General features: G+C 34.5%; 7 protein-coding genes and 1 long non-coding RNA gene across 22 annotated transcripts in view; 3 read left to right on the top strand and 5 right to left on the bottom strand.

The window, feature by feature from the left end:
* fsd (transmembrane protein fates-shifted) overlaps positions 1-4,942 on the bottom strand; it is an 8,053-nt gene extending 3,111 nt beyond the window's left edge. Inside the window, exons 1-3 of one of the 2 annotated variants that reach the window (XM_089637045.1) lie at positions 4,755-4,942; positions 2,666-3,411; positions 584-917 (exon numbers count right to left, since the gene is read on the bottom strand). In XM_089637045.1, coding sequence (XP_089493171.1) covers positions 615-917; positions 2,666-3,411; positions 4,755-4,794 — 1,089 coding nt within the window. In that variant the 5' untranslated portion in view covers positions 4,795-4,942 and the 3' untranslated portion in view covers positions 584-614. Of the gene's footprint in view, positions 918-2,665; positions 3,412-4,754 lie in introns of both variants that reach the window. The other variant, XM_089637044.1, reaches the window with a different exon arrangement.
* A 4,180-nt stretch (positions 4,943-9,122) lies between these two features.
* Positions 9,123-475,389, top strand: Liprin-alpha (PTPRF interacting protein alpha). Of its 7 annotated transcripts, XM_089637320.1 has the most exons (23): positions 9,123-9,646; positions 386,010-386,111; positions 414,883-415,047; positions 434,479-434,553; positions 436,830-436,991; positions 440,877-440,969; positions 441,585-441,872; positions 442,375-442,500; positions 443,612-443,781; positions 445,978-446,284; positions 448,398-448,514; positions 449,162-449,350; positions 452,711-452,911; positions 456,365-456,475; positions 460,463-460,587; positions 461,271-461,315; positions 462,810-462,945; positions 466,123-466,304; positions 467,634-467,839; positions 468,337-468,492; positions 468,751-468,865; positions 469,679-469,835; positions 470,656-475,389. In XM_089637320.1, exons 1-23 carry the CDS (start codon positions 9,398-9,400, stop codon positions 470,899-470,901), a joined length of 3,723 nt encoding a protein of 1,240 aa, XP_089493446.1. In that variant the 5' UTR covers positions 9,123-9,397; the 3' UTR covers positions 470,902-475,389. The 7 variants fall into 7 exon arrangements, with proteins under 7 accessions (XP_089493446.1, XP_089493439.1, XP_089493440.1 ...); XM_089637313.1 differs by lacking the exon at positions 456,365-456,475 and having other exon boundaries at positions 442,375-442,515; positions 452,699-452,911; XM_089637314.1 differs by lacking the exon at positions 456,365-456,475 and having other exon boundaries at positions 442,375-442,515.
* Positions 42,748-68,512, bottom strand: LOC149419824 (uncharacterized). Its single transcript, XM_089637501.1, has 5 exons — positions 67,628-68,512; positions 67,141-67,409; positions 66,512-66,580; positions 65,217-65,670; positions 42,748-42,925 (listed from the first exon to the last, which is right to left on the bottom strand). The coding sequence occupies exons 1-5, from the start codon at positions 67,855-67,857 to the stop codon at positions 42,748-42,750; spliced, it is 1,200 nt and encodes a 399-aa protein (XP_089493627.1). The 5' UTR covers positions 67,858-68,512.
* Positions 409,666-411,081, bottom strand: LOC149419825 (uncharacterized). Of its 2 annotated transcripts, XR_016302766.1 has the most exons (4): positions 410,884-411,081; positions 410,463-410,553; positions 410,001-410,358; positions 409,666-409,880 (listed from the first exon to the last, which is right to left on the bottom strand). It is a non-coding gene; the product is annotated as an uncharacterized LOC149419825 (long non-coding RNA). The 2 variants fall into 2 exon arrangements; XR_016302765.1 differs by having other exon boundaries at positions 409,666-410,358.
* A 69-nt stretch (positions 475,390-475,458) lies between the features above and the next one.
* On the bottom strand, positions 475,459-479,313 carry LOC149419826 (ribosome biogenesis protein BMS1 homolog). Its single transcript, XM_089637321.1, has 2 exons — positions 478,287-479,313; positions 475,459-478,124 (listed from the first exon to the last, which is right to left on the bottom strand). The coding sequence occupies exons 1-2, from the start codon at positions 479,188-479,190 to the stop codon at positions 475,567-475,569; spliced, it is 3,462 nt and encodes a 1,153-aa protein (XP_089493447.1). The 5' UTR covers positions 479,191-479,313; the 3' UTR covers positions 475,459-475,566.
* Positions 479,314-484,597: 5,284 nt separating this feature from the next.
* Positions 484,598-485,952, bottom strand: Polr1E (RNA polymerase I subunit E). Its single transcript, XM_089637046.1, has one exon. The coding sequence runs from the start codon at positions 485,858-485,860 to the stop codon at positions 484,679-484,681; it is 1,182 nt and encodes a 393-aa protein (XP_089493172.1). The 5' UTR covers positions 485,861-485,952; the 3' UTR covers positions 484,598-484,678.
* Positions 485,953-490,066: 4,114 nt separating this feature from the next.
* Positions 490,067-496,524, top strand: LOC149419828 (zinc finger and BTB domain-containing protein 41-like). Of its 3 annotated transcripts, none has more exons than XM_089637048.1 (6): positions 490,067-490,157; positions 490,362-490,641; positions 492,434-492,611; positions 492,818-493,070; positions 495,129-495,282; positions 496,040-496,524. In XM_089637048.1, the coding sequence occupies exons 1-6, from the start codon at positions 490,134-490,136 to the stop codon at positions 496,342-496,344; spliced, it is 1,194 nt and encodes a 397-aa protein (XP_089493174.1). In that variant the 5' UTR covers positions 490,067-490,133; the 3' UTR covers positions 496,345-496,524. The 3 variants fall into 3 exon arrangements, with proteins under 3 accessions (XP_089493174.1, XP_089493173.1, XP_089493175.1); XM_089637047.1 differs by having other exon boundaries at positions 490,107-490,273; XM_089637049.1 differs by lacking the exon at positions 490,362-490,641 and having other exon boundaries at positions 490,107-490,322.
* A 2,564-nt stretch (positions 496,525-499,088) lies between these two features.
* On the top strand, positions 499,089-546,816 carry LOC149419829 (protein Aster-B-like). 5 transcript variants are annotated; one of them, XM_089637322.1, is made up of 16 exons: positions 499,089-499,265; positions 499,488-499,559; positions 504,637-504,762; positions 508,683-508,779; positions 517,767-518,100; positions 527,225-527,535; positions 529,140-529,259; positions 530,378-530,513; positions 533,216-533,291; positions 537,006-537,174; positions 538,436-538,546; positions 540,357-540,549; positions 541,048-541,170; positions 541,714-542,008; positions 542,305-542,437; positions 542,690-546,816. In XM_089637322.1, the coding sequence occupies exons 1-16, from the start codon at positions 499,222-499,224 to the stop codon at positions 542,780-542,782; spliced, it is 2,433 nt and encodes an 810-aa protein (XP_089493448.1). In that variant the 5' UTR covers positions 499,089-499,221; the 3' UTR covers positions 542,783-546,816. The 5 variants fall into 5 exon arrangements, with proteins under 5 accessions (XP_089493448.1, XP_089493450.1, XP_089493451.1 ...); XM_089637324.1 differs by having other exon boundaries at positions 541,735-542,008; XM_089637325.1 differs by having other exon boundaries at positions 530,378-530,459.
* The last annotated feature ends 5,600 nt before the right edge of the window (positions 546,817-552,416 follow it).

The raw sequence follows: 552,416 nt of genomic DNA on the forward strand, positions 1-552,416 counted from the left end.
GCTAGTAAAACATTATAATAATAGAACAGTGAGATAGCATTGATACATTATTGTTTCAATGATTCAATCCAAAATTGTATTTGCCTACGTTATTTGAAAGAGTTTAGTTTTTATACCGACAAAACTATTTATTCATATTCATATTGCATGTGTACGGGTGCGAACAAATAATCCGTGTAATAATTTTAAAGCATAACTTGCAAAAAGTGTTTTTAATAAAATAATTAAATTAACGCCATCTATGAATGCGTAGATTACAACTTGCAATGTTGTTGTGCTCTAAAGTAGAAGCCAACCTTTGTTGAAATTAGGGAATACTTTTTTTAGTTATGATTGTTTCAGAAATGTAGTTAATGAAATGGAGCATCCTTATTGGCAATTTGAAATAAAAAATTATGCTATGCTGTTGTAGGAAAAAGTCTTGCATTCCTAGGGTTAAATGCATATGTAGGCTAAAAATCAAAATATCTCTGAGCTGCCAAAAGGATACTTTTGTGAATAGTTCTTGAATGGTGTCACCCGTAAAATCATGAAATAAAAGTGAAGAAGTTTTATACATCTAATAGAATATATAGTTCATTACCAATCCATAATAATGTTTGTAGTTAATTTCATCAATAATAACAATCTTTAAGCAACAATTTCAGATCAAACATGGTGTTTAGACTGGTGTTTTGTGACATGGTGGCAGCCGGCATGTACTCGCCGGAGTGTGGGTACAGAGGATGCCACCAGTCCAGGACCTGAACCTTCACAACAGTGTCTAGGATTATGAGGCATTCGGGTTTCTCCTGGTAACCAGCACTGAAACCCAATGTTAGTCTCTGGCTTCTCATGTTTGGGGCGAGGGATGTTTGAAGAAGCCTCAGCGTCATCCCCATGGTAAGAGGAGCTTCAGAAAAACTTCCGCATATTACCTACAAATAAATAAATATTTTTTTTTAATAATTTCCAGAGATGATGTCCGGTGGGTTGCCCAGGGAAAGTCGGGAGATGCAACTATTGAGGCTGTGTGAAGAGAGGCTGGGTCTACTATGAACAGTGGCTGCTGAAGTAGGCTGCAGTTCAGGGATGCTGGAGGATGAATAGAACAAGAGGAAAAAAATTAAATGAGTTTTTAATAAAACTTTTGATATAAAAAATCAAGCATTTAAACATCTACCCCAATGCAAGCCTGTTGAATAGGGTGGTTAGATTCAGTTTTCAAAAATGATTATCAGACTTGTAGCTTTATACAAGAGGCCCATCCTAGGGTATCAAAACCAAAAGGTCACATATCAATATAATTTGTTGTAAATTAAATTGATACTTAATTTGAATTTAATACATAATTTTACTTTTAAATTTTCAAATACATAAATGAGGAAAATGTTCAACATATAATTATCTTTACATAATAATATTTAAGGGAAAGGTTAAATGTTAAATAAAGGTTATAATCTACATGTTGATAGATGGCGTTAGTTTGATTATTTTATTAAAATATACTTTTGCAAGTTATATTTACAATATTAAGAAAAATTATTTGTTTGTTCCCATACATATGTAATATGGATGTGAATAAATAGTTTTGTCCGTATAAACACTCAATTCTCAAAAAAGGCATACAAATACAATATTGTATCAGTGATTTAATTCAATATTGTATTTGTATGCCTTTCTTGAAAGAATTGAGTTTTTATACGGACAAAGGTATTTATTCATGCATATTCATATTGAGTATATACGGGCGCAAACAAATAATTTGTCTAAATATTTTAAAGCATAACTTGCAAAAGGTGTATTTTCATAAAATAATCAAATTAACGCCATCTATTAACGCATAGATTATAATGTACATTACGTTTACCATAGTGGTAATTATAGTTTGCACAATAAAAACCATTGATAAGTGACTTTGAAAACTTTATCTAAGTTTGTGTTAAAAAACTATTTTTAATTTCATATGTCGATCTGCAATACTAAAATCTGAAAGAATTGTTCATCTGCTTTCAAAAAGAGTATTTTATTTTGAAAAACATTCAAAAACAGCAAATATGTCTGAAATCGAAATTGGAAAATCTTTTTGACGCAATCTGCACTCTGACAAGTCAACTAAGAGAAGTACATTACCAAATGTCAGAGGCTTTAGGGGTTAAGTATATAAATTAATATTTATGCTCTACACAAGGTGTCAGGGGGTAAAGTGCACAGGGGAGGTGATTCTACATGATAATATGTACAAGTAAAAAAGATAAATAACTTTTTTTTAATTCAAACGATTCAAGGTAGTTTTCAGGTTAAAAAGTTAATTTTTTTGTAGGGAAAAGTAAATATTCTTCTGTGGAAAAATATATTTTATTTTATAAAAAAATGGAATTTAGAAAAAAGTTATTTATATTCTTACTTTTAGTGTCATGTAGAATCACCTCCTGAAATTTGTGTACCTTACCCCTGGACAACCTGTATGTATTTGTTATGAATTACTGTCTATCTACACGAGCTGGGCACTTGAGGTGAACTATCAAAAAACTGTGGTATTATCATTTGAATGTTATTATTATTAAGTCATGATATCATTTTGAAAAATGCCAGCAATTGGTGGAAATGCAGAGCGCCGGATCAAGTATCCTGTCTGTCATCCAACCAAATCCCCACTGGAGAAGAAGATTATATAAAAAGTCACCTTTAAAACTTTACAGTCCTCTTCTGGATTGGCCTGAATATCGTCTAGTATAGTGAGCCAGTCTTTTTTAGGGGTAGACTTACGGTTGGATCTGTAGAGGGGATTATCAGTCAATTTCATTTTGAAAAAGAACACCCATTGGTCTTTGTACCTTTGATACCACATGCAAGAACACTTTCTCTTCATCAAATCTTGCGGTGTGCTGAACTGCTGCAATGGTTGCAAATTCATACTTATATACAGAGGATATGTATAATACAGACTACGAATTACCAATGCTCGTAAACCGTATCGCCTTTTAAGACTTTCTGACTGGAGGCGTTTCGGCAGCATCGGTGTAGGTTTACAATAATTCTTGTGTAAATCATGCCAGAACTTGGCATATGTAGTGACGTACAGTGATCCCTTACAGATTCCGGCAAACCTTCCAACGTCTTCAGGTTTGACATATTCAGAAATCAAAAACCAGACTGCGACGGGATATTCCATTCCTTCAGATTGTTTAGTATCGACATCTTCTTCGTCTTGTTTCTTAGATTTTTTTGAGCTTCTGGCGACAACAATGCTTTTGGTGCCATCTTCGTTTTCCTGCTCCACGAGATCTAAATCATCCTCATCACCATCGTCCCAGGACCAGTCCGCTTCAGTTTGCATTTTGGCCGTAGTATTTCCAAAAGACTTTTTAGGTCTGAAAGAATGCCCGGCAGACTTGAATTTCGAATCAGCAAAATCACTCAAACTAAAATCTGAAAACACAAAATACACCATGTCAAAAATTATTTTAAAGTAAGGGAAACCTTTGTGTAAAATGCATTAAAATTTCTAATTAACTTCTTCACTATGATGGCCAAGCAATTTAATAAAATAAAATTTAATAGGAATACCTATTTATGTTTCTGATATTTTCATTATAGATTGAGAGCGGTGAAATCAGGATTTAGAGATAATTTGGCATAATCATATTGAAAATGTCTATAAGCCTCATTGTTATTTACATTTGTTGATTTCATTGTGTGCGATCTGTCAGTCGTGAACCCAAAACAATTTGTAATAAGAAAGGGGAATTTGATTTAATCGGGCTATCAACACTCAAAATAGTTGTAAATCTCCAGAATTACTGGACACTATTTAACTATTTACATCGGGGGGAGATGAAACAACATTCACAAAATAAGTTATTAGGTTCTTAGTTTGGTTATTTTAATAATTTATGCGTGACAAAGAAAACAGATGGTGGTCGCAACTGAAATTTTCATGCATCTTTGGTAATTATTTACCTAACTGCCGCACTTTTAGGCACAGATTGTGGAAATGACACTTCATTACATGCACAAAAAAGTGATTAGGTTATTAGTTTGGGTTAATTAAGGAATTTTTGTGTGTTTAGATTGTCACTACATAAGAAAAATGTATATTTATAAGAATAAGAAATACTAGAAAAGTCCAAATTGGTGGCAAAGGGATTTTTTTATTTTATTTTTTTATTGAATGAATAGTTAATACATATCAACAATTGGTTTGTCAGTAGGTGCTTAAAGTTTAGTTTATAAGTTTTATTATCGTTTTATAAGGTAATTTTTGTACTTTGAATGAATAAAAATGGAATCATAATGCATCTTTTACCATCTCTCCCGACGTAAATAGTTGTTTCTTGAAATAATTAGTATGAAAAAAAAGTGTAATTTCCATAATCTGTACCTATTAAAATCGGTTATGTAAATATTTACTGCATCTTTTACATTCTCGCCTGACGTAAATAGTCAGTTCTTGTAGTAATTAAGTTGAAACCAAATGTATTTATTTTTCCATTTTTTGCATATTAAGCGTACAGCGGAATTCAGCAACTTTATCTTTCTTCTTTTAACGTGTGCCCATCAATCACATTGTGACAGAAATCAGCAGCGAACTTATTGCGCCTGATGAAAGATTATGAGTACTAGTGTTTATACAATAATTTGTGCGTATAAACCGTGTCCAGTAATTCCAGATATTTACCCAAGTAATTACTACTTGATTGCTCACAAAATAGAAAGACAATCTTAGTGAACTTAATATGTTTTGATTTGATAAAAAGACTCCAAATTCTTACCGCCAGAAAATGATTTATTTTTTGTTTTTTTGCCAGACATTGTAATGATACTGGATTAATTAATACACAGGTTTCGATGAAATGATCCATAATGCAAACGGATGACATTTAGACAATCATAATTATCAATTAAATAAATAAAAAATACTTTAACGTTGACGGCCCACCGCCAGCTGTCATCTGTCAGCTCTCGGTGTTGCCCATAAACATAAATAAACCAATCAGTGTTGCCAATCCGATTTTTAAACTAATGCCAGACGTTATCCGAAAAGGAGCCATTACGGTTTAAAATTCGAAAATTCATTCTAAGAAACAAGGATTTCAATACAAAAATAATCGATTCCTTAAGGAATAACTCACTAAAGGAGCTAGATTATCTGAAAAAACGAGCTTATAAGCTAAACCACTTTTTTGAAGCTGACGGCCTCAATTTAGAGCTAAAAGAGCTGAGTTGGAAACACGGTCAGCTTTGCTCTGCTTGGCTTTGCTGTCATCATTTACCTAAGAAGCCTTTTTAGGGCTTTTCATGTGTAATGGCTGTCGTCATGGACCTAAACGGCCCTGAACGGAGCAATTTGAAGCCGCGGAGTGAGGGAAAGACGTATGTAAAATGCTAAAACATTCTTATATTTTTTAATTACATATCCCCTACCTTGTTTCATTAAATACCCAAAAAAATCATAAGCCGTTGTAAATACATTAAAACAAAAATGAAATAATAATAGTTCATTATGCACCACATTGCATACAAATCAGTTCAAAAGTTAGTCATACTAGATGGCTGCCAGGCAATTACCCCTCACCCTATCCAGGGCTTTTTAGGTCCAAAACGTTCACGATCCTATTTTTTAAATGGAACTGTCATCGCATCACATCGCGTCGCGTCGCATCGCATCTCGCATCGCATCTCACATCGCATCTCGCATCGCATCGCAACTCGCATCGCATCTCGCATCGCATCGCAACTCGCATCGCATCGCATCGCATCGTATCGCATCTCGCACCGCATCGCATCGCATCGCATCGCATCGCATCTCTTATCGTATCGCATCGCATATCGCATCGGATTGCATTGCATCGCATCCCAAATTTCGGTTGTAATATAATCTTTTATCTAGAATAAAAAAAAAAGAGTTCAATCAACATGAGTTGGAGAAGTTCATTCGATCCCCAAGAATAGAAAGTCCTGATCTTATAATCAAAACAGCAGTCTCCCAATCCCGTGGAATTCCCACACATATAAATTGACAAAGAAACCAACAAAGAGAATTATTATTTTTTTTTTTATTTCAAATACATAAACGGCTATACTGCCTTTTATAAATAAACATATAATAGAGTACAAAGTAAGAAAAATAATATTATTACATTATAGTAGTTTTAAACTTAAAAATAACATACAATTATTTTGTGTATCAGAACAAAAATAACAAAAAAAGAACAATGAGAAATATCATCATTTCATTTCAACATGTCCATATTGCGTATATAAAATTACATTATGGAAAAATAATTTTTGAGTGCATGTTTATATTGCGCTAATTTTAAGAAATAAATGTCGCCGATGTTGGCATGTTCATTTCCCAAAATGTGTAATCGACTGATTGGTGAGTAATAATGTGATAATGTATGTGTGTTATTATAGTACAACGGTAGAGTCAGTCTATTGTTAGCGCGACCAGGGCAATGAAATCGTATTAGTTCTATTAAATCAGGGGTATCCAGGTCCGAGTGAATTATTTTATATAATATTAATAGATCACAGATTTTTCTGCGATCTGATAAATTTACGAGATTAGTCCAGTTCAATAACAAATTATAGTCCAAGGATTCTCTTGGAATACCTAATTTAAAATTAATATACCTAAGGACCTAGGAGGTTTGTTCCAAATGGTTCCATGATATTTCATCAAAATGAAAATTCAACACACCTCCAAAAAGTGATATAGAGTCATGAAAAGTGATGAAACAAAAACTAGGTTAGTTATCTATGTAACCTATTACATAGTTACTCATTTGACTACTTCATTTAATTTGTCCTATTTAGAGGTAATGATGGGTAGTGAAATTTGTATTGTGTTGTGTTTGGTGCCTGTGATGTTCCAGCAGCAGTTTCTTCATTTTGATTCTATTTTGATATTTGTCCATTATTTTGGAAACATTTCATACAAATGTTGTAAAAACGATAGTAGGCCGAACCAATTACATATGAAAAAAATGTATTTCTTATCTACAATGCTCAAAAGTCTGAAAAAAGTATTTAAATTTTCACTATAATGGATTTTCCTTTCTGTCCTTCCCTTTTCCTTAGTAACCTGCTCACCAGGTCAAGTCAAATGATACTTTGAATGATTTCAATTCTATTTTATTTTTCAATTTTAATTCATTGTCTCAGAATTTTTAAGAATCTTGGAACAATTTTGTTACCATCCATCGACATTTCATTACCATACTAGCCAACTTCATTGCCATCCAAAAAGAAACATCTTTCTCTATTAAAAAGACTCTCGACTAGCAAGCTTAAGGTCGCGGTTGCAAATTCTGGCATGAGCAGGAAAATTTTATTTGATTAATTTGTGTTATTTCACAAATTACTCATTTAAAATAATATATAGCATATTTGCGGCACATTCTAGAGTGGAAGATACTCCCAGTATCGCCCTGGTGTAAGACCACTATTCAGAATTGAAACGTTGCTTGAAATGGCTTTGGCCGTGTTTGGTGACCAGATCTGAACAGCCATGTACTTCCACACCTTCCTCTTCCCCATATCCTTCCCCTCTTCACTACCTTCAGCCTCACAATATACCCCATTTGGGGATGCCATAGAATCACTGGCTCCAGATGGTTGGGAGCAGTTAGGACTCTGGTACGGTTTCACATTACAAAAAAATAAATAAAAATCCTCTCGAAAATGACTAAGCACGTAGATATTTTTTGGAAATCTTTCAACTTTCAGATATTGTTCGTTTTGAATTAATTGTAAAGCTGTATTTTTTGCGCTGCGATTTTTGCACATTTTTGTCTCCATTTAAATCTTCTAGTGTTTTTATCAATCCTAATTGCTGGTTTCACTTCTTCAAAATATGAAAGCAGGATACTATTACACACACATACTGTCTGATCATAAGAGGGCCTCCACCATGTTCGGGTGCTTCAGATCTCTTTGTCAGGATTCATTGATTGAATGGTTTGTAAAATGAATAATTACCCCTTCAAGTCTTATTCTCTGCAACCTGCAGCATTGTTCTGTTGGATCTCTGGTGATTTTAGCTGTGCAGATACAAAAGCCACACACCTCTCACCCAAACCTCAAGACTGTAACCCTTTGTAAACACCTCATTGTAATGGAAACCCGCCGTCCAGTAGAAAGATAGAAACCGCTTTCCTTTTTCCAGCAACCCCGGAGAAGATCTTGAGATAAGACAGACGAAGAGAGTATAAATAAATAATACAAGGGATTTAAAAAAAAATCTTATTGTGCGTGCTGCCATGCAAATCTTGCCATTTTAAGAAACAAATTATTAAATGATGATTGCGCAACGGCACTTTTTAAGGGCACTTTTTTTTCAAAATACAAAATAGATCTTTGAGTACCCACATGATATAGGTAAGAAGTTTATTTTTTTTATTTTTGTACTTATAAACTACATGAGAGAGCTCTGTGAGTTGCAGATAGAAAAAATCTCAAGACAATTCAAAACGAAACCTAGATTTCAAATATTATGAGGACTTTTATGATTACTTCCAAAAATCTTGTCTCTCACAATAATTATGTCGGCAGTAAGCTTTGCGAATACTCATCGTATTATATTACTTACGAAAAAAATAAATTTAAAAGCATGATTTTATATATTATTATAATATAAATACTTACATAATATTGGTATCTACTAAGTATGTAGTTGCAAGTTACAAATTGTTATAGTTTCGTCAATACTTAGATAAAAGTAAACTAATTCTCACACATTAAGAAAAGGAAAGGCAATGTAAAATATATTACATTATATATAATGTAATGTAATATTTCTAATAGTAATTATAACCAGTAGACATATTTTTTATTGATCCAGCATTTTCCCAGCAGCGTCAAGCAATATCAAAAAATATATAATTTTTTAGAAAGCTTTTAAAATACCCAATAAATTAAATGCAGTATTATATTTTTATTATTTTAAGGTATCATGTTTTTATAAAAAATAGTAATAATATTATTTTCTCAACAAAATAATAAGTTAGATTTTAGCGACATCTCTGGCTGAGTTATCCAAGTTCCGCAATCTTCAGACGGTCAGCGCCGCCAACATGCGGAATATCGAACTATAGTTGTAGATGGCCTCGCCTGACGTCAAGATCCAAGATGGCTGACAGGCCGTTGGGTCGGGAAGTGTAGTGATGGGACTGGTGTGATAGGAATTTGTAGGTGTGTCAACCTAGATTTTCTTCTATAATGTCGTCAAATCGTTTAAATATATGTTTTATCGTGTCTGTGGAGCGTTTAAAATATTTTTGGTTGTTACCGTGTGTTAGATTTAGATAATGTTTGTACTGGAACCTAAAACATCATTGCCGATTGTGAATCTTTGGTGCCGCCAATAATTGTGAAAAGAACGACTTTTTTAATATTTGAGTGAAAATCTAAAATGTGGAATATGATGTGCGACGTGATGCCTACGATCTCCGAGGACAGCATAAGCCAGAGGAGCTCACAATTCTCTGGCGAAAATGCGGACTTGGAGCAGCTGATGGTGTCCATGTTAGATGAAAGGGATAAGTTAGTGGACAGCTTGCGGGAGACTCAGGAGAGGTTGGGAGACACCGAAGTGAAGCTCAAGGGTGTGGAGAAGCAGAGGGATTCTCTCCAGCGGCAGATCACCGACAGTTTATCTCAGGTATGTGTCATTATCACCAACTCTCTGTGTTCCGCACGCCAGACTGAAGGAGAAAAACTATATCCAGCCATCCCTTCACCCTTGCGCTAGCTAAAACTGTGTAGGAGGGCCGCATAGTAGGAATAACGCGATATTTCCTCCCTCTTTGCCAATTTTTCAGTAAATCTCGCGAAATGTATAAATTTTGTCAATAACTAACCGGGAGCATAATTATACATCGTCCCTATGATGTAAAAATTGTGTGTGTACACTAATACACTCTCAATCCAATATCATACGGCTCGCGATTGCTCGGCGTACAATATTCCTGAAATATCATTCATGGAATGAAAATTATTCTCATTCCATGTGTATTTTACACTAAGGAATATTGCCAATATTTGCCGCTATATCTTATATTTTTTTACATATGGTATGAATAAAATAGATAGGCATGTCGGGCGTTTCTTTTAATATGTACGTACATCTTTTCATTTGTACAATATCGGCAAACCGTGGTTTACGCTTTATTTGCTCATGTATGTTTGAATTATATTCACACGTTTATATTTTCTATAAACAAATCCTTATTTTTATCTTATCTCGCATAACTTAAGCACACATACTAAAATAAAATCTACCGAAAACTATTTACGTGTGTAGTAAATCGTGCTAATGTAAAATTTGCACAATAATTTATATCATGAATAATGTTGCCACATTCTTTCGACCTGTCAGATATTTACAACTGTCATTTTAATTAATTGCAATACATTATTTCAGTTATTATTTTACTCCATAGAAGCACATATGCAACAGAACGAATAAAAAAAACTGTCAAAAAATTATAAAGCGACCGATTTAGTAATATTATTGATTGTTTTTCTAAAGTAGGTATCTACCTAGATATTTTCTTATTCGTGATTCTGTCAACTACTGTTGTAAGTAAGTAGGTACTTTATTTTTTTTTAAATAATAGCGTTTTTTAATGAGTTCTGAATGTTGGTGATTATGGTATGGTTTTAAGTTCATATTTTGCATAATAGGGTAGGTAAACTCCATTCACAGCTTCCCAGAACTCACCGCATCAAAGATTCATCTCGCCGTTTACCGGACTGACAAACCGCGGCGTTGTGGCCAGTTATAATAATATTTTAGAGACCGAAATGATGTAAGCTAAAGTGTTTTATTTTTCGCGGTTTCGAAATATGTGTTTGTTTTCGTCTGTTCTTTAGGTTCATTTTATTTCCTTCTAAACCGAGGGGGGTTAGGTTAGGGTTTAGGGGAAGCCACTTAACCACCAACTTATATCAGTATTTTATTTTTATCAAATGATTATAATTAACATCAATTTATCATGCTAGGTATAAAGATTATTTTAAAAGTAAACTTTTTACAACGTCGTAAGATTATTCTAAACAGTGGCTTAACGATAAAATCGCCCCTCATCCATCAATATTGTAAACCGAAATCTAATGTTACGTATAAACAGGACAAACTTTTCGCGAGCCGAACTGCGAATTATGGGACGCCGTTTGCGGGTGCTTTGTTCCTTTCCCGTTATTCGTGGCTCGGCTTGCGGAAATCTTGTCCTGTTTATACGCACCCTAACACCGAGCCACGAAGATACACAGATTAATCATTTGTCTCTTCAAAATCTAAATCTCCGAAGTTCTTTACCGATCACTTCGAAATTTTGACACAAATTTTGAACTCGCGCATGTTTTTTATATACCTATATTCACAGACATAGGAATTAATAGACGAGAAGATAATGGCGAGGGGTAAAATCAACTGTTGAAGAACGAAGGGGGTTAAGCTGACTGTGATTCGTCAATAAATCAATCTGACAGTAAATAGGCATCTCGCATTATAATATCACCATTTACTTCTTAAAAGTAAAATCTGCTTTTGAATGGATAGACATTTTTACATGGGAGCGCAAATTACTCGCCACGTTATGAACTAATTTGCGAAGTCCAAATTCGGCAAAGTAAATTTCTTCTGTTTGCAGAGTCGTAGTTAGTTTCAGAGTATTTAGTTAAGACACTTTTACAAATGTTTCATAATTTACTTACCCCAGTAAACAACGATGAGCACACTTGAGAATCGCTACATTGTGATGTGATAGTATTTGTTTCTAAAACTGATCCATATAATACGGTGTGAATAAGCTTAAAATAGAGTAAAATAATGCTTACTTATGGAATGTAATACGACAATTGGGTTTATTCTCTTTTTCACATCTATTTTTACAAGTTTTCATATCACAAGTCAACATTTTGCCGTGTTATTTCGTAAAATGAACCGATGATGCCTCGACCATAGTTCGCACAAGAATGATGACGTCACGTTTTCAAATTTCACTTGAGGCCATACGCGAGCCCAGCCGGCTCCAATGGAACCGGTATGGGGAGTGGGGATAATACGCTTGCAGGTCTACTAATATTCATATGTCTATGCCTATATTATATAAATGTCACCTATATTATAAAAAGAAACGCGCGCTATTGTTTCTCTATCTGCACACACAGACTGAGCCACAGCAACGTTTGTCGGGGTACAGTTAGTACATAATATAATTAATACCTATAATTTTTTCCTATTTTTTAAAACATGCCATGTTTACGGGTTCTCAATGCCAATTAATATTCCACCAAGTGCTCAATCACTTTTAGGGTCTTGTTCACCAAAATGATATTACGTAACTTTGTACGATACTGATAATATTATTCTCTGTTGTCTGAATTCTGCTTACTGTATTTTCATCTACGTGTTGTGAGTGTGTGTTTTTTGCAGCAAGAATATAAATTACAATTAAGGCGATGCCATACGTAGTAATGCAAAATCATGTGTTTTTGGTTTGAAAAATTTGTCGCCTAGAAATGTTTCAGATGCTTTAATTAAATACTGCGATTAGAATACATCTTGGGCTTTGAAATAATCGAGTATTTTTTTAGATAAGTCTTTTTATAAGCCCAGAAAAAAATAATGTATAAGGCCTATGAAAACTGCTCTAAAGTTCAAAATCACCTACTTACGAACCCATTTTCGGTTATGATTTTATTGTATAATGTGGCAAATTAAGTTATTTATAAAATGATCGAAAAAAAATTAACATATGCCTGAACATCCACAAAATAAAATAAAAGGCACTTTTTGGCCATGTTTTTTTCTTGCATAAATCAAAACAGACGGATGGTGTTAAGCGGGAATTTAAACCTTATCGCCATCTATGTAAGGGTTTTTATTGATAGCGGCTCAATTTAAAATATTACACGATGTAGTGCATCGCCTTAATTAGATAATGGTTGGCTGTCCTTTCATTTTCTTGGACATTGCATGTGCGTTATTCACTCCGCATGCGTGCCCGCAACGGTGGGTGTTACAATCACCAATAATACTTATCAGTGTACCCAGGCATCGTGAGTTTAATCCCTCGGCTGGCAAAGTCATGGTAGTAGGAGATTTTCAAATATTGTCAGGTTATTCATAACTCGGTAATGTTTGTCTTTCTTCTTCAAAAAAAAACAAATATATATTATATCAGAGGCGTAGCGACAATCTCCCCGGCCCAAGCAAGCTTTTAAACACATTTTGAGAATATGTATTCAAGACGAGGGTGATGGTACCTGATATAATGTTAACATGTTTTCCCAAGAGCACGGGACCAACGAAACAAAATGTCAAGGCCGCACGCTTTTAAATTGAAAAAACAGATGAATATTCAATAATCTCCAAAATCTGTCTAAATATTTAATAAAAATTCTCGTTTACATGCGTCAACCATTCGCATTGTACGTTTTGTGTACTTACGTAGGTAGGTGGCCGATATTTAATTTTCTAACATCTTTTCAGACCCATGTTTTGTATTTACTAATAATATTATAAAACGATATCGGATAAAACTCCAAATATCACCATCTCACGTTACTGAGAGACATATTCGGAAAAGAAACACAATTTGAAGGTATTTTTTGCTAGGATAAATGAAAATTTAAATCAATGTAAACGAATTGATATTTAACTTTTCTCCCTTGCCGTACCCGCACCCCGAAGTGTTAGGGTTTTAAATCCATCCCGATGTTATAATGTTTCTACGATGAATTAATCTTTATACATATTTGTACCTATGTACGAGTACATTCCATTATCAAACTTTATTTTATAATGTTTTATCTTACACATTGCGGTTTGCAGTTGTGCATTGTGAACATAAGATTATGCTTGCCTGATTAATGGCAAGTTCTCTTTTGGGAATAAAGCCAATGAAATCAAAACCTCCTAGATCACAAGGCCGGGACATTCATTCAAAACAACCTCCTAACTTGTATGGGATTTTACATAAAATTACGTTTTATTTTTTTTATTTATTCTTCTTTATCAAAAACATCTTTAAGTGTTTTAGTTCATTTAAAAAAACAAAACATTTTTTTAAGGTTCCTATACAAGTTAGGAGGCTGATTTGATTCAGTGTACCGGCCTTGTGATCTAGGAGGTTTTGATGAAATTCGGTGATAGTGTTGTTTGCTTATAATCTCAATAAGGAAAGTGGGTGGTTGGTGCGATCCCACACACCTCATAAAGTATATACTTATCTGGAGGTGAGAAATTACAAATAAAACAAAATTTTGTACCTAACTTAAAATGGACAATTTACACAGACCAATGAGACCCACATTATCAAAAAATGTGAAAAGGTTAATGTATCAAATAAAATTAAAATATCTTCATTTACATAGCCCGGAAAAACGTTGCATCGTCAAGGCACCTTTAGGGGTTTCAATTTTACAAAACTTAAAAAAAATGGGATTGTGTGTGGAGGGTCTTTTCTATTAATTTAAACGCCCTGATGGGCTTTTACATGATACATATTTTACATGATTTACCGTATAATACAAAGCCAACAGAAGGTTTTTACTTTTTGAATAAGAACAAAATAAATATCCAAAAAACTTAATTTTCCATTTTATGGAAAAAGAATGTAATTTGTATACAAACACAGTACATCACATTACAAGTGATAAGGTATATTAAATTATACATTTTTATAGTACCTATTACGTAAGCCCATACAATATCGGTAATTTCGCCTGGGATAAGAACGGTACAATAACAATAAAAAGCGAAGAAAGTGTGTGGGTAGAGATAAAGATAATGAAAACGAAGCGGCCCATGTTGCTGGAGGTAGGAAACACTGATGATACAGTCGTAGAAACGACCCGTTCTCAGCTAACTTCTCGGCTTCGGTTCTCGGCTAACCTTACGTACAAATTATTGTTGAGCGCGCGTTTTGCGTATTTCCCGATTGTTTGCCGGTGCTGAAGGGATCAATCTTCCGTAGAAATACCGGTAGAACATTAATGACACCATTCACCTCTGACATCTGTGCTCCAAACTGTGCTGCACTTCTATGGCCCCAGTCCATTGCTGTCCCTGTCTCCCCTCATCGACTTTCTGCATTTGTGTGCGACCAACTTATATTGACTGACGTCATCTGGTCTGGAGCACATGTGCAAGCCAACTCATCTGGGATTTCCCTATCAAAAGTTTATCAATTATATCATTCAAAATTTTATATTCGGTCATGAACTGATTCATAAAGATGTGTGGTTAGGTCTGGAGGTGTTGTAAAATAACGTGAAATCGTTTTTTCGTAACCGTTTAATTCATTTTGCGGATTTTGGGATGAAGGTTTAAAAAAAACGCCCGCAATAAACCCACGCGAAATAATTCCAAAAGAGTTCAATTCGTTTCAGGATTCCGGGCGAAAAGTTTAAATCAGCTCCCACAACACTTCTTTACTAAACTTCTATGCGTCGCGTCGTAAAGTGTTCTTACAACACGCTTTCGCCGCAACCGTTTTTTTTTCAATTTATTACGTTATTTTTTAAATAGTTTCTTGTGACCGTTTTTTAAATATAAACTGTACCGCCCACCTCTAGTGAGATCACATGCCAGCTTGACAGAGATGGTAGTGTGGGATAATAATGGACCAATGTTATTCTAGCCTGTATGTCAAATGGTCAATAATGTAATAAAACGATCGGTTTTTTTTATCTTGAACGGGAGTACTTTATCTGCGTATTTTGTTTATTAGTTTTTTGACAAATAATAACGTAATTATTACGTCAAAATCATTTTGATAGGCTTAATTAATTTTAACTTACAAATGACCGATTTACATAGTAACAGAAATTAATCGAACGTAAGTTTAAAATTTTGACCCGAAAAATGCCACTTGTGTGATGTTTTATTTTGTATTTAATTATATTAACATAGAAGGTAAGGTACTTTCTTAAAAAAATACTTATTAAATCACAAAAAATTGCGTCTAAAGTCATGAAAATTTTAATTCTTCTATGGCCTATTTTTAATAATTTAAAATAAAATAAAAAAATAGCACATATCCGTACTAGATATTTGCTATACAATTGATTATAAAAATATGTTTTAGTTTGGTTAAGTATTTTGGCGTAAAATCCATATTTAAGTTTTGTATGAATAAGGGTGGGCAGCCTTTTCTCTTCTTCTTTCGTATGGTGGGGGGATGTGTCAGAGGGGTACATCTAAGTCTGCGAGCCATTCCAGGGCCCCAGGCGTCGCCATGTGAACCTCATCAATCCCGCCGGGGAATGAATAAAGCGGGGAATGAATAAAGCATTCGTAGAAACTAGGGATCAGTATGTCCAAGAGTGACAGACATATGAATATATCCCTCCCACTACGGCGCAAGGCGATGGGTCTAGAGACCAGTTGAAGAGGTCAAAGGCTCTCCCCAAACCAGCCTCTCCTGATCTGGCACGCCACGCAGTTGGACGGCAGGCGCATCCTGAACACACCTCACCCGATGAACCCGGGCACCCCTACTAAATCACCAAACGTAGCGAACCACTTAGGGTGACCTACGGCAGAGGTGTTGGTCATCCAATAAATGTTTCCCGGGGCGGCGGTACACAAACCCGCCTCCCAAATTGAACAGAATTTGATCGTTTCATCAAATTTTAAAATTAATTTTCATGTTCTGTAAAAATTATTCCATAATATCAATTCTGTGAAGCTACTGGCCCATAATTATATAATAACGGAACTGGAATAGGTCTCTCAAAGAATTTAAAAATGAACGTTGAAATTTAATGAATTGTTCAAATTCCGTGAAACAACCCGCCCTAAGAAGTTGTTACATTATTTAATGTTTTTTATAATTATTCGAGATATATATAATATATTATCTTTGACAATAACGATTTACGTTGTTCTGTAAACATTCGCTCTGCAACAATGATGTTATAATTAATATACATGTTTATATTTTACACAGTCAAAAGCATAATATTGTTTATTTCAATTCTTTTATATATCGAGACACAAATAGACATCTATAATTTCCGCAATATATATATTTTTTTATTTTTATTTTGAACATCTATTTATGTGAGACTTCTTATCCTTTTTACTAATGTATATTATTTTATTATATCCTTTTGTTGTAACATTTAATATTTTTTCTTTTTTCGTTGTATTATGTTTCCTTTATTGTTTTAATTTTGTAGAATTTATAATAACTGTGATACTCTACTATTAAACTTTGTAGTGTGTAAAAGCCCATTAGGGCGTGTAATAATAAATAAATAATTCTGCAGTCAATTAATCCTTTACAATGAGTGTGTACCTACTTACATTAGTGTGATGTTGTGGAATTTCTAACGTTTACTTGTTTGTATTGTCTATTCAACTTCTTCACGGTCTTTGCAATCGATAATAACTACATATATCAATTACTTAATACACATTTAGTAAATTCTCTGTACATGGGTTTCCTGAATTACTCTTGGGCTGTAGATATATATAATGGTTTATTTTCAAACAAATATATATTTTTAAAGTAGTTATCATTTGTGGGACATCTTTTTGTCGGTTTAACATTACACTTAACAATTACACAAGTTTTGAGATACGTTTTTTAAAATTACAATTAGATAATAATAAAAAAAAAATAGTATGAACTAATAAAATAAAACTGAGGTGAAGTAAAATAAAATAATAATAATAAAGGCGGTTATGAAAAAAATATTTTAAAAATCGTCAAATATTATGAGGTACGGTTGTATATATAATGATGTGTTTACGTATATTGGTAGTGTGTATTAATTATATTTCTATCATGCTAAGCATATTTCAAATTTATAAATTTTGATTACTTTTGTATTGGGTGATTAAGTAACAAATGCCTATTTTTAATTGAAATTAAAAAAATTTGAAATTGTTTTTCTATCTGCACAAACAGATTGAGCCACAGCAATGCGTAGGGGGGGGGGGTACAGCTAGTGAAAAATAATTATATGCCACTTATACATTATTGCCTGCCAAAAATTCATTCTCGACCCCCCTGTACCTCCATTGGATACTAATCATCGTTCTATGGAATGCTTTTCCAAGAATTTTATTTATATCTTCATTCTTAGTATCCGATGAACCAATTGCACGCCCTTTATGAATAACACGATGATTTCCGCAACTTAGTGAGTTAAATATTAGACCGGCCCAATTGTACCACGTGTTACGCGCAGTCCCTTTCCCGCACTGTTGAGGTGTGTGCGAGGCGGGAGGTTAGTTCTCTGGTCTTAAGTCCTAGCCAATGATACAATTTTTATTTTATTGAAATTGGCATGTGAAACCGAAATTAAATGCACGTTTTTTACATCATATATGAGCTCGGGAATGCATGTTTTTTTTATATCCATAGGCACTGCCAAGTGTGTGCAAATTATAGGCATCCAAATTTATATATCAGCCCATCAGAGAATGGGGAACAAACCAAGTTGCGAGGAGCGGGAAGGTTTCGTGACCGTATCCCTTTCTGATTTATCAATAAATTAATCTGATAGTATGAAGGCAACTCGTATTGTAAAATCATTGACTATTTAGTGCTAAAAAATAACATCTGGTTACGAATTACTAGAAGTCGTTTTTTTATATTGGCGCGCACGGTGCTGGCTACGTAAAAAACTTCGGGCTTGTTTTAAAAATCGATTTTTTCTCACTGTTTAGTTAGAAACATTTACAAATGTGTTACTTGTTTGTTAATAATTTACTCACCACACTAATGTTTGTGTCGCTACGCAATCCGATTTGTAGAAGGTTCGGTTAAAAATGAACATTCAGACCCTGCGCAGAAAATACACCTACACCGCTAACCTTTGCCTTACTTAGCGAACTTTTCTTTTCTGCGCAGGGTCCGGTTATTTCAATGCGTCCTCTTCGGCGGTCGACGTTACAACTAATATCGTAGTTTATTCAAAGCATTCTTGAACCCTCTTGGTGCCAAAAATATGATCACGTGGTTTGCCTCCACCTCTTCAAAATGATACCCAGATCTTATGTTAGGGCGAGTCTATCAAATGGGATGTCTATGGTGCATATTATACTTAACGACTGTGGTAAGGAGCATTGATGGATAAACATTTATTTATTTATTTTGGTACAATATTTTACATTTTTTAGTACAATTTAGTAATGTTGGTTTCACTGGGTGACTTCCCCGTGCTGAGACCTCCATTTAAAGAAAATAAATATATATATAATGTTGGTGAAGAAAAAAAATATATAATTAAGATAAATTTAAAATAAAAATATAGATTTAAAATTAAAGTAAAATAAAATTAAATAAAAAGAAATAAAGTTAATATCGGTATATTTATATTATATGTTGTGTGTTTGTGAGTGATGTTTGTTTTATATTGGTTTTGTGTGTTACGTGTAGGTTTTATTATTTTATGTTATGAAATAATAAAATTAGTTTATAATTATTAAAGATTACCTAAACAATTCAAGTAACTATTAGTTATCTAGCAATAATGCAAGCATTCTTCTTCTTCAATGGCGCTACAGCCCATTTCGAGCCTTTGGCCTCCTTTAACATGAGCCTCCACCGCCCTCTGTCCTCGGCCGTCGTCTTCCAATCTGCAACATGGAGTAGTCCTCTGGCATCTTTCCTGACATCGTCCTCCCATCTCAGCCTAGGTCTGCCCGCCTTTCGTTTGCCTCCCGGGTGTCCTGTTAAAACCTTCTTTGGTACACGTGTGGTTGGCATTCGGTGCACATGTCCGGCCCATCTTAGTCTATGGAGCCGTAAATGAGTAGAGAGTCTGGGAGCTTGGTAGATGTCATATAGCTCCTTATTGTGGCGGATTCTCCATGCCTCTCCCTCTCGCACCGCTCCTAAGATTCTTCGAAGTATCTTTCTTTCGAAGGTGTCCATCCGTTCCGCAGACTTTGCTGTCAGTGTTCCCGCCTCACATCCATAGGCCAAGACCGTTCTAATAATTGTTTTATACAGGGTTATTTTGGTTTTCCTATGGACGTTTCGGGATTTGAACACTGGCAGCAACGCGAAATAAGTGTTGTTAGCGGCTGTGATGCGCTTTCTTACTTCTACTGGGTCTTCGTTGTCCTGCGTTATGATGGAGCCCAGGTAGGCAAACTCTTCGACCACTTCAAAGTTATAGGAGTTTTTAAAATTCACTTTATCTTTTATTCTGCGGTGTGGGGTTCTGGTTTGCATCATGATTTTAGTTTTGTTCTCATTGATTTGCAAGCCCACCTCTCTTACTGCAGTCTCCAAAGGGTCAAACACCTCTCTTACAGCCTGTAAGGATCTTCCGACAATGTTAAGGTCGTCTGCATATCCAACTATTTGATTGCTTTTGTAGCAAATGTTTGAGTCGGTAGCAATCATTGTCTTCCTCACGACGTGCTCCAGAACAATATTGAAAAGAGTGGGAGCTAAGCCATCACCTTGTTTCAGCCCCTGGGAGACGTTAAAATCCTCCGTTGTTTCACCTTCTATCCTTACTCGACATCGTGAACCAACCATCGTTGCTTTTACAAGCTTGACTATTTTGGGCGGTATATCAAAATTTAGGAGTATTTCATATATTTTCTCCCTATCTATACTGTCATATGCCTGTTTGAAGTCAACAAATAGTTGATATATGTCTATATCGAATTCCCAGCATTTTGTCAGGATTTGTCGAGTAGTAAAGATTTGATCAGTGGTGGATCTCCCCCTCCTAAAACCTGCCTGATACTCTCCCAGCAAGTTCTCTGAATGACGTTCTAGTCTTTCTTTCAAAATTGTTGTGAAGATTTTATACGCTGTACAAAGTAGCGATATTCCTCTGTGATTTTCACATTTCAATTTGTCTCCCTTTTTATGTATGGGGCATATTATACTAGTTTGCCACTCTTCTGGTACTCTTTCGGCGGTCCATATTTTTACAATAAGATTGTGTAGCAAGTTTTTCAGATGTTCGTTTCCATATTTATAGAGCTCTGCCGGGATATTGTCTCCTCCCGGTGTTTTATTGTTTTTCAATTTATTTAGGGCAGCCCTTACTTTTGCCACCGATGGCGCTCTAGTCGTTTCATCATTATTTAGCTCATCCGGAATGTGAGTTGGTTCGACTGTCAGGTTGTTATTGGGATTCAAGAGCTGTTGGAAGTATTCTTTCCACCTAGTCTTAATCTTTTCCTTATCTCCTATTATGTCTCCATTACTATCTCTGCACAGGGATGTGTTGGGTTTGAAGCCCTTTTTAAATACGTTGACGCCTTTATATGCCTCACGTGGATTGTTATTAACAAAATCATTTTCCATTTTCAACAACAATGCAATAAATGCAAGTATTAGTATCTAGTATCCTTGAATGAATAATACTTCTGCAAACCGGTCTCGAACACCGCGTCATAAGTCATTGGGTCAATGCAAATTATAATAGATTAATCTCTAGTGTTTAAATTGCTCATAGGTAAGTAGGTTCTGAGCACGATTACTCGTGTATCCGATTATGTGACGGATAAAAGACTTCGCAATGTGTTAAAATCAAAGTGACTATATGTCCCTTTAATTTAATTTTGACTAGTGATGTAATGATTCCGATTCCTGATAGTAGTTGATTATCGGATCTGTAGGTACTATTTAAGTCTGTACAGTATATTTTTGTTTTCTGTTTATGATTTATTCATAGACATCCAAATTGAGAGACTAGCCCGTCAGATAAAAGCGAAAAAAACATGTTGGCGCTGAGGAGGCTTGTCCGTCTGCCTTTCTGTAATTGTCAACAAATGAATCCGACAGTGTGCAGGCAACTCACATTGTAATATGACCATTTAGCCCACGAAAATAAAATCCAGATCCACCCTTTCCGAACGGCTATGTGAGAAAACTGATTGTTTAACCTTCCTATCCGCACAGGTCAGGTCTATATTTTATTTTGTGGAAAGAAGCTATATTTATTTTTAAAACTAATCTAGACCCTCCAATATCCCTGCATGCTTTTTAGTGCGAAATAATGTATGCATATTATACTTACATTCACAGTAGCTCAAAATAAGGACACATCAGAGATGTGTTCAATGAGAAGAAAAGAGAAAAATCAACCGGTAATAATATATTTTTTTACTATAATATATATATTTTCAATTTTCTGGCCAACTCTTGGGCCGGTTAGTAGCCAATTTCAGAGAAATGCGTGTTTTTGCTACCAAAAATTGATAGAATGCATATGCGCTTCCAATATTTGCATTAATTCATTCACGAAAACAATATCGAAATTCAAATAGCTAATAACTAATTTTGATCGATTAAAAACAACAATAAGTTTTATGTACAATCTGCATAACTAATTCTAATCTTAGGTTTTGATATGTATTTTGAGAGAGAAATGTATATCTGTGCGACGAATACATTATTTTTATCTCACCATTTGCACAAGTACCTAAGTACTAAGTTTTCCCAACGATATCTTTCGACTCCGGTGTCCGATGTCACGTGAAACAAGATCAACATCAACAGTATCTGTTTTGCGCCTTGACTCCCCACTGTGCGCTTGACCAACGCATTCCAAACTGACTTACCTATGCAAATTCTAAAACCGTTGTCCGAGTTTCTCAGTAGTACCAACTTAGAGCAGGTTCACACTAGGTAGGACCGACACTTTTGTCGTTGGTCGGATGTCTGCACGCTGTTGTTCACGCAATACTTATAAAGTTAGTTGCTATGCCAATAATCTTCAATCATCAAAATCGTGACAAAATGTGTCGTCGCCGACAGTTTATCGGACCCGATAAAAAATGTGTCGGTCCGACCTAATGTGAACCTGCCCTTACTTGTTACTAATATGAACGATTTTCGAACTTTAAAACCACTATCATGAATATAATAATAAGTTATAGGAATGGATTAAATGCATAAATTAAGTTTTTAATCGCCCTTGAGGAGATTTTTCCACGAAAACGACGCTATACAAATAATCCAATGATAATAATTATCTTTGGTTCCGCATTAGAAAATGGACCCATCATACAGGATTAAAATAAAAGTGTTTGGTACCATTTTAAGATTATGTAGATCCCAAAGACTGTGATGGGCTAGACATATAGTAAGACTGCATTGTAGGATGATTAGACGCCAAAATGAAGATAGGTGCTCCATTGGAAGCGTCCCAGTGGCAGACCACCAAAGGAATAGGTGGATGGACTGTGGAAGAAGTTGGAGGACGGAAGACTGTGGGCAAATGAAGAGAAACCGCAGCCAGAGGATCTAAGGTCGTTTTGCAAATTATATCAGAAAATTGCCATTATTTAAGACATACTATTGTAGTGCCCTGTAATAGGTTTCTGAATTATGGACACAATAAACAGCGGCGCAATGATACAAGTTGAGGGTTTTGCAACTTTTGGACAATTTCCGAGGCTCTGCAGAGCCAGAGCCTCTGCAACGTTTGCCGAAGGAATGGTGTACTAATTAACAAAATCCCATTTTCTATCAAAATCACTCTTTATTTTATTGTAACTTTTATCTATTGTAAAATGGCAGATTTTGAAAGATTATGTAAAGATTGTAGTATGAACCATTGCGTAAAATTTGCATTGATTAATTTCTCTAGAATTGTGTGCATGCAATAAAGATTTCTTAATCCTGCTATAAAAACATGTTGCTGGTGGAATGCGACGCAAACAGACGCATAGGTCGAAGGTCGACTTCAGTTGGCGCCAGAGGCTCTGCAGTGGTTGTTTTAGCAACACAAATTGCATGGACTTGTATGTTTTATTGTATAAAATGTATGACTTTTCGTGCCTTGCAGTGTTCATCATCTTTATGGTATGGGTATTAGGTACATTCTATTATTAAACCGTGAGTCAACCCCATTCCTTTAAAAAACAAATTACGAAATGGATCCTTACACACGGAATACATTACAACTACAATACCCATTCATTCATTCTACACTCTATCAATTTAATCACCTTTCAGACAAAACATAATATATCCTCATTCCCTAACTTAGCGGTATAGTATGTATATAATTAATTAGTGTGATCTATTTACTAATAATTCCTCAAATCTTCTTATAATTCTCTAACTTCTCCATCCTCTTCTTGCAACCCAAACTAGCTATACATAATTTTTCTTATTTCTCATTTTTATATTACAGTAATGTATAGATTCTATGTCCTCAAAATGTAAAATTCACCCGCCATAACAAAGGGTCATCCCTAGCATGGAGGGTGAAATATCACAAAAAACCACATGTACCTACTCCCTAAATCATGTATCAATAAAATAAAATGTATGATTGATTAAAATCTTTGGAGAAGACCATTTTCTGTTGCTCCACCGACGTAAAATAACAACAAAATTGTCTTTGTGGCTGGCTGGCGAGAGTTCCGTTGCATGGAGAAAACTTGCTGGTAAGAAATATTGTTAATTTATTAAAAATCTGGTCAAATTATTAGTTTTCCTGCTAAAACATGGGGCTGGATGCCGCCTATAACAAATGAATTGACAAATTTCATAACAAACAATCAGTAAAACACGAATATGTTATGAAAAAGTCGGAACACGTGTTCTTAAAAATAATAATATTTTCAATAATAATATTTTCGCATCTCTTCCACTAACAGGATGTATCGGCACGTACCCGAAAAACTTTAACCAGCTATTCCTTAGCACATTTTGAGTAAAAAATGTTATGGGTACTTTGCTGTCCGGTAGCATTTTTTTTCAATTAAAAACAAAAAAATTAAAAATTTCCACACTACATCACTGTCATTGGCATTGCTTTTCGTGTTCAACAGCTGTTATAAGCAAGTATGTCGAAAAGCGTCTTCGCTCTTTCGCACACACTAAATAATAATAGTTAAAAATGAGACGAATGGTGCCGTGCCATTTCGTTGTGATTGTAAAAGTGCGCCAATATAGGTACACACGTGCATTATTCAACGGAATTCAAATAAAATATTGCCAGATGGGTTTTCAAACTATGTGGTGAAAATATGAATAATAAATTTATTATTAAAAAAAAACGTTACCGGACAGCAAAGTGCACATAAGATTTTTTACTCCAAATATGCTAAGGAATAGCTGGTTAAAGTTTGTCGGGTACGTGCCGATACACCCTGTATAAGGTAAAATGTATGAGGGTTGGGTGGGAATCTATTGATCATTGTGTCCAGGAGTGGCGGATATATGCATCACTGCGGCGCAATGCGATGAGTGATAACAGTTGGAGAGGTCAAAGGGTCTCCCCAAACCAGCCTCTCCTGATCTGACAAGCCACGCAGCTGATGGGCAATCGCATCCTCAACACACCTTACCCGATGAACCCAGGCACCCCTGATACTAATTATTTTTGTCCGGGTTAAATCTTCCCCATAGGAAAAACTAAACCCTTCCACTCACTTTTCCACAAATGATCATCTAGTCAATCAAAATTATGCAAGTGCATTATATAAGCAAAATAAATACAAAACAATACAATAACAACACGTCAACTCACCAGAGATCAAATGGGAAAATAATTCACCGACTCCAGATATTTTCATATCAGAGGGTTCGGCTCGGTAGAACTTCTAACAGGGCCTATAAATCCTACTGATCCCTCAACATAAATATTTAAAAAATCTTTCGTTATCCTACATGTATTCAAAATGACCGACTTTTGCATCTTTATACATATATACATTTTTTGATAGATCTAATACGTCTAAATTTTTAATGAGAGAGCTAGGTATAATGCCAGTAGCCGAAATACCGAATGGTGATATTTTTATAGTCGAATGCCAAATTCTTTTTATTTCATTTCCTAAATCTGTGTATTTTCTTATTTTTGAATATTACAGGAATTTGGAATAGCGACATCAATGATATAAGTTATTTTTTTAATTTTGTCATATAAAACTATATCGGGTCTATTTTGACTAATCGTTCGGTCTGTTAGTATAGTTTTATAAAATTCGTTTTCTAAAAATGAATTTGGTTCGTATTCATAATATGGTACTATATTACGGCAGTCAATCAAATTATTTTTAATTACCAAACTTTGGTGAATTATTTTTAAAACTTGATTGTGCCTAAATGTATACTCGGACGGTCCTAATATAGAACATAATTAATATAAATAATATATATAATAATCCAATAATTATTATTATTATTGGATTATTTGTATAGCGCCGCTTTCATGAGAAAATCACCTCAAGGGCGCTTAACAATTTAATTTATTCCTATCACTTAGAATTATTAATAATTTCTTTTGGCTTATAACTAAGTTTCATAGCTAGATACTTATAACTAGTGGCTTATAACTAGGATTATTGTTGAGTGATTTACAACTAAGACTTTTAACTAATGGCTTAAAAGTATACATATGTTTATGACAGAGTGGATATTTACACAATTCCCTTTTTAATACGACTTACGACTACGGCTTAAACTAGAGATTTACGACTATCATACATATTTACGTTTAAAATTATAGATTGTTATGATTTCTGCCCGTGGTGTAGTGGTAAGATATAAAATATTCCAAAAATAGTTTACGCGTAATAAATGGTTATTACATTAAAGTGGGTAGTCAAGGAGAAAAATCCCCATGGACTGAGCAATGAAATACTACTGAGAAATAAAAAAGGTAATTATTCTAGATACGACTTGAAGTTTAAGTTGAAAAGGTGAGGCTTTAGTTTTGCTCTGAACTCAGATGAGCTGTCGATCTTTCGCAAATGTGAAGCGAGTTTGTTCCGAGCTGTTAAGCCTGCTACTGCAAAAGCTCGGTCTTCAAAATTGGTATTGGGATTGCGCTTGGGTACTGAGAGTCTGCCTATGTGTACGAACACAAAGAACGCGTGTTTCGGCTTTCAGATTAGCCGGCGAGTAAGCGGCCGACTGGCGCAGGCGCGCCGACAAGAATGTTTGTATGAAACGTGTGAGAACGCGCATACTGAAGGCAGGTTCAGATTTGTGTCCGCGCGCTGGCGCGCCGAGAAGCTTTCCCGGAATGAATTCTTAATTCCTACTCGCCGGTGCGGCCGGTTAGTGAAGCTTGTTTTGGAAGCCAGTGTCAAAACATAAATAAATAAGTCCTGTCAAAATGAGCGATTTACTAATTGCTGCTGTTTTTAACAAATCGCCGATCTGGGATAAAATAAACAGTTTACATAGCAACAGAAATGTTGTCGACAAGTGCTGAAAAGAAATCAGTAAGGATATTAATGAAAACGGTACGAACAAAAGTACGAACTTAGAAAATTTTATAATAACCTCAAACGTCACGAGTGAAATAATGTATATTTAAAAAATCTTTCTTCGTCCGCCTTAAGCTCACTAAACTAGTGATGATATTCACCATGACTTTTTCTACTACCATTAATTGGATGAATACCAATTGTTTTATTTCTTAATTTCAAGAAAGAATTCTCCAAAAGTAAAAAATCTTCTTCCGACGAGCTTGATATTTTGTTAAAACTGACAGCTGCTATTAAGCTACCGCGCAAATGTCGCGGATTTTACCGGCGTTCTATGTGTCCACAACTCGGCGCCAATCTTCTCCGGCGAACTCAGGCACTGAGTGCTGGTAATCTGAAAGCCGAAACACACGTTCTTTATGTTCGCACACTATGGCTGTTGAAGATGCTGATCGAAGGGTTGCTTGCCTAACATTAACTTCGTCGTTTGTAATGCACAGTTCCGACAAGTACGGTGGCAACATGTCATGTACGGCTTTGAAAACCATCCAGCAGAGTTTGAATTGTATTCTCTCAGGGCACTTAAGCCAATGAAGGTTCCGCAAATGTTGTGAGATGTGGGAATATTTGGAAACACCAGTTATCAGCCTTGCTGCAGCATTGAAAGCTGACTGAAGTCTGTCAGTGTATATTTTAGGAAGACTTGCATATATGCCATTGCAATAGTCTAGACGTGATACAACGTTAGCCGGAATATTTCTTCTTATACAGGATTTTCCAATAAGAGGTGTTATTTTAAATAGCCCGCTATTTCGGTAGATGTTACTTTTGAAGCTGTCATTTTTTGACATTTGACAAGTAGAAACTACGCCATTAATAAAAATGTAACGATACACGCTTCGACAACGCATTGAAATTATTAAAATTCACTTGAGTGAATCAAATGCAAATCATCTTGAGTGATGAGGCCCATTTCCACCTCGGTGGCTTCATCAAAAAGCAAAACTGTCGCATCTGGGGCTCGAAAAACAAAAGAGTTATTGTTGAAAAGCCTCTCTATCCTCAACGTGTGACTGTTTGGTGCGGTTTATGGTCCGGCGGAGTCATTGGATCTTACTTTTTAGAAAATGAGGCTGGAGTAACAGTTACGGTGAATGGATTGCGCTATCGGGAGATGATTAATGATTTTTTATGGCCGGAATTGGATGGTATTGATCTGGACAACGTTTACTTTCAACACTGTGGCGCTACGTGCCACACAAGCAACGAAACCATTGATCTTTTACGATTGAATATCAAAATAACACCTCTTATTGGAAAACCCTGTAGATTTAATTCGACGTAGGTGAAAGAAACCTGCGCTTGCTGTTTTGTTAATTTAGGATTTGGTTAATAATGATAAATGATAATAAATTGATGATAAATCACCAAACATAGCGAAGCACTTGGTGTGACCTATGGCAGAGGTGTAGGTAATACAATAAATGGTTTCCTCCCAAAAATATTTATTCGGACAAGGCCACCTGCTTGAACACGTGTAGATATATTCTAAATTACTAATATTTTATTAGGAAATGGTCATGCAGTCACATTTTTAACAGTATCTTGATTTTAAAAAGCCTTACTCATTTTTATCCGTGTGGAAGCCCATTTTCTGACTTCCATCGTTGATGAGAAAGATAGAAAGTTTACAACGAAGCTATCGCAGATATAATTTACTTGGCATAGCGAAGTTGTGTTTAAGTCAACCATTTCGAATTTCGTCCGTTTGTAAATTTCTTTTTATGTTTTAATTTTAAGATGGTGGCCGTTTTAGTAAAGTTTTTTTTTTTAAATGTGAAATCGTCATGTTTATTTGGCTTTTCTCACTCACAATATTATGGTACCTACCTGAATAAAGTTCGAAAAAAGGATTGTCATCGAAATCGTATAATTCCTTATTTGAATTAAAAAATACGTAAAATAAGTTGTGATAGCAAGATTTAAGTAGTACTTAAAATCTTACGATTTCGCAGGAAATTTCGTATTTGATTAATTAAATAAGACACAATCAGAAAGATACCTTTTTGGAAGCGAGGTTGACAGTTCACAGAATTATTGAATGCTTTATACAGCGCCGTTCCGAGTTATGTTTTCTTGTTAAGGCGATGCCATTCGTAGTAATGCAAAATCATGTATTTTTGGTTTGAAAATTTGGTCGCCTAGAAATGTTTCAGATGCTTTAATTGAATACTGCGAGTAGAATACATCTTGGCCTTTGAAATAATCGAGTATTTTTTAGATAAGTCTTTTATAAGCCCAGAAAAAAATAATGTATATGGCCTATGAAAACTGGTTTAAAGTTCAAAATCTCCTACTTACGAACCCATTTTCAGTGATGATTTTATTGAATAATGTGGAAAATTAAGTTATTTATAAAATGATCGAAAAAAAAAAAAAATATTTATGCCTGAACATCCACAAAATAAAATAAAAGGCACTTTTTGGCCATGTTTTTTTCTTGCATAAATCAAAACCGGCGCATGGTGTTGAGCGGGAATTTAAACCTTATCGCCATCTACGTAAGGGTTGTTATTGATAGCGGCTAAATTTAAAATACTGCACTACTTAGTGCATCGCCTTAACTTGAACAATGTCAAAAAATTGAAAAGCACAGCTTATTTAGCAATAAGAGATTATTATGGTAAAACAACCAAATATGCTGAAGAGGTTAAAGACCACCTTATTTGTTATTAAACTTTTACATGACTATCCCAATATTCCAGTTCCTACCCAAATTGCCCTTTCCCTTGTTTTGTTCCTTTACTAAAGGTCTTTGGAACAAAGCAAGACGAAGATTTAAATAAAGGAGAACAACGCAAGTGTTATTTTGTTTGATGGTTGAATACTCGTCGCATATAGGTGTATGTTTTTCGTTCCTCGTAATAATTAATCTCATGAAATGTTTGTAAAATAGTAGAAATTATCACCCCCAAGTGAAAATACATTATATATTGTCTTGTGGTGATCACAACGGCGCTAGATGTACATCTATTAACTATTAATAGTGCCCACGGAACCTTACAGAAAACACCAGAACTTTCAAAAGAAAAAGCCGTCTGTCACAAGGTAAAGCGTTCCTTTACCCCGCTCCTAACGATCGCTTGATTCTTATTTTCTCGTTAAAATTACAGTCCATTCAAGTACCAATAGTTGATACGCAACACGATTTGTCCTCCATTTATAGTCCAACTACAATAAAACAATACAATGATCAGAACGCTCAGCTTTTTATCCCTTGTTGTTATGAAATGGCAAGCAGTAAATCATATGTGCGCTAATTGCGCGAATTGCTCGAGCGTATTGCAAACTTAATTGACTTTTACTTTCATTTCCATCAACGCTTTATCAATATTAGATAAAGGAGTTTATCATGCTCTTTACCAGGTAATACACGATTCGAGGGGTGTTTGTGCAGAGTGGCTCTCACAGGCGAAAGAATATGCAAAGTTAGATAAAGCAGATCGTCAACATAATATATTGTTTCAGTGGCAACAAACACACCCTGTTTCATTCATGTTGACATTAAAGCTATCATCCCCTACCTGACTTTGATCGTCATTACTACAGGTGTTATGTGTCGGGTGATTATGCACGGATTTCCTAATCGCCGTAATACAAGAGTATGAATATCACAGCAATTCATCACGTGTTTACTTACTCTGCGTTCATTAGTATCCCTATTCGCTGGTCATCCCTTTTCCTAAAACATTCTTTTACACAGTTATACATTTAGTGAATGTTTGTCTGAACAGAGTTGTTTGGCATTCCATCCAAATGATTAGTAAAATGGTCAGTTGTTCAGCCGTCCGATGATTTTGTATTTAATTCGTTTTTTGTAGTGGTAACACTTCAGTCCTATACAATGTAACAGCATCTTTTTAAATTTCAAAAAAACCTTTCCTACCAAAACTAGGTTTGATTAAAAAACAATTTTAGCAAGTCGTCGTACGCCTCTTCTATATAAGTCAGTAAAGTTGTTATATTGAAATGGCTCCCTGAATGTTGTAACATAAAAGCTTCGTTTCTACACGGGAGCCTTTTAGTGCGATGCTTTTATTGTCATCCTGATTTTGTATAAAATCTGACGGAGTGTTCTCACGGTATGTATAGTTGCTGCATCAATAAATGTTGTCTCTACCAAGACTGTCATTGGTTAGAAATTGACGTTGTGAGCTTTTTGACTTCTAGTAAAAACTCATCAAATGCTGTATTTTTTAGTAAACAGCAATTTTAGGATTTAGAACATTCTTTTAGATGATTTGAATATCATGCTTAAATTGTCGTACAGAAGGATTTTCACTAACTTCGTATTTTTATAGAAAATTCGAAATTATGCTTGTGATAAAAAATTCTGAAACTATACTGACTGAGGGTAATAATTATACAGAGACAGTGGACATCTCCAATTTATCACTAAATAAATACAAAATATTGTTGCTGGGGCCTTAAACTGTATATTTTTTTACTATTCCTATGTAAAAGCCCCTAAAAAGGGCGTTAATAAAAGAGAAATAAAATAAGTAGGGTGTATGTGTAGGTACATTCAAATTCAAAATCAAAATTCAAAAAAACATTTATTGCACAAAAAGAGTACAAAGGGTATAGCTTATAGGTTACATCCTATTTCTTCCAGCTAACCCAACAAATACACATTATATTACATAACCCAACAATTACATGTTAACAAATGCATGTAAAATAAAAAAAATTATATTGTTCACGTCGAATGATACAGATATTATAACATGGCACGGGCTGTACGGGGGTCTCTTACCCACAATGGGACAGATGCAATGTGAATTGATTTTCATGGGCCGACCGATGTTTTGAAGCCATGCGTGATCCATGACCTATTCTCTAATGCTGCGTTAGACACGAGAAAAACGCACGAGCTGAGGCACGAATTAGCGCATGCGGCGTTTCGCGCAATTTGCGGTTGCTTCGTTCCTTTCCCATCAGTCGTGGTTCAGCTTAGCAGTTTGGCTTGCGTGTTTATACGCACCCTAACGTACATAATGTACTGTGCAAAGATACATTATTGATCATCTCCATAACCTTATCACTGGACTTATAATCTGTCTTATGTATATCAATATGCTTAACTTGTTACCATGCATACAATTTCGGATCGATTCGTCTAATTTACATGTATTTGTTCTATTATTCATTTTACGCCCGTAGGGCATTTACATGAGTATATGTGATATAATATTAAAATGATGAATAAAAACATGAGAAACAAATAATAAAAATAAAATTACAAAAGGCTAAAAATCTTACATGAAATAAAAATACAAGAAACTTTTTTTTTAAATAAAATAAATAATTATCATATTGGTTTACAAAGAGACGAAAAAGGTTCAAGAATAGGGTTGGAATAGATTTTTAATATGACGAAATTCAAAAAAGTTAACATTAGACATATCAATATCACCAGTATTGTCAAATATTGATTTCCTATAGTGTGAAACCTCTGTATCGGAGAATTAGCAATGTGGTACCGCTTATGCATACTGCGGTAGAATAGAGTATTGTGTCGTGTTGTTCTTGTGAGTATGTGTAAGTTTATAAATTGCAGGAGTTCGGAACAGTCTTATTTTATAGTTCATGATTTTAAATAATAATGTTAATTTACGTCTGTCTTGAGTATTTATGTGTTCTATTTTTTTTTTAATATTTGTCTGGTGCCATTTTATTATATTTTACCCCAAGTGCGCTTAGCTCCAATAACGAATGTTATTAATATACATTTAGTTGAATAATCTATTATGTTCTTTCACATGATAAAATTAATCACACAGTGGTGTTCAAGAAGGTACACCCATTTATTATTTGTTAACTATTTATTGGCAATCACACTGTGCCACATTTTATAATAATATGTGAAAATTATATGAAAGATTTTTTATCGGTTATTGTAAACTCTCTTTAGGTACTAACAAACCTGTTTCAAATTTTACACAACTGATAAACTACCATTTAGCCTTAATGGTTATTTATCCGTTGAGTTAAACTGAAATATAGAGTTTTCCAATAAGAGGTGTTATTTTGATATTCAATCGTAAAAGATCAATGGTTTCGTTGCTTGTGTGGCACGTAGCGCCGTCTTGTTGAAAGTAAACGTTGTCCAGATCAATACCATTCAATTCCGGCCATAAAAAATCATTAATAATCTCTCGATAGCGATCCATTCACCGTAACTGTTGCTCCAGCCTCATTTTCGAAAAAGTAAGGTCCAATGACTCCGCCGGACCATAAACCGCACCAAACAGTGACACGTTGAGGATAGAGAGGCTTTTCAACAATAACTCTTGGGTTTTCCGAGCCACAGATGCGACAATTTTGCTTGTTGACGAAACCACCGAAGTGGAAATGGGTCTCATCACTCAAGATGATTTGCATTTGATTCACTCAAGTGAATTTTAATAATTTCAATGCATTTTCGAAGCTTGTATCGTTCCATTTTTATTAATGGCGTAGTTTCTACTTGTCAAATGAGTCGTGTAATTTCTATACCCGCTATATCAACTTTCATTGATTTGGAGAAAACCGCAAAAAACTGTCACATCTCTAGCGTACATAAAAGTAAATGCATTACAATTTTTTATATAATGAATTGGAGTAATAAAATTTCGAAAAGCATTTATTTTTCTATATATGTCTAGCAATAATTAAGTAATTTCGATAAATAAAATGGATATAGCGGATTTTGATACCCACTTCGTGATTTTGAAAGTCAACTGAGCCGACATGGCGGGTTTAGAAACTCACGCGTAGATCATTTTGACACACGAGCGTGGCGTCAGAGCGGCGGCCATATTGTATTTTGGCAAAATAACTGCTTGTGATTCGTTGAATCCGATATAGCGGGTTTTGATAGTAACTTTCTGTATGATATAGCGGATTTGGTTTCTCACTCGCAGTTTAAACATGGTTTTTGGTCGCAATAAGGAGGGTTTTGAAACTCAATTTTAGGCTCCTCTAGTTGCTCGCAAAAATGTGAACAAGATGTCATACTCAGATCATTTTGTCAAAAAATCGGATATAGCGGGTATAGAAATTATAGGATTCAAATGTCAAAAAATGACAGCTTCAAAAGTAACATCTACCGAAATAGCGGGCTATTCAAAATAACACATCTTATTGGAAAACTCTGTACGTTTATAAGTAAGGTCCTAAGAGGTCAGATAAATTATCTGCATGAGGTAAACAATACAATTTGTTGTTTACTTACAGATATATTTTATTTATGTATGTTAAAAATGCTCTATATTTAAAATATTTCGTGTTTTTTGTATTATAGGTAATCAGTATATATTTTTTCATCATACGCTTATCAATCTCATGAATTTGCTCTCTATGATTTAATCACCAGTTTTGATACTGTAGTGCTGTTATTAATGAAAAAAGGCGAGTTTATTCATTACGCATACACCTACTACAAACCAAATGATTTACATTAACATTTATTGTAGTGTAGTCCCCACCTGGCTACGACCAATATGGTATATTTTACAGCACTATTGGAAAATCGATTTCATATCGAGTTTATGAAATTAAGACATCAAAATTAATCGAGTAACCCCGATGTATTATCGATTTTATAATATGGATAGGCCACTGATTTGATTATCCCAAGAAGTGTAATCAATTTTTACCAATTTTGAGATGCCACTGTCTCCAGACGGTTGAGAGTTGAGAGCACACATAAAAATCTTTTGTTAGGAGAAAGGACAATGAAATTAGCTTTCTTTTCAATTAAATAATTTAGATATTTGAAAAGTTTTGGTGGATATCACCAAAAGTAAGGGAAAATTCATCTTACTCTGCACATGGACACGCCCACAACCCACTTCTATCAGTTTATTTCTTCAGTGGGATCGGTGGTAGGTACTTCGTATGTTGCTTATCCATACGCCATTAAATCATCAATCTGAAATATGGGTTACCGTTGCCCGTATAGCCCATGTGTCCCCAAAATCTTAGGGGCGTGATTTGACACAACATGTGCGTTGTGTGTACAACTGCAAATGGACAGATGTTTCAGAACAACCCCAAGTTTCGTTAGATATTTTTATTAACTGCAAACGTTGCTAAACGCGCTTTCTGGTCGAATTACCAAAAATAAGTTATGCAACCTGCAACAGGTGTAGTTTGAAATAATATGTCGTTATTGTCGAGAATATAATTTCGTGGTAGTGATTGGCGTAATCAAACATTTTCCTTCCATAATTCGATTACGAAACATTTTTCATTCATATTTCAATGTTAAAAAAATTACAATAGATAAATCCTACATATTTTGTTCAATGGCACACATTTTTTACAACAACAAAAAACACTGTCTCTCTCCAATCTACTTATTTTTAAATGTACTTTTGGTAGTTTGAACATGAAAACAGAGAGATGAAGTGAAGAGAAACTATAAAAACTTTTTTGTTAGAAAATTGGCTTGACACCTCAAAAAACCTCGAAAAACCAACTGACAGTATTGAATTTTTGGGTGGAGTACTTTTATAATGGTAAAGTATGTAAATTTTTTAAATATATTTTGAAATTGTAATATCATTGAACACAATATCAGCGACACTGAAAAGAAAATTAGAAAATGAAAAAATAAAAAGATTAGGTTAACCCAGGAATAAAATAATCTTCCTAGATGTGTTATTTTTATGTTTAAAATTTTAATTTGAAAACCTCCTGATAATTTTTTTTTGCTAATTTATTAAGGACGGGTAGATTCACAGAATTTTAACAATTCACCAAATTTAAAAGTTGATTTTTAAGTTCTGTGAAGGTTTTATTCCAGTTCTGTTATTATTTCAGTATTATGAAGCAACTGGCCAGTAATGATATAATAATATAACTTGAATAGTACCTCCACAGAACTTGTAAATCAACTTAGAAATTTGATGAATTGTTCAAAATCTGTGAAACAGCTCGTCCTAAGAATCTCTTCAAATTATTAGTATTCCTGATAAAAAGGGGATTGTAGGGACATTGACGAATGGATTGATAGGTATCCTAATAAACTTCAAGTAAACTACCAATGTTTCGTCACGACGTCCGACCACGTGGTCGTATGTAGCATAACATTTTTGCCTTTTGCCATGATCTTATATTATTAAGACATTATTATCAATCCAAGCCTTGGCTTGATGCGTATCAATGATTATTTTTATATAATTTATTAAGATTATTAATATGGTTGTCTTGGTTCAACACCACTAATAATTTTGCACCTGACTCCAACTTGCAGTAGGTCTTTGAAATCCGGTCTAACAATTTTTTTACAAAATAGCTGTAATAATTAACATCTCAATGTTGTGTTTTTTTATTCAATATATTATTTTGTGTTATCTTTTTATAGTATCAGAACTGGATCGCCCACGTGAATATCCGCGCAATAATAATATTATTGATAATTTAATTTCAGTTCGGCATTCTTACAACCTCCTGAATTGGTAAACACAGGACATTATGATGTTATTTGACCGGTATTCTATAATCTTGTGGGTGTAATAGTTTAATTGGTTTAATTATAGCTTAATGATATAATTAGCTGCTGAAATCCGTTAGTGTTAATATTTAATTCTAAATACATCTACGAAATTCACTTTTGTTTTCGGTAACGAATTAACGCAAATCTTGAAAGCGGAAATTAGCCCACTTCCCGATATCCGATTTAGCTGAAACTCTCCAGATAGACTCGTTGTCGATGACGATGCATTCTACGTGGTACATTTGTCGTGGGTGTACAATCACGTACACCCACGACAACATAAATGCATTTCTCTGAAATCGGATGACATTACGGCAGTTAATATATAAAATAAATGTCGGTCTTATCCAATTAGGATTTGGTTCGGTTGGTAGAGATGTGGTCTCCAGTTCCTGGGTAGGAAAGTTCAATTCTCAGTCAAACAAAAAACATATTTTGTATTTAAATAGAGATATTATAGTAAAAAACTTTGTTCATTTAAATTCTTTTATTCTTATTTTTTTTAATTTATTTAGTACAGGATATACGTATTGTACATTTGTAAAATGTTTTCACTGTCCAACTATTCTATTCTTACTTTTCATTGTTAGACAACTTTCAGTCTTATGCGGCCTTCTTCAGATTAAATTATTATTGCTGTTTACTCGTCTATTTCCTCCCTACTTGGTAAGCAAAAATAATTTATAAAAACAAACTCGCAATAGATTTATTAATTAATTCCAGTAGAATAATCCACGTAAAACTTTATTTTGGTCTTCCGATCCAAATTTAATTTTTAGATTTGAGACAAAAATACCCAAACAAACTGAATGATAATTTTTCAAATCAAATTTTGTGGCAAATATCTATTTCCTAGTGCTCTGAAGTATTTTAGGTATTTAATTTTTAAATTATTTCATGGGCAACTTTGGCAATAATTATTTTCGACCAAATGATAATTATTTTGTCCCATTTGCTATGTATGATGAAATATAAAAACCTAAGCGGGCTTTTTCATATAAAACTAAAAAAATATATTTGAAGCAAAATTACCAACCATTTTGAATAATATTTGTTGATCAAAAGGTGTAGCAAATATGTAGTATGGATATGTGCAACTTTATTTGTGTGTCATATTATAAAATGTAGGCCATTAAAGAATTAAATTTTTAATGATTTATCAATATTTACTATAAAAATTATTGTTCGTGAAAATGCCTTTGATCCGTTTGCTATATAAATATAATGAAGTATAAAATAAATAAAAAAAATGATTAAAAGCAGCATTTGATGGGTTTAAATTACAAACGACCGATATTTATCGCATATAAATTAAATTTTGTACATAAAAAAGGCTTTTTTTCGTAATTTATTTATTTTAATTTTAAATTTTACTATTTTAACTCAGTAAATACGGCAAAATTGTTTATTTAATAATTACAAAATTAACTCGCAAAAAATGCCAAAGTTGCCTCTAAAATCATGAAAATATATTTATTGCATCTCCCTATACATAAATCATGTTTTTTCTAATAAAAATCAATCTCACTAGAACTAAGCGTGTATCGAGGCTAACAATTTATATTTGAGTGAAGCAAACATAGAGTGATCACAAACATAAAGTAATACTACACACAAATACAAAATATTTCAAAAGAAAGAAAAATATGTATTAGATGAGTTACCAGATGGGTAAGTTGACGCCATACTCGATGTTTTTTGCCAGGTCCGATCATCTTGAAAGATTAATAAAGATATGACAAAATGTCATGATATAAATTTATCACTTTCAGCTGGCCGTAAAAGCGTATTTATGAGTTTCTAAGAGGCCAGTATCGCATGGCAACTAAAATAAAGGATTATTGACCAGTTCCTACTGCTAGGGGTTTATACGCCTCACAAGTCGCGACATCCCCTGTGGGGTGGCTGGTGGCTAGGACCTCCCACCGGGCTTCTTGTGTGATCTAAGATTAAGTACATTATTAGAACGGCGTTATTGTAAGTTTACTTTGTACTCAATTTTCGTGGAAAGTAATGAAAAATTTTTGAGCATGCATTTATGGGATGTATCAATATTGTAAGGCTTTATCTCTAATTCATCTATTACTATCTTTATCTTTTCACTCTGACAAAAAATTGTCCAATATCTTAAATTTTTTTTCTTCTTCATTTTTGACAGTTAACGCAACAAATCTACCTCTTAATTGTCCGTGACGCCTGTAAATATAATGATAATCGTTCTCGTATGTATAATAATCGGGTAATTATCTTCATAGGTGTTAAGATTGTCAAATTGAGAATTGTACAGTAATTGGATAATCTATCTGTTGTGCAATAAATAAAAAAAAATAAAATAAAAAAATATATATAATCTGTACTTATACGAATATCGGTTTTTAAGATGTGATTTGTTTACAGTTTTACGTCATTTTATAGCTTTGTAATGCTACGTATACATCCGCGAGCCGAACTGCCGAACTGAACCTCAACTTATGTGAAAGAAACGAAGCAACCACAAATGGCGCGAAACGCCGCTTGCAGTTGATTCGTTCCTTTCCCGTATTCGTGGTATGGTTCGCGTTTCGGTTCGCAAATGTATACGTACCCTTATGCGCCCTTGGGGTATTGATATATTTCATAAAAAATAGCGCTGTGAAAATCTGCCAAGTATTATAATCATTATTACTTGGTCTGATTGAATTGCGTAGGTCAGTGAATTGCGAAATTACTCGCTTTTCAAATAGTCCCCAGGTAACGATTTCACAGTCTGACCGGTGAAATCGTTCACCGTTCATCCATTAGTTTATAAACAATCCGGAGAGATTACCCTCTTTGAAAGACATTCTTCATCCCTTTTAATTCCCAATCTTATTTGTTTTATTCACTTTGGCTCACAGAAATAAACAATGGTTTCCTTCGAAGAACCTATTACACTATTTTTATTTATACATTTACGGTCTTACTAAAAAACGGTGGTGAAAATTTTATTCCATTGATAAAAGACCGTATTTGCGAAAACCGTACCTACTAATTGAAAAGTATAATAGAAACTGACATCAAATAGTTAATGAAAAGATACATAAGATGTATACATTGCTTATCCAGTCGAAGGGGGTTGTTTATGTCTTGGATAAACTTCAAATAATAATAATTTCTCATTGAATTTTAATTTTTCCGAGGTATTTTAAATGTTCTATATTTTCCTTCATTTTGAAGATGTCGTAAAAATATATACCAATTTGTAAACTAGATAAACTTACCTATTAGATTTTTGTATTCGATATATATTTTAACGTTTAAAAATTGCAATATTTTAACGTTTAAAAATTGCAATATTTTACTTTCAAACATGAAAAAAGATGGCAAAAAACACAAAAAATGTTAACGTCTAAAAATTATAAAAGTATAGGAATAAAAAATCAAAAACACAGACCTTATTTTTTTTTAAATTGCAGAATAACTGTCACTTGACAATTGTAATGTTGTTATTGGTAATAATTCCAACTAAACAGTGTACAATATTTTTACAATGTGTAATAAAAACACGTTTTACGAATGTGAAGTGGTTTTTATTTAGTAAGGCTGTTCAAGTGAAGCCCGTTAGTCTCCAATTAAATTAGTTCTCATGTCGTTTGAGGTGCGTTTGTGTTTTTTGTTCTCATGGCGTTTGAGATGCGATTGTGTATTTTGTTCGGCAATCCGCCTAAAATAGAACATTCCTTGTTTTATTATTTGGTGTTCGGCTAAAAATACTTCTTACGTGAAGGGACATATTTAGGCGTAGGCATCCATGGGCGCATCGCGCTTACGTCTTCGGGGAACTTGAACCTTTTTAGTTACCTGCCAGAGTATTAATCGACTTTTTAGGAATCTCTTACACTATTTGGTACGTATCTACTTGGTAAACGTTTATAAATACTTGAAACTCCTGCCTGTACTTTCTTCCTGCTTCTCTCTATCGCGTTCCGCCTCTCTCACTTGTATTCCTCCTCTTCGAATGTTTTTCCAGTACGAGTGCAATTGTCCGTAAAAGGAAATTTTGTGGCATCTACACCTAACACCAATGCGCCTTGAATGAGACCGTATAAACACATATTTTTTCGTAAAGTTCATTAAAAATTCACTTTTATAATTCTTCAAACTATTGGTAGATATTTACTGGAGTTTTAAAGCTCTTTCTAATTTAGGAAGTATTTCATAGCTTATAATAATAATAATAATGTATGGATGACTTGTATAGCGCCGTTTTTGTGCAAAATCACCTCAAGGGCGCCGTACAAATTTATAATACATTTAAACAGCGATCTATGTTATTACTAACTATTTATGAAGATGATATACAGTACAATACTTACCTGGTAGGTCACTTGAGATTAACACTTAATTAACATTAACTGATTGTTTATTAGCGAAATTTAGATACAGGATTTAGGACATAATTGGAAAATTTGATATAACTGGACTTTCTCTCAGGAATGGTATATTTAATTTAAGGGTATGACAGCTTAAAAAGGTAAGTTTTTAGTTTAGACCTGAATTAATATGGACTTGTTATGGAAAGTAGTTCCAGAGGGAGTTTATTCCAAGCCTTCGGCCCAGTAACTCCGAAAGCGCGATCACCAAACTTAGTTTTTGGCTTGCGCTTAGGTTCCATCAGTCTGCCTACAGCTGCTGATGTTGCTGATCTAAGAGTTGACTGCCTCAGACCAGTGTATTAACACCATCCAGCACAATTTGTTCTGGATTCTTTCAGGGCACTTGAGCCAGTGAAGATTACGAAAATGTTCTGAAATGTGCGAATATTTTGAAACCCCGGTTATGAGCCGTGCCGTGATTGAAGTTTGTCAATTTGATATTTTGGAAGGCTGGCATAAATGCCGTTGCAGTAATGGAGATCCATGGGATAACGTTATTTTAGATTTATGGTTTATATATTTGTATTCGGTACTCGAACCTGTAAATAGGGGCTATACGAGTATATCAGATAAGTTAGCTAAGTATTGCGCGTATTTATTTGTTTAACATCACCATCCTCGTGATAGCTTACCCTATGTATAAGCTATCACGACGATGGTGAACAACCAATATGGCGTCTTGTCTTTTTACTTTTTCTTTGTTGAATTGATATTTTTAAGTTCTTTGTGAATGATGAAACCATTTGCGTGGTCGTGGAAATAACGGACAGAAATAGCTATTCATTTTTTACGAAACTAAAACCCACCATATCATCCAGGTATTGAAATACCACCACAATTTGAAATTTGCAGTTTTGTTTTGCCACTTTACCATTTTGACAAAATTCGCTTAGAAGTTACCGTAATCATTCAGCTCGCGATCAAAGGGTTGGCCGCCACCGCCTCTCTGGAAGAATCGGGCACGCCCGACTCCGCACGCGCTTGGAAAACAGATCAGCCCGGACCACTGAATAGATAATACTCACTAGACATGCGTTACATGTAGATTTGAAAGGAAACCGATGTCACCACTGACTTTTCACCAGTGCTTTTTGTTTCTTGCTCATTTAGTACGCGTCCTGTCTATCTTACGTCGCCATTACAATACAAAATGCTACCTTTTTCTGTGACAGTTTTAAAACAAATAATCAGGCTCGACGTAAATCGACTGCATAGGTTTGGGAATGTTGTAGATGTTGTAGAAACGAAATCTTCAGAAATACTTTTTTGAAATGTACGAGTTTAGTTTTGAACATTAATTTTTTTCTTTATTTCGCTTCTACTATTTATGCAATATTTCGTTTTATAAATTATATTGTATTTTACACTGGCAGCTATTTAATTTAATTTGCTTATCTTAAGCCTTATTTTAAAAGAGAAGTTAAATTTGTATATTATTTCGCACGTGGTTAATTCGTGCGTTACGGTTTGTAACCTTATTTATTTTATAAATCAATACTATATACTTGGCTTTACCATTGTTACTAAGTTACAAATGGTTAACACAAAACTGTATTACTTACAATAAATTATATTTGATCGGTAAGAAAATTTCAAAATTATAATGAAACGATATTTTTTAAAATTTTTAAATTTGAAATTTATGCAAAAAATAGTCAGACTTTTTGATCACAAAACACGTCCACATCCCATTTCTTGTGATCTACTTTATTCTGTGCCCCGGACACTTTCCTTCTCGCCTTGTTCCTCTCCCCTTCTCCCTTCTCCCTTTCCAACCCCCAGCGCCCAGGCTTAGTTTCCTCTTCCTCCTTCACACTTCTACGTGTCCTGCATCTGTAATTAATATTTTACGCACGGAACATCTGCGCTGAGGACTATGTTTGTATCAGCTGCCTATTTATTCCAATTCGTCGAATTCATCGCCATTTTAAATGTGTTTTTTTTTTGTGAAAAGGGCGGTATGATCAAGGTTCAAATAATAGCCACTCGATTCAGCTATATAGAGCCTTATATGGTATATGGGCATTTTCGCCAAAGTTACATTACGTTTTTAGCATATCCCACGATTTTGATTGTTTTTTTTTCAAAGTTAGCAGTTTTATATTTTTAATATGCAAATTTATTAATTTACTTTATGTAGTCAATTAAATAATACAACTGTCGAACCTGGGAGGATTTGTGTCACCGGGATGCCTAAAATGGTATTTTTAACCCTTATGAATGAGCTATTTACTGACTGCACCTACCTACTGGCTCACTCCATTTTCATCACGAACTAGAGCATCATCCCACAAGTCGATAAAGTATCCACAAAAACCGAGTGCGGTATACCGAAAGCCCACCGATTTAAATATTTGTATTGGGGCTTCCAAACAGTGCAAACGGGTCGGGCGGCGAGAGGGAGCGATGCGATGTTTCCCGTATACAGCTAGTGGTTCCAGGTATAAGTGAGCGCACGATATTTATCGCGACACCGCCGACACCACATAATGTAGGTACTGAAAATTACCACTTTTACCAATAACATTGATTTTAATGAAAAAAATATTTTTTAAATATTCTAAAGAATTTATTATGTACGCACATCAATAATATCACAAAAACTTACAATCTCGTCGTCTAAACGTGGTCACTGACTTGATTCACAAACGTTTGTTATTGTTTACATGTTTACGCGCCGTTCGGTACTCCTCAAATTCTTATCAAATTACAATTTATATTAATATATATATATTATATTACCAATAGTACCTACCCGCGATTCAATTTGACGATGATAATATACTGACATTCAGCGTAAATGCAAAAACAAATCTGCAATACCGACAGTTTTCTAAGGTACAAGCTACATAGCTTATCTGCGTGTGCAGAGATCATGCAACCTTTCTCGCTGTTTTTACAGCACTCGATTTTAGTCGATTCTTTACCGATCCGTGGAACGATTGCTTTACTTCAATCATTCTGTAGGTGCGTAAAAGGAATAATGTTTTCGAATTATTTGTATTTACCTACTACCTATCCTGCTTCACATCGGGACTCACAAAGCTCCAGACGTCCTTTTCCATCTAATGACAGCGTCCAAAATGTGCCGTCGATGATCGCAATTGGTTGTCAGCTGTGTATTCTTATGGGGTATTCTTCGCTCCCAGTACAGGGGCTCTATTCCTGAATCGAGGGCACTCGTAATCGCCGTCGAAAGTACGTACGTTGGTCGTCGTTGCTATTCCCGAAATTGGTCGAAGGTACATACTTCGACGCCAAACGTCAAAAGTCATTCCACACAACATCTATTGGGTATAACCGGTAGAAACAGGGCAGCGAGTGGTAGGTTGTTATCGTTTCTATGGAATTGGCTGTCAAAATCTAGTCTAGCTGTCAATTTTTGTTTTACCGCGCGGATTCCGCAAATGTAAAAGTGGGTGAAAATTTCCCACTTACTAAGTCTTTATCGGAGCTTACAAGCTTAATTAAGAGTTGCTTTTGGCAATTTGTAATATGTCCCGCAGCCATTTCTCTTTTGAATAACGAATAACTGTTGTCTGTTTGACAGTCACACCATAGAAATCCCAAAAACATCAGGAACATAGACAACATTCACAGGGGTGCCAATATAATCATCTCTTCTACCAACTTCGACCGTTCGACGCTCAAGAATACGTAAAATTGAAACATTCGAAAAAGTTAGTCGCGGCGACTAGTAGTTTTTCACTCGAAGACGGCGCATACGAAAACGATTGATCGTTTAACTCCAGAATCGCAGGCCAGGGCGTAACTCGTATTCAGATTGTTTTTTAATTTAAACCATATATCGATATGATTTGAGATTATTATAGTGATGCCGTGTTGCGCTTCCTCCTTCTTTACTTTGGCTATATCACATATATCGATATTATTATCTCCATCAGTCAGTCTCACATTTTCACCGGATGTAGGGGGGAACATGTTTCCAGATGGCGTTCTATTCTGGCCCGCGCGCTCTCCTGCTAGATTATTATTTTTTCTTTATCATTATTTATTACCAAATACTTTCGACAAACGATTCTGATGCTGCCGTAGGTAAGTTTAAATTTTTAAGGATCGACATCTCCATGGTTCCTTCAGGGAGATAATATAATCATTGCTAATTACCACCTGAACAACACACCTGTTAGGATAGGTTAGTACTATGGCATCCCTAATTGGGGTATGTTGTGAGGCTGAAGGTAGTGATTAGGAGAAGCAGATGGGGAAGTTCATCGAATTTTTTCAGATTTGGCTGCTTTGGTGATCACGGCTAATTTAATAATCAAAACATGAGTTGCCTAAATTAGTTAGATAAATTGTCAGGGAAAATGTTCTCGTAAATGATAACTGCCATGGCAACATCAATTTCTAAAGCCAAAATTAGGGGGATAAGTACACTAAGGACTTGTCCCTAGTCGAAAATAAAGAACGAATGGAAAAGGACTTCCAGTGTGAAAACTGCATTATAGTAATTATTCCGACATCTAATCGTTACTTTATTATAAGTGTTAATTTATTAAATATGTGTTTTTTTGTTTATTTAATAAGTTTTTTCATTAATTATGAAACGCTTTTTTGCAGTGTAGGCATTATACTTACGTAATACGAGTCGATCTTTGACATCGTCCCATAAGTTGGACTCCGAAGGTTATGTTTGAATTATTGCTTATAGGCGATAAGAGTTGGTTGAAGATTCTCACAGTTATTTATTGCATAGTAGTCCCAACCGTCTCTGGCCAGTGATACTATGGTATGGCATCCCCAATTGGGTTATATTGCGAGACTGAAGGTATTGGAGAGGGGAAAGATACGGGGAAGTATATATACACATATAGGAAGTAGTGAGTGAAACAAAAATAACACTGTACATACTGTTTGATCACCGATCACATGGGCGGGTTGGGGAATCTATACGACTGCAGAATATCCTACGATATGATTCGGAGGTTTTAGGTTATCTGGTATCAAGATAATTCTATATAAATATGTATGCACTCATTTTTGTAATTTATCACTGAGCCGTGGAACAAAGCTCTGTTTAGCTTAAAAGCTTACATATTCATTAGGCAGTCATAATTCTACGTAATATTATCTTATTCCGGGAATGCATGTATATTGATATTTTGGACGTTGCTACCATTCATTATATAGAGCCGATATGTGTACTAAGTGGGCCACTTAAATTAGATCTGCGTACGGCAGACGTTAGCGTAATAAATATATATATATATAAAAAACCTTTAGGTTTGCTACTCATCAAACCTGAAATTTGTACATCATTGAAATGCATCGGCACCCAATCTACGTCCATATGAACGTAGTGCAAACCCTTGACCGTTCTTGGGCCTACCCGGCTTTGGAGAGTCTTTACAACAATGTACCGGAGTAATCCATAATAAGTAATAACTATAATGCTCATCAAATATAACCCGACGATGGAAACATCAAGGCTTAGCGAAACGTTGATTCAAGAGCGATAGGGTTAATTATCCCTATACCCTCCACAAACTTCACGTATAAGACTATTATATTACGTGAAGTCGTATTTATATCATTTGTTGCATGACGTTGTTATTTTACTAGAAAAAATGTATTTTTTTATCATTTGTTACATTAATCGGCGCGCCGCCTCGAACACATTTATAAGGAGTATATATTTTTTAAATATTGATGTAGCTGATTGTTAATGAGAGAGCACCCTACCGAAAATATCGCTAACTGCCTCAAAATTAAAAAGTGATCTTCACAATTGTCATAGGACGGACGAACTTGCTGGAAGATGGATTTGCTCCGTGCAGACCAACAAAAGATATAAATCAATGGTTCTTCCGATGTTTCGACTGCGAGATAACGCACTTTATTTTTTCTTGAATCAATTTTTTGATTTCAGTGTTAATTTTAAGGTTCACACACCATGTCTAGATAAAAATTGGTCGATTGCTGTACCCATATTGGTTCATGAATGAACGCGGCACATGTTCTGTAAGCGGAAAATGTGAGAAACAGAGCGAAGTAGAGCCTAGAACGACATGTAACTTGAAACAGCCACAAATCACCTTTAGGGACTGTAGATGCGGTGTAAGGTTTCCTAGCTAGACCTTCCACGGTCTATTGTGTTACCTGGTACTAGTACCTCAGCCTTCCACTACCTCCAGCCGGAGTTCTCACGGACTCTACAAATAAAAATCCATCATTATTTGTGTCAATTATTGTCCCACTTTCGAAGCTCGTTAAGAGTTCAAGCGTAAATCTCATTTTCCTTGCCGCGTTGTTCACTAATCACCGGCAAGTTTGATCCGTATCACAAAACGAGGTATTTCAACGCATTGTTAAATGTACACCACATTATTTTTTTATTATAATGTTTCTCTCTAATTCCTTTTAGCTTTAAAAGTAAAAAGCTTATCCTGGCAGAATTGCAAGGCCTGATAAGTTTTCACCAAATCAGAAATAATTATTATTCCCACGCAGGTTGCTATTATTGTTTGTGGAAATGTAAATGAATCGATTAGGATTTTTGTGGCTCGCGGTTTATTTTTTTGTTTGTTTAATTTTTTCAACCCATTTTTATTGTAAGTAAATTTATTTATTTAACTAAACAAATGACATTGTATAACACAACTATTTTATCGAAATTATCGACATTTTTCAAAACCAACGGTTTCTTCGTGAGGGAGAAAAACGTTATTTTTAAATAATCATACTTCAAATTTAATAAATAAAACATCCCAAATATGTCCAACCAGCTTTTTCTTAAATATATACTCGTATATATATCTATCTTCAAAATCTTAAATCTCTGAAGTTTTTCACGAAGTTTTGAGAAATTTTCTCACAACGTTTCATTCGAATACACGTGTGTTTTTGAGAGGTAAAACCGTGCTTTTTTAAAAACAGCGCCATTTGTTGGACAAACATGCTTCTTTTTAAAACAGCGCCTGTTTCTTGGACGTAAAAGCAACACGCGCTACAGTCAGACAGACCGATCCACAGTAACGCGTGGCGGTGCACAGCTCATATTCAATAAGAATGACGAGTAACATATTTTAAACAGATTGTGGTCTATAAGTTAATTTGTAACGATTGTAGCTTTTTAATACATATATGACTTTATAAATTAATACTACAGTTAAGGCGCAACTAATAATTATTAATTCTGATTTTGTCCACCACATTTAGTAAACAAATCATTATTTTGATAATGAGTAAATTTTTTTACATATAAATACAAAAATGAGTTTACTATTGATTTAATTTTTAAATTAGAAAAAGTGTTCACCAAACCAAATATTTTTTTATTTTATAAATTTATGTTCACATTAAACCTTATTATTTTTTTTTGCTCAGACATTTCAGTTAATCTTTGATTCTATTGTTTTCATTTATAATAGTTACATAATTTCGCTAATAAACAATTAGATAATGTTAATCTCAAGTGACCTACCAGAAAAGTATTGTACTGTATATTATCTCCATAAATAGTTAGTAATAACATAGATCACTGTAGAAATGTATTATAAATTTGTACAGCGCCCTTGAGGTGATTTTGCACAAAAACGGCCCTATACAAGTCATCCAATCATTATTAATATAAATTCAAAAATGATCTATTTTATAACAATTTTATGTAATAGTTTTTTGAAAATTATAATTACTAATTAATCACCGCTCAGTGTAACATTTTTGTCTGTAGGTACTTATTTAATAAATAATATTTATCTAAATATTGAAGACAATATTAGTGATTTCTAAACGAAAATCTGAAACAGAAAAATCAGAAAAGGAAACGGTCACAGCTGGGACTCCTTGTCTTTCCGGGACAGTGCTCTACCAAGGGTCCTGGGTTCGAGTCCCAGATGTGACCGTTTCCTTTTCTGATTTTTCTGTTTCAGATTTTCGTTTAGAAATCACTAATATTGTGTTCAATATTTAAATATTACAATTTGAGGTTTTACTCAATAAAGTTATTCCGAAAAATAAATACTTATACATATATCTCTTCTTATATTTGTAAATTTTCATTATACGTTTATCCTGACGAAGAAACTATTGGTTTCGACACATGTCGATTATTTCGATTAAATAGTGGTGTATACAAAGTTATTTATTTATTTTCATTAAATGTAAACTGTATCTCTAAATAGTATAAAACGAAGTCACTATCCTCGTCTGTCTGCTTGTGCGCTTCTTCAATTCTTCTAAATTAAGCAACAAATTTTGATAGGGTTTTCACTGTCATTTAGAGAATTTCTTCCGAAAGGTTTATATATGTATAATAATATTTGGATTACTTGTATAGCGCCATATATGTGCAAAATCACCCCAATGGTGTATACATGCATATTATATTTATAGAAAGTAGAGATAAGTCGACGTTTTGTAATCAAGTCGTAAAAAAAAATTTCGGGCGCTTAATAATAATAATAATAATAATTATAATAAATATAAATACTTGGATGACTTGTATAGCGAAGTTTTTGTGCAAAAAAACCTCAAGGGCGCTTACATTGCTAACGCTGGCTAAATCCTATGAGATACATCAAAATAATGTGCTACGGAGTTTTATGTCTTAAAAAGGTCTCATAACCTTGAAACCTAAACCCCAAACCATTTATAAGTCCCCGAGCAACACCGGGTAGACGTCAGCTAGTTAATATTAATAGGTCTTTGCAATTTCCTACCATGAATATGGATGTCAGTATGCTAGTTTCACGCCGATATGATTATACTATCTGTAAATAAAATGTGGGCGTAATTGCATCGAGTGGGGCTAGGAGCTATGAAGTTACTTTGTTGTAGTATAAACATAAATCCAAGTCGTCACAAGTTAGTAGTTAACATTTGTATCGTTCTAGTTTTCCAACGAACTATTAGCTTTGTTTACATTAACCCTACACAGGAGGATATGAGCAAAATAATTTCCCTCAAGGCCTATGTCATCTTTCGGGATACTGCTGTGTGGAGGGTCTTTTTTAAGGAAAGGAAGGATAGGTAGTTTTGGTATAAGGATTGGGTAGGAATCTAAGGATCAGTGTGTCCATATATATCTCTCCAATTGCGGCACAAGACTATGGGCCGAGAGACCAGTTGGAGAGATCAAAGGGTCTCCCAAACCAGCCTCTCCCGGTCTGGCACACCGCGCAGCTGGTGGGTAGGCGCAACTTGAACTCCCTGCTAAATTTCCAAACGTAGCGTACCAAGTTTTTCTAATAATTTTTCAATCAAGAACTACTAAAAGTTCCCGGATTGTACATTGTACATACTTTCTGTGGTATAGAAGTGGGAACTTTAGATAACATATTTTTTTGGTTGTGATCTCTAAACAAATATCCTCCCTTCCAATTTCCAACAATCTATTCAACGTCTCATCTCTTCTAAGACTGATCTCGACTCCAATCATCCATATAATTTTGAAATTTTCCCATTTAAACAAAATTAATTTAAAAATCGCCTTTCCTCTTCCCCGTAATTAGAAATGGTGACCACAACAATCTAGAAGGGTGAAAGCCAGAAACATTTTGAAAAACTATTGAAATCTCAAAATATAGTTTTTTTTACTGGTTTTTAAATATTTATTTATTAATATTATGTTTTCGTATAATTTTCTGTCAAATAAATCACTTTTATATCCTTCAAAACTCATATAATATTTTAGGTCAGAAAATGAATGAAATGCTTCTGTGAATCGTGTCTCGAATCGATATGAACACTAAACCGATTGAATGGCAGTAGAGCTATGAGCTATATATTTAGCTTCTTCTTGGCATTTTAGTTATGAAACCCCTGCTTCACATCCTGTGTGTAGTCTTATCAGAACAATAATAATCTCCTTACTACATCCTGTACATCTCTGAACATTCTGTCGAGATTTATCAAGTAGCTACATACCTTTACTCCATTGAGAATTGTTTAGTCAACAAGAACTGCTTGCTAGTAGTTCTAGCTGAAAACTTCTGTTTCTATGTCTATTTACTCTGTTGCTCACTGTTTTTAGAAAATTCTTAGCCAAGAATGCGTGGAATTTGGTCTTTGTTTGGAGCAGATGTCAACTTGTGTATACATAGTTCTTCTAATTACTCGCGAATAACGTTTTATTGATTCAATTATCAGAACTGTCGACTTATCTATGTTGTATAGTGTGGTTTTATAATTCTAGTACCTAGCCATATGAATATTCACGTTTTATATTGGTTCTCACCTATTTTTTTACTATTTTTAGTTTAACCCAACAATTATTCATAATAGGTCATAATAACGGTATTTTTTTTAAATAATGATTTATGCTACTCCGATTTAAAAACTTTTGTAATGTTAAGTCTTCCGCATTGAGAATAGTTGTTAGAATCTGATAATGACTGTACAAAATTCCAACTTTTGTTAATTTCTTTGTTAAATTTTCTCATCGGGGATGCTTTTTGAAAACTTCAACGGTTCTTTTTGAAAATAACAGAGGGCGCCACTTCCGATTACAACAGTCCTAAACTGCACAGGCCTTAAGAAAATAATACTTTGGGGATTTGATAAAGAGACAATGAAAATAGGTATGCTGTGATGTCACAGCGTTTATTTGAGTCAGTAGTGCAGTTGTGTGAGATAACTCCGGACCGATGCTCATGCAGTTGGAGGATGTAGATCGACGGTGAATTCCCCAAGCCGAAGATCGACATCACGTCGGTGGATATTGTCAGAGGCGAAACCTCCATGTCAAAGAGCAACACCAGGGGTAAGCGGTGATGACGTTGGTGGAGTGGTCGAGGAGATGAAGTCGGTGGCTCGACACCGCGCTGGTGGCGACCGGTCTTGTGGATGTGTTCAGCACTGGCGAAGACGCTGACTCTTCCTGGTACTCCAGTCTGAAGCAGGATAGCCGAAGGTACAATTGACCTGGGGCTCTATTCCTGAATCGAGGGCGCTCGTAATCGCCGTCGAAAGTACGTACGTTGGTCGTCGTTGCAATTCCCGAAATTGGTCGAAGGTACATACTTCGACGCCAAACGTCAAAAGTCATTCCACACGACAACTACTGGGTGTACCCAGTAGAAACAGGGCAGCGAGTGGTAGGTTGTTGGCGTTTCTATGGAATTGGCTGTCAAAATTTAGTCTAGCTGTCAATTTTTGTTTTACCGCGCGGATTCCGCAAATGTAAAAGTGGGTGAAAAATTCCCACTTACTAAGTCTTTATCGGAGCTTACAAGCTCAATTAAGAGTTGCTTTTGGCAATTTGTAATATGTCCCGCAGCCATTTCTGTTTTGAATAACGAATAACTGTCGTCTGTTTGACAGTCACATCATAGAAATCCCAAAAACATCAGAAACATAGACAATATTCACAGGGGTGCCAATATAATCATCTCTTCTACCAACTTCGACCGTTCGACGCTCAAGAATGCGTAAAATTGAAACATTCGAAAAAGTTAGTCGCGACGACTAGTAGTTTTTCACTCGAAGACGGCGCATACGAAAACGATTGATCGTTTAACTCCAGAATCGCAGGCCTGGTCGGCAGATGCGCGTGAGATGCAGGCCGGCAAAGATGTGGCAGGGCCAAGGCGCAGACCGGCGAAAATGTCGCAGGGTCTAGGCGCGTGGGGAGCGCAGGCCAGGGATGATATCCAAGGCCAGGGCGCTGGTGTAATACCGGGGGGTTGATGATTATCCGTAGCCAAGGTCCGAGCAAAGCCGGGCGTAGTAAGTAGGTCCGTAGCTCATGGCGGCGCGGTGAGGTAGGAGCCGGGGCGCAACGGTGGCGGGCCGTCCATACGTCCATAGCGGCCGGCCGATGAGTCGGCGACGGGCTCTCGCAGCGGACACTCTCTTGTAACTGCTGATTATTGTCTGACTAACTAAGTGCCGTTATATAGGCGCGCATCATAGACTAAATTAGACTAGACACGGCATATTCATTTAAAAATAACCCCAACACAATTTTGGTTTGGTTCACGTGCACATTTATGAAAAGGCCCACGCACTGTGTCGCAATGCGAAATGGGCACTGTGCATTGCGTTTTACCTTTTGTTGGTCTAGAGTAAGCTATTTTGCTTCTCAGCTATGCTGGGCAGGTTCATTTTTTCAATCACAAAAATAACCCAGTTCCAAATATTTTAATTTGAATTATGTCCATATTACAACACCTTTGACAACAAATTCTCCATGGTTTTGCTTACGAGTTTGAACGCTTGTACAAGGAGTTTAAACAGAGTTGGGTTGTTAAGTTCATCTCCATATTTGTGACGTACGCTACGTGGCGTTATTTTTTAAATGAATTTAACTAGACAGGGCTAATCTAGTATAATACATCAATGGGGCGCATGCATCGAGAATAATCCAGCGAGTAGGTAGATGCGCCGTACCCACAATGCGTTTTGCATGAGCGAATATTCAAGTAGTTCATCGCTACAATACTATCAGATGAAGTACTCAAGTATTGAAATGAGGTTGTAAGGTGTTCAGGGTTAAGGTATTTTAATTTAAACAAGAGTTGTGTGTCGGTTTATCCTCTCTGCCTGCCCCTGCATAAAAACAGTATGATGGTTAGCTAGTTGACGCTCTTTTATCGACGGGAAATCAATGTGAAGTTTTGTGATGTGTATAATATTTTATTTTATTGATACATGATTTAGAGAGTACATGTTGTTTTTTGTGATATTTCACCCTCCATGCCCTGTGTTATGGCGGGTGAAATTTACAGTTTGCGGACATAGAATCTATACATTACCATAATATAAAAAAGAAAAATGATGTTCACCTAGTTTGGGTTGCAAGAAGAGGATGGAGAAGTTTGAGAATTATAAGAAGATGAAAAATTTAAGAAAGTATTAGTAAATAGATCGCACTAATTAATTATATACATACTATACCGCTAAGTTAGGGAATAAGGATTTATTATGTTTTTTTTTCTGAATGATGATTAAATTGATAGAGTGTAGAATGAATGGGTATTGTAGTTGTAATGTATTCCGTGTGTAAGAATCGATTTTGTAATTTGTTTTTTAAAGGAATAGGGTTGACTCACGGTTTTTAGGTTTTCAGGGATAAGGTTAAAGATTTTAGGAGCTAGGAAGAAAAATTGTTTTTGAGCTGACGTGATGTAGTGAAGGTACTTTATAGTGACCGTTGGTTATTGTTCTGGTGGTGTAGTTGTGTTGTAAGAGAGTTTTATTTTTATATTTGAACAGGAAATGAATTAGCGAAAATTTTAGGTGTATTTGTCGTATGTTTAAGACTATATATATACTTTTATACTCTATAAGGAGTCGAGTTGAGGGTTATCTTGTCGGTCGCTTGATAATGACACGTATTAGCATTTTTTGGGCTTTTAGAAGAGGTTCGATGGTAGATTGTGCACAGCTACCCCAGATTATAATGCCGTAAGCTAGTAGGGATTGGCAGAGAGCGTAGTATACTGTTTTAAGAATTGAGGTTCAATGTATGAATATGGATTCAATGAAATGTTGTCTTAATTGTGTGTATAATTAAAAAAATATTATTCAGTGCCCGCCTACTAAATAAGATTAGCAACAATAACAACGACCAACGTCATTGTAAATAATTTCGTTGAGTTCATAGTATTATGAAGCACGTAACCTACACGAAATAACGCAATATAGTCCTTCGTTAAATTCAGCAATACATCAAATGATTGTATGGACATTCGATAATATTCGAATACTTTATCTGGATAATTTCTTAGTTGCATATACAAGGTATGAAATTGCCCAATTTCTAGTCGAAGAGTATTTATGGGATGAACCCAATATTTACGCTTTCTTTTTCTTTCTTCTTCTAATGCCTCATAAATAGCTATCACTTCTATCGGATCCATTACGACCACGCTGTATAAGCGTTGGCAGTCGACTGATAATCCGCCACTGAATATTCAGTGTGGCTGCAACGTATGGTAACGGATTGACTCCAGCGGAAGATCCGCGACGGAATTTCCGTCAAGTGTGGCGCTGGCCTAATAGTATTTTAACAGGAACCAACCGTTCCTCAATGTTCACTCTTAATTATAACGAAGTACAGTCTACACGCTGCTCTTTCGTTCATTATGACATTGTCTTTACTATCTTTAATTGAATATTATATTCTTACTTTGAAATAAAATTAAACTTTAAAATGTCGTGCGATTGATGTGTGTGTCGTGCCCTTGACCAATACACCACCACCTCACTTCTTCAATTCTGGGGGCGGATTTAAGTACCGCCGGCCCGGGAACCATTTATTGGGTAACCAACACCTCTGCCATAAGTCACCCCAAGTTGTTCGCTACGTTTGGTTATTTAGCAGGGGTGTCCGGGTTCATCGGGTGAGGTGTGTTAAGGATGCGCCTGCCCACCAAATGCGTGGCGTGCCAGATCGGGAGAGGCTGGTTTGGGGAGAAACTTTGACCACTCCAACGGGTCTCTCGACCCATCGCCTTGCGCCGTAGTGGGAGGGATATATTCATATGTCCGTACCTCCTAGACACATTAATCCCAGGATTCCTAACCACCCATAATACCTTACAAGATGACATAGGCCCTGAGGGAAATTATTTTCAGGGCCTCCTGTGTGGGGTTTCTGTGAAAAAAACTCATGGCTGCTGTACGGTTGTAACACAAAAATATCGCGCACACGAAATGTAGCGACAATACACATCACCGTATGAGTCATGAGGCGATGTGTACTTGTCGTTACATTCTCATGACTCATTTGATTGCAGAGCATCGAGCACGACAAAACATTTGCAGTAAGACAACAGATTAGTATTAATACCCAACCTTTGTAGTAATACAAATTAGAAGGGTTGGGATAAAATGTTGGTTTAGTGCCTACGCACTCGCTTCGTTTAACTCTTTGTACTCCGTTGTCGCCGCCACGGCGACATAGGAAACACCCTAACAACTCCGATGGCGCCGCAGCGGCGACATAAACAATGGCTCTGCATTTTATTGACTTTTATTTATTAACTGTATCATTTTATTTGCTACCTTACAAAAAAAATTTTTTTCTGATTTTCTAAAAATATCGTAAATTATCCTCATATTTTTACATTAGTGGCAGCTTAAACCATTTAAAAATAATTTGGAGTACAAATGGTTAAAATCTTATTTTCACTCCCAAGACAGAAAGAAGACCCAGGTTTTAATTTAATACTAACACTATATAATTTATTAAAACCAACCGATATTTCGTATCAATCATGAAAATTCACTTAAATAAAATATATTTCATTGGTCTCAAAAAGTAAAAAAAACATGTAAATATTCAGCACGCGTTTTTCAATAATTTACGAACCTTGTTTGAAAGATATTAAAACATTGTTAATTTTAATGTGAGCTATAACATACTTTATCAGCCCTTTACACAGGCACTTGAAATCATTGAAGCGACAATTGAATGAAAACCATAAAAATAATACTTACTTTTTATTGACATAATAACTTAGGCTCTGCTACACGTACACTTCGGGGCGGCGCACAGTGGGCTGAAAATCAGATGATCAAAAATGATCAGCCGAATCCATTTCTAGCCAAAAAAATACCCTTGAAAATTCAAGTCTCTATGTCTATGAAAGGCGATTTTCAGCCCACTGTGCCGCCTGGAGTGTACGTGTGGCAGAGCCTTTTATCTTATCTTCTGGTATCGACATCTCAATATTTGGCCATTCGCGTTACGCTGTTCCAAATTGTGAATGAAATGATTATTGTTATTGATATTATTCTTATTAAAACATCGCAAATTATAAAAGAAATAATTATCTTCCGGTTAAATAATTTTACTGTGGTTAGTCAGCTGACCAAAAACATTTTTTGCTAATAGCCAATTAGACGGGCATGTAAACAGAATCTCTGTGAAATTAAATAATGTACTTATCTTTTTTTCCGATATTATCAAATAATTTTTTTTTACAATATTGAAGATTAGAGTATTTTTAAATAAAGTTAAAAGGCTTTACGAAAATTTAAAAGAGTCTGCATTATTTTGTAAAATATCTATGGAAGTATGTAGTTATCCGTTGGAATTATTAGATTTCATAATAATATTAATTAAAAATACTAATTTCCATCTCTCCGTAACTCCGGTTCATTGAACTCTAGAAAGCGGATTTGCTTTAAATTTGATTGTCATTTTCAAAATTGGAACTGTTTCTCTGAACAAATCCTATATTTTTTTAAATGTCTTAATCAAATGTCTTTTTCAAAATTAGAATTATAATATCCCGTGATATTTCACGGGTCTGCGCTTGTACTTTATTAATTTTATTAGTGCCATTTTTTGTGAAATATTACCTTTAGCACACTATACAATGTTTTGACGCGTTTTACTAGAGGTTAATGATGAAAATATTAATGCAATATGATATTACAGAATATAGACCTACATCCAAGCTTGTGACAGACCACGCTATATTTTCGTGGCTTGGCCTATTTCAGCGTATCGCTCGTTATACATTCCCATTGGTAGTGTATGGCGAGCGATGTGCTAAAATAGACTAAGCCATGAAGTCCTACCTTATGCTCCCTAATAATTTACTAATTTTCTAGACACCATAAGCTATGTATCCACGCTGGTTAGTGCTCAATGGTTTTACGCTCATTCGAAGATGTCCCAAGTGTGTACCTTCTCGCTTGAGCGAATGGCTTGATGCGAAAAGATTCAAGGGCCGTATTTCTTACTCGAAATTAGACTGAAATTTACGATTCGAGTAAACGTTTTGGTGGTATATTCTATCTATAGCGTCTTGTGTCGAGCTGCTCGAGCGTGTGGACGCACGACGAGCATGTTTTCAAGTCAACATGATCGATCGAGCCAAACCGTCGAGCATGAATACTCAACTTTACATTGGATTCTTGCATAAGTTGTATACATTCGTTTTTGTATCCTTTTTAGACAGACTAAAAAGCTTTGCATTGTAACAAACAGACTGCACAATGTCAACAGTAAAACGTACGGGTTTATCAGTTTCCAATGTATCCACCTACAGTTTCACCCTCTATGGAAAATCTACTTTACGTTTAATAGTAGCTTGTAGGTATTGAGTATTGCCAGTTTGGCTTTGGCTATAATAAGCGAAGTTCATTATTATGCATGTTCCTCACAAATATGGTTGTTAGTAGCGGATTCCAGCACTGCTTGAATTACCATAAACAGGCGGCTGGATCGATGAACTCTAGGAATGTCCTGCCGGTGAATATGAGAAAATATATTATTATGTTCTTCCTTTTTAAGTGTGTACCCAAGTATAAATTAATATAATGGTATTACAAACACATTTTTCCATCGTATCAATTAATCATTGTAATCTTCTCTAAAATGTGTTCTTCTGTGTTTTACGTCCAACAGTGTTAACAGTTGTCACGAGATTCAGGAATTTGCAACGCGGTAACTAAATCTGATAGTTATCCTAAGTCTAGGCATGATTGGAAATACAGTAAATGACATTCAGCGTTATCGTATATTTTGAACGAGCTAACGAAACTAATAATATAGATCGATCATTGCGTTATACGCAATGAAAATTCGTTTATAATGTTGGTGCTCCTTTCACTTGAAGCCGTTGACCTGACACCACTTCATAATGTTTCCTTAGACCTAGGATTTGAATCAGAACGATTATTTCATTACTTCAAAGATCAAAAAACCTGTACATTGTACAACTCACGAAAAGTCAAATTAAGCCTGATTTTTTTGGTGTTTATTTGTTGGCCAACAATTATTTTATATTAAGAAAAAGTAGATAACATGTATATTGCATTTATTTTCTCCATGAACAAAGAAGAAACTTTAATATTGCTGTCCACAATTTCCAGAATTCATTATCTTCTAATACGTACTCAATTGCACCTTGCACTTGGGGCGTGTAAATGTATTCTCTTTTTGCTGTAGAGTTGTAGAGTACCTGAATACCTTTGAAAAGTCTAACCTGCCGTTCCACCAAACACCTCGTGGACACGTGCTCCCAGCATTGTTGTCGATATAAGAATGTTCATTCACCTGAAGCAATAATAGTAGTATTAATGAATAACGTAACCCATTCTTGGCACCTCCACGTCTGAGCGTTAGCGGAACAGCCATGAAAACATTTCTTCCATTGATGCCGAGTATGGTGCTGCGGCGTGTGCGAACGTGGGTACTGCAGGAAGTCACATACTACATTATGGTACATAAAGAGGGATTGATTCGATTCAACAGTTTTTTTATGCAATTTGATCAAAATCTATTGCCGTTTTTTTCAAATCAGGAGGTATAACCAGGAATTAGCAAACAATTTTGAGGCGCTAAAATGTAAGTTTTGTCCACTTATCGTAACCTAAAACAATATTTAACTACATTTGAATTTAAAAAAAAAATTCAAGTAATTTTCATTGTTAAGATTACTGGCTTCTTTGTATCGATTAGTGTTGTACAGACTTTTTTTCAGTGACAAAATTTTCCGCAACTAAACGTTTTTTTTACGGAACATATTTGTTTATAATTAAACTTTTTGTTCTGAAGAAAAAACTGTGGCAAATCGACTGAAATATTACTTCTATTAACATTATTTAAAAAAACTTGTACACATTTTTATTTCAGATAAATATGACTTTAGGTGTGTAAAAGTTTTCTTTCAGTTAAATTTCTACTCTATTATTTTTTAACTTTTTAGTTGAATTGCAAAACATTTTAAAATTCTGTCTCCGAGTGGTATAGATGATGACTGTTAAAACTAAACTAAATGTTAAAAGTGTGTCTTTTTTCAGTGAATTTTAGGTTCGATTTCACCTAGTTGACCTACTGTCTACCTTAAGAATATACTTTAGCCATGAAAATTTTGGCAATTTGGCCATCGCTCTGTTTTTCTAGACTGGCATATTAGAGGTCCTCTTATCATAAACACACAAAGCACTTGAATTAATCGGGTACATCTCTCATCTACGTTATCTTATAGGCACAAGTACGTACCGATAACCACCGGAGTGCTTTCGACGGTATATTCTATATTGTAGTACCAGCGTACATGATATCAGCAAATGATTCATGATTCAAGTTGAAGGTTTATGGAGTCATTATTAATTCAAACAATATTTTTGGTCCTTGCAGACGACCTTCATTTGTTCATCGCAATTATTGTTTAGGGCGGCTGAAAACCCTTTATGGGGCTGACAGATTACAATAAATATAATTATATTACAATAGATTAAAATAAATCATGTGATTTTGGAAATATTTTTTTGCGTACCAAAATCAAAACAGGCGGCCGGGAATTTTAATACTGCTGTCATCTGCGTAAAGAGTGTGATGTCGTTCTAATTTTACAAATTGGATATCCTTATGTGGTGTTATTGTAATTTAACGCACAGCCTCCCAATAAGTCAATTTCGTAGACACTACACGGAGAAAAACGAATACAGATTTTTTTTTATCAAGATACCTACTGTTAAAAATGTAACCGTATGACCATTTCCTTATAAAATATTAGTCATTCAGAATATATCGGAACACGTGTTCACGTTGGTGGCCTTGTCCGAATAAATATAATTGACGAATTTCGAAAATATTATTATTTTCAGAACACGTGTTCCGAGTTCCTCATTTCATATTCGTGCTTTATTGATAGTTTGTTATGAATTTGATAATTCGTTCGTTATAGGCCTCCAGTCCCATTTTTAACAGGAAAACAAATAATTTGACCAGATTAAAAAAAAAAAAACAATATTTTATATCGGTAAGTTTTCTCCGTTCATCATTAATGACCTTGAACAGCTTCATATCGTCGGCAAATAAACTGTGACATTAGAAAATTCAGGTAAAGGTGAATAGGATAAATAATAAAGGTCCCAAGTGCGAACCTTGGGGGACCACCGCTGGTAGCAATAAATTCATTCGGTAGACAATCATTGATTGATCTTAACTAATAGATTAGATAAGTAACTAATGTCAGCAATGCCAATAATTTCCACTTATCTCTAATTTTCCGAGCTTATTATTTAGTATATTTACACTGAATTTTGTAACACTTTTTTTGTAAAAAATATTTTATTTATTTAAAGGTACTTCATAATTAGTTAAGGCAGGTAATAACAATAAAATACACATTTAATTTTGGGATGTTATTTGAATTTCAACATTATCGCCATCTGTTTAAATAGTGTGATTTCGTTCTAATTTTACAAATTTGGTACCCTTATATGATGTTAATGGAATTGAACCCACAGCCTCTCACTAAGTAGACACTATGCTATGAAGGTCGGACGTGCGATTTTCTCTTTGAGCCGAGGTCTCAGGCTTTTCTTTATTCTTGTATAGATTTTTTCTACTAATGTTTGAGCGTTGTCTGTCTGAACGTCGTGAAGCGATTGTTATGTTTGTCTGTCCCAATTACACGTAAATTACTCAACTGTCGTAAAGTATGTTGATAAATAATAATTTATTTGGCCACCCAGAAGTTTTGTGCAGGTGTTTAACAGTTTCGTCTAAAGGCATTTTTCGTGCTACACATCCAAGACAGAAAAAACTTTATTGAATAACAACGAGCTCTAGGCGTGAAGGGCTTGAAATGTTCTATACGAGCGTGCTGTCAATATTGACAATAATTGCACGTTGATATAATTATCCACGACAGTAATGAGATTGACGATGATCAAATTCCATGTTTGTTTCTTTTCAAGCCTTAATAATTCAAATATGTGACCATTGAAGAAATTTGGAAATGATAGAATCTTAATAACTGATGTTGAAGCGATAGCTAGCTTTAGCCTCTAAAATGTTTTGTGAAGTCCCAGAGAGAGGTCATACAATATATAGGACCTCTCTCTGTGACTATTTTAGCCACCAATTCCAAAACAGTTCAGCAAATATTCACTGTGTACAGATTCATATTCCATTTAAAATCAGAATGGCGGAAATGGCATCGCATTGAAACTTTTTTCTGCGTGAAGCTATTTGCAGGACAGATGAAAGACCATATTGTCATTATTAAGGATGCCGTTTTTCCCGTCTGTCTGAGTGAAACACTTTTAGATCGGCCAGTGATTAAACAAGATGCATGAAGCCGTCATTTCACGGTCTACTGCAAGTGGAAGGGAGATGGCGGTGGTGCTTGGAGCGATTGAGACGATAATAATGTTGATAGGCAGACAGTACCTATTATTATATTTTATTGCTTAAAACTGGCAATGTTTTATGTTTGCGAGAATCAACTTTCTACCCCTCGGGGCCATCAAATGTTCAGCCTTTCCTTCGTCATTACAAACGTGAATATGTAATCATCCCGTCTGCGCTTAATCTGAAATCATAGCCGGAGCAATTTGCGTTATTTCCCCGACGAGCAAAAATATGAAGAGTCCAATTACACGCAGTGATTCTACAAATACTACACTGCAAGTCAGAAAGTCAGCTTCTTCTTTTCAGTCACAGTCGGTGTGCATAATTGCATTTATTACAATCAGGCGATATTGACGAGAACTGGCCAGGGAGTCGAGATATCATCTAGAAAAGCGGCTTTCAAACTGAGTTAATTTTATGTATGCTTAAAATAGTAAGAAACGAGAGCAAAAACATGCTTTTTGCGTTAGAATTCATTATCTACTGTCTTGTTTATCTTACAAATTTAGAAACAAATTGAAAACTGTTTTCCGAGATCTAGATGCAGCTATTTGTAGCATATAAAAAGTATTAGCAAGAAAGTTAAGTGCAACTCCAGCCTTAACCGTGGTTTAAAAATCGTAATTAAGGTTTGACTAATAAATATCTTGTATATATTTTATATTTTTTGGAGTCGGTGAATTTTTTTTCCCATTTGATCTCTGGTGAGTTGACGTGTTGTTGTTCTTGTATTGTTTTGTATTTATTTTACTTATATAATGCAATTGCATAGTGTTGATTGACTAGCTGATCATTTGTGGAAAAGTGAGTGGAAGGGTTTAGTTTTTCCTATGGGGAAGATTTAACCCGGACAACAAAATCGGAAGCATAAAAAAAAATATTTAAAAATCCTGAATGAACGTGTTTGCGCTCGCAACACTCGAGAATGGTTTGAATCGTAGAAGATCCGGGGACGCCCGAAGAATACTTGAGGCGAAGCTTAGTGCTAAATCACTATTTTGATTAATTTTTATAACGAATTAGTGTACATTATGAATACCAAAAAATATGCTTTAGATAAATTGAAGGATTTCCTATCTGTAACGGACATGGTTGGCCACATTATTAAATTTCATAACAATATGTTTTACATTTATAAAATGTGCCTACCCCACACCACTGGCAAAATCACCACTCCCGCCCAGGCGGCCTGAAAACTTTGACCCCGAACGGCGTCGATACCGCATCGCGCGTCTATCATTGCCGAGCGGATCGACGTTCAACTTTTTCTATGTAAAATTTACTAGGAAAAATCAATTTTTAAATGTTGCAAATGTCTGTATTTTACTTGTACATCCCCTCGGCGGTAGTTAAATAAACACTATTTGCTATGTATTACCGCTGAGGAGATACTAAAGAAGCTGTTTTTCACATATATCTATAACCATTTTTGAACAATATTTTTTACCTTTTTTGCGTGTACAAAAATCCAGGAACCTCGTAGCATAGTGAATCTTATCTTTTTCTGAGCTCTATGTTACGGGGGACCTGGGAAAAATATTAACTTAACGATATTTTACAAATTTGATCGCTTTAAGATCATTTTTACACATTTATTTACAAACTTTTCTTATTTTTTGTCGTATCTTGACAAACAAAAAAATCTAGTTGTCAAGATACACATTCTTATAACTACTATGCATTTAAACTATGTAATTGTTATTCATGTAAGCCTTCAAAATCTTTTTTAGCCACTCGAACGATCGCGCGTCAAAAAACTTTTTTCTCCGATTGCTCGCGGTTTTTTGGCGACGAATTTGAATATTTTCCGCCAACATTAAAAAAATCAAACCTCCGAATTTTAATACGGAGACATAAAACTGATTGTAGTGCTATACAGCCAATGAATTCACCTATATTTTTATAATTATTCTATATTTTTAGAATTGATAGATAAATTATTAAAAAATCTTAAACTTTATGAATGCGCGAAATTAGCGTTTTTGTGATTTGAAATTGCCGCCAGTGGCAGTTTTAAATATCTTTATAGAATATTTTCTACGTTTTTATGTTCTCTATGGCCTGTTTGATAACCACAGATGCAAGAATATAATGGGAAAATAATTTTTTGTACGTTATGCTCTCTTCAAAAGTTTGGTTAGAAAATAATTTTTTAAAATTTGAGTGCGTGACGTGTCAAAATTGAAATCACTGTATTATACTATATAATAAATTTACCACAAAAACTGGTATTACGTTAGGAAGATACATTAACTGTCTACAATTATTAATAAGCATAGTCGCCGTGTTGGCTTTATTTTATTCATTTGATGAATTATACAGAGAGCCTATTTCACGATGTCAAAATCATGGTGCTACTTTTTAAATAATTGTAAATTAGAACTGGAGATTTGTAACCATGTTTTTATATAACGTGCAAAACGAGGAAATAAGGCTTAAAATGAGATATACATCATAGATATAAACATTGCCAATATTTCAGGGGGATACTTTGAAAGTTGATGAAATTCACCAATATTTGACGAAAAATCACTACTGACAGCTACCTTAAGGTCAATCTACATAGGGTATATCGGAATATGTAAAATGATGATAAATTTGTATATATATATCAAACCTTTGTATGACCGTAGAATGGCAAATAAAATCATAGTGATAATTTTATATCTAAACGCAAAGGTATCGAAAAAAAATGGATGAGGGGAAAATAATTGATGGAACCAATAATTGATTTATTTATTAAGCCCTAATATCCTTTTAAATCAATATTACAGTTGTATGGTTACAATGAAAGAGCAGTATTTTGATTTAAACATTGTTTACACACTTTGTCATAATAAAAATGTATTCAGTTTATTGGTTTATTCATAATTTAAGAAAATCAATACATAATAATATCATTGTGCCTCGCTATAGAGTGAGATTCTGAGTATCGCTCTGGTGAGGGACCACCATTCAGAATTGAACATTGCTTGAATTGGCTTAGTTATGTTTAGTGACTAGATCTGGAAAAGACTAATACCTTGATACATTAAAATTGCCAAGAATACATACATTTCCTCTTTATTCGTGGGAGCCCATTTATTGGTACGCGCATGACGCTTAAATTGTTTTTTCGCAATCCATTGATCTGCATACCTGTTGGTCTCTCTCGCGATCAGTTCAACGAAATCTGCATCAAAGATTTTAAGAAAGGCATCCACAGGTTTGCCCATTTCGTCGGTATTGAAAGTTGGTCCCGGCGTGCCTGTGAAAGTCTCCCTTATCCCAGTAAAACGTAAGATATCATTAGACCAATCGAAAGAGTAACCTTCAGGCGGCAGAATCAAACGCATTGCCTCACTATCTACCTGGTCTTGTCTACTAAAGTCTATGGCCATAGCGGAGTTAGGTGAAACGTTGATAATTTTATGATAAGGTATTGGCGGCATGCAGAAGGTATCCTCATCGCTCTCTTCGTGGTCGACGTCACTCGCTTCGTCATCCTCGTCGCTCGATCTGTCCATTTCTGAAACAACAGAAAACCCAAATTAATTTAATGTGTCTATATTACGATAACCCACTGCCTCTGGTACGGCTTATGACTCGCAATACGATGGTCGCGGGATCAAATCAAATAAATTATATTTGAATAATTAGTGTTATTTTCACACAAAATTCATTTAAAATAATATATATTATATTTGCGGCACGTTCCAGAGTGGAAGATACCCATAGTATCGCCCTGGTGTAAGACCCCATTCAGAATTGAAACGTTGCTTGAAATGGCTTTTGACGGCCGGCATAGTCCAGTGGTAACGCATTGGACTGCCATTCCGAAGGTCGCCGGTTCGAACCCGGCGTGCGCAAATAAATTTTATTTGATTGATTTGTGTTATTGCACAATTAATTAATTAAAATAATAATTAAAATAATATATAGTATATTTGCGGCACGTTCCAGAGTGGAAGATACTACCAGTATCGCCCTGGTGTAAGACCACCATTCAGAATTGAAACGTTGCTCCAAATGGCTTTAGCCGTGTTTAGTGACTAGATCTGAATAGCCAGGTACTTCCCCATCTTCCTCTTTCCCTTCCCCACTTACCTTCAGCCTCACAACATCCCCCAATTGGGGATGCCATAGTCTCACTGGCTCCAGCTGAGGCTCTTGTGAGGTATTCATATAAAAAAAAATATAAAAAGTTAATCAAATACTTGAGGCGGGCAATGTCAGGAGTCAGAATAGCACAGTCAGGTAGGTATGGAATGAAGAAAAGAGTGTGTGTGCCAAGATCGAGTTGCATGGTGGTTCATCCTCTCTGCCTACCGAAATGGCGTGAAGGTAAGTTAGTTAGTTTTATAACTCACGGTTTCCAAGTACAGACTCTTCTAGTACAGCTGCCTCGTCCACGTTACTTTTTCTGCCCATGTCTGACTCTGAAATAAAAGAAAACACAAATTTACAGTAGAATTTGGATATAATGACTTTGCATTTAACGGTCTACTGTTTTAAGTGACGATAATGTAAACTCTAGTAAGGTTTCATAGCTTTTAGTAGGAAAACGTATCCGTTTAAAGTGACCAACTACGTAAAGCGACCTATTTTAATGATAATTTGTCCGGTTACAAAACCCACCTACCAATACAGCCTCGCAACACAATGAGTCCCGTGAAGCGAAAGTGTTTTTTCAATTTAAGAAAAAAATGCTGTATTACACCGTTTAGAAGCCGGTGAATCAAATGTAATCCTCGCAAAGAAGTTCGGCATGTCTTATTTCTCACTCTGCAATACCCGTTACAGAAAAAATATGTGTAATGATGCATCCACGACATAACAACAATACATTTTGTATGTTTGTTATGTGGAATTTTTAAGTACTATGCTTATTTCCTGCCAATATACCAACAGTGAAACTGTGCTAGGGATATCAATATAAAATATAGATAATTGATTTTATATTGAGCCCCTGGTATGACATTTCAAAAAATAAACTCACCGTTCCCAAACGCCGACAATTCTTCGTAGAATGGTACGTCCACCCACAGCTCGCTGTGATAGCCGGCTTCCGGAGAGAAGAGTTCCCCACTCCGCGATGTCCCAGGTAACGGCTCGGGAGATGCTGCACGGATAGGCATAATTGGTGCATTGGGAGCCGTTGATTGGGTCTGTGCGGGAGTGGACATCCACGGTGGTGGTACGGGTCGTGGCAACGGTGAAGGCGTCCCTTGTGAAAAGGGACACGTTGTTCTCTCCGGAGATGGAATTCTGAAAACATTTACATAAATCATAGAAAATTGTTCTCATTCACGTGTGAAACAGTAAGTACAGTATGTAAATAAACAATAAAATAAGAACTCTGTAAAATATGCACTGAATGTGCCAAATGCACAGAGCGCTGAACTTACCAACTCTCACTGTAAGAGTGGAACGCTGTCAGGAAAAAACAATAATATTGTACCAAGCATCTAAATACGATTACTTACTTTTGTTTAGTTTTTCTTGGAGGTGCGGTAGGGAGCAAAATGCGCGCCGCCTGCTTCTTGAATTTTCGGCTTTCCAGCTCTAGCCGGATGGAAGCAGGCAGGGCCCTAACAGCCTTTAGGGCCTTGACGCGATCTTCTCGCACCAGTAGCAAAGCAGGGTCGCTGTTTAAATAAATACAAATATATGATGAGTTCAACGGCCACAGCAAAGTACTTTCATAAAAAAACATTAAAAAATACTAACACTCCAGACGAGGCTGCAATTGCAGCTCTGCGTTGATGTCCACGTGCAGGTAGTCCGGCACCAGCTCGTACCCCACGTCTCCCTTTTCCTCTGCCTCCTCTTGCAGTCAGCACCGCTCTATAAATTTTAAATTGAAAACACTTAATGTAAGTACTTAAATGTTTAAATTTTGTTAAATATTGCACTAATATAAAATTTGAAAATAATTATTGGGTTGTGGAGTGATCCCTTTCCCTGGACGACAGCTGTTTCTGCACAAATTTGGTAAAAGTAAACAAATTAATTAATTATACAACTAAATTACTAAATTTTTATTGTGTGACGAAGGCTTTACACCATTTTACATGTGAAAAAGAGTCAACTTTTTCACATATGACTTAAAATAATTGGTTAGCAAATATCTGTATTAATAATGAACCAATTCAAATAAAACTTATATATATCTCTTTGTTTTGAATCACTGTGATGGAATATCTATATTTCAAACGCGCGAGTGCAGTATTTAAGACATTATTGTAAATCAAAAACAGATGACGTCTTCAGTTGACGTAATCTTACACAAAAACTTCAACCAAAACAATATAATACAAACAAACGAATTAAAAACGCATTTCAAAGATAGATAAGTCAATCATGATTACACAGATATATAATTATGCGTTAAAAACCCAATAAATTAATTACTTACGGCATTTTAGGAAGAGTCCAAAATTTCGTGAATGTTGAAAATTTATAATTTTGTTTTTGACAGGACGCCATAAAAAAACCGCGAAAACTCGTTAAATAACACTTCAAAGACAACGGATAAGTTCATAGACAAAGAGAATATATTATCAGCTATTCGATAAAACAAGTAGCTGGCCATGGAAACGTTTTAAATAATTACAATAAATATTTTACGAATGGTAGAAAAATCGGTCCATTTTTGGACCGATATCAATCGCAGAAAAATAAAAGTGGTCGATTTTTCGACCGAAATCGTTCCAGTGGTTAGCTCGCAAATTTAAGCGACTACCTTCGACTATGCTACCGGCAAAATGAATATGCAACATTTTGCCGGGGCATATAAATACATTACTGGCGCGGATAGAATCCCCCACCACTTTTCTACTCACAGCCCAATGTCGGGTGCGAGTCATGCTTATTGCATATAAGCAGTAGGGTGGATCGCCATTGTATGGAATTTTTTATTTTTTATTTATCAGTTTTCGCGGGGTGCGGAATAGATGCTCTAGGTACATACAATTAAGCATACAAAATATCAATTTAAAATTTTGATAACAAGTACTGCCCCAAAGCAGTTGAATTATTTAAAATCTGGTAAAAAATTGTCCCTTTATAAAACAGTTTTGTGTCAATATTAATTTTTACTTTTACATTTCATAATGAATAAAAATTGCCGCGCATTAAATAATAATATTAAAAAAAAGTGATGATAATTATTTTCCCGCGAAAATTTGAATAATTTCCGAGTCCACTTTCGCGCCTCGCTCGCGCACCGCGCATCTTTAGATCAACCGTCCATATCTCGCAGTACAGTTTCAAGTTTTACTAACGTTGATCTTCCAACTGACCAACAATACTTTGCTTCATCTACTTCTTCTTCTTATGTTATAAATCCAACAGACAGTGGACTATCTTTTGTATCCAGAACATTGGATCGATACAGTATTTCTGTGCTGTCTGCGCTACATTGCAAGATATTGGATTAGTGACAAAAGACAATCTAACAAACTTGATCGATCGTAATAAGATTCGACGTGCTCGTGCCAAAACTAGGACCACACTGACTGCCATCAATCAGCCCCATTTTGATTTGTGCATTTGCATATCGTTTGACGGTCAAAGGATAAAACATTAATCATGGAGGATGGACGCAGAAAAGTTGTTGAAGAACATATCAGTCTTTTGAAAGAACCTAGCTCACAATACATTGGCCACATGGGCGTTAAGTTCGGCGATGCTAAAACAATAGCTCACAAATTGTTTGCATATTTTGTGGCAAAATCCATTGATTTAGCGTGCTTCGTGGCTATCGGATGTGAAGGAACAGCAGTCAATACTGGAACTAAGTCTGGCATTATTCGACTTCTTGAAGGAAAGCTCCATCATCCACTTCAGTGGTTGGTTTGTCAGTTACATGCTAAACAGTTAAGTTTGAGACACCCTTTCGAATACCTTGATGTATTGACAACAGGTCCTAGAAGCTTTAGCGGCCAACTAGGAAAGTTACTCAAGTACTGTGAACATCTTCCTGTGATAGAATTTCAAGCAATAGAATGCAACTTACCTATGAACCTGACTTATGAAATTACAAAATCCCGTGACGACCTTAGCACAGACCAGCTATATTTATTGGAAATGTGCCGAACAATCGCCGAAGGACAATGTAATGAAAACTTAGCGAAAAGAAACCCGGGTAAAATCTGTCATTCGCGTTGGTTAACAACAGCCAATACTATTCTCCGACTTTACACATCAACCAAGAATCCGACAGAAATCAGGTGATATTGACTGAATTTGTGCTAAGAGTGTATGCTCCGATGTGGTTTAAAATAAAAACACAACCTTCGAGACAACCAAGAGCAGACTTCAACCGGCGAGACATCTCCACGAAACTATAAAATTGTCTCGTTACCTTTCAGAGCATTTGAAAAAGGTGGTAGATCCCGTAATTCAACGCAACGGGTATTTTGGCCAAGCGAAAATATACTTATTACTATTTTAAACGACGAACGAAGACAGATTAGAGAGTTGGCTCTCAAACGGATTCTAAGTATCCGAGAACTTACATTGGGGTTCTCTCCAATAAGAGTATTTAAGGTACCTACTTTTAATTTCAACGCAGAAGACTACATTGACTTGATCTACTGGGAAAAACCATCAGAAGCACCCCTTACAAAACTGATATCTAGCGAGACAATAATTTATGCCATTGCAGACCACGAAATTATCAAATCCAACATTTTGTGTAAGTTCCGATTGATGCCCTGTCACGTCACGGAAAGATGCATCAAAGTGGTAACGGCATCATGCTCTGCTGTTTGCGGCCCTGAGAGACGTGAAGGGTGGATACAAAACAAGCTAGAATCTTGTCGTATAATGCCAGTATCGAATTCGAAGAAGGACTATAAAATACAATAACTTTTATGATTTTTGACTATATTTTTTAACAGTGTTTAGGATTTTTTGTGTAGCAATGGTACTTCTATTGTTTCTTGATTAGTAGATAATATTATTAGTAAATGAAAAGTTATTTTTTTTATATCTTAACTATTTTTATTGAGCAAAGATTAAACCCTTCTTTTTCTAGTTTCACGCTGTTTTTTTTAAAATTTTAATTGACTTGGGGCAGTACTTGCACTCAAAATATCTTAATGCTGTCATAATGACTTTTAAAAGTATCCCCATAGAGCATCCATTCCACACCCCGCTGCTAAGAAAAACATAAAAACAAAAAATCGACCCACCCTAATAAGCAGCCAAAAAAAAAAAAAAAAATTAGTTCATCTTTACCACCGAAACCAAGCGTTTTATTATCTACAAGTGACTCCTGCCCACCATCTGCCTCACCTCGCCAAGTCTTCTGCTCCAAACCTTCTGGTGTTACCTCCTCAAGACAAGCCGGCCCTCCTCTGGAAAACCGCCAACGCCAGAAGCGAGCAGAGACGACAGCACACCCAGTGCCCAACATTCACCAAGCCTGGGTGCGGGAGGCAGATTTCATCATCAATTTACACAACTATCATCATCGGCCGTAAAGGAGCATTCTCATCGGTTGAAGACACGGTTTGGAACCGGCGCCTAAATCTACAGTCATGTGCGGACTCCCGTCCAGTACACTATCGTTTCGCTTGAGTAGAATACAAAAAAAATTACTCAATAAAAAATATAAATGTAAACCATTAAAGAATTTTTTTTTAATATAAATGTATGAACGCGTAAAGGAAAAAAGTTTTAAAAATACAGTATTATAGCTAAGATGATCTGTGACAGTTTCACTTGCTTAACTTTTTTGCTGTCTTATAAAATTATTTACAAAATAAATAAAAACCAGTTTTGTGCTTGAAATCGAACGTTTCTAGACTCAATTTGTCAAACGATTTTAATGCCTATGACCTACGATATAAGGTATACCAAGAATATACACATTTTTGGCTTGTAGCTTCCTCTTAACGTGCGATTACATTGTGCTTGGCTCTTGCTAAATCTTGACAACCGCAGATATTTAAAGATTGGCGGTAAAGAATAGGTTAAGAACCGCCGTTCTACAGTTCGTTCATTTTACAACTATAATTACATGTTTCTGTGTAGAAATGATTTGCTTTGGTGCATTCGTCTTCAAGTGAGTTTTAATTTGCCAGGGCGTGTGTGAGATGCCATCTGCTGACATTAATGTGGTTCTATTTTACAAACGGATGTAATAATTTAGCCAACCGTTCAAATCACTGTCGCTCTCCTAAATCAACTTTATACTCAAAACATGTTTGGACTGAACATAAGTTCTTTTAAATGAATAACCTTTTGAAGCTGAATTATGCGAGAAATTTAATTTCTTTCTTGTGAATTTGTTGCGTGTTTCTTATCTTACAGGCTAATTTAGATAAAATCTTAACAGCTATTAAAATAATTTTGATCCGATAGAGTCCTTGTGTAAAGGTGACCGGAACTATTGAATTAATCTTGTAGTAATGAGATCCAGGACGATGTTTTATTATTAAATTAAATATTTTACTTTCTAATTTTCGAAAGAGAACTGAACCCCCGACACTTTGGTCCGAACCTTTTTGTTTCTTCTTGTTTGTTCTACGTATCCCCCCTTTTTCTATTTGTTTACTGTTTTGTATGTGAAACTTATAATTATGATATTTTTGTACTTTTTCGTATATTTTTTTTTTATATAAATAAGTTTTTATTTTTAATAATATGTTTACATGGTACATAATTCATTTTACATCTTGGGTCTTTTTACTACTCTTCCATTGAAAGCATTTGCTTGTGTATGGAAGGGGAGTGTACATAAATGTTGTTGTTAGTTAGTACTTAAAATAATTCATTGTACATAAATGTATGTTTGCTGCAGTATTTTTTTTTGATAGTAGTGAAGGATAATATATTAATATAATAAATTTTAAAAAAGAAATGAAGTTATGGAAAACTAAGGATATTTGTGAGATTAATTAAGTGACAGTAGTTTTTTTTTCAGAATATTTTTAAAGTGTCTCTTGACAGAGAGCAGTATTCGGGTTTTATCATTAATGCTTCTGATTTCTTCTGGTAGACGATTGAAAAAAGTTCTTCCCTTGTAAGTATAATGATGTTGTGCAAAAGACTTATAATTTTGATATCAAAACTCCAATGTAAAATTATACCTATTAACTGCCATCTATGTATTTTTTCTCGACCTTACCGCTCATCAAAATTGCTCTAGCAAGAAATAAATAAAATTAAAAAATTTAAAAAAACTGACACTTTCGCAAACCGATCATATTAAGAATTAAGACCCCGTATTCTAAATATCTACCGACTTCTTCCCTTCCAAAGAACATACTTCCCTTCAGAACTTGAAGTGTTTTAGCTTTTAAATAAAAATATATATGTATATATATACTTTTTTTTAAATAATTTCCGTACATCGGCCGAGTTGAAAAAGTAATTATATGATATTCCCTCAATAGAAAAAAATAACAAAGTATACTGCAAATTATTAAAAGCACTTCTGTTGTTTGAAATGTTATATTTATTAAAAAGTCACGGTGTTTCTTTATGCCTGTCGAGAGATTTTCGGTCTATTTGAAATTAGCCTATCAATTTATAATATACATTTTTATAATATTGGCACATTCCCTTTAAAATTTGTATTTACATATATTATTATCTCCCTTTCAAACTTTCTTCAGCAATCTTCTTCTTTCTGAACGCTTACTACCTACGGAGACTTAAACTATATTATAGAACTGAATTATTGTGATGTAATAAAATTGACGTAAATAATAAATGTGTTTCTTGGATAACTCACGAATAGTATATTTCACACAATTAAATAACAATGTGTCATTTTACATTCGTTGTAAAATTTGGTAGTTTGCGTGGGAATAATAATGATTGCTCCAGATGAATGAATACATAAAGTGACTCGTAATGACTGCAAAAGGCCATAGAAATGTTCAAGACGCCGATTTCCAGCCTCTTATCACACGAAACAAAGTGGCAGTGTTTTATTGTTCTGAATTTTGTAATAGAATTTGATAATCTTATAAACACAGTGTTTGTGATAAGTGAACAAACAGTTGAAATTCCTACTTTGCCGCATTTGTAGAGGCTTTCAGTTTATGTGCGGCCTTAGTTTTTTTTGTCAATTTTATGAATTTGCTTTCGTAATTATTTAATTATACTGTTACGCATTAAAGCTCCAGCAAATTTTCGTAGCAAAAATTTGTTGTAAAACTTAGAAGGAACGCTATGTTTTTGTTTTGTAAGTATTCTTTTTTTTGTCATTTCGTCGTTTTTTTATTTGCTCTATAAGTACGTAATACATTTTTACTATGGGCGGGTTTATTGCTTCCTATATTCAACTTGATTCATTATTAGGGACTATGGCATCCCCAATTTGGGGAATGTTGAGATGTTTCGAGATATGGGGATGGGAAGAAGAAAAGAAAGCGATAAACTGTTTAGTACAAATTTTATCATAATTTTTGTTGTGTTAATTATCAACATCCCTATTATCGCACCCTCAATATTGCAGAACATTAAGAGATGTAAGCACTATAACGTGTTGACTCCATTCTGAAATTCAGAATCTTCCATATGTGCGGTGCAAATAACTATACCTTAGTTCTATTATATTGTATATAAATAAGTATTATGAAAAGACACTTAAATGACATAAAGTCACAAATAATTATTTTTAGTTTTTATTTTAAAGCATTGTAGCTGTTTCGGCCTTCGAATAGGCTACCCATCCATGGCCTGCCACCTACAAAACAGTCGACTTAGTAAATACTCACTTCGACAAGAGTTAAGACCTCAAGAATTTCCAAGTATTGTTTAGCCGGCGCGCCAAGCTAATAATAGCTGCACTTAAATTCAATTTCTTAATAGACTCGGTTATTGCACTCCGGCTCTTCCTACATACTTACTCGATATTTCGCATCCATGTACGAGTCAATGTAACCTCTCTTTCTGTCACGTGCGATGTTTATTGAAAAGAAGGAGAGGCTGCAACGGAACTATTAGCGGCATGCCTTTTCGTATAAGCCACGCAGTTCTCCGCGGGCGGCACACACACGCTCAATTTACTCCACTTCCGCTTGTCGCCGGATATAACTTTCATTCCGTCGTTTAGCTCGTTCCTCACATCCGTGTCATTTTTGGCTTATTTCGTGCAACGGAGAGCTTTGATGGAAAATGCTTGGATTATTGTGCATTTATATGTCGCTGTTGTAATTTCATTCGGTTGCAATTAGAGATGCGATGTACAGAGATGTAAGTTTCATAAAGATAGCTTTTATCTTATCTTTTAGTAGTTTTGTCGTAAATTATTTTTACCTGTTGTAATTTATAATTTAAGAGAGCGTTGAACTTTTTTATGTCTTTTTGGATATCTGTTTTTTCGCACTGGAATTCGCACGTAATAGCATAATTAAAAACAGTAAATAATCTAGTGCAGAAAAGTTATTTTGCGTTTTTTTTGGTTATGCCTAAATTCTGTAATAAAAGAAGAAAAAAGCTTCTTGTAAATACCAATTTTCCAAGAGAATTTCCGACCACTTTATAACTGACTAAAGACTACCTCAAATTTATCAAAAGTAACAGATCAAATTCGGTAAGTGGGGCGCATCAATATCAACGGATGTAAGAAACATTATGAATTATATTATACATTATTATTTGGTATTTACTCCTTACGCTGAGGCTTGGCTGAAATGCTCTCAATTGGAAAGCTAACCGAGTAAAGGATTTACCACATGAGTAAATATCACTGAAACTCCATAAATAATCATATATTGATGATTTGTATAGCGCCGTTGTAGTGAAAAATCATCTCAAGGGCGCTGTACATTTATAAATTTCTAATCCGTATAGACTGAGAGGTCACAGTCTTTTTCATAACGATCACAGGAATGGGTAGTTTTAGTACATATTCAAAGTATGGCGTCTCCGCATATGAAACAAGTTGGTCTGCCTGCTCTAAGTGGTTGCAACTATGAGTTATAGAGCTCACAAGAGGCTTCATTGTTTCGAAAAAAAAACGATCAGAGGAATGGGTAGTTTTAGTGCATATTCAAAGAATGGCGTCTCCGCATATGAAAAAAGTTGGTCTGCCTGCTCTAAGTGGTTGCAACTATGAGTTATAGAGCTTACAAGAGGCTTCATTGTTTCGAAAAAAAAACGATCAGAGGAATGGGTAGTTTTAGTACATATTCAAAGTATGGCGTCTCCGCATATGAAAAAAGTTGGTCTGCCTGCTCTAAGTGGTTGCAACTATGAGTTATAGAGCTTACAAGAGGCTTAATTGTTTCGAAAAAAACGATCAGAGGAATGGGTAGTTTTAGTACATATTCAAAGTATGGCGTCTCCGCATATGAAAAAAGTTGGTCTGTCTGCTCTAAGTGGTTGCAACTATGAGTTATAGAGCTTACAAGAGGCTTCATTGTTTCGAAAAAAAACGATCGCAGGAATGGGTAGTTTTAGTACATATTCAAAGTATGGCGTCTCCGCATATGAAACAAGTTGGTCTGCCTGCTCTAAGTGGTTGCAACTATGAGTTATAGAGCTTACAAGATTAGGCTACATTGTTGCGAAAAAAAAAACGATCACAGAAATGGGTAGTTTTAGTACATATTCAAAGTATGGCGTCTCCGCATATGAAAAAAGTTGGTCTGCCTGCTCTAAGTGGTTGCAACTTCGAGTTATAAAGCTTACAAAATTAGGCTACATTGTTGCAAAAAAAAAACGATCAGAGAAATAGTCAGTTTTAAGTAAATCTGAAAAATTCCGCGCAATTTGGGGAATTCCCGCAAATCGGGAACCCTGCTTGACACACACATTGCCCCCTCCTCCGCCCGCGTCCGGCCCGGCGGCCCGCGTCCCGCGTCAGTGTGCGCAGTACAATCGTTGTGAGAGGGTGTGCTTTCGCTTGTTTTGGTGCATTTTTTAATACTATTACCCGTTACTCCCACTTTTACAATAATGTCGAACATAAATACTACATGCCTGTTTTGTGAATGTAAGATGGACGAAAAAGTGCTGCCTTTTAATAAAAACAGTTTAGAAAAGTGTCGTGATATATTAACAGTTCGTATTAACCGTAATTTGAAACATGCTCATATCAAAATACCAAATGATTGTGACAGTACTGCCATATATCATCTATCGTGCTATAAAAAATTTACCGCAGTGAAAAAAACAATAATATCTACTCCTGAGACCAACAGTTTAACACTTCTGCCAGTCGAGACTTCAGATAATCAAGCGGAGACATTGTCATCACCTTCACCAAGTACGTCTAGTTGCAAAGCTATATGCTTATTCTGCGATCACCAGCGTAAACAATCACATAAAAAATTTGAAAAGATGCACTGTTTGCAATCAAATGAAACCCGCGAAAAGATACTGATGAAATCGTTAGCATCTAACGAAGTCAATTTACAACATAAAATTTCACAGACAAGTGTTCCATTATTTTATCACACTAATTGTTTGAAAGATTTTTTTAGAAGAACTGAAAAAATATCCGACTGTCAGTCCAATGAAAAAGATGGTGTGTGGCACGTTATACGCGAGAGCCATAAAAATGCCTTACAAAAATTGTATGAATTCATAAACGACATAATTCATGGCAATAATATTCATTTAATGTCCAATCTTCACGAATATTATGAATCTTCTCTGCAGTCAAATAGCACTGAAAATAATATTACATGTTCGAGATTAGAACAGAAAATTAGAGCCTCATTTGATCGAAGCGTTTTAACTATAGAAGAAATAAATGGACGTAAGTTAGTTTTCAGAACGGGTTTGCCAATTGATTTCGTGATGTCGAAACAGAAGGAATTAGTGAAAAGAGATATTCTCACGTCTGCTGCTAATATATTGAGAAAAGAGATTCTTTCCCTGCCTAAAACTCCCCTACCAACCACTTGTTCAGTGCAGGAATTACTCCAAGGCGAGTGTAATATACCTGATGCTCTTAAAAAATTCAACTTGGAGCTCCTTGGCATCGGTTCGCGCACAAAAAAAAAGTTGTCTGAGACTTGCTTAAAGAAAGCTGAATCGATAAGCCAGGATCAAATTTACGCTGTGACAAATGGACATGTTAAGCCTTCTAAACAATTAGCTCTGGGAATGGCTATTAAAAGTCTAACTAACAGCAGAAAAGTTGTGAACATTTTGAACAAATATGGTCAGATACCTAGCTACACTTTATTAGAAGAATTAGAAACTGAAATTACCTATGCCTCCATCGATGAATCTATAACAACATTCATTCCGTCTGGGATAATTCCATGTCCTCAGTTAAAAACTGGAGTAGCTTTCGATAATTTTGACCGTTACGTAGACACACCTTCTGGAAAAAATACATTGCATGACACAGTAGGAATTATTTTTCAAAATGAAGAACAGTACTCCATACGAAATCAACCTATTGACTTGTCAACACAGACATAGGAATTAATAGACGAGAAGATAAAGGCGAGGGGTAAAATCAACTGTTGAAGAACGAAGGGAGTGAAGATGACTGTGATTCGTCAGTAAATCAATCTGACAGTAAATAGGCATCTCGCATTATAATATCACCATTTACTTCTTAAAAGTAAAATCTGCTTTGAATGAATAGACATTTTTACATGGGAGCGCAAATTACTCGCCACGTTATGAACAAATTTGCGAAGTCCAAATTCGGCAAAGTAAATTTCTTCTGTTTGCAGAGTCGTAGTTAGTTTCAGAGTATTTAGTTAAGACCCTTTTACGAATGTTCATAATTTACTTACCCCAGTAAACAGCGACAAGCACACTTGACAACGGCTATATTATTACTCTAAGCAACGGCCACATTCGAACAATGATCTAGGGTTGTCACAACCGCTTTTTTTCCTATTAATAATAAAATAATGTAATTATCACTTTTAATTAAAATTAATTTACGCGAATTATTTCAAACATTATTTCATCACAATAATACGTAGCATTTACATTATTATTTGCTCCTTGTTTTTGTAGATACTCTCAGTATCGCCCCAACTACTTGAAATGGCTTTAGGCGTGTTCAGTGACCAGATTTACATAGCTAGGTACTTCTCACCACCACATAGCCAGGTGTGGGGTATTATTTGGGAGTATTTTGTCGATGAAGGTGCTTTTTATTTATTTTTTGGGTATAATATTTGCATAAACATTTTTTTAGGTACATTTAAGCATCATAATATGTCTGCAAGAAATTAGTAAAACAGTATTATATACACCGACATAATAACAGTATTCTAAGACTATGCATAATATTATTAAAAAATATACGAGTTATACATATAAATTATGTATATATAAATATATACGGACAATGGAAGAAATCAAAAGAAAAAGACAAAAGGGTTAATAATTAAAGTATATTTGTGAGAACAGCATCCAATAAACAACTTACAGGGGTTTAAATAATGTACAAAAATAAAAGCACAGTTTAAGAGAAAACAACATGTACAATAGTTATATTATCGATGCTAGATAAATAATAACAGCTGAATAAAAATATATTTTAAAGATGAACCAACATAGAAAGAAGGTATTAATCTGTTGACTGTGATGACGCCCGTGTCCGTGAGAAAAATTACAAATCATAGATATGAAGGTCTCCGTAGTCGAGGGGTAACGCTCTCAACTAGCAAGCGGGAAGTTTCGGGTTCGAAACCCAGCGTGCAAATAAATTTTTTATTTGATTAATTTGAATTATTTCACGATTTACTAATTTAAAATAATTTAAAGGATGTTTGCGGCACGTTCTAAAGTGGAAGATAATATATTCCAACGCCGTCAAAGAAGCTGCGTTTATCAAATAAAAAATATTTCCTAAAGAAATATTTAGCGCAAGCGATTCTGGCCGTATTATTCATACAGTTCCTTTGTAAACACTTCAATTAAAAACAAAAAACATGTTTTTCTATCACACATCGCCACTCGGTATAACCTAGCGCATTACGTGATATGCACTCCTTCTCGTTCCAGCAGTACCGTACATACGAAACAACGCGCGTACCTAACACGTGGTCCGTTGCGACGTGTGATAGTATGATCCAAAGATAATATATGATCGGTGGCGACGTACGATAGAAAAATATAATATTTTTAATTTTAATAGATAAAAATATCATCGGCCAGCAAAATGACACATACATTTTTCATTCCAAACATGCTCACTGTATCTACATTTTACTTCCAAACATACCAATTTTTCGTTTTATCCTATATTAAGTGTTGTTTATGAATTGTGTAAAATTATTATTATTAATAACTATTAGTAATAACGCCATTAAAGTGGAATAAATTTAAAAATGATTGGTTTATTATCCTTTATTAATACGACGGAGTTCCAACAAGAAATAACACATGAAAAAATAGACGTTCCAAATGATACTATTATACAGGGTGTATCGGCAAGTACCCGACAAACTTTAACCAGCTATTTATTGCTCAGCACATTTGGAGTAAAAAATATTATGGGCGCTTTGCTGTCCGGTAACATTTTTTTTCCATTAAAAACAAAAAATAAATAAAAAATCCACACTCCGTCACTGTCATTTGCCTTGTTTCTCGCGTTCAACAGCTGTTATTAGCAAGTGCGTCAAAAAGTGTCCTCGCTCTTTCGTACACACTAAATAATAAAAGTTAAAAATGAGACGAATGGTGCTGTGCCATTTCGTTGTGATTGTAAAAGCGCGCCAACGTAGGTACATAGTACATTATTCAACGAAACTCGAACAAAATATTGCCAGACGGGTTTTCAAACTTAGACAAAGGATAAAACATTGGTGACATGTGGTGAAAATATGAATAGTAAATTTTTTATTAAAAAAAAAATGTTACCGGACAGCAAAGTGCCCATAACATTTTTTACTCCATATGTGCTAAGGAATAGCTGGTTAAAGTTTGTCGGGTACGTGCCGATACAACCTGTATATATTTATATATATCTACTATACTATTATATATTTTATATTATTTAAAATATTTAGTTAGCAACTGCTTGTATCAACCAAGAAAACTTTTCAAATTATTTATAAAGAGCAATAATTAAGTAAAAGTCAATACACTAGACAAAACAAGAATCGCATTTAATAAATCTGCCTATTTCTGACTGTCCTAAAACAGGTTTATCTCCTAGTTGGACAGCCAAAGATCACTGTAATATGTAATGTTTTTTTTTTTAAATTAATAAAAAAAAATATATATATATATATATATACATATTTTATCAAAGCGCAAAAGGCGAAGGCACATCCCTGATTCTTGTGGACACGGCTTTGTTGTTCGCGTCCATCGCGTGATAGTATATGTTTCTAAAACTGATCTATATTATACGATGTGATAAGCTTAAAACAAATTAAAATAATGCTTACCTATGGAATGTAATACGACAATTGGGTTTATTCTCTTTTTCACTTGTATTTTTACAAGTTTTCATAGCGCAACCGACCATTTTGCCGCGTTATTTCGTAAAACGAACTCGACCGTAGCTCGACGCTAGTTCGAACAAGAATGATGACGTCACATTCTTTTGATTCATGGGAAGCCATACGCGAGCCCAGCCGGCTCAATGGAACCGGTATGGGGAGTGGGGATAATACGCTTTTAATCACTTAGGGCAGGTCTACTAATATTCATATGTCTATGCTTGTCAATGAAACCATCTAAAGGCAAAAGAAGAAGGGCATTCGACGTGATTGACATTAATATAGATCATCCCATTAAAAAACCAAGAATGAGTGACAGTATGATTTTACTTGATAGTGACTTACGTAAAACAACTGAATCTGTCAAAATAAATGCAAAGAATAGAGATTTATTATGGGTTTTGTGTCATGCTGCTGAAATCGAGAATACTCCTATGTGGGTAGGATTTAATAACCTCACTATGAATGATCAAACCAGTAAACAGAAAATAGCTTATTTGAACCCAATAAACATGTCTCCCACTAACACTTCCGTTGTTAAAACAACAATGCAACAAGCAAAAAGTATAGCCGAAGAGTGTGGTCAGGAATATATATGTGTTACATATGATCTTGCAATTGCAAAAGTGGCATTACAAATACAATCCACAGAACGGCCAAATTTTGACAATCTTTTTATTTTTCTTGGCACATTTCATATCATCCTGGCCTATTTCAAAGCTATAGGAAAATTTATAGATGATTGTGGTTTGACGCATATGCTAATCGAAGCTGATTTGCTAGCCAATGGGTCTCTTAATGGATTCATGTCTGGTACGCATTACAATCGATGCAAGAGACTTCACCCTATTATTTCACTGGCCTTACAATTAATCCATTTTAAATTCTTTTTAAAAGAGGAAAATCTACAATTGTCACCAGATTTGGTAGAAGAACTGCAAGAAATAAAAAATAGACGAATGGACAGTTCTGGAAACATCTTGGTCGATGTTGACAATTTCTTTTTATCAGAAATCATCTCTAAATACAGAATTTTTCGAGAAAAAACTCAAAACGGAGAACACGGCAAAACGGCACAATTTTACATGCAATATATAAATCTGATCGAGTATTACTTTCTTTTGAGCCGATCGATACGAGAAAACAATTTTGAGCTTTACAAATATGTACTTCCAAAAATTAACAATATATTTTTCATACTAAATCATCCAAATTATGCGCGATGGCTCACAAAGCACCATGACGACATATTAAAAGTCCAAGACACTCACCCAGGCCTCGAGCTTCATTTAAAACGTCATGGCTTGGGTATCAAGCGCACTGACAAAGCGTTTTCTAGACAACCCGTTGATTTAACACTAGAACAAACCATAAACGCCGATGCTGCTAAGCGATTGTCTGGTGTTAGCCATTTTACTAATTCCTTGTCAGGCCGACAGCGTTGGGCAAAAAGCCATGCACTGAGATCCACCATTATAACTCATGTTTTAGAAGAAACTAATATTACCAGGGTACAAGACGTTACCTCTGATCTACAGACAGCCAACATTTCCAAAAACAAAAAGGCAGTGAAGAAACTTGTCGATACTGTAGAATCTTATGGCAATCCATTTGATTATCAAGACGATAAAGACGAACTGTACAATATTGTCACTGGGAATTCAGTAACGAATGAAACCGCAGACTTTCTGCTCAATATAGAGGCTACAGGAGAAAATCAGAGAAAAGAATTTATATCTCAATGTAATGAAAATCCCGACCGTTTCGAGAAACCAATAAAACGCAATGAAATCAGGAATTTCTGTTCAGATAAATCAAAAAAGCCATGTAAAGCAGCACAAAAACTGCAAGTTATAAAAGCAGAACGAAACGTCTTCGGTCGTCTTTTAGGAATTTCCCTTAATCAGAAACTAGATTTGCCAAAAGTTTTGGAATATCCATTATCTTCATCGTCACCTTCAATGAGTCATTTAGATGGTTCCTTGATGAAGACTAACAAGGCTGCACTCATGAAAATATTGGAAAAAACAGCCAATGCCAATACGCCACAAAAAATTGATGTTGTGATTGTAGATGGATTCTATATTCTCCATTTAATACCAGTGCATGTGAAAACATTTGGTGAAATGTCGCTATACATTTTGAAAAAATGTATGAGCTACAAAGCAAACCGTATCGATGTAATATTTGATTCTTATTTATCACCCTCAATCAAAGATTTTGAACGTGAAATGAGAACTGGGCACAAAGCTACCCCCAAAACACAGTATAAAATAACATCGCCAAAACAAATCAGACCAAGAAATTTCGTCAAAGAATTAAGAATTACACAATTCAAAGAAGAACTCGTGCATTTTTTCATAAAACATTGGAGTTCCGAGGAGGCTAGTCTAGTCATTTCTGGAAGCACGGTTAATCTCAATTTTGAAAATAATTGTTATTCGTATGAATATCAAAGCGACGGCAAAAAGGTTGTGCAAAACGATAACCCTAATTTGATATGTGGGCACCACGAAGAAACCGATACAAAAATAATATACCACATATACAGTATTCAAGAACCATCTAATATTTTGATTAAAACTTCTGACACTGATGTAATCGTCATTTTACTGGGAAATTTGGACAAATTCGAAAAGCATGAAATATTTATTGAATCCGGCACTCTTGCCAAACGACGTATTGTAAATGTTAACAAAATTTATCTCAGTATTGGTGCTACATTGGCAAAGAGTTTGCCAGCGTTTCATGCTTTGACAGGGTGTGATTATACCCCTGCATTTTATAGAAAGGGCAAACAAAAACCTTACAATATCCTAAGTAAAAACACAGTTTATCAAGAGGCTCTAATAGAGCTAAGTTCTAATGCTCCATTGACAAATGAAATCAAATGCAAAATTGAACAATTCATATGTGAGTTATATGGTGTGAAGAGTAAATCTGTAAACGAGGCCCGCCATAAGATTTTCCTCAAAAAATTTAAGCCCAATAAAGAGAATGAAAAATTTAACAAAACTCTTATGAATTTTGATGCTGCTTTTTTGCCACCGTCTGAACTAGTCGAACTAGTTCAACAGATACTTAGAGCTAAATACGTATCAAATATCTGGATAAATTCAACCAAAAATTCTCCAAGCTATCTATTGCCAATTGAACATGGGTGGAAAGAAGAATACGGCAAATATGTCCCTATCTGGTATGCAGGGAACCGACTACCAGATAAAGTATCTGATGTTACTGTAACGGAGTCAGAAAATGACAATATTTCTGGTGATGTCAGTGGTAAGTTTTATACGATTGCGGATGTATAGGTAAAAATCGTTAGGAAACGAAAAGTTTGCATGTATTTGTTTCTTATTAATGGCATATTACGTATCTAAACCATAAATCTCATTAAGCTATACATACAAGAGTTCGTTTCCTTCTGTTTTTTATATATACATATGTATAATAATTTTCATATCATCAAAATCGTCATTTTTTCTATCAAACTTTACAGTTATTTTATCACATTACAGACTCCTCGTCTACGTGCCTAAGCAGCGAAGAAGAAGATTCCGAAGATGACGAAATCTAAGTTAAATCTATCCAAGTTAAAAAAGAAATCTTGAATATTGAAATTGAATATTTTAAGTTTTTTATGAATGTTTCTACCTTAATATCAAAATCTAATTCCATTATTCCATTCCAATTTTGTGCTCTGAGTTGTAATCTTAGTTCTTCTTCGTCATATTTTGCATAGTTCCGATAAGCTTTGGTGTTTATAAAATGTTTTTTCGTATTTCGATTTTGCTCTATAATTTGAATTATGGAGTGATCTGTGATTCTGGGTGCATCTAATAGATTTACCTGTAGTTCAAATACATTTGTTATCACCAGATCAATTAATGTACTTGATGTTAGAGTTACTCTAGTGGGATCTTTTACCAGTTGTTTCATCCCATTGAATCAATGATTAAGTTTTTAAGTTTTTTGTATAGATTTCTGCATTTTTATTCATGTTTATATTGAAATCTCCTACTATAATATTAGGTTGTCTTTTTTTTATGTTTTCTGAACACCATTTTTCGAAGTACGTTAAGAAATCCCTCAAACTCGAATTAGGTAAACGGTATACGATACCGTAGACCCCTTTTTTTAAGCTATTTTTTACTTTTATCGCCAAAATCCATGATGTTTTGATGTGACTAATGAAAAAGCTCATAAAAATATTAAAAGAATATTAGAAGTAAGTAAATATTTAACTCTTTAAGCCTTAGTAATATTCTACAAAATGATTAATCTGTGATTTTACCCAAAGATGTTTAGATTATGGAAGTTGAATTAATAAAAATTGGATTTGTTCGATTTAATTTTTTTATTTTATTGATTACTGTTATTTTTTTTTCTTTGAAATACAACCACTGAGAGCAGGCAGACCAACTCGTTTCACCTGTGGAGACACCATACTTCGAATAGGTACTAAAACTGACCATTTCTGTTATCGTTTTTTTCGCAACAATGCAATGACTTGCGCGCATCATAACTCTGAAATGCAACCACTGAGAGCCGCCAGACCAACTTGTTTCATCTGCGGAGAGGCCATACTTTGAATATATACTAAAACTGACAATTTCTCTGATCGTTTTTTTTTTTCGAAACAATGTAGCCTAATCTTGTAAGCTTTATAACTCGAAGTTGCAACCACTTAAAGCAGGCAGACCAACTTGTTTCATATGCGGAGACGCCATACTTTGAATATGTACTAAAATTACCCATTCCTCTGATCGTTTTTTTTTCGAAACAATGAAGCCTCTTGTAAGCTCTATAACTCATAGTTGCAACCACTTAGAGCAGGCAGACCAACTTTTTTCATATGCGGAGACACCGTACTTTGAATATGTACTAAAACTACCCATTTCTGTGATCTTTTTTTTTTAGCAACAATGTAGCCTAATCTTGTAAGCTCTATAACTCATAGTTGCAACCACTTAGAGCAGGCAGACCAACTTTTTTCATATGCGGAGACGCCATACTTTGAATATGTACTAAAACTACCTATTCCTCTGATCGTTTTTTTTTCGAAACAATGAAGCCTCTTGTAAGCTCTATAACTCATAGTTGCAACCACTTAGAGCAGGCAGACCAACTTTTTTCATATGCGGAGACGCCATACTTTGAATATGTACTAAAACTACCCATTTCTGTGATCGTTTTTTTTCTCGCAACAATGTAGCCTAATCTTGTAAGCTCTATAACTCATAGTTGCAACCACTTAGAGCAGGCAGACCAACTTTTTTCATATGCGGAGACGCCATACTTTGAATATGTACTAAAACTACCCATTCCTCTGATCGTTTTTTTTTCGAAACAATGAAGCCTCTTGTAAGCTCTATAACTCATAGTTGCAACCACTTAGAGCAGGCAGACCAACTTTTTTCATATGCGGAGACGCCATACTTTGAATATGTACTAAAACTACCCATTCCTCTGATCGTTTTTTTTTCGAAACAATGAAGCCTCTTGTAAGCTCTATAACTCATAGTTGCAACCACTTAGAGCAGGCAGACCAACTTTTTTCATATGCGGAGACGCCATACTTTGAATATGTACTAAAACTACCCATTTCTCTGATCGTTTTTTTTTCGAAACAATAAAGCCTCTTGTAAGCTCTATAACTCATAGTTGCAACCACTTAGAGCAGGCAGACCAACGTTTTTCATATGCGGAGATGCCATACTTTGAATATGTACTAAAACTACCCATTCCTCTGATCGTTTTTTTTTCGAAACAATAAAGCCTCTTGTAAGCTCTATAACTCATAGTTGCAACCACTTAGAGCAGGCAGACCAACGTTTTTCATATGCGGAGATGCCATACTTTGAATATGTACTAAAACTACCCATTCCTCTGATCGTTTTTTTTTCGAAACAATAAAGCCTCTTGTAAGCTCTATAACTCATAGTTGCAACCACTTAGAGCAGGCAGACCAACGTTTTTCATATGCGGAGATGCCATACTTTGAATATGTACTAAAACTACCCATTCCTCTGATCGTTATGAAAAAGACCGTGACCTCTTAGACTAGTAGACTAACTACAATGATCCATATTATTAATAATAGACTATATCGTGGGTATTCTGCGAAAAAGCACTGAGTCAAAATTTTGCTGATTTGACTTAATGATGCAGTTATATCATTCGTTGGCCAATCTTTAGTCTACGAAGACGCTATATGTTATACCTATCATACTTTATGAGATAATATCTGAACTAAGTCAGTTATGCACAAATCTTTTCAGCGAATGAGCACTAAGGGACTTAGTGCATATTTCTTGGCTACTTTGATAAATTGTACCGTGTGAAACAGCACTAAGTCAGACTTAATGCAATTTCGTTGAAAGATTTTTGGTTTATCTGTGGTTATCTGTGGTATTCAAAATCTGACAGTTGTGTTTGAAGTAAGTTTCTCGCTGACTAAATTGAATTTTTATTGACAAAAATGTTGTCAAGAGCGGCAAAAATATTAAAAATGGCTAGAAAACAAAATGAAAATGATTTCTTGGCAGTTGACGGTAAGTTTCTCTTATATTTTATCACTGATGTCTTTTCGGAAAATGAGCGTCTTGAGTTATGCAAGCTATACTGGGGCATTCCATCTTACGAAAGAAAGAAAGAATTTATTTTACGAAATGTTTCAAGTGAACCACCAAAATATCGTAGATTACGAAAAGAAAACGGAAAGATCCGATCAAATTCTAAATATTATTCCATTAATAGAAATGGAGAAACTATTAAAGTTTGTTGTAATTTTTTCTTGAAAACTCTAAATATATCAAACCGTTCTGTAATTATGGCTTTCAAAAATAAAGATATTCATGGAAATTTCGTGAATCCTAGAAAAAAACATACTCCACACAACAAAACAAGTAATGAAGACATCGAAAGGGTGAAAGCTCATATCGACAGCTTCCCTCGAGTTGAAAGCTATTATTGTAGGAAGTCTTCTAAACGTCTGTATCTCGATAGCAAGTGGTCGATTTCAAAAATGTATGATCTCTACAAAGAAGTTTGTGCTGAAAATCATAAAGTTCCTGTGAAACAACTAACTTATCAAAGATATTAGAAGAACGAGATGTGCTATGAGCAGTTCATACTGTGTGGAATTGTTTGGCCGAGTGTCGCCGGTTTTGTTCACCAATACTACTGCAAACCTTCGCTTACGCTAAGGTATCCGCACTAATACATAGAACGGATTTCTGTACGTACACTTCCCGATACCGTTCAAAGTACCCTAATTAGGTAGTACTACGGCTACGGTCCGGCGGCCAACATAGCATATCTCGTTCTTCTAATATCTTTGTAACTTATCGTAGAATTTTTGCCACCAATTATAATTTGTCTTTTTATGTGCCAAAAAAAGATCAATGCGTAATATGTAGTGTCTATGAAAAGGCTAACGAAGGTGAGAAATTGGCATTAAAAGAAAATTTTGAAGATCACATTCGAAGAACGACTGAATCTGAGGCAGCGAAAGCAGCGGACAAGGAAAGATCAAGCCAGGACTCGGCGTGTTTGACAATAACGATGGATCTACAAAGTGTTCTTCAGATACCCAGTTCAGAAGTTTCTATTTTGTACTACTTGAGAAAACTGAACATGTACAATTTTACAATTTATGAAAACAGACCACCTAATAATGGTTAGGGCCCGTTCCCACTTCCGTTTTCAAATCGGAGGCGGGTCCCGTTTTAAAAACGGACGGACAATGGCCCTGTTCACACTACCGTTTTAAAAACGGATCCGTTTTAAAAACGGACCATACTCTACGAAAAAAAATAATTGTCGATTCAACACAAACATGTTATAAATATGTATAAACATGTCAAAAATATATTATTCAGTAATGGTGCGCAATGGACGACGATGAAGCTCTTGTTGTCATGTGGTACTTATTAAATAGAAGGAAAAAAGTGAAAAGAAAATTTTGAGTACACCCAATCATAGCCGAATGATTTTCTGTAGGAATTTTCCAAGTGTTAATTGGTGAGTTAAGAAGTGATGAACTAAAGTTCTTTAATTATTTTAGAATAATAATGAATGGATTATTTATATAGCGCCGTTTTCATCATGAAAAATCACCTCAAGGGCGCTTAATGGCTTAAGAGAATGTCTATCACTTCCTTTAACCATCTACTGGAATGAGTTTCAGAGAGCTTAACATATCAAAATACAAAATTGAGAAAGTGCATTTGTCCTGAAGAAAGGCTATCGATATTTTAAAGTAAGAAAACAATAAACACTCAAATATTTTTTATTATGTGTTTATTTAACTAATACGCTCTTCCGTGCATCTCATTAAAGCTTTAAAATTTAAAAAAAAGTAAACTTAAATAAAATAAAATAAAAATTTTGATGTACAAAAGTTGTGTACACCAAGTGTTTTGTTTTTATTTAGTTAAAGATAAAATATTACCATACTCTTTCTTCGACCAGTGGTATTAAATTTTCGGGATTTATTTCCTTATCCATTATTGTAGTTTTGATTTATTTACTTAACAAAATAACCAAATACAAGCACGCAGCGTGCCTGCTTCCTTGCGACAGGGAGCGGGCGGGGAGGGGTCGGGGTTTGGCGGGGACTCTGCCGGAACGACTGGACGACAAGTGTGAACAGCTCCATACAACACTATGAGCGAGCGTGTGCCGACACGATTTGAAAACGGACGCGCTGCGTAGGCGAGCCATCCGACAAAAAATGTCGGATCCGTTTTCAAATCGTGTCGGACAAGTGTGAACAGCTCCATACATCCACTACAGCCACTAGGGCATCCGATTTTAAAACGGGACCCGCCCCCGATTTGAAAACGGAAGTGGGAACGGGCCCTAAGGGCCCGTTCCCACTTCCGTTTTCAAATCGGGGGCGGGTCCCGTTTTAAAAACGGATGGCCAATGGCCCTGTTCACACTACCGTTTTAAAAACGGACCATACTCTACGAAAAAAAATAATTGTCGATTCAACAAAAACATGTTATTTGCTCATTCTTCAGTAATGGTGCGCAATGGACGACGATGAAGCTCTTGTTGTCATGTTGTACTTATTAAAAAGAAGGAAAAAAAGTGAAAAGAAAATTTTGGGTACACCCAATCATAGCCGAATGATTTTCTGTAGGAATTTTCCAAGTGTTAATTGGTGAGTTGAGAAGTGATGAACTAAAGTTCTTTAATTATTTTAGAATAATAATGATTGGATTATTTATATAGCGCCGTTTTCACCATGAAAAATCACCTCAAGGGCGCTTAATGGCTTAAGAGAATGTCTATCACTTCCTTTAACCATCTACTGGAATGAGTTTCAGAGAGCTTAACATATCAAAATACAAAATTGAGAAAGTGCATTTGTCCTGAAGAAAGGCTATCGATATTTTAAAGTAAGAAAACAATAACAACTCAAATATTTTTTATTATGTGTTTATTAAACTAATACGCTCTTCCGTGCATCTCATTAAAGATTTAAAATTTTAAAAAAGTAAACTTAAAAAAATAAAAATAAAAATTTTGATGTACAAAAGTTGTGTACACCGAGTGTTTTGTTTTTATTTAGTTAAAGATAAAATATTACCATACTCTTTCTTCGACCAGTGGTATTAAATTTTCGGGATTTTTTTCCTTATCCATTATTGTAGTTTTGATTTATTTACTTAACAAAATAACCAAATACAAGCACGCAGCGTGCCTGCTTCCTTGCGACAGGGAGCGGGCGGGGAGGGGTCGGGGTTTGGCGGGGACTCTGCCGGAACGACTGGACGACAAGTGTGAACAGCTCCATACAACACTATGAGCGAGCGTGTTCCGACACGATTTGAAAACGGACGCGCTGCGTAGGCGAGCCATCCGACAAAAAATGTCGGATCCGTTTTCAAATCGTGTCGGACAAGTGTGAACAGCTCCATACATCCACTACAGCCACTAGGGCATCCGTTTTGAAAACGGGACCCGCCCCCGATTTGAAAACGGAAGTGGGAACGGGCCCTTACTGTTATGCATGGACGGAAGTGAATGGTAAAAGGGGAAGCTGTGAAATAGGTACGTGTCTATTTGAGTATATCAACAAGCAAGTGCCTTCCGATGTAGAATACCTCTCCATATTTTCCGACACGTGTGCTGGTCAGAACAGGAATGTTCAATTATCTGCAATATTACTTCGTCTGGTACAAACAACGAATCTTAAGGTAATTGAGCAAAAATTCCTAGAAAGTGGTCATAGTTACATGGAAGTCGATGCGATGCACAGCGCAATTGAATATAAAAAAAAAACACAGACGTGTTCAGTGTACGAGAGTGGATAAATATTTTCAAATTGGCTCGCTCAAAAAGAGGACGCAACAAAAACAAAGAACCTTACATGGTTAAAGAGCTACAATTTGATGACTTTTTGGATTTGAAGAAGCTTTCACTCGAAACAATAAAAAATAAGACAGTCGACGAAAGCGGTAATAAAGTCAATTGGCTAAAAATTAAAATACTAAAATATGAAAAAGAACTACCATTCAAAATTCAATATAAATATAATTATAGTGCAGACCACTATTCTGTTATTGATGTCCGTAATATACGTAGGGGTAGGCGACAAGAAATTATTGATCAGCATTGTGTGATATCAAAATTATACAAAAAAATTATACCAATATCACATTCCAAGAAAAAAGATTTGATGGTTTTATGTGATAAAAAAATTATACCACATGAGCCTCAAAGTTGGTATGCTTCCATTCCTTCTGTCGACGACAGCGAAATAAATGATGATTATAATATTAATGAAGCGGATGAAAATCTTATGTAAAAGCTTGTAAAAAAATATTATTAAATTAAAAATGTTACACCACGAGACTATTTTTACTTCTGTGCTTGCAATATTGTATCAGCGAAAAAGCATTAAGTCATGCAATAGCCTTCTATTTTTAAGAAAAAAATATAATTTTTTCTATTATTTTTAAATAATAAGGACAGGTATAAGCAGACAATAAAATAATCTATAAAACTCTATTCATCCATATAATGACTTCAATATATTTTTAAAAAGATAACGTTGATCAAACTTTCAAATTCAATTATCTCAAAACTAGTATTTTTGACTTAGTGCTTTTCCGCAGAAAGCCCACGATATGTACAATGGATTTGATCAACGGACGTGATGCTGCTAATGGATATATATCACAATTTATTTTCATTCTGTACAGGCAGATAATATAGATTCTGGACCATGCATATACCCCATCTGTTTACCCATTATCAATGTATACACCTACACTTCAGCGGTTGATATTGACATAACCATATAATAAAGAAGAACACTTGAAATTCCTTCCATATAGATTTGAATAGAAACCAATGTCGTCACTGACTTGGCCTGCAGCTAGTTTGTCATTGTGTGGCTGCAACCAAAATGCGAAATGTGCCACCACCGTCAAGGCTGTTGGGATTCAGGAATCTACGAAGGTCCCAAATTCCAAACTAATCCCCAATGTTGCGGCATTCCAACTTGTGACGGAGTATGCTCAAGTTGAATGCCAACCCTAATATGAGTAGGGCTTTCGTGATGATGTCAAATCTATTTAAGATTTTTGAAATTTAGGATCCTATATTTTCCTATGAAATTATAAATAATGTTGTGCATTATTTGGGTACAGTTTTTACGTACATGCAAGTAATAAATAATTATAATAATTAAAATAAAATAACTTTGTTTGAATACCACTTTATTGTATATATTTATAACCAACCGGTTTCTAAGTAACCGGCTTCTAACAATATGTTTTTATTAACCCTGATAACGGTTCGGGTTGAACTGAAACCGGTTGGTTATAAATATATACAATAAATTGGTATTCAAACAAAGTTATTTTATTTTAATTATTATATTTATGTATACCCACAAAGTGTTTGCTACAAGTGAAAAATTAATAAATAAGTATTTAAAATGGTAAAAATATAGTAATTGTATTTTTTAAACCTCTTTCGCTCATTCACAATTGGGGAGATATTATAAACCCGACCCACAACTAACAAGTCTGCGGTGATAAAACAGGTTTAAAAAATACAATTACAATATTTTTACCATTTAAAAAATATTGTAATTGTATTTTTTTGAACCTGTTTTGCTCATTCACAATTGGGGAGACATTATAAACCCGACCCACAACTCACAAGTCTGCGGTGATAAAACAGAGGTTTAAAAAAAAACAATTACAATATTTTTACCATTTAAAAAATATTGTAATTGTATTTTTTTAAACCTCTTTCGCTCATTTACAATTGGGGAGACATTATATACCCGACCCACAACTCACAAGTCTGCGGTGATAAAACAATTAAACACTGAATTCTCATTCGATTCAGACCTAATTAACCATTAAGATATCGGATGCGGAATCTCTCAAACCTATAGCTATAGAAGAAAAAATCCGCTTCTTTTCCAACGTGAAAAGTGATTATTTTTTTTCCGGCTTGTAAAGCTGGTCACACACTGCAGAGCCCATGAGACAAATGGCCCCGTGCTGAGCCAAAACTCATCTTGTGTGGGGAAATCCAAAAGGGTGATGTTCGAGTTGTTCACTCGATGGTGACACAGATCAGAATGGTATAGCTCGGCTCGGGCGTGTTTATCCCCTAAATTTGGAATTGTCCAAATAGACACAGGCTGCGGGCCAAATGACTCTATCGTGAGTGTGTGTAACTTGGGAACTAGGGGAACGGTTGCGCGGCCTTTTTCATGCAAAACTTAAATTTGGATTTAAGACCATAATACCCAACCAAACTGAAAAAAATATTTTTTTATTTGAATGTTATAGTAAATATCTAGTACAGATATGTGCTACTTTATTTATTAAAGTTCCTCCTAAGATATTAAGATTTTTGTTGGAAATTGCTCCGAGTTATTAAGTAATTAAAAAGAGTAACTGATTTAGAAATATAGATGTCGCTAGTTTGCACCTTCTTTAAAGGCAGCGAAATTATGTTATTAAAGTTCCAATTTTTGATTAGGGAACTCACTTCTCTTCGATAGTTTCTAGCGAAAGGAACCCAAAGTGACGATTATATTTCGCTCTCCGTTGGTGGAGTGATCTCCACAGAGTGTCGGTAGCAGTATAAACTTTGGAAAAAACAACAATAAAATCGGTGTAATTTCAACTTCTACAAAGTGTTTCATTTATAACAAAAGAGGAATCTAGCCTTTTGTTCTCAAATTCTCATTTAAACATTTGGTCCTTCGAGCCGGATGTTTAAATTAGGATTTGAGAACAAAAGGCTAGATTTTTTTTTTTCCTTTTTTACTTTAACTTAACACATCGCTCCCCCGCGCTTTATCATCCATTCCTTCTACTATTTTTTAACGAATTGTGAATCGATATTACATCGATCACGAACATAACATGCTGGAATGTATTGGGAATCTTCTACTGCCATTGCTGATTAATTTAGCAATAGTTAATCGCATCTAACCAAAGTTGGTTTAACTAAACTCGATTTAAATATAGAGCACTTTCCTTAATGCTTACGCCTGCACGTGCATCCTCCAAGCAAAAGCGGTCTAGATCCAATTTGATAAAGCTTCGTCAAGATCAATATCGCGAATATTTCAGATAAGACACAAAGTAAAACTTTTACTGAAGTTAGGCGTAATGAAATGTTTCTCTGTAAAATTCTAATATTTATTTATATTAAGGTTGTTGCACACGTATCACCCCGGCACCAGATCAGCATCTCCTCAGTTCGAGCCGTTCAGAATTCTTTGTATGAAACTCCATACTGCAGCGCACACTGATCAGCATCGTAACGGCATAGCCTCACCCCGGGACAAGCTAGTGAAATGAGGCGAGGCGGTGCCGATCTGATGTCGAGCTGATATCTGATATGTGTGCGATAACCTTTAGAGGGTTATCCACATAATATTTATTGAAATTTTAGGAAAGCAACTATCCGAATCGTCATAATAATTTAAGCACAGGATAATGGTTTGTTTTACACTTTTACCACAATTATTAAGGATTTCTTTTTTCTTGTTTTCTCTACAATGTCAAACACTCCAGAATGTAAAGCAAACGAAATGATGTATAAATCAAATGCAACTAAATTCCTCGCTGCATTTTGTCAGAATGTTTGCATCGACTTACTGCCAGTAAAAGCTCAGTAAACATAAAATGCGATTTATATCCGTTTCGATGCCTTAAATGGGGTAACGCTAACCTTGCTTCTTTTCTTATTATTGATCATAAAATATAATGAGTTGATGAATCTATAGCAGTCAGTTTAATGATCAAACGTTTGCTAAGTGTTGGATTAATGGTACGATTTGTTTTAATTGGTAATATTAATCTCCCGCCTTTGCTGAGGCATTTGCCTATAATTTCTGGAATATTGCAATGAATTTTCATTTACAAACGATATTTTGTGCATTTCTCATTCATTTAACGATTTCAATTTTCTATTCATTACCCAAATACATTGTTTTATCTGCCTTAATATTTTTAGAAAACCTAACCTCAAAATTGTGTTAATCATCACTCCGGTGTTAAGTTTGTTAACATTTACTCCTTGGCCGAAACCCTTCAAGTTGTACAGATTAAATAAACTGAGGTAAACGCGCTGCGCCTCAATGGCTGAAGAAAACATGTTTATTACCGAACCAATTTATTTGTTCTTTGTTGTTCTTTATCTCAGTATCTTCCGCAGTGGGAGCCCACCGATTGAAGCTATTTCTGTAAAATATAAATAAACCTGTCTTTGGTTTTGCTATCCATTGTTGTCCAATTGCCCCTCTGTGGTCAAGTGGTGAATATCATTTCCTTTCAATCCGAAGTGGAGGAAATATGTACATTTTCCAAGGTACCAATCTACAGTTCTTTTTATTTACCTACATTAAAAAAGTTTATTATCACGTGATACATATCGCACGTTATTTATTTTGTTCAAAATGCTATAATTATTTCTCTGTTAAAATGTTTTTGTTTGTTGAGTCAAGTTGATTTATGTTAAAATCTCCAAAAACACAGACCTTTTGTGTGCTTCTAGTTGAGGGCTAAGTTTATCCAAGAAGTCTGTGATAGGATTTTTATGCACTGCGCTTATGTTCAAGTTATCTTTATTTATATGTATCCACGGGAAGTTGTTGTCGGAGTAGTGCGTGTTGTTGATCAAATTATAGTCCATGGTATATTTTATGAATATGGAGATTCCACCACCATCTCCTTGTGGGTGGCAGAATGCTTATGCCCGTGACAGGCCATGCGACAGTTGCCAGAATAGGAGAGCAAGCTACACGGTATAGTAACTGAGTGTGTAAGAGTAAAATAGTCGAACCCGTCGCGTCTGTGTTCAAAGCTTGGCGCTCAAGTATAAGCACGCAGCGGACTCCTGAATTTGACATACGAATACCGGCGAATTGTAGAGCTTGATTTTGTGCTTTTATCTAGTAAAAATAACGGCGGATTACAATAGTAGTAATCGAGCGGCGGATTACGTACCCATTTTGTTGTGTTATTTTATTTATACGCCGATCATCCCTACGGATGTTATTACTATGCAGGCGCTCGTAATACCACACAGAGAAAACTTACTCATACGAAATATTGTTCATTTATTAAAAATCTGGTCTAATTTTTTTTCTGTTAAAATCGGGACTGGAGGTCTATAACGAATGATTTGACAAATTTTATAAGAAACCATCAGTAAAGCACGAATATGTTAAGATTAAGTCGAAACGCGTATTCTTACAAATAATAATGTTTTCGCATCTCGTCCATTATATTCTGAATGATTATTTTTTTTACTAAGAAATGGTCATGCAGTCACATTTTTAAAAGTATCTTGATAAAAAAACGTACTCATTTTTCCCCGTGCACTTTATATAATCCGTGTCATGAGTTTTTATACTACGGCGATATCGAACCCGCATTTTCCGTACTCAATTAGTAGTCATAAACCGCACAGGCCACTTATTGTCCTGCACCCTTGATTGAAGCCGGTAATTATGAATGGGGTACAAACCTATACGTTAACCCGGGGAGTAGGAAGTGATTTTATGCTGCTTCATTAAAATCAAACCAAACGGTTCATTACTCTAAACCCCGTGTTGTCCTCGATGGTTTTAAGCCATTTAGGGGGTATTTCACTATCTCTGATTATGTTCTGACCAAGCACTAATCCGCGGAATAGTCATTTTTACATTTTCACTATATCTGAATAACGCTAACGCTCGGGTTAAAGTTAGATTTGACTAATCAGTGCTCGAACTTCACCTTAGGCGCTATTCCTCGAATCAAAGATGGCGTCAAAACATTCCGAGTTTAACAGCTGAGAAGTGAGTCGAATTTTGTAGAATGAATTTGAATGCTTGTATGATCCATCCTGAATTATTTGATTGTGTTCAAAATAAGAAACCATGTATTAATTCGACACGAATCTATCTAAAATGACCTGATAATCAACATAACATAACCAAACAAATGCACACTTCGCGGTGTACGGACTGTGACGCATGACAGCCGTGGCAGTAGATGGAATAACTGCAAACATTTTGCGATGTTGCCAGACTATTTCGAGTGTTATCTATCCGGAAGCTAGAAACAATGGTGAAACGGTCGCCGTTGAATAACGAAGTTATTCTGATCTTTAAATCCAGCCAACGGATAGCTAGTCAGATATTTAGCCCGACATAGTGAAATACCCCCTTAGACTGCTATGGCATAATAATACATAATTAAATTTCAATGAAATATTATCAACGTTTATGCAGCCTGGTTTATTTCTAATAACGCACAAGAGTCCCAACTGCTCCCTGCTATTCGGAGCCAGACTAGTTATTTTCACACTATAAATAATTGTGGAATATGTAGAAGTTTATTTTTTTGATTCTGATCACTATGCGAAAAATGTGTAATTTTAATATTTTAATTCGCATTTAATGTTTTGAAAAAAAACCGCGCATTCCGAAACAGCTGATACGGCGCTATACAAATTATCCAATTATTATTATAAACCGACTCTAATTCGACTCCGTATCTCATTACGGTGCAGAGATATTGCGTTTAGTATTTATCTGGCATCCCCGACTTCTTTTACCATTCAACCCACTCTCTAAACACTCCTGGCACTAGTACGAACAAACTTTGAAAATTTCAGCGATATCGTTTGACTACTTTTCAAATTTTGCAAACATGCGTAGGCTGAATATTTATATATTAAGATTTGTTAAGCCCGTACATTTTTTTCAAAGAAAGACAAACGTTCCAAGGTTACGAATAACCTCACAATATTTGAAAATCTCCTACTACCACCACAGTAAGCGGAAAATGTTGCTTGTATTGTGATGGAGGTTTGTATTGAGTTGCCTGGGTGGGACCCAAACGCGATGCCGACTCTGCCACTGACCTGCTTTCCTCCCAAGATTTTAGTAGCGCTAGAGGTAGGTTGCGGTGTACCTGCCTTGTTTGTAACGTGAGTTTTCAGGATTCAGGTACGCGTAGCTCGTCAAAGAATGTACATTTCAAAAGTAGCTCCCATACTTGTTGAGTTTGGGGACCACTGATCCACGGGACTGCCTATTATGCCAGGCGATGTAAATTGTTTACTATTAGCGCACATCGGGTGCGCAAACTTTGGTACAAGTTAATCCCAGCTATTTAGGGGCGTTAAGTTCTTCCCACACAGCTTAAGAATACTTAAAATATCTCAAGAGGTGAAGGCTCTGATGATTTTTGGTCTCACTCACCCGCTCTTCTCCTGGGCCATCGTAAAGTTCTTTCAAAATTTAATGTTTTAGAAACGGCTTTTGTGGTAGGCTTGTGGAACCAAATTTTGTTTTTCCAACCAAAGTACCCACCCACATTGAGAAAAATGAGTATTGCTTATTTATTAATAATTTTCAAATTTTTGGCAATCCGGTTAGAAACGGAATTGCAGGCCGTTTCCTGATAAACTTTTAGAAAATTCGTAATAATATCGGAACATAAATAAGGGGTTCATGCCCCTGCGTTTGTCTTGATAATATATTAATGACGAAATGCAAAAAAAAATATTATGAACACGTGTTCCGACATCGTGATAAAACATTGGTATTTTACTAAAATTTTATCCGGAAACCTATCCATTCATTCGGCAGTGGCATGCTATCCCGTTTTTAATCGGATTTTTTTTTTTTTAATAATTTTTTTTTAATAATTTTTATTTTTTATGTATATTTTATTTAGTTATAAAATTTTACATCTTATACCTAATATATTATTTTCTAGGACTTTTGTAGGTTTTCAGGCAGCGCATTATAGTAGATATTTCATCCCTTTATATAGATTACTATTCTGAGCATTTGCCTTGTCCTTTTTTGGTAGCCTGATTTCATTGCACGTCCTTGTTTTATGTTTGTGTATGTCCTTGTTGTATACAATTTTATTTGAAAAATATTTGGGTAGCAGGTTGTTTACTATTTTGTGTACAAATATCATCGTGTTCAAGGTCAACATCTGTTTCATTATTTTGATTACCTATAATTATTTTTAATAGATTCTTAATAAATTAGCAATATTTTTTTATCAGTTATTTTTCTCCATGTAATTGATGCTTTCTACTATTTTTGTTTAATACGTTTAAAAAAAGGTGCATATCCTATCGATCATTGCATACCGTGTCTAAAGCTATATACCCAATGTACCCACGATCGTTCTTGCTCGATGGTTTTACGCTCATTCGAACATGTTTCTACGAGTGTACCTTCCCGCTCGATGCTTTTTTGTTCGATATCGAACGGCTAACAATATCGAACGAGCCAACGGCTCGATGAGAACAAGATTCAAGGACCGTAATTCTTGCTCGATGTTCGACAGAAATTTACGATTCGACTGAGCATCTTAGTGGTATATATACGGAGTCTTGTATCGAGGTGCTCGAACGTGTGGACGCAACGACGAGCATAGTTAATAATAATAATGATTGGATTATTTATATAGCGCCGTTTTCGTGAGAAAATCACCTCAAGTCAACATGTTCGATCGAGCCAAACCGTCGAATATATATATACAGAGTGTTAAGGGGCGTACTTGACTTATTTAACCAATTACATTTTTCATTCAACTCAACCGAGAAACCACCCACTCCTCACACCCCTGCCGTCTTATACCTATACACTCAACCGAGAAACCACCCACTCCTCACACCCCTGCCGTTTTATACCTACTCATTTTCTATGTTTAAGTTTTAATAAAATGTCACCCGAGACCAACATTTTTTAATTCAAATATTGTCAGGAATCACAGTGGGGAGGAGTGTATTTCTTCTGAACCAAATCTCTTCCATATCGATACATTTTGCGTCAGTGAGGAGAGATTCAAATGGTAAATTGTATTGATACTTTAAAGATTCTAGCGATTAATAGTTCGATCTTGATGCGATCTTCACCGCTGCTTTAATTAAATAATATACTATATATTTGTGTACCTCTCTTTTTTCAAATATCATATTATTTATTTTCTAATGTATGTGAATTTTAATTAAAAAATTATTAAATATTTAAATTAAATATTTGAGTATCGTATTATGCATTCATTAGGCATTCAAATTTGAAGATTATAATCGAATGCAAAAAGATGGAATTACAAGAAAGAAAAAAACAGAGCTTCGTTCTCACATCGTCTGTTTTAAAGTCTGCATTGCATTGTTAAATTGTGATGCATGATGTTCATTGAAAAACGATGTCAGATTACGAATATGTCTTGATGTATCTTTTCCATCGCTCTTAAAAACAAAAGCGTGTTAAGATTTAATCTTTTAATGGACTTTGCAAATTTATTCAGAGAACATTGCAAATAATGCGGAATTCTCATACTACTTTTTAAAATCTTATTGAAACAACGATAAACTTAACCTTGTTTCCTGTCGTCTGAAGCTCTCTCAGCTCAAATTCTCAGCGGATTAAGAATTTAGTTTGATAATAAATTGAGTTCGGATTATTTAGCTATTTGCCCCCCCCCCCCCCCTAAGAATAATTATAACACTAACTAACCATCATGCCGTTTTCACCAGGGGTGGGCAGAGAGGATGGACTGCCACACAATCATGTCTTGGCAGCCACTTCTTACTTTATTAAAAATCATACATTCTCCACTGTTATTCTGACCCTTGTAATGGTCCGCCTCATGTATTTTCACTTTGTCTTGCTATATATGTATCATACCAGGAGCGCTAATTAGTAAAGAGGTTGCAGGTAATTATTTATTCACGCTTATAGAATAGGCATTCCTTCAATTTAATTCTGAGTTCGGATTATCAAGCTTTACCCGGCCCACACGAGCACGATAGTATTTAGTAACACAGATGGAGTAGGAAATAATTTCAAATTAAAAAAATCGGACTATCGAGCTATCTGCCTGGTTCCTAAGTTTTTCACCAAGAGCACGGAATGGTTGAGAGGTCGCAAGTAATTATTTAGTCACAAATTTCCTTCGAATTCTTTTTTTAATATGTTGTTTTTTTTTCAGATTGATTTCAGTTTGATTTTCAGAAATCTCTCATTTTTCATATTTATGTGTTTACAATTAAATACTAAACTTAATATTCTAAAATATACTTAACATTAAAAAAATACTTACTGTAGTACGGTATTTAGGATGGGTTGTTTCATATAATTTGAACAATCCATCAAATTTCAACGTTGGTTTTCGAGTTGTGTGAATGTCCTATTCAAGTTCTGTTTTTATATCATTATATGCCAGTTACTTGACAGAACATAAATAATAACAAAACTTGAAAAGTTCTTTCACAGAACTTGAAAATTAACTCTAAAATTTGATGAATTGTTCAAATTTTCTGCAACCACCCGTCATAAAAGTTTTATTTTTAACAATTACTGCGGTTTTCAGGTATGGATAACAGATCAAGGTGTTTACAACATAATATTTAGGTACTTGTTTTCATGCTCTACAGTGTGACTTGACGTTTGTTTTGATTTTCGAAATAGGTGGCTCTTTTTAATGTCTATAGGTAATGCGTTAAACATTTCAGGAATGTTATTCCTCTTTGTTCTATCTCTGTATATTTAATTCTGAGTTTGGATTATCGAGCTCCCTAAGAAGTATTTTAACAGATCAAGGTGTTTACAACATAATATTTAGGTACTTGTTTTCATGCTCTACAGTGTGACTTGACGTTTGTTTTGATTTTCGAAATAGGTGGCTCTTTTTAATGTCTATAGGTAATGCGTTAAACATTTCAGGAATGTTATTCCTCTTTGTTCTATCTCTGTATATTTAATTCTGAGTTTGGATTATCGAGCTCCCTAAGAAGTATTTTGCCAGGAGCACAGAATAGTGTAGAGGTTGCAGGCACCGCAGGCGGAATGGGCATAGTTGTAGATGCCGGTCCTTTCGCCTCTCCGGGGGAATTTGAGCAGAGTGAGGCTCCTGGTTGCGGCGAGCGTTGGCCCTGATCTTGCCGTTCGATCGAGACTGCACGGCACGCTATGCGCCATCGTAATCCGCCCCGACTCGTAAACAATAAAACAGCTTGGCGGTATAGCCGATAGATTGTAAAATGCACGAGGCTAAAGAACGACCCCCGTGAATTTTGTAATAATTTATTCACCTGAAATAATACTCATCTCAGTGTTGGGTATTCCATTATATTACAGGTATTTAATATTTAAAAACTAGTTCACTGACCGTCAAGTTTTTTTCCCGCGAGACTGAGCAGATGATGGAGCTCCATACAACTCTTGTCTTGCCACAAACTTTTTTTTATTTAATTAAAATTTATACAAATGATCCTGTTCTTGAGACACTTGACATTACCCGATTTAGCCCGTCGTCCCACTGGCTTGGTAACGGTACGAAATCGATAAAAACTGGAGACCCTACGCAGAAAAATCCCACAATGACTGCTCTGCAAAGCGTAGTGAACTTTCCTTTTCTGCGCACGGTTTTCTCCGGTTTTTGTATATTTCGCACCGTTACCGAATACCGTTACGAATTTATTTTGCTGTGAACAGTTGATGAACGTGTAATGTCTTCTTGCATCTTTAACGTCTTTTTTAAGATCATTCTCCTGCGGTCTCCGTTAATTCATTCTACGTGTCTAAACCATCTAAACATTCTACACGCCCCCTTCTTAATGTTGTTCCCTATGCTTACGTATTGTTCGCACTCTTTTCGAGTCTCTTCATCCGTTATACGTCATACATGATTTTTGTTTAAATCTACAAATAATAATTGTGCCGTAGGGTCGATAATAGTGGTCGATTAACCCCTAGTGTGTCAAGTAATTTCCCTGTAGCTCACCGCACTTTCTTTGATTTTATGCTATTTTGATTCTTAAAAAACCCTCTTACATGGGTCTTACTTCTACTCTTAGCATGCTAAAATATATTTTACTCGGCTGGCAAGTAAATAATGTACCTTAATATTTATTCTAGCTTGTCGATTTATCGTAGTTGTGTTATCATTTTCGGGAAAGCCCCATGGACTTACTTTTATTGTGAGGGACGCTTATTTAGCTGGAAAATATAATAAATATTTTTGTATATCTTCATTATAATATATTTTTAATAACTTTACAGGGAAAACACGACATTTCTCTAAATATACGTAGCTATCCTGGTTAAACTACGTAGGATAGATGTATACATTTAGTTAGAACATTATATTTAAGACAAGCACAATTTACAAATGGATAATTTTGCAAAAAAAGTAAGTTATTATGAAAATAATGTCAATCCGCTTACGGATGGCGATTGGCATTTTACATTTCAGGGTTAAACAATGTTGTTGAAATTTACTTAAGGCGGTGCCATACATAGTAATGCAAAATCATATGTTTTTGTTTTGAAAATTTGGTCGCCTAGAAATGTTTCAGATGCTTTAGTTAAATACTGCGAGTAGAATACATCTTGCTCTTTGAAACAATCGAGTGTTTTTTAGATAAGTCTTTTTATAAGCCCAGAAAAAAATAATGTAAAGGCCTATGAAAACTGCTTTAAAGTTCAAAATCTCCTACTTACGAACCCATTTTCGGTTATGATTCTATTGTATAATGTGGCAAATTAAGTTATTTATAAAATTATCGAATTTTTTTTTATATTTATGCCTTAACATCCACAAAATAAAATAAAAGGAACTTTTGGCCATGTTTTTTTCTTGCATAAATCAAAACAGGCGGATGGTGTTAAGCGGGAATTTAAACCTTATCGCCATCTACGTAAGGGTTGTTATTGATAGCGGCTCAATTTCAAATATTACACGACGTAGTGCATCGCCTTAATAAATCTTTCACTGCTACATTTTCGCTAAACGTAACGTTTTACTAAACATAACTTTTTACTAAACATATCATTCGCTCAGTTTCGATTGGTGAACGCGGCCGTAAACCCTCGGCAGTTCTTTCGCCACTGGTATAACGTGTAACGTGGTGGGTCTTGGCTCTGTTTTCCCATATCTTCCAGCCTTTCTGTTCCTCGGGTCGCAGTGAATGCACTTTATTTTTCAGTCTGCATTTAATCTATTTTCGGTTTTCCAATAAAGTAGAAATATCTTACGGTTTTCATTATCGGCTAGGGTTAACGGTGTTTGTTGATATATTTAGATGGCGTCGAATGAGTTATACTGAGAAATCAATTTCCTTAGTATTATCGGCATTCACAATGAAGGGAATAGTTTATTTGCGTAGTGAAATTGAATTTCGTGGATAGCATCGTACCTTTGAATATATATTTTCTTTTTCGGTCTCTGTAGATATTCGGTCTTTGGTTCTTCGGCCTCTGTAAGAGTTATGAATTCGTTTAAATGCAGTCAAATATTGACAAGAAATTATGTGTATCCTCAAATCTGGCGCAAATTGTTTGTAAATTTATATAAGCATAAGTATTTGTTTATTTTGAAGCTCGCAATAATAGAGTGTAAGGTATAGTTCCCCGTACGTCAACAAGTTAAATGTTTACAATAATTAATGATAAAAAACTCAAATAAATCTATGACGGAATCTGAATAAATGCTCTTAAAATAGGTTTGCTCCTGAAATTCTTTAATTATTTCCGTACCCTCAATGCTACCTCGTCAAATTTCGTCATAAAAATTCAAATTTTTAAACAGATAACTTTCTTGTTTTTTTATCTATTCTTTGTTCATAGCGACAAATTTTTGTATTTATTTTATATTCAAACAATTTAAGAATCTCCTCATTCTGCAAATTGACGGATATTTTTACTAGTCTTCTCCGCAGTGGTTCTCGTTTCGTGGTTTCGGACAGTCAAATTAGGATGAGTATTAACATTTTGATAAGTTGTTTGATAAGTATGGTATTAAAATAATAATGAAATAATAGGTATATGTACTTTTAACTGGTGCTTAAGCCTACTAACATATTTTGTATAAATATAAATAACAAATAGAAGAAATAGAATTAAATAAAATATCCAATTAAACATAAGATTTACTGCTGCTTGGGTAAAATTCTAATTTAAAAGTACTAGGTAGGTACATATATACTAGGGTGTATCGATTTTTAACTTTTTTTTTGTTTTCAAATTCCAAGTTGAAATAAAGTTGCTACTAGGTACCACAACTTACCACAATTTTTTTTGGATTTTTAAAAAAATGTTTAGGTCTCCCGCACAAGGCCTAAAGTTTTAATTTTTTTCAAAAAATATCAATTTTTTTTTTAATTTAAAAAAATAAATTCATAACTTTTTTGTTTATTCCAAGTTAAAAAACAGTAATATTAGGGCATAAAAATAAGTACGAAACGGTTTTTTTTAATAAAATATGGTATTTTGGTCTCCCGCACAAGCCCTAAAGTTTGTTAATTTTGATGAAATTTTGTAATTTTGTGTACATATATGAACCATGTTTTTTTTAAGTTTAAGCCACCGGAATTAATTGTACTTTTCTTACAGAAGGCATAAAATGAGACAATATATGTATACATAATTCTTATATACATACAGTAAAAATATATACCACATATATACTATATATATATATAATATGTTTTATACCTGAAAAAAGATAGTTGGACGGTGTAAATTGTATGAGAAAGGTGTTGAAAGAAACTAATGTTATTTGCTATTACTGTTGTTTATTACAAAAGTATAAAAGGTTATAACATGTCATAAAATGTAGTATAAAAACTAAGTACAAAATGTTGCTGATTACTTTCCATACGACATGAGTGGCAGTTTTCTTGTTCTACTGCAAATTTACTGACTTGTTTAAGTATTCGTCCTTTCATCTTGGCTTCAAAACCTTAAATCAAAGTTATGTATAGTATTTACATAGGCCTAGTGAAAATTTTATAAATGTTATTACAGTTCCCAAATGAAATTTCAATTTAATATGGAAGACAATTCTATTGCTGAAGAGTTGGCCAAACGAAACCCCGGCAACATCTCGCACGCCAGGTGGCTTACTCTGGCAAATCGAGTCCTTCGTTTGTATGTAGCCACCGATGATCCGACCCCTCAGCTAAGAAAGCTTGCAGAGTTCATAATGAAGGTCTACATACCATCATGGTTCTCAATTAAGTGCAATCCCCAAATCCCGCAAGCTTCCATTCATTTTTTAAAAAGGATTCTTTTCCGCAATTACTTGGAAGATGAGCTAAGAAAAGTCGCCCATGCAACGTTACAGAGAAATGCTTTCATGGCTCACCCAGAGCATGTTTTGATAGCTATGCTGTTCGATGAACGAAAACATATCAGAGCCTTGGCTTATAAGGGAATCCAGAAAGCTCGCGCAACCGAAAGGAAAGGGGTAAGGGTATTTAAACCCCCTCAGATCAATTTTGATGCCGAAGACTATATAGATATGATTGACTGGCGATCCACTTCAGTAACCGAACCCCTTCTTGTTACTGATATGAGCCTAGAAGAGTTGGAGTCAATTGCGGAAACTGGCAAAAGTGGAAGGGTTGAATTTAGAATTCCTTCTCACACTCAAGCGGTGGAACGAATTGTCAAGAAAGTCACAGAAGCTTTAAAGCGAGTATGTGGGCTGATCGAAAGAGATGGTTTTATCCGTGCCAGACTGGAAGACCGTAAAGAGCTACCAACGTTCGAGACCAAGAGCCAGTACAAAACCTCTGCAAAGGATTAGAATTTAAGTAAGTTTTTTCGACTATTTTGTAGTTATAATGTTTCTAAATAACGTCTTTATCATACTGTCTTCTATATTAAATTGAAATTTCATTTGGGAACTGTAATAACATTTATAAAATTTTCACTAGGCCTATGTAAAAACTATACATAATTTTGATTTAAGGTTTTGAAGCCAAGATGAAAGGACGAATACTTAAACAAGTCAGTAAATTTGCAGTAGAACAAGAAAACTGCCACTCATGTCGTATGGAAAGTAATCAGCAACATTTTGTACTTAGTTTTTATACTACATTTTATGACATGTTATAACCTTTTATACTTTTGTAAAAAACAACAGTAATAGCAAATAACATTAGTTTCTTTCAACACCTTTCTCATACAATTTACACCGTCCAACTATCTTTTTTCAGGTATAAAACATATTATATATATATATAGTATATATGTGGTATATATTTTTACTGTATGTATATAAGAATTATGTATATATATATATATATTGTCTCATTTTATGCCTTCTGTAAGAAAAGTACAATTAATTCCGGTGGCTTAAACTTAAAAAAAACATGGTTCATATATGTACACAAAATTACAAAATTTCATAAAAATTAACAAACTTTAGGGCTTGTGCGGGAGACCAAAATACCATATTTTATTAAAAAAAACCGTTTCGTACTTATTTTTATGCCCTAATATTACTGTTTTTTAACTTGGAATAAACAAAAAAGTTATGAATTTATTTTTTTAAATTAAAAAAAAAATTGATATTTTTTGAAAAAAATTAAAACTTTAGGCCTTGTGCGGGAGACCTAAACATTTTTTTAAAATTCCAAAAAAAATTGTGGTAAGTTGTGGTACCTAGTAGCAACTTTATTTCAACTTGGAATTTGAAAACAAAAAAAAAGTTAAAAATCGATACACCCTAATATATACCCATAATGATAAAGATTAGAACAGGACATTTGGGACAGGACATTTCAACACTAAGCGTCTTGTGGAGTCATGCCATTTCTGCCATACACTTTTTTCTTAATCATTCTATTTTGCTTGAATCATTTTAAGGTACAGTTAAAATTATACGCTTTTTTATTATTCTGTTACTGCTTCACTCCTGTTTTTCCTGAAGTGCCTGGAAGTGGAGGTGTTTGTAAGCGGTGCGGTTTCCGCTATTATTATTGGTTTTATTGCTCAAACTATGTAATCCTGGCCATCCTAGCATCCTGGATGTCCCGGCCCCTTCCCGCTCCAGGCATGTTGCTGTTGCTCGGAACACACATTAAACGGGCTGCAGTATTGATTTATCTTGCCCCCTATCTATATGGGCCAGCCATCTTGAACAATCTGCAAATTTGAAATTGTCTGATTATTCCTGATGTTATTTCTGCACAAAAATGACGTTTTTATTCGTACTGTCATAAAAATATATTGTTGAATCAGCGTTACTTATTCTTGATAATTTAAGTTATTAAGAATCTCTTCAAATTATTGGTAATCCTGTGAAAAACGGGATTTCGATCGGTTTCCCGGTAAATATCACGCGTTTTATATACACGTGTTCCTACATCGTGATAAAATGTTCGTATTTTACTAAAAGTAGTTTATTAGGAGACCTATGAATTTTCTCATTTTTAACCGGATTACCAATAATTTGAAGAAATTCTTAATAAATTAGCAAAAAAAAAATTTCTCGGAATGACAACCTTCCTTAAAATGGCAATAGCCATTAATAGGGAATAAAAAAAATAATAGCTAGATATTCCCCAACTTCCTCTTTTTCACCTCTCCTTTCAACCTCACAACATGATACAGGGTTTTCCAATAAGAGGTGTTATTTTGAATATACCGCTATTTCGGTAGATGTTACTTTTTAAGCTGTCATTTTTTGACATTTGACAAGTAAAAACTACGCCATTAATAAAAATGGAACGATACCCGCTTCAACAACGCATTGACATTATTAAAATTCACTTGAGTGAATCAAATGCAAATCATCTTGAGTGATGAGGCCCATTTCCACCTCGGTGGTTTCGTCATCAAGCAAAAATGTCGCATCTGGGGCTCGGAAAACCCAAGAGTTATTGTTGAAAAGCCTCTCTATCCTCAATGTGTGACTGTTTGGTGCGGTTTATGGTCCGGCGGAGTCATTGGACCTTACTTTTTCGAAAATGAGGCTGGAGCAACAGTTACGGTGAATGGATTGCGCTATCGAGAGATTATTAATGATTTTTTATGGCCGGAATTGGATGGTATTGATCTGGACAACGTTTACTTTCAACAAGAGGGCGCTACGTGCCACACAAGCAACGAAACCATTGATCTTTTACGATTGAATATCAAAATAACACCTCTTATTGGAAAACCCTGTAGTAGACTTTTTGGAGATTGGATAGTCACACTCACTTCGTACAGTTGGAAGCAGTTACAACTCACTTGTTTGGTTATCAAGTAAAGACACTTTATTCCAACTTAGTAAACTGTAATTAGAGATTTTATAGTCCCACTCACACCGTACAGTTGGACGCAGTTACAACTCACTTTTTTGGTTATCACATAAAGACACTTTATTCCAACTTAGTAAACTATAATTAGAGATTTTATAGTCCCACTCACACCGTACAGTTGGACGCAGTTACAACTCACTTGTTTGGTTATCACATAAAGACACATTATTCCAACTTGGTAAACTGTAACTATTTCTCTCTCGCAAATGTATCAAATGCAGCAGGTCACAGTGGCTAATTTTATTACAGGTTAACCAAAGATTAAATAATAATTTGCTATATACATAAGGGTCATTATTTACGTACGCTATTATTCAATTACTGCAAAATTTGTGAATAAAAACTTAACGTACATAACCAACCTGCATTTATAATATTATGTTTAATCTGAGTGATAGATCTGATAAGCTGTATGACTTTCTTAATGCAACGTTTCTAATAAAGCTTTTCTTTTTGTTACAGGTAAATAAACACTCGATCATTTTCCAAACTGCAAGATATGCACCACGGGACATGGGAGTAAGTTAAGTGACTTAACACATTCATAGATAAAATCTATGAAGAAATGTCAAATATGCTTTTGATTTTTTCTGTTCATAATAAATTACTTTCTGAAGGTTTTAATATACAAAAAAAATTATGTAAATTTCATTTGGTTCATTGGACGTTTTTTGCCTCTGTTATTCAACTCGATTTCGAATATTCATTACTTATTACTTATTGCTTTTATAAATATATTCGAGTTCTTTGAATGGTTGTCGGACTTCATAATAAACAAATCCTTGTAAATTAGCTATTAAAATAATGACGAACATTTTTTACTATGCCCATCACTATTAAGTAGGTAGGTATTACCTACCTTTTCAATGTCAATTTTAAATCGCTTTTATTTCTCCCTAATGCACTAGTTTCTTCTCTGTATAGTTTGGGTACTAATCCGAACACGCGAACCTGTTAAGAAGAAAAAAAACACTTCCAAATCGGGCTATAGCGTGTTTTAGACAATTCATTTTCGAAATGTCTTTCGCAACATAAATACATTTATGGCTTTGAAATTGTTTGAGAGAGTTTTGGTCAGAATGAGAGCAAGAAATAACAAGAACAAAATAATAATGATTCTGTTATTAGACAGCCTGCTCGACGTCAATGTATTGCCTGCCGAAATCTAATAAATGTGATATAATATAATTTAATATAAGAAATAAGACAGACACCAGACACATTAGTGTATTGTGATCAATGATCATAATATTATTATATCGGGCTAGCTGAAATATCGGTATACAAATCTTGAATTATTCTCGTACTGTATGACAGATTCGCTTATTTATGGTGAATTTTCGTGGTTTCACTTTATTCTTATTGTATTTTCCAAGTTTTCAATTATATATAATATGTCATTAATTCGCTAATTCCATAAAACGTGCAATCCTTTTTCGCAGGTTCAGACCCATTAGTTGTAAGTAACTCATTAATTATGCATTGCATTGTTATGCGAATATTTATGCACGAATGTCTCACATCAATATTAATTTTTACGGGCTCCCTCACGGGTCGGTAAGGAATCAGCATAAGGTGCAGCAAGAAAGCGTAATACCATAGACATGAATATTAGTAGACCTGCCCTAAGTGATTAAAAGCGTATTATCCCCACTCCCCATACCGGTTCCATTGGAGCCGGCTGTGCTCGCATATGGCCTCAAGTGAAATTTGAAAACGTGACGTCATCATTCTTGTGCGAACTATGGTCGAGGCATCATCGGTTCATTTTACGAAATAACACGGCAAAATGTTGACTTTTGCTATGAAAACTTGTAAAAATAGATGTGAAAAAGAGAATAAACCCAATTGTCGTATTACATTCCATATATAAGCATTATTTTACTTTATTTTAAGCATATTCACATTATACAATATGGATCAGTTGTAGAAACATGTCTGGACGCGAAACACAAAGCTGGTTGGTTGCTGGGAAGTAAATTATGAACATTTATAAAAGTGTCTTAACTAAATACTTAAACGAAATATTCAACTCTGAAAATAGAACCGAATTTTTTTGCCGAATTTGGACTTCGCAAATTTGTTCATAACGTGGCGAGTAATTTGCGCTCCCATGTAAAAATGTCTATTCATTCAAAAGCAGATTTTACTTTTAAGAAGTAAATGGTGATATTATAATGCGAGATGCCTATTTACTGTCAGATTGATTTATTGACGAATCACAGTCAGCTTCACCCCCTTCGTTCTTCAACAGTTGATTTTACCCCTCGTTATCTTCTCGTCTATTAATTCCTATGTCTGTGCGTAATACTAAGAGCGCTCCGTTCCATATACCTTTTTCTATTGCTGCTCGGTGCGGCACCCGGGTTATGTCGATCCTTACCGACCCGATTTGCAATATTTGTTGAGGCGAGCCAGCTCTTGGTCTTTAATAACGTTGGAATAAAGCTGTATGCCTGCATGTGCCTTCGATAATAAGCTTAAGAAACTAGAAACCATTGAGCCGGATTAGCAATGGCCCGAGACATAGAGACACAAGACACGGAGGTGTGAAAATCGATTTCTTGCGAACCGATAACCTGCAACGTCGAATATTTTCTATATATTTTATGGAAGAAGAACTTTTCAACTGATTGAAAATTTTAAAAGCTACTAAAGTTAAGTTTGATGCAGTGTCCTAGCAACTACCCGGATTGAACTGAACCTCAGTAGTGCTGATGCCTTAATTAACCAGATTTTTTAGACCCTTAAACGGGACCTTGATAGATAAAGATATGAGATAGTTTAAATTGAAATGGACTTATTTTAGTGATAATTGACAATCTTTTATTCTCAATTTGTCATTTCGCGTTATTTGGTTTACTTAGGAGTTACTCTTGCTAGAATGTTCATATTCTATTTATTTAATGATAATATTTTCTAGGCACCTACGCAAAGCTTCCCAAAGTTTGTAATGTATTTTTTTTTATTACATGCCCTACCTACAATTTTCAGCCAAGAATGGGCGAGAGGATGCAAAGATATGCAACAAGAGTCAAAAGAAACTATAAGAATTAAGAATATACAAGATGAAAAACAAGAAGTAAGACAAAAACAACGGTCAATTCATTTATTTTATCATGCTCATCCTAAATTCCAATATTGGCTTTGGCAATATAGGTTGCCATGTATACCGGGTCGATTAAGCTCCAACCTCATTTCCATCCTAGAGTACATGTTCCAAGTCCTATCAAATCAGTGCCCTCTGGTGTACCGGTCGCACCACGACATAATTACTCCTGGCTGGGATGGTACAATGGCTGATGATGTAGATATTGTCATCATAGTACAGTTTATTGTTGAATTCATTTCGAATATGTTGTACAAAAATGACAAAATTAGTCCCAGAGAGACCTCGTACGCACGTCATCTACGATCGTCCTCTTCCATTTCACGCATCTTGTATGAGAACGAAAAAGACAGAAGATGATGACGCCACGCACGACATATCTCTGGGAATATTACAGTATCATTTGTTTATGTTAATTTTCTTTTAGATAATAATCCATGTTGACTTTCCTTCACCATGAGGCAACGTTTCGGACAGTATTTCAGTGTCTATCATCAGGGTAGAAGTGTAGATAAAAGAGAGCTTAATCCTATTGATATGACATGCAATTAGAAACTTAAATCATATCTCACTAATCCACGCCAAGCCAAGCCTCTCCACTGGCTCAAATGTCCTGAAAGAATGAAAGAATCCTGTTGAAGCTCTGCAAGATAGTATTTGAGTCACTTGACGGAATGGCTCCTGCTTATTTATCGAAACCGTTTATTCCTGAAAATGCGAATTCACGATAGTCAACCCTTTGTCGAGAGCGTCATCGGCTATCGGGAGGTTGAAGGAATCAAAGTGCACACCAGATACAAAGTGCATACAAATAAAATAATGGATTGAATCACCGATACAATATTGTATTTGTAAGCCTTTCTTGGAAGAATTCAGTTTTTATACGGAGAAAACTATTTATTCATATTGCATATGTACTGGAGCAAACCAATAATTCATCTTAATAATTTAAAGTACAACTTGCAAAAAGGGTTTTTTTCCTTATCTTATCCTTAATTAATGTTATGTAAGAACACATAGATTATAACGTACGTTACATTTAACCTTAAACCTATATAATTAGAGCCTAGGAAGTCACATTTGCGATGATATTGCACAAAAATTACCAAATTATTATATATCTCAATCCCTTTATGAAAACATGTGAAATTTATTTGTTTTCTTTATTTTGGACATTTAAGCAGTGTTGCCAACTCAACTACTTCAAAATATGCTAGAGTGATAGGAAAAATATGCCACAAATATGCTAAATTCCTTTAAAAAATGCCAAAAAAAAGCCAACATAAATTTAACTCAGTATTTATTGAGAAATAGAGTGATGGGAAAAATATGCCTGAAAAATGCTAAATTACTTTAAAAAATACCAAAAAAAAGCTTACATAAACTTAACTTGTATACCGCAGGGTCGGACAGATGTCATTGCCCAACATAGCACGACAAGAGGTATGACCTTGCTAAATGCCCTACCAGCGGATATAGATGTGTTTAATATCACTATACCATGTTTTAAAAAATATATGTACCTGTATTGTTAGTTTTAATAAAATTGTACCATAATTGGACTTACCTGTCTGTCGTACAATAAAAAAAAAAAAAACTTAAAAATAAAATCAGTGAAATAAAATATCAATATCTTCATCTTCTTCTTCATTAACAGCAGCTGATGTGGAAGGCTGAGAGACGGAGTCGTAACTTTCTTTGGTCCCAATGCAGCGTAGTACTTCGTCAGGAACAGTGTAAGAATAACAGCACTTTCCTGCTCTCTTTAGGCCAAATCTCACGTACAAAATGGCATTCAGGGTTCTCACCGCCAAACGATTTCGGAGTTTTGTTTTGATCAGACTCATTTGGCTAAATACACGTTCAATGTCCGCATTTGCAATGTTAAAATAGACATTGCAAACTGACATAAATCACCGAAGGGGTTATTATTAGCTGCATCTTTATATTGCATGACTTCATTCCAAAACTCTACAGTGGAAGTCTAGGATTCCCATTTAATGTGAACTATGTTTCTCCATTGAGACACCAGTTTTTCAATCGATATCATTTTTGTTAGTTAAAAATTGATTTTTATTATTTTCATGTTTCTGTAAAAATAAGCCAAATAAATATGCTATATGCTAAAAGCATAAAAGTTATGCTCAACATGGAGTAATTATGCCAAATTTAGCATATAATATGCTAACTTGGCAACACTGCATTTAAGTGTGGACACATTTAAGTCCCGGCTTTTGAAATTTTTTTTTTTTTCGTTGCTCCACTGACTCTGTGTTTGATGTCCGACCGTTCATTAACAAGCTGGAAAAGCGTGTTTGTCCACAGATTTCAATGGCTGTTGCGTGTATAATGTAAAGCGGTGTAGGTGATATAGGTATACTTAACTTCAAATAATGCTGGCGAGCACTTGGCCGACCTTGCCGACTGAAAATAAAGACAGGAATAACTCGATGCTTGATGTATTATCGTTCGTGTGCTGAAATACGTGCTCTAGCTCTTGAGAATACTATGATGAATCGCACTTGTAGTTTTAATGACTAATGTACATTAAAGTAGAATTATTTCGAAAACAATGCTTTAACTATACATCATAAGTAGGCAAATTTTAATTTAAATATTTTTATTTACCCTGTAAAGTAAATAATATATATATCCTATTTGATATTTTTTTTACAAGTTTATTAGTTGTGTGTAATGAATTGCAATCCGTTCCTCATTGTTGAGGATCGTGCACCTAGATAAATAAGTACGGCTTTTTTGAAATTCGAAATACTGTTAAAATGTGACTGCATGAACATTTCCGAATAAAATATTAGTCATTCAGAATATATCTGAACACGTGTTCACGCAGGTGGCCTTGTCAGAATAAATATAATTGACGAGATGCGAAAATATATACATTTTTTAAGAACACTTGCTTCGACTTTCTCAATATATATGCGTGCTTTACTGATAGTTATGAAATTTATCAATTCATTTGCTATAGTCCTCCAGTCCCGTTTTTAACAGTAAAACTTAATTTGACCAGTTTTTTTAGTAAATAAGTAAATTAAGTTCAATAAGTAAGTTTTCTCCATGTGTCCCCATTCAATTTCCACGGTGAACAAGGCTCCTCCACTCCTTGAGGTTCTGCGCTGCTTGGAGAGCCAAGGACACCGACGTACCGGACGCAAGTGATACTTGGTCTATCCACTCTGCCAGTTTCTGCAGGTTGGAGTCCTCGTTTCGGGGAGCAACGTGTCCAATCTTAAAATTATATTTTAGTGCTTCTGGCTGTCCATGCATCCTGAGCATTTTTCTCCAGCACCACATTTCGAGAGCATTTATCGGCTTCCTTTCGCTGCCTATAAGTGTCCATGTTTCAACGCCATATTCACGGAGAACAATGATCCTGTTAAAAAAGTGACAACGTGCTAACTTCCTGATAAGAAATTAGTCATTCAAAATATATCGAGAACACGAGTTGTTTTCCTAATGATATCATGACGGAATGCTACAATATAAGTATTTCAGTATTTTTATGAACACGTGTTCCGCCCTCCTCATAAAACATTTGCTTTTGACCTATACTCCGTTAGGAACTCTTTCAATTCATTCGTTATAGGCCCGCAGTCCCATTTTTAACAGGAAAACGAATAATTTGATCAGATTTTTTAAATCAGTAAGTTTTCTCCATGAAATATGAAGAAAATCATCATAAGATTTGTATGTATCACAAAAAAAAACTCACCGAAGGTGAGCTTGGTCATGAAATTTGCCCATTTTTTTTGTCAGTTTGACTGTCATGAAATTTTTTTCTGATGTGTTTGTTAGGTGAAACCTTGTTGAAAATCGGGCGAAACCGGGTAACTAGTAATGTTTTGTAATTATCTTTAATTTTATTTCATGGCCGAGCTGTTAAGATCCTCGACCACCTATCTAGGTGTCGCAGGTTTGAATCCCGGCGTCAGCAAATAAAATTTTTAATTTATTTTATGATATGTGTTATTTCACATAAAGATAAAAAGTTGTAAAAATACGTTTCTGAATATTTAAGATTCTCGGTGTGGTCATTAAACTTTTTTTCAGTCAAACAAACAGCTTCCGGCGAATGACCTTCATTATAATGTTATTAAACATTCTGAATTTCACTGATCAGCGACAGACTTTCGCTGGCAGCATCGAACAACGAGTTGATATATTATCGATGGCTGGCAGCGATGGGAACAACATTTCGCGATTGCTGATCGTGCGCTAGTTTCTAGTTTTGTGGCTATACGGTTCTTCCGAGTGACTGCAATATAGACAAACATACTGGATGTCTTTTACAAGAACGTTATGCTAGTTATAAAAATGACAAATTTGGAAAATGAACAAATTATTTTCTACATTAAAATAATGCTATTTCATTTTATCCTAGTTTAGTATGGTATATAATATATTCACGCTAATTATATTGTTATGATATCTTACGTTACATATTTGTGTCTTCTGATTGTATCAAATTGTGTTTAATTGAATAAATACCTCATTGAAAGTAATGGATTTGGAAAGTACAACGTGAAAGCGTTTAGCTGATTCTTTGTTAGGTAATCCGATGGCATGAAGATCATAAAAACGATTATTATTTTTCTACAGCTATACATTGTGCACGGAGAAAAATTACTAATATTGAATATTGGTAATTTATTAAGAATCTCTTAAAATTATTCGTAATCCGGTTAAAGACGGGATTGCAGGCCCTTAACGATGAATTGATAGGTTTCCTAATAAACTTTTAGTAAAATACGAATGTATGTCGGAACATTTATTAAAATTCAAAATTACTTATTAATATTAGTATTTCGTAAATATTAGTAATTTCATATTTTACTAAAAATTTATAACATCGTATCATAGTAACTTGTCTGGTTCTTAAAAATATTCGGGAAAATGGTTCCCATTGACTATTCAAAGACCAATCATTGATGACATTTTTAAAATTATACGGTCCCGCTGAACCTAACTTGTAGCAAGGATGGAGAAATGCCTAAATAATACCAAAGATCATAATTGTAAGTAATAATAAGTATGCATGACGACTGGATGAGCTTTGGGAAAGTGTTTAAATGACTGGACGCATCCTTGTAAATAGGAACTTAAAAATTAGTTTGTTCTCTAGAGTGTAGACTCCAAGAGTTGTTACACCGATGACGATGATGAGCACTTTGTTAAAGTTTTATTAATTGCATTTTTTCGCACAACTCCGATTGACCAAATAAACAAGCTAAAAAAAGAGTACACGTTATGGCGTATTTATATTAGTTAAATATCTCAACATATCAATTTTTCATTATCTTGGTTTATGGTTTTAACCAACCTTTAAATTTCCTTCGTTAAATTATCTACATTTAAACAATTTACATAATATTATGCCTTCGTTTATCCACATTAATGACTCCCTTCACAAAACGAGTAATAAAAACATTACAATGGCTTATTTGACTAGCGTGTTTGCAAATCATGACGCAGTTCTGGTTTCACTTTATGGTAAAAAATAAAGTGTGCGTTGGTACCTATTTATGATTTTTATGCGATGTATATGAAAGTAAAAATGCTGATTTAATTTCTAGATTGCATGAATTTATGTAACGATGTTTAATTCGTACTTCCGGAATGCAATTTATCTTCGTTTTGCCCAGTTTTTTTTATTAGTACTCGTATGTAATATTTTTTTACTAACGATCGCTCATTATAAGAGAAGTATCATACATACGAGTAGCTTTCCATTCATATTCTGGTTTTCAAAACTAATCTTTTTTTCTTAACAATTGAAAAAAAATTGGATATTTTAATTTTCCACAGCGCATGATGGAGCTGACGTTGCGAAATGAGCATGTAAACTGCACTGAGAAAAATGAGTAATGCTGATATATTGAAAATCTCTTCAAATTATTTGTCATCCTGTTAAAAACGGACTGTTAGCCGATTCCTAATAAAGTGTTGTAAATTCATAATAATATCCGTATACGTTTTCGTCCAGCTGCGTTAGTCTTAATGATATATCAAGACAAAATGCATAAATGTCAGGGCTTTTATGAACACGTGTTCTGACATCGTTATATTTTATTTTACATACAAAACATTTGTATTGTACTTAAAGTTTTTTAGGATATCTATCAATTCATTCGTTAATGGCTTACAATCCCGTTTTTAATAGGAATACGAATAATTTTAAGAGATTTATAAGAAATTAGCAATTTTTTTTTTAATCACGAAATTTTCTCCGTGTATGCATTTCCCTGCAGTCTGTCAATGTAAACAACATAACTAGCCCTGTAGCTTTTAAACGTTTAATTTTTTTTTTAGTTCGGAATAAATTAGATGTCTGATTATTTTTGCAAGTCAGTGTTTCTCTTTGATTATCCTGTTTACTTTTTCATTATCACCACGACGCTACATCCCAGGGTAATATTTTGTTTCTACCACAGACGGTTTCCGCTGGGTGCGGTCTCTTGCCAATCGCCTCCAGTTCTCAGTTTCGTCCTGCTCCAGTTTTCAGGACACTCATGTGTCCACACAGTCCATCAACATATTCCTTCATGTTTGTCTCTTCCACGACGGAACCCACTTGGTTATATTTTCAGCGCCATAGTTATAAAAATGTTGTATAAGATAACATAATGAGTTCATTATACCGAGAACTAAGGTCAGTGCCATTGGCCTTCATTATTCGGAAATTGCCCCAGCATTCCCAAAGGTACATATATGTATATCTCCCCGTATCTCGGTGCTATCAACCCCCCTACATGTACGTACAGATTTATGACAACCGAGCAAGAATGAAGATGCCTAGAAACCTGTGTTTACAAGCCTGATAACCGTGAACACCTGAATAGGCCAAGCGAGTACCGTTTGACCTTATCGGGAAAATACTAAACGCACCATCGTGACTTTCGTATTGAGATAATTTATCATAGCCATCTGTACTTAATATCGCGTGGCTTGTGTTCTACTGCATTTGGGTCGTTGCAGCTTTCTTTTTGTTCCACCTATGTTTGTCTTACAACTTTCCTGGAGACTTGTAAATAATGTGTACCACTATGATTCGTTCTATCTGTTATCTGTTACAATCATTCATTGCGCCAACAACAACAACCTCTCTGAATTTGTCATTTTGGATTTTTTTACCCACTTGTGTGCGTTTGTATTTTTTTTATCAATATTCTAATGTTTTGGATTAGGCCACGCAACGTTGGTGGTCTTATTATATCAACTTCATTATTTGATGTTGTTTGCACCTAGGGTTACTCCAAGTTGAAAATATAATAAGAGAATTGTTTACAAAATATATAGGATAGTAATATTTTTGGGAGACGATTTAACAACGTTAGATGCAAAACTCTCATTAAATTACATCTCTCATCTCTGCCTGTTTAAATTTAATTGGTTTATTTTATAGGAACTGATGTACCTAGGTACTATAAAAAAGAGAATGAAATATTTTACGCCTGCGGTGATCATTGTGTCAAAAACCGATAGAAATATTTCCTGGTCGCGGAAAGTTTTACTTGAAAGTGTTTACCACCCATAAGACATGGCTAGAATAATCTGTTATTGTTTACATATTGAAAATATATATACACGCTTCTCCCTATTTCCATTCACTGTATAGTGACTCGAAATGTAAAAAAACAGTGTATTGTCAAAATGGCCATCGCGTGTATGGTGCCCGTTTCCCTGTTTGAAGGTGAGCTAGAATTGAAATACTACCGGCCCTAAGCTAGTATGTTGAAGATAACAAAAGCATTCATCTGTCTGTCTCCTCCGATGTAATTAGTATCTCCATCGTTATTTTGGCACATTTGCGGCATGTTCCAGAGTTTTAGATACCATCAGTATCGCGTTGGTGAAAACCTACCATTCGGAATCGAAACTTTGCTTGAAATGGTTTAAGCCATGCTTGGTGGCCAGTGGCCATATAACTCAATAGCCAGGTACTTCTCCATCCTTTTCCTCACCTCATTCCGTTTAACCTTACAATATTTTTTTGTTCATATGAAGCCGATACTTTGTGATGTGACATTATAATTTAACCCCTCCAGCTTTGAGGGTTAAATATGACCGAGCGTCCATATTTTATAAAAGTATTTTTACCTTTTTTTTCTATCATGAGGAAATACATAATTTTTGTGACGTTAGAAAGAGAAATTATAATTCTTTCCAGTTTGCTTCAAATATGTTTACTGGAATTCATCAATAAAATCCTAAAAATAGCCAAAATGAATAATTCATATTTTATGCCGCTATCGTAACAATCGGTTTAACTTTAAAAATTATTTCTTATTTTTTTATTATATGAACAAGCTAAAAGAACGAAAGTGTTTTCAAAATATCGAGTTCTCTCAATTTTTCTATGATTGAAGTAAAAAAAATAAATTAAAATATGGTTAGCGTTTTTGACAACATTTTTCACTTTTGATATTAAAATTTTATTATTTAGAAATAGTATGTTTATATTAAAAATGCATACAACGGAAATATGATTTTATCTACAGGGTTTTCCAATAAGAGGTGTTATTTTGAATAGCCCGTTATTTCGGTAGATGTTGCTTTTGAAGCTGTAATTTTTTGACATTTGACAAGTAGAAACTACGCCATTAATAAAAATGGAACGATACACGCTTCAACAACGCATTGAAATTATTAAAATTCATTTGAGTGAATCAAATGCAAATCATCTTGAGTGATGAGGCCCATTTCCACCTCGGTGGCTTCGTCAACAAGCAAAATTGTCACATCTGGGGCTCGGAAAATCCAACAGTTATTGTTGAAAAGCCTCTCTATCCTCAACGTGTGATTGTTTGGTGCGGTTTATGGTCCGGCGGAGTCATTGGACCTTACTTTTTCTAAAATGAGGCTGGAGCAACAGTTACGGTAAATGGATTGCTATCGAGAGATGATCAATGATTTTTTATGGCCGGAATTGGATGGTATTGATCTGGACAACGTTTACTTTCAACAAAACGGCGCTACGTGCCACACAAGCAACGAAATCATCGATCTTTTACGATTGAATATCAAAATAACACCTCTTATTCTATAGTTACTCAAACAGCATTTATTTTTACGGAAAATTATGTATATAGCGCATATGAAATACACAGAAAAAAATGCAAACTGAACAAAAGTCATGAAAGTACTGAAGGGTAAAAATAGAACAATAACTTAAGTAAACACCACTTTTACTTTTTATACTTAATGCCGACCGGGTTTTGCAACAACCATAGCTTCTTCAGGGCGGTATAAAACTGTACTAACATCTAAAATCTACAAGTAACGTGTGTTATCAATATATTAAGTTTTGACATAGATTGCAAAAAAGTCTCAGCTCCAGCTCCGTTAAGGTTTGTTTTATTTGACTTTACGCCCAGCTGGGATTTTTACCAAAATTATAAGAACAGAGTACACCCAGTGAGCTATCAAAAATTTTACAAAAGTTTTTAAATCATTCAGCAATGTAAACTGATAAAAAAAATATGAATCAATGTTATTAAAACACGTAACAGTAAAATAAAATAAAATTGAAACTCAAACAAGGCTATACCATATCTAGTATAATTTGTAGGATACAGCAAAGTGTCGGTATAGATTACGCTAATATACCCAAATTAGGATTGCCATGGTCCCCATACTTTGGACAGTTTGAACCCACATAAAAATTGCAATAAATGCCATACAACAAAATCTTATATTAAAATAAACTAAAACATTTTCTGTTTATTTTTTGACAACCCTATCAGTAACGCATTTATTTTTTTTAATTCCCAGCCGTTTAGCAAACGAGAAATCCAGTTTTGACAGTGGACCGACAACGCGTTGGTATGCCCGACTAATCGTCCCCTCAATTATTGAGACGAGTGAAAAAAATCTCAGAGATTTCTCCATTCACTTTTAACAAGTCACGGAATATAAAACAAATAATATACCTGGTAGAAAATCTACCTATCTATCGAGACACAAATACTATACCGTTCAGAGGACGTCTGAGGTGGTGTGTAAAAAATCTCGGGCGATGTCCTCTCGCGGCTGTCCGAGGAGATGGGGGGGGTGGTTGATGGTTGGGGGGAACGAGGGGGGTTCCCTCTCTCTCTCCCCCTACTGACCCCTCAGGCCATACCCCGCGCCGTTGTGCGCACGCGTGCCGGCCTTGCGCAAGGCCGCTCGTACTACAATGCAATAGGATGACCACGCGTGGAGTGCTCGTTTTAATTATTTAATAAATTAACCGACAAAAGAGGTTCAACAATAGTTATGTTTCTGTTGTCAAATGAAAAATAATAACCGCGCATAACAAACTCTTTAAATGATTTTTTAATATTTTTTTCGCACAGTCTTTCATTTCCCCCTTAAAATTTCGTTGTATCTCCCAACATTTACCAACCATAATTTTTTCAAACTTCAGCTGACATAAATAAGCTGTGTTCATTTATTTTTGAAATAATGGGATTTTAATTTTAAATATGATTTTTATGCACAGATTTTTATACAGTTTATAATTTTTAGTATTTATACTTTTGACTGTCCTGTTGCAGATTTAGGGCAATTTGTCAACTCACATTATTTATTATAAATTCATGTTGCCATACGTCGTTTGTTATTTTTATTTATTTTATATTTATTAAAACTAGAGTAGGTAGTCTAAAATTGCACGCGGACAACAATTTTTGATTCATTTAAGCACAAAGTCAGTATAAAAACAACACATCGCGACAGTTGCCGGATTTTCACTGAGAATCGAAAGTTATATTGACGCACACGCCAATTGGCGGTGCGGAGTTTCTCGATATATTCGAAATCCTCCAAATGGCGGAGTTGGCAGTGAACCTGTTAATAAAACATACCTTTGTTATTTAAATAAATTCTTCTATGAGTTAATTACATTTCATGAGACAGCATTCCCGTAGCGTGTCTATCCTCGAGTATTTTTAAACTTATTTTTTTTAATCCCTGTAAACTGGCCGTGTCTATTTACAGTATTGGAAAGGCTATTCTGAACCGCGGTGTATATCTGTGAATTCTCCAAATGAAACGGAAAATACTGAAAGAAAATTTATACTCGCTAACGTTTAAGAGTAAGTTTTGGCGTCCAATTAATTGGATTGCGTAACGAACGACTCTGTAACGTTGTGCAATATATCACTAATTTGTACCTGGTTCAAAGTACAGCAAACTCACCAGCAAAGCAGTTTGAATCAATGATTTTCATTCACAATGCGCAGTTAAGACTCTGCCTTTTTCACTTTGTGTCGCGGATTTTTTCATCTGTTGCAAAAGCTCGAGGAAAAATGCGCATTCAACAAAAGAGGAATTTTATTTAATGGTGTCCGTTAAGCTTTCAATTGGAAGTTTCTTCCGTTTCTACGTTGTGTCGCAGGTTTCCTTGTCGTATTAATATGTTATTTACTAAGTGGCGATGTTTATAACCTTGATCTCATTTATTTTATTTCGCATTGCTGGCTGATTTAAAACTGTATTCCTGGCTTGCCCACGTTAAATGTGTACGATATATTGCGATGAAAGTGAAAGCGCGGAATGCATTCACCGTACGTGTGTAGTGTCTATCTACATTGGAGTATGAGATTGTGTTCGTTGAGATTATTTACTCATTCATTCGCGTTGGTCTGAAAGTATGATGTACTTTTAATCGGCGTTATCCTGTGATTGCCGTATTAGAACCAGAGATGTGCTTTATTTCAAATAAATCCATTTCAAATGGTAATGCAAAATGGGTATTTTCCATTTTGCATTTTAAATGCTTTTCTAAAAACCATTTTGCATTTTGCATTTTAAATGCTTTTCTCAATGCATTTTCCATTTTAAATGCTTTTTTGCAAAATTCTTCCTACTATCTCCACTCATTTTTTTTCATAAGCCCCAAATATCAGTCGGTCGTCAACCTCGCTATGAGAGATAATTTACATTTGTCAAGTTGCTCTCTGGTAGGAGCCCTGGCAATTGAGTGATACCATTACAAAAAATACTGATTCAAATACTGAACATGGGGCCATGACGCTGTAATATTAAATATTAGATAGCAGTTTCTATGTTTTTACGTTGGCAACATTAGACCCGCGCAAATTTTTTGTGGTTTCATAATCTGTAGTCGTGGTGTTTTTGGATGTACCATCATGTAATATGTTTGTTCTACATTGATATCCATTATTAAATGACAAAATTGTTTAAAAATTCTATAATTATTTTAATTGTTTGACCTGAGAAACCATTTTGCATTTTGAAAATAGGTATTTTGCATTTGAAATGCTTTTCGAAAAACCATTTTGCATTTTGCATTTTCAAATGGAAAAGTTTTGACCCATTTCCATTTTGCATTTCCATTTTGCAGAACGTATCGTTAATGGGGGAGGAGACACGAGGGTTATGAAAAATTTCGACTTTCATATTATATTATTATTTTCATATTCACAAATGAACGATCATCAAATTGTAGTTGTCATCAGCTATCGTCAGAAGGTTCAACGCAATAGTTTATTTGGATTAAACATTACTGTAAATTTGTTTACATGAATACCAAATATGTGCTTTGGATAAATTCAAGCTTTTCCTATCGTTTCGCTTGAGTAGATTTAAAATCAAATTGTTAATGATATAAGCTTATAATACTAAAAATGTACTTTCTCATTCGAAATGTATGAACGCATGTAAGAAACGACATTAATAAAATACAGTATTATGACTAAGATTATCTGTGACCCTTGAATAACTTTTTTCTTTCTTATAAATTTTTTCTCAAAATGAATAAAAATCACATTTGCGCTTGATATCGTGCGTTTCTAGACTCCGTTTGCCAAGCTATTTTTATATTTATTACATATATTCGCGGCGATATAAGACACAATAAGAATATAAATATTTTTGGTTAGTGGCTTCCTCTTGCCTATTATATACAGTTTTAACTTATCTGATTGCACTAGTGTTTTTAACAAAACAACGCTATTATCTCGTTCACGAAAAGCTTGTCAGAATTCAGATCAAATACTACACTTAAGCCCCCGCATGCCCAATTTCTACCGATTTATAACAAGTTTCTCCTTAACTCTTTGAGTTTTTAAGTTTCAAAAAGAAATATGTGTTATTTTTGAAGATTATATCACACATTTGTAATACCGAAACGTTAATTATATGAAATTCCATATAAAAAATAGCAAAGTAAGCTCCAAAAATTATTTAAAACTTATTTTGTTCTGTTATTTAATATGTTATATGAATGACCAAAATCACAGTGTATCTTTAAATGCAACTAAAGTATTTGTCGAAACATTTTTGCTCTATTTCAAACGAGTCGTGTTTTATTAAATATTTTTATTGTCGTTTTCTATAATATTAGCGCGCTCCCTCTAACATTCGTATTTACATATTTCCCTTTCAAAACATCTTTAAACGCTTACTACGGGGCCTTAATAAATATGTTGTACTTTGGAACTGAGGTATCGATTTATATTTTTCATAGTAAATACCAGTTTATTCTATAAATATTTAAATTATTTCACAAGCAATAATTATTCGCCTGAAACACTCATCCACGTTGAAAAATCTTCTGATAAAAGATACATGACGCCAACGGGACTCGAACCCGTGTCCCTTCGATTTCCGGTCGACAGCTCTGACCACTGAGCAGTGTTTCAGGCGAATAAATATTGCTTGTAAAATAATTGTTACCCTTTGTGCTATGCATAAAAAAATCTTGTCTTAAAACATTAGTTTACCAAAAAATAATAATTAAATTATTTCGTCTGTATTTTGTATAGCACCATTTTTGTGTGCAAAATACTTCGGCGCCTTAAAGTAGTCCCAGAGAGAGCTCGTATGCACGTCATCGACGGTCATCTTCTTCTCACACGTATTGTATGAAAATACCAAAGATAATGTAACGATGATGTCACGTACGACCTCTCTCTGGGACTAGTACACAATAAATTATATGACTTAGAACGAAAACCTCAAAACTACGAAATTATTTTAAAACTTTTTTTATAGTAATAATAATAACATAGAATTTGTATAGCGCAGTTTTAGTGCCATTTCACTTCAAGTTCGCTTTACTATATAACATACTTAAAAACGTTATTTATTTATGTTCTTAAAATTATTTCTACAGTGCCATACAGACCCAATATGTTTCTCTTACAACCTACATTTATAACTAACAATCTATTGTAACCCCCGAGTGTTATAAGTTTTTTGATTCACAACAGCTCCCTGCTAACCGCACCCAGTGATACTATGGCATCCCTGGGGTATATTGTGAGGCTGGAGGTAGTCGGGAGGGAAAGAAGATGGGTAGAGGAAGGTGGGAAAGTACCTGGCTATTCAGATCTTGTCGCCAAATAGTTATTTAAAATCATTTATAATTTCATTCAGGCATTTCTCGTCGCTAACGCTTGTGAATAGTCAGGGTGACTAAATTGTTAAGAAAGAATATAATAAAAACTTTATGCACACCTTCAGCATGATACCACCAGCCTTACCAAAGGAAAACCACTTCATATTCGTTAAACGGTGTTTTTGTTATACATTGTATAAATACTGTAAAAGTTTAGATGCGAGTTGGTACTACTAAAAAATATCTTTAACTGGGCTCTGAAAGAACTTGCAAGTTTGATTTTCCGCAGACTGACACATGAATTTCCGATCCTGAACAAGTTAGTTATTTTTGACACATTATTCTTTAATTGACTATTATTAGCGCCTGAATTTGATACGAATTATATGAAAGTGATGTTTTTTAATAACTTCCATGTTTTATGTGTGTGTAGGTAATTATAAATCAACTTTTATATTGGGCTAAAAATGAACTCAAAATCTCATTTTTGTTTTTGTTCTTTCGGAAATATAATAATTTTTTTTTTGACAATGAAAGGAATGTGTTTTCAAAATTTCGCAATTTTAGACATTTTTCCATGAACTATGTATATACTAGGTACCCAATTTGTAGAAACATTAATGGAACAATAGTGTTCTCTCAATATATAATCTTTTATTTTATTATTTTGTGAAATTATTAATCTCAACACAGGCTTGTCCTAGTGAGGTTAAAAACTTTATCGTAGAAAAAGATACAATGTAAAGTAACAATTGTATGTGAGTTTCTACTCGTATATTAGTAATGTTTTCACATACATATACCACTTGAATAAAATTTTCACCACGTTTTTTAGTAAGACCGTTAATGTTTTTACCTATCTGATTTACTTCGATTATTTTTAATAGATAAACGCCTTTGTTGGAAACACAGTGAAATATCGGCATGGCATATTGTGAGTCACGGGGACGAAATTCCTCAAGTTTACCTACATCGGCAGCTTGGAATATTGAGTGCGCTGACTGCCATTAATGCTCCGCGGGTTTGCCCGTGAACACTCAACACACCTACGATAATAACACCTGGATTTACCCGTGAACACTTAACGTAGCGAAAGTAATAAAAGCAAGTACCTACGCATGTCTCCGGCGCACAGTGAGCTGAAAATCGCCTTTCATAGACATAGAGACTTTTTTTTTTTAAATTCTCAAGTTGAAAAAAAACTTTTGTATGTTGACGAATCATTTTAATGCTAACGCAAGTTGCGCCACAATACGAAGTATGTTAAAAAATAAAAAAAATAGTAGTATATCTGTGTGTAAGGATAGAATGGCCAACCTTATGATTCCAGAGATAGCCTCATTTTTAATGTCTGTGCCATACAAATTTTTCTTAAAAAAATGATAACTCCTTCATTTGTTCACGCAATTGCTTTGTACGAAATTTTATAGCATAGTTATGATCAGCAGAATCCATTTCTAGTAAAAAAAAATACCCTTGAAAATTCAAGTCTCTATGTCTATGAAAGACGATTTTCAGCCCACTGTGCGGCGCGGGAGCTTGAAGCGTGCCGGTCCCTTTCGCAGTGGCGGAACTTCGAATTTTGTGCACCCTGGCGAAATGAAATCGGTACCCCTTTAAAAAACATATTTTTAGGATTTTCTTAAGAAAACCTAACAATAAATATCAAGAATGCAGGGTGTGCCAAAATGTATACACGCTTTGCGTGATTATAAAAATAGTATACATTTAGATGTATTACAGATTGGCGCAAGCCAAATACTAAGTTTGGTGATCGCGCTTTCGGAGTATCTGAGCCGAAGGCTTGGAATAAACTCCCTCCGGAACTAAGATCCATAACAAGTCCAACAGAATTCAGGTCTAAACTAAAAACTTATCTTTTTAAGCTGTCATACCCTTAAATTAAATATACCATTCCTAAGAGAAAGTCCAGTTATATTCAATTTTCCCACTATGTCCTAAATCCTGTATCTAAATATCGATAATAAACAATTAGATAATGTTAATTATGTGTTAATCTCAAGTGACCTACCAGGTAAGTATTGTACTATATATTATCTCCATAAATAGTTAGTAATAACATAGATCACTGTAGAAATGTATTATAAATTTGTACAGCGCCATTGAGGTGATTTTGTACAAAAACGGCGCTATACAAGTCATCCAATTATTATTATTATTTATTAAAAGTACAAATTAAAGAAGACAGATGTAAACTTTGCAAATGTTTAAATTAATGCCCATTTTTATCCAAACATTGCTGATAACGCGAAGTAGTGGAATTGCAAGCGTGGCGAATCATTTCATTGGGAATTTCGTTGCATTCTCTTTCAATTTCCGCCTGTCGATCGACAGTTGCCGGTTTGGCCAGATAAACGTTATCTATGATGAGTCCCCACAAAAAATATACATTGGCGTGAGGTCTGGAGAACGCGGGGGCTATTCGATTGCACCACTTCGACACTCTTCGCCCAATCCATATTTTCGGAATTAACGTTTTTCAATGGCTAGTCTAATTAATACCAGCCATTATTTTGATTGGGTTGTACGTAGAGAAAAAATTAGAAAGAATGAGTCATTAAATTTATGGGTATACATTTTTTGGGACACCCTATATATTCTAACGTCTGGTAAAATATGTATAATAATTGAACCAATAATGGGTTTTCATTGATATTTCTTAATTATTAGTTATTATACAATTTAAAAAAGTGTTCCAATAGCCTACGGGGGTGGTATGGTGGGAGGGAGGACAATTAAATGGATATGGTCCATGTAGACTTATATGTATTGTGTGAATGTTATTTATTGATTTTGGTTGAATAAAATGAATTAAGATAAGAATAGACATAAGTTTTTTTAATTTTTTTTAATCTCGTGTAAAGCATTTTATACAGTTCACTCTTCTGAATTAATAAACTTAAAAGAATCTGTAAATATATGTTATATGCGAGTTCTTTGAGAGCCCAGTTAAAGATATTTTTAGTAGTACCAACTCGCATCTAAACTTTTACAGTATTTATACAATGTATAATAAAAACACCGTTCAACGAATATGAATATGTGGTTTTCCTTTGGTAAGGCTGGTGGTATCACGCTGAATGTGTTCATAAAGTTTTTGTTATATTCTATTCAGGGCCTTATGATTGGTCATATTATGAGGAATACGATTACCCATTTAATAATATATAATCGCAATCTACATGACTGGTACGATGCAGTTACAGTTGTTCCTGGCTCCAACCTGCAGGATGAAGATCGCTCTGCTGATAACCTGCTAGAAGAGCTTGATAGAAAAGGGCACAAAATGAAGACGAATGTAATTTTAAGTAACTGTCGTCCCTCAACATTATGTTTTGAGATATTACAAAAAAAACGAATATTTTCAAAAATAATAATAGTTTTTCCAGAATATATGCAGGGCTAGTGCAACGCAATTTATTTATTTCTATATAATATTTACAGTGTTCACATAATTATTTATATTTGTACATGATATATTTCAAGCTTACAACTATAATATGTTGTGTGTAATGTAGATTTGAGAAGATGAAACTGTATGTGAGTAATATTGTATGTTTCGTGAACACCTCACTAGGAGAACCTGAGCTGAGGTGTTTACGTGGTTATGTATAAGTGTGACAAGTATGTATGTGTTGTAGAAGAAAGTTTTTATTTTTTATAAGTTTTTAATTATTGTTTTTTTTTTTTGGTTTTTGTAAATAGAATATTCAATACATTAATACATTCCATATTTCGAAATAATGATAACGGAAAAGTAGTCAAAATTTTATGCAATAGTCCTTTGTGAATGATTTTTGATAGGATATTATTACTTCATGACTTCGAAATCTGAATTAATTGACGTGATTAACGTAATACTGACTACAGATTCGTTAAGTTGTTCCGAATTGCAGCCTGCAAGGTTAAGATTGCTCTGATGATGGTCATACATCCGACGGAGGAAGTTAAGTACCAGAAAATTTATTTAAAAATGCGTTTGCCTCTCCGGGATTCAGAACTATGTTGCTCCGCCACTGAGCGTTCACTATAAAATTAGGGTTATTTTTACATCACGACGAATTGAATCAGCGTCGGCTTCTCTTTGCCATATTTTAGGCGACCGTCGCCGATGACGCCCCAGAGTGTGTTTATGTTTATCATCGTGGAGGCTCTCGGCTGCCTGCTCTCTTCTGCTCTTCATGTCGCGTACGCTTTACTATTCCGCCTTTTTTTTTCACTAACCCTAATAATTTCCCTCAGGGCCTAGTGGAAGGTCTTTTTTAAGGAAAGAAAGGAGAGGAGGTTCTGGGTAGGAATCTAGGGATCAGTGTATCCACTCTCACTGCGGGGAAGGCGATGGATCGATAGATCAGTTGGAGAGGTCAAAGGGTCTCCCCAAACCAGCCTCTTCCGATCTGGTACGCCGCGCAGCTGGTGGGCAGGCGAATCCCGAACACACCTCACCCGACGAACCCGGGCACCCTTGCTAAATCACCAAACGTAGCGAAACACGGGGTGACCAATCGCAGAGGTGTCGGTTATCCAATAAATAGTTCCCGGGGCGGCGGTATCCAACCCCACCTCCCAAATAACTGCGATTGTTGGCTTGTCTTGCGCGCTCAGTTGCTGTCGCAGTCGCCGAGTCGTAGTCGCTCCGTATCGCGACAACAGTGACAAAAGACCAGGCGCGTTTTAGAGTTTTTTTACCACTTTTTACGCGACACGGAACAAATTGCGATTTTTCCCGCCCTGTCCTATCGCGTTATGCTAATTAGCCGCTGGGTATGAATTATGAATGAACCGGAAGATTAACTTTAAGGCCCTTTGGAATATATTGACTATCTTGTTCAGCATATTGATAGGACTTAGGACACTAATATAAATCATTTTCTCAACTTGGATATCGAAAGGAAGTCGGAAGCCAACAAGTTGTTAAAGGTATTAAAGGTTTTACGAGAAAACAGAAGAATTAGGCGCCCCTTCTCGACTCATTTTTATTTTATTTCCTTCAGCGCTCTAAGTCACTATTAATGCAAATAAATCCCCAAAAAATAATACGGAAAGGTGTTATTATTTAAACATAAAAATAACAGTTTCGAAAAAAGGAGCCCTGTAATTTTTTCAATTTCTTAACGAAGATTAAGGACGGATTGTTTCAGAAAATTTCAAAGTTCTGTTATTACATCAACATGGACCAGTTGCTTCACAATCCTTGAAAATAAACTGTGAAATTTTATGAATTGTCATAATTCTCTGAAACAATCCGTTCTAACTAATTACAAAATGCCCTCAATCGTCCCTTTGGAATAATAGGTTGGTGATTTAATTTCTCAAAATTTATATGTTTATCCTTTCCTGATTGTAGACCCCTTCCTTAGTCCCCTTCATTAATTTAATGGGCATTCTTAGGCATTTAATAAAAATAAACTCTTTCTTTCTTACGTTCTTAAACAGGGAATCACGAAACAGTAAGATAATATGATACATTTATCATTATTATCATTTATTTTATCGTAAAATATGATACTTTAATCATAATTTTTTATTAAATATTTTACCTTTTGTAATAATAAAAGTTTTAATTTGTACCATAAATACTCAAATTTTAAGTAATGTGTCACTCTTTTCTGTCAATATATTTATTTCCCTTGTACCGTCCGTCAGTAAAATATTTAGAGTTTGCCTACAAACTATTTGTTTGATACTCGTAATCTAGCCCTTTTCCGTGGTTAACCGGAAATCTTGTAATTCTTTTCTCTCATTCGCCTCGGCATCATAAATCTGTTTTTGCCCCATCTCGCTTCACTATTTATGACCAAAGTATCCCTTGAACACGTGTCAAGGTAGCTGTGTGCTGTGTGCTCCATTAAAGCGGCTCCGAAAATTTAAAAGCGTTGATATTTCTGTAGATGTAGATATGTATTTGAAGTACAATAGTATTTGCAGTAAATAACAACTAGGCATATTTACGACGGGAAGCTGTCACGCATTCTTCAATATCGTATCAAATTGACTGCCTCAATTTTCAGGGTAAAAGTGTAAATTTATGTCAGAGTTTTGGCGATATTCATTTAATGACATGTAAAGTTACGGAAAATTTTCCTTATAGGGTTAACATAAGTTTGAGTTTATTTCACGTACGGTTTTTTGGCATCATTAAATTTGAGTAATGGTTACAGAATTAGAATGAAGGGTTTGAAGTTGACAAATATTTTTACTCAACAAAGGACAGTATTGCTTCCATATTTGTCTCCTTTGAACTTTCTTATGTGGAAAAAATTATTTACCGAAAAGTTTTGATGTTATTAGATACAAATAATATTATAATGACACTTTTTATACTCGTATAAAGGCACAGAGAAGTAGAGTTAACTAATATAACAGTAACGGGTATTGTATAATATAATATATTCAATAGTTATACCTATTATATTATAAAATATTTGCAATGTATTGTTATTTTCGGAACGGAAGGGATTAGAGATATCGTTTACTGGAAGGCGCATTTCATATTATTATACTTAACGGACACTATCCAAAAAAGTTTATTACAAGTCTCAGCAGAATTGGGTGTCGTTAAAATCTACTAAGCATTAAATTACGTTTTTTTTTTATTAAATTTACACTTCAATTTTACTTTGTTATTTCGCTCGATTCAAATAATTTTCTTGGCGTCTTTCTTGGTAATCAGATCTTCCTTCACAAGAAAATGTTCAGGTACAATAAATTATCCAAAAAAATTTAATTTGTCTTTCAGAGTGTATGTTAGTTCTTCTTAACCAATTGAATTTCTCTGGAATTTTCCAATCCACTTCTTTGTAGGCACGTTTTCCGAATTTATGTCAATTCTTCAGATAGTAGGTATTCCTAGCGGCCACCTACAATGGTAATTTCGCCAACAATTCTCCGAACTTTTTACTGAATTAATTTCATGACAATACCGTTCTGAAAATTTCTCAGAATATCCGACCGGCGATATCTTAACACGGAATAAAGAGAGTGTACCTTCACCCAGAGCTTAAACTCCTACTTCTTTGATGTCATTAAATAAATGGTTGGAATAAATGGCTTTTCTTGGTAATTTTCCTATTTCTTACAGGGAGATATGAACTAAGAATAGAACACTGATTGTCTATTTCCCGACAGCTAAATCAGATTTCATCCAAGTACATTTAACAATACTTCACTGTTTGGAAATTATTAATTATTATGTCCCGACTAGACGTTGGCGCCACTGCTCTTGGCGTGGGGGTATTTTCACAAACTATGAATGCCGTTAACAATTTGTGGAAGTTTGTTTTTCTCATTACGATTATCGTACTAAAAATATGTAATTTTAATATTTTGATTCATAATTATTGATTTAAAAAAGATCTAAAACCGCATCTTCCTAAACGGTTCCAACTGGCTACAACGTCATTATGGCTGGTAAGACGGTTTTCACCAACATCGCCCGTCTCGCGCAATAATCAACACTACTGTCTCCGCTGAACGCGTACTATGAACTAAAGACGGCCAATTCCGGCCAATGTGTGAACGCTGTTGACGGGTTGGCGCCAAGATCCTTTAAGGCGATGCCATACGTAGTAATGCAAAATCATGTGTTTTTGGTTTGAAAATTTGGTCGCCTAGAAATGATTCAGATGCTTTAAATAAATACCACGAGTATAATACATCTTGGCGTTTGAAATAATCGAGTATTTTTTACATAAGTCTTTTTATAAGCCCAGAAAAACATAATGTATAAGGCCTATGAAAACTGCTTTAAACTTCAAAATTTCCTACTTACGAACCCATTTTCGGTTATGGTTTTATTGTATAATGTGGCAAATTAAGTTATTTATAAAATGATCGGAAAACATTTGAATATTTATGCCTGAACATCCACAAAATAAAATAAAAAGCACTTTTTGGCCATGTTTTTTTCTTGCCTAAATCAAAACAGCTGGATGGTGTTAAGCGGGAATTTAAACCTTATCGCCGTCTACGTAAGGGTTATTATTGATAGCGGCTCAATCTAAAATATTACACGACGCAGTGCATCGCCTTAATGCGTGTACGAAAACCGACATGGCCGGCCATCGTGGCGCTTTTATATGCGTACTATACCGGTGTCACCATAGCAACTTATTTTTGCTTAGCGGTACACAAACTGTCGCTTTTACCCTTAGTATGAATAAATCTGTATTACTTTAGATCTTAAAAGAGTGACCGAGCCTATGTGGGGTTTTCCTCTTATCTTATAATATTATTCAATTCAATTTATTTCGCGTGTTTCGTGACAAAATTTAAACGTACTCCGTAAGATATTAAAACCCACCAAACTAGGAGCTTGATCAGTAGCGACGTCTATCGACACGTGTTTGCTACGTGAGTAGGTACACAATGCGAGTATCGAATACTAGCGTATGTAAAATATTATTATTTACTACAGGATGATATACATAAAATGTGTTGACTGTACAACTAGGAGTAATATTCGTTTTAAGAAGTTACGCGAAGTTACCTCAGTTCATAATAAATCATTATGTTTTGGAACTACTGTAAGGACGGGTTGTTTCGGAGAATCTGAACAATTCATCAAATTTCAACGTTCATTTTCAAGTTCTGTGAAAGACTTATTCAAGTTCTGTTTTTATATCATTGTTGGCTAGTTGCTTGACAAAACTGAAATGAAAACAGAACTTGAAAAAGTCTTTCACAGAACTTGAAAATGAACGTTGAAATTTGATGAATTGTTCAGATTCTCCGAAACAACCCGCCCTAAATGTCGATGTAAAATTAATAAAGAAATTACAGCAGATTTAATGTAGCTATACCGTTGTGGTTATCAATTGTAAATAAATGAAACAAAATGACATTTTACTCATTTATTTGTGCGGTATTTATTATGCTGTGTTGCGCTACCACCTTCTTTAGCCAACGTTTTGGACAGCATTACAGTGTCCATCATCAGGGCAGATGTTTTTGTCCGAAACGTTGGCTAAAGAATCAGATAGCGCAACACGGCATAATACCCAAAAAATAAAACTCTAAGATACTTTTTGCCGTGAAAATCTCAAAACGATATTTTTTTGTTTGAACCACTATATTTTTATTAAAGCTGACCGGTTTCGGTACAACCAATCCTTCCTTAGGGCAAACTATACTCTAACGTAACATTACAAAATAAAAGATGAATATTATATAATTATTTGTTTAAGTGATTGTAAGTGATGAGTAAAAAATATGGTGGTTCAAACAGAGTAATGGGTATTGTTTAATTTATTTAAGTTTTAAATCTTGCATATTACTGCCATATTACAGAAGATTAAAACAATTTTCACATGTAAAAGAGAAGAAGAAAATAATGGGAAAAAATAAAATGAAGAACCTAATTTTTAAGTAATGACAACAACACATAAAAAAACAAATATAAATTAAATTAAAGGATCATCCCTGAAGCCGCATCATCTGATATACAGGGTGTATCGGCACTAACCCGACAAACTTTAACCAGCTATTCCTTAGCACATTTGGAGTTAAAAATGTTATTGGCACTTTGCTGTCCGGTAGCATTTTTTTTCAATTAAAAACAAAAAAAAAAAAAATTTCCACTCTACATCACTGTCATTGGCATTGCGTTTCGTGTTCAACAGCTGTTATAAGCAAGTATGTCAAAAAGCGTCTTCGCTCTTTCGCACACACTAAATAATAATAGTTAAAAATGAGACGAATGGTCCGTGCCATTTCGTTGTGATTGTAGAAGTGCGCCAATATAGGTACACACGTGCATTATTCAACGGAATTCGAATAAAATATTTGCCAGATGGGTTTTCAAACTTTGACAAAGGATTAAACATTTCACCATTGTCACCATGGTGACGTGGTGAAAATATGAATAGTAAATTTTTTATTAAAAAAAACGTTACCGGACAGCAAAGTGCACGTAAGATTTTTTACTCCAAATATGCTAAGGAATAGCTGGTTAAAGTTTGTCGGGTAAGTGCCGATACAGTGATACACCCTGTATAATACTGGAAGATCTCGGCTATCCTCTGCAAGCTCTTTTCTATTGGGATTAATGATGTTTATGTAAATTAATAAAAATGTTTTAAGTCAAAATAAAAATAGAAAATCTGCCTAGTTGAATAATAATAATAATAAGTATTGAGTTGTTCTGGTTGCTTGTACGGCTGCATTGTTCCATTCACAGTCCGTGTAACCCGTTCTGTGGGAATCATTCGGTTATTTCGGCCTCAGCTCTTGTCGAGATTAGGGAGACGGCTGTGGGCGGGGGCGGGGGCGGGGGCGGCAGACGGCAGAAGGGCACAGCGAGCGGGCGGCCGGGGCCGTGGGTTGGGGAGTTTATCGACCGCGCGCCGCCGGGACTAGACCTAACAAATTTAATACATTATATTATACACACACTGATGATATACCTGCTTCTATCGCGACTTATATGGCCTTTTAATTATTTTTTTGATCAGTTGGTGACAAGGGTGGGTACAAGGTTACACTACTTAATAACTTACTTACCATTACGTCGTTCCCCGCAGGGGCAGGCAGATAGGATGGGCCGCCAAACAACTCGGTTTTGGCACACACTCATTGCTTCATTTACATTCATGCATCGTCTCATACATACTCTTCTATTATTCTGACGCGTGATTCGAGTATCTGGTTCTCTCGATCTTGCCATGTCTTTCTCGGGCGTCCCCGACTTCTATTATTCACATTTGCGTCATACATTCTCCTTACACTCCTTTTTCGCTCATTCGCTCTACATGTCCGTCACCGTCCCTTTCTTAATCTTACTCATTACGATTACACCAGCCTTGCATTCTTAGCGGATCTTCACATTTCTCACACGATCATACATGTTTTTGCCACACATATGACTTAGAGATTTCGTTTCTACAGCATCTGCCACTAAATAGTTTATTGAATCGATTTTGTGTTTAATACCACTCGTGTGAGATATCTTTTCCATTCATAAATCAATTAAAGGCAACTGTTTTTTTTTCAAGCACTAGTGTAAAAATTATATATCGTTAGATTAACATCATAAAGAAAAACACAATAAATATTATAATAAGGCATTGCCATGCTGGGAAATATTTCGCTAGCACAGTTTTATTTTTGCTTAAAATGGCTTTAGCCGTTTTAAGTTACCTGATCTGAATACCCATATTTATTTATCTATATAAAGTTTATTCCAAGTGGTTTTTCGATGCCTGTCTCACTAGGGTAAACCTGTGTCGAGACAGACATAGAGTACATCGATGTATATACATATAGTTAAGTGAATATCAATAAGGGTAAATACAAAATATAAAAATAATTCAAAATAATTTCAATACAATCAAAAGAACGGTTGGGTCAATCCTGTTAAGATTGTGTTCATTACAAATGTAGGAAAATATAAATAGATCATTTTAGTTATGTTTGAATTTGGTCGTGTGTAAATAGTACTTGTTGTCTATGTGCAATTTGGATTACATATGCTTGCAATAGTGGGACGCCCTGTGATTGCAATCCATTTCTTTATTTCGTGTTTAAATTTTGTCATTGTTTCTAATTGTCTAATCGTAGTTGGTAGTGTATTGTATAGTTTGCAAGCTATGTTTTTAAAATGTCTTTGTCCGAATGAGGTTTTAGCAAAAGGAGTTTGAAGAAGTCCTTTGTTTTTGGCTCGGGTATTGTGAATAGTTTGTGTTGGTTTGTATAGTGATTTATTGTTCTGGTGTAAGTTGACCAAGATGGATCTTGCATACAGCTGTTTTATGTCCATAACATTGATAGTATTGAAGATCGTATCAGTGCTGGTAGAAAGAGGAACCTTAAGGATTATTTTAATAATCATATATATCATAATCATATAATCATATATATCCCAAACTTCCCCTTCTACACCCTTCAACTTCAAACATGGTCCCACTGGCTTCGGGCGGTTGAGACTCTCATGCACGTATTCACATACATAATTTTAAAAAAAAGTCCATCCTATACTTCTCAATTGGTTGAAAATGTTCCCGGTTAGAAAAGATTCCAGGTTTTTGTCCCTCAATCGTACACATGATATTCTCGCGATGTTTGTTATTGAATATTATTAAATAACATTGATATTTCTTCTTTATCTTTTCTTCCTGATAAATTTATTTAACCCTTAAATGCATGATTTATTTATTTTTCTGGAAAAAAATATATTTTGTAGATATTTACATGCATATGCAAGGAAATATAAAGAATTTTATTTTTTTGTAATTTTTTAATGATATTTGATTAAATAAAAATTATTGCAGGTTTACAACACCATGTATTTAATAAAAATTAATATGAATAATTTACGTTTGAAAAAAAATAAAAAACCTTAAAAAATTTCTCAAAACTAATAAGTGTACCGGAAAAATACGAGTTATTACATATAAGTATTGTATTATTGTATCTACTTACCTAAGAAAATCAAAATAATAACAGCAAAACAAAACTGTAATTCTAACCTCCAACCAATTTTCGAGAATCTTCACTTTGTTAAAGAAAAAGTGACATTTGACATTCGCGAAAGAAAAAAAAGTTTTTTTTTTTTTTTTTTTTTTTTTTTTTTTTTTCATAGGAAGCAATTACTTTGTGGTTAGACATTATATTATAAAATAAAACACAAACACTTTGTATTTAACCACGAATTTATTATTTCATATATCGACCGGTTTCACTTCGACCAAGCTTCTTCAGGATATAATAATAACTAAATGCTAAGACAGACGAAAAAAAAGGTGATGCCACTCGATAAAATATATTACCGTGAACTTGATAATTCTAAAACGGCATGCATTAAGTATACACCAAAGAGTTAAAGGTGGTTTGAACGGTATGTTGCAGTTTTGCAACAGTATGCATTTAAGGGTTAAAAGAAATCAGAAGTTCATATTTCATATGATACCAACTGAACTACAACACTGACGGTGTTGTAGTTTAGTTTTAGGTATCCAGAAAATTTAATAAATAATTCTACCAGACATACTGATGTTTTCTCTATATTTCCATACTTACAATTCGTCTTTTCAATTATTTTTTTTCATTTCAAGCACTTTCCGATAAATGTTAGAGCCAACTTGCTAAATTAGTACAAAAAGCAATTCTTACCCACAAAAATCTGTTCGAACCCATTAAAATGTATGCCTCCCTAGCGAGATGTCGCCTTCGCAAACCGCCGTCCTAGTTTAACTGTGACTTTAATTCCCTGACTTCAACCTCGCCAAATGGTTTTACAGTAGCTGTTCTCAGGGTCTGCGTAAATAAATAAAACGAATTGAAGCACAGGGCACGCAAAAAGTTTCCTCACGAACCCTTTTGATACACCTCGCCTTATAAAATTATAATTGCGCGTGTTGGTCTCCAGTCCTAAGTATCTTTAAACTTTTTCGCGTTAGGTTTTTTGCGTGTGTGGGTCGATTGCTATTTTTTATCTTCACATACTGTCAGGCGATTAATGGTAAAAAAAATATTTTTAACTTATGGCAACACCGAGATGATTAAAATGTAAAATGGTGTAACTTTAATAATAATAATTGAATGACTTGTATAGTGCCGTTTTTGTGCAAAATCACCTCAAGGCGCTGTACAAACTTATAATACATTTCTACAGTGATCTATGTTATTACTTAACTATTTATGGAGATAGTATACAGTACAATACTTACCTGGTAGGTCACTTGAGATTAACACTTAATTAACATTATCTAATTGTTTATTAGCGAAATTTGAACACAGGATTTAGGATATAGTCCAAGTGCACATTTTTCACATTATGTACGAGTATTAAACGTTGTTCAGAATTTAGTGATGCTTTCTGAAACTATTTTTTTACACTTTTCCAGTGTTCCGCACAAAGCGCAGTTTTAAGTAACTTTTTTGGTTATATTTCAATTTTTCATGCTATTTATTTATGCATTCACTGGTGATGGCTTCTTACGACTGCAATCAAATCATAAAAGAGAATTTTAAAAAATAAAAGCTTTTTACCACACATTTCCTCTCCTAATATTTCATAAACTTCTCTAACTAAAACACTTTTGCGTTATTTAAGAATAATAATTCTTTTTTATCCACAAATAGTACTTTATAACATCACGATAAGTCGGTAAAATTTTGTATTTAAACTGCTTTCGTTCATAAAATACAGGACACGAAAAATCTTTTCTTGTGTTAGGCATTTTTTAGTAAATAAGTGTGGCGTCAAGAAATTGATGCGCGAGAGTGATTTTGAGTTTTATGCGCGCTTCGCGTCACTTAAATTTGCGACCGAAGTCACCAAAAAGAGTTGCAAGAGTAAGAAACAATTGTCCAACACGTGTCACCATAGATAATAAAATCAAAGTTAGTTTAATTGCGTTTTGTGCGGAGCTCTAGTAACATGTAAAAAAAAATTGTAAATTTAAGGTTAACCGTGGTAACCACCTGAAGATGTCATCGCAGGTCAATAAAAAATAGTTTTTTTCTTCATATTGTATACCGTCAATGATAAAACGTATAGGGATTTTTAAATTCTAAAAAAAATCACTGTGGTCTAATCTCTACTTCCTTTAGCTGATACGAGGAGGCCGTACATTAAATCTTCCGTCTAACCCTCTTCTCTGTGTTCCGTACTCTTATGCAGTTCATGTTACCCTGGCACCAGCCCTCCGCCTGGGTTTCATTCCCGCCCTTTATTCCCTCGCCGTGTGCGTGCACTTTATTCAACACTCAATTTAATATTTCGAGAATTCCCCATATCGCTGGTGGAAGCAGAATTTCTATTTTCCCGTATTATTTTATTTAGCAAGCGCGAGATTAGATCGATTCTTAGATCGGTTCGGAAAATAGACCGCCTGTATTTTCCACTTGTTGAGTGATTGTTCATGAGTCGTATTTTTTTTTGCAACTATTTTTTTTAACTTTTCGTACAGCACAATAAAAATGATTTGTTTTTAAGGCAATTAAATGCTTATCTGTAATCAATGGATTTTACAAACAATCAATCTCTCTTAAAAATGTATAGATATATTTAACCAGCCTTAAAATTAGAATTAAAATTTTAAAATGTGAAGATGGTTCATCTCCCAGCCTGCAGGACTAACTGGCCAATGCCGGTGGGCAGGGTAATTTTTCTGTTGCACGAAATCAATTCGGATATCGTTATATTTATCATTAACCCAAGTAAGCAATCCTTACTTCTGCTAGTACATTAGGTACCTTTAATTATGCGTTATGTATTTTATAATATGTTTTAAAAACGCATTAAAACGAAGATTTTGTAATGTTCTTAAAATGATAATTACAAATAGAATTGAGTGTGGACATTGTGAAATGAATTTGGAAAACGTTTTTTTTTCTAAAATCGGATTTTTTGTATTTTTAGGAAAACCGTGCAGTGTTGAAATTTGAAAGTGCCAAGCTGAAATTTCCTGAAAATCTATATATATAATATGTTATAAACGGATCACCAGCTTTTGAACACGACTAGCCACGAGCGAAAACCGTCTTGTGATGGCAGCACTGCACTTCTGGCAGGGACCTATTTACAAGCGATGGAGCCAAATCCTGATGTCATAGAGATAAATATATACATATATATATATATATTTTTTTTTTTGTTTTTTTTTTTTTTTTTTAAACTTTAATCTCATTATGTTTTTTGTATTATTATCTTTATCTCTTGTTTTCGTTTATTGTGTATGTATTATCTTACAATATTTTTTATATTTACTTATTCTATGTATAATATGGAGCTCGTGGGATTGCACCACCCTCCCCGAGATCAGGAATAAAAAAAAAATAAAAAAAATAAGGTAGTTACAAGTTTCTGTTTCTCAGGTTTAATTAGTTTTTATTTATTTGTATAAATTATTATATATTTCTATTAATTATTATTTATTTGTATTAATTTCTATTAATAATTATTTATTTGTATTTATTAATATTCATTATTATATATTTGTATTAATTATTATTTATTTAGATTGTTTTTTTATTCATTTGTACTCATTATTATTTATTTGTATTAATTATTAATTTATAAGTTACTTTTATTTAGTATAGGCACTATGATAATATTTAAGGGTATTTCTGGCTTTAAAATCTTAGTTTGTAAACTTTTTTCTCATTCGATTCATAATTATTAATGCAAGCGATTTTCAGATGATTTTTCACGAGACAGCACGCTGCATAAATATTTTGTTCATGAACATTATTTCTCCAGTTTTTAAATCACAATCCTCGGTTAGAATGAAGTTGTTTTTTAAATGTTGTAATTCTTAAAAAATTTCGTGTTCAGTTATTGTTTGAAAAAATTCAAACTGTTATCTTATAATCGATTTTACCTTCAACGTCCCCTTACGTATGTTCGAATTACTCACCTGAAACTAATTTACCAAACCCCATATTCAAGACACCCAACAATAACTGCGTTTCCTGTTTGTTTATTTTCCCACAGACCTGTAATTTAGTTTTTAATATCCTCATGTGAACATGTCACGGCTATGGTATTTAATACCAGGTCGAACGTACGAGAATAGAGGGTGACTCAATTATTCAGCATTTTTTAGTGTTTCACCTAATTGTCATCGAGGTCTGCAGTCGCAGATGCCAGCACTGATGGAGGAAGAGTATACCGATACGTCCCTGATGATCGTCCTAAAATCCACATCAATCTAAAGTACTGATTTCGGTTGTCGGTGGGTCCTGCATAACTCTGATTCAATGGACTCAAATTTGCTAATAATCAAAACAAGTTCTGATTGTACCTATAATATAATATTTTCAACAGAAAATTATTGAAATTACCATTTCAAAAATTGGTACTGATGTGTCAAGAATTCAAACTATCCCGTGATTTTTGACGGGCTCTATGCTATTATTCTATCTTCTACAAATGTATGAGTAACTGTGGCAGGCGACCTCTGGCTTTGTTTTTATGCAAATCTACAATCCAAACGAAGAAGTTGAGGTGTGCATGAGATTTCGAAAAAAACACCCCCACCCCTAAAAAGCAGAATTTTAATACTACTTGATTAATTTTTGCACGGTTGACTCTTAGAACATAAGGAAAATTTTAAATATATTATCTTTGATACTGATAAGTCGTGGTGGATTTTCATTACAATGATATATATTCAAACAATTTTAATCTTTTTCCACTTTTTTTCAAAAATTTTACCTGTATTCTTTTAAAGCCTAACATAACAAGAATATAATAATATTAGCAATTGACACCTGCCTGACAACTGTAATTGGGTGAAAACCATTATTATGAAAACCATAGTTTATATTTGTACTGTCCTGATGAAGGTTGAGTTCAACCGAAACCGGTCGACGTATATAAATGTAATAAAGAGGTTTAAAACAAAGATATTCTTTCATTTGTGTAATAATGTCAAGCCACAAAGTGTTTGCTTCCTTCGATAATTTGAAAACCATTTAATGAAGGTATTATACTCTAAATTATTATTATACAATTATGCCTCCTGGTAATAACAAAATTATTGGAAATTCAGCTGCGAAATACCACATAGCAACGAAGATGGAAAATCCATTCAAAATAAAATAATTGTACCAGTCTGAAGATGGCCATAATGAGCCAAAACCCGTCACAGTCAAAATATAAAATAAGTGGAAAAACTTTCTAATTGTTTTAACATATCAGAAAAATTATAGTGTAGCTTAATTTGATTTCGGAAATTTTGAAACTCTGCGGAAAGCCCAGGTAACGCAGAGAACTGGTGAATAATTACATTAATAATGAAAAATATGTTTAGGCGGTTTTTCAGTGCAAGTATGTAGAAGACATCGAGGAAATTCCTGGAATAGTAGCACCTTCATGTGAATCAAGCTCTCTTGCGGAGTCTTCTGGCTATTTCTGCTAAAAATGTGTTGATGGCTAGTTTGTTGCTGAGATTTTCGTTTTAACTATTTTGGTTTTCCATTTAATGTTTCTTGTCTTTTACATATTATTTGTTAGTTGTTCATCGAGCACTAAATAAATTGTGCTACAAAATCATACCTATATTATTTGCAAAGTGATGACAAAAAACTAACATAATTTGACTGAATATAAATATACTGTCATTCTCACTGTGCCTTTATTCGCAATTCGTTTTATGTAGAAAAACCTGGTGCCTGTCATTATACTCAAGAACTGGGGATTTTAATACCACACAACCTTTCCCCGCCAGGGGGTCTTTCATTCCTCAACATTTTAATTAAAGTAGACGATTTTACTTTCCGCAACTCGCACAGTACGATTTATACAACATTTAAATTTTTTGAACAATGGCTATAATCCGGTTTTCCATCTTGGAACTTCTTAGGGTTGCCACCGATAGTTTTATTCTATACTCGGCGTCACAAAAATAGCACCTATTGCAAAATCTTATGAGACAATAAAGCGATCGTCTCTTTCGGATGTGCAGCGTCATCGCCCTGATTCACGCCCCGAATGAAGCCACCAGAATCTTGAAACTGTTGGAAAACCCGTCGAACGGCATGAGTTTAGTTGCTGAGCAACATTATACTGTTGTATCCCTGATTGCAGTAGTGCCACCACTTGAGCGACTTTGTCAGCAGTAGTGTCCATTTTAAGGGGTTGTTTTCTAGCGCTAATTATTCACGTGGGTCGTCTTCGACGTTCAGATAGTGAATGACTTTAGACTTAGACTTGAAACTACTCTTTTTATAGCCCAGGAAGATGACACCAATCGTGGCACCTGTAAAGAGTATATTCGCAACATTTGTTTAACTTCCCGAACTCAGAAAATTTGTTTCGTTTATGAAATGAGACTATTGTCTGATAAGAGGTCGTTAAATGTACTTTCAGTTGATATTAATAATGTTTGGGTTAGATGTATTGGCTCGGGGAAACATATTTTCGAAGATTGGGTATGTACATATAGCTAATAATAATATTTTAGATTATGAAGATAAGATCACCCGAAGCGTGCTCTTACTTAAAGTCTAGTTTTAAAGCCAATCTCTGCCAATACGATCAGTGTAATATAACTCAAATAGTAACAGTTTCTCCCTGAAATGATCTGTTCGGACACCTCTTATGAAGTGAGCCAGGTAAGAAAGCGTAGAAAACGAGGAGGGTTGGAAATGGCGAGGAAGTGTCTTTGTAATAGAGGAAGGATATTCGAATTCCGTTTCACCGGATGCCTCGGGCGTGAAGTGCTCTTGAGCCCATACAAGCTTCTCTCAGGAATCTAAGATAGCGCAGACACCATGTAAAAAGCTTAAATAATTGCTCTTTTGATTAAATCTCTTTGTATGATGTGTGCCATGTTTTTTGCTCGGAGTTCAGTTATTTGGCACGCCGCGCTCCTACGATAGATGTATGGAAATAACGGGTGGGAAGCTGCGGGCCAATTTATTATGTTCCTTTGTATCCAATTCTAAGACAGGTTTAATGTTTTTCTTTGAGCGTAACGGTATTTATACCGAGTACCTCCCTTCCGAGAAGAAACGAGTGATGTTTAAAATATTCAGACAACAAGCCAAAAGCTATCATTAGCACTAAAACATCAGTCTATATAAAGAGAAGAAATTGGACATTGTTTTAGCAAATAAAAACTCCACCCCAAGGAAGAAGAAATTTGATTGTTTTATATTAAAGAATAAGTGATTTTAAAAAATTTATTAAACAAACTAAAAGCTATCTCGCCTTCCGAAGGCACTATGTAACTGTGGTGAAACCATTTTCATAGATTGCGCTTATAATGAAAATCTTTTGACAAAATGATTTTATTGAAATTAAAATGAATTTATTTTTTTGTTGTTTTATTTTTCAATGTACATTTGTTACTTAAATTTCGTCAATCTTAAAACTTAACTTAAAATCTTAAAACAGTCTTAAAAAGTTTTAAGATTGCTAGTTAATGACACGGTTATGTCGAAACCGGTACCAAAGTAAACGAAATTTACGTAACAAATGTACATTGAAAAATATAACTCAATAAAACAAAAATGTCTAGAAATTGGTACATAGTTAATGCCCAAGAAATACAAAAGATTTTATTTTTATTAGACAAAGTGATAATGCCCTTAACAAAGGAAGGCGAACCAGCTAATAATAATATCAGCGGAACTTAAATAAACCTTTTTTTATTGGTAATAATAATATTATTAAATATTTAAACTTTACAACTAAAATTGAGTTCTACAAATTATACTTGAAAACAATAAACGAAAGCTATCATTAAAAACAACAGTTATAAAAAGTAACGAGATTGGACATTGGACATATTTTCAACAGACCAACAAAGATGACACTTTGCATTGATTCAGGAAATACAAACCAAAAACCTATAGAAGAAGAAATGTGATTCACTAATTCTTTTATTTATTTTTTTTTTTGATAACTTACTGAGTAAAAACTTAAATTATAATATTTAATTATTGAAGACAATATTAACGATTACTAAACGAAAATCTGAAACAGAAAAATCAGAAAAGGATACAGTCACATCTAGGACTCGTAGAATTGTGCCCTGGCAAGGCAAGGGTCCTGGGTTCGAGTCCTATACAGGGTGTATCGGCACGTACCCGACAAACTTTAACCAGCTATTCCTTAGCACATTTAGAGTAAAAAATGTTATGGGCACTTTGCTGTCCGGTAGCATTTTTTTTTCAATTAAAAACAAAAAAAAATAAAATTTCCACACTACATCACTGTCATTGGCATTGCGTTTCATGTTCAACAGCTGTTATAAGCAAGTATGTCAAAAAGCGTCTTCGCTCTTTCGCACACACTAAATGTTAAAAATGAGACAAATGGTGCCGTGCCATTTCGTTGTGATTGTAAAAGTGCGCCAATATAGGTACACACGTGCATTATTCAACGGAATTCGAATAAAATATTTGCCAGATGGGTTTTCAAACTTTGACAAAGGATAAAACAGTGGTGACATGTGGTGAAAATATGAATAATAATTTTTTTATTAAAAAAAAACGTTACCGGACAGCAAAGTGCACATAAGATTTTATACTCCAAATATGCTAAGGAATAGCTGGTTAAAGTTTGTCGGGTACGTGCCGATACACCCTGTATAGATGTGACCGAATCTTTTTCTGATTTTTCTGTTTCAGATTTTCGTTTAGGAATCGCTAATATTGTCATTAATAATTAATTATTTTTTTATTATTACTGACGTGCACCCGTCGTTGCTGGGGGTTATCCGTAGGAAATAGACATATCCCATTGCAGAATTTTCTTTAGGCCTGTTCAAGATGTACAATTCCGTAGTACATTATTTTGATGTATCTTATAAGGTTTATCCAGCGTTAGCAATGTAAGCGCCCGACAATATCTTTTACGACTTGATTACACAAATCGACTTTTCTCTACTTTCTATAAATATAATTTACATGTATTAAATATATATAAACCTTCCAGAAGAAATTCTCTAAAAGATAGTGAAAACCCTATTAAAATTCGTTGTGTAGTTTAGAAGACAAACAGACCGACACTTGTAACGACTTTATTTTATATTATTTAGATATTTGATGGAGTATCTATTTGGTTTACACCTTGTTACCAAGTGTCCATTAGCTCCACTTTACTCTTGACAATATTCGAGATTGGCTCCGGCATCCCCCTTAAATATAATTAAACCTTCACTTTGGTATCGTAAATGAGAGCGAAAGATTTTCTTAACAACGTCGGAGCGTTACGTACATTTACCCTACCTGCCTACGGCTACATTGTTTTGCTTGAAAAAGCCCACTCAGAAGGCATGATTGAAGCTAAGGAACCTCCTCGATAACTGAAAGAAATTCGCCATAATTATCTTTTATGCGTAGGTTAGCGAATTAAATAATTAGGTTAATTCTTGCATCATTTAACTATATGATCGTGAGTAATTGGATTTACTTTCGTGTTAATACAATGAATCAAATGTTTTTCGTTCTTGAATCCGATGGAAGCCAAATATTTGTTAACACGTCAATCGGTTTAATTGTTGGCACATGAATCATATAAATGTGTTAAAGATCGACGATTAATTTTATTTATTCACTTTATTCATTTAAGATATATATCCAGCTAACAATAAAAACTAATTACTAAAAACACCCTAATAAACTTCCTTCTTCTTCTGGGCTACTGAAATTAGATTGTTAATGTTAATTTTAGTTGTAAGTTTCGTAGTAAGTTAAATAGTAGTTATATAGGCCTTAGTCGTAAGACAGTAGTTATAGGCCTTAATCGTAAGTCACTAGATATAAGTCTTAGAGATAAGTCACTAGTCTTAAGTCAGGGTATTAACTATTTAAGAAATGTATAGGTAGGTATGTGTACAGCGCCCTTGAGGTGATTTCTCACGAAAATGTCGCTATATAAATTAGCCAAATATTATTATTAAGGCGATGCACAATCATATTTAATACATATGTAGGTGGCGATAAGGTTTAAATTCCCGCTTAACATCTGCTGCCTGTTTTGATTTGAAAAGTGTTTTAATTTATTTTGCGAAGTTAATGCACAAATCTGTAAATATTTTATCATTTTCTAAAGAATTTAATTTGTCTCATTAAACAATAAAGCCATAACCGAAATGGACTCGTAAGTAGGAGATTTTGAAATGTGAAGCAGTTTTTATGGGCCTAATACTTAATTTTTTCTGGGCTAATAAAATAATGCTCGATTGTTTCAAATCCCAAGATGTGTTATACTCGCGGTATTTAATGAAAGCATCTAAAAGATTTGGCATTAATTCGTAGTGCTTCGTCTTGACATTAGGATGTTTATTTAGCCTGCTTTATATTCAGCTAGGCTCAGATCCGTCTTGCTTATTTGGGCCTAGTAAGCCTTTAGGTTAGGTATATCATATCTTTGAAAACTATGCTGGTTGATGGTTGATAACGATCAAGCTTCAGTGAACAGCTGGACGCATTAAACCCGACCATCCTACTAGCGTTTAATCAAAGAAAGGATCTTTAACACTATATCTCAGACATGTTCTCCAACACTTGGATACTTGGACACCTTGCAACAAGAAGAAAGGCAATATCTCCAAACCGTTGGATAGACCAGTTCAAAAATGCAACAGGCACTTCAGAAGTTACTTCCACGCATGCTGTACATTGTACCTAATTGTAGTCATTCATAAAAAAAAAATAGACGGGTTGCCTGGTTCACTTGGAAGGTCTGTATCTCTTACTAACGCCCATACATTTTACTATCTCTAAGATAATGTGTATATACATATTTTTATAATAGAAATAATATATAAAATTTAAGTTCGACGATTCTATAAATATCGGCTTTGAAAGGTCTTATATCTTCTAGCAATTTCGTTTGAATTTACCACAGGACATGTCGGGTTTCCCACATTTCCTTGAATATTGGCGCTTTGATTTTCTGTAACCCTTTACATGTGTGAGCGCCTTGTGAAAATACGACAAAATTACAGATTTTGTCGGATTTTCACAAGACAAAATTTCAATTTACATTCAATACGCTGTCTTGGAAATCTAATTTTATCTTTTGTGTGCCTAAAAAATCTTTTGTGTGCCTAAAAAAACATGTCTTAGAAATAAATATATATTAAAATAACTGCCAATGGTACGAAATCGTATAGTTATTATGCTAGGGGACAAACCTTATTAATTTTTTAAACTATTTTAAATTGCCGACTGAACATAGGTGAAGTCCTATTTTAACTCGATCGCTTTGCAATTCGTCTGTCTGTATTTTTTTGCGTGTTCAATCTATCCTGTCAAGATGGTAGCCGTGTTCGCGTGAGCGTTACGAATAGCGATGAGTCGTTCATGAGTGAGCCGCATAATTGAGCTAGCTCTTTTTGATGAGCCTTATTCGAACAAATAACGGTAAACCGTAACTCGGCTCAATTGAACAGTTACTCTTTTTAATAGGAGATATTTTAGAAAAAAAGCGCCATTAAAATTATCTAAGTATTAATTGTTATTACATACTCAGGGTCGTGAACGGCGTTTGACAGTCCGACATCTGGAATTGGACTTATGTACCTACACCTAATAACTAATCATATTGTGTACCGGTACCAAGAGTCGTGCCATTATTCAGCACAGAATTCTTATTGCTTATGCTCTCTGAGCTCATGTCTCCCGTTCAAAAGAGCCGTCGTTCAATTGAGTCGACTCTTTGAGCCGTATGAAGATATTGAGCTAGTACCGTGGCTCCCCCACGATCCCCTCAATAAAATAAGTCGTGACCCATCGCGTTACGAGCTGTTAAATCGGAATATTTGCTACTGTTCACAGAACTTTCCGTTTAACTGTCTCGTTCATCCAAACTCGTAACTAATAAGGTGTTAAAAGTTTTTTTGTGTTTCGTAACTATTAAGCCAATTACTCGAATTCTCTTAAGCCAATTCTATAAAACTTATGCATTCGAGAATTGGCACCAACCTCCATTTTCTACCAACGACCGTGACCCAGATGCGTCCAATAATATTATATTCCATTAACCGTACAGGAAATAAATACCTTTCGCTTCTTGTTTTCCTTCTGGTTGGGGTTTGCCACGTCAATGAAGCTTTTATCGATTTATTAAAGGTGTAACAATTTCTTAGTCTTAGTTGCTTTAACTAAACGATTTCTTATCAATGTGTTTATTATCTTCCGCGAAATGTAATTATCGTTTTTTATTTTTAATCTTCGTTGAAATTGTATTTCTTGTTTTAAAACGGGGTAAACGGTTATACCAAGAATCAATATTGGAAAGTTTGGTTGAAGGATATCACAGATATCTCATTTCATTTGGTTCTATTAAAAATAGCATGTTTTTACCTGCCACAAGTAACATCTACGAGTATATAACATAGGTGTATAAAAACAGACGGGTATTCGAATGCAACGGTGGGTCAAAATTTCAAGGCAATCGATAAAACATCAACATTTTTATTTATCTAGATTTATAAAAAACACAATTCATTTTTCTTCAGCTATTAATTTTACCTTTTTTTTAATTTTATTGAAACATATAAACAAGGTTACAATTTTATGACAGTATAAACACCAATATTTTAATAACTCTCCTAATAAAGCAGCTGCTTGTGTTTAGGAGAGGACAACAAAATATTTTTACATTTGTTTAAATTAAACTAAAAATATTTGTAATTTACAAAAAAGTTTGGTTAGTTAATAGATGATTCAAAGAATTGAAAAGGCAAAAACATATTTCTAAACAATAAGTAAAGTTATGAGGTGGTACAAGAATATTTTAATTTAATTTTTTTTTTATATTTTACGTAGTTTTCTTCCGATCGTATATCAAGGGGTAATTTATTAAATAATTTTGCACCCTTGAATATATAGTGATGCTGTGCTGTTGTGGTTCGTGCTAGTGGCACGGTTAGTCCTCCAACAGATATTATTCTTTTGCTAATATTCAATTGTAATTCTAATTATTAATGTATTCGTAATGTCTAATTTCCCTTTATTTCGTGGTTTGTATTGAAGCTGTGTTATGTGGCCACCCTGCTAGAATTACCCGGCAAAAAATTCTGGCTATAAAAATGTGTAGATACCACGTTGTTACTTTCAACATTTTCATTTCGAAGCCTCTCATGTTCGGATATTCAGTGTAAACTTTCAAAGAAACGCAAAAGACTGGAGAGTTTCACAGTCATATAAAGTGCATAGCATTTTTCATTGTTCCATCTTACGGTTGTTTCGTTTTCTTGTGTGCGCCATTTTCTTTGAGCCGAGCTATAAAAAGTAAGCCTCCAATTTACAATCATCTTCATTTTAAACCCCCTTTACGTATTCCAAATGCCCTTTGATGGCTCATGCGAGGAAAATTTACCATTTCTTATTTGCCCACTCAATTCTGCGAGAATTGGTACTGGCAAGTTTGTTGGAACCACCTTCACGAGTACACGGGGTCGGCGCTCCTTTCTCTAAATGTACGACTCTGGTTACGGAGGTGAAGTAGTACATTTGATCCCTACCCGTGCTAGTCTTCGTTATTTGGTTATTTATCATCAAAAACATAAAAGGAATATAAACATACATATTATTCAAGATAATATAAAATATACAGGATGTCCGGGCGTAAAGGGCGCTAACTTCAGGAGGTGATGGTAGAAGTAAAAAATGCGATTAATTTTTTTCGACATTCCAATGTTTATTTTCCCATACAAAAGTATTTTTCCAACGAAGAATATTTATTTTCCTTTACAAACATTTCAACTTTTATTCCTAAAGAATACCTTAAAACATTAAAATTAAAAAAAATTTTTTTTTACTTCCTGAAGTTAGCTCACTTTACCCCCGGACACCCTGTATAAAAACAGTTAAATACATGTATAAATAAACAATAATCGTAGGTATTTAAGTTGGACATAATCTGCCTCACTAGGCGAACCTGTATTTTTAGCAAAAATAATCAATGCACTGTCAATTGTTCACGAATACATATTGTATTCGTCAACAATGAGTTCATATAAAACATGTATTTACTAGTAAAAAAATTACACGTCGTCCAACGTAGAATAATTGCATCCGAAATTCGTTAGATTTGGGTGAGTTCGATGCGACGACCTTTATTGCATATCCATAGTTTAGATACAAACTTTTTTATTTTTCTCGTTTCGTCGGGTAGGTTATTGTATCTGAAGTTTCTTTATACAAATGTAGTTATATTTTTGGACTTCAATAGGTATTCTTTAACCACATCTCGTCACTGCATGTCTTGAGTAAAATACAACATTATTTCTAAGGAAGTGTAAGCGTAAAAGTGTATTGAATCTGTCTCTGATGCGTCCGAGTAGAAAAAATATCACCGTCAAACAACCCAAACGGCTGAGTTGTCACTTCTCCAGTAGTCCTCTATCGGTTAGTTCGGAATAAATAACAGTTTCGATTTATTTACCTACCGCGCGGTTCCCTCGGGATGGGAAGTTATTTATTGTGAAGCTTGTAACAAGCTTTCGTGAATAAAGGCCCGATAGACAATAGACACAAGAGTGAATGATATGAATGGCTTTCATCAAAAAGGTAGCACTTCTGTTATTTATGGATAAAAGCTCACATTTATTCAGGTGTACCTATACTCAATATTATTACATCGATCAATTTTATTGAAGCTTCAAATTTAATTATTAATACTCTTTACATTAGAATTTTCCACGCAATGCTTGTTTAGATTTTGCATTTAGCCATTATGTCATCAACTCTTTTGGGTTCACAACTTAATGTTTTTTTCGGGGGTAACATATTCATAATTCAACGTTAAAAAAACGTTTCAGGACGCCTTGCCCTTGTCCGCGTAACCTAAAAAAACGCCTGTGACCGTTTTGATCGATCGCTTCACCCGTGTACGTCATCTGTCTCATTAACGTTTCGGCGGGGAGGGTGGCAGTCGTCGTATATAAATATACCCTTACATTATAAACAGCCCTTACTGCAGTGGTGGTTGGTGGGAGTAGGTGGGGGTGGGGGTTTCTTCCCGCCCCCTGAACGCTGACAGGATTATTGACGGCCACATTAATGGCTCGATCGGAAAAATCGGGCACACTGTCTCTCTGTTGTCTAGTCTCGTGTTTTTTTCGCCGTGTAGACGGAGTCTAAACCGTGTTTATTATGCACAGCATAGAATTGACATCGTGCCATTCACGATTATTCTAAAAAGAATTTTATCTTTGTCGTTGCGTAGTCTCTTTTTTTAACCTTTTTCTTATATTAGATTAAAAGCACTGCAGTCGATGCACACGAACGTAATAAGAAACTGTTCAGGATGCGTATCTTTTGATCTGTTCATTGATCTGATTTAGTAAAAACTACAAATATGCATTATCTACATTTTGTCGCGGGCCCCTCCTAAATTCCTAATATGTACCTACCAAATAAAAATTATATTTAAATATGTAAATATTCTCTGCACTTTCTTTGGACAAAGGTATTTGAACAAATTCTTGGGTTCTTAAGGTTCCTGACTATTAGCGTAATGTATTTTTTGTGTTTCGAGTCTATTTTATAAATACAAATATTTTATATTCTGCTGATGATGTTGTCTCTAGGTGCCTATTATCAGCAGCATTTCTCGTTAAAAGCTCAACGCATCAAATAAGTAAGATAATGTGACTTTTACATTCTCTATATAAATTTATACAAGACGAAGAATAGCCTAAATATGAAATATTTCCTATAAATTCACTGATTCAGTCGAATTCTTCAGTTGGCAAGTCACAAGAAGACCAAATCGAACTATTCAGCTATACAATAACAAGACAAAGTCCGATCAATTCGCAGATTGCACGAGTAACCGCAGAACGATCTCCATCTGAAGTGAACACTCGTTGAATAAACTGCTCGAGGGCGTCTTACGGGTTACGGGCGCTTGAGTTTCCACGCGGTCCATTGCGTCCTGCCACGGGATTGGAGTTCTGGAGACTGCAGACTGTTGCTGCTTGGTGCTTACCGCTCTACACTCTCGGCTTACAGACGTAAGATAAAGACGAAAGATTGATTCTTCGAAAACAATTGTGAACATTTTTCAAATGTGTATGGCGTGTACTAATTTTTGTGATGTCGGCATTTTGGGAAGGTGCTTTGGCATTGAACTACATTCCAATATAATCATAGCTAGTTCATATGTTTTTTAATTAAAAATGATTTACCAATAGTTGGTCATTTAAACTCTAGTTAGTGGTCGAGTTCTCCAAATCGTCGATTTGCCACCCAGGCGTCTCAATTTAAATTCTGTGCTAACTAAGCCACTTTTTAACATTTATTTATGCCCCAATTTAGTTTTATATATTTAACGTGTTTATCAGTATAATACGCATATAATATAATAGGTAATCAGAAGCAAGAAAGAAGAGTTTAATTCTTAATATTTTAATGATAAATATTACTCAATATTCTTAGTTTTTCTCATAGGCCCACTGTAACAGGGCTTTTAGTAGGAGCTCGATTAATTCACTCTATTTCCTTTCCTCGTCTGCTGTATTTAGGTATGGTCTAATGAAGTCCAATAACCTACATCGCTGATAAACTGTCCTTATCTTGTGCTCTTTCCAACCTCGTGAGGGCCGAAAGCCCTCTTAACTTGAACCCGTTCTAAATTTACCGATCCTAGGGTCTGGGCTCTACAGGAAGCCCTGGGTCCGTGGCCCTCGATTCACGAGGGTCCTTGGCCATCGAGATGGCCTCGGTCCGAACCTACGGAATTATTAAAAAATATATTTCAACGGCCATTTCGAGTGATGGACTGAAAACGGTGACGAGGAAGACTGTGAAATATGATTTAAGATTTTCACGGCCAAAAGTATTTTTGTTATTTGTTTTTGGGGTATTATGCCGTGTTGCGCTAACTCCTTCTTTAGCCAACGTTTCGGACAGCATTGCAGTGTCCATCATCAGGGCAGATGTGTTATTTGAGGTTGTGTTAAAATGTGAGCTTATAAGCACGGCATAATACCCCAAAAACAAATAACAAAAAAAAAAGGAAGACTGTGTATTATTTCAATGTTCTGTGCTTAACCATTTAAGGTGTAACTTATTAATTTTCAATCGTTGTACGTTTTAAATGACTACTTTTGTGGCTGCGTAGATTCGGTACTTAGATAATAAAACATTTTTGTCCATTGATAAAACTAACTAACTTGATATTTTGCTTAATCCTTTCTAATTAATTTTTTCACAGGTTCTGAACGAAAAACAATATTTAGCGCGTAATAATTTGTAAAAGAAACACGTTCTATTTACTAGTGGCTAATTTACTAAGTATAAAGGCTTTTCCGTGCAATCGTTCCTTACATCAGAGGTTCCCAACCTTCTTTTCAAATAAGTTTGTCTTCATCGCCAGATATTGGATAACCAACTCCTCTACCATAGGTCACCCCAAGTGGTTCGCTACATTTGTCAGGGGTGCTCGTGTTCATCGGGTGAGGTGTGTTCAGGAAGCGCCTGCTCTCCTGCTGCGTGGCACATGAGATCGCGAGAGATTGGTTTGGGGAGACTTTCTGACCTATCCAACTGGTCTTGCGCCGCAGTGAGAAGTCACTCCTGTACACACTGATCCCTAGATTCCTACTCAACCCTCATACATTTTACCTTTCCAAAACTTCCTCTCCTCCCTTTCCTTACAAAATACCCTCCACACAGCATCCCATGACAGGCCCTGAAGGAAATAATGTTTAAAAAAAAGTGAGTATAGTAACAGCACGTCGTTATGGAAAAACACTACACTTGCCGATCATGCACTAGCTTCGCCGGCCACACGAAGCTATACGTGATGCCAGGACAGTAACTTCGGTGGTGGGGGGCGCTAGCTCAAATAATAGAACTCCATCCTATTAAACTATCCTGACTCGGGACGCTAGCACGTGAATAGAATCCGCTGTAATACTTTTGCATTTAGTTATGAACTCATAACTAAAGTTTCCTTTCGTTCAATTGCAAAAGTTTGTATGATTAAATGGCGAATGGCGACAATAAACTCATGACGGAGTCAAACAAAAAAATCAAAGCCATATTGCGCAATTCGCTCTTGTGTTGATGTTGGGAGTTTCGTAAATACGTGTGGCTTATCCAGTGGCGTAGTGACTAACTTCCGGGCTCCCGGGCAATTTTCCTAACCGGCTCTCACCCCATTCAATGGCGAATTAAAAAAAAAAAATTATTATGTGAATATCGCACACGACCCAACTACTCCCAACCGTCTGTAGCCATTAAGATTGTGGCATTCCCAATTGGGGTTTGTTGTGAGGCTGACGGTAGTTGGGGAGGGGAAGAGAAAGTGGGAAAGTACTTGGGTACTCAGATCTCGTCACCAAACACGACAAAAGCCATTTGAAGCAACGCTTCCATTGTGAATGGCGGTATTTCACTAGTTTGTAACCTGTCGCAAATATTCTATATATTATTTATTAATTAATAAATTGTGAAATAACGTGAATTCGTAAAATAAAATTTATTTGCGTTGTCGGGATTTTAACCCAAGGGCCACTTCAAGTTGTCTTTCCGCGGCCCCAAAACTCGGCCGGGCGATCGCTAGGCCACTGACTTTTATGTTACATAGCTTCATTTTCATTTCATGAAATTCCGTTGAAATTTGTTTCACCAATTGAAGAGGGAAATTTTTCTCTGTTTATTAATGACGTATATATTATTCATATAAAAAATTGTATTAATATGAAAAGTACACTTACGAAAAAAATGGTATTTGAATGTTTGGCTCACTGTCTTGGATTTGTTAAGTTTTTGTTTTGAAATTGGAATAATTATTATGAACGTATGTTGTTTAGGGCACACAGTGTCTGTGTAGTACAAAATACATACAAAGTTAAACATTATAAACTGTAAGGGTTATTCAAATCTGCCTAAAAGTGGATATGCTCGTACAATAAATGCGTGCTTTATTAAACCACCAGTTTAGCGTTTGAATTGAAATTCATTATTGATCTTCGTATTAAAGTGTTTTCATTTTTCAATTAAACTTCTACACTGTTTTATTAATGTTTTGGGCTTATTTTTCTCTTACACTTTTCGCTGTGAAGCCATATTTTTGGAACATCTATGAATGACAACAAACAATACCAAGGCCAAAAAATACAACAACAGCTTTCCTAAAATTTACCCCGCGTCCGCAAATTAAATTGTCTACTAATTAAATCTTTTTTTTTCTTTTAAAAACCCATGAAGGTTATTTCTTCGTGCATTATAGACTGAGTCCATTTACAATACACAGGTAACATGCATTCTTTATAAATGAAGAAAGGAAAAAAAAGATACTAAACGTACATTATAACGGGTAATGTGTGGCATTTGCATGCCACTGTTAAAATGTCAACATTCTTGTAAAACATTATTTAACAGCGGCATACCTCGTGTCATGCTATTCAGAGGCAGTACGTTCGTTCTGCTATGTGGGTTACACAACAGATCGTGGTGCCGTCCCTGGCTGTAGTTGTTCGGTACTTATATCATTAAAGGAGGTATGGGCTATCTATTAAATTATTAGTAATTTTATACTCCAAAGGCCCCTACTCTTCGACTGGAGACTTTGGTAGCGCATTTCATTGAGCAAATCATTTATAAAAAATCAATTATACCCATCAATGTAGAAGAAGATGATGCTAATAAATTTAAACAAATAATACCAATAACTATGGCCAAATGGATATAGGCGCTGTCCCGGTAAGACAGAGTTCGATTACCAGCTGCGACCGTTAGCTTTTATTTTATGTGTTCTGTTTCGTTTAAATTTATTACTATTATTTTCTTCTTCAATGTTGAAATAATATTTTCATTAACATCGGCTTATTGTGTTTATTTGATGATTCATTTTCAGAATCAAAATGTCCCCCTCCCCCTTTCCCCCAAGGCACTGCGAAAAATGACAATGGAACAATAAAATATTTTATTCACTTGTTAACATTAACGTACATAATTTGTTTTGGCCGAATAATGTTTAATTATTTTTCCACTTGACTGGGGACGACAATGGTTTACTGCCGTCGCTATTGAAAATTACACGATGCAATGACGAATTGACCTCGACAGTTTTGTTTGTGTTTACACTTATATTTTGTTATGTGAAATCGCACGAGAGTCCAACGGCTTGCATAAACTATCTAATCCATAATTTGCAAATTTGATTATTTGGTTAATCCTTCTTCACCAATAGTGATATTTTGGTTTGCTGAAGACACCCAACCCATAACCAATCGATTGTTTTTTTTTTGTTTTTGTTTCACGAATGAACAAAGAAAGGATGTAAGGGTAATATTATAGGCAAATGTGAATAGTAGAAGAGGTCGAGTGAACCCAATACTCGAGTTGGGCCTAAGAGAATATCAGAAGGGTATGTATGAGACAATGTATGAAGGTGAATGAAGCAAATAGTGTATGCCAAGACCGGGTTGTTTGCCTACCCTGCGGAGAAACGACGTGATGATTATTTGATGAGGTTGATGAAGATGGGGTGAGGAGGGAGGTTGACAAATAGGTACCTGGCTATTCCTGGGTGCTCTCCTCCTACCGTATTTTCATAGATTGTATGGTTTCCTGATCTCCTTGTAAATTGATACGCTTGCTCTTACGAGGGGCCGATCCGCAGTAAAAACTTCCAAGTTGTATTGTTATACCCTGTTGACCAAGTAGCTAAATATAGGTCATACAACCCGGCGTTTCACAGTTCAATCGTTTTATTTATAGTGTTGCTTCATTGGCTTCATGTAATTCCAAAACAAATGGAAAACCGTAAATTGGTTCTTTTTCTCTCATTTCCGTCGAGATTTATTCATCCAAGTTGTGAGACGGATCTATTATTACCCAACGTTTCTCGATTTACGTTTAAGGCCTTGAAGTGGAACGTGTTTTTTCATGAAAACAACGCGATTTAAATTATCCAATTAATATCATTATTAACAGTGAATTTTCAATTATTTATAATTTCATTACCATGGCTGGTGAATTCGGCATTGTTTTTATAACTTTATTTATTTATTTTTGTATTGTATCCTCCTACATTTGCCGTCTCTTTGCTTGCTAAGGATTGTTGTTAATAATTTATCGTATAAATATCTTTGTACAAAACACAGAAATACTCATTCGACAGTTCTAACATTGTATGTGTGAAAGTATTAAGTTGATTGATCAAACATATTATAATCTATTTCTAAGATTGGCAATTCAACACAAGTAACACGAATGATACTCTGTCTATCTCATTCAAATGAGTTTAATCGTTAAATCCCCAACATTACCATCATTTGCAATATGTCAAGTTTGAAAGTAAATCTATTTTTGTTCAACGTTATTTAACTTTTCACAAAATGCGTCTTATTTATGTCATCAGACTTCAGAGTCTTGTAGAGCGTCAAAGGCTCTCTTTTGCGGCTTCTTCAATAAAATTGCTAATTAATTATACTTTTGATCGACCTTTGTGTTACGTAAGTGTTCAACGTTTGTAATCCAATTTATTTTGATTCGATGTTAAGCTGTTCGACATATTATGATAATAATTTAATAATAATAAATGATTATGTTTGTTATTTATCTTTCGGTTTATTTCGGGTAATGCAATACCGTTGTATATTTGTCCTTTAAAATACACTGGTTTGCCGAAACACTACTTATGTAAAATGTGTATTTATTTTGGGTTACATTTAACTACTTGACGTAACGATTAATTGACTCTACTAATTGGTTAATTTTTGTGTATTTAATTACATTTGTATTATTAAAATTTTAAGATGTGTAATATTATTTCGATTTTGTCATCAATATTTCATGTTCATGGGATGAAGTTTGTCCGGGTCTTGCTGCGTGGCAGGCCGGTCAGTAGATACTGGTTGATACTTTTGTACTCCAGCAGGACTCTCTCTAAACATCGCCCTGCACCGCAGTGAGAGGGGTGGAATAAATAAATCCGCCACCCCTAGACACCCCAGATTCCTACCCACCCCACCTACCTTTTTCCTTCCTAGAACTTCCTCACCTTCATTTCTTAAAAACACCCCCACACTGCATCCCCAAAGATGACATACGCCCTGAAGGGAATTATTTTCTTCAAGGCCTCCTGTGTGGAGCTAATGTAAAAAAATATTTATATATTATGCAGTTATGATTCTACTTAGTAGGTTCTTTATTTAAAAAAAATTATCTTAAGCCTTGCTTTTTTGTAAGTAGGTACCTACGTACCTTTGTTTTAGACTGATTTGGTGGCGACTTGTTTGTTATTTTGAGTGCCAATTTAATTTTGGATATGATTAGTTGTCTACTAAGAGGTGAATTATTGCCCTACTCACATCATAGTTAATTAACAATAATAGGCAAAATATGTGACGAAAAACAATTTATCAAATCTTCCTTTTTAGGGAAGGAGCGCTTTTGTCAGAATAGGGACGATATAATATGAATTTTGTAAGCCTTAAAAAAATCAGAGTTCCTGAGCGCCCACTCGTGTTTCATTTGAAACACGGTAAGATGGAAATGACATCTGTTGATTCCAAAATAAATCTGGAATTTTTTTACTGACATGATTTTTTTTTGTTTGTTTCAGGTAAATCAGACGTCTTCTTTAACGAACTACAGCATCTTTAATGGAATCAGGTATGGCCAGAACTGTTTTAAACAATGTTTTAACTGGCAATTTCCCGGGAAATAGCAATCTGTGCCGATAACCCCTTTCGTATTTGCATAATTTCGCGTAGGACCTTTTTCAATGTAAAGTGAAAATGATAATATCGACTTAACTGCCCTTAAAATGTGCGAGATGGGCAACTTGGATACCAACTTTCTCGCGATACGACGATGAACAGCCGTAGGTCACAACGTTTTTGGATTTTCTCCCTTTCTAGGTATGGCTATGGCGAATACTTTCCGCGATTTACCAGATTCCACAAATTATTTGTTAACTTTAAAAAGGGTTCGCGATAGCCTTCTGAATTCGAGATATTTTAGTACAATAATGCCTCAGCTATCCAAGTAGATACGTCCCGCAAAGCATTTCAGAAATTTATCGAAAAACTTCGCTTTCCAAGCTCCTAAATCTTGGAAATGTTATTTAATACTTAATTTATTTATTTATTTATTATTACACGCCCTAATGGGCTTTTACACACTACAAAGTTTAATAGTAGAGTATCACAGTTATTATAAATTCCTCAAAATTAAAACAATAAAGGAAACATAATACAACGAAAAAATATTAAATGTTACAACAAAAGCATATAATAAAATAAGATACATTAGTAAAAATGATCAGAAGTCTCACATAAATAGATATTCAACATAAAAATAAAAATATATATATTGCGGAAATTATAGATGTCTATTTGTGTCTCGATATATAAAAGAATTGAAATAAACAATATTTATATTGATTATTTTTAAGATGAAATATATCTCCCAGATCAGAGTATTTATTTCCGAGTCTGTGAAGTCTTGGAATCGGCGAATTTTGATAAGACAGTGTCCTGGTGTTGTAAAAATAAAAGGGTAGTAAATTTCGGCCAGATCTTTTGGGTATGTGGATGCTGATTAATTGGAGTAACTCAGGACAGTTAATTTTGTAATGAAGTATTTTATATAATACTATTAAATCTGTGTTTATTCTTCTTTCTGAAAGTTTTAATAGGGACAATTTATCTAGTAAGTAGTTATAATCAATGTTTTCTACAGGAATATGCAATTTATAGTTTATATAGTTCGAACTTATGTTGAATCTTTTCAATGTTTTCGGAATGCATATTGTAAAAGGGAGACCATAACGTAGAGTTATACTCTAGTTGGCATCTAACAAGGGTTTTGTACAACATGATAAATGTGCCTAAATTATTGAAGTCTTTGGAAACTCTCAAAACAAATCCAAGAGTCTTAAGAGCCTTATTGATAATGTTATTAATATGATACACAAAAGTTAGTTTGCTATCGAACAATATACCTAGGTCAATTTCACTGACGCAATTTAAGTTTTTATCATTTAATGTATATTGAAAAAATATTGGATTATTTATTCTGTAAAAAATAATGAACTGACATTTCTTTATGTTCAATGCAAGTTTGTTGATAGAGCACCATTCAAAAAGATTTCTCAAATTAGTTTGTAATATAATGCAATCATTTATGTTATTAATCTCTTTATAAAGTTTCAAATCATCAGCAAAAAGTAATACTTTTATGTTAGTAAATATATCAACAATGTCATTTATGAATATAATAAACAATATAAACATTTGTAGAACTTCAATTCAATTTTATGTTTATTATTTATAAAAAACGGCTGCCACGCTTAATAATAAATACACAAGAAGTGTTGTTTATAAATAAAATGTTTTTTTTAATAAATTAAATAATAATATTATCAAACACACACGGAGAAAATTGAGCATTGGTGATTTATTTAAATCCTGTTGAAAACGGGATTTCACGTCGTTTCCTAAGAAACTTTTCGTACATTCATAATATATCGGGACACTTGTTCATGCTCCTGCGTTTATCCTGATGATACACAATGACGAAATGCGAAAAGATTTTTATGAACACGCGTTTCGACGTTGCAATAACACATTCATGTTTTAGTGAATGTTTTTTTAGGAAACCAATCAATTCATTCCGTTCTAAACCGTATTACGAATATTTTGAAGAGATTCTAAATAAATTAGCAATATTTTACATCAGTAAGTTTTATCCGAGTATAAAAAAATATTAAAACATGGAAGACATAATATGATTAGTTAACATAAAAAGAAGGTCATGTAGACATATTTTGTAAATATTTGAAAAACACATTATTAAAATTTTTAATTGTTTTTAGGCAATTTAAAATACGATAAAAAGGTTACAATTCCAGGGTTACGAATTACCTAACAACTAATTAATTCTCCTTACTCCCATCATTAAAAACGAAAAATGTTGATCGTGTAATGATGGTGGACTACAACGTCTGACGCTTTATACCCTCGGCCACCAACCGGTCATAAAAGGTGATAAAACAATAAACAAATTCGTGTTTCACATTAAAAATTAAATAACCCCATTTTATTTTTAGTTATCCATGCTTCACCGGCATGTTAAAGCTTTCCTTGGTGTTCTGTCCAAAGAAATTTCTATACAGGGTATCCGGGGGTAAAGTGCGCTAACTTCAGGGGGGTAATTCTACATGATTGGAGAAGTAAAAAAGTCAAATAACTTTTTCGAAATTCCAATGTTTTATGGGCAAATAAATACAGGGTGTATCGGCACGTACCCGACAAACTTTTACTAGCTATTCCTTAGCACATTTGGAGTAAAAAATGTTATGGGTACTTTGCTGTCCGGTAACATTTTTTTTTAATAAAAAATTTACTATTCATATTTTCACCACATGTCACCAATGTTTTATCCTTTGTCAAAGTTTGAAAACCCATCTGGCAATATTTTTGGATGTGGATTTTTTATTTATTTTTTGTTTTTAATGGAAAAAAATGTTACCGGACAGCAAAACGCCCATAACATTTTTTACTCCAAATGTGCTGAGGAATAGCTGGTTAAAGTTTGTCGGGTACTTGCCGATACACCCTGTATTCTTCTATGTTGAAAAAATATTGGTGTATGGGAAGATAAAGATTGGAATTTCCAAAAAATTAATTTGTGTTTTTTACTCCTACGATCAGGTTGAATCACCTCCCGAAGTTAGTGCACTTTACCCCAGAACACCCTGTATATAGAAATAAATCTAAGGAAAATAATCTTTCGTATTGTGAGATTGTAGTATTTTATTTTGTAGATATTTTTCTTTTTTTTACCATCGTCTGCAAATAATCGTGGAACTCTATTGCTGATGTCCACCCTAATCTTCATTTTATGTCAGAGGATCTGAAAATTGGGATTCTTACGATACTTCGTATAAATAGACGAGAATCTTGTGTGAGTATTTTTTCTTTGGAATATTTATAATATGTTTTTAGGGTATGTATTTCCTTTGGAATATAAAATATACGCTTACCAACAGAAATATGCAAACGTCTAAGAATAATATTTAACCTTTAAATAAGGATGGTGACCGTTAAAACCGTGAATGTTGGAAAATATCCCAAAAATATTATATATTTATTTATTTTTTATTAAAATAAGTACTTCAAACTACGCAAATGTCTGTATTATGGTGGTGGAATTATACAAATAAGAATAATATAATAACAAATACAAAATGATGAACATACGTAGAAAAACTAACCTTATCTTATAATATATAAAAATTCAGACTGCGTATGTTTGCGTTCGCAAAACTCGAAAAGTAGTCCACCAATATCGTAAAAAATTTCAAGTTTGTTATTATTCGTGTTGGGAGTGTTTAGAGCAAGGCTGCCCAACCTTTTTAACAGTTGGGCAAAATTTAAATTTTTGGACGATTTAAAAATCACTGGTGGGCCACTGACTACTGGTTCCTATTTTTGTTACCTATGCTTTTTAATGTCTTGTTTTATGCACAAACAAATTAAAAAACACATTGAAATTTTATTGTCGTTTATTGAAATAATAAAATAAATAACATCTACTGCCAAATTACGAAACAACATTTTACGTAACAAAAATCTAAATCCAAGTAATTGGTACAATCGATTTGATTTCTGACATTGTTATTGAGCTTCTCTTTCAAATCTTTGAGTATGGGAAAAAGGTCAATATTTTTGTTGGCTAAGCATAGTCGGAAGTGAACAATCTTTGCCTTGTAATTTGAGATTTAAAATATTGAGATAATTGGTGATGTCAACAAGAAATGCAAGATCACTCAACCAGTACTTATTCTTGAGTAAATCGCTTTCCAAATGTAACGCCCCTTTTTCTTCTAAAAATTACAACCCCTGCTCCCTCAAGATGAAGAAATGTTTTGTCATGTTGCCCCTTGAAAGCCATCGCAAAGCGCAATACAGTTGTAACTCTCCAAATTCGCTGATTTCTGCTTCAGATATATCATTCAACTTTATCTCCTTTGCACACAACGCCTCCTGGTGGATGATGCAACGATATGAAAATATTTTTCGATCCAAGTAATTTTCAAATTGGCGGGTATTTTGAAAATGGTTCACGCGGGCCACTTATAATTCGTTCGCGGGCCACAAAATGGCCCGCGGGCCTGGGGTTGGGCAGCCTTGGTTTAGAGGGTGGTTTGAATGGTAGAAGCAGTCGGAATCAGATACAGAGTCGAATTAAACTCAATGTAATCTAGTTTTTTTGACAGTAACATTGTGGTATAGAGTGGTGAATAGTGGAAGTAGTCGGAGATCTCAGAAAAAGAAATTAGCAATAGCGAAGCATTGCTGGGTCCATTAGTAATTATATAAAAAACATAAATAATAATTATTTTACAATGATAAAATTATGTTTATAACACGTGGTTTTTATGCATAGCACATAGGATAACAAATTATTATAAGCATTAATTACTCACCTGAAATATACATACATATCGAAAATATCATAAAAATCTTGTCTTATAAATATTAGTTTATCATTAAAAAATGATAATATTTGACAAGTCCAAATATTTCACCAACAAATGTAGATATAATATATCTCGACGCCATCTTGGGAAATTCAGCACTATCCAAGCCTTGCACTGGTTGTTTACAGGTGGAAAAAAATATACTAAGAAGTACTTGTACATATTGAATTTTTGGCGGGTTGGGAATAAGCCTACGTAGCTCAGTGGTCCAGATCACCTGACCGGACATCAGAAGGTGCGGGTTCAATTCCCGTCGGCGGCATTAATTTTTACCCAGGAGATATTTTTAATTTGTATGGATATTTCAGGCGAGTAATATAATTAATACTTAAAATAATTTGTTATAAATAACATTTATTCGACATCTCCATTTCATTATTTGGGCAAATGTCCATTTATTGGTGGCTGGCGGATTTGGCTGCATCGGCGTAGGTAGGATATTCTGGAGACGTCATGTTAGATAATAACCTCAGTCCTCAAGTCCAGTCCTGTCCAGTCCAGTTCTCACGTCCAGTCCTCTTCGTGTACCTACTTATATCTTTCACTTCTCCATAACAGGTCTCAACGTCGGGGTTGATCGATAATAGGGATAAATATGGTATGATGGGTCTTGATTGATTGATTTTGTCTTCGATTTCCACAGCGTCAAAGTGTATATTTTTCAGACAGACAATGATTTTATTCAGGATGCTTGCAGATTCTGTACTGCCACTTTCTATCAATATATTATGTATTCGCTTTTTAAGAGGGTCTGTTTAATGCTTACTGTATGGCTGCTTGAATTCATTATAGATATAAAAACGTTATCCAAACAATGTATCATTTTTGGGACTTTCGCCTTTTTTTCTGATCTTAGTCTTTATTTTATATTCGTCGTATAATTATATAATAAACAATAATTGCATGACACAGAATACAAGCATAAGCAAATATTAGAAATATAATTTTTTAAATAACAATTTACTGTGGCATTTGATCGTAAGATGATGACAGAAAGAATAAAATGAGTACAATTTATAGATAGATATAAAATTAGGTGCACAAGTAAATACAAAATATAAGTATAAGAAGACATCGTTTTACCGATTGAAAATATATGATAGTATAGCCTTCTTGTACCTACCTTCCGTGCAGTTAAATAATTCCGCCTATCTATTACTAACTTCATGTAATCTACGTACATTCGAGTGTTTGAAATGCTCATTCCTGGTATTGTTACATTTAAACAGAATTCGAAACGAGTAGTTCTCGCAGGTATATGAAATTTAATGAAGTTAATTCAATCAGGGCTGTCTATACTACCATTTACAATTTTGAACAAAATTATTATGTTGAAAGTCTTGTGGTGTAGCAAGTAATTTTGATTTTCAATTTAATGGATGCTAGGAATTTTGTCGATTTTGGTGCACTATGAGTTCGTTAATTCTCTGTACGTACTTTTTAATTGAATGTTGAAAGTTTGCCCATACGTTTTTAAAGCAGGGCGCAATTTCAAAGCACATTGGAACCCAATTTCTAAAGTGCCTAGAAATTGCAGTGGTCGAACGGTAGAATTTTCGAACACTGCATGTTCAGTTAGCAGCCAGACAAATCGAGTTATTCTCACTGCGGATGCTGACTTACTGCGTTTCTCGTGACCAACTGTAATTATTAAAAAAAAATTAAAGCAATTTTGAGAAAAGCTTCGAATTTCCCTCATATATCCAATATAAATTGTACCCAATGTTTTTGAGAGACCACGCAATCTTTCGATGCGTATTTTTTTTTAAATAATTAGTTTGTAGGTATGCCTGCTTCGCTTTATACCTTTTTACAAAACAATTTTATTTAATAGACTGTTGGGTAAATTAGTTTTATTATTTGACCTGAAATGTATAATGTGAAATAGTCAAATTAGGGTCGTTAAAGCGTTAAGTAAGCCATTTCTCAAGAACGATATTTATAGATGCTTTCTAACACTTAACAACCCGCTCAAATTAGTGTAGTGCTTTTATGAATCTAAAAATTTCGTAGCAATCGCTCACCAAAGATTAGCTACCTTATTCGATAAGAATATTGGTAATTTTTAGTTTGTGGTATCTATAGCATAATTTGTATTATTATTGTCTAAAATATATATAAACGCAATATTTTTTTTGCTGAAGGTCCAAACACTTTTTCTGTTTTTGCTTTTCTGTTTTATTGTTAAAATCTCGCCTTGTAACCTTGTTGGCAAAATTTTAGTACCTTTTTCCCTCTGATTGATTCACTTGTAAAATAACACACTGGCCATATTTACTGAGATAATACTATAATTCGTCGTAGTATGTAATTGAATGAAAATATTTAATATAATAGAAAACAATATTACCGACTGTTAAACGAAAATTTGAAACAGAAAAATCAGAAAAATTTTCGGTCGCATCCAGGAATTGATCCCAGGAGCTAAGCCTTGCCGGGGCTTTGCTCTACCCCTGAGCTAATTCGACCCTTTCCCCTTCGGTCATATTTAACTGTATCATACTACTAAGAACTACCAAGATTATCTTCATTTTCTAAACGCAATTATTTATTGGCAGCTATATTTATGGTTGATTTTAAGATTCAATGATTAAATATTACAAGATCATTGTAGAAATGTAATATATATTTTTACAGCGCTCTTGAGGTGATTTTGCACAAAAACGGCGCTATACAAATCATCCAAATATTATTATTAATATTACAATTTTAAGGTTATTACAAAAAAAGAATGATGCCTTGAAAAAAACTTACTTTTCACATAAAATTTAAACTTCAGAATTTATCTTTGATAACTATCAATTATTATTATAGGCCGGGTGATTTTTTTATCACGGTATCATGTAGTGCTGTAGTTACACTGTAGTGTCTTTCTAAAACGACTCTCAGTACATAGCAGATACCGTCACTGTTACAAAACGATTCCGCGTATAACTTAACCACGTATTTGTTTTAACGCTGCGTAGCGTTTTCTTTTTAAAAAAAAATTGTGTTCAATTATATAATTGGTGGTAGGTAGGTAACATCGACTAAAGTATACATGACATCTTCTATCTTTGAATTAGTGTCAAAATAAGTGAGCATTCAAAGCAGACTAATAATTATTATACAGAATAGACGTATCCAGGTGCCCAATCACCGTGTAATTGTCCCATACAGAGCGCGAGCTGGGGACATGACGCGCCCTTTCGTTTACCATTCGCCGTTCATTCGTGTAGGCAATAATCACAATCGCCGGCAGAGAACAACGTACAGGAAACCATTTGGCAGGATGGACAGACGAACTTCTAATATTGTAACGACCAATTGCTCGTAGTGCTGCCTAGAATATTCTACGAACGATTTTTGACTTAATGTTTTTTTGCTTTCAATCACGCGGACAAACTTTTTAGTCAATTTTCCTTTTTCCTAGAGATCAAGGAAGATACAGTAACATAGAATTCATTGAGAATTAGACATATCGATGTATTGAAATCCACTGAACGGACAGTGGCGTGCATTTTGTAGGCACCCTTAATATGTATGCTGATAGGCTGAAGGAAGTCGAAAGGGTACGAGTAAAACGAAGATTGAAAAGACCGATCTGGTCACTAAACATGAGTTTCCAGACCCCCTTTAAACTACGTTATGTAAAATTGGGGGAGCATGTTATAATGGCCGGGAAGTAACTGGCTATTCAGATCTGGCCACTAAACATGGTCAATGCCATTTTAAGCAACGTTTCGATTCTCAATGGTGATACACCAGGACGATGGTGCGGGTGCATACTAACGAGATTTTATGTGAAATAACACAAAGTAAATAATAGTTATTTCTCCCTTTGGATGTAGCTATAACTTTCTGTATAACTCGTATCCTCCCCCCCCACTCTTCACTAATCCCTAGTCACGCCCATAACTCCACGTCAAGTAATATATTATGTTCACCCATTTTTTTGTAATGTTAAGTTAGTATATATTTTGCCATGAGGAAGGAACGGTTGTTCCGAAACCTGTGGCGTTTAATAAAAATAAATATATAGTTAATAAAATAAAATACTTTTTTGTTTTAAAACCACGATATTTATTAATTTAAGAACCGACCGGTTTCGCTTTACTTAAGCATCATCAGGGTACAAATTAATACATATACAGGGTGTATCGGCACTAACCCGACAAACTTTAATCAATACATAAATATGTCAAACCACAAAGTGATTGCTTTCTACAATAATAATAAATATATAGTTGTTCAAGCAAAGTTACATTAAATAGTTATTTGCGAACTTTTGTATCCGGAATCGTCCTTTTTACTCCTTTTTGTTTTGTATCTGATTCATTCAATATTGTGAAATATCAACTAATTCGACTGATGTTCTGCGTAGTTTTATTCGGCGACGCACGAAATACACGGCATTTTTTACTGTAAGCGTTATTATATCTGCGCGAAAATCCGGACTAGAAGAATCGAGAAGCTTTGGTCTAGAAGAAACAAAATTAATGTAATGTATACAAATGATAGGCCCACCAGCGATTACAAAAAGATACTAAAGCAAACTCAGTTCCTTTTTACGTGATCTATTGGAAAATACAACATAATTCACCTAATTTTTGGAACGTATAAAAAAGGATGAACCCTTTACCGTAGTGAATTATAACTCGTGAAACTTTTTACTACGTGTCTTTACACTTTACGCTGGTTTAATTCAAAACCTAATGTTTACAATAAAACTGGTATATTTGTTTTATGACTCTTCTCATGTCCCTAGTAAAATGTCACCAATAATCATTATCTCTTCAAAAAGGGTTCAATCAATAAGGTTATAAAAATTTACCGAAACAAAAAACTTTTAGTTTGTTCAGCGACACACCTTGAGAATAATGGATACACAAGAACAATAATTTCTTTTGGAATTATTAGTAGTAAGCGGGATCATTCTTGAAGATTAATTTTGAATATGTACCTACCTACTTGCATTTATAAAAAAATATTATTTTTTGAGGGGATATAATATTTCAGTGTTTTGTGAAGATTTTTTCTTAATGCGAACATTAGCCGGTGTCCTCGTTCCGTATTATAATGTTGTTATTGGTAAAATCCTCAAGGGCGCTATGTTACGTGTTAAGTATTATCAGCGCATTGGCGCCTTGGATGTCGGCGCCCGGAGTAAACTGCTCCATTCGCGACCGCACAGGAACGGCACTAAATCTACTGCATCACATTTTAAAAAGCACTTAAAATACCTAGTCCCATCTTTAACTTTGGTCATTTCTAAAACTTCCTGTCGGCAAAACGTGATTTTTCCGCTGGCAAATCAAACTATGCGAACTGTCGATTAATACCACAATTTTTAAATACTTTTGTGAATACCGCACGAAAGTCCCTGGGGCCAATGAGAGTATGCCATTCCCATTTTTTTTACATTAGCTCCACACAAGAGGCCCTCAGAAAAAAAAACCTTAAGTCTTCTTTGGGGATGCTGTGTGAGGGGGTTCTTTTTAGGGAAAGGAAGCAATGAAAGTTCTGGGAAGGAAAACGGTATGAGGAGTGGTCACCCTTTTCCAGTTTCCAGGAGTGACGGACGCATGAATCCATCCCACCCACGTGGTGCAAGGCGATGCATCATTTTGGATATGGTTTGGACACAATTAAAGCCTATCGAAGGGCTTTTTTTGTAATGTTACTAACAGTTTCTAGTAACCGTTTATTTTGAAAACCGCTTCTCTGAAAAAGAAACCGAAACGCCCACCTCTATTGTAATAGTCTTCAAAAATCATTCAAAATTATTACGTCTGGACAATCGGCGAGACATCAAATTACCCAGACGAATTAAGTCCATTGCGATGCGCACTAAGTATAATTTGCGTCATTATTTAATTATCGTTACGCAGGAACGAACTCACAACCAGCTTAATAAATATTCTACGGGTAAATGAACATGCCCGGGACATGTTCGAAATGGGAGCGGATCCGGAAGATTTATCCGATACATACCAAATTTGCTAAAAATGCGAATTGGGTGGGAATGCGGAGTTCCATTGAAATATGTTATGACTTTGAAAAAAGAAAAAATATATATAACAGCAAAAAGTATATTTTGAATAAGCAGGGTCTAACAAGGCGTACCCGACAAACAACTATCAGGGATTTCTGAGCTCACTTGGAGTAAGAAATGAGAATGTAATTTTTGTCCCCGGTGACATTTTCGACACTGGTTAGAACACTAGGCCGGCCCGCTTGTACTTTGTGGGTTATTAGTGCCATATAATAAATTACGCGGGCTTAAACAAAACTGGCATTTTATTATTACGGTTACACTATTTTTATTTGACTGGTGCTAGTGCTGCTTCAGAATCGCTGGCCCATCATAATGAACAATTTGACGTTCTTCTTGAGAGCTTTCATAAGCTTTGTTGGTAGACAATGGCGAACAGTTGGGATAATCTCATGCAGCTTCTGATCCAACAACTTCCTTGGTCTCTGGCACGCATCGGGATGGTCCGATACTGTGTAGGGAACCCGCTTGCACGGCGCGGGTGTAAATTGTTCGCCCTAAAGTTTAAGTTTAGATTTAAGGAATTCAATACTTCGTTTATGTGAAAGTATAAAACAATACATTGACATGTATTGACTTGGGCGCTTCTAGTCCTACTGGCTCCGGACAGTTTGACTCTGCGCCCGTCGTCCTAGTGGGTCGGCATCGGTAAGCCGAACCCTGCGCAGGGTTTTCGGTTTATGTCAATTGCTTACTGACCCAGTGGGACGACGGTTTAGTAATACTGATAGTTTACAAATTATATCTCATAAAGTAGAACCAATATCGCAGTTCCAAAGAAAATAGTTGAACATTCCAAGCATGTCTCTTTTCGAAGTAGGTACCACTTCTAAATTCCACGCCTTTGTATTTCCCGAACACTTCAGCATTCCTTGGTTTTTTCCAGTTTTTCCCCCCTGTTCGCATTTGCCGCCTGTCAGCGATACTCTCCGATTTCCCACGCAGTTCTATTTCCATCCGCTTGTTATCAATCGATGCGGTGGCTGATACCGCAAATAAATTAATTGTCCGGCGGTGACGTCAATGGTATTATTATTGTGCAGCACCATTGTCGCGCAGTCTGGCGGTGATCAGCGGCTACACATCGCACCATACCACAGCACCCCAGCACCACAGCACCACGGCACCATAGTACCATAGCACCTCAGTATAATAATAGTAGCACAGTACACATGGCGGTTAATCTGCCGATGGCAGGCTTAATTAATCCCGGGGACCCGTAGGTACTGTCTTTGACCGACCAACCTGTAGCCGGGCCCATTATGTGCTCATACTCAACCCGATCTGGTGATCAGATGTCAATCATACGCACAAATTAAGAAATTAAGGGTTGCTTGGTTTCTTCGTTATGTGGCTTAGCCGAGGGCTGCGAACCTGTACAAATTACCACAAATGGGGTAGTGGTCAACCTAACGAAAATTTCATAAAAAATCATTTATAAGATTATATATTTTTTAACATATTTATCTACGTACATATACCCTTCATGTACCCTCCTACAACATGGGACTCTTCAAGACCCATGTTCACTCCTTCCTCTCCACAAAAATACCCTCCACACAGCATCCCCAAAGATGACATAGGCCCTGAGGGAAATTATTTTCTTCAGGGCCTCCTGTGTGGAGTTAATATATAAAATATATATATATATATATATATATATATATATATAACAGATTAAAAATGCATTTAATCATTAAAGCTGATTACAAGAAACTATATATATTTATATACACTGTCCAACGCAATAAAGAAAACATTTCTCGTGTTTGGGGAGTATGGCCATTATAGTAAATAAGGTGGGCATATAAATAATATTAATTTGGAAGTACAAAAAAAATCTTAAATGCCATGAAATTAGACCTACACAATGAACCAAAATAACTCGATAATTACTAAATTGTGCCTACAAAATATAAATTTTACCAAAGTTATATTTAAACTGAATATCTAATCATCAAAAATCTAATCAATCTAACATCAAAAACATAATAATTAATATTTGACAAGTTCTAATATTCTCACCAAAAAAATGTAGACAATTGTCTCGACGCCATCTAGTGAGAGAGTTAGCACTTTCAATGCCTTTCTCATATAAAATAAAGTTGGTTGTTTCAGGTGAAAAAATGTAACAAGCAGTAATTGTTGAATGAAACACTAGTATATATTGAATTATTTCGCTTTCGGATAAGAGATAAGCCGCCATAGCTCAGTGGTCAGAGCTGTCGACCGGAAATCGAAAGGACACGGGTTCAAGTCCTGTTGGCGTCATGTATCTTTTATCAGGAGATTTTTCAATGTGGATGAGTGTTTCAGGCTAATAATTATTGCTTATAAAAATAATTGAATATCTAATGTCACATCACTATTCATTGTCAAGTATGTCACATCACTACTGTAGGAAGCGAATATATTAACGTATGTGATCTGTCTAATGAATTAGAAATAAGTCTAATGTCGTCTTGATTAATAAAGTCATCTTATAATAGTTAACAGAGTTTCTCATAAATCATCCTAACACACACTAAACGAAAAAAAAACAAGTCAATAGGCTGGCTGCCTGCCCGCATGGCAGCAGAGCGTTCTGGTCGCTTGCGGGCTCAATAGGTCGCAATTTCTGCAAATCCACCATCCATCCATCAGTCCACCACCCCTTACCAGACCTGAAGGCTCACTAGAAAACACCGCCACCAGAAAGGCCAACTTATTAGGTAAAATGTTTTGCGGAAAACTCGACCCTCGAAGATCGGGTTGCTGTCCCGCCGTCGGTTCCTTTTTCACTGCGTTTTATATATGAAAAAGCTAAGGATCCGGCATCGAGATGTACTCCAGGTCTACGGGGACACGATGTTGGTAAAGCTAGCGGACCTGACGGATTACCTGCCCTGGTATTGTAGAGGTACGCTGCAGAAATAACTACAATTTTGACGAAGCTTTTCAGAATGTCCCTGAAATCTGGATTTGTACCCTATGGATGGAAAAAAAGCGGTCATCATCCTTTTCCAAAGAAGGGTGACCGCTCCAATCCTGCCAACTACTGCCCCATAGCGATCACATCTATTCTATCCAAGGTGATGGAACGTGTTATCAACGAGAAACTTAACACATACCTCGAGCAGAACTATTTATTTATTTCTCGTTATATTTATTGATTTCTTTTTAAAGCTTTCGATGCACTCAGCCATATACAAATAATTAAAGTACTTGAAATTATAGAAAACTCGTCTTATTCTTCAAAAATTATTTATCAAATAGAAAAATGAGTGTGAAGATTTTAAATATAATTAGTAAATCAAGATATATCAAATCAGGAGTACCGCAAGGTTCAATTCTAGGTCCAAAATTATATATGTTATTGCTTTGTGTAAGATTTTCAAAAAAGCTCGTAGATTTATTTGTGCTGATGATACTGCTCCTTTAGTGTCCAATGAAAATCCCTTTGGCTATACAAGAATTACAAAGAGACTAACGGGCTTCTAAAATAGACCCATGATGTAGGACTAATCGTTAATGTTAAAAAAAACTAAATGCATGTATATAAAAGATCACCGAGTTTGAAAATGTGGAATATACCCAAAATAACCGCTCATAGTTTTGACTGTATACGTAGATTCTAATTGAAGAAGGAGATTATACTAATAAATCTAAACGATACATGAAAATAAAAAGATAACTGTCACAACTAGGAAACGAACTCAGAATCTCTTGTCTTACTGGGACAGTTTCGTAATCACTCAACCATTGGGACCTAGTTATTAAGCGTCATATTTGTCGAACTCATATTTAAAATTAAAAATATTATATTGCAACTAATTTTTTCCCATATTTTTGGCAGCTAACTATTGAAATGATCACAGCGTTCTAATAAATTGTTTTGTAACATAGATAAAGTCTCGGATAAACATATCCGATTTTTATTATATAAGGTACCTGTTGACTTGACAAAAATTAACATTCATATTTTGAATATGAACACATCTGCCCTGATGATGGACACTGCAGTGCTGTCCGAAACGTTGGCTTAAGAAAGAGGTAGCGCAACACGGCATAATACCCCCAAAATATTATTCTTTTGGCCGTGAAAATCTCAAATCATACCATTCAAATTTTATTTTATATTACGTATAACCTTAAAAAAATATGAAGTTGTTGTTGCTGAAAAAAAAATATTTTAAAATGTAAGGTTTATTTTTGCCTAACATACCCCAAAAACGAGAAAACTTTTCGAGGTTTCCGTAAAATAAACACTCCACCATTGTCCATTTCAACAGCTTCCCAGGTCCGTCGAAAACATTAAATGAATAATCGACGAGAAATTAAATTTAATGAAATTCAGCGCCGAGGTATTTTATTCGCATTTTAATGATATACTACTCGAGAGTCGTTGTGGCGTAGAACACTCCCAGCACTGCCTCCTCATTAGATAGAAGTACCTCCCTAGATACGAGTATTATTGTGAAATGGATTTCAGTGGCCCGCTGACCCATTTTTCCTCTTTCCGGATCATCTCTGCGTAATTTTCCCCGGACTACTAAGGGATGTTTTGTAAAAATATCCTCAAGTCTACTGCGGTATCAGCATTTATTTTTTCTATTTAAATGCGGGCGTAATGGAAACCGTAGGAGTACTTTTATTTCAAGATTATTATTATAAATAAAATATGTCGTAAATATTTTTTATTGTTATCATGTTTCATTTTTGAATTAATTAATATTTCTCTAAATAGTATAAAATAAAGTCGCTATCCGTGTCTGTCTGTTTGTGCGCTTAGTTCTTCTAAAATACGCAACGGATTGTGATAAGGTTTTCACTATCATTTAGAAAATTTCTTCCGGAAGGATTATATGTATATTATACTTGTAGAAAGTAGAGAAAAGTCGATGTTTTGTAATCAAGTCGAAAAAAAAATTTTTCAGACGATTACATTTCTAACGCTGGCTAAACCTTATGAGATACATCAAAAGAATGTACTACGTAATCAGAGATGTGCTTTATTTCAAATAAATCCATTTCAAATGGAAATGTAAAATGCAAAATGGGTATTTTCCATTTTGCATTTTAAATGCTTTTCTAAAAACCATTTTGCATTTTAAATGCTTTTCTCAATGCATTTTCCATTTTAAATGCTTTTTTGCAACATTCTTCCTACTTTCTCCACTCATCTTTTTTTCATAAGCCCCAAATATCAGTCAGTCCTCAACCTCGCTATGAGAGATAATTTACATTTGTCAAGTTGTTCCCAGGAAGGAGCCCTGGCAATTGAGTGATACCCTTACAAAAAATACTGAATCAAATACTGAACATGGCCGACGCTGTGATACCCTTACAAAAAATACTGAATCAAATACTGAACATGGCCGACGCTGTAATATTAAATGTTAGATAGCAGTTTCTATGTTTTTACGTTGGCAACATTAGTCCCGCGCAAATTTTTTGTGGTTTCATAATCTGTAGCCATGGTGTTTTTGGATTTACCAGCATGTAATATGTTTGTTCTAGATTGATGTCCAATATGAAATGACAAAATTGTTTAAAAATTCTCTAATTATTTTAATTGTTTGACCTGAAAAACCATTTTGCATTTTCAATGCATTTTGAAATAGGTATTTTGCATTTTGCATTTGAAATGCTTTTCTAAAAACCATTTTACATTTTGCATTTCCAAATGGAAAAGTTTTGACCCATTTCCATTTTGCATTTCAAATGGTTTTGGGTACCCATTTTGCACATCTCTGTACGTAATTGTATATCTTGAACAGACCTACAGAATAATAGTGATGACGGTATATGTCTATCTCGGTTGGTAATAAAATAACCTAAAGAAATATCGATCTCCTATCCTCTTCCTATTTTCCTCTTCCTATCCTCTTCCTATTTTCGTCTTCCTCTCCCCTTCCTTTAACACCAAATTAATTTTAAGAAACTAAAACTTCATTTCTAATGCACTTTAACATAAGAAACTTCTGTGGCTTGACTTCAATTAACTTGTATATTTATATTTATCACTAATAATAAATAATAATAATAATAATAATAGCATATTATATAAAAGCTGTTTGTTTCTTACAAAATAAATAAATAAATAAATCTCCTAAGGATAACCCCCCAACAACGCCGGGTACACCTCAGCTAGTTTAATAATATTAGTATTTAATTTATATTAAAAAATAAACAGTTTATTTATAAACAAGTTCTGTCGTGTACCTAAATATTGTTGCGCGTTATAGCTGTTTCACCTTCCGAAGGCGAAACAGCTGTCATGTGTAATAATATTATTATTATTAGAAAACAGATATTTGACGTTATATTATGGTCTTTTTGATAAATTGAATAATCTTATTATTTATTTGGCGTTTCATTATGAAAAACTTTCTACTTTTAACTTAGGTTGGCGACACGCGTTTGATACGCATCATCGCTTCGCCTATTTATGGCGAGCGATATGCTGAAATAGGCCAAGCCACGAAAATATAGCGTGGTCGGTCACAGGCATTAAAGTCGTAAATAGATTACACTAAAAGGGGTTACATTTATTTTTGGAAAATTATTTGTCGATCCTCTTTATTCCATGTGGAAATACATATCATTTAAAAAAAATTATCGAGCACCAGTTAACTGTTGTTTATAAAAAGATTTTTTAGTGTGAATACCGTACAAGAGTCCCAACTGCTCTCAACCGTCTGGGGCTAGTGTAAACTATAGCATCCCCAATTGGGTGAAGCTGAATGTTGTGCGGAGGGGAAGGAGATATGGGAGAGGAAGGTGGGGGAGTACCTGGTTATTCAGATCTGGTCACCAAACACGGCTAAAGCCGTTTCAATTCTGGATGGTGGTCTTACACCAGGATGATAGTAGAAGTATTTTCAACTAGCGCTACAATTATACCATGTATTATATTTAAATTAATAAATTATGAAATAACACAAACTGGTGAAATAAAATTTACTCTCGTACGCCGGGATTTGACCCGTGACCCTCGGATTGCTAGTCGAGGGCGTCGTGAACCAAGTATGCTTACTCTTTTAAATGTTCACCTTCCTTGAAAAGATGATCAATTTGATTGATCTTTCTAAGGCCCAGGAGTGTCTTTTGGAAACTGGAGACATCCGTTTTCGTTTTAAATTGGTATACACCACACTTGTTGGGTTCATATTCAGTGCTTTTAATAAATGATAATAAAAATAAAAACACTTTGTGGCATCATTTCAATTGAATGAAAATAATAAACTTCATTGAATGATCTATTTTAATTTAAAAAAACCATCTTCATGTTTCAGAACCAAGGGTTCATTCATTATGATACAAAGTATACTTTGATATGATTATTGTATAGAGTATACACTCTATATCTGTATCCTGATGAAGAAACCTTTGCTTGTGATAATTTTTATTTAAAGTCTTTTTATTTGTTTGAACAAAGCAAATTATTTTTTAATTTAATTTTTTTTAAATTAAGTTTCTCATTATTATTTTTTTTTTGGTAAACTAATGTTTAAGACAAGATTTTTTATGCATAGCACAAAGGGTAACAATTATTTTATAAGCAATAATTATTTGCCTGAAACACCCATCCACATTGAAAAATCTCCTGATTAAAGATACATGACGCCAACGGGAATATAACGTCATATAAAATAAAGTTGGCTGTTTTCAGGTGAAAAAATGTAATAAGCACTAATTGTTGAATGAAACACTAGTATATATTGAATTATTTCGCGGATAAGAGATAAGCCGCCATAGCTCAGTGGTCAGAGCTGTCGACCGGCAATCGAAAGGACACGGGTTCAAGTCATGTATCTTTTATCAGGAGATTTTTCAATGTGGATGAGTGTTTCAGGCTAATAATTATTGCTTATAAAATAATTGTTAAGTTTCTCATGTACAGATGCCGGTATGTTTATTTATTTATTATGAATTGGCAACCACCGTAATCATATGCCTTCCTAGTTTTAGAAAGTTTCAAATAATAGTAAAATGATGATATGAATTATAACATAATGATATTTATATTGAGAGATGTTTTATACATACATGAAAGAGGTATATTATATTTCCCACGCATTTTGGACCTCTTCAGCGTTTGCCAAATTTGAAAAGGTCCGTAATGTGCGGCAGGCGCCATGGCTCCTCTCGTCGGCCTCATATTGTAAACTAAATTAGAGTAGGTACCATATAGGTGCAGCTGTGTGAGAATGTGTCAATGTGAATTAGTAGTACCACGCGCCGCTCCAGGCCGCCGCGCAGAAAAGTCTCTCAACGGATTGCGCTGTAAACCTTTACCTTACTTTCGGATTTTAATTTTCTGCGCGGCGGCCGAAGTGTACGAGTGGCAGTGCCTATTATATGAAGCGGAACGCAGTTTCTTCAAAATCTTCCATCTTGCAGATCGTATAATAGAATAATTTTTTGAAATTTGGTTACTGTAAGATTATTAAACTCGGATATATATAACTTTTGGGCAATTCCAGTTCGAAATCAACTATTAAAGCAGTTATCACTATTTGCAATATTTGCACTAGCTGAAATGAGCTCCCGAGACATAAGTGTATTTAAACCAAGTAGATATGACCACATCCGTACCGTAAATCCGAAAACAAATCAATGCCTATTTAAGCATGATGAACTAGATTCAGAAACTTTTAGATGATTTTGACATGCATATCGAACAGATTGCAGTGTGGAAGAGAAAATAAGAAGTCGGGAACGCCCCAAGAAAACGATTCGGAAAAGTATATTAATGACCAATGAATGTGAATTATTGTGTGCCAAAATCGTATTGTGTGGCGTTTCATTATTTGTGCTCGCTGCGGAAAAATGGCGTGATGGTAAGATACCTAGTTAGTTATCTGTTTCTTTTCAAGGACATCACCGAATTATGCTCTGCTTCCACGTGTTTTCAGTTAGTCGTGCCGCATGCACATTATTCGACTCTATACAGTTTTGTAATAATTCTGTAGACATCTGTATCGTGGCAACTTAACGAAGGAGTGCGTGGAACTGTCTAGCCATATTTTAGTACCTAATTACATCATTGATCGGGTTGTATGTAACTTATAGATATAAACATAATATCCATGGTTCCATGATAACTCAACACAGTGACAATTCAACACACTTTTAAAAAGTGATATAAAGTCATTAAAAACGATGAAATTTTTTTTTAACCTAACCTAACCTACTTAACCTAGTTATTAAAGTTTTTGTTCCATCACTTTCCATGACTCTATTTAACTTTTTAAAGACGTGATGAATTATCATTGTGATGATTTATCCGGTCACCAATATCCATACATACGTTATTTCAACATAATAATTGCTATTTTATTATTATTATTTGAAACGCAACGATGCTTCTTTTAAGAGGAAGCTACAAGCCAAAAATGTGTATATTCTTGGTATGCCTTATATCGTCACGAATGTAGGTAATAGGTATTAAAATCGCTTGATAAACGAAGTCTAGAAACGCTTGATTTCAAGTACAAAAGTGGTTTTTATTTATTTTGTAAATAAAAATATAATCAAGGGAAACTGTCACAAATAATATTTGCCATAATATTATTTTTTTATTTTTCTTACTTGCGTGCATACATTTCTAATGAAAACCCACATTTTAATAGTTTATTGAGAAAAAAAATTAGTTTACATTTATATTTTTTATTGAGTAATCAATTTTTTTTATTTGTATTCTATTCAAGGGAAATGGTAGGAAAACCTTCAATTTATCTAAAGCATATTTTTCGGTATTCATAATGTAAAGATTAATCCAAAATGTGATTTAGCATTAAGCTTCGCCTTGACACTGACCCGACTATCGACAAAAAATTCTACATTTTTTCAATCGATACTGCTCGTAATTGAATTTCTACAGCTCAATCTGCGTTGTATCTACATATATTGTTCGCAGGATTACATAGCTCGTCTACAGTTCTACATTATGTACTTTTGTCTGACGGATTGATTCCGCCGCTTTTTTGCGGTCAAGGCCAGAGGCGGACGGCGGCATTGCAAAACGAAACTAACACAAAAACTGGCCCCCAACTATTGGGCCATCATTATTATCAGTTACCGAAAGTTGTTGAGAATGAAGATGTTAGAATGCTTTTGTGTTTCTGGCCTTCGTGTTCGTTTCGGAAGCTAACGGGAGGCCAGAAAAAGCTGCTCAGAAAATTGGTCGGTCTCGCATTGTTTCAGTTTCCTCTAATTTCCTATTGCCCGCTACGGGTAATGCCGGACGTACCCTGTTATACACGCGGATGGGAAATTTCCAACGGTTCTACGTTTTTGCCCGGTCTGTAACAGTTGAATTATTTGGTCCATTCGAAACGGATGGTAATTATTTTTGTATGACTTTTTTCTGGTTCTTTTTTAATTCTGACAACAGATGTCTGCAAATGTTAAAATATATACTGATTAAATGGATATGAGTTTACTGGTTAAATGGATATGTATTTCGTTGGGTTATTTGGACATCATTAAAAATGTATATTGAAAGGAATTGTTTATTTGTAAAAGTATTTCTGTGGGTGAATCTATCCTTTCATACGATTCCCTCATACACGTGTGCGAAAAGATTACTTCGGTTCCCTTTTCCCGTGTGAATCAACACCCGAACATGTGACGCATTCACTTAAAAATAAAACTGCCTGTTTTTAATATCTAAACTATATTTTTTCCTACATGTGGCTAAATTACTGCTAAAATATTCCGTTAAAAAGTCGAAATGTAACATTAGGAATATTCTTAATCGTCGACAGTCAATCCTAGACACGCCCGCTCCGGGTGAGTACCCCGACGCGAATGATCGTTAAAATTTAATGTTCACTAGGATTCTCCGTAAAATGAAAGGAGTAAAGCTAGGCACTCGATAAAAGTACCTCACTTAGCCTTCAAAGCCTTTCTTGAATAAAATTTATTTTCCTTTCCTTTTTGCTAAATGGTTTTGTTTTGCTGAAAATTCGGCAGTTTTCAGTCAGGCATTCGGTGACGCCAGCGCCGCCGTGCGGCCGCTGTTAGCAACTATTACCGGCAGCGCTTTTCCGACTTTCCCTCGAAGTTTGCCGTTAAAGCAGTTTCCTGTGTTAAGGGTTTGCGTCTTTGAAAACTTCCAGAGCTTCCGATTTTCGCCCACAGATAGTTTTAGTGATGCCTAATAAGCTTGGGCTGAAAATTTTTTCAGTAGTATGTTACCCAAACAATTACAATATTATTTTAATCATTTCTTGTTAATGTTATTCATAAAATATATTTATGGGAAAGGAAATATTTTCTTTATGTTACTATAATTATAAGTTCCTTCTACGAACAAATTAAATGTGTTATTAGATTGTACCCAAACTTTTTTGAATTTACTAACATTCTTGTTTATTATTAATGTTAACAATATTGTTTATCCTGGGGTGAGGAGAGGGTAGTTAAATCCCACACTTTCCATAATATAGTACGTACAGAGTATAAGAAAAATATTTCTAATGCCTAGCATCGTTTTAGTAAATTCTTATAGAACATCCTAAATATAACCCTTTAAAACAATCGTTAAGCTCTAGATGCCACCGGCACATTAATAATTAGTCTCATAAAATCTTATTTTATTCTAACGGTCTTACTAAAAAACGTTTTGAAAATTGTATTCAATTGATAAACGACCGTAGATGTGAAAACATTAATAATGTAGAAACTGACATTAACTGTTCTTGGAAAGATAAATACATCGTTTACACAGCCTAATTGGGTTGCTTATTTGTTATATAAATTTGAAAATTTTCATAGAATTTTGGAATATATCTTAAGGTATTTTAAATGTGCTATATATTTCATATTTTTGAAGATGTCGTAAAAACAAATACCGTTTTAAGAAACTAGATAAAATTACCGTTTAGATTTTGTATTTGAAATTGACTTTGATATTTACAAATTTGAATATGTATTTTAATTTCATACATGAAAAAAGTTGAAACAAAACACAAAAATATTTACTCCAAACGACACAAAATTACAAAAAAATGATAATCTGCAAGAAAACTGTCACCTCACTTTTAATCTCGTTTATACAATAAAAAAATAATAATAATTCCCGGAGAACAAAAATATAAACGGTGATTTATATTTACGTACACGTAATAAAACATGTACGTTATTAAAAAAACATCACTTTCATATAATTCTTATTAAATTCACGCGGTAATAGTCAATTAACGAATAATGTATCCGAAATAACCTAACTTGTTCAAGACTGGAAATTCACGTGTCAGTTTGCGGAAAATCCAACGTTGCCAGTTCTTAAGGAGCCCATTTAAAGATATTTTTTAGTAGTACCAACCCGAATAAACTTTTTCAGTATTTATAAAATGTGTAACAAAAACATCGTTGATTGAATTTGAAGTGGTTTTTCTTTAGTAAGGCTGTAAGACAAACAAATCCCCACTTCCATAGAATCAAGGAAATTTAATTAAAACTATCAAGTCACCATCTTGTTACCTTTAGAGTCGAATTAATTCGATGAGTGTTTTCTGTCTCCCGTCTCTGCGACCTTGCCGCTTGTTTCCTGCGGATAAGACACGACATTCTTTGGTATTTCGTATTCTAAATAAACTCTGACTTTTTCCGCCTTAGATGAAGGTAAGAGGAATCACGGGGTAGAGAACCACTAATGGACATTTAGCATTGAATGAAAGCTTTCTTGCAAAAAAGGACCCATATTTGTTTCGTCTTTGATGTCATAATACGCGCGAAATACGTACTTAGTCGTCAGGCACGTGGCCAATATTAGAAACAATTTTCTTTACGCTTAATTTTCATCAAATGACAATATAAACGCCGTGTTCCACGCTCATACTCATACATAATCAGTGTTGCCAACTCAACTACTTCAAAATATGCTAGAGTGTTGGGAAAAATATGCCAAAAATATGCTAAATTCCTTTAAAAAATGCCAAAAAAAAAGCTAACATAGATTTAACTTAAAAATGAAATCAGTGAAATAAAATATCAATATCTTCATCTTCCTCTTCTTCTTCTTCATTAACAGCAGCTGATGTGGAAGGCTGAGAGACGAAGTCGTAACTTTCTTTGGTCCCAATGCAGCGTAGTACTTCGTCAGGAACAGTGTAAGAATAACAGCACTTTCTTGCTCTCTTTAGGCCAAATCTCACGTACAAAATGGCATTCAGGGTTCTCACCGCCAAACGATTTCGGAGTTTTGTTTTGACCAGACTCATTTGGCTAAATACACGTTCAATGTCCGCATTTGAATGCGGCAATGTTAAAATAGACATTGCAAACTGACATAAATCACCGAAGGGATTATTTTTAGCTGCATCTTTATATTGCATGACTTCATTCCAAAACTCTACAGTGGAAGTCAAGGATTCCCATTTAATGTGAACTATGTATCTCCATTGAGACACCAGTTTTTCAATCGTAGGTTCATTTAGTCGGAACTCTTGGGCTATTTTTACAATGGATGGTTTTACTACTGTTTCTCTAAAAATAAGCCAAATAAATATGCTATATGCTAAAAGCATAATAGTTATGCTAAACATGGAGTAATTATGCCAAATTTAGCATATAATATGCTAACTTGACAACACTGTACATAATGCTACGTATATATAAGTGAGCCGAACTGCCGAGCTGAACCTCAACTATTGGGAAAGGAACGAAGCAACCGCAAATGGCGCGAAAAGCAGCTTGCAGTTTCTTCGTTCGAATTACGTTATCCCGTAATTCGTGGCTTGGCTCGCGCTTCGCTTCGCAAATGTATTTGTACCATAATCTAATACTGGTTTTGCGAGTAATGCGCGTGTTCGTGTAACAAAATGGCCACCGTTACATTTCAAATGCTAAATCCATGATAACCAACACAATGACAATTCAAAGCCGCTTTACAAAGTTATATAAAGTCATTAAAAGCTATGACGTAAGTTACGTTAGGTTCTCACATTTCAAATGTTAAATAGGGTTCCATGATAACTCAACGCAATGACAATTCAAACCCCCTTTAAAAAGTTATATAAAGCCATTAAAAGCTATGACATAGGTTACGTTACGTCCTCACATTTCAAATGTTAAAAAAGTTTCTAAGATAACTCAACACAGTGACAATTCAAAGCCCCTTTACAAAGTTATATAAAGTCATCAAAAGCTATGACATAAGTTACGTTAGGTTCTCACATTTCAATTGTTAAATAAGTTTCCATGATAACTCAACACAGTGACAATTCAAAGCCCCTTTACAAAGTTATATAAAGTCATTAAAAGCTATGACATAGGTTACGTTAGGTTCTCACATTTCAAATGTTAAATAGGGTTCCATGATAACTCAACACAATGACAATTCAAAGCCCCTTTACAAAGTTATATAAAGCCATTAAAAGCTATGACATAGGTTACGTTACGTCCTCACATTTCAAATGTTAAAAAAGTTTCTAAGATAACTCAACACAGTGACAATTCAAAGCCCCTTTACAAAGTTATATAAAGTCATCAAAAGCTATGACATAAGTTACGTTAGGTTCTCACATTTCAATTGTTAAATAAGTTTCCATGATAACTCAACACAGTGACAATTCAAAGCCCCTTTACAAAGTTATATAAAGTCATTAAAAGCTATGACATAGGTTACGTTAGGTTCTCACATTTCAAATGTTAAATAGGGTTCCATGATAACTCAACACAATGACAATTCAAAGCCCCTTTACAAAGTTATATAAAGTCATTAAAAGCTATGACATAGGTTACGTTAGGTTCTCACATTTCAAATGAAACATGTCTTTTAAACAAATGTCACCACACCTTAAATGAATACCTTACATAAATGAAATACCTCTGTTCTTTATTTTTTTTATTTACATACATTTGTTAACATGTAATTGTTGGGTTATGTAATATAATGTGTATTTGTTGGGTTAGTTGGAAGAAATAGGATGTAACATATAAGCTATACCCTTTGTACTCTGTATTTTGGTGCAATAAATATTTTTTTGAATTTTGAATTTAAATACGGTTCCATGATAACTCAACACAATGATAATTCAAACCCCTTTTAAAAAGTTATACAAAGTCATTAAAAGCTGTGACATATGTTACGTTACGTTAGGTTAGGTTTCGTTAGGTTAGGTTTATAATATAATTGATTTTATATCACTTTTCAAATGTGTGTTGATTTGTCCCTGTGTTGAGTTGTCATATAACCGATTTTAAGTCATCTTCCTTCATCTTATTAGTAGAGCCTCTTTGAAAGCATACCTAATAATAATAATAATAATAAAATAATAATAATTGGATAACTTGTATAGTAAATCAACATTTCCAGTGTTTTGCGTTACGATCTTTTTAATTCTTCTGTAGATTTGTATTTTAAAGCACCTAGAGGCTTCATTGTCAAAAGACCACCAAGAACAACTGATTCGCTTAGCAGGCGATTTGGCCATTTGCAGCACCTCTAGCATTTTAATGGTGCTCTAGAAAAAGTTATTTAAACGTTAATCGCTTGAAACTATACCGCGTTTGTAATAAGCACGTTCCTACATTAAAATCTAATTGCTCACTTTATTTGATTCCTCACTACTGATGAATTCTTCATGACACCTTTCAGATAATAAGTACGAGAGAAACACTTAACCCTTCAGGCTAATTTGTTCGTTTTTGGGGACAGCTCGAAGGTCTCATAGAAATTGTTTTGCCTCCCTCACTATCATGGTGAAATATATGATATAAACGGTGTTTACGCCACGCTTTATATTGAAATTTAGAAGTTAACCACAGAAGAATCAAAATGCAACCAAAGTTTCCGACCACAATTTGAGAGAAATTTATGAAATTTCGTGATAATTTTATTAATTATTTTTATACTAGTGCACCCGCGATGCTTCGCTATTGGTAATATCTTTCACCTTAATCTTCACCTTAATCTAATCTTCTTTCACCATTCACTATCGTATACCTACCACAATGTTTCCGTTAAAAATCTACATTACATTGAATTCGACTCCCATATCTTATTCCGATGCAGAGATATTGCGTTATATAGTATTCCTCGGGCGTCCCCGACCTCTTCTACCATTCAAACCAATATCTTAACACTTCTGGCAATATAAGGAACAAACTTTTAAATTTTCAGCAATATCGGTTGACTACTTTTCGAGTTTAGTGAGCACAAACATACGCAGGCTGATTTTTTAAATATTTTTCTATTGATCTAAGTAGAGAAATGTGTAAATAATATTCATCCCTTGTCAATTATTAATCTCGTCATAATTCCTTTAAAATTTCGTTCTAAACTCATCATCCATTCACAAACCTTTATTAACTTATCGAAGAAAGCAAACACTCTGTGGCTTGACATTATACAAAATGAAAAAGATTTTTTGTTTTAAACCACTTTATTTTATTATATACGTCGACCGGTTTCGGTTGTTCCCAACCTTCTTCAGGACAATAAATATATAAACTTATTGACCTTTATTAACTGTTGTTTATCAATGCTACTCCCGATAACTGCAATAAAAAATCTCAAAGTTTTGAGGCATTGACGTTGTCAAATTTGCACTGTTTTTGTATCAAGAATTTCGAGGTCCCGGCTTGTAGCGCTATAAGCTGAGATGCTTGAAATGTCAATTTAATGATATAAGATCGAATGCTATACTGTTCGCTTTATCGTTTTCATCCTACGACGAAGCTAGGAAATAAAGCCAGTACTCGTATAAAACCTTGTTAAATCTCTTTTCCTTACTACTCCGCAGACTTTTGCAGCACCTGATAAATAAATTCAGCCTTTATTTACAGCCAATAACCGGGCAAACAACTCGCCACCTGTGTTTTACTTTATGAAGTTTTCCGTCGCATTGTGGTCACCGGCAACCCTTTCCCAAGGGGCGGTAAGAAGGGCGGTCGGGTTATGTTGCAGGGATGACACTTCTTGTCCCGGGTCAGCTGCGGGTCGCGACTTCTCGTCAACTCTGCTTCTTTGTAACGGTTTCGCCTCGCGGAACTGCTGGGAATTTCAATTCGTACAAATTAAAAGATAACAACGTTTAAATAATTGCTTTTCCGGAATGTTACCGTAGTAAAATTAAGTCTAAAGTCTTTTCAGCCGGAAAATAATAAAACATATAGTTTTTAATTAAACCGTTTATATGAGAAACAAAAACGATATATTTTTTTATTTAGTGAGCGTAGCGAAGTCCTGTTTTAACTCGACCGTTTTCCATTATTTCTGTCTGTAAATTTGTTTGCACGTTCCGTTTTCTTTTCAAGGTGGTGACCGTTTTAATGGTTGTTCGGTAAAGATTCTTGTTTCAAATGTGAAATCGTCTAGTTTATTTGGACTTTCTTACTTACATTTTTACAGTGATACAAGTCACTAGTTATAAGTTCTTAGTTCTTAGTCGTAAGTTATAATAATGTAAAGCTTCCTCGGGTGATTTTTTTCACGAAAATGGCACTGTAAAAATTATCCAATTATTATTATTATTATTACTATCAACTCTGAACGCATAGTTTACAAATTGAGACTTAAGGCTACTATGTATTGCGTATATGTTACAATAATAATAATAATGGGATGATTTGTATAGCGCGGTTTTTGTGCAAAATCATCTCAAGGGCGCTGTACAAATATACAATACGTCTCTACAATGATTTATGTTATAACTTAATATAAATGGAGATAATATACGGTACCATACTTACCAGGGAGGTCACTTGAGATTAAAACTTAATTAACATTATCTAATTGTTTATTGGCGAAATTTAGATACAGGATTTAGGATATAATTGAAAAATTTGGACGTTCCGGTATTTGTTTTAATAATATATATTTATGGTCTTTAATGAGCGTTTTTAGGAAAGGAAAGACAGTTTTCGAATAATGTAGATGTAATTAGCTAATTTTACTAGACTTCATTGCTGCTCATTAATGTATGAAAAATAACAATTAGAAATCATGCAAATTTACTTCATTTATATTCTTACAGTGAAGATAAATTAAAATCAAGGAGAGCTGTAATATAATATAGGTATTTTAAAAATATATCTCTAAATAGTATAAAATAAAGTCGCTATCCGCGTCTGTCTGTTTGTGCGCTTAGTTCTTCTAAACTACGCAACGGATTATAATAGGGTTTTCACTACTATTTAGAGAATATCTTTCGGAAGGTTATTATAAATAAAACATGCATATTATATTTATAGAAAATTCTATATTTATCGTAGAATTTACAACCTCAAAACCTTCTTCAAATCAATCATTCACAACCCCGAGCAACGCTGAGTACTCTTCAGCTAGTTATGTAATATAATTTAAAGTGTTATTTTTTCAGATTAGCGCCGTAGCATATAGTTTTAAGGTTTTTTAACTGAGGTCTGTAAAAATTACCTACGTTAGGGGTTGGTAATACAGTACGCAATAAATCCTGTTTTTTTTTTCAGGAGCCCTTCGATTTTTTAAATAAATTAGTTCGCCTAATGGTCCAGAAGGGCTCCCCCGTATACATTTTTCACCGCTTTAAAAAATGTGACACTCGCGCAAATTAATTATCCTGGAAGTACCATTTATTATACGGAAGGACTCCGATTAGGCGATGCTCAACTGGCCCGGCCTCCCGCGCACTTATTCAAGGACACGTAATTTTTTTAAACGTCTTTTTTAGTCTACTCATTTACGGTACGTACTTATAGTGTTTTGTTTGCTTAAATACTACCTTCATTTCCATTTTCTAACCACCTTTTTTCAATAACTATTTTCTTTATAACTTATATTTTTCCTTGCATGGACAGTAAAGTAACCGTTAGCCTATCGCTATCCCACGGGAAGGGAAGCAATCGATATTCAACCGTGTACTGCACCGAGAAAACTTACTGTTAATTTATGAAATCTTGTGCAACTATTCGTTTTCCTTTTAAAATCTTGTTTTTTAATATGGCGCTCCTTACTTTAGATACTAAAACAAGTTTATTTAAACGAGTTTTTAAAATTGGTGAGCTTCGGTTGAAAAAAATATCACCGACCTTATACCCAATGAATGGTATTATGCTTTATGAAACGATTGATTTAATTTTCGTTCATTTCTAAATGCTTTCAAACCACTCATCCCTCTTTTGTAACTGCCGAACGCTATGCAAATCGAATTGGCCCATTACGGCACCTACCTCTTGGAACCTTCAGTGGGTACAGTTCGATATTTCAGCGCTACCACTTCGCCCCGTCTCTCTGTAACTCTGTACATAAATCTTTCAGAGCGAGGCAATGTGGCGAGAACCGTAGAGTGAACTGTGAACACATGTATTTCCAATACCGTTTTGGCCCGGTATATTAATATTGCCAAACTGAAACGCTTCCAATGCCTATCGCTTATCGAGCTCGTATGATCGGTTCTTATGAACATAGCTCCCGTTCGGGTAGAATTATTACGTTTTTAATACTTTAGATCCAGACTTTTAACTTCGTTTTATTCATATTCTTCGTGTGTAAGAAAGGATAATCAAGGAGGTTCACCATGCTGAATCTATCCATTGATGATTACTATGTTGACTAACGTGGTTATTCCCATATTGATTGATAGGTTGCCACGTGCTTAAATTTCTACCTTCTTCCCATTCCGAGAGTATGTTTTCCCAACAAATCAGTTCCATTTGGTGTTTCGGTCACACCAAGACAAAAAAACTCTCGTCTGGTGATACCTCGTATCGTGTATTATATTATATTGTTCATCTTCTTCATGAGCCTTCTGGCGTCCAGCTTCAAATAGTCCTCAAATGTCTCGTGTTTTGCCATATTTTTGTGACTTGTCCATCCTTAGCCCGAGGTTCTCTTTACCTATTTGAGCGACCTCTTTTTTTTTCCCACCATATCTGAAAAATTGTGGGAACGTTAATCTAAAATCTAAAGCAGCAATGATATCCTTATTCTCAATTATAAAAATGAACGCTAAAAATCCTGACAGGATTTATAATCCAGCTAATTAAGAGGAACGGCTTCAAGGCTTTTTTCATGCAAAATTTAAATTTGGATTTGGGGCGAAAATACTTGACCAAACTGAACAATTATTACTTTTAATCGAAAAGTTTATTGTTTCTTTACATTGCATTTTTTTACGTTAGAATTTTTAACCTCACTATGACAAGCCTGTGTTGAGAAAATATACGATTTTAGAGGCAAATTTGATATTTTTTTGTGAATTGATGATAATTATTAAAAAAATGGTCTTGCCCAACCTATTTTCTGAAGATAATGAAATAAAAATAAAAACAATAATAAAACAACAATTGTTTTTTGGGTGGAATTTTTTGTTGTTACGATGTTTTATTATTGTTTTTATTTATATTTCATCATCTTTAGAAAATAGGTTGGGCAAGTATTTTTTTTTTTAAATTATCATCAATTCACAAAAAAATGTCAAATTTGCCTCCAAAATCAACAATAAATATATATATATATATATATATATATATATATATATATATATATATATATATATATATATATATATATATATATATATATATATATAAATATTGTGACAGTAATTTTCAATAATCATTTATATTTTATTATGTTTGCGTAGTAAGTAGGCAGTGCAAAATACTTTATTAAAATAATTTTCATTAACTCACAGATAATTTCCAAAGTTTCCTCTAAATTCGTGAAAAATAGATTTCTGTTCGCCTAAATTTTATAATTTGAAACGCAAAAATGTATTACATATTTGTACAGCGCCCTTGAGGTGATTTTGCACAAAAAGTGCGCTATACAGATCATCCAAATATTATAATTATTACTAAATAAATAGAAAATCTCATCTCCGTACTAGATATTTGGTTCACCTTTTGAAAAAAATAATTATCCTGTTTGGTTGGGTGGGTTGGCCTGAAAACCAAATTTAAGTTTTGTATGAAAAACGCCTCAATTCAACTGGAATATGCCTATTGGGATAAATATGATAAAAATTTGAATTTTGATAGTAATAATATTCCATTTCATTAATACTTCATGTTAATTTCTGAAAACAATCTAAATTGATTAAAATAAAGTAACTGTAAAAGCCCACATGAATTTAGAGCGTAATTTTCTGAAAACATAGCACCTAGCATAGATTTGACAGTAATTGTTACTCAACATCCCAAGCTTGACTTATCTTGCGGTCGGGCTCAGACGGTAATCACCGTGTGGCAGCCGCGGAGACCGTAAACAACTGGAACCACCGAATCTGGTACAAGTTCGCATTATAAATACATAACTGATTTTGGGTTTTGATTAATGGGCTTGAATTGGCATTTCTCAAAAAATAATTATTAATTAATCCACAAATGAAAGAATTATTATTATTTATAGAACTAACTAAAAGCCCTATTTTAAAGATGTTTCCTTTCTCCCTGGGTAATTCCCACCCCTCCCCGACCCCACTACCTACTCCGCTGCCCTGATGCTCTCTCCCTCACATTTATATACTTTCTCTTTCTTTATTGTTTACTTAATAATCTTCATCTGTATTATATTTTAGTTTATATTTGTACTGTCCTGATGAAGGTTGAGTTCAACCGAAACCGGTTGACGTATATAAATTTAATAAAGTGGTCTAAAACAAAGATATTCTTTCATTTGTGTAATAATGTCAAGCCACAAAGTGTTTGCTTCCTTCGATAATTTTTGTATTAATTAATCTTTGAAAATATACGGACATTATGTTTTCATTACATTACATATAATACAAAAAGATATGGATATGATGATCCAAAATCATTCTTATTATCTTTAATTTCATAGTTTGTTTTTCTGTGGAAAGGCAAAGGTTTTCAGTCTTTATTGACAACACGCCACTGTACACTGAGCAAAATGAGTACGGCTTTTTTTATCAAGATACTGTTAAAAATGTGACTGCATGACCATTTCCTAATAAAATATAAGTCATCAGAATATATCTGAATACGTGTTTACGTAGGTGGCCTTGTCCGAATACATATAATTGACGAGATGCGAAAATATTATTATTTTTAATTTAAAATTACATGTTCGTGCTTTACTGATAGTTTGTTATGATTTTTTTCAATTCATTCGTTATAGGCCTACAGTCCCGTATTTAACAGGAAAACGAATAATTATAACCAGATTTTTAATAAATTAACAACATATATCACTAAGTATCCTTCGTGTATGATAGTAGGTATTTGTTGAATTTCTTGAACTTTGCTTCAAAGAGTGCTAACTTAAGTATAAATCTCAATTATTATCTGAATAATTACATAGCATTTATGTAGCGCAGTTTACTGTCATTTCACTTCAAGTGCGCTTTACTATTACAAACTTAAAAACCGTAATTTAGTATTAGTGGTCACGTTCTTAAAATTATTCCTACAGTGTGCCTTACCCAATACAGATCTAATTTGATAACACTAAATATACTGTTTATGCAAAGTAATGAAAAAACTTAGAATAACCACAGCAGGACAGGACAAAACAAGAATATTAAAACTAAAACATAATATAAAACAGAAGGCAGTTTGTGCTCAGAAATGAGAATATTCTGAGCAAACATTTAAAAAAGGTACAATAAGGAGGCAACCGAAACCAAACAATTACCGGAAGTTTTAGAATATGGCTTATTATAAAATATTGAAAAGAAGTTAGGATTTATCAATGAAAAGATTTTTTAAATAATTTTGTTTTTGAAGCCCTTGAAGAGGGAAGTCTATTCCAGATGAGCGATCATGTTATATGAAAACAGCGATCATAGTAAACGGCTCGATTTGACCTAGAAAGTTCGTTAGACGATTACTTACATCTATATCTGCTGACCTTAGAGTAAGCTGTCTATAGCTTAAGTTTTGTCGGACACATAATTCTGATATATAGGATTAAAATTAACCCCTGGTTCAATAAATACAATGAACCATTATGATTACATTGTGATTCATCTCTTAAATTACAATAAACTGCAAATCATCATTAATTATTTTTCAAAGTTTTAAGCAAATCAGTGAAGTAAATCAAATCAATGTAAGCGTATTTGCGTGACATGACACCAAACTGCGCTATATAAATGCTAAGTTATTATTATTGTTCGCCTGCTACTATTTTTACTATTAGCATTCCTAAAGCAATGCAGGATTAACACTGGATAGGCATTCGCTTGCAAGAAACTAATGCACAGCTCAGAGACAGCGCCTAATACGACAGGAACATCGTAGACAAATAAAATACGACATGAGAAAACCCACGAATGCGTGACGGGGTTTTTATCATACCGTGCTGGGCTTGGCAGTTGCCAACTAAAAGCTTTATAGTGCAAAGTTGACTTGTGACTTTAAAAGACGGACAATATGCCACGCATCGAGCATCCTTCCACAAATGTATACAATATTGTTATAAATTCATAATATTATGTTGTGACGGAATGCGTATTTACTTACTGAGCATTGTTGCTAGATTTGCTCATACCCGAGTACCTTTTGGAAAAACGTTAATTAACACACAAATAGTATATTTTCCCGAAAAAATACATAATTCACTTCCCGTTTGCTTGCTAAACTTCGGGATGATTTAATGCCTTTCATTTCACATACACAAAGCCAATGGAAAGTTTTTTGGTTTTTTCAGCTGCCTCCTTGGCCGGCTGTCGGTGTCGGTGGTCCGCTTGCGAGAATTTAAATTTACAACCTGGAGCCAGCTTTATTTTTATTTCCATTTGATAAGCTTTTCCGTAGGTTTTATGAATATTGATCAACTATATTGATTCTTGTAGGTACAGCAATGTTTCAATGGTTTTAAAAATAACTTTATTATTTCATGTTGGGTATTTTTATGCCCTTAATTTTTTTTCAATTATCATATTTTGTATGAAAAACTGCCAATACTTGAAGTATAATTTCTGACTTTAAAAGTAATCTCCTTCCACGGGAAAAGTTCTGATTTTAACGATGGGCGAAATGGAAACACTTGTACAACCGCATTTTTATTTAGACTCACTTGGAAACACAAACGAAGATGTGTATTTATTTATTTATTTGAGGAACATAAACAGTCTTAGTAATACAAAATACATAAGAGGATAACAAAAAAACAGACCAATTATTAATGTTCACAGATAGATATTCAGAAACATAAAAATAACCTGTAAACTAGAATATTTAATAAAAATAGGAAAAAAACAAAATAAAGCAGCAAATAAGAAAAATAATAATACGAATGTAAATTCAACAAACGATAAACCTAGAATATGCCTACCATAAACAGCAATAAATAAAAGTGATTATAACTATACTTAAATATACTTAGGAACGGGAAAGGGGAGGAGAGGGATAAGGAAAAATTGCCACGCAAGTAATATTAAAATATTAGGTACAAGCAATTTAACAGTCGTGAATATGAGTTAGAATGTGATACAATGAAATTCTGTAGTGATAGTAACTAGCAGTGAATATGTCAGCATGAGTGTGTATGTTTGCAAATTTATTATTATAGTAGTTACGTGTCCTTTGCATAAATTCATTTTGATTGGAATTTGTATTGCATTTATCAATGTAGAAAAGGGTATTTTGTCTGCTGTATCGAATTGGCGCATGGAAATTTATTTTGTTCAGCAACTCCGGGCAGTCAACTTTAGAGTTAATAATTTTATACAAGAGCATCTGATCAGCGACAATCTTCCTGTTGAGTAGTTTCGTGATTCGAAAATGTTTCTCGATTTCGTCGTAAGAGTTGTATATGTTAAATGATTTAAAATTGAGGAAGAGTAATTTGAGTAATTTTTTTGTAATTTGAGAAATCGTTCCTGAACTCTTTCTAACCTGTTAACATAAACAATATAGCGCGGATTCCAAACCGGTGAACAGTACTCCAGGTGAGGACGAACATGTGAATTGTAGAGAGTCAGATATGTCGTAGTATTTTTGAAAAATTTGCATGTATTAATTTTTATTTCTTATAACTAGGCCAGTCAATTTTTGATTCCATTCAAAAATGACGACATCGAATGTCGTTGTCTACAGAAAAAATATTTTGTCCCTAAAAAAACAAAATGAAGGTGCCAGAATTTTGATATTCGAAATTGGGAAATACAAAAATTACACCTTTAAAATTAGAGTTTTCTTGGGAAAGGTAACCTCACGTAAACTGTGTACCCGGCAATGTACTGAATAAAAATGTAGGTCATTCAAACACATGGCTCTTTGCACTCACATTTCCCGGGCTGTTTGTCCAATTACGCTGCTTCTGTTCTGATGTAGAAAAATGCTCTCTGCATTCCCGTGATGTGACGGCTCGGCGCACTCCGCACTTATTCTTATCCCGCGTTGACATGAACTCTTCTTCCCCCTTGCTCTTCTGCCTTCTGCTACCCGGGCACCATTCTTATTTATGGCTAGAATCCTTACCTTGCACTTTAATCCAAACTTCACGTTTCGTGCCTTTTCTCGCTCTTCTTATTCTTCGCATCCATCCATTATTATTATGAACCTAGCGTTTCTTTAAGACGTCTCGAGAAATATTTTTCTGATGTTCTGCTTGGTCATCGTGATGCTGGTCTGCTTTGTTTTCGCCTAGTAAGTAACTGTACCGTGTTACCACCCTCCAACATGTCACTACTTAATTCTTAAATAAAAATAACATCCTTCGTTCATTCAGCAGTAATATATACAAGTAGATATTACGAATTCATAATACCGCCGCTCCAGAAACCATTTATTGGATAACCAACACCCCTGCCATTGTTCACCCCAAGTGGTTCGCTTGGATGACTTAGCAGGGGTGCCCGAGTTCATGGGGTGAGGTTTGTCTAAGTCTTGACGGCGGATGCGTTTGTCAACCTGCTGCGTGGCGGGTCGGATCTGGAGACCTTTTTAGAGTAAGTTTAAAAAAATACGAATCTATATGTTGTACTTGGATTATCTTTTTCAAGATCAGTTTCATTTTTCACCCCTTTTTCACGAATAATATTTTTTGACAATATTTGTTTTCGTTGAAATCCAAAACCATAAGATTTTAAAGTTGGGTATTCATTCTCTCCACATGTGTTGAGATAATGAAATTTAAAATGAATGTTTTTGTGTATTTTTTGTCAAGAATTTCTCACAGAGCCAAAGCAACTACTAATCTCCATATTTTCCATTACATTTCATTCTCTCCTCGAAGGCCCTATCAGTAAATCTGAATAAAGTAATCTGGAACGTAGACGGTAGAAAATTTTAGCCGAGATAAAAGGCATCTTCATTTTGGCTTTGCTAGATGGAGGACTAGTATTGTTGGATTCACCTAGTCGCTGTTTGGCTCTCCGTCTCGGGCTGTAACTAAAGCGAAACGAAAGAAAATCTACCGTCACTCTCGTGACAAGCCGAGACATGACTCCATTATTTATTTTTCTCCGGGACCTCTAACCGCCAATACCCCGACCGGAAAATGTACGTTTATTATACACTTTTGGCTCGATTTATTTAAAGATTATGTAAATGTTTCGATTTAAAAATACGTTATGTCTTAATTAAAGATAATTTGTCAACCATATCGCGGAATCGCTTCTATGAAATTATTGACATGAAAGAAATAGCCGATTAATTAAAATTATTATTAGTTTTACACTTTTTCAACGCTTCTGCGTGTAATCACTTAAGGTCAAACTCGACGCTTGTTATAATCTACGTGTTAAAAGATGGCGTTAATTAATTTATTTTATTAAAATACGCTTTTTTGTCCGAAAACTCAATTCTTTCGTGAAAGGTATACAATACATCGGTATTGAATTATAGGTACAATATTGTATTTGTATACCTTTTGAAAGACTTTATTTATTCATATTGCGTATGTACGGGCACAAACGATTAATTTGTCTTAATATTGTACAGCAATAACTTGCAAAAAGCGTACTTTAATAAAATAAATTAACGCCATCTATGAACACATAGATTATAATGAGTGTCGCACTTAACCTTAAGCTCTCACTTCCTAATCTTTTTTTTATTTTGCTTACAATCTTTTCAGATCTACTCATTTTCTTGGATAAGATTATGTCTTGAAATAAAATGGCTACGTCTCAAATTGGGGTGTCCGTTCAAATAACACGTTTAAGGCTTGTTTTCCTTTCTATAAAAGGTTTTAACATTTTCAAGAGTCGCAAAGATCCCTTTCGCACACCTAGATATAGTATTTTCAAGCTTTGGTTTCGAGTTATAAGAAATATTTCCTCAGAAGTTATTTTCTCTACCGAAAATCCTTATTATGTTTCTCGGGTCGCCATCATCAAAGCTTGTGAATAAATCGAATGACTACTGAGTAAATCTGTATCATTTTATACGATTTCCCTAGATAAATGCGACGAGGAAAAATCACATTATTATTTTTATTCAGAGCGTTTGAGAGATCTGTAAACAATGTTGCGTTAGATTCTACGATGAATTATTCTGAGCTGATTAGGAATTTCGATTTCCAAATTTAATATTTTTATTTTTATATTTTCTGTGTCTAGTAATCTCAGCAGTTGATCATAAAAAGGAGCAGTCTTCCCTGCTTGTATTTCTATCATTAATAATAACGTTAAATATATTTTCTGACACAGCTTTTTGGACATCACATTTGTGGTCGTATCTTGTACATTGCGCATTGGTTCGACTTTCTGAAATAACTTGGCGCCCCATCCAAACCGCAAGGGTGCCATAAATCATGTAGGAATTCCGGCAATAATAGGAATCGGGCGAATGTTGAGGGGCGATAGCCACGGAAGGGACAGGGGACACTACTTCTGTCACACTATCTCCTAAGTTTCATCCTCCCGAGTATCTTTTCAGCCATTCATCCCCAAACTGTCTTACCCCACACCCATAGGTTGCACACGCTACATTTTCGTGTCCTTTCTTTATTGGCGTGGACGCTGACCACTTTGCTTTCATCGCTTTTATTGAAAAACTAGCTTCGCCATCCACCATTGCCTGAGGTTTTAGTTCATGCCTTCTTGTCCTTTTTACAAAATGCTTCTTTACATGTCCCGCTGGCTAGAACTTCCAGTCAACCCACTTGGACCACGTGATTCATACTTTGCTGTTACACCGTGGATATCTCAAAGTTACGTAGCTCGTAAAGAAATGATGCCGAAAACTGTAAATAGTTTCACGCAAACAGCTTTTCTGGTTGCCGGTCAGCCGAAAACTGTAAATAGTTTCACGCAAACAGCTTTTCTGGTTGCCGGTCAGGAGCTCTAAACCACTAAGCTACGTCGGCTTATTCTTAACCCGCCAAATAATTTAATATGTACTAGTATCTCATTTAACAATTAATGCTTATTACATTTTTTTTCACATGTAAACAACCAACTTTATCTTTGTAGGAAAGGCTTTGTTAGTGCTGAATTTCTTACTAGATGGCGTCGAGATATATTATATCTACATTTGTTATCTACACTTGTTCTCCCCAAAGCAGCTGTTCTTGAGCCAAATGCGTATAATTTTCATAAAAAAATAATCCATTATGTTTTCTAAGTTGATTTAATCAAAAAATGTCCCCTAATGACTTATTAAGCTACACCGATGCTGCGTCGTTTCATCAAATGAATATGACCATTTTTAGGAGTTCTTTAATTGCCCAGATATTTTCCTTAATAATATTGTAATTTATTGATCAATTGATTGTTAGCATTTTCCATATAAATATCCACTCGAGCGATTTTTGGCATATTATGGCAAGTTTGCAAAAACGCTTTGAGCGATGGGCCAAATTTATAAAACATAAAAATATGGGATAAACGGCAAAATCGATGTGGATTAATTGGCTTTTAATCTAATCTCGTGTTTCCATATTAATATTTTGAGAAATGAATTTAATACAATAATTTGGTAAATGTATATGTATATAGGACCAATCGCTCCAGCATTTATTTTCGCCCTATTCGGTTTTACATTGGTTCAGGAATATTATTTTATCGTTCTTCTGTTTAAAATGTACCGTTCCGGAAATCCCCGTAGTAGGGAGAAATTGGTGCGGTCGAGAAAAATTTGTCTTACTAATAAACGTTAACATCGTAGGGTCTTACTAACAAACTTGTTTTAAATTGTACACAACTGTTAAAACAACCAATACTGTGTGATACATGTTTGTTTATCAGTTGTATAAAAAAATTTAAAAAAGCCTTATTGAGTACGAGGGTTTATCTATAATTACGTTGAAATCCACCACGTATCAATCTTTCGCCAGGGCTATCTTCCATTTAGCACGCGTGTGACGTGAACGGATGTACTTGATATTTAAAAAAAAAATAGACAGTTGACTTCTCCATTCCTTCATTTTTACTTAAATTTAAATAAAACATAATTTTCTAATAATTACTCCTCATTAAAAGTTGTTTTAATAATCTTTGTTTTTAAAAAATAAATAGCATGCGTGGATACCAATTTAGAATCTATTAAGAATAGGCCTCCGTATAAAAAAATGCACCATGAGAGCTAAACATAAACATCGATCAAAACGCAAATTTAAAGTTTAAGACTTCTAAAAATAGTTGCAGCAGTAACGCAATATTAGTAATGTATTTATAATAATAGTTTTATTTTAAAATAATATTAAAAGAATAGATTGAGAAAATTTCTACATTTATGACCATGGCACCGAAGAGTGTGGGTAAGTCAGCAAGGCTGTCGTGTCAATTTCGAAAATCGTCAATCGAGAATATTCGTCAATCGAGAATAAATCCATTTATGGATATACTTGAAAGAATTCATAATCTGCTCTTTCATCGATGGCGCTAATATTATTATTTTTTATGAATACTTTTTGCAAGTTATGCTTTCAAATATCAAGATAAATTATATGTTTGCGACCGTAGGTACATACGCAATATGTATATGACTGAATAGTTTTGTTCGTATACAAACTTGATTCTTTCAGGAAAGGAATAAAAACAATTTTGAATTGAATCACCGATTCAATTTTGTATGCCTTGACGGAATTGAGTTTTTATATGGACAAGTGAGTTTGTATAATTTATTCATATTCATATACCTTACAGGCGCAAACAAACAATTCGTATTCATATTTTGAAGCATAACTTGCAAAATAGTTTTAATTTCAAAAAATAATTAAATTTGCGCCATCTAAGAACGAGCAGTTTATGAACAATTTTACGTGTACCCTTAATTCTAAAACCGTGGGACTTTAACTACACGTGATATTGAATTTCCGAAACGGCCACGGGGTCCCCATCAATAGTTGAAACGTTATGCACCGCTTACCGGACACCCTGTACATCAAACTTTATTCGTTAGTGAGGAAATAAGTATAAAAGATTTAAATCATTATTACTCTTTCTAAACCCAGTTGTTGAAAATGCTATTGCATCAACGAGCATAAGTCTCACGAATAAGGGTTCTCAATACTAGCGACTTAATTTATTGTACTTAATATTAAATCTAAGTTTAAATTTACCTTGTAAATCAGAAGAAAATCGAGAGTTTGGCTCTGCTACCATGATGTAAATGCATTTTCTATCGATTTCTATGTTTTAATTTCTAATTTATACCTATGACAGACCACGCTATATTCTCGTGGCTTGGCCTGTTTCAGCATCGCCATACATTCCCATTAATAGTGTATGGCGAGCGATAGGCTGAAATAGGTAAAGCCATGATTTGTATAACGTAATGTGCCGCCTACCTTATAATCAACAATCTAACTAAATGCATTATAATAAAGCTTTTTACGTCATTCGGCTCTCCGGGGTAGCCGGGAAATGTACATAGTTTCTGTTTACCTATTTAAACTTCAAAGAATATTAGGTCGGATTGGAAAATACACAACAAGTTGATAATAATTTCGTTGACAAATACGTATAGTTAAAATTCCATTCGTTCATATTAATTTGAGAATAATAAATTGAGGACACCGGAGGAAGAACAACGTAACACCCAAAATCGAGTTATAATAAATTGAGGAAACTGGAGGAAGAACATCGTAACACCCAAAATCGAGTTATAATAAATTGAGGACACCGGAGGAAGAACAACGTAACACCCAAAATCGAGTTATAATAAATTGAGGAAACTGGAGGAAGAACAACGTAACACCCAAAATCGAGTTATAATAAATTGAGGACACTGGAGAAAGAACAAAGTAACACCCAAAATCGAGTTATAATAAATTGAGGACACCGAAAGAAGAACAACGTAACACCCAAAATCGAGTTTTAAGATAATCGCTGTTGAAGTTTTTTGAATTGTTCAAATTCTGTGAAATCACCTCGTTAGTATGTTGGATTTTTAAATTAAATATTTGTTTGTCTATAAACGTTTTATTTACCATTCAGCTAGTAAATGAGGTAAAGTGGAGTTTGAAGGGTGGGAGAGGGAAAGGAGATGAGTTTCGAAGTACCTGATTTCAAACATGACTACAGCAAGACTTTGATTCTTAATGGTAGTTTTTCACCAGGACCATACTGACAAACTTATATTGGTTCAAGGTTTTTTAGTTTCTTCCACAACTAATTTATTTTTTGATTTTTTTTTATTTATCAATATAAAGTTTTTTACATGTGTTTTACGACATCTGTCTCACTAGGGTACACCTGTGTCGAGACAGACGTACATACTCATTGAACTCCCTTCATAACTTTCCTCCTGAGGGATTGCTTACCTGTTTGTGTTATCATTTGTGCCACATAATTCGACTGAAAAAAAAGTTTGACATAACAAATTTTCCAAATCGAGGTCCATAGGCGTGAACCTTCTCCATTCTAGAGAACCGACAAATCACGTTTGAATCCCATTTGGCCAATTCGGAGTTTATATCTGCTCGTAAATTGTACCATTGTCTGGAAGATATCCGCAAGGGAGATTAATATACTGATCCAATTCTGGATTGCTCTTCTTAAGATCACCTGTTAATGTTAATTTTATTAATTCAACATCTGTAATCTCAATTCTGGTCATTTTAGACAGAACCCTTTGTCAAGATTTCTATTATTTTATACATAATTCATTTTTAGTATTGGATAGGGAGGGATTGCTTCAATGAAATCATTTAATTATACCATTAATATTTAAAGCAAAGCAGTCATGTATTTTCCGAAGATGCCAAAGCTGTCGAACGATGAATTCTGCCGTCGGGAAATGTGCACATTTTTTCTGTCTGGATTTTATAGGTCCACGCAACTATTTACGATCCCAACGTCATTTCATCGTGAGCTGTAGAGCTTTGAATTATCAATTTTACTTTTTTTAAATAGCACAAGGTGCTGCATTTTCACTATCCAGTAAATAAATAAATATAAACGATGAATTCGACCTATCGTCATTTAAATCGGTAGCTTCAAAAATCATAAAATAAAACAAGGCGCCATAAAAATGTTTTTAAAAGTGGTAAAAGTTACACATAATTGCGTAAATATATTAATTCCTTATCACAGTCTCATCCATGTGCAACAGGTGTTTTCCACAATTTGAAAAACTAACAAGTAAGCCATTTATTATTTCACGATTACATTTACTACGGGTTTAACGAATTATAATAATTGTGTTAAACTCTTAACTCTATGTTATCACGCCAACGCAACAGCTTCGGCTTAAAGGCCTCGGACAAAAATTAAAACAAACTTTCAGTTTTGCCAAAGCCCGGGCAAACTTGTTCTTGTTATGTTTCCTTCGTGCATAATCCTTCGGCCTCCTTTGGGTGAATTTTTCAGGCAATGATGTCGCCTTAAATCTTCGCAAGCATCCCTTTGGAGGCTTCGCCGGTCCAGTGGGATAATCTCTCCGGGCTTATTTCGTGATTTAAGTTGCAAGCAAAGCAGGTGGCCCAAATAACTAGTCCGCCTTTCTGGTTCCTAGTAATCCTTTCTTAGACCAATGTGAATTATTTCACTTGCCTCTCCTGTTGATGGTTGCCTGGTACCTGATCTGCCTGTCGGAAACATGCTCTTATCCTCGTATTGCGGAACACTTCATGCCTGCTCTACTATGTCTGTTAAACTCTCGAATAGGCAAGAGTGTTACACACGCTCGCCTCCGCTCGTCTTGCTTCGCCTTTATTCTCATTCTAAAGCCTGCTAACTAACTACTTTTAATTCGTCTTGCTTCGCCGTTATTCTCATTCTAAAGCCTGCTAACTAACTACTTTTAATTCGTCTTGCTTCGCCGTTATTCTCATTCTAAAGCCTGCTAACTAATTACTTTTAATTCGTCTTGCTTCGCCGTTATTCTCATTCTAAAGCCTGCTAACTAATTACTTTTAATTCGTCTTGCTTCGCCGTTATTCTCATTCTAAAGCCTTCTAACTAATTACTTTTAATTCGTCTTGCTTCGCTGTTATTCTCATACTAAAGCCTGCTAACTAACTACTTTTTAAGCCATTTTCCCGCGTTTTCCCTGATGTGAAATACTGTTACCGGCAGAAAACGTGTTCATACAAATATTTGTATTGATATAGACATACTTATATTGTAGCATTAGTTCTCGATATATTCTGAATAACTAATATTTTATCAGGAAGTTCGCAAGCTGTCACTTTTTTAACAGGGTTATTTTTCTCCGTGTAGGCACAGATGATCGACCGCTACGCAACTATTATTGTTATTCAGAATTTTGATCTCGTGCCTTGACCTGATTCAAATATTTGATTAGCTTGATTGTGTCAGGTCTTCCTCGGGCCTCCCCAACATCTAAGATTCAATTTCGCCTGCGCATCTCCACCCTTCTTATATTCTTTCAGCAGCGTCCTAGTGAGAGGCCATCAAGCAAATTTGAAATTTGGCTTGAAACGACATTTTCATTGTTTTACTTGATTTTAATGGCCAGGTACATTTTTCTTCCCCTCTCACTTCCCCGTTTCTTCTACCTCACAACACCTAACGGGATTTAATAAAAGCTCTGCCTGTAATACCAATTGGCCAATATAATTTTCTTTTCTTCAAATTAAACATAGCGCAATTGTAGACCTTTAGTTTTCGTTTAACTACAAATAGACCTTCTCCGTCGTAAAAGATTTTGTGAATAATATAATGTTAGCTCTTCGCATTTGCTTCGTGAATGTTGATTTTGCCCTCGCCGATAAAATATTTATTTTGTACATGGAATATTAAAAACCCTCCCGGTTTTGCATTCAAAGTATGTGTACCATTAACATTTGTAAAGCTGGAAATAATGAGAATTCATTATTTTGTAAATATTGTGTGCTCTAAACATTAAATAAAAATGGTATATTTTTCTTGTAATATGTATTCTCGGAAGTCTTACTAAATTATTTACGCAAATGACGTGGGGGTGCTCCATGGTACTAGTAACAAATTATAAAACATAATATGTAGAAAAGAATTCCTTTAAACAAGATTGGTTAATGTTTATAGTATTATTAATTTATCTCCTTTGATGTTGTTTTAAAATGTCAACTAATGGTTTCTTTACACCTAAATCTCGACGTATCTTTTTTTGATTTATTTTTTAAGTCTATTTTTCTTCCTTTTTTACGGTCAAAGGCGGCAGTAGTACTCAACGTCACACACATATCGGTTCAAACAATTCCAACTATTCACCGTCCTTATAACCTATATTGGGTTTAGGGCAGGGATGACAAACCTACCACAATCGTGAAACGCAGGAAATTTTCGGTTGTTTTTTTTAATAATTAAGTTAGTAAAATGGTTTGCTCGTAGGCCGGGAGTCACGGACTTTTAAATCACCATCTGATTTGCAGAACAGCTTGTTTATCATCAACCGAATTCCGACGTCTCAACATAGTTAATAATAATAATTCGGCTGGCGGTAGTGCCTACTCACTTTCCGATTTGTAAAACCAAACATGCTGTACAGCAAGTTGTCATGCAAATCAGATCGTGAGTAGAGGGTATATGAACTTCTATCTATCTCTATCGCACAGCCTCACTTGCTTGTGTGCGGACTTACTGACATTATGAATTTATAGCCGTATATAGAATACAAAAAATAAATTGTAACGTATCGAATTTTTGCTAAACCAGCGGGGAATCTTCTGTATCTATCCCTATCAGTGTCTAATTGTGACTGCATTTTCAGTGTCCTATGTGATGAAAGTGATGAAACAAAAACTTTATTAACTGGGTTAAGTAGGTTAGGTTAGGTGAGGTTAGATTTGTCGTAGAGGGCCTGGTAGCAGACAAATGTCTTGGCTGCGAAATATACGAGAGTGGACCGGCATTAGAAGTGTGGAGGAGCTATTCCGGGCAGCGCAAGACAAAGAGACATTTTCTAGAGTGATCGCCAACGTCGGGGGGACCTGATACGGCACATAAAGAAGAAGGTTAAAAAAATAAAAAATGTCATCGTTTCTAATGACTTTATATCACTTTTTAAGAGTGTGTTGAGTTATCATGGAACCCTTTGACACTATTCAAGAAATACGTTCGCCATCTCTGATATAGGATATGCCGGAAAGTGTTAATATTGACTTGTCCGTTCCGAAACCTTCCGATTTAAAACCGCCCGTTTTTAGGTCTCCATTATGGATCGTGGTACGTGGCCCTTTGTAACGCGCACACCGAACGTGGAACAAATTTAATTTGCCATATACCATTGCGCCCTTCTCGGTGGGATCGTTTTAGCTGGACTAGCCTCATCCCTATGCCCTCTTTTTTCCCGGTCTTCAAACAATTATTCGTTCAAAACCTCACTCATTTCAACCTACGCATCTCTGGTCTCTGCTGAAAATTGATTTTGTATTTCATTTCGAATTAGTCGTAATTGTTTATCTCAAAAAACCAAAAATGGTATAAAAAAAATAAAAAAATAATTTTAAAATAATATTTATTCAGTTAACTCCCTTCCCATCTGAGAAAAAAAATGTTAAAGGCCTTAATTAAATATTGTAATGTCAAGCAGAGTTTGACGATAAAGAGAACAACATAGTATTCTAATTAAAGTTTTTATTTGCGGGATTGTAATGTCAAGCAGAGTTTGCCGATAAAGAGAACAACATAGTATTCTAATTAAAGTTTTTATTTGCGGGATTGTAATGTCAAGCAGAGTTTGCCGATAAAGAGAACAGAATAGTATTCTAATTAAAGTTTTTATTTGCGTGATTGTAATGTCAAGCAGAGTTTTCCGATAAAGAGAACAACATAGTATTCTAGTTGAAGTTTTTTATTTGCGGGACCAACAGTTTAGTGTTATTATATTAAAAGCATTTAACAATCTTACACTCGACACAAAAAATATCAACATAGTACCTACACATATCGTACAGAACCGAACTAATAATTATTAGTTAATTTAAGTAGTAATTATAATTACGTATATATTAAATAATTATAAGCAATAATTAGTCGCCCGAAATACTAATACAAATTGAAAATATCTCCCGTTGGCGGCATTTATTTTTACTCGGGAGATATTTTCAATTTGTATTAGTATTTCGGTCGACTAATTATTGCTTATAATTATTTGTTATCCTTTATTCTATGCATAAAACCTTGTCTTATAAACACTAGTTTATCATTAAAAAATAATACATACATATTGCTTATTTTTTATAACTACTTTTATTATTTTTATTTCTTACTTTATTTTATTTTATTTAAATCTTAATGTTTCATTTAAATTATTTTCATTTAACATCATTTCCATACAGTCCATTTTATATAGATACAATTTGTCACATCAAGGATATAATTTTTGAATAAGTTATGCTCAAAATACAGTACGACCTGGATCAAATATCTATAACTAGGAGGGAGAAAATAATTATTATTTTCTAAAGTTATAACTCAAATAGGGGGTCAATGAAGGTGTGTAATACAATATAGTTTTCTGTAATTATAATAAAAACGCTTTTAAATCTAGTAAGAATCTTTTTTTAAGGTATAAATTTTCTTGATGTTGAATGAATTTTGAAAAATCTGTCGGTGACAATTCGCTTTCGGTGACAATTCGACAACGCTTGATGAATTCATTTTAGTGACATGTATCCGAAACTGACTCTATTTTGAGGGATTTACTTTAGTTGTTTTTTTTATATCGATTTCAATATCGACCATGTAAATAGTTGTTTACACAGTCCGCAGGTGAATGAACACGCAAGCGCCAAAGTTGACTAGCTTTCGACTTTTGCGGTGCGGCGACAGATCGTTGGTTGTGCGATTTGAATCGATGGTTTTAACAACAAAAAAATCGATGATTTAAAGCCCCCATTACAACCGACATGAATTTTAAATGAAAACATGCATTGGATTGTTTAAAATATTTTCTTTATGAATGTTCAGATTTTATTTATTTTTGAAAATATCGTTTATTTATAATCTACTTGACTAGTACGAGTTGTTTCGGTCTGCAACCTGCACAGTGTAGATTTCCATGATGGTAGCCAACCTCCGATAAGACAGGATACTCAATAAGTCAGTTGATCACTCCTATGATTGCAAGAATGAAATAAGTTCAAAATTATATCAAGCGACTAGGAATTAACGATGTGTGTTTGTTATGTTGGTTTTATTGTGGTGCACTTCGATTAGGTGCGGAACATTACCACCGACATCGTTGCAGATTTGCAGAACCGAACGCGGCAGTTAATGTAAGTAACGACCCGTTCGGCCGAAAGATTCAGTGCCTCGGTGGAAGCTGTGTGAATCACGTGGCTTTGTTAACACGTCCGGGGCCGAAGATGCATCGTCCGGATGCACGGGTGCATTTATACCTGCTGCATTATTCCAGTTGTGTGATTTCCATGTTAATCAACGACCTCCTACAATAATGAATAGCTTCAACTTTGCAGTCGAAGGCCTCCGTTGTTGAGGGGTAAGGCTCTCGACTAACAAGGTGGAGGTCGCGGGTTCAATTTCTGGCGTGCGCAAGTAAATTTATTTGATTAATTGGCGTTATTTCACAAATTACTAGTTTAAAAAATTATACAGTATATTTGCGGCACGTTCCAGAGTGGAAGATACTCTCAGTATCGCCCCGCTGTAAGACCATAATTCTGAATTGAAACGTTGCTTTGGGTGTGTTTGGTGACCAGATCTGAATAGCCAGGTACTTCCCCACCTTCTTCTTCCCTATCTCCTTCCCCTCCCCACTACCTTCAGCCTCACCACAAACCCCAGTTGGGGATGCCATAGTCTCACTGACTCCAGACGGTTGGGCGCAGTTGGGACTCTTGTGCGGTATTCATATTAAATAATATATTGTATCATTAGGGGTATTCACATTTAAAAAAAGTCGGTGGCTTCGATAGTGTAGATTTAAGGGAAAAAAAATCATGTTTCGTTTATTCGTTTTTTTTAAACGTCAAATTTTATCAAATGTCAACTCATGTTTTTGATTGCCTATTTTTTTCAATTTCAATCATTCACTGCGTACATATTTCAACAAATAAAACCTGCGCTCATTCCTTAATAACCAACCACGCGTCGGCAAAGTTGGAGGATCAATAATCTACAGTATTTCATATTTGTAAACAAGTTAACATAGTTTTTCTTAGGATTCATATGAAAGTTAAGTCGAACTAGAAAAAGCTTCTTATTGTTAGGTAAGAACTTAGTTTACGAATTTTTCTATTTTGTTAAGTTGGATCTCCCGAATTTGGAAATTTCTCGGTCAATACCAACCTGAAGGTGACTAATTTATTGAATTCGCTACTTTTGGTTTTCAAAGTACTTGTTATAAAAGCTGTGTTAGTTTTATTTTTTCTGTAAACCTTCGCTGTTCTCGTGTTATAAATAAAGTGCAACTTTTTCATCTCTAAAGCCAAATTCAGCTCGCAGGCTGGTGTTTTTTCGACCCCTTCCTAATATTGACACGTCATAACATCAGGAATGAATATGTTTAAAAAAGGGTTTAAATCTCTAAATAGTACCTATAATAATGTCTCTATCCGCGTCTGTTTGTTTGTGCGTTTAGTTAGGTTACCGGAAGGTTTACATATATGATACATGCATAGAATATTTATAGAAAGTAGAGAAAAGTCGATGTTTTATAATCAAATTGTAAAAATATATTTTCTATATGTCTATCTCCTAAGGATAACCCCCACATTAAGGGGACACGTCACCTAGTGTATAATAATCAAACACACATCGGTTGTGGGTCTGTAACTCTGTGAGTGACTGTAACTCTGGTTCAATGAATTGCTTAGAATTAAAGTATCATTTTCAAAATTGGAACTGATTGTGTAAACAATTTAGACAAACGTTGAAGTACCTACCTACCAATAATATAATATTTTAACAAAAAATATTTTAACTGTTATTTTCAAAATTGCAACTGATGTGTCAAGGAATTCAGACTATCCTGTGATTTTTCGCGGGTCTGGGCTAGTATCTTTATACCTATTTAATTTTTAGCTCAGTTCTTTTTTTTTTTTTTTATTCATAAAATATATTTGAATACCTACAGGTTACATGCTTTTCGACCGCCAAAAAATATATAAATAAATAAATATTAAGTTTCTTTTATTACTTTCAGCGGACCTGAGAATTATATTATTTTATTGATTTGGAAATGTAAATACCGCAACCGTCTGGAGCCAGTGAGACTAAAGGAAACCCAATTGGGGTATGATGTGGGACTAAAAATTGTTTGTAAGGAGATGTGAAACAGGAAGGTTCGGAAGTGCTTGGCTTTTCTGGTCACCAAACATGGCTGACGCCATTTCTAGCAGCGTTTCATTGGCGTCCTTCTACCAGGGCGATACTGAGGTTCTTATAACGATGACTCGAATGGTGAACAAAAAATTACCTTATTACCCTTTACCGAATGATAATTAATTCACCGATGCAGTTTTATTTCCTAAAAAGTGTTATATAGAAATCTTTGTTGTTTTGTATTCTAGCGATTAATTCGAACTAATTTAACTTGTTTCCCCTTTCACCTTCCACTCCTTTAACAAACTCAAATGAGGATGATGTATAATATGTCACATTGACCCAGGACAGTCGGTACTCTTGTGAAAATAACACTATCCTACAAAAAACACATGACTAACGGTAACTGCAGTGCATATGGAAAGTACAAGTTCGCCGTATAACCCCCCTGTATCACTTATAATTCCCAGTGGCCGGTCTCCCGAACAGGCGTGAAAATTCCGCCCGCTGCGCGGCGCTGGCGGACTAATCGGAGGGGCGGTGAATCAAAGCGCGCGCATAAGTCACCGACCGACCACCACGCAGCACAGAAGACCGCGTAGAACAAGCCTGCTTGACAAAATTCATAAACGATATTAACAAAATGTTAAGGGATAGTTGGATAGAAGTTTTGGTTAATTAGTCACAACACAGGAGCAGTGGCAGCTAGCTCTAAGGAGCGTCGGAGCAACGCCCCCCCCCCCAAATTTCAGTCAATCTAAAAACAATAATTATCAACCGATAATAATATCTTAAGGCGATGCACTATGTCGTATAATATTTTAAATTGAGCCGCTATCAATAACAACCCTTACGTAGATGGTGATAAGGTTTAAATTCCCGCTTAACACCATCCACCTGTTTTGATTTATGCAAGAAAAAAACATGGCTAAAAAGTGCATTTTATTTTATTTTGTGGATGTTCAGGCATAAATATTTAATTTTCTTTCGATCATTTTATAAATAACTTAATTTGCCACATTATACAATAAAATCATAACCGAAAATGGGTTCGTAAGTAGGAGATTTTGAACTTTAAAGCAGTTTTCATAGGCCTTATAGATTATTTTTTTCTGGGCTTATAAAAAGACTTATCTAAAAGTACTCGATTGTTTCAGAGACCAAGATGTATTCTACTCGCAGTATTTAATTAAAGCATCTGAAACATTTCTAAGCGACAAAATTTTCAAACCAAAAACACATGATTTTGCATTACTACATATGGCATCGCCTTAAATTCAACAGGTTCGAATTTTCGTTCTTTGTATCACATGTAATAAGTCATGTGGTGCGAGCGAATTCCATATCGCTCATCGATAAACTTCACTCGTGAACATCAATTATTTATGTATACGCGCAGAGTGTGGATGTCGACCAGAAGGTTGCGTGTTCAGATCACGTCGGGGTCACCAATTTGGCGCTATTATACTTACCTTTATAGCAGCCAATTAATGTGTATAGTGTAGGTTGTGATAAAGTAAAAAGATGTAGTTGATAATTTAAGTTTAATGAAAACACGTTACACTATAACACGAAATTAATATCAGAAGGATTTAGTAGGAATCAAGAAATGTCGACTGCCAAGGTAGACCGGAGAAACAGGAATGTTGGTTGGTAACGAATTAGTAGCGAGCTCTGCTATTCGGGTTGCTATCCCAAAATCAGTGTTTCCGTATGCAAAAATATCATTTAGGTTGGTTGACAGTTCTTGACTCCACAACAGTATTGAAATTTCTCCAAAACATCGGCGGCGCCCGCCAATGCCTCTTAAACTCTTAGGGGAGATGGCCCCACTTTAGTTTACAGTTTGCATACCGATCATTCCAGTAGGTAAGGATATATTGGCAATATTTTTTGCGTACTACCCATTTTTGTCAGTACAAGCTGCCACTGACAAGGAGGAACGGCGAGTCACCAAATTTGGTGTAATGAGATATTCCTTTTCCCGACTGCCTTTTAATTCGGATTTAGTGCTTCAATCGACAACATATTTATATTTGTTTGTACAGAGCTGTGAATTAAATTTTTTTTTATGGATATTAATTATAAATAAAAATTTAATATAACAACCCGCAAATCCTGAGAAATATCTTGGGCTGTGCATTGATAAACACCTAACTTTTAAACAGCATATTCAAGATATTAAAGATAAAATCACCCCCTTAATTAGCGTATTTAGCCGGATATCATATCTGTTACCAAATTAAATTCAAAAAGGTCTATATTATAGCCTCGTACACTCACATTTAAACTACTAGATTGAAATCTGGGGAAATACATGTGAAACATATATAAATGAACTACAGGTAACACAAAACAAAGTAATCAAAAAGCTATTTCTTTTCAAACCCAGAACGTCAACAAAAAATATATATATTTTTTTTTTTTTTTTTTTTTTTTAAAAAGAAAGACAAACATTCCCGGGTTACGAATAACCCAACAATGTTTGAAAATCTCCTACTACCACCACAGAAAGCCGAAAATGTTGCTTGTGTTGTGATGGAGGACTTAGCCAGCCGAGGAATCGAACACGCGACGCTCGGGTGAGACCCAAGCGCTATGCCCACTCAACCACTGACCGGTCAAAATATGGAAACAAAACTATTAAAATGAAGATAATTATATGAATATAATACATGTCTCCTTATTTACAAAATAAGTAATAAACTCATACATACAAATACAGAACTCATTAAAACGTCCCAAGTACACACACACTTTACACGGAAACATGATAAAATACATTTAAACACCATACATACTCATTATGGCAAGCAATCCATTGGTTACGAGGGGAACAACATATATAATTGCCTCCCAGACGAAATTAAAAATGAAAAAGTGTAGGTACACTTAAAAAAAAATGTTCAGTTTTATGCTCAATCAACAAAACAATGAAAGTGAATAATATCGTTGTGTAATAAATTATTATTAAAATTATTAAAAATAATTTTGAATTCAATAGACATTCACTATATTTATCCCAGTTGATCCACGCTAAATTTTGTGTTCAAATGAAAGTACATTATTGTTAACTATAATTACAACTTTTTCATTTTTCAGTATGTATTAAGTATTTGAAACGCTCTTATTCCCTCTGTTTTAAGTTTTAACTACTTCCAAATAATGTGCAAATGTTAATGGTGGATATATGAATTTCATAGTACAATTAATATGTGAATTTTATTTATAATAAATTATTATCGAATATTTCAATTGGATATCGTTAAAAATGAAGTGAAGTAGTGCGTATGCAAATTACTTCAAATATACCCTTATTTTATTTGATATTTTTTTAGCGAAAGATTTTAAAATTGTGATTTATTAAAATACAAAAACATGATTTCATCTAAGTTTGCCTACTCATAAAGTTACAATCATCTAGAATATAGATGAATGATGTACGTCTTGGAATAATTTAAATTACATAATTATGATAATTCCCTATTCAAATTGCACTCGGAAATTATATTCTACAGTAACTGAAATATCAGTGCCTTCAAAAAATATAAATAACGCTTTATGTCATTAAAAAACTAGCGTAAATGCTTTTTAATTGTGACAATTCATAAATGACCGTTTAATATGCTATAAAAGACAGTAAAATAATTGTGTCTAGCTGTTTTTTCATAGACGGTCCACTGTGCGCAGTCAGCCGCCCCGGCCGCATTACTTCCCCACTTCGCTTACATTAAACTCTCTCGTATCCGCCGGGCAAATGGAGAACTGTGCCTACCTACACAACAGTTTGCAGATGGCAAGGAGTTTGTAATGCTGGATATCGCTGGATGTATTCCACCTTTCCTTCCGCGGCATAATACCAAAACCTCCCAGATCACAAGCCCGGGGCACTCATTCAAAGCAGCCTCTTAATTTGTTGTTGTTAATGAGATTCTGCAAACATTTTCGTTTTCATTTTTTTATTCAGTTTATTATTATTTGTTAAAACATTTTTAAATGTTTTAGTTAATTTAAAAAAATAATAATAATAATAAGTTAAGAGGCTGATTTGATTCAGTGTCCCGGCCTTGTTATCTAGGAGGTTTTGATAATACCCACAACATCCCCAAAGTTGATAGTCCCGGGGGATAAGTCTGTTCGACTTAATTTTTTTGTTATTTAAGTCAAATCTGTAGAGTACATAGGTATGTCATATTCATTTTAGTGCATTGAAGAGCAAGTATATTATATTTTTTAATTCATCTTTTGAATTGCGATTTTGTTTTCTTGTCGATGACCATGCATTTTATCAACTTTTGGTGGCAACACTTACACACGTGGACATATACGCATTTTTCTGAAATTTTATGACATATACCAGTTAGTATATGAAATAAATATCGGTTCTACGAATTTGGGATTTGGAGCAGTTGACTCCAGTCCTTGGGAAATAAGGTTCAATCCTCAAACCCAAAAATTGTATGTTCCAAATATTTTGTGTGAATTTTCTTTTTTTATTAATAGATGTCTTCATACATCTATTAATAAATAAAAAAAATGGTTAAAAAAACTGTGTTTTTACGGGTTCATTTTTAAATAAGCAAGTATAAAATCGTCATATCAAAATTATGCACAAGTAATGAAATTCATTCACACACAATAAATACATTGTGTAAGGTTTCGCCCTCCGTAGCTTGCCAAACATCAAAAAAACTTATTAAGGTTGAACGTTTAATCTTATAATAAAGCTTTATATTTTCTGTCATCATATCGCTTAGAATTACTTTATTTAATTACTTACGTTCTGGAAACATATCTCGCGTCAAACACAGAGTCAACGAAGACTTTATAAACAACCCTTGGGAATGCATACGGCACTGCTTTATTTGCCGGAATATTTATTAGTCCCGAAAATTAGCTACTGCTTCTGAATAATAATTTCACTTTGTATGTTGCTTGAAGGAGAACGAACCCCTTCTCACAATCAAAAAGGGAAGAATCTCAGAAATGAAAATTTCCAACATCTTCAACTCATCGTGTAAGAAAACGTACTCGTCACCATCGCCTCCCTGGTTGAGGGTTAAGCCTCTTGACTACAAATTCAGAGGTCGCAAGTTCAAATCCCGTGAATTGACGGCGTATTTGCCGTGCTTCCAGAATGGACGATAGAGTATCGCCCTGGTGAAAGACCAGCACTTCGAATTGAAACGTTACTTAAAATAGCAGTAACCGTTTGGTGACCTGAATTCAACACTCCTCACACACCAACACTAAACCAGTCTTTAATTCTGACATACACCAGCACAAAACACGATCACAAAATCAAATACACTTATCGTCATCTACTTACACGACTAAATTTCGAATTGACTCCTGACAATACATTGCACATAAGCAATACAACGCATTACCTAGTAATCTAAAACTTCCGGAAACGAACAAAAAAACATTGGCAAAAGCTCTTAAAAGCTATTTCCTCAGCAGTTTTATTAATGACTAACACCATCTTTCTTTGGAACTCCATAACAACGTCTGCGTTTATTTATTTCATGTATTTATGTTGTCTTGTCAATCGTAATTGTAATTGCAATTGTAATCTAATGTTGTCTTTCCCGAAATGAGTTTTGTAAACTCACTGGGAATAATACATTATAACTCTGTTATTATTTTGTAATGTATTATCTTGTAATAAATAAAAAAATATAATAAAAAAGATTTGAATAGCCAGAGACTTCCACTCCCTTCCTCATCTCCTTCCCTTCCCTATGACCTTCAGCCTCACGATATACCACAATTGGGGATGTCTTAATCTCACTGGCTCAAGACGGTAGGGAGCAGTTTTGAATCTTCATGTAAAAAAATAATTTTAAAGGAAAAATGATGTAAGACCGCAATTTTCGTGCTTTCAAAGTGGTTGTCCCACCTCCTATAGCAGATGATCCGACAAGAAAACGAAACACTCTGAAATCAATAACCGGGACTTGAGCCATTTATCCCTTTTTTTCTCATTCGAAAGGTCTCCGTTGATCGTCAATTCTCGGTGCGTTTCAGCTTTCCATCAAATTGTAATAAGCTGACAAGCTTAACAACATGATATTTGTCGTCTTCTGTTGATCACAATTTGTTCAAAAGCTGAAACGGACTTAGAATCGGCATTTAACGGGAATCTATCAAATGTAAAAACAATAAACAAAACTGCACTGAATGGCCTTTGGTTACATTCGAATTTCTACAAAACAATTGGGTCTTGGAAAAAGATGTCCATCCGAGGTTCTATCTTACGTAGTTCTTAGCATTCGCAGACATTTATATCGGTGCTTGCAACACCCACCGCAGACGACATTTCCTCCTATTTTTATCAAAATCTCCTTGACATAATATTTATTCTTATTCGGGTTATTGCAAGTGGGGCTTTAAATATTCAGCGATCATTAGTGGTGTACAATACAAGTGTAGCTGCGAGCTGCGAGCCACACCTGAGGTCCCCAATTTAATAAATCAGACTGTCTCACTCAAAACATGAAAACTGCACGTAAAGGTAAACGGAGAGAAAATTTCAGGTCTGGGAGTTGTACCCGCATTAAAATCGCGTTTTGTATCGTCGGCTTAACTATCATACTGTATATCTTCATTAAATTTGAGAAAAACGAGACAAAAATAGTATACTGAAAAATTTATTCAGAGAAAAGCTGATTAGACTTTTTTTGGCTCGTGTCGGTTTTGATATTAAAAAAATAATGATTTAATAATATTATTTGACGTCAATATTTTGTTAGAGAGTCGATGAGGTCCTGCCGGTGAGAGCTCCCTTATAACTCCTGTTATGCGTGGCTTATGATAGCGACGAGAATTTTCAATGGAGCTATCAGCTTTATGCCAGTTACCTCCCTGTAAAATGTGTCGTTAATGCGTATATCTCTTATCTTGGATGTCACACCAGCAGCTACTAACTGGCTAGACTGGCAATGTACATTGTCCGAATCAGGCTGGCAAGGGTCCTTCCCATGGCACGTAAAAGCGCTTTACTCAAATCTTTTGACCGCAAATCCTTAGCCTGGGTTCGGTATTCAAGCAAATATTCGCCCTCCCTTTCTTAACGACTTAGTTTTAAATTCAACATTAATTAACTAATAAATTTTATATTCAACATCGATTAACTAATGAGTTTTGAATTTAACGTTAGTTAACTAGTAACTTTTAAATGCAACATTAATAAACTAATAAGTTTTAAATTCAGCATTAATTAACTAATAAGTTTTAAATTCAACACTGATTAAGTAATAAGTTTTGAATTTAACGTTAATTAACTATTAAGTTTAAAATTCAACATTTATTAACTAACAAATTTTAAATTCAACATTAATTAATACGTTTTTATTTATCCATGCTATTAATTGCGACGATGGCTTTTTAGAGAAAATGGACCATTTGTACTTTGAGTATAAAAATTCACGCTCTATATGTAAGTATCTGTATAGTAAGTAACTGCTTGACAAATCATAATTCCCTGAAACCTGAATGTATTTTTCTTTATACCTGAACTAAAAAAATATTCAAATCGTCGACTAGGATACAATACACAGTCGCGATATCAAAATCATCAGTACTCGGTAAATTTTATAGCGAGGTAATTTTTATTTTTATTGTGATGCTTGTTTCTGTGTCTTTCAGTGGTGATGGTTGATTGCACCGGTGAAGGACTCCTTTAATCCCCATTAGGGGCTCTTCCCGGCACTCGAACCAGCAAACCACCGCCCACCTTGCGTCCTTGCTCCCGGTGCCTGCACCCTCGCTTTATATTAAACTCGAGTTCCAACTTCACGACTAGTTTCCTTTTGCAAATTTCTCCTGGGAAATGGGAGGGGAAAGGGGGAATTGGCACAGGCTTCGTTTGGTTCGTTTGTTCCGAGAATTTGCGGCAATTCCTGACTTTGTATTGCGCCTATACTTCACAAACCTGATTCTTTAAATGGGTTATGCTCTAGCTATGGAACGAATTTAATTTTCTATTTTAGAAATACAAATTGAATAAAAAAATTTAAAGAAAATGCAGTCCATGCAAGTCCATGACCTCTTAACGTGCGAGCGACGAAATCAATTATAATTTTCCTTCACCCTTATAATGTTATCTAGAATTAACGACCTTTATGTAACTATGATTTTGTCTGACTTTGATGTGACAGTTCGATAATGCCTTTTTAGCTTTTATGCAAAAAGCGAGAAGCGGAGGCCCAAACGCTTGACAACTGTGTGTTTGCCTGAAGCAGGAGCAGAATCGGATTGCATAATATAATTTCGACAAATTATCTGCTTTAGAAGGGTTTTTTTTAAATTCAATCATAAAAAGTTTTAAATGTATTTGAAATTATATTACTGGCAACACGGTATTATTCCTCTGTATACTCGTTTTTAAACATTGATAAAACTAATAAGGCTGTAGCATTTTGAGCTGAGGTATTTCGATCTTGGAGTGATGACGATGGAGTGAATTAATTTTAAATTTATTAAAAATTAATAAAATACTTCGTTTTAACCACTTTTATTGTTTATTACCAACATGTTTCATGAGCAACGCTCTACTTCTTCTTCTTCTTAAATTTATTGTTTTTTCTAAGAAGCAAATAAGTTGAGCTGCCAACAAACTCCTAATCAAATAATTTTACTGATGGTCCCATATTTATTTTGTTCCGTTAACTTCTACTGAAACTGTTTCCTCCTCCCCTAACCTACCCCTCCCTCTGATAATAATTCGTCTTTTTTGTATTTGTATTTCTTTTGCCTGTCACCAATAAGGTTTTTTTTCTATCTTTATGTTTCCCTATGTAATTATGATTGGTTTATACACAAGCCCTGATGAAGCTTGAGATGGCGGTCATTTATGATTTCAATGGTGCAGCACAAGTGTGTTTTTTTCATTTAGTATGTAGTAGTTTATTATTGCTAGGTATAAAGCATATAAGTAAAAAAATAATATTAATTTAATTTAATTTTTAATCTCTAGGACAATATCTTCACGCGGTGTCAATCTCAAAATATATTTATACAAAAAATAAAAATAGGCATTCGTTACTTATTCACCCAATAATTAATATAAGTTTATAAATTTTATATCGCTCTCTTAAAAAATGTACTCTTTATTCTTAGCATAATATATATAGTGGTAACTTTTTATTGACCTTTATATAAAATACAGGTTATGAGTTAACTTCAATTTAGGAGGTGGAAACGGTTCCCGCTGCCCCGGGAACCATTTATTGGACAACCAACACCTCTGCCATAGATACACCCCATTTTTTTTATTTCTCTACGTTTGGTTATTTAACTGGGTTGACCGGGTCAGATCGGAAGAAGCCGGTTTATGGATTTCTAGCTGGTTTCTCTCGACTCACCGTCTTGCATCGCAGCCGGTGGGATGGATACAAACGTCCGTCACCCTTGGACACCCTAACACCTAGATTCCCAACCCTTTTCTTTTTAAAAAAAACCCTCCACATAACATCCAAAGATGACTACTATCCAAAGATGACTACTATACAAAGATGACTACTATACAAAGATGACTTATGCCCAGAGGGAAATTCTTTTCCTCAGGGCCTCCTTTGCGGACTTTTGGAGTTTATTGAATCTGATTTTTTTTTACTGTTCTGTATATGCCCTTATTATAGATTATTTTAAAGTAATATTCATTATTTGTGAAGTAGTTTCGAGGTGCTAACGCACATTTCTGCACTGCACTATTGTCTCCTTATCTATTTAGACAAAATCTATTCATGCAATTTAAAAAAAACTCTTTATTCCTGAAAATGTTATACGGTAAGAAGTAAGTACTCTGAACTTCTTATTAATATTATGTAGTCAATATTGCGCTACTTATTACGTCGAATCTTTTACTCGCTAGTTTTATTAAAATATCCGCCAAAAGTTCTGAGCTTATTAAAAAAACTTCTTTCTTCGCCTGCCTTTGTTCAGCCATTATTTGACGTGATGAATACATCTTCGCCCGTTGAAGCCTTTTCGTGAAGATTCTCTTTAACATTTCATTCATATTATTGTTATTATACCCGGCGATAACTCACCCTCGACTGAATATTGCAAAAGAACATTTATTTTGTCCTTAGCCCTGATATTTTAGAAAATATTGCTCATTTACATTTTTCCAATGAAAGTATATTTTCTTCCCTTATTGTGGAATATTCACAACTTTGATCTACTCAAAAAAATATTTTTCATTGAAGACAAGATCAACTGCTCTCAAACGAAAGAAGTGAAATAGAAAAAGATTCAATCGCATCTAGGAATCGAACCCGGGACCTCTTCCTTGCCGGGGAAGTGCTCTGACCATTGAGCTAATTCGACCGTAACGTCATTTTTAACTGTATCATACTTCTACTGAGCTACCAACATTATTTTCTTATTTTTTGACTGCTATAAGTATGCTTCATCGCGTTAAAGAACTTTGGTTTTGAATATTATATGTTCTATGTTACATATCAACTAGTTAAATCGAATTTCCACTGACTTTTACGTGACAAGCACTTGGGAGTTTGGAACTCGTTGTTTTAGAAGCGCGTCCTAAAATTATCCTAGTTTTGTGAAAATATTTTTCATCTCCAAATATTCAATTTTAATTTAATCTCTTATTTAAACGAAAGGTACATGGGTTCCTATTCCATCCACCGCAATTTTTTTTCCTTAAATCTAGAGATTCAAATGTGTTCAGTTTTTCATTCCACGACCCATTTGATAAGTTTTTGTTCAGGAAAGTTTCCTTTTTTTATATTTTTCATACACAAGTTTAAAAAAAACTCTTTTTTAGTCGGTTTATTTTTACAAATTTTTCTTCGTTAGGAAAATCGTGATGATGCCTTAGACCTGTTATTACATGTTCTTGTGTTAGCCATTTCGCCCTTACAAAAATGCCGTACGTTAGTGATGAGCAACCTTTTTTAACCGCAGTGCCAATGTATCTATTTTCAATTTATTCGCGGACCGCTTGACGTGGTTTAGTTTGCAGTCAGTAGTGCTTAATTTAGACCGTATTTTTTAAATAAAATAATAATGGAACGCAAAAGTAATGCGCCGCAGGCGAAGGTCAAACCCATAAATTCCATTGATTTTTCTCGCTCGGAAAGTTAAACAAAATTTAGTCAAGGTAAATTTTGGTATTTTATACAATGTGAATCTGTTTGAAATTTTTTCTAAAATTAATTTCGAACCACGATATTCTGTCTTTTAAGAATATGTAAAAAAAACTTATTATTTTGAGGGAATCATTCGAAACTTTGAAGAAAGACTAAACCCTTTTACAAAACTGAATAGAAACCGTTCAATATTTTTTTGATATTTTATTTAGTCAAGACAGTGGGTTGTGTGAAAAGGCTGGCTGGCCGTACGAAATAAGCTGGCGTGCGGCATGTAAATGAATAAGCTGGCGTGCGGCATGTAAATGAATAAGCTGGCGTGCGGCATGTAAATGAATAAGCTGGCGTGCGGCATGTAAATGAATAAGCTGGCGTGCGGCATGTAAATGAATAAGCTGGCGTGCGGCATGTAAATGAATAAGCTGGCGTGCGGCATGTAAATGAATAAGCTGGCGTGCGGCATGTAAATGAATTAATTGAATGCATGAATGAATGCACAAGCACCCCATTTAAGCGCCCTTGAGGTGATTTTCTCACGAAAACGGCGCTATAGAAATAATCCAATCATTATTATAAATTTCTGTAAACTAAACACAAAATTCATAAATAAAAACGCGATTGGGTTCGGGGTAATATTTTGTCATCTTGTGGAAAGTAGCATGGCTGAACGGATTTGAATCCGTTCCATGTTACATTATTCATCTACCAGTAACATGAAACCTTTTTAAGTTTCAATGAACCACGCATTTGGACCGACAAAGGGGACATAGTTTCGGCTACGCACAAACCTAACCTTATTATTTATGACTCTATCAAACATTTTCCCCAGAAGCCTATTTGGGGCCCCGACGTCTCTCTGAAATTTATGTTTATTTGCTCACGGGTCCGGTTGGTGAAAAGGCTGTATTTCTTCCGTCCTGTGGTGGGCGATTATTTTGATTCTCGTTTAGGTATATTCGTTAATTATTTTGTGGCTTTGATATTTAGTGGGGTATTAAAAGTATTTTTATCGTATTTTCTACTTCCTAAATGTTTTCAGTTTACGTATTCGCAATTTGCTCAATTTACACTGTAAAATACAATTTTGAAATTTCTGCGAAGGGTGGTTATTTTTCACGAATGGCTTGTCTATTACAATTGTTTTACATTTCCATGACAATATTTAGTTTAGTGTGCTCACGCTCGCTGTGTGATTTGTCCCAACACCTATTTAAGTATTTCCCAAAATGTGCGATGCATTCGCAATTCTATCAGTGTTAGAATCATATGGCTGTATAAGGCTTGAAACAGGAAAAAACATGTCAACTACGGTATAACGTAGGTATTTAAGATTCACGTTTGGTTCTTCTTGTAAATCTCAAAGCTATCTTCATAATACAAGTTTCGCAAGCTCCGATATTTGTTTCTTAAAACTATCATATTCATAAGGAGCAGATGTTACATCATATAATGTAAGTGAACTCTGCTATTTTAGTGGGCACAGGAGTGAATCCAGGCATAACCGAAAGGATAGGAGAGGCTCCAGCTTGTGATTTATTTCGGTGTTAGGTTTTCGCTCGTATGAAGTCTAATTTGCATGTAAATGTGACAACTAGCATTCCTCCGCGCACTGTCTGCTTGTCTACACAGCCCACTCAAATGTGGACATTCGTGTTTGTACCGTAACCCTTGTTACTTATGAATTTCAAAGGATACCTAGTCTCTTTTAGTTTTCGCAGTAAAGGTTGCAGTCGTGAGTCGTAACGCTTTGAGTGTATAAGTTTACTTACTGTTTGGTAGCCGTAGTTTGGTAGGTCTGAAGCCCCGGGTACAAGGACCTGAAAAACCCTTGAATTTAAAATAGATATCTCTGCTTTAGTGGACGGTTTGCAATCGTAGTTTGATGGAAATAGGAATGCTGTAAAATGCTCCGAAGAACTAGCGTCAATGATCCTTTATTATACATCACCATTATTTATACTCGTACATGAACATTAATATGCATCATGAGAGCGGGCCGTTTTTACGACAGTTAAATTATGTTTTAATTTGATTTCTTTGTTTTAGGTATCTTTGGGTCATTCGATTAATATTGTAAATTCAAAAAAAAACATCAAATTATCTCATTTACTCCAAGTGGGAACCTAAGTAGCGCTATCGCGTATCTCGATATCTACCGAACATTGATGTATCTGGTGCCGGTCTATTGCCGCTAGAGGCAATCCGCTTACTTCTTTAGTGTGCACAATTTTCAACCATCAACACAGTGTTCTCCGACAGCAATTTTAATTCGCGTAACCTAGATAAGAATCTATATCTGTATCTCAAGAAGGATTCTTCGAATTGCTTAGGATGGGTTGTTTCATAGAATTTGAACAATTCATCAAATTTCAAAGATCAATGTTGATTTATTATATAACTTGAATAGAACCTTCACAGAACTTGAAAATCAACTTTGAAATTTTATGAATTGTTCAAATTCTCTGAAACAACCCATCCTAAGCAATTCGAAGAATTCTTCTTGAGATTCTCTTATTATGAATGTTTTTGAAACTGTCATTTCGTTGTAGAATTCCTTTGTAATGATTTTATTAAATACATAAAAGTCTTCCCGTAACCAGACGGAAATAATCAAGTGAACAAACGTTACATTATGAAAATGTATAGAACGATTATACCGCGAATCTTATACATCTGTAGAAACCTCACAAAATTATGAATAATTCGATTGTACCGATGAATGTCTCCTGAAATAGTGGATTGAATTACCTTTCCTCGCTATAAAGAGACAATGCTCTTGTGTTTGGTGAGGGAATTCTAGTTCAATTATATATATGTTAGTATCAAGGTAAATAAATTATTAAGAAACAACATAAGATTTAAACAATATTACTTCTAGATGTAAGTAGTGAACGTATTTTGGACTTATAGTTATAAACTTAGTTTAAGGTAATTTTTTAATTTAAGGTGAAATTCCTGAATATTTTCGATATTTTTTAAATTCAATGGAAGGTTATTAAAATAAATTATGCCTAGATAAAGATAGGTATTTTGAATGAGCTTAGTGTTAAATTTTGGGATTTTAATAGTTTTTTGGTATCTTGCTGATGTATTGAATTGCAAGTTATGAGTATTTGACTGTATTTCTTTGTAAATTTGAAGTATTGAATATTTTTGGTACATTTTGTCTACTGTAGGTACTTTGAAAATTGAAAAAAGAATTTCGGTAGAAAATTTTGACGGTTTTTTCAAAATTACTTTGATTACAAATCTTTGAACTACTTTAAGTGGGTTCAAAATTTTATTATATGTTCCTCCCCAACCAATAATACCATATTGTAATATAGATTGAACACTCGCATAGTACACTCTTTTTAGGTTTTCTAGTCTAAGAATATTTCTAAGTCTTATTAATAATTGATAGAAGATTTACTTTTGCCCACGTTTTAAAAAGGAAATTTAAAAAAATATTGGTTTCTCTATACGCGTAGCTGACTGTTTTCGGTGAAATGACGACGCGGTTGGAAAGTTATTTTGCAGAAAGACACCATTCTGACTGGAATAAAAAACCACCCGGATACTTTTTCTGGGCAATGACAGTCTCTAAAAAGTGCCATCAATGGACGATGTTTTAGTGGTTGATATAAAAAGACAGCCGATGGTTTCTTTTTTACTCCCAATCTGAACACAGCAAAAGAGTCATTTCAGAAGAAAAGTTCTGATCGGATTCTTTGATTTCACGCGAAACCCCATATTCTTTAAATAAAACCATATTTTTCCATCTTGATTCCATTATTTGCAATTTACCCCTTGTCTAATATTTTTCTATGTGTTGTTTCAGGTAAGGAGATTGAATAATCACTAAAAATAGGGTCTGCACCACACCACGGTTAGTATGTTTTGGTAAATTGTTTCTCCGAATTTTTAAGATATTCTTTTATAAGATTAATTAAATTCTGTTATGTGCCCCGCGCCTACAACTTGGAATTCTTTGAAAGCCATTCATTCCATCCTCCGGAAATTCCTATTGTGCAAATTTCAGTAATTCTTGATTTGGTATGGGATATATTAATAAACGTTTGTTTCCATCTAAAATGACAGCGTTCAGGATTATTAAAATATAGGAATTTAGTACAACTATGTACAGGTAAATCATTTTAAAGAGCGAATGTGCGCACCGATAGTAAAGTGAGTACGCGTGAAATTGGTTCGAACTTGTTTTGAACACCCGCCCGCAGTAGTCCAGACCCCGTACAATAAAGAAAACATAAGAATTGCGATGTGGGCGTTTTTGTGATCCTATAGTCTGACCAATCGGGCCTTGAATTTCCAATACAAAACTGTGTCCCATCATTGATTTCCATTCAGATCTACTAGGAAAGCATTTCTAGTGTGTATTATCTATTCAGTGTACGTTACAGTATACCACTACACAAGCAAGTATCTCTTTATTCTGATCTATCTGAACTGACTTGCAGGTTGGCGGGCAAGTAGGCACTTAGATGAATTAGAATCTTATGCTAAATGAGAATTTTGCCTTTAATCTTTCCTCCGAAATCACTTTCCATTAATCCGAAGATAGAAATGATTCTTCCCTCTTTGTTTTTGTTCCCGGTCCGAATATTAATCTTCTTCAAAGGTTTTCTTCCAATTCTCAAACGTGCCTTTTAAACCTGAAATATCCAATCTCTAAAAATACTAATGACTTCGGTCGATTTTCGGGCAAATTTATATTCTTCGTTCATACAACTCTTCCTTTGGGTCCCAGGGACCTTTCCGTGAATCAATTTTACCGGATGGGAATTGGGACTAGTTACCCTTGTGCTATTTCATCTCTGACGTCTCACAACATTATTCTCCGGAGCAGATTTTACATCCTAAACGTAAACCGTAGGTAGCAGGCACCCTCGCTTTCAATTTAAAATTATTCGGTGAGTTAAACGTCTTCTTCACCGATAAAGAATTCTCTTCTCGTTCAAGACAAGAATGCACTCACGAAACAAATGTTGCTTTTTACCGACGGTACCTATTCATCAAGAATACTAGTTTGTATTCTCTAGTTTTAGCTGAGAATCGCACCACCCATTTTTCATATACGAAGGGAAATTTAGTGGGTGATTCAATATTCATAGGGGGCTTCGCTCCACACTTCCGATAAGCGCGTTTAAAGTTTAATGCCCTAAGTGCAGGGAAACTGGTAAGTGCCTGTGTATCGGTAAACCCGCAATCCAGGGGACCGTTAGGTCTTACCAACCTACCAGCCAACCAACCAATAACCATTGGGCCGACTTGCGCCGCCCTTAATCAGGGCCTAATAATGATACCCATCCCGATAGGGGATGCCAAAGAATTTTACTTTTAATCTAGTAATAATAATACTTGGCTAATTACTCCAACACCATTTATGTAACATATCACCCAGGGGCATCTTACAGAGCTCTAAAATAACATATGCGCATTCCCCACAGCAATATTTTCTGAAATAATTTCGAGTACCCACATTGTAAAACGTTATTTGCTTAAAAGTACCTATGTTAAATAGAAATAGGTAGGTGTTATTGATTGAGCGTAGCGAAGTCCTGTTTTTACTCGACCATTTGGCAAGCATGATTGTGGTTTCTACTACGAACTGTCAAATCGGAATAATCACCATGGTGTCTACCAGCCTGAAGAAAGTTTGAAAAAATATATGCCATTGAGATGGTGACATTTCTTTGGACGAAATGTATAATTCATTATATGAAATTTAAATATATATATTTTTGTTTATAATTAAGTAGGTAGGTATTTAAGTATCTACTTACAAATCTTATAATTTCAGAGCAAATTTTGTTTTTGATTTATTTAATAAGAATATTATAAATATACCTTTTGTAAATGAGGTCTACTGTTCTAGTAATCGTGATTCTGTATTTTTGCGTACCCGCCGCAAAATATTTGGTCGTTCTCTTATATTTTTAACGCTGTTTTTCATTTGTTTATTTTGTCTTTCAATAATAAAATGAAACTTTTTTCCGTTGATAATTTACTCAATCTTTTTTAATGATTTAATTCTCTTATATTATTCATGCCAGACCATTTTATTTTTTAGTCAAGTTTTAGAACTTGTTTTTCAGGCATTTCTTATGCAAGGCGAACTTCCGTCAAAAATAGTTAATTTTAACATTTTATTATTTATAAACTAAAATATCTTTTCTGCCAGTGTCAAACAACTTTTAAAATGTAAAAAAAATTATGTTAAATAAAAATTTCTAGAATGTATGTGAAATATTCACGCTTTAGTTGTGAGACGCTTCCAAAGTTACAAACACTCTGCTTCAAATTTTATTTTTCGAAGTCGGGCACAAAAATTCAAATGATTACGATAAAACTTTACAAAATAGCATTTTACATAAATCATTATTATTATCTATTGTAGAATAATTTTAAAAAGATTTTTATAATGGTTTACTGTATCGTGGGACTACACGGGCGGGAATTCAACTCTTTTGAACTACTATGACTAACGCACAAATAAATGTACACGGAGAAAACTTACTGATATAAAATATTGCTAATTTATTAAAAACCTGGTCAAATTTTCGTATTCCTGTTAAAAACGGGATTGCAGGCCTTTAACGAATGAATTGACAGATTTATTTTATTTCATATAGATATCAGTGAATACAGTGGTGTTATATAAATTACATATGGGTAAAAAATATATTTATAATCACAATCTCACCAAAGAAGAAACTGGTTATTGTGCTTGGTGAGCGAGTTACACTAATTATAAGGAAATTAGAATAACATTATGCAATAGGTAAGTAATATAATAGGAATAATTGAAACTTCTGGATCATCTATGTGTGTAGGTGTACATATATAGGATTCTGTTACATACTAAATATTTAGCAATTAAGAGACTAATTAGAAACATAAATAAAGTAGAGATTTCCCAACAAACTATCGGTAAAACACGAATGTGTTATAAGGATGTCGGAACACGCTTTCATTGAAATTATTAACCAATATTGTCGCATTTCCTCATATTTACCAGGAAAAGCGCACCAACATAAACACGTGTTCCGATATGTTCTGTATGTACTAATATTTTGTTAGATATTTGCTTGCCATCACGTTTTTAATAAGTGATTAAACAGGATTTTAATAAATCAGCCGTACTCATTTTTCTCAGTGTACATTAAAAAGTGCGCTCTTGAAAATTATTAGCTCATATATTATAATTATATTATGTTATTTTTTATTGAGAATACGCTAGCAAAAAGCACGTAATTTATAATGTTGAAAATCTTTCTTATTTAAGTAATAATAATAATAATAATAATTGGATAATTTGTAGAGCGCCGTTTTTGTGAAAAATCACCTCAAGGGCGCTGTACAATTTATTTCCTAGGATCTACATTTGTTATTTAGAAATGATACCAAAACATACTTACCTGGCAAGTCACTTCCAACAAACACACTTATATTAAAAAGTTTATGCTTATAAAAGATAGAACTGCACGCAGAGGAAAATATATCAAAAAAACACTGGTCGTCGCATGATCTTAAGTCTGCTATAGTTTTTATTTTAATTTAAATGTATTTTAACTGTCTTAAAAGCCTACAAATTGTTAGTTGTTATCATTTTTATTTATTTATTTTTAATTATTATTTTTATTTATTTTATTTTATTTTTAGTATTTTTTACATTTTGTTAATTTAAATTTAAATTACCGTCAACTGTGAAAGTGGAGGTTTCTGAAATTATGGATACGACTGTCTGAAAAGGTGCGTTTTAAGTTTAGACCTAAATTCTGTCGAGTCTGCGATCATTCTCAAATCATGTGGCAGTCCATTCCAGGCTTTAGGTCCTGACACGGCAAAAGCACGCTCACCGAACTTAGTATCTGGTGTGCGCTTTGGTTCCTTCAACCTTCCGATAGCTGATGACGTTGCTGACCTAAGGGTTGACTGTCGGGAGTTGGAATCTTCTGGAATACACAATTCTGATAAATAAGCCGGAGCCATTCCGTTAAGTGACTTAAATACCATCCAGCATACCTTGAACTGGATTCTTTCAGGACATTTGAGCCAGTGCAGATTTTTGAGATGCTCTGAAATGTGGGAGTTGAGCTGACTATTCATTTATTTGTATAAATAGGTATGTAATTATTTCTCACCTACCATAGTTACGTGCATTGAAAAGTTTTTTTGTGTCTCTTGCAAATTATGTGATCAAGAATTGCTTCTTAAACTTTTATGAATGATATCTTCATACGTTTTGGGACAAAACTTCGGCCTTTCTCGGGCTATAATATCTATTTCGATCTTATGAAAAATCCTACCCTATTTCCAGCCAACATAGAACATATTTTAATGGATAGAATATCCCCTTGAAATACTCTTTTATACCCCGAATTTTGTTTATATTTCGAATGGACCATTCCAATTTGCTTTCAGACTTATTCCTAACAAAGTTCTTTCAATCAGGGGCACGTATTGTGTGTGCTAAAGGTCTTGGATTTTTACATACATTTCCGCTCAACGTGATAGAAACTAGAACTTATCCGGGCGTAGAAATCCTTATTCAGTGTTCACAAGTTAGATTTGTTAGAGACTTCAATATTGCACGTCCTTCGTTAGAGAATCAGAGTATTGTGATTTGAACTACGTTTATTCAATATCGAAGTATCACTTGAATGTTTCAGAATGGAGTATTTTCATACTGGATTTTTACATACATTTCCGGAAAAAAATGTGCAAAAAATAGTTAAATTCATAATTATTTATTTCAAAACGATTAAAACCGTATATATCGAAACGGTTCCAACATCAGTGTGACATAGAAAACGCCAATCTCTGGTAAGATGGCTGTCACAAACCTCGTCCGGAGTGACGTCAACGCCGCTGAATTCACGAATAAAAACGAACAGGCCGTTTTGGCGGCAAATAGAAAATGGCTTATTTTAAACAGTTATAAAAAAAATATTAGTCAACATGAAAATAAAATTAAAATATCTTCACTATCATTTTTTTCGAAATTGTATATTGAATACATCACAGTTCTCCTCGCGAGGGTTTTCTGTTCTCAGGCGAAACTCCTTCCCGTCACCTGTGTCACGATACAGCCTCTCCGCTGGCATAGTGATCCACTAGGTGCTTGAAGTAATCCAATCACTTCTTGGGCTGTATCTTTCCCTCTAGGATCAATCTTGTATCTTCAAATTGGTCGCCCTTTGTAGGTGTCTAAAGATGCCAGCCTTGCGACAATATCGTCTCGTGTAGTGGTAGGATAGGTGACAGCATTCTGGATTCAGAGCGCTGTTATTGCCGCAGCACAGAAATAAAAATACAATTAACTACCTCAAGGATTGCATATTTATTAATGGTTACGATAAACTAGTCGCTTATTGCGAGAGTGCAGTTTTAACACACAGTAATAACGTTCTAAAAAATGACCCGATTTTAATTAGTTTTTTCGGAAGTAACATAACTGGTAGCAAATTCATTAGTACGTTTACGGCTTCGTCAGTTTATTATGATTTATCGAACATAACAATTATCAACATTCAATATATGTATGGGTTGCGGCTGGAATCCAACCTACAAATTCCAGTCTTTGTGAGGTTCTAGACTCTCCAGAATCTAGTCAAATACAGGGTGTCCATAAAAGAATGTCCCAGTTTTAATGGTATATTATAATAGTTTAATTTAGACACATAATTGTAGAGGCTATTGTTTCCATTACTCTAGATTTGTTAACCAAAGGGACGTGTTGTGGGACGAATTGGACTTTATGTTGGATGCGTGTCGTATAACTAAAGGTACACATATTAAACATTTAAAAGATTTATTTCAACAATACTCCTAAACACATCATGTAAACCTACAAATAGCTGTAGTTTTCTGTTTTTGTTTCTTGTGTTTGTATGACTTGTTGCATAGCTTTTATCAAATGTAATTTTATTCTTATTTTTTATGTTTCAAAGTATTTTTCAAATAAAAATTATACAACCAACCATGTAAAAGCCCTCTGGGCGTTAAATAAATAAATAAAAAAAATGTAAAGAAACTAGGTTTGTTTACATTCAATTTGATGTATGATTTATTGTAAATAGTAAGTAAACTGGGCCTAGTTTTCCGTAAATAAGTGTTAATGGTTGACATTGCAAAATATTTCTAAAGATTGCCTTAGCTTTCAAAAGTTGGCTTGAAGGTGAATTTTGGTTATTTTTGGCTTCCCAAAAAAGCATTACTTGTTTTAGAAAATATATATTCTTCTTTCAGACTGAGAAACTCAAGTTAATGATACTGCAAGCTTTCAAAATGAACCCTTTCCCTTTTAATTTATTTTTCCTTTTCATTGTTAAAATGAATAAATTATCCGTGTGAAGAATAATATTTGGGAAATTCGTTACGGGGCTACGGACACGTTACCGCATCGGTTAAAGCTTGGTGTTAGGAGTGAAGGGGTTAAGGGTATGATTTAATAATATAATTAAAGCGGACGTCCAGGTATTATCAGAATATAGAATGTAATGTAATCTGGCTCCGAGCTGGAACTAATTATATTCCGGAGGCCCACAGATCCACAGGGATATTAATAGAGTCTCCGTACAAGGAAGAAGTATATCATATAGCCGTTGTTAAAAACATTATGAAATATTATATTAGTTAATTTGAATATTTCCTTCCTACGAAACGCTGACTAATATCTAACTAAATACTAACGTTGTGCAAACAGCATTACTGTTCACATAATATGCTGTGAATTATGGATATTTTCATTTTGGTATGTTTACTTCGAACAGAATTATATTTACAATTATTTGACATTTTACTGCGTATACACAACTTTTGAATTATTTGCATTGACTATTAAAATAAAAGCGTAATAATTAATAACTGACGTATAATTAAATTTGGTAAATATTCGGAATCGCTGGACAAGGGTTATATGGAATATTTATATATAAAACCTTCTGATTTACCTTAATTTACTATAAAAGGAATCTGACTGCATTTGGGATATTTTTAATTTTTAATTACGTAAATCGAAAATTCACTTTCGTTGTATGGAATGACAGCTGGAATGGTTGTTAACACAATTTATCGAAATTATCTGAAATGTGACAAATATTTGATCTCCTTTTATTGTATAAAATTGTTAATTTAAGATGTGACTGCCCTGAGGCTACAAGTTTGCTGTCACTACATGTACCTCCCAAAGATACTAGATGGAGTATATTATTTCACAACAATAACTTCGTGTTCAATTCTGTTATTGAGAGAATACTTTATTATTATTTTTGGTATCCTTTCGACCGTTTTGCATGTGGGATCTGACCAAACTAGAACAAATGCACTTCAAAATTAATTATAATATTATTATTTCTTCAATAATCCAAAATTCGCTTTGTGGCGTCATTTAAATTTAATGAAAATAAATCACTTATAATACTAGCTGTCGTGTACCCAGCGTAGCTGGGGGTTATCATTAGGAGATACGTATACCATCGCGGATTTTTCTAAGGCCCTTTTTCTTCAGATGTACAATTCCGTTGCACATTATTTTCAAGTATCTCATAAGCCAGCCTTATCAATGTAAGCGCCCAAAAATATTTTTTTACAACTTGATTACAAAACGTTGACTTTTCTCAAATTTTTATAAATATATTTTTTTTTTTATAGTGAATACCTCACAAGAGTCCCAACTGCTCCCGTCTGGAGCCAGTGAGACTATCGCATCCCCAATTGGGGATGTTGTGAGGCTGAAGGTAAGTGGGGAAGGGAAAGAGGAAGGTGGGGAAGTACCTGGCTATTCAGATCTAGTCACTAAACACGGCTAAAGCCATTTGGAGCAACGTTTCAATTCTGAATGGTGGTCTTACACCAGGGCGATACTGGTAGTATCTTCCACTCTGGAACGTGCCGCAAATATACTATATATTATTTTAATTAATTAATTGTGAAATAACGCAAATTAATCAAATAAAATTTATTTGCGCACGCCGGGTTCGAACCCGCGACCTTCGGAATGGCAGTCCAATGCGTTACCACTGGACTATGCCGGCCGTCATAATATGCATGTACAATATATATTTAAACCTTTCGGAAAAAATCTCTATATGATAGTGAAAACCCCATCAATATCCGTTGTGTAGTTAAGAAGAACTTTATTTTATACTATATAGAGATTTTTATTTTTAAATGTTGTATCTTTTGCGTGGAATGCTGTATAGCTGAAAAGATAGGTAATTTTTGGATAGGGCCTGACACGCTTATTACGAATATTTTTTAGAAAAAAACTTTATATTCGCCTTAATTACTATAAAAGAAAACTTTTTGCATTTCGGGCGGCGGAAAATTATGAATTTAAATTTTCAATTGCGTTAACCAAAATTCACTTCAATTCAATTCAATCAGCTGTCATTAGGTACGTCACTGTTATGTTGGTATCCCTGATACATTGATTTATATCACAAACCATGTTACACAAACCTAGCGTAGCCGGTAAACTAGTTGAAAACTGGGATGTTTTTCTTGCCTTGACGCGAGCAGGCGTTATTAAGGGGCACTTTCCTTTGTATCACAAACCATATTACACAAACCTCGGCATCCCACGAAGATAGCAACGGTCGTATTTAGCTCTTGTTAATGCATCAGTGATACCAACATAACAGTGCGTTCCTAATGGCGTCGCGTTGTCGCCACATCGATTCGCGAAGTGAATTTTGGTTTTATGCAATTGAAAATCAAAATGCATAATTTTCCGCCGCCCGAAATGCAAAAAGTTTTCTTTTATAGTAATTAAGGCGAATATAAAGTTTTTTTCTAAAAATTATTCGTAATAAGCGTGTCAGGCCCTATCCAAAATTTACCAAAAGATATTATAAAAATATATTTTCAAAAATTTTACGAATCATGTTTATATTAATTATAATTCGGAATTCTGCAAACCAAACAATAAAACTTTTAAGCGGAATTTGAACACAAGCAGTAAGAAACAGAACTACCGTAAGTTCGCAATTAATTATAGTAATGCTTTCCAGCTACGGTCCTTTAGCAGTTATCTTGCATACGATGCACGAGAGCTTTTGGCGTAGCAAAAGCGTATGTATGCAATCCGATTGCATTACTAACTGCACCCAGATGCACAATATAAGTGATGAAAACCCGCTGCGAATGCATTATAAATTCAATTCCAAATTTTCTTTGATAGAGAAAACTTCCTGACGAAGCTGAAAACTTTTAGATTTGAATGTCTGTACATTCGTAGTTCCCAAGTTTGCGAAATAACTTGCTAATTTATTCATATCTTTATAAGTTGTTCTTTGAATCTGCTACTTATATGTGTTTGTCCCCTGTTGGGTGGAGGGTGCATTGTTTGCGAGACCATTTTAGTTTCATGCAACATAAAACATTGCGTGACAGATTCGGCAGATCATTGTTATTTTTCGCGTTTCCTCCGTATGACACTGACATCCCTTAGAATATTTAGAGGTCACGTTTCATTTTCACATCCCTCCCCCCGTGGGAGTCTGAACAAAACCGGGATCTCCCGCTCGGGTCATCGCGGGTCAAGCGGTTGAGTGGTATCTGTCATCGCTTCGTTGAAAACTCTCTTTTCGTGAATGTTTTATCATGTGTTTGTATTTTATACCAGCTGTTTGCGGGCCATGATTATTTTTTTCTCTGTAAAATGAGAATATAATAATATGCAAAACATCAAGCGAAAGTTAGTATTTGATGTTCGTGTTATGCCTTTCAGAAATGATGAATTTAAAAATCAGAGTCGTAACATAATTTACGTTCAACTTTTTCAATTTGAAAATTTCATTCTATGATAAATTTAAATCTAAAAGTTTTACTTCAACTGCTTTTAAGACTTCGTAATCACTTCGGGATAATGCTCACTAAATTATAATTTTAAAGTAAACTTGTAAACCCATTACGAATGTTCACTCTTGCAGAATTCCGTCAAAACTCACCCGGCTCGACAAGCCATCACAAAACTTTTGCATTAGCATGTAAAAAATCAAAAGGATTTTTGTGAGGCGTCCTTTAGGTCCTGTTCATTGTATTTCAAAACTCTGGTTACGTCATTTTATATTCCAGAATAAAATGAGAGGTTGATTAGATTTCCTTATTCCAACAATTTAATTTTTTTTCCTGAAGACTGCGGAGAACGTTCGGTTAATTGAGGACACGAATATTCTATCCGTCAAAAGCAGCATTATAATAATTATTTTAAGACGAATCAGTTCCTTCATTTTTTTACGCTTAATGTAATTTAGCAACGGGAATTATTCTTGTCCCGACCTTTGTCAAACGCAGATGTTACCTAACGAAGTTCTTCCAACCTTTCTTACATACATTAATTTGAAATATCTGAATACAATTTTGCTCTAATTGAGTAACGTCATCTTCTTATGCGAGTGATGGATAGCAACAATCAAATTTACGATATTTTTATCTAGCCCGACAAATTTGATTTTGTTGTGTCGTTCACTTTAAACACAAGTCGACTAGATTTTAGAAACATTCTGTATTCTAACCTGGTTTTATTTGTGTTACTCTTTTCGTTTTGTGAACATTATCTAGACCGTCAAAACTCTGGCCGGTGTTGGACAAACACCTCCTGTCATAACTAGAGCTAAAAAGCTAAACGAAAGCATTGACAGCGCCTAGTTTGAACGGCCAATTACTGCGACATGGCGGACATACCCTTACGGTTTTCATCAGCGTTCCAGCCCATCCCTTTATTTATTTTTATTACAGATGATTCCCCTGACTTCCTCCCTTATCTCCCCTGCCTTGTTCGTTGGTAACAAGTAACAAGACTCACCTAATCCGAGAGATTTTTTACGGTTCACCGTCGCGGAAAATGGCCAAAGAGGAAATAAACGTCGCGACGTTTTTCTCGGAGTTATTGCCGGAAACGTCTCTTTTATTGATGTCATACTATTCCCTTGTAGCGTAATTCCCCCCTCCTTGGGACGACGTTATTCTCTCGCTATTATGCTCTTGGCGTGTATTAAACGCAATTAGTTTCTATTAGTGTCCGTAAAGCGCGCTCGTCAGTAGATAACACTTGATCGTATTTTGATTACATGGATTTGGGACATAATGTTGATTGAATGCTATGCTCATGTGATTCACATTATCAACTCTTTTAAAACGATGCTTTCAACCGTCTGCATCACAATATCGTGATTGTCATGCTGACAATATTGATGGATGAACATCGATGTTTGCCCCTATCTATCATGTACGATCACGCTAAGAGAGATGAAAAAAGTTATCTCTGTTTTCCCGGATGAAAGGGTGGAGAAATAGTGTTGTTTATACCACCTGCGGGGAGAGTGAAAGTTCCCAATGTATTTATTGCCTTAATGATTTCGGATTCATCAATCATCTCGGCTGGAAACAGTTCTTACTTGTCCTAGCTGAAAAATTTGGGAAGCTAGAACTCGCTTCGTACTTACTGAAGTGCTGGGCTTATGATTTTCAGGGCGACACATTTAGTGATTTATTACTGTCGCTCTTTGCCCGGTGCCGCTCCGTTACTTCGTTCCAAGGGGATGACTGACGGGTAGACGCTTTACCCAACTGCATTAGGGAAGATAATATAAAGTCAATCGAACACTTAATCAAAAGTGCGTAACTTTTACCCTCAGAATTAATCTCTTCCTTTGTTGATGTCAGTCTAATTATGTGGTGGATTCATCGTCTTATTCAAGATTCTGCGTATAAATCTAAGACTTATTGTCATATTATAACGAGCCTCTAGTATCTAAATTCTATTTACAATAATTTATTTTAGCACTATTTTTCCAATTCGGATTTTCTGATTTTTATTTTATTTTGATTCATTCTTGACAGTTTATCCCACAAATCTAAACTCTTTCACAAGCCAAAACATCTGTAAGTATTTAATCCTATACCTTAATAATATTTTTTATTTTTGACTTAAGTTTTAAGTTATTTAGTAGCTTTGTACAGCGCCCCTAATTTCAGAAAACTAACAAAGTATTATCACCTTGGTGACACAAAGAAAAAAAAACAAAGAAAACTATCAAATTAATGTTTCCCATCTCTGTCCATGGCAAACTATTAGTCTCACCAATCCCGGAGAGCATATGAGTTTTTTCTGTCGTATCCATTCTGTTAGATGTCTAAAAAGTTCGGTACTTAAGACGAATCCCCGTCCAGCATCACAGAGTTCCATTAAATCTAATTCCGCGAACGTGTCTTCCAGGTACCCACTACCTCAGGATCTTAAGTTCCCGGGAAATTTATATTATTAATCATTAAAATCGGCTATACGCTGGTTCACGCTGATTTATCATAATTATGGATAAAGTTGCTTATTTAGAATAAAATGCGAAATGGGTTTTATGGAGCACTTAACTAATAATTGCTGAATTCATGTACCTACCTTAAATGGTTTAACACATTTTTGTTTTACACATAATAACATAGACGATATTGAATTATAATTGACGTTTGTTAAAATCTTTAATTGCCGTTGACGGATTACTATACTCCTTCGTTTCTGTTTTTTTTTGTGAGGAATGCATAGTGCAAATTGAAAACCTTCGCCACAAACACACACATAGACGAGAAAAATAAATCAAATAAGACTCCCCTTTTGAAAAAAAACCAACGTCAAAAGTCGTTGATGTACGGAGCAATGATATTTGGCGAATTATCAAAGGAATTAAATTAAAAGAAAATTTTAATAAATTTTAACTAAAATTACTAATATATGTGATTAATTTATACATTTTTTTTTAAAATATGTATATATTTGAATATATTTGAATTGTTTTGTGGCACAGGTAACTATGTATCTACATAAAAACCATTAATAAAATCCGTCGGTGGCTGAGTTGAAATCGCGTTTGGGTCCCACCCAGGCGTAGTATGTTCGATTCCTCGACTTGTCAAGTTCTCTATCACAACACAAGCAACATTTTCCGCTTACTGTGGTAGCATTAGGAGATTTTCAAATATTGTCAGGTTATTCGTAACCCGGGAATGTTTGTCTTTCTTTAAAAAAAATAATGTTACTCGTGTAATAACAATAATAATTGGATTAATTCTTTTATATTCTTTCAAGTGCGCAAAATGATATCAACTTCGTTCAGAGGGCACTACCTGCGTTTCATTCTAAGAATATTTAAACAAATATTTTATGTGTGTTGTCGATGACTCTTTTTCTTTATGTTAACAGCATTAAAAAACTACATTAAACTAACTTTTTGAATACTAATTATTAGCTTCCGACTCCGTGATATTATTCACTCTTTAATTTTCTCCACAACTTCCAGCCACCTAATATTGATTCTCCCGACACTCGCTGTGCACGCGTAGGTGCAAGCAATTTTTTTATTTATTATTTTTATTAAGTTTCTTTATTCATTGAATTGTTTGTTACATTCATTGAGGATTTTTCGCCCACCGTGCTATGCACATGCCCGTGTTATGGTATGGTAATCTTCCATCCTTGTACACATCTAGCCAAGCGGAGTTGGACCAGTTTTATGAATCTTGCTATTGACAGCTCCCCAAAACCCAGTTAATTGCCCTCAGTTATTTGATTCAATGTGAACGTAAATTGTTACATTTCTAAATAAGTACGTATCACTATTAACCCGTGTTAAAGAAAAAAATTATATAAAATAATTTGGCTTAATTTTGCATGTATTTTAATCATACTTTTAATTTTTTATTTCTAATTTCTCTAAAATATGTTTTCATCAATCAGTTTAAACTTTGTTCAAACTATTTAATAAAAATAAATCAAAGTTTTCTTCATACACATATTTAAAATTGAGACATATAGGCTAATAACAAACAGGCATTCAGGCAAAAATATAACAATGAGTCAATGAGAAATATAACAGGGAGAAGGTGATTAACTAGTTATTATTGTAATTTATTTATTTAACGCCCAGAGGGCTTTTACATGGTTGGTAGTATAATTTTAATTTGACAGATACTTTCAAACATAAAAAATAAGAATTAAATTACATTTGATAAAAGCTATGCAACAAGTCATACAAACATAAGAAGAAAAACAGAAAATTACAGCTATTTGTAGGTTTACATGATGTGTTTAGGAGTATTAATTATTATTAATAATTATTAGTAATGTTCATTTAATGTAGTGCCACAATGTGTAATTGGAATTTTTGAAGAAGTTTATTAATATATTTATTCGGCAGCGGACTGACATCAGGGGCTGGACCTCTACAACAGCTGTGTGGTCATATTATCATCAAACCGCTAATAATTAATCGTATGCATTCAAATTATTACATTTCCCTTAGGAACTGGCCCCTGGGGATATTGGCCATATGTCCGGGCGGGGAACAATATATCCATACGAATATCCAATTGGCCGCATTTATGCTAAATTCGTTTGAAGTTTGAAGGCTGTTTGCGGTCTTGAATAAATATTGTCATTTTGCCGGTATTTGATGGTTTTCACCCAAAATACCAATTAATGAATAATTCCTATGCCAGCCACATGTTCCGCGTCGTTGATCCTTTTGTTACATTACTTAAGTGCGTGATTTTTTTTATTTACCGCAATTAATTATGTTCGCATAATGGAACTGGCGCCGGCGCTCGTAACCCCCATCATACGGTAGGTAGGTACTTACACGTGGAAAACTGACTGAACCACTATCGGTGTGCACAAATGTACACGGAGAAAACTTACTGACATAAAATATTGCTAATTTATTAAAAATATGGTAAAATTAATCGTTTTTCTGTTAAAGACGGGACTGCAGGCATATAACGAATAAATTGACAGAGTTTCAGTTAAAACTAATGATTTATGGGTATATTTATATGTCTGTCATAATATTTATTAGGAAAATAACAAGTGCTCTCGATATATTCTGAATTACTAATATTGTATCAGAAAACTGGCATGCTATCACCTGTTTAACCGGAACATTTTTCTCCGTGTACTTATTGTGCTTACCGTGTGTTTAATATTTTTATCGAATTTTTTGCTGGGCAAATATTTATGGCGCAACTTTTTGTGAAATATTACCTCAAGGGCTCTATGGCACTATTCAGATTTAAACGATATTTCAAGATAATATGTATCTACTTCAGTTACGTTTAGTGTCAAGATTTGAGTGGCCATATTTTTCCCACCCTTCTTTTATCATTTTGTTCTCCCATCCCCTAAATAATTTAAATAATTGTTATTATTTTTTTTTAAAATAATTTTGCGGATGCTGTAGTTCTGTAGAATTCTCCTGTAAAAAGAGTCATTTCTTTACCATCTTATCTTTTAAACCAGATTTCTTTGGCCAATGCTCGGTTGTCTTCAAATTCGTATTTATTGCTTTTCAATATTTCTTCTGTATTTATAAGAAATGTCGAAAGTGTTTGTTTTCTGGGCAGATTATTACGATCTGGGTTCTGGTCCTCTCTGCCAACGGGCACGTCTTATTTTGATGAGGGTTTATACAGAGAAGCGAATACGATAAAGATCAGTAGGAGGCAGCTCGCATTTCGTAAAAATCTCAATCGTTTCCCAGCATTATCACTTTATAACCATTTGGGTAAACCGCGCCTCGGGCCCCTACCAGAATTCAGGAGGCGAAGGTTGACAGTTCCCTTCCACGTTTTTTTTGCCCCGCCGTTTATGTAAAGCCTTCACGCACCCGGAGCCTTAAATATTATGATGTGAATGTTGCCTTCTTCTACGTTCTAGCAGCGAGCTCGAAGCCTGAACATTCTGTAACCGTGAAAACTACTCTTTATCGTATGAAATTTATTCATGTCTTGTGGGCTTGGCTGATGAACGTTTTATTTGTCAATGAAATGTATGGAAATTTCGTTCACCACGTAACTTACCTATTCATTTACTTTATTGCTTCTCACAGAAGCCTAATTTTTCGCATAATAATAAATAATTAACCTCACTAGGCCTCCTTGGTCGATGGGTAAAGCTCTCGACTAGCAAACCGTGTTCAAATCCCGGTGTGTGCAACTAATTTTTTATTTTATTTATTTGTGTTATTTCACAATTAACGCATTTAAAATAATATATATATAGCATATTTGCGGTACTTTCCAGAGTGTTTGATACTCTCAGTATCGCTCTGGTGTAAGACCACCATTTAGAATTGAAACGTTGCTTGAAACGGTTTTGTCTGTGTTTGGTGACCAGATCCGAATAGCCAGGTACTTTCCCACCTTTCTCTTTCCAATCTTCTTTCCCTCCCCACTACTTTCAGCCTAACAACATATTCCAATTGGGGATACCATAGTCTCACTGTCTCAAATGTAAAAACGCAAAATATTATAAGGAGAAAAACATGTTACCTGTGTGGCCAGTTGGGTACTTTGAGAAGGCATTGTAACAATATTTAATCCATAAATAAAAACAAGTAGGGTGAAACTCTGTTTTTAGCTCATGTAATTTATACAAAATCTTGTTACTTAAGGATGAAAAATATTATAGCGAACCTCTGTCAAAAAAAAATTGAAACGTAATTTTAAAAAAACCTATTCATTTGGCAAATTCAGACGATCACTAATGGATTTGGACGATTTCATTCGAGTTATGTAAGTTATTGAAAATTTTCAGCTGGCCTCCATGTTCTAATTGAATTAACCCAAATGAAATAATGCAGCCTTTCACCGTCTTATTGTTTGCGTAATTTCTTTCCGGACTTCTAATAGAATTCTAATTCTTAGAAATGCACTTTTCTCTAACATTTTACCACTTCTTTAAGCGCGTTAACGTCTCTTCTTTCTTCCTTTATTATTCCTCTTCGTCTTATTCCTTTACATTCAGTTATCTGTCGCTTCCGTATCACGCCGCTCCTCGCACTGCTCTCACTCCGCGGGCGAGCACTCGACGGAACTTGGAATATGAAAACATAACCCAAATACGTGAACCACATACCATCCCCTACATTATTTACTTTCCTGAAACAAGGAACCTAAATGCCAGCCAGGACCCTTTTCAAATCTGACAAAACAATTTCAGTCGGTACTCAGTACAGCTGTAGAGAAATCTTTTTAAATAACTTTCGACAAGAAGTAATAAGTTTTTCAATTATTATTTTTCAAAGAGAAATAATTAGACGGTTTTCGGTGGAATGCTTTGTTTTATTTTCTTAAACCCAGTACAACTCTTTTACCTAAGTTTTTCAAAAGGCAAAAAGTTAACGCTTTTATGTTTTTAACTGAGGTTATCGTTGAAGCCTGTTCCCATTGAATTTTCTTCAGTCAAACATTCTTATGATCGACGTTCGTGTACAAACTTGTATAACTATTTACAATTTCTATAAAGTATTCGAAATATATTTAACCTACTTGGTATTAACTTAAATTACCGTAAGCTGAGGTCACTTTACTCCAGTGTAGGTGACATTACCTAATTATTATATGCCTTGATATGGATTTGTGCTTTATTTATGGTTTACCATAGATGCAATTTGGGAGGTGAGTTGGGGTACCGCCGCTCCGCGAACCATTTATTGGATAACCAACACTTCGGCCATAGGTCACCCCATTTGGTTGGCACCGTTTGGTGACTGAGCAGGGGTGCCCGGGTTCATCAGGTAAGATGTGTTGAGGATGCGCCTGCCCACCAGCTGCGTGGCGTGCCAGATCGGTAGAGGCTGGTTTGGGGAGACCCTTTGACCTCTCCAACTGGTATCTCGACCCAACGCCTTGCGCCGCAGTGGGAGTGATATGTGCATATGTCCGTCAATCCAAGACACACTGATTCCTAGATTCCTAACCAACCCTCATACCTTTTACCTTCAAAGAAATTCCTCTCTTTCCTTTCATTAAAAAAGACCCTTCACGCAGCATCCCAAAAGATGACATAGGTCATGAGTTAATGTTAAAAAATATGTAGAGAATTGTGCTCATTTTACCAAGTTTTAAGTTCTAAACCGGTATGTGGCAAAGTCGATTAAAATTTATTGGTGTAGGTACTACGTGATTATATTGGCAATCATAATCAGGTGATACTTTGCAACTAGAAAGATTAATAAATATTAAGTGCTGTTGTATGATTGCGTTGGCTGATCTCAATAAAATAAACTTTTCCATTAAACCTATTGCTTTAGACTCCTACAACTTTATCAATAAAATGTATCTTGGAAGTTTCTCAGGGAAAGAAACTCAGCGTAAGTTAAAGTTTTACCTTCAAACATCTTGTTTTGAATACATTTTCTTGATTTCTCCAATAAATAAATCTGTCAATACTGACTTGTGCATTCAATCAGTTTCGAAGAGTGCTTTGACTTAATTACCACCTAATAAAACTAACCTCTTTAAAATTAGACATTTTGTATCATGGCAGTCAAGGTTCATGTCTTGTATTAATTATTTATCTGAAGGCAATAAATAATAATAATGCGTATTGAAGTGGTGTATTACGTATACGGATCGGGGTGAGTCGGAATCAATTCCGCTGAATTCCTATTCGCTCGATTCAAGTGCAGTATGTTCAAATTACTACTGGAAGCCATCCAACATTTTTATTTGGGCCTATAGGTCTGAAAACGATTCAAGAAAATCTAAGCACTAAATTCCTTAAATTGGTTGGGCTAGCCGGTAGCCTGTTGATCAAATGGATGTTTGGTAGTAATACATAATTGATTGAATTTTTGTTCAGATGCTTTGGATGTGTATATTTCACAATCACAGATACTTCTCAATTGAGTTATTCTATTCACATGGCCATAAATCCAAAAGGAACCCTCGCACATCTTGCGAACCTTCACCTGACATTTGGTAAGGCGGACATGCGCGCAGGGTACTCCCGCCCGCGGTGAGGGCGGGCCGCCCCCAGCCATGGGGGACAGTCGGCCTGCCGTTCCCGCGCGATACGGTCCACCCTGCACAGAGCACAGTGCACAGCAAACGGCAAACAAGCCCCGCCGAGCAACCTAACCTAACTGCCGCCCTACTGCACCGGCCCGCCTATCGTGGGATTGTTTACAATCTGATAAGATGGCTAATGCATTACTTTTCTTCAATCATTCGAAAGTCGCTTAGTTGTTTATATTTTTATTTTTAGTAAGCTTACTAAGTAGCATTAATAAACCTATTAAAATGCATGCACACACTAACGGTGAAAATTCTTATCGACTGCTTTTTTGTCATCTGCTGATGATCGAATTCTGGAAAGATGCATTGAATTTTCTCTCTCAAGCTGAACAATGAATAAGAGTTTCCTATGAAAATCGGCCAATTATTTAATTTTATTCTTGCGGCAGGCGTTTTTTCTTCATTTCATTACTGACTTCCAACTTTGACTAAGTGACATTAATTTGAAGTCGGACATTCGTCAAATGGTTTTGTAATGCCGCTTTGCCGGTCCGTCTTGTCAATTTGTCGGAGTTCGGTTCTTGTCGCAAATTCGTCGGGTCGTGTCTTTGGTAACCTCACTCCGATTGCGGTTCGGAATATAGCCTGATTTCAATAAATCATGGACAAGTCTGTGTTGCAAAGTTTTTGATGGAGAAGTTAATTGGATAGAAAGTGTAAATATGTTGCTCTATAAAAGTTTTTACGTATGGCTCTAGATAAAGTGTTCAATTTTTGAAAAAAAATCGTATTGTTTAAATGTACTGCGATTATTGTGACGTGTCCCTTGTGGTTCCAGTATTCTGCCGATCGATGCGAATTACTGGTTTTACGGCATTATTGAGTTATTGGATAAGGTGAATAGTATATACTTAAATTGTGTTGTATTTATTTGTGAGAGTGACAGTTCGATCAAGTTAGTTTCCCAATGGAATACATTTGTACCGTCGATTGCTAGACAGATATTTCACATGTGTTGGGAAATTGCATTAGTCGGATACAATATTTTCCCCTTTGCTTGGGCGCCTGAACTCCTGAGGGGAGGTCCGTTAATTACTGCCAATCTTCATTCAGCACTAGCACTACCCGCGACGCAGACAAATATATCTTCATGGATTTGTTGCCGCAATCCAATTTACGATATTTGTTGCCCCAGTGCACCTGGGCGTGCTCCACATTATGTGTGAATGAATCCTTCCAGATAATAAAACCCATATCTCTCAGGGAAACAACGATGGAAAAGACCATGTATTCGTATTACCCTCGCTTCAAAATTACGTAAAAAGGATAAAATAATTAATTTTTAAAGAATATTTTTAAGAAATTTAAGATTTTCACAAGACTTAATGATGTTCTTCCAATTACCGCCACCGGGCGCAGGGGGTGACAATAATAATGGAAATAACAACTTACCAGTTGTTCCTAATCGACCTGGATCTGTAAACAACAGTCCAATCAGACCCTATCGTCCACCTAGCAATATGCCTATGGCTAATAATAACCCACCGACGATCGGGCATCCTGGAATCATGACCAACGGAAGGCTCAGTAACGGTCCACCGATGGTCAATTCTGGTCCCCATGGACTAACCAACAGCCCCAAGATCCTGAACAGGATGCACCAACCCATCAATAATGGACCTCCCAGTATTCATATAAATGCACCCGTTTTCAATAATGGACCCCTACAGCAAAGCAACGAAAAAGTTCTCAACAACAACACATTCTCACCGAAAAGTATGCACACTGGCATTGGTGCTAGCAATGGTCCGACCAAAATAAACAGTCCTAAATTAATGAAAAATGATATTCCACCAGTGCCACCTTCTCAAAACGGAAATGTGGTTCTGAGTAACACATCTTCTCTGGAACGCGACAGACCTCCTTCGGCAGGTTCCACAAGCGATCAGATGTCCGTCAACCTGTCCTCAACGCCCAACAACAATGACAATGACAGCATCCTGGCCTCCAACAACATGTTTAACACCATCAACGGGAACAACAACAATGGATACCGGCTGCTGTCTGCGCAGGGGATGGAAACCCTCCAAGTATTCCTGAGGGAGCACGGCAACGAATGCATCAAACAATTCGTTCAGGTATTTCTTCACTGTCGTCTTTATTGGTTTTATAAGCACAACTCCGAGCAAATCTCGTTCAAAGTTACAAATTAATTTTGTAAACATTAGCATTATTTTTCAGAATTATTCTACTTTAGTATTTTGGTGTTGTTCTATTTCTCACAGTTATGGGTAAAATAGTACCCCTAGTAGTTACTGCCTCGGTTTTTACGATTTTGCAGAACAAAAACATTTATTTAACTTAATATTCTGAAGGTATTACAGAAAATGATGAATCAAAATGTTTAATGGATTGTACTTCAAGAAGTATGGATTTAGTTTGAACCATTTCACGTTTTGCTTTAAGTACTTTATTTCAAAGTTTCACAGTTAACTCATCAATTATTCTATGTAGTATTTCCATCACAATTTATTATAAAATTTTCTTTTTAACGTCAAACTCCTCTTAAATGTAACGTTATTATGTTAGATCATTATGGAAAATTAGGATCAATAAAATATACATAAATATAAGACAGCCTCCATGGTCGAGGAAAAAAAGCTCTCCACTAGCAAACCGAAGGTCGCGGATTCAAATCCCGGCGTGCGTAAGTAAATTTTATTTGATTAATGTGTGTTACTTCACAATGTATTCATTTAAAATAATATCGTATACTTGCGACACGTTCTAGAGTGGAAGATACTCTCGGAATCGCCTTGATATAAGACCACAACTCTGAATTGAAACATTTTATTTTTATTTATTTTTATTTATTACTTGTAAATTATTTAACATTATAAATGATAACAATATGCATATATAATTTTTTCGTTTTTTTTATTCTACTACTCCATAAGTTGAGCTCCAGGAGCTCGTGTTTATGGGAGGAGTATTTACAATTAGTTCTAATGATTTTTTAAACAATAATCAAAAACTTATGGTATAAATACAAACGTAATATTAACATTGCTTTAAATGGCTTTATCCGTGTTTGATGACCAGATCTGAATAGCCAAGTACTTCCTTTCCCCCATCTCATTCGCCTCCCCGCAACCTTCAGCCTCACAACATACCCCAATTGGGGATACCATAGTCTCACTGGCTCCCGGCGGTTGGGAGCAGACACTTTTTATTTATTTGTTAAATTTCTTTGAAAGTGGTAATTTGCAAATGAGATTTTATTTATTCTTCATTATAAATAAATTTCACTAAACTGCCAAAGCTGTTTGCCAGTAGGTTCATTTAATTATTTTATCACTAAGGCATAAATAAAGATAAATTCTTAAAATAAAAACAATGCAATGCTTATATTAGATATTAATAATCAAATAAATCAATTACAATATTAATATGTATTAATATGCGGCAGACACATGCCTGAACGGATGACGAACCTCGTGCTGGCACAGTTGGTCTAAATAACAAATGTAGATCCTAGGAAATAAATTGTACAGCGCCCTTGAGGTGATTTTTCACAAAAACGGCGCTCTACAAATTATCCAATTATTATTATTATTATTATAACAAATAAATTTATAAAATAGCATTAACTTGGTGGCTCGTTATAATTTACAATAAAAACCGTTTTTGATCACTTTGTTTGTTTGTAAATTTGTTTTTGATCACTTTGATTTTATTTAAACTGTACCGGTTTCGGAAGAACGCTTTCTTCATCCGGAGAATATTAAAAACTCAATGTCGAGGCTTTAGTTTAAACCACTAGTTGTTGTACTTTGTACTTTTACATTTTATACTTTTCTTCTAGTTGTTGTACTATTACATTTTATACTTTTCTTTCAGTTGTTGTACTTTTACATTTTATGCTTGTTACTATATACTTTTCTTCTACTTGTTGTAGGTACCATTACATTTTATACTTTTCTTTCAGTTGTTGTACTTTTATATTTTATACTTGTTACTTCATACTTTTCTTTAAGTTGTTGAACTTTTACATTTTATGCTTGTTACTTAATACTTTTGTTTGAGTTTTTGTACTTTCACTTTTCTTACTTTTGTTGGTGGCAACGTTATGCCGTATATATGAAAAATTAAAAACGTTTGCCATCAGTTTTCAAGATTCTTTTGAATATTATTATCACCTTTTTATAATTAATTATTATTATCTACATTTCTGTAATTAGAAGATATTTTCGCACAGTGGTATTAACCTTTCGTCAGTCATTTAACATCAGGTAAGCACCGAAAACACTCAAGAACAGCACGTACGCAATACAAATTATGGGAAGTATGTCCCCACATACAGAAAGGCTCCATACTTAGTTTTTACAACATTCAAGACCCTCATAACATCCTCTCAAGGCGTTGAAATGACCATCTCATTATTTAGATTCCCCCAAATTATACAATACAGCTTTGATCGTTAGCATCTACCAAATTTATTTTATTACCTCTTTTACGAACCGAGTATACCTTACGTAACAAGTTATCGATGCGAGTGCATTTAGATCTCATGTTTATGCTCCGTGAAGTTTTATATCGACAGTTAGTGTGTGAGAATTTTTGTAAGAAAGGCACGGAGATTTATTGATTAGGTAGCCCACCAAAGCACAACTCATCGCAGGTTAGCGTAAACGAAACGAGGAGTAATTAAAACCCGTTGACAGGCAGATCGGGGCGATGGCGGATACCGGCCCACAGTGGGCTGAAAATCGCCTTTCATAGACATAGAGACTTGAATTTTCAAGGGTTTTTTTTTTGGCTAGAAATGGATTCTGCTGATCATTACTATGCTATAAAATTTCGTACGAAGCAATTGCGTGTACAAATGAAGGAGATATCATTTTTTTAAGAAAAAATTGTATGGCACCGACATTAAAAATAAATCTCCATGCCATGTCTATGAAAGGCGATTTTCAGCCCACTGTGCGGCGGTAGTCACCGCGTATTGATGAATAAAAAGTTCTCAAAAGGCTGAAATTATGAAATGGTAAATTGTTAAGGACATGAAATTTGAACCGAACTGATTTTCATTTTTACCTCAAGAACTTAGATTAGGAGAAATCTATAGTGTGGTTTTCATTGAAACATGGAATCAGCTTTCTGTACGTAGACGGACTGCGTAGGGTTTACAAATCCCACACCTTTTTTTAAATCCCGCGGGATTTTTATTAGGGGGTATTAAATTGAAATAATGCCAACATTTCATAATTATTTTGTACAATTAGCTTTGACACTAGTACAATATAAAAATACATTTATTCATTAATTAATAACGAAAGTTTTTACCATTTTTTGTTGCTCGCCATTGTTAATAGAAGTTGACAAACTCGTACACAAAACGAGTAATTGAATTCCCATTCGACGGGAGCAGGCAGCGGCTGACACGTTCCTGGTTCTTGGGGGTCGGATTTTATTATAAACGTAGCCGAAGTTGAAATAAAATCATTTACTTCATCAAATTACTTACCGAACTTCGAAAAATATACTTTCAAATGTTTTGGTAATGGAGAGAATACGGAGATCCTTATCTTAGTAAAGGGAAAGTCCAGATTCATGGTTTGCGAAGGGGGATGCAGAAATGCTTTATAATCATCATCTTCTTAACAAAGTCAAACATGCCGTATTGTGTTTTGTTTTAACACACACGTTCAGATATTCCATCGTTATATCCTTTACTACATCATCTTCCAAATGTGTTTATCCATCTTCTGTTCTTTTATTTTTATAATATCATTGTTTCTTCTCTTCTAATAATATAATGATACTTTCTTAAGTCTCAAAGCCCCCGTAGACTCTAAAACACAAAGTGAAGAATTTCAAATTTTAAAAAACCTCTCATTTGTCCACTTTGTTTGTGGCTTAATCTCAAAGATAACAATCTTCAATTTATTTGGTTTGAAAAATAATAATACTTTCTTGGTGTGTTTCGCTTGTATTCGAGGGCTCACTTAATTCGTCTATTGTTAAAATTCTTTTCAATGTTCCCCTTGAAAGCCGCTTTTCATGTTAATGTCATATTCATTCTGGTTTTATTCTTCTTATATCAGAAACTTGGAAATACTTCCGTCCACAGAATTGCATACTAAATTATTTTCTCCTTATGGAACATTATCATAATACTTGAAAAGCACTTTGCATTTTATAATGAAAGCTTTGCCACGGTTTTTTTTAATATTTAAGTTACTAATCCGTATCTTTCATAATATAATATAACACTGTGATATTATTCCTCCCCGTAATTTGCTGTTTCGCGAATCTAAACACCTCTTCTAACTTACTCCATCAAATAAAACTGTTTGTAATTATTTCGGGACCCAAAAAATAAAATGATTTTAACTTATGTCGGAGGACTACCACAGGCGAAAGTTTCGACACGCTGAATTAACCTTAACGACTTCGCCGTGAGTTTAGATTCTCTAACATTTCCTACCTTGGGTCTACCTTCATACATTCAAACGATTCATACTGCTAATCTTACCACACACCTCCCCATTCCCACTTATCTGTCACCTCGACCGAAGTTAAACGGTATCCAACCGGAAAAAACGACTTTAACGTAATTCTCAGTACACGCCGATAGGCCAATATCATTCTGTACTGAATTTATCTCATTAGTTGTTAAATGCTGTCGCCCATTTCACTCCCTTCCCGTTAAACAGTGACATTTTGACGTTCATGTAGCGGGCAAAAACTCTCGATGTGAAAAGTTTTTTTTTCTGGAACATGTATGTCGTATGGACCACAGACGAAATCACCTGCAGACTTTTTGCAGAATTTTTAGGACTATGGAATCATAAAAAAAAACTTTGATCCCATGGGCTAACCACGTACAAAAAGCTTTTATGGAGCGAGGTTTTCGTGGGGTGCGCTTTTTACGTTATATGTATTTACGTCTTAGTTCAGTTTAAAACTTGTCTTTACAGTTTTTAGTTTATTTGATGACTTGCCCGACATTCCTAAAAATGTAAGCGAATCGGTTATAATATGTAAGATGTTTCCTTTTAGCGAAAGAAAGCTTTTCTTATGCTGTTAACTATGTACTTGTTTGGCATTTTGTAAAGTTTTTTTTATACAGAACGACGTTTTGTGTGTGGGCTGCTTCTATTATTGAGGACTATCAGCGTTCAAATTTTTTTACAAAATATCGCAATGTTCTTAAAACCTTTTTTTAACAGAATTTGTTTGACATTCGATAAGTGAAATATTTCAATAATATCAATTTTAGTATTTTCGCAATCATATAATTTTTATTGACGGAAATCATGTAGTTATTATAGCACTTGAAGATTTAGGTACTGTAAACGATAATTTTCCGAACTAAAATGGTTATAATAATATTATTAAAATAAATACCGTAAAGTCATTGTTATTAAATTATGTGTAATTTTTCAATTATTTCCTAAATCCTAGATCTAAATTTCGCTAATAAACAATTAGTTATTGTTATAAGCGAAATTATATAATTAACTGTTAATCTCAAGTGACCTACCAGATAAGTATGGTATTGTATATTATCTCCATATATAGTTAGGAATCAGATAGATCATTGTAGAAATGTATTATATACATATTTGTACTGCCCCCTTGAGGTGGTTTTGCAAAAAAAACGGCGCTATACAAACCATCCAAATATTATTATTTTTATTATTAATAGGTTTTCATTGTAGGTTCATATTGGTATTCCAGCAATTGGATTGAACTACAACACTCTATTAAATTATATGAATATGCTCAAATTGTCAGACAGAAGAATTTTCACTGACTTGGTATATCTATATAAAATTGTAAATGATTTAGTTGATAGTCCGGTTTTGGTAGAATTGATAAGCTTCCGGATTCCACAACTCAATACTAGAAGTCAGGTTTTATTTCAGTGCAGAAATTCTGGGACTAACTACAATATGTATTCCTCTTTGCCCAGAATACTAATAGAGGAAAACAAGTCAGTGGACATCTTCAATCTATCTTTAAACAAATATAAAATGTTGTTAATAAAGCAATTCAGTTATGTACAATAAATAATGTATATTTCTTAAAATTCATATGTAAAAGCCCCGAAAAAGGGCGTTAATTAATAAATAAATATGGAAACTTTGTTATTTAGAATTAATAGATATCTATATATTATCATGAAGCGCGTACTCTCATTGTGTATAATTTATTCATGTGTAGCGATCTGTATCAGATTATTTTATAGTAATTATAATATTACCGCTGGCGTATTTCCGATGTCCCAAATTTGAAGCACGGTACAAACCATTATTATGATAGTGCCTAAAACACTGAAGATCTTAATTAGTCGTCCGCCCGCCGCGCGTTACCTGACCGCGGTACTCCTCCCCTGCATTTAACACATTCGCGGGCAGTGAGTCACCCTACTTTGGCACTATTTTTTGTATTAGATTTTTGCGATTGCTCTAGCATTTCCGTCATGATACGTAAACACTGTTTTATCTTTGTGTGCAGAAAAGGTCTCATTTGACAGTAAGCGATCTGTGGTTGTGTCAGCAGTGACAGTAAGAAATAGACTACCTATATTTTATAAGGATAAAGCAACTGCTCAAGCATATCTGACAAAAAAACTTAATAAACTTCGAATGCTATAGCATCCGCGACATAATTAAACTATCCAATGCGAATGCTATAGCATGCTCGTCCGGGAACGTGTTCACGCTTAACCTTCAACCCTGGCGATTTGTTTAACTTTCTGCGGCGGTTCATCAAATTTTGCCACTATTAAGATTAAAATGTTACCTTTATAACTGTTTTTAGTTTACCCCTCAGGCTAATTGGTTCGGCTTTGCGAACCAACAGCTGTTACCCGTAAAGTCAATTTGTCCGCTTTTATGGTCTCATAGAAATTGTTGTCTCCCTTACTTTCATGGTTAGAAATATGATATAAACGGTGTTAGAAAGAGAAAATTCCACGCTTTATATTCAAATCTAACTGTCATTGTATTAAGTTTTTAGTTGTTAGTAATTCTAAAGGTTTATATTAGATATAAAAATGTAACTTTCATGACTAAATTAAAATATTATAATCTAGAAGTTAACCCCAGAAGAATAAAAATATACACCATTATGAAACCAAAGGTTCCGACCGCAATTTGGGAAACATTTATGATTTTTTTTACTAATTATTTTTATATGAAATGACAAAAAAGGCAGGTGTTGATAATTTTTATTATACATTTGTCTAATAAAAGTGTGTTTATTTTTGTCAGTAATTTAGGTTTAGTGCTTGTACGAAAATACGTCTGGTGGGCAATTTTTATGTTTGATATGATTATTTCTAATAGTAAAACTTGAAAGCGTACTTCATCACCTTTCAAAAAACGTTTTTATTTTTAGTATACGTTCAGAAATATCCAAATCATTTGGATTTTATTGCGTAGCAGAAATACACAAATTCTCCGACTCTCTGATAGTATCTTTAAGAAATATAACGGACAATATGCCGGAGCCCTTAAGGCGATACACTACGTAGTAATGCAAAATCATGTGTTTTTGGTTTGAAAATTTGGTCGCCTAGAAATGTTTCAGATGCTTTAAATAAATACAGCGAGTATAATACTTCTCTTGGCCTTAGAATCTTGGCCTTCGAAATAATCGAGTATTTTTTACATAAGTCTTTTTATAAGCCCAGAAAAAAATAATTTATAAGGCCTATGAAAACTGCTTTAAAGTTCAAAATTTACTACTTACGAACCCATTTTCGGTTATGGTTTTATTGTATAATGTGGCAAATTAAGTTATTTATAAAATGATCGGAAAACATTTAAATATTTATGCCTGAAAATCTACAAAATAAAATAAAAGGCATTTTTTGGTCATGTTTTTTCTTGCCTAAATCAAAACAGCTGGATGGTGTTAAGCGGGAATTTAAGCCTTATCGCCATCTACGTAGGGGGTGTTATTGATGGCGGTCGATTCAAAATATTACACGACACAGTTCATCGCCTTAAGTGTTTAAAGGAAAAGTATAATAGTTTAATGTTTCATCATTAGATCATTACATTGCATAAAAAATAATATTTACATTGAAATTCTACAACGAATCGTTTAAAATATAAATATTTAAGTACACCACATGAGCGGCATGTTTGAGATTAGATTCAGTCGGACAAGTTTGCTAAACAATGGTAGTAAATCTGTATTTCGATAAATTTATTTTTTCATATTTGTGTCGTATAACACTCGTCCCTTGTTTTGCGCCTCCTGACTGTCCAATATAGTATGAAATATTGTCAGCAAGTTTCAGTAACGTATTTGTGAAATTTTCTAAAAAGCTCTTGTTGAATAACAAGAAAAACCCAAAATATTGGAAGCATAAATGTATCGACATTGGAACTGACATTCCGAAAGCTTATTTTCATAAGATTTGTTTGATTTTATTCAATATTGTCTTTACCAACATATTTTTATAACGCTGTCAACGCAATATTGCCACCATAAATCCATATCATAATTTGGCAATGTGATGAACATCTCCTCTCATAATAAATATTATCTTTTATATTGGCTAATAATAATATCGGCGGCCGTTAAGATTGAGACATAAATCTTTTGTATACATTTATATAAAGAGCTCATTTCAGTCCCTTGTCCAGGAAGAATTTATCGTCTCACTCTGACACGGATCTTCCATTTGCACATTCACCGTTTTTATGTAGAAAGAAGAAAATCCGGCAATACACATTAATATTTGATGTCCGTTTTATGGCTAAGTCATTTCGGTTTATCGTTGCCTCATTTCGTCAAAATGTCCTGTTTATCACAGGACATCGCCGTATCGCTAAATAATTATTTAAAAATTCTAATTAGTATGGTTTTTTGCCATCAAAAATACACCGATGTGATCTAATATACTAAAAAGTGACTTGGTTTCTGATGTTTTTGGCATTTACCTCCATAAAAAGAAAAAGCGTGGAAGCCTCACAGATAAAACGCAAGATAATACCACTTTTAAAGAAAACTACCGTTTCACAGTGACCGTTCGGTTTTAGATCGTGGAAATCAAACAAGAAGAATATTGATGAAAAAACATTTGTAATTTTTTCTCAATGATGATTATTGAAAAGTTAACTACCCCAGTAAATTAATTAAAAAAATCTTTTGTGAGACGCAGAACTCCGATGACGAATGAAGTAAAGGTATTTATTTTAGCATTTCAGTTTTTGATATTTCTATCTACGAACAAACCAACAAACAAAAAGTTATATTGATTTCTGCTGTGGATATTTGCAAATAATTATGAAAACTCATCCCATAAACATTGCATTTACATAATTTTCCAATAACCCAAGGTATTTGATGCCGTTTTTCTTTAAGTATCGTTGTATATGGTTTTTGTTCCTTCATTTTATATCTGCGCAGGTAGAATAAGTGTCGAGTTTACGCATTTTAAAAATCTATGAGCGTATTGCTCAGAGGCCAATATGCGTCCACATTTCTAGCCTTGTACCTGTTCTGAGTTGTAAGATTTTACGTCAACGAGTTGGAAATTAGCGTTAATTAGAATACATTAAATACTCGATAAATCGTTTATCTGTGAAAGGTTTCTAATTAATACTTATTTATGAACATGTATCTTTTTTTTCCTATAGGCATTCAATGGTTTTATTTAGTCGCAGAAATTCTACAAAATCATTCACGAGATCTTTCATTCATGAGAAATTTCCAATGTCGTTAAATGATCTCTCAATGGAGATTTATTTGTTCCTCTCAATTACTCCTCAAAATTTATCCAAAATTTTAATTTCTTCTCTTTTGTTCGGAATTAATGAAGTATTATATTATTTTCACTCCATTCTTTCTTCTTTATAATTACGTCATTCTAATGCTCACCCATCTTATTTTTCCTCAAATGGCCTATAATTAATGCCATTATAATGCTAAGGCACCTTCCTATTTCGCAATTATTTATTCTTATTCTTTATTTTCATTTTAAAACCTACCGTTGAAGCGGTGTGTTTTGTTCTACCTAATTTAATTAACCGGCCTTTAATCAGTCAGGCTTAAATCATCTGAGTTTCAACAATTTAAACGGATGTATCTAACCGTTCTTCCTTCTTATTATGCTTCCTTTTGTATTTCGATTGCGTGTCTGAAAATTGGGTCATTCAGGAGTATTTTTCTGGTCTCTGACAACCACTAAAAATAACTAAAATTTCATGTCAACGCCCTTGTAGTGGCCGAATTTGGTTAGAAAAAGACGTCGGTTTGTGTTTTTACTACTAATCTGAACACGGCCTCACGATTTAACCATTTATTAGTGCAGATTCGCGAAAATCATTTTGAACAACAGCATGAAAGAGAAAAAAGTCATCCATCACTGTTCAGTTCCTCAAATTCTTCAGAAATATCTCTCGATATGTTCTTCGGAAAACAAATAATCTTTCAGATTTACGCCTTTATTATATACTTCCTCTCGCAACAAGTTGAGCTGACGATCGGATGTCGCGGATGTACGCGCTTTTTGTCTTATTTATTGTGACAAGGAGCTCCTTTTTAGAGTGCATACCAAGTAACACTTCATCGTTAGTCAAGTGTTCCTCTAGCATACTTGTAATATCTAAAATATCTAATATCTTGTTCTCAAAATCCACAAATCGAAAACCTCCAATCTCGAAATGTTCTAGATTTTAATATCCAAGCTTCCATTTCACACAATATGGCCCAAGTGGACACAGCACTCCAGCATACGATAATGTACATTCAACTTCAAATTCTCGTTCCGCAGAGAACTCTTCAAACCCAGTCCATCCATTGTCCGAACGATATAATAAAGTTCTTACATTAAACTATGTTTCTAATGGGCTATGGTTGACCTGCGAAATGTCAACATGTTAGTCGGTCACAATTTAATTACAGATTGCCTGATGGGGGATACCTTACAACATCGGTCGTATGATTGCCAATCGTTTCTAGGATACTATAATAATATCGTCTACTATGATCGTATTCAATTAAGAATCACGCAATTAACGGGCCGTTAGTACTAACGTCATATTCTTTTTATCGTTTTAACGTAAAAGATAATAAATTGCACCGAAATAGTTTTTCTAGCACACGCTTAAGGGGCAGATGAGAGTGGAAAGGGGACGATAAAGATTGGAAGCAATTCGACTAGATCATTTTCATTTCATGCGACGTTTCTGGTATAAATAGTAGTGACTGGTCCAAGTTTTCCGAAAATAAACGAGTTTCGGCCGCGGTTTAGGTTTTAGCAAAAAAAAATGTCACATCTTAGAACTACTAAATGAAATAAAAAATTACAATCTTTGAAGGATAATTATTATTTATATGATAAACTTTTGACAAAAATAAATAATGTTTCAAATTACAAGATCCTTAAGCTTTGAACTTTAAGGACGGGTTGTTTCAGAGAATTTGAACAATTTTTTTTTTTTTTTTTTTTATTAACTTTCAAAAATACATTTTTTACAATTAAGTCCCGTTAAACTGATTGATATCAGTTTGTAAACGGGTTCTTTTAACAATTACTTTTTAAATACATACACAATTTTTACAAGTACATAAAATATACACATAATTATACTAGTACAAAAAAATTCTTTCACATAACCATTTTTTTAACATAAATTTCCTTCTCTGAGTCAATTCACAGCTTTTTATTGGGTTTGGTAACATGTTGTAAATTATTGGAACGAGGTATTCTAGTGTTCTTTGACCATATTTATTCAGGTATCTGGGAACTACAAGTCCATCGTTTGCAATTAGTCTTGTATTATGAACATGTGTCACTATTTTATTATGTTCAGATTGAGATGTATGCTGACTCGCAATTTTAAGCCACAATAAAGCACGAACAGACAATACATTTACAGAGTTGTATAGTAATGAGTAATGACTTTGGTACGTCATTTCTTTGTTCGTATTTAGTTTTGTTTAATAATAATTTTACCAGAGAATATTGTACATTTTGGACTGAAAGAAGATTTGTTTTTGTTGAATGTCCTTTCTTCAAATTTAAAATTTAATTTTCAAGTTCTGTGAAAGTCCTATTGAAGTTCTGTTAATATATTTTTAAAATTTTAAATTCTTTTCACCATATATGTTAACGACATTTTCTTTCAACCACTACATGGCCAAATTACTTCGTATGCCGACGACACAGTTCTAATAATAAGCGAAAAACTTGGGAAAACGTAATACTTAAAGCCACTGAAGACATAAATACTCTTAAGAATTTCTTCGACATTAATTTGCTAAAACATCACTAAATAGCGATAAAACATTATGTAATTCCATTTGCAATACACACAAAAGACATCCCTAAAAATTTTAACATTATCATTCGATAATTACTCCTAGATATTTGATTGTGTTTGTGTTTTTTAGTATTGTGCAGTTTTGGAGACAGTAATTTTTATTATGTATTTTGGAATTGTAGAATTGTTAGAATTTATGACAATTCCAAAATACATAATAAAAATTACTGTCTCCAAAACTGCACAATACTAAAAAACACAAACACAATCAAATATCTAGGAGTAATTATCGATAAAAATTTGAATTGGAAGGAACAAATATGTCAAATTGTAAAAAAAAATCAGAAAACTGATATATGTATTTTTAAGAATCAGAAATTTTTTGTCTTTAAAAAACCTATATTTAATATATTATGCCTTGGTCCAATCAACTCTACAATATGGTATCATTAGTTGGGGATCCACATACAAAACTAACCTTACTCCAATAGAAGTGGTACAAAGGTTAATAATTAAAATAATATTACGAAAACCTTCCGATTACCCAACGGATCGATTATTCGAAGAATTTCAAGTGCCTTCATTTAAAGATCTTTATACTAAAAATGCATTAATTCAAATCATAAAAGAAAAAGACAAGTATCAATTTCTAAATGAAAACCGTACTCGACTTAAATATATTTTTCCATGCCCAAAATTAAACACTTCCTTTGCACAAAATTATTACACTTACCGGGCAAGAATTTTTTTTTAATCGACTACCTGAAAAAATTAGAAACATTAATGATAACAACCAAATAATAAACACTGTGAAAAAATATTTTAAAGACAAACTTACAAAAAATAAAAATGTTTCCAATTGAATTAATCTTAAGAATAACTCACTTCAAATAAGTTTAAAATCATTTTATTTTTAATTACTAACTTATTGTAATAAAACAATGTACACTCCTCTTCCAGCCACAAGCTGATGCTTCTATGGAAGAGGGGTCTTGAAATATTTGATCATATATTGTAACAAATAAACAAAAATGTACTTATATAATAAATATAATAAAAAATAATAAAAAAAAAATAAAAAAATATCATGATGGGCCAGTTACTTCATAGAACTTGAATATAACTTTCACATTCACATAACTCGCATATGAAGGTTGACATTTGATGAATTGTTCAAATTCTATGAAACAACTCATCCTAAAAGTACATTTAACTTGACTTATTTTACGCATAGAAATTAGACAATTACATTTGAAATTAGTATATTTAAAACCATTTTCTCCATCGTATAAGTATGTTACTACCTCGCCGGTTTAGAAATCACAATAATCGCTTACATCATAATAATGATAATACTTATACAAACTAAACAACGGAGTCGGTAGTTCATACTTTGATTAATCCGTTTACCCGACAAAACACATAATGTGTATTATCTTGTAGCATACCTACGTTAAATAGTAGAGCTCTAATAAATAGGTACGTATGTTATACAATGTCTCTCTGTAGAAAGAGGTAGAACTACCTCTTACCTTTACTTGTTGGGTAGGTCTCCAATTAACGTACCTCTACCGCCACAGGCTTCAGGCTAACTCCGACTACGGTACGTTTTACTTCCCACATTGCTGACCGAACTCAGATTAATATTAATTCTAAGGAACTTCTTAAGTCAGCGATTCTCCGCTACAACTAATTCCGTAAATGAATGTAATCCACTCGTGCTACCTTTTCAATTTCAGTAATATATTTTTTATTTCTAGCTTTTTGGTGGAACATTATAACATTATTTTACATATTTTTTTATGTATACACTACGTTATTTAAGTTTTAAAATACCTACATGGTTTTGGATACTGCCGTTCTTTTGTCAGGTCATTAATCACACAAAGGAAAAATTCGTGCATTCGTGTATCATCATATTTTCTACATGGATAAAACTCCCACCGTATTGTAATTTAGTTGACAGCTATAACGTCATTTAAAAATACATGAATCGTGTATACGTTTTGTAGTCAATTTTCATACGCAAATTTTGCAGGACGACAAGCGTTTATTGCATTCATCAAGTCATCCAGCCAGGTTTTGAAAGTATATTTTTAGAATTTCCATGTTCTGTATGGAATTTATTGATGAACGGTCACCAAATTATGTGATTAATTGCTGCATTGAATATTAATAAAGGTCTCGTTGATGTTCAATCAATTTTACTTTTTTCCCCCCATTTTGCTGGTTATATATCTCAAATAATGAGAGCCTTATAATAATAATATTTGTATAGCGCTGTTTTTGTGCAAAACCACCTCAAGGGCAGTTATGTGGTGTGACTTTTAATTTGTTTTCGATATTGGCAATGTAATGCGTTCATTACGATTTTTTGTTGATAATGGCCTTAAACGTCGAAAAAGCTGTCACAATAATAAAAAAAATATTTTCAGAAATTAAGAATGATATTATTAAATTTGATTTACATTAAGTTTAAAAAAATAAATGGATTTTTACGAATTAAACACAAAAACAATTAATAATTACAAAATTTTGTAATTAACTCTTTAAGGGTACTTTAGTTATAATTCCCTAAACAAACATCTTCTCTGAGCAAGCAACCATAAAGCTTAGAGTTAAAAATCTCCATAAAGCCTTAGACACATTACGCTATATTATGCGCGCATAAATTGGGCGTGGCATGTGCGTATTATATGTTGGGCTGACACGCTACGCTATAATCTTCCCCAGGAGATGGGGTCAGATCGATTGAGGGACTGCCGCGGAATATCATTTCTTTGTATGGGATCTGTCACTTTGACAGATGACAGCCGCATAATTACGGCGCTCCGAAAATTGTTCTGTCCTGTCTCCTGCCGTAGGTAGGAGAAGGGGTCATATAATTTTCAAATATATCCTGGCTAGCAGATCACAGCGCATATCGTCGCCACTCCCACACCTATAGCACATCATCTTTTTTGACAGGTCTGTATGGGATTGTATGGCGAGCAATATGAAGTTATATAAAACGCTTTGAACTTATAGCGTAATCTGTTACCCCCCTGAATCATAATATTGAGAAAACTGTAATTGAAAGTTTGCAAACCTTGGACAATTAGGTTTGGTGATATAACGCGCCATTCAGCCGTCTTCTCAGTATTTTGTCAATTCACAATTTATGTGGTACGAAAACAGTGTGCAATATAGCTGTGAATGAGGAATACTTGGAGCAGGTGGATGAATTTGTGTATTTAGGAAGCATGTTTACGAGAGATGGGAAGGCTGACAGAGATATTGAAAGAAGAGCAAATGCAGGTAACTCCATTAATGGAGGACTGAACGCAGTTGGCGCCAACAAAAAATTGTCCAAAGAAGCGAAGTTAGCAGTCCACAATGGAGTGCTGGTACCTACCCTGATGTATGGAAGTGAGGCATGGAACTGGCAAAGAAAGGATGAAAGTAGATTGAATGCTGTTGAAATGAGATCCCTGAGGCGTATGTGTGGTAAAACCATGTATGATCGTGTGAGGAATGTGGATATCAATCGTAATGAGTAAGATCAAGAAAGGGACGCTTAGATGGTTTGGGCATGTAGAGCGAATGAGCGAAGAAAGGAGTGTAAGGAGAATATACGATGCAAATGTGAATGGTAGCAGAAGTCGGGGACGCCCGAGGAAGACATGGCACGACCAAGTGAATCAGATACTTGAGTCGGGCCATGTTAAGAGTCAGAACAATAGAAGAGTATGTATGAGACGATGTATGAATGTGAATGAGGCAAGGAGTGTATGCCAAGACCGAGTTGTTTGGCGGTCCGTCCTCTCTGCCTACCCCTGCGGGGAAACGGCGTGATGGTTAGTTAGTTAGTTAGTCACAATTTATGTTAATATATTAAATTACTTGTTACAATGAGCCCGTGGGTCAATTTGAAGATAATAAGATAATGACATTTGCCTACATTAACCCACCTTACAACGCTACCTTCACGCTGTACATACAGGGGCGCTCTTGAGAGTTGTATATATATATATATAATATTTACATTGTTTTTAATGACATTCAGCGTAAATGCGTAAACACAATTCTGCAATACCGACAGTTGACTGGGCTACAAGTTTCAAAATAACATATCTGTCGTGTACCATAGATCATGCAGCGCGCAACATTTCCCGCATCCTTAACCGAGTGCTGGTTTATGTCCATTCTTTAACGACTCGTGGGACGACGGCTGTAAGTACACACAAAAGGAAGCTATATTTATTAATATATTTTCAATACAGTGGAACCTCTCACAAAGAGCTTAATTCGTCTTACTTGGTATGTGAAACATTTGTTAAGCGAAACAATTTTTCCCATATAAATCTATGTAAAATACGATGGCGTTCCATGCCAAAAAATACCCAACGTTTTTTTCAAGTTTATTCAAATAAAATTACACACCTATAAATTGTTAAGGAGCGTAAAAACCTGGAATGCGATTTAGATTTGCAAAAAAAAACAATTAAAAAATCCAAATAACTGGTTTATTAATTATGACAAATAATTCGTTCTTTTTTTACTAGAGAGCTGTCTAGAGACGTTTGTTTTGCCGACGCTTCAAAAGTTTGTGAAAATGTGACACAGCATTATCTTTGAATACATTTATAGGTCGAATAGCCACCTCCTTATTAGGGTGATGCTTCTTAATGTACGATGCAACAGTTTTCCGTGCTTTTAGCGTTTCTCTTTTTGCGCCAGAAGATTGTTGCTCTGCTACTTCCTCCTCCTCCACTAACAACCGCTCCTCCTTAACCTCTTGCTGTGAAACATATTGCAACTCCGTAAGCTCTTCGGTAGTCAGCTCTTGACTGTGCTCTTCCACAAGCTCATCAATATCATTATCCACCTCCAGTCCCATGGTATTGGCCAAAGATAATAATATCAAAGACAATAATACAATCTCGCTGTCTGTAGACTCCAGAGGTACCGTTTTAAACCCCTCAAAATCATATTTGACAACGCTCTTTTGGCCAAAGCTGCTTCTAAGCAGAAGTGAGGGTCCTCTAGGTAACCCCTTACCACGCCTTGTCATCTTGAGGCAAGTAACGATATGAAAATAATATTTCTAAAACTCTCTGAGAGTGAGACTTGTCCCTTCAGTCTCCTCAAAACAACGCTCGAAGAGTGTTTTAGTGGAGAGTTTCTTAAAGTTAGAAACAACCTGCTGGTCCATAGGCTGGAGTAACGGAGTGGTGGTGCATCTATCTTAATTTTATCCCTGTTCTTGAGGATAGTGCGAATCGTCCATGTATACCAATTGAATGTGCTCGCTAGATAAGCCACGCCCACACCTCGTTCTCGCTTTTCAACATAGACATATGAATATTAGTAGACCTGCCCTAAGTGATTAAAAGCGTATTATCCCCACTCCCCATACCGGTTCCATTGGAGCCGGCTGTGCTCGCGTATGGCCTCAAGTGAAATTTGAAAACGTGACGTCATCATTCTTGTGCGAACTATGGTCGAGACATCATCGGTTCATTTTACGAAATAACACGGCAAAATGTTGACTTGTACTATGAAAACTTGTAAAAATAGATGTGAAAAAGAGAATAAACCCAATTGTCGTTTTACATTCCATATATAAGCATTATTTTACTTTATTTTAAGCATATTCACATCGTATAATATGAATCAGTTGTTACTATCATATCGAGAAACGTCTGGACGCGAAACACAAAGCTGGTTGGTTGCTGGGAAGTAAATTGTGAACATTTATAAAAGTGTCTTAACTAAATACTTAAACGAAATATTCGACTCTGAAAATAGAACCGAATTTTTTTGCCGAATTTGGACTTCGCAAATTTGTTCATAACGTGGCGAGTAATTTGCGCTCCCATGTAAAAATTGTTATGATGCAGGGCTAGACTCCTTTTGTTTTAATATTTTATTCATTAATTTATTCTGCATCATCACATTTATCCTCGCCGATTCTCTAACCTAGTTAGGAACTGGGCGATTGTCGCGGGTATTGGTTTTGGTAAAATTTCGAATCATAATTTAAAATTTAAAATCTGTACCGGGCGGAAACAGAAAAAAAACAAAAACACTTCCTTGCCTGCAGAGAAACCGGAGAGTGGGCCTGATCTCTCGGCAGACGACAGTCACAGTTTTCCGGAGTGAAATTGTTTGGGAATGGTTTCCCTTTAATCGGAGTGGCGAAGTCTAGTTTTATAGAGTCGTATAAATGGAGTAAAATACGAGGTTCCATAGTGGAATTGGTTCCGTGGCTCGTTCGAATATTGTAACCACGCGGCATCATGAATCGCAAACGGAGTCAGACGTGTGATCTGCTTGAATCCGACCCATCCTTTATGGGATGAAGAAGCCAGTGGCTTGAAATGTTGTGCCCGGTTACCGGAAGCCTAAGGATGGTATTCTTTCTCGCGGTTTGGCACTACGCCGACCGCATTTTCACCAGGGCCGTAGGGAGGCCTATTTTTCCTTGCATAAAGGGAATCCTCGCCAGGATACACGGATGCGACCGCGGGCACCAGATTCCTCTTCCTCAGTCGCCAGATTGCCAGTTTCCTGCCACGGACAGTCGCCAGGAGGCGGAACTGACTCTTCCTCTTGCTCCGTCTGGAGCCCCCTGGAGCTCAGCCTGATGAGGTGCTGCTCCAGCTCGAGTGGGATGTTACTTAATTAGCTAGATAGATAAAGCGTGGTCGGAACCTTGGGGGTAAGCTTGTATCTGGCTTTTATTATATTGTTTTCGTTATAACTCACACGGTAGAGTGTATAGACTTGTATTGTATTCGAAATAATATACATTAATGTTACTCTAAACCTTCTTTCCTTGACTCTAAATTACACATTGTAACCTGACACATTTCTGGTTTCGAACCCAACCCCCTGAGAACCCTGGGATCACAAACATTCTTGTGGGTATCTGACCCTCAAGAATTGGCGCTTCCAGTACTGGATAAAGTTTGTGATTCCACATTCATTATTATAACCTGAAATGTCTGGTGAGTATTGTAGGTTGCACGTAGCAGGTAACCATAGCAACTACTCAACGTAGCAAAATGTCTATTCATTCAAAAGCAGATTTTACTTTTAAGAAGTAAATGGTGATATTATAATGCGAGATGCCTATTTACTGTCAGATTAATTTATTGACGAATCACAGTCAGCTTCACTCCCTTCGTTCTTCAACAGTTGATTTTACCCCTCGCCATTATCTTCTCGTCTATTAATTCCTATGTCTGTGCTTTTCAATGATTTTACGTTTTATTTCTACAGTTACTTTTATTCTCTTATGACTATCTTCTTTTGGTCTTTTCTTCAGGGATATTTTTGCGAGGGTTATTAAACATTGCACATTAAAAAATTACAAATAATGTCTGAACACAAATTTGAAAAAATGTGTGATCACATGCGACACTAACGTGCTAGCGGAACGAGTGCTAACCGGAGACTGACGCATTGGCGGAGAACTCCTGGCTCACAAGTGAGTGACGTGAAGATGGGACCTTTCTGCGTCATTCGTTATGCGAAATGTGGCTCTTTAAGGGAGCATTTGTTTCATCATCTGTTTTGCTCATTATGCGAATTACTCCTTATAGGAGGTACTCGTTATGAATGGTTCCTATTAGACCTATTTATTACTCAAGTCACCATCGTAGTCCGTCCCTCCATGTGTAAGAATTGGTACGCTATCGTTTTGTATTTTTGTTGTTCTGTATTTTATTTTGCGAGTTTTGTATATACATATATTTATTTTAATTGTAGGGCTGTTGCGGTTTTCTCTTGAAGCAGCGTTAGTGAAATATTGTGCGGAATTTGAAAGTACGGGGCACTTCTTCGAAGCTGATTGTACCCCCGGGAGGGGCCCGCAATGTTTTGTATTTACGACATGTTCATATGAACTATAAAGCTCGCCTGTTTACAAAAACATTATTTCGCACTTATGCAAACCATTTTGGCCGTATTTACAACGTGACATATTTATATTCGCTTTCGGTGAAAATTACTATGTAACTTGAATAATAAAAAGTTTTAACCTCGAAAATTGGCATAATTTTTTAATTAATATGCGTGGCGTTAATTTAGATAATATAAGCTTATTTTCCACACATTTCATTTTTAACATTATTTTTACCCATTTACAGTTTAAAAAATTGTAAACAGCTTTTCATATCTTTCTTTATCAATTGGATCGTTTTTGCTCACCTCTGTGTGCAATCCCTCAATCTATCTGTTTATACAGTGTGTCCGGGGGTAAAGTGCTCTAACTTCGTGGGTTGATTCTACATGATTTTAGAAGTAAAAAAAATACTAACTTTTCGAAATTCCAATGTTTTGAGGTAGTTTTTAGTTTAAAAAAAGTTTTGTTTGGGAAAATAAGTATTGTATTTTCGAAAAAAATTATGGGTCTTTTTTACTTCTACCATCATGTATAATCACCGCCTGAAGTTAGCGTACTTTACCCACATAAAGAAAGAAATAAAATACCACAAAGAAAGGTGTCTGTGACTGGCGGCGTGGATTTCATTTTTATACAAATCTACAGTTTTGTCTGAAAATGTTTGAAATTTTGCGCACTTGACCTTCAAAACAAGAGAAAGGTCACTGTTTACATGAGATTTTGTAAAACTTTGTATAAAGCCCGGACAACTTCGGGGACTTCAACTAGTCTATCTATTTATGTTTCGAGCGAACGGTCACCAAGCGTGCGGCTTGGATTTGATTATTATATAGATCTATAGTTTTATTCCGAGATTAACGAAATTTTGCACACTCGACCTTCAAAACAAGAGAAAGGTCACTGTTTACATCTGATTTTGAAAACTCTATCTAAAGCCCGGGCAATGCCGGGGATTTTAGCAAGTCTATCTATCTATCTATTTATATATAAAGAAGGGTCTGTAGCGAGAGGACGCGAGGCGGACGGCCGTGTGGCTGATAGTTATCTCAGAGTAACTTATTGCATTGTGCCAATCTTTGAAATTAGTTCTTCTGCGACATCCGTGCGTTTTAAAATGTTTAGTTACATCAGGCGTACGGGTGGTTCATAAGTCAGAAGTTTCATTACCAAAGAAACTTCAAGATGAACATGATAGGTTCTTGACAGTTGTGCAATTAATTTTAATAATAATATAAGTTGTATTGTAGGCTCTGCGGTACAGTCGAATTTTTATCAAATGCCACCACATAAAGCATAAATGGTCGAATAATAAAATATTTCCCGGCTGCGGAAATTCCTTCTTTGTGACACCGCAGTTCTGGTCTCTTATTCCTGGACTGTGCTATTTGGCTTTCTAAACCATGTCAGCATGTTGTATAAAAAGTTAGTGCATCTGCAGTCGTATATTGAAAACCCGACAGTAAACTGGAGTATTGTCCCGACGATTTCATTACTTTCTTCCTGGTTCTTCGTTGTATTCCCTCATATCTCATTACGCCCCGCCTCGATAGCGCGAACATTATTGGATTCCCGCTGGTGTTTGAATTCTCTCCGTATCAATCAATTGCCAAGAATGCTTTCTACAGTTGTAGGGGTCGATCCTCTTCCAATACCGCCCCCCTCAATCTATTCTGAAGCCGACGAAAATATTCTGGCTATCGGGGCACTTTGTAGAAAGAAAAAGACTCCTATCTACCATTAAAAATGCAAATTGACCAATTGGATTGACCTTTCTTGAAAAGGGAAACTGACCAGCATTAGTAATCTTTTTTTGGTCAAATCCTGTATTTGAATTTACCAAATACTAGCGAAATACCTAGTTTATGGAGCATGGCTTACATTGACATTTTCCTTGTTTAAGTAACCTAACCTTAGGCTTAAGTCTTTATTTAATGAAAACAAGGATTTAACTTTTATTTTAGGTTAAATTTATTTATTCATCCCTTCAACATAAATTTGTTTTTTTTTTGTCGTATCTGTAGCAAATACATTATACATGTTATTCTTAAGTAAACGGATTCTAAAAACATTTTCACTCTGATCCCGCAAATTTTTAAAATTACTGACTTTGCTATTTTTACCCCACTTTTGCGGTATGTTGTGAAGCTCAACTAAGGGGGAGAGGAAGATGAAGGTTTGAATGCAAGTATCTGACTACGGATATGGTCAATAAACATAGATGAAGTCGTGTTAAAAAACTTTTCTGATTGGTAGTCTCCCTCTTCTGTATTTTAATTTATTTCAATACCACACTACTTGTGAAAGTCTGCATCCTCTCTTTCAATGTTTTATTTCATTAAATTCTTGATAAAGCGCATCCCGAGTTTAAATCGACTAAGCGCCGTTCTTTTAGCGAAATTTCCGAACCTGGGCTAAAGAACTCCCGAGTGCAGGCGAACGAAAAAAAGGAACTCACATAAGTTGGCTAAGTCTCCGTATCGCCAGCTTTAGTCGCGAGTCTCTCATGACGTACCCCCGGGCCGTCAAATCCCCAAGCCTGTATTTTCCCACAGTGATCAGCCAAGCGGGCAACTTTAGGGTAAGACCAAACTGCTTCTGTCGATCACGATTAGCTATTAGCGATTTCATCCACTTTGCCATTGTCTGCAGAGCGCTCCTAATCTTTCATCTCTATTATTTGTGATGCCGCTTCAAGGCATGAATGTGTTTGTAAGCTCAACTGGAAAGCTTGTAATTCATTGCCAAATTTTATTGTCTTATTATTCATTCTATTTTTATCACAGCTTTTCAAGTTACATTATTTGTTACTAAAAATTGTGCTGGCACGTGCCGGTAGCAAACCTGAGGTCACGAATATATTTTCAAATGATAAAATCTTCAAGTAGAGTACAATTTGTTATAGTGTCAGAAATGTAGATTGTAAGAAACATCGTTAAAATAGATTTTATTTATTTGAATCATTCTTTAAACCTCTTGTTACCGTCGTTTCCCGGTTAGAGCTTCAATATTAATTATATTAATAATGTCAAATATGATAGTTTTATCATTATTTGTATTAACATTAACATATCATTACAGACAAACTTGGTTATAACGAGCACAAGTGGACCGACTAAATTAGCTCATATATGGTTTTTCCCTACGTACTTACCTACCTGCCTCTCTATCAATATATTCACAAAATTACAGTATAATTTCAAAATACGCGTAGGTGTTACTTATAAAAAATAGAAAAATACACTTTTATTACTCAAATGTATTGTAAACAATTGTTTTAAAGGTGTCGCTTTCATGCTTCTCAATTTCTTCTTCAAAACAATCACCAGGTTCTAGGTCTACCTTGTGCGTACTGTACCTGCCGCTTTTAAAATCGTACTTGTCATAAATAACTATCTTGCGGGATTGTTTTGGTTTTCGGCTGTAAAATTTTACTGTCACAAACCAGCGATGCACAACCCGCGACCCAATTCTTGCGGCCCATTTGGCTATAAAGAAAAATCTAAATGTTTGAGGTAATTCTTGAAAACCCTGGCTGAGCAAAATTCGAAGAACCGATTTGCATAAGACGAAATTCAAAAATCAACAGGAACTTTGAATTTTGCTGTCAACCCCCTCCCCCTCAAGCAAGGGAAACAAAAAAAATCCGCTTGCAGGTCGCGGCCTGTTCAAAAAATAGGCAAAGCGTCCCCTCTGCTGAAAAGGTTGTGCGTCACTATCATAAATTTACCCGGTGGAGGGATGTAGGTACCTTTATAAACATATTTATTGGTTTTTAAAACAAAATTGACGATGAGTTGTATGTAGGACAAAAGAAGACGTAAAAAGGGAACAAATTTGCGAAGCTCAAATTTCGCATGACTTTCGCAGATTTTATGACAATTTGACATTGTGCCGATGGATAGAAATGGTTTACATAGCTGACAATCTTACACAGGGGTGACCGGATAAATCATCAAAATGATAATTCATCACATCTTTAAAAAGTTATATAAAGTCATGGAAAGTGATGAAACAATTTTTTTTTTAACTGGGATATGTAGGTTAAGTTAGGTTTAATTTTTTTTATCGTTTCTACTGACTTTATATCACTTTTTAAAGGTGTGTTGAGTTATCATGGAACCTTACACAGGTAGTGCCATAAGCATATGAATCCGTCCCTAACGGGATAGGAAATTCCCGTCAGCTGCCGAGGTGCGCTGGGCAGCTAACCGTCGCGCTATGCCGCCCCTTTGTTAGTACTTACTTCGAGAATAATTCCAAACTATTTTTCAGACCCAACGACCCATTCATGTATTCAGAAATTGTGTTGACATAAATATTTTCACGGTATATTATTAGTGAATCGACCTTGTTATAACAGTCAACAATTATATGAAGATGAGCCTGAACTAAAATATCGATTTGTAATTGCTCATTATAGCCGTGAACTTGCTATTGCTGTGATCGTTATCACCAAGTTCGACTGCATATATATATTTTTTTCAAAGTAAGACAAACATTTCCGGGTTACGAATAACTTGACAATATTTGAAAATCTTCTACTACCATCACAGTAAGCGGAAAATGTTTGTGACACTTGTGTTGTGATGGAAGTTTTGAAGAATCGAACTCACGACGCCGGTGTGGTACCCAGAATCGATATCATTTCAGCCACTGACCAGTCTATTATCTCCCATTCGTAATTTTCTGCCTTTCCTCGACATACAAATCTAGTATAATCGGAACGCCACTTCCGCCGCGTTCGATAGTCCAAATTTAGTTACGAAATTCAGCCTTTAAAAATTGCACCTGTACAAGCTTTACTTAACCGTGTCTTGTGCCTCCTCTCCCCGATCACTACATTCCACAACCAAATTAACTTGGAAAGTTTAGCTGCCGATTCTTTTCTCCATCTATTCCACGATATAACTAAGTTGTGCTCCTTTCGAAGGACGGATTTATGATATAAATTTAGTACGGTATATGGCATTAATTGGCGGCCGTCCAGGGCTTCTTCTAGTTCTCGACTTAGTTTTCAAAGTCGTCATAAAAAACTGTCTTTTTACGTTTACGCGCGAACGTGACACTCTACCGTAGATTAACATTCAGGCCTCGAAAGATACCTTCCCCGTTACGAGCATATGAAACTACTGAATTTCATTTCAATTTGATATATCTTATCTGCGTTATGTCGTAGTTAATGCTTTTGAATTTCTTGTCCTCACCCTTTTAAAATATACAGTAGGAATTCACGGCAGACATTTTTTAAGAATATTTGTATAATTCAAAAATAGTTCATATAGAAACCACCACGGATCCCTCCTTATTCATATCATAATACGTTTTTATCACGCATATTTCACTCTGCCATTTCTATCGATTGTCACGTACTTGTTACGTTTTGAAAGTAATCTTTTTTTCACTGTTTCCGCGATATCTCCTTTCGTTTACATCTGCGGGCTACATCTTGATAAGGTGGAAATATATCTTGGCGCATTATCCATCATCTCTGGTGTGATGGGATTTTAAAGTCACGTCTCTGATATGATAGGTCACATATGAATCATATTAGGAGAAGAGATTGGATGGAGATAAAACCTATATTCCCGGGCACTCTTTATATTTAAATCCGACCACTGAAAATGGCTATTAAGATCTTATGTCGAGCAACGCTTTTTCTCCTGGTTTTTTTCTTCAGTCAGTATTCATTTTTAACGTTAAAATAATTTTACCTGCATCAGTTCAGTTGTGTAATTCAACTGAAGTGTGTGTTTTCCTTAACAATATTAAAAGAAAAATAAAAACATTTATTTTACAAACAGAAAATAAAAAGGGTATAGCTTATAGGTACACCCTATGTCTTACAGCTAACGCAATTCACAAAAAGTAGAGAATATTACAGTGTTTATTTATTTACAGTATACGAAAAAAAAAGTTTTTTTTTTTTACTATCCCAACTGCCCCCAACCGTCTGGAGCCAGTGAGACTATGGCATCCCCAAGAGGGGAATGTTGTGAGGCTGAAGATAGTGGGAGAGGAAGGTGGGGTAGCACCTATTTAGATCTGGTCACCAAACACCGTCTAAAGCCATTTCAAGCAACATTTCAATTCCGAATGGTTGTCTTACACCAAGATGATATTGAGAGTATCTTACATAACACAGATTAATCAAATATGATTTACTTGCGCAGGCCGGGTTTGATCCGGCGACCTTCGGCTTGGTAGTCGAAAGACCGCGCAGGCCGTCATGTTTCTGGTGATTATTTAAATTTGGAATGTATCGTGTGTTTGTTTAATGTTACGCGGAAGGTTGCTATAAGAGTAGTAAGGTCCGGATGTTTTGAGATTGTGATTGTGTTTTAGTGGAGACTTGTCTGGAGATGACCGTACTAATAGGCATAATTCCATTATACAGGTATTTCGTCAGAATTTTCAGTTCCATCACGTTAATGAGCCAGAACATCAATGTTTTCCAACGATATCTGTCTGACATAATAAAAACTCTCCGCATTTTATCGTTCCCCTCTTTTCAGTGTATTTCACTAGACCAAATAGCAATTCCCGTTTCCACCTTTCCTTGGGCCTATTTGACATTCAGCCTGATCTGGGATTTGGGATTAGGAGGAGGGTGCTCACCGTTCACTGTTCAGTCCCCCTTCACCTTACATCCTTCCTCTGCGTATGACCGAATGATTTATTGGGACTGAAAAAAGCGTACCCCGCGGTTATAGCCGTAGCTTTTCATAAATATAGGAAAGTCTCATCCCGAACAGAAGCTATACTGCGGCTTTCAAATAACTAATCTTTATTAATGCCTTCAGCCGAAAGTAAAGCAAATACAGACTTTTTGTTCGAATCGCTTCGAAGTTTATGCCTTCGATTAAAATTCTGCACAGGATACATAGATGAAACGAATAGATGTTTTCTCAAAACTCAAATAATCCTAGTTTTTAGATTAACATTTATCTCTGCGCTCTTTCAGATTTTCTACGTTCATTCGAATATTGTATTTTTACTGGAAAGAATTCTGATACTATTATATATATTAATTTTCCACGTGTTTTTTAAAGCCTTTTCCCATTTGCTCACTTTTTTTGCTCAAATCTACGTAAGCGTACAATATACACTCTCGGCATAATGAGACAGGAGAATTGTTATGTTTAAATCAAGTGCACTACACAACGTTTGGGCGTGAATAACACTGGTCGGATGGCCGCTGGGGGTAACTGAGGTAGCCCACGTAAGTAGAGGCAAGCGGGAAGCAATTTATCATTTAAAACAGCCTCACCTTTGTATCTCCAACCGAAACAGCGGAAACGAAACGAAATTGCCCCCGGCACAAGCTCCTTACTCAATAGATTTTGAAATGTCATTACAATACGCTGAGCATTGTTCGGGGTTCAGGGCCCCTAGGCGCCGAGGAAGTCGGCTACTGTAACAAGGGCCCTCGCCCCCCACAGAATTAAAATAAATTAAACAGGTTATTTAAAGCCCACTCCTGACTGGGCGATCTTTGCTCCACCCCACCGTCCACAATTTATCCCAAGTGCCTTCTCGAGGTACAGCTCGAGATTGTTCCACCCGAACTTTTACAGTTGGTATCACTTCTGAAATACCAAAAAAGAAATATGCTGACTTGAAAGCATTTCATTGTATCGCTTGGAAATATGAATTCAACGTTGCGTTTCTTGTTTTATTAGCTTCCCAGGATACAGGTGTACACTTTACGTAATTTTAAATCCGAAATACCCTTCGTACGAGTTCATGCCAATAATGATTATTTGTCTTGTTTGTTCTTAAATTTTCACGTTTACCTTTATCATTTTTTTACGACGAAACACCTGTGTTTAAGTTTTAATGCTATTAGTATTTCTTCTGAACGGTGTGAAGTTGTTTTCTTTTTAATCTTGCAAAAGATTCCAAAATACTATTTGTTGAAATATTTGACTTGACTTTCCATTTTTATATTACCCAACTCCGCCTTAATTAATTAAATTAAGAAAAAGAAAGTGAGATAAATTAATGAAAAATACATCTGTCGTTGGCAGAAGTGACACTCGTTTCTCTGGTGACGTATAAGAGCCCCTTTTGCATGTTAAAACCCGTTCAGATTACTTGGACGTAAAAGATTTTTATGTAAATAAACTCGTCTAACGCATAAAGCAAGCAGAATCTACACGAGAATTAAATACTTAATCGAGTACTCGTACGAATCTAGTAGCATTATAAGGACGAACGATAACCCTAACAGATTCGTTGGTGGCATTTTGTGCTCCACGCTTCGTTTCACTTAGGACGGATTGTTTCAGAGAATTTGAACAATTATTCAAATTATAAGTTATGTTATTGAAATTTGATGAATGGTTCAAATTCTGAGAAAAAACCCATCCTTAATGTTTTCCCGAGCTTTTGTTAATTCTGTGAAAAATGAGGAAATACTGCGTTGTCCTGAATATTTCAATTTTAGTATGAAAAACTTCAAAAACTGATTTCCATTTTTATTCATACGTAAAACACTGACTTGAATCTACATAACTGACTTATCTTTTCAAAGCCAAAAGCTTTCAATAACAATTCTTATTTCGAACATCGATTGGCCAAACTAAAGTAAAGTTCCGACACGCGTCTTTCGAAATTGAAATGTTGAACTTTTGCATTGGCGGGTTACTTTCCCATCTAGTTTTATGATCCTTCGCTTCGAAGATGTTATTCGATGCCCCTTGTTGGAGAAAGCCTAACTTTTTATTTATTGAGAGAAACTTCCTACTACCTCCACATTCCTTGTTTTGCCATCCATTTCTTATTTTAGTACGTACTTGTTGCGCTATTCCTTAAATCTGGAATAAAGTTCAAGACAAAATTCACGTAACGTAGGGTTATTTTAGACGATTATTTTTATGGCGTTATATTGCCTTGTCAAGATCATCCCACGTGGTGCAAAATATGATATGTTGTTATTACGAACTGAAAATATAAAGAACTCACTGAGATTCTTTGCTTGCAAAAGTAAATTTGTATTCAAAGGCAAGAAACAAAAACGGAAGTGTTAATAAAAAAGCATTTTCCAAAGAAGCTGGCGCATTCAGATGTTCAAATAATTTGAAATAATAATCTTGAACTTGGTTTACTTACAGAATATTCTATTTTACCTTCATATTTATGAATAACGAACTGATAAAACGTATTTTTGTGATTGCCAATAATGTAAGAAAGTGGGCGCATTTTATTCTAGGGGCCTGGGTTTATATGCTGTTTGCCCTGTCCACGTCTATATTTTTAATTAATATATCGCCCTTGAGGTGATTTCTCACGAAAACGGCGCTATATAAATTAGCCAAATATTATTGGGCCGAGTTTTGTTAAACTTATTATTTTTTATTTAATACATTCAGTATTTTTATTAAGAACTGTAAATCAAATCTCTGCACAGACATAGGAATTAATAGACGAGAAGATAATGGCGAGGGGTAAAATCAACTGTTGAAGAACGAAGGGGGTGAAGCTGACTGTGATTCGTCAATAAATCAATCTGACAGTAAATAGGCATCCCGCATTATAATATCACCATTTACTTCTTAAAAGTAAAATCTGCTTTTGAATGAATAGACATTTTTACATGGGAGCGCAAATTACTTGCCACGTTATGAACAAATTTGCGAAGTCCAAATTCGGCAAAAAAAATCGGTTCTATTTTCAGAGTCGAATATTTCGTTTAAGTATTTAGTTAAGACACTTTTATAAATGTTCATAATTTACTTCCCAGCAACCAACCAGCTTTGTGTTTCGCGTCCAGACGTTTCTCGATATGATAGTATATTATGTTTCTACAACTGATCCATATTATACGATGTGAATATGCTTAAAATAAAGTAAAATAATGCTTATATATGGAATGTAATACGACAATTGGGTTTATTCTCTTTTTCACATTTATTTTTACAAGTTTTCATAGCACAAGTCAACATTTTGCCGTGTTATTTCGTAAAATGAACCGATGATGCCTCGACCATAGTTCACACAAGAATGATGACGTCACGTTTACAAATTTCACTTGAGGCCAAACGCGAGCACAGCCGGCTCCAATCGAACCGGTATGGGGAGTGGGGATAATACGCTTTTGATCACTTAGGGCAGGTCTACTAATATTCATATGTCTATGAATCTCTGCAATAAAAACACACTAGAGTAACAATTATTTAGGATATTCGAACCTAGTAAAATGGGCAGTACGTCAGCACCAATAGCAAATGTTTGTATATGTAAACGAAATAAATACGTAAATATCCATTGTTTTTGGTTATTTATTTTGTTGTTATTTTAAAATTAAAATCCTTAAATTTCAATTGTATTATGCACTTAAATATGTATCATGTAAAAGTCCATCAGGGCGTTAATTAATTTAATTGTTTTTGGTTATTTATTTTGTTGTTATTTTAAAATTAAAATCCTTATATTTGAATTGTATTATGCACTTAAATATGTATCATGTAAAAGTCCACCAGGGCGTTAATTCTTAGTTAATTATTAGTCTTCAATAATTAAATATTACAATTTGAGGTTTTACTCAATAAAGTTATTCCGAAAAAAAAAAAAAAACGTTATTGTTTAAAGACTTCAAAGTTTCAAAAAATCTGTCGTGAATGTTTTGATAGGACCAATACAGTTGCTGGTTTCCATTTTATTTAATACTCAATTAAGATTTATTATAAATAATTTAACTATTGCATACGCGTTAATTGGTAATCAATTCAATTAAGAAGTTTTGCAGTACAAATTTCATATAAAATCTCTAAAAGGCGTATAAGGGGAAACAAGTATTTCCCTCCCTGCTAAATAAGTTTTGACAGACAGTCAACAATGCCTTAATAATGTGTTTAAATTCTATTGTGACTTGTATGATCAGTATTAAATATTCGTTTATATTCATTGTACCCATTCATGCTTTCAGGGGATGATAAATAATTGTATGCCTAACTTCTTCCGTGTGCTTTCCTTCGCCCTGCCAATTATCCATTGTTAGGCACTCCCCGAGTCACCCTTTCACCCCTCCCCCTTCCCACTACCCATGTTACTCTGTATTAGGGATGTTACAAATATTTGCATTCGCATTTGTTCTTTATACGCAATTTTTACGTACATTCGAGTTCGCATTTTTAGTTGCGATTATTCTGACTACAAACACGGAATAAATTTGAAAGATTAGTCGATTTAAATAATACGTGACAAAATAATATTGAAATCGGCTATGGGTTAAAAAATGTTAATTAGGAATGACGGTAGTATTAATTAATGGCTAATTCTTCGTCTATCATTCTTTGATTATGTAGTTACGAATGACTGTAGTATTAATTAATTGCTAATTCTTCGTCTATCATTCTTTGATTATGTAGTTAGGAATGACTGTAGTATTAATTAATTTCTAATTCTTCGTCTATCATTATTTGATTATGTAGTTAAGATTGACTGTAGTATTAATTAATTGCTAATTCTTCGTCTATCATTCTTTGATTATGTGGTTAGGAATGACAGTAGTATTATGTGTCTTGAGCTATTTTTCGCATTCAGACCCATCTGGCGAGACGTGGAACAATCTTCAGTGTCCTGAGCTAATTTTCGCATTCGCGTTTAGCATTATTCTGAGCTATGTAAGATGTAAGCAGATGATGTACAAAATACGCAAGTTTCTAGTAGGTTTATAGCAGGCTCACAGGAAAATGCTGTAAATCTTCATACACACGTAAGTAACTTCATACACTCGTGTAAGTTTCTAGTTGAAAAAATTATAACGCGTCTGCCAAGTCTGTTCCATATTCAATAACAAACGTTTTTACAACAACCTAATACGTGAAAGGTTTACCAATGTACGAAAATGTACCTTAATTTTATTATTTAGATTTTTTTTTAGTTCGTACATTGTAGGTACGAGTACCTTCTATGTAACCTCATCGTTCTGTTGTTTGAGCAAATCGCTGATGCAGGCCTCGTCGGATATATATTATTATAAATAATGATTGTTCTTTCAAATTGAAAATGAATGTATTGCATTGCACTGTTCCTGCATACTATCTATAATAAACTCTTAAACTCTTACCTGCCCTCTATGGATGATACTTCAAATAAATGCATATAAGAGGCACGTTCAGAAAGTTAGTGTACTAGTTTTTTTTATTTTTTTTTCAAAGTTTATTAGAAAATAATTACAGATTGTTGATGCACTTGTTGACTTTTTTTTCACATACCTAATCGCCATCCCGTTCAATACATGTGGTGAGCCGTAGCACAAGCTTCTTTATGCCCTCCTCGAAGAACTCTCCCGCCAGCTCCTTCCCCCACTTCAGAACCTCTTTCTACACCTGCTCGTCGGTTGAAAATTTAATTCCACCCGTGTGTGTCTTCGGGGAGGTGAAAAGATCATACTCTGATGGCGCCAAGTCAGGGGAATACGGGGGGTATTTCAAAACATCTCAACCAAATGAGTCCAAAAGCGCCTTGGTGGCTAAGGCTGTGTGATGACGGGCGTTGTCGTGCTACAAACAAGTACACTCCTCTCGTCAGCATTCCCCTCCTTTTATTTTGAATGCTCCTTTTGAGTTTTTTTACGGTCTCTCAATATCGTTGTGAATTGATGGTCTCCCCCTAAGATAGAAATTGGACCAAAATTCTGCTAAATTTTCGGTCCTAAAATAAAAGGCCGTAATTTTTTTGCCAGAAAATTGTAGTTTTGATTTTTTTACTCGGGCGTGTAATGAGCCACTCACGTTTCATCTCCAATCACAATAGAGCTCAGAAAATCCTCACCTTCCAATTCAAGTCGCTCAAGAAACTCGCAGGCGCTATTGACCCGATTTTCCTTGGCGTGACTTCTAACCTACATCTTTCACGCAACCTACAACGTGAGTTTACATACTACCGGGTTCCTATGGTGCTCGCTCTGCCAGAAAATCCCCCTCTACCACTCAGTTTTATCAACCCTCAAAAAACAAAAAACTAACGTTCCGTTATAGTCACAGTAACTAGAACCATCTTCAGTTACGTTAGTTTAGTTAAATTTTAAAATTTAAAACACTAACTAACTAACCATCACGCCGTTTCCCCGCAGGGGTAGGCAGAGAGGACGGACCGCCAAATAACTCGGTCTTGGCACACACTCCTTGCCTCATTCACATTCGTACATCGACTCATACATACTCTTCTATTGTTCTGACTCTTGACATGGCCCGACTCAAGTATCTGATTCACTTGGTCGTGCCATATCTTCCTCGGGCGTCCCCGACTTCTGCTACCATTCACATTTGCATCGTATATTCTCCTTACACTCCTTTCTTCGATCATTCGCTCTACATGCCCAAACCATCTAAGCGTCCCTTTCTTGATCTTACTCATTACGCTTACATCAGCCTTGCACTCTTTGCGGATCTTCACATCCCTCACACGATCATACATGGTTTTACCACACATACGCTTCAGGGATCTCATTTCAACAGCATTCAATCTACTTTCATCCTTTCTTTGCTAGTTCCATGCCTCACTTCCATACAGCAGGGAGGTACCAGCACTCCATTATGGATTTCTAACTTCGCTTTTTTAGACAATTTTTTGTTAGCGCCAACTGCATTCAGTCCTCCATTAATGGAGTTACCTGCATTTACTCTTCTTTCAATATCTCTGTCAGCCTTCCCATCTCTCGTAAACATGCTTCCTAAATACACAAACTCATCCACCTGCTCCAAGTATTCCTCATTCACAACTATATTGCACACTGTTTTCTATATTACTCAAATTCGCGCCCATTCCCACCTCTTTCAATACTTGCATACAATTATCCATGTATAGATTGAATAACCACGGTGACATTACGCAGCCTTGTTCAACACCTTTTGTGATATCAAACCACCCCGTAAGACGACCGTTCACCCTAACACATGCAACGCTTCCCTCATACAGAGACGCAATTGCCTGAGTCAGATTCGTATTCACTCCATACTTGGACAACACCTTCCATAGCTTTTTTTCTGTCGACTCGGTCGTGTGCTTTTTGTAGATCTACAAAGGCACAGAAAAGTTTCTGGTTTTTTCCATATTTTATCCTTTGTTTCCTTTCTTACCCTTTCAATCAAAATTCTACCATACAGCTTGCCAACTGAACTTAGCAGGCTAATAGCCCTATGATTCCCACTTTCCATACGTGACTCTTTACCTTTGTATAATGGCATGATCACTGCCCTTCTCCAATCTAAAGGTGTGTAAGCCTCCTTTAAACATTGGTTAAAAAGATTTCACAACCATGTGAGAATTATACGGCTACCTCCTTTAAAATATTCAGCGGCAATATTGTCGAAACCGACAGCCTTACCATCATCATTCATATCTGATTCGCCGCTGGAATCACTGTCACTCACTTTGCTTTCGAGACTTCCACGTGATACTTCATCCATCTCTCTTTTATTTTTTCCTCATTCGTCAACATTTTTCCGTCTTTCGATTTTATCACTTTCATGCTTCCGTTTTCTAGGCCACACCGGGACCTTTTGACTTCCTTCCAAAACAACTTATTGTTTTCTTGGAAATGGTTTGTCATTTTCATTCCTTCTTCCTCTTCCAGGCGTTTCTTTCGTTCTTTCACTCCAACTCTTACTTTTTTCTTACATTCCTTATATACTTCTTTCGCTCGATCCTTCTCTTCGCTGGAAGCACTGCCAGCCGCAATCAGACATAACCATGCTTTCTTCTTCTCAGTGCTTTAATCTCATCATCCCACCATGCATCACCTTTCTTCCTACCTTGCGTACTTATTCCATAAACCTCTCTAGCAGATTCACAAATACTCACTTTTATGTGGTTCCGTGTTTCGTCTATGCTTAGACATTAGACATTTAAAACACAACTAAATAAAATAGCTTACAACCGTTCAAGAAATTTGCTGTACCTTTTGATTTAAAAAAATCAGTTTGGTCGAGTATTTGGTCTCATATCCTAAATTATGTGTTGCATGAAAACGACCGCGTAGTTTTTCCTTTGCACTGCACTGAGGAGTGTGTACAGAGATCGGATGCAATGTCTTTCCATATGAGTCTTGATTTTAAATGTTTTCGAAGACCGTAGTAGCTTTATAGATTTATAAATTGAATAATATGAAACGATTATTTAGTTGTTTTCGTCCATTTCGTTAGTCTATTGTTGGAGACGAAGAAGAAGATACAACCGCCCACAGTCTCGGTGGAACCGGCGCGCCCGGTGCGAGTTATTGTGTTTATGGCTTGATTGATTTGTTTTCGATGATTAATGTAATCTATTAGTTGCCCTCTTTTATTCGGTAATCCGATAGCGTGATAATGAGTCTAAATAAAATACATCTTTCCCAATACCAAACAATATTATCTATGGATTTTTGGAAACTTTCTGCTAAATTTATTAGTACTATAAGATTTGAGAATTTATGTGTATTTTGAATGAATAGAGTGGTCGATAGTTACGTAGCCGTAAATTTTTTCCCGAATCCCGCAGAGGGGACTATTAATTCCCTTAATACCAATTACACTTACTGAAAAGCTGTTTAGGTGCTTTTACAGTTTTAAATCTTAGGGTTTTATAGCTTACTGCCTGAACTTTAAAAAGTCATTTTAGAAAACACAAAATCTTCTCGGGTTTCTTTCTTTCTCTATTCCATTTATACAGAGTTAATACCAAGAATGCTGAGGAAATTGAATCACGTTTTTGTGGATAAGTTCTACGGATGGAAATATTACGGTATTTGCGGTGAGGTCTGTATTCTCTTGTTTAATGCTATGTGGTTGGATGCCTTTCTGATTAAGCGCATCTACTCGGAGCTTTTTAGCTTTGAGAATTATGAAATAAGATCGCGATCTTTGTTCATATCTCCTCTGTGGCTGAAACTCGGAGCAAACGCCGCGGGCGCTTCGCGCTACTCCCGGGGAAATGTTTGCCGACTATGTATTTTTCTACTAGGTATACATATTATGATATCTAAGATTCCTATAACATTTAAAAATCTTTCCTTCTATCACTGAACCATATGCATAAAATATGACTGTGAACTTATTGTTTCAGGTAATGATGCATGCTGAAGATACGCCCGCATCACCATCTTTATTGCTTGGCCTTTCCATATTATAATGTAAGTCCTTTTATTATATTTTTATCGAATACATCTAACTCTGCGGAACCACTCTGTTTCCTTTGAGATTTTGATGGTGTAAAGCTTTGTTTATTTTGAACATACGAGTATTTCTCGTAGCATGGAACACGAGAATATGCCTGTAAGAAAGTATTGATATCTCTGGTCAGCGACAAAGGTTTGCGTGGACTCCATTCTTTGGGAAAATATAACTTGTTGATAGAGCAGCGTTCAAATGTTTTATTCATCGAATGCATCCAATCTTCAAAGTATACAAAAGCACAACAGTCCGTGGGTTGAGAGTGTCGTTTTATCTTCTATTCACGTAGCCTCTACAAAGCGGAACCCTTAAATATTTGAGTTCCGCATTGTTATCAGTTTAGCTCCCAGAACAGGGTACGATTCGCGACTTGGTGTAAACACGATCGAGCTTTACATCCAAAGTGGCAAACACAACCTGGCCTTTGAAACGCCAGAACGGTACGGCCTTGAGGCGCCTGCCCGCCCTTGGCTCGACCTTTGCAAATTTCAAGGAAATCTACTGAATCCTTAATTTCTTTTCAAACCTAACAAATGAATGTAGGTTCTCTGCGAATTGGTAATAACGAAAGGATATCATACCTAGTACCATTCTTACAGTGTTATACTGTCTAGTGATGGGCATGTTCGAAACATACGATTCCCGAATGATGTTTAAAAATAATCGAACAGGATCGAAGTTAATTCGAGTTTTTTAAGTACAACTGACTTGTTTTTTTTTTCGATAAACAATTACCAATTTTGTTACTAAAATTAACTTTTTTGCTTACATCACTTGCAGACTAACATCCTGGTCGTATTGTAACTGAGCGATTAATTTTATAATAAAAATAATATTTGGATGATTTGTATCGCGCCATTTTTGTTCAAAATCACCTCAAGGGCGCTGTAAAAATATATAATACATTTCTACAATGATCCATGTTATCACTTACTATATATATATATATATATATATATATTTTTTTTAAAGAAAGACAAACATTCCCAGGTTACGAATAACCCAACAATGTTTGAAAATCTCCTACTACCACCACAGAAAGCCGAAAATGTTGCTTGTGTTGTGATGGAGGACTTAGCCAGCCGAGGAATCGAACACGCGACGCTCGGGTGAGGCCCAAGCGCTATGCCCACTCAACCACTGACCGGTCTACTATTATGGATATAATAAACAGTACTATACTTACCTGAAACTGACTGAAACATACTGACCTATTTGAAACATTAGATTACCTTCTTCAGTTATATTTTTGAAAATGTTCGTCTTTTGAATGAATTTCCATTCATTATTAAAATAATCGATAAATTAGAAATAGCAATCTCGATTTTCCCCTCACTATTTGAGAATAATGAAGACCCCCACCCTTTTGGTTGTTTTGTGGAGAATATTGGGTAACGAAGAATTACACCTCGCTTTATTGTGTAGTAACGGTGTAAAATATACCACTCCAATTACTGCTTCGTAGCGTTTGCGTTAAAATAAAAGGGGCAACTCCTGTACAAATTGTTTTGAATTATTTATACCGTAGACCACGTTTACAACTTTTTTTTATGTTTATTCTTCTTCTCGCAAGAGTACCGTAAAAATATCATTAATCTCTAAATACAGTAGGCGAAATTGTTGACGTAATAGAAATCAGTTTTTTTTTACTAAACCAGTTCATCATAAATGGTGTAATTCGTTTGTACTGTTTATCATGAAATTTGCATATATTTATATATGGTTGAGTTATGTGACCCAAATCCATATCTAAATAACTTTTACGAGACAATATATCGAAAAATAAAATGACCAACACCAGCACCAAAAAGTAAACATACACACTCAAAACCCTGGATTACATGTGAAAATCTCACGAAATCGTAATCCAAAAATCTAACACAAAATTCGCAGCATGCCTGCGTAACCGATATACTGTGTATATAAATTACATAAATATTCTAATAAAAAAATCAAAAACAGTACTTTTCTGAACAGCTTCAAAAAGAACACAGTAAGTCACAAAAAAAAACATTGACAGATGATCCCTCTTCTTGTTGAAACCCTAAAGGATTATTTCATTGGTAAATTAAGTACGCAGAGAGGATATACATACATTATATACGGCCGTACAGCAAAAGTCCGCTATACAAATAGTTTTAGGTAAATATTCGGGATCGCTGGCCACGCTTATTACGATTTTTTTTAAATAAAACCTTTTGGTTCACCTTAATTACTGTAAAAGGCAACTATCTGAATTTGATTTTTTCAAAATTTTTATTACGTGAAATGACCATTTTATGGGATGACAACCATTTCTAATAATTTCTGTCTTCATATGTTGGTATTCCCGATACTACACGCGTGGCTAGAATAAACGTTAGTACCATTTGATTCATGTTTATTAGGTAGGCACTATTTTGGCGGAACACTGAGATAAAATAAAATAAAATTAGGGTATTAAGGCAAGTTTTTTCTAACAATTTTTTTCTCATTTTTGTATGTAAAAAAACCTAACCTATACTAAAATTACCTATAAAAACCTTACCTTTTAAAATAAATATTAAAAAAAAACATGTTAAATACCTACCTTTATTTTATTTCCACAGTACGCCAAAAGAGTACCTACCTAATTATTATTTTTTTTTTATATTAACTCCACACAGGAGGCCCTGAAGAAAATAATTTCCCTCAGGGCCTATGTCATCTTTGGGGATGCTGTGTGGAGGGTCTTTTTGTGGAGAGGAAGGAGTGAACATGGGTCTTGAAGAGTCCCATGTTGTAGGAGGGAGGAAACACAGAGGCCGGCAGTTCGTTCCACAGCCGAGCTGTTGAACTTAAGAACGAATCGTAGAAGCGACCCGTTCTCATGTGACAAGTGTCAACTGTGTACAAATGTTGGGCGCGCATTTGGCGTGTATCCCGACTACGCACCGGTGCCGAAGGGATCAATGACGCTAGTTCCTCAGAGCATCTTCCATTGTAATACCGATAGAACAAGGACAGCATACCTACCTGACGCCTGTGCTCTAAAGATTGCAGTCCGTTTGTTAAGATTGGGGAATCTATCAAACGGACCGCCCGTTTTTGCACAGAGTCTAGGGTTTTTTTTCAGGTATTTAGGGGCTCCGGACCAGAGATGGTAAATCATCGAGTAAATGGTAATAACGTCTCTTCTAGCCACTTGTATAATATCATGAATACCAACATAAGAAAATGTCATCAACTGATTATTTTAAATGGCTGTCATCCCATATAACGACACGAATAGTTATTTTACGGAATTAAAAATTAGGATGCTAATATTAAAATTTTCCCAAATGCAGATGGTTTCCTTTCATAGTAATTAAGGTGAATCAAAAGATTTTATTAAATAAAATCGTATTAGGCAATCGATCGGCCAGCGATCCCGAATAATTACCTAGCTTTACAAACAATGTCTCCGAAGGAGTATGCAGTGAGGATTCAGGGCCCTATAACAAAATATTACATACTTATATATGCATTTTATTTATGGAAATGCGCTAAATTTTTATATGTAATATAACTATATATCACTTCCCCGAAGGGGTGTGCAGAGAGGATACACTTCCGTAGATATAACAATAGTCGATTTACTTGTATCTGCAGGTTTCTGGATGGAAATCCACTATACAAATATTTTTACAAACAGTCCCGAAGGAGTATGCAGTTAGGATGTAGGTCGAATAACAAAATAAGGCATTTGTGTATATGCAGTACCCAATTGCAAAAACCAGATTGGCCCAAAGACACTAATTTTATTGCCCCTAAAATGTACAATTCACTATTTACAACCTTTGAAGGGACCATGTTGCGTCAAAACATTAAGTATTGTTAAAATTTGGGTAAATTACACCGAAATAGATGTATTTTCCTAATAAGACAATCCTAGTCACCTGTGGTAGTTTCTACTTACATCAAGTTTGTTTTTTATTGTTGGCGAATTGTCCAATTAATGTTTTTCTACTATCATGTTTATTACTGTCTGTATCTGTGTTTTCTCCAATAAAACAATTTAAAAAAAAATAACACCATATTTATATACTTCAATAAATTTTCTTTAAAAAAAAAACATCAGTAGGAACCTTATTTTTATGGCAAGTTTAAAACTTCCACTGATAATGTCATTTTTTTGTTTTTTATTCATTTATAGTTTCTCTTTTTATAGCATAATTTTATATTATTTATCTTCAAAAAAAATTGTACACTTTTGTTTAGTGTTTTATTCTTACCATATAATTGTGAATAATTATTACTATAATAACCAAGAACAGACTGTCTTTGTGCGATTTTTGCTACACTACACTGTAATTTGTATGTGTATGTCTGTTCATTATATACAAAAAAACTTCACAAATAAGACAAGACGCAATATCGTCCATTCCAATTTCTCATTAGTTCACAAAGGAAAAAAAAATCGGTGAAATATATCTTTAAAGATAAATGTACCATTTATAAGCGTGTTTCTGTTAAATATGAACGTGAAATTAATATTAAACACCACCATTCAAATCACGAGCGAAACCGCATAGCACTTTAATAATAATTTAGGTTGTGATGTGTCAGTAGTTTACTTCTATCGCCAGTTTAAATTCAATAAACCACAAGATAGTGGCAAATAACTCATTTTTAATTATTATCCTTTAATTAATTCGCTTTACAATTTTTGTCAAGTCATTTCGGGGTTGTTTGCTCGGGGGATGGAAATTACATCACACCTAAGAGGAGTGTAAAGGTACCGCCGCAGCGCGGTTTCTTTCGTGGATAAAGGGGACTTTAATTTATATTACATCTCGGAATATTTTTTCCCAGGAGCACGAGTTCAACACAATCCGCGAACGGTTCAATTTTAAACGACGGGGTTTACTTTTGACAAGAGACGGGCGGTTTTTCTTCCGCGAGCTTCGATCTGAATAAATTAAATTCCTCTGAGCTTTAACTCGGCTAGGAATATAAACCGGTGTATTCAACGGTTCCATGATAAATCGACACAATGACAATTCAACACACTTTTAAAAAGAGATATAAAATCATTAGAAACGAAAAATGAAACAAAAAAATTTAAACCTAACATTAACCTAACCTTACCCAGCTAATAAAGTTTTTGTTTCATCACTTACCATGACTTTATATAACTTTTTAAAGAAGTTATGAATTATCATTTTGATGAGTTATCCGGTCACCGTGTTCAACGTGTACGATTTTTTTAACAGTAGTTATTGGTTGTTCTACCTTTTTTTTTATAAAACCAAGTAATTTCCTGATAGCTTTTTAGCTCCAGTTCAAAACCTGATTATTTTAATTGTTTTTATTTAGGGCCTAAATATTTCAATCAAAAACGGTCAGCAACGGTTTTCAATAAATATTTTGGATCGTTTTGTTAGAATACTCGTATATTCTGAAAATAAACATTTTCTCTTTTGTAAGTTTCTGTGTTCGGTGTGTTTTAAAATATTTTACTTATAATTTTCCTTTTATAAAGATGGTGGTGTGAGGAATTCAAATATTGTAAAGTTATTCGTAACTTGAGAATGTTTGACTTTTTTGAAAAAAAAATCTTATCAGCTCATCTGCCAAGCACTCCTAATTGCCGAATTTTGCCTTTACTAAGGGGGTAAAACTTAACGCCACGTGGTAATTTATTCATAGTTGTTTTGTTTATTTTTCAGTCCCTTAATTTGACACATTTCCACTCACAGGGGTCCCCTAAAACCCTTTTCCCTTCCCTTACACGCGTCGGAGGAAATTACCTAATCAATTTAATTGTCAATTCTAAGGGTGCATGTTTAATTTTTCATTCCAACAAAGCACGTCGTGTAAACAATAGAAAAACTATGTCGCCTTCGGTAAGTGTGGACTTGCGATACCTCCTGAAGTCATTAAGTTCATAACAATGTGAAGTAATTATATTGTAGAAATACCTAACATGCCATGAATGGATTTCGTCCTATTATTATTTTAATGATGTTTAACAGCAGCTCTCAAACTTTATCGAAACATTTATCTATAACGTGGGATATTTTTGAATGTACGCGCTTTCTACCGTTTGTTTGTATAACCCTTCCTCCAATCCCTGGCTATTTGTGTTTGAACTTTGTTGACAATCAATTTATTATACCTATTCCCCCTGAACAGTATGAGCAATCCACTTATAATTGGCCGAAAAGTAACTATCAAGTTTTCAAAAAAAATATCCTTAAATCCATCCATTGTTCCTTTTCCCCATTTACCCTGGTTTTACTATATTGTTAAAGAATTCATTTAGTCCACAAAAAATAAGGACACAATAACAACGTTTTTTTCTCAATTAAAACACCCCATTTTTTATCTGTTCGGATTCTCTTTTCATTCTGATGTAAATAATTTTGATTTGGTGTTTCTGAATACTAACCTTTTTAGTAAGAAAGGTTTTGCACCTAAGCCTTCGCAATATTATTCCAAATGTTTCACTGAATATTTTAAATGATTTCAGTGCGTTAATTTTTTTCAAATAAACACACCTTGTTTAAATTACACAATCTTCTCGCAACCTCCTCAAAACCGGCTTATTTCCTGCAGATTGGGAATATCTGGTATTCTTGGATAAGTATTATTTTCAGATAACTTTGTATTTCGTAAGATTTTTTTCCGGCAGTATGGAATTATGCTAATTCTTCACAAAATGCCGCACGATAAACGTAAAATCTGAAATGATTTTGATTCTCGCAAAACAAAATGTATTTTCTCTTCTTTCCTAACATGGGAATCTGTAGCCTGCATGTACAATCTATTCAAATGGAAAGGTAATCATTTAGAACCTCGTTCTTGCATTGAGGTCAATTTACAAAAAAAGTTTTTTTTCTTTGTTTTAACAGTGTGTACATTTTTGTAAGATCCACCAAGTTTTTCAATCAACATCACAACCCTCATTGAAAAATTCCATGTCAAAATAATTATATATATCTAACAAGTTGGACCCGCAGCCTCCCTACTCAAGTTAAGTGTCACCATTACACCACTACTAGCGTTTTTGTCATGTAATTATAATTTTATTTCATAGGTTCGTATGTGTTCGTACCTGCAAATGTTCCAACAAAGAAAGGATCGCCGGCGCTTGTGATTGCGTGTTCGGGTATTTTTTTACTGTGATCGTTTCACACAATTGTTGAGATTTTTCCCATTTGCTCAAACTTGGAAATAAGTACCTACTTTCTTTCCGCACGTAGGGGAAGTTTCACCCCCATTGGATATTTTGTTTTCTTCTTTAAGGCGGATTTTTGCTCCTTTGAGATGTTTTTCTCGCGTTTCCGCGTTATTGCGGACATATTCCTTTAAAAGAACTTTTGATAGGCCCAAAAAGGGTCACAGCTCGAAGCACGTGTTCCGTTGTGGGTTTTTTCCTAATAAAAATAATTGAACAATCATCTGGTCTAAGACAAAAGACCGGTGTTTGGGGAAATTTTCCAATCAGACAAAATCATTTCTTATAATTTTTGTGGTATTGAGCTAATGTTTCTGAGAGATTTACTCAAATTTAAAACACCTACAATTGAAAAACATGACTGTAAGACTGCCATTGCATTTACATTTGTTTTTTTAACGATTTTAATCTATTCGTTAAGGTAAGGAAACTTATCAGACGTATCGCATTTTACTACAAAGTCGGATAACTTTGCGATAACGCGCACAAATAGCATATCTCACTGAAGTTTGATATTTACTTATTGTGTGTTTATCAAAAGTTTATCAAGCAATCGAAGAAATATAACATTTTCACACCCTTTAAAACATTTCTTTGTCGTTTAACCCTGTTTACTTATATATTTCACACGCAAAATTTTAACCAATCATTTTAACACGTTACCCAAATTTAAAAAGTAATCCGTCCCGGCAAGATAAGATAGCGCATTATTTATTAGTCTGGTTTTTATAAGCCAACGACTGTCCGCCCACCTAAATTCTATAAAATGTTTTTCACTGAGACTTTGTTTGACAAATAGAAATTTAATGTTTTCCCGTCAAAGTTGGTTGGAAAAAGTTATCTGTATTGCTGTGTCGCCCGGTAGGTACCTACTGCAGCCTAGGATAGGATTTAAAAACAAAACAAGCGTATAATTTTGAATGTTCAAAATTCTTTTATGTTTATTTTATTGCTTAATTTGTCTTTAAGAATTATGGTTAGCTCGTTTTGCTTAAATGAATTTTTTTAGATGACTTAAACTTCTGACTTAATTGAGCTTTAATAAAAGTTTAAACTTAAAACATTCTTTATAAAAATTCAAATGAATAACGAGTGCCATTAAAACGTAAAAACTGGCTAAAAATGGCCAGCAAATTTATCATACCGAATAAAATTAACAATGTACTTGAGAATCTAATTGCATGAAACAATCGTGAGATTCTGTAGGACCCGAGTACTGCCATATGCTTGACCTTTACAGATGACACGACATTGTGGGTGTACCGGTAAAAGAGACACGGCCGATCGAAGAGAAGGCAAACTGTAAACTGATAGAAAAGGCTACTCTTTTTTAATTTATAATAATCCATCTTTTTTGTCGTAGTGAGCTTTCGCATCCATTATAATTATGTTATAAATTTACAAAATGCCTCACCCGGGCGATAAATTCATTTTGCACATTTTTGTTCTTATTTCCACCCCGGTGTCATAAATTTACTAGAAAGCTGCATCATCTTAATCAATACCTTAAGTAATTATTAGAAGATTAATGCTTCTCTCGCCATGATGCACCCATGGCGGGTATAATTTGCAAAAGGAGAACGCTGATAATTACTTTACGTTGGTGTACACGCGAAGCGAGCTTAAAAAGCCTTATTCCTCTATTGTCTATGGCGTCTAGACTTGGTTGTCCTGGCGGCCAAAACATTCCAAAATGGTGTGTTCTTATTTCAGCCCGTTTTCCTCTTCGTTTGCGTGAGCCGATCTCTGCACTGCTTAATTCCCCTTGCAGCGGGTGGTTAGTATTTAGTTGGATTTAGCTCTAATTATTATTGCAAGGCCAGTTATTTGCGCTTGATAAAATCTACATAATATTTTACGGTCTGTTTGTTGGTGTCATGAGCCGTGAGTCAGAATGGATATGTGTTCACTTTGCACGCTAGACTCACTTTTTATGCTTTAATCGATGACTGGCTGATGCCTCCTGTAATTGACATCGTAAATAATAGTTTATCAACACGCAAAATAAATCACATTCAAACCGAGTCAACATTTTAAACGCTGATGTTTCCGTTGGGACTGCATTTTTAAAATATCATAAGCTCCTTTTAACCAATATAATAAGGTGAACAATTCCCAATAATGAAACTTTCTATTATCGTCCCCCGATAAGTTCCCGGTAATATTGCTGTCTATTTCTCAAAATTCATTGCTACTTTTTTGCTGCGTACAAAACACTCGTAGCATTTGATACACGACACCCCTTGCCTTCAGCCCGGGGCTTAGTTCCACTGAAACACACCGAGCAATAAAGAAGATAAAGCGACAAAACCTTTGGATTATTCAAGTGTAAATGTGACAATACTTAACTGTCATAACCCTAAATGAGGATCCTTAGTACAAGTACAGAATTATAATGACTTTTATCGTTTCAATTCTTAGTGTACTTTGTATGTCACACCCTTCTAGGTGTAATGAATCGATATGATAGTTAAGGTAAAATATTTCGTATTATTTCAGGTGTCTAGACCGAGTCCCAGGTGAATAAAATTATTCGAACAGCTTCGATAGTCGCATTGAATATTGAATTAGATTTTCCCTAACAATATTCGACTGTTTTAAGATCTGCTCTCTTGAGCCTCTATGTTTTGAGACGTTTCAGACAAATCTGGGAAATTTATTGCGTCCCACTTGTCTACTTATGTGACAAGTTAATAACGGGAAATGTCAATTCAGAATCTTTCTTATTATGATCACTTGTGACAGTTTCATACTGACATGACAAGGTAATTTCAGAACCTTGGGAACGGAATCTCAACCGAGTGAAAACAGTTCAAATATTACTACAGACATTTTGTTTATGTTGAAATAGTGTGGACATTTGGTTAGGTACCTACTTATTTTAATAACATGTCGATTATGTGGAGGAATATATGAGAGTGTATAATATATATGAGAAAGAACAAAGGAGGTTTCTTATATACATTCAATATAGGTTGAAATAACCTGTATGTCTTATCGAAAACTACCGCTACTTTTATTTTATTTTATTTATTTCTATACATACATTACAGTGTATACCAAATTATTTACATTTATATATAATACATAAATTTAGAACTGTTGTTACTATGGTGTTTGTTTTATGCTGGGTGTGAGGTAGGTTTGAGTAGGTGACACTGTGGTGGGTAATGTTATATGTTTCGTGAACACCTCACTGGGAAAACCTGTGCTGAGGTGTTTACGTGGTTATGATTAAAGGTTACAAGTATTTATGTGTATTGGTTTAATTTTCTTATACACTTTCTACCCGGACAACGATTAATGATATAATAATTAAAATAAAATAACTTTGTTTAAATACCACTTTATTGTATATATTTATAACCAACCAAGAGGGAGAGAGAACATCAACTTTGGTGGGGGTGGAAGACTTAGGTAGGAGAGAGGGGGTAAACATAGGTGCAGGAAATAGAAATATATTTAAAATGGGGCTGTTTGTTAAATCTAATTGTTTATTTAGTAAATTGATTTTATTGACTTTAAGGGATTTTTTTATCTCGAGTGCTTCTAAATTGTTGAGGCGTAAACCTATCCCATTTTAAATATATTTCCATTTCCTGCACCTATGTTTACCCCCTCTCTCCTACCTAAGTCTTCCACCCCCACCAAAGTTGATGTTCTCTCTCCCTCTTCCAGCTTAACTATAAGTACCCATACACCTCTGTAATTAATTTAATATGTTTTTATTAACCCTGATGAAGGTTCGGGTTGAACTGAAACCGGTTGGTTATAAATATATACAATAAAGTGGTATTTAAACAAAGTTATTTTATTTTAATTATTATAATTATGTATACCCACAAAGTGTTTGCTACAAGTGAAAGATTAATGATATTCTTATACTTTTTAAATTACTGAATAACTTCATAGACTGCCCTCAAATAAATGTTAAGTGCTATAAATATCCGCGTCCCTGTTAAATGTAATCGATTCCACCATCGTCTCCACTGTCACAACCATATTCATAACACTTAACTATTCACATGACTCTCCACTGCCGCGTTTTCACTGAACTCCCAATACATAATACAGACCTTTTCGACATTTTCAAAACCTCTCCGCCCTGCATCAAAGCAAAAATAATTAGTTCTGAATGTATCTGTAATTTTAAGTAATTTTTTTTTTGTATTTCTATAATTTTAAATGTCTACTATTATTTTTGTCATGATTTTGTAATATTTGTTTTGTATGTTACTCCTTACCTTATTATTTATTGTTCGACATGAATTATGTTCGTAAAAACCCAATGGCCTTTCAATATCAATAACAAAGCAAAAGGTTGGGTACTGGATATGTTTGAGAACAACAAAAATCTATGCGTTTGTGCAGGAATAATTGTAATTAACAGCTATGATACTGGAACGACTCAGCTGAGCAGGATATGCAGCAAGGATGTAAGTTAATCGACCATTAAAGCGGCTTCTTCATTGCAAGCATTCAGGATATAGTATTAATCCCTAAACCGAGTGAGCTGGATGGCTTGGAGGCCAACACCGCTTCCCTTGGTATAAAGCTGCCAGGACTCTCTTTGACTGTAGTGCCCACCTTGATTGTAAGCCTTCAGGATGTAGTATTAATCCCTAAACAGAGTGCGCTGGATGGCTTGGAGGCCAACACCGCTTCCCTTGGTACAAAGCACTGAAGGGAGACACGACGAGACTGGGTGCAGCGGATGCGGCCAGGACCCTCTTACGACTGTAGTGCCCGCCAACCTTGATTGTGATTGTTTTGTTATATTAAATTAATAAATAAATAATTACTTGCAAAGTTGTTTTCCCGTCAGTTTCAATACTTTTCCGAGAGTTTCTGCCCCATAGACGCCCGGCCAGAGCCCGGTTTGGTATTTGTTAAGACTCTATGCCGAACCTGATTGTATCACTATCAAAATGGAATAAGCAAATCGCTAATTTTCTTCGTAATAATATTTTCCAATGTTTTAATTTATTCCTCCAATGAAAAGCTCTTATCTCCCTTATTTCATTTTTTTATTCATAAAGCTCTTTGCCATTTGATGTAACCCTTCCTTCTGAAAATATCCCGCTGAGCATTAATAGCCAATCATCAACACGCTCGTAATAATCAACTCTGCGAACGTATGTTATACCATTCATACATCAAATGCCAAATAAGTGTACGTACGGACATTATTCTTTGCGCTTTCGTGGTATGTAGCTAATGTATGGTAGGTTGACTTTCAGCCCTAGCCGAGGGTGGCGGTGAAGGGAGGCTTTGTGTATCTGGCCAGATAACCTTTTCACCGTCAGTGATTACATCCGCTAATGGACACGAAAGGATGAAGATATCAAATTCCGAGCCCTCCAAGTTAATTATTGCTCATTCCACGTGACCCCGTGGACAAAGGCCCGCTTTTAGGGCCCGTTGTTTCTTGTGTCCCGCTTAGCGAACTCCTTCGCAGTTCTTTATAGCGTAATAAGATGAACTGTAATGTAAGTATTGGCTGGAGAAGATTATAATATCAAATTACTGTGATTCCATTAGATGGGTCCTTTCCACTGTTAAAAGATTCAAACTACTACAATATCACAAATGAATGCCGCCTGCTGAAAATAATAAAAATATAATGAAACGACGAGGCGGAAGGGAGATTGCAAATATGGGTTCATCTAATTAAACGGTCGTAAATAATGCAGATATATTTAATCAATCGTTATTCTGCGATTCTTAAGACATATTAAGACACTCGGCTAAACCGAGAGCTGCACCCGACGAGGATAAGAATTATTTTCGCATTTATCCCTAGTTGTCAAAAATAATTTCTGTTTGACTCTGCGGTTTCCCTAGCCACCCGTCGAGTGTCCCACGCGGGAATATTTTTTAAATTGTTTTTTACGGACCTTCAGCAAAGCCTCGCTGAAAACACTCGCGGAAGGAATCCAATTTCGTTGGTTACGTTGTAAATTTCTTCACATTTTCTGTCATATCTGAATGAGTGTGCAATTTTCCGCATTTTTCCAGCTATGCTATCTCTACTTTTCGCTTCCACTTCCACTGTTTTCGCGGTTTTAAACCACATTTTGATGGATTCCGCGTGGAGGGGCAAACAAAATACATGTGTTTGCACGATCAAAGGGGAAATATAAAATAAATAAAACATTGATTTTTTATGAAAAGATTAATGGTTTGATGAAGCTTTCAAGTTTTTTTGCCACCTTTCGTTCTTGGGTTTATTTTAGATTAAACATTCTTTTGAACATTTTTGTTCTCCAATCACGGTAATGAACCGTTTGCCTTTTGAAAAACAAGAGCTTCTGAAGACAAATTCGATCAGATAACGACTTAATTGGCATTCGAAATTTTATTTTAAAGATTGTTTTCTACTTTCATGATGTTCGCATTTTGGAAAGTTAGACCCCGCATTTATACTTTCCTTGGACACTTTGTTAAGCTCTTAAAAAATTTACGAACTGATCGGACTGAAAAATTAATTATATGAAATTCCCTCGATAGAAAAAATCGCAAGGTATATTCCGAAAATTAAGAAAAACACATCTGTTCAAAAAATTCAGTGTTTAAAATGATAAATCGAAATGGTACTTAAGACTTTAGACGAGAGATTTTAGCTCCATTTTAAATAAGTCACGCTCTATTAGATATATTTTCGCTTACGCCTATTAAACGTCACAATTCCCTAAAATAAATTCGGAATCTAAACGACGTAAGTGAAGAAGCCGTGTATAAAAATATGCGACGCGCGGCTCCGGTGTATTGGACAGATCTAAGATTGAATTTGCTGTAGCAATTTAGCAAATTTGTGGGAAAGACATAAGGGATGAAGTCGTGTAAAAACAATATTCGGAGCGCGGTCCGACGTAATGGACTTACCTAATGTCGAATTTGCCCTAGCAGGCAGGTAATTGCTATTTCCGAGGTGTTTATTTGAATTATTTCTGATGAACGTATTACTAAAATTTCAGATGTTTCTAAAGGAATAACTCAGGAAGTTACTAATTCATCGTCTAGAAAAATAAAATCTGGTGCTTACCGCTGATTTTATAGTTGAAAAACGTTTTATAAAATTTTCAAACCGTTTTACATAAAATATTTTAATGGGAAGGTACTGTTTTTATAAATCTTAAATATAAATAACTTACATCCGTAAGGATCGGTCTTAAAATATATATTATCTTTACGAAACCCACGTCTTGTGTCGCCTTAATTAAAACCATTTTCTTAAATATTAGCCCACTCCCTCTAACGTTCGTACTTCATATCTCCCTTTCAAACCATATTCTTGTTCTTTTTTGAACGCTTACTACGGAGCCTTATTCCTGTACTTCCTTTTTTCTCGATTAGCGTACCGTTTGTATTATCCGTTAAAATATAGTGTATTTGTCACGTTAATTCTCTATCTACGAGAAGGTAGGTATGTAGTTCTTGTTAGTAACGTCGTGACGTGGTACTACATTCGTTAGTTAAACCAACATGAATCGGTCCAACTTCTACGGAAAATTTATTCAACTTTCGTATTTCTGTTGTACTACTCAACTACCCCACTTCTCTTTCTCTACCACTTCATTCCTCTATATTCCGTTTACTTGTTTTGTATTCGGTAGGTATACTTAGCTTCATTCCTTTTCCTGACTTTCAGTTGGTGTTTAATTATTTAACATTTATATGGTATGATGAGTCAGTAAAATCATTTTGAATGCTTAACTTTTGTGAATTCTTGAATGAATTTTCATTAATTACGCCATAAACTTTTTAGTGGATAATATCATTCTTTTACTGTTTGATTTTTGCATTTTACATACCTACCTCCATCACATAAAGGTCGAAAGGCAGACTTATTTTCAATTTTTTTTTTTCATAAAACCTTCCATTCCAAAATGAGATTTAATTTCAAACTTCACTGTTTTTTTTATTCATTAATAAATATTACGATAATGATGGTATTTTTATGTTGACGAATTAATTTTCCAAAACCATATAAAATGTGTCATTTTAGATTTGCCACCAAAACGACATGTTCGTTTTTATTCGTGAATTCGGCGGCGTTGTCACGCCGGTCTTACCAGAAAGTGGCGTTTTAACGACGGTGTAGCCAGTTAGAACCTTTTCGGAATGCGCAGTTTTAGATCGTTTTTAAAATCAAATTTCGTAACTGAATGAAACATAATAAAATTGCACATTTGAAAAATAAATTTTAAATCTTCCACTCATTTTGAACGGTATTCATAATTTGTAAAAATACCCCATTGGATTTTTTCCTGTGACTTATTTGGCTTACGATAATTAAACGCGGGTCGGGTCGCTTATCGATGGGAATATATCAGTCCGGTATTTTTTTCCAAATTCCTGAATGTCATTTGGCTTATCATCAATTTATCGAGATTGATCAAACGCTAATGACCACTCTTGATTTCGGTTTTAATTTTACCGACCTTTTCCTGTGAGTTTTTCGCTTTTCGACAAATTACTTGGTCATCAATAATATAATTCCAATTAAGAAGCTGTTTTAATAATTATCTATAAACTTTCGAATACCCTTAAGCTATAAATCAAGCGACCTCTCTGTCGTTTGTTTCGGGTAAGTTAAACCCAGAAAGAAGATTACCCGCTAAAGTTTAAAACGTTAGAAGAATTAGTAAGGCGTGTAATTTTGCCTTTGGAGAAAGTTTGATTTACAAATTCCGCGGATACCCCATGTACATTTATTTTCCATTTAATGTAAACGATTCTGCGGCTTCCTTCACTTTGCGGTGCGAGCATTTTATCCGTATCCAGAGCTGAACTTTTATTTACTATCTTAATCCAGAACAAAGAAATGAAGCCGTTGTTTAACAAAGTTTTGTTGTTCACGAGTACTTTAAGCGTATGTATATTTTTACAGGAATATCGAACATGTGAGTTTGAGAAACCGCAGCTATTTTGGGGGTTTGTTATTATTAATGCATACGTAACGATTCCTCGCATACGAAAGGCAAAACTTCACTTGTAAAATGTAAAACCAACGCATCTACTCCACAAATGGGGAAAAGGTAGGAACACGATTTTGGCAATTGTGTGCAAGGCTCCATCAATTTTTAAGATATTTTCATTTCGTTAACATAGTTTTTTTTCTGTATGTCGTTTTAAAATTTGAATAACACTTTTCATGCTTATAATATTGACAATATAACAATGAGCCTTCTCTAAAACCTTTTGGCGATTAAGTGCTTACATACGTCAATCACATAACAAACTTACGTTGCGTGTGTGAGTAGAGCGTCCCACGAAGAAATTTCGACGATACATTTATTTTATTTGTAAAGTACCTCATTTGAAAAACAACCCTAGCACAGTAAAGTTTTATTTTCCTTCCTCAATTGGCCTTAAATAGGGGTACGTCCTTGAAAGCCGTCTTATGTTATATATTGATCTGTGTTTACACTTCTTAATAAAGCCTGGTCACAATGTTGCCTTTACCAACATAACATAAAAGTAGGTATTCATTGTTTTTGAGCAAAAACTTATTAGCGTTTTTTTTCTTTGGCTAATTTATTGCGAAAATTTATCTGATTTTACTATCGACCCCGCATTACGAAAGTCGTCAAAAGTTTTTTTTTTTAAATTTTTAAACTTTCCGCCTAGTTAATAAGACTTCGAGATTATGCCTGCTAATTTAAGCCAACAAGTTTCAATTTAATTAAAATCGTTTTAACATTTGAAATTCTAAACCGGGAACGAAGATACTGCCGGCAATTTCATTGAACTAATCTCAGGAATATCTAAGTAGTTCCTGAACGGATTACATTACACGTTTATTTCCAAATTTAATAATAATAACTACAAACGAGAGCTGTAAGAAGTGTACACCTTTCGGCTCTGAAGTCCATTAACTCTGTTTTATAATCTTCTTCTACATCGAGGAACCGTGGTAATCGTAGAAGGGCTCTTCTCGGCATTTTGTGTCCATCATTTTTGTTTCACGTTCCAAGCCTTTTTCAGTTCGTTTTTCCAATTTACAAAATGGATTATTTCGGAGGATACTCAGCCGAACAAAGTTCGTTAGATGCCGGAATATAGGAATACGTGATACTGAGGGGTATCAGTTAGTTAATCGCTACAATGGACTTCTAAGAATTTTGCCCAAATTAAGGTAAAGTACCTACTAGACTCTCGTAACTACAGGAAACAAAAATCCGAATTTTTTTCCCTTTTCTATTGTAATGCCTTTATTTAACTTACTATTTGCCCGCTCTTGTGTTTAAATAGGATATTTAATAATAAATTTCCATTGCTGGAAAATAAGACTAAAAATAATCTTTTAAAATTATTCGTCCATTTTTGTTTTAAAATTTGGGAAACGGGGTACGATACGCACTTCGCCCAATTGTTTGAAACGCGCGTTTCTCAGATTCCCGAAATATCAAATGATCACTATTCGGGTCACCCCGCCTTATCCTTGCGAAGGGTGTTGGTTTTAACCCTTGAAGGACACCGCAAATAAATCGCGGTCCTGCTGATAAATGACTGTCCGTTTTGTGAGCTTCTGAAATGGCATTTTCCGTACTAAATTTCTGACCTCGTTTTTTTCAACCAATATTCGCATCAAAGCTGTTTTCCTGGTATGACGTGTACTAAAATATCTCTGTAGGTCTTCTATTTTATAAAACTTCATTTTATTACTCCTTTTCATCCGTTACATTCAAACCACATCGTTAATTCTCGTTTGAACATGCCCCTGCCGACACTTTATAAACAAGCAGTGATAGTTATCGAAATTGCTTCACTTTATTGAATTCCACTTCACTTCACCTTTCCTTTATCATAAAAGCGTCGGGATCCTTCGCTTTTAGAGATCAATGTGTCATTTGAAAACATACCGATTCTTTCCCGGCAGAAGATCGTAAGCGGAAATTATTAATGTTGTTTCGTACCGATAACACAACTAATAATTATGTTAAAAGGTATGGAATAACAGCTTGGGGATTTTCCTGTAAAACTACTATCGACCATGTTCAATCCGTGCAAAATTCATTGGTTAAATTATTAGCTGAAAAGAAATTATACAAAGAAAGGCATAGTATTCCATACTTCTATCAGAGTCTCAAAATTCTTTCAGTGAGAGCAATTCTGTGGCACAACATTATATTTCAGCACATAAATAACCCCTTATATGACCGGGTATGTCATCAAAATGACAATTCAACAAACCTCCAAAAAAGTGATATAAAGCCATGAAAAGTGATGAAACAAAAACTAGGTTAAATAGGTCATAGGTAACTATTAAACCTAGTTTTTGTTTCGTCACTTTTAATGACTCGTATATCACTTTTTAAAGGTGTGTTGAATTTTCATTTTGGTGAAATATCTTGGAACCCCCTATATGCATATTAACTGGCTAGAACACAATCATAATACTCGTTTTAACTTTAATGAAGGACTTATTGTACTTAAGCATACAAATAAATATGGACAAAGAACGTTAAACTATATATTTTCCAGTTGTTTTAATAAGTTACCTGCTGAAATTAAAAACTGTGCCCAAAACAAACAGTTGGTGAACTTACTGAAGACTTGGCTTACGGAAAAAAATAATTTGTATTAGCTTACAATGATATATTATTCTAAATCCTTTTAAAAAAAAATATTTATGTTTTTCATAATTTTCTTTTGCTATATTTATGTAATTTTTTGTTTTATACAAATAATTGTAAACTCACTATAATAAGATTTATAATGTAAAGAACCCGTTAGATAAACTGCTAAAAAGCAGTTTATCGGGATTTTTTTGCCTTATATTTGTAAAGTGTGTAATATATAATAAAATAACAGCATCCACCCACGCAGCTTATAAAAATATCAAAAAAAATATTGTGAACGTCATCCTGGAAATTGGGATAGGTATTATGAAGCTGCCATCTCTGAGATTGCTTTGGTACATCGGGCGGTGCATTAATTTACATCGGAATGGAAGATCACACGGTTGACTCGGCCGTTGCATTGCGGATTCCGGTTTCGATTATTAGTTCGCTCTTCGAAGACCTATCGTGACTGATTTACATCACTAGTTTTATGTTAAATTTACCTCGTGTCGATCCACGACCAAGTCTGTAGACCGTGTCATTGTTTAACCTTTGTATCTTAAGCTACAAAACTTTGATTTAAATATTGTACTCAATTAACATTAAAAATTCAACCAACGAAATAATGTAAAGCTCTTCTTCAATAGAGAAAAGCAGAACGTATGATTATACATATTTTGATTGATGGTTGAAAACAGTCATCTTTTATGCTAAATTATTCATTTTCTCTCTGACGGAGAACTTCTGAAAGTTTTTTTTCAAGGCTTTCACGTCAAGTTACTCGTAGGTATAATATTCAAATTTTTATATATTTTGAATAAAGAACACTGTCGGGTCGGAACATATTTACAGCCTTACTAAAAAACGTGGTGTAAATATTACGCGGCGGTCAGAACAGTGAAAAACTTAACTTATTACCATGACATTTTTGTTTGGTAAAAACGGTCTTAAACTATGCTCGAGGCCGGCTTTACCACAACAACCGCGCGAATTTGAGTAATCTTGTTATAGTATATAGATAAAGTATGTTATCTGTTGTATGCTGACGATGCAGTGCTGATTGCTAACAGTCTGGAATATCTACAGTCTCTCGTATCTAGGATGAACGAAGTATGTACGAAGGATGAGTTAATGATGAATGTAAATAAGTGTAAAGTAATAGTGTTTAAGGCGATGCCATACGTAGTAATGCAAAATCATGTGTTTTTGGTTTGAAAATTTGGTCGCCTAGAAATGTTTCAGATGCTTTAATTAAATACTGCGAGTAGAATACATCTTGGCCTTTGAAATAATCTAGTACTTTTTAGATAAGTATTTTTATAAGCCCAGAAAAAAATAATGTATAAGGCCTATGAAAACTGCTTTAAAGTTCAAAATCTCCTACTTACGAACCCATTTTCATGATTTTATTGTAAAATGTGGCAAATTAAGTTATTTATAAAATGATCGAAAAAAAAAATAAAAGGCACTTTTTGGCCATGTTTTTTTCTTGCATAAATCAAAACAGGCGTATTAAGCGGGAATTTAAACCTTATCGCCATCTACGTTAGGGTTGTTATTGATAGCGGCTCACTTTAAAATATTACACGACGTAGTGCATCGCCTTAAAAGAGAGAGTACGAAAACAGTGTGCAATATAGTTGTGAATGAGGAATGCTTGAAACAGGTGGATGAGTTTGTGTATTTAGGAAGTATGTTTACGAGAGATGGGAAGGCTGACAGAGATATTGAAATGGTAAATGCAAGTAACTCCATTAATGGAGGACTGAACGCAGTTAGCGATAGCAAAAAATCGTCAAAAGAAACGAAGTTAGCAGTCCACAATGGAGTGCTGGTACCTACCCTGATGTATGGAAGTGAGGCATGGAACTGGCAGAAAAAGGATGAAAGTAGACTGAATGACGTAAAAATGAGATCCCGGAGGCGGATGTGTGGTAAAACCATCTATGATCGTGTGAGAAATGTGGAGATCCACATAGAGTGCAAGGCTGATGTAAGCGTAATGAGTAAGATTAAGAAAGGGACGCTTAGATTGTTTGGGCATGTAGAACGAATGTAAGGAGAATATATGACACAAATGCGAATGGTAGCAGAAGTCGGGATGCCCGAGGAAGACATGGCACGATTAAGTGAATCAGATACTTGAGTCGGGCCATGTCATGAGTCAGAATAATAGAAGAGTATGTATGAATGTGAATGAGGCAAGGAGTGTGTGCCAAGACTGAGTTGTTTGGCGGTCCGTCCTCTCTGCCTACTGAAACGGCGTGATGGTTAGTTAGATAGCTTTTTTATAAAATACATATTTCTGCATTTTAATATTCGTTCACAAACCGCGTTTGATCAAAGCATTAATTTTCAAAGCTTTCAGCTTGATGTTGCTTTCTGATTCTACAAGAAATAAACACCCGACGGAAATGTATATAATAAAACATTTTTCATTTCTGCATTCGAGGAAGGCTTTATTTACCTAACTGCGGTGAAGACGAGGTTCGGTTGCTTGCGCTCGCATTTCCTCCGAGATGTCCTGCAGACACAGACATCTCGGACACAGGAATTAATAGACGAGAAGATAATGGCGAGGGGTAAAATCAACTGTTGAAGAACGAAGGGAGTGAAGCTGACTGTGATTCGTCAATAAATCAATCTGACAGTAAATAGGCATCTCGCATTATAATATCACCATTTACTTCTTAAAAGTAAAATCTGCTTTTGAATGAATAGACATTTTTACATGGGAGCGCAAATTACTCGCCACGTTATGAACAAATTTGCGAAGTCCAAATTCGGCAAAAAATTCGGTTCTATTTTCAGAGTCGAATATTTCGTTTAAGTATTTAGTTAAGACACTTTTATAAATGTTCATAATTTACTTCCCAGCAACCAACCAGCTTTGTGTTTCGCGTCCAGACGTTTCTCGATGTGATAGTAACAACTGATTCATATTATACGATGTGAATATGCTTAAAATAAAGTAAAATAATGCTTATATATGGAATGTAATACGACAATTGGGTTTATTCTCTTTTTCACATCTATTTTTACAAGTTTTCATAGTACAAGTCAACATTTTGCCGTGTTATTTCGTAAAATGAACCGATGATGCCTCGACCATAGTTCGCACAAGAATGATGACGTCACGTTTTCAAATTTCACTTGAGGCCATACGCGAGCCCAGCCGGCTCCAATGGAACCGGTATGGGGAGTGGGGATAATACGCTTTTAATCACTTAGGGCAGGTCTACTAATATTCATATGTCTATGCCTGCAGACCATTACACAGGTACACCGTTGCATTGTGCTAATGGCCACTGAGATGTGGAACTTTATAGCCGCGTAAATGTTCCATGTTTGTACTCGTCATTGTGCAGATAAAATACACTGTGCATTTTGAGATTTTCATGTCCCAGGGACATACATTAAGGACGGGTTGTTTCGGAGAATTTGAACAATTCATCAAATTTCAACGTTCATTTACGTGTTCTGTGAAAGTCCTATTCAAATTCTGTTATTATATCATTATGGGCTAGTTGCATTACAGAACTGAAATAAAAACAGAACTTAAAAATATCTTTCACAGAACTTGAAAATTAACTTTGAATTAGGAAAAGGAAACATAGGAAAAGTTTGTTTTCAATTGCAATCTAACGTCACACGAAGAAAAATAAATATTGATGATTTATTAAGAATATTTGCAAATTATTGGTAATCCGGTTGCAAGCCTGTAACGAATGAATTAACAGGTTTCCTGATAAACTTTTACTAATTTTCGAAAACATTATCACAATTTTCGGACACGTGTTACGACTTTATTATTTGGCTTGATACTATATCGCACACCTAGATAAAGGGTAGCACAACTCGAAATAATTCAAAATTGAGTTATTGTGATTTTCGGAATCTGCGTCTAAAACTACACAAACTACAAAGACACCTGTTTTAAAATCTCCATCAATAATAATGTGATGGCGATGTAAGTTAGTCTTTCTGAGTTGCTCCACGTACACCCACCACCAACAACAGTAACACATCACCAATTACGACATACCAGCAGTAGGGGAAGGTGCTGTCAATACGCACAAAGACTGGATTATTTCGACTTAGTTTTGTATTCGTGATTAACTGCAGTCATAAAGCGTGAATTATTTTAGTTGATTTGGTATTCGTCATTGAACCTGTCTTGTTTCTCGGGCGTTCTACATATCAACTCCACATACTCCGGTTTTGTTTAAAAAATTAAGTAATTTTAATTTTACTAATTCATAATAGTTGATTAATTTGAGTTGATAAAATTATTAAACAATGATTTAGTCACGAATACTAAAATAACACGAAATTAATTAATAAACAAGTGATACGTGTATTTGATGATAAGTAATTGAGCAAATAAATATCCTAGTAAAATAACATACAACATTATATAAAAATATTTTTAATCGGTCGCATAAAAATCGAGTAAAATGTTTTTTGCTATTCCTGAAAAAAGAGGTATTTTGAGTTGTACTACTCTTCATCTGGGTGTGCGATATCATGTCGAAATGCGAAAATATTCGGATTTTCATGAACACGTGTTCCGACATAGTGATAATATATTCGTTATTTACTAAGGGCCTTAATAATTAACGTGTTTTAAATTTTACACAACTGATATACAACCATCCAAATATTTTTATTATGGTAGTTGTGTAGTTTATGTGGTAGTATGGAAATTGTTTTTTTTTTATCAGATGTGTAAAATTTAAAACACTTTTATTAGCAAGGGGGTAAAAGTTTTTCAGAAAACCTGTTAATTCATTCGTTAAGGCCTCCAATACCATTTTAAATCGAATATCAATAATAATTTAATACTCGTAAGAGATTTTTAACAGATTGTTTTTAAGCAATAATTATAAGTCTGAAACACCTATTTAAATTGAAAAAATCTTCCGAGAACAAATACATGCCGCCGACGAGTATTGAACCAGCAGCTTTCTGATTGCCAGTCAGGTGCTCTACCAATTACGCTACGTCGGCTTATTCAAAACCTGCCAAATTATTCAATATGTACTGGTATGTTTCATTCAACAATTATTGCTTATTATAGTTTTAGGTTTGCAATTTGGTGAAGCACCTGACCGGCAATCAGATGGCTGCGGGTTCAATTCCCGTATTTTTTTTCGGAAGATTTTTTCAATTTATATAGATATTTCAGGCTAATAATTATTGCTTAAAAAAATATGTGTCATCCTTTGTGTTATGCATAAAAACCTTGCCTCGTAAACATTAGTGTATAATTACAAAATAATATATTCTTAATAAATTAGGAAAAAATAATTTTTCTCCGTCTATAGTCTATACTTTACATTTACATAAATAATTGTTTAATCCCATTTTGCTGGTTATTTCGTTTTTCGTCGCCATTTAATGTATTGTTGTTTGTCACTGCTATAATAATATTATGGTAATGATATTGACTTGGCTAACTTCTATAGCGCAATTTTTGTCAAATATAACTTTATGGGCACCTTTCGTTTGAAATAACTTTTAACTCAAATGAGAGAGAAGCTAAATTGGATTGCAACAAAAAAGAGACTGTTATTTAGTGTATTAATTTTTCTGCATAAAGTCATGAACAATCAAATGCCAAAATATTATAAGGATGAAATTGTTTTTAATAGAGATGTTCATAATCGTATGAAGAAATCAAAATCACAGAACTGCCTAATGTACAAACGACTAAAGATGTATGATGAAATGCCTGAAAGTCTGAAGAATGAATGTAATGTTATGTTTATTGTAAAAATATTTAAAGTTACAAGATGAAATATTATCTTGCTTATATTAGTTTATATTCAAATGTTGTATAAACTAACTCAATATAATAAATTTAAAAAACTGTGTAGTAAATAATGCTCTATAATGTACCCAGTAACTAAATTATGGATTAAAGAAGTCTTAAACGTTATAAAATAATTAATTGCATCGTCGTGAATAGCAATTTGTAACATTGTATTATGTTTGCAATTTAGTCTACTGTAAGTCAGTTAAGTTGCTTCTGAAATATAATGAATTTTTCTGTTATAAAAATAATTATTAAGATCATGTAATTGTTTTTTTAAAATAGCTAGTCCTGCAAAGCTGTCACGTGACAGCCTGTCTTCAGTTTCTACCAAATCAATATATAACATATTAATATTATAAGTTAAGAAACAGTGCATCCTGTCTTCAGTTTCTACCAAATCAATATATAACATATTAATATTATAAGTTAAGAAACAGTGCATCCTGTCTTCAGTTTCTACCAAATCAATATATAACATATTAATATTATAAGTTAAGAAACAGTGCATCCTGTCTTCAGTTTCTACCAAATCAATATATAACATATTAATATTATAAGTTAAGAAACAGTGCATCCTGTCTTCAGTTTCTACCAAATCAATATATAACATATTAATATTATAAGTTAAGAAACAGTGCATCCTGTCTTCAGTTTCTACCAAATCAATATATAACATATTAATATTATAAGTTAAGAAACAGTGCATTTAACGACAGTAAATATTTATTTTTAAAGTACATTTAGATATTTAAAGACCCATAGATTGTTAATTTACTATCCATCGCTTTGTCATTTTAGCGCGGGCTTTTCATTTCCCACCAATTTCTAATTTGTATAAATTTTTTTACAAATCACTGGTATCGTGTTCAAGCATAGAATAAAGAAGAAAACAAGAAGTGCCTTCTCAAATTATACGTATGAATGGAAACAAATGTTACATTTAGCCCAATAGCTTAGAGCTCTGTCTCAGTTACACTCCCCTGACATCATAAATCTCCATCCCATTTGAAGTTCGTAAACACAGTTTTGTATTGGAAATTTAAGCCCCGATTATGCAAGTATTTGGATCATGAAAAACGTCGATAAGGTATTTCTTGTGTTCTTCTTTATTATATGCATTCAAGCGTTCAACCTCTATATTTCGATTTATAATACTTATATATTATATTATGTATTAGTTATATATTATATTATGTATCAGTTATATATTACATTACGTATTAGTTATAAGTTTCAGGTAATGAGTCAAATTAAGTGAGGATTTCATTTATTTGTTCCTCTAAGATTTGACTAGTTACAAAGGGCCCATTGCGTTGCTTTAGGGTATTTTTAAAGATTTTACCCTTTCAGTACCTACAATGCATATTTTTTATGTGAAATTTGCAGCCTATTTATAATTCTCAATATTATATTGGACCCTAGTACACTGATGTCGCATAATAAATACCCACACGCAATTTAATGACCATGTCAATATAATAATTTGATATAATAATTTAATGAACGTGCAACCTCTAATCAATATTAAATTGCCCAATAGACCAATAAGCCACGAACACCTTCTATCGTTTTCACTACGGAAGACGGAGTTCTTATCAAACGTCAGGGAATAAATAATATCCTCAGACCGAAGGTTGGAATATTACAGGGGTGGAGTGGGGGTGGCGAGACCCCATCAAATGCCCAAGGCGGACTGCTTTTAAATTAATATGCATGAAAATTTGGTTCATTTACGTATATAAGAGCCCGCAGTCGGATGCTGCAATGTCGGCTTAACTTGTTTAAACAACATTCTGTGCCGCTAATAGATTCAATTGTACGAAACCAAATAACTTAACCGAATTGATGAAACCGTTGAGTTGTTCTGTAAAAGATGGAAGGTAAAGCATAAATTATTTACAATAATTTCAAGACTAGCGACGTACCTTTGGAGTTCGAGTTTTTGCTGTTTTTTTTTATTAAATAATATTATATTATTAGGCACTTCCAAACTTCTTGAGGAGACACCAGGCAACTTCAACAGGCAAATACGGCTAATTGCATTTTTAACGGTCAATTCTAAAATAAATTGTCTATTATGATCAATTAATTATGTTGAAATTCAATTGCTTAGTTTACATTTAAAGTACAACGCTTTTAAAAAAGAGTGTTGTGTGTTTAATCTGTTTATTTTTTTAAAATATTTTTTAAAAAGAAAGACAAATATTCCCGGGCTACGAATAAACTGACAATATTTGAAAATCTCCTACTACCACCACAGTAAGCTGAAAATGTTGCTTGTGTTGTGATGGAGGACTTAGCCAGCCGAGGAATTGAACACACTACGCCTGAGTGGGACCCAAGCGCGATGTCAACTCGGCCACCGACCGGTCAAATTTTAATTAAAAAAAAAATTTTCTTGCTCTAGCAGTTTCGATGAGTTATAAAACTCATTTAGATTTATAATATATATTTATCGTCAGGATTTTTTTTTGTTATTAATGATTGTATCGTTTTGTAACTTATGTTTTATTTCAAAACTTGTGTTAAATAAAACGCATACTATTTTTTATCTTTATATACACGGACACGATCGTGCATTATTCATGATATTTTAACAACTTATCAAAAAGTACTTTAAGTAATATTATTAAATGTTAACAGCCTTTCTGATAAACGTGTTTTAATTTTTACATAACTGATAAGAAACCATTTCGTGTTTCCAAAGTAACGTTATGTTATGTTATCTTATCTTATTTTTGGGTGAAACTGATCACAAATCATAATATTTTAATTAAAAATAAAATAAACATAATATTTTACCTATATAAAGAAGGATAATTCTCTCTGGGACCAAGGAGTCCAAAGGTCTTATCAATTTTCTTTCAAATCTGTGGAGATCACACCAGAGGGACTATTCATTCTGTGGATTTTACCAATACACGCACTTGGAAACCATGTAGTTACCTACCAATATCACAATGTGGCCCAAACTTGCAAAATATCTAGCAATGTTAAAGGGTTTTATCAACATTATTTAACCTGATTTTTCCTTCTAGTTTTTTTAGAAGGTTAAACCTTCAGGTCTTTAAAAACCATTCCTACTTTATAATGGACGTAAACGCTTTGCTCTAAATAAAAAGTTTAACTTGTCTTTAGGGTCGTTACGGCTCACACCTCTAATAAGGCTTCGTGCGCCGGTGTAAAAGCCCCAGTGAGGCGTAACTACCCTAACTTTGTTGCTTTCCTCACTTATTCATTATCACTGATGAACATATTATGTGTAGTCGAGAGTCGAGCGTGAAAACGCTTTACTGTTCGGTTTCTCATTTTCCCCAGTGTCCTTGTGGCGGTAATGCCCGTTTAGTTACACCCTTTTGACTGTGTGGCTCAGTTATATTTATGCATTTCATATATTTATACACTACAAAATTTAATTTACAATTAATATTTACACACTTCGAAGTTTTAAACTCGCAAAAATCATTTAAATCGATTAACTCTTGACTGGCCAAGACGCCAAACAAAACGTCTGTAACCAAGTGGGTCTTCCGACGACCCCTTGCATTTTTCTGTCTTATGGGTTTTTAAACTATAGAAATCCCAATTATTCAGTCAATTATTAATGGTAACTTATGTATTTACGCAGACATACATCAGTAATATTATGATTTCTGCGCAAGGTTTTGATGATTCTTGCAATATCATACGTTTTTCTAGTTACAGCGAAGTTCTGCCCTGATGAATGTCAGGCTATATCCGGAAGTAGATTTTTCAGTATCGTGCACAATTCGTTTTATTTTATTTTAATTAATAGTGTACAAATGCTATCATGTCTTGTCAGGTCGACATTAGCTAGGTAGATGAAAGGTTTGAAAAAATTACTTGTTTTTAACAAACTAGACTTAAATTAAAATTTAATGCAGTGATTATAAAGTTCTCACCTTGAAGACCATTTTCCATCGTAAATTTTAGGCATCGATAATCACAAGGAAAAATTAATTTAGCACACCATCAAACATCACAAAATACCACCGGCTAAATGTTCGCCCTTATTTTATATATTTATGCCCTTACTAGTCTTAATTCATTCGTGGATTAAAATTTATCTAATAATAATGAAATAATGAACAATATAATGAATAACGATACAATCATCTCCAAGTTGTTTTGCAAAATGATAACAATGTCATTTGCAACCAACGTAGATGAACAGGGGATTATTATGTCATCTGTACAGATGAACATGGATAGTCTTAGACCCCAAAAAACAAAAACAGGTATTCCTAGACAGCGTATGAAATGGACGAACGATGTCGATATGTTCATTGTTAGTTCATATTTTTATGTAACTAAATTAGAAACAGCGCTACATGAATGGGATATGCCATTCGATTTATCTGTATTGACACTACAACAAACAATAGTACATAAAAATAAGATTAAATAAAACTAATCAACGTTATAAGTTATACAAAATAGGTATTAGTACAACAAATGAATAGAATATATTATATTTGTGTTCTGTGACGTATTAGGTGACGTATAACCTGCAGTAATTGTTAGATAAATTTTTAATGTTGGTAACTATTTGAATGTTAATTAATAATAATCGAAAAAATCTATTTGGGAACATGTCGATCTGGAGGCAATGATCATCCAATGATCATTCATTCATGTGACGACGTCACATGAATGCACCATCCGGTGTTTTAAATCAGTCTTCTTTTTACATTTTTATTCGGTTCGGACTGTATATACAAATAATTTTACAATCGTTTGCGATGTGTATGTATTTAATATACACCTAAGGCTGTTGCTCACAGCTGTCACAGAATTATAAACAACCCTGTTTCACTGAGCCTAATCACCTTCAACATACCAGACAGAAATACTCGATCGAAAATTATTGTTAATTGCAACGACAATATCAGGACTGATTCATTTAGTTACTCGCATGCAGTTGGCAATACTTTCGCAGTAATAGTAAATGTGTTCAACTGTACGGAATATAGTTACAAGAAGGCTATAATAACATACCTCAATTATAATAATAATAATGGTGCTATATAATTTTACTTTATGATTACTGTACCACATTTTTCTTCTGCACATCACATGTTTGTAAAAGCCCGCATGGGCGTATAATATAAATAAATAAATAACCAAAAATATGGAGCGATGCTCAATGGTTAATTTTTTTTAATTATCCGCCACGAACATATTTTTAAAATCTCACCACTAATAGATTTACTTACGCAAAAACAAAATTTAAAAAAAAAAAATCATCTTAATAAGTTAAGTTTTACTATCTTCCCCAAGGAAGGCTTGTTTACAAATCACGATCATTTGGAAAACGTTATTTTCCTAAAAATTTAAGACTGTTTATATTTCTTTTCATTCTATCCCATCAACAATCTGTTATGAAAAAAATCTTTTATTATCTTTGTGGAAATGCATTCGAGTCTACAGGACATCACATAGCGGCAGTTTTCTCTACAAATGAACTCGGCGGAATAGTTACTACGCACGATACGGATTATTATTTGCCGATCTGCGGTCGTGCTTTAATATTGCATGTTCGAAACTACTGCATTATATTATTTTTTGCTTCCAGGCCGATTGGGCCAAGCCAACTTGTAATATGTGGACGTTCCTCGTAAATAGATGCGGTTAGATTTTTATGCAACGAGCTTTATCACATTAGCCGAGTTACAAGCACGCGATGTGCGCCAAAGTTTCACGTGATCAGTACATGTCAATCAATAGGGGAACTACTGTGCATTGTTTTTTTTTAGTTTTAATATGCCCTAAATCTCTATTACTAAAATAAAGTCGCTATCCGCATCTGTCTGTCTGTGCGCTTTGTTTTTCTAAACTACGCAACGCATTTTGATTGGGTTTTCACTATCATATACATAATACATGCATATTATAATTGTAGAAAGTAAAGAAAAGTCGAGCAACGCCGGGATACGTTAGCTACTATTGAGGGAATGAAAGATTACGCTTTAAGTACCTACAAAGCGTTTTCTATAACTCCATATTGCGCACCATACATAATAATAATACTTGTCTGCCAAAACAAAACATACTAGAATATCTACATTCTAGGTGTCTTTATTTTACATTATTAAACTACGGCTATGATTAGCAAAATCTCTTATGGGTACATAATCTAGGTAGACCCAATGCTATATTTTCTGTTGAAATTGCGCACAATTCGCAATATTATCTTTACTCAAATGATATTGTTTGCCTGGTGTTCGAATGCGAATTACTCAATTTCCAAGTTTGACGAAGCAAAACTGGCTTAAGAGCAGACTTTTAATACGTGTACTTAGCTCCAAGTTATTGTTGACCGTAATACCCCAATAACTACTATATTTGTGTTTTAAACCGGGCAAATCTCCAGTCCCACGTGGGAGGATTCATAGTAAGCCCATCCCGAGCCTCTCCATAACAGAGGGACATTATTTCTCTCTGGCTTTAGCTGTACTTTACTAAGTATTATTATTTTCATCTCCTGTCCCTTTATTCTACATACAAGATAAACCATCAATTGGTCATGCTCTTGGTTTATTATCACGTATTATATTAAATTTGCATATGAAAAGAAACAGTGTACACTCGTGGAGCTCCTTATAAAGTATCATCAAGTGGTATGAATTTATAAGCTACTCTTTTGAAGACATTTTTCATTTAGAATTACGGTGGGTTGGAGCAGTCTTTTCCATTAAATACTTTATATTAAACTAGTAGGTACACACTACCCCTACCCACTCTACCCAGCATCTCTGGCGTTTCATGTTTTTTCTCAACCTTTGAAAAATATGAAACAAACAGTGTGGCTTCTTATTATTTTTTTTCCAATTAAACTCATGTTTCAAAGGTCCTTTGAATTTCCAGACAATAGCTGCGCTGCGACGCCAGAGCTTACCTGATAATTTGTTCTACTTTTAATATAGATTTCTGCTTTATTTAATATTATAGAGATTGGTATGACCTAAAACCGTAAAAAAATTCTCAATCGTAAATGATACTTGGGTTTTAAATTAACTTTAATTTTTTTTACTTACTGTACCCCGCAAAGCGTTGCTCTGTGTTCTGTTCAGTCTGAGTGTGCAGTTCAATGACTAAAGAAAATAACTTAAGAGTCCTTATTCAATGTTGCAGATAGAGAAACAATAGCGTGTGTTGGCTTTACGTCCAACAGGCGCTGTTTTTTAAAAATATGTTTTTTACCTATCAAAGGTGACATCTGTATAATATAGAAATATAAAAACACGCGTTTCCGAATGCAAAGTTGTGTCATAATTTCAAAGCAATCGGTGAAGATCTTCGGAGATTTAAGATATTGATCAAACGAACATTTAAAATTTTATTAATATAGATTTGATGTGATTTTTCTTTCAAAACGGCGTTATTATTTAACCATTTTTAAAATGTATATTCTCTATTTTTAAGCGATTAGTGAGTCAGGAAAAGAATTATATCAGGGATAAAAAATCGCGATCGATTTACACTCCCGTTTAAAATGTATTCATTATATTTCTTTTTTAATATAATCGATTTAACCCTTTTTTTTATAGTGAATACCTCACAAGAGTCCCAACTGCTCCCGTCTGGAGCCAGTGAGACTATGGCATCCCCATTTGGGGGATGTTGTGAGGCTGAAGGTAAGTGGGGAAGGGAAAGAGGAAGGTGGGGAAGTACCTGGCTATTCAGATCTAGTCACTAAACACGGCTAAAGCCATTTGGAGCAACGTTTCAATTCTGAATGGTGGTCTTACACCAGGGCGATACTGGTAGTATCTTCCACTCTGGAACGTGCCGCAAATATACTATATATAATTTTAACCCTTAAATGCATACTGTTGTAAAACTGCAACATACCGTTCAAACCACCTTTAACTCTTAATGCATGCCGTTTTAGAATTATCAAGTTCATGGAAGTATATTTTATCGAGTGGCATCACCTTTTTTTTCTTTCGCGAATGTCAAATGCCACTTTTTCTTCAACAAAGTGAAGATTCTCGAAAATTGGTTGGAGGTTAGAATTACAGTTTGGTTTTGCTGTTATTATTTTGATTTTCTTAGGTAAGTAGATACAATACTTATATGTAATAACTCGTATTTTTCCGGTACACTTATTAGTTTTGAGAATTTTTTTTAGGTTTTTTTTTTTTCATACGTAAATTGTTCATATTATTTTTTATTAAATACATGGTGTTGTAAATTTGCAACAATTTTTTTTTAATCAAATATCATTAAAAAATTACAAATAAAATAAATTCTTTATATTTCCTTGCATATGCATGTAAATATCTACAAAATATATATTTTTCCAGAAAATTTAATAAATCATGCATTTAAGGGTTAACCTGCCGTATAATGAAATGTCTTTTTTTGACATGTTCGATAACATTCTGTTTTGACAGTTCTCAAAACACGTGCCTTTCTTGCGTGCTACGGTCCCTCGAATAGTTTATGGGGTCGGGTACTATATTACTCCATATTTATAAATAATCCCTAGAGCCCTACTACAAACTTACCGGCCCTTTTCCGCAAAACTTCCATACCGTCCGCCCTTAATCGTAATAATATATGGAGGAGTGGATTCTAAATGTTTTGCTCGGCCGGAATATGGCAGGAATATAGGTTGATCGGTTTTACTTCATACGCAACCTAAAATAGCCCCGAAAGATACTCCTTACCGTACTGGTAACTTCTTTACCCGAATGCATAATCGATGAGTCGTCGGTTTCGAACAAAAAATCACTCGTCTTTCAGTTTTCCGAATTGTAAATAAGTTGAAATAATATGATTTAAGATTTTCACGGCCAAAAGTATTTTTGTTATTTGTTTTTGGGGTGTTATGCCGTGTTGCGCTAACTCCATCTTTAGCCAACGTTTCGGACAGCATTGCAGTGTCCTTCATCAGGGCAGATGTGTTATGAACACGGCATAACACCCCAAAAACAAATAACAAAAAAAGTTGAAATAAAATCAAGAAAAATAAGTGATTTCGTTATGAAAATCAAATTTTAATCATCTAATCAATCTACTGCATTGTTTATGCGAATACCGCTCAAGAGTTCCGACTGTCCGGAGCTTGTGGGACATATTTGGGTATATATCCCCAAAGGGGGTATATTGCGAGGCTGAAGGGAGTGGTGATTGGAAGAAGGTCGGGAAGTATACCCGGCTATTAAGATCTGGTCACCAAACACGACTAAAGCTATTTCAAGCAACGTTTTTATTCTGAATATTGATCTTTCACCAGGATGTTACAGAGAGTATCTACGACTCTGGAACATGCCGTAAATAATGTGTATTATCTCATTATATTTGCGCACTGCATTGCATTTTATAATAATTATTTGCGCACGCCGGGATTTGTAACCGCGACCTTCAAAATTTTTCAGAATCTGATCCGGTATTTTTGATGGATATTTTCTATCTTATATTGATTAATTAGGTTCCAGATCAAACCTGTCACCTTAATACCGTCTGATGATTACCTGTACCATCCGATGACAGTTCATTTTGCTGAGGGGATGGGATTTTTAATCCCGCTCTCATGAGTAAGCATAATAAATTCCGTCATCTTGTAGATGTTCTGTACGCTTCGATAAATTTTATTCCATTTATGTTCGCGTGGTTTTGCACTACCGTATATTACAATACGTTCGCTATCTTGTCGTAATAATTTACGACAGACACCGTGAACGGGCTTTAATTATATCCCATATACGCACTTCTATTTCTTATGTTAGTAGTTATGTTTGTAATTATTCCTTATAAAACTCTATGCTTTTATTGTTCAATACCAGATGGGTACTTCAAGCTACCCACAAAAAACATAATATTTAGATGATGAAGTAGGGCGAGTATAAAGTTTTTTTCTCTATATATTCTTTACAGAAGGCTCTGAGGGATATCTGTTACTCGGGCCCTATGTCATATTTGGGTATGGGTTCTTTATGGAAAGTAAGAAGTGAGACACATGATTTAGCAGGTTTGAAACACATACGAAAAAACTTACTGATCTAAAATATTGCCAATTATTAAGAATCTCTTCAAGTTATACGTAATTCGTTTAAAACGGGATTACAGATCTTTTACGAATTAATCGGTAGGATTCTTAGTAAACTTTCAGTAAAACACGAACGTGTTATCGCGATGTCGGAACACGTGTTCATAAAAATTATTAATTAATTAATATTTTCGCATTGTATATTATCAGGACAAATGCAGGTGAATGAACACGTGTCCCAATATATTAGGAATCTACTAAAAGTTTAATAGGAAAATTCTCATTTTTCTCCTTGCATAAGGTGGCAAAAGTTATGTTCTCATGTGGCAAATTCTTTCGCAAGTTCTTAGGAACACCTTCCATTGAAATACTCTTAGGAAAAGCACAGCATTCCCACTCGTCGTTTTGTTTTAAACGCCAATCCCTCCCTTACGGGATATATCAAACGGTCCGCCTATTTCTGTGTAGTCAAAAGTTTTCATTAGATATTTAGGGGCTCCAGACTCCAAACCAGAGGGAGCTGCCAATTTATACCAGACGGGGCTAAAGCGCGTCTACTACTATTGATTGTCTAACTTTATCTCTAGATTCGTGGGATCACCTGTCCCTGAATTAGCCACTTAAGTCTCACGGTTACACCGAGCGTGTCAATTTTTATTTTTTTATAATTTTACTCCACACAGGAAGGAAGCCCTCAGGAAACTAATTTCCCCCAGGGTCTCTGTCAGATTTTAGGATGCTGTGTGGAGGGTCTTTTTTAAAGGAAAAACTGAGAGGAAGTTCTGGGAAGATAAAGTATATGAAATTTGGGTAGGAATCTATGAATCAGTGTGTCTTGGAGTAACGGACATATGAAAATATCCCTCCTTCTGCTGCGCAAGGCGATGGGTCGAAAGACCAGTTGGAGAAGTCGAAGGGTCACCCCAATCCAGCCTCTCCCGATGTGACACGCCACGCAGCTGGCGGTCAGGCGCATGATGATCCCGGGCACCCCTCTTAAATCACCAAACGTAGTGAACCACTTGGGTTACCTATGGCAGAGGCGTTGGTTATCCAATAAATGGTTTCCGGGGCGACGGTACCCAAACCCCCCATCCAAATTATAAATGGTAGGTTTGTTGAGAAAATTGTTTATGACATTTTATTTTATTTTATATATGTTATTTATTGTTTACTAATGCTATTGCTAATGTCTTACTCGGGCGCTTCCTACTTCTTCTACTATTGTATACCACCGTGTTACTGTTAAAAAACTACATTACATCGGCTTTAATTCCACTCTGTATCTCAATACGGTGCACAGATGTTGCGTTAAAATTTTGCTCGGGCTTCTCCTACCATTTAAACATCGCTAATCACTCCTGGCACTAATAGCCAGAAACTTTGAAATTTTCAGCGATATCGGTCGACTATTTTTCGAGTTTAGCGAGCACATACGTAGTCTTAATTTTTTATATATTAAGCATAAAAATCAGTTAGAATTTAACTCAACAATTTGGAATGCATTTTATAATATAATGCGTTGTCCTGCTACAGATCGCCTTCTATATATGGAAGTTAAAATTTGTGGTTGTATGTATTTTTGGATGAGAAATCTGAAAAATATACATTGAAATGATGAACAATGAAAAATGTTTTATTTCCTCCGAAAAGTGTCATATTTTTCAAGATGAAAATGAGTGCGACAGTTTTGAAACTGATATTCAATACGTACTTCATAAAAAGAAACGCTTATATTTATATAATACTAGACTCTTCATCCTTGGAAAATGGGTTCCTTTTTTCGTAAATGTCTTTTTAAATATGTTATTGTTAATTGCATGGAATATTATATAGCTTGTATTTTTTTTTAATTCTGCCGTATATATTTTTTTAAACAAGGGAAAAAGTTAACGTAATATTATATATATTGTCTAATTTTTCTTTTTAACGTTGTGATGAATTCCCACCACAGATTAAAAATACAAATATTTAAGCAATGCCTCACCGCTATTAATAGATTGATTTTAAAGCGCATTTTGTGTAAAGTGAAACATTCCCCTCACCTGTAAGCACCTCGAGCTGGAGGTTTGGTAATCCATCATTTGACAAAGTAAAAGCGACAAGAAATTAACCGCTTTACTTTTGAGACTAAACCCTTTTGGATTAGCAGCATCACTTTGGGGAGTCTTGAACATTTTAGCCCGTAACAAACATAAAACTAGAAGTTCGTACTCATTACGGGGGAAACAAGTTTATATTGGCGACTAAGCTAAGATTAAAATTAAGTTTTTTATTTACGATGATAATAATTATAAATAAATATTATGTAAAATTCGTCTCGTATAATCATAAGTACCTTCGTGTAAAACGTTTTTCCGCTTACTTTTCATTGATCCACGGAGAAAACTTACTGATATAAAATATTGCTAATTTATTAAAAATATTCGTATTATTGTTAAAAACGGGACTGCATTTAACAAATAAATGGACATATTTCCTAATAAACTATAAGTAAAACACGAATGTTATGGCGACGTCGGAACACGTGTTCATAAAAAGTCTAATATTGTTTTGAATACGTGTTCCGATATATTATGAAAGTATTAATAGTTTTTTAGTGAATGGCCTCCTGTCACCTTTTTAACAGGATTTTAATAAATAATAATACTTATTTTTCTCTGTGTCCTGTCGGAAGTTGGACAGCGGTTCCAAAAATAGAGTTATCATGTTGCGGCCAAACGATTCTTGGAAATTCCTCGGCAAGATACACTTTCTGACACTGTCAGAGAATAAGTAAAGCGCACTTGAAGTGAAATGACACCAAATTTCGCTATATAAATGCTACGTTATTATTATTAAGAACACGCCACCTCTTATTATACGAACTATAATAAAAAAAAATCCGACTTTACGTTGGAGTTAAATCTTCCCCACAGGAAAAAGTAAACCCTTCCACACACTTTTCCACAAATGATCTTCTAGTCAATCCACATTATGCAAGTGCATTATATAAGCATAATAAATACAAAACAATACAAGAACAACACGTCAACTCACCAGAGATCAAATGGAAAAATAATTCACCGACTCCAGATATTTTCATATCAGAGGGTTCGGCTCGGTAGAACTTCTAACTGGACCTATAAATTCTATTGATCTCTCAATATAAATATTTAAAAAAATCTTTCGTAATCCTACACCTATCCTATGGATTTTATATATAAATTCTTTGACAGATCTAATAGTAATAATATGTATAGGGTGATTTGTATTGCGCCATTTTTGTGAAAAACCTCATGGGCTCTATATATTCAATAGGTAGGTACATATTGATAACAATAATAGCGAGGCGTTTCCGATTATTTAAAAAAAATAACATTCGAAATTCAGCCAAATCTCGCTACTACGTTGTCATACAAAATGCAAGAATTTAGAAAAATATTTTTTTCAGCTTTTTCCTTCATGCCAATCAAAAAATAATCTTGAAAAAAACTACCTACATTTGTACATATCTTAACTCTTCCAAGGGAATCAATTTACAAAAATGTTCATGATGTAATTTGAGACCGCACTAACTCGTTACCATTGCGACGAATAGGATTGCCAAGTACTATTTCTCGTGCCGTTTCCCCCCGAATGTGAGCTATACTCCCACTTTACCCTCAAGGTAAGGCAAACCATAACGATTTGACTTACCTTTTTGCTCATTTAGCCCATTGCTAGCTTCGTATTTGCTTCCAACCTACAGAAAAGTCCGACTTGTCATTTATAAAAGCTTTTATACGCCAGCGTTGCTTGTTTATTACACTGTAAAAACATATTTTTCTTTATTTTATATTCAGGCGAGGGAAGCGAAATATAATATGAGATTTAGGGATTGTAGCACGTTATATTGTATTGGCTTGTCGAAGCTTTTTGAAGGTACTTAGTACTAAGCAAAGAAAGGATAGATATTAAAACAAATCCTTCCTCCCACTTCCCACGGTTCGTGTCACGTGTTAAACAATGTCTACCATTATTATTTTATCCAGCGACTTGGAAGTTCAATTTTCACGGAACAAGGGCTAATTATCATAATTTCATGTCGAATCAAAATAGAAATTTATTGGAAAATAAAATGATGTGTATCTAATCACATACGGCAATTAAATTACGCCCGTCGTCCCATGGGTCGGTAAGGGTAAGGAATCGACATAAACCGTAAGACCTGCGTAATTCCCACAATGGCTGCGCAGTAAATCGTAGCAATCTTTACTTTTCTGCGCAGGGTCTTACAGCACTCGGTTAATGTCGATTCCTTACCCGTGGGACAGCGGGCTAAGAAAGGCCTGAAAAAACAAAACTCCTAAAAAATATCTTTTAATTGTTATAATGGTTGAAGTTTTTCCTTGTCCTCCAAAAATTTTTTTTTTTGATTCTTGCAAGGTTTGCAAGGTTTATCATACAAGTGTTCTACATTTTCAAATGACATGATGTTATAATGTTTATATGATCATGTGTCTACGTATAATCTCTTCGTGTTCGGTCCCTTTTCGCTCTTTAGTTATCCTATTTCCCCTAATTGAGACGTTTTACTCCTTATTTTTTCGGTGGTACCAAAGCTTTTTAATTTAGCTGAAAGATAACCGGAATTATTTGAGGTATTCGATGTGCTTTAAGCCTTGTGCTGCTTATTCCTGAAGAAAATGCTTACCTGGATATTCCCAAAGCTACGCATTAATCAGCAGAATGTCTTAGGCACGTGCCATGGAAGCTGAAGGATTCATTATTAATTTAATTAATATTTGGCGAATCTAATTATTGAGTCAAGTTATTATTCACTCGAGTATATATATTATTAAATAAATAAATAAAAATCTTCAAATATAGGATAGACGGTGAAATGTAGGTGGATTCATTAGCTTTAAACCGCAGTAAGCAGTTTCATATGATTCTATATGAATATTTTGAGGAATGGTATTAACCAAATAATATGGTAAACATACATATATTACACCGTTCACTCGAGTGGTTATAACATTGGAGTTTGTTTTATCATCTGTAAAGTTTTGTACATATTTATTTATTTTTATTTCATTTTTTATTTATTAAAGGAACAAGTAGGTACATGTAAGTAATAAGGTTTACAATTTACAATGACATTATTTAATACTACTCTTCCAGAGAAGCATTCGCTTGTGGTTGGAAGAGGAGTGTACATTATGTTATTGTAGAGTAGATATACATATAGAATCAAGAGAAGTAGGAAAAAAATATTGTAAGTAAAATGTACTACTAGTAGTTACAATATATAAATAAAAATATGATGTTATTAGTTTCTGGGATAAAGACAATTATTGTTATTTTTTCTTTATCAATATGTATACTATATTTGGAGAAGTTGCTTCTTAAGTAGAATATTTACTTTTAATGTTTTTGGTAATTTATCTTTAAAATATTTTTTCAAAATGCTCAAAGCTTGGCTTTGGTCGTTTATGATTTTGATTTCCTCAGGGAGTATTTATTTACCAATTATTCATCATTCGTTTGTTTTATTTAAATAAAAGAAACGAATGATGAATAATTTGTAAATAAATAAATATGTACAAAACCTTATTATTTAGTTAATACCATTCCTCAAAATATACATATGGAATCATATGAAACTGCTTACTGCAGTTTAAAGCTAATGAATTCACCTACATTTCACCATCTATCCCATATTTGAACGTTCTATAAATTTGGCACATAATGGCGTGAAATATCGTGATAAACATCAAATGAATTTGGTTTCCTAGCTAATACGCAAAATAAATAATAAAAAATAAAACTAAGATTATTGCTACATCAGGATTTACAGGCAGTTTTTTTTTATATACCTAGTGTATTTTTCTGCCCGAAGCGAGTGGAAATATGGCATCTGACTTTGAATAATTTTCTAGGACTGAAAGGGAAAAGTTATAAAACTACTCACTAAAAGTTGCTAAAACCCATTTCAAACAAAGTTTCGATTTGTAATGTTGTTCTAGGACAGTAATGAGAACACCTTAATATAAATTTACATTATTTTTCTCAATTTAATTCAAGAGTGTGTATTTCTTCCGATGTGTTTTATCCATGATTTCATAATATTTCAAAAGCTATGCATTAATCATTCGTAAGAACATCTCAGGCACATGCTGTGTTTAAGCCGAAAGATTCACAATTAACTAATTTATATTAGGCGCACGTAATTATTAAGCCGAGTAATTTACCATTTTGCTTTTGTCTAGTTACACCTCTAATTAGTTAGGTATTTCGCAATAAATACTGGAAGGTAGGCGCTGTTGAACGGTCAAATATGTACGAGGTATTCTCCGCAGCAGTTGTCAGTAAGAAGTTCGTGGCTTCGCACAGCTGTGACTTATTCAAGTTGGTCCACACTACGCAGTTTTCCCCCGCCCCTCGCAATTAGCACTTCAAATAATATCAAGTGAAGCTTTGTCGTAACCATTGTATTTGTTAGAACCACTATTCTGGTCAACTCTGCTCACAAAATGTGCCATAAACTGTGGAACAAACGAAGTGGGTTGATAGGAGGGGAGGTTATTTGCAAATTACTAAATTTGTGGTGATAGAAATAAATGGTAATACAAAAATTTAAATGATTCATTCAATGTTATTTCAATTTGTTTTGTTTTTTTCATTTCTCAGTATGCCGTATAATATTTTTCGATGTTATGGTTTAACTTTCTCTAGTATTTTTATGTATCGGCTTCATTCGAACGCTTGGTTTAATTTTTAGAGAAAAAAAAATATTACTTACAAAAAAAGATTTACTATTATAATATGGATACGGAGTTCATAAAAATACTTTCGATAGATAGATAAATAATTTAACAGTATATATATAATAATAATAATTGGATGATTTTTATAGCGCCGTTTTTGTGAAAAATCACCTCAAGGGCGCTGTACAAACTTTAATACATTTCCACAATGCTCTATGTTATTACTAACTATATATGGAGATAATATACAGTACAATACTTACTTGGTAAGTCACTTGAGATTAACACTTAATTAACGTTAACTAATTGTTTATTAGCGAAATTTAGATACAGGATTTAGGACATAATTGGAAATAACTGGACTTTCTCTCAGGAATGGTATATTTAATTTAAGGGTATGACAGCTTAAAAAGGTAAGTTTTTAGTTTAGACCTGAATTCTGTTGGACTTGTTATGGATCTTAGTTCCGGAGGGAGTTTATTCCAAGCCTTCGGCCCAGATACTCCGAAAGCGCGATCACCAAACTTAGTATTTGGCTTGCGCATAGGTTCTATCAGTCTGCCTACAGCTGCTGATGTTGCTGATCTACGAGTTGACTGCCTCAGACCAGTGTTTTCCGGGACGCATAGTTCAGAGATATAGGGTGGGGCCATTTCAATGGTGGATTTAAACACCATTTAGTCCTTAAACACCATCCAGCACCATAGAAAAAATATGCCTGAAAATACTGTAGGATAATACGGAGAGAAATGAGTGTTGCTAATTTATTAATAATCTCTTCAAAATTATTGGTAAAAAATGGGATTGCAGGCCGTTTCCTGATAAACTTTTCGTTAATTCTTTGTATATCGTAACACGTATTCATGCACTTGCCTTGATTATTAATAATATTAGAATTTTTATGAACACGGGCATCGTGATAATACATTTGTATTTTACTAAAAGTTTATTGGGAAACCTATAAATGTATTCGTTGAGGGCCTACAGTCACGTTTTTAACTGAATTATGAATAATTTGAAGAGATTCTTAGTAAATTATTAATTTTCCTTCGTGCACTTTTTAAAAAAAAACAAATTTATGTAACATCGAAAGGGTTAAGAATTGGACCAACTCGTATTTGGTTTTTTATTGCAAGTAGCCTCCCCTGTCACCCAACTTCGTTTGACCCATAGTTTATGAGACACCTGTATACTGTGTAACCAGCGTGCGATGGTTTTTGGCCATGGTTTATCAATGTAAATAATTGTGAAGTTATGGGGTATTGCTGGGTCTAACCGTTCCCAATAGGAGGAAAATACCCGCTTACTACATTTGTTTTCTTCACGGTGGGCTTGTTACCAAGCGTTCTGTGTTTAATATTTATTCTCAACAGTATTGATTAGCACATTAAACTTTAGCTACTTAGTCATGCAGGGGACTTTTGTGAAAGCCTCGCCCTTTTCGTTTATCTCAATCTATGTCTGTTTGTTTGTAAAAATGCTATAATTTTGCTCGGGTTCCTTGTTAGATCTCAACGCAGAGATGCACAAAGTGTATTAGTATCTACTACAGAATGTTATTATTATTACTACAGAATTATCAAAAAACTCATTTGCTAAAATACCTTCTTTTCCGCCGCTAAATAACGAAGATTAAATATCTAAATATTTAGTTATTCTGTGAATAATTTCAAACTGTAGACCATACAATTAAAGTATTAAAATAGCTAGCGAAAGTGAAATGAATAATGATTAAAGACCACGAATTTTTGTTTAAAAACAGTGTGGATCTTAGAATGAGATGATTTAAGAAAAAGCAGATTTAATTTTATTATGTTTTACTACTCGCAATGCCGAAAAAATAAATCTAACTCTCCAATATCGTAACACAGTGGTCGCAAACTACTGCTCTTTGGCTACTTGAGTGCTGCTCTTCAACGAATGACGTGGTTAAAATACATTTGTTTTTACTAATTATTAATAATATTTCATAACTCATAAAAAAAATTCTATTGGAAATAAAAATTACGGTAGGTAGGTACTAAATAAGTCAAAATTCATTCCTGCGAGAACGGTACTGTTATCGTCCGCTAGGATGCGTTGTCGGTGGTTATTCGGCGAAGGGAATTGCCTGGCAGCCATCTTGTATGACAAACTTTTGAATGGTTTGTATGCTAAGTGGTGCATAATGATATCAAATAATTTTATTTATGTGTTGGTTAGTGTAGTTATAACGGCTTATGATTTTTTGGGGTATTTTATGAGACAAGGAATTAAAAAAATTAACTAGGTTTTGGAATTTTCCATACATTTTCCCCCTCACTCCGCGGCTTCAAATTGTTCCGTCCGGGCCTATTTAGGTCCATGGCTTTACCGCTGAAATTTCCCATCTTTCGTAATCTATAGGTAGGCGTTTGGAATTTGACATTTCTTTATTTTCGAGAGTTTTATTCAAGTCATTTTAAATAGTGCGTGGTTATATCGCTAATCGTATATTTGTCGACGATTTATTGTATTTCTCTAACATTTTTAGGTCAGACATTTTTTTTATCGCGACTGCGAAGTTTGCGCTCGTTATTTATGTTGTATTTTGTCAAATTTTAGTTTTTTAAACTACTAATTTTAACCGACTTCTGGAATTTTTTCGTTTAAAGAATTTTGACTCTCGAAAGAATTAAATCATTATAGGTTCTGCTCATGTTTGGCTCTTTTGACTAATGAGTTTGCCGACTATTGTCCTAACATGAAATATTATCAAATTATCCGACCTGAGATGGATTAAAATATATCTCTCGTTACGTAAGCTTAGATTAATAATATCAGTACTAGCACTAAGGGAATTAATTTTCTGGCCAAATCGAGTTAGCATAAACTTTAGACGCAAAGAAACCTCCAAGTTCTTTTGTAATTCATTAAATTTGATTGACGGTCGATATACTGTTTGTTTCCATGTACTGTAGTTTTTCAGGCACGCAATGTGTAAAAAACCTGCCGATAATACGTAACTTCAGTCTCAATTTATGCAATATTCCAGAAATTTTTGCTCAGAGATTTATAACTTTATGCTAGCTAATTTTACCAAAACTTTCATAATTTCGTTGTGAAAACTGCCAATGTTTTAAGCTTTTAAGCGATTTGTAAGAAATAAAGTGGATTTAATACCTTATGTACTTTATTTCAGTTTATTTACCGCAATGTTATCGAGATCGATTTGAATATGAAATTAATTATTGTACTCGCAAGCATCTATATAGGAGCCTAATTACCTAGGTCTGTATATATTCTTCAATATATATTTTTAAAATTTTATTAATTATGTACCGGACAACTTTATACATTCATATTTTTGATAGTTCCACTCCCAAATCTGAATTTTTTTCTGCACAAAAAATTGCTATGAGTGACTAACTAATTAACTAACCATCATGCCGTTTCCCCGCAGGGGTAGGCAGAGAGGAAGGGCCGCCAACTCGGTCTTGGCACACACTCCTTGCCTCATTCACATTCGTACATCGTCTCATACATACTCTTCTATTATATTCTGACTCTTTACATGGCCCGACTCAAGTATCTGATGCACTTGATCGTGAAGCATGTCTTCCTCGGGCGTCCCCGACTTCTGCTATCATTTATATCTTCATCGGATATTCTCCTCACACTCATGCCCAAACCATCTAAGTGTCCCTTTCTTATTAAGATCTTACTCATTATGTTTACATCAGCCTTGCACTCTTTGCGGATCTGCACATTTCTTAAACGATCGTACTTGGTTTTACCACACATACGTCTCAGGAATCTCATTTCTACGGCATTCAGTCTGCTATAACTGTGATTAAGTAAATTGTTTGTTTCCTTAGTTTTTCTAGTCTAAGTTATTCAGTAGCTATTTTTAAGGTTATTTAACTTTAAGTCTTATATTAAAGTTGTTACCTATTGATAAAGAGCACTCACGTCCCACTCCTCGTCCTCATTCCTCCCCTGGTTCTCCCCTATTCCGTGTTTTACAACCCTCTGTAAAGGCATCTGGAACTCATTTATAGATTTTAGTACAGTATATACTGCCTGAAGAAGCTACGATAGCAACAAAACCCAGTCGGCAATTCGTATAATAAATTAAAGGTTATTTTTACAAAGTTATATTGTTTTATTTTAAATAATATTTAACTTAGTTTCATTTTATCAGTATTTAACATACTTCCCCACACCACCTCCTCCCTTGAGGATTCACCTACGACTATTAAAATTTTGTTTTTGTTGTATCAATTCGTGGTAAATAATTATTATTTACCACGAACTGATTATAATCAATCAATCCATCACGGTTTCGAACAGCACCGGAATTGTGTCAGAACCAAAATTCGCTATTCGAGTGAGAAGCGATGAAGCAAATACCTATTTCTTCTTTTCGTGCTTTGAAAATTTACCTCAGATTATATTATTGCTACAGTTCTCTTCCAAGTCCAAAGGCATGGCCGAACGTTCTAACATGATATGATATATTCGTGGTAAGTAATTATTTACCACGAATTGATTATAATCAATCCATCACATTGTGCTTTTATTTTACTCGAACTTAAGTTTTTATATGGGAAAGTTATCTCTTCTTAAACTAAATTCAATGAAATATTGTTGTCTCGTGACTTTTAAATGTACGAGAGTACTACTATATAAAAAATAGCATTATTGATGTTATTGTAGCCGAAAACGTTAAGGTTAAATCTCTGAGCAATGCCGGGTACACGTCAGCTAATTTATATTATATACAGGGTTTTCCAATATAAGGTGTTATTTTGATATTCAATCGTAAAAGATCAATGGTTTCGTTGCTTGTGTGGCACGTAGCGCCGTCTTGTTGAAAGTAAACGTTGTCCAGATCAATACCATCCAATTCCGGTCATAAAAAAATCATTAATCATCTCTCGACAGCGCAATCCATTCACCGTAACTGTTGCTCCAGCCTCATTTTCGAAAAAGTAAGGTCCGATGACTCCGCCGGACCGTAAACCGCGTGTGTTGAATAGTCACTGTGTTGAGTTATCATGGAAACGTCCCTGATACACGATCCTTTGATTTTAATTTTATTTAATTTTACTTATTCAAATGATGATATTATGTTTTTTCAATGTTCTTATGTTTATCTGTAATAGTTGTATATATGTATGATGCAATATGGCAAACTTGGATCGAACTATCCTACTATTCCTGCTGGACTAAAACTGTAATCGTTGTATATATTATGTATCATGCAATATGGCAGACTTGGATCGAACTATCCTACTATTCATGCTGGATTAAAACTGTAATCGTTGTATATATTATGTATCATGCAATATGGCAGACTTGGATCGAACTATCCTACTATTCCTGCTGGATTAAAACTGTAATCGTTGTATATATGTATCATGCAATATGGCAGACTTGGATCGAACTATCCTCCTATTCCTGCTGGACTAAAACTAAAAAATAAATATAATATAAAGAAAAACACTTTCTTGCTGTATTTCAAAATTCGATTTCATTAACTTCGCTTTTAAATTTATTATTTCCGCCCAATTAGTCACCGGCATGCCGTGACCCAGTGTCTCAGGCAAGACTTTTGTACCATTTAATTTATTTGACTTGGGATAAATCTTGAATTAATTAAGTAATTTAGATTGCCCGAGCGTGTACTCAGCCCATAAAGACCATCGCTTGTTGAAAACACGCACTCAAACCTAAATTGTTACACATTATAATTAACAAGTTTTGTGGTAGATTTTTTTATTCCTCTAGGTGTTAAAAAAAATTTTAGTCACTTCTCAGGTTGCATTGATAAAGTTAAGTATCTCACGCTACGGCCACATATTCTAACAATATGTGATGAAAGAACAATGAGGTTTAATCTTTGAAGATAATATTAGTGACTCAAACGAAAATTTGAAACAGAAAATAAAAAAAAACACGTATTGTTTTGTAGATGAAACTTATAATTATGGATTTTTTTTTCTATTTTTGAACTGTTTCGTATGTTAAACTTATAATTTGTATATTAAAATACCACTGTAAAATTGTACCTATTAACTCCCACCTATGTATTGTAAGTTCCTCTAGTCCTATAATGAGTTTTGTAACTCATCGGGATTGCTCTAGCAAGAAATAAAAATAAAATAAATCAGAAAAATATTAGGTCGCATCCAGGAATTAAACACAGGACCTAATCCTTGCCGGGGCTTTACTCTACCACTGAGCTAATTCGACCATTTCCTCTACGGTCATATTTAACGGTATCATACTTAGACTAAGAACTACTAACTACTAACATTATCTTAATTTTCTTAACGCATATTTTTATTGGTAGTCTAGATTCTTCCAGAACTAAATGCAATCGGTTTTCTAACCCGGTAATCTAGATTATTCCCGAACTAAATGCAATCGGGTTTGTAACCCGGTAATCTAGATTCTTCCCGAACTAAATGCAATCGGTTTTGTAACCCGGTAATCTAAATTCTTCCAGAACTAAATGAAATCGGTTTTGTAACCCGGTAATCTAGATTCTTCCCGAACTAAATGAAATCGGTTTTGAAACCCGGTAATCTAGATTCTTCCCGAACTAAATGAAATCGGTTTTGAAACCCGGTAATCTAGATTCTTCCCGAACTAAATGAAATCGGTTTTTAACCCGGTAATCTAGATTCTTCGCGAACTAAATGAAATCGGTTTTGTAACCCGGTAATCTAGATTCTTCGCGAACTAAATGAAATCGGTTTTTAACCCGGTAATCTAGATTCTTCCCGAACTAAATGAAATCGGTTTTGTAACCCGGTAATCTAGATTCTTCCCGAATTAAATGCAATCGGTTTTGTAACCCGGTAATCTAAGATACTCTCCGATATAAATCCAATCTAGATAGTCTGATTTTTTGTTTCAATTTTTCGTTTGAGAGTCGCTAATATTGTCTTCAATGATTGAATATTACAATTTGAGGTTTTACACATTACATTACTCCAAAAATTAACAAGAAGGTTGCCTATAAATTTGATGTTTTTGTCGTACTTATTTAGTAGAAAACTTTGTTTTAACTTAAAGTAGGTATGTTATATGGGCATGTCCGTTTTTGTTGTGCCTGAAGTAAGCTGAGATTTTCCTTACACTGGGAAATTGATAAAACATTTTCAATAACTTAATTCTTTCTATTTTAAAATAAAACAATAACTTAGTAAACACCACATTTATTTTTTATACTTAATGCCGACCAGGTTTCGCTACAACCGTAGCTTCGTCAGGGTTTTATAAAAATTAAAAACTAAAACCTACGATTTTCAAGGAACATGTGTTATCAATATATTAAGCTTATACTTAGGGTTGCAAGAAATTGGGCTGGGTTCCATTGGAGTAGATTGTAGGAGGAGATAGGGGGTTGGGAAGATGTAGTATTTGTGAATAGGGAATAATGTCATATATAAATTTAATGTCACATCACAAAATATCTGCTTCATATGAACAAATAAATTCTTCAGTTTTTTTCTCAAATCTTGGAATTATCTTTTCGGTGTTCTACTTATATCATGTTAGGATATTCGGCCATGCCTTTGCACTATCTATCACTATCTAGTAACGAAGAGAACGTAGCAATAATGTAATCTGAGGTAGATTTTCAAAGCAAGAAAAGAAGAAATAGATATTTGCTTCATCGCTGCTCACTCGAATAGCGAATTTTGGCTCTGACACCGTTCCGGTGCCGCGGCCGTTCGAAACCGTGTTGTATGAAACACCCGTAGATTTTCGCTTCATATGTGCGTCCCGAGATCCGTACGTGAAGTCGTATGCCAAGATTTTTTAAAACATTGATTTTTTACACTTATTTGTACGTGCAAATACTTCCTTAAGTTGTAGCGTGCTGTTCAAACTGTAGTAATATTATAATCCAAGTGAGTCTTGTTCACCGTAGTTCTTTGGGAGTTCACTACACAACAGCTCATTAAGGAGTGATTTCTAGATCACAACTTAAGGCGATGCCATACGTAGTAATGCAAAATAATGTGTTTTTGGTTTAAAAATTTGGTCGCCTAGAAATGTTTCAGATGCTTTAATTAAATACTGCGAGTAGAATACATCTTGGCCTTTGAAATATTCGAGTATTTTTTACATAAGTCTTTTTACAAGCCCAGAAAAAAATTATGTATAGGCCTATGAAAACTGCTTTAATGTTCAACCCACTTTCGGTTATGATTTTATTGTATAATGTGGAAAATTAAGTTATTTATAAAATGATCGGAAAAAAATTTAATATTTATGCCTGAACATCCACAAAATAAAATAAAAGGCACTTTTTGGCCATGTTTTTTTCTTGCATAAATCAAAACAGGAGGATGATGTTAAGCGGGAATTTAAACCTTATCGCCATCTACGTAAGGGTTGTTATTGACAACGGCTCAATTTAAAGTATTACACGACGTAGTGCATCGCCTTAAGTAGTAATATGTATTGAGTAGATACAATAGACGCAACATACTATTCTAGATAGTACTACGCTCGTAATCAAAGCGGCCACTTAATAGAATAGTATTTAATACGAGATTGTTGTGAGCTTAAAAGTAAGGACATGGGAAAGATTAAAGTTAGTCAAATCAGGTCGCCAAACACGGTTAAAGCCTTTATTTCACTAGTTCAATACTGAGACTAAGTTTCACTCTTTAACAGACGGACACTAAATTATGTACCTACAGTATATATATTAAAATTTAATACTGTACATAATTTAGAATGTCTGTCTGTCCGTTCATGTATCCTACGCCTAAATCGATCGTCCAATATGAACATTGTCGAGTGTCATGAACAAAACACGTAACAGAATCAAGTTCTGAAATAATTATATTGTGTATTGTTTACCTTCATTGTTAGACTGTACCAGCTGCAGTTGTAACATCCAAGATTGCCAGTAACTAATTTATATCTGTCGCCTCCAATTATTTATTCAGGGCCCCCGTGATAACGAACGCCGACCGAAGGTTCTGCCGCTCCCCACTTTCTACCCGCTCCACATTCTTGGTCCCCTGGATTTACGACTAGCCTCCGGATAACCCTCTTCCCGCACCATTAATATTTACAGATAAAACTTTGCTCAAGAGGTAAAACTTATTTTTATTTGTTATTCTTCAAAACTTTTTTGCTTTGATTTGGACTCGATATGAATCGATACTCAATTTGCGACAGGTATTATAGCACACTAATGTTTATCTCTAGCATTTTTTCTTGACCCCTCAGGCCTCTGGCATATTGACCGTTATATTTCTGAAAGACGCTGGTAGATGGTCGGAGAATTTGTTTGTATTTCCGCTTTGCAATGAAATCAAATAAATGGAAGATTTAAGTATTTTCGTCTATAAACTGAAATAAAATTACTGATAACTAAAAAAACATGTTTTATTAGACAAATATGTTATAAACATTACTATTTTATCACTTTTTATCGTTTTGTAAAAGAATAATTCGTAAAAAATTCACAAATATTTATAATTTTTTCTCAAATTACAGTCGGAACCTTTGGTTTCACAGAAGTGTAGATTTCAATACTTTTGTGGTTAACTTCTACATACAAATATAAGTCCTGATATTTTCTCTTTTTAACACCGTTTAAATCATATTTCTCACCATGACAATAAGGCACATTAAACCATATGAGCTGTTCCCAGAAGCAACAATTGACTCAACGGATAATAGGTGTTTGTTCCCAAAAACGAAATTAGCCTGAGTGGTTAAAATGACGAAATTTTTGGTCTCCGGTGACATTTTTTAAGTTTTTTTTTTATTTCAAACATAAAAAATCGGTATGTATTGTACAAATAGGATCAGAGTGAAGTGTTGGTGTTGGAAAAATTTGGTCGCCTAGAAGTGTATCAGATGCTTTAATTAAATACTGTGAGTAGAAAACATCTTAATCGAGTATTTTTTATAAGCCCAGAAAAAAAATGTATAAGGCCTATGAAATATGATTTAAGATTTTCACGGCCAAAAGTATTTTTGTTATTTGTTTTTGGGGTATTATGCCGTGTTGCGCTAACTCCTTCTTTAGCCAACGTTTCGGACAGCATTGCAGTGTCCATCATCTCAAGACATCTGCCCTGATGATGGACACTGCAATGCTGTCCGAAACGTTGGCTAAAGAAGGAGTTAGCGCAACACGGCATAATACCCCAAAAACAAATAACAAAAAAAAAAAAAAAAAAAAAAAAAGGCCTATGAAAACTGCTTTAAAGTTAAAAATCTCCTACTTACGAACCCATTTTCGGTTATTATTTTATTGTATAATGTGGCAAATTAAGTTATTTATAAAAAGATCGGAAATCAGTTAAATATTTATGCCTGAACATCCACAAAATAAAATAAAAGGCACTTTTTGGCCATGTTTTTTTCTTGCATAAAACAAAACAGGAGGATGGTGTTAAGCGGGAATTTAAACCTTATCGCCATCTACGTAAGGGTTGTTATTGATAACGGCTTAATTTAAAATATTACACGACGTAGTGCATCGCCTTAAGTAAAAACGCCAGCCGCGGTGCGTGTTTGTATGCGGTTTGGCGTTGTTGGCTATTCCAAAACCGCTGCGTTTAATCGCAGTGCGTGTGGGCGGTTAAGACTGGGCCTGGTAGTTCATTGATTGCAAACGTATTTTGAGTGTTAGTCTCACGTCACACCCATTTTTGATGCGTTTCTTAATTATTATTGTTTCAATAATTGATATTAATTCACTGGAATAATTTTGTATTGAAGATTAATACTGGATTTTCTTTTCGATGATAACCGGGTGCCTTGCATACTTAATGGAATTACTCGTTCCCTAACTTAGTTTCAGTTCAACTGTGTACAGTTTCATGACGGCTTTGTATGTAAACTATACCGCGTATGTAATAATTGGTAATTTCCATATTATAATGGCAGATGTAGCTGAGAGGTACGAGGAGCTACACATTGTGTAATAACAATTTCATTCACCGCGCTTTATACATGCTTAACACTTCATACAGTGGATTCGATTTATTTAATACAGCACCTCTCTTTTTCAAACCCAAAATCAATAAATAACATACACACAATACATATTACTCAACACTGACTACATCCATTTTCTTTTCCTTTTTTACCCTTTTCCTCCCTCCGACCATCCCAACCTCTTAGGTTTGTGAACTCTTTCTTGTTTATCACAAAAAATTATGATATATCAGTGAAAACCTCTTATTGGTTTAATAATTATACATATTTCACTATCTATGCATAAAAAATCTTGTCTTAAAACATTAGTTTACCAAATAAAAATAAAAAAAATAATATTTGACCAGTTCTAGTATTTCACCTAAAAATGTAGACAATTTGTCTCCACGCCAACTAGTGAGAGAGTTAGCACTTACAATACCTTTCTCATATAAAATAAAGTTGTTTGTTTTCAGGTGAAAAAAATGTAACAAGCAGTAATTGTTGAATGAAACACTATTATATATTTAATTATTTCGCGAATAAGAGATAAGCCGCCATAGCTCAGTGGTCAGAGCTGTCGACCGGAAATCGAAGGGACACGGGTTCGAGTCCCGTTGGCGTCATGTATCTTTTATCAGGAGATTTTTCAATGTGGATGAGTGTTTCAGGCGAATAATTATTGCTTGTAAAATATTGTAAATACTAAAACTGTTGCAGTGTCTTCTTATAGAGCAGTCTGATCGTTTTTGTCTTTTTTTTGGTAACAGTATTTATGTCAATGATAACCGAATTCACAAATCGAAGATAAACGGCGCACAGTGTTTCGTTTCATACAAGCTAGACGGAAAAAACTCTTTTATAATTATAAAGTGTTTGGAACCCTCTTGTGGGGAGTATTTAATTTGAATGTTTTAAAAGTTTGGGTTGAAAGTGATAAAATTAATTTTTTTATAAAAAAAAAATCGATTTAAAAAAAAAAAAAAAATTAATACAATATTAATATCGTATTTGACGTTTTTAAAGAAAACAAATTTAAACAGTAAAAAATATGTGTATTTTGAGAATAATAAATACGTAAAAGCACAGTCAGAAAATATAATACATGTAGGGGAGACCGGGGTTAGTTGACTATAGGCCTTAGTAGACTCAGCGGTGATAACTTGAACGGTTCTCAAGAGAGGGCACTGTAAGTCCTTCCCATCATTTAAATAGCCGGTGCGTATTAGTATTTGTGTTCCTTTGGATCCCTACGCACGTGTCGGTTTATATAGTTCTGATTTTCGATGTTTTGCTTTGGTGAGTAACTTTTTTATTGTAATTTATTTTATTATTGCTGTGCCCTAATTAATCAAGATCATATAAACATAAACTGGGTGCTAATTGTGCTTCTTTTGTGAGTGAATAGCGATAGTTGTGTTTTTTGTGGGACTGGTCGTTTACTGGAAATAATGCTTTAAAATTAAAAATGGCGACTTGGGCTAGTCGACTCAGTGGCGTTGGGGTTAGTCGACTCGCTGAGTGGACTAACCCCTAACGCGTTGAATTTATTTGCATATTTACTTAATATTTTATTTTTGTAATCCATATAATTGTAAGTCGCTAGTATACGTATAATTTTAATCGAGACCTTTTCATTTCGATAGATATTCGCAATGAGAAAATACAAAATAAAAACCGATAAGGGAAAACTTGCGATACAAATAAAAAAATAGAAGCAATCTGGAAAAACTAACAAAAAAAGAAATCCAACACTACTAAATTAACAATGGCTACCAAAACTTTGTTTACTGATGACGACGAGGATTCTGAAGATGAAACTTCATGCCTGATTTGCGATGAGCCCTACACATGTAATGTTCCTGGGGAAGAATGGGTGAAGTGTATGATCTGCCAATTATGGGCTCACAAAAAATGTGTATCTGCTAACGCTACCTACTACCAATGCATCAACTGTAATTCAGATGACGATATGTAATGTTTATAATGTGTAATAAATTTTCATTTGTAAATTTTGACTGTATTCTTTTTTAATTCGATATTGACTCATTTGAGTCAACTAACCCACTACTGTGAGTCGAATAGCCCCACACCCGGGGTTTGTTGACTCAGTGGGAGGGTTTTTTTGTAAACATAATTGCTGACCTGTAGGTGGATGTTTTAACTTGTTTTATCAATTGATCACATAGTCAAATGTGTATGTTACATTATTGGATTAACAGTCCATGGTGACGAGACTTCATTTTTTTCTAAAAAATCACGAAGTGAAAAGTGGGTCAACTAACCCCGGTCTCCCCTATGAAACGAAACACAGTGCGGCGCGGCGGTTGTTTTGGTATCAATAGTTCGCAAATTGATCTTTCCTATAATATACTTTCTCGGATCCTTCTCTCGTAGAGGGCAAGAACATGATTAACCACGAAGTCTTTGAAATACTCAAGATGATACAATTACCCTAAAATAAAGTCGGAATCTTAACGACGTAAGTGAAGAAGCCTGGTACAAAAATATACGACCCCGTATCTGGTGTTTTGGACAGATCTACCGTCGAATTTGGCCTAGTACTTATATAAATCTTAATCTTAGAAGATAAGTTTTAACCACGTAGGTGAAGAAAGCGTGTAAAAAGATATTCGGCGCGCGGCCCGGCGTATTTGTCTGACCTACGATCGAATTTGCCTTGGCGGGCCTAGAAAAATTGATCTTTCCGCGGGGTATATTTGAAATAATTCTGATAAACATATTACTAAAATCTCAGATGTTTCTAAACGAATACCTCGGGTAGTAACCAATTCATTGTCTAGAAAAATATAATCTGGTACTCACCGCTAATTTTATTTTAGTTTATTTAGGAAACACACAGTTTTTTATTTATTTATTTATTACACGCCCTAGTGGGCTTTTCTTTAAAAAAAAAATACAAGCATTTTGTATCAGAGGAAACACTTAAAAATTAATACAATAAAGAAGAATTTAAACATAATGGCAAAAATGAGTCCGCAGTCCTCACGCATATAATTGAGTTTAAAAGATTCAACAAAGCAAAATAGTAGAAGCGGAGAAGTTATATGGGTACATAGGTCTATTTGTGTCTAGAAGAATAAAAGTGATAGAATATACAACATTTATATGATTAGTTTTCAAATGAAATATATCACCAGATCAGAATATTTATTTTATATTTGAAAAAAGTTTTATAAATTTATCAAACCGTTTTACGTAAAATATTTTAACGTTAATGTACTATTTTTATTAATTTTAAATATAAATATTTGACATCCGTGGGTATCGGTCTGAATTTTTTTGTTTGTTATGAATTAGTCGGAATTAATTCAAATGTGAGATTTTATATTGACATGTTTTCTAATTTCTAAAATTTCTAAATTATTTATTTGCGATGCTTTAATCCTGAGTGAAGTATTTTAAGACCTGAATTTTTATCGAAAGTGTGATTCAAAAGATGATTTGCAAACTCATATTCACTATTTCCATTTAGAACCCTGAGATGTTTTTTAGTTCTGACTTCAAAGTTTCTATTGGTTCTACCTTTGTAAAATAAATTACAATCCAGCCCAATTGAGTTTATAAACTCCTGATTTTTTTGTTTGATTTTCGCAATCTATATTACTTATATATCTATATCTATATTACTTATTAATCTATATTAATTATTAAGAATATATTTATTCATTCTTTTATTAGTGTAAAACGCCGGTTGAATAGTACCAGGAATGTTTATATACATATATAATTTTAGAAGTGTCGTTATCCACAAACAGAATTCTACGCCATTGTTTATTTATATCTTAAGAACTAGGGTAAAAATACCGTTTGAAGATAATATGTTTAATTATTTTATTTAGTATTTCAACTATCAATTTATTAGAATAACCGTTATTAAATGTTATTTGTCTTATGAATATATTGTTTTATGGTTATATGCAAAAAAAAATTTCAGGTCTTAAAATACTTCACACAGGATATAAAGCATCACAAATAAATAATTTCGAAATTTTAGAAATAAGAGAACATGTTTATAAAAGTAGATGTAATTAACAAGAATTTTTTTTATAAACTCTCTTTTAAATATTTTCCCACTTAACTGGTCTTTCATATTGTAATTCCTAATTCTTATAAACCCAGCCTACTCTTACCCCTCCCCCCTCCTTCCACTTCTTTTTTCCAATTGTAATCTATATTTAATTTTTGACTTCGGTGTATATTTCGTTCATGAAACATGTATTGGTTGTATATAATAAAGTGAAGTTAAAAAAGTTATTTGTTTTTTAATAAAATAAAGTTTAATCGGATAACATTATTTTATCTATTTCCATTGTATATCAATGCATACGTACATAATAAAATGTAAACATTATATTTATTTATTAATTGGACAATTTGCATGGCGCCGCTTTTGTGAGATATCACCTCAGGGGCGCTATATTGTAATAATCTACCTTTATATATAGATTTTTACTCTCCTGATGAAGGTGTATATATAATCTAACTTTAAACTTTATTAGATACAGTAACAGTTTTAGGAAAAGAATTACCACCAGTTGGAGTAAAATTCACACCTTTTAATTAAACCGACTGCTAATCACATTGCACAATTACCCTCCTTTTATCCATAAACACGGGTACAATTAATCAATATGTAATAATGTATTATTTCAGTCAACTTTGTTGTAACTATCTTTAATTGTTGTGACAAACTATACGATATTGATTCAACTTATAGACATTGACGGTTGTAACACATATTTAAGCACTGCAAGTCTCCTATGAGCAAATTATATTAGGTACCATAACAGTTAATATCAGTTGTAGATATGTAGTCAATAATAGTGTTTCATTTGAAATAATCCATCACAAATACGTAAAATTTCATTTATTCAAACAACTGTCATTCTTATTATGCCTAAATTGAGCATGTTATTATTCATTAACTCCTTCCTGTTCCGTGTTTTAACAATATATACTCACCCTCTCTCTGTGAATGACCTAATATCTATCTATTAAATGTAACTGTTGTTAATATCACTTAAACTGGGCGCAGCCGAAGCAAGTGCCGCCCGCAGGGCCTAACAGCAAAAACCCGCGGAGCGGGTTTTTAACTGCTAGTAATATTAATAATACCTCCAACTTCTGAAGTTTCCCATAAATTTTGGTGGCAACCTGCTACACTAGCGCCTCCTAGCGGCATGAGTTGTGCACCTTGGTTTTCTCTCAAACATTAAGGGATTTCATGTGAATTTAAATTAAATTGAATTATAGAAATGATTTTTTTTTAAATTAGATAACCCACAGACGACGTTACTGTTTTTTTCATATAAATAAAAAAATAAAGCGACTATCAACTCTGTCTTTGATGGTTTAGAAATGTAATATAATAGTAAGAAATTTTACAAAAAAAATTAATATATTTAATGATATTAAAATATTTAATATACTAATATTACATGATTCAAAACGCATTCAAAATTTTGTTTTTCAATCCGGGCTTCTTCAAGACTCGCATTAATAAAACCTTTCCTACAGCCCCTACCCAACCCGCCTCACAACGCTGCCCGGTGGCGACATAGCCCCCCTACCTTTACACTGTACCGACAGGGGCGCTCTTGTGAGGTGACACATAAATAAACATTGACGATGACTTATAACTTCAACTTGAACACAGAATACTACATGGAACTAACACAAAAATTATATTTTCATGTTGTTATCTACGTTTTACGTAATCAAGAACATTTTATTACATAGAATTTAATGAAATCATTTCATCAACGTTGTCAACGTTTTATGGCATCTTGAAAACGACATTGAAATGATTTTGTTGTTTGTTTTTAAGAATTTTTATGAATACGTGTTCCTACATCGCCAAAACACATTCGTGATTTACTGATAGTTTATTAGGAAGTCTATGGATTAAAGGCCTGCAGTCTCGTTTTAACAGGAATACGAAATACTACATACTCACGTCTTCTTCCTTTGTCCTATTGGGGTCGGGAACCTATCGCTTCGACAAGGCGCCTCCTGGCGTCCCTGTCCTTCACCTCCGTGCATAGCAGGCGCAGTATCTCCTCGCACAGTCTCAGAAGGCGGATTCCCAGTCTCCGAGCCCAGGACATGTCCCTAATATATCCACCCCCCTCGCTCCATTATGCCAAAACCAAAATGAAGGGAAGAGGTACACTAAGTAGGTACATGTATTCTAAGGCGAGTTTAAGTGATATGGAGCACTGGGCTTTTGGGCTAAATGGATCATTTGTTTCCAAATTTGTACGCAAGGCACACTTCTAATGTTATTCCTTATTATGTCCTTAGCAAAGGATAAAGAACGGGAATCTGCCTTCTGGTAATTGTTGTTTCTTCCAACTATGGAGAAAAAGCCGGTCCTGTGCACTGCAGCCGCAATTGGAGCAGTTCGCTCTGTGCGCCGACTTGCCAAGGTGCCATGGAGCCAAGGGGCTGTCTGAGGAAACCCACTGGACGTCTTTACTTTCATTGGACTTGTATTTGGTATCGCCATAAAATACTTAGAGACATGAATGCAATGAAGGGCCCGTAAAACATATTGGAAATAATCCATTTTGTTTGAATGGGTTAGGTATAATATCTCCAACAATACCTCACGGTCTCCGCTACTGTATATATGTAGACCAGTACCAACATCCCGAGGATAGGTCGATCCATCAGTTGCTCAGGTGACATTTATGTAACTTCTCCGCATTCTTTATTAAATCCTTCCACGGGACAATATGTCGTTACTGGTTCTTCCTCTATCTCGATTGCGTACTGGATGTTTCCAAAGGTAACCTTACTGTTTAGTAATATCAAATTATTACACTTCTAAAAATCTAGATATTATAATTGTAGGTTTTGTGAAACTGAAAGAATATGCTGTATGAACATTGCCTTTCACAAGAATAAATTTACCTATCAAATGTTAGTTAACTTGAAAAATGTCTATCCATTGATATAAAAGACACGTTATATATATTTTTTGAAGTGAAACTTCTTTACGCGCGTTATGCAATTTCGAGGACCGGAGTAAAACCAACTCATGACCGTCATCAAAAACCGTGATCATTTCGCTATAGGAGCCTAGCCAATATTATATACCTACTTTCGGTCGCTCTCCAAACTCAGCTTCGCGGTCTAGAGGCAAAGCGCCCGATTGTCGTCGTGAAGAACCGAGGTTCGATCCCCGCTTTAACTAATTTTTTTTTTCTTTTTGTGATTTTTTTAATAATAATTTTTTTTTAAGTGATAAAATGCTCTCGTGCTGCGACTTTTAGATATTTGTAATTAATAAGCAAAAAAAAAAAAATAAATAATAATGAAAAATGCCATTGCAAAGTAGAACTAAACTTCCAGAAGAAATCTTATTATTAAACACTTGATGTTCAAGTAATTTTGCATATTTAAATATACGCGCCAGTCATTTGATTCGTTTCTTCACCGCCAGAGGGGCGCTCTGTCGGCCACCTAGCCGCGATGCGTATTCGGGTATCGGCCATATTGAATTAACGCGTGCTGTTTTTGTCAAACGTCAAACGTAATCACGTAATTGTGGATAATTTTCACTGTAATGTAATTAATCCAATGGATTATGAACTTTCTAAGACATATTTTCTTCGATATTATCCAAAAATTGTATAAGCAGAAACGATATTTTTTAAGAAATATCGTATTACATGTGGCGATTCTATTTCAGTATGAAATGGTGTCTTAATCTTTAAAGTCTTATTTAAACACAATTTGAATTTGACCAATCACAGGGCCTACACCGTCCAGACGCTGGAGTAATAATATTATCAGATGTGAGCCACGAGCAAACCCACGCTATTAAAGTATTATGTTGTCTTTATCACATCTATGTTTATCTTAAATCATGGCGTTAAATGGTGAACGGGAAAAACTGTTCCCATAAACACGCGAGCTTTTCACCGTACTCGTAATTACGTCAAAGCTGTGTACACGCGTATATTCGTGCTCGACGGTTTGGCTCCATCGAACATGTTGACTTGGAACCATACTCATCGTTGTGTCCACGTACTAGAGCATCTCGTCACACGACGTCATATATATACACCAAGACTCTCAGTGAAACCATAAATTTCTGTCAAACATCGAGCAATAATTACGGCCTTTAAATCTTTTTCGCATCGAGCTGTTCTCATCTTTTTGTTCCACATCGATCGAGACATGTTTGAATGAGCGTAAAACCATCGAGCATGAACGAGCGTGGGTACATAGCTTAATAATAAGCACATTGCGGTGATTAAAATTCCAATGATATTATGTATAAATTCTTGTCTTAATGTATAAACTCGTAAATAAATAAAAATTACCATTTTATCCGCGGATCAAATTACATTATGCATGATTTATGGCTTATTATAAATACGTAATTAATAATTGCATTAGCAAAAATTAACCCGACTGCCATATAAAGCCGCTGTGTAATGAGATTTCAATTTATTAATGAGAATTCAATTGTAAAGAATCAATAATTTAAACCGTGCAGAACAATGGAAAATACGATTTTCAAATTAATATTGCTTCGAATTTCGCAAAAAAAATGTTTCCAAAACCTTTATATGCGAAAAATTTAAGACAAAGCCACGATTAGAATAAATATTACGGTAGTATTCAATGATTTTGGGCTATTTTCACAAAAATGTGGACTGTTAAAAGTTCATTTTTCTGGTTCTGATCTTCGTACAAAAATGTTTTATTTCATACCTTATAAATTTATTTTATTTTTTTTATTTTTTATTAATGATTTTATTAATGATTTTAAAAACCATCTAAAATCACAAATTTTTAAACGGTTCGAATTTGTTGTTGGTTTTTTCTGGTGTTAAAGCCTATAGCGCCCTTGACGTGATTTTTCATAAAAACGGCGCTGTTAAAAATATCCTATTATTATTACGTCGTAGCTATTACATCAATGGTCGTAGCCATATGAACTCCCAACACTCTCCACGCGATCATGCCTTTTTGACGGCAAATTATAAATGGCATACACAACTGAAATCAAATTAAAATGCCAATAGATGCAATATTACCGTAGTTCTATCTACAAAACAATTCAAATACCTTATTTTGATATTTTTTTTCCGTTTTGTTATTTAAACATCACATCTCCAATAGTTGTTCGAGGGGTCGCCTTGAGAGACCTTTATCTCTGGGAGACAATCTCCCTGAGGATTCTCGATCCTTTGTCGGTGTGAGTGACCTCTGTCACTTTCCAAAGGGGTTGGAATAAAGGAACTTTAAACAATGGACCCAACTAATATGCTAAGTCAATAAGGCCGCCTCCCCCGCAAGTTCCATGGGTAACCAAATCCCTTACCAGTATCACAATAACTAAAACACTGAACTAAATTTAACAAAATTCTCGTGATAAATATAATGTTTCACGTAAAACATCTTTTGGTTCGGCTAGAGGGGTAAAATCGACACTTCGTAGCAAGCCTGGCAAGACAGGACAAGGTTCTTGCACAGAAACGAACGACGTTCTCGCACAGAATGACGGTTCATTCGGCCATACTCGCGACTCGTCGACACTTTCCGCCCGGCCGTCAAAACTCTGTGCGATATATTTCCTTCTATTCTCATTAAAATTGGCAATGTACCTATTCTAAATGATGATGAATATTTAAATTTTTATATATTTCTTTGTGTATATTTTATTGATAATAAAATAATTGCTTTATTATAAAAAATATTAATAATGATTTTCTTTTATTTTCACTTCCTCCATAAGAATCAATTTCGGTGTTTCACATCTACCAGGCGTTCCGTGACGACTATATTTTTTAATGTAAAATGCAAGGTGAACTGTTTTTTTTGCGTTTGAAGAGTTAAATTATTGTGGATTTTGTGTATTTAATTTACAGAATTCTTCGTTACTTGATTGATTTTAATTATTTAAATAGTATGAATAAAACAAACGATTGGCAATTCGTCTTGATTGATACCCTGACTATTAAATTATGTGGATACAAAACCTCTGATTGTTCGTTAGTTCTTCTCGCAAAATTTTGGCCCGGCTGCAAAATTAAGTGTATCAAACTGCACTTAGATTTTTCTAAAATAATCTTATTTTATGTCTATCGTATCTAGTTATTATATTTCTTGGTTTTAAGTCACTTTATTGACATATTTTATAAAATATATCAATAAAGTGACTTAAAACCAAGTATTTTCGTTTCATTCATTTAAAATGTCAAGACAAAATGTGCTTGCATCTTTTAAAAAATTATTATATTTCTGCTCATTTCCCGAATTTAAAGCAATTTCCTGGAACTGCCTTAATATCATAATTCAAATTTACAGGACCAGTAATATCATAGATCATTAACCCCTGTTAAATTTAGTAGTTTCCATAATGCAACGCTATTCTGAGCGAACTGATTGATTCACAGAATATTTAATCACCCAATACGCGATCACTGATCACCAACTAACTAAATGCAGCTGGCGATTGTTTGGCTTGGCAACGGAGCCCGAAATTTAACTAACAATGCTGATGGTACTTTCAGTTAAGGGCTATCAAAATATCAAACGTCTAACTAGATTGCTGCTTTAATATCTAACTTGATTCCGAGTTTCATTTTTTACATTAACCACACACAGTAGGCCTATGTCATATTTTGAGATGATGTGTAGAGGGTCTTTTTCAAGGAAAGGAAGGAGAGGAAGTTCTGGGAAGGTAAAAGGAATGAGGGTTGGGTAGGAATCTAGGGATCAGTATGTCCAGGAGTGACGAACATATGAATATTTCCCTCCCTCTGCGGCGGATGCGGTACCCAAACCCGTTTCCCGCGTTTGAGTGTGTTATTCGTGCCTTTTTAGGGAATAAATCGATTAAAGAGGAAGTTCTGGGAAGGTAAAAGGAATGAGGGTTGGGTAGGAATCTAGGGATCAGTATGTCCAGGAGTGACGGACATATGAATATTTCCCTCCCCCTGCGGCGGATGCGGTACCCAAACCCGTTTCCCGCGTTTGAGTTTGTTATTCGTTCTTTTTTAGGGAATAAATTGATTTAATTAACTTTTATGTACCTAACTGTTATATTTTATTATGTTTTATGTATTGGTTACGGAGCTTTGGTCTCTGTGGTTTGGTCTAAGTGGAGGACCTCTATATAAACAACGGAGAGTTTTCCGCTGGCAACGTTATTTTCGTGATTCTATCTACTAGTAATCTGGAGTTCGCGGGTTCAAATCCGTTTCTCCGTCGTATCACATCATCGCATGTCCTCGAAGCGGTTCTCCACCGCTGACTACAAGAGAACCGCCGCACGTGACTAGTGTGATCGGTAAATAGGAACTGAGGTGGTACGTCGCCATCGCCGGCTGACGTATCGCGTATTGCACGCGTGGTTCCGGCGTCGCAAGCGCCGGGACGCCCGGCAGTGCCCAGTGCGGCTAGCGTCCTACGCCGGTGTCCACCGCAGTACGATAACACAAACTTATTCCGTGAAATATAAATATTGTTATTTTTTTGTAAGTTCATTTGTTTATTGTGTATTATGTTTGGTGATGTTATACTGAAAAGTGAACCACTCCGATTTTGAATAAATGAATTCTATTTCGTCTTTTTGTTGTGCACCGTATTACGAGAGATAACAAAATGTCAGAATTTAGAGCGAAACTCAAAACGCATCTCTGTAAAAAACATGTTAATAATTAATAAAGTCGGAGCTCTATTTCAGAGTTAGTCCACTATCACAGCGCTCTTTAGTTGATTTTTCACGAAAACGGCTATATATAAAACAACCAAATATTATAATCGAATTTGAGTTTTTTTGTGCAAATATGATTAGTTTCTTTCTGAAGTATTTCTCGAAAAAAGATACCTCGGTGTCCCTCAGGTGATATTCCCACTAAAACGCGCTATAATAAATAGCCATGAATGTTGTTCCTGCTAAAATGCTTTATTTCAATCCATTTCAATAAATTTTGTAATAGCAATAGTTCCGTGAATCTATTTTCTCCATTCGGTTTAATGCATTGAAACCATGTCACTCCATTCGATAACGCGGAAGTGCATCATTTCCTCATGGTTACTGTTCATTTATTATCCCCTTGCTGCACATTACAAATGTTGCACATCCCCGTCTTCACTCACATTGTTTACCTACGTACAACTAATATCGATGCCTACATAAGAATGTGAAATAAATAAGATCAAGAGCGCTTTGCAAAACTAGAAAATTACTGAGCACCACTGTTTTTTTCTCAAGGTTTCGGGCACTCACTTGAAACCTTAAAAAGTGTGTTCATGGCCATCGTTTCAAAGATCGAAAAAGAAAATGCGAATTTATATTATTTAAATGGGCATATTTGGAAGTGATTTGGATTGGTTACCTCAACAATAAGTATTTTGGATAGTCACATAGATTAAACAAAGCATTATTAAGTGGACGAAAATTGACCTTTACGGATCTCATGTAATGAAATGGATCAAAAGTGAATTAAATATCAAACATAAAAAATATAAATAGAAGATCTTTATGTGCACAATATTATTTACATCAAACCGTTTATTGCGAATGCGAAAGATGTAACGTTCTAAAAGTATTTGATGTTTAAAAGCTTACATAGTTCATCGCAGAAATCAAACTGATATTTGAAAATGGTGATTTAATTCAGCTTTCGGGCCGTGTGTTGTGTATTTGAAAACACATAGATTTAAGATTTTTTTTCCTCCTTATCTACAGCTAATAAAAATTTGCAGTTTTCGTTTTTCGTACACGGAGAAAAATGAGTATTGCTAATTTATTAAGAATCTCTTCAAATTTCAAACTTTTAGTAATTTACGAATGATATATTGTCATGACAATTGCGAAAATATTCGGATTTTCAAAATCACGTATTTCAACATCGTGATAATATCTTTTTAAAAATAACCTGATAATTCATTCGTTAAGGTCTGCAATCCCGTTTTTAACCGGTTTACTGGATTGCCAATAATTTGAAGAGACTTTTAATAAATTAACAATACTCGTTTTTCTCCGTGCGTAACTGGCTATGCGCGATATTTTTTTATTGGATTTTAGCTACTAGTTTTTATACCTAGTATTTTTATATTTTTAAATGTGATATTTTCGTACCACCGTCTCTTATTTTTTAAAGGTTTCCTACACAGTGCAGATTTTTCATTTTATGTGAAACACTATCTAACGTTATTTCATATGAAAGCAATAGAAAAATAATAATTACTCTTCTAAATATTATCAAGCATCAAATATTTTCTACCGCTGCTAGTTTTAATTAAGAGAAAAAATTGTCAGATGAGATTAAAAAACGTGTATCTGTTTATTTGTAATCCACACGGAAAAAACTTATTCGTATGAAATATTGTTAATTTATCAAAATTCTTGTAAAATTATTCGTTTTCCTATTAAAAATTGGACTGTAGGCCTATAACGAATGATTTGACAATTTTCATAACAAACTATCAGTAAAGGCCTAATATGTTATGAGGAGATCGGAACACGTGTTCTTCAGAATGATTATAGTTTCGCATCTCGTCCATTATATTTATTCGGACAAGGACACCTACGTGAACACATGTTCATATATATTCTGGAAATGATCATCCAGTCACGTTTTCAACAGTATCTTGATAAAAAAAGCTCTACTGATTTCTACACGGAGAAAAGTGTTAATATTAAGATAAATTAATAATTGCTAGATTAATTACTACACAAGAAACGATTTTAATTACTGCCGTCTATACCTGAAGCGAGTTTATTTTTTTTACTTTTAAAAGATCACCTTACAAACTAACCACTTGCCTACTGTTTAAAACATTTTCTTATTATTTTATTCTACCATCCTTGTTCGTTTACTTGTGTAAAGAAATGTAAAGTTATTGTTCTCTCACTTTGTTGAATTATGTTGGCGATATGTTACGATCCGAAAAATCAAACGTTTTTCTTTCTCTTTGAGGCTGCGATAAATTAACAGCATCTCGGTTGAATAAATTGCTAATGTATTGGTTCGTAGAAGCGCGGATCTAAACCCATTTATTTAATTAGTTTATACATCGCAGAAGAAGATTCCTCCTTCAGAAGACCTTCTGCCAACTGGATAGTGACGACCCATCTTATTTATAGGTGACTCAAAATATATTAAAATCAACAAATACTTAAAAATATAATTAGTTGCTATCGGAAAAGTGGAAATATGTTTTCATTTGCTACTTAGGCCGGGTTGCGTCACCCTTGGCTAAGCCACCGCTAAAATATGAAACATCAATGTTTCATTAAGCCATAGGTATGTATTAATTGGTTCGTTACAATCTAGGTGAAGGTATAAATACCAATGAATATATAGCAGTAATTTTTTTACGATTTTCTATAACTATAACTACAAGATTGTATTATTACAAGGGAAATGTTTATTACATTTCAGCGCCATGCTTCCCTTTTTCAAGGCATAAACTCTTCAAATACTTAATAGCAATAATTAGTCATCCGAAATACTAATACAAATTGAAAACATTATAATTATTGCTATTAAGTATTTGTTATCCTTTATGCTATGCATAAAAACCTTGTCTTATAAACGTTATTTTATCATTAAAAATAATAATATTTGACAAGTCAAAAAATATTTCACCAATAAATGAAGATATCATATGTCTCGACGCCATCTAGTGAGAAATTTAGCACTGACAAAGCCTTTCCTACAAAAATAAAGTTGGTTGTTTACAGGTGAAAAAATATAATAAGCATTAATTGTTGATTGAGGTACTAGTACATATTGAATCATTTGGCGGGTTGGAAATAAGCCGACATAGCTCAGTGGATACACAGCACCTGACCGGACATCAGAAGGCACGGGTTCAATTCCCGTTGGCGGCATTTATTTTTACTCGGGAGATGTTTTCAATTTGTATTAGTATTTCGGATGACTAATTAATGCTATTAAGTATTTGTTATCCTTTATGCTATGCATAAAAACCTTGTCTTATAAACGTTAGTTTATCATTAAAAAATAATAAACTCTTCAGTTTAATTCTACACAAAAATAGTAACTTTTTTATTAATAAAAGTACTTACAATGAGGACAGTAATAATTTAAAAGAAAAAAATAGTTGTAGACAAATCATTATTCTAAAAATGTAGTGTACAAATAATATCAGAGTAGAGTATAAACAATACACCGGCGATATAAACGATAGAGGCGGGGTATACAATCCATGAGTGTCAGGGAAAGTACATCAGGACCGGGGACAGTAATAATTGGGTGAATTGAGTCACGGCCCAGTAATTGGGTTGAAGCTGATGGCGCGCCGCCCGCGGTTTAAGTGTAAGCGGTGAGGGTGTCATTAATGTTATCTATCCAATTATTGAGCCATACAATTTTCAACAAATTGTTAACGATATTATTTACGAACAAGTTCCTCTACTGTCGATTTGGATTAAATTATTGAGAATAGTTTAGGTTATGGATATTAACTACCTGGACTACCAGGACGGAAAAATCGGGTCAAATTTCATTACTTTCTTCAGGATACCAATCGAGATATTCTATGATAAAGAACATGAAAGACGTTTCCTCGTTTATAATCTGGTTCATATTTAATTGATCCTATGACATTGGTTAATGTTTTCTTCCAACCGGAAAAACTTGATAAATCACTATTTTAACAATATTATGTACATATCTACATTACTTATTATGTCTGTTATTAAAGGTATAAACTGTTGCAGACCTATTCCATCCTTTTTCTAAGTTGTTCATGGATTGCATACTCATTTGTAGTTCATTAACTTCTTATTTTATGTGTTCTTTGTAAATCATACACGTTGGTGGTGCATACCAACCAACCTGCCTTTCAGGTACTTCGCGTCGCGTGATGTCGTGTTGCTTTTTTGTGTTCAATTTAAAACATTCATTCCATATTTGCATGGACTATTAATAATATAAAGTGTGGACTGTTTCACTTTAAATAAAATTATGACAAAAATAAATTTAAAATAACGTGATGACGATTTCTGTGATAATAACTGTTCCGCACGAAGAAGAGAGAGAAGATAATCGTGTGGTTTAAAATCGTGGCGACATGGGAAATATAGGTCACGTAAGTTCCGGTCTTCGCATGAGCAGGCAGTGGAGGGGTCATGGATAATGAGGGAGGCCGTGAACGTGCTTAGGGCTGCGTGCCCCGCCAAGGGGGCCCACAGGGTTCCGGCCTGCGGGTGCATACTGCACCTACTTCTACTGCAGGTGAAAAAATGCTGTGCTTACTCTGGTTTGTTTTTCAGTTCAGTGCCAATAAATCGGCGTGTTTTTAATTTTTTTTTTGTAAATTTACGGCTTCCCTGGTCGAGGGGTGGAAACAACCCGTCCTAAATGCACTGTTATTGAGAGATTTAGTAAGTGTTAAATTGGTATTATTTTTTCAAAAGCTGGAGTTAGGTAAAAATGGTGTTGGTTTTTTTTTCAAATGGGTAAATAAATGGCACTGGCTGTATTTGGTGCAAAAAATGTTTGATTTATTTGGATTCGGAGTTTGATCAATTTTGTTTTTTGTTGTCAAACTGAAGCACAGAAAATCTTAAGTCATCCAAAGCTACATACCTATCTGTGAACTTTTTTATGTCTTCGTGTCCATCATTTACAAAGATATTCTATTTGACTTAGGTATATCGCTTCTAGATTTTTACAAGAATTTTTTTTTCAATTTTTTTAATAAAAATAATGATTAATTCGTATTCTTGGAAGAGTGGGTGTTTTAATGTCGGAACGGAGCAATATGATATTGAAGGTTTCGAAATCAGATGTTTGATGAACGGAGTTTAATTAAACAACCACGTTGTGACCGAACCCGGGCTTCGTGGGTTCAATCTTCTGCAAACCAATTCCTCCATTATTACACAAGCGACAAATTCCGCTTTTTGCGGCGGGAGCGTGGAAAGTTCAATAGTATCAGGCTATTCGTAAGCCGGGAATGTTTTCCTTTAAAAGTATTATGTAAATAGCTTAAAAGAACTCTTCCATGCCAGGGTGGCGATGATTTTGCAGGAAATGACATAGTGTATAATGTTTAAATTAGTTCTAGTTTTACCAAACCAACGTTCCTCCGAATGTGATAAAACAATAGCTTTCCCGTAAAAAATAATCGTTTAATTGAACAACATGTCTATGTTATTGACTCCAGAGGTCCTGAAAGATTCGCGTCATTCCATTTAAGACTTGCATCTTTTGAATTGGTTTATTCACAAAGATCGTCCCAATAAAAAGCTTCTCTGGTGAATTTTTTGCATCTCCATCATCGTCTGTAGACGTGAATAGACACAAGCACTTCGCTAAAATATATTTACGTTGCTTACTGCTTCTAAATGCAACATAATTCGCCATTTGCATGTACAGTAATGCTTCGCTGAAAGTCCTGTTTCTGCCTAGTCATTCTGCCTCGACTCCTTCTCCAAAGCGTAAAATATATAAATCTAACGTCTAAAAGAAATATTTCCCAGTCAAACCAAAAAATACATTTTATAAATACACCTATTAATAGAAATACAGGGTGCGGCAAAACAGACAGTGCGAAAACAGACGGTGCAGTTTTGAAGGGTTATTAAAATCGGCGCAATTTACAGAAATGTGGTTCATTTTATTTTATTCGGTACATCATGCCGTTTTATGCATCGAGTCCTGAATGATGACATCAAAAAGATGAAGGCGATTGCTGAAGTTTTCGGTTGCATTTTGGCACATCTCGACGGGTATAGCTGCGATTTCCACCCGAATTCGATCCTTGAGTTCTTCCAATTGCCCTTGTGGCCGATGTTTAAAAGCATTTTCCTTCATAAAGAAGTCGTTCAAATTACAGCCGGAATTCACGCTGGGTGGGGACGAAAGAACGGCCATTTTCAAGAAACGTGCGGCGAAATAAATTGCACCTTCTGTTTTGCTGCACCCTGTAGTTCAAAAAAACAATGTTTTTTACCGGTTAATTTTTTTATTAATTTTTGCGGATTGAATTTTTTTATTTTTCAAAATCTTAATTAATCTTTTTCCGTATTACATTACATTAGTTCATGCATAAAAGTGTATAGATGGTATTTGTTTAAATCAGTGTCCATTAAACTAAAATAAAAACGTTATTTTCTCTTGAACTGCGAGCCGCGGAGAATTTAAAATAAACCCGTCCTTTTGAATATGTGAATATGATTAAAACTGTATTTCGCTGCAAAATTTTCGTATTGACTAAAAGCCTCACAACGTTATTTATTATTTTATCCTTTCCGACACGTTCCGTCCGACCGTTCAAATGCTATGTTAATACGGGACATTCCACGTCACAACTGCGAGTGCACTCTCGCTGCTGCGAAAGTCCTCGAGATAATATGTTCCCGTAATGATGGCGTATTATTTCTGACTTTGAACGGAACGCACCGTTCACTGTAGCGAGCCGCACAATTGAGCTAGCTCTTTTCGATGAGCCGTATTCGTATGACTCACAGTAAACCGTATCACGGCTTAATAGAACGGTTACTCTTTTTTATTAGTAGATCTTTTAGATGAATAGCGCCATTAAATTTATCCAATTATTAATTGTTATTATACACTCAGAGACTTGAAGACATCTGGACGTATGTGCCTACACATACTATAATATCTTATTTTTCTCGTGGTACTAGGAGGCGTACCGGTACCAAGAGTCGTAGTCGGAGCTGGGAGCTAGGAGCTGTGAGTCGTACCGAGGGAGCCATACGTGGGGGAGTCTTATTTTATTTTAATTTTAAATACATAAACGGCCATACTGCCTTTTATAAATAAACATATAATAGAGTACAAAGTAAGAATAATAATACTATTACATTACAGTAGTTTTAAACTTAAAAATAACATACAATTATTTTGTGTATCACAACCAAAAATAACAAAAAAAAAGAACAATGAGAAATATCATCATTTCATTTCAACGTGTCCATATTGCGTATATAAAGTTACATTATAGAAAAATAATTTTTGAGTGCATATTATATGTTTATATTGCGCTAATTTTAAGAAATAAATGTCGCCGATGTTGGCATGTTCATTTCCCAAAATGTGTAATCGACTGATTGGTGAGTAATAATGTGATAATGTATGTGTGTTATTATAGTCGAACGGTAGAGTCAGTCTATTGTTAGCGCGACCAGGGCAATGAAATCGTATTAGTTCTATTAAATATTATCGTGCGAGCACAGCATTCTCATTGCTCATAATACGCTCTAAGCTCACGGCTCCTCCTACAATTGAGCCGTCGTTCAATTGAGTCGACTCTTTGAGCCGTACGAATATATTGAGCTGGTACCATGACTCCTGCTCTTCATAAAATGAGTCATGACACATCACTAGTTCACAGCTCCCAGTTCACAGTTCACACGTTACCTTTAGCGCTATGTCCCATTACACTCGCGCGGCTCCCCGGAGCGATCTCAAGTGACATCATCTCAAGTTCACAAGCTAAACCGCCTGCTTAACTTACATAAAATGCGAGCACTCACATCTGGAACCACTGGAGACTGGAGATTACTCCATAAAATTTTTGTGCTATTGAATATCTGCGTAGGTAGGTACATATATTTTTTCCTTCTGGTTTTTATTAATTAAATGTCATGAAACTGGCAGTAGAAATGAGATCCCTGGGGCGTTTATGGAAAATCATATACACGAAGAAATTGCGAAGAAAATTTAAGATCGATGTAAGCGTAATGTAGAAGTTTACATCAAAAAGAAGAGTGTCTGTTCAAAACCTCCTAGACCACAGGCGGGCCGCGTGGCTTTGTTGTTTTTATACAAATTTACAGTATTATTAATTCATGAAATTTCGCACACTTGACCTTCAAAACGGGAGGAAGGTCATTGTCTACATGATGTTTCGAAAAACCACCCCACCCCCTTTACCTACTCCTTTAAGCAGAATTTTGATATTATTTCTTGATGAAATTTGCACCATTGTTACTATTCACAATTGATGATGTATGAATGTTGATGAAGCAATCAGTGTACCCCAGGGAATGGTTGTCGGGCTTTCCATCATCTGTGTGACATATACTCGTAGTTAGTTACATTTTTTACATCACGTGTTGGCAAGAATATAATCACTTCTCATTGCGTGCTTAGAGCTTACAAAATAAATAATTCAAAAAGAATATGCCTGCAGCATTTGCTTTCAAAATATATACTCAAGCTTTTCCGACATAGTTTAAAAAATTCAATCATGTTTTCTCATTTGCTTTTCTTAAATTAAACGGCGTTCTTTGGTTTTTAAATTAATATTTTTCGGCTATATTCTTCTTGATGGTATTTTTCTACCTTCAAAAAGTTCTTCTCGGTTCTTCATTTGCCGCTGGAATAATATTTTAAAGATCGGAAAATTATGGGAACAAAACATTTGGAACTTTTATCACTTGGAAAGTTCCTAGCTACTGGGGTGGTGTGGTTTGTTACGGGGTTGCTCATGGTAAATCCTTGTTTCCGTGGGGTCCGCTCCCAACGGTACTCACCTGGGGTGAAAAATACCCCTGACGGCAACCATCACTCTCCTCACAAGCTGTTAACCCTGCCTCCTGCCTCCCTCACTCAGCTTCGCCTCTTTTCACTCGGGAGGTGTTATACCCTTACAGTCTTTACACTGAATACATATCTCGACGTCACTTGATTGCAACGTTGAAAACGTCGTGTTTTTTATTCTATTTTCCGAAATCCTGAAGACGTTTTCATTAGGGTAAGTTAGTCATTAAATTGCGCAGGCCTTTGACAAGAGCTAAAGTTAGATTTTTCATGGACCTAATAAGCCCGGACGGAACTATTCGAGATGAATTCGAAGCCGCCAAGTGAGGGGGGTGAGGGGGAGGGGGAGGGATGTATGTATGAAAAATGCCTTTACCCACTTTTTTTCAATATCATATCTCATTCTCTTCTCATCACATACCTAAAATATATTAAAAGCCGTTACAATTGCATTAAAAAATAATATTTAATACCACTTTACATACAAATCATTTTAAAAGTTTGTCATACAAGATGGCTGCTGCTAGGAAATTTTCGCCTCACTCTAGATTTGGCTTTAATATCATTTATAATTTATACAAAATCGTACTAGGTTGTTTTTTCAAATGGTGAACGTTCGGCGAAATATTTTTAAATATTTTCACTTTTTTTTTAATATATGATTAGAAAAAACAAATCTCAGAGATCATTGTTATTAATTTTGAAAGAATATTATTACTGAAATGCTTGACTTATAGCGTATTTATTGTCCATTTAATTCTTCTATAAAATACAAAGTACCTACCCCTTACTTTGGGTGTTGTCGTCTTAAATTACAAATGATACAGAATCTTTCTAAGAAACAGTTCATCACCCGTGTTGGCGATCAGAAACGAATGTAAGCAAAGTTATTCGCCAAATATCGACCCTTAAAAGCATACCTTCGATATGACGCTGGGTCTTGGCGAAAATCGTACTTTTATATCTTTATGCTTGTCGTTTTTACAAGTCGTGAATGGGAAACATGATAGGGTCTCAGTCCTCGCTCTGGAAGGAATCGCACCTCTGGCAATCGATCCCCCTCTTCACCCTGAACACCTACAAACCCCTTTTCTTTTTACCACTCAGGTTGGTTTTCCGACCGCACGCGCCCTTATCTTTTTCTACAAAGGCGTTGTTTTGCACCTCCCTACCTACCACGTGTTCAAAAACCGTTTTGCTCAAAGAAAAAAAGAGGTTTCGTTCTTTGCACCTGCTCCTTCTCGCTTAAAACGTTATATCCACCTCACTTTGTATTTGAGAAATTGCAGTAAATTATTCACCATACACATTTATATTTACTTGTCAGATGAATGTCTCTCTTGTCTTCTCTAGCCCGGGTATTACATATATCAAAAGGGTTAGTATAAATTCCCTTTTCCGTACAAACGCATTTCCTTTATTAATTTAAGCAGTGGTGTGACATTCCTAACGCCTTCTCTTTGTAATTTCGTATGACAATTTGACAGAAACTCACTACGGTGTTGTTTTCTTTGGAGTGCAAAATAATAGTTTGTCGTGAACCTTTTGTTTCTGAAATAATTATAAAAATATATAGCTTTTACTTGTATACAATGTTTAGGGTAAGCTGATCAGGAGTACTATGAGTGTATATTACATAGCGTAATAGGGGCCGTTCAAGTATTATGTAAGCACTATAGGGGGGCAGGGGGGTCTTTGCTTTGCTTATTTTTGATGACATGGGGGGTGAGGGGGTCGAGATAGTGATTACCTCAGCACTGCTCAGCAGTAGTTATTTTTTTTTACACATTGGCAACCCACACATTGTCTATGTTTGAAAACCGAATACATATTCGGGGATTCCCACCGTGTCAATAAAGTTTGTTTAAATGAATATTATGTGCATTAAAGTCCTCTATCCTAAGCCTATTTTATAAGTGCTGCTTATGAATCAATAAAAAAACAGAATACATTAACAGAAAAATGCATATAGGTTCCAATTTTTACGTAAGCATGGGAGGGGGGGGTAAGAGCTTTGCTTACTTTTGGTGACAAGGGGGAAGAGGGGGTAAATAATTGTAATAAATCTGCTTACGTAATACTTGAACGGCCCCATAGGCAGAGTACGGACAATGTAAGCAAGTACAATAAAAGTTATCGTTGAGAGTTGTACGTTCAAGTAATAGTTGTTCAATAAATATTCATTATACCTAGCTTTCTCATTCAAAATTTAGGCGTTTTGATCTGCCAAAGAACTTATACATAAAAATGCAAAAAATAAGTCATTTTAAATAGATGTAGGATTACGAAAGATTTTTAAATATTTATATTAAGGGATCAGTAGGATTTATAGGTCCAATTAGAAGTTCTACAACTTCTAATTGGACCTATAAATCCTCCGAATAGAGCCGAACCCTCTAATATGAAAATATCTGGAGTCGGTGAATTATTTTCCCATTTGATCTCTGGTGATTTGACGTGTTGCTTATGTATTATTTTGTATTTTTTTGGCTTATATAATGCACTTGCATAATGTGGATTGACTAAATGATCATTTGTGGAAAAGTGTGTGGAAGGGTTTAGTTTTTCCTGTGGGGAAGATTTAACCCGGTCATAAAGCCGGAAAAAAAAAATATGCATTGCACTTCGGGGGGTAATTCTACATAATTTTAGATGTAGAAAGGAGTAATAATTTTATTTGAAATTTCAACGTTTTAATGTAGTTTTTAGGAAAAAAAGATTGATTGTTTGTATCAGAAAATAAATATTCTTCTTTGGACCAATAATTTTTGTATGGAAAAAAAAGTTTGAATTTAAAAAAAGTTATCTTTTTTACTTCTACCATCATGTAGAATCACCTCCCCACGCCTGTTGGCGTTAGTAAAATAAATATGAAATGTTTGGTTCCAAGATAACTCAACACAATGACAATTCAACACACTTTTAAAAAGTGACATAACTTAACTTAACCTAATCTACCTAACCCAGTTAATAAAGTTTTTGTTTCATCACTTTCCATGTCTTTATATAACTTTTTAAAGATGCGATAATTTATCCGGTCACCGAAATGTTTATGTTAAGCTTGTTAGTATGTAGCAAACCTTTATAATGCCAGATTGGGTATTATATAGAACATAGCTTAACTTTAGTATAAGAATAAACAAGGACGTTTTCTTGTTAAGCAAATTTGTAACTGACAATTTTTTTATTATGTCCGATTGGGTGTTTTATGGAACGAAGAAAAAATATTTAAAGATAAAGTATTGCATGTAAGAAAAAAGAAAACTTGTAGATCATTATTTGAATAATGATTATTCCTAGTATGGGCTCTTGAATTTTTTGTTTTAAGGTTATTATTATTAGTTATTTTTAAACCAAAATGAGATATTTACATTTCTCAATGATCAATTATTATTAATTATAATACAGGGTTTTCCAATAAGTGGTGTTATTTTGAATATCCTGCTATTTCGGTAGATGTTACTTTTGAAGCTGTCATTTTTTGACATTTGACAAGTAAAAACTAAGCCATTAATAAAAATGGAACGATACACGCTTCAACAACGCATTGAAATTATTAAAATTCACTTGAGTGAATCAAATGCAACTCATCTTGATTCATGAGGCCCATTTCCACCTCAGTGGCTTCGTCAACAAGCAAAATTATCGCATCTGGGGCTCGGAAAACCCAAGAGTTATTGTTGAAAAGCCTCTCTATCCTCAACGTGTGACTGTTTGGGGCGGATTATGGTCCGACGGAGTCATTGGACCTTACTTTTTTGAAAATGAGGCTGGAGCAACAGTTACGGTGAATGGATTGCGCTATCGAGATATGATTATTTTTTTATGGCCGGAATTGGATGGTATTGATCTGGATAACGTTTAATTTCAACAAGACGGCGCTACGTGCCACACAAGCAACGAAACCATTGATCTTTTACTATTGAATATCAAAATAACACCTCTTATTGGAAAACCCTGTACATAGATAATATAGGTTTTGTAAAAAAGGTCGTCTAGCACAGCTGCCACATGGTTGCTTGTCTGCATGTTCTACTTTTAACATTTTGTTTTAATTAAAACATTTACTGTCCTAAAACTGTAAAATAAACTCCTCTCCCTAATTGGTCAGTCCAAACTTTGTTTATTAACATTGTAATCATATTTTACGGTTTTCTGTACTAATTAAATAAATACATTTCTGTTCTTAAAATACCTACCTACTCGTTAATTGATTTTAATTCATGGAAAATTAATTCTAATTAATACGAACCAAAATAATCTATCGGGTCGCGGTTGAGATATTTGAAGACAGCGTTTTGTGAAAAGAAAAACTGTATCAGATATTTTCAATATTCAAATTATAACAACCAATATTCTTATAACGATAAGTAGTATAGATGATTGTTATATATTCCAATTGAATTTAGATAGACTGTATCATCGGTGCTTCATCAACTCTTTATTTCTTAATATTCAAAAGTGTCAAGTCATTCGTTTTTTTTTTAAATCGAAAGTTGTATAATTATTATAAATATTCTTTAAATAATGTAAAATTATAAAACCAGTTGCTCAAATCAGGGACTTGGATATTATATTTGATGAAAAGATAGCATTTATTTTACACGTAAATGAAATAACCAATAAAGCTGCAAAAATTCTTGGTTTCATATTATGCAGAACTGCAAGTGACTCCAAGTCAATAGAATGCTTGAAAACTCTGTACACTTCTTTAGTAAGAAGTCAGGTAGAGTATAATTCGTCTATTTGGTCCCAATCTATAAAATACATTCCAACAACATACAACTGTACAGTACTAATTTCTTAGATTTATTAACTTTAAGCTAAATATTGCAATTCAAGACATTAAACTTTATGCTTCTGATAAAACAATTCAATTTGATTGAGCTGGAAGATGGAGAAGAGGCGGATTATTTCTGACTTTGTTCTATTAAGTAAAATTATTATTTTTTGTATTGACAGCCCTGAAAGTCACAATAAAATTATATTTTTAAATTACCTTTTTCTGTGACAATTTTAAAACAAATTATCAGAATCATACACTTATAAATCGACTGTATAAGTTTGGTAATAGATTTTGGACATGTAGATTACGTATTAGCGATGAAAAGAAATCTTCATAAGTTCTTTTCCGGATTGTACGAGTTAACCTCTCCGTAGCGAATATATATCTTTTTCCTTTTATATTTATTTATAAATAATCCAAAATTTATTTTTTTTAATTTACGGGTATAAAATTGTTATGTCTTGTCATTATACGATAGCAATAGTAGTAATTCATCCATAAAACCCTTCGACGTAGAGGTGCTCCACTAATCGGGTGAAATTGAGAAACATTAATGGCGTATCCATCTTCTTCACGATATAGCATCAAAGGATACTGTAAGCCATCATAACATCTGTGAAACTCTGAGATTTGCACATTGTCATAACGGCTGCGCAATACAATATCTCTTTTGATAAAATTGCTATCCAGCTATCAATACTGCTACTTCACTTATGGATAGAGCATTATAACGGCCGCTGTGTTTTTCGAAAGGTACTTTATAGGCCAGTGCAATTAGCGCCAAAAAGGGGGTCGCGATCGAAGTAATTCCGGTAGTCCCAATTTTTTTATATGTTATATAAACTGATCCCCTGATGTAAAATCTGATTTTCCGACCTTGGCGCACCTGTGCTCGCGCCGCCATTTTGAAAAAACTGGCCAAAATCGGGCCAAAATCTAGTTTTTCCCAAATATCTCATTTCCAATGCAAATTTCGGCTAAAGTATATTGACAAGTATAATAGAACATAAAATAACCTACAACTTTTGTTAATAAAAATTTCTTCTATCTCTAATAGGTACCGAGGTAGAAAGTCGTAAAGGTGCGTATATTTTTGAAAAAACAAGTTTTTTGCGCGACTAAGTTTGGTTTTTTATAAATACCTCGTTTCCAGTGGAATTTCATGAAAATTTTATTGATACCAATTATGTAGAACATAAAATTTCAAAAAAAGCTGTGCTGTTTTTATGTTTATAAAGTTTTTTACCGATATAAAGAATAAACAAATCCAGGTAGGTAGGTACGCACAGAAAATCTATCACGGTTTATTATCACGTTATTAGATTTTTTTGGCATTTTTAAATACAAACATCTATAAATTTACTAGAGGGCACTTCGGTATGGGGGGCTACCCCCCACCCTTCTACTCCTCCCCTCCGGTTCCCTTCAGTTGCCGCATGTCACGTCTTGAGCCTGGAGCGGAGCTTGACAGCGTCAGTGTCACAGCAGCGTTCAGTTCGAAATGATTCAGTGCAATCGAGTATGAAAGATTTACAAAAGAGGGCTACTTTACGATCCGACGGTCTCATAAATTTTGGTCAGGGATTTGGTCTGACATGACCATCGAACAAACTCTGATGAGATCGATGAAAACATCTGGAGGTTTGACCCAAGGACGGGGAATCACAGACAGTTCCATCCTTCGTTGGACTGCTGGATTCGTTTATCTGCATAACATTTGTGAGGGTATCGAGTCATTTTGTGGGATTGAATCAGGAACGTCAGAGCAACATGTAGAGATGAGGCCTGCAAGAATTATGAGGGATGATCGAGACGTTCAAACTCTCATTGATTGGTTTGCTTGCCATGAACCATTTCCTAAAACAAACGTGATTATGTCTATTAGCAGAGGCACAATCGGGGATAGCAAAGTCACTTGTCACATGGCTGAAAAGATGGGGAAATTAGCTATGTCTAAAGTTATCAACAAAAACTTTGGAAACCTACACTTAAAACGTAATGATGCAATAGTTTCTCTTGCGGCGGTGACCAGCAGTGTCAAAAATCAGGGTGTGACTATGTCAATAGATCCATTAATGCTATTCCATCGTATGTGTATTGCCAAAAAGTCTGAAAGTGAACTTAAATAATATTTTCAATATGAACTCTCTCCTGTACCATTGTCTCTTTTCTCAGAAGAAGGCATGCGCAAAAGAACGAAGTCTATATTTTATTCATCATTAAACCCTCTACCAAATAATAGAGAACTGGGAAGCAGTAAAATACAGGTAATTGATGGAGGATATTTACTGCACAAAGTTGTATGGGGCTCGTGCTTAACTTTTTTCAGTAATTTTCCAGCAATATGTCAGATATGTACAAAATCACTATGGATCCAATGCAGTAGTGGTATTCGATGGATACCCAGATTCTATGGGAAAAAAGCACTAAAGGGGTGGAAAGAGCACGGCGTGCCAGAGTTACAACTTCTGCTGAAGTTTTGTTTTTGAAAGCATGCACCCACAAGTGCCACAGGAAAAGTTTCTGGGAAATGAGAAGAACAAGTCTCGTTTTATTTCCCTACTCAGAACCTCATTTGCACGATCCCACATAACGACAGTACAAGCTGAAGAGGATGCTGACGTTCTCATAGTGAACACAGCAAATTCGTTGTCATCTCAACATGATGTAGTCATAATCGTTGGTCAGGATATTGATCTGCTGGTACTCCTCACAGCTTTCTCACCTCTCAACGTATATTACCAAAAAGTTCTAACGCGTTGTACTCGAAAAAATGTTTTAAAAACATTGAAATAGTTGAAAACATTTTATTACTTCATGCCATAAGTGGTTGCGATACAACTGGAGCTCCGTTCGGTCAAGGCAAACACAAATTTTGTAATATTCTTCTCAAGAACCACTCAGTGAATGAACTTATTCGTGTATTTCAAGACCCAAAAGCAAAGACAGAAACAATCACTTTGGCTGCCGAACAACTATTTGCACTTTTGTATGGCGGCAACGAGAAATCAAATTTGGAAAATGGTACATCATTTTCGTCAAAGGAGTAAAAAAGAACAAATTCAATTTATCCAGGCTACCACCCACCAAAGATGCAGTCCAGCAACACGCTTCAAGAACATACTTGCAAGTGCAGACTTGGCTTGATCACGATAAAGATCCGACTGAATGGGGGTGGAAAAAGGATGCTGTTGGGTTAGTTACTCCAGTAACAATGTTGAAGGAAACTGCACCTCAGGCCTTTCTGTACTTCATATCATGTCAATGTAAAAAAGGTTGCGCTGGAAAGTGCACCTGCAGAAAGTCGGGTTTGAAATGTTCCCTACTCTGCATTCATTGCAATGGCAACTCCTGCGAGAATGCTGTAGAAGCCTTCGTTGATGACGATGACAGGAATATGATGACCCAGTCGCCACAAATTTGGGTGATAAGACAGATGAAGAAGCTATTCAGGGCCAGAAGTAAGAAACTATAGTCAAGGGCTCGTACTCCTGTCTAAACTGATCTACCATTAATTTTATTTTTTGTTATGCTGACAACTTAACTAATAAAGAAAAGAATGTCAATAAATGTTAATTTTACGAAAATACCAATTTTTTATCTTTTTTAAGTACCTTATCATCTTAATTGTATTAATAATCTTAAATGTATGTTGTGATTACGTTGATAGGCATGTCAGACAAAGCTGCGAGCACAAATGTAGTGGCTTGGCCTATTTTAGTGGTCTTCCCATTGGGAATGTATGGCGACCGATATGCTGAAATAGTCTATCTACTATATTTATAGCTAGGTCTGACACAGGCATGACGATTGTTGTCAACGTATATGTTCTTAGAACAATAATTGTTAAAGAAAAATAAAATCAAGGAATGCCAAGTTTAAAACACCTAACCTCAGTTTCAATTTTTGGCCTGGTTTTGGTGGATTAGAGTTTGGATACGTAATAGAGATAAAAAATATAAATTATATACCTATTTCTTTAACGAAATTTTATTTTCTACAAAATTATTATCAATAAATTTTTCACAAAATTGTACTGGAAACGAGGTATTTATAAAAAACCAAACCTAGTCGCGCAAAAAACTTGTTTTTTCAAAAATATACGCACCTTTACGACTTTCTACCTCGGTACCTATTAGAGATAGAAGAAATTTTTATTAACAAAAGTTGTAGGTTATTTTATGTTCTATTATACTTGTCAATATACTTTAGCCAAAATTTGCATTGGAAATGAGATATTTGGGAAAAACTAGATTTTGGCCCGATTTTGGCCAGTTTTTTCAAAATGGCGGCGCGAGCACAGGTGCGCCAAGGTCGGAAAATCAGATTTTACATCAGGGGATCAGTTTATATAACATATAAAAAAATTGGGACTACCGGAATTACTTCGATCGCGATTCGCTAATTGCACTGGCCTATTATTTGCATGGATTACGACATTGAAGTCGGGTGTGCCTGGTGGAACGCTCTCAATAGCAGTTTTGAAAGACTATCTAGTTGTTATGGGAATGTAACATATTTTGTAGAGATCTTACCAAACCACTATCAATTGGTTGTGTGACACTGTTATATTATTTCAAATGTACTAAACTTAAACGTGGTGTGACTTTATTTATTTTATCAATCAATACCATGTACTTGCTTTATTTACCATTGTTACAATGTACAACAAATACCTAGGTAACACAACTGTATTACTTACATTTATATTTACTTCATGTAAAGCCCACTGAGGCGTAAACAAATAAATAAATAACGACCCTCGACATAAGTGTGAGCTACAAGTTATTATTTTTCTTCAAAACTTTACCTTCATATATCGCCGTGGAAACTCGAGCAAGTGAGGTTTATAGGCGGCTGGCGGCAGGCGGCAGGCGGCAGGCGGCAGGCGGCAGATCGGCAGTGTGCGAATACTGCGAAGGCCACAAGCTATTGGCAACGTGTTGCGTTCTCTCGTAGATAACTGTTACAGGACTTCTATCTTCTTGGCGTTTTTTTTATCATTTTATCGGTCGTCAATACGGTTCTCGTCTCGAAGGTACTTGAAGTTTTATATACCCTTTGGGACGGTGAGCTCATTCTATTTATTATTTGCAAATAAGTAATAAAATATTATTATTTCCTTGACTCTGAGGTAGGCACTTCCACATATATCAACATATTTTGCGAGATCGTGAACTTTTTTAGAAATTCAAAAATATTATTTTTTTAAGTCTTCATCCGACCGTGAGTGGTTTATTTATGATCCGATAATTAAAGACCATGCCATGCCAAGTAATGCAAGTGTTTTTGGTTTGAGTATTTTAGCGCCTAGAAATATTCTGGATGCTTTAATTAAATACTGCGAGTAGAACACATCTCGGCCTTTGCTATTTTTTTTTTTTTTTTCTTCACATGGTACATATCAATATTTACATTTCAATTTTTAACCTCACTATTACTAGCCTGTGTTGAGGTTAATACTTCTTTAACATAATAATCTAACACGTGTAAAACTTCGTCTGTTTAATATTAGAGATTATACTATATCATTGAAATTACGAAAGATTATTTCCGACAGTCTTGTTCTCTCAATATTGGACTACGGAAACACAGTGTATGGAGACATTGACAGTGCTTGGAGACAATGACAGTCATTGACATTGTATGGAAACAATGACAGTGTATGGAGACACTGACACTGTATGGAAACATATCCCTTGAAGCGAATGATAGCTAATTGCACAGTCAGCCGCACAACAACAAAATTGATAGAATTTACAAATGCTTGTTGAAAGGGGTACCTACCTCCCTATTTGTGGTTATGTTATTAATTTGAATTTTATATGATTTAATTTGAATTTTACTATTTAATTTAATCTGAATTTTGATTTTATTTTAATTATTTATTTCTATGCATATATATTTATATATTAGAGACACTGTTCAAAACCAGTTGCATTCTGGGACCGGAAAGCACAGCTGAGCAGAGACGTTTTTGTCAATATTGTCTCAAATATTATGATGTGTTGTAACAAGCTAATGAACCATAAATAAATAAATAAAGGTTTTACTATTATTATTACTACTTGCGGAGAAGGGGTTCGATGTTTAGATATTTTTTTCTTATAAGTTTTAGCAAAGCTATCTGTAACATTTATATCCATGGAGAGATTATTTTTTATTATTTCACATACATAGAAAACAGCGGATATATTTTATTGTTTGTAATGCTTTGTCTGCTAATTCAATTTTTAAGATGTCTTCTTTAAAAACTAGTATTTACCTTATTTTTTGTGTTATTTGAAAACTTTTACATGTTTCATGATTTAGTTTCTTGTATTGCATCTTTACAGTAATTTACAGTATTTGATATTGTATCTCCACTTAAACCATGGAATAAGATAAAAATACTTATAATACCCAAACTCAGGCTTCGCCTTCGTGGGATTTTTTTTTAAATTATGTACATTTATTACAATATTTTTTATACAGTTTTCAATATTTTATGTAACTATCCGTGTATGTATAAAAAACAAAATTCAATAATAAATAACAAAAAAAGTAGGAGCTTTTTGAGAACGTAAGTTTTAATTGCATATTGTTTTATTTTTAAAAATGCTTCACGTCGTTAAAATAAGTTAATTGTTTTTATTAACTATTTTACTTACTTTTAAAAATATGTTTATCTCTTCTTCTAACTCAGCAAACTTATTTTGTGGCACCATTTTAATTAAAAATTAATAAAATACTTCGTTTTAACCACTTTTATTGTTTATTACCAACATGTTTCATGAGCAACGCTCACTTCTTCAGGGTTTTTGATAAAAAAGTTTTATCAAAAACCCTGAAGAAGTGAGCGTTGCTCATGAAACATGTTGGTAATAAACAATAAAAGTGGTTAAAACGAAGTATTTTATTAATTTTTAATATGTTTATCTAATTTCTATTTCAATTCTTTCAACAAAGTAATTTTGTACATATACTCTAATTTTTATTTTTTTTTCTCACAGTGTGTATGTGTAAATCAATTGTGGCATGAGATCTACTTATTTAAGTTATGATTATTTCTAACTTTCTATGTTATTTATGATTACATACTCATTATGACTCTTTTTAAAGTTATCTAAATGCATCAAATTTTCTCTGTTACCTTAGAAAAATCCAACCACTGACGTTGCTTTACTCAAAGAGTTTGTAAAGATCGTGCGTACAAAAATATCAACTGACTTATAATAAACAGGTACAGAAATAAATTCTGTTCAATGATTCGTGGAATTCTTATGACATGAATGGCAAGATTTTTTTAAATGTTGAACCCAAAAATAAAATAAAATAGAAAGCCTTTGAAATATTTTGCTGAGAATTCCCTCAGTAAAAATACGAATAAATTTGAATGAAGTTCTATAATATATAAACAAAACGATAAATATATTCAAAACCTTAGGGTTACTCAATAACTTTTTATACTTCAAAAATAAACTTTCTATTTATTTTTTTCAAATAAGAGCCAAGTCGATTTAGCTATTTATATCCATTATTCGTACTTTTCTCGAAGGCTACACTAAGGTAACATTATTTATTACCGCCCCGCGACCCCCGTTTTGGTTCAGCCACAAGCAAATAACCCCTATTTACCTGAATTTTTATAAGTGGGTAAGCTTTTTCACAACGATATTTGCTTAAAAAAACAAACACCCTAAAAGGGCCGTTTGTTTTTAAGCACGTTTTACGACCACCTGCATTGCAAAGACCAGGACTAAATCCAATTCCATTACCACGTCGTTAAAAAAATACGCGGCCATAAAATTAAATGCCTACGTAATCATTAATTTAATATTTTTTAAATGGGTTTATGACGTACGTTTTGCAAAAGCTACCTTAACTTTACATGAACCAGCTTGTTAAATTTCGTAATAATTCTTTAATGTTCGGCTCCTTTTAGGGGTCAGATAACTTTGACTTTTTTATGTAAATACTGGACAAAAGTCCCAACTGCTCCCAAAGTTTCGACGACTTGTTTTTGAGTTAGCTGCTCTGCTGTGGAACAATTTGCCGGCCTCTGTTTCTTTATCCTCCGTACAACATTTTGACTCCTTCCTATCCTCAAAAAGACTCTACACAGCATCTCCAAAGATGACATTGTGGAATTAATATAAAACTAAATGTCTGTAGTTAGTAGGAACTATGGCATCCCCAAAACGGGTTTTTTGTGAGTCTGAAGGGAGTAGGAGGAGGATGGTGGAAAAGTTACTTATGAACCCTCGACACTGTAGCTCGGAATTGAAACATACTTCTGCGGTCAGGCCACGGAGTTTTTTCCTTCTACCGCCATCGATATTATATACTTAAATCTTTAAATTATTAAAAAAAAACATTAGTGGTGATCATTTACTTTATTTCCGATTCTAGTAGAATTTTAAAACCCAAAAGAATTTTTATCGAAATTACCTTAATATTAAAAATTTCATTCAATTACCTTAATACTTTTGTTCTGGATAGTAGGTAATAGCACAGTATTACTGCCTTCACTCTTTTTTCAATGAATCCTTCAAAATATTTTTGTGCTCGGTGAAAATTGAACCTGTAACCTTTTCACTCTAAAGACTAATTACCGTTACGCCAACTAAGCCGTCCAATGTAGACTGTAACGTTTTTTTATTGTGTTGACAATTTCCCCATCTAGTGCAAAATAGCAAATGACAATCGTTGCCAGTAGTGTTAAGGGCCCGTCAATTAGAGCCCTTCCTGGATCACCTTTCTTCTCATTATGTCCCGACTATTTTGGCTAATCTCACATGAGAAATATCCCACAAGATGAAACGTATTATTTAATAATAAGACTACATGACTAGTCTCTGTTAGAAATTCACTGCGCGATTATAATCATTCTGAATTTAGACCATTATAATTGGAAGATTACAACCTAGGGTTTGACTCCATTCATGTAATAAATACCTTATTGAATTTCTCGGAAAAATTAAACAATATTAGTTTATCTGCTTCTGTAAACTTTTCCTCTGTCTCTTGGTCGGTTCGTTGTTTGTAGCCTACGTTCACGACCAGAATGCACTGAAGAGGTCATTCCCGAGAACTGTAATTGATTGTAAAATTAAAATAATATTAGTTTATCTGCTTCTGTAAACCTTTCCTCTGTCTAATGGTCGGTTTGTTGTTTGTAGCCTACATCCACGACTATACTGTTTTGAAGAGGTCATCCCCTACAATTTTTCTTGATTCTTATTATTGAATTAATTGTTATTGATTATAAAGTTAAAACATTGTTATTTTATCTGCTTCTGTAAACATTGACTCTGTCTAATAGACGGTTTGTAGTGTACGGTTCCATAATAACTCTACACAGTGACAATTCAACACACTTTTAAAAAGTGATATAAAGTCATTAGAAACGATGAAATTTTTTTTTTTAACCTAACCTAACCTTCTTAACCCAGTTAATAACATTTTTGTTTCATCACTTTTCATGATTTTATATAACTTTTTAAAGATGTGATGAATTATCATTGTAATGATTTATCCGGTCACCGTAGTGTACATCCACGACCATAGTGTTTTGAAGAGGTCATTCCCTACAACTGTTATTGATTGTAAAATTAAAACTATATTAATTTATCTACTTCTTGCTTCTGTAAACTTTATCTATATCTGATGGACCGTTTGTAGCTTGTAGCCTACATCCTTGACCATTTTGTTCTGATGAATTTATTTCCGACAGCTGTTATTGATTGCAAAATTTAACTTCTCGTTTTTATTCGTAAGATATTTCGGTTTTATGGCAGAAATTACGCTTAGTGAATATTCTCGCAGCTTTTTGCCTTTCTGTAAAACATGTTTTTTGGTTCGTATAATATTAAATCTTGGAATTTTTTATCGAGGTTCTTTGGGACAGGTGAAGAGCCATTTTTGAAGGTTAAACAAACTTCGACAAACTGTAGACATTACAATCCTCAGACCAGGCAGCGCCCATAAATAGGTAGTAAATGAAAAATTCATGTTGTAGGAGGGGGAAAAACACAAGAGTTGGTAGGTCGTTCCAAAGCCGAACTGTTAAGCATAATATAACGAGTCGTAAAAACACACTCTCATGCAGCATGTTTCAACCGTGCATTGGTGATGGGTTCTAGTTTTGAGTATCTCCTGTTTGTGCCAGGGATCATTTGTACAAGACGTGTGTGCGCCATCGATCACAATTCGGCGTTATGAATTAGAGGTTGTCGATATCCCGCTGCGTAGGACGTTCGGCTAACAGTCGAGACGGGTCAAGTTAGATACACACAGCGGGTGATGACTTACTCCCTTTTACTATAAATCTTGGGGTCTAGACTTCATACTTATTTTTTAATTAAAAAAAGTAATTACCATTCATTTAGAATTATTTACGTAATACGGTACTGGCAAAATCCAATATTTTTGTCTGCTTTTTGGAAATAATTTCACCGTCGCCAAATTTTGCGCAGGTACCTTATTTCAAGTAATTTTTATTTTATTTTTTTATCTTGAATTCTGAAATTTACTAACCAATAACACGAAACGAGGGTAGCTGTGTCGTCCTGCATACAAATTAACAATTTTATCTCGTAAGCGTCCATGAAAGCTGAGTTAGTGAAATTACTAGTTTTCTATGTGTACTTAAAACGTAAGCACCATAAAGATTATCCAAATACATAGATTAAATAAAAATTAAATATGGATTTTTGTGAACGGTGCATCATAATTCTTATACTACTGTGACATTATCTCTCGTATTTACCGTCTATAATAATGACCTTTTTTCTTCCCAGAACTTCTTTACCTTAAAAGACCTTCCACACAGCATCCCCAAAGATGATACAGGCCCCGAGGAAAATTATTTTCCTCGGGGCCTCCTATTTGGGATTAATGCAAAAAAATCTTTTAGTATCGCTATTAACAGAGCATATAGGAAATTTTAAAAACTTTATGTGAATATAAATCCTTAGCGTAGCGTCGTGGTCTAAGCTTTTGGATCAGACATTTGAACGGATAAAAGAAAATACGGAGGGGTTGCCTTGTTTTCTGTGTACTTTGTATACATAATCGCCTTTGGGAAAATGTGACTTTTTTTATTTTTTTTTTATATTTACTCCACACATCCTGTGGGCCCTGAAGAAAATAATTTCCCTCGGGGCCTATGTCATCTTTGGGGATGCTGTGTGGAGGGTCTTTTTTTGGAGAGGAAGGAGTGAACATGGGTCTTGAAGAGTCCCATGTTGTAGGAGGGAGGAAACACAGAGGCCGGCAGTTCGTTCCACAGCCGAGCTGTTGAACTTAAGAACGAATCGTAGAAGCGACCCGTTCTCATGTGCCAAGTGTCAACTGTGTACAAATGTTGGGCGCGCGTTTGGCGTGTATCCCGACTACGCACCGGTGCCGAAGGGATCAATGACGCTAGTTCCTCAGAGCATCTTCCATTGTAATACCGATAGAACAAGGACAGCATACCTACCTGACGCCTGTGCTCTAAAGATTGCAGTCCGTTTGTTAAGATTGGGGATTACTACACATTAGACAAAGGTTGTTTACAGTTATTATGTTTGTTTTGAGTTCGAATGTTGTGTAATTACGAAATGGTAATTACTGAGATTTATTCTTTAAAGAAACAAATGAAGATGTTAAACTTTAAAGAACTGTTGATTTACCACTTTTTTTATTACATTTTGTAGTTTATTAAAAGTGTTTTTTTTTTAATATTTTGGACGCAACAGACAGAGGCAAATTAAATTATATTATATTACATTAATTTAGTTAACTCTTAGCCCGTACGATATCTCAGCCATCCATTGATTTACTTCATCCTGAAAGCGAAGATTCATTTTCCTTTTCCCGACCTGAATATTCTCAGTGTTATTTCTGCGAGGTGGAAGTTTATAATTCTATTCTTAAAGGTCGGTGAAAATAATATAATATTAGATTGAGCTCGAGTTGCCTATTACAGTAAGATCTATCACATATCTCCGACTGGCTTGACTTTACATTATCCTTACTGTGTCCTATTTTTGTCATTGCTGTGATTGTTTAATTATCCTGTATTATAACATTTCGCCTCGGTGTAACTATTCAACTTTCAACTTGGTGTAATATGTAATGTGTTGTAATTAGACATGGTCTGTTAGTAAATAAATAAATAAGTTAAGTGTTTTTTTTAACACTAATCGTTTAAGTTTTGTTTTCTCAGAAACGCTTTCTCTTTATGCTTTTCAAATTTTAATTTTTACTTTTGAACTATTTTCTTTCATCAACCTAAGCGAAACTACCTGGCCTTCACATCGCTTCTTCCTTCATCATTGTTTTCCATTTTTTGGGTCTCAATCAAAAACCCAGCTCCCGGAATCAGTGGGACTATGATACCCGCAATGAAGGGAATGTTGTGTGGCAAGGAGATATTGATGGGGAAGGGGAAGATTGCGAAAAACCTCGCTTATCTGGTCTGGTTATTGAAAGTTTGCTCTTGCTGGATTTTTAACTCCCCGACTTCTGAATCCAGATCCAAGGAGCTAACATCTCTCATACACACTCGACTCCTAAATTAAAATGTCAATATAGAAATAACGGTTAATAGTATTTTACATTTTAAAGCTAGTTTTTTTTTAAATCTTCCAATTCAACTACGTATAAGAATTATCCGATTAATAATACCTATTTTTTTTTTTCAAATTTATAGTATAAATCCTTCAGATTATCCCACCCTACACTTTTTCACTGTCAAAATATTGCGACACACACACATTTTAGAATTTGTGCCACTCGACACATAATTCAGTTTTGTGCGTAAAAATGTAATAATAATTTCCGATTCACAATGTTACCTATAAGTTTAGTTCGGTTTTCTAAGGAAATTGAAACTTCACTCCAAAGTAATGTATCAATTTCCTTTTTAAGTCATGTCTTCAGAAAAAAGCTCCACGAAGCTGTTCTGTTATACCTTTATAAAATTGATAGTAAGTAAGTCTGTTTTTTCTCGCTGTTCGTCAAATAATCATACTCTTTTGACATAGTTTCTTTTTAGATCTTTTTGCACAACATATACATTTTATGCACACTCTCTCCGCAAACCCACCCCTTCCCCCTGTTTAATATATGTGCCGTGAAATCTCGATCGATCGTTTCTCGAATGATCGTTTTTCGAATGATCTTTTCCCGCATTGATCGTTTATTTCTCCCAGTCCCGAATTTACGTCATACAAAACTTGCACAAATAGACCGCATCGATCGTTCCTCTGTGTATCGTTTTACAGCATTCATCGTTTAAATCACGCAGTTTTTTGTGCATATTTTACTCGATCGATCGAACATATGAACATACATTTTAAAACCATATTTCGTAGCTTAATGCTTGGAATCGATAGAGGTCCTGTAAATAATAAGCGGAACATTCGACAGTGATAGAGAGGTAACGATGTAGTTGATTCTGCCGGCGGCAGCCGTTCCTGGCATTGAGCGCAGAACTCACTCACGGATTTGTCCGTTGAATTTTTGGTTCTTGTTTTCTGTTCTGCAAGTTTAAGAAAAATATATACCTTTTTTATGAACCTATATTATTTTTTATCAATTATTTTTTTTTAAATGAACTTTCTTTTATATATTTGTTTAAAAAAACTATTTTATTTACTTCTATTGATTTTAGTCCACTCGATGGTGACGTAGATAGTGATAATATTTCTAAAATATTCTGGGGAAAGTTTTCTCTCTGAAGTTCTCTAGCCACCTGGAATATAACAACCGGCCTCTTTAAATATTTGACAACCTATCGATTTTCATTTTCCGGCTTGACATCAGGTCAAACTGGATCGGCTCGGTCGTGTGTGGACCCCTAATTTGCGCCATGTCCAAACGGATTCTGCCAAATGATTCGGGGTCAAATGACTCTGCCGTGTGTGTCCAGTTTTACAAAGAAAGGAAAATAAAAAAATAAACCACCTTCGCAATAAATTATAAGTAATTTAGATTATTTTTTGAATCATTGATTTTTCTAGAATTAATAAGTCAAACGCCTGCTATTGCTTTTGAATCGTTTAAATACCCGTGCATCCCGTTTAATGTATTATTCAATAATAATGTCGAGAAATATTTATGATCAAAGCGTTTTCATTTGATAATAAAGATTTTATTTATTTTAGTTTTACAAGTTATAAATAATAATATAATAATAATAATAATAATATCTTTATTTAGGAAAGTTTACACATTACAACTATATATACATATTATGGTGTACATTAATTTGTAACTTTTATATTTAAGGTTATAAATTTAACCAAAATGAAGAACTATTAATACAAACATAATATTTTGAAGGTAAATAGAAAATAAAAGCACAGTTGTGGTTTCTCAAATACCGCCTCACTAGGCTAACCTGTGTTGAGGCAGAATTATTTGTGTTAGTTCCTAATATCATTGAACATACCTATACTTGTATTAAGAAATATTCGCTAATATGAGCTCTTCTTTTCGATATCTAATATCATGATCATGGCGATATTCCGTACATACATTGTGGTTGTTCAACATAATTCCAAAGTATTTCTCGTGTGCCAAAAGTTATCGAAATAATTCTCAATATAATCAGTAGTTGTCGAAGTATTTTCCAATGGTATGTGCTTATTCCCCGCCAATAGTTAAGGGAGGAGTTTGCAGGAGATTTTATCTCGTTCATACAAACATTTTTTTTAATTATTGAAGACAATATTAACGATTTCTAAACGAAAATCTGAAACAGAAAAATCAGAAAAGGATACGGTCACATCTAGGATTCGAACCCAGTACCCTTGTCTTGCCGGGACACCGCTCTACCACTGAGCTAATGGGACCCTATCCCCCTCGGTTACTTTTAACTGTATCATACTTCGAATAAGAACTACCAACATTGTCTTCATTTTTTCACCGCACATTTTTATTGGCAACTATCTTTATGTATGATCGCAAGATTCAACCCGAACTAAATGCAATCTAGACAGCGTCTTTTTTTATTCAACATGCTTTTAATTTCCAGAAAACAACAAGAAAAAAAACTGAATTTTTTAACGCACTGCTTGTATTTTTAAAAGTTTATTTCTTTGATACGTGGTTACCAACACGTGCATTAGGCATCTATGTTAAAAAAGCTTCACTTTAATTAAGTTCTCATAGAATGTAAATCATAACATTCAATTTGACTATACGCATAACCATTTAACCCTTTATGACATAAAATTAAATAAACTAGACAAATCCAATTATTAAAAAATTACTTTTCTAAAATTGACGAAAAATAACACAAATAAGTTGTAATTATGTTGAATTACACGAATATAATAATAAATTGACCATTTTATGAATAAAACACGATTTATGAAGATATTACAAGAATAAAAGTTATTACATAAAAACAGCTGTCAGCCGCGGTTTTGGCGTATAAATAATCTCATAACTCGCATGCGTGAAGTCACTGCTAGATGAAAAAAAATATTGTTGCCGGATCTAAAAAACAGAGTTAAAGAATTTTTTTATTAGTACCAACTCAAATCTAAACTTTTACGGTATATATACGATGTGTAACAAAAACATCGTTTAACGGTTGTGAAGTGATTTTTTTATTAGTAAGGCTGTTATTCTATAGTAAATTATTTCAGTAGAATAAACACACACACAATTTGTTTTTTTCTTATTAAAAAATATTTGATATTGAATTTTCCAAATTCTCCCGCCAATGGCGTTCAATTTCTTTTTCCAGCAACCCACTACATATATGAACGGAATCCAACCGTTCAATGCTCCCATCTGAGATTCCGAGTCGATATATATCAAAAGTTAACGATCTCACGATTTACGAGGCTATAAGTTTTCACCCGAAGTATATTCGGCGTATTGCGAACAGAACCGTTCGGAATCCGTTCCCGGGAAATGCAGTCACACGATTTGTCTTCTTTATCCTGCTGCTGATATGTCGTAGAATCTCTTTATTGTGTACATATTTTATAATTTTGTTTACGATAACACAATAACCTCAACCAACTAGTGATGGCCATAATCGAAATGGCCGTTATCGAAACAAAAATAGCAATAACCATTGTTATCGACATAAATAATCAAATATATATGTACGTATGTACCTGTATTAATCGGTCAGATACGGAATGTCGATAATTGAGACATCTAACATCTAAATGACTTCGACGAGTTGGGGTCTGAAAAATGAAAAACTATCGAATACTCTTTTTTTTGTTCGCAGTTATGAAATATGTTGGTTATTTCTATAATTCTTAAAACTAACTGGGGCACAGTCAGGAACGCCTAACCCATGCTTGACTAGAACATCAGACTGCAGAACGAATATTGTGTTTTCTTCCTTTTCCTACTACAAAAGCTGTGTTCAACATCCTCATAGCACAGCATCCCCAACATTGACAAGATGCTTCCATGTGAAGTTAATGTAAAAAATTCATTCGAAATAATATCTATTACGTATTTCTTTAATCACAATAAGGAACTCCAGTGAAAACTATTACGACCATAGACATATGAATATTAGTAGACCTGCCCTGAGTGATTAAAAGCGTATTATCCCCACTCCCCATACCGGTTCCATTGGAGCCGGTTGTGCTCGCGTATGGCCTCAAGTGAAATTTGAAAACGTGACGTCATCATTCTTGTGCGAACTATGGTCGAGGCATCATCGGTTCATTTTACGAAATAACACGGCAAAATGTTGACTTGTACTATGAAAACTTGTAAAAATAGATGTGAAAAAGAGAATAAACCCAATTGTCGTATTACATTCCGTATATAAGCATTATTTTACTTTATTTTAAACATATTCACATCGTATTATATGAATCAATTGTTACTATCACATCGAGAAACGTCTGGACGCGAAACACAAAGCTGGTTGGTTGCTGGGAAGTAAATTATGAACATTTATAAAAGTGTCTTAACTAAATACTTAAACGAAATTTTCGACTCTGAAAGTAGAACCGAATTTTTTTGCCGAATTTGGACTTCGCAAATTTGTTCATAACGTGGCGAGTAATTTGCGCTCCCATGTAAAAATGTCTATTCATTCAAAAGCAGATTTTTACATTTTTTAAGAAGTAAATGGTGATATTATAATGCGAGATGCCTATTTACTGTCAGATTGATTTATTGACGAATCACAGTCAGCTTCACTCCCTTCGTTCTTCAACAGTTGATTTTACCCCTCGCCATTATCTTCTCGTCTATTAATTCCTATGTCTGTGATTATGACTATAAAAAAACGTTTTCATGTAGATCAACAATCGCTGATTCTGAAAATATAAGTTTTATTTTATACTAGCTGACGTGTACCGGGCGTTGCTGGGAGTTATCCTTAGGATATAGACATATTCCATCACGTATTTTTATGTAGGCCTTTTTAAGATATACAATTCCGTCGTACATTATTTTGATGTACGAGTATCTCGTAAGGTTTCGACAGAGTTAGCAATGTGGTGCCCGAAAAAATATTATTACGGCTTATAAAACATCGACTTTTCTCTACTTTCTATAAATATAATATGCAAGTTTTATATATGTAAACGTTCCGGAAGAAATTCTCTAAATGACAGTGTAAACCCTGTTAAAATCCTGTGCGTAGTTTAGAAGAACTAAGCGCACAAACAGACAGACACGGATAGCGACTTTATTTTATACATTTTTTTTAAATATTTTTCCGCTCAGAATTAGTAAATCGTTATTTAAAAATATATTTACTACATATTTAAAATTATAAAGATTATTGTCACATCACTTTTTTTCGTTACGTTTAAAAATAATTAATAAAAATTCACAAACTTTGACAAATCTTTAGCAAATATGCAAAATTTTATTATTATGTATTTAAACTCTTGGATACAAATACAAATCGTTGTAATGCCCCTTTCGAACATTGCATCATATATCTCACTGAATATAAAAGTGCGTAGTAATATAAAACAAAGTAGATGATACTAATAATATAAATAAATATAATATAAAACAAAGTAGACGAAATAGAAGAAACGCTCAAAAGGATACCGGATACTGTGCACGTCTTAGTTGTCACCGAAACATGGCTGGGAGATGGAGAAGGATTATTGTTCAACATCGATGGCTACCAGGGTACTTTTGCTTCCCGGACTACTGGAAGAGGAGGAGGAGTGGCGATGTATACTCACAAAACATTTAACTGTGAAGTTATTGAAAAGTGGTCAAATGAAAACTCTTTTTTAGGAGTTAGGGTTCAATATAAACATTTTAAACCATTAAATATATATGGTATATACAGGAAACCTAACAACAATATAAATGATTTTCTAGTATCTCTTGAATCTATATTACAAAAAAGTAGCCTAGATACACTCATCTTCGGGGATTTCAACATTAATGTTCTTAAAAAAATGACACAACAAAAAAATATATCAACACTTTATTTTCATATAATTATTTTATATGTAATAATACACATCCCACGAGAGTTACGGAAACCAGCAGTTCTCTTTTTGACCATATTATATCAAATAGAGAAAACATATCTTCAACGACCTCCAATATTGATAACCAGATAAGTGATCACAGTATAATGATGTTAGACTACCAAAACTCTTTGAAACACCACTCTAACAACAGAATACCACCAAACATAAACATCAGTATCAATAAGAGGGCTCTGAGAACATATTTTGAAACCCAACCGTTTTCTCACAACACTACCAATATAACCGAAAATTTTAATCAATTTTTTAAATATATCAAAACAGCGATTGACACTTGCAAATTTAAGCCAAGGTTACGAATAGGAAACCCTAAGCTAGGTAATACACCATGGTTTGACAAAAAATTAGATCTTCTTAATAGAGAAAGAAATACTTATTACAAACAGTGGAAAAAATCACTTAAAAATAAGTCGAGAAATTCGGTAACTAATTACAGACGTTTCGCCAAAACAAAATATTACACAGATATTTTTAAAGAAAACATACATAATCCAAGACAAACTTGGAAAACAATAAATTCAATCATAACTAACAGTCCAAAGAACTTGACAAATAAAATTGAAACTCTTACTATCAATAATATAGACATAAATGACCCGAAGCAGATATGTACAGCGTTTAATGACTTCTTTACATCGGTTGGTGAAAATCTAGCTGCGAGCATCCCATCTCATTCAGATGACGTAAATACAATAAACATGGAACCAAAGCCATTACAGTCCCTCTACATCGCCAATACAAACAAACTAGAAGTTTTAAAAATTATATCAAAACTAAAAATTAATGTATCTCCAGGGGTCGATGGTATGACAACTAACTTACTCGGATTCTGTAAAGAAAAATTAGAGGATCATCTTGTTATTCTCATTAATCAATCATTAGCGAGTGGACTGTTTCCGGATCAATTAAAGCTAGCAAAAATCGTTCCAATTCACAAAGAAGACTGCAAAAAAATCCACCTAATTATCGTCCAATATCAATACTCCCAGTCTTTTCCAAAGTATTTGAACATGTAATCAAAAATAGACTAACAAAATATCTCACAACTAATAATATTCTCACGCCTCGACAATATGGGTTCAGAAAATTCTCCAACACGAAATGTGCTGCCTTTGATTTTATACTAACTCTTCAAAAACACTTAGATCAAGGAAAATATGCAGTGGGCATTTTCATAGACCTCAAAAAAGCGTTCGATACGGTTGATCATAAGATTCTGTTAGAAAAGCTTGAATATCTGGGCATCGTGGGCAAAAATCTAAGACTTTTATCTAGTTATCTTACGGGTAGGTGCTCTTCGGTTGTTGGAAAATGTATTGGAAAAGAATCAAGTGATCATAGAAATATAACATGTGGTGTACCACAGGGCTCGATTCTCGGGCCTTTATTATTCTTGATTTATATAAATGATATTGCAAAATGGGGGTTGAAAGGTACCCTTCAACTTTATGCTGATGACACGATATTATTCTATCATAATACTAATTTAAACGAAATGGAAAAAGACATGGAAAGGGATTTGGGTCATCTAGCCGAGTGGTTGAGAATCAATAAACTTAGCCCTAACATTAAAAAGACTCACTTTGTGCTATTCGGGAATAGGAAAGGACAACGCCTAAACATTTCCCTGGGAATAAACAAACTGGAACAAACAGATGTCGCGAAGTATCTAGGACTTTTAATTGACTCACGGCTTACATGGAAAAACCATTTTGACCATGTTAAATCAAAGATTGCTCCGGTGACCGGTGTAATGTACAGACTACGTAGATTGCTTCCCACAGCCATACTGTGATCATTGTACTATGCTATGATTCACTCCCACTTGGCATTTCTTTCGAGTATCTGGGGCTTTGCTACCAAAAAAATGATATCGGAGGTGCAAATAATCCAAAATAGAGCCATGCGTAACATTTTTGGCTTGCCTTGGGATATACCTGTTAAAGATATTTACCGTCACGCACTTGTTTTGCCATTTAAGATGGTTCCTAGCTTTGAGATAACACACACCATTTTAAATATTATTCAGTGTAACACCCACACAAATATAAAACTGAACTATAACAACGATGTTCACCAATATAATACACGACAACACAACAAACTACATTTATCAAAAATACACTCAACAAAGTTCGGACTGAAATCATTAGAATATATTGCCTACACTAACTAAAACAAATTGCCTGAAGAATTAAGACAGCCTCTAACAAATCTCGAAACGATATATTGAAATCCTATTTTTTCAAGTGTTATTTGGAAAACGAGTCATAAGTAGGTACAAACTCTGTTCTGATAGCCGTCCTAATTATCTCCAAATACCAAACTTTGTACATCCAGAGATGATGAGCTTTTTTAATCTTCTCATGTATTTTGAATGTAAAACATCTTGTATTAGGTCTGTTTATTTTTGACCCCGTACTTTTTAATGTATTTTCCTCATTTTATTTTTATGCATTTATATAGTCCATCATTGAGGATACTTTTTCAACTTTTTGACACCAACAGTACATAAATCAAATGAGTGATTATTATAATTCATAAAGTCTTATAAGACAATTTTTTTGTGGTATATCTGTAAAGTGATTCTTTATATGTTGTGTCTGTATGTTGCTTCTGTGAAATGTTTTGTAAATGTTTTCTTCATACATTGTGTCTGCAAATTGGGTTGGTTATTTTTAATTTTTAATCTAAATTTTCTGTACAAAACTCTTTTTTTAATTTTTTTACTCTTCTATTGCAAAGCTACCAATTGGCGATCCCTTAATGAGTTTAATAACTCATGGGAATACAACATCGTTTGTTGTATGTTTAAAAAAAAAAAAAAAAGAATGACTGAAGTGTCCGTCTCGGCTGTAAAGTGCACAAGAGTCAGCAGAGTTAAAACGGAGAAATTTAATCTACTGCGGAATTGCTGTATTTTTACATATTGGTCTAATTCTATAACAATACACGTATAAAAATAAGCGTTCGAACACTTGTTCCGATATCGTGATAATATATTCGCACTTTACTAAAACTTTATCAGGAAACCTGTTAATTCATTCATTAAAGGCATACAATCCCGTTTTTAACCGGATTAACAATAATTTTAAGATATTCTTAATAAATTAGCAATACTAATTTTCTCCGTGTAGAGACGAGATGCCGAAATTTTACGATCTGTGTTTTTCAATCAAAAGCGGTTTATATTATTGAATAAAAAAACTGAACTAAACCTGTTAACTAACTAACTAACCATCGCTCTGTTGCCCGCGGGGGTAGGCAGAGAGGACAGACCGCCAAACAACGGTCCTGGCACACATTTCTTTGCCTCATTCACATTCATACATGGTCTCATGCATGCTCTTCTATTATTCTGAATCTTGACATGGCCCTACTCAAGTTTCTGATTCACTTGATCGTGCCATGTCTTCCTCGAGCGGCCCCGGCTTCTTCTACCACAGACATTCTACAGATTTGGTGCGTTTTGTCGAGACTCGAAAAATTAAACTAAAACTATATCAATAAAAAAAGGTATTTAAGTCATTAATCTTGCCCTTATGTTTACTAAATCGCTGTCTGCTAAAAATTACCATTAGAATATTTTACACACACCGCGCTATTTAAATTTTGCGCTAATCGAATAAAATTTTCCTGAGGCAGGTGTAGATTCACAATTTAATAATTATCGTTCTCCGTCTTATTTGCCTTAATGTTGATTCATAATTAACATGACAAGAACTTTGCCGTATATTACTTAGAATTAGATAGATTAGAATCTATGTATCTAATTGTGTTTACTAAGTATGAATTCAGTATCTATGGAATAATTTGTGCACAATATACACGGTGTCCGGAAACTCGTAGTACAAGCGGGAAACTGGAGAATCTACACCACATGGGGAACCCAAAAAAACATAAAGTTTTTTGATTTGAGCATTTTCAAAAAAAAACCAAAAAAAAATATTTTTCGGCTATTTTAGGGTTAAAGTTTTTTCTGGTGTTTAGGGTTGAATAACAGATGTTTTAACCCTGCAGAGCAGAAATATTTTATGATTACACCGGGTTAAATGAAGGCTGATTTCAAAATAATGCTTCAAATCCGAGTTTCTTCATTTGTTTTCCTTTCAAATAGTTTTAATTAGTTGGGTACTTTGATCTTCAGTAATAATTTATAAGAATTTGATTAAAAAAAAAAAAAAAAAAAAAAAATCAACTTCAAACTCGATTTACTGGATAACGAAAGCTCAAATAAAAAAAAATATACTACAAAATCGACTCCAAATGTGATGTAGATTCACCAGTTTCCCGCTTGTACTACGAGTTTCCGGACACCCTGTATAAATATTATGTTTCAGAAACGCTGCTCTATTAGGTGCTGTCTTTTTTCCGTATTATTTATTCCAACTATTATGTGCGCCAAATTATCAATTACCATATATTTTCTGCCTCTAATAATGAAACGGCAAATTTATCCTGTATCCCGACTATATTTTGAATTCTGCGGCTTCGTTAAAATTAGCGACATTGTTTTAAGGCTAATAAATAGTTTATTAGGGATGGCGGAGTGCGTCGATGAGTCTTGTGTCCTTGAACTAACGGTACCTTTGTTTTTCTTTGTTTCAGGAGTTCGCTACGCTTACAAAGGAGCTGAACATTGTCCGGGAAAAGTTGCTCGAGAGAGAGGAGGAGATATCCGAACTCAAGGCGGAACGAAACAACACAAGAGTAAGTAATTCTTAACAGATTTTTATAAGACATTTCAAAAGTATTCCATCGGAGAATCTACTTGACGGCTTGGATCGTTTGCGGCCCATGAAAACAAAGAATGTTTGCGGTAATAACTTCTTCCCGGGACAGTAAAGTTCACCGCGCAACTCCTTATAATGCGGGTAAACGTTGCAATGTCCCCTGTTTTGTAGACGAATTTGGCCTCTGCAGCAAACGCTAAACACTGACAAAGGTATTATTTTATCAGAAGAACGATGTAAGTTCGATAAAGGCGCCAGCATTTTGTATCGTAGCGAGAAAATTCCAGGCGCTGAAATATTCAAAAACATAGCCTCCTTTGAAAATTTATTCTACCATGTATATTTCAAAGGGTTGATTTGTAAGAACTTTGTTGGTTAATAAATAAATAAATTTTCGGATTATTATAAGGTTGGCGACACACTACGCTATACGCATAATGGCTTGATCTATTTCAGCATATCTTTCGTCATACACTACAAATGCGAATTTTTGGTGAGCGAAACGCTGAAATCGGCTAAGCCACGAAAATATAGCGCGCTTATAGTGTGATCTGTCACAGGCTTAAACCTGCTTTACATTGGTACTTATTGTTGGTGAAATTCTTCATTCTATTACTAACCTATGATTTATCTGCCTAGTGCAATCCATTCGTGTGGGCTATTTTAAAAGACTGTGGATACCGTTAAAAATATATGGAATAATATGCCATACATAAATATTATTTTAAGTTATTTTTTCTATTTCTGATGAACGTTCCAATTTAAAAAATGATCTAAAACCGCACATTCCTAAATTCCTTTCAATTTCACATACCTACTGTACAAAAAATATGTATACATATATGGGACGTGTGGGATTGCACTAACCTCCCCACATCCTGGTATAATTTTTTTTTTTTTATGCTTCCGATTTTGTTGTCCGGGTTAAATCTTCCCCATTGGAAAAACTAAACCCTTCCACACACTTTTCCACAAATGATTATCTAGTCAATCAACATTATGCAAGTGCATTATATAGGTAAAATAAATACAAAACAATAAAAGAACAACAACACGTCAACTCACCAGAGATCAAATGGGAAAAAAAAATTCACCGACTCCAGATATTTTCATATCAGAGGATTCGGCTCGGTAGAACTCCTAATAGGGCCTATAAATCCTACTGATCCCTCAACATAAATATTTAAAAAATCTTTCGTTATCCTACATGTATTCAAAATGACCGACTTTTGCATCTTTATATATAAATTTTTTGATAGATCTAATACGCCTAAATTTTTAATGAGAGAGCTAGGTATAATGCCAGTAGCCGAAATAACGAACGGTAATATTTTTATAGTCTGAGAATGCCAAATTCTTTTAATCTCATTTCCTAAATCTGTGTATTTTCTTATTTTTCATTAACAGATTTTTGAATATTACAGGAATTTGGAATAGCGACATCAATGATATAAGTTATTTTTTTATTTTTTTTATAAGTTATTATTATTATAAACGGTTCAAAACTTTCTACAACGTCATTATGACGTAGAAACCGCTACTGAATAGCAAAACGACTGTCACCGACGTTGATCCGCTTGACGAAAACCGTTAACAGTTTCAAATTCACGATCAAAAACGAACATGTCGTTTTGTCACAAAATAAAAAAAAAATGACACATTTTAAATCGTTGCAGAAAATTGAAATGCCGTCACTATAATTTTATTTTCTTAAATTTTTTCAACGTGAAAAAAATGTAAATCCCATATTGATTACAAAATACCTAGTTGTTTGAATACATTTATTCGAATGCAACACCCTGCCTTCAAATTACTCTCCGAGGCTCATCTCGAGAATACTGCAGTAAGAACTAAAAGTTTGTTATATCACCCGCAGCCGACTAAAAGATATCGGAAAGATAACTCATCCCGCAATATGCTAATGCTCGATGCATACTGGCACTTAATATTTTACTATGCCTGCCATATGCATCCCGAAAGCTTCGTAGATCCATCTCGGGTCTATCGAATGCGCATAACCAAGTAGCTCAGAAGAATTTATGTTCTCTACAAAATTGCTTTACCCGAAAACATTACGTTGTATTTTGTCTATCCATTTTATATCTGTCACTTTAAAAATCCTATCAATTTAATTCATAAAAAACTATTATTTTTCGCGGAAATTGTCATGTTTGAAAATTTATAAGCTTTCGACCCGATCCAAATCGCTTATTTATTTTTCAATCGAATCCAATTCAGGCCACGGAATTCTGACGAAAATCCCTATAAATATTGGCGATACGCTCAGATTTGAATTTATTTTAGAGGCATCAATAACTCCTTTGAAACTGTTCGACTGGATCATGCTTATTTACAGAACTGGTCGTTTATCACATTATTATTGGAAAATGTTTACAAACGTTGTTTTTTCTAGATGACATTGCTTTCGTTTTTTATGGCATTGCAACTTTAACCATGTACGAGGCGTATCCAGAAAGTAAGTGTACTGAATTTTTGTAGGTTACAAATCTTTTTATTGTAACAAAAAAATTACATGATTACCGTAGTACATATGTAAGCTATTTTTAGACATAGTCGCCATTCCTCTCAATGCAGGTGGTGAAGCGGGGTATCAATTTTTTATGCCTTCCTCGAAGAAGTTTCCCGCCAACCCCTTCGTCCACTTCTCCACCTCCTCCTTTACCTCCTCGTCGGTTGAAAACCTTTTTCCACCCATGTACAGCTTCAGGGAGATAAAGAGATAATAATCTGAAGGTGCTAGGTTAAGGGAATGCGCGGGGTGGTTCAGGATATCCCATTTAAACGAAGCAAGCAGTTCCTTCGTGGCGTTGCCGTGTGTGGTCTGGCATTGTCGTGCAGCAGGCTGACTCCCTTTGTCAGCATGCTTCTCCTCTTGTTATGAATCGCCTTCCGCAATTTTTTTAGGGTCTCACAGTATCTTGCAGAGTTGATGGTCTCCACTTGAGGCAGATATTCAATCAAAATTATGCCTTGACAGTCCCAAAACACGGATGCCACGATTTTCTTGGCTGAAATTGTGGTTTTGAACTTTTTGGTGGAGGGTGAAGAGGTGAGAACCGTTTTTAAACTCGTGATACCACTTGTACACACTCGTACAATTCATAGCTTTATCACCATATACAGTTTTAACCTCATTATAAACCTCAAACGGAGGTTTTTCCTTCCAAACGAGATAACGGATGACGCCGCGTATTTCGCATTTGGCGGGAGATTGGATTGACATTTTTCACGAAACGTGTTGTCGCGTTGACACTTCTCAACGTACTGACCTTGAACAGGTCTCGTTGCGGAGGGGAAGAGTCAGTCAACATATCGAAAATAAAATGCATTCGGTCGTGAGAGCCTCAGTACACTTACTTTCTGGATATGCCTCGTATTAATTCACTAAACGGTGCTGATGTTGCGCTGTGTGAGAGTAAATACCCTGACAATATGAGAACTATTATTTATCAGCATTTTTGACACTAATCTTTTACTCTTACTTACCTGCTGGCTTAGGTATTTCTGCTCAGAGGTTTCTCAGCCTCGTGATGAAAAAATAAGATTTCTTAAGGCGAGTTTTTACTGAAAATAATGTTATATCTTAATAATTCCTAACTTCAATGGATTGGAAGAGCCCTAATTTTAAACATCTTCCCGATTTCGTTACAATAATCATAATAAATTCTGATAAGACACTCGTGGAACGAAAATTATCAATCTGAATTCTAGATAATAACCACGATGAGGGATGAAAAGAGAAGCCTACACATTCGTAAACGGAGATACTTACAAGCTCGAGTTTTATGCTCGAAGCATACGCGCCGCTCGTAAGTTTCCGCCATACTATTTTTCTAGTGTTCGTACACGACGTGCGCGTCTACTACGGGTTTGACGTCAGTTGCACGCTATAGGCATATATAGGTTGCATATATAAATGATGTCCGAACATGATTTGAAAGTTTAATTAGTTTATTTATTTTCGCCCCAGTGCAGTGGGCTTTTACATGAAGTAAATATATAAGTAATAATACAGTGTGTTAACTAGGCCTTTATTGTACATTGTAACAGTGGTAAAGCAAGTACATACTTTTGCTTACCAAAAGCTTAGTCGTAGAGTTTTGGATTGTTTGAATGTAACCTATATTTGTCTTGCACGAGTTTCCACAAAACGTTATTCCGTATCTGATAGTAGATTCCGCTAGTGACAAACAGATTATTTTGAACGTACTTACAGGCATGAAATATTTAATTTTTTAAATTCGCCCCGCAATAGCTCGTAGACGTTTCCAAATATTACTTATGTGAGTATCCCATTTTATGCGCGTGTCTACAGTTATCCCCAAATATACATACGTTTGTACCAATTCAATGGTTCCACATTTACAGGGCTGTGTAAAATTGTGTATATTATGCATGTCGAGATCGTACATGCATGAATTTAGTTTTTTGGAATTTATTATAAGACTCACATCATGTGACCATTTCTGTAAAGAAAAGAAATCGTGCTGCGTGAGTTTTATCGCAATGGATAATTCTTCATACGATATGACTAGCGCCGTATCATCAGCATATACATAATGTTTAACGAAGGTGAATATAATGTAGGGCCGAGAATTGAGCCCTGCGGGACTCCCGTTGACATGTTTTTATTTAGCTTAGCTATAAGTTTGGAAGAGTTTCATAATTTTTCGATTTTAAGTTGTAATTCTCCGAATTGTAGTTGTGTAGTTGTAACTCTCCGAATTTCAAAACAGCTTCATTTATAACTGAAGTATTTAATAATTCTAAAGTGTTTGCTCCGAAATTCACCATTAAGAACTCATTCACTTTGATTGATGAACTGAAAAATCTACATATTCCGAATAATTCAAAATTAGTCTCATTTGATGTTGTTAACTTATTTCCAAATATTCCCGTAGATGAAAGTAAAAGCATATTGTTCAAATTATTACAAAATTCAAAACTACCAAATAATTTCTCTAAGGAACTTTCTCACCTATTTAATGTTTGTCTAAGTCAAAATTATTTCCAATACAATGAACTTTTTTATCAACAAACAGATGGCCTGGCAATGGGAGCTCCGACTTCTCCCCTCATCGCCGACATATTTATGGACAATCTAGAGAATAACATTTTTAACTGTAAATCGCCATTATTAAAGAATGTGTTATTGTGGAAGAGATATGTCGATGATGTTTTCTGTATCTGGACAGGTACTGAGCGCCAACTTGATTCCTTCCTAAAACTAATAAACTCTTTTCATACAAAAATTAAATTCACAATAGAAATAGGAACTAATTCTAGCTTAAACTTTTTAGATCTCACCCTATCAATCATTAACAATAAAATAGAATTTAAAATCTATCGTAAACCCACTTACACTGATACAACTATTAATAATTCATCTAACCATCCCATCTCCCACAAACATTCTGCTTTCCATTCCATGATCCATAGATTAGTTACCGTCCCGTTATCAAATTCCAACTTCTTATTAGAATTAGCGACGATTAAACAAATCGCGATTAATAATGGCTATAATGCAAATATGGTCAATAACATCCTAAACAAGAAATTAAAAAGATTATCGACAAGCAAATTTCTATTTAACAGCTCCCCTCATAATAATAATATGCCAACTAATAATAATCAACCTCAACAATGGCGTAGAATTTTGTACATCGATAATTTCTCTCAAAAAAGCATAAAAAACCTCCCACCAGATATCAAACCAGCGTTTTACACTAACAATAGTATAGGTAAATTTTTGATGAACGTTAAAGACAAAGAACATCGGTTAAATCACTCAGGTATTTACTCACTGCAATGTAGTGACTGTCCCGCGTTTTACATAGGCAAAACAGCGCGTAATATCAAAACGCGAGTCAAAGAACACCTAAGATGCTTAAACAGTAATGGATTCTCCGAATTTGCAAATCACCTCATAGCAACAAACCATACGTTCGACAAAAATACTGGCGTCAGCCTATTACATAAAAACGGAATAGGTCTTAGGTTGGATAACTTAGAAGCGTTAGAGTTAAGGAAAGCCATAAACGTCAATAGCAAAGTCATCAACAACCAAATAAACCTAAATAAAAGCCCTATACTCAGATTGTTCCCTATTGACAAAGAACACTCGCCTCCCAATCTCCCAACTATCCCTACCTCTTCCACTGTAGCTCAGACTGTCCACCTACCGTGATATCTACACATGTTAATTTAATTTTTAGATTTTTAGTATTATACTGCCCTGATGAGGCTACGGTTGTAGCGAAACCCGGTCGGCATTAAGTATTTACCCATAAGTGATGTTTACAAAGTTACTGTTTAATTTTAAATTTAAAAATAGTTTTTGAGAAGTTCTAGTAATTTTCTCCTAATTCCTATCGCCTCAAATATCTGTAATAGTTTCCCCGGATCAATAGTATCAAACGCTTTAGAGTTGTCTATGAATTAGACCAGAATATTATGTTTTTTACTATTGAGTTCTTGATTTATGTAATTGGAAAAATCCTGTCATAACATTTCGGTGCCTTTTATTTAAATCCGTATTGGTTGCGTTTAATAATGGAGAAACTTTCAAAGTATTTTATTAAATTTAAATATTGAAGACAATATTAGTGATTTTTAAACGAAAATCTGAAACAGAAAAATCAGAAAAGGAAACGGTCACATCTGGGACTCGAACCCAGGACCCTTGTCTTTCCGGGACAATGCTCTACCAGATTTTTCTGTTTCAGATTTTCGTTTAAAAATCACTAATATTGTCTTCAATATTTAAATATTATAATTTGAGGTTTTACTCAATAAGTTATTCCGAAAAAATAATAATTTATTAAATTTACTTGAGACAACCATACAAAGACGTCAAAACACATTACCGTATACATAAGGGTATAACGTAACATAGCGTATCAAATAGCTATTTTGTTCAAATGTTGAGCTTTGACATTCGAGTGGTGCATTCTTGCGTCGCCTCCGGCCCCTTTAAAAGCTTTATTTCCCTCGCCCTGCCTCTCTCCTTCCTCGCAGGGACCACCACCACCGCAATTATTTGAACGTTTAAAGAAGAACCAACTACAGACGTGTCCCTATGTTCGCGTGTTCCTTTACATTCTCTTTCATTACGCCGTCTGCTAAACAAATTAGACACGTTTTCCGAAATGTTAACGACGCAAGGTACCTTTGCAGGAAAAGAGGTATAGCGTAAACTTTTCGCTTTCGCCCTAACACACATGGGGTAAGTCTGTTGTATTCGTTGCCCTGTTTCCCCCTTTCCTGTCATCACTATTTAATGTATTTATGTTCAATCTCCTTGAATTTGATTTTAATAATCAGGTTTTATTTGTTTTCGAGTTTCCGTCAAAATACTAAGCCCTCTCTTAATCGCTCGAAAGTAAATATAAGAATATACATAAGAAATTCTTACGTGCGCAATAATTCTAGACAGTAATTTTCACGATCAATAAAATTCCAGTGTTTTCCCGGGACCGGTTCCCTGTGGATAGGGTTAAAAGCTTCCTCCATTTTCTTATATACATTCGTAGAACTAATTCTCCGATCCGTTCTTTTCCAGAAAGGAAAGTAGCTACCTATTACTTGTCATACTGAGTTATCAAGCCCTTTAATGAAAAACCTACGTGTGAGGAAGCGCCAAGATAAAGTTGATATACGAGGCATGTTCAGAAAGTAAGTGCACTACATTTTTATATATTTATTTTATTTATTTATTTTTATTTTTATTTATTTATTATTATTACATTTATTACATACAAGATATACAAATATAAAAGGAAGCTTTGACTGTCCAACTAGGAAGTTTCCCGTTTTAGGACAGTCAAATTGGCAGGTTGCGTGTACATAATTCCAGGTAGGTACATGTAAAATATAAAATAAAATTAAAATATAACATATAAATGTAAGAAAGAAAAATAGAAAGAAAATATTTTTTTAGGAAAATACAATTTAGCAGTAATAAACAATAAAATCCAGATAGGTTCATGTAAAATATAAAATAAAAATATAATATATCAATGTAAGAAAGAAAAATAAAAAAAAAGTGGGTGTGTCAAGCCTACGCAAGACAGAAGTGAAACTTCTAGTTTCAGCTGATGCTTGGCGTGGCGCAGTTCGCTGGTGTCTGAGAGAGAGGAAAGAAGAGAAGAGAGAGAACGTTCGTGAGCGGCTCCCCCACCTCAACAAGGTTTCACTTCAAAAATGCCACAGCCGAGAATCGAACCTCGCTTAACTGATTGAAAGCCAACCACGCTGAGCACCAACTGTAAGCAAAGCCGCATAAATTGATTATATTATGTAGGTTCTGAAAATATGAGAGCTTGTTATGTTTTATAATGTTACCTACATCACACCCAAAATATAATATATTTTTAAAAATAATGTACAATGTACAGAAATAGAATCCCACACAAGATCGCGTAGTGCGCTCTAGCGAACGGATATTTTATCAGAGGGAGATAGTTTTAATTTTTTTTTCTGTAAATTATTACATATTATCAAAATAAATAAATTAATTAAATAAATGTAATACAATTATCATAATATACGGATTAGATAATAATTTTAATCCAACACAATAACGCAAAGCGCGCTCTAGCGGAGTAATGTTTTATCACAGTGAGATAAGTGTTTTTATTATTTTGCAATATTATTTTCTTTTAAAAAATGTTCTGACCTACTAAAAAATAAGATATTGAATGAAAAAGGCGTTAAAAACAAAAAAATAATGTGCGATGGCCGAGAATCGAACTCGGATCAACTGCTTGGAAGGCAACTATGCTGACCATTACACCACCAACGCCAGTTGTCGGGATGAGCTAAGAAGCATTTATATGTTACTTCAAAACTTTGACTAGATCAAATGAACTTTAATCGGTGGTGGGGGTACCCGCATTTTCGTTTCGGTCATGAGTCGGTTTTACTCCGGTCCTCGAAATTGCATGACGCGCGTAAAGAAGTTTCACTTCAAAAATATTTTTTAGGTAAATACAAAATACAAAATCGAAGAAATCAACTCAGACTACGTTTTTTAATAATTTTTCGGAATCTGTCCTACCTAAGTCTAATAACCATTTAGGACGGGTTGTTTCGGAGAATCTGAACAATTCATCAAATTTCAACGTTCATTTTCAAGTTCTGTGAAAGATTTTTTCAAGTTCTGTTTTTATTTCAGTTTTGTCAAGCAACTAACCTACAATAATATAAAAACAGAACTAGAATAATTCTTTCACAGAACCCGAAAATGAACGTTGAAATTTGATGAATCGTTCAAATTCTCCGAAACAACCCGTCCTTAGTAATTTTAGTACCGAAGGCTGATAATTCACACAGTTTAAATTGAGAGGGGATTTTGTTGTATATTTTTGGTCCCAGGTATGAGAAAACTTTTTGATAAGCCGCAGTATTGCTAGTTGGAATAGAAAGGTCGTTTCTGCTCTTACTTCTGGTGTGATGATTATGATCGACTGTTATCGTTTTGTTTTTATTTTTGTGGACGCAGATTGTTATTTTTTTATGTAACACTGTCGAACATCAAGCACATTAAACTCCTTGAAGAGAGCGTCGCTCGAGTATCTGAAGGGTTTCTTCATAATGACGCGTAGAATGGATTTCTGTGCCTTCAGTAGCAGGTATAATATTGTTAATCCTGTTCCACCCCATCCAATGCAACCGTAGGTTATGACGGAGTTACAGAGCCCGTAGTATATTTTTTAATGTCTTGAGTTTTTATAATTTCCCGCATTGCTATAAATATATAAATACATATTGTAAAAGTGTTTTTGGAAAAAAATTACAGCGTATTGTTGATACACTTGTTGACTATTTTTCTTCATAATCGCTATCCCGTTCAATGGATTGTTCAAGCCGTGGTACAAGCTTCCTGCAGCTCCTTCCCCCACTCAGAACCTCTTTCTGCACCTGCTCGTCGGTTTAAAATTTAATTCTACCTATGTGTGTCTTCAGGGAGGTGAAAAGATGATAATCTGAAGGCGCCTAGTCAGGGAAATACGGGGTGTGGTTCAAATCCCATCCCAACCAAATGAGTCCAAGAGCACCTTCGTGGCTTAGGGGGTATTTCACTATGTCGGGCTAAATATCTGACTAGCTATCCGTTGGCTGGCTTTAAAGATCAGAATAACTTCGTTATTCAACAGCGACCGTTTCACCATTGTTTCGAGCTTCCGGATAGATAACACTCGAAATAGTCTGGCAACATCGCAAAATGTTTGCAGTTACTCCATCTACTGCCACGGCTGTCATGCGTCACAGTCCGCACACCGCGAAGTGTGCATTTTTTTGGTTATGTTATGTTGATTATCAGGTAATTTTAGATAGATTCGTGTCGAATTAATACATTGTTTCTTATTTTGAACACAATCAAATAATTCAGGATGGATCATACAAGCATTCAAATTCATTCAACAAAATTCGACTCACTTCTCAGCTGTCAAACTTGGAATGTTTTGACGCCATCTTTGATTCGAGGAATAGCGCCTAACGTGTAGTTCGAGCACTGATTAGTCAAATCGAACTTTAACCCGAGCGTTAGCGTTATTCAGATATAGTGAAAACGAAAAAATGACTAATCCGCGGATTAGTGCTTAGTCAGAACATAATCAGAGATAGTGAAATACCCCCTTAGGCTGTGTGAGGACAGGTGCAACAAACAAGCACACTCCTCTCGTCAGCATTCCCCTCCTTTTGTTTTGAACGCTCCTTTTTTAGGGTCTCACAATATAGTTGTGCATTGATGGTTTCCCCCTGAGGCACAAATACGACCAAAATTATGCCTTTTCGGTCCTATAATACTGAGGCGGTGATTTTTTTGCCAGAAATTGTGGTTTTGAATTTTCAGATGGGGAATTGGTGTGACGTCACTGTCTTTTTGACACAATCGTGTAATGAGCCATCCACGTTTCATCTCCAGTCACAATAGAGCTCAGAAAATCCTCACCTTCCAATTCGTCTCTCAAGAAACGCGCAGGCCCTATGTTTCTTTAATTTTCCCGATTTCGCACTTGGTGGGATTTCTTACCGACATCTTTCACGCAACTGGACACTAGAACGTGAGTTTACGTACCTATTACCGTGTTCCTGCGATGCTCGCTCTGTCAGGAGATTCCCCTCTACCACTCAGTGTTGCCAACCCTGAAAAAACAAAAAACTACAGCCCGTTATGGTCACAGTACATTCACTTTCTGAACAAGTCTCGTAAATCCATGTTTTCCGTTCACTATAAAATAGTTTTTTATATTTATTTATCTCTCTAACAGTAAAAGTAGTTTTCAATTTATTATTTTCATGTAATATTTTGTCTCTTTATTGGTATTCGAAAAATGAACTCTATTGTGAAAATGCTAATTGTTGGGATTCGTGGAGGATGTTTGTTTATTTTTCCCAGTCACAATACAAGTTTGCAAGTTCGTTATTTTTCTCGTCTCTAACCGTCGCCTGTCGCCTTTCGAGCGTTTTTTCAGCGACGCACTTGATTGATCAATCGCGTTTGATTTATTCACCGCACGACGGCCTTTTAAAGCTCGATGAATTGCCAAATTTGTTTTCATTTCGTCGGGCTGGTTCGTTTCGTTCCCTGATTAATGTTCGGCATGGGTGTTATTTTTTACTCAATAAACAATACCCAATGAATCTCTTTGTTGACAACTCTAAAATTTTCAAAGGTTTTTTTTATCTTCTGATATTTGTTTTATTTTATTGCATTATTTGTTTAAGTACACAGCTAAAAGTCGGGTTCCTTATATTGGTATACTTTAACATAAGTTATCTGTTGAAAATTAAGGCTGTACCTGAATCTATCGTATAGCTACACGATTAAAGCGCACTTGTGGTGGTGGTGATGTCACTAATTTACTCTAGATAAACTAATTTTGATTTTTTTTATCAGTCAAAGGTTCCTCTTGAATTTGTTGAAAAATATTTTTAGAATATACAGGATTCGTTCTGTGTTATTTACATTATGTTTAGATTGATAAAGACTGCTTATCTGTTCTTTCAAAATCACCGTTTCGTTTTATTTTAAGAAGTTATCAATTTTCATCCATCATCGCTCACGTAAATAAAAAATAAAATCGTATTTGAACAGTCTGTATGCGTTCGATAAGCTCGCAAAGCATCCATGTTTTTATTGGAAATTTATTGTTATTCCCCTGAGAGTGGAAACGCGCCGTTGTTTCATTTTCTTTTACGTCTGTTTATATTCCTCCCCTCACGGTTCACATTGTAATATAAAATAATTCAAACCAATTTATTAAATCTATTATCTAACCAGGGGCTTGCCATTCTTAGTACGTTTCACTAATTGAAAAGCAACAATAGATACAATAAAAATTATAAAGTATTATTTGCAGCTTTGCCGCTGCTTGCAAAAACGCCCAGTTGCGCGCGCAACTCATTGGAAAATGTTTCCGCGATGTTACGCAAAAAAAAATTAGTACTGCTAAGTTGTTGAAATTCTCTTAAAATTGTTGGTAATCAGGTTTAAAACGGGATTGCAAGCCGTTTCCTGATAAATTTTTAGTATATTCCTAAAATATCGGAACACGTGTTCATGCACCTGCATTTGCCTCGATAATATACATTGACGAAATGCGTAAATATTAGGATTTTTATGATCTCATGTTGGCACATTGTGATAGTGCTTTCTTATTTTACTAAAAGTTTATTAGGAAACCTATCAATTCGTTCACTAGGGGCCTGCAATCCTGTTTGTTGCCGGATTACGAATAATTTGTAGAGATTCTCAATAAATTACCAATTTTCAATATTAGTCATTTACGTCGAGCCGAGCCACGAATTATGGGAAAGGATCGAATAAATAAGGTTTATATTCCGCTTCGGTTCGTATGTGTATACCCAGCATTAGGCAAGTAAGCGGAAAAGAAAAGATTGTTAATTTTTAGGTTATAGAACGAACACAACAAATGCGATGTTTCACTATCCGAAAGTCTGGCTAATAATCGTGCCGAAAATTTTGAATAAAGAACTGTGTTTCATCATCGTTATTAAGACGATGCCAAAGGTAGTAATGCATAATCATGTGTTTTTGGTTTGAAAATTTGGTCGCATAGAAATGTTTCAGATGCTTTAATTAAATACTGCGAGTAAAATACATCTTGGCCTTTAAAATAATAGAGTATTTTTTAGATAAGTCTTTTTATAAGCCCAGAAAAAAATAATGTAAAGGCCTATGAAAACTGATTTAAAGTTCAAAATCTCCTACTTACGAACCCATTTTCGGTTATGATTTTATTGTATAATGTGGAAAATTAAGTTATTTATAAAATGATCGAAAAAAAATTAAACATTTATGCCTGAACATCCACAAAATAAAATAAAAGGCACTTTTTGGCCATGTTTTTTTCTTGCATAAATCAAAACAGGCGGATGGTGTGAAGCGGGAATATAAACCTTATCGCCTTCTACGTAAGGGTTGTTATTGATAGCGGCTCAGTTAAAAATATTACACTACGTAGTGCATCGCCTTAAATTCAAACTGAATGTCAATATACAAGTTCAGGCAAGTGCAAGAGAGATACAGCGCGTGCTAAATGGGTTAGAACCAATGGTTTAGTTAGTAGCGGCATTAGTTTCCGTTCAAATCTACATGTAAGACTGGTGTGTAATATCTAAGAATTGAATGTACCTTACAGACAATTGGCACATTTTTTGGTTCCTGTTATTATTTGTGCCTGCATAGTTTTGTTATCCGGAGTAACACAATTGTATAATAATACCGCAGATAAAATTTTTTTTATTTTTTTTTTTTTTATATTTACTCCACACAGGAGGCCCAGAAGAAAATAATTTCCCTCGGGGCCTATGTCATCTTTGGGGATGCTGTGTGGAGGGTCTTTTTTGGAGAGGAAGGAGTGAACATGGGTCTTGAAGAGTCCCATGTTGTAGGAGGGAGGAAACACAGAGGCCGGCAGTTCGTTCCACAGCCGAGCTGTTGAACTTAAGAACGAATCGTAGAAGCGACCCGTTCTCATGTGACAAGTGTCAACTGTGTACAAATGTTGGGCGCGCGTTTGGCGTGTATCCCGACTACGCACCGGTGCCGAAGGGATCAATGTCGCTAGTTCCTCAGAGCATCTTCCATTGTAATACCGATAGAACAAGGACAGCATACCTACCTGACGCCTGTGCTCTAAAGATTGCAGTCCGTTTGTTAAGATTGGGGAATCTATCAAACGGACCGCCCGTTTCTGCACAGAGTCAAGGGTTTTTTTCAGGTATTTTGGGGCTCCAGACCAGAGATGGCTGCCAAATTCGACAGTAGGGCGCACTTGCGATTTGTACAGGGTGAGCAGTTGTGTACTATTAAAGTATCTGCGGGCCCTGTACAGTACGCCCAGCTTCTGAGAGGCCAACTTTACTCTGGCTTCGATGGAGCCCCCGTACCTGAGCTGGTCACTTATAGTTACACCAAGCATATCAATGGAAGGCATGTTCGGAAGATTGCTTCCGTTGAAGGAGACTAGATTATCATTTGGATCCCTTTTAGACGTAATCAGACAGGATTGGGTCTTTGAAACATTAAATTCGACGAGATTATTTTTACCCCAGGAGGAAATACTCTCGAGATAACCGTCCATTCTCTGCTTCAAAGCCCTCCGAGCCGTTGGAGTTTGTGTGCCCTTTGGGGGCTTGTCAAACAAAAAACTATCATGAACTGTACTGTCATCCGCGTAACAATGAATCGGTGCACATGTCAAAAGGTCATTGATGTGCAACAAAAACAAAGTCGGAGACAGAACCGATCCCTGTGGGACGCCAGCATTTATGGAGTGCGAGGAAGAGGTGAAACCGTCAGCAACCGCCTGAATCGACCTATCCCTTAAAAAGTCAGCAATCCACGTACACAGGGATGCGGGAAGTCCGTAAGAATGCAATTTGTTGACAAGTCCTCGGTGCCAGACCCGGTCAAAGGCCTTGGATATGTCTAGTGCGACCGTTTGGGTCTCACCGTGACGTTCCAGGCACCGCCCCCAAACATGCGTCACATACGCGAGAAGATCACCGCACGAGCGGTTCCGCCGTAGCTATGTAGTGTTTTCAAGAAACTAATCTTTTAAAATACACACTTTGTAAATCGATAATACAAGCAATACTACAAATAAATTATCTATATGTATTTTCTAAACGGGTGCTTAAGAAAATGTCTAATGTTTCGAATGAAGAAAATTCTTAAACTGTAATCTCTTAAATTAAAACAAAACAAAATATATGAAAATAGGCAACAAAACGCATAACACAGAGTTAAAATTGACAATTAATGGTGAAAATATTGAAGTAAATGAAATTAAGTACCTGGGTGTAATACTCGATTCAAAACTCACTTTCACAGCAAATTTTGAATATGTGCTAAAGAAGGTATAAAAAAAGTCAATTTTCGTAGAAGATTAAGAAATAAAATAAATGGAAACACTACATAGCTCATTTATAAAACTATAGTTGCTCCACATTTAGATTATTGCTCTACTATGTTATATTTGGCCAATGAAGGAAATTTGAACAAACTAGATGTCATACAGAATAGAGCTATGAGATGTATACTGGGCAAATACGCAAACATTAATCAAATGAGAGAGCAGCTAAATTGGATTCCAATAAAAAAAGAGACTGTTATTTAATGTGTTAATTTTTGTGCATAAAGTCATGAACAACCAAACGCCAAAATATGTTAAGGATGAAATTGTTTTTTAGATATGTTCATAATTACGAAACCAGAAATGTAAATAGAATTAGATTGCCACATATGAAGAAATCAAAATCACAGAACTGCCTAATGTACAAAGGACTAAAGATGTCTGAAGAATGAATGTATTTAAAAATAAATGTTATGTTTATTGTAAAAATATTTAAAGTTACAAAATGAAATATTATCTTGTTTATATTCAAATGTTGTATAAACTAACTCAATAAATAGTAAAAAAATCACTGAAAACATAAAAAAATATGTAGTTCTTTAATAACATGTTGTCCAAAATTGTTTCAAAATTATAATTATTTTTTATGTCTTAATTTTTTGTCTTCTATATAGAAGAATGGGCGGTAATCGGGCGCATTTCGAAAAAAGACTGTGTAAACCCGGTTTAATTGTAAACAGCGGGCGACATTTAATTAATGTAAATAAATATTAAACTTTCACGAATATTATTAAAACGTCACGACACGCCCCTGCAGTATTAAACTCAACCCACACACTGATCCGCTGAAAATATTTAACAACACACAACCGCGGGGTATTAACATTGCTGTTATTATTAATTAGCTCGAAATACTGTCGGCACCGCAACATACCTACTTGAAATTCTCAATATCGGCTCTATTGATTTGTCAAGATTCTCCAGTACCTACCAGACTAACGGCCAACAATATATGCGGGCTGTGCATTTTGCGGGGTATTTTCACTGATTTTATTGTGGAAGTAAATGAAGAAGAAAAACATTTATAATAAGCTCGTTTTTTATTTTATTTGTAAGTTTTACGAATACATTGACTACAACGATTCAAAACATGCCATTTTTGTGATTTGTCTGCAAATGTTCGTTTATGTTTGTGAGAAGGGCGTTTGTGACTAGAGTTCAGTCCTGAGCGTGCGACCGCCAAATTACGTCGCTAAGGGACTTCACTATTTAAAATAATCTAATCACTTTGTTAATTTAATATGCTTGCGGTAAAACAATACACAAATCAACAGTAACAACGAGTATTAACAACAATGCCGCCATTTGCAAAGTTATCTCGATGGCACTGACTTGATCACGTGACCCTTCACGTTGACGTTTAACTTCAGCTTAAGACGAAATAAGATCCTAAAAAAATAGCAGTTATGGGCGTGAACGCGCTTAAGTGGGCGAAGCCAAAAAAGTTTCACTTGCGCTCCGCGGCATCGAAACAAATATTATAATGTTTCGGGGTGTGTAGTCCAGTCAGTGGGGAGTTTTACCTTGCAAAAGGTTAGGTAGTAGCGATTTTGATATATGTTGTTAAGATTGGGACTCTAAGGAAAAAAAAAAGTTTTCGACCTTGGGAGGGTCGAGCTCGACCCGCCATCTTGGATTGAAGGTGCCAAAATTTGTTTTTTTCAAAATAATTGTGAAGTGGTAGTTTTTACAACCAAATTGTTTAACGCAAACTTAAAGACAACTAAATTACCTACATTTTTTGTGGAAAGCATTTTTTTGTAAGTCTAATAGGTACCGAGTTACAGTGGCGGAAATGTGAATATTTTTATAAAAAATGATGAAATTCCCAACATTGTAATTTTTTCGGGTTATTCATTACATAATTATAATAATTTTGCTAACTCATTTCCACACCACCATTAGGTAGAGAACATGGCGCATTTTTTTATTGTGGTATTCCCAGTAGGTCTACTCCACAGATATACAAGCGATGGTAGATTTAGAAATTATGTTACATTACTATGAATTATGTTACTATAAATTATGTTACTCAATAACAGTCTTCGTCATCAATGTCATCATCTAACTCATTGCCTGTGATACTGAGATTCTGGGCTTCCATTGATAAAATCTCTTCTTCTTCGTCCTCGACATCGATGTGAACCTCTGGCGAATTTTGGCATGTTTGACCATTACAGCACCCACATACAATATAACACTTCAATCCAGCTTTCCTGCAGCTACATGCAACGCCGCATCCTTTTTTACAATTGCATGAAATAAATTTTAATAAAGTCTCGGGTGCTGGTTTCTTTGTCATTCTTACTGGAATAAGCCCGTTGGTGTCACGTTTCCAGCCCCAGTTTTCTGGATTTTTTTGGATTCTATACAATTTTTGGACTTGATGGTACGTTCTAAATGCATGGTACCGTGCAGAGTCGTTCGTTGGTGGCAAAGAGGCAAGATTGAATTTGCTTTTTGTTGTCGACTTTGCGAAACGTTTGTAGCGGACTTCTTCCAAGGTTTCCTTATCCATGTCACCCCCGTACAAAACAACAAGAAAGCGTGTTCCTGCAACCGCTATGTCTTCTGGTGTTGCATCATGTTCCTATCATGGCATTGAGTCTTGTGTCGTTTTGCACAAGCGAACAAAATTTTGTTTTTCCTTGGTTGAAGAAGGACGATGTTGTATCGCAGCCGCTAAAGTCATGAAGAAACAGAATATTCTCAGCCGCCTCTTTGTATTTCACACTATTCGCGGAATACAGTCTTTCAAAAGTTTTGCCTTTTCCCGGGTTTGCGAAGATATATACTACTTTTGGGTGGTGCTAATGCTGTCAGAAGAACTAGGAGATCAACGTCTTCGCCAATAATGAAAACAGCGTCATATGATGAACACAAGGAAATCGCAGTATTGACAATCAACTCATCAGCATCTTCTTCAGCCTGCTTAACTGTAAAATCATCCTGTATAAATTGCTTTGTAAGCATCGAAATCAGACGGACTTTGTTATTTTCATTGGCTAAAAATCGTTCTTGTGAAACTTGAACTGGCATTGTTTCATCGAAAAGAACATCTGCAGACATGTGCTTCTTCGATCGGCGAAGTCTTTTTGCGGTTTTCGTATTTTTTTCACCATCATCAAGCGGATATTCATCGAAAACAATGACTGCATGTGATCCATAGTGATTTCTTACATAGTGAACGTACTTCTCGCAAATTGACCCAAAATAATCTTTCCGATTCCATACAACTTTATGTAAAAGATATCCTCCATCCACAACATTAATTTTGCTACCTTCAAGTTGCACGCCTTCTGGAAGTTGTTCGAAAACACCATAAAATGATGATTTCGTACCTTTGCGCACGAGCACACTGAGTGACCGAGCATCCAGGCAACGTCCTGTAACCAGGACTCAATCAGTGTTGCCAAGTCAGCTGTAGACTAGGATCCCACTATAACAAATCAATGCTATATAAGTATATTGTAACGTAGAAATACGTTAAAATGATATTGTGTAATATGTTCGTACAAAATTTATCAAGAAAACTGGAGTGTTACAATATTTTGTCAAAATTTTCTTCTTTCAACCGCTGTAACTCGTTACCTATTAGACTTACAAAAAAATGCTCTCTACAAAAAATGTAGGTAATTTAGTTTTCTTTATGTTTGTCTTCAACAATTTGGTTGTAAAATCAACCAATTCATAATTATTTTGAAAAAAACAAATTTTGGCACCTTCAATCCAAGATGGCGGGTCGAGCTCGACCCCCCCAAGGTCGAAAACTTTTTTTTTTCTTTAGAGTCCCAATCCTAACAACATATGTGAAAATCGCTACTACCTAACCTTTTGCAAGGTGGAGCCCTTTTTTATCCCCCACTGACTGGACTAGTGGAGGAATGAAGTAAGTTGGGACGGGGAACACGACACGTTGAGTTGACCAAGCGCGGTCAACTCGGTTCGAAGTAAGAGCAGCGATGAAATCCACTAGATGGTACCCATGAGTAAGGTTTGAACATGAAATGCTTAATAATGGGCGTCTTTCAAACTATGTGAATAGTAATATTAAGTTGAATGTGCATGTTTTAGGTAAATTTCGATAGAAACGTTACCTATTGCAGAAGGAGCTCATGATTTTATGATTCTTATCGACTAATTCATCAAACTTGTTTGATACCATCAACCATACTGCTAGACGGTAGGCAGTAACTTATGACTCGTAACCGATGTGTTCTTCATTGACAGATGTCAAAGCAATACGGTATTCAATCACGAATCATTTTCATAATATCTGATCATAATTATATCTGAATATAATGACAAGATAAATAAAATATCAGTAATTTTCAATATTTATTATTATCGTTTACAAAAAGTTACATAAAACAAATAATTATGTAATGTAAAAAGCATAAGATGCAACTTTTTGTATAAAGGCCATAATTTATTATAATATAAGTTAGAAATAGTAAAAATTATTTTATATAAAAAACGAAAATAATTATTCAATAAACTAGCATTTCGTCGAAATCTAAATGACGCTTTCCAAATTGACGTTCTTTACATACAATATCTAAGATATGTAGAGGATCACGAACATTCATAGACCTTGTGACTCCAGGATCGATAAGCTCGACAAGAATGCAATCCATTTAAAAATTAGTTAATTTATTAAGCATTTTTTCTTCCCAGAACTTGTCATCTCGAAGTATACGCTCAACTATCTCTAAGTTAGATAATTACAATCATAAAAAGAGTCGTGCTGCGAAATTCTATTTAATACATTTAAAGAAAAAAATATGTCTAATTTCGCATGTTTTTAATTATTAATGATTTTTAAATTATTTCTTGCTAAAGCAATCCCGATGAGTTACAAAACTCACTGAAAGACGGGAGGAACTTACAATACATAGGTGGGAGTTAATAATTACAATTTTACATTGATATTTTGATGTCAAAATTACAAGTTGCACATACGAAACAGTACGAAAATAGAAAAATATAATATATTTACTAATAAAACTTTTACACAAAAAATAGTTTTTACATTACAGTTATTTTACATGTCAGATTGTCGCCATAGATATCATGTCTCAGCGATCACTGTACGAGTCGGTCGAGCGTGCGAGCCCACATACAATTTAATACTTAATGACATTTTTCCTATTTACAGAATAAGGAAATCTATTTTTAAATCAATATTTAGCTTCTAAATACCTAATGTATTTTATTATAATATGTATGTTTTATTGTAACAGTTAGTTTTAATGGTTAAAATAATTTTTCTAGTCTCGGCAAAACGCACCAAATCGTCACAAGTAACAAGGAGCTTACCTTTATTTTCGACAGGGTAAATTTAGTAACTAAATAACTGTTATTACTCAGAACCGATACGCTTTTTTATTAATTAAATAAATCGATTTTAATTGACTAATGCGTTGTAAAATATCGGCATCTCGTCACAATTTTTATTAAATGATGGCAGTATGTAAAAATTCAACTTTTACGCAATATATTGAATTTTTCCTTTTTTTTAACCACTCTGCTATTTTTGTGTACTTTACAGACAGCTCAAACTGCGATCGATTCATCAACGTCGTTCTATCTCCTTTTGTATTACGGTAAGATATATGTGATTTAAGCAGTATTCGAAAGAGGAAACATTTATTTAAAAAAAAATGTTCATCTTTGCAGATTTAGCAGATTTCTGCCTAAAAACTGCTAGTAATTACTAAAATCGACGATTGAATCAATTGTACCGAGATCGTTATAATATGGACTAATAGGCAATGCTTGTAAATCTTCTACATTATGTACAGTACCAGTAGACAATGCTGCTTCTGCTTCGTTTGGAAAGATCAAATGTTCTGCGTTGACAAATAGCTTTTCAGAGTCATTTGGTTGGCATTGTGTTTGTTTCGTAGTGGAAGTCAATTTACATGTCTTCGTATTTATCCTACTTTTTTTAAGTTGGCGCAATTGCATAGCTTCAACTATAAACTGAGGTTCTTTGATTGGCATATTTCGCATTAAACGGGAATCAAGGAGTTCCGGTAGTAGACAATCCATGTAAAATCTTATCAACTTTGTTTCCATACATTGTTTCCAAAATGCATCGTCCTTTCTGATATATTCTACTTTCATTGTATTTTCTTTTCCAGTCCAAAGGCCGAACAAACACTTTTCTTTGCCTGTGACACGGAGTTGTCCTTGTATTTGGTAATACCACGAGTGTTGTTTATTGATGACCAGCTGGCCTTATTAATTTCCAAAAAGTTAGTTTTCTTTTACGTATAGCTTCGTCTAATCCCATTTTAAATGCTGTTATTGGACATTTTACTTCTACAACCATATCCTCGGTAACGCCGTCCGGCGAAGCGCCTAAAAACGGGTACTCCAAATCAATGTACAGTCCACAAGGACTAATTGTCACATTTTCTTGAACGGACAGTTGTTGAAGAGCCACCTTTTCACTGTCGATTCCATGCCGAATGGCTGCTACATTTAACAGACTTTTTGGATTTAACAAGTTTTTCACTAGCGGTCCGCAGTTAATATCTTCCCTTCTTTTGACTACAGTTCCGAATAAGGAAGCCGTTAACATATTCCGCCTTAGTTGCAACCATTCACCAGAATCTCTCTGCAAAATGGTTTCTTTTTGGATTTTGTCCCGGTTTATAATATTTTCTCTTAAATTCAAAAGAAATTCTTCTTTGCTCTTCTGGAAACATTCTGGTAGTATATCTGGTTGCTTGACATTGACACCATGAATTTCTTCATTTTTAGACATTTGTTGAAGAACACGATTCTTTTTCCTCATATACCGTTGTGTATTCAATACTCTTTTTTGACGTTTGGCTTCAAGAATTTTCACACGTGTGCTAGGATTATGATAAAAAGATTTTTGTAAATTGCACAGTGGGGCTCTTGTATTAAAAGAAACCACAGCACCATGGCATCGTGCCTCATAGGACTGCCTCATTGCAAAATTTATCCTCTTTCCACCTATGAATTTGGCGATTATGCCATTAAATCGTTCAACGACATTGCTATCCACATCGTGTATGAGACTGCGTGCATGTGCACCGACAGCAGATGTTATCAAAACGATTCTTAGCCACAGCGGGCTTCCTTTAAGCATCTTCAATAAACTGGAGTCACCCGTCTTTTCCGCAGAACAAAAATAATTTCTACACTTGTCATGGTTTCCGAAAACGTGATAGGGTGAATTTATAATGTCTTTATGCAAATTTTCGATTTTTTTCGACAAGGGAATGTTAGAAATTTTATTGTATTTGATTGAACAGGTAACAGCCTTACGGAGAGACATAATATTACTAATGCTCAATAATTTTCTCAAATTCTTGGGATATTTTGTGTCAGTGACAAGAGAGCGTAGTTTTGTACAAAAGTTACGTAACACGTGATTTCTGCATTCGATCTTTTCCACTGTATTGTCCAAGTAAGGTCGGGCCTGCAATATTTTGGAATACGTGCTGGAGTCTCCATCTGATACTAGCCGAGCATAAATTAAGTTGTATTCTTTAATCGATTCCCTAAAACCCTCGAGAAGAATATCTGACTCCATGCCGCTTGAAGAGCCGGTGTAATTTTAAAAAACATACATGTCCTGTAGGTTCAGTGGCTTTTTTTTCTGCTCGAGCGCAAATACAACAATATTTGTTACGAACTGACATAAACAATACCTTTCCAAACTTCTTTCCAATAATTGCCGCTGCTCCTGACAAAGAGGAATAGTTTGTTCGGTATGATCTCTTACTCCAGGATCCATCTGCAATCACGTCAATCATGGCGGTTCCATTTTTGTTGACTCTTCCTTCTTTTAATGCTGCATCCCTTTCTTCAGCAGCTGCCAACGCCATACAATCGATAGAAGTTTCCTGCCATTTTTCAGATACTTCTGAATGTATTTTCGTATACAGTTTTGGAGACATTGTTGGTATGTCTACTGCTGCTAAAAACTCCTCCAACTGGTACTGTCCCCCACCAATTTCCATAATCCCAGACACCGCACATCTATTAAGATCCAAAGATGCACAATCATCATCGGTCGAAAGAAAGCTTTGATAATTGCAAAAATTGCATTTTATTGTAAATTTAGAAATAAGACCAGTTCTTTTTTCGCTTACTATTTCCAAATTTCTTAGACTACATCCAAAATTTTCGCAATGTTGACTAAATATTTTGAGTTTTTTTAGAAACATATCAACGTTAACCAATCTACGGCCTTCAATCAACATCTCAGTCTTGAACGGTTGACAAACTTCCACCTAAAAGAAAAAAAAGTATATTTTCACATTACTTCTTCAGCGTAAAATGATTCATCATTCAAACATATAAAATAGAATTTTCTATTCAACTATGTTTCTCTTTATATTGCTTTTACATACCTCGTATGAAATTGGGAAGGAATCAACTTCAATATCATGAGTGCTAAGCCCGAAAGTTGAGGAATCCCAGGCGTTTGTATCTGGTGTAGTCTCTTGTACATCCTGTAAGAAGACTATTTGTTGGAAGCTTTGCATGTAAATATGTACGGTCATTATATTATATTTGGCAAAACAAACAAATGGCTGCCTTCAAGGTAAATCTGCGGTGGCTGGTTTCTACAAACTGAGCTAGTCTTGTTTTAAAATAAAGTGTTCTTACTTTAAGGTTTGGGCTGGAAACGGCATGCACGTTAGTGTCATAAGAACTAGAGCCAGCAAATAGTGAAAACTTTTCAGGTTCATTCATCTCTGGTCCGTGCTGAAAAATAATGTCAGTTTTTGTTAATTTTTTTAGAGCGCTTATTTAATCATATAAAATTAATATTATTTACTTTATATTTACAGAAATTGTGAAAAAATTACCATGTTGAGTGTCGGTATAGCGTTTAACACAATACTCGTATTTTCTTTATTATTTGCAATATTATCTGGATGAAGTCTTGCGGAATTTTTCCTAAAATGAGAAATACTTGTTAATTATTTAAACTGTCTCTATTCCCTAATTATTTAGAGATGTATTAAGACATGCCCGACAAACTTTCACCAACGATTCCTGAGCTTATTTGGTGTAAAAACTGCATTTCGGTAAAAATAAAAATATGTCACCGGAAATCAAAATTAATTTACTTCTTATACTCCAAATTCAATATGCTCAGAAGTTTATCGACTGCGTATATATGTATATATCTACATATATAAAATTATTTAAGCTGACATTGTACAATTATGTTCTGTAAAAAATGTATCCCAAAGATCTACTTTTATGTGTGTATTTAAGTAGTACCTTCTCCATTCCGCTAAACATTTTCCTTGGTGCCGTAATTTTGTTCGGGATAAAACTCCTTTTGTCTTCTGTTTTCCCATATTTAACTGAAACGTAAGTATATATTAGCCAAGAGATTTATTATAAATTGGTTCAATTTTACCTTAAATTTGAAAATCATTTCAACGTAAGTAAGTGCAGTAACTTGGGGAGATAATTGCACAATTCTATCTACAACAAATGATCTAACAATCTAAACTTAAAAGATTAATGACTCTTTTTAATATTCGAATGACTTTAGGTACTTTATAGGTGACATATGTCTAATTTTCTGTATGGAGAAAAACTTTCGATGTAGAGTTTTTGTTTTATGGAAAAAAAACTTTCGAATTTCAAAAATTTGTTGTTGGGTAATTTAACTGGTTTTGGTGGATTAGAGCTTGGATACGTATTAGAGTTAAAACACATAAATTAAATACCTATTTATTTTAGAAATTTTATTTTCTACAAAATTAGTATCAATAATTTTTTTCACAAAATTGTACTGGAAACGAGATATTTACAAAAAACCAAAGCTAGTCGCGCAAAAAACTTGTTTTTTTCAAAAATATACGCACCTTTATGACTTTCTACCTCGGTACCTATTAGAGATTGAAGAAAATTGTTTTCTCAAAAGTTGTAAGTAATTTTATTTTCTACTTTAATTGTCTAGCTAATTTGGCCGAAATTTGCATTGGGAATGAGATATTTTGGAAAAACTAGATTTTGGAGCGATTTCGGCCGGTTTTTTTCAAAATGGCGGCGCGAGCACAGGTGTGCCAAGGTCGGAAATTCATATTTTACATCAGGGGACCAGTTTATAAAATATATAAAAAAAATTGGGACTACCGGAATAATTACGATCGCGAATCGTTAATTGCCCTGGAGTATTAGTAATGAAACGAACTCTTCACAAACACTTAATTGAAATATAAGAGAATACCACTCCTTAGTAAAAAACTCCTTTTATTTTACCATAATTTATTAGATATACCATTGTTACAACTAACATGACTGTATAATTAGAAATTTATGTAAAAGCCCAGTAGGGCGTAAATAAAGGAAAACGATTCTAGTGAAGGGGCCACTCTATAACATTCTGTGCCGCTGATTGCCAGCCAGCTCGCCAAGTGTCGTAAAAAACGGATTAATAGTAAAAAAGTCTACTTGGGCTAGAAATGATAAATAATAACATAACGACAATACTTTAGTGTCATCTTTTTTCTCAAGTGCCTACACATTTACGCATTTAATTTTTGTTAAAATATTATATTAGGTATTTATAGCATGTCTGAGTTCTTCACAATCAGTTCCAATTTTTCCGTGCCCAAAAATTGGTGTGACTGAAAGCCAAATAATATAATTTATATGTAAAAAGAAACTACACTGTTTATAATTATTATATTTGAAATACTTTTTACGAAAAAAAATATTTAAGGTAATATTTAACTATTAAAATAAAGAAACTTAAGAATTAAAAAACTTCTACTAAATAAACTGTTTTCATATTTTTTTAACAATGTCCAAATTTATCTGAAACATAACCACTGTACACATTTTAAGAATAAACAATTGAAAAAAATATAATGTATTCTTTTATATTGGTGAAACATATACTCACTTGAGGAAGAAGTTAAATTATAAAAAACAGAAAATTTCACTAATAGATTTCAAAGTAATCGTTTGATTAAATAAAAATATACGTAAAAGAAATGACCGAAGCGACGGGCCGGGCGACACACAACCTTACAGGCCGGAACTTTGACGGCGTCTGAATCAATACGTAGTAACTCCTTGTCAACGCGCACACAAATATACTACGCATAATCCAGAGTTTTGAAGTTCTGGCGGTTGATTTTTGTGTATCTGGCCAGAAATTGAATTGTCGCGCGTGTTTTTATTTTAATTAATTCGTATGAATACATTGATAAAATCTCTAATCTTTTTTGAGGGATTCGTCGGGAAGTTACTAATTCATCGTATAGAAAAATAAAATCTGGTACTTGCCGCTTATCTTACAACATTTTACATTAAATATAATGTACTTATCGTTTTACATAATATATTTAATGGTAAGGTCCTGTTTTTATTCATCTTAAATATAAATAACTTGCATCCCTTCGAATCCCTCGAGAAACATTTAAGATTTTAGTAATAAGCTCATCAGAAATAATTAAAATGTGAGCGTCGGGGCAAATCCCCGTTATCAGGGTATTGTGTCGCCTTAACAGCAGGTCAACGTTTGCAGGGGCAGTCTCGGGTCCCGGTGACAGCGGTCTGTCATAGCGTTACTACGTCATAGCCAAATTCGAACCGTTTAGGAATTAACGATTTTGGGTAGTTTTTAATAATTATAATAAAAATGTAACATTTTTAGTGCGACGATCAGAACCAGAAAAATTGACTTGAAATATTCCACACATTTTTAACTGTCGAACGCCTTTCTGTGGAATGCTAACAAAAACAAAAATACATATTTAAATTTCATAATTCTCAATAAAGATTATGGTTGCGGTTCCCTGGTTCTACTAAAATCCCGTTCGCCGCGGTACGGTAAAAACAATTTTAATTTGCCTAGTAAGGAGAGGAAAAGGTGGTAAGACAACAAACTTACCCTAGTTCGTATGTTGCTTCTTGAGCTTTTCTTCTAGTGGCTGGTGTCGCAGCACACACACGAAACAATTATTAATTGTCTTCCATAACAGTATTATAGTTAACGTTTATTTTTATAAGTGTCAACAAAGTGACTACACATTGCTCTGTAACTACTTTATTAGTACCTTAAGTACTTATGTTGTACTCTATTTATTATTCGAGTGTTAAGCGACGTACTTAACTTAACTTTAACCAGTGATTCCTGACATTATTAGGGTTAAAATTTCAATTTTTGAGGCGAGTATGGGTACCGCCGCCCTGGGAACCATTTATTGGATAACCAACACCTATGCCAAGGTCACCCCAAGTGGTTCGCTATGTTTGGTGACTTAGCAGAGGTGATCGGGTTCATGGGTCGAGGTTTGTCCAGGTCTTAGCGACAGACGCGTCTACCAACTGCATGGAAGGCCAGATTGGAAGACTGGTCGAGGGAGATCTTATGACCCACCAGGCAGGACTCTCAGAACATCGCCTTGCACCGCAGTGGGATTCATACATTCGTCACTCCTGATTCCCGCATTCCTACCTAACCCTCATACCTTTTTTCCTTCCAGAACTTCCTCCCCCTCCTTTCCTAAAAAGACCCTCTAAAAAAGAAACTATACATTTATGTCGTTAGAGATCACTCAGTCAAGTAACCGAACAAACCCTCAAACCGACCCTAACTTTACCTTTCTAATACCTACCGATTTTTTATGTTTTAAGTTGAAAAAAAAACTCAAAAATGTCACCGGAGACCAAAATTTCGTAATCATTTTTTAATCCAAATATTGTCAGGAATCACTGGTTAAAGTAAAGTACATCTCTAATACCCTGTATAGTATTTTGAACTCCGTTGTACAACCGAACTCTCTATGGTAACTTATATTGTACCTGCTTATATCGTTCATACTCAGTTTATTATATTATGTACTTATTATTGTACTCCTAAATAACTTACCTGTATAACAATGTATACAGTGTCATCTAGCTTTCAAGGCATGAATAAATAATTTTCATTTTTGGTTAATTTTTCGTGTTTAAAATGTAGTGTATTTTTTACAGTCGAATAAAAATGTATAAAGTTAGATTTTTGCCTCGTAAAAATGTGCCCGATTTCAAGTGAGCTCTATACGTTTTCAAATCAGATGAAGTCGCAATAGTCAATCTCTCCACAATATCACTGCGGTCGGGGACTAATGCCATCATCAGGGGCGTTTTTAAATCATTTTTAAAAAACATTTCATTAGTTGTATGAAGTTGTTCTTTTTATTACACTGATGTTTCTTTTTTACGTGTATTTATTTAGTTTTCATCAATAATTTATCTGTATTGTGTTGTTTGCAGTTACTTCTCGAGCACCTAGAATGCCTGGTGTCGCGGCACGAGCGCTCGCTGCGCATGACGGTGGTGAAGCGGCAGACGGCCCAGCAGTCGGGCGTCTCCTCGGAGGTCGAGGTCCTCAAGGCGCTCAAGAGCCTGTTCGAGCACCACAAGGCGCTGGATGAGAAGGTATGTCGTGACTTGTACTCTGTAGCTTTTGGCTTGTGAGGCCGGAGATCCAACTGTTCGGAACACCCAGACCCTATATATTATATTCCTGTTAAAGAAATGGTTGTGTGTTTTCGAACAGGCGTCCCGAGCGCTAAAATGCCTTGACCAGGATTTATGCAGTTTTAATCTCTAGGAGAAAGGCTTGTGTTCCCCTTGACGTGGGTAGCCGGAAGAAGGTTATACTTTCATCTTGGCTACCTTATAATTGGCGATGATAGAATGAACACGTAGGTTGATGACTCCCGTGACTGAGCGGTTAATATCCTTGGTTTCGGATACAGAGGTCTCAGAAAAGAAACTCGGCGTTCACAAATCAATTTGAACATTAAATATTATATGAATGTGGATAACATTTAAAGTTCCATCATAACTTCCCACGGAGGAACGGTCGAAGTAACGGCGTGGTGGTTACAACTTGCCAAAATATTCTAGACAATTGATCCATTGGAACAAAAATTGTTCAATTGTATTACGTTTACTTGGATACGGACCCTGTTAAAGATATTTAATATCGGTCCGTTCGATTTTGGCAAGAACATTGGCCTTAAATCATTAGCCATTGATTTAGTTTCCTCATCCCATAGAACCTGTGAAGAATATATTTTTATTCTCGCGGAACGCAATCAGTCGACACCTCGAACCGCCTCGACATCTGTTCTAGTCTAATAAATTATGTATTCTCTTTTAATTTGTGCAAAGATAAAACTTAATTTCGCTTGGAGCAATTCATCTTACTTTCTTTGAAAATACACCTCTTTAATCGCGTATTTCGACAGGTACCGTAATTCCCTGGGAGCTCGACTATAATAAAATGCCGTATTTATTTTTACTCCTCGTTGGACTTAGATATTTTAAGTTTGTGGTTTTTGTACCGCCTTCCATAAACAAATTTATTTTTGTTTCGTCCGAAACAACTCCAAGTTCCTATTGCTTATTTATTCCGAAAGTTTATTTTATTTATTTAGAATTAACGGCACAACTGCCATGACATTTAGGAACACTTTTTTTACAGTCATAGTACAACATAGAAAGAAGAAAAAAAGATATATTATAAGACTATATAAGTGAAACAAACAAAATAATATAAAAACGAAAACATCTGTTATGCATTTAACTTGCTATAATATGTTCCCCTTAAGGGTTTAATTAGTATAGCTTTATAATACTTCAATAGAGGCATATTATAAACATCAGCAACATTAGCATAAGAGTTACTAATAGTGTGTAAAACTAACTAACTAACCATCACCCCGTTTCCCCGCAGGGGTAGGCAGAGATGACGGACCGCCAAACAACTCGGCACACACTTCTTGCCTCATTCACATTCATACATATTATTCTGACTCTTGACATGGCCCGACTCGAGTATCTGATTCACTTGATCGTGCCACGTGTTCCTCGGGCGTCTCCGACTTCTGCTACCATTCGCATTTGCATCTTATATCCTCCTTACACTCCTATCTTCGCTCATTCGCTCTACATGCCCAAACCATCTAAGCGTACCTTTCTTAATCTTACTCATTAAGCTTACATCAGCCTTCCACTATTTGCGGATCTCCACATTCCTCACACGATCATGCATGGTTTTACCACAAATACGCCTCAGGGATCTCAACGGCATTCAATCTACTTTCATCCTTTCTTTGCCAGTTCCATGCCTCACTTCCATACATCAGGGTAGGTACCAGCACTCCATTGTGGACTGCATAAAACAATTGAAGCCTAATACAGTTGTAAAATTGTTACAATAATACATAAACCTTGATCTTATGGTAGGAACATGAAAGTGATTCAACATTAATGGTGACCGGATAAATCATCAAAATGATAATTCATCACATCTTTAAAAAGTTATATAAAGTCATGGAAGGAGAGTGATGAAACAAAAATTTTATTAACTGTTTTTTTTTCATCGTTTCTAATGACTTTATATCACTTCTTAAAGGTGTGTTGAATTGTCGATGTGTTGATTTATCATGGAACCAACATTAATATATGAGGACTATACAATTGATAATGTACAATTTTATTTAAAAATACAAGATTTTAAAAAATTCTATCACAAATTCAACAATTTTAATGAGTGTGTTAAAAAATCATAACTTTTGATTCCAAACGAATTCCAGTTGATAAATACTACACTATTTTCGGTTAGTTGAAAGTCTTCCACTTTGTTCACATTTTATGTAACCTAATTTGGTATTCGTAAGTCGCCAGTAAATAAAATATGGTGACCGGATAACTCGTCAAATTGACAATTCAGCACACCTTTAAAAAGTGATATGAAGTGATGAACTTAAAACCAGGTTTAAGGCGATGCACTACGTAGTAATGCAAAATCATGTGTTTTGGGTTTGAAAATTTGATGTTTTAATTAAGGCGATGCACTACGTCGTGTAATATTTTAAATCGAGCCGTTATCAATAACACCGCTTATGTAGATGGCGATAATGTTTCAATTCCCGCTTAACACCATCCTCCTGTTTTGATTTATGCAAGAAAAAAACATGGCAAAAAAGTGCCTTTTATTTTATTTTGTGGATGTTCAGGCATAAATATTTAATTTTTTTCCGATCATTTTACAAATAACTTAATTTGCCACATTATACAATAAAATCATAACCGAAAATGGGTTCGTAAGTAGGAGATTTTGAACTTTAAAGCTGTTTTCATAGGCTTTATACATTATTTTTTTCTGGGCTTATAAAAAGACTTATCTAAAAAATATTCGATTATTTCAAAGGTCAAGATGTATTCTACTCGCAGTATTTAATTAAGGCATCTGAAACATTTCTTGGTGACCAAATTTTCAAACCAAAAACACATGATTTTGCATTACTACGTAGTGCATCGCCTTATCGCCATCTACGTATGTAGTGTTATTGATAGCGGCTCGATTTAAAATATTACTTGACGTAGTGCATCGCCTTAATAGGTTACGTAAGTCATATTTATATGTTAGTTTTTTTCATCGGTTTTAATGACTTTACATAATTTTTTAAAAGGTGTGTTGAATTGTCATCGTGTTGAGTTATCGTGGAATCATAAAATGAAAAGTCGTTAGAAGAATTTGCCACCTGGCCTTAATAATAATTACTACGTAATTAAATAACATATTTTTCAAATAACTTTTAAAATTCCTAAATGAAGCGTTAATTAATAAACTAAAGTGAATTGTAATGCGGTATTAATAAACCTATAAAAACACAATATGTTTTGGTTACTTGTTTATTAATTATTTTTAATAAATAAAAAAAAAAATAAACAACATGCTGCCAAAGGATATATTTTACCGCACAAGTCGTAAATGTATCTTTATTACTGTGAAAAAAATAAAATAACTACGGAGGTTACATGACGAAATTACACAAGCGTTAATTTCACGTAACCAATATAGGCCAGTGCAATTAGCGCCAAAAAGGGGGTCGCGATCGAAGTAATTCCGGTAGTCCCAATTTTTTTATATGTTATATAAACTGATCCCCTGATGTAAAATCTGATTTTCCGACCTTGGCGCACCTGTGCTCGCGCCGCCATTTTGAAAAAACTGGCCGAAATCGGACCAAAATCTAGTTTTTCCCGAATACCTCATTTCCAATGCAAATTTCGGCCAAAGTATCTTCACAAGTATAATAGAACATAAAATAACCTATAACTTTTGTCTAAACAAATTTCTTTTATCTCTAATAGGTACCGAGGTAGAAAGTCGTAAAGGTGCGTATATTTTCGAAAAAACAAGTTTTTTACGCGACTAGGTTTGGTTTTTTATAAATACCTCGTTTCCAGTGGAATTTCATGAAAATTTTATTGATACCAATTATGTAGAACATAAAATTTCGAAACAAGCTGTGCAGTTTTTATGTTTATATAGTTTTTTTACCGATATAAAGAATAAACAAATCTAAGTAGGTCCGCACAGAAAATCTATCACGTTATTAGATTTTTGTTTGCATTTTTAAATACATACATCTATAAATTTACTAGAGGGCACTTCGGTATGGGGGGACTCCCCCCCCCACCTTTCTACTCCTGCCCACCAGTTCCCTTCAGTTGCCGTGTGTCACGTCTTGAGCCTGGAGCGGAGCTTCACAGCGTCAGTGTCACAGCAGCGTTCATAAATTTTGGTCAGGGACGGGGAATCACAGACAGTTCCATCCTTCGTTGGACTACTGGATTCGTTTACCTGCATAAAATTTGTGAGGGTATCGAGTCATTCTGTGGGATTGAATCAGGAACGTCAGAGCAACATGTAGAGATGAGGCCTAAAAGAATTAAGAGGGATGATCGAGACGTTCAAACTCTCATTGATTGGTTTGCTTGCCATGAAACATTTCCTAAAACAAACGTGATTATGTCTATTAGCAGTGGCACAATCGGGGATAGAAGTCACTTGTCACATGGCTGAAAAGATGGGGAAATTAGCTATGTCTAAAGTTATCAACCAGAACTTTGGAAACCTACACATAAAACGTAATGATGCGATAGTTTCTCTTGCGGCGGTGACCAGCAGTGTCAAAAATCGGGGTTTGACTATGGCAATAGATCCATTAAAGCTATTCCATCGTATGTGTATTGCCAAAAAGTCTGAAAGTGAACTTAAAAAATATTTTAAACATGAACTCTCTCCTGTACCATCGTCTCTTTTCTCAGAGGAAGGCATGCGCAAAGGAACGAAGTCTATATTTTATTCATCATTCAACCCTCTACCAAATAATACAGAACTGGGAAGCAGTAAAATACACGTAATTGATGGAGGTTATTTACTGCACAAAGTTTTATGGGGTCGAGCTCAACCTTTTTCAGTAATTTTCCAGCAATATGTCAGGTATGTACAAAATCATTATGGATCCAATGCAGTAGTGGTATTCGATGGATACCCAGATTCTATGGAAAAGAAAATCATTAATGGGGTGGAAAGAGCACGGCGTGCCAGAGTTACAACTTCTGCTGAAGTTTTGTTTTTTGAAAGCATGCACCCACAAGTGCCACAGGAAAAATTTCCGGGAAGTGAGAAGAACAAGTCTCGTTTTATTTCCCTACTCAGAACCTCATTTGCACGATCCCACATAACGACAGTACAAGCTGAAGAGGATGCTGACGTTCTCATAGTGAACACAGCAAATTCGTTGTCATCTCAACATGATGTAGTCATAATCGTTGGTCAAGATATTGATCTGCTGGTACTCCTCACAGCTCTCTTACCTCCCAACGTATATTACCAAAAAGTTGGAAAAGGTAAATCACCTAACGCGTTGTACTCGAACAAATGTTTTAAACACATTGAAATAGTTGAAAACATTTTATTCCTTCATGCCATAAGTGGTTGCGATACAACTGGAGCTCCGTTCGGTCAAGGCAAACACAAATTTTGTAATATTCTTCTCAAGAACCACTCAGTGAATGAACTTGTTCGTGTATTTCAAGGCCCAAAAGCAAAGACAGCAACAATCACTTTGGGTGCCGAACAACTATTTGCACTTTTGTATGGCGGCAACAAGAAATCAAATTTGGAAAATTTAAGGTACATCATTTTTGTCAAAGGAGTAAAAGAGAACAAATTCAATTTATCCAGGCTACCACCCACCAAAGATGCAGTCCAGCAACACGCTTCAAGAACATACTTGCAAGTGCAGACTTGGCTTGGTCACGATAAAGATCTGACTGAATGGGGGTGGAAAAAGGATGCTGTTGGGTTACTTACTCCAGTAACAATGTTGAAGGAAACTGCACCTCAGGCCTTGCTGAACTTCATACCATGTCAATGCAAAAAAGGTTGCGCTGGAAAGTGCACCTGCAGAAAGTCGGGTTTGAAATGTTCCCTACTCTACATTCATTGCAATGGCAACTCCTGCGAGAATGCTGTAGAAGCCTTCGTTGATGACGATGACGAGGAATATGATGACCCAGTCGCCACAAATTTGGGTGATAAGACAGATGAAGAAGCTATTCAGGGCCAGAAGTAAGAAACTATAGTCAAGGGCTCGTACTTCTGTCTAAACTGATCTACCATTAATTTTATTTTTTGTTATGCTGACAACTTAACTAATAAAGAAAAGAATGTCAATAAATGTTAATTTTACGAAAATACCAATTTTTTATCTTTTTTATGTACCTTATCATCTTAATTGTATTAATAATCTTAAATATATGTTGTGATTACGTTGATAGGCATGTCAGACCAAGCTGCGAGCACAAATGTAGTGGCTTGGCCTATTTTAGTGGTCTTCCCATTGGGAATGTATGGCGACCGATATGCTGAAATAGTCTATCTACCATATTTATAGTTAGGTCTGACACAGGCATGACGATTGTTGTCAACGTATATGTTCTTAGAACAATAATTGTTAAAGAAAAATAAAATCAAGGAATGCAAAGTTTAAAACACCTAACCTCTGTTTCAATTTTTGGCCTGGTTTTGGTGGATTAGAGTTTGGATACGTAATAGAGATAAAAAATATAAATTATATACCTATTTCTTTAACGAAATTTTATTTTCTACATAATTATTATCAATAAATTTTTCATAAAATTGTACTGGAAACGAGGTATTTATAAAAAACCAAACCTAGTCGCGCAAAAAACTTGTTTTTTTTCAAAAATATACGCACCTTTACGACTTTCTACCTCGGTACCTATTAGAGATAGAAGAAATTTGATATTACAAAAGTTGTAAGTTATTTTATGTTCTATTATACTTGTAAAGATACTTTGGCCGAAATTTGCATTGGAAATGAGATATTTGGGAAAAACTAGATTTTGGCCCGATTTCGGCCAGTTTTTTCAAAATGGCGGCGCGAGCACAGGTGCGCCAAGGTCGGAAAATCAGATTTTACATCAGGGGATCAGTTTATATAATATATAAAAAAATTGGGACTACCGGAATTACTTCGATCGCGAATCGCTAATTGCACTGGCCTAATAATAATACACTGCCAGAATTAGCTACACACGGACGCTATTACACCTATTGGAATTACACACTCCAAAGTCATTTTTTATATTGACACCCGTCCGTGGGTAAAGTGAGCTAACTTCGGAAGGTTATTTTTCCATAGAAGAATATTTATTTTCCTTTTCAAACCATTCACCTTTTTTACCTAGAAACTTCCTTAAAACATATATGTCGGCATTTGTAAAAAAATCGGGTATTTAAGTGAGAAGGTGAACATTCGTAAAAAAATACTGAAATTCCTTATTGTTATTTTCATATTGTAATTAATATATGTAGATGTTCCGAAAAATCAATGTTATTTTTTTTCCACCAATGAAATTTATTTAGCACACACTTAAACTTTAATTTATTAAAATTTACAAAAATATTTTTTGAATCCAGTAGGTAGGTGTTATCAACGTCCGGGTAAATTCGTCCGTTTGCAGATCCGTCCGCGTGTAATTGTGATAAATGTAATATTGGTACATGAATTTCACGCCTGTGTAATTTCGTCCTGACATCGGGGAATACATTGATCCCGACCAATGAACGTAATCTGTTTTATGTATAGATAATTTGTATATTAGGGTGCGCCCGCTGTCGCTATCAAACAAAACACTTCACGGAAATAAAAATGAAAGTAAAATATTTGTAAATTTATCAAATAATATAATATGTAGGTATTTGGTTACTTTCAATTTAAATATATTTTAACGTAAGACTACATTAATTTCGTGAGCTTTTAAGCAATCTTATACCTACTCAAACCATAGAGCACAAAATCATTTTTTGACGCAGCAAAAGCCCTCTAATAGTGAGTTCTCGTATCGTAAAATTTGCCCATAACCATCTTACTGTCAAAAAAGGTTCCATTTTCTTTGTTCCATTTTTCTCGACTGAAACCGGTTAGTAAAAATAGTGTTTTATTTAAAAAAGGAATTACTGCTGTCGTCGTGTGAATACTTCTGTTTGAAACCGTTATTTAGTTCGATATTTTTGCATTTAGATGAGATCCAATCCGCAAGCTTCTAAATAAAATGTCAGTGGCTTCAATATTCCGAACCAATTCGCATAATTAATCCTCTTCTAAAAGGATTTTCAATTCTGTGGTCTACGATCTACGTCATCTACGAGATTCCCCGCCGTTATCATACTACATACAATTCAACACGAGAACTGAGAACTTCACAAATGACATAAGCGTTAGAATTATTTCCACTGCAGCGCCTTAATTACACCCATAGTCCTTTGTAATGTGGAAATTTACGACAAAGACCCCGGGGACTTTGAATCACATTCTGAACGACTTATAACTTCTGTGACCCTCGTGGATAACTTGGAATAATCATATTTAAACTCAATCAATTTGATCTGGCATCGCTGAGAACTTAGATAAATTTCTAGTGTCATCCTTGGAACATGCGGCTTATGTTGCTTTTTCAAAAAGGGTTATATCTCAAAATGGCCGCAACATTTTTCTGAATAACCTTAACCTACCAAACAAAATTACCATAATCCTAACAGCAAAAGTACTCACAAAATCCATGTATCACGCTGTAAGATGAAATGGTCGCAGTCCAGTCTGCTTTAGTCAAGTCGCTTGGAAGAAACCCAAAGATTGGCATGAACATTGATGCATAAACTCATATTAGTTCTGTTAACAGAGACATCGCGGACATGCTCTGGTGGAATAAAAAAGGTACTTATCAAACACGGCTACCATCCTGACAGGATTGACCGGACCCGGCCCAAATTTACAAACAGACGAAATGCAAAGTGGTTGATTCGAAATAAGACTTCGCTACGCCAATAAATTTATAAATTATAAATAACATTGATATTTGCACCAGAATTAGAACTGTTTTAAGAATAAATTATTATTTTTATTTATTTATTTATCTTAAATAGTACGTACTACGTACAGGGGTTAATACGTGCTAATATAAAAATCACGTAATATGTAGCAACAAAGTTACAAACTAAGTAGGTATAGATTTAAAATTACAAGTTACGAAAATTAAAAAATGCACTTCACATGAATATCTCGTCACTTCTTTCTAAATTTTAATTTTCATCCTCTTTAATGTTGGTCGGTTTTTTTTGCAAGATCTCCACCGCTCTATACAGTAATGCGTTCTATGTCTTTTACTTATTTCGAAAGGGAGGTTTTATATATTTTTTTCTTCTTGTAGAATGATTATGTTTGTTGAATCAGCGTAATTATTATTTTTGTTTTACAGCGCCCTTTTCGGTATTTTTCTCCCTAACGGTGCTTTATCAAAATGTCCTCATCACATTGTGGTAACTCATCGTTATTTTTTCTCTGTTTTTTTAAATTATTAAATAACAACATTTTTATGTGAATACTGCACAAGATTCCCAACTGCTCTCAATCATCCGGAGTCAATAAAACTCTGGCATACCCAAGTGGGGCATCTTGTGATGCTGAAGTTAGTAGGGACGGAAGAAGACGGAAAAGAGGAAGGTGATTATACATTTACGGCCTTCCTAAAAAACGTGATGAAAATTTAATTTAATTGATAAACGACTGTGTATGTGAAAACATTACTAATATAAAAAATGACATGAAATAGTCAATGCAAATAAATATATTCATTGTTTACACAGCCAAAGAGGGTTGTGTATCTATTGTACAGGGTTTTCCAATAAGAGGTGTTATTTTGAATAGCCCGCTATTTCGGTAGATGTCACTTTTGAAGCTGTCATTTTTTGACATTTGACAAGTAGAAACTACGCCATTAATAAAAATGGAACGATACACGCTTCAACAACGCATTGAAATTATTAAAATTCACTTGAGTGAATCAAATGCAAATCATCTTGAGTGATGAGGCCCATTTCCACCTCGGTGACTTCGTCAACAAGCAAAATTGTCGCATCTGGGGCTCGGAAAACCCAAGAGTTACTGTTGAAAATCCTCTCTTTCCTCAACATGTGACTGTTTGGTGCGGTTTATGGTCCGGCGGAGTCATTAGACCTTACTATTTCGAAAACGAGGCTGGAGCAACAGTTACGGTGAATGGATTGCGCTATCGAGAGATTATTAGATAATGATTTTTTATGGCCGGAATTGGATGGTTTTGATCTGGACAACGTTTAATTTCAACAAGACGGCGCTACGTGCCACACAAGCAACGAAACCATTGATCTTTTACGATTGAATATCAAAATAACACCTCTTATTGGAAAACCCTGTATAAACTTGAAATTTCTCATATATATACTTATATCATATTACTTATAATATTTCCAAGGTGTTTTAAATGTGCTATATATATGTATATTTCTTATTTTAAGAGATGCCATAAAATAAATAACATATGAAAAAACTAGATAAAATTAGATTATCACTTTTTAATCTCGATTATGCAATCATTATTACTTTTAAACAAATTTTTAATCAAATGATTCCCAAAAATTTCAACTTCAAAAATTGAGATTTTGAAATCATTCTTAGAGTATAATAAACGTTGATTTCTATGATTTATATTTACGTACAAATACATAAAATACATATTTATGTTATTAAAAAAATGTATTTTTCATAGAGTTCTTATTAAATTTACGCGGTAAGAGTCAATTAAAAAATGTCTGAAATTACCTCACTTTTTCAACACGGGAATTTCACGTGTCAGTCATTTAAAGATGTTCTTTATAGTACCAACTGTTATCTAAACTTTTACAGTCTTTATACAATGTGTAACAAAACACCGTTTACCGGTTGTGAAGTGATTCTTTTAGTAAGACTGTCAATATATAATTACATTACCGATGTTACCTAGTAGGTACTCGACTAATAGCAGTATTAATAACTTATATTGTAATATATAGTAATTTAAACTTTTAATAATTAAAATGTTAACTCATTTAGTTTTAAAATGTAAATTCATTTTAGTATACTTAGGGCCAGTTGTTTTACAGAATTTGAACAATTCATCAAATTTAAAAGTTAATTTTTAAAAGTTTTTGTAAAGGTTCCACTTATGGTCTTTTACAATAATATTATTGACCAGCAGTTTCGCATAGCTGAAAAGATAACAAAACTTGAATAGAAAATTCACAGAACTTGAAAAATAACTATTAAATTTCATGAATTATTCAAATTCTGTGAAACAACTGGCCCTTTGGTATAATAAGATGCTATAAAGTTTTTTTATCAAAATATTAATAAGTATTATCTCGTTAAACTACAATAAAGCAGTTTGTCAACAGGATGTATATACATGTTCAATTAACTTACATAATATTGTTACTAATTACAAAATATTCAGATTATTACTATTGACACACATAATCTAAAATAACCCTAATGAATAACAACTATTGATAGATAGTGATGACTAGTATAAAGTAGATAGATATTTTGATGAATCTTATTTAGTAACTTTAAGTTAGTACAATGCAAAACCAGTCATCCCCTATTCTATGACCAGTAACTGTTTTATTATTTTTAACTAGGCAGGGGTGAAAGTTCGAATCGAGTCTCTTACGATAGCTTAACTTGGTAGCTTTTGTGGAGTTAATAGGATTACTTGGTTCACTTTGTGTATTGAATCAAAGGCGCATAAACGAATAAAACAAAAGTGCTAAGAAAGATTTTATCGTAGATTTATTAAAATTAACTATTATTTACGTCAGCAATATTACCTTTTATTGACTCATTATTTCATTCTCCTTCAAAAAAGGTTTATTAAAATTTAATGAGGTTCAAGCTTAAATAAATAAGTCTTAAATAACTAGGAACTTGATGGAGCTGATTGGAAATGATTTTTTTTTATTTTTGAGCGATGTGCTAATTTATTAAAAATCTCTAATTTTTTTGGTAATCCGGTTCAAAACGAGATTGCAGACCGTTTCCTGATAATCTTATGGTAAATTCCCAATATATCAGAACACGTGTTCATGCACTTATAATATATATATATATTTTTTTTATTAATATCAATAGAAAAATTTGTACATTATGTAGGTTTAAAGTATAATATAAGTATATTTTTTGTATTTTTTCACAGTCCTCCTCACTAGGGTTTCCTGTTCTGAGGCGGCCTGTAGTTTTTCTTAAATTTTTGTATTTAGTTTTGAATTGTCTTTACATTGTCTTCATAATGTTTGTAAGTTGATTATTACTTTGATCTCTAAGCCATGTTTTGACTTTTGTTTTAAATATACTCATTTCGTTTATTTTTTTGGTTTCATTTGGTAGAGCATTGAACAATTTTATAGCATGGAATTTATTATTTCTCTGTCCAAAGGATGTGTCCAAACTGGGAGTAATCAGGATATTTTCGCTTTTTGCCCTGGTTGTGTATTTATGTTGGGCAGTGGAGTATTCGGATATGTTTTTTTTCAGTTTAAATAAAATATTTTTTGAATATAGTTTCTGTACATTGTAAACATTGAAGTTTTTGAATATTTCTTCTGTCGGAGTTCTAAGCGGAACTTTCAGTATAGTCTTTAATACTCCTTTTTGTGCTATATTGAGCCGCTCTGTGTGAGTGCTCAAGGCAGACCCCCATCCAGTTATTCCGTACTCTATTTGTGATTGACACAAAGCATAGTATACTTTTTTAATATCGTTTATATTGAGGATATTGCGAATGTTTCTAAAGAAGTATATGTACCTGGTTAGTTTTTTTGTAATTACATCTATATGTGAGTTCCAACGGAGATTATCATCAATTTCAATTCCAAGATATTTGATGCTTTTGGAGTGTGCTATAGTGGGACAGAGGCATGATAAGCCTTGATTTTTTTGATAAATTCCTTGGCATGAATGTAATTTGAGATTAAGGTCCTCTGACGGCTGCCCTCTGGCTGTTTTAGAAAATGTCAGATATTTTGTTTTATTGACATTAAGCGTCAGGGAGTTTCTTTTAAGCCAGTTTTGCAGGAGACCAAGTCCGTGTTCAGCTTCTTTGTAGGTATTTATCCAATCTTTTTCTTTAAATAAAATTACTGTGTCATCAGCAAAACTAATGATTTTTCCTCTTGTTTCTAGGTTACAGATATCATTAATGTTGATCACAATGACGTTATGTGAAAATATAAGAATTTTAATGTCGGAACACGTCATCATGATAATACATTCGTATTTTACTAAAAGTTTATTAAGAAACCTATCAATTCATTTGTCGAGGGCCTGCAATCCTTTTTTCACCGAATTACGAATAATTTGAAAAATTCTTAATAAATTACCAATATTCAATATTAGTAATTTATCTCCGTGTGCGATGTTTTTGTAGTGTGTTGTGGAAATCAATAAAAAGTGGTATTTGTTTAGTATTATTGTGTGATGTATTTTGAAAATCATAATTGTCTTTAGTGGCCATTCTGTGTATGGCATATCGCCGAATTTGTTTGTTTATTAAACATCCGAATCAATTAAGTCTGTGTGTATGTTCCTACGAGTGCGGGGTTGTTTGGAATTGTACGCTATGGGCTTTATTATTTGTAAGGGCTTGCGGGAATGGGTAAACACATGTGATTCGTAATTCACCCACAGGAAGAGGCCTTGGGGGTGTAATTCGGGGAACTCAATTCAGCTGCGTGTTATATTTAGACAAAAGTTAGCATTTGTACGGTAAATCATACTTTTGGCATAGTCTGACCGTATTTGAATTCTTACGCTACGTTCACACGTCACCGTTCCGAATTCCGTCCTCCATTCCGCCCCATTCACACACGATGAAAGACGAATCGCAAAAAAAAAACGATTCGTCAAAAAACAAATATGGCGAACTAGATCATTAATATTTTTATTTCATTTAGTACAGATTTGAAAAATGTTTTATTTGTCCAACTAGGAGAATTCCCGTTTTAGGAAAGGCAAAATTTATGTAAATTGATATACATATTTTGTACAACTGAAGATAAAAAAAGAAGTGACAGAATAAATAAATTAAAACACAATGAGTTGATGTTTGATTACAAAACTTATTAAAATAAAACATAAATGTATGTGTTTAATAAATAAAGGGTTAAAACATAAATATTTTTTTGTTTTTTGTTTGTATTTATTTTATTTTTTGAAAAGTAAGTGATCACAGTGCATTTAAAGTATTGCACCACTCACTCTGTCGTGCTTTGATAAAAAAACTTAAACTAATAAAAAAATCTCTTAAGAACACATTATAAGACAATCAAATTTAATATTTTCAGAGTTCACTAGTTTCCGTTGCTACTTGAAAATTTCCATCCTATATGTGGCGGAATTGTCACCATGTCATGGTATCTCAGGGATCTTTTTTGTCCACTTCTCATCCTCAAATGTCGCCAAATTAATTTAGTCATTTGGTTTCTGGTCTCACTGCTACGCTGACGATCAGCAGGTTTATTTTTACTGCACTCCAAACGAAGAGAACACAGTCTCAAAATTAACATAAGGGATGTTTAGAAACAATAACTCTTTGGATATCTTCAAACAAGCAGAAGTTGATTCCATCCAAGACTGAGTTTTTTTCTGAGCGGTCACAAACAAACGCCAACATTTCATAGACGTTCTCCAATTTCTGTTTCCGGCAGCGATAGACAGCCTAGGATCCCGCTAAAACAAACCCTACGCCATCGGGTACACCAATGAAACTACTATAATATTATATAGTGAGAGTGGACGTTTAGTAAGCCTTACAAAAGTTGGTCTGCCGGTGAACCTCTTAAAGGATTCCGCGCAGTCATGGAAATAATGAACGAGTTTTTTCGTAAAAATTACGTCATAAGTGCTCAACGGGGATGGTTTCTTACAATAGGAATCGATTAGTAGATTAAAAAAAAGCAGCCGGATTTAAAGTAGCATAAAATTTGGATTTTTTTACGTCATTGAGTACATTAATGAAACTAACGAATAACTGTAGTCTAGATCTTCCCATTGAAGAATTTCTTGGTCTGCCGATCAGCAGCCTGGTAGTTTTTTTTGTACGATTTAATTTAAAAAATATATTTTTTAATATCTTTATTATATACCCAACATTACGCACCACAGATCAAGGGACGTCCTTGGTTTCAGTTTCAGCCGCCGAAAAAGAACGCTGACAGATTGCGGGTCAGAATATCTGGCCTAGAATAGCAGGCTCAGCCCGTCTCGGAGTTTGACGTATGATTCTTCGCCTTGTATCGTGTATCGTCCGTATTGTGTGGAAAAACTCACTAAGCCTCATAGCTTTGTTTGGCGCTAATCTGATGCTACGCCCGCCACTCCGATCGTTGGGCCGATTGTATACAACTTTTCGGCTCTAGCGGGCCTACCAATAATAATTTCAAATGAATAACGAATAAAGGCCGCCCAAATTAGTGCTTATAAGTTAACCGTGAAAAATTGCTAGAAAATCGTTTTTTGATGACCTCAAAATTCTATAGTAATATATGTTTTTTTTTAATACAGCAATAATATATTTTCATGTGACACTCAATAAATTTGTAATGTAAGGTCGTAAGGTGCCCGTTTTATAAAAATAGTTGGTTCAAATACATTTTATACCTTCCTACATTTATATTAACAATCAAACACGATAAATTTCATTGAAACTTCATTTTTCGATGAAATGTGGCTGTGATATCACTTTGCACCCCTTCTAAAATAAAGCAACGTTATCAGTTTTTCACTAACAACTTATGTTAGTTTAGGATAGTTTGGCTTAACGCTAAAATATATGTCTCGTTAACTCTCCAGTTATTTAAATCACTATGATGAGACGTACTTCAAAACTAATAATATTATAATATATACTCAGAAAGTTTTCATGTCAACCTAGATCGCATTTCGAAGGGAGTTGACACTTCACTACGAAGTAATGAATCATTATCGTTTCGAATTTTCAATCAAAACAAAAAGCATCAGTGATGACAGGCGTCATTCTTCGTCTTGCATTCTTATATTAATTAATTTTATTAACATTTCTCCCTGTAAATAGGTTGCGATTATTAATTATCTGTCTAATTGTAAACCTACCATCACATTTTAATTTAATTTCTTAAAAAGGAAAAGCCATTAGGTACATTGCCGGGTTTTAAATAGCCTGACAAAATTTGAATTTTCCCTGCCCCCATCAAAGTGGAAACTGATATGAGGTTAAGCGTAACATAACTTATAATCTTCATGTTCTAATATGACGCTAATTTAATTATTTAAGAAAAAATACTTTTTGAGTATTTTTTTTGGCGGGTAATGTACAACTGTACATTATATGGAATATGAATAAAGAGTTTTGTCCGTATAATAAGTCGATTCTTTAAATAAACTGATACAGATAAATAATTATTGTATTGGTGATTCAATCGAATACTGTATTCGTTTCTTGAAAGAATCGGTTTTTTTTTACGAACATAACTATTTATTCATATTCCGTAACAAACACTCACTGTACATTATATACGTAATACGGATATGAATAAATAGTTTTTCTCGTATAAAATCATAATTCTTCCAAGAAACTAATACAAATTCAATATTGTATTGGTGATTCATTCCAATATTGTTATTTGTATTTGTTTCTTGAAATAGTTATGTTTTTATACGCACAAAACTATTTATTCATATTCCGTCCAGATAAACAATTTATCTTAATAATTTAAAAAAATAAAAAAAAAACAGTTAAATTAGCCCCATTTAAGCACGTGAAGATTATAACTTGGTAAAATGTTGCTTGAGGAATGGAGGATTTTTAGCTAGCTGGGAATTGAACCCGCAACTCAACGTTTTGGACCATTCGGCCACTAACCAAAAATTTAATATTGCCATAATGTATATTTCATTAAAAAAAAACTTATATTTTATCATATCCCTGTTTCTGTTCCGATGTACTTAAGTATATATTTTTTAAATTATCCCTTGTTGATTTTTATTTTTGTGTTCGTGTTCATGTTTGTCGGCGGTGTCGGCACAGGTCAAAGCTCGTTGTACGTACTTGTTTTGCGCGGGTTTTCACGTTTTTTACGTTTTCTGCGATTCCGTCGGCTGTAGCGTGCCTTTGGAGCACTTGAGCGCCGAAACAAAAGCCTTGAAAAGGCTTTTGCGCCCTCCAAGTTTTCAATGAATTTATGCTTTATAAGTTTTCGTTAAGATTGACGTTTTAAATTTTGTTTACGCGTTCGCTTTTTAATGACGAACCCGATGGATGTCTTCGACCCTCCTAAATAATAATTCTACTTTGAATTATTTATGACTAGAAATCAATGTAAAAAATATCCTAAATCAATTCACTGTAATGAGACGCAAATCACCCAATGTGTATAATAATATTGAAAAACATTTTTTATCGAATCACGTTTTCTTTGTTGTGTAAGATTCTCTAGATTTCGTTTCACACTTATTTATGTTGTGTCCGTACAAACAGGTCTCCAACTCGTCTTGGAAGGAGTTTATAAATAATTGGTCCTTTTAGATTAATCAGGGATTTATTAATACTCCGTGTGTTATAATGGTGACTCGATAGTCGACCTAACTAGAAGCTGGCTAATTGGAATCTGAAACAGTAAGTTTCTCTGGGAGCCTTCCCACTGGCCCTGGCGACTACTGGCTACTGGCTCCATCTTGCGGACTTCCACGCAAGCTCTATGCACTGCCATCTGTGCGTGAATCTATGAAGCTCTTACTTCTCAACAATTTACATGGTGTTTTTTTCAATATTGATTGCATTCTAGAGTGTATTATACAGCTCGAATAAATAAAGAGATTAGAGTGAAATATTATCCCTGTTCCGGCTTCCCGCCGCCCGGTACCTTCATTATTTATATCCTATCGAATTACAAAAACAGTGAATAATAAATAATAGGGCTATCTGCTACCTTACCCGTATATTTTTTCTACTTTAAAAAAATATGCATAACGGAATTGAACCCTTTAATTAAGCATCGGAGTCGTACAAAATTTTTAGGTCTAAGTTGTTTTAGAGTGATTCGTATCTACACGTGTTTCCGTTTAGAATATACGATTTGAGAAATTAAATGGAAATTTGTGTTGATTATACGGTGTAAGGAAATTCTAAATACCTGTTATTTTTCGTACTAGAGTTTCCCCCGCGCGTGTTTGGAGAAGGCAAAAATGTTTTCAGATGAAAATAAGATATTTTTCTTCCTTGTCAAATTTCTTAGAAATAGTGATAGACAAAATCGAGATCTCTCGACGTGATTATTTTAAGAATAGAAAATTTTCGAATTCAATACGTACCTGGCTTTTTTCGTACTAGTGTTTTCCCTGCGCGTGTTTGGAGATCTCAAAAATGTCTTCAGAGGAAAAATTATTGATATTTTTCTTCCATGTCGAATTTCTCGGAAATAGTGATGGGCAAAACAAGGATTTCTATTGATAATTTTGACTTTAATTTAATTTTCGTTTGTAATTTATTCGAATGAATTAGTAACTATGTACTCGAAATGTTTTTAATACGAAACATCATTCGTTTCGTATTAAAATCGTACTTATACATCACTAGGTGTTGCCGGCTGCTGTGTTTCGATTGAAATTCACCCAGAATATTTACTGCACGGAAAAAACGTATATAATATATTTTAACGAATGAATTGATAGATTTCCTAGCAAACTATCAGTAAAACACGAATGTATTATGGCTATCTCGGAACACATAAAAATTCTAATATATTCGCATATAGTCATTATATAATAACATGATAAACGCAGCTGCATGAACACGTGTTCCGATATATTTTGAAATTACTAATAGTTTATTAGGAAATGGCCTGCTGTCACCTTTTTAACAGGATTTGAATAAATCAGCAATACTCATTTTTCTCCTTATGTGTGCGTATACAAGTAATACCTCTAAAATACTTCTTTAATCGGGTTTTGTAAATCATGTCTGTAAGTAGTTCGGAAGCATTATTAACATGTTCGTTATATTATTATTTTGTTATTTTTTTACGAACTAAGAATCTTAAAGAATAATAAATCATTATAGTGATGTATTATGCCGTGTTCCGCTACCTCCTTAGTTAGCCAACAGAATTACAGTGTCCCAATAAATACCCCAAAACTCTAAGATGATAGGATTATTTCACAAAATAAAAAATTAAGTTATCAGTTTGGCCGTGAAAATCTTATATCATATCGAATAATAAATCAGTTTATTTTGAAACTAAATATTTTATTATACATGAATGTTGTAATATTTATTTTAAATTAGTGTTCTGAAGATGTTATTATAGGAACGATAAAAAAAAATAAAAAATTATTTGAATCATTAAGTAATAGTCAAGAGAATTATTTATCATTATTATGAACTTTCAGAATAATAGGAGTATTCACAATCATTTTTTGTGGTGACTTTGACGTAAATACAATTATTGTAATTTTTTCATTTTATGTATTTTTATTTCTGTCCGTGAATGTTATTTGTATGCGATTTTTTTTAATTTCTGTGCAATTCTCCAACAATATAATAACTATTTTATTCTGTTTCGCTCAATAATTTGTGTATATTTTTCAGGTTCGAGAGAGACTACGAGTGGCATTAGAACGAAATACTAGCTTAGAAGAAGAATTAGCACTTACCAAAGAAGAAGTAAGTAATCAGCCGTATTTACACTTACAAACTGTTTTTTTTTCATATTATTTCGTTTAATTTATTTTAAACTGCTTAGTTATGTACTGCTCTGAGTGTTATGTTTTAGGTGGCATTTGTAAAATAAGGTCACTGATTATTAAAATAAAAATTGTATTTCAGAACATCATTCAATAACATTTTAGATTATTATTTTTTTTTAGGAAACAAACAGTCATTTATATATTTAGCATAAACAGAAATTATTTACAATATTAGACCAATAATGTTCCATTAATTCTAGTTGTTGATTCAATATTTGCACCTATACAATATATTTATAAATATCTTAGAAATAAAAAGAATAAACATTATAAGGAATTACAAAATGTTATAAAAACAATGAAAGACAGTTAGCAGTAATATAGTTTTCGCATGATTATAATAAAAACAATAAATTAAACTAAGATGATAGGATTATTTCACAAAATAAAAAATTAAGTTATCAGTTTGGTAAGTTGCATTTTATATGTTCTCAAGTTACACTTGAAAATGTCTACATCTCGTAAGGCATTGTGAGTTTTTGTTATTGTTATATAATTTTTTTTTTGTGGTATAGATAAAAATGTGAATGTTTGTTTGTTCAAAATCTTAAATCTCCGAAAGTTCCTATTGCTTTGAAATTTTGACACCATGTTCCATTCAAATACGCATGTGTTTTTATATATAGATGTCACCTGTGACAGGTAAAAACATGCTTTTTATGAAAAACAGCGCCATTTGGACATTAAACCAAAACGCACTATTGTTTCTCTATCTGCGCAGACAGACTGAGCCACAGCAACGCGTGGCGGGGTACAGCTAGTTTATTTATATATATTAGACGTCAATTGGCCAATATGGGCTTTTACAAACATGTACATATTAATTCAGTAAAACAGTAATCAAAAGTAAAATTTTCTTTTATAATTATATAGAACCCTTGCAGAAGAAAAGTATTATGCTAACCTTTATTGTAATTATTACTTAGATATGTTATTATTGCCTTCTTGTATCCATGTTCATATCAACAATATAACACATATAACACATCTACAATTACTACCAAAGTGTTGGCAACTGCGTGCAATCTAGGTACAAGTGAATATCTAAATGACTCAGTCCTGATATTATTGTTGCAAATAAAAATAATTTTTGATCGAGTAGTTCTATTTGGTATGTATGCTGTACCCATAAATAGTTGCCTTAAGCTGGGTCCAGACATGTTCTTTTCTCCGTACCGTACCTCCGTTTCGTATCAGCGTCGCGATTAAGAACGCTAGTTTGGACGCCCGTTCGGTACGGTACGGTGGTACGGCGTCTCGATACGGATAGAGGTACGCTCCGATCCATCGCGAGTCGGTTTTTCGACCCGTTCAAAGGCGATACGGTACGGGTCTGCGCCAGTCTGGACGTGTTCGCGGCGTCTCACATCTTTCTCTGTTTTTGAACAATTCTAACTCCCACCAACGTCGCCTTTTTTGTTTTTTTTTTCGTTATATTATTGTGAATAACAATGAAGGACGCGCAAGCAATCGTCAAATTCTCAAACACTTCCGCAGTCGACGACATGGTGGGAGGAAATGAACACGCGATGATCGCAGCGACATTACGGAGATACGGGCTCTTGATCGCGACGCGGATACGAAACGGAGGTACGGTACGGACAAAAGATGATGCGTCCAGAGTTTTTGGATCGCGACGCTGGTACGAAACAGAGGTACGGTACGGACAAAAGAACATGTCTGGACCCAGCTTTAGACTCTAGGGCAACTCTTTTATGTCACCATTCAAGACATCAAAGTTAAATTTGTAATTTTTCTATTATGCATTTATGCAGTTTTTCACCCAGGGTCCGTGCAAATTTGACTACAAGAAGGGGTTCGTGGGCCAGAGAGTTTGGGAACCACTGCCCTAGAGTGTTAAAAAATTATACATTTATAAAAAAAAATTGTAGTCAATTTTTTTATTTTCCTTTTCCATTATTTTTCAACTCAGTGACAGAATAATATTTTGATATTTTTATTAAAATAATTAGTTTTGCATTTGTTTTAATAAATGACGTGATAAACATAGAAAATAATATGAATATTTTATTGAAGTTAAAAACAGTTGTTTTTGAGGTTTACAACTCATTTTTCAATTTTCTAATAAATTATTTTTTACGCATTTCCATAAGTGTATTTATTCGGAATTGTATGTGTCTATGGGTGTATATTTATCATTATAACTCACCGTGTATGTTACCGCATTTCCAGCTGCAACAGTACAAGACTGGCGGACTAGTCCCGAACAACTCGTCGGACGGGCCCGACCACGCCGGAGGTCTCTCCCCCCGCCCCAAGGAGAATGGCCAGCCCGGTTCCACTTCCCCTGCCTCCTCGGACAATGCCAACGGGGAACATTACGCACCCACCAAGGTATCAACTAAACTCCCAACAGTGTCGGAGCAATTATTTAAGAAATACTTTTGGCACTATAGATATCACTGAAGAGATAAACTAATAGAAGTGTGTTAGCTATAAACCATAAGTTTGTTTTCAGTAGGGCAGTCCTGCATTGAAATGTCACATGTGAACATCGAAATTGTGGGCGTGTCTTAATTATTAATAATCAATTTTATGTTATTGATATATCTGGGGTCTAATCGAAAGGGCTTATACAGGGTATCCAGGGGTAAAATGCAATAACTTTGTGAGGTTAGGAGTAAAAAAGAAATACCTACTAAAAATTCTTAGTGTGAGATACAACTAACTCGATAAATTCGCAGGGAGCTTGCCGAGAGCGAATCAAGGAAATGTAGCATATTTGGTATTGACCTCTATCTATAGAAACTGCATGTAAACAATAACATAAGACCGATAGTTTGACGTTTACAATGTGCTACGTATGTTTAAACCAAATTCAAAAAGAGAACTGCTCTAAAATAACAAATTGTAGTTACACTTTTTGTCACCGGCGCGCTGCTCATGCATTTCAAAATTACGCATAAAATAAACAATTTTAACAGTTAGATAAGTCTCCAACTAAATAAAAACAATGTTAAAAGTAAGTCTTAGGAGAAAACACGCACTGAATAAAGATGTTCTTTTAAAGTAAGTCTTAATAAATACACACTAAATAAAGACACACTACATTAACAATTTTTCATTATACACTACTTAAATGTGGTTAATTAGATTATCAGATCTAGATCTTATCTTTGCGAATGAAATAAAAGTTATTGTCACGACCCATGGCAAATAATGTTATATTTAAATTCAACACTGACTGACGCGGGATGGTAGATTTGGCAACAAAGCAAAATAATAATGCCGGCTGCAAACAGCTGTTACCTGAAAGTAAACCCCCTAGATTTTGGAATTTCAAAAAAACTTATTTATCTTTTTTACTTGTACTATCACCTCCCGAAGTTAGTGCACTTACCCCCGGACTCCCTGTATATTGGCAACATCAGTTTTCTTTTAAGTCAGTATATTATATCACACTTCTAGAGATTATCTCTTCAGGTAACGATTTAGAGCAAACGAGAGATTACGCAAAGTCTTACAGTTAAAAATGATTATTTTTATTTAATATCATTATATAAGATACTAAAGATCGAGAGATCTCTTGGTATGACCCCGAACCTTAGTTCCTGTGCAGCTTTTCTACATTCTAAAGTAAAATATTCTTTGAACAATTCGCAATCTCAAATTTACCAAACATCTCTGAATTGATTGAAGTAGAAATATTAATTTTTCTTGTTCTGAATAAAAGTAATGTTGGAATTTTGATCCGAGACTAGCTTTACTCTTATTAAATTATTGACTTGACAGATGTCGCAAGGTTAAATTAAATCAAATAATGTAATGTCAGAACTGTCCTTTATATTTGCAATTTGTTGAATTAAATTATTTGATGTTTGTAAATACATATTCATTTTTGTAAGCAACTTTATTCAATTTGATTATTTGACTTTATGTCTTCTCCATTGCTCTGATCACAATTATTTCCACATTTTAATACAACATTAATACAGCACTTATAACTATAACTGATCACACTAAACACACTACAAGATGGTATTGGTTTCACTGAAGCATTAACATTACAACTACATACTACCTACTACTTTCTGGTACAAAATTGAAACAACAATATTTTTAAGAAGTCCTGTTAACCCCTCAGACCTCTGGTATATTAAACACAATATTTCTTAAATACGCTGCCAGAAGGTGATTTGTGAAGGTGAGCGCCCTTGAGGTGATTTCTCACGAAAACGGCGCTATATAAATTAGCCAAATAAATGGAATATTTCTTAACGTATCCGAAAACAAAAAACTGTTTTTGAAAGGTGGTGAAATGCTTTCAAATTTCACCGTCAGAAATAAACATATAATTTTAGAAATATTAATGCAAACGTAAAAAAAGTTTAAATAATGACACACCTTACATTTTTCATCTAAAAACGTAACTAAAATTATGGTTATTGAAAAAAAACCCACTTTTTATTAAACAAATATATTATAAAAATTACTATCACTTCACTTTTTTGCCGTTTCATATATATGTATATATAAATTTATGTTTCATTGTTTCATTCTTTCGATCGGTCGCTCCGTTGCGACGTGATTTTTTGCATAGGGATACTTGGGGGACTGAGAAGTGACATTTGCTACTTTTCATCCCGGAAAAACATTTCGTTCTCGTGGGAAAATTCTTTGTTCATTCATTTCTCCGTAATAACACGCGAGTGAAACTGCGGGTAAAAGCCAGTAATTATAAAAAATTCCAAATTTTTCAAATTTTTTTTCTCTGATTGCGGTCAGAACCTTTGGTTTCATAGAGGTCTACTTTTTAATTAATCTATAGCTAACTTCTAGATTTGAAAAAAAAAAGTGTAGTGTTTTCTCCTTTTAACACTGTTTAGATCATATTTCTCACTAAGGCAGTAAGGGAGCCCATGTGAGCTGCTCCCAAGATTGAACAAATTAATTCTACGTGTAAAAGCTGTTAATTCACGAAACTGAACAAATTAGCCTGAGGGGTTAACAATGTAAAAAAAAAATTCAGCCATTATTTTTTATATCACGGATTTGACGAGCTCATTGCATTTAATAGCTTTAATTCATTATCAACATTATGTCAAATTATGGGTAAAGGAAAATAATTCACTTTTAATTGCATTATTCTTTGGAATATTCATCCATACATCACTAGGTCACACCACATACATTTTATCATAAGAACCAGAATTATTTCGAAATACATCAACATTTTACTTGTAAATTAAAATTATTTATTAAATCTATCTGAACTTAAAATCACAATCGTTTTTTTAATGTATAAAAGTACTATAATTTTTAAATGTTAACAAATGTGTTATGATTGTTATAAGATGGTCAAAATATCTGAATGAATTAATTTTTTGTTCTGTTGTAAATCTTGCATGTCAATTACTGCTTAGAATTTTACTAGTGTTTTATTTAGTTTTAGTAAGATTTCAAAGTTAATGTTTTTTTGTTTAGTTTTGATTTAAATTTTAGTTTTCCACATCATTTACCCATCATTCCATATTCACAATCAATGGGGAAAAATAGACTTGGTTTGGCAAAATTCCATGATCAATTTTCATCATCACTTCAGAAATATTCATTTTGCCTATTTAAAATTTATTTACCTATAACAGTGTTCTTGAAAGTAACAAAACATAAACTTTTTTTACAAGTTAAAGTAAATGTTTTGTTAAACACTTTGTTCATGATAAATAATATAATAATTATTGTTGGTCGCTTTAGTGATGAAAACTAGCTTTATCTGTCTGTTGCGGCATTTTAATCACCGGCACATTATGCAACCCTAGTTTCCCCAGAAACACCAAACTTGTAAAGTTAATCTCAAAACCTTGCTGAGGTGAATCATTATTTTTCTTTTGTAATCAATGAAGTACATATTTGCAAATATATCCCTTTTACTTAAGTTTTGTATAAAATGCAGCATTGTTTTATCAAGGATAATTCTGTCTGTTATAGATAATGCTTAGGTTTCCTGCTTATCTTAATGCAAATATTAAGGATTGCTGATCAATGTGTTTCCCAAACATTCTGTAAAAATGAGTACCGCGTTTGCATGTTTCAATTGAAACTGTTGTGCGAAACTTTCTAGTGAAAGATTTACCTTTCAGGAAATTGAGGGAATAGTCTTCAGTGATGTAAACACGAATCAGCAAACCTTAATATGTGCATGGTCCATGCGTAGAATGTGGCGTGTGGTGCGTGGTGCATGTGTAACCGTTGATTTCTCTTTCCCGTGACCTTACACAGTCCGATGAGGTATTGGCCACACAGATTAACGGCACTAGCAACCATGCTTCTGAAAAGAAGATATCCGAACTCCAAACCGTCTTAGATAAACAGGTTTGTCCCACTTATCTTGTTTCTACGGCAAATAATCACTAATATTTTCCTTTATTCAAATGATCATCATTGTTGTTTTGGAAATGAACATTTTTGATCATCATAAGGCATCACTGTTTTAATAACACCGCATAACATTAATTATATAACATGTTTATCATTGCATGAAAAATTGTCTTACAAATACAATTCTTTCTCCACCAATCATTTTTATAATATACGTTCAATATGTATCATTGTTTTATCCAAATCAAAATCATATTTAATTCCAGCACGAGATATTTTTACCTAAGCTTTTTAGTAAAATTACATGAAATTGGATAATCATACATCCACTATGAAACTTTATTTCATTTGTATATACTATTCATTTAAAATCACCAGATTACAAATCCCCACATAAAATATTTGTTCCCTTTTTTATTTAAATTGCATGACATAGTTTTAGATGTATACTGTTTTATTTTTTAATGTTAGCCTTTCCATTTGTTTCATAATTTTTTTAAATTTTTGTTAAATCAAAGTGTTACATTTGTATATCTTCACCCTTGCAAATCATTGATGTGACCTTTATTAAGTGTTAGATGAATAATAAATGAATCAATGGTAATACAGTCTGGCGAGCTGAGTTCGTGGCAGCGACGTGTGGCCGAGCTTTCCACAAAGATGGGGGAACTGGAGGACAACCTGAACAAGGCCCAGAGAGAGCTCCTGAAGAGCCAGGACCAGTGCAGCAAGCTCCAGAGAGACTTGAGGGAGAATGTGGCCCAGAAGGGAGACCAGGAGGAGAGGATTGCCACGCTGGAGAAGAGATACCTCAACGCTCAGAGGGAGTCCACTTCGTTGCACGATCTCAACGAGAAACTGGAGCAAGAGTTGCAGCACAAGGTTGAGCAATTAAAGGTAAATATTGACACTTTCTTATGTTTGAAATTTTCGCCTAAGTGGATGTGAATTTTGTTTCCTACTTTGATGATGATCTTTGTTTGGTTTTGTCACAATGATGGACATGCTATTATTGCTATTGCTATTGAGGGAATCAGGGGACAGTCTTTTATCTACAAATTCTTATGTTTGGACTTTTGGCAACAATATAACGATGAGGATACTGTCACTTCTGTGTATTTTAATATTCTGTGACGGACCCTCAGGTACCACAAGGCACTTTGTGACAAAGTGGTTCAACCCTCAGGTTCTCCATCCGTTCACCCAGGCATTGCCAGTTCTATTCTCTGCCGCCTAAATCCTTCATCATAGATCATACAATCCAATATTAAAACATTCATAGATGAAGATTATTCAGTATTGGGTTAGAATGATTAGGTTATCCATAAGTCGGTAGTTTAAATTGCTTTTGAAAGTGAATATTTAATATGAAATAAACCCTTTTAATGTGCTTTTCCAGCTCCAAGAGGAGAAGATCTCGGCCATCGAAGAGAAGCTGGAGCTGTCTGCCCAGAAGCTGGCACAGCTGTCCGCCCTGCCCGAGATGGAAGAGCAGCTGAAGGCGCGCATGGAGGCGCTCAGTCAGGTTGGTGGGAAGCCTGTAGGTCACTGGTCAACGGTCCTTTACTACTTGTAGACTAATCGTAGGATTTATATCACACGCTGGCTGATAGAGTCAGAAGCTGACAGATGTCACAAAGTATACAAGACAAGAACTAATATTCCCAAATGTCTTGTATAAAACTAAAGTAAAATAGCTGAACCTTAATGTGCATACAATACTCTGGGTTTGATTCCCATTGAGATTGATTTCTCTTAAATTAAATTCATTGGCTCTCATAAAAAAACACACACTGGGCCAATACGTACTGTTATATATGCCACTTTTGACTAGATGAACATTCGTCTATCACCCTCATTATGATTCAAATTGAACACATATTTTTATTTTATTTTTCGTATACAAGTTGTCTTCGATCAAAATCCAATAAATTACATTCCCTTCCTTCTGATATAAAATATTTGAAAGTGCTGGAGGAACAGATCATTTGCATATTCTTGATAAGATTTGTTCATCCCTTCATTATAACTGTAACGGTCCAGAATATTAGACACTCTTAGGACGGGTTGTTTCGGAGAATTTGAACAATTCATCACATTTCAACGTTCATTTTCGGGATCTGTGAAAGTCCTATTCAAGTTCTGATATTATATCATTATAGACTAGTTGCTTGAAAAAACTGAAATAAAAACAGAACTTGAAAAAATCCTTCACAGAACTTGAAAATCAACATTGAAATTTGATGAATTGTTCAAATTCTCCGAAACAACCCGTCCTTAGTATTGCCCCGGTGAAATATCACCATTCAGAATCGAAACGTTGCTTGAAACAGTATTAGATCTGAAAAGTCGGGTACTTTCTGACTTTCCTGCTCCCCATATCCTACCCCTCTCTACCCCCTTCAGCCTACTCAAATTGGGGATGTCATGGGCCCACTGGCTCTGGGCAGTTGGGACTCTTTACATATAAATATACGTCACAATTAAGTAATCCATTTGCTAGATTAACTGGCCTTCTGAAGCAATCTGTATGTTTGGAGACATTTTGACTGCAGACAACTTAGTCGCAACCATAAAGTAGCAAGCGTGAATAGCTTTAATAGTTCATACTGTAATGTGTGCCAACTCCCAACCAGGCGCAGGAGAGGCACGGCTCCGCCGAGGACCGCATCCAACGGCTCGAGGCTAACCTGGACGAGAAGAATGCCGAGGTGATGCGCATGAACCAAAGACTGCGGATGAACGAGGAACACAATACCAGACTCTCGGCCACCGTGGATAAACTGCTCTCTGAATCCAACGAGAGGTATTTTATAATTTTATTTTGTTTATAACTTTGTATGCATTCCACCGAGAAAGTGCCGAAAATACAATTTTTCTGTTCAATTTCAAAATGCCAAATTCGGGATACAAACAAAACCTCACATTTGAATGTACTATAATTTTTATTAAAATCGATTTTACTCAGTGCAGTAATGGAAAGTTTTAGCTTTATAATATGAAATTTCTACACTTTCTTGACGGACTATTAATAATGTGTGTAAATCTAAGTTATTCCTATAGCGCTGTAGGACAAACAATGGCTGATTTAATTCAGAATTTCAACAAGATTGGTTTTGATTTTGTGCAGGAGTTTTAAAGAGTATGTTTGTGAGATACAGTGAAACTGTCTTCTAAGGTTTTGAAGGGATAAGTAATAAAACCTCTTTGTGAGAAAATTTATGATGTGCTTTTCAAATTAGGCCATTTAAAAATTTATAAAAAATTGAAGCTAACTGAAAAATTATTTAAAAATAATGGGTATAACTTCTGCTGTGGAAAACTAATGTATATGTTTTACAGTATACGCCAATGCATTAACAACTCAGAATTGAAACGTTGCTCCAAATGGCTTTAGCCGTGTTTAGTGACTAGATCTGAATAGCCAGGTACTTACCCCACCTTCCTCTTTCCCTTCCCCACTTACCTTCAGCCTCACAACATCCCCCAATTGGGGATGCCATAGTCTCACTGGCTCCAGACGGGAGCAGTTGGGACTCTTGTGAGGTATTCACTATAAAAAAAAAAACTCGCTGCATGAACATTATCTCACATTAAAATGATAATTGCACAATATGACCATACAATTTGTCATTTGCTGGCGCCTAAACTTTCCAATTCGTAACATCTTCCCGCATGACGGTACCTGTTACCAGCAAATTCAAAATATTATTTTAACTTCCGCTCTTTATTTTTATCGTCAAACAGACATCAAAAAATCTTCACAAATTTTTCGTTCAATGTTGAATATTGTTCTTTGTACACAATTCAACATGAATGAACACAGTACCTTTGTTTTGTTAAACATATTAATTTAATTTGTTAGTGAAAAAACACTGTTATTATAGGTAATGATCATAGACTAAATTAGACTAGACATGGCATATTCATTTAAAAATAACCCCGACACAATTTTGGTTTGGTTCACGTGCACATTTATGAAAAGGCCCACGCATTATGACGCAATGCGAAATGGGCACTGTGCATTGCGTTTTACCTTTTGTTGGTCTATTTTGCTTCTCAGCTATGCTGGGCAAGTTCATTTTTTCAATCACAAAAATAACCGAGTTCCAAATATTCAAATTTGAATTATGTCCATATTACAACACCTCTGACAACAAATTCTCCGTGGTTTCGCTTACGAGTTTGAACGCTTGTACAAGGAGTTTAAACAGAGTTGGGTTGTTAAGTTCATCTCCATATTTGTGACGTACGCTACGTGGCGTTATTTTTAAAATGAATTTAACTAGACAGGGCTAATCTAGTATAATACATCAATGGTAATGATAATAAAAAGATTTTTTCAAATTTTTCCGTGCATTTTATTTTAGATATATTTTTTTTAAATATTGCAACATTCATGCATGATGAACAGATCCCACATCCCTGAACTCTAAAATAAGGAAAAATAAATGAAAAATAAAAATTCTTAATCTTATTCGAGGTTAAGAATTTTGAAACTCACATTATGTGTTTATGCACTAAACTATTTGCGTATATATATGTTTTTATGGGCAATTTTCGAAAATTGCTGTATTTTTTTTTCTACATTCGCTCCACACAGGAGGCCCGAGGAAAATAATTTTCTCGGGTTTATGTCATCTTTCGGATGATGTGTGCAAGGACTTTTTAAGGAAAGGAAGGAGAGGAAGTTCTGGGAAGAAAAGAGGCTTGAGGGGTGGATAGGAATCTGAAGGACAGACACATCTGCCGCCAAGACCTAGACAAACATCACCCCATAAACCGGGCACCCCTGCTAAGTCACCAAATCTAAGTGACCTTGGCAGAGGTGTTGGATAACCCCCTCCTAAAATGTGAATGAGTGTGTACTTTATTCAAATAGTGTGTATAATCTACATTATTTTATTTGCATAATTGTGTCCGAGCTGAGGGGTTTTGCCAATAAGAATATACTAATTTATATTACTACATTGAATATTTAAATGATACCTTTTCTGTACAGGTTGCAAGTCCATCTCAAGGAGCGCATGCACGCCCTGGAAGAAAAGAATGTACTCTCGCAAGAGTTAGAACGCTGCCGCAAGACTGCAGAGGAACTACAAATGGAGAAAACTGACGTATCCAAAGAACTGGGCAAGGCGCGGCTGGATGCAGAGGCCGCTCGCAGGGCATTACTACAGCAGGAGATAGCCTTCAATATCCAGCAGACTGACGCACTCACGAGGTCGCTTTCTCCCGGCGGTAACAGGGACCAGCCCTTCTCAAGGAGTACTAGTCATACAAGCTTTGATACACGCCATCAAAGCAAGGTACGCTTCCTACCTTTATTTCATTATCTTCAACCTGCATATCATAATGTGTGAATTGGAGCCTACCATTTCAATTTTTCTTAACACGTTGACAGACACTCACCAGAAAACAGAAGTTTGTGATACGGCACATTCTATCATATATCTTTCAAGTCAATGAAAATTAGTAATAAAAAAATTATCATCTTTGGTTGACACTATCAAGTATAGAAGAGTTCGCTTTGTAAAACAAATAAATAGGCTACATACTTCTGCAATACAAAACTTGACTTCCCAGTCTTTTGTGTCTTATTATTTTCTTGAGAAAAATTGTAAATGTACGTTGTGTCATATCACATCTCCTCTAAAATGACGTCAATAGACGTTGTGTCCGTGAATGTGTTAAATAAATTATTTGTACTTACATGATACAGTGGCAGATTGAAATACTTTGCTTAAAATCAATCAACTTGTTAACTCTTTCTGGGCTACGATTTCAACACAGTTTATGGCGAAATACATGCCCCGTGCATTAACGTCTCAACATGTGAGACGGCACCATATTACAAAATTTCACCTGCGGTATGTATTTAAATATATCAAAAGCTGTGCTGAATATTTAGAATCCCACAGTGAGTTTATCGACTCTTGGGAATACAATACACTATGCATACCAGAACATGTTAACACCCTTATAAGTTTAATAACTGGAAATTTCAGCAAAATTTTGTTTCATGTAATTAACACTCGCGTTTACTGGATGTGGGAGATCTTAATTAAATGATGAGGCATAAAATATTCTGTTTTCCATTGATAAACGTTTCCACTTTCAGCCATATTTGTTAGATAGTTTAGGTATGTCTATTTCTGTTAAAATTGATATTTTATAATTTTTTCTCATTCAAATATTTTTCATATGAATCTGTATATACTTTATGGGATTTTATTATCTGATAGTATTATTTTCTTACTGATTGTACAGTTTAGGATTGTCGTAAACGGAAGTGGCACCCTCTGTTATTTTTAAAGAGAACTATTGGAAGTTTTCAAACCGCAGCGGGGGTTTTTTTATCTGCTAGTAATTAATAATTATTGAAAATTTAATTTCTCGTATTAACTTATTGGTGATTATCATTTTGGTGCACATTCATGACAAAAAAATCATTTCATTCATTTTTTTATTAAATTATAAAAATTCTTATAAATTGTGTTAAATAATTGAATGGTGGAGGATTGTCTCATATCAAATAATTACACTCTTCATTTTTCTTTTCACAATTTTATTATTCACTACCATGTTCATTGGGACAAAAGAATGTAGCTCCATTGTAATCTCTCCCTCTCTGCCTTCCTCTAAAATGAAGCATAAAACAGAAAGAGAGGATTCGTTTTTAGAAAAGAGACAGTAAAAGTGTGTTTGTTCCTAAAGAAGGAAAATAAACTTAAATTTAGGAAATTGAAGTGTAACTTATAGATTTAATTTTTTTTAAATTTTCATTTCTTTTCTTAATATTTTGGGAATCTTTTTTCCTTCTTCTTTTCTTGGAACAAAACAGGTTTTACAGCCTCTAAGTACTGCACACCACTGGGAGCACCTGTTCAAATGTATTACTCTGCCAGTGAGAGTTTTATTGTACCTACTCTTGCAGTTCCACGCACATTGTTTATAGAGATGGTCGGTATCTGAAATGGGCTGCCACAGCGGTTCCAGTTACTGGAGACCATTGTGAAACCGATTCTTTATTCAGTTTCTTTTGGAACCTGTTCACAAAAGGAGGATTCAAAATAATTTTTTTCCAAACGGAACTTGTTTCACAAGAATCTTATTCTTATTCAAAATGAACTGGTTCCAAAAGGAACTTGTTCCAAAATTAACTGGTTCCAAAAGGAACTGGTTTCTTAGATAAAAAATAATATCGACAGTTCCAGAGACAGCAGTCACCGAGACAAAGTAACTGGGACAGGAATATCGACCATCTCTAATAGTTTACACTAATGAAATAGTAGTTGCAACGAAGCAATCGGCGGTAGGCCTATGTAAATATGCCACTTATTCTTTTATGTGGTAACTCTCACATTTCACCCTCCATCTGAACTAACTCTGTGGTTGTTGTGGTTGACTGTTGGCCTGCAGGACGGCTTCATGGGCCGAGGCATGGGCGGGGATGGGGCGGGTGAGTGGGAGAAGCTGCAGCAGGCACACGTCTTGGCCAACGTGCAGCAAGCCTTTGACGTCAGCAGCGACGCTGAGGTTGGTTCAAGCTTATTAAATGGTTACTAACTAATGGTGATTCAGTTTACTAATGATATTTTCATTGCTAATATTTCAATTAGAATATCTTTCCGTTTGAATGAATTCTACTAAATTCTGATAATTTAACTCAACAAAACTCTGGAAACAAAAAGATTCATTACAATCAATTTTATTTTCTACAACACATTACCAAAACCATTTAAATTTGGATTTATGTTTGTTTCTCTAAAATGTCGGTAAAAGGAGAACTTCATTAACGCTTGGTTTGCCATTGTACCACCAGAGTACAGTAGCGCTGTTATCAACGCTGGCGGTAAAAAGTAGAACTCACGTTCGTTCCAACTTTACTCTGGATTCTAACCATCCAATACCCCAAGCAATGTGGGATAAATGGCAGCTAGTTTATGATAAAACTGTCTTTATATCATCATCAAAATCCTTAATAATAATAATAATTTATGTAGCACCATTTTTGTGAAGAATCACCCTTCCATAGAAAGATTGTGGTGACAGCATCTTTAGTTCCGTGTTCTATTTTTTTTTCTTTCATATAACCTTGTATTGTCCTACTATTTATGATAAAACTCTGTTATTTTGAATCATTATCAATATTTATTAATATCATCATCAATATCCTTCCATAGAACGATGATGGTGACAGCATCTTCAGTGCCGTGGCAGAGGCGCTGTCTCCGGGCGGTGGCGGTCATACCGACGCTGCGGCCCTTGCCCTCATGCTGCAGGAGCAACTGGACGCCATTAACAACGAGATCCGCCTCATACAGGAGGAGAAGCAGACCACTGAAGCCAGGGCTGAGGAACTCGAGTCTAGAGTAGGTTTATCTCCTTCTACTAACACCTCCTATTCCTGCCACCCTTGTTATGGTCCTGCCACTGTAACCTTTCTTTCTAAAGTTACAATGGAGCTATCAGCAGCCCTACATTACAAACTTTACCAACTAATTAACTAATAAAAAGTAACAGTTAAGGAACAGTACATACCTACCAGAGATGTGCAAAATGGGTACCCAAAACCATTTGAAATGCAAAATGGAAATGGGTAAAAACTTTTCCATTTGAAAATGCAAAATGGTTTTTAGAAAAGCATTTCAAATGCAAAATGCAAAATACCTATTTTCAAAATGCATTGAAAATGCAAAATGGTTTCTCAGGTCAAACAATTAAAATAATTATAGAATTTTTAAACAATTTTGTCATTTAATAATGGACATCAATGTAGAACAAACATATTACATGATGGTAAATCCAAAAACACCACGACTACAGATTATGAAATCACAACAAATTTGCGCGGGACTAATGTTGCCAACGTAAAAACATAGAAACTGCTATCTAACATTTAATATTACAGCGTCATGGCCCCATGTTCAGTATTTGAATCAGTATTTTTTGTAATGGTATCACTCAATTGCCAGGGCTCCTACCAGGGATCAACTTGACAAATGAAAATTATCTCTCGTAGCGAGGTTGAGGACCGACTGATATTTGGGGCTTCTGAAAAAAAGATGAGTGGAGATAGTAGGAAGAATGTTGCAAAAAAACATTTAAAATGGAAAATGCATTGAGAAAAGCATTTAAAATGCAAAATGGTTTTTAGAAAAGCATTTAAAATGCAAAATGGAAAATACCCATTTTGCATTTTGCATTTCCATTTGAAATGGATTTATTTGAAATAAAGCACATCTCTGATACCTACAGACAAGAGTATGACATAATATATGAGACGTATAGTTTCTATATATGATAAGTCCACTTGGGTTAAATGTTTTAAAACTAAAAACCTAGAAAATTATTTATTTTGTTTGCTTTGTAGTTGGACTACATATTATGTTCAGCACATGAAATAAATAATTTTCTAAGTTTATTTAAAAAAAATTATAATTGAATACATAATTATATACCATAATTTTACTCAAGTGTACTTATCGTATATAGAAACTATGCGATTCATATTACGTATACCTATATGTTAGAGAGAATATTCTGGTCAAGGTTTTGATAGAGTCATGATCATGTTTATTTCTGTAAAGACCGATAGAAATCGTTTATGCATAAATATAATCTTTTTTTAATTTTGTGCTTTCTATCTTTAAAATTCTTTGGATATTATTATTGATAATCGTAGAAACATTAATGTAACAGTATTGTTCTCTCAATATATAATATTTGTGTTATTTTTATTTTGTAAAATTATTGACCTCAACACAGTCCTAGTGAAGTTAAAAGTTCTAACGTAAAAAAAAGATACAATGTAAACAATATAGTTTCAATGATAATTTATTAATATCTCAATGAAGGGATAATTTAATTCTAACTAGCTGACGTGTACCCGGCGTTGCACGACTTTACTCTACTTTCTACCTTCCGGAAGAAATTCTCTAAATGATAGTGAAAACTCTATCTAAATCCGTTGCATAGTTTAGAAGAACTAAGCGCACAAACAGAAAGACACAGATAGCGACTTTATTTTAAACTATTTAGAGATTTGTAACATATAGGTTTACCTCAGTGGCTGTAGAAAGAATAAAATGTTGCAAACCTCTATTATGGTAACATTTGATACTTCTAACTGCCTCACCATTCAGTGAAAGACTGAATCTCATTATTGGAAGGTACTTGACATAATTTATTCAATTTCATTTGTCTTAGTTTATTATATAAAATTACCGCTCTATAAATTTGTACCAACTGTGAAGCTGTAGGTAACTAATATGAAACACGAGATATAACTTTTTAGGAGAATGATTTTATGCTTGGTTAATTATTTCTCTTTGTGTAATAATTGTACACTCCAAATAATTTTGGCTTTTTATAATACATACATTGTGAGTTATGTCAAATTTGAATAACTCTATAAAACGAGATAAATTTTTTGAAAATATGTTCATGATATGCCTAAAATAACATATGTCTAGTTGATATTTTATTAACATGCCTATTTTTTATGAACTGCCAATGCAAAATATGTAAATCGCTTATGCTTACTTGAATAAAACATGACTCATAAATATTCTGTGTCTATACTATGTACGAGATAATATTCTGTCTCTATACTATGTACGAGATAATATTCTGTCTCTATACTATGTATGAGATAATATTCTGTCTCTATTCTATGTACGAGATAATATTCTGTCTCTATACTATGTACGAGATAATATTCTGTCTCTATACTATGTACGAGATAATCCCAAAAATAAAGTCTCCTATTTTTTAATCATTTATTCTTTAAAAATTTTAACACCTTAAAGCTTGAATATTTATCTATTTTTCTACATAATCACCATTTCGGTCGATTCATTTTTATAAGCGCTATGGCAATTTTTGTATACGCACTTCACATCAGCTCGCCGCCATCTCATTGAGGAAGCATTAAACCTCATTTTTCACCTTGTCGTCGTTGCAGAATCGTATTTGTGGTCTTCTGTGAGCATTCGAGGAACCTGTCTTATGCACACCTTTCGATATTGCAACTTTTCCATCACATTCCTATGAATACTGCTATGGGAAAACTCAGAAACCAAAATACACAGATCATCCAGAGTGATCTGCCGAACTTCAGACTCGTCAGAAAATGACAGTCTCCCGCTTTTTCTCTGTCGTGAATATCATTACGACCAGCTGCAAACTCTTTACACCACTTGTGCACGTTTCTGGCGTCCATGCAAGGCTTGACATACACTTCATTTGTGAATTTCAACTTGGCAGTAATTCACAGCGGGTGCTCCATTATAAACGGCAGCCAAATCAAGATTGAGCTCCAGTGAGTTGTGCGTTGGCTTGTTTGTGGAGGAAGCAACAAACACAATAGTGTTGTCATCAGCCGCACGAAAAGATTTCCTGTGTTCCCAGGGCTTCAGAGATTTTTGGGATTACCCTCGTACATAGTAGGCGTCTTGCAGCATCTTGTTTAAACATAAAATATAACCCCTTTTGAACATATTTTGATCGCCGTCCGACTGCTTAAAATTTCACTATCTTCCTACTTTCTTCTCTGATTCTTTTAACATATCATATTAACCGCTAACAATATAGCATGAACGCTTTTACTAAAACTAAAACTTTTTTATTCTGCCTTCTTACTTTACCCTGCACCCTAACATGTCTAGCACTAAATTAACACAGCATGAGAGCAAGCCCTTTAATCGTACTGAAATCAGCAACACTTCCAGGTGGGCAGCTACGAGCACATGAACCTGGTGGCGCGCGGCGGGCGCGGAGGGGGCGGGGGGGGCTCTCCCCCCCAGGGAGGCCCACCGCCTCCGCTGCCCGGCCAGGGGGGCCCTCACACGCCCCACTCCGGGGCCTCCACGCCTCAGCAAAGACACTCGCCCAACAGGCAGGACCCCTACATGCTTCACAAGTACCACACGGTGAGTTAAGCATTTTATATACATTTATACCTTGCATAGATTCTTTCAAATAATAATAACTATCGATTAAGGTCAGTGGATGACTGGAATGGAAATGGTTAAGGTACCTATTGTTACAAGTGACTATGTCAGCGCAGCGTGTTTTGTGTTGTTAATGGAGAAGGAAGTTAACTTAACATAAGCTTAATCTAAAAATGCAGGCAGTAATAAACATTTTACAGAAACAATTTTGTTAAATTTTGCCGTTTGCTAATTGCCGTTTAAATAATTCTACATAATATTAAAAGACATAATTTCGGTTAAGTATACCATTCCAAAATACAATTTTTTATATTATTTTCAGTAAATATATTGAATTTATGCCACCGTTCTTAAAATAGTTGGTGGTGTAATGCATAGTTTCCTTCCAAGCAGTTGTTCGGTTCTCGGCCGAGGCAATTTTTTATTATTAATTTTTTTTTTAATTCACTAATCCTATAATTTCCCAAAGGTCTGCGCTAGTTTTATTATAATTTAGAATATTGTCAAGTAACATTATTATGTTACATAAGAAAACATATACATATGTCGTATTTTTTTAATTTATGAAGTATGTTTTTTCTTTCACCGCAAAGTTTCAGCGAAGTATTTTCCATTTTTTTCTTTATTATTACAATGGATCCCCACCTATTTTTGTTGTTGTTGTATGCATTCAATGGATATGTTGGTGAAAATGTACAAATGTAACATTTTAGAATTAGTCACACAATATGAAAATCAGTGAATATTGTATTCAAATTGTACAATTAGTATTAGAAATTTAACAACATGTTATGAAATATTATTTCATAAACTCAAGTAGGATCAGGTAGGCTAATTTCGATAGGGTAATAAATTAGATCGAGCCAAACCAGGTTGCGCGCCAAATATTATGTTGGTTTAAAGTTAATGACACGTCGGACAAACTTTTCTAATGAATAGAGCGCCAAAGCATAATATTTCTATCATGCTATGTCTGTCCGACGCGTCGCCAGCTCCTTTCGGATCATGAAAGACTTACCTCTCGGGCGGTGGGCACCGCTGTCATGCTATTGTGTCACAGGGTGATGTGATGATTGAATAAAACAGTTTAATTGTTTAAATTGCACACTGATTATATATATAAATGTCTGATCATACCAATATTTTAATTAAGACACTCACCCGAGATCGACCGTGTTATGAGCTACTCTGACTATCTAAACTTGGCTAGGTATTCTTGAAGATGGGAAATCCATGACGGTGAGGAATGCATCGGTGCGATCCGAGGCAAGTCGGATGCCTCTCATCCCTCCTCCGGAATATTCTGCTGTTGCGCGCTGGCCCTCTCGTGTGTTAGGCACCAATCGACATCCGCCCAAAGATTTGCTCGGCGAGATTAACTAAGGCTCGGCCCAGAATATTAATAACATGCCTGTACAAGGCCCAGGATGATGGATTTATATCCGCGACCACGGTCAACCCAGAGATGGCTCCGATTAATTGTCGATTTCGATCTACCGACATGCTGATCAAAATGTCTCCGTTATGGTTTTAAAATGTGAATCACACACTTTCTCAATAACTCCAATATCATGTTGGATATTTAAAATAACAAACCCATCAGGGTAAAAATCTATCGATTCACGATTGACTGTATTACATTCCGTAATCCGGTTTTTAAATTAATAATCTCTGCGACTGTCGTTACCGAACCGGGGTCCCGCCGGGTTTATAACAAGAGTGCGGAAACGCCCCCCCCCCTTTCTACCGACCGCTCATCTCTGAGTTGCCTGTCCAAGAATCATAATTAATTTATTACCCTATCGAAATTAGCCTACCTGATCCTACTTGAGTTTATGAAATAATATTTCATAACAAACAATATTGTTAATTTAAACATAAATTGCAAGGACTAGCAAACATGGCAATTTTTTTTAAACACAGGCGGTTTGAACTAGTCCTGGGTCGATTGATCATTTTACATGATCCGGGTCGTTGCCATAGGAAGATCAATGTGCGGCCGCCGTGCTGACATTTGACATAGGTAGACAATAGATACATAAATTGTGTAGATCGGGCGTCTCGGGCCTCGTTCTCGTGAAACAGAAATAGAGATTTGTTAGCCATGCCCTTCCACAGGAAATCTAAAATTTGAACATTTTTATTTTTAAATTAGCTCTACAAATATAATTCCTCTCAGAACCTATTTCTTTTTTGAGGATGCTGTGTGGAGCAGTGGCGGGTACTAGAGTGCTAATACTACAAAAAATTACCTTATTGACGTTTTTGTAGTCGAAAATGTCTTCTTTTTTTGTAGAAAATTCGGTTTTTGTATGAAAATTTTCAGAAAATCATAAAAATGGAAATTTCCTGAAAATCTTAAAAAATCGAATTTTTGAAAAAAAAAAAAACAATGATAATGTCGAATTTTTCAAACATAGCACTCTATCACGCTCAAAAGTCATGCGGCCACTGATGTGGAGGGTCTTTTTAGGGAAGGAAGTAGAGGAAGTTCTAGGAAGGAAAAAGGCATCAGGGGTGGGTAGGAATCTGGGTGTCAGTTTGTCCAGGAGTGCCTGCTGTGGCCTGCCACGCAGTAGGTGGGAAGACGCATCCGCCACCAAGACCCGAACAAACCTTACCCCATGAATCCGGGCACCCCTGCTAAGTCACCAAACGTACAGAACCACTCGGGGTGACCTATGACAGAGGTGTTGTTTACCCATCCCCGCCTCCCAAATTGAAACATTTTTACAGTATTAAACGGTTCCAAAAGTAACTGGAAAAAGAAGCGGTTCCATATCGTTCTCTGGTAACTGGAACCGCAATATCATCATCAGGTATCTACCTCTATTTCTTTGTCCCGAGAATGAGATTCAAGCCCCCCGGTCTGCAAAATTTATACATCAAAATAACTTGTTCATGATCAGGTTAAAAGATGGGGTAGTTCACGCGGGACCTGGGACTAGTTTGAATAAACCCATTTATGGATTCACTGTTATGACATTGATTCAGGTTATAATTATTGCCAAAAATATTTTGAATGATGAAATGCATTCTCGCTTCATTGGTGCATTCACCAATTTAAAACTGTTAGGACGGGTTGTTTCACAGAATTTGAACAAGTTATCAAATTTTATTTCCAATATAATAATATAAGTTCATAAATTGCAAAACCTTGTCCAAAGAATATGAGAAACTGATGAATACAATTTTATCTCACTCCTTTTTTGTCTAATAAAGACCGTCCACTCTGCATAGACTGACATGGAGATGGACCGAGAGAATTCCTCAAAGCCAGCGGTGTTATGAAATATATTCAACATTTTCTTTAAAATTTTGTGACCAACCTTCTGAGTAATTTAGTGTACTGCAAAATGCAAATCCAAGTGTATGTATGTATGTATGACGGTTGGTTGATGTGATGTCCACTGTTGGGTGTTGGGTGTGCAGGCCCCCGCCTCCATGTCGCCGGCTCACCTGCACAGCTACGTGGGCGCCCCCGGCGGGCTGCCCCCACACCCCTCCCACTCCAACCTGTCCGAGTCGCTGCCAGGGAGCCAGGTACAGGATACAGAGGACACAAGCAAGCCTGTCTTGTTCACACATCACATCGCTCGTGACGCTGACGGTTCCCTTGTAAACTCTCGCTCTTTTACATCTCGTGTCTCTCCAAAGAAGGAGAATTTACAACAGGGCTAGCAGCTGTATGACCTTAGTTGCCGTTCTAGTGTCCAGTGCCTTCATTATTACACTTATCTTTGTACAAGTAGCGCTTAATTTCCAAAAGACCTTAAAAATCTATTTTGTGCAATGGATGATTATTTATTGTTAAATTTTCATTACCTGAATGCAATTGACAAGCACGATCAAGTGAATGAAATACTTGTGGCAGGTTACGTCAAGAGTAATACATCCTAATTGTGTTAGAAGAGATATAAATCTTGCTGTAGCAACAGATGAAGCAAGAAATGTTCACATTTCAATTTGGTTTCTAACATTTTAATTTCAGTTCATGTGATGTGTTTATATTTAAATATGTACTGCTGAATTCACTTTAGTATTTTAGTTAATAAGCAGAACGCTCTCACTCGACAGGTTTTTAGTGTCTCTCATTTCATGATTGTTCTTCTTCGTGTGGTTGGAGATAGTTTGTGGAGGTCAAAGTGGAATGCTAAGAATATTCAGCCAGTCGATGGCATCGGAAGTCACTTGGCTCCGGGGAACTGATGAAGGGAACATTCTTCTTCTATTTGTTCTGTCCACATTCACACAATTCAGAATCCTTTATGCCCTATTTATACACATCAGATGTGCACAACGGCTGTGACTGCACTGGATGCAGTTTAGTGAGGTCCACATCTTCCAAGAGATAGAGAACTCTGCCAGTTTAATAGTTCTTTCCACAACATGGTGCTTGTTTTTATATCCAAAGTCATGATGAAATAATAATTTCACATTTTAAGCTTTAATCTAAAATTGTACTGTGACACTTAAATGACAACTGCGGTATTAAAATCAATGTTCACTAATTTATTCACAAACCAAAATCTTTGATTAAAATTCAATCTTCACAAATTGTTTTGTATATTTTTCAATTGGTTTGTGAATATTCATAATCTTATGGATGTAAAGAAATTAACTATGTTCTATCTTTAACCAATAACATTGCTTGCCAAAAACGTTTGTGCACTCTCAAGAGTGCTGTAGCATTTATTTGCATGTTATTTTGACAATGGCTTGTAAATTAATTTAAGTAGTAACTGTTAAATCATTTAAAAAATAATTTTCCATAGCAAAAATAATATGGTTCTTTTCTATTGAATCGTAAGATGAAAGTTAGCTCTCTGTAATATTACAACATTTTAAAAGAAGTGTAAGATAATGATTGTATTATTTACAATATGTATAATTTATTGTATTGGGTCAATGTGCAATGTGCAATGTGCAATGTGCCTTAGTCATGAATAGAATATCCCTGCTTGTCTGATTAACTACTAGATGATGTGAATTCTCCCCCAGAACTAGAACTAGCGATTAACATAGCATCCCTTTTTATTTTGTTTCCCTTATGACTCAGTTTTAGGTAATAATCTAGTATAAAGTTATGAACAATCTTTACATTAGAAAATGTCCAATCATTTGTGTAACACTTGAATCTTAACCCCTCAGGTCTCTGGCATATTTTGTCAGAAGGTTGGAGTATTTTCGCTTTGCAATAAAACCAAATAAATGGAATATTTCTGAATGTATTCAAACACTAAAAACTGTTTTTGAAAGTTGATGAAATGCGCTTTCAAATTATATTATTAGAAATAAACATAATTTTTAAATATCAAAATTTGAATGCAAACATATCAAAGCTTTTAAAATGGCTCACCTTACGTTTTTACTGAACTAAAATTAAAGATTACGAAAAATATACACAAACACACACACACATTTTATTAGACATATGTATTATAAACATTATTGTCTCCTCACTTTTTTGTAGTTTATTATAAAAATAATTAATAATTCAAAAAATTCATAATTTTTACTCAAATTGTGGCCAGAATCTTTGGTTTCATAGAGGTGTACATTTTAATTCTTCTGTGGTTAAATTTTAGATTTGAATATAAAACATGCTGTTTTCTCTTTCTAACACCCTTTAGTTCATATTTCTCACCATTACTGTCATGTTCCCGTACGGGAGCGGTTTCCACGAGACCATATGAGCTGTTACTATTATTTTAACATAATGTTTTTTCACTTTTACTTTTTGTTACTACTTATCCTACATGAGAGTATTGGGCCCATTTCTTCAGATAAGGCAATTTGACATCCCAGATGGGGATTTGGGGACCCATTACCCCGACGTGTGTGTTTACTCTTTCATGTTATGTTTGTGAATGTTGTCAGTGCCAGTCAAAGATACAAACAACCTAAAACGCGTCTTGGTGGATTGGTGTACTGATGCATATTACTTCAACCAAATGATTGTATTTTATTAGTTTATTGATAATATCTACACAACTTTGTTTCAACCATAGACATTACAAAAGCATAGACTTGCCCTAACGTAAAAATTGGGAATCATTTCAACGAGCTAGGGGCAAACCACATGACCTTCGTTTTGGCACCAGAAGGGTTCGAGAATGCTTTGATATCAGTCGTATGCTGATTGCCAAAGAGTGCACATTGAAATATCCAGACCCTGCGCAGAAAAGTAAAGTTCGCTATTGTAAGGTAACAGTTTGAAGCGCAGTCCTTTGTGGGACTTTTTTACGCAGGGTATGAATGTTTATTTTTAACCAAACCGTCTAAAAACGGGTTACATAGCGACGTAAATATGAGTGAGGTGAGTATATTATACCACATTTGTAAAAAGCGTCTTATTAAATAGTGTAACAAAATATTCGGTTTTGAAAACAATTTTTCTTTACCTGATTTTGGATTTGCGTGGTTTTAATGTTGCCAGTAATTTGCGCGCTGTTGTAAAAATGACTACTTATTCGTCAGCAGATTTTATTTTCGAAGTCTGAATACTGATAGGACAATGCGAGTTGCCATCAGATTAATTTATTGGCAAATCATGCCACGATCTCCCCACTCCGCACACTTGGTTTGTTTCCTTTCCCCCCCCCCCCAAAATTACAATAATTTTTTTAACTAATGTTAAATACATTATATATGTTTCTTGGAGTTAATTAATACCTCCTAATTGAGAGTATCTCGTGTTTGTATGTCTATGGTTTCAACACATAATTTGCTTTCTATGGACTGCAACAGCTTTAAAATCAACACTTTAATACACTCACTACACACATCTAATTCATTAAAACACTTCCATATATCTTAGAGATGTGATAAGTCTTTTTATAAGAGCAAGTGATTTCCTAGTGTAACATGTATTATGTATATTAAACCCCGCACATTAAATAACTAACATTTTGCCCCTGTTGTTATGTGTAGCGGAAACTGTATTTGCTTGCGACATGGCTTTCAAAATGTCTTGCAAGCGCTTTAAGGCTGAGCTTTCAATCATTATTTTTGTTCTCTGGCTGTGAATAAATTTAATAAAAATCCAAGAACTGTTACTGCATCATAGTGTGACCAAATACCTCAAATACTGGCGGTGCCTGTTTGTTAATTTTAGTTTAATACGATTTTATTAATATTATGTATGATACAAAGACATGTTTCCTGTAGCCAATTTTATCTTATTACTAAACATTAAATTTCCATCTTCCAATTCTTTAAAAAAACTGTAAAATAGTAACCTAACTTTTTGAAATTGCTCTCTTTTGTAAATGGTTGACTTTAAATTGAAAATATGTAATTATCCCAATAAAATTAAATTGATTCAATTTACCATTCTTTCATTTTTGATACTTTAGTTAATTTCATGCAGTCTCATAAAAAATATTAATAATAAAATCATATTCTTTATTTTTTCTTGACATTGCCTGAAAATAAAATGTAATATTTCTGTAACATGAAAGTTTTATTGGAAAAGTATTAATATTATTTGAGGTTATTATTAAATGATTGAATATTTGGTAATTTCAGCTACAGCTTAGTGGTTCGGAGGAGGCAGTGGGGGCTGGTGGGGCCGCATCCCCCCTCACACAGAGGTCTCTCAGACTTGAGAGAGTGGCGCAAGCTCTGCAGTATGAACAAGAACAGTTACGAAGGTAAACCAAAACCAAAACCTGAAAAATTCAATCATTTTCATCTAGAATCGTTGTTAAAGGAATGCTTTAGAATACCTACTCGCTTTTTTTTTAATATTGTTTTTTGTGACTGAAGCAAAGATATTAGAAGAACGAGATATGCTATGTTGGCCGCCGGACCGTAGGCGTAGTACTACCTAATTAGGGTACTTTGAATACTATCGGGACGTGTACGCACAGAAATCTGTTATATGTATTAGTGCGGATACCTTAGCGTAAGCGAAGGTGTGCAGTAGTATTGGTGAACAAAACCGGCGACACTGGGAAAAACAATCCACACAGTATGAACTGCTCATAGCACATCTCGTTCTTCTAATATCTTTGGACTGAAGTAATATCACACTACCCTATAATTATCGACGAAAATAGGTTAAGTTGACCGTGTATTCATTGTTACTGTGAACAATTAATTCCGAATAAAGAATCTCGTAACTAAATTTAGATTAGTAAGGGATAGCAAAAAATTAAAGATGCACTTTGGTATTTTTCTTATTTTAGCTTTGCTGTGGGTGCCCGACCTTACCCACGAGTGAAATATATGTTTTTAAATTTATATATCTTTCGGATAGCACTGTTGATGTCTGACAATTTTTTTAAATGTGATTCATATTTTAACAAAGTCAAATTAATTTTCACGCCATCAGGAGGACAGGAGCTTCAGGAACAATATCCGGCTTCCCGATTCACAGGTGCATTTCTTCGCCATATCCTTCCATAAGAAGGCAGCAATACTTTTCTTCGTACTACAGCAGCTTTAGTTCAATCAGTAGCCAATCTTCTGAGCTCAGTTACAATCGTCTGTACAGAAGCAATACCCAATATGTTTACTTGCCGAGGAGAATGAGCGACTCTGAATTGAATTACTATACTGACCATTTATTTCACGAACCTTTGCCGTGCACTTCAATAAGTTATATCAACTACAATAATGACTTGTAAAATTTTTTAATTATATTGTTAGCTATTTCGTAATCGGAAATAAATATATTTTTTTATAAAACACAAATTTTCAATAAAAGTAACGACTTTGTTTACAATTTTTTCTATCCTTAGTCATTTTTGATTTCCGTAAGATTGGCAATGTAATGGTTCTATGAAGGGCTTTATCATTAATGTTTTAGATTGAATAAGCTTGTTTGTTAGTACAAAATGTTATCATTATACATTAGTTACATTCTTACACAAATCTGAGCCGCGAGTAGATTATGTTAAATTAAAATAAGTGTTTATTAGATTTACAAAATTCAGATGGCTAAATAACCTAATACACATCCTTGTGGTTGATTTGGAACCCAAATAAATTTGTTCTTAGTTTGTCCCCTGCCAGAAATAATTTACAAAACATTTTCTCCTTCACCAGAAAATAGAATTTACATACATTCTCCCCAGCCAAAAAAATATTTATTCTTATATTCTTATGGCGATTGGAAAAAATTGCCTAATTTTTAAAGATGTAAAACATTTACTTAGGACTCCTCACTAGAAGATCCTGTGCTGAGGGAACTAGCTTTTGGATATGGATTGGACGCTTTTCAGCCATTTCTGTGCTTCAACTTCAATACTAGTTAAATTCAACTTCAACTACTAAAATACTAGTTGGTTATTTTCAGATAATTCCTTAAGCCAAGATGTGATGGACTTAATGTAGTTATTTTTTTGTTTTAATTTGTTTGATACAGGGTGGGAGTTTATTATAAAAGTTTACTGCTAAAAGTTCAGAGCTTCTTTGTCCAAAGGTAGTATTACGCTAGGTATATTTAGCTTGTCTACTTGTTGTGTTCTGGTTTTAATTAGTACCATTGGACAGAGCACATATCCCACCCCAATAATGATTGATACTGTTGTTAGTAAGTTGGTTAGGCGTTGTTTGACCCAGTATTTTGTTAATATCATTGGATAGGGCAGGGCACACATCCCACCCCAATAATGATTGATACTGTTGTTAGTAAGTTTGTTAGGCGTTGTTTGACCCAGTATTTTGTTAGTATCATTGGATAGGGCAGGGCACACATCCCACCCCAATAATGATTGATACTGTTGTTAGTCAATTGGCTAGGTTTTGTTTGACCCAGTATTTTGTTAGTACCATTGGATAGGGCAGGGCACACATCCCACCCCAATAATGATTGATACTGTTGTTAGTCAGTTGGCTAGGCGTTGTTTGACCCAGTATTTTGTCACAGCTCGAGCCAGGAGTCGCTGGGCCTGATGGGTTCCCCGGGACTGAGCATGGGAGCCGCTCAGGCGGCTGCTGCACATCACCATAAAAAGAGGGGCATCAAGAGTTCCCTGGGACGGTTCTTCAGCAAGAAGGAAAAGGTAAATTAACATATTTTTTGTACTGTTGGACTTTGGTTACGACTTTAAAAAAAATGTTTTCCATAACAAACAGTTATCCGTTTATATTGTTTCTGAGTAATCAGTTATGCATAACCTCTTTAGCACAAATGCCTATTTATCAATGTTCAAACATTTGCGGACCAAATTTTCATCTCTCACGAATCCATACTTTTGAAAAATATGCCTTACCAATACTACTTCGAAATTCATTTAGGACACGGGGTATGGATTTACCCTCCCGCTCTGCCGGGGGTAATACACTTCCCCAAATGAGACTTTTGTGCGATATATAAGTTATTTTTTACACCACTTGTTCTACAATTTAGATGATCCTAGAAAAATTAGCCGGCAATAGATCCCCGCATTTAAGAAAATTATTCCATTACAATTTTTGTAAGATATTAAATAATAACTATCAAATTCAAACGAAATTACTCTCCCCCCTCCTCCTTCCCCCAACTACTCCCAACCATCTGGAGCCAGCGAGACTATGGCATCCCCAATTGTGGTATGTTGTGAGGCTGAAGGTAGTGGGGAGGTGAAGGAGACGGGGAAGATGATGGTGGGGAAGTACCTGGCTATTCAGATCTGGTCACCAAACATGGCTAAAACCATTTCAAGTAACGTTATCACCAGGGTGATACTGAGAGTATCTTCTTATCTACCCGTAAATATTCCCATATATTATTTTCATTGATTAAATAAAATCTACTTGTGCATGCCGGGATTGGAACCCGCGACTTTCGACTTGCAAGTCTAGAGCCTTACCCCTCGACCACGGAGACTTTACTTTAAAAAATTTCCCAGCCGCAAATAAGCCGCAAGTGCAGTTGTAAAAGGTGCATTTTATTGGAAAGGGCTATTTGAGTTCATTTTACCGTTTTGCATTACTTAATGATTTAATGCTGGACGAAGAATGGGGATGTCGGGTTAAAACATCAAGTAGTAACTAATATCTGAAACTGTTACTGGAAAGGCGAAAAGGAATATTAAGAGACACGATCGCTCCGCGATATATGGTGGACTTTTACCTTCAGATACATAAAGGTTAACGAACAATCTTTACCAAATTTTCTCAGGCAGGGTTTTCAAATAAGATTTACTCCAAACATTTTTATTTTGTATTTAGCCAAAGGGTGCTGCAATGGGCCTACACAGCGCACCAAAGTACATCATTGGCTTAATTAGATCATTTGTTAGTTTCAGTTTTCAAGAAACCTTTTGAACATGCTTTTACATTATTTGACACAATTGTTTATTTAATCTTTGGAACGTCAAGCTCACGTGACCTAATACCTCCATAGTATGTCGAGGGTAAAAATCCCTCGAAAAAAATGTATCAATGTCAGATTACCATATGGATAAACCGGCGCTCAAGGTATACAATTTTTTTTGTATCCAATGGGTAGTTTTGGTGCTTGAGAAGTTAACCTCTCAGACAAAGACTTTTATCTACTATGTGTTCCTTTGAGAACTGTCAAAACGTGATAATTTTTGTGTTAATTACGAGTTTTGCTAAAAGCTTCATAACTCACGTTTTGGGAAACGTAGCCTCATTCTAAAAAATGTTTTGGAAAGATTATGAAATTCACTATCGCATTGTGTTGTAATACGTAAATATTTGCGTTTCTAAATATACATTTAATGAAAACGTCAAAAATATGTAAAAATCGCTTACAATTATTTCAAAGCTTTGAAAAATGTACTTTTTCTGAGTATCATAAAGAAATAACACTTTATTCAATCAGAACCGATAGAAAACAACCTCGGTGTTCCACAAGGGTCGGTATTAGGTCCAATTCTATTCATTATTTACATTAATGATATAATTAAAACCATAAAACATTGCAAAATTAGATTATTTGCAGACGATACATTAATCTATATTTCATGTAAAGAGTACATAGATGCAATCAATAAATTAAATGAAGACCTACAAAATATAGCGAAATGGCTGAAATTAAACAAATTAAAACTGAATGTCAACAAAACAAAATATATGGAAATAGGCAACAAAACGCATAACACAGAGTTAAAATTGACAATTAATGACGAAAAAATTGAAAAAGTAAATGAAATTAAGTACCTAGGTGTGATACTAGATTCAAAACTAACTTTCGCAGCAAATTTTGAATATGTGCTAAAGAAGGTATCTGAAAAAGTCAATTTTCTTAGAAGATTAAGAAATAAACTAAATGGAAACACTACAGAGCTGATTTATAAAACTATAGTTGCTCCACATTTAGATTATTGCTCTACTATGTTGTATTTGGCCAATGAAGGAAACTTGAACAAGCTAGATGTTATACAGAATAGAGCTATGAGATGTATACTAGGAAAAGGAAAATACGCAAGCATAGATCAAATGAGAGAACAGCTAAATTGGATTTCTATAAAAAAGAGACTATTATATAATGTGTTAATTTTTGTACATAAAATCATGAACAACCAAATGCCAAAATATTTTAAGGATGAAATTGTTTTTAATAGAGATGTTCATAATTACGAAACCAGAAATGTAAATAGGATTAGATTGCCACATATGAAAAAAACAAAATCACAGAACTGCCTAATGTACAAAGGACTAAAAATGTATGATGAAATGCCTGAAAGTCTGAAGAATGAATGTATTTAAAAATAAATGTTATATTTACTGTAAAAATATGTAAAATTACAAAATGAAATATGATCTTGTTTATATTAGTTTATATTCAAATGTATAAACTAACTCAATAAATAATAAAAAAAAAATAAAATAAAAATATATTGAAGAAATATAATTAGAAACTATTAGTCACCTCAAAATATTAACCGTTCAAACTAAAATATTTTTAATAAATTATTTAGAAACGCAATAAATTATGAACGAACAAGATGACAGATTCAATCGGCTTAGATAATGCAACTCTACGTTCCATAGATATTCTTGAATACAGACACGTAGCGTTATTCATTATCGATACTCTGTTTTTTAAATCATGGCAATTCGTATACTAGTGATGGAAATAAATCGATTTTTGTAAAATCTTGCGCGTTTACGTGAAAAGACGTTCTAATATCTTGACCGCTATTATCATATTTACGTCTTTTGACGTTCTAATGTTCTGAGTGGTTAAAGCATTTTGTCCAATATATTTTAAATGTTGAACCCCTCAGGCGAAAGGAGTGAAAGATTCCCTGGGCGGTGAGCTAGGCTCGGTGTCGGCAATGAGCGGACTGTCCCAGCTGGGCGGCTACGGGCTGGCAGATGACGAGATGGGGCCCCAGTCCTCCACACTGTCTCGACAGACCAACTCACAAACCAAACCGGCGGACTATAGCAGCAGGCAGAAGAAGGGGTAATTTTATTCATTTTCATTTGTCTACGTGTCGATGATTGTGGTTTGGTAAAACCCTTCAAGCCGCATTATGAAAACTTTACAGGAGACCATGAAAACGAATATTTACAAATTAATAAAAGTGGCTAAATGTTTTTCAAAATTTTGACGTTTAATATTGCAATTCTAATTATAATTAAGATAAATTTGAGAGATGAGTAATTTCAACTAAAGTTTTCCCGTATTGATTTAGTATTCAATTTTAAATCAGCAAAAATGACTTCATCGTGGTGTATTTTGACAACTATGTACTTTATATGAAACCACTGAAAAGTAACATTCCCAAAAAATAAGGCTTGAAAGCTTTTGCCAAAACACAGTCGATAACGTACAGACACTTGTTGCTCAACTCAATTTTCATATTTCTAAAGATCCTAAATTAATCTTTCTGCTGAAATTCTTTATTTCTTATTTTTGATTTTGTCGTTTGCATTCTGCTAAACAGTTACAGCACACAATTATCAACTAGGGGCCTTACAGATAAACGTGTTTTAAATTTTACACAACTGATAAACAACCTTTAATGTATGGTAAATGATTGTTTCTCAGTTGTATAAAATTTAACAGTTTATTGGTAAGGGGACAGATAAAATATTATTCACACTTACAAATCTATTATAATCCACAATCATGTAGAAATACTAGATTTATTATTATTTTTTTTTTTAACCTTCGACATACCAAACCAAATTTATATTACTGCGAGGGGTCACTGAGATACCCCAAGCAAGCTGTCGTTATAAGGCTATATTTATAGGTTTTGTAAGAATTAAAAAAATACCAATACGATAAATCACCATTATGGCAGCGTGAACGTCGGGATCACCAGTATGGCAGTGTAAAGTCGGGATCACCAGTATGGCAGGATAAATGTAATTTACGATGGCTGCCGGTATCGTAAATCTGTGTTCAAGGAATTCTGATGATTGAAAGATAAAGGTCTGCGATCTTTGTTGAATTTATTTGCGAGAATGAATTTACAAGTTAAGTGAACGCAGAGACGGTGGTAGTAGAGAGTGGTGGGTTGGTCGAAAGTTGAAACTAGAATGGCAGAGAGTTGCGTTCCCGTCCGCGCCTGGCTCTCCCGGGGCTTCAGACGGCGGAGTAATTATTTAGTGTTATCATATGTGGGACGAGTTAAAGTAGTCCCCATACCATGTATAGTTTACACATGGAGGATAGTAATTTTAGAGATTTTTATTACCTTTGTTGGAAGGTTAAAAAACTTGTAGAAATTGTAGAATACTCAAATAATAACATCTTTCTTTATTCTTATATTTTTTTGTCCAGGCGAGAGCGAGACTACCGCCATGAACTCCTGGGCGAAGCCATGAAGGCGGGCACGCCGTTTGCACTGTGGAACGGGCCCACTATCGTGGCGTGGCTGGAGCTGTGGGTCGGCATGCCAGCCTGGTACGTGGCTGCCTGTCGCGCCAACGTCAAGTCCGGCGCCATCATGAGCGCCCTTAGCGATCAGGAGATTCAGAGGGAGATCGGTAAGGCTTCAAACAATCTGCTTACACTACATTTTTTATGAACTAATAAACTAGCCTAGCAATGAAAATTAGATTTCGCAAAAGATTATACTATCCATTGAAAAAGCCTTTCTGAAGAGATGATTAGATAGTTCCTCTGGCTCCGGACGAACTCTCAATGAATTCTTTTTTCCCCTTTAGCCCTGATATGTTTTCTTTTTTTATGTATTTTCAATACATAGAAACTTACCAAGAAAAAAAAACCCTTTTCTTTTAGAAAACATAACCCCATAACGACATAACGATTGTGAACTTCAGGGCTGTGTTTTCCTTCAATAATAATAATTAGATACATTGTATAATGCCATTTTTGTGGAAAATCACCTTTGTCCTGAACGCACAATCGTTACGAACCATCGCCACGGAAAAAACTTCTTAAGTGGGAAAACTTTTACATTGGATAAATTCTTCAAGAGGATTGATGGCATTGAGAATACCTTTGAATGTGTTATTTGCAGGTATCAGTAACCCTCTGCACCGCCTGAAGCTGCGCCTGGCCATCCAGGAGATGGTCTCCCTGACATCCCCCTCGGCGCCCCCCACGGCTCGCACCACGCTCGCCTTCGGGGACATGAACCACGAGTGGGTTGGCAACACCTGGCTACGCTCGCTAGGTAAACACGCAAACTTCATTTTGATCCTTTTCTTAGTGAACATATTTTACTAACCTTATATACACGGGTGTCACATACGTGATCCATCGGCAGTTTTCCCCGTGCAAATGACCCATGAAGTTTCACTAAAACTAAATTGTGAAAAACGCGCTGCGTGATGTGATAGATTGCATTTAAAAGGGAAAAGGCTAGTGTTGTTAAAGATCAACTGTGGAAAATTAAATTTGTACACATAATATTTCATGCATTTCATTTTAGGAATGCCCCAATACCGAACTACCTTCATGGAATGCCTCGTCGATGCCCGAATGTTGGATCATCTCACAAAGAGGGATTTAAGAACACAACTAAAAATGGTTGATAGTTTTCATAGGTGAGTTTCTCTTACTTAATATTATAATGTACTAGCTGACATGTACCCGGCGTTGTTGGGGGTTATCCTTAGAAGATAGACATACACCACCTCGGACCTTTCTGTAGGCCTTTTTAAGATATACAATTCTGTAGTACATTATTTGTATGTATCTCATGAGGTTTAGCCAGCATTAGGTCAATTTACCAGCAATGTAGTGCTTGAAAAAATATTTTTACGACTTGATTATAAAACATCGACTTTTTTCTACTTTCTATAAATACAATACGCATGTATTATATGTGTAAACCTTCCGGAAGAAATTCTCTAAATGATAGTGAAAACCTTATCTATATCCGTTGCATATTTTAGAAGAACTAAACGCACATACAGACAGACGCGAATAGCGACTTTATTTTATACTATTTAGATATATAATTATATTTTAATAATTTTGTATTTGATTTAATAATTTTATATTATGAATATTACGCTATGGAGAAACACATCCTGTTGTTTGCCTCAGATGCAAGCGAGGAAAGACTGGGTCTGCTATGTACAAAGACCATCAAAGATGTAGTGCAAGATACGGTGCCTGTTTGACCTTATCAAAGTAATGCGTCACCGACCAATTGTTTGTCTCGGTTGAGGCTTAGCTAGGAAAGACTGGATCTGCAATGTACCGTCACCATCAAAGATGTAGTGCAAGATATGGTGGCTATTGGCCTTATCAAAGCAATGCGTCCCAGACCTAAGAGGAAATGAGGATGATAATGATGATAACTTAACTTCGATGTTTCTTTTTATTTATCATTTGGTATCTTTCTTTTCCAGAACGAGTCTACAGTTTGGTATATCGTGTCTAAAGAGATTAAACTATTCCCGTTCAACATTAGAGGAGAAACGAAGAGCTAGTGAAAACATTGTACAGGATGTTATGGTTTGGACGAACGAACGTCTCATCAGATGGATAGCACAAATTGGGCTCAAAGTGAGTAATATCTACAGATTTTTTCGTTGGCTCAAAATATTATGTTGGTCTCCAACAGGTATGTATAAATAAACAGGTGACTGGTATTACTTGATGCATATGTTGAAGGGTAACATAGAATCATTTTACATACAACAAAATTAACTGTGAACATACATATTTTCAATATGTGGCAATAGTTACTGTCCGAAAATGTAACACCGTTTGAAAATTTATCAGGATTGATCAGTTAAGCCAATCCCTGAATTCCATATGAATGGAATATTCTTTTATCTAGAATTGTTTCATACTTATTTTTATTTATGTTTTTAACCATTTACCATGTCTGAAAAGACTATACTTTTATGTTACACTCGCTATGTTGTGCTATTTTTTAACTTAAACAATTTTTTGTCTCCCTTTTTATATATCGTCTATGTCAGTTCAATACCGCATGTGACCCAATAATTTCAAAATACGTTTATTTGGCACTTTCAGTTGAACAGCATAAGCCGCGATGATTGGTACTTTCAAATATTGAAATTGACTAATAGACTGCTTTTACTCGGTTGAAATCAGTACCGCGAATGAACGATCCACAGTACATAAGCAAGCAAAGATAACATATATCCCTAGATAGTTTTTTGTCCCTCCTGAATATTTTTACAAATGGTTCTTCCGCGGTATTGAACAAATATATATTACATTGTGTAGCTGGATTCGCTATGAATCTCCACAAACCTTACTAATGACCAGAAGACACTTTCAGATGTCATACAATGAATGCTAATAGTAATAAGTATTTAGTGCGACTTGAATGGTTTGTCATATCTTCTTGCAGGAATATTGTAACAATCTCCTGGAATCTGGAGTTCATGGGGCGCTCATAGCACTTGACGATGGATTTGATGCCAACAGCATGGCCCTGGCATTACAAATCCCCACACAAAACACTCAGGCACGCCAGCTGTTGGAACTGGAGTTCGGGAACCTGCTGAAGCTGGCCACCAATCGACCCCACCAGCGCACGGGCGAGCAGGCCCACAACCTCACCAATGACAACAGTATGGCAGCCAAGGCCTCTTGATATACGGCAACGCTGAACTAAGCTGCAATTAGGACTGAAGCACCTGTCCAGTGATTACCTGACCACGTCTTCACTTGGAAATGTTTTGTTGCCGTTGCCATTGCATTTGGAAGGAATTAGTCGAGTCAGTGGCGACTCAGACCAAAATCTACATTCCTGGCTAGAAAGTCTAATCTTTTCTATACGTTTTGAGGCGTAGGGCTTTCTCGTTTCGTGGACTACAAACTGTTTCTGTGTTTATCGAGTAGTGGGGGCCGAACATGTTGAGATAGCAAATGTATTTATTTCCTCGTGTCTTCAAATAAAGACTAGCGTACAATATTCATATAAAAATTGCTTAATCAACAAAATTCCATTTTTATATAACCAATATTTGAGACTTTTTACTATAGAAACCTACTGTGCGCATTGTTACAAAATAATAAACATTTTTACGACCCGCTTGTTGATATTTTAGTCTTAGTAGAAGTGTAACCAAACAGTTGACAATGCAACTCCCAGTTTTGTCTAGTCTTTTATAAAATAATATATATTTCATTGTCTAAACTTTATGTTCTTTTACATGTTTATTCCTAAGAACTGGTTGAGGACTAATTATTATCGGTGTAAAGAGTACCTCTACTTTGTATAGAGATTTGACATTCAGAAACTTGGATGTTATAATGTTATTATTTATTACAACTGACAACCTTGTACATGTGTAATGTTCTGTATATTATAATGGATAACAGAGAATGAATGTTTCAACAAATAATAGTCAAATAATATATACGCTATAACATAATATATGTAGATGTTTTTTTATACACACACAACTCATACCAATCAACTCTCAATGGAATACAATGCAGTATTATGTACTGTCCATTGAAGGAAGCGTTCATTTCAATCAATATTTGGTATATATTTTAAGGAAACTCTCAACAAGTGGAATTTATCACTTGCATTTATTGCAGAAATAAATAATATTATTCATGGAGTACCAATAACACACGTTAAAAACTATACCAATAAAGTTATCAATCTAGAACTAACAGTACGTAAAATATGGGCGTGACACAAGCACACCCATTGAACTTAACTCAATCCTGCCGCAGTACCCTTTTAGTTTCAATTCACTAAAACAAACCCTCCTGTGGCCACTTCCAGTTTTAGTGGAATGCCTCGAGGGAATGGCGGTACTGGGCAGTATCTGACATCCTCATAAAGTGGGGACCACTGATTAGATTGAATCCAGTCTGTGACTCAATACTAAACTTGTTGTGATCATGTAGGGATATTCTAAATCCAACACTTCAATAAGTTATACATAAGATTTCTCCAAATATGCTTCTTCATACACATTTATTGTAAATAGACTCTCCTACGTGTCTGACAGATATCATGAAACATCTCCAATCAAAATCATAATCATTATAGTATAATTTTTTATAACAAATGTGTGCAAGATGGAATCAAAACTTTTTATTTTTAGTTTTTAAATACATGAAAGAGCTCCCTTTAATAATTTTATAGTTTTAGGCTCTTCTTCTTCAGAGATATTCTAGTATCCGATACTCATTTGTGTACTCGCTAGTAAACAACGCGTCGCGCACGTTCCGTACACATCGCTAGTGAAATCATGAGACCCACGTCTCCACCAATCATTGTTGAATTCTCGAAACATCAGAACTAGAATACTTTCATAACGAAACAGTTGTTTGTTGACTGTTTTATTACAAAATGTCTGACACAAGTGACATGTTTAGTGTCGATGGCTTGAGTGGGAACAGCGTCACTCGGCGGGTCGCGGGAGACTGCAGTAGTCACCAAGATACTTGAATCTTCAAGAATCCCTGAGGAAGAAGGGCCTTGTAGAATGTTCCCAACACGGCTAATAGCAAAGAACTAAAATCATTTTAAGTGCAATAAAATAGCCTATCAACAATGCAGAATTAATTTGTTTAGGTCAACCAAATGGGAATAAAATCAAACAACTTTTTTTAACGGCAGTGTAATTTTCGAGTACAATTTAACATTGAAACTGATAAGTCCTGTACTTATCTTTCAGCAGCAGATTAGGAAGAATTTTACTGTTATGTAAACATTTATCATAGTTTTTAGTTGTAGGCAAAATTTACTTTCTGAGGGTGTACATAATGAAGTGAATTTATTGGTATTGTATGTGTGTAGTCCTGTATTGATGGTAAAGAACTATGGCGAACCTATTGAATGTTGATAATGCTAATCATTGCATTGGCTGTTTGATAATGAATTATATCACATTTTAACCCGTCAGTGCGCTGGTTTATAACTTTTGCGAAAATGCTTTCTTGAATCTACCCAAATAGACATACGGTATGGCAAAATATTATCAGCCGTTTTATGTAGTGGCAGATATACCGATTGGTTAATCTTTGCAAAGCTAAATAAATTAACGTCAGTTATTAAATATAGATTGGTTTTAAATACATTCATATTATTACATCTCATTCACATAACTCATATTTTGTTGAATGCCAATTCTTACAGAATAAAAGTGACGTTATTTCATTGGCAGCATTATTTGGAATGAATATCAAACGTACATATTATATTATGCATGATTGTTGGAGAGGTAATGTTATGTATAGCTAATTAAAATAATAGATTAAATGTATGCAAAATGTTATTAGTGTAAATATTTTTTTAACTACCTACCCTTTTAGAGCCCGTAGCATCAGTCGTATATATCGTCATATTGAATAAAACATGACCATTATAATAATCTTCTATAATGTTTATATACAGGTACAAGGCCGATTAGAAAAGTTACAAGTGTGCAAAAACAGGAATTATTTTACTACATTAATAATTAAGTAATTACCATTTAAATATTTATTGGTGTTATTTTGTAGAACAAGTCATATTTATCAGTTACCATTTTGATGAATAAAAAGAGAATGTTTTATTTGTAAATATATTTATATGGCGCTGAATCCCCATTTATTTGATTATGTATTACTAAGAGACTTGAACATTTCAATTTTAGGAAAACAAAACATTCTTTGCTTTTTATTTACATGTAAAGGAAATGTTTCTTGATTTTGCAAAAAGTTTTTTTTTTGTCATCTCTTGTCATCATGAATTTGGACCAAAGTATGTAAATTAATATTTTTTCCTCATATTCAAGTTGAGAACCTTTAAGTTGACCGGGTAGCTAGTATAGAATAGATTGCTCAATCTTTTTTACATTCAAAAGCTCGTAGAAACGTAAAGTGATTCTTAAAGTGCCAATCATCGATTTATCGTTGTGACGCTACAAATTGATAATTTCCTTTGGTCTTGTTCTCATTCTAATAAACCCTCAGTTGTTCAGATTCAGGTTCAGTGTAAGATTGGTGAAGTGAATGTGAAATGAATAGAAACCATATAACCCTGTACATATTGATTTATCATTGTGACACTACAAATTGATAATTTCCTTTTGTCTTGTTCTCATTCTAATAAACCCTCAGTTGTTCAGATTCAGGTTCAGTGTAAGATTGGTGAAGTGAATGTGAAATGAATAGAAACCATATAACCCTGTACATATTGATTTATCATTGTGACGCTACAAATTGATAATTTCCTTTGGTCTTGTTCTTATTCTAATAAACCCTCAGTTGTTCAGGTTCAGGTTCAGTGAATGTGAAATGAATAGAAACCCTGTACATATTGATTGATTGGCGTACGTGAGCAGTGAGCAGTAAGCAGTGAGCATGGTGTATGTGCATGCAAAGAGCTTTAATATATTGTTATCGCATCACTTAGGATATTTCATTGTTTTAGTCTTTATAATTGCGGACTACAACTACATACATTCTTGACAGGAAGGCTTGCTTCAGGAGTGGGCAAAGATAACCTCAGTATTAATAACAAGTGAGACAAACACTAATCTAATGCTATATAATCAATTAGTACAAATAAAACAATAAAGTGAATGACGGCACAACAAATACATTGTGATCCGTATAAACTGATACTCGATAGTGTTTTCATTTGTGTGGACAGTTTCTTCACAACCAACTTCTTGGTCTTAACAAGTGCTGTTTAATATATAATATGTATTGCATAAATACTTGTGCATTCTTTATAGAAATTTAGTACCAAATAAATAAAAACAAGTTAGGTTTGAGAACGTACTGATCAGTTCTTTTCGGAAGCGTACATCTCAAAGATAATGTGTAATGAGTGTCCATACTGTAGCTATTACAAGTAAGTTATGCTTATACATATATCTAACGTACCTATCATTATGTTTTATTGTTATTTATTTTTAATTATATGTATAGTAAATATTACACGGACATGTCTCGCCAATAATGATTTATATAAATAATAATTAAAAAAACAGATTGTCAATGTTTATTATGGAATGCTGTGTGGTTAGAGCAGAAGTCACCTCAGAGGAAAGTGGTTTGCAGAAATGAATCATAACCACTGCAATAAGAAAGTGTAAATAAATTTGCCATAAATACATTTGACTGACTATTGTTACATAATCGTTTTATTTTTCCGCCTTTAACCTTTTCAAGTGAAATATACAAAAAACAAACTATTTTGAAATATTATATAGGCATTTATTGTGCAGACATATTGTGTTAAAATTAAATTAATCAGTAAATATTTAATGTCAACCTTTGTATACATTTACGGGTCGAGCGGTCATTTTTTTCCCATTTTACTGAGAGCGCGACAAACTTTCTTCTTTAATTCCTTTTGTCTCTTCAACTTCTTCCAAGCTACAACTTGAACATCTTTTTTATGTTTTTCAATTCTCTCGGAGACAGCTATTTTAGCTTGGTCTGCCTTCTTGTCAAAGCTGGCTTTAACCATCTTCAATACTCCGGCCACTTGCTGCTCATGAGGACTCTTGATGAGAGCTATTCTGTTCTTGGTAATATTGCCAGACTTACTTGAAATTACCTTGTTCTTGGGCTTGTCCTTGTAAGGTAAAGCCTTCTGGAGAGCTTTGGGAATAACCAATGGTTTAAACACTTTATTATCTCGCTTAATATCTTCATACAAAGAGTCTTTGTTGGGCTCATTTTGTACATTTCTCTCTCGTTTCAATTGGCCGAGAGTCTTCATTCCTGCCCAAACATTTTTCTTATCTACATCCAAAAGCAAATTGGTCACAGTTGTGTAGAACTGCGTTACATTTACCTTAAACCACGTTCTGCAAAACACAATATCGCTAAGCAAAATTTTATCTTCGAAAGTAGCTCTGAAACATCCTTCTGGTTTATTAATAGCCTTCTTTATTTGGCCTCTAATTCCGGATACTGTTTTTATTTTTGCACCCTCAAATTTGGCTACCTCCAGAGAACTATTGAACATGTCTTTTATAAATGCTGTTTTCTTTAGTATCTTTAGTGGTGACCCCACCAATTTCAGTTTCTTCACTATTTGAGTTGATTTGTTAATCTCATTGACACTTCCTGTGGCTGCTATCCTGAAGCCCAATTGCTTTAACTGGTTAGAATCATTGGTCAGGGTTTGAAGAGCTAGTATTCCCGTGTTCTGGGGAGTAATTGGTCCGTAGAAGTGCATATTGCAGGTAACGTGTTCTGGTGTATACTTCAGATATCTGCACTTCATATCATCCTCGATTTTGGAAAATATTGGAACAGTTTGAAATCTTCTCCAGCCCATGGAAATAATCAGCGGATCATTTGTTTTGAGAATCTTTTTGTACCACCGGTGCTTCTTTACTTTACAGCTGACAAAGCCAATATTCTCTTCAGACATATTAAGAGCTCCCACCAAAACGGGGTAAGTAGCATCAAAATTGTCTACAAATTCGTGTGGCATACTTTTGAAGTTCATTCGGACATACATCCCGGGTCTAAATCCTTCCACTTCAACCCTAAGCCCGTCATCTAGCTCGTCAAAAACTGATTTATTCAAAGCAGATTGCTTGAGAGCCTCCGCTTTTAAGTTTTCATAGTAAGCATGGTCTCCTGTGATTCTATTTTCTTCAGGATTATCATAGTTGTTGTCAAATCTGGCCTTCAATTTTAATTTCTTTGCTAGAATGTCAGCTTTGGACATATCAACTAAAGACCTCTTGGCACCCTTTCCTTTGGCACCTTTTCCTTTTTTGAATGAGGATTTTTCTTCTTCTTCTTCTTCATTCTTGTGTCTTTCTCCGGTTTCCATATCTTCAAAGTCTCCAAACAAGTCTTCATCGGAGTCGCCAACACTGGCATCATCTAACTTTAACAATTCAGAAGCATCTTCTCCAGAAGAACGTTTACCTGTAACGAAGCAATTTAAGAGGGACTGTTTAATTTCAGCATCCAACCAATCTTTGGAATTGGTTTGAGCTGTGGAATAAAATAGTGAACATTCATCACTGTTCATATTTTGTTTATCCTTTTGAAGTCTCTTTTGTTTGTGGGTTATTCTCTTGAACAGACCTCCAATTTCCTCAGAATCGCTTTCATCTGTTGAGTTCCCGTCAGCTTCACCTGCGGCTTCATTAGAATTATGTTTTGCGTGAAAGACTCCATAAACTAACTTCATAATGTTGTGTGTGGTACTTTGGCGCTCCAAATAGGCAGTGCTGGCCTTCTCGGTCATATTTTCTCTCCACTTATTACCAAAATCTTCATCATCTGATTTATCATCATTTTCATCTAAATTATTATCCCACGGCAGTTTCTGTGCATCTCCAGCTTCAATAACTTCATCCCCTTCAGAATCAGAAGATTCACTTTTATATTTCTTAGATTTCTTGACTTTCACAGTGGAGTCTAATTCATCATCTGAATCTGAAGACATATCATCTTCAATGCCTGAGGAATCATGTTTATCGTCACCTTCACCTTCATCATCATCATCATCTGAATCTAGAGCTTTTGGTGCTTTCTTACTCGATTTCTTACCAATATCAGGCACCATATCAGAATAAATTAAACTACCATCAGAGAAAAGTTTGAAACCCGTATTTTTCATTTGATCATCTACAGTTTCTTTCTGTTCGATAACACTTTTCAAAATAGCTTTCTGTTCTGACTCTTCTTCATTTTCCTTGTGGGAGTGAGAGCCCTTCAGCTCGATGTAAACAGCATCCTTATCGTAAACTATTCCGCCGACACCAGAGAATGGAGCATAAATCAGGCGTTCCTTCTCCAAAAGGGTCCTTTTCTTCTGTACATCGGGCAAGGGACACGGGTCTGGTAGAAAACTAACTTCGTGCACTTTCATGTCTCCTACACCTGGAAACACAACAAATAGTTATCTATCCTTCCTTCTATTGAGAGATTTACCCATTGAATTAAAAGAATATATACATATGTTAACAAAGTGCACAAAGTTGCATAAAATAGGATGATGAAGTCGTGTAAAATTCTAGCTATCTAAAAAATAAATAAAATTACCAGCAACGTGGAGCATAGCATCCTTCATCATAGGGACTCCTCTCACATATCCATACAGAACCACATCCCGGTTGACTTTAGCGTCTCTTCTTATCAAATCCTGATTGGTAATGTCCTCCATCCTGTCTGCCAGGACATAGGCGTGACTAGTTCTCCAGCTCAACTGCCTGAACTTCATCACTGATATAAACCTGGCCAGATTCTTTATCTCATTCCTTAAATATTCTCCGTGCAGAATACCAGACAGGTAAAACAACTTGGCGCCAGCGTACACTTCAGTCCAGAACCTGTGCTTTAAAAGTTTCTTCTGGCGCTTAAGAGTCTTGGTGTTGCTAATAACGTCCAAGTGGGTGAGCACTCCCATTACTTTGGGCATGCCATGAACTTGACAGATATTTAAAAATTCAAATATTTCCATTTCAAAGCCAAAACTAGCATCGCAAAGCAGGAGAACCAAGTCTGCACACTTGGCAATGTCAATCATGGAGTTCACATCGTTATTACATTCAATCAATGTAATTCTTCTTTTCTTTGACGTTACGAGGGTGATTGGACCTTTAACACTCGTAACATTTGTCTTGACAAAACTTTTGACGAGGTTATTGATGAGGGTAGTCTTTCCAACTTTCGGAGGACCGACAACGGCGACGACTATTGGTGGTGGTTCGAGGGGAGTTTTATCGATGGTAGGTAAATGTTGCTTCTTTGAGATAAGGTCTTCTTTGCGGCGGAAACTTCTTTCAGCTCTCACGGCAGATTTGATAGCGAAAGCCTTTGGGTTCCTTTGCCGATCTGTTAAATTTGGATCTTGTGGCTTATTTTTGGCGGCTTTCTTATCTGCCTTTCTCCCGGAATGCCTATCCCTGTGCGCCTTTTTCTTATCCAACGGATTCTCACCCTCCATTTTTATAAAATATATTGATAGTCTATTTTAACTGAACAAAGCACGAATTTACGAAACCAAAATCAGTCGCATTATACACACGCAAAGATCATAAACATAACCCCGAAACAACGTGCGCTTATGACAACTTGACAGCTATAGTGGTATTGCCATAAATCAACTATCTATAGATTGATAACTCCGCCCTCTTTCCATACGTTTGCTTTCGTCAAGTTTTAACCATAGATCTGGCAAATTTGAATACACCACACATCGCCGACGTCACAGCACACCATCGACAAAGGATAGAGGAAATTTAAAAAAAAGGCGCAACCATAGACAATTTAATTCTGCTTCGGAACCTACCTAAAACCCAATTCATTAGCCTAAAACATAAGTAAAATGTCACCCAAGACCACAAGGTCCCATCTGACAAAGCCCTGTCCTAAGAAAGAAATGACCTTTAAAGTAACTTCCTTTACAGCTCATTTTCTCAGGACAGCGTTTTATCAGAAGGAAGCTGAAAAGCAAACTCATAATTACATGTACAATAATTTTATTTTTTAGATATAAACATGAAATACAATAATATAAGCACAAAACACATTTAGAAGGTGAAATTACTGTATCAATATAAAACTAGCTGTTGGAAATGATAGTTATTTTCTTTCAACATCCAACGGCAATTGAAAAAAATATTGTCAATAAGGCAGTCAACGATTCAACCTACTGTTTTAGCGTCTAATTACATTATTATTATTTTTGTTTCCCTCCTACTTATCTTATTACTTAAATATTTATACCTTTCATATATTAATAGTAAGTATTTAATACTTTTTAGTTTTAAAAACTTTATATGCCTTTTAGATATTTTTAACTTAGGAATAGTACACAACATAAAGAATGTAACAGTGTAAACAGAAAAGTAAATTTAACAATAGGTTATTGTTTTAACAATACATATTGGCACCTGATAAATAAATAGGGTATAATAATAACAAATAAAAACACCAAATACAAGAGTAAAATTTAAAGAAGGTGTTGAGAGAATATTCATTATGATGTCAAGTATGTAATAAAAAAGTATAACTATATTTATAAACTAGACATATGAAATAAACTAATTTGACTATTTTTTTATTAACACTAGTCGGTGACTGAAAATGGGCTGCAGACTAATACAGCCAAACTGAATAATGTAAACTCCGCATCAGAGAATATTTGGCTTAAAATTACAAACGATAACAATATTTGACTTGTATATTTATTTTTTCGTTATTATTCTACTACTCATATAGAGATGTCAATAGAAAATGAATTGGCAAGGATACACCACAACCATACAATGGACCTGATTTAATGAGGAGCATGGCAGTACTACGATACTTAAAAGACGCTTATAGGAACAAATTGTGGTCCTAATTGGTTTTAACTTATTAAAATAAATTAGTTATGACAACCATTTCTTCCTATATTTAGCATATTTTAAATGTTGCAGTACTGCTATTTTCTTCATGGAGTCAGGTCCATTGTATGGTAGTGTATCCTTGCCAATTAATTTTCTATTGACATCGGTACACCATGCATTGATTATAAATGGTACAGTAATTTTGATAATGAATTGAATAATTTTTTTTATGTTCGTTACAATTAAGCCAATCAAAACATATATATTTGGCAATGGTTTCTTCAATAACGGGCACAAGATATAAATTTTCGCAATTATAATTCAGTACATACTCGACGACATAATGAATTTCAAGAGCCTTGATAGCAAATTTCTTAGTGGGATCATATGGGTCACCTATGCAAGATATTTTACATCTATGTTCTGCCATCCCCTGTGCAGCAACAGCAACGCTGCTGGTTGCAGAGAAGACATGACTGGGTCCTGCACTCATTTCTGGAAAAAAATATATCATAGTTCTTGAAGAAATTGAAGTAAAGATTGACATATTAGAGGAACAAAACTAACAATACTATTCCCTTTTAAGTAATATAAAACAGATATGTACCTTCATTTTCTACTAGCTTCCCCTGTGCAGCAACGGGTACGCTGCTGGTTGAGATGTTATGCTCTGAAATAAATATAATTATTACATTAACCGAATTAACAAAACATATTATTATTATTATAGGCTGATGCAGTATAGAATACCTTTTAGGATGTAGTCATGATACGTGGTGAACACCATTCTCGAAATGGACTCTCAGAGGTTATGGTTGGAAACTTGTGTCGAATAGTCTCTGTCCGTAGATCCTTTCACACAATACGTTTTAAGGACTTTATCGGTAGGCACATAAATGTTATTTATCACACATAAATCAACTGTTTCACACAACCAGATATTTGACAATTTTATGATGACAAACAACGGCGTCTGTCAAACTTTTCTTACAGTTTTTTAGAGTAAGTGAAATGGCGGGAAGCATGAGTCGGCCACCTAGCGGCAAGAACACGCATTACACCGTTTGCGAACCCTCTCTTTCTGGCGCACGAGTCTTATGGTAAAGTGAGCGAGAAACAAAAAAAATACACATCGCCTACGTCACAAACATAGATTTTTACCATGTCTATAATTTGTGTTGACGTTTTTAAGCGGAGTTATACCCCCCTGGGTATTGCCATAAACAAAATATTGGTTGATGGACACGACAAAAAAAATTAACGTTTCCTACCGGTGCGGCGTTCCGAAACAAACGGGGTAAGCTAGAGACGGCAGTGGGTAAGCAGATGTACCTTTAAATGATTGTAAAATCAATTTCAAATAGTATATTTTGTGTTATTATGCTTTAGATGATATTGTATTTTATTTTAAAAACAATACTTACCGATCAACATACTAATCTTTACATTGAGTGAGCAGGATTCAAAGTAAACAAGTGCTATACCGAAATAATGACCGTTGGATTATTTCCACAGCGCCGTTTCAGAGAAAAAATGACCAAAAGGACACTTTTGGAGGTGTGTTGAATTGTCATTTTGATGACATACCCGGTCACCTCTTTATACATAACAAGAATTCTTGTTACATAGGTACCTACTTAAAATTTAAAAGTGTGAATAAAAAATTCCAACATTTTTTTATGAATTTTCACCTTCTAACTTAAACACCAGCATTTTTTGACAAATATTTATTTTGATTTAGAATACATAAGTTTTATTATATCCATTCGAACGATTTTTAGCATATCGTGCAAGTTTGCAAAAACGTCTTGATCGATCGCTTGCCATAATATAGGGTGTCCGGGGGTAAAGTAATCTAACTTCGGAAGGTGATTCTACATGATGGTAGAAGCAAAAAAGATAAATAAAGTTAGCGCTATAAAACTTATGTATTCAAAATCAGCATTTTTGATAAGCCATAATATTTTTCACTCAAATTCCTTATTACAACAACTCACTGAATACCTACCTATATGAATCGCTTCCTTATCCCAAATTCTCTATTTCAAAATGTAGACTAGGTAGTCATTCATATTTTATTGGTTTGAATTAAACAAAATGTGTATGAAAGAAGAGCAAATAATTTTGATTTTGTCTTTAAATTTACGAAAGTTCGATTTACTGCTCTCAAAATGTCTCAACAGAATGAAGAATCAACACTGCAGTTTTCAATAAAAGCTACTTAAATAATAATTATAACTACCCTGATTTAGTACACGTACAACAATCAAATCGAAAAAGTTGATGTACCGGAATAGTTGTCAGAGAAATCGAAGACGAGGATGTTGCAGCTACGACCGTCTTCGTTTTCTATTTTCCCTGAGCTCAAACAGCGCTCATTGAGGTACTGCCGTAAATAACAAATACTGTAAATAACAGGTGCAGGGAGCGAGGGTTAGTTTACGAGAGCTTGGCCCAAGGTATTATAATATAAATAATACAGATAGAAAGGTCGGACTCTCTTTAGCATAGTAATTAGTTATGCAATAATGTAAGTGTAGTTTTTAAAAAGATATTTATAATTTCCCTGAATATGCCGGGTCGAGGATCCCCATACTTTACCATTGTATTTTTGTTTCCTGAATTTATAAACATGCTGAAAGAAAGTAGTTTGGCTCGAGCGAAAGATCGTGAAAAGGATAATTTTATGAATAGTGGTGTCATTGACTTACGCGACCGTAGCCGATGTTACAACACGCGAAACATTTGAACACCACGAGACAGGGTCATGCATAGATTCGTCACTCCACTGGAACAACGGAGTGGGGGACTGCAATAAATACTGGTGCGCGCCTCTTTGCAAATCAGTAATCACGGACTTCAGACTCTAATCACACTCGCCAACTGCTCTCTTCACGATTCTACGCTCTGCCCGACTGCTACCTGCCTGCTTCTACCTTGGACCTTGTTTGACTCTGCGCTTCCTTGGGACCCGACCTCTCTAGCCCTTGGATACCCGACCGTAGTAGCAAATTCGCTCCCCAGGAACAGGCCCATTATAAGCACGGACATAGTGGCTACCCCAGGACTGACCGTTGCGCTATGTTACAGTCTATGTTAGAGACGTGGAGGTCTCTTACAGTTGATAAAAAAATGTGCAATCACTGAATGCACAAACCTTTGTTCCATCTGTGAATCAAGTCATAAATATAGGTATGGTTTTATTATGGTAGGAAACCAGACAGATTATTTTGGTTGTTTCATGCGAGTAGTTGCCTTACTTAGGCCCAGTTTTCTGCCACAAACATATCGATTTGAATTTTCACCTTGAAATTGTTTTTATTTTTTACATGAATACCGCACAAGAGTCACAGTGGTCACAACTGCTCCCGACCGTCTGGAGCCAGTGAGACATATCAATAACCCCTAATGAGTCTGCTGAGTTTCAGCTCGATTGGAAGCCGGGAAGTTGGGTAACTTCTGCTTCCATGATTTTTTCATAATCTTTGGTATAATTTTAAACAACTAGAGGTGATTTTCTCATGAAAACGGCGCTATGCAATAATCCAATCATTATATATATATATATAATTAGTATGTTTTGAGGCTGAAGGTAGTGAGTAGGGGAAGGAGATGGGGAAGAGGAAGGTGGGGAAAGTACCTGGCTATTCTGATCTAGTCATCAAATGCGGCTAATGACATTTTAAGCAACGTTTCGATACCTGTGTCAATTCCTTTTAAAAATATTGTGTTAGTGAAAGTACATAACCACGAGCTATGGAGCTCAACTTATGGAGAGTAGAATAATAATGGAAAAATATTATTATGTTATATTTCAACATTATTAATTGCTTTAAGTAAATTGTTATATTTTCTGTAGTATATAAAATAAATCGCAAGAAAACATTCTTGGAGTTAGTTTGTAATGTCATTGTTTGGAGTCAAATAATAATAATGTTTGAAAACTATGATAATGAAAAAACCTAGTTTATTATTTTTTTTCTGAACCAATCAGCATGAACTTTTAACTAGAGTTTAAGATAAGTACTTTTTTTAATAAATATAGTAATGAACTCGTAAAATATTTCAAAATCTTTATTATAAATAATATAATTATTAAAGTTAGGATCTCTTTCTTTTGCCCAGCATAACCACCGGAGGAGCAGCGAGTGGCAGACTCAGGACTATTTTAGAAGAGCCGCCATCACTGACCATACGAGCTCCAACCACTTTGACCATTTGAGTCAATTTGGTTACTGGTGTTACAATTGTTTTACCCAATTTATTTGCATCAGAAATCGTATAATTACCAGCCATAAGAAGCAACACTAAAAGATAGCAAACAGATTTATCTTTCAAGGTCTGCGGTCTTGCCCTTCCTTTGTCGCTAATCATTGAGAAATTATTCAAAGTTAATTTGTCTATCAACTCTGAATATTCACAAACTACATATTTGGCGCTGCAGACTTGCTTATACGGGTCCTTCAGATATCGAATGATACAATCTGCATACAGAAGAATGGAACATATTTCAATTTTCTCTTCGCTAGTGCTAGTTGATGCATTCCTTAAAGCAAATATTTCGTCCGCAATATAGTCAGACATCGCGATTTCAAATGTTTGATCTTCTAAAACACTTTTAGCGGTGGTCTTCAATGTTTGAAATTGTTCATCGTTAAGGAAGTCTTCTATCTGGTAGACGTCCTTCACGTTGGAGGCTTCCCGGTTCATGCGCGGAGCATACTTCTGCACGACCAGGTCAGGTTGGACAGCTTCATGTTGGGACATTTCCAGGACGTCTATTTGTTTGGAGTTGATGGTTTTCTCCAATTGTTCCTTCATGCTGTCGATGTCTATCTTCGTCTTCTTAGATTGCTCTAACCTTCTTTTCTGGCGCTTAGAACCAAAAGCTTCTCCTAACTGATACCTTTCGTCTGTGACATCTTCAGAGGTAACTTCTTCTGTGGTGGTGACTTGCTCCGATTCTGGCAACGCTTTGAGCCGAGCATTGCCGACTTCGATAAGTTTCACATTCCCGGTATTTCTATTTCTAACCACAACGAGATTTCTGCAAACATTGTCTTCTTTTTCTTGTCCGACATAAACCATATTTTCTATAGATATAATTGCATTTTTTGTCTTTTTACCCGAAGAGTTTTCCGAATAAATACCTCCCCGAAAATCAACTTCTCCGGTTCGATGCAGAATTCCATTTTGGAAAGAAATGATAAGTGGATAAGCTTCTTGTTTGCTATACACATCGGATACTTTATAATTATCGCTGCCCGTTGTGGCGACAGTCATATTTGACACAATTTACAGAAGTATTCGGGAAATAATAAACAAATTAACAAACGTATGAATTTTCTGTTTTTGTTACAAACGTCAAACGTCAAAGGCACGTGTCTTTATATTATTGCCAGAAATAAAAAATTAAACCCCATTCTCTTTCCTCCGAGGGTGGTAGGGTGTTGGATTATAATTTTTTTATATGATTATTAGCAACACGGGTAAGAAACGCGCGATTTTTTAAAATCTACCGAAGTTCGCGAAATGAATTATGGGTAATTTTTTTTGAAAATCATAATGTGTGGAATCGTGTCTTGAAATTCCGTATTTAAAATATTGTGGGGAATAGTTTTCCTGATATTTTCTAACCCCCCCCACCCTAACGAAATTAAAAAAGTATTATGGGGAATCGTATTTAGAAATTTCCTTTACTGAGGGTATTTATGACTGAGGGAGAATACACCCCACACAAATTCATTCCGAAATTCTACCAATTTTCGAATCTAATTTACCGATATTTTTCAACGAAATGTACTGATTTTTGTTTTCGCGGTATGGCATCACTGGAAAGAAGTCAACTAGAGATGGGCGAAGCGGCTCAGTTGAGGGAGCCGGTTCACTGGGTCCCGTTCACCTGAAAGATCCGCTTCAGTGAACCGGCTCGATTGAACCCCCCCCCCTCCCCCCTCCATAAATAAAATAAAAACAAAGTTCTTCGCGATAAAAGAATACATACGTGTAGTCGTCGATATTATACAATGGTACAGATATTGAAATCGACATGTGTTCTACACTCTACAGTGTCCTAAGATGTTTAAGATTCGCTAGTGAAATTAATTTTAATTGTACATTGTGACCGAAATCAAATTGGATCGTTTATTATACAATGTGCTATTTTTATGTTTTGGTGAAATTAAAAGTATTTATTATTTTTTTTTGGTAAACTAATATTTAAGACAAGATTTTTTATGCATAGCACAAAGGGTAACAATTATTTTATAAGCAATAATTATTAGCCTGAAACACTAGTATATATTGAATTATTTCGCGGATAAGAGATGTGTCATGTATCTTTTATCAGGAGATTTTTCAATGTGGATGAGTGTTTTAGGCTAATAATTATTGCTTATAAAATAAAAGTATTTAAACATGAAACCATGAGATTTCATTTTTCTTTTATAAAAGTTGCACTTAAAATATTTTTAGGGTTTTATGATGTTTCATAACAGGTTGCGTCTGACAAAGCTCCCTCCGGAAGAATGAGCTGAAAAGATAAATGCTTTAAAGGTCATTTCTCAGGACTGCGCTTCGTCAGATGGGACCTTGCTATCGTGAGGAAACATTCCGACATTTTTGCTTCTTTGGGAATATTATATATTTCGAAGACAAAATTTTTGCCCAGAAAAATCGATCAATATATCGTATATTTATGATTACATATACATCGCAAGAAAATTTAACGAACATCGCTTCACCGCCGCTGCGCTCATCGACCTAGAGAAGGCATTCGACACCGTATGGATAGACGGGCTCGTGCATAAACTGCACCGCACTAACACGCCCATATACCTAACGAGACTGATACAGGAATACCTAAAGAATAGATCGTTCAGAGTGTTCATAAGGAACGTGCTATCTTCAATGCGTGAGATTCCAAAAGGCGTGCCGCAAGGAAGTTTACTTGGACCATTTCTCTTCATTCTGTTTACCTTCGACATCCCCCGAGACGAGAGATGCAATCTGTCTATCTACGCAGATGACGTCAAACTATACGTTTCCTCGCTGAAAGCGAATATGGCCGCTATTTACCTACAGAGGGCGCTCGACGCGCTCGTAGAATACTACAAAAAATGGCGCCTGAAACTGAACGAGGCGAAAACTGAAGCCATCATGTTCACGAGAAAACGTGTAAACAGAACACCTGACTTTAACATCGAAATGGGAGGACACAGCATAGAATGGAAAGATGAAGTGACATATCTGGGCCTGACCATGGACTCCCGCCTCAACTGGAAATCTCACCAAGCGAAGATGCACACGCGCACGCGACAAGCGATCGGCATGATGAAGCCAATTTTCAATAGACGGAGTCCGCTACTTCCCGAAACCAAACTCCTCGTCTACTACTCGCTCATTCGTCCAGTACTCTCGTATGCGATTCCCGTATGGAGCAGCATCTCACACTCAGACCACAAGAATCTACAGACACTTCAAAATCTCTGCATTAAAATCACATACAACACGAGACTCAGAACAAACTTGAAGAGATTACACGAACGAGAACAAATTCCAACTCTATACGAATTCACACACAGACTGACTGAACGCTTTTACAAATCACTCACACTTAGTAAAAATCAACTAATACGAGACATAGGACAATACAATGCTCCGAGCGACTTGACATTCAGATACACACATAGACTACCAAAACACATCCTCATGGACCATGACCACATATGGCACATACCAGAACTAGACGCGGACGAATAGCGAGCAGTAGGTATTTCCTAAACTCCCGACCTTCTTCCCAAATATATAATGTTTATATATCTATTTATATATTTATATAATATTTTATAATTTGTATGTATATGTATGTTTATTTTCTATCTTCCCATAAGTATATAATAACATAAAAACAGACACACACACACACATCTCAAAAATGCAGGACATCATATACCGATGTTACTGAAGGCCGCAAACGTTTCAAGTTGACGTTCGGCCGCTCCTTCCTGGGTAAGGTTTTCTGCGATTTTCCTTACTCCCAACGGCAAATGCGGAAGGACTCCAACAAAAGGGCGCAGCCAAAATTTCCTCCCCATTCCCAACACAACACAAACAGACACGTATGTAGTATATGGCCGCTGTAGGTCGCCGCTGGTGCTGATGCTGGATGATGATACATGCAATTTTAGTAGGGTTTTTAGGTAACAAATTTTTTCCCTACCGAGAAAATACAAGGCCTCTAAGTCTATAAAAGCCAGGTAATATTTGAATAAACCCATATGAGGTAAAAATTGTGAGGCGCATATGACGCCGTTCTATTTGTATAAAGAACATTAACTTTAAATTCAGTAAATTTAAATGATTCACCACTTCATGGAATATAAGAATCTAGAAAATGAAAAAATGAAATGAAAAAATGATTACATTCAAAGGGGATTCCCAATTTTATTGGAATACCCTTTTATTAGAATGAAAAAATGAAATCGAGAAATCTTTTGTTTCGTTAGGTTTTTGGTACAAAACGTCAAACTTCAATCGTACGGTAATCGTTGAATCACGTTTCTTATCGCTTTTTAGTTTTTTTTTACCCGGAAAACATAATTACGAACTTTTTAATAGCTTTAATTTAAATTTACCATGATTTCCACAAGAAAAAAGAGTGAAATTTGGAATCATTTTTCTGCGGCCACAAAAATTGTCAGATGTGTTATTTTTAAATTAAAATCTATAATCTATATCAATAATATTGAAAAAATTTCTTCAAATTAAGTTTAAAAAAATCAATTGGTGAATGGAATCAAAATATAGAACAATGAAAATAAACTTAAATCTATTTTAAATTAATTCTGTCCCAAATAAGTGCAATAATAATATAAAAATTGTGTTGTAAAACAAAATACTTCGGTGTGAGACCACTCAACACTCAATGCCAACATTACTTTTTTACGATTATTTCGATATCAATGATTAACTGAAAATAAACCATGAACATAATATAACTCTTCCTTGTTCCTGTTATAATAAACTAAATAAGTGCCGACACAACAACTAAAATGTTATGCAAGCGGGAATACCAGTATTAATATGTCATATATATGATCAATCCGGTCAGTACGTCAGTAGTGACCCGCGAGCCGTGAGATCCGTTGAACGATGTATGCGGATCTTCGTTCGCGAACGGGTGAGTCGGCTCTTCGGGTCTGGCGGGTCACCTGCTCACCGGCTCACCGTTCGCGAACGACTGAAGCGGGTCACCGGGTCACCGGCTCACCGGCTCACCGGCTCTTCGTTCGCGAACGAGTGAAGCGGATCACCGGGTCACCGGGTCACCGGCTCACCGTTCCCGAACGGGTGAGTCACTACCGATCCGCGAACGAGTGAGCGGATGATTTGGGAACCGGATCTTACGGATCGGTGTAAAGATCCGGTTCACTGAGCCGACTCGTTCGCGAACGACTCACTTCTAAAGTCAACCCAACTGTCAGAATCAAGAATAATTGTTGTTTTTTTTTGTTTTTTTACATTTTTTTAGTTCAAACAACTGTCGAAAGATAATATGATAATAAGTTTCCAGTTCCAGGTATTATGAATATCTGCAGTCTGTGTGGTGATACCAACAATGTTAAGCATATCTCCAATGAAAATAACGAAATTATAATTATAATTAACAAATTTCAATGGATTACTAGAAAATATGTAATATTTTTAATCACTGAGAAATACGTTGATTCCTGCTTTGTTTATGGTAGTGATTTTTGTCTAATGATGATTTTATTTATTTTAGAATACTAATGATACAATTGAAATCCAAATCTCCTGTGAAAACTGCTTACAAAAGATGTGTTCATTAATTGATAGTGTAGCAGAAATTTGGAAACTATTCATTCATACACAGGATTTGTTGCACAATGGATGTTCAGTTCAAAAGGATAAGATTGAGGTTGGAATACAAGAATCAGAGCTCTTATTAACAGAAGATTTTTGTGAGAGAAATGAAACAACACCCTCTTCAATTCCAAAAAAGGAATTAAAAACAGATGGCTATAATATAATACAGAATTACAGTAAGATGTTGACTATTGACCTCACTTAATTCTTCGTTAAATATTTTCCTAACCGCCGCACTTTTAAAAGGCACAGATTATGGAAATTACACTTTGTTTCAACTTAATTACTACGATAAAACAACTATTGATGTCGGGAGAGATGGTAAAAAATGCATTAAACCCTTAGGCTTCATCAACGCTTATTCGAGAGTGGCCTATACAGATTATATGTTGGGGTGTCACTACGCTATAATCTTCCTCAGGAGAGGGGCTCAGATCAACTGGGGATCTGCCGTGGAATATCATTTCTTTGAATGGGATCTGTCACCTTGACAGTCACCGCGTGATCACGGCGCTTAGTAAATTGATCTATTCTAACTGCATCATTTTTAAATATTGTCTGGCTAGCAGATCATGGCGTATAATAAAACTCTTATTCGAAGTATGATACAATTAAAAGTGACCGAGGGGGATACAGTCCCATTAGCTCAGTGGTAGAGCGGTGCCCCGGCAAGGCAAGGGTCCTGGGTTCGAGTCCTAGATGTGACCGAATCCTTTTCTGATTTTTCTGTTTCAGATTTTCGTTTAGAAGTCGCTAATATTGTCTTCAATAATTAAATACTTTTTACTTACCAATACCTTTAGCTACCCTAATCAATAACAGTTCGATACTTGATGTATGTAGGTACCTACCTAGATTTCGTAAAATAATACACGCATTTTACACACAATCTTTTTAGACTTTGTTTTTTTCTGTTGCTAAAATATTTGGTAAAATTTCCATAATCAGCTTACTTTTTAATATGCACACTTCGTTTTAACATAATTACGGCAAGAAACAACTATCCGTCCTCTCTGCCTACCCCTGCAGGGAAACAACTACGTCAGGGGAAATGGTAAATGATAAGTTAACTTCTCAAGCGCCAAAAGTACCCATTGGATATTAAAATTTTGTATCTGTTGAGCGTCGGTGAATCCATAAGGTAATCTTACATTAATACATTAATTAAGGAGGTATTAGGTCGCAGAAGCTCTACGTTCCAAGGGTTATAATTCCGTTTATTTCAATCGAAGTTCAAATATTCCCATGTTTTGACCAGTTTTAACACCATCTTTTATCTTGTTAGTATGATGTGACGTTTGCTGTAAGGTTCCGCTGTAATCTAAATACGCATAAATTATTTAATTAACCGTAACAATAATACCTACTGAAGCCCAAAACAATAACTACATTTGGACAAAAAAAATCAGATATTTTGCGCCTAAATTATACAATAACCTGCCCGATGAAACAAGACAAATTAAAAAATTGAACCAATTTAAAATCACCACTAAACGATGGTCATGCAATAACCAGCGAACTCGCCCAAGTCGAGAGAATTTCATATAAAATTATTGTATGTTTGACGATTAGTAATGTTGTACTAGTAAATAAATGATTTTATAGAAACTCATATGTTATTTGTATTGGTAAACCATAGACAGTGTATTAATTAATTTTTCTCAAAATTCTGCCTCAATACAGGTTCGCCTAGTGAGGCAGGTTATGTCCAACTTAAATAAACCTACTACATATTATTGTATCATTATTACTGAGCCATTATATAATTTTTCTGTTACTGTTACCGTGAATAGTATGTATGTTTATATTCCTGTTATGTTTCTTGTAGTAATGAAGTTAAAACAAAGTGTTATTTCAATAATTTGGGCATATTTAGAAGTATGTAAGTGGAATATGGGAATTTATCCAACATTTTTGTACGAAGATTCTATAATTCATTTCAAATTCAATCTTAATATGTTTGAACAGATGAAATTTCGGATGCAGCTTTACGAAAGGAGATTGAAACCAGCATTAGTATCGATGGCTGCACGGACTTGGAGTGGTTGCTGGAGACAGACTCATCGGATGGCAGAGTCGGTGCTTCAAAGAATATAAAAAACACTGTCAAAGAAAAAGAACGAAACCAAAAAGTTGGCATTACCAGGTTATTTCTTCATCATATCTTAATCCTCACTCTGCATACTCCAGCCTGGAACTGCACTTGTACCTGTCATAGAATACTAAGTAACTAACTATGTTCTTATTAGAATTGCAGATTTTTCCCAGATTCCCGTGATGATAATATTTTTGACATTATGGTTCAGTAACCGTATTATTTCAAAATAGTATAATTTTTTTTTCTATTTTCAGAACAAATAACCGCGGCCTGACCTACATCACCGACTCTCCCAACTTCATCCTAAAGAATGCCAGCGGTGCCTACGAGTGCACCGTCTGCCACAAGTCTTTCGACCACGGCTACCGAGCGGAGCACCACGTCCGCTCTGTCCACACCAACGAGAAGCCCTTCTCTTGCCAAGTGTGTTGTAAAGGGTTTGTGGGAGCCTCTAACCTCAATAGACACATCTCGTGCGTCCATGAAAAGGGAAAGTTCATATGCGAGGTAATTGTAATTTACAGCTTACAATATTAAAACTAAACTAAAGCGTGCATCAACATAGAAGATAGAAGACTTACAAATGTGTGGATATTTAAATGCCTTGGACAGAGAGGATTTACCATTTTGAAGTTCTTCATAGAATGACCAGAATAATTGAGTGGTATAGTTGCAAAACTGACTTATTCCACCTGAGCGTTTTTGTTGGAAAAATGCAAAAATCTGATACGAGTGTCAAATTCAATTTGTGGTTTTTTTTTTTATAGAGCGGAGATGGTTTACATATATGTAGTTTCCGTGAGCACTTAGGCCATAGGCCTATTGTACTATCTCCCATTTTACCTCATCCTTTAACAGTCACCCGGTCCCTTTTATAAAGTACACCAGGGTTGTCATTGTATATGTGGCTGTCTTCTGGTTCCACAATGTGTATTCCCAGGTCTCATTTCTCCTTTCCAATCCCCCTCGGTTCTCTGAAGGCCCCACAAGGGAAAAGAGCCTCATCTCTCCTCTCCACTCCACTTCCCTAAAGGCCCTTGAAGGGAAAGTTGTTCTTGAAACTTGTTCCTCAAGGGAAGAGTTTGCGGAGGTGGCCTCATCTCTCCTCTCCACTCCTCCTTGGTTCCCCGAAGGCCCCATGGTGGAATGTTTTGTTCCTCATATTATGAGGAACAAAACATTCAAGATTACCCAATAATTGATAATTCAATGGAAAATTTATAGAAGACTAAGCATAAGATGATGCCGCACTTCTTGACTTTGTAATCTACGTGACTGATACAAGTGCAGTTGTATAGAGCTGTTCAGGACTGCAGCCTGCAGGGTGAACATTGCGCTGATGATAGCCAACCTCTGTCATGAGAAGGACAGTTTTATGTAATTCTTTCAGAAGAAAATGTTGAAAATCTTTTGGCATTCAACAATTATTAGTAAATATAAATCCATAATATTTATAGGTTTGTTTTATAAATATATACAATAATTTTTTGTCAATATTTACGGTACAATAGCACTTATAATATAAGTAGTGTTGGTGCATATTTATAAAATCCTCAGGTATCAGATATTATTATTAGCAGGCAGCATTCTGCTGATGCGCTCATGTCTGATTTCACAATAAGTTTTAAATCTCGAAATATGTAGTATAAAATAAAGTACCTAACCCTGCCTGTCTGTGCGCACAGTTCTTCTAGGGTTTTCTTTATTATTTAGAGAATTTCTTCCGGAAGGTTTACATATATAATACATGCATATTATATTTATAGAAAGTAGAGAAAAGACGATGTTTATCCTAGAATTCACAACCTCAAAAATTTACTCCAAACCAATCACAACCCCAAGCAACGCCGGGTACACGTCAGCTAGTTGAAAATAAGTTAATCCTTTCTTCTCTACATAAAAATAAGAATCTAATGGAGCTTTAAATCAGTATTAGTAGCATCGATGTGTTGACATGTTGTGGAAGTTTGTTCCATGCTTCCACTACTCTATTTGCAAGAAAGTGTTTCCTAGGATTGGATGCAAAAGATTCGTATTTACCTTGCTTAACCGCTTGAAGTATCCGTGTCTACTGTGGATATTTAACATTTGTGCCTGTCGAAATCTGACCATCTCCAGCGGTATGCTAGGGCTTCATAATTGTGGTAGCGGTACCTACCTCTTTGAAATAGATGGGCGGCGAGAGGCTACCGTCTATGACGTGAGATAGCGATCATTCTGGTATTGTACTCCCAGAGTTAAAATCTGAATAACACTGGCTGTGATTATTTAAAAGACTACTTATTTCCTGCAACCCAAAATCAAAGTAACTACAAGTTACTACAATAATAGTGTTTGCTTTCCCTATTCTAAGGTCACTTTTCTGAATTAAATATAAATGAAAATCTTAAATCTAGACAGTGAGGCTAAGGTGAAATTGCGGTAATTTAATAAGCATAAAGTAATTTAAGGCACTTGACTCTACATTACACAAATTAAAATAATTCTGAATTGCTACCACAATCTTAATTATTATTAATGTGATTTATTATGTCCCGTTTAAATACATACATACTTGTTTTTCAGAAATGCGGAAGAAGATTCCAAAAGCGGTATCTTCTAAGCGCCCATGAACAGAGCCACAACGGGCCGCCTACGATAGCTTGTCCCTATGGGAAATGCACAAAATACTTTTACGCTGATTTTGTTTTAAAAATGCACATAAACAACACACATACTGGTAAGTGTTTCAAATAATCCACAGTAATTTTCAATAAATTTTTGCACCGCTATTATAAATTTTAAAATTTATTTATGATTTTTCAATATACTTTTACTAGCTGACATGAACCCGGCGATGCTGGGATTTATCCTTAGGAGATAGACATATACTTTTAGGACCAGTTGTTTCGGAGAATTTGAACAATTCATCAAATTTCAACGTTAATTTGCGAGTTCTGTGAAAGTCCTATTCAAGTTCTGATATTATATCATTATAGGCTAGTTGCTTGACAGAACTGAAATAATAACAGAACTAGAAAATATCTTTCACAGAACTCGCAAATGAACGTTGAAATTTGAAGAATTGATCAAATTTTCCGAAACAACCCGTCCTTAGACTTTTCTGTAGGCCTTTTTAAGGTATACAATTCGGTAGTACATTATTTTGATGTGTCTCATCAGGTTTAGCCAGCGTTAGCAATGTAAGCGACGGAATATATTTTTTTACAATTTGATTGCAAAACATTGACTTTTCTCTACTTTCTATAAATATAATACGCATGTTTTATATATATAAATCTTCCGGAAGAAAATCTCTAAGTGATAGAGTAAAACCTATCAAAATCCATTGCGTAATTTACAAGAACTAAGTGTACAAACAGACCGACGTGGAAGCGACTTTACTTTATACTATTTAGAAATTTAAGTTATTTTGTTGTGAAGTGCCCTTGAGAAGATTTTTCAAAATTATTTGCTAAAGAAATTTTGTATTTCAGGTCTAAAATTTGTATGCGAGCAATGTGGCAAGGCATTTCGTACAAAAATTCGTCTAACCAATCATATCCAGAGGCACGGCGAAAAGAACATCCAGTGTCCTCACTGCCCCAAGATGTTCTATATAAAGACTGATCGGCTGCTTCACATGAAGTATCACAGAGATGATCTTCCATGGAGATGTGGGAACTGCGCCATGTGCTTTAAGACAACTCGAGGTCTTCAGAACCATCTGTCGGTCGCACATGGAGAGAAAGTTAGCAAGGTGGACCTGTATAAGCGAAATACTGCTAAATCAATTAAATAAAAATTATTGTTATGTTACTATTATTTTTGGGGCACTTTTTCAATGAATTAGGTAAAACTGGATATTATTTCTGCTATTCCAGTTTTATTTTTTCAATATTCCTTTCAATGCGATCCTTATGTATTATAGGATGATGACAGAACGCACCCTTCTTTAGAACCCTTGTACAATTATATTAAATGTTAGGTTAATACTATGAGTTCCTTTCTTTTTTCCCTCCTATTCCATCCACATCATAATCCTCCACCATATAAGATTTTCGTAGACTATTTAAAAAAAAAGTTTTGCTTTTAAAACTTAAAATGTTTCTCTAAATTAATAAGTGTTTTAAATGCCACCCTACCCAGTGGTGTAGAATTTAAAGTTCTCATGGAAGCTCATTTTGGTGAAAATGTGACTTATTTTACAAGGTCTTTCAAGCAGCCAAGTTAACCTAATCATTATCTATAAACAAACCTTCAGTGAGTTGAATGTATCGGTCCCATATCTTTTTTGTTATCAGTAAGTTGGATCAACGGTGATTATGAAAGTAAAGTTAACACATTATGATTATTAGATAAAACCGAGGTTTTTGCAGGCATAATTATTATTGAAAGACTGATATTTTTAAGAACAAGGTGTTGTTAACATGGATCCAGATGTACAAGGTTAGTCAAGAGTTCGAAGTTAAACTTACAAATATATTTACCCAATCATAAATCTAACTACCTAGTTAACAATAGCATAAATCATTATTTCCACTAAGCAAGATCTCTTAGAAGGTATTTGATGAATCACGCTTGTTGTTATGACTTTGCTTTTGACATAAAACAAATAATTTATTTCAGAAAACACAAGAAGACTTTATAAATGGGGAATATTTTCATCAATAGTTATCATAATAATTACGGTGTGCGTGTGTCTGCCATTTATAATATGGAATGAATCAAAAAAGTTTTTGCTCATTGGTTTAATCATTGCCATAGTACTTATAATAATTATAACTCTCGGAGTGATGGAGTTTTTCAGAAGAAAGTCACAAACAAAAAGAAAAGTTACTGATGAAGATCCGTGGGTATCACAAACGCTGCATACGAGGGTAAAAATTATTATGTTATTGTTTAATTTAAAATATCTTCTTTCCCACCGGTGATTTTTTCTCTCTATACAAAATAGTGAACAATCGTTGTATTCATTTCCAAACAGTGTGAAACAACATGATTTAACAAACTAATATTTCCCGTATGTACATTCTTGGAATGAAAATTTGTAGGAGACAATGTGAAAAACATATATACCAAAAATCTAATACAACTTCAGCATCGTTGTGATGTTTTTTTAATGGAAAAAAAATTGTTTAATTTTTTTTATGAATTGATGTTTCAAAAGTTATATCAAATTGTCTCAATCAATAAACGACATAATATCTACTATGGAGACATCACAAACCATTTTTAGTACAAATCGACATGCTGAAATTTGCAGTTGGCGGCCTAGTTTAGATTTTGTTGATAGAAAAAATATCTATGCATTAAAAACATAGTTTGTTTATTCGTTAGTTCCTCTTTTGGCCGCCTGTAAAGATAAGTGTGTCAATGTGAAAATGCCTCTGGTACTAAACAAACCTGCATATTTTTTCTTTCACACAAATTATTGAGCTCTTCAAAAGGGAACCAAGGCAAAGTAAAAAAAAACATTTTTAAGATGCTATGTGAAAAACAATTATTTCCAAAATATTTTTTGCAGAGAAGTTTCAGTGCCCCGACCGAGTCTTCCGGGCCTCCTATGTCAGGGAGATCATCTTGGATACACTGGATTCCTAAAAGCAAAAATCACCCATCTGCACCTGAAATGGTTGAACGAAAATAAACCCAATGGTTGACTAAGATTATTTTTTCCATGTTTGCAAAAAATATTTTTGTATGTTTTTTTTAATTAAATTTTTAAGCTATTTGTAATTGTGTTGGTACTTTATTTTTATGATTTCGAATTTTTGTTTTCCAAAAATAAAATACTAATGATGGTACTAATAAAATTATTAGTGAAAGGTTTTATGATAGAATCCCAGTTGTCAATTTACTATTGTTCAAAAATCTTTATATTTGCTTGCGTTATTTTTTTTTCGAAAAAAAACACCATATTCTAAAAGAGAGAAAAAATATCTCGCAAAATTTTGTGTCGAAAATTTGGTGTTACTTTTTTCATTTCCAATTTATATTATTGACTAGTTGAAGTCCCCGGCGTTGCCACAGAGTTTTCGAATTTTAATAAAAATGACTTTTCTCTTGTTTTGAAGGTCAAGTGTGCAAATTTTCATCAGCCTCTGAATAAAACTGTAGATTTTGTACAAAAATAAAATCCACGCCACCCACAGATGTCTGCCATGGACACTCTTCTGTATATGTATAAAATAGATTTATGATGTTGTTCTTTTTATATTTTATATCGTCAAAATGAGAATAAATAAACGCGAAGAACATCAATTTATTTAGCTAATAATTCATAAATTTTGGCGTTCATTCTAAAAAAAATCTTCTGTTTTAAAAGTATACAAGCTAGTTTACGACAATACACAAATTATTGCACAAACCTTACGAAGGCGAACATGATTTATAAAAATGTTTTATGCAATATTCGTGGACTTCCAAATAATGAGACGGCTGGTAACCAAACTGCCAAGTAATACAGTACCTACTCTATACGTCATCGTATCTAATTGATTATTCATGTACATCATCTGGCAGCATTTTATTATTAAACGTCATGGAAGACGTTTTGTGTTATCAAAAAGCTATTGTTCGCTTAGATTTTAGAAATTACTCTGTTTAAATTATGATATTTTGTGTTTTTGAAATGAGGCCCAAACTTCGGTCCTTCTAATGGTGCTTTTGTGTTAGTATGCTTAATTCTGAAAAAGAAAATACAAGTCCTGTTCCTCCAATGTAAGTACATAAAAATTGCAGTCTATTATGCGTGTTTGATTTTAGATGTTAATATCATTTTTACTAGGTTTTTGCACATTATCGTTGTTAGCTGGAATGAAATCAGCTCTTTTTCGTTAAAGGCGACTAAGATGTTGTTTTTTTATAGGTATTAGAAATTTGAGCATGATTTATTATTTTATTTTTCGAATTCTTTTCTTTTTATTTTCTTAATTTTGATAGAAGGCAGGAACAGGACTATTTGGCGGATGCCAAGAGAAGATTGACATTAGAGGTCCCAAACAAAATAAGCAGGTAATTACATTTCCCAATGTAGATTATAAAATACTTGATTATTGATGAAACCCTGGTAATTTTTGAGAGGATAAAAATAATATTGTCTCCATAATTACAAGGATAGTTGAATCCACTAGTATTTATGGGGATGGTCTGGTTAAATGTTAACATAATCACCTCTTGTGAGTGTAATGAGTGATTATTCGCACAATTGGGATTAATTAAACTCCACTCAAGGTTCGTACACCGAGGCTCCGATGCACAATGCGAACACTGGGTGATGTAGTAGTTTATTTAAATGTTTCATTGCTTGTATTCCCAAACAATACTTATATGCCACTCAGTAAATGGTTGCTTTGACACGTTTTGCCATTTCTCATGTTACCCAACTATTTATGTTTTATGCTCCACTTTCTCTTCATATTAACTATAACTTTTAAGTGAAATAATTATTAACGTTTCATACAGTAGTAATAGCAAACGTCATTGTAGTATTTTATTAGTTACATAATAATCTTGCCTAGTGTATAATATATCATCATATATTTCTGTCGGTCATATTCTTTAACTGTATATATTATCCATACATTAAAATATATACTTAATAACATTTTTATGATTTTATCTATTTCATTTTGGCCTGGGTTTTGTGATTCTTAATATGTAGTTTGCAGATCTTAAATAAATCTTTAGTATCGCATAGAATTATAAGTCTCTGGCAAGGTATTGTGTTATTTGAGCGGTTAACAAGCTCTCAATAATTTAGAAATGTATGTGATTTCAACTGGATATTGCATGACATAGATGCATTATATTGCATTGCTTACTCATGACCATAATACTTGATTAAATAAGCCCCCTCCACAGCTAACCTTGGTTTGAAGGTAATAAAAAGTGCATGTTTTCTTGAATTCAGGTAAACTACGTAAATGTGTATTGCTATTCTTTTTTCTAGAATTGTCTGTGACCTTAAATGTTATTTACACATTCATTGTTTAAATGGAATTGCTTTATTGTTCTTTTTTTGTATAGCTTAACCAACTTTCATCTACTTCTATTACTAAATTATAGAATACTTTTAAAACTATATTTAGCTTAGATCAAAGAGATTTATATAAAATTACAGTAAAGATGTCCTATAAATTCTTAATATTAATTTTAATTATCCGAACATCATGTAAAAAAATTACAACAGCCAGAAATTAAAAAAAAACAATAACAACAACTTTGCTAGAATTTCAACCTGGTTAACCATTTTATTTGTTAAGGAGTCAAGGTGTCTCAATGTCGATGAATTGGCTTTTAAGAATCGATTTTTCATTCTAATTAATGTTTTCCATTAGTTCAGTATTGAAATATTTCAAACTAATTTTAATTAATTGTTTTTATTGATATGAAAAGAGATATCTCGATTACACCGCCGTCAGTAACGGTGCTGTTATTTTTAAATTTTCTAAATGATAATACAGTCAAATATAAAAAAAATATTTTTTGTGTGTGAGTGTTTTTTTTTAAAATAATTTATATATGTACCTGTTACCTATGTTCCAACTAGCTTTGCTTCTTGCACATCCACACCTTCAAATGATATACGATTTTTATATTGCCAGTGATCTTATGATATTTAAAACCTTTTTAAAAATTATATATACTCCTTACGAAACATAATCTTTAAAAATTCCTGTATTTCCCTTTTACCTATTCTAGTTATTTTCTGATTAAAATAAAACAAATACTTTAATTACTCTGAAATTGTCACTGCTATTACATTAACTAACACACCTTCACAAAGTTTATGCACTGACATTTTTATTTATTTATTCTTGTTATCAAAGCTCCAAAACGTCCCCGAGACTGTCAATATAAATTGTCAATGATGCAACCAATTGATAGTTTTCAAAGACAGCGATTTCCGTTTGAGACTTCCTCATTGATGGTGAATAATTTGAATTTTGATTGAAGCTTTACTGTCAACTTACATTGACTGTCTTCGGGGTGCCCACACACACGCTAATAATATTGTTGATGTATTTGAAAATATTTTTTAAAATTCATCAATACATCTGTCAATCCTTCCATTTTCGCATGCGCACATGCCCAATATTATTGTAAATATAAAAACATTCGTTTGGCATTGGGTATTGACAATCTTATTAATGGATTTAAGAATATTTTTGAAACCATCAATTGGTATTGGGTATTAACAAAATTACTGATGGATTTAAGAATAATTTTGAAACCATCAATTGGTATTGACAATCTTATTGATGGATTTAAGAATATTTTTGAAACCATCATTGGCATTGGGTATTGACAATCTTATTGATGGATTTAAGAATATTTTTGAAACCATCATTGGCATTGGGTATTGACAATCTTATTGATGGATTTAAGAATATTTGTGAACCATCAACAATATCTGTCTGAGCGATTTTTGGCATATTATGGCGAGTTTGCAAAAACGTTTTGTCATAATGTGCCAAATTTATAGAAACTAAAAATATGGAATAAACGATGAAATTTAGGGGATTCATTGGCTTAAAACCGCAGTAGGCAGTTCATTACTATATTAATTAAATAACAACCAATACACAACCAATCGCTCAAGTGAATATTAGATTGCACATACAATCATTTGTGTTTTACATTCTAAAAATATTGTCTGCATCATATAACTTATGGTTTAATTTAAATTCAAATGTTAAATTTATTTTTCGGAATAACTTTATTGAGTAAAACCTCAAATTGTAATATTTAATTATTGAAGACAATATTAGCGATTGCTAAACGAAAATCTGAAAAGACAAGTGTCCTGGAAAGACGAGGGTCCTGGGTTCGTGTCCTAAATGTGACCGTATCCTTTTCTGATTTTTCTGTTGATTTTCATTTAGAAATCGCTAATATTGTCTTCAATAATTAAATATTACAATTTGAGGTTTTATATTCAATAATCAAATGTTAAACTCAAAACTCACTTTACATTTTAGAATCATGGTGGATCCTAACATTTAGTAAAAGTTTGTCAAAATTTTTGTTAAATTAATTCAAAAAAAATAAAATAGAAAAGACAGCTGATCAGCATTATATGGGGGTCAATTCTAAACTGGTCCAAGTCAAAATTTTTAAAATATTTTTGGTGAAATCTAGATTCAAACTTCCTAAACTATCTTAGGAAGAAAGATTTTCACCATTTTAGCAAATCTATATGCACCTGGATGATATTATAATTATCTATAACTTAAAGCTGAAAGTTTGGAAGCGATATTTGCTAAATTGTAGAGGAAAGGGGTTTGAAGTTCTTTTTATGTTTCAAACGTGTCAAAAATAGTTTCCATAAGTCAAGTGCTTCAATTGTTTAAAAATATGGGCTGTATAATCAGGGCCGGCCCTACGCGGGCGCAGATGGAGCAGTTTGCTCCGGGTACCGAATTGCCAAGGCACTGATAATACCTAACAGTCCTAACACATCACCCTCGAAATTATTTTTCATAATAACGGCGCTACACATAAATACAAATCATACGAATATTATTGATTACAGTGATCATTACCTAGGCATCTACTGGTTTCGACAAGGGCCGCCTAAATTTCACTCCCGCCACGCTCTGTTTGGTTCAGGGCCGGCCCTGTGTATAATAATATATTATATGGGACTTCAGTTTTTTTAACTCTAACCTCTCTGGTATACTATTTCTCCTTGTTGGACTTAAGTGTTTAAAGTAATTTAGAATATTGAATGAAAACAACTCGTCTATAATATTTTAGAGCCAATTTTTGGGTACATCAACTCAGAAAGCTATTTGCTCCGAAACAAACAAATCGACGAATTCAACGAATATATCTTAACATATACATCAACAAACGAATCGACAGAAACAACGAATACATCTTACAGACGTTAAGCTCACTCTCCAAATATTTCTTTTGCAATTCCGAGATTTCATATTAGAGTTAAGATTATGCAAATTAATGGACATCAGTATCTCAGCTCTCAAGTATTACTGGACTGCCGGCGTTTTAAAGTAAGCTATTTCAGTAGTTGTATAATACCAGAGGACGCCAATATTTTAAATGTTGGAAATCCTCGGGTAGCACAAATAATTCAACATTCTTTTTAATAGTGCACAAAAAACTTGAAGACTTCATGTGTTTTGAAAGGCTATTAAATAGAAGTGGAGCCTGGTACAAATAATGTCTTTGCCCAAATGAAGATTTAGGGTGAATTACTATAAAGTTCAGACCACAGGCAATTCTTGTAGTACGAATTTGCTGCGTTCTTTTCACAAAACTAATAGGTACGTATTGTTAAAAAATTTGCACAGCGTTTGTGTGATAAATAGTTTTAAATTCATGATATTACTTTCCCTATAAGTAACTGTGTAGAATGTCTAAATTCTTTCTTGTACATAACTTTGAGAATCAGTTTTTGGGCAATATTAAGTGGTTCTATTACAGTCTTCAGGTAGGAACCCCGGCACACTATATTATATATATATATATATATATATATATTACAATTGTGGTTAGCGTTTTTGACAACATTTTTCACGTTTCATATTAAAATTTTATTATTTAGAAATAATAATGTTTATTTTAAATGTACACACTGGAAAGATAATTTTATACAGTTTCTAAAGCAGTATTTGATTCTATGGAAAATTAAAAAAACAAGATACAAAAAATTGTGATTTCCGGCTTTCAGCTTTAAGGTACAGATATTTTTGGTTGTGAATTGAATATTTTGTAAAGCAGAAAATAATGTATTAGGGTCTCATTTTCTCAAAATTAACTTTAATGAACTTGGTTCCCTTCAGAACTGTGCCCCCCATATATATGTACACAAATTATACATTAACACCACGGCATCAGTAAATTCTTACTGCCAGAGTTTTCTGAAATAACTTTTACCTTACAATGGCTATAAAAATAAAGCTTATCCGAAGTAGATAGCTCAAATTAAATTAGTGATTATTTATTGCACTTTTCCTGTCAAGTAACAGTAATATTGTGGCTTTAAAATGCAAGACACTTATTCCTTTGATAAAAATAAATGTGGCTGTTAAGTATTATTTTTACAAGTCATGAAATGTTCTAGGCGAAAATCTGTGGAAAATCTTGTAATATCATCCCATGATGCCATTGGTCAGAGCATCAGCCATGCCTTGTCTTTTTCGGGAGCCATCACTCAACAAGCATCTCAGCACAATTCATCAGAACACAGGTTAGTTGAATTTTAAAATTAAATTAACAAAAAAATGGTGATGTTTTGACAACACTTAGAAGGTTTAATGTAAAAATAAGGGTTTTCCAATAGGAGGTGTTATTTTGATATTCAATCGTAAAAGATCAATGCTTTCGTTGCTTGTGTGGCACGTAGCGCCATCTTGTTGAAAGTAAACGTTGTCCAGATCAATACCATCCAATTCCGGCCATAAAAAATCATTAATCATCTCTCGATAGCGCAATCCATTCACCGTAACTGTTGCTCCAGCCTCATTTTCGAAAAAGTAAGGTATAATGACTCCGCCGGACCATAAACCGCACCAAACAGTCACACGTTGAGGATAGAGAGGCTTTTCAACAATAACTCTTGGGTTTTCCGAGCCCCAGATGCGACAATTTTGCTTGTTGACGAAGCCACCGAGGTGGAAATGGGCCTCATCACTCAAGATGATTTTTCGATGGAATTCTAATAATTAAAAATAGTGAATTTTAATAATTTCAATGCGTTGTTGAAGCGTGTATCGTTCCATTTTTATTAATGGCATAGTTTCTACTTGTCAAATGTCAAAAAATGAGAGCTTCAAAAGTAACATCTACCGAAATAGCGGGCTATTTAAAATAACACCTCTTATTGGAAAACCCGTATAACCAGAAGACGCTTTGTAAGCGAGATAATTACATGATGTATGTTGTGTCTAAATGAGACTGAAAAATAAATTGTGTTTTTTTTTAATATTTGAAATTTTTAATATTTATCTGTTGAACGCCGGTGTATCCAATCGGCAAAGTCAAAACATACTCCCTTTTTGCTGCATTTTGTGCCTAAAAGATGTTTATTCCTAGCAGCAAAATAGTAAATTAGATAGGAGTTTTCGCTTTTCATTTTTTAAGTTAGTTAAATTTGTTTTTAATTTCTACATTTTCTTATCAAGCTGTAATTATTTTATTGCAATTGTGTAGGTTCTAATCATAGTTTCTACCTGAAGTCAAGATGTAATGAACTTCACTTGAGATAACATATGTTCCATTTATGAATGATTTGTAAAACCAATGTTAGGAAAGGCAAGATAGAATGGGGGGATTATTTATGTGCTAAATATTTATTGTCCATATTGCATGATGTTTCGGTACATCTTCTGTTTATATAAATAAAAATTTAAATGTTCGTTTGTTCAAAATCTCTGAAAGTTCTACACCGATTGCTTTGAAATTTTGACACAACTTTGCTTTCGAATACGCGTGTGTTTTTATATACCTATATTATATAGATGTCACCTGTGACAGGTAAAAAACATGCTTTTTGAAAGAAATATAAACGCCATCTGTTGGACGTAAAAACAACATGCGCTATTGATGTCTCTATCGACACAGACAGACTGAACATGCAGCTAGTAGCTATAATAGAGAAGAAATTATAGTTTGTTACGAAAACTCTTTAAAAAAGCACAAAGTCATCAGACAAAATAGCAGCTTGTATGATAGTCTTAGCATCTCCATTTATGTTCTTATTACTGAATTTCTTTCTTGGGAAAGCAAACTTTTACAATTATAATTTCCTTTCTCTGTTAGTGGAAATTAAATTTCTGATTAATTGTGTTTTCAAAGTAGTGTTTCAATATACATAAATATTACAAATCTTATTATCTTATAAGGGGGATTGTCATGGAAAATAGTTAATGGTTTGATAATTGTTCATATTATTTACTTTTGGCGGTCTGTGAATTTTCAGTGAGCCATAGCGGTAATAGAAATTGAGTGGTAGCTCACTACAAAATCACAGATCATCACTGTTATAAATATAAAGAAGATGATATTGTTTCAATTGTTTTATATAACATATTCGTTATACATATACATAGGTTTAATATTTTATGACCTTACAATACAATACAAATTATCATAATAAAATAAACTATCTTTAGAATTCAATAGAACAAGCAGAATTTAAAATAATACATTGCACACCTTCTACGTTTAATCATCCATTGAAATACGATTGCTAAACAGAAAACTTTGTATATGAAGATTACACCCATTATTGATATTCTAAGTGGCTTTTTATTGCATTAGATATGACGCTTGAATACCTAATTAAATATAAAATACTGATGAGTACTTGCAAACATATTAGAAGTGTAACTTTTGCACAATGAACAATGTTCAATCATATCTCTGTCCAAGTAGACCATACAATTCCATTTTTTGTTTATGGAGGAAGATAACAAATAAATTTAACTAAGTCACTTTGACTTAAGAAGCAAGAAGTCAAAGGAAGTAATTAAATAACTGATCTTACTCCTGGGTGAATGAAATGTTACCTGAGAGTGATAGGAAATGATCAAATTTAAAGGAAACTTCCAACTTTATCTTTGTATTTTTTGAGAGTCTCGGTAATTATTTGAGGCCATGATCAAATCTGAACAAAATTATGAGCAGCAATAAAGACAGCAGTTTTGTGGCTTTTAATATACATCAATTCTTCAAGGAAAATCCATTGCAGGTCATGTAGATCTAAGGAAAATAATTTCCCTCAGGGCCAATGTCATCTTTGGCGTTGCTTTGCAGTGGATTTTTTTAAGGAAGGGAACGAGATGAAGTTCTGCGTAGGAACCTGGGGGTCTGTGTGTCCAGGAGTGACGGACATAAGAATTCATCCCTTCCACGGCGGTGTAAGGGAAGCGGTCGAGAGAATCAGGCCGGAGAGGTCAAACTGTCTCCCTCAACCGGTTGGCGCCGCAGTTGGTACAGAGACACATCTTCCGGCAAGATCTGGACACACCTCACACCATGCCCCCGGGCATCCCTGCTAAGTCACCAAACGTAGCGAACCACTTAGATGACCTGTGGCAGACGTGTCGGTTATCCAATGAATGGTTCCCGGGACGGCAGTACTACGAAATATTAAATAGTGACCTACCAAATGGGGGCTTTAAAAAAAACCATCCTCGGCAGTTGTAAAATGAAATATGTCTAAAATCAATACATAATATTTACATAAGCTCTGTTAAACAAGTTTTCAGATAACAGGATATACACTTGAGAATTACGCTCACGGACATGCATTCAGAGGTACATCCACTATTCCCATTATCTACATTTCAGGGATGTCCAGTGACTTAATTCTCACGAGCATTCAGAGGTACATCCACTATTCCCATTATCTACATTTCAAGGGTGTCCAGTGACTTGATTCTCACGAGCATTCAGAGGTACATCCACTATTCCCATTATCTACATTTCAGGGATGTCCAGTGACTTAATTCTCACGAGCATTCAGAGGTACATCCACTATTCCCATTATCCACATTTCAGGGATGTCCAGTGACTTAATTCTCACGAGCATTCAGAGGTACATCCACTATTCCCATTATCCACATTTCAGGGATGTCCAGTGACTTAATTCTCACGAGCATTCAGAAGTACATCCACTATTCCCATTATCTACATTTCAGGGATGTCCAGTGACTTAATTCTCACGAGCATTCAGAGGTACATCCACTATTCCCATTATCTACATTTCAGGGATGTCCAGTGACTTAATTCTCACGAGCATTCAGAGGTACATCCACTATTCCCATTATCCACATTTCAGGGATGTCCAGTGACTTAATTCTCACGAGCATTCAAGAGGTACATCCACTATTCCCATTATCTACATTTCAAGGATGTCCAGTGACTTAATTCTCACGATTTTTCAACTGCTACAGTTAATTGTCTTAAAGCTTTTTAACCATTGAAAACATTTTTAACATGAGCACAAACTGTAGGTACTCATGATAAGTGATTTGTTAATTTTCTGTTTCTACAATTTCTTCTCAGTAAGGTTTATGGAGATGATTGCTGCCATGAACAAAATACTGGCGCAAGATGGTTAACATGTTCATAGAGTTATTGATTTTATTAAATCTTATTTTCCAGAAGCGTGTCTCGCTCCCCATCTCCTTGTCGCCGCCCAGCTACAGCTACTAGTCCCATACTAGAACATGGTGATTACTTAGGACAAAATCTTGAAGTTGTGAGTATATTTTGTTTTTTTGATACAAATAAAAAAAATATTAGTTACTTGTTTTTTCTGCCTTTCCAATGTCCAACTTTATTATTTGTCGTCAAAAGGGTTTGCAATCCCACAATACTGCGGGATTTCAGCAATATTTGATCCTGTGGATTTGTGCAATTTGCGGGATTGAGAAAAATACCGAATTTACACCAAAAACATGCTGTTTTGATTTTCCACATGCTTACGAGTTGCTAATCACTTGATAAGCAAGCACCAAAATGCCCAGAAGTTAGTACTGCAATAACAGCACAATCTTCTTAAAATACTTATTACGTTTCTTTTTTAATGATACTTTATAATATTCCTAGTACCAAAGAAGATTTATCCAAAATGACTGGAGAGTCCTATTGTTATAATCAAAGTCTTTTTAAAATACTTATAATGTTACCTTTTCAATATCTTCTTATAATGTTATCTGTACAAAAGGTGATTGATTCAAAAAAGTACTCTTAAATAACTTAATATGTTACCTTTTCAATGACTTTTTAAAAATGTTACTAATACCAAAGATGATTGATACAAAAAGTACTCTTAAATTACTTATTATGTTACCCTTTCAACAACGTTTTTCATAATGTTTCTAGTACAAAAGATGATTGCTACAAAAATTACTTTTTATATTACCATTTCAATGACTTTTTTATAATTACTATGTAATTAATACCAAATATAATTGATAAGTAAATTACTCCTAAATTACTTATGTTACCTTTTCAATGACTATTTTTATAATATACTAGTATCAAAGATAATTGATGCCAAATAATAAAAAAAATGTTTGTGAAAAGTGGGCATTATTAGAATTTAACACCCTTTCATAAAAATCCCGCATCTCCTGCAGGATTTCTAAATTCTACCCTGCAATCCTGCTGGATTTGAAAAAGGCGCGGGATTTGCAAACCCTGGTCGAAACATTAAAACATTTCTGTGGTACGACAATTAAAAATACTTTTGAAGATATTATACCCTTTTTATTGGATTTAGTGTTTTTTTTTACAAGAAAAGTACACATGAGAACACTGGCAATGTTTGCAAACAAATGATAAAAAATGTGTCAAATTTATCTAATCTTGTATCAACCATTTTCCTCCGAGCAAATTATTTAGTCAGTGCTCTGAATCCTATAGATCCTCCTGTAATAAATGTAAAATTTAGTTTTTAATGTTAATTTTATCGCAATACAGTGTTACAGAGTAAATATGAAACAATTCAAGCCGGTCATGTTTTTACCACAAAATAAATTCAATCACATATTCATTTATGTTAGTGTATTTGTGGCTGCGATCATTATCCATGGCTGAACATTGGGTTTATTATGTCGCTGGAATTCTCTACTTGAATGATTGAATACATAAGACCTTACATAAAAAATACATGAATTATTTACGCAAACGCAAAGGCCGTTAAACAGTCATTCATTGCAAAGAAAAAGTTTCTGTGAGATTAAGAAAGTGTAATGCTTATGAAGAACATGGTTAGTTCATAAAATTCTCTTTATTTTTGAAATAGCTATATGAACATAATTATTTTCTATCTTAAACCCTAAGGCTAATTTGTTCACCTTTGGAATCAACTCATATGTTCCCATAGAAATTGTTGTGTTTCCCTTACTGTCATGGTAAGAAATATAATCTAAACGGTGTTAGAAAGAGAAAACACCACGCTTTATATTCAAATCTAGAAGTTAACCACAGAAAAATTTTATTGTGTACCTTTATGAAACCAAAGGATCCAACAGCAATTTCAAAAAGACCATTGAAACTTGGTGAATTTTTGATCAATTATTTTTATATTAAACTTCAAAAAAAGTGATGTGACAATAACATTTGTAATACATTTATCTAATGAAATGTGTATTTTTATAAATATTTTCATTATCAGTAATTTTTGTTACAAAACGTAAGAAAACCATTTAATTTTTTTTTTAATGTTATGTTCAAAATTTGAATATTTCAAAAATTATATGTTTATTTCTAATAATAAAATTTGAAAGTGTATTTCATTACCTTTCAAAAACAGTTTTTAGTTTTCGGATACATTAAGAAATATTCCATTTATTTGAATTTTACTGCACAACGGAAATACTCCAACATTCTGTCAGAACATGCCAGAGGCCAGAGGGGTTAGTCAGCCATCATTGGAAAGTATGCTTTTTATCTCAAAATTAGGTACTATTTTCACATATAATATGCCAAACTCGGAGCATGTGTCAAAATCCAATGTTGTACCATAATTGCTAGATACTAATGTCTCATCCAACAAAATCCAAAGCTGTACTACGATTGCTAGATATCAATGTCTCACCCAATGTTGTACTATGATTGCTAGAAATCAATGTGTCATCCAACAAAATCCAATGTTATACTATGATTGCTAGATATTAATGTCTCATCCAATGTTGTACTATGATTGCTAGAAATCAATGTGTCATGCAACAAAATCCAATGTTGTACTACAATTGCTAGATATCAATGTCTCATCCAATGTTGTACTATGATTGCTAGAAATCAATGTGTCATCCAACAAAATCCAATGTTATACATACTATGATTGCTAGATATCAATGTCTCATCCAACATAATAATTTATGAAATGTCATGCTTAACTTCTTGATCGCCGATGCTAAATTTTGCCTTGTGCCAGCTGAATCTATTTTAATAATAACTTTTTCAAAATTATGTTTTTGTAAATTGTACCATCTTACCAGATAATGTGTTTATATATTTATAAAAATAGTGAATAATCTACCACAAGTAGTTTCCCAAGATAGTGAGTTATATTCGGAGAAATAATTTTTTAATCGAATTCTTAATGGTACGCTGGCGAACATGTACAATTAGAATTGGAAGGGGGTTAGAGTTTAATCGACCGGTATTCAGGCAACCTAATAAGCCAATATTGGAATTTAGGAAGGACAGAAATAAAGGAATTAATTTAGCGTTATTGTTTCTTCTTTATGACTTCTTTCTTCTTGCCTCTTCTTACATTTTCTTGCCTCTTCTTGCATCCTCTTACCCCTTTTTGGCTCCTCTTGGCTCTTTTTGCTTTTTCTTGCCTCTTGCATCTTCTTGCCCCTACTAGGTTAGTCTTGGCTCTTCTGAATCTTCTTACTTCTTACCGCTGCTTCCTGTCTCTTCTGGACTCTTTTAATCTTTTCTTAGCTCTTCCCATCTCTTATTGAATCTTCTCGCCTCTTCTTGGCTTATCTTGTCTCTTCTTACTTCTTACCGCCACTTCTCGTCCGTTGTAGTCTCTTTTTAGTTCTTCATGCCACTTACTGCATCTTTAGGTTTACATTCTTAGGTTTGTCTTGTCTCTTCTTGTCCCTTCTCGTCTCTTCTTGTCTCTTCTTGTCTCTTCTTGTCTCTTCTAGTCTCTTCTTAGCCCTTCTAGTCTCTTCTTGGATTTTCTTCTTCTTTTTGCCTTTTCTCGCCCCTTCTTGGCTCCTATTGTCTCTTCCTGGATCTTCTTGTATCTTCTTCCTTTTCCTGACTCTTCTAGTATCCGTGAAATACCTGAATACAATAGATACCTAACCAAGGAAGTAAAAAATAAAATCTCTTCAATACACAAATTTTGTGTACGAACAAAGGGCGCTCCTCTCGACATGAAATCTTTGAGATAATGAAAAATAAAAAAATAATAATATGAGTATGATATTATGACGATTGTCAACATTATATGGTCGGGCATTTTCCCGCCAAATCACGGCGTAGCGCGGGTGTTCTTTTAAATTTTAGCGCCAAAATTAGACTTTCCGCAAAATATTCATATTTTATGATCTATTTGATATTTTTCGATGAAACTTTCAGTGTTTTACTTTAAAAAGATGTCTCTATTTATTTACTTAGCAATGTATGTGTAATTCCTTTTTTTATGAACTAAAACATTCTACTTTCTTGGGAATCATAGAAAAAACAGTATTTCACAATTGAAATAACTTTATTCATACTAAATTACAAGATTATTTTGAAATTTTCAATACATATAAAAAAAACTATAACCTAATAGTGCTTCAATGTGTGATAGCGTTCGAAACACTTTCCTTTATGCAGGGGCACATTGTAGAACTTGCACATGTACCGCGTTTCACTGCATAGTTTGTGAGCGGAACATACGCGACAACGACGTAAAACGTTTTTATTTTTGCCGGTTCCGACTAATGATTAGTAACGGTTTGATTCCTCCACAAGGAACGCAAACAAATTGTCATCGATAAACAAATTTACGGCATCTTCCACGTTGTCAGGAACGTCCTCGGTATTTATTCCTGGCTGCCCTAGAAACTCCTCCAAAACTGGTGGAGTATCTCTTGATGACCATTCTTCGCCATGGTCTAAATCAGAACTAGATGATGAACTTATTCTTCTTCGGGTAAACGTTGATGGAAGAGGAATAACATCTTCTTCACAAGGATCGTAATCGGATAAACTTTCTATGTCACTTTGGCAGGAACAATTAGATAAATTGTCAGCAAACAATTCATCGTCATTCTCGTATGTATCTTGATTCATTTTCGGGTAAAGTAAAATTATAATCTTTAGGAATGTTAAATTATGTATAACATTCAAAAATAATATTTATCAATAACAATATCACTCAAGAAACAAGAGGCAGTTCAAAAAAACTTGAGATTTTTCACCAACACAAAATATAGTTCTTTGGTATTTAATACGAAAATTTAATATCCAAAAATGTGTAATAAAAGCAAAATGAACTCAGAAACACGAATATAAGACGTCTGTACGAAAGCGGTATAAAGCAGTTACTGGTGAGACGAACGAAAATGCAAAAACAAAATCCTTTGTTAAAATTATTAGGTATATCAGGTAATAAAATAATTGCAATGTTCTGACTGTTTATTTTTACCCTTGTTATTTTCTGTTGTGTTTCAAATACATTGTATTGACAGGTAGATAGATCGGGTACCGCCGACAATAGAAAACACATGACCCCGCACCCATTTAGAACCCCTTGTTAACAAGTTTCCTGCTCCTTACCGCTTTGCGCAACAAACGAATAAACTCGTCTCCAGCATTTTACTGTAAAAAGGCGTATGACGAGTTTTCTCGTTTCCCGGAAAGAATGTGTTAAAATAAACAAAGTAAAGCAAGCATTACTCGTTGCAAACAAATTACTTCACAGTAAGATACCGTGACACCTCGTACTAGGTCTGATTTCATACCTCTGTCTCAAACCTAGAGGGCTTAAGTATTATAATAATCAAAAAATATTAAACCAACCAAACAAAGTGGTGGTAGTAGGAGATTTTCAAATATTGTCAGGTTATTCGTAACCCGGGAATGTTTGTCTTTCTTTTTAAAAAAAAAGAAAAAAAGAAAGTGTATATTCTCTTTATGTATGTCATCTGAAACAAAAATATAAATACTGAACAAAATATGGCTTATCGGTTCTATGCATAAATATCCTTGAAAGACAGCTCGCTGAAGAGGTCCCATAAATCCTGAACTAATTACACTGCTTGACACTTATGCCGTGTATTCAATCTCCGGCTGTATTGAGAGTCTTTGTTCGTGTTAGCTTCACTGTATCTTACTGTACAGTTAATTTGCAATTGTCATAATATTACATATTATGACAATTGCAAATTACGGCTAAACGATAATAGTTACACACATTTCGCTACTTGAGAAGGTAAGCACTACGTAAAACACTTTTGTTGAACACTTTTCAGCAATCTCTTAACAAGGGAAACCTTCTAAAAGGATTAAACGAACAGGAGCGGTTATATCACGTCCGCTGTGACCAAGATCCACGCGCTTTTCTCAGGGATACGCTGAGGAACACCTGAGGAACGGTTAAATCATACCATGGTGGTTATTCCCACTTGAAACCTAAAATTATCCATTTTTGTCGGTGGAGACTGTAACTTTTTGACCGGGTTAAATAGCCCAGGTTTTCAATACCCCCACACCGAACAGATTTTTGAATACACAATACGTAGCAAAATAGGGCACTTGAACGAAAAGATTATGATGGATTATATGGAACCACAATCATGGGTATCAAAACTCGTGCAATGTTTATAAAAACAAAAATGTAAAACTCCATAAATGTTGCGGTGTCTTTCGCTACCTGTGTGTGTAATCGTTTTGCCGTATTTTTGTATGCGCCATCTATTGAGTATATGTATTGTTAACTCCTGCTAAATAGTGCATTTTGACATACACTTGATTTTCGATATTTCTTAAATTTTATTTTATTTTTATTTGTATAACAGAGTAGCCCTGCATTATCGACATCAAAATAAGAGTTGATTCTGTCGCATATTATTGCTGATTTCTTGCCATATCAACTGTTGTTACGATTGCGCACAAAAGTTTAAAGAACTGCATTTTATTATAAACAGTTTACTGTTCATATCATTTTATCAAAATTTTAAATAGAAAAAAAACTCATCCTGTTTTCCTACACCAAAATAGATTTTTCATGCACAGCGTTTGCTTCAGATAACAAAAATGCGCTACGGACTGATTAGATGATAAGAATTATTGATTTTAGATTTTACAAAAAATTAATGCTGGAACAAGGTTTTTTGAAATTCCCGGATGAGAATGGTATTTTTATATTTAACCAACTCTATCACTTGGATTGACTTTGCGAGCTCAAACAGCATTTCAGATTGCTCTAATCGAATCAAACACTGCTTATAATTCTTTATCAACCCCTGTACTTGTATTCTTTCACTTCTTAAATTTTGTCATTCTTCTTCATTTAATATTATTCATTTTCATTCACTTAATGTGCCGGAGATGCTTTCTCCATTCGTTGAGGTCTTCTTTTGCCTTGCTTGACATTTCTTGGACATCAAATAGGTCTTACTGACAGTAATTACTGACGCATCTATAAAATAGAACACGACTAGCCACAAGCTAACACGCTCTTGTGGCAGCACTGGATTTTCTGTTAGGGTCCCATTTACAAGCTATGAAGCCAAATCCTGATGTCACGGATGTCTAAAAGTTGAACTTTTTTTTTCTCTGTTATTATTTTTTTTTTGCATATATTTTTTTTCTGTATATTATCTTACAATATTTTATTTTTACTTTCATATATTCTATGTTTCATATGGAACTCGTGGGATTGCACCATCCTCTCCAAAATCTGGAATAAAAAAATAAAATTAAAAAAAAACATAAAAATAAAAACTTTAGCAACCTTGTTATTTACAAATTTGTCACATAGAGCCTTTTGTTATTTATATTATGTACTGATTCAATTGAAAATTTTATGATTACAAATTACATTTCTTACAAATAGGGTAATTTTATGTTAACAAATTAATTTACTATAACAATTTAAAATGTGCCGTTTTCGTTTTGCCGCCAAAACAACATGTTCGTGAATTGGGTGGCGTTGCAGTCACGCCGGGCATTGTTGGTAACAGCCGTCTTACCAGCCAGTGGCGGCTTCCATGTTGTAGCCTGTTTCAGAATGTCCGATTTTTCAAATCAATAATTATTGTGAATGAAAGTATGAACATTACCCAATTTTAGTACAATGATCAAAATCAGAAAAATAAACTTTAAATCTTCCACACATTTTAACGGTATTCCTAGTCTGTGAAAATACCTCATTTGAATATTGTTTAAGTGGATAAATTTGGACTTCTTTGACAAATCTCCAAACCGTAAACGTCTACGCATTACGTCATTTGCAAATCACTGAGCTCAATTTTTACAATTGTAGAAACTTGTCAATGAATGCAGATACATAAAACATTAAAGACTTTTTAATATTTATTTTTTTGTTTGCCGGCTTACAACTTTCATTTCTAAATAAAATTACAATATGATCTGAATATTTTCCTTCGATGTCCGGGCAATATAAGTTTGTTACGACTCAAACCGCACATTCTTAATAAATCTTTTTCTGTAGAAGGTTGTTCATTCATGGGCTTGCATTACTTCCTTCTTCAATTCAAACTTCACCTAATCTAATAGTTTTTTTTGTAAAATACTAATAAACGAATGATAGTATCATTGACACTATTAAATACATCAGACGGTAGTTTTGGGTACAGTAATCATTAAATAAAATAATTGTTTTATGACACATGTTGGTATAAGATATTATTAATATTTAACTTCTCTGCTGGTTGATCGTTTCATTAATATCGTATCAAAGATACTGGTATTGTATTAAGAGTGATTTTTGGTAAATTGAATTGTATTCATTGTCGATAATGGAGACCTTTTTGGTGAAAATATTTGAAAATGTATGTGTTAAATTACAATTACAATTAACGTCGTAAGATTTAATAAACTGCATATTTATTAAAATATTTTTATTATATTTTTAAAGTTGTGAGAATAATCCTTCTATTTTTGTTTTGTTTTCTTTCCACTCACATAAAATAATTTTACTTAATTATCTGGCTATAATTAAAAAACGTTTTTGTCCTATGTTTATTTTTGGGGTATCAGTACCTTGTGTTGTGACCTAATCCTACCATGCAGAGAGAAGAAGAAAACGCGACAACCCTAAAACGGGACAAAAGTGAAAATTTGAAATCATATCAGAAGTCCCTATGTTTATTTTATAAGATTAACGAATGATAATGAACAAACAAAAACAGTTCTTCTTCTTCTGGAGCCCATCTCCTGTCGGAAGTTTTCGCCCTGCATAATAGCTACATCCAATATTTTTACAATTCCAAATTACTTTGTGTAGTATACATTGTATATTGTATCCTGAGGCAAGGACCATTGGTCCGTTAAAAGAGTTTTATTATTTATAAATAATTTAACATTCTAAAACAAAGTCTTATTTTGTTTCCATCGATGCCTGGAAACCATCATGAGAGAGAGACTTCTCTTAGCTTAACGAGTTGGCCCTTATTTATGCCCTATATTTGAGAATTGAAGCTATTTTTATTTTTAAATTTTGCTGATCAAATAATATAGTATATTCAATCTTTGCAGGGAGGTAATTCTAACTCGACCCGCTACGCCAGTGACACATCATCCCAAGTATCTTCACCTCCGCAGTCCCTGTCAGTGAGCACTCCCCTGCCGTCGGACCCGTCTCTGCCCTGCGTGCCTTTGCAGCGCTCCGCCAGCCAGGAGGTCCAGCCCCGCCAGCCTTCCACCCCTCTTCCCCCCACCCCGACCCCCACCCCGCAGCCCGGCAAGTCCCAGGAGTCTAGGAGTAAGAAGAAGTCGTGGTATAGCGCCCTATACCCAACCTACAAGAGCAGATCTGAAGACTTTAAGAAGATATTCAAGGATGTACCTGATGATGAACGGCTTATCGTTGGTGAGCAATTTTTTATTGCTTGTGCACTTTATTGATTGCTTTAAAACTAGTTGTTGCATGTAAAAAATCACAGGATGTAAATTGAATTGCAAAGTTCCACTTTTAAAATGGCCCACAAAAGTAAGCCATATCCATGTGAATGCACATTTCAAATATTGAATGAAAATAATTGTCTGCTAAAATAATTTATTATAAGTATATATTATTTAGATTTGAAAAGATATTAAATTTTCCTTAACACAATGTTTGCGGGGGATTTTTTAATCAATCTACGCCGTAAAGCGGGCATTTTTTATCATGTTCGCGAGCAAAATTACGTTTCATGTAAAATAGCTATAACTTCTGAACTATTGATCAAATTTAAATAAAATTTTCAGTATTCTACCTTATTTGAAATCTTTCATTATGATCAGGTCACAAATTTTTATATTTTTGGATAAACAATTACGAAATTTAAGTTTAAATTTAAAAAATTTGAAAAAACTGCACTTTTGTCGTATTGTCGATTTAGTCATTATATGCACATTCAACATAGTATATATATTTTGTAAAATAGACACCACTAAACACTAATATTGTTTGAAAGTATGAAATCGTTGGATACAATTCCCTTTATGTAAAGGTACATCACAGAATTTACATATGTACCGGGTTTCGCTATGTATTTTGTGTACCGCACACACACGACATCGCCTTTGTAGATTCTTATTTTTACCAGGGCCTTCAATCTTTTCCATTATATGTTTTCTCATATCCATCGATAGTCTTCCTGGAGGATCAGATTTTTAAGATTTTTTTCGGATACCAGATGTTGATTCCGGGTCTTGACTATTATCTGACGAAATCTGATCAGCCACCCAGTGTTCTGCGATTTCCTTAAAAAAATGTTTATATTTTATTTTCCTTTCTTTTACGGAGTTGTACACAACAAATGAGTTGAATAATGCACAATTTATTATATACATCGCTAGCCTTTTTGTCCATTTAGTGGTTTTTCGTAAAATAGAATAATACGAAAGATATTGGTCTGCTCGGTCAACGCCTTTCATATATTTATTGTAATCGATTAACATTACCGTAGTCCATTTTTATAGGATATTTTTTATGAAAAAATATCCCTTTATTATGTAACAAATAACTAACAAATATGTAAAATAGCCGGCACTTTAAATACAGATATTCTAAATAAATTCGCAAAAATACGATATATTTACGCGTAAATCGAGATTTCGCGGCCGATTTCTGTTGCAGCGGGCCCTTAAAAATTCAGATATTCGAAATAAATTCGTAAAAATACGATATATTTACGCGTAAATCGAGATTTCGCGGCCGATTTCCGTCGCGGCGTTTCATTTGAAATTCAAATATTCGAAATAAATTCGTAAATATACGATGATACATTTACTCGTAAATCGAAATTTCGCGGCCGATCCTTTAAATTCAGATATTTCTACGACATATATCCGCGTAAAACGTATTTTCTCGGCCCTTATATTCTATCCCGGATATTCGAAATAAATTTGAAGAAATACGACATTCCAGTGTAAATCGATTCAGATTTACAAAATAATAATACTAATTAGGACGATGTATAACCACGTAAAAATACATTTTTCGGCGTTTTACCGCCACTGCTGACTTTTAGATTCAGATTTACGAAATATTATGATTTATTTTCGCAAAAAATCAAATTTTTTCGAATTACACAAACAAATTTTCGTGCGCGTACAAAAATAATTTTCGAATTACGAATTAACGAATTTCGAATTAAAAAACCATTTTGTATGAAAAAATTTTTCTGCGGAAATTTTTTTGGCGAAAATTTCGAATTACGCGTTTTTTCGAATTATCGGGGTTCGAATTAACGGGGTTCTACTGTATTACCAGGCTTCAATCAACACTCTTTTCTGTTTATCGAACAACTGTCTTATTTTCAGACAGTTAAATGTATATTTTAAACTCTATAGCTCTTATTGGAAACGGTATGTCATATTTTAACGAATTTACATCAAATATCTGGATTTATAGCCCGGCCGCGACAGTAATCGACTGCGAAATTTAGATTTACGCGGAAATATGTTGTATTTTTACGATTTTTTTTGGATATCTTCATTTTTAGGGCCCGCTGCAGCGGAAATCTGCTGAGAAATTTCAATTTATGCTGAAATATATTATATTCTTACGAATTTACTTTAAATATCTGAATTTATTTTTACGAATATCTGAATTTACAGGGCTGATCGAGACAGTAATCAGCAGCAAAAATTTGATTTATGCGGAAATTATGTGATATTTTTACGAAAATCTGAATTTAGATAGCCTAAAATCAGCCATAAAATTTTTATTTATGCAGATATATATAAATAGTATCTAAATTTAAAGGGTCGAACATGACGGTAATCTGCAGCAAAAATTATGTGATATTTTTACAAATAACTGAATTTAAAGAGCCGGAAATCGGCTGCAAAATTACGCCTTACAGAGATATAGTATTTTTACGAATTTGCTTTGAATATCTGAATAGTGGACATTTACTTCAGATGAAGATTGTGTATATAAAAATATTGTGATGTAAACTTGTTTTCTTTTTAATAAAATGAATATATGAATTTAAAGGGCCGGGGCTCTGGCACAAATCGGAAACGGAACTCGATTTTGGCAATTTTTTTTTTTTTTTTCTTAAGATTTCGTATTACACGGGAATTCGTTAATTTTTTTGATTTTTTATGTCCTGTAGATTTCAAATTAACGGGGTTCTACTGTATAAACAAAGACAATTTTAGAATATGATTAACTTCAATTTAGGGAATTGAAAATAATGCTATGCAAGCTGATTCCAAATTGTTAAATTTTATGTGATTTTTTTTCTCCATTTAATATGGTGTTTAGGTCAGTCAAAATAATCTTCTTTATTTCTGTAATCCCTCGTAAAACTCTAATTATTTCCTCAACTCTGGACATTAGAAGTCTAAAGGTCAGTATTAATTATTACGTGAGATAAGGTGCATGAATGAACCTCTTAAAGGTCAGTTACATGAGATTATTGCATTCAAAATTAAGAAATGTTTATTTTTGATAGCTCACTGGATAAAAACCAGCACTGAATCAAAAATTATACTCATTTGTATTAGAAAATGTTTGCAATGTATGACACAAATATGATGCTTGCTACTTGCACATTCAATGCTGAGAAACTGAACTAAATTCCTATGTTAGTTACAACCAGTGATGCCATTCCTACCGAAATTTCAGCTAAAATCTACCGATATTCGCAGAAAATCTATCACTGAACCCAATGTCACGCAAAATGAGTATGTTAGTGATGCTGGTGATTTTTACTTATTTTTTCTCCTAAATCTAGCCCCTAAATAAATGTGATATTTGACAATCTACCAATTTTTGTCACCAATCTACCGAATTTTTCAAACATCATCTACCGATTTTCATTTTCACGGCATGGCATCACTGGTTACAAAATTTTGGCGGTTAGGTTTGTATTTGTAGTATAAAAGCAAGTGATGGTTGTGCAAGTGTTTGGAGGTGTTCGGGAACAGAAGTTCACAAAGTCAGTTAGATGTTGATTAGCACTCTTGACAAGCTATGTTGTTAGTTGCAACTAATGCAAAACAGTTTTAACACCCAGTGACCCAGTTCGTGTTATACAGCTACAGCAGTTTAGTGAGCATATTTTGAAAGAAAAGATTGTGAAAAAGCAAACTACTATATTTTGTTTTAATTCTGTCACCCTTTGAATATTATTTTGTGTCAACAAATCTATTACTTTTACGGATCAAAGTTTTTTGTTTGTTGTTTATAATTTTTTATAAAAAATTGCCGATACAAATTTAAGTATGCACATTTTGTACTAGTTTTAAATATCGATTATTCATGATATTTCAGTACAAAGTTTAAAAAAAAATTATAGGTGCAGTTCGTGGAGCCATTTCTTACGACCCCTACATGGCTATATAAAAACATCAAAATGTTAATGCGGTATTGCTTGTGTTTTTTTTGTTGTTAATCTATACCCCTTATCATAAATTTTCCGCAAAATTTGAAGAACTGGTTATATGCTGGAATACATACAAATAAACAATCCTTTTTTGTATCCCGGTCACAAAACTCTCTTTCATACACTCATATTATTTGAACTGTTGATTACACATAATGAAGATTTCTCCACTAATCCCCTTTGATAATGAATGAATGAAAGTGCATTCCTTTGAATTAACTGTTATCAACTGACACCCAAGGCATTGTTTTTACTCTTATTTTCTAATTACTCTTTTGGCAATTGTAATATGACCTAAAGAGCTAATAAGAATTTTCCTCAGAACACCTTTGACAATCAGTCAATGCGAAATTCTTTAGAGTTTAAAGTACTTCATAACTAACAATGGTTATTCATATTTAAAGCAAAAACAACTGTAATAACATTGGAATAAATAACCGGTTTGCCATTATCCTCAAAGGTTCCCTTTTTGCAGCTCAGTCTTAGCTTAACAGGTTCACTGCCAGCCTTGGACAGCAAGGATTGGAAAACTCCGATTATGTAATTATTTTTTTAATGATGAACTAATTTTTATAAGACAAGGTTTTATGCATAGCATAAAGAGCACCTGACCGGACATCAGAAGGCACGGGTTCAATTCCCGTTGGCGGCTGTCCGTTACTCGGGAGATATTTTCAATTTGTATTGATATTTCAGGTGACTAATTGTTGCTTATAATTATTTGTTATCCGATATGTAAACTTGGAAAGCTCTGTCACCAGAGGTGGCCCGTGACTGAATTATACAGCAGTGCATTGCACTAAAAAATGGTAATATGTAATACAGATAAATTAACCTCTAATGTTAATATGTTCGCTTTTGGGAACAGCTAATATGGTCTCATAAAAATCGTTGTATCTCCCTTATCGTCATGGTGCGAAATATGATCTAAACGATGTTAGAAAGAGAAAACTTTACCCTTTATATTCAAATTTAGAAGTTATCCACAGAAAAATTATAATGTGCACCTATATGAAACCAAAGATTCCGACCGAGATTTGAAAAAAATTTATGAAACTTGACGTAACGACAAAAAAGTGAAGTGATAATAACGTTTATAATACATTTGTCTAAAAAAATATGTATGTGTGTTCTTCGTTATCCATAAATTTAATTACAAAGAACTTAATTTAATTACAAAGTGAGGTGAGCCATTTTAAATTTTTTTTTATGTTTGTATTTAAAATTTTAATATTTCCAAAATTATATGTTTATTTTTAATAGGAAAATTTTAAAGCGTATTTCATCGCCTTTCAAGAACATTTTTTAGTTAACGAATAAGAAAATATTTAATTAATTTGGATTTTACTGCAAAGAGAAAATACTCGGACCTTCTGACAGAATATGTCAGACAGATTTTTTTATTTGAAATACATACATATGACAGATTTACAGAAGAAAAACTGTTTTTGAAGTGGAAGAATGGTGTGAAGAAACAGGACTGTCAGTCAACCCAGACAAGACAGAACTAGTAATCTTTACGCGTAAAAGGAAACTAGAAGGATGGAGCAATCCAACCTTCTATGGAAAGGAATTAGAACCCTCTGACACGGTTAAGTACCTCGGAGTCATCATAGATGCCAAACTGAGCTGGAAAAACCAGGTGGAAACTGTAGGCAGAAAGGCCTGTGCTCTGATGTGGGCAACTAGGCGAATCTGCGGCAGAACGTGGGGTCTCAAACCTAAAATGATGCAATGGCTTTACACAGCCGTTGTAAAACCAAGGATCATGCACGCAGCCCTGGTCTGGTGGAGGAGAACAACACTGAAAACAGTGATGGTCACACTCAATCACATACAGGGACTTGCATGCAGAAGCATCACAGGAGCCATGAGAACCACTCCAATACTAGCCATGGGAGTGCTGCTGAACCTACCCCCACTAAACATAGAAATAGAGGGGGCGGCGATGGCGGCAGCCTACAGGTTACATTGCAATGGCCAATGGAGAGGAGAGTTGCCCAGAAACAGTCACACGGAGATAGGAATAAGACTGAGGGCAATTAGTCCGACGGCTGGGATGAAGCAGGACGGCAAACAAGCCGAATACTTCTTCGGACAGCTGTTTAAAGTGACGTACCCCACAAGGGAGGAATGGGACACGGTCCCAGGTCCAAACTCCAAACAGGAACTAATCTGGTTCACAGACGGGTCCAAGATGGAGGAAGGAACAGGGGCCGGGGTCTGTCTACAGGGATCTAAGAGGGAACTCAGTATACCTCTAGGAATGCACTGCACTGTGTTTCAAGCTGAGATGAAAGCCATCTTAGTCTGCGCACAGGAGAATATGAGTATCGGGTACAGAAATAAGAACATAAACATATGTTCTGATAGCCAGGCGGCCTTAATGGCACTGGAAAGTAACCGATGCGACTCCAGACTGGTGATGGAATGCAGGACTATCCTAATAGAACTGGCGACCATCAATAAAGTAACCCTGCTCTGGGTACCGGGACATAAAGGTATTGAGGGCAACGAGCGGGCTGACGAACTAGCAAGGAAAGGGGCGAAAGCACCACTTGTGGGATCTGAGCCGGCCGTAGGAGTAACAGCTTGCCACACCAAACTACATATCAAGAAGTGGATCAAATCCCAACACTGGAAGGAATGGAAGAAGGCACCCGGAATGAGGCAATCTAAAGTACTCATAAACGGACCGGACCCTAACCGAACCAGGCAACTACTCGATATGGACAGAAACTCACTGAGGGAACTGGTAGGACTATTAACGGGACACTGCCATCTCAGGAGACACATGCAACTGTTGGGAGTGGAAAACACCAACATCTGTAGGAAATGTGAAGAGGAGGAAGAGACTCCAATTCACCTATGGTGCCAATGCCCCGCTCTGCTGGGAATAAGGCTCAGATACCTGGGAAGACACAGTGTGGAACCAGAAGACATCGCCACATATCCAATGACAGCCCTGGTGAACTTCATAAAAGGGACCGGGTTACTGGCAAGGGAATGAGGTAAAATGGGAGATAGTACAATGGGCCTATGGCCTAAGTGCTCGCGGGGAACGTAAGTAAACCGCCTCCGACTATAAAAAAAAAAAAAAAAAAAAATACAGAAGAAAAACATATGGTTCTAAAAACTAATTAAAATAAAATGTTTTCTTTTTAACGTAACCCCCCAATTCAATGGAGAAAAAACGTTTCTCATGTCTTACAGTATACATAAGGTAAAGAAAAGAAAGAAAGTTTTTATTTATAAAGTAAGAAATAAACAAAATTTATATAGCATGATAATAAAAGTATAGATAATGAAAATAGACTAATATAGCAGTTACTAAATTAGATACACAGTAACATGAGGGTTAAATGATAATGGGAGCTGCATCCTGCAACGGGGAACTTCCATTTTTTTTTTCAGTAAAAGGAGTCATATCCGTCACTCCACGATACATTGACTTAGAAAATTGTACACGTCAAACTAACAATCATATCTACAAAACCATGATAATGTCGATTAAAGTTTTTTTTTTTAAATACCCGGTTCACAGTTTTTGCCTTAACCTTACAAACCAATATTACATTCAATAATGGTTTTGGGCAGTCATTATTTTTCAAAAACAATTTTTAACAGAGAAAAACTCGCATACCGTCAAGTTTGTACCTAGATTTGTAGCGCTCTAACATCTAACATTGTTAATTAGTTCCAAATCTGTTAATCCTAACTAATTTATACTAAACTTTTGGTATACGCGTGTGTAACGTATTGTCAACGACCAAGGATGCGTCTGCGCTTGTGCCGCGAATGCACAAGCTGTCTGCTCTAACAAATACTAAATGAATTGCCATTATGAGAGTAGTCTGTCTCCCTCATTTCACGGTTTCAGCTACTATGGCTAGTGCTTATAGTGAGAGCATGTCATATGACGTCGCGTCTTTCGACATGTGCACGACGTGAGTCTAGTACGGATTCGCTAAGGTTTAAATGATACTGCGTGAATCTTTCATGAGTAGGTTTGTATATCGATGTTTGGCGCACGTATTTTTTCGTTATTACTGTTCTATTATCCTTTTTTTCTATTACTTATATAAAATCTTATGTTACGATGAATGTGCGGCAGTGCATTGCACAAATGTACTTAGGCGGTCCCTGCCTCTGTCTATCACCCGTATTTAACATGCTATAACTTTAAAATTAGATTAGGTAGTAAAATCGCGCACACACAGTAATATTTGATTCATTCCGATACAGGGCCAGGATTCGCGACAGTTGCCAGATTTCCACTGAACATTGAAAGTTATATTGATGCACACGCCAATTGGCAAGTGTGGATTTCCTCAAAACATTCGAATATTCGAGTTGGCAGTGAACCCGTTAACGATGCAATCATTTTACATCTGTTTATGCTTATTTGATGACCAGATCTGAATGCCCAGACCTTACCTTCATTTCACTTCATATCACTTCATCCTCACAACGTACTCAATTAGGGTATTCAATTGTTCTTATAATTGGTTATTGTGTGTTAAGAATAAAATGGTTCATGAGAAAACTTACAATTGTTATAAATTATAGTGATTATTAAAATGTTTTTTTTAAATCTAAAGATGTATCGACGTTCAGGTGTTATTTTGGAAAATTATTTGTAAAGTATTTATTTAAACGTCAAAAATCATCACAGCAATGTATTTTAAAGGTAAGAAGGTATGAGCTGTTGAATAATGGTACTTACTTTGAATTAAAACAGGGTGACTTTGTTGCAAGCGTCAGAAGGGCATAAAACAAAGGAAACATTTTAGATTACATAGTATCAACAGTAATAAATTATTGACAAATCGACATATTAATAAAAGAATTTAAATGATTTTCTGTTTTGTGTTCCCTGTCGATTTTTAATGATACACCTCACAAGAGCACCCCTGTCTATATGACGTAAAGACAGGGGAACTATATCGCCACCCGGTTGGGTAATCGCCATCGATGTATGGAATCCATTAGCTTGGTTTTTGGCCCTTTACATTTATTGCGTATGTTTGCCTTCTTTCCGACTTGCTTTATCTATCGTAGCAACACTATAGTGTAGAGCCTGTGTTATAAGGAGTGCTTTTTACTTTCCAGATTATTCTTGCGCCATTCAAAAGGACATCTTAGTGCATGGCCGGCTCTACGTCAGTCAAAACTACCTCTGTTTCTATGCCAATATCTTCCGCTGGGAGACATTCCTCTCACTGCGGTGGAAGGACGTGACGGCCATCACGAAGGAGAAGACGGCTCTGGTCATTCCGAATGCCATCCTAATATGCACAGACAACGAGAAGCACTTCCTGACTTCCTTCGCTGGTCGGGACAAGACCTACTTGATGCTGTTTCGCATATGGCAGAATGCATTGATGGATCAGCCCATGTCGAGTCAGGAAATGTGGCAATGGGTATGTACATATTACTTAACTCCTCAGGCCTCTGGCATATTCTGTCAGAAGGTCGGAGTATTTCCACTTTGCAATAAAATCCAAATAAATGGAATATTTCTGAATGTATCCAAAAACTGTTTTTGAAATGGGCTTTCAAATTTTATTATTAGAAATAAACATATCATTTTTAAATATCAAAATTTGAATGCAAACATATCAAAGTTTTTAAATATAGAATTACTAAATAAAATTACTGATAACCAGAAAAACATATAAATACACACACATTTTATTAAAAGAAATGTATTATAAATGTTACCGTTACTCCACTTTTTTGTTGTTTCATATAAAAATAATTAAGATAAAATAAACAAAGTTTCATAAATTTATTAAAATTGCCTTCGGAACCATTGGTTACATAAAGGTGCACATTTTATTTAATTCTTTCATGACTAACTTCTAAATTTGAATATAAAGCATGGTGTTTACTCTTTCTAACACCTTTTAGATCATACTTCTAATTATGACAGTAAATGAATTCCATGAGATCATGCAAGTTGTTCCCAAAAGAGAACAAATTAGCCTGATGGGGTTAACGCATCCCACTGAATACACGGACTGCTAGAAGTAGTTAATGTTTTAAATACGCGCACTGCCGTATTGTTTTGCAATGTTTTTTTTCTATGAGAATTACGCAATCACTGCTTGAAGTTGTTGATATCAACTGCTTACAACAGTCCATTTATTCCCAGCCGACACACTAATTAGGGATTATTATGAGGCGGAATGAAGTGTTTAGAGAAATAATTTGTATATATAAGATTCCTTGAATTCACATTGTGTTTGTTGTTTTTATTGATTGTTGTATGTATATACGTAAAATCACTCTTGCCAAAAAATAAAATTGACTGTTATAAGATTGTAATGGAAAATTAAGAAATTGCGAGAAAGCTTTGATACAAAGTGGTGAAAATAAACAGCACTGTGGCTACGTCAGTTGGGAGTATTATACACCACAATATATGTATAATATTATGTATACATATTATGGTTTTGCTTTGACTTTAACATTGGTTGAGAGCTTATATGATAATCTCTTCTTTAAAAAGACGAGTGGGGTCACTCAGTAAATAACTGAAATGTATTGATAATAAATCCATTCACAAGCATTTGTTACAATTGTCATATGACTGGCCTTATCCTTATCCTTCGCTGTCTTATCTTTTATCACACATGTACCAGTGTCATTTATCATAATCGTATAACGCAACACAAATATATACATATATGGGGCTTAGTGCTAGAAGTGCCTAAGGCAATTTTTTGAATCGCTCGGGAATTAAGATTGTTTATTGATTTCTTGGTGTAAAAAATCCTGATACAATATTTTGACTTCTACATTAGATAGGCCATAATTTCATTGATCTAGAGCACCCTATATATATAGGTATTCATATAATTCAAATAAAGGCTGATTTAGAGTACTTTCTGGTACGTAAATCAAATAACCAAAAACTGACTTAGGCACTTCTGGCATTAACCTCCAGATTAATAATAATGACCGCATATTGGTTGGGATCAATCACAATTGTTGTTAATACGGCTTCCCTGTTGTCTGTAAGGTTCACATCTGCTACGGAGAAGAGTTGGGTTTCAATTCTGATGATGAAGAGTATCCCCAGAACTTTCTTGAAGAGGACAAACTGTGTGGCATGAGATTGTCTGCTGAATCTATAGCTGAGGTAATCTTATAATCATTTTAATATTTATTCTCTTGATTATCTGGTTACATCTTTCTACAATTCATTTTGTTTATACATAAATTAGATATTTTTTAACTAATACAGTGTCAATAGCAGCAATCATTATAGCAGGTGTGATATATTTTTGTCTTATCTCTATGTAAATGCTTACTTTGATTATAATCTGTACAATTACTGTAATATATGAGTTGGTTTTAAATTATATGTTTTTTAGATTATTTATAATATTTGATACAAACTATTAATAGTGAAATATTAATAAAATAAAAATCTATTGGATCTTGCTGCTCTTTCTGAAGGTGTGTAGAGTGAGAAAACTATTTTATATTTTCACTCTAACTTTACTAACACAATTTTTATAATTTTTTTGAATATTATTATGTATTAATTAAACAATATAATTATGGTTGTGTATATGAAATACATAACATTTCAGTTGTGTATATGTAACATTCTAAAATTCAAAAATACGTCATTCTTATTTTCAGTAAATATAATGAATTTATGCTGCTGTGTTAAAATAGTTGGTAATGTATAATGATCAGCTTAGTTGTCTTCAAGCAGTTGATCGGGGTTCAATTCACAGCCGTGACAATTTAAATATATATATTTTTTTACTTTTACTTAAAAAAAGTGATTTTTCACGGGCCTGCGCTAGTTCCAATTTAATTGACAATAAAAACAATTTCCTTACATTATAAGGAATTTCAAAGATTTATGTAGTTTAGGTCTGGAGATTTTATATATACTTTTTGTTCTACTTTCTATTAAAAGTACAGTCTATTGAGTGCTTTCCGATACACACCTTTTATGATTTTTACCATTCTTTCCAAAATATTACCTCACTAAAGAGAGAAGTATGTTACGGTCTGTTACGCCCTAAGTAGGGTTAATTTTCCCCTCAGGTGAAACTGACCAAACATTGAAAATATTTTTTTGAAGTGAAAATCAATTTCCTTGGCCTCAAAGTCAAAAGGTCTTATGTAAATTGGTGACATCAGTTTGGTATAGATCGCACTTGTGAGTATTTGACTTTATTTGATGGGGTGCCATGACAACATAGTTTATCATTTGATAGACGTCTGAACTGTTTGTAGGACTTCCTAGAGCACGGCATGGACCGTCACAGCGCGGGGCTCGGAGGCGGCGCCTCTGACGACAACCTGCCAGGCGCGCCAGGTGACTTGCCCCCCGGCACTCCCCCCACATGGCGGCGGTGCATCAAACACACTCGTATACATGCTTTGCTTACTATCGCGGGCCCTGGCTAGCGGACTAACGCTTAACATTACATCCACTCCTGATCTTTTCAGAAGTTGATTCCTTTCCTTCATTAGGTAGCCAATGAGATTTCAGTGGCATGAAACCTCTGTGACTTTCGGGTTATGAAACAGTCAATATTGTATTGCAATTTCAATAAAATTAATAGTAGAGTAAAAGTCATACATTTTTTTCAGCAGCACATACTAAATACAAACTCAATTCAAAATAACTCAACTAAATAAAATGTGTAAGCACACTATTAATACAGAATTGCATTCATTCTAATTATTGTAACATAATAGTGTTTTACTCTAAACTCTTCATTATTACTTATTATGTATCCGCTAGCAAGAGGCCCGCCCCCTGCAATATTGTTGCTGTATTTATGTGTGTTACTGTCTTGGTATTTTGTATATTATATTATTGATTACATATTTACTAAATGTTGCCATATTTAATCTTTCCGGGGTACCGTCTCGACTTTTGTTGATGCGTTAACGTCTCAACATGTGAGACTGCATTGCAGTACAGAATTACGCATACGGTATGTGTATTGTAAAATAATGTAATATGTCAAAAGCAGTACTGTGCAGCATACAATCTCATAATGATTTTTTTTTTCCTCTTGGGAATCCAATACATTATGTATTTTATACTTTTAAAATAAATAAATAAAATATATATTATTTGTGAACAAATAATGCCGCCCACTAGTGTTGTCATATAAGAACGTGTCAACTCCCTTAAAAGGTTAAAAAATATCAACAACACACAAAAATCATGATAAAAAGTATTTATTTTGATTGTATGTAATATGTACTTTCATACCTATGGAATTTTGTGGTACTTTCATTGGTAAACTTTCGGGATCACTGGCCATGCTTAATATAAATATTTTTTTAAATAAAACCTTTTGATTCACCTTAAAATAAAAATAAAATAAAAGACAACTATGTATTTGCATTTGGAAATTTTTTAATTTTCAATTATGTAAAATGAAAATTCGCTTTCATATTATGGGATGACAGCCATTTACAATAATTTCTGTCCATGACATTTTCTTATGTTGGTATTCCTGATACGAGTGGCTAGAATAATAGGTTTTATTTTTTAAAATATTCATATTAAATGTGGCCAGCGTTCCCGAAAGATTACCCTTTCATTATTTACAACTGAAAACTGTTTTTTTACAAACTCTAAAATAAATTAAATTTACCCACCCATAAATTATGTAAATTGCAAAATTTTGTTCGTTTAGTTAAACTCTATTTTCTGAATCAATGTTATGAATATAGTCAGTTTCAAACACTTATGCTAGTTTTTAAGCTCTGCCGTATTGTGTGTGTTTTGGAAAAGTGTTTTGTCTGTTTGTTGTGTTTACATTATAACAATGTGTACGTAACATTTCAATGTTTTTGCCCTAGTTATTTTGAATGTTTGAACATTGGCTTGTTGTCTGTGTGAATTCATTGTGTGTTCATCATTAACACTTGTTTAATTTACCTGTAAGTTATTAAACCTGTCAGATGTAGATTCCAACTTTTCAACTTTTTTATCAATATATCCATCTCTGCGTATTACTTCACAAATGCCCAGAATTTAGTTTTTCACTTTATTCATCGTAAGTTTATAGATTAAGGTTACTGTAAGTACATAAAATATTATATTTTGATGGTGTGTGTGCCCAGGTGTTTGATAGCTGTATTTTTAAATATTTTTTGATAAGAGTGTTTGTGCAGTCACTGTTTGTACTTTCGTTTGGTGATACGTAAATCTATTTTATTTAGTGATGCTTAAAGGAAAATAATTCAATTATAGTTGCGCAGCCAATACTTTTCTATTACTTCAGAATTCTGAACTTAACAGGTTATGCCCAAACACCCTAATTTTGATTACACTCACATAATATAATTTTTAATGCAATGATTTTTTTCTTCACATGACGCTGGGTGAAGATACAATATATTTTGTAGGTGGGGACATCTATGGTATGAAATCATTATTTCGTTATTCACTTTATCAGAACTATTTCAATATTATATGCATTTTATTCAAATGTTACAAACTACAGCTTTCACCACTCCGAATTGAGCTCATAAAAAAAAAAACAAGTGTTTTTATTGATAGTGACTTGTGGCCTCCATGGTCGAGGCGTAAGGCTCTCGACAAGCAGGCTGGAGGTCACGGGTTCAAATCCCGGCGAGCGCAAGTAAATTTTATTTGATGAATTTGTGTTATTTCAAGAATATTTGCGGCACTTTCCAGAGTGGAAGATACTCTCAGTATCGCCCTGGTGTAAGACCACCATTCAGAATTGAAACATGACCAGATCTGAATAGCCAGGTACTTCCCCACCCCATCTCCTTCCTCTCCCCCTACCTCCAGCCTCACAACATACCCCGGGTTGGGGATGCCATAATCTCACTGGCTCCGGACGGGTGGGAGCAGTTAGAACTCATGTGCAGTTTCTAAGTCGAGGATTACTCATTTTCATTTCTTTTTAAATAACATGTTTAAAAATACTTCTAAATAATCACAATTTGCTTTGCTTATTGGAGTTTTTTTTCCATTGAAAAAATGAATTGATCATTTGTAGCTCTAGTGATGGGGTTTATTAACATTGTGTCGCTTGTTTAGTTATGTGTATAATAACATGTTGTGTTTGTCTCTAGCAATGAAGGACGAGTTTGACTCTTTCATTTGTCCATCATCCGACTCTTCGCAAAGTGAGGGGGATAAACCCATTAGGTCAGTAAACGCTAACATTACATTACTTCACTCATTTCACTTCCATACATTTATCCTTCATCTTCTGTTCAATAGTCATTTCCAAACTAAGTACGTATATCGACTGAAACAATTTACCAGTGATTTTTATTATTAAATAGCAGTTATCAGTATAAAACTCATTATAAGCAATTGAATTTACTCAAAAATAAATTTTAACTTTACATAACATAATATATGAAAGATGCACGTCAAAAATAGGTTCATTGCATTTTATTTTTCATTTTTGTCATTTAAATACTAATTTGTAAAGTACTGAAGAATTAGCAAAATTGATTTAGGATGGGTTGTTTAGGAGAATTTCAACAATTCTTCAAATTTCACAGTTAACTTTCATGTTCTGTATATTTAAGTTCTATCAAGCAACTAGCCTATAATGATATAATAACAGAATTTGACAAGGATTTTCACAGAACCCGAAAATGAACGTCGAACTTTGATGAATTGTTCAAATTCTCTGAAACAACCCGTCCTTAATCGCTCCTTAAATGAACAGAGAAGAAAGTGTATTCGAGATTAAAATCAGCTGAGATTGTCTAAAACTGTACAAAAACGGGTCCATTCCATCATAAACTAAACAAAAATGAGCTGATTACAAAATTCATTGTTGTTTTATTCATACATTCTCCATGTCAATAAGCATTGACAATACGACATTCTAAATATCAGTTACTATGAGTAAAACCTCATTGTAAAATTTAATTATTGAAGATAATATTAGGAATTCTAAAAGGGTCCTATAAGTTAGTAGAACAGTTCCCCGGCTAGGCGAAGGTCCTGGGTTCAGGTCCTAAATGCGACCGTATCTTTTTGTATTGCAGAATTGCCAATACAATTATCTTCAATAATTAAATATTAAGTTATTGCAAAAATAAAAATAATTATTCATCCTAGACTTGCAGAAATGTCAATGGATGTCGCACATTATAATAAAACATAAACTATATTAATCCAAGACCCCATCTAGATAGCATTTAGTTGGACATGAATCTTGCGATCATACATAAAGATATAGCAGCCAATAAAAATGTGCGGTGAGACAATGAAGATAATGTTGGTAGTTCTAAATAAGACCAAAGGATGTAGGGTCCCATTAGCTCAGTTGGTGGAGCAGCGCCCCGGCAAGGCGAAGTCCTGGGTTCATGTCCTAGATGCGACCCATAGACATATGAATATTAGTAGACCTGCCCTAAGTGATTAAAAGCGTATTATTCCCCACTCCCCATACCGGTTCCATTGGAGCCGGCTGGGCTCGCGTATGGCTTCCCGTGAATCTTGAGAATGTGACGTCATCATTCTTGTTCTAACTAGCGTCGAGCTATGGTCGAGGCATTTTATGAAATAACACGGCAAAATAGTGGCTTGTGATATGAAAACTTGTAAAAATAGATGTGAAAAAGAGAATAAACCCAATTGTCGTATTACATTCCGTATGTAAGCATCATTTTAAGCTTATTCACGTCGTATAATATATGAATCAGTTGTAGAAACATATACTATCACATCGAGCCAACATTGGTCGAATGTAGCGATTCCCAAGTGTGCGCATCGTTGTTACTGGGAAGTAAATTATGAACACTTATAAAAGTGTCTTAACTAAATACGTAAACAAAATATTCGACTCAATAACTCGAAAATAGAAGAAATTTTTTTTGCCGAATTTGGACTTCGCAAATTTGTTCATAACGTGGCGAGTAATTTGCGCTCCCATGTAAAAATGTCTATTCATTCAAAAGCAGATTTTACTTTTAAGAACTAAATGGTGATATTATAATGCGAGATGCCTATATACTGTCAGATTGATTTATTGACGAATCACAGTCAGCTTTACCCCCTTCGTTCTTCAACAGTTGATTTTACCCCTCACCTTTAATTTCTAGTCTATATATTCATATGTCTGTGATGCGACCTTATCTTTTTCTGTTTCAAATTTTCATTTAAGAATATTATCTTAGCTTCCATAACCAAGAAAACAATAATTATCATTCTTTTCCTGAAGAATTTGTTACTCGATATATTATACGAAGAATTACTTCCTATGTCTAAAGAAAAGACGTTAAATCACTTCTTCCCCAAGCGGCACACTATTTGAGAAGCATTCCACATATCTAGATAATACTATTCACCGTAAAAAAATGCAAATACTGAACGATTACAGCAATTAGCTCGTTTTCACACATTCAATAAAGGAGTTAGGTGAGTTTTTTTCTTCTTTTTTTAAATAGTAGCTTAAGTTATTTTTACATTTTCTTGCATCAAAAAATAAATGAGTAATCAATATATAGATTTATTTTTCGGAATAACTTTATTGAGTAAAACCTCAAATTGTAATATTTAAATATTGAAGACAATATTAGTGATTTCTAAACGAAAATCTGAAACAGAAAAATTAGAAAAGGAAACGGTCACATCTGGGACTCGAACCCAGGACCCTTGTCTTTCCGTTCTGATTTCTTTCCGTTCTTTCCTTTTCTGATTTTTCTGTTTCAGATTTTCGTTTAGAAATCACTAATATTGTCTTCAATATTTAAATATTACAATTTGAGGTTTTACTCAATAAAGTTATTCCGAAAAATAAATATTCATTCTAGACTTGCAGAAAAGTCAACAGATGTCGCACATTAAAAATAAAAAATAAGATAGGTTTATCTAAAAAGACGCTGTCTGGATTGCATTTAGTTCGGGTTGAATCTTGCGATCATACATAAAAAAAGATAGTTGCCAATAAAAATGTGCGGTGAAAAAATGAAGACAATGTTAGTAGTTCTTATTCGAAGTATGATACAGTTAAAATGACCGAGGGGGATAGGGTCCCATTAGCTCAGTTGGTAGAGCACTGTCCCGGAAAGACAAGGGTCCTGGGTTCGAGTCCCAGATGTGACCGTTTCCTTTTCTGATTTTTCTGTTTCAGATTTTCGTTTAGAAATCACTAATATTGTCTTCAATATTCAATATATAGATTGTTTTAGTTAATATTAAGCCCATTTTCCAATCAACAAAGATTTCATTCTTGTTTTTGCTCTCCTGCAAAATTATCATTTTGTCAATGAGCCTGTTTTTGCTTTAGATAAAAATGTTTATAAATCTGTAGAAACTTTAGAAGCACTTGCAGTGAAGTTACACAAAACTACGCTATATAAATGTTGTTATTATTATTATAAGCAGAAATAATCTCATTAACCCCTAAGGGCTAGAGCCCTACAATTGCAGTGTTGAAGAATTGTGTCCACACATGTCTCAAAGCACTGCAACTGCAGTGTCGAACTTATACATTCATTTTGCCTTTGGATATTACTTCTAATGGGTTTGTTAAACACTCTCAAAATGTCACTTTATCAAGTATGGTATCGTCTACAAGTTGACATTAACAAAAATGTATTTTTATTTATTGAATATTCCTGCCAGCTCCTTATATTAATTATATTTTTTGTATCTATTAAAATCACTTAACATGCTTTTTTTGTAATTATCTTTTTATCCTATTTAATTTCCACACCGTGGTAGAGGTAGAACAATGGCAATCATTGTGTTCCTGTTGTTTAAAACGTTGGAAATACTTCATAAACTACAAACACTACAAAAATATTAAATATCTACCACAGATTGCAATCGCATCGTTTCTGCTACCTGAAATTTGTATACAAACATTTCAATATTATTTATTTAATTTTCCAGTTTTGGATCGGATCTGCACAAACCCCTCTGCACAAACCCTCACGATGCCAAGAAATTCTTATCCGTGGACTTCCATGTCCACATTGACCAATTGTTCACCATGCTGTTCACCAATTCCAAATTTTACATTGAATTGCTCGCCATGCGGAAGACTACAGATTTAGTGCAGGTTTGTCAACTTTTTTTCACAATTCATTTAAAATTGAACAAATAAAGTTATTAACCCATCACATCCCAAGTTATTTTGATTGAAACTAACCAAGCCTATTCCTATACTGAAATAATTTTTGTGTGAACTTGCCATGAATTTAAAAGTGTACTAAAAACAGTATAACTTTTTTTTTTATTCAATACAAATTAATTTTTTAACATAATTTTTTTTTTTAAATGTTTAATATGACAATGCCATTACTAATTCTGTAAAAATAAACATTTTATCATAAATTATGGTGGCCCGGAGGGAAGAAGGCCTTCTATATCTTCTAAGATAGCGGCCCTAAATTGTGGCTGCTCGGAGGGAAGAAGGCCTTCTATATCTTCTAAGATAGCGGCCCTAAATTGTGGCTGCTCGGAGGGAAGAAGGCCTTCTATATCTTCTAAGATAGCGGCCCTAAATTGTGGCTGCTCAGAGGGAAGAAGGTCTTCTATATCTTCTAAAATAGCGGCCCTAAATTGTGGCTGCTCGGAGGGAAGAAGGCCTTCTATATCTTCTAAGATAGCGGCCCTAAATTGTGGCTGCTCGGAGGGAAGAAGGCCTTCTATATCTTCTAAGATAGCGGCCCTAAATTGTGGCTGCTCGGAGGAAAGAAGGCCTTCTATATCTTCTAAGATAGCGGCCCTAAATTGTGGCTGCTCGGAGGGAAGAAGGCCTTCTATATCTTCTAAGATAGCGGCCCTAAATTGTGGCTGCTCGGAGGGAAGAAGGCCTTCTATATCTTCTAAGATAGCGGCCCTAAATTGTGGCTGCTCGGAGGGAAGAAGGCCTTCTATATCTTCTAAGATAGCGGCCCTAAATTGTGGCTGCTCGGAGGGAAGAAGGCCTTCTATATCTTCTAAGATAGCGGCCCTAAATTGTGGCTGCTCGGAGGGAAGAAGGCCTTCTATATCTTCTAAGATAGCGGCCCTAAATTGTGGCTGCTCGGAGGGAAGAAGGCCTTCTATATCTTCTAAGATAGCGGCCCTAAATTGTGGCTGCTCGGAGGGAAGAAGGCCTTCTATATCTTCTAAGATAGCGGCCCTAAATTGTGGCTGCTCGGAGGGAAGAAGGCCTTCTATATCTTCTAAGATAGCGGCCCCAAATTGTGGTTGCTCGGAGGGAAGAAGGCCTTCTATATCTTCTAAGATAGCGGCCCTAAATTGTGGCGGCTCAGATTGAATGGTTTAACTTTGTAAGGTTAACGCTGTTTATTATTTACGTTGTTTGTTTTTAGAATGCTTGGAAACAGGATGCTGAGACGGGACTCAAAAGTCGTAAAGTTAGTTTTACAGTTGTTCTGAATCAATCTGTTGGACCTAAGACTGCACAAGTTACAGAAACTCAGGTAAACTTATTTTATTAATGCATTATTAAAGTTCTATCGTCGCCAGCCGAGTTATTTAAAGCGACCCGGCGCTGTCGAGAAGACAGTCTAGTACTAGCAACCTTAACACCGTTACCAAGTTAATCTACGTTTCGCGCGTGAAATATTATCTCGAAATTTCCTTTGTAAAAAACGTTCTGCCTTTTGTTTTCTAAGTAAATTTTTTTGTGGATGTGTTATAATAAACTGCTTTAACCAAATTCAGTAGTTATTTATTAATATTTAGCACACAAACCAATAACTACAAAGTTTAGACATCCAGCGTCAGTTAACCCTTAAGATAATGGTTTTTATTATTTGAAAGTCTTCGGCAAACATACTTTCGTGCGCGAAATTCGCAATTGTTCCCGTGTGTTATAAATGTTCTCTTATTTAGTTAATTTTGATCCTAAAAACTAGGTAAAATAACCTTTCAGACGTGTTTATTATAAATAAACATTTTCATTTCTAAATACATAGATTTTGGAATTTAAAACGAATTTTGAGTTTAAATAAACATACCTGTATATTAATCCATAAAACGTATGGAAAATCTATGAAACTTCACATTTTGAAAACACATTCCTGTTGAGAAGAAAATTTGCAATGAAACTCTCACTTCACTTTTCATATTGTCCATACATTTTTTTTTTAATTACGTATAAAGAGTCACTTTTTTTTCACATAAAAATATTTTGAAACTTTTTTAGTATATTTTTAATACCGTTTTCAAAAGTATTTATGATGCATTTCTAAAAAACTTTACGATTCACATATTCCTGATGCATTTATTTAATGAATTTATATAAGTTTTGTTCATTTCTTGTAAAATTCAATCCTTATTTATCAATTTTGAACACGTCTCGGAAACCCCTCAAAAATTTCACCTAATTTTAAACACGATATGATAACAAAATAGCCATTATAACCGTTATAATATTGATTTCTATTCTAGAAAGTGAAAATAAAAGTAATACAAATAATTATTTTGTTTTTATTAAAACATACACAAAGAAATATACTACACATTAAAAATTCATTACGATGTTTCACATCTTGCCAGGCGTTCCGTGATGGCTATTTTTCATTTTCTTTTCATATGGCTCGAATAAATCATACCTTTTTTAAATTTTGGTATCCTTCGCACAGGACGTCCTGATGGTTATAACGGCTATTTTGTTATCATATTGTTATGGCTTCTTTCTGTATTACACTGAATGTAATGATTTCAACATGTTTGTACATATTCTGTATTATTTTTTAACAAAGTTTTTTTTTAATATTTTTTTTTCCTATAAATTATCGATATTAAAAGTTATTACATGTTTATTATACAAAATAATAATAATATTTACTTAATATTTTAATAAACACTAATGTATAAACACCAAGTAAAAGTTATGTTATTGTTTAACACAATGTTTGCGGGGGGTTTTTTAATCGATCTACGCCGTAAAGCGGGCAATTTTTGTCATGTTCGCGCGCAAAATTCCGTTTCATGTAAAATAGCTATAACTTCTGAACTATTGATCAAATTTAAATAAAATTTTCAGTATTTTACCTTATTCGAAATTTTTTATTATGATCTGGTCACAAATTTTTATATTTTTGAAGAAACAATTATGATATATAAGTTTAAATTTAAAAAATTTGAAAAAACTGCACTTTTGTCGTATTGTCTATTTAGTCATTCACAATCTAGGTTCTGTGAGGCTATTAACATAATCTGTGTGCTCTGAGGCTAAGAGGATTAATAAATACGTAATACTGACTGTTGTACTTTGTTTTACAGGTAATGCTAGCTTGCACTCGTCCTGGATATCTGTACTCCATAGAGATTTCTAGTAGCAATGCGGGAATTCCCTACGCTGACTCCTTTACGGTGGAAGTGCACTACTGCCTGAAAAAGGTGGCGGAAAATATCACCAATATTCAGGTGTTTGGACAAGTCAAATATAAGAAAAGTGTCTGGACCGTTGTTAAAAGTATGAATAATTATTTTATTTTTCAATATCAATAATTAGCATGAATCAGACAGGAATAGTTGTAATAATATGTCTGTACTATGTATTTACTCTTGACTTGAAACTTGCGGTCCGTCTCATGGATCCCTCTGTCTTAACAAACAGATTACAATATTTAGAGCACAGGCGTCAGGTAGAAATGCTGTCTTTGTTTTTCCGGAATTACAATGGAAGATGCTCCAAGGAACTAGCTTCATCGATCCCTTCGGTTCCGGTGCATAGTCGGGAAACACGCCAAACGCGCACCCAACATTTGATGTACACAGATGACATTTGTCACATGAGAACGGGTCCTTTTTAAGACTCATTCTTGAGTTCAACAGCTTGCCTTTGTCTTTGCTCCCTCGTACAAGTGAACATGGATCTCCTTAACACCCATGTTCACTCCTCCCTCTCCTCAAAAAGAATCACCACACAGAAATTGGTAATTTATCTAATGGTAATTTATTAACTTTTTAGCGTTTATCGAAAAGAACTGTTGGGCGGGACTGGACGAATATTTGGAATGTTTATCTAAAGCCATCGTACTAGAGGTAGAAGAAGACCACGTTACGTCTAAAAGAAAAAGTAGAAGAAAAAGACGTAAGAATCAACATCCATTCCATTCATCTAACAATAGTAGTTGTACTTTCTCTGCCATTCATGCACGGTTTAAACATTGCAACAAATTGCCATTCAATACAACAAATATAACAAAAACATTTATCCGATAGAAAAACACAAATATTTTTACATTCAACAGTAATCAAACTTGTTGCCTCCACATCTGAAAAACCTTTAGATGCTTTAGCCTCTAGATTGCAAAGCTTTTCTCATCCTGCAAAATCCCATTTAAAATAGACATACCTTTTTGGAGATGCATATTATAGTATGTACTACTGTGGGACTAATCATCTAAATTTAAGATACATAGTTTTAATGTTTCCCTTCCTCATTTTAAAGACTGTTGGATCTCTCACTCCATAATAACTAATTTAACAATAAAACTTTGCTTAAATAATAAAGGCACTATAGAGTTGCTGCTCTTGCTATATGTTGTTAGTCACAGTTAATTTAGCCAGCACTTATCAGCTTTTAAAGCTCTAAGTGATGTCCATTTCATCACTCCGCCCCGAACGCGTTTAGCATACTACCAACTGTACGCAGGGGCCACACGGGAGAGTGGAGCGGAACTGGAGACGGTGTTGGGCGCGACTCAACTGCGGCCGGTGATAGGCTCCAGGCACAGGTCCCCCGGGAGCCCCCTGGTGTCGCAGGTGCTGGCCCGGACGGGGCCCTCCAACAGCCTGCTCTGGGCCGTGCTAGCAGCCCTCAGCCTGCTGGTGGTGGTCAACGCAGCTCTCTACTGGAAGCTGTGGGGAATTGAAGGGGCGCGCTGGCTCTTCGAAACGGAGGATAGATACGCCTCCAATGTTCTTGGGTATTCACTCATACTTATTATCAGAATCATCTATTCTAATGAATCTGGTGTTTCAATTAAAATACCTTAAGATGGTGAAAGCCGTATGCATTTTTATTGATGACTGGGGAATGCTAAATTTATCTTTTGGAAATGTAATGTTTATTCATCTTTTTTATTTGCCATAGAAACCCATACACTATGTATTCCATCAATTCAATCATCAATTTTTTAGTACCAGTAAAAACTGTGTAACATATTTTCAACACTTTTTCATAGCTCTGACAATTTGAATCTTATTAAAGTGATGATTACAGATCTGAGGCTAACCCAACTCCAGAAATTATAGCAGAATGGTCGAAGCATCTCAAGGAACAATCTACTTTCCATATGGGAGAGTTGGATCGGTGGAGAAAAGCACTGAATGATGCAATTTCGCTTTTAAAGCAGGTAACAAGATCCCCGCTAAATAAAATATCAAATTAATGTTTGGATTTTGACAAATATCTTGGATATTAAATTATGTACAGCAATTGTTTTCAACTGTATTTTAGATGGTATAGATAAATCCATTGGACAATGTGACATTTGTAAGTCAGATTTGGCCGAAACAAATACATAATGTTCATTGTTCTTGTTCTTACCGATTTAAATGATTGAATGCCTCGGTGTTGTTTTGTTCAATGCGATTCTGGTTTTCAGACTGAGACGGCCCTCGCTAATCTGCAGTCCATCATTCAGCCATCTTTAGAGAAAATACATCCGCCGAATTCGCATCCAAATTCAGAACTGTGATTTTTTTACACTTTATTTGCCAATTTTGCAGCCGATAAACCAAATGTTTGCTGCGAAAATGTGTACGTATTATATCTAGTATCCTAAGATTACTATTTAGATTTAAATGAAAAGTTTTGTGCAATATTTTATTCAATAATTTGTGAAGCTTTTGTGATGTGGTTTGTCGTAAATGTAAATAATTCACAATCATTACTGTCTCCTGGGTTTAATTTTTTTGAAAATGTCGAATTGTGTATTTACATTCAAATTTTGCATTTCTTTGGACAGCATTTTATTTTTTTTAATATATAAAACCCTGTAATTCACTATGAGAATATTGTTGAATAAGATAGTTGTTAGTATTGTTGTAATTTTAGTACTGTAGTGCCTCGGCGATGTAATTGAGGCACCGATTAGTTGCCCCAAGCACAAAAAGCACAATGTATAAAATAATGCTCTATAAATAACTTCTATTCAAAATCATCGACTATATTTATGTTTTTCAAAAGAAATGTGTTGCGTTTATTTATATAATATTATAAATCGTAATAAGCATAGTGAAGGCCCTTATATATTTATTCAACAGAATGAAAAGTTTTTTTTCTTCATAAATTGTGTATTTTTAATGCCTTAATTTTTTTATCAGCTTAGGTTAATTTAGAAAAATCTTTTATTTAAAAATAATTTAACATCAAATGTTCCTATATATCATTATTTTCTTATTATACCCTATCTACCGTACGTTTTGCGGTAAACCCGAGCGCCTATTACCTATTGACATCTGTAGTCCCTGATATAACCGTCTGCGAATTATTATTACTTACGATTGTAAAGTATACAAACTTATTTCTCCATTATTCTTACTTTTGCATTCCATTTATTCTATAAAAGCGAATGTGTACATTACTCTTTACTCAATTCCAGCTAGAATAAACATTAGGTTGAATCAAGGAATATTGTTGATTTCTGTAATCTGCATACTACAAAAATCTGATTGTTGATTAGAAAAAATATAGCAAGGGTGTGTTTGGATTAATTAACAAGTTATTTTCTGAATTTTATATGAATATCCGAGTCCTTTTCTGAAATTATCGACCATGCTTATGAAGCACGGTGAAATTCATGAAAAAGTATTGCCCAATATATGATTTGACAAAAAATCTGAAAACAACTATACCGCACAAAATAAATATACATTTCTATTGATTTCTGTAATCTAATTTAATATTTACCTAATTTAGTCGGCTATCATGTTCCCTATAACTTAATAATTATAAGGTGTGAAGGTTATGTTACAAAAATTCACAGGCCTGAATTTCACGTTCCAGTGTTACACTGCTAGTATTACACACGGTCGAAATTAGATACACAGAAATATTATCTGACTGTTGACATACTGTGCGCTGCCGCAAGTAGCGCCATTGACAAAATTGAAGCCGATATGAATCTGATACAAATCTAATCATTTTAAGTTCTTGCATTTTTATAAATAAACAGACACCAAAGTAAAGAATTGTAAGTGGTAGCATACTAAGGACGGGTTGTTTCATAGAATTTGAACAATTCATCAAATTTCAAAGTTAATTTTCAAGTGCTGTAAAATTCTGTTTTTATATCATTATATTTTGTTTTTCGTTAGTTGTTTCACGTAACTGAAATAATAACAGAACTTGGATAGAAATTTCACAGCATTTGAAAATAGAGTTTATAATTTGATGATTTGTTCAAATTCTGTGAATCAACCCTTCCTTGATGTTCAACAAAATATCATGTTTTTACATGATGTTTTGTTTTTTTTACAGCTTTTGCTGTAACTACTAAGTTATAAAGTTTTATAACCATTAACCAAATTGTTTTTTAAATTTGAGAAAATACAATACTTATAAATTTAAATCAATTAGGATGATTTACGACAAAACCGGGAGAATTTTTTTTTTCATAACTCCCCCCTGTAAACCTCAGATTTTCAGATAGAGAATTTTACATAATAATAATAATGAAATATTTGGCTAATTTATATAGCGCCGTTTTCGTGAAAAATCACCTCAAAGGCGCTGACAGACACGTCGAAACCATAAAAAAATAGTGCAATACTTTAACATTAATTTTGCCGCTAGTACATAAGGGCTGTGCTGGTTTTTATTAATATTTCTGAAAATATCTATTATTGGTTGTGCTTTTATCATTACGTTATTTGTGAATATATTATCAGGGGAAAAGTTATCTCTTAAAGATATAACGAAAAAATAGTGAGTCGAAGACAATGAAAGAAAATTTTAGTTTTGAAAATTGAAATTAAAGAATAAATTTCTAAGCTCATTGTAGCTTCAATTACTAGAATAGTAATGTGATTCTGTTTGTGATTGAGATTGTAATGGTTGAACATTGTCTTCCTCACCTTATTCTATATTTACGGGTAATTTAGGTTGGAATTTATATTTTACTCCTACACATGTCTTCTGAGTTATTTCTTCCTCCATTACAATATGTATACATACATACAAAGTGTATCAGTGTAGACCAGAATTGTGGAGTAGATTGTAATATCTTTATTTGAGTGTTATGTGTTTACTTCCCTATAACTTATTAACTTAAGAGATCTCAACTAATATTAAAACTTTCGATATCTTACATTATAAATTATTTGATAGTGACAACCAAATTGCTTCATTGTAAAAAATGTAGATAGGTAGGTATGTATAAAAAATCTTGATTTTGTATAATTTGGGGAATCAATTAGTGTCTTCATTGCTATTTCGACTTTTGAATTTTGTGCTGCATTTTATATAATGGCTTATTCTCTAAAAATATATATTCATTGCTAATAGTTTAAGTCCTGAAATAATAGTTTAAACCAAGGCTACGATTTAATATTTTCACAGATATATTGATTGTTTTTGGGATGTCGAGCTGTTAAGCTCTGTTGCTGAAACATTGGCTCAAGCAGAAGCCCGACACTTAACTCAATCATTGGGATGAAAGTATGTCACATGCTGCAAAACAACAATTTAGCTACAAGTGTTGTATATTTTTTGACAAAAAATCGCTATTTAGAATTATCTTAGAGTAAGATAACTCAAGGTTCCATTAAAATACATAATGTAGTTTTATACAAATGTTTCGTAAAGTTGTTATTGTGAATAATTCTAGATGTGTAGTCATTATTAAGGTGTTTGTAATCAGTAAATTAAAAATTTCAATATGTACCTTGTTTGTTCCCTCCAAATTGAATAAATTGTCAATTTTATCTCCCTTCATTTAATAATATTTCATTTGCTTCAATTTGAATGTGTGTTAATGCTTTTCTATAAATACTAGAAAGCTTTCTATGGAGAACGCTGCTTACAAATTTTAGAAAAAGTTAAATTCACAATTATTGCTGGTCATTTAAAAAAAAAGAGAAGATTATTTTGCATCTTTCACATGTTAGGGTACGTATAAACACGCAAGCCGAACTGTTGAGCTGAACCACGACTTATGGGAAAGGAACGAAGTAACCGCAAATGATGTAAAATGCCGCTTGAACTTTCTTCCTTTTTCCGTAATTCGTGGCTCTGCTCCCGCGTTTTTTCTGGTGCAGAAATACTAAATGCTGCACAATAATATCCTAGATTACTCAAATGATTTGAAATAAACCATTATATTGTCACAAAGATAAATTTCCACCTATTTAGTTGAACACCGGGCCTCAAAAATCTATGAAATAGTGTAACGTGATGCCAAAATTAATATGTTATTTTAATAAACTTGTAGATAAATATGTATATTTTATATTTTGTTAGAAAAACTGCAGAACCAAAAAGAGGAAAAACGTATTAAGCAGTAATTTAATAATCTTGCCATTAAGATGAATAATTGGGTCTTTTCAAAAGAAGTTTAACTTGTTGCTTTATGTTTTGTCTCAGTAACCACAAGTAGATATTATTTGGATATGTACGATGTAGCTACTAAATTCGTATATTATACGTTTGTTAGTGATAATAAAAATGAATCACAAATAGTAAACAATTTAATTTCCCCTGCATTCACCATTTCTTACAGTTTGAATTTATGTGCACTGCCATGTTAAGTAGAGATGCAACCACAGACATAGGAATTAATAGACGAGAAGATAATGGCGAGGGGTAAAATCAACTGTTGAAGAACGAAGGGAGTGAAGCTGACTGTGATTCGTCAATAAATCAATCTGACAGTAAATAGGCATCTCGCATTATAATATCACCATTTACTTCTTAAAAGTAAAATCTGCTTTTGAATGAATAGACATTTTTACATGGGAGCGCAAATTACTCGCCACGTTATGAACAAATTTGCGAAGTCCAAATTCGGCAAAAAAATTCGGTTCTATTTTCAGAGTCGAATATTTCGTTTAAGTATTTAGTTAAGACACTTTTATAAATGTTCATAATTTACTTCCCAGCAACCAACCAGCTTTGTGTTTCGCGTCCAGACGTTTCTCGATGTGATAGTAACAACTGATTCATATTATACGATGTGAATATGCTTAAAATAAAGTAAAATAATGCTTATATATGGAATGTAATACGACAATTGGGTTTATTCTCTTTTTCACATCTATTTTTACAAGTTTTCATAGTACAAGTCAACATTTTGCCGTGTTATTTCGTAAAATGAACCGATGATGCATCGACCATAGTTCGCACAAGAATGATGACGTCACGTTTTCAAATTTCACTTGAGGCCATACGCGAGCATAGCCGGCTCCAATGGAACCGGTATGGGGAGTGGGGATAATACGCTTTTAATCACTTAGGGCAGGTCTACTAATATTCATATGTCTATGGATGCAACGCATATCCGGTAACTGTGCAGTATCCGGCCACTTTATTGCTATCCGACCAGATGCTGGATAGTGACCTAATATCCGGCCGATGCCGAGTTTCGCGCAGCATTCTCTTTGCCGGAAAAGAGTTTCTCGCTGTCAGTGGAGGTTCGTGGTTTAAGTCAGTGGTCCCCAACCTTTTTTGTGCTACGGACCGGTCAACATTTGATAATTTTACCACGGCCCGCTGGGGGGGGACACCTTGTTTTATTTTGGTTGCTGTCACTGCAGAAAACCCCGCTTCACACAGAGAGGATGACCGAAATGACAATAGGGATTTAAGGGCTGTGGTGGCAATCTCAGGGTAGTCAGCTATGACTTTAATCCAGAACACCAGCAGAGTTGTTGTCTCGAACGTAGTTTTAAGGCTGCCGTCATTTGGAATCTCCAGCAGTTGAAATTCTTCTTTCGCAAGCTCTTGCGCCGCGGCCCTTATTATATGATCTACGGCCCGAAACAGGGCCGCGGACCATGGGTTTTGGACCACTGGTCTAAATTACCTAAATTTCAACATAGCAATTTAAAAATGAAATAATTTCTCCTTTTTTTGAGGATCTTTTCTTCTTCATGGAATATAATATATTATGGAGTCACGTCATTTCAAAAGTTGGTATGAGAGGTAGGCATTAAAAATAATTTTGTTTTGCATTTATTCTGTCTGTAAATTGGTTTTTACGTTCCGTTTTAAGATGGTGGCTGTTATGGGTTCTGTAAAGATTATTTTTTCAAATGTGAAATCATGTTTATTTGGACTTTCTTATTAGCATTTTTTTTCAATATTTGGAAACCTACCTGCCTAAAGAAAGTTTAAAAAAAGAATTGTCATTGGATAGTCACATTTTTTGGACAAATTTTAGTTTTTGAAATAAAAAATGTTACATTGTAACAGGTTGGATTGTAATTAAGTAGTTAGGTATTTAAGTACCTGCTTGCCAATCTTATGATTTCAGAGGAAACTTTGGGTTTTGATTTATTAAATAAGATAAATTTACAAAAATACTTTTTGGCGCAAGGTTCAAGAAACTACTAGAATATTTCTTACAATGCGAAACCTTAATTAAAAATCTTTAAAAAGGTTGTGACTGTTATGTTTTAAAGGTCTCTTTAATAAAAAAACTGCTCTGATAAATTCAGAGTTTTATTTACGCACAATGATTTTAATATCTACACTAAAAAAAGTTCAATGCCTCCTTGGTAATCCATAAGACCTGCTGGGGTTGAATTGGAAGAAGAAAGATTCTAGTAAGAGCATTGTTTTTATGAAAAAACAACTTGATATTTTCAAATAATAACAGGAAATGATTTTACCCTGTGATCTGAGCAGATCTCTGCTTTTGAAAGCAACATAATATGTACACAGATTTAGTCAAGTGCAAACCCTTGCAAATCCAATGACTTGAGAATTAAACCAACAGAGAGCGGCTGTTAATCTTAATAATGATTGGATTATTTGTATAGCGACGTTTTCGTGAGAAAATTACCTCAAGGGCGCTTTACTTAATTTATGCATTGATCACTGACGGCCGTTGTTCCCAACATTTCGAACGATCAATCTCAGGGTCCGATCAGCCAAGTGATTTATTCAGTAACATTCGATTCGCCTGTTTCCAAACATCTTTACTGTTGATTATCTTAAGTGGCCATGCCCACTTTCATAGACAATAAAATGACATCAAAGTTAAAACTTTCAATGCTAAATTAACATTGAAGAATTTATTATTAATGCATATATTTACGTACTGTAATACGTAAACCGATATTTAATATTTAAGCGTATGAAATATGATAAAAATAAAGTATTAGCTTGACTTTAATGCCACCGTGCCTTGGCTTCGCGAATATGTTTCACTCTGTTGACACTTTTTATAAGTAGTCATTTACTGAGGCAAGCTTAATCCAGTAGTTTGGCTTCCTTAAATTGGTTGATCACTCAGTTGTCACTTTTCCGTTGGAAAGAGCATAGTTGTGCGTTTGAGCAGTGTTGAGCCTAAATTTCGGCTCAGTAGTTGATCAGTAGGATTGGGAAGAACGGCCGTTAGACTTATAACTAATTACTTTTGGCTTATAACTACGTTTCATAGATAAAGACTTATAACTATCACTTTTCAAAATTGTATTGATTTGTCACTATGTTGAGTTGTCCAGTTACCCATTTCTTGTACGCACAATTCACAGTACTGGTCTTGGCACATGCCAGATATCCTGTATCCGGCTAATTCACTATCCGTGGCATCTCTAGTGTAAAGCAGTGTCGTCCTATAACAACGGTGGGGTACCTACTCACTACGAAGGGCCATTTGGACATTTATAATATCATTGAGGGCCAGACACAGGTAAAACTTCACAATTATTAGCCTGCAATGTTTTTGATAGTTCGAACTAACACTGGCTAGAAACATGTGGACATTTCTAAGAAAAAATATCTTGGATTCATTGAATTTTGAGCGCCACCTGAGGTTGCGTTGTTGGCATGCCAGGCTAAATACGTTGGCAATCTGCAGTTGTGCTTTGGAACAATGATAATTTACCAATATTATTGATGCGTTCGTGCTAGGGGGCCAGACCAAATTATTCCGCAGACAACAAAAAAAGCTGACAGCCCGCGGGCTGGACATTTCCAACCTCTGTCGTAGAACATTATAGATTATAGAATAAGAATAAATATTTTATTTAAATGCCTAGTGGGTAAAAATGCACAAGAGTTCAAAAAATATAGGTAGGTTATATAAAAATAGATAATCTGCCAATATCACGACACCTCAGTTGGACAAGGTTCTAGGTGTAAATTGGTAATTTTAATGTTAAAAAACTATTTTGCTAACTGCCGTGACGGGCTGTGAGTCCGCTCATTCGGCCAACCACCTAAATGTCATCAGGTTATCCCCAGAGTCTCATTGTTCAACAACTCAACATATGTACTAAAATCAGAGCTCGAACTAAACCTCTTCCTGCCATCTGTAAAAATTTTCAGTCTCTCGTGTTTAAATTATCCAAAATGATCTTCCCTTATACTATAATTTTAGAAGGGATCGGCATTCAAAGTCATTCCAATCTCCCGGCCCGTACTGTCATACTGTCAAATCATATGTTAAATGACATTATTTCATCTAAATGGCCCAACTCTCCAAAAATTTAAATCCAGTCCTGTTCTTCATCCCGACGATCACTTTGTATGCCTTATTCGAGTGCTGATAACCTCCATTCAAAACTCTGGTAAAACCATAACTCCGATTTAGATTCCTAGAGATTTTGGCAACGTGGGAAATGATATTGCGGATTCCAAAACAAGGAGCATCCAACCCTATTGTTACCCTCGTTAACCACATTCCCCTAACTGACATTTTTTCCATCCTCAAAGATAGATCCCGCAATGTTTGGTCAGAGTATTGTCAGATTGCTAGACAATCCAACAGAAATATGAAAGTCATCAAAATATTACCGATTACAGTGTGATAATTGATAACTTCGGGATAATAATGATTAGATTATTTGTATAGCACCGTTTTTGTGAGAAAATCACCTCAAAGACGCTTAACTTAATTTATTCCTATCACTTAGGACGGGTTGTTTCGGAGAATTTGAACAATTCTTCAAATTTCAAAGTTACTTTTCACATTCAGTAAAAGATTTTTTCAAGTTTTGTTATTATTTCAGTTCTGTCAGAGTAACTTGTCTATAATGATATAATAACAGAACTTGAATAGGACTTTCACAGAACCCGAAAATGAACAATGAAATTTGATGTATTGTTCAAATTCTCTGAAACAACCCGTCCTCGACTTGTATGGGTTTTGACAGGGGCACCAACATTTGACTCGTGCCAGGCGCTGTTCGGTTCAGGTATTCTTATTTATACTATAACAATTATTTCAACTGTTTTTTTTTACAGTCCTCACCAGGGTTTCCTGTTCTGAGGCCTTTAATTTATACTTTTACCATCATGTAGGTCTCACAAAATACTTACATTATTTGCAGTAGGTTTACCAATATATACCTTTGGCATTCTCCTGCTGTGGTATTTTAGTGTTTAAGCATTACTTGTGACCACTCGGCCACTACCTACTAATGGAGCTTATTTCCCTCTCATCACGGTATAATAGATAGGACAGATATAGTTGCTTCGTAATTATTTTGCAGGTGTAAATATATTTCTTCAGAACTGCGGCTGACGTTATAATAAACTTATGGCGGTAAAGTAGTCTTAGAGAGAGCTCGTACGTACGTCATCAATGAACATTCTCTTCCTTTTCATGAAGTCTTTGTGCGAAAATATACTAGAACGATGATGACACATACGACTTCTCTCTGGCACTGATATACAGGTTTTATAAAAATAAAAGTCTTTATAGAATTATTTTCATCTATTTTTGTCAAAAAAACATGAAAAATTATATTTATGGTATCTATCAGCTTTCCTGGAAAACCTGAAATAAAGTTTTTTTTTATTGTAAGATTGAGGCACATCAAAAGCCATTTTTTTCTGTTCCCATTCTTCCGTACACCTTGTCTGCGATAACTGGAAGAAAGGGCGTGTTCATTCTAGCTGCCGTTCAGAGTGCTAGAAAACTAAAAATATCATTCCAGCCGGAAAGAATCTGATTCAGGAGGCATTTCAGTCCAGAGACATAATGCAACAAATCCAGATTCACTTACTCATTTCGAACTGTGGGTGGATCTGTAATCGACACTGGAGCTAAACATGTTGGTTGACGAAAACAGAAAGTACACATCTCATAGACAAAAGATAGCAAGAAGCATTGCTTTTTACCATGGAGCAAATTTGCCTCCCAGCAAGCCCACGCCGAAGGA

This window comes from Hesperophylax consimilis, chromosome 11 (genome assembly GCF_061612785.1).
Source record: "Hesperophylax consimilis isolate HC1 chromosome 11, BYU_Hcon_1.0, whole genome shotgun sequence".
NCBI lineage: Eukaryota > Metazoa > Arthropoda > Insecta > Trichoptera > Limnephilidae > Hesperophylax > Hesperophylax consimilis.

Coding starts and splice junctions, on each gene's coding strand:
- Liprin-alpha (XM_089637320.1), top strand. CDS start 9,398: ATGTGGAATATGATGTGCGACGTGATGCCTACGATCTCCGAGGACAGC. Junction 441,873..442,374: donor ACAAGGTTGAGCAATTAAAG/GTAAATATTGAC, acceptor GTGCTTTTCCAG/CTCCAAGAGGAGAAGATCTC. Junction 456,476..460,462: donor AGTCGCTGCCAGGGAGCCAG/GTACAGGATACA, acceptor TGGTAATTTCAG/CTACAGCTTAGTGGTTCGGA.
- LOC149419824 (XM_089637501.1), bottom strand. CDS start 67,857: ATGTTTTTTTATGAAAGTACTTTGCTGTGGCCGTTGAACTCATCATAT. Junction 67,410..67,627: donor CCAAGAAAAACTAAACAAAA/GTAAGTAATCGT, acceptor AAATGTTTTCAG/AATTCCATCTCCGGAGAGAA. Junction 42,926..65,216: donor CCCACGAATAAAGAGGAAAT/GTATGTATTCTT, acceptor TATTAATTACAG/ATGCAGGACACGTAGAAGTG.
- LOC149419828 (XM_089637047.1), top strand. CDS start 490,163: ATGAATATCTGCAGTCTGTGTGGTGATACCAACAATGTTAAGCATATC. Junction 493,071..495,128: donor AGGGAAAGTTCATATGCGAG/GTAATTGTAATT, acceptor CTTGTTTTTCAG/AAATGCGGAAGAAGATTCCA. Junction 495,283..496,039: donor CATAAACAACACACATACTG/GTAAGTGTTTCA, acceptor TTTGTATTTCAG/GTCTAAAATTTGTATGCGAG.
- LOC149419829 (XM_089637322.1), top strand. CDS start 499,222: ATGCTTAATTCTGAAAAAGAAAATACAAGTCCTGTTCCTCCAAT. Junction 529,260..530,377: donor CTGCTGAATCTATAGCTGAG/GTAATCTTATAA, acceptor AACTGTTTGTAG/GACTTCCTAGAGCACGGCAT. Junction 542,009..542,304: donor TACGCCTCCAATGTTCTTGG/GTATTCACTCAT, acceptor TGATGATTACAG/ATCTGAGGCTAACCCAACTC.
- LOC149419826 (XM_089637321.1), bottom strand. CDS start 479,190: ATGGAGGGTGAGAATCCGTTGGATAAGAAAAAGGCGCACAGGGATAGG. Junction 478,125..478,286: donor TGCTATGCTCCACGTTGCTG/GTAATTTTATTT, acceptor TTGTGTTTCCAG/GTGTAGGAGACATGAAAGTG.
- Polr1E (XM_089637046.1), bottom strand. CDS start 485,860: ATGACTGTCGCCACAACGGGCAGCGATAATTATAAAGTATCCGATGTG.